At 39.7% G+C, this 576,716-nt stretch overlaps 1 protein-coding gene across 1 annotated transcript; it reads left to right on the top strand.

Moving 5' to 3' along the window:
- Nucleotides 1–142,888: 142,888 nt before the first annotated feature.
- MLXIPL (MLX interacting protein like) lies at nucleotides 142,889–525,861 on the top strand. The gene is made up of 17 exons (XM_053706321.1): nucleotides 142,889–143,197; nucleotides 281,593–281,699; nucleotides 282,069–282,151; nucleotides 283,073–283,162; nucleotides 310,232–310,276; nucleotides 313,018–313,192; nucleotides 314,748–314,828; nucleotides 418,452–418,585; nucleotides 419,638–420,124; nucleotides 436,132–436,202; nucleotides 449,267–449,486; nucleotides 473,069–473,145; nucleotides 490,360–490,479; nucleotides 491,560–491,687; nucleotides 516,897–517,020; nucleotides 522,690–522,819; nucleotides 523,068–525,861. Exons 1-17 carry the CDS (start codon nucleotides 142,959–142,961, stop codon nucleotides 523,187–523,189), a joined length of 2,433 nt encoding a protein of 810 aa, XP_053562296.1. The 5' UTR covers nucleotides 142,889–142,958; the 3' UTR covers nucleotides 523,190–525,861.
- The last annotated feature ends 50,855 nt before the right edge of the window (nucleotides 525,862–576,716 follow it).

The following is a 576,716-nucleotide window of genomic DNA, read 5'->3' as shown; positions in this document are numbered from 1 at the left end:
AAGGTTAGTGTTTAACACTGCTAATTAAAACTGGGAACAGGTCCATCAAATTACATACTTGTCTGTTTACAAATAACGATAACTATAAATAAGGATAACCTTTTTAGTTATTCTTCTGCTTTCTTAAGAATCAGCAAGCAACTTCTTCATGCTTTGACTACAGTAGCTATATATAATACCAAGAAACCTTAACCAAGTCTCCAATGTTTCTTCAGGATAGGTCCAGGCTACATGTGCTCTTTTGTATCCAAGGCAAGAACATTAAACGGACATTAAACTCATAGCTTAAATCAGCAATTAAGCACTGTTTTGCGAAATAAATATTTTTAAAGCATTTTACCCTTTCATTTTATTAGCACAATTTACACATTTTGGGGGAAATCGAGATCAGTTCAGGAATACTTCCTTTGAAAAGCCTTGTGGAAGTCATGTTTTGTTTTTTCTTTGCTGTGGAAAATTAGAGACAGAGGGAAATGATATTGTACTCTGAGCTAACCAATCACTTTGTAGAATGTTGTAATTTGACCTTACTTAAGAAAAATATAATGTGCAAATATGAGAGGTAAATGTAAATGTGGGGACGGGGGGAGGTGTTGAGATCCAGAAAAAGAAAGAGGGATAAATATATACAAGAGTTAGATAACTCTGATTAAGATACAGAAAAGATTTAAAGCTGATTTGAAATGCAAAATAAGACTATAGTGTGACAAATCAAACCTTCTCAACGTCACAATAGAGGAGTGTGGGCATGAAGGGGTTAATGGCACACAGCTCTGGTTCCCTTAACCTTGCAACTCTGCAAAAGGACCTTAAAAGGGACACCTCAGTCCCCAAATCTTGTCCACACTGCTCTAATTAACAATTTCCCTGCTGCCACCACCAAAACTTTTAAATTAAAGGGGAGTTTTGGGGAACCCCTAAAAACTCACACTATTTAACAATTAGGTAACGTGCCTTTAACCTTGTCTCAACAGAAGTGTGAATTTGGATATTAGAGCCAAAAAGACAGAATGAGATTTTCTACGTGTTTAATAACAAAATATCAATACAGGTTACACAGTGCAAAATTAGAAAGACATTCAAAATAACATACAATTGCAAAGCTATAGTTCTTTAAAAAGAAAATGGGACATGAAAAGAATTACACACAATATCTAACTTATTACCAAGTTCCTTTAGATATGTGGAGAGCTGCCATTCCAGATGTTAGTGGCTTGAGTCCCAGGCAGTTCTGCCCACCAAGTCTTTCTGTTACAAATTTAAACCAAACTTTCTTTGTCTTGTCAAATACAACGCCCTGGTTATAATTTACGAGTCCAGCCAATGCAAACAAGTCTTAGCTCCCACTATCAGTTTCCAAGGGGAGGAGCGTTCTGCATTCCTACACACAGTTACACAAAAAAACACTAGGCTAAGGAGTGGGGGGAAGGGAGGGGGGGGGTATCAGGATTAAAATAATCACTTTAAGTGTGGAACACAACTGCAGTGCAGAGGCCAAAAAATAATATTTTGTAACACAAGACTGTCTGAATTCTTTATTGCAGAAAGAATTCTTAGAGACTTGTGGTCTTGCTCAGTGAAAAATTAACACAGGGGTATGAACTGCTTCAGAGGTTTGAATAAACAAGAAACGTAATTACTGATAGATAACATTAAAAGATATCATCAGAGGATTAGATAGTCCGTAGCATACACAAGGAATTTAATCAGTATCGTAATGTGAGCATGAGTTGTTAATCAGCAGTCTTTGCTAAAGTAGTTGTTTTTCCCAAGCAGCGTACACAGGAATGAGAGTAACCGCCTTAGAAGTTATGCAGTGAGTTAGTAGTTTAAGCGGTTAGCAGAAAGTATTTGTCTAACAGTAAGCACAGTTCAAGTTAAGCACATGTAAAGTACTTAGAGCGAAAAAAGAAAGGTAAATATTATTTAGGTACCTTGTATCCTTAGAGCCTGTGAAAACGCTGAGGGGATTTGGAGTTGATCGAGTACACGCTGACTGCAGACGCGGTACAAGCTTGAGGATGTGACGTCACTATTGAGTGAAAGCGTCGGCAATGCTGAAAGTCTGTGTGAACAGACCCGCTGTAAGTTTGAGCTGTAGGAGAGTGAGAGAAGCGGTTAATTTGTAATTTTGAAATAGATGGTAATCTCCACTGAAAATGAAATTAATCTTTTAATAAGGAAGTCCTTTCAGACAAAATGAGAGGTTAGCTTTTGGATGAAGTTGTGATCTCTTGTATGGCAGAAAGAGGAAATTCAATGTAAAGCCAAAAGTATTTGTAATCCACACATGTAGAGAGTTCATCATTTCTAAGCACAGACTGCAAGGTGAGCACCTGTCTTAAGGAGAAGACAGCAAATCAGCAATTAGTAGGTGTGACAGGGAGTGAGAAGGGGAGTGTAACAACAAAACCTTACAGGTCCCCCTCCTCAAGGAAGCTGTTCCACAGCGACAGGCCGAGGACGGTCAGGATGGCGACGATGGAATAATGACTAAAGACGTGGAGAATTGAGATTAGAGAAAGGTTCCCAAGAATCCTCTTCAGAAGAATAATTTTTCCATCTAACCAAGTACTGAAGTACACCCTTGGAAATTCTAGAATTTAGTATAGATTCGACCTCATATTCATTAGCATCCAAAGGTATGTTTGAAGGAGGTAGAAGAACTTGGTTATTCCTTGTGGCCACGTAAGGTTTCAACAAGGAAACGTGAAAAGTGGGATGGATCCTCAGAGAGTTGGGAAGCACTAGCCTGACAGCATTGGCATTGATGACTTTCTGAATAGGAAAAGGACCTATAAAGAGACTGGCCATTTTCTTGGAAAGGATTTGTAGTTTCAAATTTTTCGTGGAAAGCCAAACCAAATCTCCGATCTTGTAGTCAGGAGCTTTACGTCTTCTAAGATCATAATAGTGTTTTTGACACTTTTGAGCATCAAGGATGTTCTCATGGATGATTTTGAAGTTCTTCTGAAGAGAATTGTGCAAATCATCTAGTAGTGGAGAATCAGATGAAGTAGAAGGTAGGAAAGAGAACTTAGGGTGATAAGCATAATTAGCAAAGAAGGGGGTCATCTTGATAGAAGAGTTGATTGAATTATTGTAAGCAAATTCTGCCATAGAAAGGTAGTTTATCCAGTCAGCCTGATGATAGGAGCAGTAACATCTAAGATAATGTTCTAGCCATTGGTTCAACCTCTCAGATTGCCCGTTAGTTTGGGGATGGTAGGCTGTTGTATAACGATGATCCATCTTAGTAATTTCACATAACTTAAGCCAGAACTTGGAGGTGAATTGTGTACCTCTGTCAGTTGTTAGGATTGAAGGTATGCCATGTAACTTAACAATGTGATCAATGAATAGAAGAGCAGTCTCTGAAGAAGTAGGGAGTTTATGAAATGGTATGAAATGAGCCATTTTTGTGAATAAATCAATGACAACTAGTATAGTGGTTTGTTTCTTTGATGGAGGTAATTCAACGATGAAATCCATTGAGATATGATGCCAAGGTTTATTGGAAACCGGTAAAGGCATAAGTAATCCAAACGGTGGTCTTCGGTCTGGTTTACAGGTGACACAATTCCTGCAAGTGGCAATAAATTCAGCTATAGTTGATTTCATTTGAGGCCACCAATAAGTACGACTAACCAATTCAAGTGTCCTTTGAAGGCCAGGGTGACCAGCTAAAGGAGTATCATGGCAAGACTGTATAATCTGTTTTCTCAAGCCTTCAGGTATATAGATCTTCTGACCAAAGAAATACATGCCATGAGACTTGAGTAAATTTGGTTCAGGAGGAATTGATTGCGTCTTACAGAAATTTCTGAGATCTGATAGAATAGAATTAGTAAGACCAATGAAACATTGGGGAGAAACTATATCTTTCCTGATGGGAATGTCAGTTGGACGATGAGGAAGACGAGATAAAGCTTCAGCTTTCGCATTTTTATTTGCTGGCCTGTAGATAATGGTGAAGTTGAAACGATCAAAGTACAAACTCCAACGAACCTGTCTAGCGGAGAGGGTCTTGTTAGATTGTAAATACTGTAGATTCTTATGATCTGTGAAAATGATAACTGGTAAAGTCGTGCCCTCTAAAAGGTGTCTCCAATGTTCTAAAGATCGACGGATGGCTAATAATTCCTTATCTCCAATAGCGTAATTACGTTCAGCAGGTGACATAAGTTTGGAGAAATAAGAAATAGGATGTAGAGGTTCAGATAACGATTTTTGTTGGGAGAGTACAGCTTCGATTGCATAGTCTGATGAGTCAACTTCAAGGTTATACAGGTATAAAGGGTTAGGGAATTTGTAGGATAGGTGCAGATGTGAACCTAGACTTTAAGTGTTGAAATGCATGTTTAGCATCAGAACCCCAGGAGAAGGAGGTTGAAGATCCAGTTAAAATTGTAATAGGCTTTACAATTTTAGAAAACCATTTGATGAATTTCCTGTAGTAATTGGAGAACCCTAGGAAACGTTGTAATTCTTTTCTGGATTTAGGTTCAGCCCAGTTTAAAACAGTGTCAACTTTCTCCTTTTGCATTTGGATTCCGGATGGTGATATATTATAACCCAAGAATGAAACTTCAGTTGTGTGAAATTTACATTTTTCCAACTTGGCATAAAGTTTATGTGCTCTGAGACGGGCAAGTACCTGTCGAACGTGTTTGACATGTTCTTCCATATTCCTAGAGTAAATTAAGATATCATCTAGATAAATAACTAGACATACATCGAGGAGATCACGAAACACATAATTTATGAAGTGTTGGAATGTGGCTGGGGCGTTGCAAAGGCCAAACGGCATTACAAGGTATTCAAATAGGCCGTACCTGGTCCTAAACGCTGTCAGCCATTCGTGACCTTCCTTTATTCTGATGAGATTATATGCCCCTCTGAGATCAAGCTTGGTGAATATAGTGGCATCAGAAAGCTTCTCAATCATCTCGGGAATTAAAGGCAGGGGGTAGCGGTTTTTGATAGTGCACTTATTCAATTCCCGGTAATCGATGATAGGCCTGAGACTGGCGTCCTTGTTGCGTACAAAGAAGAAACCAGCTCCGGCTGGGGACGTGGAAGGCCGAATAAAGCCTTTTTTCAAGTTTTCTTTGAGATATAATTTGAGATGTTCAAGTTCAGGATTGCTTAAGGGGTAAAGATGACCAAATGGTATCCTAGCTCCTGGTTGAAGATCGATAGGGCAATCATATACCCTGTGAGGCGGTAGGTTCTCCGCTTCAGTCTTACTGAAAACATCTTCAAACTCAATATACTGAAAAGGTAAACTGTCAGAGTGAATGGTTGAATTTATGAATAAAGGACAAGGAAAACATGTGTCTCTGCAGTAATTAGAAGGAAACTTTATTTGAAAGGGAGACCAAATAATATTGGGATTGTGAAGTTGTAACCACTTCAAACCCAAAACCAAAGTGAAATGGGGTGAGGGAAGAACATCAAAAGATAACATTTCAGTATGTCCAGAAATAACAATAATAATAGGAATGGTCTCATGAGTAATTGGACCTGAAAACATAAGCGACCCATCAATGACTCTAATAGGTATAGGAGTCTTTTTCTTGATAAGAGGTATTTTCTTCAAAAGGCAGAAATCTTGATCAATATAATTCCCAGACGCCCAAGAATCGATAATGGCATTATCAATCGTCAGATGACTTTGTTGCAGCTGGAATAAGACAGACAAGGCACAGTAAGTAGATTGCTAAGGTGAATGAAGTGAAGTAAATAAATTGTTGGACTTACTTTTCTTATTTCTCATTAGTATAGAACAGTCCTGGACGGTATGGGAAGAACTAGCGCAGTACATGCATAGGTTTTTATTACGTCTGCGTTGTTTTTCTTCTAAAGTCAAAGGACCTCTAAGGAATCCGATCTCCATAGGTTCTGTGTGAGATTTGGAAGGAGAAGAAGAGGCGGTGGTAGAAGTATGGAAAGAACTTTTAGGTTTCAAATCTGTGGAGTATTTTTCAGCTTTTCTTTCGCGTAAGCGGCGATCAATTTTAATAGCCATCTTCATAAAAGTTTCTAGGGTCTGGGGCAGCTCAATTCGGGCAAATTCATCATTTAATGTTTCTGAGAGTCCCAAACGGAATTGGTTGGGGAGAGCAACAGGGGTCCAGTGAGCATCTGTGGAGTATTGTTTAAAGTCAGTGATATACTCCTCCACAGGTCTCTTCCCTTGTTTAAGACTCCTTAAACTCATCTCAGCAGTAAGTTGTATATCTGTATCCTGAAACATTTCATCCATTGAAGTGAAAAAATCATCAAGAGAGGCTAAGATTGGGTCCTGTGTTTCTATGAACTTATCAGCCCAATTTCTTGGATCTCCTCTGAGAAAAGATATAGTAGTCAGCACTTTTATTCTGTCCGTGGGGTAGGTTCTAGGTCTCATAGAAAAAAGTAGTTGACAGGCATTTTTAAATTGCCTATAGGCTTTTCTATTCCCAGAGAAAAGATCAGGAAGTGAAACTTGGGGTTCAATAGTATTATCATGTTGATTCCCCTTTAAAGCAATGGACTCTTTTATAACATTTCTTAATGCAGCGTTTTCAATTTGTAATTCATGAAGCCCCTGTGAGAGCTGATCAACCTTTTGTGTAAGGTTATAGACAATTTGGCGTAAGTCTGCTGGTTCCATGATTTATGGGCTTAGAATTATATCAGGATTCAAATAATCACTTTAAGTGTGGAACACAACTGCAGCGCAGAGGCCAAAAAATAATATTTTGTAACACAAGACTGTCTGAATTCTTTATTGCAGAAAGAATTCTTAGAGACTTGTGGTCTTGCTCAGTGAAAAATTAACACAGGGGTATGAACTGCTTCAGAGGTTTGAATAAACAAGAAACGTAATTACTGATAGATAACATTAAAAGATATCATCAGAGGATTAGATAGTCCGTAGCATACACAAGGAATTTAATCAGTATCGTAATGTGAGCATGAGTTGTTAATCAGCAGTCTTTGCTAAAGTAGTTGTTTTTCCCAAGCAGCGTACACAGGAATGAGAGTAACCGCCTTAGAAGTTATGCAGTGAGTTAGTAGTTTAAGCGGTTAGCAGAAAGTATTTGTCTAACAGTAAGCACAGTTCAAGTTAAGCACATGTAAAGTACTTAGAGCGAAAAAAGAAAGGTAAGTATTATTTAGGTACCTTGTATCCTTAGAGCCTGTGAAAACGCTGAGGGGATTTGGAGTTGATCGAGTACACGCTGACTGCAGACGCGGTACTAGTGTCAGAGTATTTCAGTTATGCTGCTTTTCCTTTAAGGTGTACTAACCAATCACAGGTACACACTCCCTTTATCACACCTGCTCACACCCCCAAGCTTTGCTTAGTAATTTGTAAAACTCCCTGAGAGACATACTTGTTCCTGAGCTAACTACCAATTTAACTATACTTTAAACAACCTAAGGATTTCAAAGTACTATTCAACTATTTCTATCTGTGTGAGCAAACCTAATCTAATCCTTTCAGAGTGTTTATTTATATTTCAGACTGATTCAGCCTTTCTGTTTCATCTCTCCCTGAACCGGATGCCTGCAGTTTTCACAGACTTCCAGCTGCACTCAGCTAATCAGACTGCAGCCTGTTCCACATTTTCACAGACTGATTTACCTAACTAAGGAGTGTAATATCCAATCTCATCAAAGGTAACTCTCAAACCTTGTTCCATAATTGTTTCAGCTTTAATATTGTCAGAAATCCTTCTGAGCTCTGGATAAGTGATTGTGGTGACATCACACTCCAAACACCGCGCCTCTCTCCCTCAACACAGGATCTCATCTCTGCATGTCAGCTGCAGCTTCAACTGAAGGGAGACAAGCATATCTGATCTGGTTAGTTAACTAAAGTATAAGATTTCTATGTCTAATGACTGTATGACTACTACTTGCATTTATTCCTGAACTACAAAGTACCTTGCTAACTTACTAATTTCCTGTGCTGTTTGTATCTGACTGTTAGCTAAACAGTTCAGAATCCTACCAATATTAAAAGGCTTAATTTACACCAAATCAACCTGGTGTCACTTCACATAGTGTTCACTTTCTGATTTGGTGTTACAAAACACAATTTTATTGTCTTTAAATTTAACAGTTACTCAAGTTAATACTGTTAATGTTACAACTAGCTTGAGGATGTGACGTCACTATTGAGTGAAAGCGTCGGCAATGCTGAAAGTTTGTGTGAACAGACCCGCTGTAAGTTTGAGCTGTAGGAGAGTGAGAGAAGCGGTTAATTTGTAATTTTGAAATAGATGGTAATCTCCACTGAAAATGAAATTAATCTTTTAATAAGGAAGTCCTTTCAGACAAAATGAGAGGTTAGCTTTTGGATGAAGTTGTGATCTCTTGTATGGCAGAAAGAGGAAATTCAATGTAAAGCCAAAAGTATTTGTAATCCACACATGTAGAGAGTTCATCATTTCTAAGCACAGACTGCAAGGTGAGCACCTGTCTTAAGGAGAAGACAGCAAATCAGCAATTAGTAGGTGTGACAGGGAGTGAGAAGAGGAGTGTAACAACAAAACCTTACAGGGGGTCTCAGCTTACAGCTTTCCTGAAAACAGATTTCACACTAACCCTTTCCAGACCACAATGCCACCTCTGCCGTGTAGCCAATCCAGGTAGCAACAACTCCACATGATTGTATCATGACATATAGAATGTAACATACTGGGAGGAAGAGGTGTGTAAGAGAGAAATGATGAATAAATTAATGTAAGGGAGAGAAAGGAAGCCATTGGCGAGTGTATGTATTTCATTATAGGTGAAGCAGAGATTAAGGGGTTAGTTTAAGTTCAGGAAAGGGTTGGGCTGGAGAGGGGACCATAAAAGGGTGGGCTGCGGAAAATTTTCCTAAAGCTACCATGCAAGAAGCTCCCTTATCCTCTCACCTAAGTACTTACTTGGGAGCAGTGTATAGCGGACTTTCCCTGTCATTGCAGAGGTGCAGTTGTTTCAGCAGTGTCTGCATGGTTCCAGGTGAGAGGTGCAGATTGGCTGCTGGAGCAGTTGTGATCTGCCAATGCAATCCCTGCAGATGGAGGGGTGGTGCTGGACAGATGTAGGCTGTGGAGGTGTGGTTGATTGCTACAGCAAGAGTTAGGAATGGTGGGGGTTAGGAGGTCAGGCAGGTGGGATGATAGGGGGGCCTAATAATGTGTGTTCCTTTCTACAGAGTTGACTGGCCCGAGGGGACGTTGAGCCTTCTGTTTTGGAGGTACATCTGAGGATTCTAACCAATCTAATGATATGGATATTGACACAATTTTCTTGCAGGACTCTTATAGTAAATTTGAATAGGAAGTGACTGTAGGTGGATCCCATGCAGGGCTTGCTACTGCTGGCAGGTAGGAGACAGGCACTGCTGCTTGAATTTATGTCATCTGGAGCACAGGGGGCAGGAGGAGTCGGGGGGTCCTAGACAAGATGAGGTGCAGAAGAAACTGGTTGGGGCTCCAGTGGTCAGGGGAATTATGGGGCAGTCCAGGGAGGGGACCGGGCTTAATTTTTCTGGAGGAGGTGCTAATTGTGGGCAGAGTGGTGGCCTGCGAAAGGAGTGGTCCTGTCCCAGACAGTGAGGGTGGTTACTTTTGGCTATAGCAAGAAGAAGGTCGAGGGATATGCAGCGGAGGCACAGATGTGGGTCGGTAGCGGTCTTACTTGAGGAGGTGCTCACCAGTTTGGCGTTTGGACAGAGGAGGGAGAATGGAGAGGAAACCAGATGAAAGGCCTAGAGGGGAAACCACAGCAGAAACAGAGAGGAGGGTGGACGGCGGACAAGGGCCAGCAACAGCTCCCATAACTTCAGGTGAGGTTTCTGGGGGTGCCAGGCCTGTATCTTACAGTGGTGATGGTTGAATGGTGATCTCTGTTCGGTCTTGTTGAAGGGCTTGAAAAACCTGGTGGCTCAGGTTGAGAGGCAATGTGGGGGACTGGGGGAAGTCAAGTGGAGGGGTCCACAACCAGGGACTGATTTACATCTCACGTGCCTGTAGGCACAAAAACCTGAAGCGCCCCCCCCGCCCCCCAAAAAAAAAGTGAGAAAAACTGAGGACATTTGTTTTATTATTATTTAAGACAACTAAAAATAAATATTAGATGTAAAACATTAAAGCTTAAGGTAATTACATTTTCCCTTTTATGGAAATACACAAATACATACACCAATTGCAATATTTGTTGAAATGGAAGCTACACCAAAAATCATTATTCACTTAACTCAAATGGCCATACAATTTCTATTATGTATAACAAAAACAAATCATGTTAAACTTTTAATGCAAAATATTCTAAAGAAAACCCTATTTAAAGGGACATACAATGTGACCGTTTGCTAGGGCATTTTATTATTGCACTAGTGCTTGCACAGCAGTGTGTTAGCCTCTTGCAAAAGAGTTAAACACATAGTCAATGTCAGTTCTGGGACAGCGATACACATCCTGTGCAGACCCAGGGCTCATAGGATATGTTTACTGACAAGCCATTAGTGTATTGCTTTTCTGGAGATTACTTTGACTATGGGCTTAACATTTTGTTGGAGTTAAGCACAGTTTTGGGTAAACAATAGCAATATTAAAACTAGCAGCATGCAAGCTCATCAACAACCTTTGCAGCCAGTGGAAGAAAATATAAAATGTAGGTCTTTTTTTCACTACATGAATATTTTTGGTACAAATACACACAGATGTTAAATTTATTTTGTTCTGAAATATAAATATAATATGATGTTGCTCTCAAAGGAAAAATGGAGTGTTGTAGATTATATGTAATCCAGGGGGTCAACAAATGTGTTTATAATTAGAAGGCAGTAAGAATATTTAGGAGCTCTACTTTTATGACCCATGCAGTGGTATTTGTATATAGATCTATAGTAAATAATCCAGAAACTTCAGGGGTAAAATTCAACTTACCACAAAACGCAAACATACCACACTCACTTGATGCAAGAACAGATGAACAATTTTTAATGTGATGTGTGTGTATTTATATACTGTGTATGTATGTATGTACGTATGTATATGTGTGTGTATATATATATATATATATATATATATATATATACACACAAATATGCAATGTGAGTGGTTTACACACATACACATTTTTATTTTGCTAGTTAACCTTTAGTAATCAAGCTCTTCATGTATAGCAACAGCCTTACAGTCTACAAACATTGTTGTTAAAGTACCCTAAAGGCTGTAAATCACAATTGTCAGCTTGTAATAAAGAGCAGAGCAGCTAGTCCCACATAACCTCCTCACTTCCAAGGCCTTTATAGAACAAAAGCATACAATCCTGAAGCAGAATTTAACCCCCTGGCTATAAAAAAGGAATACAGCACATAACAAGTGAATACACTGCAATCCTCTCTGGTAGCCAAGGGGTTAAAGTGTGCTCTGCTTGTTATGTTGTCATTCTAGGCAGCATTTAGAAGCCTTGTACAGTCCTAACCTGTCCTGAAGCCTGCATTCCTTCAACAAAAAGTGTCTGCACCACAGTTATCAGCATGGAGCTTGGCTGTGTGAGGGAGGCAACAGAAGTACATAAAATAAAAGTGAAACTTTAACAGTAAACATGCCTGGTGAAAATGGGAGGGGTTTAGTTTTAATCTTTGCCCCTCTCTCCTTCATGGCACCCTGGACTGCTGTAACATATTCCCAATGAAACACTCGACTCTGTAAGCAGCTGGCAGCACAATTCTTACTAAAATGAAGGCCCTCAGAATTTTTTTTTTAAATTAAGATACACTGACAGGCAGGCGCCCCTCACTGCAATGGGCCTGTAGGCACATGCCTACTATGCCTAATGGGAAATCCGTCCCTGTCCACAACAGCTGGGGTATGGGATGAGTTTATTTCTGTGGTGGCAGGTGACCAAGGGTCTGAGGCTCCAGTGTTTTCAGCGAGTGGGGGATCTGGTGTGGAGACTATAGAGGTGGCTGAGGTCACTTTAAGAGGCCCTATCTTTGTTTGATTGGGCTGTTATGTCTGCATTTAACCCAGGAAATGAAGGCGAAGATATGGAGGAGGGAGTTCATGGAGATCTTTTCTCTTTTGCCCTTGGATCAGTTTATGGATATCAAGGAGTATGCTAAGGGAAGAAAGAGAAGGAGGAGCACCAGAAAAAGGTATAGGAATCTATTGGTCAATTGCTATCTGTTTAAAGTTTCCTGGGCTCAGCACTATTTTGTTACTTATATGAAATCTCCTCTGCTTCTCGTACCTACGGTGTAATGGCGTGGTGGAGGTATGATAAGCAGTTTCACCAGAGGATTGTGGTTCATCTGGATATGTAGTGGGATGACCGGGACATGGAGATTTGGTTGGAGATAATAATGCCTTTGCAAGGGGGGTTTCCCTTTTGTGGCCTGGGGGGACCATTTGGAAAGGAGTTGGAAGCAGCATGGCAGTGGCCATTAGAAAAGGGTTGTGCTTTAAGTTCAACTATGGACAGGGTCGGATTGGCAGCTTGTGAAAGTACAAACAAGAATGTTCTGATTATGATTTTGTGGGGTCCATGCCTTCTCCAAATGCTTCAAGGGGGGGAAGCAAGATGGTAAGCCAGGGGACTTGGGTGTACCAGGAGTGGACTCCGGTGAGTCACAAGGATGGCATTGTGGTTAAACTGGTACACTAAGGTAGGTACTAGGTGAAGTATTGTTAATGGGTTTTAGTTCTGGGTTTTGGATTATTTTATTTATTATCATTGCAAAATTCTATAGCACTGGGTTCGGAGATAGTGGTATACAATAACAAAGATATTTGATAAGATACTAAAACATAACAGACTAAACAAATCTAGTACAGGAGGAAGAGGACCCTGCTCCAAATAGCTTAGAGTCTACAGGTTGAGGGTGCAGAGACATAAGATTTGGATTAGCTTGTCACATGGATTGTAGTTGTAGCAGTCTAGGCAGTTCAAGATTTATTTTGGATAAGATAAAATTGTAAGCTTCTCTGAATAGGTGGATTTTCAAAGAATATCTGAAGCTTTGGAGGGGGGTAGAGAGTTCCAGAGGACAGGAGCAGCATGTTTGAAGACTTGGAGGTGGGAGAGGGATGTAAAGATAATAGGAGAGAAGAGGCATAGGTCAGAGGTTGATCGAAGAGGATGGGTCGGGGAGTATTTGGAGATGAGAGAAGAAATATAGTATATATAGAGTGAGACTGTTGAGTGCTTTGTAGGTTAGAGCTAATACTTTGAATTGTATTCTGGAATGTTTGGGGAGCCAGGGTAGAGACTGGCAGAGAGGAGTAGCTTATGTAGATCTGAGGTGCATCGGAATTTGAAGTTTGCTAGTGAATTTCCAGAGGTGGTTTGAGCAAAGCTGATGAAAGAGGTAGCATTGGGGATGATGGTAGGGCCGTTTGAGAGGTGTTTTTTGTCCAACTTGAGAATCTCTCCTTTCAGGTTGGTGCCCAAAAAGGCTCTGTCAGGGTGCCAAGAATCAGACTGAGACGAGAAGTGCAAAAATAATCACACCTTTATTAATAGCAAAAAATAATAAAAAGTCCACAAGTCAAATAACAAGCCAGGAGTCAAAACCAGAGCTGGTAGTCAGACGAGCCGAGTCAGGAGCCAAAGCGAATAGTCAGACAAGCTGGAATCAGGAACAAGGAAAAAGGCAGAGTTAGGAACAAGCCAGGGATCAGGAACTAGGAAGGAAGTCAGGCAGCCAGGTAATACACAGGAACTCTCATAAACAGGTCTAAGACAACGCAAAGGCAAAGCATATTGAACGGAGGCCCTTTAAATAATAAGCGATGACATCACAATTCTGAGACTGCATCCTGTCTCACACGGATGATGCACACCAGTCTGGCCATAAAAGGAAGTGCAGGAAATGAGCAGCATCCCCCACAATGCACCATAGTCAGGAAGAGAGGTGAGTAAAATGGCTGCCAGCAACAGGGGGAAAACCCTGACAGGCTCAAGGGCAGTTTTGGATGATCCATCATTTATCATAACCTTGACCCTTTGTAGTCCTTTGTCGGAATATATCCTACAAAGTGTTTTAGCGCATCCGCTCAAATGACGGATATATTCCGACTTTGCCGCTTTTGAATTTCACAGCTACATAGCGACTGACTTGCTATTTAGCTGTGTAATTCAAAAAATTGGTACAGAAATTAAATAAGAACTGCCGGCTGCACCAATTAAATATTTAAAGATTTTGTAAATCTCTTGAATCTCTTGAAAAGTTCAGTTGTTTAAGCAATCAGGTCCCTTTTCACTAACACATTATTTGGATGATTTTTTGTTGGTCGGGCCAGTGGGGTCACCAGTGAGTGGGAGGCTTATAGAGGTTTTTATGGTAGTGGCACACAAATTTGGGATCCCTGTGGCAGCTGACAAGACTGAAGGCACGACCATGAGTTTTTTGGAATAAAAATTGATATGTAACAACAGTCTTGGTTGCTGGATGACAAAGGGTCTGGTGATCAAGAACTTGCCAGCAAAAAAACCTTTGGGAGTTTTTTTTAGACTTTATATTGTAATTTAGGAGTCTCTCCTTCACATATATTACCCTGCATAGTAAAAATTGTATTTAAATATTTTGCAATATATATTTAAAAATACAAAGAACATTGTCACCTATGTGAAGAACATTGGAATGTAAAATACTTACAGAAAATACACAGAAAAACAGATACAATATTAAAATTTAATAAAAAAAGTTTTTTTTTGTTTTGAGGTATTTGAGTGTGTAAATATGTTATTATGTTTGTATACATATATAAATACGTAAATACACATTTATACACATATATATTTTTATACACCCATACACATATTTCATATGCAAATTTCAGATTTGTCTCATTATTGTTCATCCTAGAGAAGAATCAATCTAGTTCTTCATTCTTTCCCAGCCAAATGATTATATCATCATCTATATATCTTTTATAAAGAACCAGGTTTGCTCCCAAATCTACAGAGTCCAGGAAAATACTAGTATAAAGTGCTGACACATCAAATGTGGCAAAAAGGAATCCCAGGTGATTCCTTGTAATATTGGGAGCACATTAGTTAAATCGTTTAGATACAAAGAAAAGTTTTTCACATATTTTTGGAGATACTGATCTATATATTCGGATAAATTTGCAGATATTGAACCAATGCCAAAAATTATTGGATGACAGCAGTCAGAAATTATTAAAAATAAATTAATTGAGAGGGGTTATGATAGTAATCAGATTGAAAAAAGGAGAGAAGAGGTAGCTTTAATTAAGAGGGATAATATTTTGGATAAAGCAAAGATTCAGGAAGGTAAAACAGAAGGTGGGGAAACCTATATTTTAAAAAATATTTATCCCCTTCATTACGCAATTTAATTCAAATAAAAAACTTTTAGAAAAAATTCTTATAAAATATTAGCCAATATTTAAGATGGATAATATTCTGGGACCAAAACTACCAAGAAATCCCCAAATAATATATAAAAAAACGAAAAACCTTAAAGATATACTAGTACCAACAGACCTGTACGCGAAAAATGGATAAAAATGAATGTAAACATGATCTTTGTGGGCAAGAATTGAAAGGCTTTTCCCCTTGTGTGAGGGGCCTTTAAATCTCTGGCGGGACTTAGCTTCTGGGCCCGTTTGTTGGATCATTCTCTTTCCAGGGTATGTGCTTTTTGTCCTGTATTCCTTTGTACTTGATTATCCTCTGCCTGCCATATAGTGACTCTAACCTCTGCTTTGCCTGACCACTCTCTTGGATTACCCTCTGCCTGCCATAATGTGCTACTGACCTCTGCTTCTGCCTGACTACCCTCTTTTATTACCCTCTGCCTGCCATAAAGTGATACTGACCTCTGCTTTGCCTGACCACTCTCTTGGATTACCCTCTGCCTGCCATAATGTGCTACTGACCTCTGCTTCTGCCTGACTACCCTCTTTTATTACCCTCTGCCTGCCATAAAGTGATACTGACCTCTGCTTTGCCTGACCACTCTCTTGGATTATCCTTTGTCTGCCTTTAGGATTTACTGTCCGCTGCTTTGCCGGCTCACAGCTTCCTGTCTCCTAAAATTCAGTACACAGCTCTCCTGTATTCCTGCATCTGCTGTAAGTACTCAGTTCTGTGTATTCTACATTATTGCTTTCTTATTACTGAGTGGGTCACGTCCTTAGTTTCTCTCAGTGTGCTAATGTGGGTGATATATTCACTCTAGCAATTGGGTCTAGTCCTAGACTGATTCTTTATGGCTGACAGTATGGATATTATTTACCTGATATAGCGTAGTTGTGGGATCCAATATATTGGAGAGTCGGAAAGGCTGGTTAGAGAGAGAGTGAGTGAACATATCCTCTCTATAGAAAATATGGAAGAAAAGAGAAATTTGGATCTACCTGTATCAAAACATTTTAAGAATGATAACAAAGGGAATTTGAAATGTTTCAAATACACAGCCATAGACAAACTTAATATGAATTGGAGAGGAGGGAATAATCAAAAGGCACTGTTATGTTTAGAAGCCAAATGGATTTTTCAACTTAATACTCTATCCCCAAATGGATTAATTATAGATTTTGATTTAGGTAGTATTCTCACAGAATGATAGGAAAATGAACTTGGTTTTCAAAAAAATTCATAGTATTTATTTAATATGTACTCCTCACTTTTCTTAGTCGATACTATGATCAAATATAACAAATATAGAACCTGCTGTTATTCGGAACATGAATGTAAACAGATTAGAACACAGTGGGTGTATTACATAAAGTTGGTTTCTTAAAGGGATACTGAACCCATATTTTTTCTTTTATGACTCAGATAGAGCATGCAATTTTAAGCAACGTTTTAATTTACTCCTACTTTCAATTTTTCTTCGTTCTCTTGGTATCTTTATTTAAAAAAGCAGGAATGTAAGCTTACGAGCCGGCCCATCTTTGGTTCAGCACCTAGGTTGTACATGCTGATTGGTGGCTAAATGGTATTCACCAATCAGCAAGCACTATCGAGGGTCTGAACCAAAAATGGGTTGACTCGTAAGCTTACATTCCTGTTTTTTCGAATAAAGATAGCAAGAAAATGAAGAAAAATTGATAATAGGAGTAAATTAGAAAGTTGCTTAAAATTGCATGCTCTATCTGAATCATGAAAGAAAAAATTTGCGTTCAGTATCCCTTTAAGTTACAATGTAACAAGACAGGAGGACTCGTGTGTCTTTTCTGACTTAATGTAAATTTGTCTGTATACCTTGGAACAGTTGTTTTTACAATTAAATTTTTCTGTGGGGTCGTATTAAGAAAATCGAATGCAAATATAAGGAATCAATAGGATAAACAAATAAGTATAAAAAGATATGTATATATGACCAAATTAGATGACAATGGAAAAGAAGCCATAAAAAAGCATAGATTACAATATAGATATATATATATTTATATATATATATATTTTTATTGTATAAGCCTCTTTATATACATGCCCCCTTTTTATCACTTGACTCGTTAACACTATAAAGCAGTGCTTTCCAAACTGTGTGTCGGGACACACTAGTGTGTCGGCAGCAGTGTGTAGGTGTGTCCCTGCTTCAGCACAAATTCCCCCCCAATTTTTTTTTTTTTTGGTTTCTGACTTTCCGCCTGCCTGCTACGTATATCATATGGTTGACATGTGATTGATACCTAGGGGGTCACAGATCATCTTAGCCTATTGGCGCAGCTCAGTGGGAACTGAAACTATTCCCATTGGCTCCTGACTGCACGTGTAGTCTCCTTAATTGGCTCGTGACTGCAAGTGTAGTCAGTGAGTGGGATAGCAGTGTGTTTGCAGGGTGGGCAGTAGTCAGTCGGACTCACCGAGCTCTGAGGGCGGCAGCTTAAACACTGAGCTGAAGTCAGTGGGGTTTTTTTTGCAACTAGCTCCCAGTAGTGCATTGCTGCTTCTGCTCTTGATATATGGATAGGAAGGGGAAGCTTAAAAATGCTTGATGATGAAATGCGAGTGTCTTTATCCAATATTCCACCAAATATTCAGAAACTGTGTTCATCCCATCAACCTCATACATCCCATTAAAATAGTAAGTAGCTATTGGTGATATTAAACTTTTTTTTAATTATTGCACATACATACTGTTACTTGTAAATACATTTTGTTATTATATAATTTATGTATGTGTCCGTATCTCTTAAAACAAGGTAGTTTAACCTCCTGTTTGCCAGTACAACTGAATTACTGTGTCACGAAATGATGTAGGTCTAAAAAGTGTGTCGCCAACATGAAAAGTTTGGAAAGCTCTGCTATAAAGAAAAGGAGCGAGGTAAAGACAATTAGAGCTTGAGTAAGAATATTATTCTGACCACCTAGAGCAGACATCTTCAAACTTGGCCCTCCAGAGGTTTTGGAACTACATTTCCCATGATGCTTAGCCAGCATATGAGCTAGTTCCAAAACCTCTAGAGGGCCAAGCTTGAGGATGTCTGACCTAGAGGCTTCCATAGTGTATCGAGTATTGTATCTGTGCATACAGCTGGAGGTTAGCGATGGAATTTCTCAGACCAGCATATAAGTATGCAAAAGTAAACTAGAAGAGAAGCGTTTCGATTATAAACCATAATTAAAAGACATACACAGCACTACAGGAGAGTCAAGTAGATGAGTGCAGGGACCTTGAATCCAGCGAAGTCAGCATTGAAAACATCACAGGTTAAGTAAATATAAATGTAAATACCTTATTTGTGGATACTTCTTGCATACTGGTAAAAAACTAACTTTGCCATGTCAGGGATTTTCAACACATACAGTATAAGAGACTTTTCTTTCATCAGGATGTCTATTGTTATTTTGGATTAACTTTTTTAACAATCAATTTGATACAAGCTTTTAAGTTATGTTTTGTGTGGATATATTTTGAATTAAATTATTTTGTGATTGATGCTGCACAGCTTTTTTTGAATTTTTATTGTAAACGTTTTCTACACTAGTTGGAAAATCTGACAGATGCGCATGCAGCGGTAGAAAATTTGATAGAACAATTGCACCTTTTTTTTCTTTTTTACTCATTCATTGAAACTAAATTAAGTACACCTGTGATTTCCTATTAGCCTAACTGCATGAACATGGTCATAAAATTACCTATGAACACCAGAACTTTCTCAATTTTGGACCTATAGGCTGTGTCTATCTGCATGTCTGCATCATGGCTCCAAATGGAAAAGATTTGCCAGAGGAATTTAAAAATCTGATGGTGAGACTTCACAAAGATGGAAAAAGATACAGGAAGATCAGTGACCAACTAAAAATCATTCGAAACGCAGTTGCAGCAGTAATCAGGAAGTATAGAATTAGCCTTAGTACCACTAATTATAGCCACAGTGGCCATCCTCCAAGAATGAAGCCATGGACAGTGCACTTCTTGCACAATCTAGCTCTGAACACGATCACGGTTATTTAAAAGCTCAACATAAGTAGATAATATTGCATATTTCATCAACCAATGTTCTGCACATAGCAGTATATGTTCTAATTGTTCTTAAATAGATATTTAATATATATATCTGATGGATTTTTGGCCAAATATATATTTTTACCTATATAGAGAAGATTATATATAGGTATAGATATATACAGATATCCAGCGCTACGGAATTTGGCGGCGCTTTACAAATAAATGATAATAATAATATATATAGGAATATCTATTTAAAAATACATAGCACATATTCTGCTATGTGCAGATGGAATGTATAATATTTATGATTATTATCCTTTATTTGTAGAGCGCCAACAGATTTACAAAGTAAAACACTTTATTAAATATGAATATTGCCTAAAGAGCCCCAATGCACATATATATATATATATATTTATGTGTTTATATGTGTATATATTACAAAGCAAGAAACAATGCACAGATATTGTAAGATGGTAAAAAACAACAATCTGATACAAATGGACTGAGAACTGATACTCTCCTGAGTTTGAGACCGCTGCCTTCTTTCAGTCTCTCCCCAGGGACTGTGATAGATACAAAGTTTCAATGCTAGATGGCGCTGATCTTGGTGATAAATGAGGATATGTAGATGATATGTAGATATGTAAGGATCTTCTAAATTTCTGATGGCAAGAAGAGACAGACTTGTTGTGTATATAAACGCCAATTAATAAGAGTGCATTATACTCACTCCATAAGATGTATGATGTCTGCTCATCTGCGAGTGTCCCCATGATTATATCTATTATGACTTAGCAAATTAGGAACAAGTTGAAGCTCCAATATACATCAATTTTTGACCTGATGAACTGGGAACAAGGAGAGGCTCCAATGAAATACATATAAATATTACTTGAAAAAACAAGTAGTAACTTACTCCATTAGATCCCAAGATCCGGCAATGTCACAATGTGACACACAAAGACCCATTTTAAACAATGTGATGTAAATACTTTAACTTATATACAACATGATAGCCAACATCATCCATCATGGCTCAAAGCAATTCCAAAAGGGCAGTTCCAACGTATAAGACGTAATTGTGATAAGTTAGAAGACTATGAAGAACAATCTAAGATATTAGAGACAACATTTTTTACAAAAAGGATATAAAAAAGAAATCCTTGAATCAGAGAGAAAAGACAAGGAACAGAAGCGCCACATGGCCCAATATTTTCTGGTCCAGTAGATATATATGTATATATATATATATATATATATATATATATATATATATATATATACAATGTAAACTCACATTTGAGAAAGCACCTCAAATAGTGCTGTCTGGGATTTCTAATAGTCACCCAGGGGACCAAACTCCGGTGTAGATGTGGTGTCTAGATGAACAACATAAAAGGACATAGATGCCTATATGGCCTAGTATTGTTTTGACACAGGCATCTATGTCCTTTTATGTTGTTCATCTAGACACCACATCTACACCGGAGTTTGGTCTCCTGGGGACTATTAGAAATCCCTCAAATGTGAGTTTACATTGTATATATATATATATACATATATATCTACTGGACCAGACAATATTGGGCCATGTGGCGCTTCTGTTCCTTCTTGTCTTTGTAGATTGCTGCTTTGGATCCCAGCCTGGATCTCCACAGATAGCTGCCTGCACTCATCTCAGTGACTGTCCACCTCCACCACTAGAGATTTATTACTACCAAATCTAGGACCGTTTGTCCTCCACAAGTTGGCTATACATTGTATTGGACTTATTAGTTCACACTCCATTGTGAACTCCTTATCCGAGACTGACCTATCTGATCAATACTATAATCTGATTGTTTGATATTTTTATCCTTCTCTTAGAGGTACATAGGCATTTTTGGCTACCTATCATCATTGTGTGTTTATTATATCACTATATCTTTCTCTTAGGATGTGTATATATATATTTTTTGTTACTAATATTACAATATTTAGACTACCCTGTCTTTGACTAGTATAGATATATTATCTCTCTCTATTGAGACTTGTACTACCATTGGTTATAATATTACCCTGACAGGATATTTGCCATATCCCCTGATAGGGCACCCCTCCCTTCTTGTGCAGATAGAAAAGAAGTGAGGAATTTAAATTGTGAAAAATTATTACAAGGTGGTAAACGAAAACCAGTAAATACACAATTATTCCCTAGATTTATAACCACCTATAATTCCTGACATAACCAGATCAAAAACGTCATTAAAAATCACTGGCATGTCCTAAAAAGTGGAAAAGATTATACCAAACAGACCACAAATTACATTCAGAAGGGGTGCCAACTTTAAACAGAGGTTGGCACCTTCTCAGATAAAAGGTATGACCCCCAAAATCCATATGACTATTTCAAATTTACAAGGTTTTTACACCTGTGGGCGCCGCAAAAGGTTGCACTTACACTAAACAAACACACAAATCTTTTGTATCAACAACTACAGGTAAAACTTTCCTAATCAAAGACTTTATCACTTGCAAAACCAATAAACGGGCTCCTGGAGACCGCAAAGCATGGTCGGAAGGAGCTGTGACCTGGGAGGAAGAGGCCCTTATGGGAGGTAGGAGGGATTAGAGGTGGAACCTTAAGGGAGGTTTTAAAAGGGCATGCAGAGCGGGAAAACCAGCAGACTGTTTATTACTTTGGTGAAGAAGCATCCTCTGTGGTTCTCCCGCCCTGCATGAATATGGCGGCGGTGGAGGAACTGTTGGGTCGGCTGAGGGAGGCGGCTGTTGAAAAAGGACCTACCTGGTTGGAGTCACAGGTCCGGTCGCTTCTGGGGGCCCCTGTGCCCGGTCCGGAGGCGGGCGTTGTTCCCCAGCGAAAGAAGTCGTCGAGGCCTTCGAGGCCTCCTGCAAGGCTCAGTCCGGAAGTGAGAGGAAGGCCATCTGGTGGTCGGAAGTCGGGATCCAGCTCCAGTAAGAAGATAGCGGTTGCGGCGGCGGCTGGGAGCGCATCAACTTCTGCTAGGCCCCAGGCGATGACGTCATCGACGGTGAGGAGCGGCGGAGAACCGGAGCTGCAGGTGATGGCTGAGACGGCCTCGCAGAGTGAACAAGGTGAAATTAAGGCAGTATACAGCCAGGATTGGCCTGTTAGCAGGGGCCTGGTGGCGGGGAGTGAGACGGATATTGCTGGGCCTAGCGGTCCTCCTTGTTCTTTTGGGGGGGTGGTGGTGGATAGCGATAGTGAGGGAGAAGTGAGTTTGGCGCCACATTTGGGTCCAGTGGGGGGAGCGGGGGGGGGGGTTCTATTGTCATTGCTCAGGATGGGTCTGAAGGTCCCAGTGGTGTAAAGAGGGGCAGGTTGTTGAGGACAGGCATCAAGGGTTGCTAGTTGATTGCGAGTATGGCTCAGAGGAGGAGATGGAAGATTTTGAGCTAGATTCTGGGGCTGTAGGGCTGTTCCTTAATTCTTCAGATGAGGAGTGTGTCCCCCCTTCCCCTGGTGCTAGTGGTAAAGCTGTTAGTCGTTTTGGGGGGCTGAAATTGTGTCTTCTTATGTATGATCCTCCCCTAGGGCTCCCTGTGATGCCGGGAAGGGCGGCAATGTTGATGTGGGTGGCTCATGTGTGAGTTTTTCTTTTCCAGATGCTACTGCGGCGGCGCAACGGCCTGGCCCGCGGCCTGGCCCGTCCGCTGTGGCGGACATCACTGACGGCCTGGAGGAGGATTTCTTCGGCCTGCACGGCTCCTGGACCGATTCAATTTGGATACAGCCTGATGACGGCGGACAAGGAGTTGCCTTGCAAGCTGCTGGTGGAGAGGTGAGGGGAAGGAGTAGGGGAAGGGGGGTGGAGAGGCCTCAGGTACAGAGTGGAGCCAGATCGGGTACGGCGCCCACTCGGGGGGGGGGTGGGGGAGGGAATAGACGACCAGTTAGGTTGCTGGGCCAGGTGGGAATTTCTGGAAGGGGTACTAGACGACGGCCAGGGGCTGACGCCCCCTGGTCGGGGGGCGGAGGTGGAGCGCTGAAGAGGGGTAGGGGGAGGCCTACGGCCAGGAGGGCCAGTCTGCATCAGGTGAGACAGGGGAATAGGGGTTTTCCTCCACTGAATATGATTTCACGTGCTGTTGTTTTACAGGAGCAGTCACGGCAGCCGGACCTACATACACGGACGGCGGCCACACAACAGGAAGTTATACAGCACAGAACGGAACCGCGCAGTGGCGGGTTCAAAATTTCTACTGGAGAACCAGCACAGAGAGTGCAGTCGGCAGAGGCTTCAACAGGTGAGACAGGCTTGGCAAGGGTGGGGGGGAATGTTACGATAAATGCTAATGATTCTGTGACTGGAAGGGTGGTTGCTGGTTTGAGGGATTTACTGTTGCAACTGGAGGGGTCTGTACCTGCTAATGACTTGTCGGTGGTCAGGGCGTGGGTCCCGGCTCCGAATTCGTCGGGTGCTCCGGCGCTAGGTAGACTGGAAGTGGGAGCGGGTGTTTCCGCGGGTGTCGGTGACATTGCTCCGGTGGTGCCTCAGGGTCCTGGGTTATCGGTAGTTTCAAGTGGTTCGCAGAAGCCGGCGGATGGGCCGGAAATGAGAGTGGCAGACACGGCAATGTCCCGTTCTTGTCTTTGCTCCATTGGCCCCCTAGGGATGCATCTGACCTCGGAGGTCAAGGAAAAAATATGTAAACGAGAGTTTATTGAGTTGTTTTCCCTCCTTCCGCTTGAGCAATCCTTTGAGATCCCGGAGGATTCAAAAAAGGATTTGGCCAAGAAGGAAGAAGAGGAACGGAAAAAACGTTATAGGAAATTACCGAAAACATTCACAAATTGGTTCCAAGCCTTTGTGATCTATGCAAGTGTTTTTTCGGGTAGGTTCCCAGAGCAAGGTGATTCCTTGTTCTGCTACCTGGATGAGATTTCGGCTGCTCAGAGAACATACGGGGGTATGGCCTGGTGGTCCTATGACGAACAGTTTCGGCAGCGATTGTCTGTTAAACCAGAGATGAGGTGGGACGACCGGGACATGGGCTTGTGGTTGAAAATAATGACACCTTTAAGAGCCTCCCAGTCCTTTCGGTCAGGGGCCGGTGTTTCCTCCTCTGGAGGGTCCCCGGCATCGGTTAGGAAGGGATGCTGCTTTGCATTTAATGAAAAACAGTGCAAGTGGGGTTCCACTTGTAAATTTAAGCACGAGTGCTCGGGGTGTGGGGGATCCCATTCGTATGCAAAGTGTTTCCGGAAGGGTAAATCAGGGGGAGCAGGTGATTCGGCTGACAAAGGGGGCGACCCCGGTGAGGCTAGGCGTGATGGAGCCTTTGCTCATCCTGTACGCTAGGCGTCAGGGCTGTCTGGAGCGAGCGGCCTTGCTGTACCATGGTTTTCAATTTGGCTTTGTTATTCCATCGCAGGGGGGCAGCCGAGTATTTAGGGGTAATTTGAAGTCGGCCGGGGGTGGTCATTGAGAAATTGAAAAAAGAGGTGTCGTTGGGTCGCATGGCAGGTCCTTTTGGTTTCCCGCCTATCCCGGATTTGAGAATCTCTCCGCTGGGGGTGGTACCTAAGAGGGAGCCTGGGAAATTTAGGCTTATTCATCATTTATCGTTCCCGAAAGGGGGATCGGTAAATGATGGTATTCCTCAAGAATTGTCTTCGGTTAAATATGCCTCTTTTGACCAAGCTGTGGACTTGGTGAGAAGTGCGTGTCCTTCGGCGTTGCTTGCAAAAATTGACATCGAGTCGGCGTTCAGGTTGTTGACTGTGCACCCGACTTCGCACCGTTTGCTGGGATGTTGTGTGGAGGGCTCATACTATGTGGACCTATGTTTGCCCATGGGCTGCTCCATATCGTGTTCCTTTTTTGAGCATTTCAGTACTTTCCTGGAGTGGGTGGTAGCTGAGCGGGCGGGCTTGTCGTCTTTGGTACATTACCTGGACGACTTTTTGTTTGTGGGACCGGCTGGCTCCCCGGCTTGTAAGAGGCTAATGGATATTTGTTGTCAGGTAGCATTGGAATTTGGAGTTCCAATTGCGCAAGAAAAATCGGAAGGGCCGGTGTCGGCCCTTGATTTTCTGGGCATCACGATTGACTCCGTGAGAATGGAGTGCAGACTGCCAGGTGCTAAGGTGACGGATTTGCTGGAGGTTATCGACCACTGCTTGTTGGTTAAGAAGATCACGTTGCGGGAGCTCCAGTCGTTGGTAGGCAAGTTCAATTTCGCATGCAGAATTATCCCGATAGGAAGGGTTTTTTGCAGACGATTGTCGCTAGCGACGGCGGGAGTGTCTAAGCCTCACCATTTCGTTCGGTTGTCTAAGGAGATGAAGGATGACTTACTGGTTTGGAGGCGTTTTTTGGTGGGTTTTAACGGTTCCGCATTGTTTCAGGCACCTAGGTTGTCTAATGAGGAGTTGGGGCTGGTGACTGATTCAGCCGGTGGTTGCGGTTTCGGTGCGTATTTTTCTGGTCATTGGTGTGCGGATAGGTGGCCTGCTGATTGGTTTTCATTGGGCCTGGTAAAAAATGTGGTATTTTTGGAACTTTTCCCCATTGTTGTCTCCTTGTTTGTTTGGGAAGATGAGTTGTGTAATCGGTCCGTTGTGTTTTCCACTGACAATATGGGGGTGGTTTATGCTTTGAACCCATTGACTTCTTCCTCCTTGCCTGTTCTGCGTTTGTTGCGGCTGTTGGTTCTGAAATGTTTGAGAATGAATGTGTGCATTAAGGCTAAACATATTCCGGGGGGTTTATAATTCTATAGCCGACTCCCTTTCTCGTTTTCAGTTTCAACGATTTCGGGAGTTGGCCCCTCGGGCGGACGTGACTGGTTGCCCGTGCCCGGTTTACCTGTGGAGGCTTGGGGCGGAGGATTGTCTAGACTGGTGAAGGCTTCATTGGCTCCAGGTACTTGGGCTTCCTATGCTAGAGTATGGAGGGACTGGGAGTCCAGGTTAAGGGCAAGTGGTGTTTATGAAAGGGGCTTGGAGCTTACAGGTTTTCTGTTGGATTGGATGAGGGAATGGGAATCTCAAAATTTGTCGGCTTCGGCGATGGATAGGCGGTTATCTGCTCTGTCTTTTCGCTTTAAGCTTTTGGGTGTTCAGGATGTGACAAGAGTCTTTTGGGTTCGGCAAGTCCTAGAGGGCTTGAAGAGGGGTTCGGTGGCCCCCTCCCCTGATAGGAGGAGACCTATCACCTTTTTGTTGTTAAAGAAGTTGTATGGGATTTTGGAGGTGGTTTGTTCGTCGGTTTTTTAAACTTGCTTGTTTAGAGCGGCTTATGTTTTGGCTTTTTTCGGGGCCTTCCGGATATCAGAACTGGTCATCAAAAATTTGAATTCTATGGGGGGTTTGGGAATTTAGGATGTGATTCTTTATGAAGCCAGAGTGGAAATATTTTTGAGGACGAGTAAGACGGACCAGCTGGGGAAGGGTAGGACGGTGGTCCTATTTCCTAGTGGGTCGGAGGTTTGTCCGTATCAGTGTTTGCGTTGTACTTGGGTTGTCGGCCTGTGATGGGCGGGTCGTTGTTGGTCCACCAGGATGGGAGACCTTTGTCTCAATTTCAGTTTAGAGCGGTCCTCAAGAAGGCTTTGGGTTATTTGGGCTTGAATTCGGCTGATTTCGGGTCCCATTCGTTTCGTATTGGAGCGGCAACGGAAGCTTCCATGAGGGGGCTTTCGGAGGCTGAGGTTAAAGGCATTGGTAGGTGGGGTTCGAAGCGTTTTCGCCTGTATGTTCGCCCTGAGTTGGGCCTTTGAGGGGTATTTGTGTGGCTTTCATTTGTTTTCTGTGTTTCAGGTGTGGAACGTTTGTGGTTGGTCGGCCACTCGTTTATTTATTGGGCACGGAGGGCGGCTTCGGTGAAAGCGGATGGTTTACAGTTGGGTATTCCTAAGTCCTGGTGTGAAGTGAAATGGTTCGGTGTAAGGGGACTCAAATGGGATGGATTGTTGCCTTTGGTGTTGGATTATTGCAGGCGTTTTCAGCCTCCTACTGTTTTGCTGATCCACGCTGGGGGGAATGATCTTGGTTGTTTATCAAAGAGGGACTTGGTGAGAAACATGAAAAGGGATATTGGTAGACTGAAGGTGTTGTTTCCCTCGATGACTCTTATATGGTCTGACATTTTGCCAGGATTGGTGTGGAGGGCAGCTTGGGACCCTGTTCGGTTGGATAAGAGTAGACGTAAAGTTAACAAGATCATGGGGGCTTTTGTTCGGAGGCTTGGTGGTGCGGTTGTACACCATTCAGACTTAGCTGAGGTTGGGGAGGGTGAGTTCTACATGCCTGACGGCGTTCACTTGAATGACTTTGGTCTGCAGCTATTTATCCTCAACTTTAAAGAGGCCCTATGTGCGGTTGGTGGTTTGGCGGGACTGGGCTGAGGTGTCAGGCCAGTCGGTGGCGGGGGTGCTAGCCCTTAAGTTGCAGAATATTATGGCCAATTGTCAAGTTTGGTGGTATGTTGAATTCCCATGGGGGGATATTAAGATGGGGTTTTCTAAGAGCAAGGGGTTCCTTAGAAAACTTAGATGGATGATCATTTACGGGCCCAACCACTGGCACGGTTGGGTCCAATTAAAGGAGCTACGGCCATAGTAAGAGTTGAAGAAAAGCAGGAAGGACTAGCACCGCTGGGTTGTCTTTGATGTGTAAAATGTTTACAGTTATTTGCACTTTATTAAGTTATTAAAGTTTTACAAAGTTATTTATTTTGATAAACGGCTGCGGCCAATTTATACCATTAGCTAAGTCTGTTGTCTGTTATTTATGTTGGTGTAAAAGATTGGGATTGGGTGTTGGTTGTTAAAGGGCCGGAGCTTGACGACATAAAAGGTAAAAGGGCTCCTGGAGACCGCAAAGCATGGTCGGAAGGAGCTGTGACCTGGGAGGAAAAGGCCCTTATGGGAGGTAGGAGGGATTAGAGGAGGAACCTTAAGGGAGGTTTTAAAAGGGCATGCAGAGCGGGAAAACCAGCAGACTGTTTATTACTTTGGTGAAGAAACATCCCCCTCCCGCCCGTCCCCATTTTAATCTTGAGAGGAGCGTGTTTTTTGTTCCTGTTATTCTAGGTTTTGTCGCAGTTGGAAGGCGGGGGTGCTAGCTCTTAAGTTGCAGAATATTATGGCCAATTGTCAAGTTTGGTGGTATGTTGAATTCCCATGAGGGGATTTTAAGATGGGGTTTTCTAAGGGCAAGGGGTTCCTTAGAAAACTTAGATGGATGATCATTTACGGGCCCAACCACTGGCACGGTTGGGTCCAATTAAAGGAGCTACGGCCATAGTAAGAGTTGAAGAAAAGCAGGAAGGACTAGCACCGCTGGGTTGTCTTTGATGTGTAAAATGTTTACAGTTATTTGCACTTTATTAAGTTATTAAAGTTTTACAAAGTTATTTATTTTGAATAAACGGCTGCGGCCAATTTATACCATTAGCTAAGTCTGTTGTCTGTTATTTATGTTGGTGTAAAAGATTGGGATTGGGTGTTGGTTGTTAAAGGGCCGGAGCTTGACGACATAAAAGGTCATGTCATATATTTTGCAATGCAATTGTAAAATTCAATATTTAGGCCAAACTACCAGATTTTTAAAAACACGCATCCTTGAACATCTCAACAAAATTGACCAAAAACATGAAGATCATGGGGTATCTTTTACATGGCAATACATGCCAAAAATTTGACATAAAAAATTCCTTTGGTTAGGTATAGAAAAAGTATCTACACATTGGAGGGGAGGAAAACTGGAAGATGAGCTAGACAAAAGGGAACTTTGGTGGATACACACTTTAAGAACCTATAACCATTGGGGTTTGAACAAGGATATTAGAATAGCAGCATTTGTCTAAAAACTTTTTCTTTTTCTATTATTCTAATCTTCACTTTATTTATTTTCCACACTAATAAAACGGTTGGGTAGATCACAAAGTAGCACTTTAGACTACAGTATTTTTATAATCAACATTTTAAAAGTATTCTATCCCTTATACTAAAAATAGGAGACAATGTCTCTTTAAATGTAAAAAAAAAAAAGTTTTTCCACAATTTTTTCTCTATATTTGAGAATTCAATTTAGTATTTTTTAACACTCTTTACATGTACACTTTTTATATGTATATTGAAATAATGTTTTGAATATTGTTTAAGCACTCAAAGACTGAAAATGGTTCTCAAAGGCCATCATAATTCTCAATTGTCAATGTGTTACGTAAAGGGTCATCATGTTTTACAATTGACAATGTATAAATGAAGATTTGTTTATTTATGTTCCCAAGTATTCATTGCATATTTGCCATATAAATATAATTGTGTCATATAATGCGCTTTTTGCGTATTAAACTGTATCAATAGAACATTTACTGAGCACTTGTTATTTTACTTTGTAGATGATTACGCAACATTTACATAGGATTAATTCCTATTGGTTGAAGTCACTCAAACAGAAAAAATCTGGACACCCACCCGTAATACACCAAACGGCACGTTTACGTATTGCAGCTACAAGACGGCTAACATCATGTGACACAAGCGGACCTGAAATGGAACTATGCGCTGAACACTACTCATTGGTTATTGCGCAACATAAATATCTGTGATTGGTCCGAGTATCCGTACATAGCTATTCACTATTTAATCAATGCTAAATTGTTAAATCAAAGCGACATAGTTGAAAATATCATATTCATCATTTTTTGTTGTAAAATTATTATAGCTAAGTATGAATACTAAACCTATTTAAATCCCTTCAAATTTATTATAAAGTTTTATGAGTCCAATTTCCTGTTTCTACAGGAAATTGGAACCAAGGCCATCTGTATTTAAGCCGGCAATCATTGTCACAGTATACAAACTTTTGAATTGCTTTAACTTGGTTTTATTGTGCTCTTAAAAAAGACGTTTGTACAAGTTGAAACGCGTTGAGCTATTAAACTTTTTTATCTACATTGGAGTACCATCTTGCTTTTTGCTGTGACATTGCTGGATCTTGGGATCTAATGGAGTAAGTTACTACTTGTTTTTTCAAGTAATATTTATATGTATTTCATTGGAGCCTCTCCTTGTTCCCAGTTCATCAGGTCAAAAATTGATGTATATTGAAGCTTCAACTTGTTCCTAATTTGCTAAGTTATAATCGATATAATCTTGGGGACACTCACAGATGAGCAGACATCATACATCTTATTGAGTGAGTATATTGCACCCTTATTAATTGGCGTTTATATACACAAGTCTGTCTCTTCTTGCCATCAGAAATTTAGAAGATCCTTACATGTCTACATATCCTCATTTATCATCAAGATCAGCGCCATCTAGCATTGAAACTTTATATGTGTATATATGTCTGTAAGTACATAGAAATACATATGTACACACATATAAACACACACACACATATATATATATATATATACACACATATACATATTTAGGCATGTATGTGCATGTATCTCTATGTAAAACCCTTTGCAGTCCTTTTTTCTAACACCTGAGACCTCATATCTTTGAGTCCTTATAACTTTTTAAATAGTTTTTATTAGATAGTGTTATTATGAGTGTAACTGTACTTTTAAATGTATTTTTTATGTGTTTTGCGACACCTTTTTGTCGAGCGTAACAGTTGATCAGAGCTCTGAAGTCGCGGGTAATCATTATAGCATAAATCTTGCTTGCGCTCACATGTTCACATTTACTTTCAACTTGTAATACAAGCTGAATTTAACTTGCTCGCTAACGGTTGTAAAGACCCAGTTTTACTTGCGCGCAAACAAGAACTCCCCACTCGTAATCTAGCCCAAACGCTATTGTTATTAACAAGCCCCAACAACCCCTAAAACTAGAAAAGGTCCTTATTAAAATGAACCACTTATAGATAGCCAGAATATGGGAGCGAGCTCACAGGCACGGAGCAAGAGAAACAATAATAGTAAATTAACTACTATTATAAAGTCCTGTAGAAGCAGTCACATTGACTTTACCAGAGCTTCTCACTTTCCTATTGCTTGAGTACAAGGGCTATCCATGAACTTTTGAGGTTTCACTTAGTGCTCACCATAGAAGTAACGTTTGTGCTCCACTCAGACTCTACGCCTATGTGTTTAATCTCTGTTAAGTAATAAAGCACATATTTAAAGTCATGGTCCCGTACTTCCCCCAGAAAAAAAACATATGTATGTGTGTGTGGAGGATATCTATTTATGTTTCCTTGAGGGCAGCATGGCAGCTTCCCAGGTCCTTAACTGTATCTATGTATTTAACTTCTTAAAGCAGGGTTTAAGTGCACACACATTACCCAGTGGACTTCATTAAAAAAAACTGTTCTCATACAATAGAGTAGTTTGTGTGTGTTTACTAGGTCCCTTTAATTATAGAAAAGTAATCATTCATAGGTCTCCATTTATTATCAGGCGGGCAAACAAGGTTCGCTGCGTGAACTAGAGCGCTTAACTGCAAACACCCATGCATTAAACTCCAAGTATCCTTGATTAATTAGAATTTGAATGCACTGGGTCACATTTTGTTTAAAAAGAGAGATGAAAGCTTTGCTGCTATAAATTCAAGAATAATCAGCACAATTAAAAAAAGTCTTCTGAAGATTTGTTTTTGTTTTCAAGTACATTGTTGTAGTGACCCAGTTTTGTTGTTCTTGCTCATGCCTTTCAATCACGATTTGCAGCAAGTAAAGAGTTAATCTGTCCCTGTTTCCACATGTCCCTTTGCTTAGTGTGTTTGCTCCAGCTGTTCACAAAGACCTTTGTACTTATTTTTTCCTGACTTAATGGAGCTTGGTTGACGACTGTAAGTGACTGCTTGATATAAACACTGCATATTATGATCGCTGTGTTTCTCCATCTTATACATCATACTGAGACAGAAATAAAAGAAATTCATCCAGCAAAAAAAGGGTTAAACTGATTTATGTAACATAAAAATCTAAAACTCAAAATCTTTTAATGCAAATCTCTTTCCATATCAACTATCCTCATTTCAATTCCAAAATACCATATTTTCAAATATAAACAGCTCGTCAACAGGTCAGCCTTAGAAAAACAAAATCTAAATAGAGATGTCTATGTCAAGAAAAAAAACTGTATACTTATGGAGGGAATACATATTTCACAATAAAATAATAATAAAATATATATGTAAAATGTTATCAGCCATAAATATGCATTATATTTTTATTGCATAAGCATACTTTTTGTTTTCTATAAAGTAGACCATTCTATCAAAATTATTTGTTACTATGGTTAGCAAATAAAAAGTGAAGTAAAATCATATAACATATCACGATTTAAGATTTGTGACTTAAAGGGACAGTTAAGTCAAAATTAAACTTCCATGATTCAGATAGGGCATGCAATTTTAAACAACTTTCAAATTTACTTTTATAACTAAATTTGCTTTCTTCGCTTGGTATTCTTTGTTAAAAGCTAAACCTAGGAAGACTCATATGCAGATTTCTAAGACCTTGAAGACCACCTCTTATTTCAGTGAATTTTGACAGTTTTTCACAGTTAGGCAGTACTAGTTCATGTGTGTTATATAAATAACATTGTGCCCACTCCGTGGAGTTATTTATGAGTCAAAAGAACTGAGATAAGGGGGCAGTCTGGAGAGGCTTAGATACAAGGTAATCACAGAGGTAAATTTTTTTTACTAATATAAACGTGTTGGTTATGCAAAACTGGGGAATGAGTAATACGGGGATTATCTATCTTTTTAAACAATACCAATTTTCAAATAGACTGTCCCTTTAAATTCCTGATGTATAATTTGCTTATCTTATATTTTATATCTTAGCTGATACAAAAGGTTATTTAAAAGGTATGTTTGTATACTGAATAAAGGACACAGATGTGACAGGAATCATTTTGTGCATAACATCCAGCACGCAGAGTAGTAATACATATGTAAAATGCATTATGGTAAATCCCAGCTGTAATTGTCGGACAGGAGTATGTTTATAAATCTTAAAGGGCCATTCAAGTCAAATTAAACTTTCATGATTCAGATAGGGCATGAAATTTACTTTTATCATCAAATTTCATTATGTTCTCTTGGTATTCTTTGTTGAAAGTTAAACTTAGGTAGGCTCATATGCTATTTTCTAAGCCCCTGAAAGTCGCCTCTTATCTCAGTGAATTTTTACATTTTTTTCACAGTTAGACACTGCTAGTTCATGTGTGGCATATAGATAACATTGTGTTCACTCCAGTGGAGTCAGCAATGATTAGCTAAAATGCAAGCCTGTCAAAAGAACTAAGATAAGGGGGCAGTCTGCAGAGGCTTAGATGCAAGGTACTCACAGAGGTAAAAAATATATTACTATAACAGTGTTGGTTATACAGAACTGGGGTATGTATAATAAAGGGATTATATATCTTTTTAACAATAAAAATGTTTCTGTAGGTTGTCCCTTTAAGAAGAGGAGACAGTTAAACGGACATAAAATGCCTTGTGATTACAAAATGTTTTTGTAATGTTGCAATACATTTAAATACCAGCCAATTGTGAACATGTTCTGAATATTACTATACCTTTTTGCTGCAATTGTTTTTCAGTGGGCAAATTCTTTCCACTACTTACTTTATTTGGGGGAGTCAATCCATACTTGTTAGACAAGGTTAGCTTTTGTCATTCTGTTAAAAAAAATGCATTGCTTTTGTTATCTTATCTTACATGCAGAGGACAGTTGTGGATAGATATGTAGCAGGGTTGCAGTGTCCATTTTTAATTATTAGAACAGAGAAAACCCACAATTTTCCGAATTAAATTACAGGAAGATGGGGCAAATGAATATTAAACATATATTGCAAAGATTGTATTACATAAAGCTAAAGAAAACACCTGCAAATAAATTACAATAAATGTTGTAGATGAACCTATCTAATGAGAATTTTTTTTTTCTTTTTCATTTTCAACTAGCTTTATTGGAAAATTTGATGTTTTACAGCAATTATGAAATCAACATATCAAACAAAACATAGGTACATGAAAATGTTCTGCATATTACTGATTGGGTAATAAAACCATGCCCTTTTGCTGTGTTCCCACATATCCAACAGTTCATAATTTTTTATGAAACTATATAATAAGCTTGAGAAACGATAAATGAAGATCTGGTAAACTAACAATTAAGTTCTTAGTGGAGGAAAGATATTCCTACGTTTAAGAAAATTGTTTGAATCCATGAGTAGGATATGTGGGCTGTGCTTACTGAATGCTCTTTCTATACCCCAGTAGGAGAGACCTCTTTTGGATCTCACAACAAAAAAGAAAATCAGAAACGGTAATGTTGGGGTTAACTTGCTGATAACTAGTGTGTAACAGTCTATATGAGTATTGTAGAAATAAAGTCAAACTTGGTATGAATAAATAGAACAAAAATAACAAAAAATGTTACAAACGAACTTGATTAAATGACATGAGTTACAACCACATCTTTAACTTTACAGATACGTAATTATTTTAACCTTCAGAGATACGAAGATTTGCGACCCTTCTTATGCATCACATGTAAATGGTAATTTGAACCTTAATTTAGCCAGCACTGAGCCCCACTAGATGAGTATGGCAAATACTCTTAATAGTTTAGCAGCAATGTCTATAAAAGTTTTATGTAGGAACTTGTCCCACGCCGCCTCGGCCGCTGGCGGTGCGAGGGAAGATTAGGCTAAAATATGTAACGTGTTCTAAGAGTTTTAATGGCCATCGGATCGCCACATGAGTTTTAGACATTACAAATTCTAATGATGTGTTGTGCAGCAAAAAGCATTATGAGGCTCTAGCCCCGACATTGCAATAGTAAATATGTTTTACATATTGTGAACAGTATAGTATGGGGGCTTTGCAAAACATTCTGTCCGCTTGTCTACAAACTAACGCCTAGATTTAGAGTTTTGCGGCCAAAGGGGTGCGTTAGCTACGCTTGTTTTTTTTCTAGCGCTGCTTCTAAACAACACTGGTATTTAGAGTTCTCTGAATGGCTGTGTTAGGCTCCAAAAAGGGAGCGTACAGGCATATTTACCACCACTTCAACTCTCCATACCAGCGTTGCTTACGGTAGCGGCTAGCTGGAAAAAACATGCTTGTGCACGATTCCCCCATAGGAAACAATGGGGCAGTTTGGGCTAAAAAAAAACTAACACCTGCAAAAAAGCAGCGTTAAGCTCCTAACGCAGCCCCATTGTTTTCTATGGGGAAACACTCTCTAAGTCTACACCTAACACCCTAACATGTACCCCGAGTCTAAACACCCCTAACCTTACACTTATTAACCCCTAATCTGCCGCCCCCACTATCGCTGACCCCTGCATTATATTATTAACCCCTAATCTGCCGCTCCGTACACCGCCGCAACCTACATTATCCCTATGTACCCCTAATCTGCTGCCCCTAACATTGCCAACCCTTATATTATATTTATTAACCCCTAATCTGCCGCCCCCAACGTCGCCGCTACCTACCTACACTTATTAACCCCTAATCTGCCGACCGGACCTCGCCGCCACTCTAATAAATGTATTAACCCCTAAACCGCCGCACTCCCGCCTCGCAAACCCTATAATAAATAGTATTAACCCCTAATCTGCCCTACCTAACATCGCCGATACCTAACTTCAAGTATTAACCCCTAATCTGCCAACTGGACCTCGCCGCTACTCTAATAAATGTATTAACCCCTTAAGCTAAGTCTAACCCTAACCCCCCCCTAAGTTAAATATAATTTTAATTTAACGAAATAAATTAAATATTATTAAAGTGACAGTCTACACCAACATTTTTCTTACTTAAAAAGATAGATAATCCCTTTATTACCCATTCCCTGTTTTTGCATAACCAACACAGTTATATTAATATACTTTTTACCTCTGTGATTAACTTGTATCTAAGCCTTTGCAGACAACCTCCTTATCTAAGTGCCTTTGACAGACATGCAGTGTAGTCAATCAGAGAAGACTCCCAAATAACTTCACGGGAGTGAGCACAATGTTATCTATATGACACATGTGAACTAGCACAGTCTAACTGTGATAAACTTTCAAAATGCTCTGAGCTAGGAGGCGGTTTTCAACTGTTTAGAAATCAGTTTGAGCCTGCCTAGGTTTAGCTTTTCAAAAACACCACCAAGGGAACAAAGCAAATTTGATGATAAAATTAAATTGGAAAGTTGTTTAAAATTGCATGCCCTATCTGAATCATGAAAGTTTAGTTTTGACTAGACTGTCCCTTTAACTAAAGTATTCCTATTTAAAACTAAATACTTACCTGTAAAATAAACCCTAATATAGCTACTATATAACAAATAATTACATTGTAGCTATTTTAGGATTTATATTTATTTTACAGGCAACTTTGCATTTATTTTAACTAGGTACAATAGCTATTAAATAGTTATTAACTATTTAATATCTACCTAGTTAAAATAATTACAAAATTACCTGTAAAATAAATCCTAACCTAAGTTACCATTACACCTAACACTACACTATCAATAAATAAATTAAATCAATTAACTACAAGTACCTACAATTAAATAAACTAAATTACAAAAAAAATAAACACTAAATTACAAAAAATAAAAAAAGATTACAAGAATTTTAAGCTAATTACACCTACTCTAAGCCCCCTAATAAAATAACAAAGCCCCCCAAAATAAAAAAATTCCCTACCCTAATCTAAATTAAAATAATTAACAGCTCTATTACCTTACCAGCCCTTAAAAGGGCTTTTTGCGGGGCATGCCCCAAAGAAATCAGCTCTTTTGCCTGTAAAAAAAACACTATACCACCCCCCAACATTACAACCCACCACCCACATACCCCTACTCTAACCCAAACCCCCCTTAAATAAACCTAACACTACGCCCCTGAAGATCTCCCTACCTTGAGTCGTCTTCACCCAACCGGGCCCAACTTTTCATCCGATGGACCAAAAGAAGACATCCGGAGCGGCAGAAATCTTCATCCTATCCGGGCACAAGAGGACATCCGGACCGGCAGATATCTTCATCCAAGTGGCATCTTCTATCTTCATCCATCCGACGAGGAGCGGCTCCATCTTCAAGACCTCCGACGCGGAACATCCTTCTTCACCGACGACTACCGACGAATGAACGTTCCTTCAAGTGACGTCATCCAAGATGGCGTCCCTTGAATTCCTATTGGCTGATAGGATTCTATCAGCCAATCGGAATTAAGGTAGGAAAAATCTGATTGGCTGATTGAATCAGCCAATCAGATTCAAGTTCAATCCGATTGGCTGATCCAATCAGCCAATCAGATTGAGCTTGCATTCTATTGGCTGATCGGAACAGCCAATAGAATGCGAGCTCAATCTGATTGGCTGATTCAATCAGCCAATCAGATTTTTCCTACCTTAATTCCGGTTGGCTGATAGAATCCTATCAGCCAATCGGAATTCGAGGGACGCCATCTTGGATGACGTCACTTAAAGGAACCTTCATTCGTCGGGTAGTCGTTGTTGAAGAAGGATGTTCCGCTCCGGAGGTCTTGAAGATGGAGCCGCTCCTCGTCGCATGGATGAAGATAGAAGATGTCTGCCGGTCCGGATGTCCTCTTCTGTCCGGATAGGATGAAGACTTCTGCCACTCCGGATATCTTCTTTTGGTCCATCGGATGAAGAGTTCGGCCCGGTTGGGTGAAGACGACTCAAGGTAGGGAGATCTTCAGGGGGGTAGTGTTAGGTTTATTTAAGGGGGGTTTGGGTTAGAGTAGGGGTATGTGGGTTGTAATGTTGGGGGATGGTATTGTGTTTTTTTTTACAGGCAAAAGAGCTGATTTCTTTGGGGCATGCCCCGCAAAAAGCCCTTTTAAGGGCTGGTAAGGTAATAGAGCTGTTAACTATTTTAATTTAGATTAGGGTAGGGAATTTTTTTTATTTTGGGGGGCTTTGTTATTTTATTAGGGGGCTTAGAGTAGGTGTAATTAGCTTAAAATTCTTGTAATCTTTTTTTATTTTTTGTAATTTAGTGGGGTTTTTTTTGTAATTTAGTTTAGTTTATTTAATTGTAGTTAATTGATTTAATTTATTTATTGATAGTGTAGTGTTAGGTTTAATTGTTACTTAGGTTAGGATTTATTTTACAGGTAATTTTGTAATTATTTTAACTAGGTAGCTATTAAATAGTAAATAACTATTTAATAGCTATTGTACCTAGTTAAAATAAATACAAAGTTGCCTGTAAAATAAATATAAATCCTAAAATAGCTACGATATAATTATTCATTATATTGTAGCTATATTAGGGTTTATTTTACAGGTATTTAGTTTTTAATAGGAATACTTTATTTAATAAGAGTTAATTTATTTTGTTAGAATAAAATTATATTTAACTTAGGGGGGTGTTAGGGTTAGACTTAGCTTTAGGGGTTAATACATTTATTAGAGTAGCGGTGAGCTCCGGTCGGCAGATTAGGCAGATTAGGGGTTAAGTGTAGGTAGTTAGCGGCGACGTTGGGGGGGCAGATTAGGGGTTAATAAATATAATATAGGTGTCGGCGATGTTAGGGGCAGCAGATTAGGGGTTTATAGGTATAATGTAGGTGGCGGCGGTGTGTGGTCGGCAGATTAGGGGTTAAAAAATTTTATTAGAGTGGCGGTGATGTGGGGTGACCTCGGTTTAGGGGTACATAGGTAGTTTATGGGTGTTAGTGTACTTTAGAGCACAGTAGTTAAGAGCTTTATAAACCGGAGTTAGCCCAGAAAGCTCTTAACTACTGACTTTTTACTGCGGATGGAGTCTTGTCGGTAGAGGGTCTACCGCTCACTTCAGCCAAGACTCTAAATTCCGGCGTTAGGAAGATCCCATTGAAAAGATAGGATACGCAATTGGCGTAAGGGGATCTGCGGTATGGAAAAGTCGCGGCTTGGAAGTGAGCGTTAGACCCTTTCCTGGCTGACTCTAAATACCAGCGGGCGGTAAAAAGCAGCGTTAGGAGCCCTTAATGCTGCTTTTGACGGCTAACGCAGAACTCTAAATCTAGGCGTAAGCATATTGAACATAGTGAAATTACATAAAGTAACTTAACAAATAGAATCTAAATAAGACGGTACAGTACACTTACTTTTTAAAATTTTAACGGCTGACCAATAATTAGACATATTACATTCTTAACCCTAAGGGGTTATGTAAATCGGATAGTGAATTTTACTTATAAGCATAAGCGTATTTAACACCCTTATGTACCACGATGTGTCAAATGGTGCAGGGAAAGTGTTCTATTTTTCGATGGGAACTTGCAAGGCATACAGCGATCTGATCACAGTCATGTATTTTAATACTGAGTCCACGGTTCCCCACGGCACCCCCTCAAGACCCTGGGGCATCCGCTCAGACACAGTTCTTGGTAAGGATAAAGTAAGTAATCTCGCTGTGTCAGGAGACACATGAGTATTGTGCATTAGGAATAAGTACCTGCATACCTTTAATATTGTCATGGCTGTGTTTTGTCTTTGTGGTTTGGGTCACGGGTGTAAGCTGAGCAGGCGTCAAACTATAGTTGAGGATAGGATATTTGTAAGCCAGGATGTCCGATAGTAAGTGAAAAGGCTTCTTCATGTTTTTTTCTTTGTTAGCAGTCACCACCAACTCGCGATCTCCATGTCGCATTGTAGGCATGAGGGGAGACAAGCTAAGAGGATCCGACTGATAAAATCCTCCTGCCAACTGTTTACTGGGTTATGCGGCCCTCTTGGGCCCCAAGGGTAGGCCGGACTCCGGGATCTTTGATTGTAGCGGCAACTGTTGCTATAGACTTGTCAGCGGTACTTTCTGCATAAGATGGTGAAGATCCTGTTCTGATGGAGCCTTTTCTATTAGTTGCTGGAATAATGCTTCTAATTTAAACAGTGTACGGTCTAGCGATGTTAAGGTTTTGTTGCTCTTCGTGTCTGTTACCGTGGTCGCCATTTTCCTTTTCAGTGGTCTGGAGTATGCGACAAAGTTCGAAGTAGTAAGATGGGTTTATCCTGAGTTTGTTTCTGATTGATCACCCCGGGTGACCGGGGAGGGTGGGGGTGGGGGGTACGCTGCCTGTGAGATCACCGCTATTACAGGCCACAATTGTCCGTTTCCAACCCTGGGGTCATTCGTACAGCTAGAAGTAGATGAGTTAATCTGTATAGGAACACAAATTATAATGTGTAGTTGTCAGATGCTGTATTTGTGAGTTGATATTAAGCAGCTTATAACCCACTCTCCCAGAGCTCCAGAAAATGAAACTGCACAGAGCCGCTGCTTGGACACGCCTTGTGTGTAAACTGATTTTATAATAACAAATGACATATCAGTGGTGCTGAAGGACACACAAATGGACTGGATGTGGCCCGCTGGCCATTGTTTGGCCCTGAAATAAATGCAATAACAATGTGCACAATGTGTGTAAGTAATAAGTTATGTTTGGTGCTGTGATCAGTGGTGACCAAAGTGTAACCAATTATAGCCTTCTATTTAAAGGGACATGCGATTCTAAATTAAACATTCCTTGTTCAGATACAGCATACAATTTTAAGATGTTATTTTCCAGTTTACTTCTCATATAAAATGTACTTTGTTCACTTAGTATCCTTTTTTGAAAAGCATACTAATAGGGACTCAGGAGCAGCAATGCACTAGTGAGCGCTAGCTAATGATTGGTGCCTACATACCGATGCTTTTGTCACTAACTCACCAGGAGTGTTCAGGTAGCTTCCATTAATGCATTGCTGCTCTGGAGTGACTTTAACTACCTGTATATGTGTTACATCCCTTGGCAGGACTTAAATAAATATTTACAATAGTACATTACTAAAGTGATCTAACACATTAGAGCATTTTATTTTTGCACTTTTACATCCCTTTAATCAAGAGTAGATATGCTGTGTTATTACCACCTTTTATTTTGGGTACCCAAAGTTTAGGAAAACTAGTTCTGGGTAATGTGAATCTTTTTACATAAGCCGATAGCAAGTTACCTCTATCTTTTCAGATTCTATATTATGGACTAGATTATAAGTGGTGCCAAAATATCGCTCTACAAAAGCGATTTTTGCACTCAAATTAGTAATACCAGCACAAATGTGCACTGATATTACAATTTAGGTGCAATGCGACCTCGTGTTCGCATTGCATGGAAGCATTGCGCTCATGGGAGTGTGCTTCCATAGGCTTCAATGGGAGCCTCGTTCTCATGCCGTCAGACACGGCATGGGAACTAGCACAGCAAAAGGAGTAAGTCGTGCAGCAATGGCAACAAATTTAAATATATATGTATATGCTTATATAGAGTACATATTTATGTGTTAATATGTGTATATACGAATATTGACACACATATATATATATATATATATATATGTATATGTGTGTGTGTATATATATGAATATAAGCGTATACATATACAGTTGTATGCAAAAGTTTAGGCACCCCTGACAATTTCCATGATTTTCATTTATAAATAATTGGGTGTTTGGATCAGCAATTTCATTTTGATCTATCAAATAACTGAAGGACACAGTAATATTTCAGTAGTGAAATGAGGTTTATTGGATTAATAGAAAATGTGCAATATGCATCAAAACAAAATTAGACAGGTGCATAAATTTGGGCACCCTTGTCATTTTGTTGATTTGAAGACCTGTAACTACCTAGCACTGATTAATTGGAACACACAATTGGTTTGTTGAGCCCATTAAGCCTTGAACTTCATATACAGGTGCATCCAATCTTGAGAAAAGGTATTTAAAGTGGCCAATTGCAAGCTGTTGTTCCCTTTGACTCTCCTCTGAAGAGTGGCAACATGGGGGCCTCAAAACAACTCTCAAATGACCTGAAAACAAAGATTGTTTAACATTATAGTTTAGGGGAAGGCTACAAAAAGCTATTGCAGAGCTGTCAGTGTCCACTGTGAGGAACACAGTGAGAAAATGGAAGACCACAGGCACAGTTCTTGTTAAGGTCAGAAGTAAAATATTGGAGAGGCAAAGACAAAATATGGTGAGAACGGTCAAAAACAGCCCACAGACCACCTCCAAAGACCTACAACATCATCTTGCTGCAGATGGTGTCACTGTGCATCGTTCAACAATTCAGCGTATGGGAGAGTGATGCGGAAGAAGCCTTTTCTGCACACACACCACAAACAGAGTCACTTGAGGCATGCAAACGCACATTTGGACAAGCCAGCTTCATTTTGGAAGAAGGCGCTGTGGACTGAAGAAACAAAGATTGAGTTATTTGGTCATAACAAGAAGCATTATGCATGGTGGCAAAAGAACACAGCTTTCCAAGACAAACACTTGCTAGCCACAGTAAAATTTGGTGGATGTTCCATCATGCTGTGGGGCTGTGTGGCCAGTGCCGGTACTGGGAATCTTGTTAAAGTTGAGGGTTGCATGGATTCAACTCAATATCAGCAGATACTTGAGAATAATGTTGAGGAATCAGTCACAAAGTTGAAGTTACACCGGAGCTGGATATTTCAACAAGACGACCCAAAACACTGCTTAAAATCTACTCTGGCATCAGTGATGTGCACTCATAGGAGGCAGGTGAGGCACTGCCGCACATGCCATTTGGAGCAAATTGAAATTAAAAATTACATTTTATTAAAAAATATATATATATTATATATATATATATTTTTTAAAATTTTCATCTCTATAATATTGCGCAATAGAGGCAGTGGGTTCTGCTTTGTCTCTATTGCGCAATATTTTGCCTACATTTTTAATCACTAGCCGCTCTGCTGCGCCACCCGGTGGTAGTCTGTAGCTGCAGCTCGGATGAAAAAACTATTATAGAGGCATCTCTAATGAGGCCTCGTAATGTGCTGGGAACCAATCAACGCCGGTCGTGTATGTTCTCCTGGTTATTGACAGCACCAGGAGAACGTACTGACTGGAGTTGTTTGAATCCCTGCTGCGCATGCACAAAGCGGTCTGGCGGGAACATCAGTGACAGAGACTGCTGTGCCGTGTGTGTCTATCCTCTTGGGACTCCTGAGCTGAGCAGCAAATTTAGTGTGAGACACAGGTGGATCGATCCGGACTTCTAGAGACAGCATCAGCTGCTGCCCTGGCCCTTACCTGACTCAGGAACGGACCGTCAGTTGCACAACATCATACAGGTAGGCCTGGGGCCGGGTAGGGTGGTATAAAAGTGTACTGACTCTGTCTCAAACTCTCAGGACTCTTATGTGAAAAATGAAGAAAGATTACTGTGGTGCTAGCAGCAACAGCTATCTCATGACAGTCACAGTGAGCAGTGGCACTATTTGTATAGTAGAGATCCGGAATCGGATCATATTCAACTTTCACAAGTGCTGCTGCTGCTGGCACGGGGTTGTGACAGCCAGTGCTCAGGCAGGACTCAGTAGACTGGGGGACACAATCTACATCTTTCCTCTGACAACCTGCTACGATAATACTTTTTAAATTTAGCTTGTTCCAGTCACACTCCCCTTGCCTCCTCTCAGTACTCAGCATTGCATGATCACTGTCTGCGTGTCTGCTTGAAGCTTCAATGACTGAAATAATTTACGATACAGTGCCTCACCAACCTCTGACCTCACTGCACGTCGCTGTCTGGCATTTATGCAGAGGAACAAGTACAATGTTCTGGAATGACCATCCCAGTCCCCAGACCTGAATATCATTGAAAATCTGTGGGGTCATTAAAGCGGGCTGTCCATGCTCGGCAACTATCAAACCTAACTGAACTGGAGATGTTTTGCAAGGAGGAATGGTCCAAAATACCTTCATTCAGAATCCAGACACTCATTACAGGATATAGGAAGATTCTAGAGGCTGTTATTTCTGCTAAAGGAGGCTCTACTAAATATTATTGTGATATTTCTGTTAGGATGCCCAGATTTTTCTACCTGTCTAATTTCATTTTGATTCATATTGCCCATTTTCTGTTAATCCAATAAACCTTATTTCACTACTGAAATATTACTGTGTCCTTCAGTTATTTGATAGATCAAAATGAAATTGCTGATCCAAACACCCAATTATTTATAAATGAAAATCATGGAAATTGTCAGGGGTGCCTAAACTTTTGCATACGACTGTATATGAACAGGGAACACACAGTACACATAGACCGCAATGTAAAGGCACATTTCAGTGCCATTTTTTTCCTAACACCCCAAACCCACTCCATTTAACCCCTAAAAACTGCTTTCTAAGCCGTTGAAGACCGCCTCTTATCTCAGTGCATTTTGACAGTTTTTCACAGTTAGACACTGGTAGTTCATGTGTATCATATAGATCACATTGTGCTCATTCCCCTGGAGTTATTTAAGAGTCAGTACTGATTGGCTAAAATGCAAGTCTGAAAAAGTACTGAGAAAAGGCGGCAGTCGGTAGAAGCTTAGATAAAAGGTAATCACAGAGGTAAAAATTGTATTAATATAACAGTGTTGGCTATGCAAAACTGGGGAATGGGTAATAAAGGGATTATCTATTTTTATAAACATTAAAAAAATTCAAGTAGACTGTCACTTTAAGTAACTGAAATTTCAACCAGTCATTTCAAATGCATATAATGAGGGATATTTATCAAGCTGTCAACCGCAAATACGCTGGAATTCCGCAGCGTAATTGTGGCAAGCTTGATCCGACCTAGTTATCAAAGCCTACAGACTGGCAAATGTTGAAATCTGTGACTTTACATACGATCCGCCGGTCTCAATCCGACATATGTTCCGAATACACATTCTGCACTATTTGACACATTTTAAAAGTTATCAAATAGTTAACAGGTACGCTCACGGCTATTCTGGCCCAGCGTACCTGGTTTTCAATCCGCCACCCTGGAGGCCGCGGATGCCATAGGAATCAATGGGAGCGAAAACATAAGCAGCGAAAGCTTATGTTCGATGCTGCCAGATATCCCATTGATTTATATTGTAGAAAAACAGTTACGTTTACACCTAAACACCCCTAATCTGCCTCCCCGACATCGCCGCCACCTACATAATGTTATTAACCCCTATTCTGCCGCTCCCCGACACTGCCACAACTAAATAAATGTATTAACCCCTATCCTGCCGCTGCCGGACCCTGCCACCACTAAATAAACGTATTAACCCCTAAACCTCTGGCCTCCCACATCACTACCATTAAATAAACCTATTAACCACTAAACCTCCAGCCCCCCACATCGCCATAAACTAAATTAAGTTATTAACCCCTAAACCTAACAACCCGCTAACTTTACATTAAAATTACAACATCCCTATCTTCAAATACATTTAAATTTAGCTGTAGAATTAAAAGAAACTAATTCTAAACTATTAATTAACCTACCCTAACCATTATACTAAAATTACATTAAACTAGTAATAAAATTAACTATATTACGGCTAGATTACGAGGTTTGCGTCATGAGTGAAAAAGCAGCGTTAAGGCTCTTTTTCACTACCGCTGGTATTACGAGTCTTGCAGGTTTAGGGACACCGCACACTTTTTTGGCCGTAACGCAACGTAATTACTGCAGCTTTCAAAAAGTCCTTTTTCAATTGGACTTCCATAGCGCCGGTATTACGAGTCTGCCTGGGCGGCCAAAAAGTGAGCGGTACCCCCTATACCGCCAAGATCCATTCTGTAAACTGATAGTCAGTAGTTATGAGTTTTATGCTACAAAGCTGTAACATAAAATTCATAACTAAAGTGCTAAAAAGTACACTAACACCCATAAACTACCTATTAACCCCTAAACCGAGGCCCTCCTGCATTGCAAACACTAAAATAAAATTATTAACCACTAATCTGCTGCTCCGGACATCGCCGCCACTATAATAAACATATTAACCCCTAAACCGCCACACTCCCGCATCACAAACACTAGTTAAATATTATTAACCCCTAATCTTCCGCCCCAATGTCGCCGCCACCTACCTACATTTATTAACCCCTAATCTTCCGCCCCAACGTCGCCGCCACTATACTAAAGTTATTAACCTCTAAACCTAACCCTAACCCTAACACCCACTAACTTTAATGTAATTAAAATAAATCTAAATAAAATTTTCAATTATTAACTAAATAATACCTATTTAAAATTAGATGCAAGCTTACCTGTAAAATAAAACCTAAGCTAGCTATAAAATAACTAATAGTTATATTGTAGCTTGCTTAGGATTTATTTTTAGTTCACAGGCAAGATTGTATTTATTTTAACTAGGTAGAATAGTTAGTAAATAGTTATTAACTATTTACTAACTACCTAGCTAAAATAAATACAAACGTACCTGTAAAATAAAACCTAACCTGCCTTACACTAACACCTAACCTTACACTACAATTAATTACATAAATTAAATACAATTAACTAAATTACAAAAAAAAACCCCAGTAAATTACACAAAATAAAAAAAGAAATTATCAGATATTTAAACTAATTAAAAAAGCCCCCCCAAAATAAAAAAACCCTAGCCTAAACTAAACTACCAATAGCCCTTAAAATGGCCTTTTGCGGGGCATTGCCCAAAAGAAATCAGCTCTTTTACCTGTAAAAAACAAACAAACAACCCCCCAACAGTAAAACCCACCACCCACACAACCAACCCCCCAAATAAAATACTAACTAAAATAACTTAAGCTCCCCATTGCCCTGAAAAGGGCATTTGTATGGGCATTGCCCTTAAAAGGGCATTTAGCTCTTTTTCCACCCAAAAGCCCTAATCTAAAAATAAAACCCACCCAATAAACCCTTAAAAAAACCTAACACTAACCCCCGAAGATCCACTTACAGTTTTTGAAGACCCGACATCCATCCTCAACGAAGCCGGCAGAAGTCCTCAACGAAGCGGCAGAAGTCTTCATCCAACCGGGTAAAAGTCTTCATCCAGACGGCATCTTCTATCTTCATCCATCCAGCGCTGAGCAGGTCCATCTTCAAGACATCCGGCGCGGAGCATCCTCTTCTCTTGGCGGCTAACGAAGAATGAAGATTCCTTTAAGTGACGTCATCCAAGATGGTGTCCCTTGAATTCCGATTGGCTGATAGAATTCTATCAGACAATCGGAATTAAAGGTGAAAAAATCCTGTTGGCTGATGCAATTAGCCAATAGGATTGAGCTTCAATCCTATTGGCTGATCCAATCAGCCAATAGGATTGAGCTCGCATTCTCTTGGCTGTTCCAATCAGCCAAGTCCGCTACCAAGTCCGCTACGCTGCTTCCTAACTTATGTTTCCGGCAGGCCAGAAACTTTGGGCGTAGTAAGCAGCATCCGCTGCTTGTTAAATCTACCCCATGGTATCAATTCAGTAAATTTCTATTCATCTCTTTAGGAGAGACTGGATACAGGGTACACAGTTACATAGGTGTTACTTATGACAATTTTGCGAGGGGCCTGGAACCTAACTCCCTTACTTCCCATTGACTTACATTATAAACTGGGTTTCAATTTACAACGGTTTCTATTTACAACCATTCCTTCTGGAACCTAACCCCGGTGTAAACTGAGGCCTACCTGTATTGTAATACCTGTACTGTTTGTGATAATCATGACAGTACACGTGAGAAATACAATTAAATAGGACAAATGTAATATGAAATCACGCGATTTATAGATGTTGTTGTCCTGCCTATAGAAGTATGTCTATGCTGCCAAGATAGTGTGGCATTCATATGGATCCTGAGAGTTGAGGATGACAATAGGTGAATGTCACACATGTAAATATTTTTTTTTATCCCTGCCAAGTGATCAAAGGGGTTCCATGAATAGAGTTTCGCTGTAACCTTAACAGGTGTGAATAGGCTGTTGTCTGTGTCAGTTTTGGGAGATCTCACAGTTTCTATTTGGAAACAGGTAGTTAACAGTCTTTTTTTAGGAGAGCTTCTGTTGAAAATGTCTTCACGGTGGTGGGTTATTAACAAATGATAAGATACATCATTGTGATCACTTCAAATTCTTCCTGTAATCAAAAATTGTTAGGATTGACCTCAATGTCCTTTCTGAAGAATGGCATCAGGAGCCTGGAAATACTTTTGGTATTCTGGACAAGGAAATTGTTTTTTATTCTTTGATCCTTAGTGACAAGCCAAGATAATATTTAATTTAGTAAAGAATAGAGCCCAGTTGGCTCTTATCAGAACAAAGGTATTCCAAATTACAATTGTCTCTAAATATGTCAGCAGTAAACGTCTGTCCAGGAAAGGATCCAGAGGCTGAGAAGTGACTATACTGTAGATAACACTGTCCCAACACACTGGGGTCTATCTATCAAGCTCCGAAAGGAGCTTGACGGCCCGTGTTTCTGGCGAGTCTAAAAGACCGCTGCTCCATAACCTGGCCGCCTGCACTGAGCAGGCGGACAGACATCGCCGCAATTCAACCCCGAGTATGATCGGGTTGATTGACACCTCCCTGCTGGCAGCCGATTGGCCGCGATTCTGCAGGGGGCGGCGTTGCACCAGAAGCTCTTGTGAGATGCTGGTGCAATTCTGAATACGGAAAGCGTATTCCTCTCCGTATTCAGCGAGGTCTGGCAGACCTGATACGCACTGTCGGATCAGGTCCGCCAGACTTTGATAAATAGAGGCCACTGAGTGTAACTCGGGACTTGACAATGAGCAGGAATGTGGGAACAAATATCTCAAAGGATATATTAAAAGGGTTGACAAGCTGGGTCTGCAACTTTACAGGCACAACAAAGCAGAATCTCGAGGCAAGAGAGGAGTCAGCGTCAAGCAAGGGTCAAAAAACAGGGGTTAAATGCAGTACCAAATAGTGAGGCAAAATAGTCGTTAAAAGTAATCCAGAGATCGAGGCCGACAGAAAAAAATAGGGTAATTTGAGAAACAAGCAGAGTTGGCAACAATAAGACAAAAAAAACAGTATAGCGCACCCAGGAACAAAAGTACTAATACACAGGTGATGAGTAAAACCTGAAGCGCACTATTTAAAATATTTAGCATGGAAGAAGACGGGGTCGCACTAATCTGTACTCTCACACCTTAATAGTGCAGCCAAAAAAAGTATAAAACAACCGAGGTTGCTAAGGATGCCAAGGCGCACTAAAAAGAGAAGCCAAAGCACACTAAGACGGATGTGCGCAAAAAAAAAAGTACAGTGCATCATGTCAAAATATGGTGCCACTATGGTGATGGAATGAGCAGTATCCTCCTCACTCCTCTAAGGCATACTTAAAGGGACAGTAAAGTCATAACTACTCATTCATAATTTAGACAGAACATACAAATTTAAACAACTTTCCAATTTACTTTTATAACACAATGTGCTTCCTTCTCTTGTTATTCTTTGCTGAAAGGGTTATCTAGGTAAGCTCAGGAGCAGCAAAGAACCTAAGTTATAGCTGCTGTTTGGTGGATGCATATATATACCGATTGTCATTGGCTCATCCATGTGTTCAGTTAGAAACTAGTAGTGCATTGCTGCTCCTTCAAAAAATGATACCAAGACAATGAAGTAAATTTGATCACAGAAGTAAACTGGATAGTTTTTAAAATTGTATATTCTGCCTAAATCATGAAAGAAAATGCTTGGGTTTCATGTCCCTTTAATCACAAGTATTTTGCAGTTACCCACATCATATTTCTCCTCAGCAGGGGTCAACCTTCTGAAGAAGGCAATCTCTAGCTTCTTTGCATTGGGACAGAATGGCTCCAATATCAGAACTAGAGACATTTACTTTCAGAGAAAGTGGCTTCTTAATATCAGGCTGTATCAGGACTGGAACAGAAGTAAATAAACTTGTTTGTGAAAAGCTATCTGTGCATTTGGTGTCCAAGAGAGTAACTCAACTCTAAGGGCCTGATAGTCAAAAGCTCAACATCATGTAAAATATATGGGATTTTTGTTTAGATCTCATATTGGAATGTAGGTGTCTCTCCTTCACATCTCACATCTGCATAGTGAGAGAAATATCTTTCAAATTAAAATTGTGTTTCTAACATGTTTTTATGGACCTCTCCATACTGACAAGATTTCTAGATCATCTCGCCTGAGTGGAGAGCTTTTGAATATCAGGTCCTAAGTGAGAAAAGTAATAGTCGCAAAGATGCAAGACAAATTCTTGATAAAGTGTCTAAAAAAGTTAGCAAATCCTATGAATTTCCATATAACCTTGTTATTAAAGGAAATAGGCTAGTCAATAATTGGATTGCCTTCTTTGGACCATGGTAATTTGGCCTGGAGACAATTGGTATTCCAAAAATTAAACAGAGTAAAAGGGAAATTGACACTTCTCCAACTTGGCAAAACAGATAACTGGCATCAATCTGCACAAGACAGGCCAAATATGAACTACATGTACATCATAGGGTGGGTTAAATATAAAAATGCTGTCTAGGTAGATGATTTTATATGTATCCAAAAGTTCTAAAAAAAAAAAAAATTCTAAACAATATCACTTAGATTATTATGAAAGGTTGCTAGGGCGTTGAATAAACATAGAAACACAGAATTTGGGGGTAGATAAGAACAAAAAAGGCCCATCAAGTATACCAATATTACATGTTACTTTTTTCTTAGGATAGCCCTATGCATGAAAGCGATATTTCCGCTCCACTGTGTAATACCAGTGCATGCTAATGTGCGCTGGTATTACAAGTTGTCAGAAATGCGAACGTAATCTCACATTCGCATTGTTGGGAAGCATTGCGCTCATGAGAGCGCACTTCTGTAGGCTACAATGAGAGCCTCAGAGATGGCATCAGAACCTAAGCACAGTGAAGGGGGTAAGTAGCGCAGTGATGGCAGCAAATATAAATATTTATGTATATGCTTATATACATATATATTTATCTGTAAATATGTGTATATACACATATTAACACATAAATATATAAGTATATAAGCACATACATATATATTTACTGGGAACACACAGTTCCCATAAACCGCAATGTAAAGGCACCCCACTCCCGCCAACTTTACGCCCAAAATACTGCCTAGTGCAGTTATTTTATTAAATAATAAAAATTATACAATTTTTATTTTTTAATAAACTACACTACACTTTTTTGGGGGCATTTGGAGCACATTGATAAAATTTACCAGATATATGATCTCTGGTTAACTTTATAAGCGCTAATTACTACCGCAAGCTCGCAGTAGCAATAACCAGCCACTTGTAATGGTTGATTATTTATCACATGCCTGCAAACGGGCAAGAAATTAGTGCTCCACTTGTAATCTAGCTCTTTATATTTTAGACTGTGTACCATTGTAGTTTCTATTTTATTTATATTATTCTGAAGATATGGGGGCATATTTATTATGGTGCGAGTGGACATGATCTGATATAGCGGATCATGTCCGCTGCACATCGATAAATGCTGTCAGCATTTATCATTACACCAGCAGTTCTTGTGAACTGCTGGTGCAATGCCGCCCCCTGCAGATTCGCAGCCAATCGGCTGCTAGCAGGGGGTGTCAATCAACCAGATCGTATTCGATCGGGTTGATTTCTGTTCGCCACCTAAGAGCAAGTGGACAGGTTATGGAGCAGCAGTCTTTAGGCTCGCCGGAAAGACGGGGCATCAAGCTCCATACGGAGCTTGATAAATATGCCCCATGGTCTCCAGAACTGTACACAGAATTTGAGATGTGGCCTAACTGTAATGACATTACAAGATACTTCATAGTGTGTGCGGAAGGCTATCTTCTACTCATCCCCTTCCTGAACACATACAAAACTGTAAGCACCTCTCAGTTTAATCATTGTAAAAAAAGGTGTGCACCCTTGTATAGCTTCCTGTTCCTCTGTTGGTACTCTTTCTATATCAGCATAATTTCTAACACACAAGCTATAGATAGCTCCATCCACAGCATTGGCTTTACCACCTGTCCAATGTCCAGCATCCCTACGGCTGGAACCAGCACCATCTTCAGCAAACATTGGAACCTGAACAGTGCTACAACCAGAGCTATGTCTGGCATCCCTGCTGCAACCAGCACCATCTTCAGTGCACATTGGATCCTAAACAAATCTACAACCCACTACCTCCTTAGCCTGACTTAATTGGACTGAGGTTAGGGGGCCCTTTGGGGCCTAGCAATTAAAACTGCATGCTCTTCTTGATTTATAAAATGTAAATTTTAAATGTTGTGGCCCTTTAATACAAGTATTACAGTCAGATACTAGAATAAATAAATCATAAAACTAGATTGGTCAAGAGTATGCTTGTGTCTTTAGCCATTTTTGCAACAATGTATAACTTTTACTACAAATAATATTATGAACATTGCTGACATAAGAATGCTTAAGGCATGTGAACACTTTTGAGTCTAGGTCTAGGGGCCGATTCATCAAGCTCTGTATGGAGCTTGATGCAGCTGTCTCCGCGTAAGCCTTCAGGCTCACCAGAAACAGGAGTTAAGAAGCAGCGGTCTTAAGACCGCTCATCCGCCACCTCTGAGGCAGCGGACAGCAATCCGTGTGATCGTATATGATCGGGTTGATTGACACCCCCTAAATCTGCAAGGGGCGGCATTGCACAAGCAGTTCACCAGAATTGCTTGTGCAATGATATATGCCTACAGTGTAAGCTGTCGGCATTTATCGATGTGCGGCGGACATGATCTGCTGTAGCTTGTCTGCAGGATAATAAATCGGCCCCTTACTCTTTAACAAAGGATACAAAGAAAATAAAGCAAATATGATAATAGAATAAAGCGTTTTTTTTGTTTTTTTTATTGCATGCTCTAAACGTTTAACTAGATCTAACAGCTGCACCAGTGCAAAAGCTGAAACTCCCTCTACATCCCTCTATTTATAATTTTGAAGCATTTCTGACTGGTTAAGAAATAAACAATTAGGTTTGTGATGATCATGACAGGCTCACTGTCATGATCAAGCCTTCTCATTCTAAAAACTGAGTATAACCAACTGGAAAGGTGGTTCAGTGTCACAACTGACCAATTAGTATTTTTTTTTTAATAGTAAATTTTATTGAGGTTATAAACTTAATATACAGCTTTATCAGTATAAGGCAAATACAAAATATCAGTGCTTAAGGTTGCTCAAGAAATACAAGGAGAAATAAAGAGCTTCGTGGGAGGGGATGAAAACTCTCTCCTCTCTTGAATCCTTGTTTTTACAGAGGGCACCCTTTGTGTACACATTATCTTTCCGTGGTTGTACAAGTTATTTAACAATAATCTGCAAAGGCGTGACCTTTAAGGTAGTGGATTAGTCTTTAAAGGCATTTCATCAGTATGGTAATATGCGTTACGGACTCCTGTAGGCAAGGGGGGTTCCAGGACCCCTCTCCACTGATAATTTATTAGCTCAGTCCGGTTTCCCCCACTCCTGGCTCATCTCAGGGGGGGGCTTAAAACGAAACATATGGTGAACAGTTTAGGATCTAGGAAAATATAGGAATTAAAGGATTAGGGGGATAAGGGGTCTCAGATATTAGCCACCACTCCGCACCTATCAGCTAACCAGGCTAGGGAGTTTTGCGGGTCCACATTGATTCCCAGGGTTCCCATATGAGACAGTAATCATTTAATTCAAAGGATAGGAATTAATGAGCACAGGGTGAAATCACCAAACTCCTGAAGCACCTAAGAGTCCCTTTCATAGGTATACAAAAATGTCAATAAAAATATTAGTAGACAGGACCGCTATAGCTAAAGGTAATCATTTAATTGCCTACGCTCTCTAGCGACATAGCTTTCCATATTCTTTACGTTATTCACACAGTCTATTACACCCTGCAGCCTAGGGGGTTGGCTCTTTTTCCAATTCCTGGCAATAAGCAGTTTAGCGGAAACAAGGATATATAGCAGGAGGTTTTGTTTATTTTTGGGGAGTTTATCTACTCCTAGATGTAGAATTGTAAGAGCCGGAGTTAGGGATTTCAATAAACCTAGATCATTGCAGATCTTTTCTATTTTGCGCCAGTAATCTTTCAGTTTTGGGCAAGTCCACCAGACATGGATGGGGGATCCCGGCTCCCCGCACTCCCTCCAACACATCGGTGAATGGTTAGGAAAAAGCTTCTGTAGCTTTGTGGGTACTAGGTGCCACCTGGTAATTATTTTGAAGTATAATTCATAGAGGGTGATGCAATGGGTTGCCTTTTTCGTTAGGCTAATTGCTTTGCCCCATGTATCTGGTGTGAATGTTAGTTGTAAGTCTCTCTCCCAGGCGTCCATGTTTGTTATTTTTGGGAAGGATACTTCCCCAGTGAGACATTTGTAATGTGCTGAAAGGGGCTTAGTCAGTTGGAGATTAGTTACCCATTGCGTTTCCCAAGGAGTAAGGTCTCGTAGCGAGTCCTCCAGAAAACCCCAGGATTTCATCAGAGTTCGTAGTCTCAGTAAATCAAACTGAAGTCTGGGAGTCAAAGTGGGGAGTTTCAGCATGTCTGTATGTGGTCGCAGTTGTTCGTTACAGTAGAAGTCTTTTAGCGTATTTATGTCTGTATTAGACCATGCACTAAGGTGTATGTTGGGTAGACCTAGCAGGAGTCCCCGCACAGAGTGTATGGGTGAGGGGTGTGGGGCAACAAGTTTATTATGTCGCAGTTTAACCCAGGTCTCTTGGCATCCCTTTACTATGCTATTAGCAACATGGACTTTAGTCTGCCAATGTGGGGTAGCCAGAGCAAGTCTTCTAAGAAGGTATATGCTGGCATCGAAGCCTGCTCTAGGTCCCTCCATCTTGTTGGAGGAAGATCCTTTCCCCAAGCAGCAGCATGAGTTATCATTGCTGCTTCATGGTATTTCCTTATGTTGGGGAGACCTAGGCCTCCTTTTTCCACCGGGATTTGGAGTATATGTGCTGCCACCCGAGGTCTTTTGTCATGCCAAGTATATGAATTAAATAGGGTCTGAAATTTCCTAGTCAGAGATGCTGGGATTGGAATAGGGATACATTGAAATAGATAGGTAAGCTTGGGGAGGATCATCATTTTGAGTGCCGCTATCCTACCCATCCAAGATATCTCGCTATACCTCTTAGAGTTAAGCTCAGAAGTAATTCCTGTAAGAAGGGTTTCATAATTCTCTTTGATGGTTATAGATTTTACGTGAGAAAGAAAGACTCCCAAATGGCGGATCCCCCTGGAGGACCACTTAAAGGAATAGAGAAGCTGAATGGCTTCCTTTTCATTCTGTGGAATATTAATGGAGTATGCTTCTGTTTTGGTCAAGTTGATCTTATAGTAAGAGATTTCACCAAATTGTTTAAGTAGATGCATCAATGGGGGGAGGGAATCTAGAGGTTCAGTGAGAAAAATCATAAGGTCATCTGCAAATAATGCCAATTTCTGGATAGTATCATGCATCTGTAGACCTTGAACCTCTGTCGACTCCCTATTGGCTATCACCAAGGGCTTAATTGCAAGGACAAATAAAAGCGGGGAAAGGGGGCAGCCTTGCCTAGTTCCATTCCTGATTACTATTTTGGGCGAGCAGAACCCCCAACCCCTCACTACTGCCGTGGGGGTTGAGTATAGTGCTTTAACAGCTGTGGTAAAGGAATCTGGTATACCAAATGCTGTAAGAGTCCGGAACAGGTAGTCCCATCTCACCCTGTCGAACGCCTTCTCAGCATCAAGTGACAGGGCGAGTACGGGGAGTCTCATGTCCGCAGCCTCAGAGAATATGTTCAGAAGACGCCGAGTGTTATCAGATCCCTGCCTGTCCAGGACAAAACCCACTTGATCTAAATGTATGAGTGTCTGTAAATGTTTTCCTAACCTATTCACTAATACTTTGGCATAGATCTTGGCATCTACATTGATGAGCGAAATGGGCCTATAGCTGGAGCAGAGTAGTGGATCCTTGCGGTCTTTGTGGATTGTGGTGATGTTTGCCTCAAGAAACTCTGCCAAGAAACTACCCTTGTCTGCTGCGCCTCTGAATAGCCGGAGTAGGATCGGGGATATAATCAGGCTAAGAGTCCGATAGAATGTCACCGTGAACCCATCTGGTTTTGGGGCTCTGTGGGGTGTAAGGTCATCTATGGCTACTTTAATCTCTGCCAATTTAAATTGTTTCTCTAATTCTCTCCTGGACTCCTCAAGTAGGGAGGGTAAAGTGAGTCTCTCTAGAAATCTATTAATGTCCCCATAGCTAGCTTTATCAGTCGCTTCTGTAGCCTCAATATTGTATAAAGAGGAGTAATAGTTTGCAAAAGCTACACCTATTTCTTTGGGTGAATATACCACCCCGTTATGTGTTGTAATTTGAGGTATCCTTTTCTGTTGTGTATGTTTGCGAAGTTTGCTAGCTAGGAGCTTGTCTGCCTTATTTCCTTTGTAGTAATATATTTGCTTGAGCGTGTGTAAGTTTTCTTGGACTTTCTGTATATCTCTTTTGGAGATTTCCTCCCTAATAAGTCCTATCTGGTGAGCTATCTGGGGATTTGGATTTATTTTGTTAGATTGTTCAAGAGTGCGGAGGTCTCTGTATAATTTTGCTAGAGATTGACGACCCTTTCCACGATGTTGTGCCGTTTTTTTTAATAAAGTGCCCATGCAGGTATGCTTTAAGAGCCGCCCATATCATATCTACACTGGTGGTACCTGTGTCATTATGCATCAAGAATTCTCTCACAATCTCTGTTAATTCATTGAGTTCTATGTCTGAGAGCCATTGTTCTGGGAGTCTCCATGGTGGTCTACCAGTCAGGGATTGCAGTTTGGTGAAGTCTAGGTAAACTATGTTGTGATCAGACCACGTACATGGTCTGATACTTGGGTTAATGAGTTGATCTAAGGACCAGGAGTCACAGAATAGGTAATCAATTCTAGAATACGAGTTGTGCACCTTAGAATAATGTGTGAAGTCTTTTTCTAGGGGCGCCAGGCATCTCCATGCGTCATATAAGTCATGTTGATATATGAGTTTGCGGACACCCTTTGTCTTCCCTTCAGTGTTGGAGGCAATCTCACATATCGGGTAATGCTGGGAGATCCCGGTAGTTCGGGGTTCCCCCATCCAGTGAGTCTCCTGTAGGAACAGGATATGTATCTTATGTGTCAGTAAATAGCACTGTAAGAGTTTTCTTTTTGTGGGGGAATTTAGACCCTGTGCATTTAGCGTGGCCATTTGTATGGGTGCCATTATTTTGGTGAGAAGGGTATCGCTCAGGATGCTAAAGATTAGGGGGGGAAGGTTTTAGGGGGTAGATAATGAAGTACCAGTCGCCAGGTGTGGGGGTTCAATAAGTTAAATGTCTCCTTGAGAAGGAGATATCTCAATGGCCTCAATGACTAATTAAAAGTGATAGATATACACTTTCTCAATGAGTGTTCCTTCTGGCATACAACCAGAGGGGCACAGCTAAATTGTTGGGGGCGGAGTTAAGCGGAGAGGGGTTCAGGTCCCCGCTGGCCTGGTGTGTCCACCAGAGACATGTAAACATAAATATATGCATTGCACACTTGACAGTATAACTAATGCTGTAAACAGTAAACAAGATTTAGTAATCTCAACAGGAGAAACAAATAAAACATTGTTTAACATTGTGAAAAAGAATGAGTGGGGGAAGGTCTCCATGGTGGTGCTGAAGCTCTTAGGTTAGTATTCATGGCAGGGCTGACAGGGCGATCTTCTCCTTCTGAGGGGAGTAATTCCCATTTCTGAAGTAGTTTGCGTGCCTGTTGTGGAGTGGAGGCTAAGAATTGGTGATGGTCTCTAGTAAAAAAGAGTCTCACTGGAAAGCCCCATCTATATTTAATGCCCTTGTCTCTCAGTATTCTGGTATATGGCTGAAAGTGTCTGCGGAGCTGAAGCGTGTGAGGTGAGAGGTCTGGGTAAATTTGCAAACCAGTATATTCCTCTGGTAGGACTTTATCTCTGGCCAGCACTCTAAGAATCTTTTCTCTAAATGTGTAGTAATGGAGTCTCGCTATTAAATCTCTTGGTTGTCCGCCTTCTGTTGGTCTTGTTTTAAGCGCCCTATGAACCCTATCTATAAGGGTTTCATTACTAGTTGTTGGCCCCAGTATAGCTTCAAATAGATCCTGTAGATACTTTTCTAGATCTTGTGGTAGGACTGACTCTGGAATGCCCTTGATACGGATATTGTTGCGGCGTGACTGATCTTCTAAATACGCTAATTTCAGTTCCAGGTCTGAGATTTGACAGGCTAGGTTCTGGGAGTAGCTGAGGAGATTAGAATGGTCTATTGTAAGATCCTCTTGTTTGCGCTCTAGTGTATCGGTCTGTTCTCCTATTATTCCAATGTCTCTCTTCAAATCAGCATGGGACCTATCAAATCTTTTCGATAAAGAGTCATGATGAGAGGCTAACATTGATTTAATAGAGTCCATCAAGTTGTTAGAGCAATTGTCTGCAGTTGTAAGTTGAGAGACTCGTTGCACTAGTACTGAACCTGCCTGATTATCAGAGAGGCTTCCTGTGTCTGAACATTCATCTTCTGATCTTGTCTGGGCTGTTCCAGAGTGGCGTTGGAAGTGATCTGCAACAGTTCTTTTAGGCGTGATATGGGGTTTCTGTTTTCGTTTATGGGCCTGCGACATTTTACTGTAGTAGTAGGCGAGATGTCTTGTTAAGTATTTGCTCGTTATCAGAGAGAACCTGCTTGTTTCAAGTATGCTATTGGCGTGACATAGGCCGACGGGGGCACAGACACTTAAGGGTTGTTTACATGCTGCTGCAGTCTGGCTACCTCAGAAGGAAAAGTTGTATTGAATATTGTTTGACCTTAACTTCTCAAGCCATAGTACCCTGTATTCGTATGAGAGCAGGGACCCAGTATTCAAACCCCATTCCCCAAGGGGTGTGTCTCCTCTCGACGAAGCTGGGAAAAGGAATGGGGGTATGACCCACCTGTAGTGATAGGTGGGAAATGGTGGGGAGTAGGGTCAGGGCTAGGTAGATGTGCTGCAGTGAGACTCTGAAGGTGTCTAGTTGTGTATCTCCCAATCGTTGTAGGATGAATTAGAGGGTGCTGTGAGGTTTAAACCCTAGTATGTAGGTGGATTGAGTTTTGGCGAAAGTTCTAATTCTGATACTAGGAGGTGTGAAGCTGCGTATATACAGGGTGATGTAGAATGAGCTATGGTACCAGTAGAGGTTAAGGCCTCAGGGAGGTCTAATTGCGGCCCAAACAGTCAGTTTTCCACGTGGTAAAAGGCCTTCAGGCTCAATCTTGCAGGTAAATAAACATATATTGGTGCAGGCCCAGACCAGATCCTAGATAGCTCAGGGTTATGGTGATATCCTTAGATATGGGCCGTGGCCACTCCTAAGACTCTTGGGAGTTAGTGCAGGGGAGCATAGATACCCATTCCGGTGGTATAGGCCCTAATCATTAGCCCCCAGGAATCGTATAGGCAGTTTGAGTAAGTGCGTGGGGTTATAAGAGTTGTGCAGGCAATGTGGAGCTTAGATATTAGGGCCTGTGACGGGTGGAAGGTGTTACCTAGCCGCCTTCTTAGCTACCTTTGTTACCGCTCTATTTGGTGCTGGTGAGACTCACCTGACCTCCCTGTGTCCTACCTCCTTTGTTAAGATGCCAGGTCCGTAGATCCGGAGCGGATGCCTGTGTGCTAGCGAGGTGTGCAGCTGATGACCGCAGAGTGTTTGGCCTAATATGGCGGCCGTTGCGCCAATGTAAGAATGGGTGCACTGCTGATCTTCCGATACTGGTCTCCTCGGGATGATTAGGTCCTCAGGGGAGATTCCTTATGCGGTAAGTTCTCCTGTCACTGTGTCAGTGGGCGAGTCCGGTCTGACTTCGATAGCCCTCTAGGTCCCGGATCACAGGGACTGCGACGTAGCAGCGTGGGTACCGAGGGAGTCCTCTTCAGGGTCCCCAGTGCAGGGATCAGGTATGCCTATGTCAGCAGAGACTCCGGAGCGGAGCCCCGACCCTCCAAAGTCGTGTGTACCTGGGGATCTGCGTAGGAGCAAGTTCTCCTCCCTGTGGAGGATTGTGTTCAGGTACAAGACTGACGGTCAAGTTGAACCGGCTTCCCCCGACTGGGGACACACAGGTTCGTGGTGTCGGTTTAACCCTTAGAAAAAGCTCTATCTTTCTGAGTCCAAATTAGGTTACTTGCTATGAGTTTTGAACTTTTATTGGGACAAAAACTGTTATCTATCACTGAGCTCTAGAGTTGTGCAGCCGCTCAGCTCAGCTATTAAAAATAGGAGGAAAGCTTCCCCCAGACCCGTGACAAAGAAGAGGAATGTGATGGTCCATATTGAGGGCATATAGGAGGTTTCAGGGGTTTGTGTGCTAGGGTCCCATAGATATTAAGGTGTGGGGTTGTAGAGGGCTGTCCATTAAATTTGGCGGTAGATGTGCTGGGAATGTTTTTATAGGGCTAAATTACTTGGGGTTTTGGGATTACTCAGGTCAAGGAGGTTAGGGTAATTGCAATGAGTGGAGGTAATGTTTAATGCCACCAAGACTTCTACTTTTAGCAACACATAAATGGTGAGCAGTGGTCCTGTAGAAAACATTTAGCTGCCCCATAAATCTTTGGATAAGCTATAACCAAAGATGTACAGTAATTCCATTTATTTTTCACTAGAAACTCTGCATATGCACTGTCACTTTAAATCTAATATATAATACACAATTCTTTCTGAATGAAACTCTGGTAATGAACTTTGTCCTACAATCTTGATTAACTTATAGTATTTATAACATCTGTTGTACATTGCACTGCATTTAGCCTCGCTGCTAGAGGTCAGATTATTGACAACTCTTAATATTGTATAAACTTTATGACTCCATAACCTTTGGCCTTCATTCTATATGGTTTGCTATTTTATCACATTTTCTGTTTTGGCTATTTTGTAACCTGGCAAGCGTTTCTTTTCAGCATACATTTGTTTCTGACAATTGGCATTTTGTGTATTTCATTTAACTGTAGTGATTTTTGCAGTAGTGCAGGGGTGTAACTATAGGAGTCTCAGAGGCCCTCATATCTGTCGTCTGGCCCTGCAATTAGTAGTGGCATTGCTGAAGCTGGATCTGCTGCCCCCCCCCCCAGCGCCTGCATCATGCATGGCACTCTATTTGCCCCCCCCCCCCCCGAACAAAAGGGCTCAGAGTTTAAGCAAAGGGTAGGGTTTACAGATAGTTGTCACTGTGTTGCTGTACATAACAACCTGCTATCAAATGAAGACTATGCAAATGTATATCCTCTGGTGCAGACTAACCAAGAGGGAAATGTGACTTACAGTCACAGAGAAGCGGCTCTTCTTTCTCCTATGTAGCTGCTGGCTCAGATTTTGCAAACAGCCAGAAAGGGCACTATTGAAATTAGGGGGCTGCCACAGCCTTTGCCCTGGGACACAGCTAAGTCTAGCTAAGTTCGGGCCCCCGCTGTTGCAATAAATAATTGAACAAGGGTGCTAATTACAATTTCCCTTTATGAAAGCACAACTAAAATATTAAAGGGACATGAAACCCCCAAAAAATTATTTTATGATTTAGATTTTAAAGGGACAGTCAACACCCAACATACCAGTATCCCATATTTTCTAAATACAAACGAAGATCCGCCTGCACCGCACCCTCTCTGTCTTACCTACGTCCTTCTCCTATTAATCATCGACGATACAGGCAATAATCTGATCTAAATATGGCCGCCTAACTCCCCCCCACCGTTACGTAGCTACCTTCTTTTTGAAAGCATTCGCCAATCAGAATGCTGCATTCCTCGGTCATAAATTCCAAATTCGTTCACGGAGTTTAGCGCATGCGCGATTGCATAGGAACCAAAAAGCGGAACTTTATTGCGCAAATATGTATCTGCCGGATTCAATATGTAACAGTACCTTATTAAGCTAATACGAGGTAATTGTCACTGGCATTGAAAGTTTTATTTTGGCCATTTTCTCAATGTTAAAATCTATATAATTATTTTAATTCTATTGGTTCAAATTCATTGTTAAGTCGTCTATCATCTGACTGCTAACAACAAATGCGCATGCGCGATGACGTATGATGAGCGTCATCGATACTTACATGAACTTGCCTGTAATGGCATGGGGAAGAAGGATGAAGGGGAGGAGTTAGGTGGCCATATTTTGAGCTGAATGTGAACGATTACTAGGACGAGTAAAAAGGTAATAAAGAAGGGATGCGGTGCAGGCGGATCTTCTATTGTGTATAAACAATATGGGATCCTGTTATATCGGGTGTTGACTGTCCCTTTAAATAACTTTCTAATTTACTCTATTATCACATTTTATTTGTTCTCTTGGTATCTTTTGTTGAAAAACAGGAAGTGAAGCTCAGGAGTGTGCACGTGTCTGGAACACTATATGGCAGCAGTGTTGCAAGAATGCTATCTATTTGTAAGAGCACTAGATGGCAGCACTATTTCCTGCCATGTAGTGCTTCAGACGCCTACATAGGTATCTCTTTAACAAAGAATACCATGGGAACAAAGCAAATCTAATAATAGAAGTAAATTGGAAACTTTTTTTAAATTGTGTGCTCTGTCTGAATCACAAAAGACAACCAAAACGTAAAAGGAAGGGAGCTTAAAGTCTGTGGAACAAAAAAATAAATCTATCGGAAGAGAGATTCTTTTAGTGTGCTCTGATTTTTTTCACTGTTAGAAATAATTAGCTTTATTATGGGCTCTTCCACCTCCCCGTTGATTTTTGATACTGTGGTACCACTCACTTTAGTAATCCATTTGTATAGTTTCAGGCAGCATACAGTGGTGTACTCAATTGTTCCCTAGGCTCCTATGGAGCATGCATAGTGGAACACAAATGGAACAAAAAGTGGTTTTAATATGAAAAAAGGACATTTATGCTTACCTGATAAATTTGTTTCTTTTACGATATGACAAGTCCACGGATTTCATCCTTACTTATGGGATTACGCCTCCTGTTCAGCAGGAAGTGGCAAAGAGCACCACAGCAGAGCTGTATATATAGCTCCTCCTTTCCCTCCCCCTCCAGTCATTGGACCGAAGTTAGGAAGAGAAAGGAAAAGCCAAAGGTGCAGAGGTGACTGAAGTTTAACAAAAATAAATACCTGTCTTAGAAATGACAGGGTGGGCCGTGGACTCGTAAAAGAAACAAATTTATCAGGTAAGCATAAATTTCCTTTTCTTTTACAAGATATGACAAGTCCACGGATTTCATCCTTACTTATGGGATAAAATACCAAAGCTATAGGACATGGATGAAAGGGAGGGTCAAGACAGGAACCTAAATGGAAGGCACCACTGCTTGAAGAACCTTTCTCCCAAAAAACAGCCTCAGAAGAAGCAAAAGTATCAAATTTGGAAAATTTGGAAAAAGTGTGAAGAGACGACCAAGTTGCAGCCTTGCAAATCTGTTCAACAGAAGCATCGTTTTTAAATGCCCATGAGGAAGCCACAGCCCTAGTAGAATGAGACGTAATTCTTTCAGGAGGCTGCTGTCCAGCAGTCTCATATGTCAGACGGATGATACTCTTCAGCCAAAAAGAAAGAGAGGTAGCCGTAGCTTTCTGGTCCCTACGCTTTCCAGAAAAAACAACAAATAATAAAGATGATTGACGAAATTCCTTAGTCGCCTGCAAGTAAAACTTTAGGGCACGGACCACGTCCAGGTTATGCAACAGACGCTCCTTCTTAGAAGAAGGATTAGGACATAATGAAGGAACAACAATTTCCTGATTAATATTCTTATTAGAAACAACCTTAGGAAGGAAACCAGGTTTAGTACGTAAAACCACCTTATCAGAATGGCAGATAAGATAAGGCGAGTCACATTGTAACGCTGAAAGCTCAGAAACTCTACGAGCAGAAGAAATAGCAATCAAAAATAAAACCTTCCAAGATAACAACCATGGAATGCATGGGTTCAAACGGAACCCCTTGAAGAACATTAAGAACTAAATTCAAACTCCAGGGTGGAGCAATTGGTATAAACACAGGCTTGATTCTGGTTAGAGCCTGGCAAAAAGACTGAACGTCTGGAACATCTGCCAAACGTTTATGTAGTAAAATTGACAAAGCAGAGATTTGTCCCTTTAAGGAACTTGCTGATAACCCTTTCTCCAATCCTTCTTGGAGAAAAGACAGAATCCTGGGAATCCTAACTCTACTCCATGAGTAGCCCTTGGATTCGCACCAATAAATATATTTACACCATATCTTATGGAAGATCTTTCTAGTAACATTCTTACGTGCCTGAATCAAAGTATCAATGACAGAATCAGAGAACCCCCGCTTAGATAAAATTAAGCGTTCAATCTCCAAGCAGTCAGTTGCAGAGAAACTAGATTTGGGTGTTGGAAGGGTCCCTGAATGAGAAGGTCCTGCCTCAATGGAAGCTTCCATGGCGGCAGAGAGGACATGTCCACTAGATCGGCATACCAAGTCCTGAGAGGCCACGCAGGCGTGATTAGAATTACTGAAGCTCTCTCCTGTTTGATCCGAGCAATCACCCGGGGAAGGGGAGCAAACGGTGGAAACACATAAGCTAGGTTGAACGACCAAGGCACTGCCAAGGCATCTATCAGTTCGGCCTGAGGATCCCTTGACCTGGCTCCGTATCTTGGGAGCTTGGCAATCTGACAAGACGCCATCAGATCCAATTCTGGTCTGCCCCATCTGAGAATCAGGGTGGGAAAGACCTCAGGATGGAGTTCCCACTCCCCCGCATGAAACGTTTGTCTGCTTAAAAAGTCTGCTTCCCAGTTGTCCACTCCTGGGATGTAGATTGCTGACAGATAACAAGAGTGAGCCTCCGCCCCCCGAATTATCTTGGATACTTCTATCATCGCTAAGGAACTTCTTGTTCCTCCCTGATGATGGATGTAAGCCACAGTCGTGATGTTGTCCGACTGAAAACGGATGAATTTGGCTGAAGCCAACTGAGGCCAAGCCTGAAGCGCATTGAATATTGCTCTAAATTCCAGAATATTGATTGGAAGAAGAGGCTCTGACCGAGTCCACACACCCTGAGCCTTCAGGGAATTCCAGACTGCACCCCAACCTAGTAGGCTGGCGTCCGTTGTCACTATCACCCATGAGGGTCTGCGGAAGCACGTCCCCTGGGACAGATGATCCAGTGACAACCACCAAAGAAGAGAGTCTCTGGTCTCCTTATCCAGATCTCTCTGAGGAGACAAATTTGCATAATCTCCATTCCACAGCCTGAGCATGTTCAGTTGTAGCGGTCTGAGATGAAAACGAGCAAACGGAATGATGTCCCTTGCCGCCACCATCAATCCAATTACCTCCATGCACTGAGCCACTGATGGTCGAGGATTGGACTGAAGGGCTCGGCATGTATTCAGAATCTTTTCTGACCTCTGTCTAGATTCACCTTCCACCCATGAGTCCTCAGAAAGGACAGAACCATGTCTGTATGAGACTTTGTCAGATGGTAAGACGACGCCTGGATCAGAATATCGTCTAGATAAGGCGCCACTGCAATACCCCGTGGCCTGAGAACCGCCAGAAGGGACCCAAGAACCTTCGTGAAGATCCTGGGTGCTGTGGCCAACCCGAAGGGAAGAGCCACGAACTGAAAATGTTTGTCCAGGAAGGCAAACCTTAGGAACTGATGATTATCCTTGTGGATAGGAATATGAAGGTATGCAGCCTTCAAGTCCACGGTAGTCATATATTGACCCTCCTGGATCAATGGTAGAATTGTTTGAATAGTCTCCATCTTGAAGGATGGGACTCTGAGAAATTTGTTTAGACTCTTGAGATCTAAAATGGGTCTGAACATTCCCTCTTTTTTGGGAACCATGAAAAGATTTGAGTAAAACCTCTGCCACTGTTCCAGTATTGGAACGGGACGAATTACTTCCATAGTAGAGAGGTATTTTACACAATGTAAGAACGCCTCTCTTTTTATCTGGTCTACAGACAATCGTGAAAGAAGAAACCTCCCACTTGGGAGAGAATTCTTGAATTCCAGTTGATACCCTTGGGACACGATTTCCAGTGTCCAGGGGTCCTGAACATCTCTTACCCAAGCCTGGGCAAAGAGAGAAAGTCTGCCCCCTACTAGATCTGGTCCCGGATCGGGGCCGCCCCTTCATGCTGTCTTGGAAGTAGCAGTGGGCTTCTTGGGTTGTTTACCTTTGTTCCAAGCCTGGTTGGGTCTCCAGACGGCCTTGGCTTGTGCAAAATTCCCTTCCTGTTTAGCAGAAGAAGAAGCTGGGACTCCTTTGAAGTTCCGAAAAGAACAAAAATTATTTTGTTTACCCCTCAGTTTAGCGGCTTTATCCTAGGTAGGAGATGACCCTTACCTCCCGTAATGTTAGAAATGTTTTCTTTCAAGTCAGGCCCGAATAGGGTTTTCCCTTTGAAAGGAATAGCCAAAAGCTTTGACTTAGATGACACATCAGCAGACCAAGACTTTAACCATAACGCTCTACGCGCTAACATGGCAAATCCGGCATTCTTAGCTGCCAACTTGGCAATCTGAAAGGCAGCGTCCGTAATAAAAGAATTAGCCAGCTTAAGAGCCTTAATTCTATCTAGAATTTCCTCTAAAGGAGTCTCAGTCTTAAGAGATTCTTCTAAAGCGTCAAACCAGAAAGCCGCCGCAGTGGTAACTGGTTCCATGCAGGCTGTCGGTTGTAAAAGGAAACCCTGATGAATAAATAACTTTTTTAGAAGACCCTCCAATTTCTTATCCATAGGGTCTTTGAAAGCATAACTGTCCTCAATAGGAATAGTTGTACGCTTAGCCAGGGTAGATATAGGTCCCTCCACCTTAGGGACTGTTTGCCAAGAGTCCCGAACAGTGTCAGATATGCAATACATTTTCTTAAAATTAGTAGAAGGTGAGAACGGGATACCCGGTCTTTCCCATTCCCGTGTAATAATTTCTGAGATTCTCTTAGAAACCGGAAAAACATCAGAGTAAGCAGGCACCTCTAAGTATTTGTCTATCTTACACAATTTCTCTGGTGGTACCACAATAGAGTCACAGTCATCCAGAGTCGCTAAAACTTCCCGAAGCAACAGGCAGAGGTGTTCAAGCTTAAATCTAAAGGACATGACGTCCGAGTCCGTCTGAGGTAACACACTTCCCGAATCAGAAAGTTCCCCCTTAGACAGAAGTTCCCTGACCCCCAAATCAGATCCCTGAGTGGGTACATCGGAAATAGCCAAAAAAGCATCAGAGGTCGCAGTATTCAAATTGACTTCTGTCCTGCTGCGTTGCCCTGTAACACTGGCAACTTAGATAAAACCTCTGTAAGGGTAGATGACATAACTGCAGCCATATCCTGCATAGTAAATGAAGTAGACGCGGTTGAAGAACCTGGCGTCGCTTGAGTGGGCGTTAAAGGTTGTGACGCTTGGGGAGAAAGTAGCGGCATACCCTGATTCTCATCAGACTGAGAGGCATCCTTAGACATATTTTCCTTAAAGAAAATCTGCCCTTTACATTGTAAGGCCCTTTCAGTACATGAGGGACAAGAGGGGGTTCCACAATGGCATCTAAACACATAGAACAAGAAGTTTCCTCAAGTTCAGACATGTTAAACAGACTAGCAATAGCAATAATAGTCGTTCTTTACTTTTTTTAATTTTTGCACTAAAAAGTCTACTGTGCCTTTAAATAATAAAAGTGCAACAATGTTTCTGTTATCTCCAAAACAACGTTTGCAGCAGTAAAAACTGTCCTAATGTGCCCAATATAGCCTAACAATATTGCACCATTTTGCTTAGCTATGCTATATATAAAAATATATCGAATTTATCAGTTATAACAAACTTTTTATTGATTCAGGCCCCTGCTGTGGTGCCTACCTGCCCCCGGAACACACTGATACTGCTTGAGTAGCTTTTAAATCTCTTCGATTGGCAAAACAACTTAGGCCCCACCGGAGCCCAGGACCTTGCTGTCTATCCGATCCGGATGATACTGCGTGGCTGAGCGCGCAATTTTAGGCCCTGCCCCTCATGGGCGTAACTCTAGCCTTACTGAGACCCGCATGAGTAGCAAAAAAAACCCCCAACATGTCGGTTCTTAACAACAAACATGTCGCTCAAATAACTAGTAACTGCATGAAAAAAACTGCACTCCCTCAGGTCAGTATAATGTATGACAATGACAGTCATTAGCCAGCAACCGCATCTCCCAGCGTTAGCCCATACTGAATATACCCAAATGATATTAGACATATTTAGCAATCAATATAAAGGGAATTCCAGGTACACCATTTCCATACATATTAGTGAATACTGATTACCCCTCCCTATATAGGGAATAATGTCAGCCTTTTCTGATGCATCAAATCTCCCCAGAAACAAATGACTGAACATACCTCAATGCTGCTTGTAGCATGACACGGTTCTCCACACTGAAGATATTTCTTTACACTACCTTCAACTGCTCTGTGGGAACCAGCATGGATCTTAGATAACATTTGCTAAGATCATCAACATCAGGGCAGAAAAATAAAATGTCTCCACTCCTGTTGGGAAGTTATATACTGACGATTTCTCCCTGAGAAAAATAGTATTCACTGGCACCATTTTAAAATAAAAAAACTTCTTGATTGAAGAATCTAAACTAACACCTCACTTTACCTCTTCCTATCACTGACACAGGCAAAGAGAATGACTGGAGGGGGAGAGAAGGGAGGAGCTATATATACAGCTCTGCCGTGGTGCTCTTTGCCACTTCCTGCTGAACAGGAGGCGTAATCCCATAAGTAAGGATGAAATCTGTGGACTCGTCATATCTTGTAAAAGAAAGAAAATTTGTCGTAGAAAATTATGATCCATCTCCAGTACCAACTTATGGTAACCTTTGCTAGCAACACTGTTTTTTATGGTCTAGAAACACCCCTGACTGGACGATAAAAAGGTATGTAGGATAAGATATTAGCCAGTGCTTAATTCCATCAAAGAGAAGGGTTTCCAATAGTTTACGAATTGGTGTTACTTACAAAGAAAAACTATTACATCTCATTTCCTTCTACAACCATCATATCAATTGCTGGTCTTTCCCTCCAGTAACTACATCAAGCTGTAAAAGGTAAATTCCATGTTTATCCTTGTTTCTGGATGAGTGTAGCCATTGTTATCCAAAATCATTTTGTTCTAGACATTCTCTAGAAGATGTTACAAGCTGATTCACTGTGAGGTCAATTGCCTTCAGCTCCACAATATTCACTGAAAGAGTAGACATTTGATTGATCTAAAGTCCTTAAAATTGACTGTATTTAAAGGGACATTATACACTCATTTTTTCTTTGCATAAATGTTTTGTAGATGATCTATTTATATAGCCCATAAAGTTGTGTTTTTTTTTAAATGGATAGTTTTGCTTATTTTTAAATAACATTGCTCTGATTTTCAGACTCCTAACCAAGCCCCAAAGTTTTATGTGAATACCGTCAGCTACCTTCTCCAGCTTGCTCCTGTTTGTGTAAAGGGTCTTTTCATATGCAAAAGAAAGGGGAGTGGGGAGTGTCCTATTTCCCACTTGCAGTGGGCTTTCCAACTACCTTTTCAACAAAGCTAAACTGAGAACTTCTAAGTAAGTTTTTTAACAGTTTTATACTGGATTTTTATATCAGTATCTGTGCATCATATTCTTTATAGTAGTGTCTATTACATGCAGTTATATGAAAATGAGTGTATACTGTCCCTTTAAGCTGTTGTGGCCAACTTCTACTTTAGATGTTCATAGATGACCATGGGATTGGCAAAAGTCATGCAACAATTCAAAAGGCACTTAACAAATCTTATACTTGAATATTTTTGAGACAGACAGTTGTTGTTTTTTCCATATAAAAAGAAAGTACAGAATATCCATGCCTTTCACACCAGAGGCATATATGAGGCCAATCTGAAAACAACTAATCATCTTTCAGGTTCTTAATCTTGGATTTTTTTTATTCTAAACCTCCTTGGTTAAAGGGACAATGAACCCAACATTTCTGTGGATGCCACAAAATAACAAGCTTATCTGACATACTGAAGTTTTGACTGCTCCGGTATAAAAAAAACATATATGTCTAGCTCCTCGGACGGCTACATCTCTCAAGTAGAGCTTTCCTTTACTGATACTTATGATCTCCCTCAAAACAATAAACCCTAACCATGTTGTCAAAATCCCCCACACAAATAAACATAAAGGACCACTCAATGCAGTAGATTTGCATAATTAACAAATGCATAATAAAAACTTTGAATTTCAAATAAGCCATAGATTTTTCTTTCTGGCAAACTTATTTTTTCTCCCATTTTCCGGCCCCCTGTATCAGCCAATCACAGACTAGTATACGTATACCCTGTGAGCTTGTGCACATGCTCAGTAGGATCTTGTTTCCCAGAAAGTGTAATGTAAAATGACTGCAAAATTTGATAATGGAAGTAAATTGGAAAGTGTCTTAAAACTGCTTGTTCTTTCTGAATCATAAAAGTTTATTTTGACTTGAGTCTCACTTTAAAGAGATACTAAAACCAATTTTTTTCTTTCATGATTTAGAAAGAAAGTTGCTTAAAATTGCATACTCTAATTTACTCCTGTTATCAAATTTTTTTCGTTCTCTTCCTATCTTTATTTAAAAAAACAGAAATCTAAGCTAAGGAGCCGGCCCATTTTTGTTTCAGTACCCTGCATAGCGCTTGCTGATATGTGGTTACATTTAGCCACCAATCAACAAGCACTATCCAGGTGCTGAACCAAAAATGGGCCGGCTCCTACACTTACATTCTTGCTTTTCAAATAAAGATAGCATTAGAACAAAGAAAAATTGATAATAGGAATAAATTAGAAAGTTGCTTAAAATTTGCATGCTCTACCTGAATCATGAAAGAAAAAAAATTTGGGTTTAGCATCCCTTTAATATAATTGACCTGGGCACCCACAATAAATAACCCTTAAAGCAATGTTTCCCCCTTAGCAGCTTTCTATAAGCCTAACCAATCCACATGACTTCCCCAGTCAATCACTCCCCCCACCAAAAATGTAACCCTGAAACGCCAGGATTTACTAGTGCAATAAATAAAGGGGACTTTCAGTCATGAAGTATAAAAACTTCATGGTGAAAGTCCCTTTATTTGCCTGCAGTTTATGCCGAGCTGAGTGCCTCTGTCCACCAACGGGAAAACACTGTTTTTTCGATGAGATCATGTTTCCACCTCTTAGCCAATAGCCGTGCTTGTCAATCAGCAATATGCTATTTATAGCACTGGTAAATCCAGTTTATTTCACACTTCATTAGCTAGCAACTCGTCTGCCTTATTACCTTTATAATGAAAGCATTGCTTCAGTCTATGCAAGTCAGCTTTTAGTAAATGCAAGTTAATCTTGATTGCCAAAAAACTTTCAGGAGTGTGTTGTTAGGCTCATTTTGCCATTGATCTCAGTACAGTTGGAGAAGAAAGGCTCCCTGGCCCTTCTTAATCTGCACATTTCACATATGCCTTAAACCCATCCCAAAGACTGTCAACCCCCCCCCCCCCCCACACACACACACACATTCACTCATCTCACATCATTGAAAGTCAGGAACTTCTGAACCTCCTGAGTAACCTCTCCAACTCTATATTAACCTAGGAAAAATCAGGAAGACTCCACAACTCCTTGATATATGCAGATATAACCTGTTCTAATGTCCAAGGATAGCAGAAGAGGAAATCCGGGATTAAGAATTATGCAGTTAGAAAAAAAAAGTATAGTGTTTCTCTGTAGAATGTAGTGAACACCAAAAATCTAAGAATTTATACTGGATAATAGGATCCCCAAAGTATTAAAATACAGGCCCCATGCCAGAATTCAAAACATCGTCAGACCGATAAGAAATTGCATGTTTGGGTTTGCCAGTCTCGCAGTCTGTCGGTCTGGCGATATATTCCAAAAAAATTGGACTAAACCTCACTGTGCTGCCAAGTGGTGATGTGTCTCCCATAGGATATAATGAGGATCGCAACCTCAGCAAAAGTCCGCCGACACCACCACTGAGCTGCAATGTAGGTGGGGGGTGCTGTATTTAAAGCATGTTTACACAAAATAGACAGTACATTCGTGAAAATAAAAAAGGAAATTTATGCTTACCTGATAAATTGATTTCTTCTACGATACGATGAGTCCACGGATTTCATCCTTACTTGTGGGATATTATCCCCCTGCTAACAGGAAGTGGCAAAGAGCATCACAGCAGAGCTCTATATATAGCTCCTCCCTTCCCTCCACCCCCAGTCATTCGACCGAAGGTTTTAGGAAGAGAAAGGAAAAGCTAAAAGGTGCAGAGGTGACTGAAGTTGTAAAAAATAAAATATAATCTGTCTTAAAATGACAGGGAGGGCCGTGGACTCGTCGTATCGTAAAATAAATCAATGTATCAGGTAAGCATAAATTTCCTTTTCTTCTACAAGATACGACGAGTCCACGGATTTCATCCTTACTTGTGGGATACAATACCAAAGCTACAGGACATGGATGAAAGGGAGGGACAAGACAGAGACCTAAACGGAAGGCACCACTGCTTGAAGAACTTTTCTCCCAAAAACAGCCTCAGAAGAAGCAAAAGTATCAAATTTGTAAAATTTGGAAAAAGTATGAAGGGACGACCAAGTCGCAGCCTTACAAATCTGTTCAACAGAAGCATTGTTTTTAAAGGCCCATGTGGAAGCCACAGCCCTAGTAGAATGAGCCGTAATTCTTTCAGGAGGCTGCTGTCCAGCAGTCTCATATGCCAGGCGGATGATATTCCTCAGCCAAAAAGAAAGAGAGGTAGCCGTAGCTTTCTGACCCCTACGCTTTCCAGAATAAACAATGAATAATGAAGATGATTGACGGAAATCCTTAGTCGCCTGTAAGTAAAACTTCAAGGCACAGACCACGTCCAGGTTGTGTAATAGACACTCCTTCTTAGAAGAAGGATTAGGACACAAGGAACAACAATTTCCTGATTAATATTCTTGTTTGAAACAACCTTAGGAAGAAATCCAGGTTTGGTACGTAAAACCACCTTATCAGAATGAAATATAAGATAAGGCAAATCACATTTTAATGCTGAAAGCTCAGAAACTCTTTGAGCAGAAGAAATAGCAACTAAAAACAAAACTTTCCAAGATAACAATTTAATATCTATGGAATGCATGGGTTCAAACAGGACCCCTTGAAGAACTCGCAAAACTAAATTCAATTTCTAGGGAGGAGTAATTGGTCTAAATACAGGCTTAATTCTTGTTAGAGCCTCACAAAAGGAATGAACATCTGGCACATCTGCCAAACGTTTGTGAAGCAAAATTGACAAAGCAGAAATTTGTCCCTTTAAAGAACTTGCTGATAACCCTTTCTCCAATCCTTCTTGGAGAAAAGACAGAATCCTGGGAATCCTAACTTTACTCCATGAGTAACCCTTGGATACACACCAATAAAGATATTTACGCCATATCTTATGATAGATTTTTCTATTGACAGGCTTTCGAGCCTGTATCAAAGTATCGATGACCGAATCAGAGAATCCTCGCTTAGATAAAATTAAGCGTTCAATCTCCAAGCAGTCAGCTGCAGAGAATGTAGATTTGGATGCAGGAAAGGACCTTGAATGAGCAGGTCCTGTCTCAAAGGAAGTTTCCATGGTGGCACAGAGGACATGTCCACTAGATCCGCATACCAAGTCCTGCGTGGCCACGCAGGCGCTAGCAGGATTACTGAAGCTCTCTCCTGTTTGATCCGAGCAATCACGAGTGGAAGGAGATGAAACGGTGGAAACACATAAGCTAGGCTGAATGACCAAGGTACTGCCAAGGCATCTATCAGTTCAGCATGAGGATCCCTCGACCTGGATCCGTAACGTGGAAGCTTGGCATTCTGACGAGATGCCATCAGGTCTAATTCCGGTCTGCCCCATTGATGAGTCAATGAGGTAAACACCTCCGGGTAAAGTTCCCACTCCCCCGGATGAAAAGTCTGACGACTTAGAAAATCTGCTTCCCAGTTCTCTACTCCTGGGATGTAGATTGCTGATAGATAGCAAGAGTGGGCCTCCGCCCATCGGATTATCTTTGATACTTCTATCATCGCTAAGGAACTCCTTGTTCCCCCCTGATGATTGATATACGCCACAGTCGTGATATTGTCCAACTGGAATCAGATGAATTTGGCAGAAGCCAACTGAGGCCACGCCTGAAGCGCATTGAATATGGCTCTCAGTTCCAGAATATTGATTGGAAGTAGAGACTCCACCTGAGTCCAAACACCCTGAGCCTTCAGGGAATTCCAGACTGCACCCCAACCCAGTAGGATGGCGTCCGTTGTCACAATCACCCACAAGGGTCTGCGGAAACAAGTCCCCTGGGACAGATGATCCGGCGACAACCACCAAAAAAGAGAGTCTCTGGTCTCTTGATCCAGATTTATCTGAGGAGATAAATTCGCATAGTCCCCATTCCGCTGTCCGAGCATGCACAGCTGCAGTTGTCTGAGATGAAAGCAAGCAAACGGAATGATGTCCATTGCCGCTACCATTAATCCAATGACCTCCATACACTGAGCCACTGATGGCCGAGGAATGGACTGAAGTGCTCGGCAAGTATTTAGAATCTTTGATTTTCTGACCTCCGTCAGAAATATTTTCATGTCTACCGAGTCTATCAGAGTTCCCAAGAAGGGAACCCTTGTCTGTGGAACTAGTGAACTCTTTTCTATGTTCACCTTCCAACCGTGAGTTCTCAGAAAAGACAACACTGTGTCCGTGTGAGATTTTGCCAGCTGATAAATTGACGCCTGGATCAGAATATCGTCCAGATAAGGCGGCACTGCTATGCCCTGCGGTCTGAGAACCGCCAGAAGGGACCCTAGAACCTTTGAGAAGATCCTGGGTGCTGTGGCCAACCTGAAAGGAAGAGCCACGAACTGATAATGTTTGTCCAGAAAGGCAAACCTTAGGAACTGATGATGATCCTTGTGAATAAGAATATGAAGGTATGCATCCTTCAAATCACGGTAGTCATATATTGACCCTCCTGGATCATAGGTAATATTGTTCATATAGTCTCCATCTTGAATGATGGAACTCTGAGAAACTTGTTTAGACACTTGAGATCTAAAATGGGTCTGAAAGTTCCCTCTTTTTTGGGAACCACGAAAAGATTTGAGTAAAACCCCTGCCCCTGTTCCAGTTTTGGAACGGGGCCAATTACTCCCATGGTAGAGAGGTCTTTTACACAGCGTAAGAACGCCTCTGTTTTTATCTGGTCTACAGACAATGGTGAAAGATGAAACCTCCCTCTTGGGAGAAAATCCTTGAATTCCAGTTGATACCCGTGGGTCACGATTTCCAGTGCCCAGGGGTCCTGAACATCCCTTGCCCAAGCCTGAGAAAAGAAAGAAAGTCTGCCCCCTACTAGATCTGGTCCCGGATCAGGGGTCGCCCCTTCATGCTGTCTTTGTAGCAGCAGAGGGCTTCTTGGATTGTTTACCTTTATTCCAAGCCTGGTTGGGTCTCCAGACTGACTTGGATTGAGCAAAATTCCCTTCCTGCTTTGTAGAGGAAGAGGAAGCAAAGGGTCCTCCTTTAAAGTTTCAAAAGGAACGAAAATTATTTTGTTTACCCCTCATCTTAATTGACTTATCCTGAGGTAGGGCATGGCCTTTACCTCCAGTAATGTCAGAAATAATTTCCTTCAATTCAGGTCTGAATAGGGTCTTACCCTTAAAAGGAATAGCTAAAAGCTTAGATTTTGATGACACATCAGCAGACGAAAATTTGAGCCATAACGCTCTACGCGCTAAAATGGCAAATCCTGCATTTTTCGCCGCTAATTTAGCAATTTGAAAAGCGGCATCTGTAATAAAAGAATTAGCTAGCTTGAGAGCCTTAATTCTATCCAAAATGTCATCTAATGGAGTCTCAACCTTCAGAGACTCTTCTAGAGCATCAACCCAAAAAGCTGCTGCAGTAGTAACTGGAACAATGCAAGCCGTAGGTTGTAAAAGAAAACCCTGATGAATAAATAATTTCTTTAGAAGACTCTTTAACTTTTTATCCATAGGGTCTTTGAAAGCACAACTGTCCTCAATAGGTATAGTTGTACGCTTAGCCAGGGTAGATATAGCTCCCTCCACCTTAGGGACTGTTTGCCAAGAGTCCCGAATGGTGTCTGATATGGGAAACATTTTCTTAAAATTAGGAGGGGGAGAGAACGGTATGCCTGGTCTATCCCATTCCTTTTTTACAATTTCCGAAATTCTTTCAGGAACCGGAAAAAACATCAGTGTAAGTAGGTACCTCTAAATATTTGTCCATCTTACACAATTTCTCTTGTGGTATCACAATAGGGTCACAATCATCCAGAGTTGCTAAAACCTCCCGAAGTAACAGGCGGAGGTGTTCAAGCTTAAATTTAAGGACATGATGTCCGAATCTGTCTGAGGTAACACATTTCCTGAGTCTGAAAGTTCTCCCTCAGACAGCAATTCCCTGACCCCCAACTCAGAGCACTGTGAGGGTACATCGGAAATAGCCAATAAAGCATCAGAGGATTCAGTATTCACATTAATCCCTAACCTACTGCGTTTACCCTGTAACACTGGTAATTTAGATAATACCTCTGTAAGGGTAGTTGACATAACTGCAGCCATCTCCTGTAGAGTAAAAGAATTAGACGCACTAGAGGTACTTGGCATCGCTTGTGTGGGCGTTAAAGGTTGTGACACTTGGGGAGAATTGGATGGCATATCCTGGTTCTCTTCAGATTGAGAATCATCCTTAGGCACACTTTCTTGACCTAAAATATTCTTTTTACAATGTAAGGCCCTTTCAGTACAAGAGGTACACAATGTAAGAGGGGGTTCCACAATGGCTTCTAAACACATAGAACAATGAGATTCCTCAATGTCAGACATGTTGAACAGACTAGTAATAACCACAATAGTCGTTAAACACTGTATTTATTGATTTAAACAATTGTTTGAGAAACGTGTACTGCGCCTTTCAGAAATAAAAAAGCGCACAAATTTTCCAAAACTGCTACAAAACGTTAATTTACTATTTAAAATTAACTACACCTAATCAATGGCTCCAAAAATTATTGCACCCCAAGAATAAGGGGAGAATTAACCTCTACAAGGCATTTATAGTCACAAATATGTTAAATTTGAAAAATATAACCCCTGTGGTGCCTACCTGCCCCCAGGGTACTTCAAAATGATTCGTCAAAGATCCGGATAATAGAACACCAGTCTAGGCTCAACCGGAGATAATGCCTGCTGCCTTCTCAGCCAGAGTGAAGTGCGTGTCTGAGCGTGCGAAAATAAGCCACGCCCATCATGTCCGATGATCGTATAGGCCTGAACAACCGCATGGTGAAGCGGTTTAGAGTATAAGTCATGTGGATTTAATTTAACCCCTAAGTACACTCAAAATACGGCCAAACTGTTTATATGCCAATCCTGTATTTTCCAATAAAAACCGTTAAGCATATTCCTGCCTCTCCCAGTGTCTCTTTATAATTCTGTAAAGCCCATTATAATGCTTGGCCCAATATGTCAATAAAATAAGTTAAGCATAGGTTTCTCAGTAATACCCCTTTGTTTTACAGGTCTACTGCTTACCCCTTCCCTTGCAGGAAAATAAATGTCAGCCAGTTCTGATATACCAAGTCTCCTCAGAAATAAAGGGCTGCACATACCTCAATGCTGCTTGTAGCATGAAACCATTCTCCACACTGAAGATGTCTCTTGTATTACCTTCAGAAGCTCTGTGGGAACCAACATGGATCTTAGTTACATCTGCTAAGATCATCAACCTCAGGGCAGAAATCTTCTTCCATATCCCCATGAGGAAAATAGTACTCACCGGTACCATGTAAAATAAAAAACTTCTTGATTGAAGAAACTAAAACTAACACCTCACTTTACCTCTTCCTAGGCAAAGAGAATGACTGGGGGTGGAGGGAAGGGAGGAACTATATATACAGCTCTGCTGTGGTGCTCTTTGCCACTTCCTGTTAGCAGGAGGATAATATCCCACAAGTAAGGATGAAATCCGTGGACTCGTCGTATCTTGTAGAAGAAATGTTTACTGTGTAGTACATTCACTAGATTTGTCACACTGGGAACTATCGCCACTGAAAAGCAAGTGAGACTGATATGGCTGAAAAGGTACAGCTAAAATGGAGGATAGAGTTTTGAATACTTGAAACCCATGGCGATGTTTCCCCAATAAAATACAGGTTACTCCCATGGAATGTCCAGTAAACTTCCACAAAACACCTATATATTCATCATATACACACACAAAATATACAGACACCCATAAACATAAATCCATACACTCGTGCACAAGCACATGCACACAGACACCCATGAACCCACATACATACACTAGCACACAATGACACACAAACACAGACAATGATACAAAATAACACATACTCATGTACAAAGACACACAAATACACACATATACTAAGAAGAATATACTGTGGATTTCTGTTTCTTTAAAATGAATTTAGAGAATTATTTTTTATTCATTTTTTCTTAGTTTTATTAAATCATGTTTACATTTCTTACTCTTATGTAAATTAGTACATTGATTTTACTCATTTAACTGCAGACTGTAATTCACTCTGACAGTGAAAAGGTTAAAAAAGTGCTTAGAGCCAAAATGGCAGGGTGAAGGGGATAGTACTGCCCTGCATTATGACCTCCAACTTTAAATAAGCAGAAGCAGTAATTGTAATAATACATTTGTAGATGCTGTCGCAGCAGGGAAATGTAACTCAGCACATACCTTACACACGTGGGAGGGATACATCTTAGTTGTCTCTTGCTTGAGCTCTGCCGGTGTTCTGTCGAAAAAAGTTACCTTGTCGAGATTTGCTACCTCGACGTGCACATACTCACAGTTACATAATCGCAGTCCACATATGTTTGAAAAGATTATGTAATGACCAGCATGCACAGATCTGCTGCTTCCATTTTATGTGTTGTTAATCACACATATATACACACACACACACACCTTGAACCCTCTAGGTGGAGGCAAAAAAAGATAGTGGAGATGGAGGAATTATAATGCAGCGTGGATATGTCTCTGATTAACAACGCCTACACTGGGCATCTTATTGTGTGAATTAGGAACTCCACCAGCAGTTACAGGCAATCAGCGGTCGTCGAGATTTGCTACCTGCATCTGCGCATGCTAGTCATTACATAATTGCATTCCTCAGATTCCTTTCAAACATATGTGTAGTGCGATTACGTAATTGTGAGCAGGCACACGTCCAGGTAGCAAATTTTGTCGAGGTAGCTATTTTTAACAGGACACCGGTCAGCAGCACTGAACATGACAGGCTGCTTGAATGTTGAGCTACTGAGGAGATTTGTGCTCTGTGCTCAGTAGGGAATCAGAGTATTTATGAGCTATATGACAGAAATGCCGTAAAAGTGTTAGAGTCAGAGAATGCTTAAGGCAATCACTTTGCTGCCTGTGCCTCCTCCAGCCCTGAATATACTATTGATCCTTGTCTGCAACCACAAAATATTTTAACTACTAGCCCTGCTGTCTCCTTCCTGCCACAATCTCTCTCCCTAGCAGCGCAATAGCTCCTGAGATGAAATGTGTATAAATGGGGTGTACAAATGCCGGCCCACCTCCTCCTTCCAACTAATAGACTGAGGCTGAAAAAGCTCTATAAGAGCTGGCCCGCACTTAACTTTTCCCCCAAGCTTAGTTTGGGGTCTGCATCTGACAGCCAGACAGGCCCCTAGTCTGAAAGGCTTTGAAAGTGGAGGTGCAGAAAAGTTTTTTTTTCTCCATAGAACCTCCAGAGAGAGTTGATGCATAGTTGGTGGGTGGGGCTAAGGTATTTGCCAGTCCATTAGCTAACTCCTTCTTCTTTCCAGATGACTCTGCACGTGAGTAAGAAGCGGGAAGCTAGAGGGGCAGAGGCTACAACTGGTGGGTGTGTAACATCAATCTCTGGGGGTGGGACTTACTCAGGCAGGTAATGATGGCGAATCATTAACAGCAGCAGCTTGTTTGATAACTAGCAAATAACTATGTTTAGCTGTCTGGTTGTGGCTGAATGTTTTGCCATCTCTGTTTGGCCTGCCGCCTGTCACTGGCTGCGCAGAGCTCACCACACACACATTACTGCAGCCTTGAGTCTAAAGTAACACCTGTCCTGGTGCCCGGGAAGCTGTTCGCTTTGCCCCCCCCCCTAGAAACATCCCTGTATGTATCATATGATATAGTCTCCTGCACGGGGTGTGAGTGGTAGCCGAAGGAGGAAGTCCTGGGAGTGACTAATAGGTGATCACTTTGGATCAGGAGCCAGGAAAGTATCCTAACTATGTGAAAAGCACAAATCAAGCAAGCAGAATAATATGTCAGAAAGCAGTTTCATAAGTCAAAATGTGGATAAGCAATCCAAGAACAAAAATGGTCTTAGGAACAGGTAGTGGTTAAACTGGGTAAAGCATGAACAGGAGCAGGAATGCAAGACACTTTCATAGTAGAATAACCAACAGCAGAATTGCATCACTGCAGATTTGTTTTAAAACGTCACATGCTCTTTCTGCGCCAATTATGCTGCTGTAAGGTTGTCAAGACCATAGCTAAGCATGTTAGGGGTCCATGCTAATTTGGCATTTCTCTAAAGAGTCCAGGGTCTCACTGTTTGGATGGTTAGTGCAGGCAAATCTCATGGCTGCTCTGAAGACCAAAGTTTCTGCACTAGAGATAGCACGGGGTGAGCTATGGGCATCGCAAAACCTGGAGAGATTCTGGAGGGTTGAGCTAAGTTTAGCAAAGAGCAATCTTTTTTCTATTGACTTTGATACCTGCTCTAAACATAGTGCTATTTATGACCTAATTGTCAGAAATGACGCTGCAGTGGTTTTGGTGTATCTCCCTTTTTATGAAATTTTAGAATATCACATTTATATTTTATATTATAGGTCCAGAAGGTTTCTAGGTTTCACCATACGAACAGAACGTGTGAATTGAAAACCTGCTGTGCATGTTTCCGCGTTGTCAGTGTCTTCTTTCAGTTGTTATGGGATTGCAGGTGTATTTGTGGTTGTGCTGGGGATCTCAAGGGTTGGCTCATGTGCTTCTATTTGCGGTTCTTTCGTTCAGGTGTTGTTGGTTGCGATGGAGAACTTGATCGTCACTGGTGCGGATAAGGTAAGATCTTTTTGTGCCTGCAGAATAGTGGCAGGCACCCATTGACCACTGGCTTGCTGAAAACGAATAGTATCTTCTTGTGTCAATGAGGACAAAGGCTGTGCAGTGCGATTATAGTAATGTCTTTTTTTAGCTTGTTTATGTTCTCTTTTGGCACACACACATTTTTGATCAACTACCTGAGGCTGCAGTTGTTCCCCAGTTGTAGGCAGGATAGAACATAGACGTCTACTCATGAGCAATTGTGAGGGAGACTTAAATCCATCAACAGGGGTATTCCTGTGTTCCAGCAGGCTGAGGTACTGGTCCTTTCCTTCAGCTTTTGCTTTGTTTAGTATGGTCTTTGCTGTTTGCACTGTCTTTTCTGCAAGACCATTGCTTTGTGGATGGTGGAGACTGGATGTTACATGTGCAAAGTCCCAATGACCTGCAAAAGTTTTCAAAGTCACATGATTTATATTGCGGACCATTATATGAAATGACCTTTTCAGGTATACCATGTCTTGCAAATATAGCCTTTAGCTTGCGGATTATGGTCGCTGATGTGGTTGAGTGGAGTCTTTCCAATTAAAAAAATCTGCTGTAGTAATCAACAGCGATTAAGTAGCCCTGACCATTCCACATAAAAAGATCTGTTGCAATGATTTGCCATGGACGCTCTGGAATCAGATGAGAGATCATGGGCTCTATAGGGTTAGACTTTCATGGTTCTAGGCAGGCATTTTTCTACCATATCCTCAATTTGTTTGTTCCTTCCTGGCCAAAATAATACGTCTCTTTCCCTTTGCTTACTCCTCTCAATTCCCATATGCCCAGTGTGTATACGCTCTAGCATGTTTGGCCTCAGCACACCTGGGACAATGATTTTCTCGCCTTTGAATAGGATCCCTTAAATCTCTGAAATTTCATCTCTGTGATTCCAGTATTCAACAAGGCTGGAAGGACATCTTTTCCTTACGTTAGGCCACCCAGATTTGATTATGTTTTTCAGCATAATGAGTTGAGTATCCTGTTCTGTAGCTGTTCAAATGTCAGTCAGTTTCCTGTCACTAATAGGGAGATTGGTTATGACTATGTGAATCTGTGAATCAATTCCTTCATTCAGTGTTTTGAGTCTGTATGGTATTGATTTCCTGGACAGGGTGTCGGCTATTGGAATATCTCTTTTCCTGAACGATGTACTATTTCAATGTCATACCTCTGTAGCTGCAAGATCATTCTCTAAAGGTGTTGCGGTGCAGCTGCAAGGGGTCTCTTCATTATGGGTATTGAAGGTTTGTGGTCAGATTCAACAACAATCTTTCTGGTGTGAGAGATTTAGAAGCATAGACAATTGGCTTACCTTCTTGGAGCAATACAGCACCTAGGCTACTTATTGACACATCAACCTGCAGGCAGAGCTATTTGCTAGGATCGTAGTAACATAGAATGTGACCAAGTTCATTTGTAATCAGCTCTTTTATTTTATCAAATGCTTTTTCGTGAGTTTCGTCCCATACAATCTCATTTGTCTGTTTCAGAAGCTGCCTCAATGGCACATTAATCTCAGATAAGTTTGGTGCGAACTTGGACAGATAATTAACTATACCTAGGATGGTCTCCAGCTCCAACTTGTTCTTGGCAGGACTACGATAGTAGGAGGTTACAGTCTGAAATATATATTATCCCCATTGTTAGTCTGCCTCTGAGAACAGTGTATGAGAGAATCCTTTGAAGTACAGAGTTCTGATGGAGGAGGAGCCAAGTTCCGGCTACAATGATGTGAATTCCAGGTAATACTCTGGTCATGTGTCAGTAAGAGAGGATGGTGGTAGAATACCGTACTACAGGAGGAGGAGCCAACTTCCGTTTACTACAGTGATTTCCAGTTACCGTACAGGGCTGACGTCACAATAGGAGGAGACCGGTAATGCTGATAACTGCTTGAGAGTTAGGTAGAGGTCGTTCAGACTTGTTTGGCTAGAGGAAAGCCACTGAGCGGATTGTTGAAAAGTAACTCCTTATTCCTTTAGGTTTAGCACCTGCAGATTTCAGTACGAACTTTCTCCTGTTATCGTGCATCACAGATGGTAAGTGCAATTCTCGAGAAGGTATATTTCTTGCTAGAGAGAATGGTTATGAAAAACGCTGCTGTTGCAGAAAAGCAGGCACAGTGTGAGAACTGCAGTCCAAGTTAAGCTGGTAGATTCGGACTCGGATGATATACACTAGGTTGTGAATGAAGTACTGGTTAAAGTAAGAGAAGTCTGTGTATGCAATAAAAGGCAAAAAACTATCTCCAAACAAGAAAAGGTACTGGAGATTTCAAATTGTAAATCCAATTTCAAGAGCTCAGGTTCAGAGCAGTGGCTTGTAGCAACTACTATTTAATACTAAGCACCTGACTGAGGGTGCATCCAAAATTTAAAGGGAGAGTAGGACGGCCTAAAGAGGTCAGGATTCTGACATCAATAAACAGTTCATCCAGCTCTTCAATATTTGTGTTTTGAACTGTATGTACAGAATTACGTTTATCTGGCTGCCTTGACTTACAAAGTGGTTAAATGTATTGCATATTTTGCATTGACGTCCTTTAGCAGGGCACGTGTCTTCCTGGCTGTGTTGAAGAGCACAACGACTGCATAGCCTGTCTTTAGTGATGTTCCTGTCACTTCCTTTCACAGTTGTCCCATGCTTTTGCTGGGCTGATGGCTCTAGGTTGCCATTGCACGTGAGTTTATTGTCTTAAGCTGCTTTTGTGCAATTTTGTGTGACCGCTCTATATCAATGGCTTTTTCAAGTGTCAGATCAGCACCCTGATTAAGTAATTTCTCTCTGACTTTTGGAGAATTAGTGGCAAAAACAATGTGGTCTTGTACCATCTCATCACTGTTAACATATCCACAGCCTTTTACAAGCAATTTAAGCTCTGTTACAAAATCTTAAAAGGTCTCATGTTCCCCCTGCATTTTTTCATGAAACTTGTATCTTGCAAAGATTTGCTTAGCTTTGGGCATAACATATTCCTCAAATTTGTCATAATAAGACTTCAACTTTTTAGACTCCTCAAATGTTAATGTCCAAGTATTATAAACATCTCTCCCTTTTTCACCTACCCATAGAAGCAAGTAGCTGCACAAGGTTTCCTCAGGCTTGTCACAGAGAGGGCCAGAGAATATGAGCTGTACATGCTGGCGAAATCTCCTCCATGCATCTGGTAAATTCTTTGAGTCCCAATCCATCTGTGGCATAGGCACACCTGATACATCCATTTTGCAGAAAGAAACAAACTTCTGACACCATGTATTGTTCTTGTGTAGTCACTCAAATTAGTGTCTTACTGTCAGGAATCCACCTAAATCACAATTCCACCTTAATTGTATTTCACTCACATCTAGCAATACCACCTTTATTGCTAATTAGACTTCCTGTTCTGCTATAAATCCTTCAATCTGCAATATACAATTGCTGGTTTACTGAAGTGTTTCTTGCGACACCTCTTCAGCTATTCCTTGTACCCTGAAATTCCTTGTGCTTCCTTCTAACTACAGCTGTGTCTATCCTACGAGGAATTTCGCACTCCTTCCACTGCAGCCTACTGAGCAGCCTCCTGTTGACGTCATCCCCGCTAGCCGGATCTCGCTGCCTAGTCTCTCCACACAGATTCTCTCTGTCCTGTGCAGCTCTAACTGTGTTAACAAACCGGAACCATCCTTGGGCCACAGTGTCCATGGATTTTATTGTCGAACTCCCTAAATCAGCGGGATGTACCGTTATCTTTGTGGTCGTTGATCTTTTTTCTAAGATGGCCCATTTTATTACTACGACTTCTCTCCCCTCTGCTCAGAAAACGGCCGACTTATTCTTGAGGGAAGTGATTCATTTGCATGGTCTCCCTACAACTGTGCTCAGCGACAGAGGATCACAATTCACATCTAAATTCTGGAAGTTTCTATGTTTATCCCTTGATATACGCCAACAACTATCAACCTCTTACCATCCACAAACGAATGGTCAGTGTGAGAGAACCAACCAATGGTTGGAGCAATTTTTGAGATGCTTCTGCTCCAACAAACAGGATTCTTGGGCCGCCTTCCTTCCTCAGGTGGAGTTTGCATACAACAATACCACCAACTCTACAACTGGATTTTCTCCTTTTTTACGTTAACTCAGGAATACATCCACGATTTCATCCCTTACCTACACCCAAGACCCCTTGCCCTCAAGTCAATGACTTAGTTAACTCCATCAATCAAACCTTTACACTTATACAGGCTAACATTAAACAAGCACAAGCCACACAAAAAAGGTACTACGATCTTCGCCACCATCCTCATCCACCATACAAAGTAGGCCAGTTGGTCTAGTTAGCCACTAAGAATTTTCAGATGCATAATCCCTGCAAGAAGTTAAACAAGCTTTTCATCGGTCCTTTTCCCATTACTGCTATCCTGAACCCTGTCACTGTGACTCTGCTTCTGCCACCAACGTACCGTATCCATCCAACGTTTCATATTTCTCTTGTTAAACCGTGCAACTCCTCCTCGACTTTACCGACTCCCTCAACAGAATCTCCGCTTCCGGATTCCGAATATGAGGTCCATTCCATACTTGACTCCAGACGTTATCATGGGGAACTCCAGTATCTTGTCCATTGGTCTGTTTTTGATTCCTCAGAGGATTCCTGGGAACCTTCCGCCAATTTGTCAGCTGCTAGGTTGGTCTCGGTATTCCACCACCGACACCCGGACAGGCCTGCTCCTTGAAACCTCTCTGTGGTTTCCTTGTGGGGGGAATGTCTCAGGAATCCTTCTAACTTACAATTCCACCTTAATTGTATTTCCCTCACATCTAGCATTACCACCTTTATTGCTAATTAGACTTCCTGTTCTGCTATAAATCCTTCAATCTGCAATATAGAATTGCTGGTTTATTGAAGTGTTTCTTGCGACACCTCTCCAGCTATTCCTTGTACCCTGAAATTCCTTGTGCCTATCCTACGAGGAATCACAGACTCCTTCCACTGCAGTCTACTGAGCAGCCTTCTGTTGACGTTATCCCCGCTAGCCGGATCTCGCTGCCTAGTCTCTCCATGCAGATTCTCTCTGTCCTGTGCAGCTCTAACTGTGTTACCAAACCGGAACCCCGCTCCAAGCAGTAAGCAATGCTGCTACGCTACACCAGCCCTAAGACCGAACTGACCAGAATGGCTGATACCGGGAGCTATGAAGCAGGTTCCGTATAGTGCATAATTAATTACCTTTCTAAAGAAAACAACTCCCCTACTGTATAAAATATTAAGTGACTTTTAGTAGTTCATTTTCTGGGTATTGTTGTTGTATACTGCTCAGGCCTAACAGCCAATTTTAAGATTGTGCCATTGTCTACTTATTCCCTTTGCACGCTAAACATATGCATATTGTCTGAGTACAGTACCACAGTGTCTTCTGCCTTATCTCTTGCCATTAATACTGCTGATATAAATTGGTTTATTCATAAGGCTATATTAATCCAAATTAATTAGTTTTTGTTTCCTTACTAGCAAGCGTACTTTTTCATTTGTAACACACTAAATGTTAAATCACTGATAAGGCTGACTGCGTTTAAGTAGTAAAGAATAGCTACTTCTGCAAATCCTTACATAATAAAACAGCCCTAAAAAACAGACATGGAGCACTCTGATGTGACCCCTCAGTTGCTTAGCCTCAACCAGCTTCTAGACAACTTGACCCAGGCATTTAGAGACTTGCAAGTGGAAAACCAGAGCCTCAAGGCCTTCCTTAGGGAAGTCTTATCCTCGAAAAACACTGGGTCTGATCATCAGGCAGAACCACAGGTGTCATACCCAGAAATGTTTTCTGGTGACCGCTCCGCCTACAGACAATTTAGAAATGCCTGTCTCCTACTTTTTGAGTTAAGACCTAGAACCTATCCTACTGACAGGTCTAAGGTGCTCACTATCCTCTCCTATTTAAGAGGGGAGCCCCGGGCTTGGGCTGACTGTTTTTACGAGTCCCAGGACCCAATTCTGAATTCATTAGATGCCTTAATCAAGGCCAAGTCTAGCCTTTATGACGACCTGTATCGCTAAATAACAGCTGAAAGCAAACTCAGAAGTTTGAAACAAATGAAAGCTCCTGTGGAGGAGTATATAACCCATTTCAAAATCTGGGCCAGAGACTCCCTCTGGAATGAGGTATCCCTTAAAAATCAATACTGGTTAGGTCTTTCTGAAGAGATCAAAGATGAATTACCTAGAACTGGGATACCTGATCGTTTGGAAAACTTCTACTCTCTGACCATTACTATAGACAGGAGACTTAGGAAGAGGAAACAAGAAAAGACCACCTCCAGTCTCCCTACTCGCAGAATGCTCCCTATACTGCCTACTTCTAGTTCTCCTCCGAATCAACCCATGGATATCAGTTTCTTAAGGGGTCCTCTTACTCCCCAAGAGAAGAATAGACGGCGCAACCTTAACCTCTGCATGTATAGTGCTTCGGCTGACCATATAGTCAAGTATTGTCCACTACTCCTGAAACAGAAACTAGGTAAGACACCTAACAACAAACATTGTTTGTATGCTAAAACAAAACAATCTTCTTACCTTACCTTACCATTATTCCTACAGTGGGATCATCACAGGCTCAGCAGTAACGCCATTATTGACACAGGTGCTTGCGGAAACTTTATAGATGTTGATTTGGTAAAACATAATAAAATACCTTTTCTGTTTAAAAGCACACCATTGCCTCTCAAGGTTATTGATGGTTTTCACTTAGCTTCTGGACCAGTCTCACAACAAACCGTCCCTCTACTTACCACAATTCCCTCTGGTCATAGTGAATCTATTACATTCGATATTATTTTATCTCCCATTTATCCTATAGTTCTGGGTATCACTTGGCTTCAACTCCATCAACCCGCTTTTCACTGGGAAACTCTCACCCTTTCCTTCCCATCTCAATACTGTACCACCACATGTTTTCCTAACAACAACATTCTTGCTGTAAGTTCTTCTTCCATTCCTACACAGTATTTAGACTTTGAAGATGTATTCAATAAAGTAGAGGCCGAATCACTACCAGCTCATAGACCCTACGATTGCCCCATAGACCTACTCCCGGGTGCAACAATTCCCTACGGCCATATATACCCGCATTCTAGACCCGAATTACAGTTCTTAAAGAATTACATTAGTGAAAACCTCAAAAAAGGTTCTATACGCCCCTCAACATTACCCGCTGGTGCTGGTATTTTTTTTGTTAAAAACAAGGATGGGTCCTTACACCCGATTGTAGACTACCGGGAATTAAACAAGCGTACCAAAAAGAATAGGTACCCATTGCCTCTCATCCCAGAATTGATTGAGAGGTTATGTGGCGCCAAGTTCTTTACCAAGCTTGATTTAAGGGGTGCCTATAACCTTGTTAGAATAAGGGCCGGTGACAAGTGGCTGACTGAATTTAGGACCATGTATGGTCTCTATCAGTATACTGTCATGCCATTCGGTCTCTGCAATGCACTGGCAACATTCCAAAACCTAATAAACGACATATTCCGAGACATACTTGACACTTTCCTCGTTGTCTATCTAGATGACATTCTGATCTATTCGTCAACTATCTCTGAACACATTTCTCATGTTAGGGTTGTCTTAGCCAGATTACGAACACATAGCATTACCACCTTTATTGCTAATTAGACTTCCTGTTCTGCTATAAATCCTTCAATCTGCAATATATAATTGCTGGTTTATTGAAGTGTTTCTTGCAACACCTCTCCAGCTATTCCTTGTACCCTGAAATTCCTTGTGCCTATCCTACGAGGAATCTCGGACTCCTTCCACTGCAGCCTACTGAGCAGCCTTCTGTTGACGTCATCCCCGCTAGCTGGATCTCGCTGCCTAGTCTCTCCATGCATATTCTCTCTGTCCTGTGCAGCTCTAACTGTGTTACCAAACTGGAACCCCTGCTCCAAGCAGTAAGCAACGCTGCTACGCTACACCAGCCCTGAGACTGAACTGACCAGAACGGTTGATACCGGGAGCTATGAAGCAGGTTCCGTATAGCGCATAATTAATTACCTCTCTAAAGAAAACAACTCACCTACTGTATAAAATATTATGTGACTTTTAGTAGTTAATTTTCTGGGTATTGTTGTTGTATACTGCTCATGCCTAACAGACAATTTTCAGATTGTGACATTGTCTATTTATTCCCTTTGCACGCTAAACATATGCATATTGTCTGAGTACAGTACCACAGTGTCAGGTCTTATGCCTTATCTCTTGCCATTAATACTGCTGATATAAATTGGTTTATTCATAAGGCTATATTAATCCAAATTAATTAGTTTTTGTTTCCTTACTAGCAAGTGTACTTTTTCATTTGTAACACACTAAATGTTAAATCATTGATAAGGCTGACTGCGTTTAAGTAGTAAAGAATAGCTACTTCTGCAAATCCTTACACTTACCAAGAAATAATTCAGAGAACACAGATCTGCATCTAGTCACTAACTGTTTATTATCCTAACTGAACTTATTACCATATATGGTAGAAAGACCAACGGCCAATCAACATTCTGTATGCAAATTAACAAACACATCACATGACATTTTAATAACATTACAATGCCAGTCTGGTGCTTGGTTGTATGGAAACCCTAGCTTTTTGGTCTCAGTATTGCTTTCCTGGTTTTGATCCTTGCTTACATCCCGACTTATGGCTCAAGCCTTATTCTTGCCTGCACCCTGATCTGAGGACTGATTTACTGGCTTTTGACCTTTCAAACCGAATTTTTGACTATCCTTTTGTCTACTACCTTTGCTGTGATATTTGGGTCCTGACAGATATCCTGGTATTGAAATTAAGCTTGACTCATGACTACTCTTCTTGTGCATTGACATCTGGTTCTGCTTATTGAGTTACAACCTTGGCCTGTTCCTGTCATTTGCATACTTTGCATCTCCTGCAAGCTTGGTTCCAGACAACAAACAAGATAACCCTTTTATTGCCTTACTAGGTGATAAGCCTGCCCAGAGGGCAGTCTATGTTTAAAAACGACAACCCCCCAAGCTATAATTACAAACAAAAAAAATTACAGAAAAAAATAAACAAAGGTATCCAAAATAAAAAATTTAAACCTAAACTAATACCCCTATAAAAAGACTGCCCCCCCAAAAAAAATAACACCCCCTAATCTAATACAAAACTACCAATAGCCCTTAAAAAGGCATTTTGTAGGGCATTGCCCTAAGTTAAACAGCTCTTTTACCTCTAAAAAATACTAAATCCCCCCTAACAGTAAAAAAACCCACCCACCAAACCCCCCAAAATAAAAAAATAACACTAAAAAAACCTAAACTACCCATTTGTATGGGTGTTGCTCTTAAAATGGCATTCAGCTCTTTTACTGCCCAAAAAAACCCTAATCTAAAAAACAAAATTTAAATAAAAAAAGCCTAAACCTAAGCCCCAAATATGTACTCACTGTTCCTGAAGTCCTGCAGAGAAGGTCTTCTTCCAGACGGATCCATCATCTTCTATCTTCATCCGGAGTGAAGGTTGCGCAGAGCAGAGGTGCAGAGCTGTGTTCCCGATGCCTGGATCCTCAGCGGCGGTCATCGGCGTTGGCGGTTCTCGTCGGCGGTCATCAGTGGCGACAGAGGCGTTCCTCTGTGGCATGGAGGCTCCACTTCATCTGATGTCCGTCGTAGGCTGAAGATTGAATGCAAGGTACCGCAATTAATTTGGGGTACCTTGCATTCCTATTAGCTGAAATTTTGAAATCAGCCAATAGGATTAGAGCTACTTAAATCTTATTGGCTGTTTAAATGATCAAGATTTCATTAGCTCTCATCCTATTCGCTGATTTTAAAATATCAGCCAATAAGAATGCAAAATACCCCAATAAATATGGGGTACCTTGCATTTAATCTTCAGTTCGCATCTCTGCTCAGCGCCACCTTGGCTGTGGATGAAGATAGAAGATGATGGATCCCTCTGGAAGAAGACCTTCTCCGCCGAACTTCAGGAACCGTGAATACCTATTTGGGGCTTAGTGTAAGTTTTTTGTTTTTTTTATTTTTAAGATTAGGGATTTGGGAGCTGTAAAATAGCTGAATGCCCTTTTAAGGGCAGTAAAAGAACTGAATGCCCTTTTAAGGGCAATGCCCTTACAAATGTCCCTTTAGAGGCAATGGGTAGTTTAGGTTTTTTTAGTGTTAGGTTTTTTTATTTGGGGGGTTTGGTAGGTGGCGGGTTTTACTGTTAAGGGGGACTTGGTTTATTTTTTTATGTAAAAGAGCTGATTTCTTTAGGGCAATGCCCTACAAAAAGCCCTTTTAATGGCTATTGGTAGATTATTCTTAGATTAGGGGGTGGTTTTATTTTGGGGGGCTTTTTATTTTCATAGGGATTAGGTTTAATTTTTTTTATTTTGGATAATGTGGTTTATTATTTTGTGTAATGTTAGACTTTTTTTATTTTGTGTAATTTTAGATTAGTTTAAACCTAGTTTTCTTTATTTTGAAAGTAATGTTAAGTTTTTTTTATTTTAATTGTAATTTAGGATTATTTAAATTTATGTAATGGGGTTAATTTAGGGGGTGTTAGGATAGAGGTTAATAGATTTATTAGGTTAATTAGCAATGTGGGTTAATGGCGGTTTAGGGGTTAATAGATTTATTAGGTAGTTTGGGATGTTGGGGTTGGCGGATTTAGGGGTTAATAGTTTTATTGGATAGTTTGTTTTTTAATACCTATTGCGGGCGGTTATTTTTTTATTTTTATTTTTTAAATATTTTATTGAAAATAGTTGAAACAAAAATACAGAGTGACAGCTCAATCTGTGTAGCAACACAGAAGTCTGCTTGTATATCACAATAACAATTAGAATTGAGAACAGTTCAGTCCGTGTATCTCATATTAGCATGTGTAAAGTAAAAAGTTCTGTTTAAATTGCTTTTTCTTCAGGGTGAGTATTCTCCCCTAAAACTGTTGAGTAGGACCGACAAACATTCTTTGTAAAGTAATACATAGGATAGAGATACAGTGTGACCGGTAATTGCATATTAATTTGAGAACTAAGTAGGATATGGGAAGAAAGGAAAGAGGAGAACCAGTGACCTTATCCAATGTTTCCCTATAGGTTATTGCATTGTAGTGTCCAGTATTGCCCTTGGGGTAAGAAGGGTAAGAGGGAGGGATAGGAGGGGAAGGGAGAGGTAGAAGGTTAATGGTTCTAGTGTCTTTTGTGTTATTAAGGCGTGTAAAGACGTACAATATCACTCATTTTTAGTAGCATTCCACCTCATGAGCATCCTCTCATGAGTACCAATCCTGCCTGTCTTGTAAAAATTATACCTCTCTAAAGCGAGCAGGCCATCTACCTGAATTTTCCACAGTGCAAGTGTAGGTGTTTCTTGTGATTTCCATTGTGGTATTAGTATTTTGGCACTGTTTATCATGATGTATAGTAATGCTGTTTTAATTTCATCTTTGAGGTTCGATAATGTATGGAAAAGTAGGATATTCAGAGTTGCTGGAATTTGAGATGCTAGTGTTTTATTTTTGTGTGCTATTACATTTTCCCAATATGTTCCTAGTTTTGGACAGGACCACCAGATGTGTAATAAGTCTGCTGCATCACAAGCTCTCCAGCATTTGTCACTGACGTGTCTGTAAATTTTTTGTAGTCTCAGGGGGGTTAAATACCATTTAGACAGAAACTTGTAATTCATTTTCTGAATTCTAGCGGAAACCTAGGCTTTTTTTATGATGGGCAAAGATTTTGTTCCAGTCTTTAGTGGTAATGTCAGTTCCCAAATCTGTCTGCCACTTATAGCTGTAAGGTGGGAGGGAGTCTGGACCTGTATCCGTTAATATCTCATATAGGGTTGAGATCATATGCCTAGGGGGATTAGGTGCTGAGCACAGCATTTCAAATCTCGTTCATGATCGGGTAATGTTTTGGGTTTGCTTATGTGTGCTTAAGTAATGCGATAATTGCATATATGTAAGCCATGAGGGTGTCACCCCCTCCTCATTTCCCTGAAGTTTCTGTCTCGAGGTTAGTCTCCCCTGGTCAATAATGTTCTTCCATGTATGTTTAGGAAGTTTTGGGGCATAATTTGTATTATTTTTAAGAAGTGGAAGGAATGGGATTTCAGGGTTGTTTCGCAGAGGGGTTAGTGGGGCTGGCCTGGATGAGACATGGGTGCTTGTGGCTAGTAATTTGTCCCATTGAGTGAAAAATTCTGTGATGAGAAGATAGCTCTGTATTGTTAAAGGTCTGTATGCGGGGTGCATCCATCCCAACCAACTCATGTTGTGTACCTGGAACAGCTCTCGATCCAATTGTATCCATTGTTTGTCTGCAGAGTTGTGACTCCAGTCTATTTGTCTCTGTATAATTGTGGTTACTCTATACCTTGTAATGCTACAATCAGCCGGGCATCACAGGGAGGTAAAAGTGCAGTAAATAAAAAAGTGGATGCAGGGTTTTTTTCCCCATAAAAATGTGATTTTTACCTTTATTTAAGTGAGACAAGTTTAAAAACAGAAAAAACAGGGCTTGCAGCTCATAATGTCAGATAAGGGTTTTCAGTGGAGATATACACGAGCAGACATATTTCGTGTGGGGCTACCACACTTGCTCACTGCTTATTGAGATCTCCACTAATGTCTCTATTTAAAGAGACCAACAACACTTAATTACCTTAATTGATTACACATCAGGGTTAACCCTTAACAACCCATATTCAAAGTTTCATGTGGACTCAGTATTAGGCTAATATTAACTCTATCTTATAAAAAATAAACCAATGCATTACTATATACATTTTGCTTCATAGACCCAACATACAATTTATATCACAATTTCATCTATATACAAGTATGAAATATCTTAAAATACATTAAGTTATATTAATTGATTTCAAAGCAATCCCAAATTTATATCCATATATCAGATATAGATAGATATAATAGATATAAGTCCAAATAAGATACAGAGGGCACATTTTACCCAAGGGAACAGATTAGATAAACAAATTGACATCACTTTTCATGTTTATCCCCCATGGATGTATGGTATTTTGATAGAATATCCATTTTGCTTCAGTGTAATTTAAATGGTACTCCCTGTCCCCTCCCCTCTTATGTGCAGGCACATGGTCAATGGCTTGTATAGAGAGTAATGAGGCATCAGCTGCGTGCTTGTTCTTGAAATGTCTGGCTACAGGGGTACTCTATACCTTGCCAAGTCAGGGACACCCAGTTCCCCTCTGTCTCTAGACAGATATAGGGTCTGTCTAGGCACTTTCGGCTTTGTGTTTCCCCAAATGAACTGCTCTATACTTATTTGTAGATGTGTTATAAAATCTTGTGGTAGTGGTATTGGTAATGTTTGTAGGAGATAAAGAACTTGGGGTAGAACGTTCATCTTTATCACATGGATTCTACCAATCCACGAGATTGGCTTGCTTTTCCAGAATGATAGGTCCCTGATGATATTGGATTGTAGGGTCTTGTAATTCTCGGTCAACAGATTTCTAGTATCCCCAGTCAGTAATATTCCTAGGTATTTTAAGTGTGTTTGTTGAAATCTTAAAGGACATGTTCTTTTGATGTTTTCTACCACATGATTCGGGATATTCAGGTTTAAGATCTCTGATTTAGTCAGATTTAGGTGGAAATTCAAATGTGTTCTGTAATCTGTTATAGTGTCGAGTAGGGGATGTAGTGAGTTTTCTATGTCTGTAATTGTAAGTAGAATGTTATCAGCATACATTGACAATTTGTATTCTGAGGTCTTTGTTTGGATACCTCTAATGTGAAGGTTAGATCAGATTTTTTGGGCTAGGATTTCGATTGAAAGTGCAAAGAGAATGGGTGACAGAGGACATCCTTGTAGGGTGCCATTTTTTATCTCAAAGGGCTGGGAAAGAATCATATTCACTTTGACCCTGGCGGTAGGTTCCGAATATAGGGAAAATAATTTATTTATAAAAGCCTGTCCAATATTCAGCCTCGACAGGACGGCTCTGAGAAAGTCCCTGTGCACCCTGTTGAAAACTTTCTTGGCATCAGTTGATATGAGGGAGAGTGGTAGGTTATTGTTTTGTGCATATCACGTAAGTTGTATCACTTTTAGGGTATTATCCCTAGCTTCTCTACCGGGGATAAACCCCACCTGATCAGGGGATATCACCGAATTAAGAAGTAGGTTGAGACGTTCAGCCAGTATCTTTGCAAATATCTTTACGTCCATATTCAGCAAGGAAATAGGATGAAAGTTCTGCTGTATATCTGGGGATTTGCAAGGTTTCGGCAATATTGCGATATACGCTTCTAACATTGTCTTGCTAAATCCCCCAGTGTCCTCCAGCGAATTAAATAATGTTTGCAATTTAGGGGCCAATATTTGTGCATATTTCTTGTAATATTTTGCTCCATAGCTATCAGGGTCTGGGCTTTTCCCCGTTGGCAGGTTGTGAATTGCCTTTATTATTTCTTTACCCTCTATGGGGGAGTCAAGTTTTTGTGATTGCTCGTCTGTTATTCTAGATATGTTTACATTGTCTAAGTACTGTGCAATGTTTTTTAATTTTATATTGTTCACATGTGGTTGGGTAGTTTCACCTGTCAGGTTATAAAGGGAAGAATAATAAGTTTTGAATATGTTTGCTATGGAAATACTATCAATTTTGGCCTGTCCTGTGTTGTTTTTAACAGAGTGAATGTGTTGTTTGAGTTGTTTGTGTCGAATTATTCTGGCTAGTAGTCTGCCTGATTTGTTCCCCTGTTCATAGTAATGTTGCTGTAATATAAATGCTTGCTTCTGTTGATCGCGCTGAAGGTATTTGTTTAACTCTGCTCTAGTTTTTGTTAGATCATTCAAGAGTGAGCTATTTTCAAAAGAACGTTTATGGGCTTGTTCTAGTGTTTGTAGTTCCTTGAGTAGGGATTCAAATTTTAGTCTGTGTTGTTTGTTGATATTAGCCTTGTGTTTTATGTATTCCCCCCGATCACACATTTGTGTTCCTCCCAGATGTTAATGTATTTTGTTTCGGTGTTATCATTATTCTGAAAGTATTCTGTCAATGCCTTTTCTTTTTTTTTTTTAAATGTTTATTTATATAATTAGGAAAAAATGATGACAATACAGAGAAATACATTAAAAGCATATTATAAAAGGGATACAAGGTATTAGTAATATATTAGCTATCAATGAATAACTCAATATAATCGGTAACAAAGAAACTAATACAAGTCCCAGAGAGAAAAATTGGATTTCCGTTACCATAAAGATATATCTTGTTGTATCTTATTCCCCTTTTTCTAATTATTAGGTAAAATCTTATTAACCTATAACACACAAAAAGAAAAAGAAAAAAACAAACAAAACAAGAAACGAAGCCAAACAAAATAAAACAAACCAGGACAAGACACAACCGAAAAAAAACAAAACAAAGACACAAAATAATATAAAGTAAGATAATTGCATTTCCAACAAGTCAATGCCTTTTCAATTTCAACCCCAACAACCGGATGGTCCACTAGTGAGTCATCCAGTTTCCACTGAAATGAGGATATTGGTTTATCAGGCCAGTTTATCATACAAGAGATTGGGGCATGATCCGACCAAGTGATAGGGTGTATGTGTATGCTTTTTATTAGAGCAAGGCATAATGCATCGGCCAATATATAATCGATGCGTGAGTAGGTGTTGTGCGGATGCGAATAAAAAGTATAATCCGCTTTGGTGGGGTTTAAGATACGCCAGACATCCAGTAAAGCCAGGTCGTAAAGCTGGTTATTGATACTTTTAATATCTTTCTTGGGAATAGAGGCCAATCCTCCATGTGTCTTTGCTGGGGTCGAGTGGCATGTTAAGGTCGCCCCCCACAAGTAACACTCCTTTCTTGTGATCAATTATTTTGTTTGATAATTGGGGCATGAAGGTTTTTTGTGCCTGATTGGGGAAATATAAGTTCACTATAGTTATTGGCCTTCCGTACATTAGGCCATTCAATATAAGCAGTCTACCCTCAGTGCCTCGTTCTGTGTGTAGTATCTGAAAGGGGATATCATGTCTGAAGAGTATACATACTCCGTTTTTTTTTGGTGGTGCCAGAAGAGAAATAGGCTGTAGGGTATTTGTGGTTTGGGCTCCTTGCCTTTTTTAAAGTGCGTCTCCTGTAGGAGAATGATTGCGCTTTTTTGTTTATATAAATCAGACAATATAACATTTCTTTTTTGCGGGATATTGAGACCTTTCACATTTGCTGTAGTAAATGTTGAGACATGTTAATCATCATAAAGTGTAAGCCTGCTAGCAGAAAAATAAGCTTCATAATGTGGCGCCTTGTGGTCATATTAATTGCTAGAACACTAGTGGAGGGAGGTATGGGCAGAAGTTAGGAAAGAAGGGGTGGTAGTTGTGAAAAGGGGGGGGCGTATGATAGTATTTATACTTATCCTGGTCATTGGTTAATAATAAAGTGAACTAATATAAGAGTGTTAAATAAAGGATAGATATATGCCAATCAGCAAAGTTGGCACAATGAAATACCCTTAATCTATAGCTATAATCACTGATTCTCCAGGAATATACTGGTAATATTCTCTGTAGCGATATAAGCAGTGGTTAAGATTAGTAGGGAATGAGATCCTATGTTGCATCTTTGGAGAATAGTTTTATGAATATAAAAGCAGTACAAAAATGGACTATGTTTAAATAACAGTTTCTAATTTGCAATGGGGGATAGCATTGTTGTGTGGGAACATAACATGCGGACCACATCAGCTAGGTTTGTGCCTTATAAAACCTATCACATATATTTCTTAGCAATTTCATGCAATTTTTCTCTTACTTTGTGCATCCTCGGGCCTGTTACCTGAGTTGTCATAGTCTCTATGTGAGATCAAGATTGATGGTGATATTCTGCATACTCTGCCACTTGGGGCGTGTAAATAGGTGCACATGTGTTGCGGTGTTGTTAGATCAGGGTGAACCCACTTGATTGACTGTTTCGTCTGTGCACCTGGAGGCTCACAGGTCAATATCATGGTGATAAGTTCAACCAGAGTACTCTAGCTATCATGTGTGTGGCTTTCTCAGCCAAGTGGGATTCGTGTCTGCAGTGCTAGGAGTGTGACATACAGGGAGTGCAGAATTATTAGGCAAATGAGTATTTTCACCACATCATCCTCTTTATGCATGTTGTCTTACTCCAAGCTGTATAGGCTCGAAAGCCTACTACCAATTAAGCATATTAGGTGATGTGCATCTCTGTAATGAGAAGGGGTGTGGTCTAATGACATCAACACCCTATATCAGGTGTGCATAATTATTAGGCAACTTCCTTTCCTTTGGCAAAATGGGTCAAAAGAAGGACTTGACAGGCTCAGAAAAGTCAAAAATAGTGAAATATCTTGCAGAGGGATGCAGCACTCTTAAAATTGCAAAGCTTCTGAAGCGTGATCATCGAACAATCAAGCGTTTCATTGAAAATAGTAAACAGGGTCGCAAGAAGCGTGTGGAAAAACCAAGACGCAAAATAACTGCCCATGAACTGAGAAAAGTCAAGCGTGCAGCTGCCAAGATGCCACCAATTTGGCCATATTTCAGAGCTGCAACATCACTGGAGTGCCCAAAAGCACAAGGTGTGCAATACTCAGAGACATGGCCAAGGTAAGAAAGGCTGAAAGACGACCACCACTGAACAAGACACACAAGCTGAAACGTCAAGACTGGGCCAAGAAATATCTCAAGACTGATTTTTCTAAGGTTTTATGGACTGATGAAATGAGAGTGAGTCTTGATGGGCCAGATGGATGGGCCCGTGGCTGGATTGGTAAAGGGCAGAGAGCTCCAGTCCGACTCAGACGCCAGCAAGGTGGAGGTGGAGTACTGGTTTGGGCTGGTATCATCAAAGATGAGCTTGTGGGGCCTTTTCGGGTTGAGGATGGAGTCAAGCTCAACTCCCAGTCCTACTGCCAGTTTCTGGAAGACACCTTCTTCAAGCAGTGGTACAGGAAGAAGTCTGCATCCTTCAAGAAAAACATGATTTTCATGCAGGACAATGCTCCATCACACGCGTCCAAGTACTCCACAGCGTGGCTGGCAAGAAAGGGTATAAAAGAAGAAAATATAATGACATGGCCTCCTTGTTCACCTGATCTGAACCCCATTGAGAACCTGTGGTCCATCATCAAATGTGAGATCTACAAGGAGGGAAAACAGTACACCTCTCTGAACAGTGTCTGGGAGGCTGTGGTTGCTGCTGCACACAATGTTGATGGTGAACAGATCAAAACACTGACAGAATCCATGGATGGCAGGCTTTTGAGTGTCCTTGCAAAGAAAGGTGGCTATATTGGTCACTGATTTGTTTTTGTTTTGTTTTTGAATGTCAGAAATGTATATTTGTGAATGTTGAGATGTTATATTGGTTTCACTGGTAAAAATAAATAATTGAAATGGGTATATATTTGTTTTTTGTTAAGTTGCCTAATAATTATGCACAGTAATAGTCACCTGCACACACAGATATCCCCCTAAAATAGCTATAACTAAAAACAAACTAAAAACTACTTCCAAAACTATTCAGCTTTGATATTAATGAGTTTTTTGGGTTCATTGAGAACATGGTTGTTGTTCAATAATAAAATTAATCCTCAAAAATACAACTTGCCTAATAATTCTGCACTCCCTGTATGTAATTGAATTAGACATTTATATATACAATCATATTGAGAACCTGTCACAACAGTGTTTAAGAGAACATAGTGTACGAGAATACCTGGTTGCATCCTATTGATTAACCCAACAAATTTACAACAATACTGGCAGTAATATATTGCAGACATACCACCCCTATTATACAGTACAGATTTCTCCTTATCTCAGGTTTTCTTTATGTAATCTGTTTCATCTGAGGGATGCGTATTGTGCCCTTTGTAGAGGGGGTGCTCTATTTTCTAGAATGGCTACTATCCGTATTTCTATTAGCTGAGCCCTTTAATTATGGAAGTCTTAGGTATTTAGCGGGGCAGGTGGGGTCCTGTATATTCTATACATCTCAGTTAGTTTATGTCCATTTAGGGACTTTCGCTCTCGCCTAATTTTAAACTTAAATTGACGTAATGTGGGTTCATGCAATACTGGTGTGGACTGTGAATGTAGAATCTTACTAAGTGGATGTTTCCTGTGCATGTGGTGCAATACACTTAACATATGTAATACAACTTTTCCATTTGCAATAACTCAGTCTAGACAAACAGAAATTTAACTAGCACATCCTCAAAAACAACAAAAAGGAAAACACTTTGTTTTGTATATAGAACCCTAGGGTTACACCCTGAGCTCAAGCTAAAACAGAAACATTATTTTTTTTGGATAACGTTTGTCTAACAGAAGACACATTTTTTTTATTGAGGATTTTCAAACAATACAACAAATGGTGATAGTCACAATTGTTACAATATTTAGATACAAAAACATATATAATACATGAACAAGTTATGTTAAAATTAGAAATTAAAATAGTGAGTGACATGAGCTTCTGAATCCTCTATTTTGTAATAAGAATAGCATATTGGGATGACTACTGAGTTAACCACTTGTGGGTCATATGGTCATGGAAATAAAACTTATATGGTAGTCTCTAGAAAGGCCTCTCCTGGACCTTCTAATGAATATATATAAGGGGGGGTAATCAGCGAGCAAAGAGCCGCTCTGAAATATAGGGTGAAAGAAGGGGGGGGCGGAGCCGTTTATATCGAAACAGTGGTGTACCCAGAGAAATGGAGGGAAAATCAGTGATGTACATAAAGGAAAGACTATACATAACGTTAGGTACTAACAGAATGGAGTACAAGTGGTAAGAGGACTTACAATACAGCACTTCTTAAAATAAAAGTAACAGGCACTAAATACATACAACAAATAGGATGTAATGGTATGGAAAACAACAAGAACCTATCTAGTTGGCTAATCTGCAACTCCTTTTAGACTATTACTGTAGGCATAGCAGGAAGGGACATGAAACCAATATCTGGATTGTCATGGGCATATAATGTAGCAAACAAGTATACATGTACAACTATCTGTCTTTGATATAGGCAAACTAGCGAGATATGCATAAGTTAGAAAGGCAAGCTGTATCTATATACTAGAGGCACTCTGAGATACCTCTGATGCGGAGATTGTTTCTCCTATTACGGTTATCTAGGTCCTCAACTTTGTCAAGCAGGAACGCAATGGCTTCATGTTGTTGGGATATAGAATGCGAGTTGTTTTGAACCTCGGTATGCATTGCAGCTTGAGCACCCTCCAGACCCTCCACTCTGTTAGTAACATGTGAGATGTCTTTTTTAAGCTCACTAAACAGGCTCCTGACCTCAGATAAAACCTCCTTAATGTCCCCCTTCGAGGGGAGTGTCCTTAAGTCCTCTTTAGTAATGCTGGAGGTGCTAGGTTGGCTTGCATCTTCATTAAAGGGCCATAATACCCAAATGTTTAAACACTTGAACGTGATGCAGCATAGCTGTAAAAAGCTGACTAGAAAATATCACCTGAACATCTCTATGTAAAAAAGAAAGATATTTTACCTCAAAAGTTCCTCAGTAGCCACCTCTCATTGTAAAGGATTTCTAAGCAGCATTTTAGTGTGTCTGTCCTGGGACATCTGAAGGGATGAGCATCGTGAACTCTCATATTATTTCACCAATCAGGTAAAGAAAGTTTACTATGAAATCTCATGAGAGATAAGTCAAATCTCATGAGATCACAGTAAGAGTTCATGACCTCAGCACTGCTGATGCTGATTGGCTGCTGTTCATTTCTTCATTTTTTATTTTTTTTTACCTGCAGCTGGGCGCAGGTGAAGTATAACTTTTTACACAGAACTTACTCTGCTGAGCTGAGGAGATTGTGAGGTAAAATATCTTCCTTTTTTACATAGAGATGCTCAGGTGATATTTTCCTGTCAGCTTTTTACAGTTATACTGCATCAGTTTCAAGTGATTTAGCATATGAGTATTATGTCCCTTTAATCTGTGTGTCTTGGTCATTACTCTGCTCAATAGATACAGCAGTATTTTGGGCCTTCATGAAATGATTCATTGTTATTGTCTGGGCCTGTCTATCAGACTTTTGCGCTCGTTTACGGGGCATGCCAGTAACCTTGGTTAACTAAGGCGGGAGATTTACCCGTGTTATTACTGCCCACCACCATTGTACATCTCCCTGCCCCTCCTGAACATGGATTTGTTAATATGGTGTGAGAACCGTATTGGCTGGGTGAGACTGCTCATAGCAGCTAATTGCTGGATAAGCTATGTCTGTGTGTGGCACTGATACTCAGTATCATAGGGCCTCTTGCAATCCAGCCTGTGGCGTACTTTGTAATTTATATACTGTAGTTTAAGGGCATGCACTCCGGTGTCGTGTAAGAGAGGTGGTTTAATAGGTCTTACCAGCGTATCTCTCCAGCCTCTTTGTCTGGGATGTCCTATGCGGTCGTTCTGCCTTACTCCTCTCGATTCCTCCACTGAAAGGGTGTCGTGATGCAGCTGTGAGGCCCGGTATCCTCTTAGAGCCCTCTGCCTGGTGTTAGACGTTACAGATGCAGCTTGAGTTTGTCCCTTCTTGGTGCAGTCTCGGACGTAGCCTGTCTCTCACCATGTGGTCTCACCTTGGCAATGCACTTGTGCCTCTATATCTGCCGCGTCTAGATCTGGTTGCTCCGTCGTAAGGTTGATCTTTGAATGTTATCCGCTGCTGTATAGCCTTAGGGTGCTTTCCCCATTGCTTGAGGGATTTTATGACAATGTGATGTCCATTTTTGTTATCTCTGCAACAGTTAGGTCTTCGGAGCCGTGTAAGTGTGCGGCTATATTCCTGGGCTGCTAGGCTCCGTCCCCTAGTTGTTGTTTTTTAATGCTTATTGCAGACGGTTAGTTTTTTTTTAATGCTTATTGCGGGCAGTTCGTTTTTTTTGTAATACTTATTGCGGGCGGTTAGGTTTTTTTTTTTAATGCTTATTGCAGGCGATTAGTTTTTTCTTTTTTAATACTTATTGTGGGTGTTTATTTTTTTTTTAATACTTATTGCCGGCGGTTATGTTTTTTTTTAAATACTTATTTTGGGAGGTTAGGTTTCTGTTTTTGTAATGCTCCACTTGCCTTGAAAATATGTCCCTTAGTCCTAAGCTTTTTTTTTTTTTGTAGGGGTGGCTTTTTTTTTAGATTAGGGTTTTTTGGGCAGTAAAAGAGCTGAATGCCCTTTTAAGGGCAATGCCCATACAAATGCCCCTTTAGTGGCAATGGGTAGCTTATGCTTTTTAGACTTAGTTTTTTTATTTGGGGGGGGGGGTTGGTTGTGTGGGGGTTTTACTGTTAGGGGGTAATTGGTAATTTTTTAAAGTAAAAGAGCTGTTTACTTAGGGCAATGCACTACAAAAGGCCATTTTAAGGGCTATTGGTAGTTTAGTATTAGATTAGGGGGTGTTTTTATTTTTGGGTGGTTTTTTTATTTTTATAGTGGTATTTAGTTTAGGTTTACATTTTTTTTTTTTGGATAGATTTGATTATTTTTTTCTGTCATTTAAATTTTTTTATATTTTGTATTATTACCTTTGTGGTTTATATATATATATTTTAAATAGACTGCCCTCTGGGCAGGCTTATCGCCTAGTAATTATATAAAGAAGAAAATATAGCACTTACCCAGTAAAGCTTCATGGCCATAGACCAAAGGGGCAAGGAACGCAGGAGAGAGAAAAAAACAAGGTGAGGGAAGGGAAAGGAGGAGCGGGGAAGAGGTGAGTGGCCTCAAAGGAGACCACTGAGAACTAATGAACAAAAGGCTTGTGATAGCACACACTGCCACGAAACGTGCCACATCACGGCAGACCTAGAGCTACAGTAAGTGGGGAGGGAACAGGACAACACCCAATGCTCCCAACATGTTGCAGTTGAGATATCATGTAAAGAATTGAGATTAGGTGATTGTTTAGGTTTTGATAAGTGAAATCACCAAGATGGTCCCCTTGGCTCCAGCATTGTTAGGGTTAAAAGTGGTGGGAAGGATAGGGTTAATAACATTCACTTTCTATCAGCAGTGTCTATTATTTAGCAACTCACAAGTATAAGTGCTATCATTTAATAATTCTTATGTGAATTTGTTCAGGATTTTAAAATGGAGCCGCAATAAGAAATCTGCTGTCACTAGATGTTTTCATAGTGCCTCTCTATTACAGTGACGTGCTAAGGGGTCAGAATTCCATGGAAGTCCAAATTAAACTTTCATACTATAAAGAATAACTTTCCAATGTCGGTCTACTGTTAAATTTGCCTCTAACTCTTGGTTTCCTTTGTCGAAACGTAGCTGCTTTCAAGCAATGACTTCATGAATCATAAAAGTTTAAATTTGACTTCCATGTTTAAGCAATAGTATTGTTATCCTTTTATATGTTGTAAACGTAAACCCATTTATCAGAATAAAATTCTTACAGAGGATTTTGTAATGGCATTAAACATTAACCTTAAAGGGATATGAAACCAAAACATTTTCTTTTGTTTTTCAGATAGAGCATACAGTCTTAAAAAAGTTTCCAATCTACTTCTATTATCAAATTTGCTCCGTTCTCATGATATTCTTAGTTGAAGTGATTCGTAGGTAGGTATCTGGAGTACTATATGGCAGGAAGTAGTGCAAAATTGCTGCTATACAGTGCTCCAAACACATGCATCCTCCTGAGCTTACTTCCCTTCTTTTCAACAAAAGATACCAAAAGAACAAATACATTTTGATAATAGAGTAAATTTGAAAGTTTTAAAAATTGCGTGCTCTATCTGAATCATGAAAGAAAAAAATTTGGGTTTCATATCCCTTTAATGCTAAACAAGTTGCAGTCCAACGTCACCATCTCTACTGAGCTATAAATAAAAATAGGTAACTGGAAATGTTGATTATTCCCTGAACTGGTCAGTAATGCAAACCATTAATCTTGTTTTGTCTATCATTGCCTTTTTACATACGTATTCATATTGTATAATGAAATACTTACAAGCTAGTTTATGTCTAGGAAAATACCACATTTTCTGTGCATTAATTGTATGGGCAAATATTTTTATTGTGTGAAATGTGCTGCACATATACTTACAGATATTCATTTTTAACAATTTATTTATTCTTGATAAAAACAATGATAGGAAATTTGCTATAGTGACAAGAGTGTTTCCAGAATACAAAGTGATGATTAGCTACCAGCATCAGACAACAGCTGCAAAGGATATTAATGATATATTAAACAATGGATTTGGGTTGAAGGATACTGAGCATGTGTACAATACTAGTTAAGCATATATCATGAACTCACATTAGTGTTGTTCACCTTTTGCACCACTGCTATCCAGGTAACTGTGACATCAGCTATCCACACACCATCAGAGAGTACTGGTCGGACAGTGGCAGAGTAAGTATGTGTGTTGTCCTAGGCACTGGGAAATCTGCTGCCCCCTGAATGCCCCAACTAAAACAGTTTTTTGCTTATATTTTACCAATATATTTCTTACAACTGGAGACCAGGGACATATGGTGGGGGGTCATTTACTCCCACTAGGAAACCAGAGCTCGCTGACTTGAAAAATAAAAATAAATAAAATAATAAAATGATAATAAATAAATAAAACATATAAGTGCAGGAAAGAAACATGCCCCCCCCCCCCCCCCGATACAAACCTAATGGCCTAGGCCAAAACACACTCTTGATTTTGGGACAATTGAAGAGAGAAAGTGAAGTACCTAAAAGTAAGTGTACAAACATACAAAAACTGTAGACATCTTTGTCTCTAGATTGTGAGGGATCTAGCTCCCAGGATAACACAATGGGTTGATAATAAAATGGTGGTTATTTTATATATCTGTTCCGATGTAGACAAATTGAAACCATGCGATCGTGCACACGACCGCGAGATTTCAATTATAGGATTGCGTCTGGGGGGGGCATCCCTACAACCCTAGGAATTCCCTCCAGACAGCGATCAAATCCTGGAAGCACAAAAGGCTTCCGGACAGCCATTAGCTATGACGTTCTATTCCGTCATAACGGCTTTAAAGCCCAGTGTAATTATGACGGAATAGAACGGCATAACGACATTAAAAGGTTAAACTAAACAACAACAAAATAAATACACAACTAACACAAATATTAACCCCTTAAGGACCGGCATTTCAGACTAAAACTTCCCCAAAAGACCAGAGCATTTTTAGCATTTTTGCCATCACTACATTTAAACAGAAATAGCGCCTTTTTTATATTTACCTATCAAAACTATATATTGTTTTAGTAGACAACCCAAAGTATTTATCTAGGCCTATTTTGGTATATTTCATGCCACCATTTCACCGCCAAATGCGATCAAATAAAAAAAATCTTAACTTTTTCACAAACTTTAGGTTTCTCACTGATATTATTTACAAACAGCTTTTGCAATCATGGCACAAATGGTTGTAAAAGCTTCTATGGGATCCTCTTTGTTCAGAAATAGCAGACATATATGGCTTTGCCATTGCTTTTTGGTAATTAAAAGGCCACTAATTGCAGCTGCGCACCACACTTTTATTATTCCCAGCAGTGAAAGGGTTAATCAGGTATCTTGTAAGGTTTAGCTTTAGTGTAGAGATTAACCTCTTACCTGACACTTCCCACTCCCTAATACCTACCTAATCCCTCTCAAACAGCTCTCTTCCCTCTCCCACCCCCAATGGTCACCCCCATCTTAAGTACTGGCAGACAGTGCAGTGTAGGATCCCCCCTTACCCCCTGACCTCCCTGATCCCCCCAAACACTCTCTAAACCTCCCCCTCTACCTATTAGCCACCATCCTAGGTACCCAGTTTTCTATAATTTTTATTTATTTATTATTAAAAAAACAAAAACAATTTTTTTCTGTAGTGTAGCTGCCCCCCTCATTACCCCCCTCCCAAATCGCTTTCCCACCCTCTAATCTCCTTTCCAATATAGAAGCCCCCTCTCCCTCCTTCCCTCTTCTCCCCCCCTCCCTCCTTCCCACTCACAGCCGCTCTACACATTTCTTTTCTGTAGCACAGTGGTCCCACCCGCTCCCGCCCCCTCCAGCGATGGGCCACCCACCCGCCTCCCTCCTTACCCTTCCACACCACCAACAATCTGCACTACCACTTTCCGATGCACTCTGTGGCCCTCTCTGCATTGGTAACTCTGCCCGTCTATTTCTGCACTGCCTCACTCGTGGGCATGCAGGAATAGCACGATCTTGGTACTTTTAGCAAGATCGCGGCACGGAGAGGCCCAGGACAGCAGCACCGTACAGGGTACAACGCTGGTCCTTAAGGGCTTGTTAGGGGATTAAAACCAAAAACTATGACAAATTAAACAAAGCCTAAGACAAACTAACACAACTACTATATATTAAACAAACCAAAAAATAAATAAAAATTAAGAAACCAAATTTTTTTTTTAAAAGAAAACACAACAATAAACAACAAATATTTTTTACTTGCCATCCTGAAATCTTCATCAGAAGTAATTCACATCGCTCCTGAGGAGAGAAAAAAACAGGACAACAAAAAACAATCCAAGTGGCAAAAAAACAAACAAAAAATAAACAAATGCTCCCCCTCTTTTCTTTATCAGATATAATCAACGGTCCTGGCAAAGAGAAAACCCCAAAAATCCATGAAGGTCAAAAAAAGAAAGGCTCCTCTTATTTTCTTCATCAGCGATTAAGAGGCTAATAGTGTAGTGGAATTAGGTTTCAGTGGGGGTGATGGCGATTAAGCGGTTAATAGTATAGTGGGGTTAAGTTGTGGTGGAGGTGATGGAGATTAAGGGGTTAACATTGTAGAAGGGTTAGGTTGTGATGTGGTTGATGACGATAAAGGGCTTAAGAATGTATGGCTACGTAGCCTTACATTATTTAATTCTTGTAGGCTGCTGTTTGTACATGTGTGATATGTGTAAAAGGGATCATTTACATTACATCATTAGGTCATGATCTTGCTTCGAATACATCCATATGGCAAGTAACCACCTAGGCTGCTCCTAGGTGATAACGCACCAGAGAATAAGCTACTGAGCTGTTGTTTGTTCCAAGTAGGGCGCTTCTCTCTTTGTATGCATTCGTATTATGACCTGTCCCTGGGGAGGTCTCCCTAAGGGTGATGGGGTAAACCAGACATAGAATCCTTGCCCAGTGTGCTTATAGAAATATGGCTGCACCTCACTGACGAGGCCTACAGAAGGCCGAATCGATTGTGTCGGGTTGTCATGTTAATTGTTCAAAAGAGAATTGCCTGGTATTTTGGGGCTAGACTCAACTTACTCAGCGGGATCAAACTAACATATTTTAGGAAAGTTTTCCTCTGTGAAAAGCACAACTGGACTAAAAGAGTCATGTTTCTTGTTCAAAGAAGAATTGCCTGGTATTTCCTTCAGACACTGATTTCAGCCGTTTTAATATTTCACTGGCTTTATCGTTCTGGCAATGGATCCCTTTCTAATATATTGCCACATTGCCGCAGTTTAGAACATCAGAACCTCAGTATTGGGCTTTGGTTAACAAAGATAATATAAAGAAGCATGTGTGTGTATATAAAGTGATAAAATAAGGAGATCTGATTTCCCTGAAAGCTCAACCCATTTTAATAAGTTGCAGTTTCAAAGAACAAAGCCAGTTATTTCATATATAAAAACAAGCTAAATAAGCAATTTCTGATACATTTTATATGAGTTTTCCCACATCAGTCACAAATAGCACTATTCAGTGCACGAAACACAGTTGGCACTATTAACAGAAGAGGTCTTCTAGTTCCGCATGCTAAACTTAAAGCACCTTTCTAAATCCAACTCCAACACATGGATGCGCACAGCGCGCTCAGCACTGTCAGACACACTAAACCTATGCTTTTTAGTGCAGACCTGGACTTCAGCAGCTTTCTGTTTACCGCATGCCTTAATGTATTGTGAGAATGATGGTTCACTAAAAACTTATAAGCAAAGGAGAGGAAAACCCTAATAGTTTGGTTCATATAGCAAATGTTCTCAAATGGGGGCAGAGAGCTCGCTATTTGGTATTTCTTGGGGTGTCTAGTGTGTCATTATCCCCTCCACAATTTTGGATATTTCTGTTGTCAATTTCAAAGAACCCTCTGTGAACATAGATTGAATGGGGATCATTTTGTGAATGAATAGTTAAGCCTGGTATAGGTGTGGTTTGGGTGGGGGAAAAATGTGTAATCTCTCCTCTCTGAAAAATGATACCACCAAATATCATAAAGTGTTTATCCTCAATGTTTTCTATAAATAGTGTGTCATTTGGAGACATGAGGGTTAGGGTTGAAGCTATCTAATGACGGTTATATAGGGAAATTGAAGTATTTGTCTAAGAATAAAACACTGATGTCCAGTACCTTTCTAAATATTTATTTAAAGAGATAGATGCTTGGTGTTAGGGACATAAATATTTATCAGTGCCACTGGCCTACCACAAAACAAAAATCCACAGAAATATACCTTCTCTATCTCTTGTTGCTTATAACAACTAGAATGGAATATTATGGTCAATAATGATATTAACTCAATTTTCTTTGGTGTTGACAGCATTCGGTATAATGTGGACCACGGCTCAAAATTTCCACTTGGCCATTTGCTTTGGACGAGTAGAAATTGAACTATGGTGAGTAAAGTAGTCTATACACTGTGCTTTTTATACAAAAAGTGGATTTCCTGTAAGAAAAACCTTTTGCCTTCATGCAAATCATAGAGTTGTAAAAGAAAGCCCCATCTATATAATATCAGTTTATTCAACATTAGAGTAGTTAGGAGTACAATGTGTTGTCTCCTTTGTAGGGTGCATGGAGAACAATCTGCATAAAATTATATTACTACTCCTCTAAAGAGAATGGGTTGATGCTTGAAAAATAAAACCAGAAATTCTTCTCTACCTTTCAAATTTTTAAACTTTGGTATAATATCTCAAAGAGAGACTTTGTCTCATCCAGGTCACAGAGCTCTATGAGCCCCATCGCAGGGTATAGTCTAAGCAACAGATGTGCCTTTCAAGTGGTTAAAAAGAGCTTGAAGATATACTGGAAAGTCTTTAGGAAGCACTGACTCCGGGACACCCCTAAATCTCAGACTCTTTCTTTGGCTCCGATTTTCAAGATATCCCAGCTTTTCTTGCATAATATCAAGCGCAGATTTTCTTGTTAGTTCATCTATTTTTCCCAAACAGCCTCTCCATTGACTTCTAGTTCTTCTACTCCGAAGCCTATTATGTGCAACTAATGTTTGAGATCAGTCAGCCCTTCCCTGAAACAGGCTCTAACTATGTCTGCCATATCTTGCTAAAGGGCCAGGGTGCTAGTGTCTCTTTAGGTATGTGTAGCATTGATGACGAAGACATAAGAGGTATATTCTGAGGGTTGTGAAGAATTTGCTGTGGTGATAAGGTTGTTTCACTTCCATGCCTCTGTTGCTGTGCCACTGGTGTGCTCTGGATGATATTTTCTTTGTGCCAGCTGCAAGTAGTTTCTCAATCAGCACTGCTATTTAAGGCAGGATCAAAGACCACTCCCTGCCCTGACATGTGGTTTACATTCTGTTTGTGCCTCTGACCTGTGCCTGAATACAAGTTATTCTGGTGAATCTTCTGACTCCTGTACCTGGATTGTCTCCTGACCTTTCTTTTGGATCTCCCCTGTGTTTAGACTAAGGATCGGACAGCTTCTCTGGTAAAATGAACTTGGCTTGTTTTCTGACTATTCTTCCAGATACTCCCTGTGTTTTGTGACTGACTGGACTGATTTCTGGTATCTAACTCTCGGCTTGTTTTCAGACTATTCTCTTGTTTCCAGCCTGTCACAACTTCCTGTATATTCAGTGTTACCAACCTGTCACTCCGGTATCCTGCTTCAGTACCTAGCCCTCAATTCTTCCTTTTGTCTTGTCTTTTACAAGTTTTTATCATTGTTTTATTTAATTGAATTGTACCCATGCACAGCGCTGCGGAATATGTTGGTGCTTTATAAATAAAGTATAATAATAAAATAATAATAACCCTGCAGAGGGCATCTGTTAAGCACCAGTATCCTGCTTCAGCACCCTGGTCCTGCAGAGGGCATCTGCCAAATACAGCTATCCTGCTCTGAAACCCTGCAGAGGGCATCTGTCAAGCACAGTATCCTGCTTCAGTACCCAGCCCTGCAGAGGACATCTGTCTTTCAAGCGGGAACTCCTGTCTCAGCCTCAATTGGGCACTCCTGTCTCGGCCTCAAGTGGGAACACCTGTCTTCAGCCTCTATTGGGCAATCCAGTTCTTGGCCCTAAAGTGGGCAGTCTAGTTCCTGGCACTAAAGGTGGCACTCCAGTTCCTGGGCCTAAAGTGGATACTCCTGTTTCTGGTCGTAGAGGGGGCACTTCTTCTGATTCCAGTTCCTGTGTGCAGATACGTCCTTATCTAGAATATGGAAGCTCTCACTGGTAGTAAGGTGCAACTCTGGTTATAGGTCATACAAATAGACACTGTTGATAGGTAAGGGATGCAGCAGTGCTTCTATACCACAAAAAAGGAGGTCCTAATCCTGTGGGCAGAGTCTCTGTATATAGGGTAGTAAAAACATCAATAAGTCAAGTGGTCTAAACTATTTATCACCTCTCTAGGCAAAGTATCACTCAAGAGGGCGGCTGTGAGTGTGCTCTGCTACCGAGAGCATTCCCTGCTATCCAATTGTTTCACTGGCAGCTAGACTTCAAAATGTGCCACTTGGATTCACACAACATTTAAGCACCTGTACACTCCAGAAAGCTATCTGATGTTTAATTGGTGTCAGCTTTTCAAGACAGTGATCCAGAGTTACCCCTCCTTCTTGAAAGCTGCCAGCTCCACCCCCAGTGTTTTCTAATAGTTTTAAATATTTTCCACAATGTTAGATTGTCAGATGCATCTTTAAAAACTTTTGAAACTTATACAACCAAAGGTAGTTGCAAAAAAGAATACACATATAGCACTCAAGTCCCTAATCCTATATTATAAAAGACAAGTGTTTGTCTGAAGCCGTCATGCGCAGTACAGACAAACACTTGGCCTTAGATTCTATTCTCACGCACCTCGGCATAGCTGACAGCTGACAGATTGGGAGCGCGAGGTACACAGCATACAAGCAGCTGTGAGATAGGGAGCGCAAGCTACTCAACAGCTGTGAGGTCTGCTGCTCGAGAAGCGGCAACGCGCTCCCCAGACCTCACAGCTGTTTGTGGCCGACGGGAGCGTCGCGAGGGGCCTGGCCGGGCGTCGCGAGGGGCGTGGCCGGGCGGGTGTTGCCGCGATGGGGCGTGGCCGGGGCGTGGTCCCGCGAAGACAGAGCCAGAGAGGGAGCAGGAGGGGGGGGGGGGGGCAGAGAGCCAAAGAGAAGGGGGGGGGCAGAGAGCCAAAGAGAAGGGGGGGGGCAGAGAGCCAAAGAGAAGGGGGGCAGAGAGCCAAAGAGAAGGGGGGGCAGAGAGCCAAAGAGAAGGGGGGGGCAGAGAGCCAAAGAGAAGGGGGGGCAGAGAGCCAAAGAGAAGGGGGGGGCAGAGAGCCAAAGAGAAAGGGGGGCAGAGAGCCAAAGAGAAGGGGGGGGCAGAGAGCCAAAGAGAAGGGGGGGGCAGAGAGCCAAAGAGAAGGGGGGGGCAGAGAGCCAAAGAGAAGGGGGGGGGCAGAGAGCCAAAGAGAAGGGGGGGGGCAGAGAGCCAAAGAGAAGGGGGGGGGGCAGAGAGCCAAAGAGAAGGGGGGGGGCAGAGAGCCAAAGAGAAGGGGGGGGGCAGAGAGCCAAAGAGAAGGGGGGGGCAGAGAGCCAAAGAGAAGGGGGGGGCAGAGAGCCAAAGAGAAGGGGGGGCAGAGAGCCAAAGAGAAGGCGGGGGGGGGGGGCAGAGAGCCAAAGAGAAGGGGGGGGGCAGAGAGCCAAAGAGAAGGGGGGGGGCAGAGAGCCAAAGAGAAGGGGGGGGGGGCAGAGAGCCAAAGAGAAGGGGGGGGCAGAGAGCCAAAGAGAAGGGGGGGGCAGAGAGCCAAAGAGAAGGTGGGGGGGCAGAGAGCCAAAGAGAAGGGGGGGCAGAGAGCCAAAGAGAAGGGGGGGGCAGAGAGCCAAAGAGAAGGGGGGCAGAGAGCCAAAGAGAAGGGGGGGCAGAGAGCCAAAGAGAAGGGGGGGGGCAGAGAGCCAAAGAGAAGGGGGGGCAGAGAGCCAAAGAGAAGGGGGGGGCAGAGAGCCAAAGAGAAGGGGGGGAGAGAGCCAAAGAGAAGGGGGGGGAGAGAGAGCCAAAGAGAAGAGGGAGAAGAGAGCCAAAGAGAAGGGGGGGGGGAGAGCCAAAGAGGGGGGAGAGAGAGAGCCAAAGCGGAAAAAGAGCCAAAAAGGAGAGAGAGCCAAAGAGGGGGGAGAGAGAGCCAAAGAGGGGGGAGAGAGAGCCAAAGAGGGGGGGGAGAGAGCCAAAGTGGGGGGGGAGAGAGCTAAAGGGGGGGAGAGCCAAAGAGGGGGGAGAGAGAGAGCCAAAGAGGAAAGAGAGCCAAAGAGAGAGACAAAGAGGGGGGAGAGAGAGCCAAAGAGGGGGGGGGGGGCAGAGCCAAAGAGGGGGGGGAGAGCCAAAGAGGGGGGGAGAGAGCCAAAGAGGGGGGGAGAGCTCCAAAGAGGGGGGAGAGAACAAAAGAGGGGGGAGAGAGCCAAAGAGGGGAGGGGAGAGCAAAAGAGGGGGGGGGGAGAGCCAAAGAGGGGGGGAGCCAAAGGGGAGGGGGGAGCCAAAGGGGAGGGGAGAGCCAAAGAGGGGGGAGAGAGAGAGCCAAAGAGGAGAGAGAGCCAAAGAGGGGGGAGAGAGTGCCAAAGAGGGGGGAGAGAGAGCAAAAGAGGGGGGAGAGAGAGCCAAAGGGGGGGGAGCCAAAGAGGGGAGAGAGAGAGCCAAAGAGGAGAGAGAGCAAAAGAGGGGAGAGAGCCAAAGAGGGGGGGGGGAGCCAAAGAGGGGGGGGGAGCCAAAGAGGGGGGGGAGAGCCAAAGGGGGGGGGGGAGAGCCAAAGAGGGGGGAGAGAGAGCAAAAGAAAGGATGGAGAGAGCCAAAGAGGGGAGAGAGAGAGCAAAAGAGGGGAGAGAGAGAACAAAGGAGAGGGGGGAGAGAAAGCAAAAGAGAGGGGGGAAAGAAAGCAAAAGAGAGGGGGGAAGAGAGAGCAAAAGAAAGGGGGGAGAGAGCAAGGGGTGGGACCGCTGTTCTGAAAAAAATGGCCCGTGTACACGGGCTTTAGTACTAGTTAATTATAATAGGTATAGGGTGGTATACATCAAAAATTATTTAAAACAAAATGAAACTTTAATAAGTATGATTAAAAATGGGTACTCAAAAAACAACTAGAGAAATATAGGGTTGGTCAATGAGAAATTTCATGGGAACGGTTTCCAACAGGATAGTATAGAAAAATATCGGTCAGTAATAATTAGGGGATGACTCTCCTGAGACATATTATTAATTTGGTCTCTTTGACATTATAGTTTGTGAAATATGTCAATATCTGGCCCAAATAGTGGCAGTGTTTGGTGCAAACGTAATACACTTTAGATAACACCTGAATTTGTAAGTTAGGAGGTCTTGTACTGGAGCAATATACTAGTTTAATCTTTATCTCATATACTCATGGGTAACGTGTCCCTAAGACTCCTGTGGAGTGACACGATAGAGATTGCTCAGAGAATTATATGTATTATCTTTAAGACTCTCTATATCTGTTATCAGAAAGTAAAATTATCTTGTTAGTTGTTCAGAGATACTGACCCACATCATGTACTCAAGCTTATTGATAGTTTATATGCTACTGTTGTATTTATTAACAAAATATTTTTTATTTGGATAAGTGCCAAATATTCAGGTTCACAGCATATCCAACAGCTGTACTATCTATTAAGGCTTATTTTGAGTGTATATTTTAACTAGTTTATGTTATGAATACTTTAGAAATTACATAGGGGAGCTGCCGCTGCAGAAGTGGGCACTAAGAGATACTGAGTAAATGTTATATATATAATCCCCAGAGGCTATGGTCCATATCAGTGGATTGGATTCTATTATCAGCAGCAATTCTAGGGTAAACTTATATCGTATTACTACTTGTCTTATAGTTTATTCCATTGGCAAGGCATAAATTGTATTACTATTTTTGCCCTCAGTAGCGCCTTGTGTTTGGCAACAATATTGCAATAGTAATACATCTACTAAGTATCAGCTGCGGCATATCATAAAGTACATAAAGCAATAAATGAAAAAACTGCCGTTATAGTTTTGGAGTAACTTCAGCACTGGATGGATATGTATATTCCACACAGGCAAGTATCAATGTATAATTGCTAACAAAGCGTGTATTGTAACACTATGATATGATAAATAAAAACTGTTTGTCTATCAAGAATATTACAGTAATATCGCCTCATAAATTTATAAACTAAATAAAAGTTATGAATTTATATGATCACCTAATTATATAAATATACATGTGAGTTGTAGCGGTTACTAGTGTTTGGTAAACACCTGCGGCAGATTGAATCTCTGAATTTCACGGCGTAGATACTTTGTATTTGTCAAACAGTGGTCTTTTACTTCCTCTCACTGTGTATTTAGTCTCCCTATGGGAAAAAGGGGCAACCAGACATGGACTCCTTGCTCAGTGTGCTTAGAGGAATATGGCTACACCTCACTGACGAGGCCCAATGAAGGCCGAAATGATCGTCTGGGGATGCTGTGTTCCTTGTTCAGAGAGGAATTGCCTGGTATTTCGGCGCTGGACTGACTGTAATAGGCAGGATCAGACTGATATACTACAGGAATGTTCTACTCTGTGAAAAGCATTACTTGGCTAAAAGAAGCTGCACCCAGGTGGTAAATTGCCATAGAACAGGCTAATAATGGTATTGAGCCGGTTGTTCGGTCCCGTGAGTGTGCTTCTCTCTGTGTGTATTTAGTCTCCTTATGGGAAAAATGGGCAACCATACATAGACTCCTTGCTCAGTGTGCTTAGAGGAATATGGCTACACCTCACTGACGAGGCCCAATGAAGGTTGAAACGATCGTCTGGGGTTGCTATGTTCCTTGTTCAGAGAGGAATTGCCTGGTATTTTGGCGCTGGACTGACCGTAATAGGCGGGATCAGACTGATATACTACAGGAAAGTTCTACTCTGTGAAAAGCATTTCTGGGCTAAAAAAAGCTGCATCCAGGTGGTAAATCGCTATAGAACAGGCTAACAATGGTATTGAGCCGGTTGTTCGTTCCTGTGAGTGTGCTTCTCTCTGTGTATGTATATATATATATATTATAGACAAAATACAATTTTTTTGCATGAATCAAACATAAATTCCCTGTTATTTGGTGCAATATTAGTTGATGAAAAGGATACGTATCATAAAGATATGAATGCGATCATATCTTTTGATGTGTTTAAGAATATACGGCTAGATTGCGAGTTTGGCATTAGAAGCTCTGCGGTGCTAACAAGCAGTTTATGCTCACCGCTCACTTACAGACAGCGCTGGTATTACGGATTTTTCCAAACCTGGCGTTAACCGGAAAAAAAGTGATCGTAGAGCAAAATGTTGCTCCACATCTCACCTCAATACCAGCGCTGCTTACGTTAGAAGTGAGCTGGCTGAACGTGCTTGTGCATGATTTCCCCATAGGAATCAATGGGGGAGAGCCGGCTGAAAAAAAAACTAACACCTGCAAAAAAGCAGCATTTAGCTCCTAACGCAGCCCCATTGATTCCTATGGGGAAAATACATTTATGTCTACACCTAACACCCTAACATGAACCCCAAGTCTAAACACCCCTAATCTTACACTTATTAAACCCTAATCTGACGCCCCCAACATCGCCGCCACCTACATTATATTATTAACCCCTAATCTGCCGTTCCGGACACCGCCGCCACCTACATTATACTTATGAACCCCTAATCTGCTTCACCAAACATCGCCGACACCTACATTATATTTATTAACCCCTAATCTGCTGCCGCCAATGTCGCCGCAACCTACCCTCACTTCTTAACTCCTAATCTGCCGCCCCCAACGTCGCCGCCACTTTATTAAAGTTATTAACCCCTAAACCTAAGTCTAACCCTAACACCCCTTAACAAATATAATTTAAATAAATCTAAATAAAAATAACTATCATTAACTAAATTATTCCTATTTAAAACTAAATACTTACCTATAAAATAAACCCTGAGCTAGCTACAATATAACTAATAGTTACATTGTAGCTAGCTTAGGGTTTATTTTTATTTTAGAGGCAAGTTTGTATTTATTTTAACTAGGTAGAATAGTTAATAAATAGTTATTAACTATTTAATAACTACCTAGCTAAAATAAAGACAAAAGTACCTGTAAAATAAAACCTAACCTAAGTTACAATTACACCTAACACTACCACTATAATTAAATTAATTCCCTAAATTAAATTAAATTAAATTATTTAAAGTACCAAAAAAAAAACCCCACTAAATTACAGAAAATAATAAAAAAATTAAAAGATTTTTAAACTAATTACACCTAATCTAATCCCCCTAACAAAATATAAAAGCCCCCCAAAATAAAAAAAGCCCTACCCTACACTAAATTACAAATAGCCCTTAAAAGAGCCTTTTGCGGGGCATTGCCCCAAAGTAATTAGCTCTTTTACCTGTAAAAAATTTTACAAATCCCCCCAACATTAAAACCCACCACCCACACAACCAACCCTACTCTAAAACCCACCCAATCCCCCCTTAATAAAACCTAACACTAACCCCCTGAAGATCGACCTACCGGGAGACGTCTTCATCCAACCGGGCAGAAGTGGTCCTCTAGACGGGCAGAAGTCTTCATCCAAGCCGGGCAGAAGTGGTCCTCCAGACGGGCAGAAGTCTTCATCCAGACGGTATCTTCTATCTTCATCCATCCGGCGCGGAGCGGGTCCATCTTCAAGACATCCGACGCGGAGCATCCTCTTCTTCCGACGACTACGACTGAATGAAGGTACCTTTAAGTGACATCATCCAAGATGGCGTCCCTTCAATTCCGATTGGCTGATAGAATTCTATCAGCCAATCGGAATTAAGGTAGAAAAAATCCTATTGGCTGATTGGATCAGCCAATAGGATTGAGCTGGCATTCTATTGGCTGTTCCAATCAGCCAATAGAATGCAAGCTCAATCATATTATCTGATTGCATCAGCCAATATGATTTGTTCTACCTTAATTCCGATTGGTTGATAGAATTCTATCAGCCAATCGGAATTGAAGGGACGCCATCTTGGATGACGTCATTTAAAGGAACCTTCATTCAGTCGTAGCCGTCGGAAGAAGAGGATGCTCCATGTCGGATTCCTTGAAGATGGACCCGCTCCGCGCCGGATGGATGAAGATAGAAGATGCCGTCTGGATGAAGACTTCTGCCCGTCTGGAGGACCACTTCTGCCCGGCATGGATGAAGACTTCTGCCCGTCTGGAGGACCACTTCTGCCCGGTTGGATGAAGACGTCTCCCGGTAGGTCGATCTTCAGGGGGTTAGTGTTAGGTTTTTTTAAGGGGGGGATTGGGTGGGTTTTAAAGTAGGGTTCGTTGTGTGGGTGGTGGGTTTTAATGTTGGGGGGGAGGATTTGTAATTTTTTTTACAGGTAAAAGAGCTGATTATTTTGGGGCAATGCCCCGCAAAAGGCCCTTTTAAGGGCTATCTGTAATTTAGTGTAGGGTAGGGCTTTTTTTATTTTGGGGGGGCTTTTTTATTTTGTTAGGAGGATTAGATTAGGTGTAATAAATTTAAAAATCTTTTATTTTTTTATTATTTTCTGCAATTTAGTGTTGTTTTTTTTGGTACTTTAGATAATTTTATTTAATTTAGGGAATTAATTTAATTATAGTGGTAGTGTTAGGTGTAATTGTAACTTAGGTTAGGTTTTATTTTACAGGTAAGGTACTTTTGTCTTTATTTTAGCTAGGCAGTTATTAAATAGTTAATAACTATTTAATAACTATTCTACCTAGTTAAAATAAATACAAACTTGCCTGTAAAATAAAAATAAACCCTAAGCTAGCTACAATGTAACTATTAGTTATATTGTAGCTAAGTTAGGGTTTATTTTATAGGTAAGTATTTAGTTTTAAATAGGAATAATTTAGTTAATGATAGTTATTATATTTATATTTATTTAAATTATATTTAAGTTAGAGGTTAGACTTAGATTTAGGGGTTAATAACTTTAATATAGTGGCAGCGACGTTGGAGGCGGCAGATTAGGGGTTAATAAATGTAGCTAGGTGTCGGCGATGTTAGGGACGGCAGATTAGAGGTTAATAAAATTTAACTAGTGTTTACGAGGTGGGAGTGCGGCGGTTTAGGGGTTAATATATTTATTATAGTGGCGGCAATGTCCGGTTCTACAGATTAGGGGTTAAAAAAAATTTTTCAAGTGTTTGCAATGTGGGGGGGCCTCGGTTTAGGGGTTAATAGGTAGTTTATGGGTGTTAGTGTACTTTTTAGCACTTTAGTTAAGAGTTTTATGCTACGGCGTTGTAGTGTAAAACTACTGACTTTAAAATGCGGTACCAGTCTTGACAGGAGAGGGTCTACCGCTCACTTTTTGGCAGACTTGTAATACCGGCGCTATGCAAGTCCCATTGAAAAAAGAGGATACGCAATTGACGTAAGTGGATTTGCGGTATTTCCGAGTCTGGCCAAAAAAGTGAGCGGTACACCTGTACCTTCAAGACTCGTAATACCAGCGGGCGTTAAAAAGCAGCGTTGGGACCGGCCAACGCTGCTTTTTAAGCCTAATGCCAAACTCCTAATCTAGCCCATACATTGTTAAAAATGTACTTTGAATTGACCATTTGCGTCTCAGAGTGTATACTGAACTAATTATTAGCTCTTGCCGTTAGCTGTATTTTCTATTTTTTTATAAAAGTCCTATTATGCATTAATTTACCCATATGCGTTGTCAGTCTTCTAAAGATCATTTACCTGCGTTACAAAATTAAGTTTATACAATGTTGGATAACCCATTGATTTACTTATTTCTAACCATAGTCTCAAATATTGTGTGACAACTTCATCTGTTTATTTGTTAAAGGGATAGGAAAGTAAAAATTAAACTTGCATGATTCAGATATGCTTTGTTCTCTTGGTATCCATAGTTGAAAATGAATAAGCACATACCCTACACTAGTGGGAGCTAGCTGCTGATTGGTGCCTGCATACATTTGTTTCTTGTGATTGACTAACTACATGTGGTCAGCTAGCTGCCAGTAGTACAATGCTCTTCCTTCAGCAAAAGATAACAAGAGAATTAAGCAAATTTGGTAATAAAAGTAAATTCTTGAGTTGTTTAAAATTGTATGTTTTATCCAAATCATGAAAGAAAATGTTGGGGTTTCCTATACCTTTAAGTTGTTGCTTTGGACATTTTGATGATTGACAGTAAGAATCGTCCAATGAGTAGTGTTTAAATCTAAAAGACTGAAAACTTTGTCTCTGAGAGAGCTAGTTGAAACGTACTGTGAAAATTCTCCTCCCTATTGGTTGTAATACATTGTCAAGAGTCCGCAACAATCCCAATAGACAGCCGATATATGCTGCTCTGTTTTCTTTTTAAATAAATTAGGACATACTGTATATTGTTGAGGTTTATATGTATATTATAAAAAATTGTGAAAGCACTATAGATAAAAGTAAGGCTCTCCCTTATGAGTTTGAAATTACGTGAATTATATATACAATATTTCAAAGGAGGGGCCAGTAAGTGAAATCCATATTATAAAAAGAAGCGTAGGACAACATGTTACATAATACCTGATGAAGAGGCGTGTCCCTTGAAACGTATAGTGGCGTTTGTGCAAACAGCCGACCAGTCGTCTACCATTGTCCTGCCTTGGATTTTAGGACTAATTTCCATTTATAGTGCAAGTATTCATTTTTTAGTATGCTTTGACTCTGTGAACTGGATTGACATTTTCAATGTTTGAGAATTGTTTTTTATTGATTTGATTTGATATTATTCGATCCAAGTTTTTCACTTTTTGATATTATAATGTATTTATGATGTTCATTACAGTGAGTTTGGAACAGCTATATAGTTAAATCCACATCTAACAGTACTTTACTAGAGGCTTGATAATATAAACATCTCAGCTCAGATCTCAGCTCAGCTCAGATGATACAATATAAAATGATCCTCCAGCACTGCGAGATCTCTAGTGAAATTCTAAAAAAGGCACATTTTGCTATAATTATCCTATATAGATGATGTGTTTGGCGTGTGGTGGGGCAGCATTGGAGAACTAGAAGAATTCACAAGAGAACTCAATACTATGGTAAGGGGCTTACAATTTTCCTTGACATATAGTGAAGAGAGTATAACATTTCTTGACACTAAGATTACTAAAGGACATAATAGACTCGACATAGATATCTTTTCAAAAGAGACCGATAGGAACACCTTATTGGAATATAACAGCTTCCATCCAAAAGGCCTTATCAACTCATTACCCAAGAGTCAATTATTAAGGGTACAGAGAATAGTAAGCACACCAGAAGTGAAGGATAAAAGGCTGTTGGAAATGTCAAACAAATTTAAACAGAGAGGATATCCTACACAATTGTTGAGTGAAACAATTAAAGATATCACTACACCTAGGGCACCTAAAGAAAAAACTAAAGAACAAGATAGACTAGTATTTGTGTCTCAACATAGCTCACATAGCCAAGCAGTAGCAAAAGCCATAAAAAAGCATTGGCATATACTTAAGGATTGTAACCCTAGTATTGAACAGTTTAGGGATTACCCTTTAATGGCATATAGGAGGGTAAAGAATATCCGGGACCACCTTGTAAGAAGTGATGTGGGATCAGAGAGAAAAGATACACAAACATACATGCAAGCAAAAAGGAATGGCTGTTACCCCTGCCTAGGATGTGTTAGTTGTAATTCAGTTATAAAAGGTCCAAACTTTTATCATCCACATAATGGCAGACGTTACAACATCAGGGGATTTTACACTTGTGACACTAGTTACGTAGTCTATCTCATAAAATGCCCATGTTCTATGTATTACTTATGAGAGACCACACAGAAAGTAAAGGATAGATTGAGTCAGCATAGGTCAAACATAAGGAAAAAGAATTTGGAGGCACCCCTGTCCAAACACTTTTTAGAAAAAGGACATAGTGTAAGCCAGCTACGCTGGCAGATCATACAACACATCCCTGTTCAGCGCAATGGGACAAATAGAGAAAAAATCCTCCAACAACAAGAGATGAGATGGATATATCAATTGGATACTCTTATTCCCAGGGGGTTGAACAGGGATTTTGATCTTAATTGTTTCGCTTAAAGAAATTCCCTTAAATCATGAAATTATAACTTCAACATTATTACCACTCAAATTATAACTATATGCAGAATTAAAATTTACTATATGAAAAGAGTTCACTATATGAAAAGATTTCTTTGTATAGAAATTTTCTTTATATGATAAGTTAAAAATATCAAGGGTACTTTACCTATGTGTTTACATTATTTGAGATTATATTATAATAAGATATTAAAACTGAAAAATCAATATAAGTATGTTAAATATTTGTGATAATATAAGCATGCACAGTAATGTTAAAGTACTTGTACGTTTATTATTGCCATACATAATCTGTTTAGTCATATACATTTGTTTTTAACATTTTTGTATACACATTGCAATTGGTAACCACTAGGGGGTGTAAAACTGCCAAAATTGAAGCCAGTTGGCGCCAAAGAAAGATATAAATTGCTTGAAACAATGTTATACAAACAGCATGATTAAGTGGGTTCACCACGAAACGTTGCTTTTTATGTAACCTCTAATAAAAGTATTGGAATTCAAGAAATTGGTGCTGGTGTTACTAACGAGTGCATTATCACAGAGGCTATTGCAGCTACCTCCCACACCGTGCACCACCTTTACACTAAGTGCTGTATTCACCTACCATTGCAAATAATTATCCTAGAGGCATTCACTGCATTTCTGTATGTGAAGGAGAAATAAGCCCAGTGCAATATAGCACTACATGATATGAGAGTTCTGCTGCATTTACACTTTGTGCTTTGTATTTTATATTAATTTACACTTCATATTAAGTTTTATTACATTTAAACTTTGCACTTTCTATTTTATTTTGTATACAGCATTACAAAGTTTATACATTCTGATTATGCTTTGACAGTTTCTGTGTAGCGTTAAATTAAGCTCATACTTTGTAGATTTCTGTATATAGTTTAACAAATTACATTGCACTTTATATTTCTTCTATTTCATTAAAACTGAAAAACTGACAGCTTCAGTTTCCCAGAGTGCTTCATTACTTACATTTCACTATTTCACATTAAAAGTATTTAAAATAGTCTGTTTCATTGTTGTAATGAAAAAAACCTAAGCTGTTGGTTATACTTAAAGGGACAGTATACACCAATTTGCATATAACTGCATGTAATAGACACTATGATAAAGAATAATATGCACAGATACTGATCTAAAAATCCAGTATAAAACATTTTAAAAACATACTTAAAAGCTCCCAGCTTAGCTCTGTTTAAAAGGTAGCTGGAACACCCATTGCAAGTGGGAAATAGCAGACCCTCCCCCTTCCTTTGCATATGAAAAAACACTTTACACAAACAGGAGCAAGCTGGAGTAGGTATACATCCGTATTCTCCTAAAACTTTGGGGCTTGGTTAGGAGTCTGAAAATCAGACCAATGTTATCTAAAAATAAGCAAAACTATACATTTAAAAAAAATACCTGTATATGCTATATAAATGCAGACATCCCAAGTCTCCCTGAAGTTCAGGGAGTCTCCCTGATTGTAATAGCAGCTCCCTGATGCCACCAAATGGAATGCAATCTCCCTGAAACTCCAAGTACTATGATCCAATGTTGCCCAAATCCGGAAAAGTGTTTCTTTAAGGAATGCTTTTAGTTGCTGGGACGTTATATAACCCTCAAAGTATGCATCAGTAACCAAAAAGCCCCACTGATTTAAAAAAAATAAAACACAAATACTACCTTATTTACTGCACGTACATAAACTTTGTATTCTAAAATATTTGAGCATTCAACATGCGTACGATCACTGGAAAATAGGTTTGTTATATATGGTTGTGCAATAAAGCTACTTTTCTTAATGTGACTTTAGTGGGAAGCTACTTTAATGATAAGTCTCTATCTTATTTAGGGTTTCAAGGTGTCCAATATATAACTGAGAGGGGGGGTGCAGTAGCAGGAGAAGCCACCTCCCTGAAATTAGTTTTTGCAGGTTGGGATGTCTGTAAATGGATGATCTACAAATGGATTATGCAAAGAAAAATCTAGTGTATAATGTCCCTTTAAAGGGACAGTATAGGGGGGGCGGAGTTAACTGCCGTACTGAACAGCAGCATCTTTCAGGAGCTCCTGGACAGAAGAGCAAATTTGGCCATAAAAGCTGTATTAAATTACACTAAAATAACTTTAATCACATCACAGTCGTGACAGGAAGAGACTCTGCCATTGTCCTACAAAAACAATATTGAATTTGGGCTGTGCAGGAAAGACAAGAGAGACTACCGCCGCTGACCGAACCACACTACCTCCGCCAACGCAACCGGCTTGATCCGTGTCTGCCTCCTCACTCCGGGTCCGCCGCCGGATCATCACCTGATATCGAGAGAGCAACTTGCGACCCCGGAGGGTCGGGGCTCCGCTCCGGGGCCGATATTGCAGGCTGCGGTGGGTCTGGAGGCGGACCGGCAACAAATCTGACTGTGGCTGGGACACGGGAGGCAAAAATAAACCAGGTGAGAGACTTCTTAGGCATAATCTCCTTACCCCCGAACATAGCATAAGCCGACCCGGAGCCATCCTGAATCTATGCCACACTAACTGGCTGGGACACACGGAGGGGAGATTAATTGCGCGAATAGACGCCATCTTAGTTAGAGCCTGAGAGTTCCCGGGTGAGAACAGTGAAGGGGCATTCAGAATCTAGAAAGTTAACAAGTGACAGGGAAGGGCTTCCAAGACCCCTGAAATTAACCCCTAAGCACACAAAACTCAGTGAATGGAACAAATACACTCAACTCTCATTCTAAGACCACACGCTGGGCTCTGAAATAGACTGAACAACAAGCCATGTTATTTGCTGACAGTCCAAATAAAACTCAGTTCAGCGAATAGTTTCAGAACTTTACAGTCAGTGATACGCTATACACTAGCTGCTGCACTCATACAGGAGCTTACATTTTCACCGGGTCCACCTTTGCAGAGATCAGCACACAATTACAAAGCTGTATAAACAAGCCACCTTAATAAGCCTGAAACATACATTTGAAACAGGAATTTAAAAACACAGCAGCAATAGATAGGGTTATTATAAGCATACCCTGATAGAAGTCACGACTCACAGATACATTTCAGGACTCCAGATATAAAACCACAAAAGACAGCTGGCCTCCCAAAAGAGCAGTACCTGAACATTTATGAAAACAGCTAATAGATCTACCATTTGAAATGTGAGCAACCCCTCAAATTATACTGGGGATGAAGATACTCCAGCTAACATATCCCTACAGCACCTCATGATTGCTTTTGCTATGACTCTGCAATAATTGCCTGCCCACTGGTATCTTCTCATATACTATCTGCCTTCATACCTACACTACAGAAAATACTGGGTTACACTACATACCATCAGTGTCTCCACAAAACACTTCTTGTAAACTAACCGATCATTTGTCTTATCTACGCTCATTTATCTTCAAGATAGCGTCTAAGAGAGCTACAAAAGGTGAGAAAACAATAAATCATCAACTGTGTCAACATTCTTTAAACCCTCCCAAACAAACAAACAGCTTCTGGACACAGAAATAGAAGACGAATCTGACAACGAATCACATCAAATGACACAAGATGATAGTCCACTAACAAAGGCTGACCTCAAAAACCTAGTGCCCAAAAAAGACATTGCAGACAACTTTGAAAAACTGTGGGAGAAAATTGACTCCATTCACTCATCAGTGACCAATAGCCTATCGGAAATCAAATCTGATCTTTGTGAAATGGGCAACAGAATGGAGACATTAGAAGACCAAAAAGATGCTATGGTGGAACAAATGGATGAAATGGCACAAACCATACCCACACAACAACAAACATTTGAAGAACTCCAAGATAAAATAGAAGATTTGGAGAATAGGAGCAGGAGGAACAATATCCGCCTCAAAGGAGTTCCAGAAGAAATAAGCCCCACGGATATACCAGCATACCTCACCCAACTCTTCACTCATATCACAAATTCTCCAACTGATTATATTTTTCATATAGAAAGAGCTCACAGGGCCCTGAAGCCTAAGCCTAAACCAGTACTGCCCACAAGAGATATTATAGTCAAACTAACATTTTTTCCTGATAAAGACAAAATCTTACAAGCGGCAAGAAAAAATCCAACTTTCAAATACCAAGGTAACATTATCCAATTTTATCAGGATCTTAGTGTGCGAACACTACAGAGAAGAGGAACCTTACGCCCCCTTACCACCTTACTCAGGAAGCATCAAATACAATATAGATGGGGGTTCCCGTTTGCTTTATACATCATAAAAGACTCCAAGACGATCACACTGAAAGATCCGGAAGATATCCCAGAGGTCTGTAAGATCTTAGCCTTGGAGACTCCTACTATTCCAATCTCAACATCAAACCCAACAAAAGACAAAGATCCAGGCAGGCAACCAGAGCCACTTAAATGGCAAAAGATTAACCACAAGAAACAAAAGACCAAAGAGACAGGAGGGAAGATTTCCTAGAAGGTTAGACGAAAGATCAGAACTGTAGATATACATATTCATCGTTCTTCATAAAGAGGAAGACAAAGAAGAACGATTGAATGAACTAATGACTGAAATGACTTTGGTCGATATCGAGAGTACATGAAGATATAATCCTTTGTGATTTGACCTTCCAAAAGATCTACAAGAGTGTACTCTATTCCCAAAGGTTTTTTTTTCTAGGTTTTAATTAAAAAAGAATACATACTGTGGGGAAGATAAAGCTTCCCCCCAGTATAATAGACTCTCACTTATTTATCTTGATGATATTTCATTGGTTACTTACAAAGGGTCCTAATGTTGAGGACACTAGTTTGTTATTTACTAAGTGTTTATTAATGTTTTCTCTTCTTAACTCCCCCCCCCCTCTCCAGTGACGACACAACAAAGATCACTACCGACACAGCAGAACCTACTACATGCAACCCTGATCTCCTGATCACAACTCAACTAGGTATCCAACCCAGTGAATTAAAGGTAACACATTTCCTTTTACAACACCCACGCATAGACACAACACTATGAACCCTAAAATAAAGATACTATCCCATAATGTGAGGAGGTTGAACACTAACGTTAAAAGAAGAATAGCAATGAAGCAATACAGGTCCCTACAAGCTAATATACTATTCCTCCAAGAGACACACCTGCTCAAAGACAACATCCCGAAATACTGGGCAAAACATTTTGACACTCATTATCATTCCACGGCTAGGTCCAAAAAAAGTGGCACATCCATACTGATACATTCATCTCTCAACTTTACTCCGGAAGCCATAATAACGGACACTGAGGGGAGATACCTGATTGTCAGAGGTAGAATACTAGAATCAGAAATCACACTATGCAATATATACGCACCAAATGAGAATCAGCACAAATTTTTTCATCATATATCACATTTACTCACGCAATGGTCACATACTAAAATATTCTTAGCCGGGGATTTTAATACTACGATGCTACCTATTAATCCTACCGCCACCAAACCTCAGACCAATAAACAGACCAGACACAATCGGATAGTCAAGTCAATCCGTGACACCCTACTTCCCCACTCCCTGATAGAGACATGGAGTACCATGTATGGCCAGACAGATGACACAACATTCTACTCGGCAGCACACAAAACCTATGTCAGGCTTGATTATATATATGTTAGCCGGATTTTACAACCTCTACTGAATTGTTCACAGATACACACCTGTGTGTGGTCTGACCACTCCATAATCACCCTGCAGATTAACGACATTAGGGATCCAGACAGAAACAGAACTTGGACTTTTGACCCATCTTGTGTCAAAAATCCCCAAATACACGACAAAGTACTGCAACAATTAACTGAATACTGGCACATAAACACAGACACCACAACTAACCCAGGGATTATATGGGCAGCGCACAAGGCGGTCCTCAGAGGGATACTAATTAAAGAAAAAGCAAGTCAGGTTCAAAAATATAGACAGCAACTACAACAGCTCCACACAGAAATTGAGGATCTAGAAAGGCGACACAAATATAACAAAAGTAAAGCTAACTTACAACTACTCCAAACTAAAAGATCTGCTTTAGCTTCACTACTTCACACACAAGCTTCTAGAGCCATTCATAAAATCCAGGCGCAATACTTTATATTCGCGAACAAGCCCGACAGATACATGGCACACAAAATTAGAGAAAGATGTAAGGCCTCTGCGATTCCGTTAATTGAGACACTAAACAACACCACGACCTCACACCCACAAGAAATTGTAGACACCTTCGCAAGATACTATGGAGGACTATATAATGGGGAAAAAGTTATACATAATCAAGAAACGGAGACAATGTCTTCAAACTTCTTCTCCCAAACTCAATTGCCAAATATAACTTTAGAACAGAGGGAAGCAATCAACGCCCCCATTTCCACAATAGAAATACTAGGTGCCATCAAAGATCTTAAAACGGGAAAAGCGTCAGGACCAGATGGCTTCCCAGCCGAATATTACAAACTATTTAAAAACTCACTAACCCCACACCTAGTGAAATTCTGTAACCACATTATGGAAGGAGGAGATATCCCCCCAGACTTATTAGCTGCCAAGATAGTTGTAATCCCAAGCCAGACAGAGACCACAAAAAGTGCCAGAACTATCGACCAATATCTCTCATAAACCAAGATGTTAAGATATTTATGAAAGTAATCGCAAACCGACTTAAGCACATCATCCCCCACTTGGTCCACCCAGACCAGGTGGGATTTATCAAGGACAGGGAAGCCCCAGACAACATCCGAAAAGTTACCAACTTACTACAATTTCTAGGAGAGACACGAACGCCTTCTCTGCTCCTATCTTTGGATGCGGAGAAGGCGTTTGATAGAATAGATTGGGACTATATGTTCTTAACACTACACCATATGGGTTTTGAGGGAGCATTTATAAAAGCTTTAAAAGTTATATACTCGCGTCCAGAAGCCCAGGTCTCATCAACAGGATATAAATCGAAATCCTTCCCAATTCGCAACGGTACCAGACAGGGGTGCCCCCTGTCCCCATTGCTCTTCGCACTATGTATAGAACCACTAGCAGTTACGATCCGCTCACACTTAGACATATCAAGGGTTAAAATAAATACATCAGAATACAAACTATCTCTCTTTGCTGATGATATTTTATTGACCCTGACGAAACCATTAATATCTTTACCGAACCTCTATCAAACAATAAGGAAATTCTCAACCATCTCGGGATTTAAAATCAATCCAGACAAATGTGAAGCTTTGCCCATTGCGATACCCCAACATACTAAAACAATATTAGAAACGCAATTTAATTTTAAATGGATGAAACACACACTAAAATACTTGGGAATTCAGATCCCAACTTGCTCCACTCAACTATATAAAGTAAACTACATCCCATTGTTTAGGCAAATAAGAAGGGACATGACAAAATGGAAGAGCTTTCATTTCTCATGGTTAGGTAGAATAGCGGCGGTAAAAATGAATGCCATGCCACGAATACTGTACTTATTCAGAACCCTCCCTATAAAAATAATAAAACCAGATTTAGAAACAATACAAAAAGAAATTTCAGTATTTATTAGGGGAGACAAAACTAATAGGATAGCAAAATCTATCTTAACTAGGCACAAGCCACTCAGGGGCATTGGAGCACCGAACTTAATAGACTACTACAATGCAGCCAGACTAGCTCAAGACTCACTACTCTTGAAGAGGTCGAGGGGAATTATATGGCCTAATGTGGAAGCGAAAATAGGGGCTGGGATGAAGCAGATTTAATTATCTGGGACCCAGGGAGGGCACAGAAAGACGGAAAGACACCTAGACCCTACACCACAAACTTCACCATAAAGATCTGGAAGGCAGCGAAAACGAAATATAAACTCTTACAGCAGTATTCCCTATTAATACCAATCAGATATATCATGCCAGAAGACCTCTGGACCCAGCTTAAAAAATGGGAAAACAAAGGATTGTACAGAGTAGCAGATTACCTAACAGGTAGAAACATACTGACGTTTAACCAACTACAGACAAAGATTGACCCGATGAAGCTACACTGGTATATGTATCTACAGATACACTCTGTCTTACAAACATACATAAAACACCCTAGAGAAGAGACCACCACACCAATAGAGATCTTCTGTAAAACAGAAGAACGCAACAAACATACCATATCTCTACTGTATGTGTCTATACAGGCCAACCAAAACACTTCCAAGACCTTGACTATGCTGGCTTGGGAACGAGAACTACTTATTTGTAAAGATATAAAGGAATGGGAATTAATGTTTCAGAACGCAGAGAAAGGGCTGATTAGTGTAGATCTTAAAGAAAATGTTACTAAAACTATCCACCGGTGGTACTTAACCCCAACATGAACGGCCCATATGCACCCACAAGGCAACAGATTATGTTATAGAGGTTGTGGAGAAGTAGGGACTTATAGACACATGTGGTGGGATTGCAGAGAAATTAGGGGGACATGGAACAGACTTTCTGCCCTCCTCACTCAGATGCTAGATGAAAACATCAATCTCACGATCCAACAGGCTTTATTACATGAACATATCAGTAAATACCATAAACATATCAACACATTCATTAAGATCTTATGCACAATCACGAGGATATGCATAGCTAAATATTGGAAAACTGGAGCTCCAACTTGGACAGAGATTCACAACAAAATCCAATATACATACACCATGTACGAGATAGCGTCAAATACACTAGATAACAAGGAAACTACCCAAGCAGTGTGGTATTACTGAATAAGTAATGGTTCCTCAACCCCGTGAGGTAGCTGGAGATCAGAGATCTAAGTGGCCATCAAAATACAACCACACTAAACACATTGATATGCACATATTATAGACCAAGAAACAAGGTGTCGTCACTCCCCCCTACCCCCCCCTATCCCTGCAACCCACTTTTCAATTGTTAATTCTTAAGGTTTTAACTCCAAGTTACCCAACCCTATGTTTACTAGATTATTTAATTCAAGATACGGGAAATGTCTGGATACAAATGATTACTTTTAGCCAAGAAAGTTTCAGCCAGATATATTTATGTAGTGTTATATAGTTACAAAAAGCAAGCTGAACCAGTGGCTTGCAAGATGCTGTTTAGTGACGAATGATAACCACAGTTTTTGTGGTGATAACATACTGTTACATTTCTGATAGAACTGCTCATGGGCAAACGGCAACATACTGTTAAGATATTAATGTGACCAGTCAACAATACAATGTGTTTATGCATATACAAACTAACTATCTGTAACCTATATGTCACTGTATAAATGTAACGCAGTATTTCCCAACTCAGAGGGCAACAGAAGAAAAGATAATTCATGTTGCATTATTTTATTTATGTACTCTTGTTCTTCGAAAAATATAAAACAATAAAAATTATTTAAACATAAAGGGACAGTATACTATAAAATTGGTTTTCCCTTAAAGGGATAGTCTAGTCACAATTAAACTTTCATGATTCAGATAGAGCATGATATTTTAAGCAACATTCTAATTTACACTTATTATCAATTGTTCTTTGTTCTCTTGGTATCTTTTTTTTTTTTTTTTTTTAATTTTTATTGAGTGATATTCAAACAATACAAATTATTAATTACAGTCATCAAAGTCGATGTCACAATATTTTGGCATCAAACTGACAAGATAAAGTAAGTAGAAAACAAAAACATAAGGAATTAAACAAAGAAAACAACAAAAAAGAGAGAAAAAAAAAGGTCAATAAACAGAGTAAGGCATCAATCATATAGAGTATCTGTAAAAAAGAAATCTAAGTGATGTGGTCTTTTCTCTACAAGCTCCATGTAGATAGTTTAGTTGATGTTAAAAGACTGGTTAATTTTTAAGTTAGCTAACAGACAGGTTAGTGCGTTCCCTATGTGTGTGGTTTGCGTTACATGACAAGGAGTACTCTTCCCATAGAAAGGAAATAGATAAGTAATCATCAAGTCTTTTAGAGACAACAAAGTGGTATTTTTCTAGTAGTATTGTGGAAGTGACTGTTTCTCTCCATTTTTCTACTGTGGGGGGATTGGAATTCTTCCAATTTTGAGGAATCAGCCTTTTTGCACTATTAACCATTAGGTATAGTAGTTGTAGTCTAAATTTGCAGTGTACCTTCGGGAATTTGTTAAATAGAATCACAACTGGGTCCAACGGGAGTGTAGTTCCTATGGCTTTTTTAATTTCATTAACGATAGTAACCCAAAATGAGGACATGAGGGGGCAGTCCCACCATACGTGAATAAATGTACCTATACCTCCACATCTTCTCCAGCATTCCGGTGTTGTATTTTTAAATATTGTGGATAGTCTAGACGGGGTAAGGTACCACCAACACAGAAGTTTGATATTCATCTCCTGCGTTTGTATTGACGAAGAGAATCTGTTTATATTCTGGAAAATATGCTTCCAGTCCTCATGTGTAGGGGGCCCCTGTAGTTCAATATCCCATCTATTTGTATAAGACGGCAGCCTCTCAGAATGGGATTGCATTAGTAGTTTATATGTTAAGGATAGAGTGCCTTTTTTAAAGAAATTTGTGTGACAGAGTGTTTCAAACGGTGTAAGGGGCCTAAGTATACTACTTTTCCCTACATGGTTGTTAATAAAGTGTGTAATCTGGTGGTATCTGAACCAGTGACAGAACATCCCACCGAAGCAGTCCGATAGGTCTGCCTTAGGTCTAACTTTCTTGTTTTGCAGTACATCGTAGCATTTGGGTATATCAGATATCGTGGTAAAAAGTTTGCAGGTCGGGGCCCATGGTATAGGTAAACTGGGGTTATTGACCAATGGGGTCAGTGGCGAGGTGTTTGAGGAAATATTAGGAATCTTTGTAAGGTGTTTATCCCAGATACTAAAAGTTTCTAAGGTAATTTTAGGGGTGTTCTGCCCAAGTCGCCTACCTTGGGGGGGGGGGGTCCAACAGCTCCCTCCTAGTTGTGGCACGTTAGCTAGAGTATGTTCTAACCCCACCCACTATTCGTGTGAGAAACACGGCCCACCTATAATATTTTATCATTGGTACGCCTAAACCACCATTATCTCTTGTACGGTACATAGTTGAATTAGCTATTCTTTGTCTTTTGTTTTGCCAAATATAGGTGTTAATAATTTTTTGAAGTGCCTTTAATTGGGAGTTTGGAATGTTTGTAGGGACAGTTTGAAAAATATATAGTATCTTTGGCAGTATAGTCATCTTGACCGCGTTTATCCTTCCAACCCAAGACAAATTTTTATGTTGCCAGGACCGTAATTCCTGTTGAATATTTTTAATAAGTAGGGAATAGTTGAGCGTTAAGGTATTGTGGGTAGAAATGGAAATAAAAACCCCCAAGTACTTTAAGGATATAGGTTGATACTTCGTGAGTCTGTTCTATTGTGTCAATTTCCACTTGAGAGAGCTCCAGCCCCAAGAATTCAGATTTGCTCGCATTAATTTTAAAATTGGAGTGCTTAATTCCTCCATGAGAAATCTAATAGAGCTAATCGGGGATGATAACGTTAAGAATACATCATCCGCGTATAAAGTGACCTTATAGTCCCTAGGGCCTATCCGAATGCCCTTAATGTTGGTATTCTGTCTAATTCTAGAAGCTAAAACTTCCATCGCCAAAACAAACAATAGGGGGGAAAGCGGGCAACCTTGTCTAGTTCCATTCAGTATCGGGAACAAAGGTGATAGATCATTGTTCACCGCAATTTTAGCGCTTGGGCAACTGTATAGGGCAAATACTTTTTCTATAAATTTAGTGGGGAAGCCAAATTGTATGAGCGTCTGTCTAAGTAATGACCAGTCATGCCGGTCGAAAGCTTTTTCCGCATCCATTGACACAAAGACAGACGGAATCTTATGTGAGGATGCATACGCTAACAATGTGATTATTTTCGTGGTGTTGTCCCTAGCTTCTCGTCCCGGTGTAAATCCGGCTTGATTTAAATTAATTAGGGATGGGAGTAGTTTATTTAAGCGGTGCGCTAGAATTTTGGCGTATATCTTAGTGTCGACGTTCACTAGGGAGATCGGTCTAAAATTTGGCGGATTATCTGGTGACTTACCCGGTTTGGGTATGACCGTTATGTTTGCCTCTAGCATGGATGTTGGGAAAGTGGCTTGGCTAGACGCAAGGTTAAATACATGCAGTAAGTGGGGGAGGAGAATTTGTTGGAAAACTTGATAGTACTTGGCCGTGAGGCCATCTGGGCCCGGGCATTTTCCTGCATTCAGCAGTTTAATCGCTGCAACTATCTCTGTAGGGGTTATTGGGGAATTTAGATCCTTAACTTGCTCTTCTGTGAGTTTAGGGAGTTTACAGCTATGGAGGTATTCTAAAAGTGTGTTGTCTACTTTGTCTCTATCTTTCTGAGGATTAATATTATACAGCTTGGAGTAATAATCATGAAACTGTTGCAGGATCTCAGGAGTGGTCCTAACTTTCATACCACTGGGTGTTTTAATGTCGTGAATGTATGTTTTCAGTCTTTTCTTTCTAAGGGCCCGTGCTAAGAGCTTGCCTGCTTTATTTCCTTCATAGAAATATAATTGTTTTGTTCTCATATGTGCTTTTTGGTGCTCTATTGATAGAAAATCGTTTAATTGGGCACGGAGGGAAGTGACTTCCACTAATAGTTGAGGATTGGAGGGGTCCTGTTTGTGGGCATATTCAGCGTGGGTCAGTTTTAAGGTCAACGTGTTGTACAGCTGTCTAGCTATTTTTTGAATACGAGATTTGAGTTTGATAAATTCTCCTCGAATGGAGCATTTGTGTGCCTCCCAAAGTATGTAAGGATCTGAAACTGAATTAATGTTAAGCTCAAAATATTCTCTTAGCGCTTTAGTTAGGTTTTCTATATTTACGGAGTTCCCCAAGAGAGAATCATCTAGTGTCCAATTATTTGAGGTATGGGATGTATCTGGCCATTTAAATTTAAATTCCACAGCCGAGTGATCCGACCATGAGCTTGGTGTTATGTGACTTTGGGTAATCAGGGAAAGGCCTTCTTGATTTGTGAGTATATAATCTATCCTGCTGTAGGACAGGTTCGGGTGGGAAAAGAACGTATAATCTCTCTTGTCAGGGTTAATGAATCTCCATATGTCATAGAGATTATGGTCTCTAAGAGCTCTCCAAAGAAATTTTGTGGTCTTCTGGGAGATCATAGTGTTGGGGTTAGAGGAGTCCAGTTTACGGTTAAATGGGAAATTAAAGTCCCCTCCCAGAAAAACTATACCCTGTGACAGGTCCAAATACTTGCGGAACAATGATTTAAAAAAGGGTAAGTGCTGTGAATTTGGAGCGTAAATGTTTAGGAAAGAAACCTTCCTGCCAAAGAGTAGTCCAGATATGCCAATGTACCTACCATCAGTATCTTTATCGAGTTTGTGAAGTGTGAATGGTATTGTTTTCTTTATAAGAATACTGACCCCTCTTTTCTTAACTCCTGCTGAGCTGTGGTAGTGTTGTGTATACTGGGCCCCAAAATAAGCAGGTTCTTTATGTCTCTTAAAATGGGTCTCTTGCAGGAAGAGAATATCTGCCCCTCTCTTAGCTAAGTCAAATAATACTTTGTATCGTTTACTAGGGGAATTGAATCCTTTTACGTTCTGGGTGGTTATATTTAATCTACGTACTTCCTGATCCATGGTGTAAGTGTTAGAGCGGGACTTTCAGGACTCCTGTCTGTGTGGAGCATAATAAAAACCATTTGCATAGCCTAACATGACCATAAACAACAATACAATAATAACAATAACAAAAACAAAATAACATTACAGAGCCAGGTAACTTCGACCCGTAGTGGCGCCGGTAGCGAAGACAGCCACAAGGGCCATCTCCACCCCCCCCCCCCCGCCCCTATTCTGTAGAAAAAAAGGAATCTTCTTTCCTTTTTGGGGATAGATAACGGCAACAATAATCAATGTCAGTAAATTTAAACAATTTCGGGGATCACTCTTAAAATAGTTCGTCCAGATGAGGAAACTGCAAATATTACATAAACAGCTAACAAACATACCTAAACTTCCTGTTAGTCTCATTTTTCACCTTAAAAGGGGTCAGAGAGACACAAGTGTCCACCTGTAATTTACCGTCCATTTCTTGATCTCGGGGATCTGGGTTGTAAAATACCTTGGGCTTCAGGATCCTGGGTATTTGCCTGGTGTGGAGGAGAAGACTTTTTCTGGGAATTGTTTACAGTCCTCCACCTTTGAGAAGACATTGAAGGTCTTTGATCTCTCTGAGAGGTTTCACCCTCGGATAGCTGGAGTGCTGCAGGTGCCTCTAAGTTCATAGCCTTACAAAAGTCTCCAATCTCTGAAACATCTTTGCAGATATGCCGTCTGTCTTCATGGATCACCATTACATGGGTAGGGAAGCCCCACCGATAGGGAATTCTCTTGAGACGGAGGAGTTGTGTTAGAGGACTAAACTCTCTCCTTTGTTGGAGGGTCCGTTGAGAGAGATCTGCAAAAAATTGTAAAACTGTGCCTCTAAATTTTATTGGCTGATTTTTCCTGGAGAAACCAAGTATTTCCTCCTTGTAACAGTCAGTGAAGAGTGGGGAATGCTTGGTTGGGTGTGTACGGAGTGTGCTATTTCATATGCAAAAATAACAATAAATCACAATTGCACCGCCAGCTTGATAGAGCAAACAAAAGTTCACAAACTTGCTATGTCAGCGGGTCACCCCAATCTCCCCCGACTATAGCCAAATTCAAATGAATATGTCATGTGTATATGAATATGAAAACTCTCCAATGCAGTCAAGTAATATCACTTTTGATTGTATTGCAAAGAAACTCACCACAGTCCTGTTTAGGTTGATCTTTCTCTTGTATCCAAGTGGTGTTGTTGATATTCTTGTGATGCTGGTGAGTATCCAAGCTGGGAATTGCTAAACCTCCGCAATAGGGGAATTGAATGGTGTTTAAACTCGCTGAATGTGCTCACAATGGCCAAACAATTCAAGTCTCACAAACAAAAGACAGTTTGGAGCACCAAAAAGCGAGTGAAAAACAAAAATTTTTATTTATTTATAACAATAGGGTTACATAACCCCAGGGTAAGAGTGTAAAAACAATATAATGAAAACAGAGATCAAAAAGGCTGACCGGTTTCGGCGTGTGCCTTAATCCTAGCCTGCTTAAAAGTGTTAATAAGATTCACAGCTTAAAAACCCACCTCTGTGTTTCAATTGGGTGTGAGAAATTCACACCTCTCTCTTAGTTAACCAATGTTCAACTTCCCAATTCATCAGACACCTGTGTTACCTACTGACTTCACTACTGTTATTAGGTGTGGCGAAGTCTGTGCAGCCCTCTTAAAGTTTCAACTGTAAACTTTCCTTTGCCAACACACAGACCGCACAAAAGTGCCCATCGTCACATCTAGTTTACTGCTGAAACAAATTGTAGTTGCTTTTAATAAGAACTGTAGCTTATATAAGCTAAATTTGTTTTTAACTTTTCCCATTTTTATACCAACATATCTCCATGTATGTAATGCTGTCTAATATCTTACGTATCTTGAACGTTACAGCATTTTAGAATACAAAAAGGAAAAGTTGAAGTTGTGGGACCTGAGACTGCCTGGGTCTGATAATGCCCACTAACCCTTTGTGTACACACTTTTATAGCAAGAAAGGGGGATTTGATTGCAACTGTTCGAGGATGCGTGTGTAATTGTTTACATGTGTGACGTATGTATCACACCTCCAGTTCCACCCTATAGGCTTGCATGCCCCATCACTTCCCCAGCACTAATCCGCCTTCCACTTTGATAATATGTGTGGAGGAGGTGTGTTAGCGGCACCCTTGGCGTGTGTATTTGTTTACATGTGTGACGTATGAATCTCGCCTCCCGTTCCGCCCTATAGGCTTGCATGTCCCATCGCTTCCACAGCACTAATCCACCTCCCACTTTAATACTATGTGTGGAGGTGGTGTGTTAGCGGTACCCCTGACCTATAGTTACATGGTTTCTCCAAAGTAACCTTTCAAAGCATAGAACCCTCACTCAATAAATGTATGTTTAACCCTGATCGATGCGGCTGAAAAGCTCCATCTGTTTAGTGTGCATCTGTTTCGCTAAAGGGGAGGGGAGGGGGTGGAAGCGGAGTTTGTGGGGGGGGGGGGGGGAGGGTGGTGGGTTTTGTGCACTTGAGGTTGGCAGTAGTATGAAATTTAAGCAGATATTTTCTATCCCTAAGAAAACTATAATGGATCTGCTATGTGAACGGAACTCTGAGAAGCTTTTGCCCACTGTTACCTTTTCACAATCGTGTGGGCATTGTTCTACAGCTAGTTGGATGTCAAGTACTGAGATTTATATTTAAATAAGGTTACCTTTTGTTGTGTGCATTTATAATTAATGTGGTTTATATTTATAAACTTTTTAAATTGTTTTAAGTGCTGGTTGGAAATTATTTGTGTGGTATAAAATTGTAAGGGAATTTCTACAGCTACCAAAAATTAATTAAATCGAATTCTGAATTTAGGCCCTCTGGAGACCTGGTTCTCAACCTAAAAATCCAGAAGGCCTCCCTTTCTCCCAGTTTTCGTGTTCTATCCAGTCCTCTATTTTGTACAGGGACCTTCTCTATGATGGTCCACGAAAAGTACCTGGGATCTTTTTGGTGTATCACGGAAAAGTGATTGATCAGAGGCGTTGTTAATTCACCTGCTCTTATATCAGCCAGATGTTCCTTTATTCTAACTCGTGCCTCCCTGGTCGTTAGACCTACATATTGGAGGGCACAATGTGTGCATGATATTAGATATACCACGAAATTTGACCGGCAGTTTAGGCACAGTCTCTTCTGGAAAGTTATGTAACCCTATTGTTATAAATAAATAAAAATTTTTGTTTTTCACTCGCTTTTTGGTGCTCCAAACTGTCTTTTGTATTTCCTCCTTGTCTCTGAAGTTTTTAAATTTAATAATTATGTCCCTGGGGGGCGCTGTTGCTGGTGGTTTCGGGCGCAAGGCCCTATGTGCTCTATCCCACGGGATGGATTCTGATGATTTGTCACCAGATAGATGAGTGAATAAAGCCGGCAAATAGGTAGGGAGATCTTTAGGTAAAACAGATTCTGGAATCCCCCGGATACGCAAGTTCTTCCTCCTACTCCTGTTCTCTAAGTCATCAACTTTGTCATATAACAACTCCATAGATTTTTGCTGAGCGTCGTAACGCTCTTGTAGTTGGGTAAAATCTTCCTTCATAGAGTCATTACCTTCCTCCAGGGCTTCTACCCGGAAACCTAATGCATGAACATCTTGCTTAAGATCTGCAAGTTCTTCTCTGACACTTGCCCTTACAATATCAGCTATGTCTTGTTTAGAGGGGAGGGAGGAGAGTATGTCTGCTGGAATTTGAATTAATTCTTGCGCTTCATGGTCAGCGTCTGCATGTGGGACTTTTTGGGTTTCAGTTAGCTCTGATGGTATATTGTCACTTTGTGATGATTGCTCTGCAGCACTAAAGTAGGAGGTAACTGATTGGTGCTTGCCTGGTGTAGGTTTGCTTAATCTCTCCTGTCTGGATTTTTGTTTTGACACCATTTTTATTTATCGTGTTGATAGCAAAGTTTAATTCCAGTATGTGAATAAAGACAAATAGTGGCAATTGTGTCTTAAATGTTGGTATCCCAAGCACCCTGACTAGGTGATAGCAGCCTTAAATCCAGTGTCATCAAAAATAGAAAAAAGGAAAAACACAATTCCTTCCTTTGAAACCCTCTTTCTTTCTTGTGCCTTTAAGATTAGGTCCCTATGTCAGGTGTATAAATATCAACAAAAAGGTCCCAGTCTGATATTCTGTGCAATACTGTTGGCCGGAATATAGGTAATGATATATTATGCCCTACGTCTGGGAGCAATACTTGTAGCCACTATAGCCGTGTGTGGACGCGTGCCAGCACATTCACAAGCCCAAGAGCAGTTGCGTTAGATCCCGGTATAGTTTCACAGTCTCTCAATGTGATAGCACATGCAGCGCTGTGCTCAGTCACACTCACCTCCACTTGTTGAGGGCAATAAGAGTCTGGATGTTTGGATATCCCAAGGTGAGCCCCCGGGACTGTCTTTAGCACTTTTCAAGTCTAGATGCGTAGCAGGTTTTAGTCACGGCTAGGCCTCACCCCGGGACACCGCAGTAGCACTTCTTGTCTGTTCCGGTGTCACTTCATGTGACCGCAAGTGATCCTCAGCTCCTCACAAGACGGTCCTCCTAGTCTGGGCTGTTTAAAGGTGATTAGTCCCCTGTTTGATGAAGATTCATTGCATTGCCATTAACGGAGCAAGGGATTATGCAGCCATCTTGGTTGCGTCCTAGCTCCGCCCCCTCTTGGTATCTTTATTTGAATGTAAGCTTAGGAGTGGGCCCATTTTTAGTTCAGCACCTGGGTAGCACTTGCTGATTGGTGTCTAAATGTAGCCACCAATCAGAAAGCGCTACCCAGGTGCTCAATCAAAAATGGGCCTGTTCCTAAGCTTAAATTCCATCTTTTTCAAATAAATATAGCAAGAGAACAAAGAAATATTGATAATAGGAGTAAATTAGAAAATTGCTTAAAATTGCCTGCTCTATCTGAATCATGCAAGTTTAATTTTGACTAGACTATCCATTTAATGTGTTTCCAATTACTTTTTTTACCAACTGCTGAGTATAAAATGTATGAGATTTTCTTTTTAAGGTTTATTTAAGCATATAAAATAGCTGATTTTGTGTTTTGGAGCCACAACCTAATAAAACTTGTATGTATAATCATATCTAATTACTTTATCACATTGTGTACATATACATGCTTCTTTATCTTATATCTGTTTGTAAACCAAATACTAATACTTGGAGAGAACAATGGAAAATTAAAATGTTATTACCTTATATCTTCTATACCCTATCGTGAGTGTCATTTCTTCTGCTGGCTGTGTTTAGACAGCTTGGCCTTAACGCCAAAAAAAATTAAGATAGGTGGGGATACCACAGGCTAAATGAACTATTACAAATGCCAATATAAGGGTAATGGAAATACTTGTAAACAATTTAATACACTCCAGCAGGTAAAGTGGATCATTGGAAACAAATTAAAGGGGATTTTTTTGAGTAAACTGTCACTTTAAAGTGATTGTAAAGTGTAATGAATAGTGCCCGGTATCTAAAAAATAATCTTAAAAACAGGGGCACTTTCATTCATGAAACTTTACAAAGATACTTATTTTGTATGTGTTATTCAGCAGAATTTTAAATTTTATTTATTTTTCTTAGGGTCCATTACTTTCTGTCACAAGCCCACAAGGGGGTTGTGGTCTACAGCAGTGTTTTATGCCCCTTTAATCATGTGTTAGTGGTGTTCAAGTAAAATAGATAATAAATTAGTTCAAAATGCATGAGTTGTCTTCTCAAATCAGAAATTCTCAAAAATGTTGTATTTATTAGGGAACCTAGTTTAGGTGTTGGAGAAAATTAGGTCTGAAATGATGTGCACATGATATATTTGAGATGGTTTTTAAAAATTGCATAAAATGTATATTGAAATCCCTACCATTTGTGTTCCATTGTGTTAACATGTGAAATGATTGTAAGTATATGATGCAATGATCAAAAGATATCAACGACAAATAGATATAGAGAGAGAGAGAGAGAGAGAGAGATGACAGATTAGATAGACAGATAAAGATAGCTAGATGAGATTATGCCAGATGTGTTTATTTCTGCCATATTTGTAATAATATCACACACAATACAATACTGTCTTCAAGTATTTTCCCTACTGCAGTCAAGCATTATTAGAATATATTTCCTAGGTGACATATAAATGCCATGTGAACATGACACACGGTAGCACATAAGCACATGTCATTATGTAGCTGCTTAGCCTACTACACAGGCAGGAGGCTGTGCCAGGGGCGGGGCGGGCAGCTGGCTCGGTAACCAGAGAGGTGTATACCTGCTCTACTGGGTACACAGTACCACACAGGACACCGGCTTGTCGCCTACCTTCCTTGTCGCCTTCCTTCCTTGTCACCATGGCACACTGTGACTCCGGGCAGCTCCCGGTGCAAACCGCAGACTCGGATTCAGATTCGGATACCGAGAGGCTTCCCCCCCGGCAGCAGGTTATCCACAGCGGACACTTCATGGTCTCCTCGCCCCACGGCGATGACAGGCACAGGGGGAATGAGCCGGAGCTCTCTGGAACTCACCCAGCTGGGAGCATTGATCCCACACTGACACGGCTCTTCGAGTGCATGAGCCTGGCATACAGGTAGGGACAGAGACTGTTTACAACTACAGAGGAAGTTACATCATGTACTGAGGGGAAACTTATTACTGGGAGTATTTTTTAATTGTTGTTCTACAGTTTCAGTTTAATACAATGTACTTTAACTTGCAATAACCATATCAGAAAATGCTACAGTAAATAATATCTGTAAAAAAAATATTAGAAAAGACCAATTTTCTGTTGAATTTTTTTTATATTGATTAATTACAAGCAGAGGAGCTTTAGGGGGCTCATCTGACCCCTCAGTCAGTAGTGGCATAGGTACAGTGTGGTCTGACGGGTCCTGAGCATTTTGTCTTACCCCTAAGTGTGCCCTGCAGTGAAAAAGGCTCACAATTTAAAGGGATAGAAAGGTCAAAGTGTATGACAAATATAATTTGTTAATAAGCCAGTGAGTTGCAGGAGTGTAATGAATTGGTTTATAAGCCAGTGGGCTGCAGGAGTGTAATTAATGGGTTAATAAGCCAGTGGGTTGCAGGAGTGTAATGAGTTGGTTAATACGCCAGTGGTTTGCATGAGTGTAATACATTGGTTAATAAGCCAGTGAGTTGTAGGAGTGTAATAAGTTGGTTAATAAGTCAGTGGGTTGCAGGAGTGTAATAAATTGGTTAATAAGCCAGTGGGTTGCAGGAGTGTAATTAATTGGTTAATACGCCAGTCGTTTGCAGGAGTGTAATGAATTGGTTAATAAGCCAGTGAGTTGCAGGAGTGTAATTATTGGTTAATAAGCCAGTGAGTTGCAGGAGTGTACTGAATTGGTTAATAAGCCAGAGGGTTGCAGGAGTGTAATGAATTGGTTAATAAGCCAGTGGGTTGCAGTAGTGTAATTATTGGTTTATAAGCCAGTGAGTTGCAGGAGTGTAATGAATTGGTTAATAAGCCAGTGGGTTGCAGTAGTGTAATTAATTGATTAATAAACCAGTGGTTTGCATGAGTGTAATGAATTGGTTAATAAGCCAGTGGGTTGCAGAGGTGTAATGAATTGGTTACTAAGCCAGTGGGTTGCAGGAGTGTAATGAATTGGTTTATAAGCCAGTGGGTTGCAAAAGTGTAATGAATTGGTTAATAAGCCAGTGGGTTGCAGGAGTGTAATGAATTGGTTAATAATCCAGTGGGTTGCAGGAGTGTAATGAATTGGTTACTAAGCCAGTGGGTTGCAGGAGTGTAAGGAATTGGTTAATACGCCAGTCGGTTGCAGGGGTGTAATGAATTGGTTAATAAGCCAGTGGGTTGCAGGAGTGTAATGAATTGGTTAATAAGCCAGTGGGTTGCAGGAGTGTAATGAATTGGTTAATAAGCCAGTGAGTTGTAGGAATGTAATGAATTGGTTAATAAGCCAGTGGGTTGCAGGAGTGTAATGAATTGGTTAATAAGCCAGTGAGTTGTAGGAATGTAATGAATTGGTTAATAAGCCAGTGGGTTGCAGGAGTGTAATTAATTGGTTAATAAGCCAATGGGCTGCAGGAGTATAATGAATTGGTTAATAAGCCAGTGGGTTGCAGGAGTGTAATTATTGGTTAATAAGCCAGTGAGTTGCAGGAGTGTAATGAATTGGTTAATAAGCCAGTGGGTTGCAGTAGTGTAATGAATTGGTTAATAAGCCAATGGGTTGCAGGAGTGTAATGAATTGGTTAATAAGGCAGTGGGTTGCAGAGGTGTAATGAATTGGTTAATAAGCCAGTGGGTTGCAGGAGTGTAATGAATTGGTCAATAAGCCAGTGGGTTGCAGGAGTGTAATGAATTGGTTAATAAGCCAGTGGGTTGCAGGAGTGTAATGAAATGGTTAATAAGCCAGTGGGTTGCAGGAGTGTAATTAATTGGTTAATAAGCCAATGGGCTGCAGGAGTGTAATGAATTGGTTAATAAGCCATTGGGTTGCAGGAGTGTATTTATTGGTTAATAAGCCAGTGAGTTGCAGGAGTGTAATGAATTGGTTAATAAGCCAGTGGGATGCAGTAGTGTAATTAATTGGTTAATAAGCCAATGGGTTGCAGGAGTGTAATGAATTGGTAAATACGCCAGTGGGCTGCAGGAGTGTAATGAATTGGTTAATAAGCCAGTGGGTTGCAGGAGTGTAATGAATTGGTTAATAAGCCAGTGGGTTGCAGAGGTGTAATGAATTGGTTAATAAGCCAGTGGTTTGCAGGAGAGTAATGAATCGGTTACTAAGCCAGTGGGTTGCAGGAGTGTAATGAATTGGTTAATACGCCAGTTGGTTGCAGGGGTATAATGAATTGGTTTATAAGCCAGTGGGTTGCAGGAGTGTAATGAATTGGTTAATACGCTAGTGGGTTGTAGGAGTGTAATGAATTGGTTAATAATCCAGTGGGTTGCAGGAGTGTAATGAATTGGTTAATAAGCCAGTGGGTTGCAGGAGTGTAATTAATTGATTAATAAGCCAGTGGGCTGCAGGAGTGTCATGAATTGGTTAATAAGCCAGTGAAATGCAGGAGTGTAATGAATTGGATAATAAACCAGTGGGTTGCAGGAGTGCAATTAAGTGGTTAATAAGCCAGTGGGTTGCAGAAGTGTAATGAATTGGTTAATAAGCCAGTGGGCTGCAGGAGTGTAATTAATTGGTTAACAAGCCAGTGGGTTGCAGGATTGTAATGAATTGGTTAATAAGCCAGTGGGTTGCAGGAGTGTAATGAATTGGTTAATAAGCCAGTGGGTTGCAGGAGTGTAATTAATTGATTAATAAGCCAATGGGCAGCAGGAGTGTAATGAATTGGTTAAAAAGCCAGTGGGTTGCAGGAGTGTAATTATTGGTTAATAAGCCAGTGAGTTGCATGAGTGTAATTATTGGTTAATAAGCCAGTAGGTTGCAGGAGTGTAATGAATTGGTAAATACGCCAGTGGGCTGCAGGAGTGTAATGAATTGGTTAATAAGCCAGTGGGCTGCAGGGGTGTAATGAATTGGTTAATAAGCCAATGAAATGCAGGAGTGTAATAAATTGGTTAATAAGCCAGTGGGTTGCAGGAGTGCAATTAATTGGTTAATAAGCCAGTGGGTTGCAGAAGTGTAATGAATTGGTTTATAAGCCAGTGGGTTGCAGGAGTGTAATGAATTGGTTAATACGCCAGTGGGTTGTAGGAGTGTAATTCATTGGTTAATAAGCCAGTGGGTTGCAGGAGTGTAATGAATTGGTTAATAAGCCAGTGGGTTGCAGGAGTGTAATTAATTGATTAATAAGCCAGTGGGCTGCAGGAGTGTCATGAATTGGTTAATAAGCCAGTGAAATGCAGGAGTGTAATTAATTGGTTAATAAACCAGTGGGTTTCAGGAGTGCAATTAATTGGTTAATAAGCCAGTGGGTTGCAGAAGTGTAATGAATTGGTTAATAAGCCAGTGGGTTGCAGGAGTGTAATTAATTGGTTAATAAGCCAGTGGGTTGCAGGATTGTAATGAATTGGTTAATAAGTCAGTGGGTTGCAGGAGTGTAATTAATTGATTAATAAGCCAGTGGGCTGCAGGAGTGTCATGAATTGGTTAATAAGCCAGTGAAATGCAGGAGTGTAATGAATTGGTTAATAAACCAGTGGGTTGCAGGAGTGCAATTAATTGGTTAATAAGCCAGTGGGTTGCAGAAGTGTAATGAATTGGTTAATAAGCCAGTGGGCTGCAGGAGTGTAATTAATTGGTTAATAAGCCAGTGGGTTGCAGGAGTGTAATGAATTGGTTAATAAGCCAGTGGGTTGCAGGAGTGTAATTAATTGATTAATAAGCCAATGGGCTGCAGGAGTGTAATGAATTGGTTAAAAAGCCAGTGGGTTGCAGGAGTGTAATTATTGGTTAATAAGCCAGTGAGTTGCATGAGTGTAATTATTGGTTAATAAGCCAGTAGGTTGCAGGAGTGTAATGAATTGGTAAATATGCCAGTGGGCTGCAGGAGTGTAATGAATTGGTTAATAAGCCAGTGGGTTGCAGGAGTGTAATGAATTGGTTAATAAGCCAGTGGGTTGCAGGAGTGTAATTAATTGATTAATAAGCCAGTGGGCTGCAGGAGTGTCATGAATTGGTCAATAAGCCAGTGAAATGCAGGAGTGTAATTAATTGGTTAATAAACCAGTGGGTTGCAGGAGTGCAATTAATTGGTTAATAAGCCAGTGGGTTGCAGGAGTGTAATTAATTGGTTAATAAGCCAGTGGGTTGCAGGATTATAACGAATTGGTTAATAAGTCAGTGGGTTGCAGGAGTGTAATGAATTGGTTAATAAGCCAGTGGGTTGCAGGTAGAGCTGCAACAACTAATCGGCATAATCGATAATAATCGATTATGAAAATAGTTGTCAACGAATCTCATAATCGATTAATCGATTAGTTGGTTTGCAATTAGTTGGTCTGTGCACAACACCAGCTGCTTCACTCCAATGAACTCCTGCATATGGTATTGTGTTTTATGGTTATGTCCTTAGCCTAAAGGACGTCTACTTTTCACTTTTTCAGGACAGTATAAGTTTACAACTACCCCTGGCTTATGTGCAACCCAGATATAATAGTCATCATTTGTATTGTTTATATTAAATCTGGTGATTTGGAACTATGCTTTTCATGATATAGTGCCAAGCTTGTTATTTACACCTAGCTACTAGATTGATGGGAGTTATTTAAATTGATGTGCACTATTATCTGTTTGCACAATTATTAGCGTATTGCTTGCTATTGCTGATTATATGTACTGTATAAATAAATGTGTAAGGCTTTGTCCTGTTATTGATATACAGTCCTTAGCGCTTTTGATCTTGTTTTTTATTGTTTTTTTATATTTTTAATAAATTGTGGTAATATGTACCAGATTTAACCTTTATAAGTATATATCCGTTATTTTTAGAGCGGACTAGATATTTCCCCTCACCTTATAGCTGGTTATTTACCATTGCATATAGATATTCAAGATATTTTTATGTTAGAATGAAGTCAAGGGTTACTTTATTGAGAGGTCCCTTGCCAAGGTAGAAAACGCTTAGCATTGGTGAAGAGCTAACAAAGATAAATATCCCACTTTGGTGAAATTGGCAAAACCCTACTTATACACCTCAACAGCCTTTTCTCTGCTGCAGGAAATATAGCTGCAAACAGAGAACCATCCTTAGCCAGAAGCATGTGGACATGTTGAGATGTTTGCATTTCAATGCAAAGTTTCTGAAAGAGTGAATAACAGAATGTTATTAACAGGGATAGTCTAACTCTTTCTAGTTCTACCTCTTTTCAAGCAGTTTGTGGTTTTGTTTAATTATAAAACTGTGTTCTGCTGCTTAAAAATTGAAGAAACAGTTGTGTTAATGTAAAGTTTTCGTCTGAAGTTTATATTTGTAACACTCATTATGTGGATTTTATTTAAAACATAGAAAACTATTATTGATTCTCTTTTTATCCGATTAGTCGATTAATCGAAATAATAATCGGCCGATTAATCGATTATGAAAATAATCGTTAGTTGCAGCCCTAGTTGCAGGAGTGTAATTAATTGATTAATAAGCCAATGGGCTGCAGGAGTGTAATGAATTGGTTAAAAGCCAGTGGGTTGCAGGAGTATAATTATTGGTTAATAAGCCAGTGAGTTGCATGAGTGTAATTATTGGTTAATAAGCCAGTAGGTTGCAGGAGTGTAATGAATTGGTAAATACGCCAGTGGGCTGCAGGAGTGTAATGAATTGGTTAATAAGCCAGTGGGTTGCAGGAGTGTAATGAATTGGTTAATAAGCCAGTGGGTTGCAGGAGTGTAATTAATTGGTTAATAAGCCAGTGGGCTGCAGGAGTGTAATGAATTGGTTAATAAGCCAGTGAAATGCAGGAGTGTAATAAATTGGTTAATAAGCCAGTGGGTTGCAGGAGTGCAATTAATTGGTTAATAAGCCAGTGGGTTGCAGAAGTGTAATTAATTGGTTAATAAGCCAGTGGGCTGCAGGAGTGTAATGAATTGGTCAATAAGACAGTGGGTTGCAGGAGTGTAATGAATTGGTTAATAAGCCAGTGGGTTGCAGGAGTGTAATGAATTGATCAATAAGCCAGTGGGTTTCAGGAGTGTAATGAATTGGTTAATACGTCAGTGGGTTGCAGGAGTGTAATAAATTGGTTAATACGCCAGTCAGTTGCAGGAGTGTAATGAATTGGTTAATACACCAGTCGGTTGCAGGGGTGTAATGAATTGGTTAAAAAGCCAGGGAGTTGCAGGAGTTTAATGAATTGGTTAATAAGCCAGTGGGTTGCAGAAGTGTAATGAATTGGTTAATAAGCCAGTCGGTTGCAGTAGTTTAATGAATTGGTTAGTAAGCCAGTTGGTTGCAGGAGTGTAATGAATTGGTTAATACATCATTGGGTTGCAGGAGTGCAATGTATTGGTCAATAAGCCAGTGGGTTGCAGGAGTGTAATGAATTGGTTAATATGCCAGTCGGTTGCAGGCGTGTAATGAATTGGTTAATAATCCAGTAGGTTGCAGGAGTGTAATGAATTGGTTAATACGTCAGTGGGTTGCAGGAGTGTAATAAATTGGTTAATACACCAGTCGGTTGCAGGAGTGTAATGAATTGGTTAATGCGCCAGTCGGTTGCAGGGGTGTAATGAATTGGTTAATAAGCCAGTGAGTTGCAGGAGTGTAATGAACTGGTTAATAAGCCAGTGATTTGCAGGAGTGTAATGAACTAGTTAATAAGCCAGTGGGTTGCAGAAGTGTAATAAATTGGTTAATAAGCCAGTCTGTTGCAGGAGTGTAATGAATTGATCAATAAGCCAGTGGGTTGCAGGAGTGTAATAAATTGGTTAATACGCCAGTCAGTTGCAGGAGTGTAATGAATTGATTAATATGCCAGTGAGTTGCAAGAGTGTAATGAATTGGTTAATAAGCCAGTGGGTTGCAGAAGTGTAATGAATTGGTTAATAAGCCAGTCGGTTGCAGGAGTTTAATAAATTGGTTAATAAGCCAGTGGGTTGCAGGCGTGTAATGAATTGGTTAATACGTCAGTGGGTTGCAGGAGTACAATGTATTGGTCAATAAGCCAGTGGGTTGCAGGAGTGTAATTAATTGGTTAATATGCCAGTGGGTTGCAGGAGTGTAATTAATTGGTTAATATGCCAGTCAGTTGCAAGCGTGTAATGAATTGGTTAATAAGCCAGTGGGTTGCAGGAGTGTAATGAATTGGTTAATACGTCAGTGGGTTGCAGGAGTGTAATAAATTGGTTAATACGCCAGTCGGTTGCAAGAGTGCAATGAATTGGTTAATACGCCAGTCGGTTGCAGGGGTGTAATGAATTGGTTAATAAGCCAGTGAGTTGCAGGAGTGTAATGAATTGGTTAATAAGCCAGTGAGTTGCAGGAGTGTAATGAATTAGTTAATAAGCCAGTGGGTTGCAGGACTGTAATGAATTAGTTAATAAGCCAGTGGGTTCCAGGAGTGTAATGAATTGGTTACTAAGTCAGTGGGTTGCAGGAGTGTAATAATTTGGTTAATAAGCCAGTGGGTTGCAGGAATATAATAAATTGGTTAATAAGTCATTGGGTTCCAGGACTGTAATGAATTGGTTAATATGCCAGTCGGTTGCAGGGATGTAATGAATTGGTTAATAAGCCAGTGAGTTACAGGAGTGTAATGAATTGGTTAATAAGCCAGTGGGTTGCAGAAGTGTAATGAATTGGTTAATAAGCCAGTCGGTTGCAGGAGTTTAATAAATTGGTTAATAAGCCAGTGGGTTGCAGGAGTGTAATTAATTGGTTAATATGCCAGTCAGTTGCAAGCGTGTAATGAATTGGTTAATAAGCCAGTGGGTTGCAGGAGTGTAATGAATTGGTTAATACGTCAGTGGGTTGCAGGAGTGTAATAAATTGGTTAATACGCCAGTCGGTTGCAGGAGAGTAATGAATTGGTTAATACGCCAGTCGGTTGCAGGGGTGTAATGAATTGGTTAATAAGCCAGTGAGTTGCAGGAGTGTAATGAATTGGTTAATAAGCCAGTGAGTGTAACAGTCTTAATGGCTCTATAATATTGTCTCTTCTAATATATCTCTCTAACTATCAGCAGCTCACGCTAATACCAGACTTAGGTACGGTAGAAGATTAATGGCAGCTCTCATCTGAGTAACAGTATTTTATATATAGTTACATATCTAGCCGGCATTTGGTAATACTCTTTATTTTCTATGGTATGAGGGGACGCTTATATTGCACATATATTAGCTCCTTAGGTTCTAATGAGCAAATCAGAGGGACAGAGTCTATAGCATATCTGTTTACATAACTTCTCCCATATGATGCAATGTGGGGTGGTATTTCCATCCCTTCATTTACACCTGTTACTGTACCTCATGCAGCGCATGGACGTGAGCTAATTATATTATTACCACTCTAAACACAAACACGCTTGATTTTATGGGCATTTTGTACTTTGTTTATGCATGCAGTGGTCTCTTGGTCCCTATATGTCTAGACTTGATTCTTTTGCAGGGACTGTGATAACATATGAGCTCCTTCCTATACACATAGCATTGATCCGGAACCAGTGAACCTATGCACTCTATAACATATTTATTAAGTATAGATACTACCTTCATCATATATACATGTTGATATACTCCCCCACTGTTGCTTGTTAATAACAACTGTTTAGGGTAACTGGAATTGTTTTATTAGAATGCTGAGATTAAGTACAAGGATCATATAATATGACCTAACCACATTACTCTATCTCAGGGGTCCACCATCTGCTCTTTAGTTTTCAATATATTAAAGGATTTAATGTTACACCACTCTACATGAAACTCATTTGAGTCAATCTATCTTCTATTATATTTGACATCTGTAGCACCCAAATATTTTTCCTACCTCATTCAGTTTACCACTACATTGCCCTCAATTATGTAATATCACATACTCCTGCTCCCTATTACCAAATACCATAAAGTTGCCCATTCCTCATTATAAATTCTGCTCTTAGTTATCCCTTAATTCGACAGACCCACAGAGCGATCTCTTCTTAAGCGCCTTTAAAAATATTCCCCTCCCTATCCCTTATTTGAGGTCCTTTGAGTCTTCCACCAAAGATAGGAGCTTGTCTTTATACTTTCATAATCCACCTTCTGATCTTGACTGTAAGCCATATTCACAAACTTACCAGCTCATGTTATATCAACATAACCCCGGACACGCCCCCCCCCCCCTCAATACTAAAGCAGCTCTTGTCTGCTGCCTACCCCTTATGTTTTCCCTTTCATACTACTTCACACTAAACTTTTCCCCTATTAAAAAATGAGATTTCTTCCTACTAAGTTCATTCACATAGTCATTGGTGGAGTTACAAGATAACCAACAGATAAGTGTCCAGAAAATGTATTATTCAGCCACTTCCATGATAAACTTACAACTAGGTTCTATTATCTATTGTCTATGTTATCTACCCTCATATTTTATGTACTCTGTAATTATTTGTTGATGTTAATGAACATTATTCAATATGTTGTATTTGCCAACAATCTCAATAAAAATTGTATTTAAAAAATAAATAAATAAATAAATAAGCCAGTGGGTTCCAGGAGTGTAATGAATTGGTTACTAAGCCGGTGGGTTGCAGGAGTGTAATGAATTGGTTAATAAGCCAGTGTGTTGCAGGAGTGTAATGAATTGGTTAATAAGCTAGTCGGTTGCAGGAATGTAATGAATTGGTTAATAAGCCAGTGGGTTCCAGGACTGTAATGAATTGGTTAATACGCCAGTCGTTTGTAGGGGTGTAATGAATTGGTTAATAAGCCAGTGGGTTCCAGGAGTGTAATGAATTGGTTAATATGCCAGTGGGTTGCCGGAGTGTAATGGATTGGTTATTAAGCTAGTGGGTTGCAGGAGTGTAATGAATTGGTTAATAAGTCAGTGGGCTGCAGGAGTTTAATGGATTGGGTAATAAGCCAGTGAGTTGCAGGAGTGTAATGAATTGGTTAATAAGCCAGTGAGTTGCAGGAGTGTAATGAAGTGGTTAAAAAAACCAGTGAGTTGCAGGAGTGTAATGAATTTGGTTAATAAGTCAGTGGGTTGGAGGAGTGTAATGAATTGGTTAATAATCCAGTGGGTTGCAGGAGTGTAATAAATTGGTTAACAAGCCAGTGGGTTGCAGAGGTGTAATCAATTGGTTAATAAGCCAGTGGGCTGCAGAAGTGTAATCAATTGGTTAATAAGACAGTGGGTTGCAGAAGTGTAATGAATTGGTTAATAATCCAGTGGGTTTGCAGGAGTGTAATGAATTGGTTAATACGCCAGTGGGTTGCAGTAGTGCAGGAGTCAGGAGTATAATTATTTGGTTAATGTATTGGTTAATGCGCCAGTGAGTTGCATGAGTGTAATGAATTGGTTAATGCACCAGTAAGTTGCAGGGGTGTAATGAATTGGTTGATACGCCAGTGGGTTGCAGGGGTGTAATGAATTGGTTAATGCACCAGTGAGTTGCAGGGGTGTAATGAATTGGTTAATATGCCAGTGGGTTGCAGGGGTGTAATGAATTGGTTAATATGCCAGTGGGTTGCAGGGGTGTAATGAATTGGTTAATGCACCAGTGAGTTGCAGGGGTGTAATGAATTGGTTGATACGCCAGTGGGTTGCAGGGGTGTAATGAATTGGTTAATGCACCAGTGAGTTGCAGGGGTGTAATGAATTGGTTAATATGCCAGTGAGTTGCAGGGGTGTAATGAATTGGTTAATATGCCAGTGGGTTGCAGGGGTGTAATGAATTGGTTAATACGCCAGTGGGTTGCAGGGGTGTAATGAATTGGTTAATACGCCAGTGGGTTGCAGGGGTGTAATGAATTGGTTAATACGCCAGTGGGTTGCAGGGGTGTAATTAATTGGTTAATACACCAGTGGGTTGCAGGGGTGTAATTAATTGGTTAATACACCAGTGGGTTGCAGGGGTGTAATGAATTGGTTAATACGGCAGTGGGTTGCAGGGGTGTAATTAATTGGTTAATACACCAGTGAGTTGCAGGGGTGTAATGAATTGGTTAATATGCCAGTGGGTTGCAGGGGTGTAATGAATTGGTCAGGGGGTTAGTAGTGTGCTGATGAAGGAAGAGATCAATTTAATAGAACAAATTATATAGAAGAATATATTAAATACATTGAGTTAATATAGCTGTGAATATTACTGTGTTTTCTGGAACTGAATCGGTTCATTTGGATATATAGATGATATCTTAAATTAAAATAAATAAAAAGACCATTGCTTTGCAGAGGGTCATTTGGGTGGAAGATAACAAACATTGTAATGCAGGTGTGTGCTCATATTCCGAAGTTTTATTTCTGGCAAGTGATTGTTCTAGCAATTATTCAAGTCCTCTAGTGTTCATGTGAGTTAAAAGTGTAATGACCTGGAAGTTTTTTTTTTAAGGAAGTAGCAGTTTGAGAGTTTTTACTTGTAGTATTGCCTAACAGTGTGTTAAAGACCGGCCTTCACTTTATAATGAACAATAATGCAGGTCCTATGTATAATTTAATCCTAGCATGCAGGATATATTGTGCAGGATCTAGTGAAATATTATGCAGGGCTTAGTTTGGTGATATCTCTGTTTCTATATTATTATACAATGACTGGTGTACCATGCCTCCCAACATTTCAAAATTCAAAAGAGGGACACCCCCCCCGTGCAGCAAAAATTTGAAATGTGGTGGGCAGGAGCAGGGGTTGGGCTTAAAAAAATCATAAGACCAAAGTAATACTCTTAGGCAGCAAATCAAACACAAGCTCAAACCACTGGTATAGCTATGTGAGCTCTTTATTTAATTAACCTTTGCAGAGACTGTGCTAAATATGTTAATCTTAATTGGACATTTAATAATAGATTCTTTAAAACTGCTCTCTGCATTCCCCATTAATATTCTAGATTCTGGCTTTTAAAGTTAGCAAAAATGCACAGTAACAAACTACATAGCATACACTTATACATGCAGATACACACACAGTATATACCATACACTTATACATGCAGATACACACACACACACTTATACATGCAGATACACACACACACACTTATGCATACAGATACACACACACTTATGCATACAGATACACACACTGCACAGCATGCAGATAGACACACACACTTATACATACAGATGCACACACACACTACACTGCATACACTTATACATGCAGATACACACACACACACTTATGCATACAGATACACACACACTTATGCATACAGATACACACACTGCACAGCATGCAGATAGACACACACACTTATACATACAGATGCACACACACACTACACTGCATACACTTATACATGCAGATACACACACACACACTACATAGCATACTCTTATACATGCAGATACACACTTATACATACAGACACACACACACACTACACAGCATACACTTATACATGCAGATACACACACACACACTACATAGCATACTCTTATACATGCAGATACACACTTATACATGCAGATACACACACACACACACACACACTACATAGCATACACTTATACAGGCAGATACACACACACAACATAGCTTACACTTATACATGCAGATACACACACACTTATGCATACAGATACACACACACTACACAGCATACACTTATACATGCAGATACACACACACACTATATAGCATACACTTATACATACAGATACACACTTATACATACAGATACACACACACACTACATAGCTTACACTTATACATGCAGATACACACACACACACTACATAGCATACACTTATACATACAGATACACACACTACATTGCATACACTTACACATGCAGACACACACTACATACCATACACTTATACAGACAGATACACACACACTACATAGCATACACTTATACATACAGATACACACACTACATAGCATACACTTATACATGCAGATACACACACACACACTACATAGCATACACTTATACATGCAGATACACACACACACTACATAACTTACACTTATACATGCAGATACACACACACACTACATAGTATACACTTATACATGCAGATACGCACACTTCATAGCTTATATTTATACATGCAGACACACACACTACATAACCTACACTTATACATACAGATACACACACACACACACTACACAGCTTACACTTATACATGCAGATAAACACACACACTTATAGATACAGATAGACACCCACACTACACAGCTTACACTTATACATGCAGATACACACACACACTTATAGATACAGATAGACACCCACACTACACAGCTTACACTTATACATGCAGATACACACACACTTATAGATACAGATAGACACACACACACACACACTACACAGCTTACATTTATACATGCAGATACACACACACTACATAGCATACACTTATACATGCAGATACACACACACTACATAGCCTACACTTATACATACAGATACACACACACTACACAGCTTACACTTAGACATGTAGATACACACACACACTTATAGATACAGATAGACACACACACACACTACACAGCTTACACTTATACAGGCAGATACACACACATACACACTTATAGATACAGATAGACACACACTACATCATATATGGGTATCTGTAACTCATTGTTGTGAGGTCCTGGGGTTGGCAAGGACATTAGCTGGCAGTCTGAGGCTGCCACTGTTCGTTATCCTGGTGTTGAACTGCTCATCGTATAAAACTGAAGGCATGCTAGTATTATCACCAGGGGTTAGATGTCATCACTACCAGGGGTTAGAGGTCACCATTACCTGAGGTCAAAGGGTATACAGCCTCCTACTCCTGCTTAACCCACACACCATTCATTTTCCACAAGGAATCTAACAGGTATATAACTCTGGGAGAGAAAAGCCAGCTGCTTCTGAGTATGGGCCCAATAGAATTTAATTTTTTTTTTAAAAAAATTTTTAATGCATGGGGCAATGCGGAACAGATGGCTAGCAACCCGGGACAGCGGGACAGACCCCTAAAATCAGGACTGTCCCGCGAAAATCGGGACAGTTGGGAGGTATGGTGTAGGGGCTGCTGTGATAATCATATTCTATTCTTATGGAATTTATAATCTACAAATCTCATGTGTGTGTGTGTTTGTCTGTTTAAAATCATGATCACATCTGTGTGTATAGCAGGCATAAACTGCCAATATTTTTTAAATGTTCTTCAGTACAGTTTCATTTTAATACAATGTGCTTGCAATAACTATATCAGAAAATGCTACAGTAAATAATAACATCTGTAAAAATATTAGAAAAGACAAATTTTCTGTTTAAAAATATTTTTAGATTGATTAATTACAAGCAGAGGAGCTCTAGGGGGCCTATCTGACCCCTCAGTCAGTAGTGGCATTGGTACAGTGTGGTCTGACAGGTTCTGGGCATTTGTGTGCTCCACTTTTAGCCGACGGACATTTGGCCGACGGATAATACTCAGACAGAAAAGTGTCTGTCAGGTAACAGTCTGGCCACGAGATAGATAGATTTGATAGATAGATAGATTAGATAGATAAATAAATTCAATAGATAGATAGATACATTTGATAGATAGATAGGTAAATAGATAGATTCAATAGATAGATAATTTTTCAGACAGAGATTTACAAGACGTGTGAGCTAGGACCCATGGTTAGGTTCCCAGAGGCAGTTGCAGCGCCTGAGGCTCTGATTAGAACAAAGCACTCTGGAGCATATATTTTCTCGGCCGAACTAGGAACATGCTTCAGTATTCTGTCTGTCGGCCAAAGCATTTTGTCAGAGCGCCCTGGGCAATATGTCTTGCCCCTCATTGTGCCCTCCAGTGAAAAATACTCACAATTTAAAGGGATAGAAAGGTCAAAGTTGAAATGTGCAGGGGTGCATTAAATTAGAAAAAATACTTCTAGCGAAAGTTCTTACTGTCATTCAGCGGCATATGCACATATGCTATGAGGGCCTGGGCACCAGTATTCAAACACAACACCTTCTTGGAGAGTCAGCAGTGCCATTGAAAAAGCTGTTGTCTAGTAAAATGTGCATGAGGCATGAGACAGCTTCGTTGTTTTAGATTCTATGGATCTATTTTCTGTGATATGATCTCTTAGAGTTAAAATGTAATATAGAGAGGGGGCGGAGCCAGCTACAGAGGAGACAAGACGCACTTAACATGAGCTCCTGAAATAAATGAAAAACATAATCCTCATCTAGTTTACTGGAGAATATAATTTATACCTTCTTGCTAATCTCAAGACCTGTGTTCATTAAGAAGGACAACAACCCTTTTTTCCTTACGAAGGGGTAAGAGGAGAGGTCACTGTCGAAGCCTCAAGCAGTTAACCTCAACAACAGCCGAGGACTATCCTGTATGGTTTGACCACGAGGAAGAGATAGCTGCCGGTTTTCTAGATACATTGCGACCCATTCAGACCACCTGTCTAAGGATGGAGGATCTCTGTGAACGGACTCTTGAATGTCTAGCAAGATTTGGGGAGAGGATGGATGGCTGTTTTAATGATCTACAGTTTATTATTAGAGATCGATCTGGAGTAGAGGACAGATCCATACCTAAAATGGCGGCGTACCTGAATGACACTGAACCCTCTCAGATTGGTACTATAGCATCAACCTTAGAGCCTGCACCTCCGCAACATTATACGGACTGTATTACATCCCTCACAGAGTCCGTTAACACTCTACGGCTGCTACATACCCCAACTGCGCAAGCTATCAGCGCCCAACTTCTCAGAGGTTACAACGCTACAGGCAAGATGGCGGCTGCCTTCGCACAACGAGAGGACGCTATAGAGGCTAAACAACTTCTACACATAACCGAGATATCAGCTGTGCAGAGATCTACCCCGGATACACACGCACATGAGAACCGGGTTGCAGCGCACAGTCCCTTCTCTGCTATCCTAGATGTCAGTTTAAGTGAGGATCTGTGCACGGCTGCCTTTAAGTACGGGGACATTATGCTGCAGCTATTAAACACTGACTTGAGAGTGGTGGCGGGTATAGGCTAAGAGACGGCTCCTAAAGATGTAGCCACAACAGAGACTGGATATATAGGATACCACAGTTCCCAAAGTATGCACTTCTAGCACTCTGGGCCCTGAACTAAAGGGCAGAATACCCCAAACAGGATTGTTAAAATATAACCTTTATTATGAAAATTAAAAAACCTAGATAGGTTATTTCACAAACAATTTAACAATTTAACAATCTTTTATTCAACAAGTGCACAGACAGAAGTTGATTCAAAATAGATGATCAAAGCTTTCAAAACGCGATCATATCTGTCAATACCACAGAAATAACAGTGGAGACTCAGTGCTACTTTTACACTGACACTCCAAGAACGATAATCCTATGAAGCCATTGGTCCGCAAAAGTGTCTATCAATATATACATACACGACTTCGGCTCCAATCAAATTGGAGCGGGGGCGGGACTTCCGGTCCAACAGGGTTTAAATACCCACAAAATCGGCGGCTCGCTGCCTTTGATAAAGCCCCATCGGGCGAAACGCGTCAGGGGAGAGTGCTGAACGAGTTCACACTCTATTTTTTGTGTTTATCTTAACTGCCCAGTACCCTGTATCTATGTATCGCTAGTTGTGACCTCTATACCAACGCTATTATTAGACTGTCAGGGTCCTCTCAGATGAGTGAATAGGGCTCACATTGTAACTACGGTATAGCTATATCGAGTTGCCACTACAGCATTTAATTCTAACTTAGCTTATCTTGTGCATAATTAACGGAACTACTAACAGAAACTCAATCAAAAATATCGTTTGACCTACGATAGAACTCATGTATGAATGTTGAATAGTCTGTGAAGCACAGCACCAGCTGTACCAGATCACTTATTATAGTGTTTAATTGATAATATTAAAAATCACACAGCCTGGGTTGTGCCAGACTTAGCCTAACCGTTAACATAGTTCATATACATATTAACAAATATGTCTGACGAATGTAAGAATGATTGAATGAGCGTTAAATTGTGGGAGATCTGCAGCACTTGTCACACTTAATCTCGGTGTATGTGGAATTAGAAATTCGATCTGGGTTGTGCCAGACATAGTTCAATTAATTTCTACCAATAATATAACAGTGCTATCGATAAGATTATTACTAAAATTAATCTATAGTCTGGGTTGTGCCAGATTTACTGTAACAATTATAGATATTGAAAAACAGACGGCGCAAAGTGCCATAAAGTGAGCGATACCTGTTTACACAATACTTGGGCTATATTACACAGTACAAACTGTGAAGCTATAATGGTAACAGAGTTAACCAGCTATTGACCACAGGAGTATTATACCCTCATATTAATGAAAGCAGGGAATAACTTACCTGATGATATTCGAGCATCAAACTCTTATATAGTTCAGCCTGTATCTAATTATTTGAACTATCAACAAAACTCATTCAATAATATAGTCTATCCAACTGCAGAACTGTTGTATGAACATTCAATAGCCTGTGAAGCACAGCACTTGCTGTATGAACGTATGTTTGGACCACTAACTAAAGTATTTAACTAGTAATACTAATCAATACTCAGCCTGGGTTGTGCCAGACTTAGCTTAACCGTTAACATAGTTCTTACACACATTCATAAGTATGTTTAATGAATATAAGAATGACTGAATGAGTGCTTAACTGCGGGAGAGCAACAACACTTGGAATACTGATTCTGTGTGAACGACTAATTGGAAATCCATTCCGGGGTGTGCATGACTTGGTTTAAATTGTACCAACCACACACGAAGTGCCTTAGAATATACTGTTACTAAACTAACTTTTGAACCGGTGCCTAGCCAGATAGAATTTATTAATTACTGATACTGATTATCAGACGGCTCATAGCGCCGTATAGCCAGCAATACCTACTTATACACCACTTGGGTGAAATTAGACAGTATAAACTGAGAAGCTATAACTGTGATAGAAGTAATTAGCTACCCTATATATAAGTATTTTACCCTCACATCATTGGAAGTAGAAGAAATATCAGTAACCTTATTGCTAATCTGGGCAACGCCTGATTTAGTCTACAGTACAACCACAACTTCTTTATCAAACTCAGTACCAGAACTCAGTAAACCTGTTAATATTACTAACACTTTAAATATAAGCTGTATTAATAAGCTGTTAGATACTAATCAATGAATGGACACAATCCTTGAATGAATGACAAATAAATATCAGGATATAATAATATTGGCAATATATCGATATCAATTCTCAGATCATTATTTACCCTGACTACTAATTTAGTCCCAGCTTGCTTGCAGCAAGCGAGTGAACAAATATAAACTAGCGAGTATTATTGGTCATATTTCAGATCACTTATCACTGTGATACTATACAGGCCTAATCATTAATTACAGTGATCAGACCTAACTTTTATTACACTGATCAGGGTACTGGAGTGTATTTTAAATTGTTTGTGAAATAACCTATCTAGGTTTTTTAATTTTCATAATAAAGGTTATATTTTAACAATCCTGTTTGGGGTATTCTGCCCTTTAGTTCAGGGCCCAGAGTGCTAGAAGTGCATACTTTGGGAACTGTGGTATCCTATATATCCAGTCTCTGTTGTGGCTAGATTAATATTTATGCACAAGCACCATTTCCTCCTAATAATCTAAGGTTGAATATATAGAATTTTCTATACATACACATATATATTACCAGAGGAAAAGCCCGAGTAGTGCCACTGTTCATTTGGTGTGTTAGGCTCCTAAAGATGTGTACAGCAGCCTAAATTATTTCTTAGGACCCTAAAGCTGTTATTCCTCTTCTTCAGTTTATGTTACCACACACTGTGTTTTTATCGTACATATTTTATTCACCCTTAATTTGAGATGTTCTCTTTTTAGTTTGTTCTTAAGTAACTCTAACCCTATTGCTGACACTTATAATTTATGTATTTGAAGATCTACCTTGCATTATATTATGTCCCTATAGGACATATCTTGTTAACCCTTAACTTGGGGTGTTCTCCCCTTAGGTTGTTATTACGTAATCCTAACCCCACTACCACTACTTTTTGGTTATGATCTGTTTGGGGATGTATATACACTAGGGCATTATTTTTTGGGGACCAATATTTTACAGCTCTGTTTATTGTATCTGTCTTGGGCCTGTTTTTAGCTTACAAGCCCATCCATTATGCTTGTCATAGGTCCTTCCTTTATCCTATATATTCCAGAAACTTAAGACTAGGCGAAATATTACCAAAATATAGTTTAACTAATACTTAGACAACTCTTGGTTGGACTGTTTGTCCCATTCTGACTTTCTTATACATATACCGTATATTACCTAAACAGTTTCTCTCATTGCCATACAGGCTCTTTGCTATTAATAAGGGCTATACAATGTTATACAACTGTCAATTCAAATTTACAGTGAGAGCACCCCCAGGTTCATATAATATATGATTTGTGTATCCCTTTATGCCTAGTTTCATAACAACTGTAAGGATATGTACAACATTATATGATGCCTTAAGTTCTGAGATCTGAAAAACACCTAGTTTAGTATATCTATTATGAATGTTAGTCATAACTCGGGACCCAATGCTGTCAGGCTTATTTAAACACAGCTGATTAGTTCTATCTCTAGCTTTAATATTTTCCCACCCTAAAATCTCATGGTTTCCTAATCTTAAAGACTTAACTTCTATATCGGTTAGTCTACTTGAAATCAACTACATATCTGCCATCTGCACTTAGAGCCAATATGTACTGTCACCAGCATAATGTATTATATAATTCAATTAGAATGACATTAGCATCCCAGATGATATCTATATCTTTAGCTATTTAAAACTACATGATCCTAAGGCCCGAACACTGCTCGGTTCATAAAATACCACAGGTACAAATTGTGCTTACAGTTCTGTTAATATTACTAGCTCCTTTTTATTTATTTATTTTGATGTACTTGTTCATGTGAGGGTTATGATGATAAGGCCATTTATAGATGCTGCTGGGCCGTGTCTACTGGGGAAGCACGGTCCAGCATATAAGTTTCTATCCCTTACTTATAAAGGCGTCTGGGCTTTGACTGCAAGGCGCTAGACATATGTAGTGCTACAATCTATAAGATAAAATAACTAATTTGGTTACCTAGTTAGACTCACTCCATTTTACTTTCTCTAGACAGATAGTTCGCATGGCACATATACATTATATCCCACTAGTATATCCATGGTTTATTTTCCCTCATTAACATATCTTGGTCTTCATATTACCCGTAGTAATGTCAGTGAGCATACATGTAATCTAGACTCTCCCTAGTATATTCCGGTTCTTTAGAATGTGTTTAATAATAATTGTTGTCTATATGGGTGCACGTGACTTCTCCTTTACCTAAGTGTTGTGTTATATTTATATGTGTTATTGACTATGATTTTCTGTGACTATATAACTGTAATCCCTAGTTTATCTATACTCTCATTCACATATCTAGCACATAATAGTTTTTCTGATTGAGCCTCTCTCCTCCCTTTCCCACCGGTACTTATGCCTGCGGGTCATATCCCTTCTCCCTCTCCAACATCGCCTAGAGGTGGCACTCCCCCAGGAGAGGGGCTCACCCAGAAGCCCCCCAAGCCCCCTAGTCTCCAATTGATCTGACGTCCCCTCTCCATCTGACAATATATTATACGACTCTAGGCCCCCTCTGTAGGAATATAAGGGTTAAGATTAATGTGATTGTATTTATATTAAGTAAGAATTCCCTAGTCTCTCCTAAATTTGTCTTTGGCGTAGACACACTAACTGGCTCCGCCCCTCCACCCCCCCCCCTTCCCCCCTATTACATATTGAGCGGCTCTCGCCCGCTGCATCCCTCTTCCCCATATAACTATAGAGTCACCCCCTCCCTAGTTTCACCCTTATCTGATTAGCTACCTTACCTGTCTTTGTATATAGCTAGGAGAGGATCATTTTTGCTTCTATTACCTCTGTTTTACTCTAAACCAAAACTGAAGTCTCTTTATGTGATGACCCATATTGTACGGAAATGTTTGTGATACTAGAATATATTGTCTTCTAATTATGCTCTGTACATATTGTTTTGTGAATGTTTTGTGACATACCTTTTACTCTGTACTGGTTTTTGACTTCAATAAAAAGATAATTAAAAAAAAAAAAAAATGTAATATAGAGAATATGATCTTATGGTTCTTTTCGCTGCATAGCAAATCTTTAGATATAGTGGTAAGCCCCATTGAATGTCCTGGCTTACTGGAGCTCTTTCAAGAAAAGAGTTAATCTGTAGGGATCATCTCTCCAGGCATACACAGTGAAATGAATGGATTATTACGGTAATATGTCGATAGTTAAATACTGACTGCTTGATGGGAATCTAAACACAGAGTAATATAGCTATACTGTACATCATAGTTATTTTTGATCGTCGTCTTTTAATTAATACGATTTTATTAATAGTAGTAAAAGTTAAATTTTCATTTTCGTTTCCCTCAAGAATATTTCCAGGACAATTCAGTATTGTATATATTTGTGTTCCGATATTGGGGGAGATTTATCAATCAGCCGATGCTGTTTGCTCCGCCTGAAGTTTGGGGCTCGCCGGAAACATAAGTTAAGAAGTTAACTGCAATCATCCCGTTTAGATACGATCAGAATGATTGACACTCCCTGCTAGCCTCGAATGTGCAGGGGGCGGCATTGCACAAGCATTTCACCAGAAATGCTTGTTCAATGTTAAATGCAGACAGCGTACGCTGTCGGCGTTTAGTGATGTCGGGCAGACATGATTCACTACAGCGAATCATGTCTGCCTGCCATTTGATAATTCTGCCCCTTAGTTTCTGTCTGTGAAGAGTGTGCCAGAAGTACTCTCTATTTACTTTCCCCTTTTTTTCTACAAATTAAGTCCTCACAGGCATAATACACACCACCACCAGTTCTTTGAGCTTGAATACTGATGCACGGCTCTAACAACATATGTGAATATACATTGATAAAACAGTTATAACATTTACTAGAAGCATTTTTGCTAATGTATAGTATATTGTAAAATGTATTCTATTTAAAATGTAAAGATTACCTTGTATCTAAGCCTCTGCAAACTGCCTCTTTATTTCAGTTCTTTTGACAGAATTGCATTTTAGCCAGACAGAGCTGACTTGTACACATGAACTAGCACAGTCTAGCTGTGAGAAACTATCAAAATGCACTGAGCTAAGAGGCGGCCTTTAAGGGCTTAGAAATTAGCATATGAGCCTACCTAGGTTTACTTTTCAATGAAGAATACCAAGAAAACAAAGCAAAATGATTATAAAAGTAAATTGGAAAGCTAAAAAATTCCTAACAATATTATCAGTGCAAGGAAGTAATTTCCAATCCAAATCATAAGTTATAAATACAATAAACAATGTTATATTTAGGACAGTGTTAGTGTTACCAAGTCACTTGGTTATTTCTTGTTTAGATAGTTCTAATTGGCTAGTTTGAAATGACTGTCTAGAGCAGATAGCCCTATCTGGGTTCTTAAGAATTTGTGGTGCAGCTGTTGAGTGGCAAGACCCATTGTGAGATCCCTAGTTAAAACAATCTACAAAACATAATACAGAAGCACATCCACGATTCAAGTGTAGTAAATTCAATATACACGTTTCTCTCTGCTTAAGATACAAAATAAAATAACCAATGGCTAGAATAGAGAGTGGGTTGTATTTAGCATTATCAATTTTATGATTAGTTAGTAATTAAAAAAAAAGGCATGGCCCTTCATAATAAATATACAGGGTACAATTACAGGAAATCAGAGATCCAAGCTTTACCCTTGAAAAAGTCTAAAAAATTTAGACAAAACGCGTAGGGTTATATCTGTTATGGACTGTTCTTTTACAATCATGGCACTTTGTAACCACCCGTTCGAAAATACATGTAATTCAGTGGAATAGGATTCCCCCATGGTGAGATACTAGAATGGATGCTCAGAGGGATTTATCCACAGTTGGACTCTTTCGATTGTGTATTTTTATAGGTTTTATAAAGAATTTTATTTTGTAAGTGAATCTTAAACAGATAGTGCTGTGTATATTAAATTTACTACAATTGAATCGTGGATGTGCTTGTGTATTATGTTTTGTAAATTGCAAAGTTGTTTAAAATTGCATGCCAAATTCTGAATCATGCAAGTTCAATTTTAACCAGACTTTCCATTTAAGGAAAGTGTATGGATTTGCCTTTACAATATGGTGGTAGGGTTTCCATTATAGCCACCATAGAGTTGCTGTACATAAAAACCTGCCCCTATATATGTACAGCAATGCTGCTCAAGTCCATATTGCTTGGTGTAAACTAAGAGGATGATAGTAACAGTAAAAAAGCTTCTCTGTCTCCTATGTTGCTGCCAGGTAAGTTTCTGGATATAGGAAGAAAGTGTGCAGCCTTTTCCCTGGGCCTCAGTTACGCCACTGATTACAAGATAAGTTAGGCTATCAATCTAAAGTGTACCCTTATTAATAAATATAAGTCATGTACAAATCTTTTAATAGGTTAGCGTAGTTTTAGATCAAGATGTTATAATGCATATTTTTTCAATATCTCAGAGGCTTCTAGTTTATAGATTCCTGATTTCTTGAATGCAAAATCTTTATGTATAAATACAATGGCCCATAAAACTGTGAAACATTTTAATATTTTTATTTGGGGGGGGGGGGGGGGGGACTAATTTAATGAACAATATTTTTTGAAGCATGACAACACATGTTACTAGAAACCAGGAGCAACCTGGTGCCCTGAATATGGATCAAGAAAGGGGAGGAGGATCACGAATCACAGGTTTAAGTTTAGGGAATGGGGTGGAGCCTGTTAATTATAGCAACCCCCTGCAAAGGGTTTAAGCACAAAGTAGAAATACTGTTTGTGTCTTGCAGAGCAATCCAATCAGCAGCGCTGGTCAAACTACTCAGAATTTTCTGCTCAGGACCAGCAGTGATCTGCAAGTCCCGAGCAGTATTTCTACTGGGTTGTTTACTCGGGGGTTAAAAACACAGTAGTGCAGGTTAATGGTCAGTTACGTTCTCTAATAGATTTAGGGTTGCCACCTTGGCCATGTTTTCATGCACATTTATGAGTTACACATGCTGCAGGGTGTGCAGAGGGCAACAAGCATTGCGCACCTGGACAGCACAGGAAAAATTACCCTGGACAGCACTATTCATGTTCCTCCCTGCACACCCTGCAGCATGTGTAACTCATAATTGTGCAGGAAAACATTACCGAGGTGGCAACCCTAAATGGATTAGATCATATCATTTTTTTACTATTACGGCCTTTTAAATTTAGTTCAGACCTTTAAATTTGTTGATTCTTATATCTCAGATTATAAGACGCTATAGGTTCAATATAGGTTTTTGCTCATGTCACACGTAAGGTCCAGTATTTTTAGTTTTGATGCTCTTGTTCCAACATTTATAGTACTTTGAGTTTGGTTGGAAATGTAAGTAGTAATAAATATAAATATATAAATCAATCTTGACTTGACCTAAAGGGTACATCAATACTCTCTATAGATTAGAATAGGACATTTTATTGCTATTTCAAATGCGCTACAGTAACATTGGATTGGCACCTATCCACTGCTAAAACTGCAGTAAGTGTTGAGTGTGCTTATTAAAAACAAAAGCAGAAGTTATTTTCTAAAAGATATTTATTTTAATATCCTTAAAAAGCCATTGTCATTAAAACCAAGGATATCTAAAGGGACTCTTTTAATGTCACTTCCATTTACATCCTTATAGCAGTCGGAAAGGCAGCTCTATTAATGCCCTATTAATGCCCTGTTAATGCCCTATTTATAAGAGTGCTCATAAGGCCTTATTCCATGAATCATCAGCCAGATTTTATATATGCATCCACACAAACAAACATTTTGTATTTGCATATTGGTAACTCCCAAATCTTGGCTTAGTTATGTGTTAAAGATTTAGCGATCCACCCAAATGTAAGTAAATTTGTTCTTGATAATTATACTCTCTCCCCTTCTCTTTTGTGCTCTATTTCTCCAACATAGGTGTGTCCGGTCCACGGCGTCATCCTTACTTGTGGGATATTCTCTTCCCCAACAGGAAATGGCAAAGAGCCCAGCAAAGCTGGTCACATGATCCCTCCTAGGCTCCGCCTACCCCAGTCATTCTCTTTGCCGTTGTACAGGCAACATCTCCACGGAGATGGCTTAGAGTTTTTTAGTGTTTAACTGTAGTTTTTATTATTCAATCAAGAGTTTGTTATTTTAAAATAGTGCTGGTATGTACTATTTACTCAGAAACAGAAAAGAGATGAAGATTTCTGTTTGTATGAGGAAAATGATTTTAGCACCGTAACTAAAATCCATGGCTGTTCCACACAGGACTGTTGAGAGCAATTAACTTCAGTTGGGGGAACAGTGTGCAGTCTCTTACTGCTTGAGGTATGACACATTCTAACAAGACGATGTAATGCTGGAAGCTGTCATTTTCCCTATGGGATCCGGTAAGCCATGTTTATTAAGATAGTAAATAAGGGCTTCACAAGGGCTTATTAAGACTGTAGACTTTTTCTGGGCTAAATCGATTCATTATTAACACATATTTAGCCTTGAGGAATCATTTATTCTGGGTATTTTGATATGATTATATCGGCAGGCACTGTTTTTGACACCTTATTCTTTAGGGGCTTTCCCTAATCATAGTCAGAGCCTCATTTTCGCGCCGGTATGGCGCACTTGTTTTTGAGGACAGCATGGCATGCAGCTGCATGTGTGTGGAGCTCTGATACATAGAAAAGTCTTTCTGAAGGCATCATTTGGTATCGTATTCCCCTTTGGGCTTGGTTGGGTCTCAGCAAAGCAGATTCCAGGGACTGTAAAGGGGTTAAATATAAAAACGGCTCCGGTTCCGTTATTTTAAGGGTTAAAGCTTCCAAATTTGGTGTGCAATACTTTTAAGGCTTTAAGACACTGTGGTGAAATTTTGGTGAATTTTGAACAATTCCTTCATACTTTTTCGCAATTGCAGTAATAAAGTGTGTTTAGTTTAAAATTTAAAGTGACAGTAACGGTTTTATTTTAAAACGTTTTTTGTGCTTTGTTATCAAGTTTATGCCTGTTTAACATGTCTGAACTACCAGATAGATTGTGTTCTGACTGTGGGGAAACCAAGGTTCCTTCTCATTTAACTATATGTATTTTATGTCATAAAAAAATTTAGTAAAAATGATGCCCAAGATGATTCCTCAAGTGTGGGGAGTAAGCATGGTACTGCATCATCCCCTCCTTCGTCTACACCAGTCTTGCCCATACAGGAGGCCCCTAGTACATCTAGTGCGCCAATACTCCTTACTATGCAACATTTAACGGCTGTAATGGATAATTCTATCAAAAACATTTTAGCCAATATGCCCACTTATCAGCGAAAGCGCGACTGCTCTGTTTTAGAAAATTCTGTAGAGCATGAGAACGCTGATGATATGGTTTCTGAAGGGCCCCTACACCAGTCTGAGGGGGCCAGGGAGAAATTTCAGATTCAGGAAACATTTCTCAACAAGCTGAACCTGATGTGATTACTTTTAAATTTAAGTTGGAACATCTCCGCGCTCTGCTTAAGGAGGTGTTATCCAATTTGGATGATTGTGATTATCTGGTCATTCCAGAACCACTATGTAAAATGGAAAAGTTCTTAGAGGCCCCGGGGCCCCCCGAAGCTTTTCCTATATCCAAGCGGGTGGCGTACATTGTTAGTAAAGAATGGGACAGGCCCGGTATACCTTTAGTACCTCCCCCCATATTTATAAAATTGTTTTCCTATAGTCGACCCCAGAAAGGACTGATGGCAGACAGTCCCCAAGGTCGAGGGGGCGGTTTCTACTCTACACAAGCGCGCCACTATACCCATAGAAGATAGTTGTGCTTTCCAAGTCCTATGGATAAAAAATTAGAAGGTCTGCTAAAGATGTTTGTTCAGCAAGGTTCCCTTCTACAACCAATTGCATGCATTGTCCCTGTCACTGCAGCCGCGTGTTTCTAGTTTGATGAGCTAGGAAAGGCGATTATTAGTAATTCTTCTTCTTATGAGGAGATTATGGACAGAATTCGTGCTCTTAAATTGGCTAATTCTTTCACCCTAGACGCCACCTTGCAATTGGCTAGGTTAGCGGCGAAAAAATTCTGGGTTTGCTATTGTGGCGCAGAGCGCTTTGGTTAAAATCTTGGGCAGCGGATGCGTCTTCCAAGAACAAATTGCTTGACATTCCTTTCAAGGGGAAAACACTCTTTGGCCCTGACTTGAAAGAGATTATCTCTGATATCACTGGGGGCAAGGGCCACGCCCTTCCTCAGGATAGGTCTTTTCAAGACCAAAAATAAACCTAAGTTTCGTCCCTTTCGCAGAAACGGATCAGCCCCAAGGGCTACGTCCTCTAAGCAGGAAGGTAATACTTCTCAAGCCAATCCAGCCTGGAGACCTATGCAAGGCTGGAACAAAGGAAAGCAGGCCAGGAAACCTGCCACTGCTACCAAGACAGCATGAAATGCGGGCCCCCGATCCGGGACCGGATCTGGTGGGGGGCAGACTCTCTCTCTTCGCTCAGGCTGGGGCAAGAGATGTTCTGGATCCTTGGGCGCTAGAAATAGTCTCCCAAGGTTATTCTCTGGAGTTCAGGGGGCTTCCTCCAAGGGGGAGGTTCCACAGGTCTCAGTTGTCTTCAGACCACATAAGAAGACAGGCATTCTTACATTGGGTAGAAGACCTGCTAAAAATGGGAGTGATTCATCCTGTTCCATTAGGAGAACAAGGGATGGGGTTCTACTCCAATCTGTTCATAGTTCCCAAAAAAGAGGGAACGTTCAGACCAATCTTAGATCTCAAGATCTTGAACAAGTTTCTCAAGGTTCCATCGTTCAAGATGGAAACCATTCGAACACTTCTTCCTTCCATCCAGGAAGGTCAATTCATGACCAAGGTGGATTTCAAGGATGCGTATCTACATATTCCTATCCACAAGGAACATCATCGGTTCCTAAGGTTTGCATTCCTGGACAAGCATTTCCAGTTCGTGGCGTTTTCTTTCGGATTAGCCACTGCTCCTAGGATTTTCTCATAGGTACTAGGGTCCCTTCTGGCGGTGCTAAGACCAAGGGGCATTGCTGTAGTACCTTACTTGGACGACATTCTGATTCGAGCGTCGTCCCTTCCTCAAGTAAAGGCTCACACGGACATTGTCCTGGCCTTTCTCAGATCTCACGGATGGAAAGTGAACGTGGAAAAGAGTTCTCTATCTCCGTCAACGAGGGTTCCCTTCTTGGGAACTATAATAGACTCCTTAGAAATGAGGATTTTTCTGACAGAAGCCAGAAAAACAAAACTTCTAGACTCTTGTCGGATACTTCATTCCGTTCCTCTTCCTTCCATAGCGCAGTGCATGGAAGTGATAGGTTTGATGGTAGCGGCAATGGACATAGTTCCTTTTGTGCGCATTCATCTAAGACCATTACAACTGTTCATGCTCAGTCAGTGGAATGGGGACTATTCAGACTTGTCTCCGAAGATACAAGTAAATCAGAGGACCAGAGACTCATTCCGTTGGTGGCTGTCCCTGGACAACCTGTCACAAGGGATGACCTTCCGCAGACCAGAGTGGGTCATTGTCACGACCGACGCCAGTCTGATGGGCTGGGGCGCGGTCTGGGGATCCCTGAAAGCTCAGGGTCTTTGGTCTCGGGTAGAATCTCTTCTACCGATAAATATTGGAACTGAGAGCGATATTCAATGCTCTCAAAGCTTGGCCTCAGCTAGCGAGGGCCAAGTTCATACATCAACCATCAGGGGGGAACAAGGAGTTCCCTAGCGATGGAAGAAGTGACCAAAATCATTCTATGGGCGGAGTCTCACTCCTGCCACCTGTCTGCTATCCACATCCCAGGAGTGGAAAATTGGGAAGCGGATTTTCTGAGTCGTCAGACATTGCATCCGGGGGAGTGGGAACTCCATCCGGAAATCTTTGCCCAAGTTACTCAACCGTGGGGCATTCCAGACATGGATCTGATGGCCTCTCGTCAGAACTTCAGAGTTCCTTACTACGGGTACAGATCCAGGGATCCCAAGGCGGCTCTAGTGGATGCACTAGTAGCACCTTGGACCTTCAAACTAGCTTATGTGTTCCCGCCGTTTCCTCTCATCCCCAGGCTGGTAGCCAGGATCAATCAGGAGAGGGCGTCGGTGATTTTGATAGCTCCTGCGTGGCCACGCAGGACTTGGTATGCAGATCTGGTGAATATGTCATCGGCTCCACCATGGAAGCTACCTTTGAGACGAGACCTTCTTGTTCTAGGTCCGTTCGACCCACTCCAGCTGACTGCTTGGAGATTGAACGCTTGATCTTATCAAAGCGAGGGTTCTCAGATTCTGTTATTAATACTCTTGTTCAGGCCTGAAAGCCTGTAACCAGAAAAATTACCACATAATTTGGTATATCTGTTGGTGTGAATCTGCAGGATTCCCTTGGGACAAGGTTAAGATTCCTAAGAGTCTATCCTTCCTTCGAGAAGGATTGGAAAAAGGATTATCTGCAAGTTCCTTGATGGGACAGATTTCTGCCTTGTCTGTGTTACTTCACAAAAAGCTGGCAGCTGTGCCAGATGTTCTAGCCTTTGTTCAGGCTCTGGTTAGAATCAAGCCTGTTTACAAAATTTTGACTCCTCCTTGGAGTCTCAACCTAGTTCTTTCAGTTCTTCAGGGGGTTCCGTTTGAACCCTTACATTCCGTTGATATTAAGTTATTATCTTGGAAAGTTTTGTTTTTGGTTGCAATTTCTTCTGCTAGAAGAGTTTCAGAATTATCTGCTCTGCAGTGTTCTTCTCCTTATCTGGTGTTCCATGCAGATAAGGTGGTTTTGCGTACTAAACCAAAAGTTGTTTCTAACAAAAACATTAACCAGGAGATAGTTGTGCCTTCTTTGTGTCCTAATCCAGTTTCAAAGAAGGAACGTTTGTTGCACAACTTGGATGTAGTTCGTGCTCTCAAATTTTACTTAGCAGCTACTAAGGATTTCAGACAAACTTTGTCTTTGTTTGTTGTTTATTCTGGTAAACGGAGAGGTCAAAAAGCAACTTCTACCTCTCTCTCCTTCTGGATTAAAAGCATTATCCGATTGGCTTATGAGACTGCCGGACGGCAGCCTCCTGAAAGAATCACAGCTCACTCCACTAGGGCTGTGGCTTCCACATGGGCCTTCAAGAACGAGGCTTCTGTTGATCAGATATGTAAGGCAGCGACTTGGTCTTCACTGCACACTTTTTCTAAATTTTACAAATTTGATACTTTTGCTTCTTCTGAGGCTATTTTTGGGAGAAAGGTTTTGCAAGCCGTGGTGCCTTCCATTTAGGTGACCTGATTTGCTCCCTCCCTTCATCCGTGTCCTAAAGCTTTGGTATTGGTTCCCACAAGTAAGGATGACGCCGTGGACCGGACACACCTATGTTGGAGAAAACAGAATTTATGTTTACCTGATAAATTACTTTCTCCAACGGTGTGTCCGGTCCACGGCCCGCCCTGGTTTTTTTAATCAGGTCTGATAATTTATTTTCTTTAACTACAGTCACCACGGTAACATATGGTTTCTCCTATGCAAATATTCCTCCTTAACGTCGGTCGAATGACTGGGGTAGGCGGAGCCTAGGAGGGATCATGTGACCAGCTTTGCTGGGCTCTTTGCCATTTCCTGTTGGGGAAGAGAATATCCCACAAGTAAGGATGACGCCGTGGACCGGACACACCGTTGGAGAAAGTAATTTATCAGGTAAACATAAATTCTGTTTTCTCCTCTCTGTCTGTTTTCCTTTGTACCTTTTTCCAAATTAGAGTTTCTAATATGATTTTGCTGGGCAGTCAAGTAATGCAGAGTACAGGACTTATGGTGCTAGTGTGGGTACTGTTAAAGGGACATGAAACCCAAAATTTTTCTTTCTTGATTCAGATAGAAAATACAATTTTAAACAACTTTCATATTTACTTCAACTATTTAATTTGCTTCCTTTTCTTGTTATCCTTTGCTGAAAGGTTTATCTAGGAAAGCTCAGGAGCAGCAAAGAACCTAGGTTCTAGCTGCTGATTGGTTGCTGCATATATATACTGCTTCTCATTGGCTCACCCATGTTTTCAGTCAGCAACCAGTAGTGCATTGCTGCTCATTCAACAAAGCATAACAAGAGAACAAAGAAAATTTGATAATAGGAGTAAATTAGAAAATTGCTTAAAATTGCATACTCCATCTGAATCATGAAAGAAAAAAATCTGGGTTTCATATCCTTTTAAGCTAAAAGTGTTTAAATTGATGTTGAAATGAGCGGGACATACATGTTTGTGCACAACTGATACATAACAACTGCACACTCTTAGCTCTGTTGTTGGGGAGGGGTATACTTCCTCAAGCATAAAAGCAATAGTAGTTTTATACAAATATGTGTTGCTTTCTTAAAAAAAGGGACATCTCAAATAGACCCTTTTTAGTAGAGTTGTCAGTTGTCCTCCAGAAAATACTGGACAACGCAAGTAACCAGGAAGGGTGTCAGGTGTGGATCATACAGAAGCTCCTCCCAAAAATTCTATGTCAGTCTCCATCTTATATTTTTCAAAACTGAACAGTGATTTTATCCCACTGACGGCCTGTAACAACATTCACTCCAGCCTCTCTGGGGGGAGCGTAAACATAAAAATAAAACATTAAAAATGAATGAAAGTGCATAAATATACCAATTAAACTTTTTTATGGATTTTAATTTGAGTTTTATGTCCCTTTAAGTGGCCATTGTTTGCAAAGATTTTACTGAGCTGTCGGGTTCAGTACTGGACACGTGAGCCCTGCATTTATGATACAGCTAAAAATATATATATCCTAGAATTAAATGTAGGTCTGTCTCAAATACAACTGCTTTAAGAGACAGAGTTCTCTATAAACATAGAAACGTTCTGCTTCTCTTTTACAATCCTTCATTTTAATGTAATAACAAATCACTTAGAGGTGCAGCTATGGATAATTAGGAGCCAGAAGATTTTAGGTTAGGTTAATTGGGCTTGATGTTTTTTTTATTATCCTAAAGCAACAGCAGTGGCAAGAACTACATGATCATAGCTTGGTGTGTCTGTTATTGTCACTCTGAAACATATTAAATCTAATTTAAAAATGTAGTTTTTTTAAATCTGTGTGGGTTTAACCTACTCTGTTTATAGAAAATGCTACACCATTTGTAGCGCAGGATCCTTTATGGACATGTTGATATGGAACAATATCTGCTAATGTAGTAAGGATACATTTATATAAAAATGATCAGATAATGTAAATGTCAGTAGAAGAAATGCAAATAATCACAGCATGTCTGAAGCATAGGATCTGCTGATGATAATACATTTCCATATTTACTTAAAGGGACATTAAACATTGGTAGGTTTTACTATTCAGGGCCAGATTACAAGGGGAGCACTAAAATATCTCTTTTGCGAAAGCGATATTTGCGATCCACTGAGTAATACCAGTGCACGTTAATGTGCGATGGTATTACAAGTTGAGTGCAATGCGAACACAAGCTCGTGTTCGCATTGCTAGGAAGCATTGCTCACAAGAGCGCGCTTCCATAGGCTCCAATAGGAGCCTCGTTCTCATGCCATGAGTCACGGCAGAGAACCTAGCGCAGCGAAGGGGGTAAGTAGTGTAGCGATGGGCAGCATTTTTAAATATATATGATGATATACATATATATTTATGTTTTAATATGTGTATATACACATATTAACACATAAATATGTATGTATATAAGTATATATATATTCATTAAAATTATGGTGGAGATAAAAATCTGAGATTAAAATCCTCCATGTCTCAAAAGTAAATCAATATAAAATTTTTGCATAGGAAATTAGCACATCCAGGCAAGATCCCCGCTTGCTTTTCCCCAGTAAAACTCTATGTACACTGTTACCAATGCACAAGAGAATTCTGGGTAAGATATGCAAATTAGATATGCAAAATCTCAGATTTTTTGCTTCAAATACTGTTTTAACACAGCAATCCCTTAATAGGGTTATTACAGCAATACAGAAACCACTGCTAGACAGCCTGTTTCGTTCTTTTTAGAACTCTTCAGTAGCAGATAGATTTCTGATTGCTGCTTAGGTAAAGCTAATTTCAGGGTTAAATCAAAATTCATTAAAATTATGGTGGAGATAAAAATCTGAGATTAAAATCCTCCATGTCTCAAAAGTAATTCAATACAAAATTTTTGCATAGGAAATTAGCACATCCAGGCAAGATCCCCGCTTGCTTTTACCCATTAAAACCCCATGTACACTGTTACAAATGCAAAAGAGAATTCTGGGTAAGATATGCAAAATCTCAGATTTTTTGCTTCAAATACTGTTTTAACACAGCAATCCTGTAATAGGGTTATTACAGCAATACAGAAACCACTGCTAGACAGCCTGTTTTGTTCTTTTTAGAACTCTTCAGTAGCAGATAGATTTCTGATTGCTGATTAGGTAAAGCTAATTATTTCCCCACAACGGCACCATTAACTTAACAACCGAATAGCTGTTGATCACTGACCATATCGATACACAAAAAAATACAACTCTCCAAGCTGCACAGCTGCTCTCACTAACTGACCATGCCACATCCTTATTCTGCTGGTTCAGTATTCTCCCCTCTCCTTACAGTCCCTTCCTCTTCCTCTCACAGGTTTTATGCATTTATTAGTTGGTGACGATGTGCTCAGATTGAATGACAAGGGGATTTGGCTATTGAATATGATGTGTCCATTTTGTTGTTGATAGTAACTCAATAACTTGTGGTCAGGAGAATTGTGATTATGGTTGTTGTCCATGTATCGTATGGGCAAATTTTCTGATGTCCAAATCGATCTTTTCATTGATGTTACTTTTTGGATTCCAATAGCTCTAATGTTGGAAACGTGTATCGGGAGACAATAAACACAAAAGACAAGAATAGAATCCCTAAAACCCCAAAATGTTTTAAAATAATTTAACATTGAGAGATATGTTAACATAGCCAGTTCGTAATGCCTAACAATAGATGGAGAAGCAATACCACCATATAGTCTCAGATATTGTAAAATTGTGTGAGCTACTCAGGGTGTCTTGCCCTGCCAGATATATGTAGTAAATTCTCTCTGAAACTATAGTAATATAGTATAGTATAGGAAAAAAACTCATTTTTAGGGCTGTAACTCGGTCTAACTATGAGATAGATTTAAAATTTAATTTATATTTCTCAATTCATTTAGCAGAGGAATGAAGTTGTCTTTAATTATTTTTTGGGATACTATTATAGAGTTTAACTCCTAAGTGCCTTATGGAATCTTTGGTCCATTTAAAATAGTACTGTTCTTTTAACTGTTGTATGTAATCATGCTGGAGGTCCAGTTTATAAAAAGATAATTTTCCAAATGACTTTTAAGATGTCTAAAAGGTGTGGAATTGTTTTTGCAGGTGTGGTCGAGAATATGGTAATGTTGTCTGCAAACAATGCAACTTTGTGTTTTGTTCCAAACAGAATGACTTCTCCCACATTCTTGTCTAGTCTAATTTGTTAAGCTAACAGTTCAATAGCCAAAACAAAAAGTAGCCGAGACAGGGGGCACCCCTTTCTGGTGCCATTTGATATAGAACAGGGTGCAGAGCAAAAGCCTATACCACTTACTGCAGCTGTAGTCATTGAGTAGGGCCTTTTCTTCTTAAACGGGAAGAGTCCACAGCTGCATTCATTACTTTTGGTAAATACAGAACCTGGCCACCAGGAGGAGGCAAAGACACCCCAGCCAAAGGCTTAAATACCTCCCCCACTTCCCTCATCCCCCACTCATTTCTTGCCTTTTGTCACAGGAGGTTGGCAGAGAAGTGTCAGAAGTTCTTATGGAGGGTAGTACTCTTCAAAATTGGACTGGAGTTTTAAGTAATCCTGTCAGCCTCTCAGTGAGAGCATGGATGAAAGTTAGAGTCCGGAGATGCAGGGAGAGTTTTTCTGCGAAACCATCCCGACTCATATTAACAGCTCCTTGGCAATCAACGTTGAAGAGTTTCAATGCCTGCCTTTATTCACTCAAGTCCATGTCAGAAGCAAGGCTACTATCTGTCACACTTGAAGGGCCGTTTTCCTGTTCCACGGTGTAGATTCCGGTAAGCTTTTTTCATTTTATTTAAATATGTGAATGTAATGTTAACGAACCAAGTTAGGGTCCCAGTGGGACTCCTTTTATCTTTATAAGCAATCATGGGTTAATATCGCCTGAGGGGGGTTATTCAACAGGGGGGGACTTTAATCATGTTTGTTATATGGTTCTATCTGCTAATGTGTAGCAATACCTAGGCTCATGGCTTTTATGGAACATAACGGCCTTATCTTATTGACGCGATCTCTCGTGATTGCACGCCCTTTTTGTGACTGGCACGGTGCACCTCGTGACGGGTGCGGTTACGTTGTTTCTCACTTCCGTATGCTGACTGTGTGCAACAGAGAGAGTCTAGCTTGTGTGTTGTCTAGTTTACAGGAGGTGGTCAGTGCCCCAGCCATTGGGGGTGTGAAAAGGGTGTCAGTTAGTTTTTGTCATTTTTGTAATCCCAAGATTATGGAGGATTCTGATAACTTAGACACGGATGTCTCTGATGCGGAGAATGCCTCTTGTGATGAATATGAAATGGCCCGGGTAATCAATGCCCATCAGTTATTTTCCTGATTGCTGTTCTAGGGTACGCTCTTTTCCTGAATCAGGGAGCTTAGAGTGCGTTGAGCCATCCACCTCCGAGGTTTCCATGTCCCGTGAGGCGCGTGCCCCAGACCCTTTCTTGGCTACGCAAGCAGGTGTCCCTATGGCCTTTATTCCTTCTCCGGAGGGTGGCTTGTTTCCTCCAGAGGTTACAGCATGGTTCCGCATGGCCATTTCTATGGCGCTGACTCATTTATATCTCCCAAGTGAAACCAGGGTCCGTTGGGCGTGGGATTACCTGATTCAGTTTGCCTCCTGGGGAAGCATTGGCCTCTGAGGCTTCAGGGGCCCCTACCTCAGGGTCTTTTGTTGATCCGACGAGGTATGATTTTGCCTTCCGTTATAGGCTGGCACGTCTTTGTGTTCTTTTAAGGCACATTTTGTTGATGTTAGAGGATCCCACTCCTAGTGGGCTGAGGGATCCAAGGCCTTAGATACTGAATGGCAAACTGGATACTATGTTTCGTTTGGGGATGAAGCCAATCTCCTTAACGTCTCTGTTTTATTTTTTTTTGTTCCAGTTCTGAGCTTGGGTGAATGGGGCCTCTGATCGGCTGGTCCTGTTGGCGTTCTCAATCACCCAACGGGTGCTGCCTTCCTTTTATTTTGATACGGTTGGATGTGTTTAATTCGTTTTTCTTAAAGCTTATGTCTGGTAGATGTCCGTTTTTTGAGACCATTCTTCTCTGGAACCGAAACTTGCGATTTTGCGGTCGCGTGGGCACTTCCACGCAAGTTGCGCACTTTTGAATAACAGAATTATGTTTTTTAGTTAATTTATCAAACCTTCAGGTCGAATTTACTTGGACCTTGGACAGTTCTGAAGTGTCTTTATACCAGGGAGGTACTGGTCGGACGCTTTTCTGCTGTTCTTGGGTTCATGTCACCCTTGTGGTGCTGATTTAATCCTGTTGGATACCAAATATCACTTGACCTATTGATATGGACTCCGGGCTCGGATCCTAATTCGAAGTATGGGGCCAAGTGTGTAGATAAAATGCTCCGAATGGAGGGTTGTGAGTGCTGATCTAAGGTTGGCTGAAATTCCTGGCTACTCGCCGGGATACGGGTCTGTTTTTGCAGACGTCATCATGATTCTTACAGGTCCCTGGGGACTCAGAACCATAGTTTCCATTCCTTTGGAGTTGGGAGATGTGTTTGACAAAGTAACGAGGAGAGAGAAAAAAATGGATAGTTATAGAGCACTCAATTGCTTTATAACTATCCATTTTTTCTCTCCCCTCATTACTTTATTAATTACTAGGATAGTTAGCACCCCCCATTATATAGTGTATAATATTATTGTTGGGTTATTTTACCCATACACCTTAGTGTCAGATTTTTGGTACACAATTGTGTTTCTGACACTCATGGGGTTCTGATATGGTTAATTACTACTTTCCCTCTCTGTACATTACACCTGAGATGTGTTTGACCTCTGTGGTCTAGTGTTCTGAGTGGTGAACGATTTGTGTCTTCACTTGAGGTTCTAACCTGATAACATGTTTTGCAGTGACAGAGTCTCCTTCTTTCCCACCTTGGGGGGAGTCATTTGGTCTGGAAGTGCGAGCATGTCTTCCTTTGCTCAGAGTTGCGTTACTCTAGGAGATGGAGTGCAGGGGTTTTCCTGCCTTCTGTGGGGAGCTGTAAGGCTTCCAGCTCTACCCTGTTAATGGGGTTTTTGGAAGATTGACCCTGCAAGGATTTCTAGAGGCTGTTGTCTCTCTCATATGGGATCTACCTATGGTCTGACCATGGTCTTTGACGTTTGGGTGTTATCTGCGACCTCATTGCAATCTAGCCTTGGGGCTTATCAAAAAAAGGCTGAGGTTGGTTACAGGCAGTCACCCTTCTGGGGTCAGGTGGATGACCATTTATCATCAATGCTCCGTTGAGGCTTAGTGGTTGCGTTAGCTCACTGGGATGGCAAGCAGAAGGTACAGGATTCTCATCCATCTTCGGATGCTGGTTGTTTCCTTGCCGGCGTGTGTATCATGTGGTTAAGCTTGTCTTCATTTTTTTTTTTGCGACCCAGGAGCTCTGGGGGCCACATCTTAAACTGGTCAGGAGCTCTTTCAGACTCTTAGGTTTGAGCCAAGTCTACGGACTTTAGATAGTGCGCTCCTAATCATAGGAGGCAGCTTAGTGTTCCCCCGGAAATTAGAGTCTTCGATCGATTCCATTTTTCGAAGACTCTAGCCTAGGACCGTGTCCCTCCCTTTACCGGGTGTGGACGGTTTGGTCTCTCCTTAGGTGTTCTGGTCCTGAGTTCCCCTTTGTAGGGGGCGGGGTTATTTTTTCATGGTCGATTTCTATCTACCTGAGGCTTAGGTTCTAGGTCTCTCTGACAGATCCCTACTGGTCCTTTAGCACATGTGATGTTCCTGTGGATTCCAGGTGTCCTCTCCATTGAGTTGGCCATATTGGCCGAGGGGTTTCGCCTCTATGGTAGGATGGTTTCAATAGCTGTTTCCCCTCTCTCCTGGGAGTGAGGGATGGGGACTTGTGTGTTCTCCTGATTGGAGTTACCTCAGTATTTGTGACGACCTGTGGGTCATTGTTTTTTTTTGTCTAGTAAGGTTTTCTCCCTTTTGACGTTTTCAGAGTCCTGGAAAGGGAGATGTGGAACAGTGACTGGTCCCTCCATTCCGGCAGCAGGAGGCTGGGGGTTTTGAACCCTGGTAAGGCTTCTGTTTCTTGTTGGAGTCTGATATTTAGATGCTGGGGTCTGTGGACTTCTCTTGGGAATTGTTCCTCTTTATGGAAGACAGCGGTGTAGGGGGTGTCGTACCTGAGCATGAGGTTTGTCCTGACTCACAGTAGCATGCCATTTTTTAGTGGCGGTCAGAATTCTACTCGGGTTGTGCTCCTCGTAGATCCATCTTTTTTCTCCAGAGGTCTGGGACTCTTGTCTTCGGTCTTTGACTAGCCTTGGGCTGGGACCATTACCCTGGAGGGAAGGTCAGGGATCGGTTACTCTATGCATTGGCCATTTTCTTCTTGAGTCTATCCTCCCCTTTGGTGGGAGGACTTTGATGTCCTCCTCTTTTTTATCAGTGTATGGTGCTGGGAGGGGTTATCTGAGGGCTGTTGTTGAGTTTTTAGAAGGTTTGCAGTTTGAAACCAGCTTTAGGTATTTTCACCTTGAATGTGTGCTAGCATGCTTTAAAAAAACGCCTCTTGGTGGTTTTGGTTCCACGATGGCTGAGTCATCTTTCCTACCTGGAAGCTGGTCATTGAGAGTTCTTGTTCAGACGGTTTGGTGTTCTCTTGGACAGCTCTTTGCTAGCTGCTGGGATAGTTATCATATTTCTGATATGTTTGCCTAGCCTGCAGGTTTCGACTTGATACGAGGCAATAGGAACTCAAGGTTTTCTGGTGTACCTTATGGTATGGTACTGTGTCAGGGATATGAGAGTGACCCTTGTGTCCTCTTCGGGATGTGTTTCCCTGTGTATGGATTCTTTTTTTAAGGTCCTTGTACTTGTAGGGAGGTCGTCTCCCTGGGCGCTCCTATCGTAGGACATCCTTGGGTTGTTTTATGTTGATTGAGCCATGTGTAATGATCCTTTGGATTTCTTCTGGGAATCTGTTTTCCTTCTCGGGGGCAGGTAGAGGTCCTTGTTTTTTGGCCGTGTACTTTTCATGGGAGTTGAGAGCCGCGGGGCTGACTCTTTGTAGGCTGTTTGTAATCGACAGACTCTGGGGCTGAGTGGTCTCTAGCTCGGCTTTGCTGATGTACAGTTACCTTGGCTTCTGGTTTTTACCTGTGTCATTTATTATATTTATAGGGTGTCGGGTAATTTCAGGCTGGGGTGCCTTTTGAAGGGGCCGCCTTTTTTGTTCCCACCCTTTGTTTGCATTCAGTGTCCTCTAGCTTGTGTATTATTTTCCCAAAAGTAATGAATGCTGCTGTGGACTCTTCCCGTTTAAGAAGAAAAACATAAATTATGCTTACCTGATAATTTTCTTTTCTTCTGATGGGAAGAGTCCACAGCTTCCACCCGCGTTTTGTCTATGTGGCGGCAGTAGTTTTCGGTTCTTCTGGCACCTTTTACCACCCTGATATTTCTCTATGTGGCGGCAGTAGTTTTCGGTTCTTCTGGCACCTTTTTCCACCCTGATATTTCTCCTACTGTTCCTTTTCCCTTGGCAGAATGACTGGGGGATGAGGGAAATGGGGGAGGTATTTAAGCCTTTGGCTGGGGTGTTTTTGCCTCCTCCTGGTGACCAGGTTCTGTATTTCCCAAAAGTAATGAATGCAGCTGTGGACTCTTCCCATCAGAAGAAAATAAAATTATCAGGTAAGCATAATTTATGGGGGGGTTTTCTTGGGAATTTATATCTTTCAAGGACTTCCCATAAATAGTCCCACCAATAACTGATAAAGGTTTGTTTAATCTTGTGGATTCACAAAAAATATTAAGATGGTGTCTAGTTTTGTCAGGGTCCTCTCGATACGGGACAAAACATACTTGGTCTGCATTAATTAGAGAGGGTAGAAATTTGGAAATGTGATTTGCTAACTTTTTCTAGTAAATCTTTATGCCCAGTTCCCACATTAATTAGGTAGAAGGACCTGTAGTTGGTGCAAAAGGATGGGTCCTTTTCTGGTTTAGGTATTATTATAATGGAAGCCTCTAAGAATTCCTTATTAAATACTCCCTCTTTCCTGGCTAGAGTTAAAAATCTCAACAAGAGAGGGAAAAGTTAAATGATAAATGTCTTATTAAAAATGGCTGGATAGCTATCTGGACCTGGAGCCTTGAGTGGTTTGAGAATTTTGATAACATGCTTAACCTCATTTTGGGATACGGGTAGGGCCTGAGAGTTCCTTTGTTCCGACTTAAGGTTTGGAAGATGAAGGAACTGGAGGAATGATTTAATGTTTTTAGGAGCTGATGGAGTGTTTGAGGAGCGTTCATTGTTAAGGATTCATAAAAATCAGAAAATCTTTTTCCTATTTGTGAGGGAAGTCGTATAATTTGATCAGCTTGTTTAAGGTGATGTATACACGTGATACCTGCCCATTGTCTTAATTTATTTGCTAGCATAGTGTCTGCTTTATTTCTCTTATAGTAAAAGAGTTGTTTAAGTTTTAGAAAATGGTATTGAGTTCCACACAGTTCTATTAAAAAGATGTGATTTTTAACTTCCATAATTTGGGTGGTAAACTGTGGAGAAGGGGAAAAGCGGTTTTGTTGTTCTAAACTTTTGAGTTTGCAATGGGCCTGACATAGCGTAAGTCCTAAATATGTTTTTATCTGTGCTTGTTTCTTAATAATATAGCCTCTAATCATAGCCTTAAAGGGACAGTCTACACCAAAATTGTTATTGTTTAAAAAGATAGATAATGGCGCCTTTACTACATATTCCCCAGCCAACCAACATTGTTATATTGATTACTTTACATTTAAACCTATACATTTCTGCCTGTTTCTAGGCCACTACAGGCAGCCTCTTATCACATGCTTTTTATTAGCTTTTCACAATCTTTTGCATTGATTGTCCCATTAACTGCGCCCCATAGAGTGTCATTCAGCACAGATTGATTATCATTAGTTTGTATAAAGCGAAAGATATCTCTTATTAATTTCTTACAGAACGGGGGGTAAGAATTAAAAGGACACTAAACACAATTTTTTTTCCTTTAATGATTCAAAAAGAACATGCAATTTTAAGCAACTTTCTAATTTACTCCTATTATCAATTTTTCTTAATTCTCTTGCTATCTTTATTTAAAAAACAGGAATGTAAAGCTTAGGAGCTGGCCCATTTTTGGATTTTTGGTTCAGTACCTAGGTTACCCTTGCCTATTGGTTAGCCAAATGTAGTCACCAATATGCAAGCGCTATCCAGGGTGCGGAACCTAAAATGGCCAGCTACTAAGCTTTACATTCCTGCTTTTGAAATAAAGATAACAAGAGAACAAAGAAAAATTGATAGAAGTAAATTAGAAATTTGCTTAAAATTGCATGCTCTATCTGAATCATGAAATAAAAAAATTGGGTATAGTATCCCTTTAAATGAGGAATGTACCAACAGTGATTAGAATCTTGTATGTCTGAAGTAAGGATGCTGATAGACACTTGTATGTCTGCTGATTTGACTAGATCTAAAGTGTAGGCGTCGCAGAAAATATAATCCAATCTAGAGTATAAATTGTGAGGATGGGAGAAGTGTAAGAGAAAGGTAAAACCGCTCAGGATTCCTCTGGCATATAAGCTGTTGTTGGTCTGCAACATGGGGCTGCGTGGAGCCGACAAAAGGTGGTGGACAAACCGCAAAGTTTAAAAAACAAAAAGAAGCCACTACAGAGCAACAGAAAAAATGTAGACTTTATTCCAAGTTGTAAAAAAGACAAAATACACCTAGGAGAGGGCTCATCTTACACGTTTCACACCACAGCAGAAGCTTACTCATAGACAAAGGACACAGGTAAAAAACTGTTGCATTTAACACCCGGTCAACCAATCAACATCAAGCTAGAAATCGTGATGTTATCACTTTGAAATGTTCAGCTGTTCATCAGTTGCGTGATTGGGACCCGTTTAATTGCAAAGGAGTTGAATGTCACCAACAGGCAAAGAAGGAGTTCTCTAAAGTAGGATGAAAAGTGCATCATCAACTCATATTGAACAAACATAATAAAAAGCAGAAGTGGGTACAATGCATTTAAAGTGAGCAATACATTTACACTATAGAATAGCGCATATCCCACTCCTGGTTCATGCCAAATGGGGACTTTGTCTTAAGTTTGTAAATCCAAAAGAGCTTCTTCTTATTCATAATTTTACACTTGTCCCCACCTCTTTGGGGGTTCTAGCTAAATCAATAATCTTTATTTTAAATTGTGGTACATTCATGAAGTGTAGGTGATTGAAGTGTTTGGCCACAGCAGAGTCCTTATTGTAATTCTCGAAGATGTTTCCTGGCACGGGGTCTAAGGTCTCTGGTAGATTGACCGACATATTGGGCCCCACAAATCCTGCAGTCCAACAGGTAGACTATAAACTCTGTTAAGCATGTGACATAGAAAGAAATCTGAAACAGCTCTCCAGTAACATTGCTCTAAAAACTATTAGTGGACTCCATCACCTCACAAGTCAAAGGTTAAATGTGATCTAAAATTTCCCTCACCACGTAGCCACGTGGACTTTCAATCTATATTTGAGGAGGCCTGACTTGGGGACAATTTAGATGCTAGGGTTGGGGGTTTCTTTGCCACAAATCTACAGTTACCCAATAGGGGTGCCAAAGTGTCATCACCTTTCAAAACATCCAGATTCTTCCTAATGTGTTTGACAAAGTAACGAGGAGAGAGAAAAAAATGGATAGTTATAGAGCACTCAATTGCTTTATAACTATCCATTTTTTCTCTCCCCTCATTACTTTATTAATTACTAGGATAGTTAGCACCCCCCATTATATAGTGTATAATATTATTGTTGGGTTATTTTACCCATACACCTTAGTGTCAGATTTTTGGTACACAATTGTGTTTCTGACACTCATGGGGTTCTGATATGGTTAATTACTACTTTCCCTCTCTGTACATTACACCTGAGATGTGTTTGACCTCTGTGGTCTAGTGTTCTGAGTGGTGAACGATTTGTGTCTTCACTTGAGGTTCTAACCTGATAACATGTTTTGCAGTGACAGAGTCTCCTTCTTTCCCACCTTGGGGGGAGTCATTTGGTCTGGAAGTGCGAGCATGTCTTCCTTTGCTCAGAGTTGCGTTACTCTAGGAGATGGAGTGCAGGGGTTTTCCTGCCTTCTGTGGGGAGCTGTAAGGCTTCCAGCTCTACCCTGTTAATGGGGTTTTTGGAAGATTGACCCTGCAAGGATTTCTAGAGGCTGTTGTCTCTCTCATATGGGATCTACCTATGGTCTGACCATGGTCTTTGACGTTTGGGTGTTATCTGCGACCTCATTGCAATCTAGCCTTGGGGCTTATCAAAAAAAGGCTGAGGTTGGTTACAGGCAGTCACCCTTCTGGGGTCAGGTGGATGACCATTTATCATCAATGCTCCGTTGAGGCTTAGTGGTTGCGTTAGCTCACTGGGATGGCAAGCAGAAGGTACAGGATTCTCATCCATCTTCGGATGCTGGTTGTTTCCTTGCCGGCGTGTGTATCATGTGGTTAAGCTTGTCTTCATTTTTTTTTTTGCGACCCAGGAGCTCTGGGGGCCACATCTTAAACTGGTCAGGAGCTCTTTCAGACTCTTAGGTTTGAGCCAAGTCTACGGACTTTAGATAGTGCGCTCCTAATCATAGGAGGCAGCTTAGTGTTCCCCCGGAAATTAGAGTCTTCGATCGATTCCATTTTTCGAAGACTCTAGCCTAGGACCGTGTCCCTCCCTTTACCGGGTGTGGACGGTTTGGTCTCTCCTTAGGTGTTCTGGTCCTGAGTTCCCCTTTGTAGGGGGCGGGGTTATTTTTTCATGGTCGATTTCTATCTACCTGAGGCTTAGGTTCTAGGTCTCTCTGACAGATTCCTACTGGTCCTTTAGCACATGTGATGTTCCTGTGGATTCCAGGTGTCCTCTCCATTGAGTTGGCCATATTGGCCGAGGGGTTTCGCCTCTATGGTAGGATGGTTTCAATAGCTGTTTCCCCTCTCTCCTGGGAGTGAGGGATGGGGACTTGTGTGTTCTCCTGATTGGAGTTACCTCAGTATTTGTGACGACCTGTGGGTCATTGTTTTTTTTTGTCTAGTAAGGTTTTCTCCCTTTTGACGTTTTCAGAGTCCTGGAAAGGGAGATGTGGAACAGTGACTGGTCCCTCCATTCCGGCAGCAGGAGGCTGGGGGTTTTGAACCCTGGTAAGGCTTCTGTTTCTTGTTGGAGTCTGATATTTAGATGCTGGGGTCTGTGGACTTCTCTTGGGAATTGTTCCTCTTTATGGAAGACAGCGGTGTAGGGGGTGTCGTACCTGAGCATGAGGTTTGTCCTGACTCACAGTAGCATGCCATTTTTTAGTGGCGGTCAGAATTCTACTCGGGTTGTGCTCCTCGTAGATCCATCTTTTTTCTCCAGAGGTCTGGGACTCTTGTCTTCGGTCTTTGACTAGCCTTGGGCTGGGACCATTACCCTGGAGGGAAGGTCAGGGATCGGTTACTCTATGCATTGGCCATTTTCTTCTTGAGTCTATCCTCCCCTTTGGTGGGAGGACTTTGATGTCCTCCTCTTTTTTATCAGTGTATGGTGCTGGGAGGGGTTATCTGAGCACTGTTGTGGAGTTTTTTGGAAGGTTTGCAGTTTGAAACCAACTGTAGCTATTTGCACCTTGAATGTGTGCTAGCATGCTTTAAAAAAAACGGAAAAAAAAACGCCTCTTGGGGATTTGGGTTCCACGATGGCTGAGTCAGCTTTCCTACCTGGAAGCTGGTCATTGAGAGTTCCTGTTCAGATGGTTTGGTGTTCTCTTGGAGAGCTCTTTGCTATCTGCTGGGATAGTTATCCTATTTCTGATATGTTTGCCTAGCCTGCAGGTTTCGACTTGATACGAGGCAATAGGAACTCAAGGTTTTCTGGTGTACCTTATGGTATGGTACTGTGTCAGGGATATGAGAGTGACCCTTGTGTCCTCTTCGGGATGTGTTTCCCTGTGTATGGATTCTTTTTTTAAGGTCCTTGTACTTGTAGGGAGGTCGTCTCCCTGGGCGCTCCTATCGTAGGACATCCTTGGGTTGTTTTATGTTGATTGAGCCATGTGTAATGATCCTTTGGATTTCTTCTGGGAATCTGTTTTCCTTCTCGGGGGCAGGTAGAGGTCCTTGTTTTTTGGCCGTGTACTTTTCATGGGAGTTGAGAGCCGCGGGGCTGACTCTTTGTAGGCTGTTTGTAATCGACAGACTCTGGGGCTGAGTGGTCTCTAGCTCGGCTTTGCTGATGTACAGTTACCTTGGCTTCTGGTTTTTACCTGTGTCATTTATTATATTTATAGGGTGTCGGGTAATTTCAGGCTGGGGTGCCTTTTGAAGGGGCCGCCTTTTTTGTTCCCACCCTTTGTTTGCATTCAGTGTCCTCTAGCTTGTGTATTATTTTCCCAAAAGTAATGAATGCTGCTGTGGACTCTTCCCGTTTAAGAAGAAAAACATAAATTATGCTTACCTGATAATTTTCTTTTCTTCTGATGGGAAGAGTCCACAGCTTCCACCCGCGTTTTGTCTATGTGGCGGCAGTAGTTTTCGGTTCTTCTGGCACCTTTTACCACCCTGATATTTCTCTATGTGGCGGCAGTAGTTTTCGGTTCTTCTGGCACCTTTTTCCACCCTGATATTTCTCCTACTGTTCCTTTTCCCTTGGCAGAATGACTGGGGGATGAGGGAAATGGGGGAGGTATTTAAGCCTTTGGCTGGGGTGTTTTTGCCTCCTCCTGGTGACCAGGTTCTGTATTTCCCAAAAGTAATGAATGCAGCTGTGGACTCTTCCCATCAGAAGAAAATAAAATTATCAGGTAAGCATAATTTATGGGGGGGTTTTCTTGGGAATTTATATCTTTCAAGGACTTCCCATAAATAGTCCCACCAATAACTGATAAAGGTTTGTTTAATCTTGTGGATTCACAAAAAATATTAAGATGGTGTCTAGTTTTGTCAGGGTCCTCTCGATACGGGACAAAACATACTTGGTCTGCATTAATTAGAGAGGGTAGAAATTTGGAAATGTGATTTGCTAACTTTTTCTAGTAAATCTTTATGCCCAGTTCCCACATTAATTAGGTAGAAGGACCTGTAGTTGGTGCAAAAGGATGGGTCCTTTTCTGGTTTAGGTATTATTATAATGGAAGCCTCTAAGAATTCCTTATTAAATACTCCCTCTTTCCTGGCTAGAGTTAAAAATCTCAACAAGAGAGGGAAAAGTTAAATGATAAATGTCTTATTAAAAATGGCTGGATAGCTATCTGGACCTGGAGCCTTGAGTGGTTTGAGAATTTTGATAACATGCTTAACCTCATTTTGGGATACGGGTAGGGCCTGAGAGTTCCTTTGTTCCGACTTAAGGTTTGGAAGATGAAGGAACTGGAGGAATGATTTAATGTTTTTAGGAGCTGATGGAGTGTTTGAGGAGCGTTCATTGTTAAGGATTCATAAAAATCAGAAAATCTTTTTCCTATTTGTGAGGGAAGTCGTATAATTTGATCAGCTTGTTTAAGGTGATGTATACACGTGATACCTGCCCATTGTCTTAATTTATTTGCTAGCATAGTGTCTGCTTTATTTCTCTTATAGTAAAAGAGTTGTTTAAGTTTTAGAAAATGGTATTGAGTTCCACACAGTTCTATTAAAAAGATGTGATTTTTAACTTCCATAATTTGGGTGGTAAACTGTGGAGAAGGGGAAAAGCGGTTTTGTTGTTCTAAACTTTTGAGTTTGCAATGGGCCTGACATAGCGTAAGTCCTAAATATGTTTTTATCTGTGCTTGTTTCTTAATAATATAGCCTCTAATCATAGCCTTAAAGGGACAGTCTACACCAAAATTGTTATTGTTTAAAAAGATAGATAATGGCGCCTTTACTACATATTCCCCAGCCAACCAACATTGTTATATTGATTACTTTACATTTAAACCTATACATTTCTGCCTGTTTCTAGGCCACTACAGGCAGCCTCTTATCACATGCTTTTTATTAGCTTTTCACAATCTTTTGCATTGATTGTCCCATTAACTGCGCCCCATAGAGTGTCATTCAGCACAGATTGATTATCATTAGTTTGTATAAAGCGAAAGATATCTCTTATTAATTTCTTACAGAACGGGGGGTAAGAATTAAAAGGACACTAAACACAATTTTTTTTCCTTTAATGATTCAAAAAGAACATGCAATTTTAAGCAACTTTCTAATTTACTCCTATTATCAATTTTTCTTAATTCTCTTGCTATCTTTATTTAAAAAACAGGAATGTAAAGCTTAGGAGCTGGCCCATTTTTGGATTTTTGGTTCAGTACCTAGGTTACCCTTGCCTATTGGTTAGCCAAATGTAGTCACCAATATGCAAGCGCTATCCAGGGTGCGGAACCTAAAATGGCCAGCTACTAAGCTTTACATTCCTGCTTTTGAAATAAAGATAACAAGAGAACAAAGAAAAATTGATAGAAGTAAATTAGAAATTTGCTTAAAATTGCATGCTCTATCTGAATCATGAAATAAAAAAATTGGGTATAGTATCCCTTTAAATGAGGAATGTACCAACAGTGATTAGAATCTTGTATGTCTGAAGTAAGGATGCTGATAGACACTTGTATGTCTGCTGATTTGACTAGATCTAAAGTGTAGGCGTCGCAGAAAATATAATCCAATCTAGAGTATAAATTGTGAGGATGGGAGAAGTGTAAGAGAAAGGTAAAACCGCTCAGGATTCCTCTGGCATATAAGCTGTTGTTGGTCTGCAACATGGGGCTGCGTGGAGCCGACAAAAGGTGGTGGACAAACCGCAAAGTTTAAAAAACAAAAAGAAGCCACTACAGAGCAACAGAAAAAATGTAGACTTTATTCCAAGTTGTAAAAAAGACAAAATACACCTAGGAGAGGGCTCATCTTACACGTTTCACACCACAGCAGAAGCTTACTCATAGACAAAGGACACAGGTAAAAAACTGTTGCATTTAACACCCGGTCAACCAATCAACATCAAGCTAGAAATCGTGATGTTATCACTTTGAAATGTTCAGCTGTTCATCAGTTGCGTGATTGGGACCCGTTTAATTGCAAAGGAGTTGAATGTCACCAACAGGCAAAGAAGGAGTTCTCTAAAGTAGGATGAAAAGTGCATCATCAACTCATATTGAACAAACATAATAAAAAGCAGAAGTGGGTACAATGCATTTAAAGTGAGCAATACATTTACACTATAGAATAGCGCATATCCCACTCCTGGTTCATGCCAAATGGGGACTTTGTCTTAAGTTTGTAAATCCAAAAGAGCTTCTTCTTATTCATAATTTTACACTTGTCCCCACCTCTTTGGGGGTTCTAGCTAAATCAATAATCTTTATTTTAAATTGTGGTACATTCATGAAGTGTAGGTGATTGAAGTGTTTGGCCACAGCAGAGTCCTTATTGTAATTCTCGAAGATGTTTCCTGGCACGGGGTCTAAGGTCTCTGGTAGATTGACCGACATATTGGGCCCCACAAATCCTGCAGTCCAACAGGTAGACTATAAACTCTGTTAAGCATGTGACATAGAAAGAAATCTGAAACAGCTCTCCAGTAACATTGCTCTAAAAACTATTAGTGGACTCCATCACCTCACAAGTCAAAGGTTAAATGTGATCTAAAATTTCCCTCACCACGTAGCCACGTGGACTTTCAATCTATATTTGAGGAGGCCTGACTTGGGGACAATTTAGATGCTAGGGTTGGGGGTTTCTTTGCCACAAATCTACAGTTACCCAATAGGGGTGCCAAAGTGTCATCACCTTTCAAAACATCCAGATTCTTCCTAATTATCCTTATGAAAGGATTTCCTAAACTACTAGTGTTCAAATTCCTCCCTGTGCTCAGAATGTGTGTACTATCAGTACCTTGTTTATTACTTTCATTTCTATTATTTTTAATGGGGTGTGAAATCTTTGTTAAGTGTATGAAAGGACCTTCAGACATTATAAAATCAAATTGTGACATTATGGATTTAAATTTAATAGCTAAATGTTCAGCTTGTGTACCCTTCCTCATAAGACCAGTGGATTTCTGATCTAATTTACTGTCCCATACCATATTAAAGTCACCATCTATGATGACTTCCCCTGCTGAAGCTTGTCTATTACCTGCAATATATTTTTTAAGTATTTAGGTTGGGTAGTATTTGGCAAATAAACTAAGGTATGTAATGTGTGATTTAGTTTACATATAACAACCACATATCTAGCTTTACAGGTCTTTTACTACAAGAACTACTTACAATGTGATGCACCTGTGTATTAAGATGGCTACTCCTCTGGCCTTTTTAGCAAACTGGGCAAATTCAATCACTGGATAATTTTTGGAGATTAGTCTTGTAGTAGTATCTAGTTTCTAATGAGTTTCCTGTAGGAACACATCAGGGTTATGGAGCGAAAGAGATCTCAATAGAAGGCTCCTTTTATCCAGGGAATTTAAACCCCTAACATTTTGTGTTAGAAATTTAAGACAATGGGGCTGAATTATCATTGTGTGAGCGGACATGATCCGATATTGTGGATCATGTCCGCCGCACATACGCTGTCAGCATTTATCATTGCACCAGCAGTTCTTGTGAACTGCTGGTGCAATGCCGCCCCCTGCAGATTCGCTAGTAGGGGGTCTCAATCAACCCGATCGTATTCGATCAGGTTGATTTCTGGTGATGTCTGTCCGCCACCTCATAGCAGGCGGACACTGGACACTGGAGCAGCGGTCTTTAGACCGTTGCTTCTTAACTTGTATTTTCGGCAAGCCTGAAGGCTCGCCAGAAACACGGGGCTTCAAGCTCCATATAGAGCTTTATAGATATGCCCCAATTTGTTGAGAATGTATTGCAGAAGGACCAAGAAGGATAGAGAGAGGTGAAAATCTGAAGAAAGAGAGGAAGAGGAAAGAGAAAGAAAGCAACAGTTTATTTTAATGTATTTATGTTATATTTGGTGCAATTTGTTTTTTAACCCTAACCCTTTACGTGAGGACTTCAGTTACGCTAACCTGACATGTGGTAAATTCGGTTGTGAACATGAAGAATTATTTATCTTAATGTGCACGCATTTACTATCAACTTGTAATATGCATGCAAATGAATGCGGGCGCGATATTGCACAAGCAGAAGTAAATTAAATCACATGTGATGCTACCCACAATGTCTAACTTGCACATGATATACTTTCTGCTTATTGGGTGCTTATCAGGGGGCACATCAAAGCACCCTGCATCCCCTGCTAGACACCCGAAAAACTGTAGCGGAGAGGTCAGGGCCGCCACTAGAAATTTTGGGGCCCCTGACTTAACCATTGATCAGCCCCCCCCCCCCCCCCCCTTTGACATGTACAATTTTTGACCAAGTGGCTAAAACGTATATGCACTTTATTCTAAAGTGTCTATTTAAACTTGGAAATGTTGTAAAGGTAGTAACATACAAACATACAAACACACAGACTGTCATAATACTACTCCCTTTAAGTGATCACATATGGTAAATAATGTCCCTTTAAGAAATACTCAGTCTCAGACTGGAACTCCTATTTAAGGAGGGACTCAAGCACTTTGCCAATTGCTTGATAATTGCAAGTGTATGGTGAAAGATATTCAACAGAATTCTTATCCAGCTCCTAAGTATAACTGAATATAATCCAAACTCTATACAAGGATCTAACAATCTAAACTTACTTATCAAGACAGAACTTACCACCTAAGAACTAAGAATCCTAATTTAAAGTTACTCTGTACATTTTTCTCATCACATCAGAGCCGCTCCACTAAAATCAAACAGTTGCGTTTTCACAGCACGCTGACGTCACCAGCCGCTCAGCGTGTGAATCAGGATTCCTGAACAGCGTCTCTGCATCAGCTACACTCTCTGCTTGTGACCGCTCCCCAAACACTATTACCTGAGGAATAAACCCAGCGCAATAAGGATTACATCTACCAACTAAACCAGGGGAGTAAACGCAAGTATTTGGTTTATTGATTTATGCACTTAATAACGTTATAACCACTGTGAACTTATCACCTATATGAATGATTATATATGAACTGCCAATAACAAAGTATTATCTCTGGTTATGCTAATTAACAAAGGACACACTTCACCTCTGCCTGTTACATAACGGACGCTATGACCCTATTATAAATAATCCTCTGAGCCCAAAACTCTGCACTATTTCTCACTTAGTGTTACTACAAAAAGCTCAAGTCTGAAATTTCTCGCTTTGCGTTTACTACAAAAAGCTCAAGTCTGATAAATTCGATCTTTAATCTCTAAACAGAGTTATATTTGTCCAAGTGTATATTACTTTTACTCTTGAGACATTAAACTCAATTCTTTAATCCACTAATTACAACTGTTATTCCTAAGAGGTATCAGTTCTCACTCCTCATTGGGAACTGCATAAATAGGAATACCTACAAACATATAATTATTCAGTATTCAAGACTTAGGGTTATTGCAGAATTATCAAGCCAATAAAAAGAAACACATAAGATGGATCCTGCACAAATGGCCAATGAAATTGGCACCCTTAACCAAAAGGTTGAACTACTTGCACAAGGTTTAAATGAACTTAAAACTGAAAATAACACTCTTAAACGCCTAATAGATGATTACTTCACACAGAAAACCACTGATTCTCCTGAACCCCAAATTAACCCTCCACATCCTTTCTCAGGGGTTCGCTCAAAATATCGTGAATTTAAGAATTCATGTATGCTATTATTTGCTATCAAACCCAAAACGTACAGTACTGAACGCATTAAAGTCTGTACCACAATCTCATACCTGAGTGGGGAACCCAGAGCATGGGCCGATAGATTCTTTGAGTCTGGGGATCCTATACTTGAATCTTTAGAAAACTTCTTCACAGCAATGTCTACCCTATACGAGGATACCAACAAACAAAACACTGCTGAACTGAATCTGAGAGCTCTAAGACAGGGTAAAAGGGCGGTGGAAGATTATATAGCCGAATTCCAACTCTGGGCTACTGATTCACAATGGAATCTTGTCAGTCTAAAAAATCAATTTAGACTGGGTTTATCAGAACACCTCAAAGACGAACTCTCTCGAATTGAATTGCCCGAAACCTTGGATGCACTAATGAAAGTTAGTATATCAATGGATCGTCGCTACAGGGAAAGAAAGTTAGAAAAACAACATCCTGAACCATATACAAAGAAACACTATCCTGTACATTATGACAAACCCAACACATCAGCAGTACCCATGGAAATTGGAACCATAAAAGGACCATTAACTCCAGAAGAAAAGACAAGACGTCGCTTATCTAATCTATGCATGTACTGTGCTAACAAGGAACATAGTGTGTCAACATGCCCTCTCCTTCTTCGTCAAAAGAAGGGTAAGACTTTTTACAGTATAAATAATCTCTCTACCGAAATAAATAATCATTTGACCATATCTATGTCTTTGCAGTGGGATCAACACCTCTACCAGAGCGAGGCTATGATTGACTCCGGAGCTTTCGGAATGTTCATAGATCAGAAAATAGTTAATGTAAATAAAATACCCTGTGTGTTAAAAGAAATACCAGTCTATGTTAAGGTCATTGATGGGTCCAATTATTTAAAGGGTCCCATTACACACCACACCATTCCTCTACTCACTACAACAAATGATGGTCACAAAGAATATATCACATATGACATTATTCCTGGTTCCATTCATCCCATCATTCTGGGTTACCCATGGTTATCCAAACACAACCCCACTATCGATTGGTCAGATAATAAGGTAAAGTTTGATTCTCCATATTGTTCATCAACTTGTTTTCCTTATATACAAATTAATAACGCTGTTTCTGCTCTACCTCAAGAATACGCTGAATTCGCAGACGTATTCGATCTCAAAGAAGCAGAAAATCTTCCTCCACACCGACCATATGACTGCCCTATAGACACAAAACCAGGTGCAGTCATACCGTTTGGAAGAATTTTCCCATTATCTCAAAAAGAATTGCAATTCCTGAGGGAATATCTAGATGACAACCTGCGTAAAGGCTTTATCTCCCCTAGTACATCTCCTGCTGCAGCAGGTATTTTCTTTGTTACTAACAAAGACGGTACAAGGCGACCGATTATCGATTACAGAGCACTTAATTCCATAACCATTAAAAACAGATACCCCCTTCCTCCCATCCCTGAGCTTCTAGAAAGGTTGAATGAAGCAACAATTTTCACCAAATTAGATCTTAAAGGTGCATACAACCTTATCAGGATGAAGAGTGGGGATGAATGGAAAACGGCGTTTAGGACGCGTTACGGCTTATTCCAGTATAATGTCATGCCGTTCGGTCTCACGAATGCCCCCGCCACATTCCAATATTTTATAAATGATATCTTTAAAGACCTTATGGATGTGTGCGTGGTGGTTTATTTAGACGATATTTTAATATACTCTCGTAATATGACAGAACATATTAAACATGTAAGATGGGTATTAGCTAGACTGCGTGAACATCAACTCTACGCCAAGATGGAGAAGTGTTGTTTCCACGTAAAGACTATTAAATTTTTGGGATACATAATTTCCCCTACTGGTATAACTATGGATCCTGAAAAGGTATCCGCTATACTCAATTGGGCTAAACCCACTTCTTTAAAATCATTACAACGATTTCTGGGATTCGCCAATTTTTATAGACGATTCATAAAAGATTTTTCTACAATTGTCAAACCATTAACCAGACTGACCGGCAAACAAAAGTTCAAATGGGACAAAGATGCTCATGATTCCTTTCAACTCTTGAAAACCAAATTCTCATCTGCTCCCATATTACAGCTTCCCCATCCTGATTACCAATATACAGTAGAGGTTGATGCATCTAACACCGGAATCGGGGCAGTTCTCTCACAACAAAGTTTGACTAACCCTACTTTACATCCGATTGCATACTTCTCTAGATCACTCTCAAATGCTGAAAGAAACTACTCAGTGGGAGACAAGGAATTATTAGCGATCAAATGTGCTCTGGAACATTGGAGGCATTTACTTGAGGGCACCTCCAAACCATTTTATATCTTCACCGATCACAAGAATCTTCAATATTTAAGGAATAATAAAACACTTTCTTCCAGACAGGTACGATGGGCTTTGTTTCTGGACAGGTTCGACTTTTTAATCACTTATCGTCCTGGGTCAAAAAATATAAAAGCAGACGCCCTCTCTAGATCCTTGGAACCAATCTGTGAAGAACCAGAGGACAAAGACATCATAGCCCCTCACAAGATTATCGCATCTGCCACTTCTCTACTCACAGAAATAGTAGATGCTCTACAATCAGACACAGAGGTTCCTCCATTCTGTGTAACAGATGAAAAGACAGGATTAAGAACTTACAACAACAAGACCTATATACCCTCATCCCTACGACTTGAATTGATACAACACTATCATAATTCTCCGCTCTCTGGACACCCTGGAATAACAAAGACACAGGAACTCATCAAAAGAACCTTCTGGTGGCCACAATTAAATCAAGATGTAGTAAAATTTGTAACAAGTTGTGAAACATGCGCTAGAAACAAGAAAGACCATCATAGACCATTTGGTCTTATGTGCTCCTTACCCATTCCAGAGGTTCCATGGTCTATGATAGCGATGGACTTCATAGTGGAGTTACCACCTTCCAACCAATTTACCACCATTCTGGTGGTAGTTGATCACTTGACTAAACTGGCCCACTTCATCCCTTTAAAGTCATTACCAACTGCCATTAATACAGCAAAAATCTTTATGTCTCACATTGTGAAACTGCATGGATTACCTACTTCCATTGTCTCAGACCGTGGAACACAATTTACCTCTCGATTCTGGAGGGAATTATGTCGAATTCTTCAAATCTCATCAAGACTCTCTACATCATTCCATCCACAATCCAATGGATTGACTGAACGTACAAATCAGACCCTGGAACAATATCTTCGCTGCTATGTTTCCCATCTTCAGGATGATTGGGCAGATTGGCTACCATTGGCAGAATTCGCGTATAATAACTCCATGAACACCTCTACCAAAACCTCTCCATTCCATGCCACCTATGGATACCATCCTAAGTCTCTACCTGGTAGGGACCTAGTATCAGTTAACCCTGCCGTTTCTAATTACACCCAAAATCTAAACGCCTCACTTACTTTATTGAAAAGACATCTCGAAGAAGCCAAATCCACACAAAAGAAATATTACGACACTAAAAGATGTACCCCTCCAACCTATAAAGTTGGTGACCGTGTTCTTCTCTCTACTAAGAATCTTAAACTCACAGTACCCTGTAAAAAACTTGCAAATCAATTTATTGGTCCTTATACTATCACAAAGATCATTAATCCTAATGCAGTCACTCTAAAACTTCCAAGTAACTTAAAGATACATCCATCTTTTCATGTTTCCCTGTTAAAACCTTTCCGTGGGAATAACAACACTCAACCACCTATGACCGATTCTTCCATCATAGCGGAACCTGATCAATCGGAATATTGCCGCTCAGCGTGTGAATCAGGATTCCGGAACAGCGTCTCTGCATCAGCTACACTCTCTGCTTGTGACCGCTCCCCAAACACTATTACCTGAGGAATAAACCCAGCGCAATAAGGATTACATCTACCAACTAAACCAGGGGAGTAAACGCAAGTATTTGGTTTATTGATTTATGCACTTAATAACGTTATAACCACTGTGAACTTATCACCTATATGAATGATTATATATGAACTGCAAATAACAAAGTATTATCTTTGGTTATGCTAATTAACAAAGGACACACTTCACCTCTGCCTGTTACATAACGGACGCTATGACCCTATTATAAATAATCCTCTGAGCCCAAAACTCTGCACTATTTCTCACTTAGTGTTACTACAAAAAGCTCAAGTCTGAAATTTCTCGCTTTGCGTTTACTACAAAAAGCTCAAGTCTGATAAATTCGATCTTTAATCTCTGAACAGAGTTATATTTGTCCAAGTGTATATTACTTTTACTCTTGAGACATTAAACTCAATTCTTTAATCCACTAATTACAACTGTTATTCCTAAGAGGTATCAGTTCTCACTCCTCATTGGGAACTGCATAAATAGGAATACCTACAAACATATAATTATTCAGTATTCAAGACTTAGGGTTATTGCACAGACACACTCATACACTGAAACACACACACACACAGTCACACATAAGGATTCACATATAGACACTCTAGCAGACACATAAAGGAATACACAAACGCACTCAGACAAAAACACCCAAACTGACACTCAGCACTTGATTACATTGACCTGACAAGTAATGAGGTAGACTACAGTTTTGTAAAAAAAAGGAGATTTAGAAAACAAAATATGGAGTTCTGATTATCTTTTTGTAAAGGAAGATGCCAACTAAATGATGACAACAGCATGCAGTGGCTGAAAGGAAGGGCCCCTGAACTGCCTAAACAATAATTTAAAGGTTAAATGGTGGATTGGTGACTTCCGTAAAGGTCTCATTAGTCTCAAAGTCTGTAGAAAGATGTGAATAATCAGTAGTAAGGTCAAAATGTCCTAAAAAGGAACAGACAATGGACACACACACACACAAACTCAAACTTGCACATACACCCAAGGAAACACCGACAGAGACAGCCTCAGAAAACGCACAAAGACATACACACACAGAGAGACAACCACATAAAACACAGAAACACATACATACACACACCCTCACTGAGACATCCACAGAAAACACACAAAGACATACGCACACCATCACAGAGACACCCACAGAAAACACACACCCTCACAGAGACATCCACAGAAAACACAGACATACATACATACACACACCCTCACAGAGACATCCACAGAAAACACAGACATACACACCCACCCTCACAGAGGCATCCAGAGAAAATACACAAAGGCAAACATACACACACCCTCGCAGAGACACCCATAGAAAAAACTCAAAGACATATGCACACACCCTCACAGACATCCACAGAAAATGCACAAAGACATACACACCCACCCTCACAGAGAGACCCACAGAAAAAAAATACATACACACTCATAGAAACATGTATGCACCTTGCATCCCCTAAATCAACAGTGTGTGACATGCATGATAAAAAAATTGCAGAAATTAAGAGATCACTTTTTAAAGAATCATATTTGTAAATTAGGGTTGCCAGGTGTCCGTTATTAGACCGGACTGTCCGGTATTTCAGGCTACTGCCCGGTAATTTTATTTTAAAAAAACGGACATAGCCTTTGCATTTTTCTTTACAATTTTTTTTATGCCTGGCTGCTAGCTGCATGCTTACCCTAACCCAACACAAGTTCAGCCCCTGTTTAGCTAATATATAGCCCCGTCTCTCAACTCAGGCTCTGCCAGCTGATCGGATCATCATCTTTCTGATCCTGACACAGTGTGCGGAGCCGGAGTTGAGTAGGGGCCGTCTCTCTCTGCGCTGCCTCTCCTGCCGTTACTGCAGACTGCAGAGTGCTGTGAGAGTCCTGCATCTTGCTGCCTGTGTGGGCCGGACCAAGTTCGTCGTCACGTGATCACGCGGGTCACGTGAGCGTGACGTCATCACGCCAGAGAAGACCCGCTCTCAGTTCAGTCAGTGTCATTGCCTGCAAGCGCCGGAGAGGCAGAGAGAGTCTGAGACAGTGACTGTCAGTGTTGTCAGCCAGCCCAGCGGAGCCAGCCCAGGCAGCCAGCATTGCAATAAGTTAATAGTGCGTGCTGCCCACACTGCTAGTCTGCTGACTGCTTATCCCTTTGTGAAAAATTGTGAATTTGAAGAATAATAATGATGATGATGAGTCTGACTCTGCTGTTGTTATTTTAATTTAACAGACTGTGAAGTTCAAGTGTGTGCTGAAAGTTAAAGTCTTCATAAATATAATCTACACATACACTGTCACAAATCAGCAGCAGCCAGCCAGGGACCAGGTCCAGGGTCAGGGACTAGAGAAACAGTGAGACAGACTGTTAGCTGTCACATTATTCATTAATAATACAAAAATGAGGTATGTGAATGTGACTGTCTTTTTTTTAATAATTGTTATGTCACCCAACCACCACTGTCCACACCACCATGGCAGCCAGAGAGCAGCCCAGCAATAAGTTAATAGTGCGTGCTGCCCTGCTAGTCTGCTTCCCTCCCTTGTTGTGAAAAATTGTGAATTTGGAAATAATGATGTCTGATAACTCTGCTGTTATTTTAATTTAACAGACACTGTGAAGGCAAGTGTGTGTGCCTGAATAAGTCATCATAAATGATCTACACTGTGTCACACAAATCATTGAAGCAGCAGCCAGCCAATATATTATATATATGTGTGTGTGTGTATGTATATACTGTATATGTGTGTGTGTATATATATATATTTATTTATCTTTTTCAGTAAATTTCACAGCAAACTAATCTTTTTAGTTTTTTCTTGGGTGTTCGGTATTTTTGTGGAGGACACCTGGCAACCCTATTGTAAATGTGTAAACAAAAATAATTCTGTGAATTCAAAATTGTACATTAATGATCTGGGTAGATGGCTAGATGAAGAAAAGTACTTTTAAAAGGTTGACATATGATTGTTTGTTTTTTCCCCATTTTCCCCAACCATGAGCACCACTTCAAATATAGTGTACAAATGTTCCCATCTGTCAGCTGTACTTATGGATTTTGAAAATGCTGTACTCTATATGGTCTTGGTGCAACCATAAGCTGTGGTACTCATACCATTAGATCTGGTTAAATGCAGGATTTAGGCTTGTTGGTATGTAACAAAAGGGCACCTACCATTTGTGTATTGAGGAGGAAACATTTCTGCATGGTTTTAAATATAGAACTTCTACAGCATTGTCAAATAATCATAAATACACTGCTGCTAAAAAATGTGTTTTTATGGACCCCTGGCCCCACCATACAACTACTACCACACTGAAGTTACAATCCAAAATTGCACAAAGAAATAAAAAACCTTTGCTAAGTAAGTCCTACCTCCTCTGCAAATGAAAGTGATCTGCCGTCTGACTCATGAGCACACTGTACAAAGTGCCAAGTCTGTCTCACACTGTGCATAGTGGTTTAGTGCACACTCAGAAATCCTCTCAAGTGCTAATACTTTACTCCTTGTAATAACATTTCCCACGCTCAATTAGCACTCTGCTGTAGTACCCACTGGTGGCTGCCAAAATTTAGTTTTTGTTCTTGCCTCATGGGCCCCCCCTGGCCCATTGGGCCCCTGACAGGAGTCACCCCCTGATGGCGGCCCTGGGAGAGGTCACTGAGTTAATACAATAATTATAATTAACTATAAAAAACTGCAATATGTTATAGCTGTGGGGAGTCTAGGATAACGAGACAGCACCCAGTAAAGCTGCTTCTCACAATTTTCTGCATTGTAGGCACAAGTCTTTATTTTTATTTAGATTAAAGGGAAATGAAATTAAACTTTCATGGTTAGGATGAAGCTTTGCATTTTAAGAGTTTTCATTTTACATTTATTATCAAATGTACTTCATTCTCTTGATATCCTTTTTTTTAATAGCATACCTCAGTAGCCTGAGGATCAGCAGTGCACTACTAGGAGCCAGCTGCTGATTGTTATTGGCTCACCATATAGGGGTGTTCGGATAGGTCCCAGTGATTGCTGCTCTTTTCAGAGTTTTAAAACAAAGTTATATGCAAGCATAGGCCTAGATTTGGAGTTTGGCGGTAGCCGTGAAAACCAGCGTTAGAGGCTCCTAACGCTGGTTTTAGGCTACCGCCGGTATTTGGAGTCAGTCAGGAAAGGGTCTAACGCTCACTTTTCAGCCGCGACTTTTCCATACCGCAGATCCCCTTACGTGAATTGCGTATCCTATCTTTTCAATGGGATCTTTCTAACTCCGGTATTTAGAGTCGTGGCTGAAGTGAGCGTTAGAAATCTAACGACAAAACTCCAGCCGCAGAAAAAAGTCAGTAGTTAAGAGCTTTCTGGGCTAACGCCGGTTTATAAAGCTCTTAACTACTGTGCTCTAAAGTACACTAACACCCATAAACTACCTATGTACCCCTAAACCGAGGTCCCCCCACATCGCCGCCACTCGATTAAATATTTTTTTTTTTTATTATTTTAATATTTTTATTGAGGATTTGCATATTACAGTGGTTGGAGACACCAAAAAAAAAATAGGATATAAGAAATATACATTCAGCGATATACAACACACATTCTGGTGGTTCTTAATTAATTTTCCTCATTTTGGTCCCTATTAAACCTATTATGGACCACTCTTGGATCCTTAATTGCAATATATAGAAAACATGTAGGGATAATGCTAGAATAAACATAAACAAGACATACACATAACTAGTCAAACTAACTAGTGTCCATCACCAGACCTGCCAAATCCAAAGATATAGAGTTAATTTATGTTAGAACTTATAGAGAGGGGAAATGTAGCAGTCTAGTGATCAAAAAAGCTACCCTTTGAAAAAACATAATCCCATGTAATGTAGTTTCGGAAACTAAGTATTAACTGTGATATTTTCACGGTGCTCCCAAGCTGTTGTTAGGGTGTGTCGCAAAATGTGGTCCGCAAAGCCCCTCTATTATTGATATTTATGTGTTTTTTGTTTTGTTTCACCCTCTTTTTTTGTTTTTCCTTCCTCTCTTTTTATTCCTCCCGTGGCCACGGCCGCTGACCACAAAAGGGAGACTAGTGTTCAATTAACATGATATACAGGCCCAGTATGCTAATAAGAGTGCCACCTTCACTGTTAGTGTGAATAAGTATCGCTCTGGGGGGGCCCCCCACAAACCCCCCCCATAGCGCATATGCATCAAAAGTATTGGCAGCGGAACCACACCGGCACCTGTATCATAAATATTTTGGAATCTGAAGCAATGGGGACCATCCAGTGCAATCTGAAATTTGAGGCTAGTGCCTTGTTTCTGTATAACATATAAAAAACAAAATTGACCCCCTGGGGGCCCCTCAAACCCCCACATAGGACATCTGTACAGAAACATTAGCAGCAGAACAAGTTATAATATCTGTATCCAAAAACACTATAAGGGCTATGGATTTGGGGGCAGCCTACCATGAACAGTATAGCATAAGAATATTATAGGGATTAGTGCATTAGAACTACGGCTAACAATACATCATGCAAATAAACATAGGGTAATATCAAACCAGCAAACAGCATAACACCAACTGGGGTGTGATAACCTATATAACTGTGTAAGGAACCATGCTGTGTCCCAGATCGTTTACTAGCGTCTTTAACCTGTAAACAACTCAAAGATTGTAGAATAAATGCTCAATCGGCCTCCAAGCTTAATGAGCAGGAAAGAAAGCGTCTCTATGTTAGGAGCCCCAATCTCTTTGCAGTGGTCTCTTTGGGTCCATGTCTGAAGTAAATTGAAGCAAGTGTCTCTGAAAGTCCCTAGTGGATTTAAGGGCCACATGTTATCATACCCTTCATGAGGAGTCCCTTTTTGGGGAATGGTATCGCTTGCAGTGTCATCCGGAGTAAATATATCAAGCAAGAAGCATACCTGGTTCATACTTGCAGAGTCCCAAGAGTCTGTCACAAATTCCCTTCCATCCTCATGTGTACTTAAGTTTCCTCTTATCTGTGGGAAGTCGCTCCATATTTCGGAAGGTGCCTGGTCTTCTTTGTGTGTCCCTCCTCCGGCATTTCTGCAAGATCGCTGTTTGAAGACTCTGGCTGTGCATCCGTTTGTGCTGGCTTGTACGTTGATACCGGAAAGGCCTCTAGGTGTAAGTTTATTCCCCTGCTGAGTGTCCATGGCAGATGTAGTTATCTTCAGCCTACCCTCTGCAATAACCAACACTTTATCCGCATCAGAGATCCGATCTAGCAAATAATCCAGAGGAGCGCTGTCCATAAGGTGTCGGCATAGATCCTCAAATCTAGCCATGTGGTCACTTAGGTTTTCTAGCGGCTCTGTTTTCCTTGCAGTCGCCATTTTGATTACAGGGATAATAAAGGTTTTCGTGGCTGATTTTTTGTGTCCCTCTTTAAGCAAAAGTTGAGTGATTCAATATTGGGCAGGTCCGATGATGGCAAGTTACCCCAGGATTCCGGGGGGGAAGCGCTGCCTGTGAGAAAGCCGCCGCTACAGGCCTCTACTGTCCTATTCTGCCTCTGGGTTCATGAACACAGCAAAATGTGCTATATCTGTGATGAATGATGAAAAGCTATACGATACCAGTCGTATTACTGCTAGGTGCTGTAAGATAATATCAATAACCGGCGGGTTATATAATTTTCACCCGGAGCACAAGAAGAGTGCGACTACTCAGAGCCGTTGCTAGGACACGCCCCCCGATTAAATATTTTTAACCCCTAATCTGCCGACCGCCACCTACGTTATCCTTATGTACCCCTAATCTGCTGCCCCTAACACCGCCGACCCCTGTATTATATTTATTAACCCCTAACCTGCCCCCCACAACGTCGCCTCCACCTGCCTACACTTATTAACCCCTAATCTGCTGACCGCAAAGCGCCGCTACTTACGTTATCCTTATGTACCCCTAATCTGCTGCCCCTAACACTGCTGACCCCTATATTATATTTATTAACCCCTAATCTGCCCCCCACAACGTCGCCTCCACCTGCCTACACTTATTAACCCCTAATCTGCCGAGCGGACCGCACCGCTATTATAATAAAGTTATTAACCCCTAATAAGCCTCACTAACCCTATAATAAATAATGATCGGAACAGCCAATAGAATGCGAGCTCAATCTGATTGGCTGATCGGATCAGCCAATCGGATTGAACTTGATTCTGATTGGCTGATTCCATCAGCCAATCAGAATTTTCCTACCTTAATTCCGATTGGCTGATAGAATCCTATCAGCCAATCGGAATTCGAGGGACGCCATCTTGGATGACGTCTCTTAAAGGAGCCTTCATTCGTCGGTAGTCCGTCGGGCCAGCAGGATGTTCCGCGTCGGAGGTCTGCAAGATGGATCCGGAAGAAAGAAGATTGAAGATGCCGTTGATAGAAGACTTCAGCCGGATCATGGACCTTTTCAGCTCCCGCTTGGATGATGACTTCAGCCGGATCATGGACCTCTTCAGCTCCCGCTTGGATGATGACTTCAGCCGGATCATGGACCTCTTCAGCTCCCGCTTGGATGATGACTTCAGCCGGATCATGGACATCTTCAGCCCCCTGCTTGGGCTTGGATCAGGACATCGGAGGAGCTCTTCTGGATCGATCGGTGAACCTGGTATGGTGAAGATAAGGTAGGAAGATCTTCAGGGGCTTAGTGTTAGGTTTATTTAAGGGGGGTTTGGGTTAGATTAGGGGTATGTGGGTGGTGGGTTGTAATGTTGGGGGGGGGTATTGTATGTGTTTTTTTTACAGGCAAGAGAGCTGAATTCTTTGGGGCATGCCCCGCAAAGGGCCCTGTTCAGGGCTGGTAAGGTAAAAGAGCTTTGAACTTTAGTAATTTAGAATAGGGTAGGGCATTTTTTTATTTTGGTGGTCTTTGTTATTTTATTAGGGGGCTTAGAGTAGGTGTAATTAGTTTAAAATTGTTGTAATATTTTTCTGATGTTTGTAAATATTTTTTTATTTTTTGTAACTTAGTTCTTTTTTATTTTTTGTACTTTAGATAGTTTATTTCAGTGTATTTATTTGTAGATATTGTATTTAATTAATGTATTGATAGTGTAGTGTTAGGTTTAATTGTAGGTAATTGTAGGTATTTTATTTAATTAATTTATTGATAGTGTAGTGTTAGGTTTAATTGCAACTTAGGTTAGAATTTATTTTACAGGTAATTTTGTAATTATTTTAACTATTTTAGCTATTGTACCTGGTTAAAATAAATACAAAGTTACCTGTAAAATAAATATAAATCCTAAAATAGCTATAATATAAATATAATTTATATTGTAGCTATATTAGGATTTATTTTACAGGTAAGTATTTAGCTTTAAATAGGAATAATTTATTTAATAAGAGTTAATTAATTTCGTTAGATTTAAATTATATTTAACTTAGGGGGGTGTTAGTGTTAGGGTTAGACTTAGCTTTAGGGGTTAATAAATTTATTAGAATAGCGGTGAGCTCCAGTCGGCAGATTAGGGGTTAATGTTTGAAGTTAGGTGTCGGCGATGTTAGGGAGGGCAGATTAGGGGTTAATACTATTTATTATAGGGTTAGTGAGGCGGATTAGGGGTTAATAACTTTATTATAATAGCGGTGCGGTCCGCTCGGCAGATTAGGGGTTAATAAGTGTAGGCAGGTGGAGGCGACGTTGTGGGGGGCAGATTAGGGGTTAATAAATATAATATAGGGGTCGGCGGTGTTAGGGGCAGCAGATTAGGGGTACATAGGGATAATGTAAGTAGCGGCGGTTTACGGAGCGGCAGATTAGGGGTTAAACATAATATGCATGGGGTCAGCGATAGCGGGGGCGGCAGAATAGGGGTTAATAAGTGTAAGGTTAGGGGTGTTTAGACTCGGGGTACATGTTAGGGTGTTAGGTGCAGACGTAGGAAGTGTTTCCCCATAGACAACAATGGGGCTGCGTTAGGAGCTGAACGCGGCTCTTTTGCAGGTGTTAGGTTTTTCAGCTCAAACAGCCCCATTGTTTCCTATGGGGGAATCGTGCACGAGCACGTTTTTGAAGCTGACCGCTTCCGTAAGCAACTCTGGTATCGAGAGTTGCAGTGGCGTTAAATATGCTCTACGCTCCTTTTTTGGAGCCTAACGCAGCCATTCTGTGGACTCTCAATACCAGAGTTATTTTAAAGGTGCGGCCAGAAAAAAGCCAGCGTTAGCTACGCGGGTCGTTACCGACAAAACTCTAAATCTAGCCGATAGTGAGATAAAAAAAAATGTAATACATTAAAGCCCTTTTCGTTTTTGTCTCTTAATAGTATTTCTGTAATTTGTTTAATAAATCCAGAATTATTTGATAAATGGTCAGATGACCACTGACTATGGATACACGTGCTTGCACACTAGTCCTAATAGTATCTATAGAGGCCCATTTATCAAGCTCCGTACGGAGCTTGAGGGCCCGTGTTTCTGTCCGCCTGCTCTGATGAGGCGGACAGGAATCGTCACAATTCAACCTGATCGAGTATGATTGGGTTGATTGACACATCCCTGCTGGCGGCCGATTGGCCGCGAATATGCAGGGGGCGGCGTTGCACCAGCAACTCTTGTGAGCTGCTGGTGCAATGTTGAATACGGAGAGCGTATTGCTCTCCGCATTCAGCGATAGACACTTGATAATTCGGCCTCATGGTGTTATGTTGTGTATGTACCCCCTCAATATTTGTTAAGCCATAGGTAAAAAAATGGGGATTAAGTCCTTCGTATTGTAGTAGTGCCATTGGGCATTTCTGATAAGAAAAATCCAGAAGTTTGGACATATTTTCTAGAGTAAATTTATTTAGCTTTGTATTTAATGCTACCACATATCTAGCCTCGCATTAATCAATATGGGATAAATGTTTCAGAAAACACCCACACCTTGTAATTGCTTTATTTAAATGATGTTAAACTCAAAACTTTCCACACACATGAAATCAGCAAGTTATTTCAGTAACTTATGGGTAAAGTTCATGACATCAATTTCCAACACAATGTTGAAATGCACTTGGCAGATGGAGGTCATAAGAAGCAAGCACCCATGGAGGAGTCAAATCCCCCAGCCTCCTCCTAGATACCAGTGGGGACATGATCTTGAATGGGAATGTGTTAGTTCTTTGGGCCCCTTGTATTTGTCCATAATCTTAAAAGAACAAACATCAGAAACATTGGTGGTTTGTTATAACAAACTGATAAGAGGCACAGCTGTACGTTTCCCACCTATAAGGAAGCATTCCTTGTACTTAGGTATGATAGTTCTGAGGTGAAGGGGTTTATGCATAATTTGTATGTGACATTTAGTTTTAATAGAAGGAAGTCAGATTTGCATGTTGCTAAATAAAGATAGTGTAATTATGTTTTACACAGGGTCCTGTACTCTATAGTAAAGCTAATAAGCCATTGCTAGAAGGAATGTATATTCCTAATACATAGGTTTGCCACCTTTGTTGGGATATAATACAGGCTGTAGTAATTAGCATAAGTTATGTAAATATTAGTGGCATCCCCTGCAACTACAGCAGCTACTGTTGATTTAAATTCCATATTTTCCAAATGGGTTTCCTGGAAATGGTTAGAAAGCAACATCTTATGTTTATCTCCCTGTGTATATACAGTATAAAATTATAATGTTATTATGTAAAAATAAACAAACTGATATGAGTACTTTTGTTTCAATTGAAATAGACTATACTGTGTATATCCTAAAACTTTGTTGTGACTAGATGTTATGTTGTGATTTATCTACTTTTCTAGTTGTCTCAAAAAATGAGTGGCAACTCCTAGGGACAATGTACGATCTTCAAGTTGGTGTACCCAAGATACCTTTTTGAGATCTCTATCTTCTTATACTTCTTGGTTCAGTGCAGCTGTGTTCTGAGACTAATAACTTTAGCCTTAAATATTTTTGGTTGCTTTACCTTATACTATGTTATGCTTGTATCTAACTGAATCATCTAAATCTTATGTACCATTTCATTGCTGTCTCTTAATACTAAAAGATGTATTTTGTCTGTTTTGGAAAAATAAAGATAATTAAAAAAAAGTTTAAAAAGGGGCGTGTCCGTGAGCGTTCTTGACAGGATGCATTTAATAAGAGCTCTGGATGATATCTCAATAATCTGCCAATTACTAAATTTATGCAAAAGCATCTACACCAAATTCATCAAAAATATAATAGCCCCACTCTGTGAGGATATAATACCGCCTTTATTTGCTGTTTAAATGAAGCTAGGGCCATGGATCAAAAGTTCAAGGCCTAGAGCGGCAGCTCATTGCTAAGCAATCAAATTTTAAGATATTACATTGCATCTTCAATTTGGAATTTTATACTTACCTACAGAGGGCCTACACCTTTTAAACATGACATCAATTGTTGCAGCGATGCGAGATGAAGCACTATCGCAGAGCTTGGATAAAAATTACTTGAGGTTAGAAATTCTTTTACAATCCCTGCTGGACAGGGTGCTACCTTAGTGTGCTTTAAATTGTCTCAACACGGACATCAGCAAAACAGCTGGAACCTTTGATGTGCCTTTCTCAATCAGCTGTACTGAGACCTCTGAATTGAAGCTGCCTCTTGGCTCATCCAGGGGGTCTGTGTCGGAAACACCTAGTGAGGTCAGAGAACTACATTTACAATACAGCCCAGTGTTCTCCCCACTGTTAAGGAGCACAATGTTGTAAAATCAATCTTTGGGTCTAACATGTTTCCTGTAGGAGAAGATACCCCTTTTGTTATAGGAAAAGACAATGAGCACTTCTCAAGGTTTGATGCTGAGGATCCTCATAATTATATAAATAAGGAGCATCTTAGTGATAGCTGTGAAGACCCTAATACAGCATAAGCTAATGTATGGATAGCATACAAAGTCCAGCCAGATTGTTTGCATTGGGAATCTGCAGCTGCAGTTTTGTTCTCCCCCCTGAACACAAAGGTTCTGGCAGTGGTCAGGTCTCAGGGAATTGCTGTGGCACCTTACCTGGACGACATCTTGGTTTAAGCATCATCTTTTCTTCTAGCAAGATCTCATACAGAGATGTTGTTGTCTATTCTACGTTCCCACAGGTGGAAAGTGAATCTGGGAAAGAGTTCCCTTGTACCAGATACAAGGGTGTGTTTCTTAGGAACAATTATAGATTCCCTGTCCATGAAGGTTTATCTGACGGACGTCAGAAAATCCAAACTTCTTGCTTCGTGCCTTTTTTTCCAGTCTGCTATTCGTCCATCAGTGGCTCAATGCATGTCAGTGATTGGTCTGATGGTTGCCTCCATGGACATCATTCCTTTTGCTCGGATCCAACTGAGAACTCTGCAGTTATGCATGCTCAGTCAATGGAATGGAGACCACTCGGATTTCTCACAGAGGATAGATCTAGATCCCCTAACAAGAGACTCTCTCTTGTGGTGGATTTCACAGGACCATCTGTCTCGGGCACATGTTCCCTGAGATCTTCCTGGGTGATTGTGACCATGGATACCAGTCTGTTAGGCTGGGGAGCAGTTTGGGGCTCCTTAAAAGCACAGGGCCTGTGGACTCAGGAGGAGTTTTCTCTTCCTATAAACATCTTAGAGTTGAGAGCAATCTTCGATGCCTTGACAGCTTGGCCTCAACTAGCCTTGGTCCGGTTTATCAGATTCCAGTTGGACAACATTACCTCAATGGCTTACATCAACCACCAGGGAGGAACTCGGAGCTCCTTAGAAATGAAGGAGGTGACTCGAATTCTCCAGTGGGCGGAGTCTCACCATTTCCATCTCTTTGCCATCCACATCCCGGGGGTGGACAACTGGGAAGCGGATTTTCTGAGCAGGCAGACTTTTCATCCGGAGAGTGGGCTCTCAACCCAGAGGTTTTCACAATGATAACCCTCAGATGGGGGGTTCCAGAGTTGGATCTGATTGCGTCTCGTCAAAACACCAAGCTTCTAAAGTACGGTTCAAGGTCCTCAAGCCATTCTGATAGACGGTCTGTCGGTTCCTTGGAACTTAAATCTAGCATACCTGTTTCCTCCATTTGCTCTCTTTCTACGAGTAATTGATCGTATCAAGCAGGAGAGAGCGTCTGTTATTCTATTAGCTCCTGCATGGCGTCGCAGGATCTGGTTCACGGATCTGGTGAAAATGTCTTCTCTTCCACCTTGGAGGTTCTGTGGAAGGACCTTCTACTTCAGGGTCCCTTCCTTCATCCAAATCTTGATTCTCTCAAGCTGACTGCTTGGAGATTGAACCCCTAGTTTTGGCTAGACGGGGCTTCTCTGAGAAGGTCGTTGATACTATGCTTCAGGCTTGTCAGCCTGGTTTTCGCAGAATTTACCATAAGTTTAATAAGATTCAAAAGTTTTCTCTTGGATCAGAGTCAGATTTCCTCGAATTTTGGCGTTTCTTCAGGAAGTCCTGGAGAAGGGTTTGTCAGTCAGTACTCTGAAGAGTGAGATTTTTGCACAAACCTCTGGCAGATCTGCCAGAAGTTCAATCTTTTGTTCAGGCCTTGGTCAGAATCAGGTCTGTGTTTAAACCTGTTGCTCCTCCTTGGAGCCTTAATCTTGCTCTTAAAGTTTTGCAGCAGGCTCTGTTTGAGCCGATGCATTTTGTTCATATTAAATTACTATTTTGGAAGGTTCTGTTTCTTATAGCTATTTCTTCTGCTCGCAGAGTTTCCAAACTTTTGGCTCTGCAGTGGGATTCCCCTTACCTTATTTTTCATGCTGATAAGTCGGTCCTCCGTACTAAGCTGGGGTTTCTCCCTAAGGTGGTGTCGGATCGGAATATTAATCAGGAAATTGTTGTTCCTTCTTTTTGTCCCAATCCTTCTTTCCAAAAGGAACGTCTTTTGCATAACCTGGATGTTGTGCAAGCTCTAAAATTTTACCTTCAAGCAACTAAAGATTTTTTACAATCTTCTACCCTGTTTGGGGTTTTCTCTGGTAAACGTAAGGGTCAGAAGGCAACTTCTACTACTCTTTCTCTCTGGTTGAGAAGTGTTATCCGGTTAGCTTATGAGACAGCTAGACAACAGCCTCCTGAGAGAATTACAGCTCATCCACTAGGGCTGTCTCATCTTCCTGGGCTTTCAAAAATGAAGTTTCTGTGGAGCAAATTTGCAAGGTGACCACATGGTCCTCTTTACATACCTTTCACAAATTCAACAAATTTGATACTTTTGCCTCCGCTGAGGCTTCCTTTGGGAGAAAAGTTCTTCAAGCGGTGGTGCCTTCTGTTTAGGTCCGCCTGTCTTGTTCTCCCTCCCTTTCATTCTGTGTCCTCTAGCTTAGGTATTGGTTCCCACTTGTAATTAGAATGAATCGTGGACTCTCCATGCCATAGAAAAGAAAACTAAATTTATGCTTACCTGATAAATGTATTTATTTCCAGGCATGAAGAGTTCACGACCCGCCCTTATTTAAATTAAGACGGCTGTATTTTGTAATATATATACCCTCGTGTTATCTTCTTTTTCCATTTCCCTTTGGCCGAATGACTGGAGGTTATGGGTAAGGGAAGTGACACTTAACAGCTCTGCTGGGGTGCTCTTTGCCTCCACCTGCTGGCCAGGAGTGAATATCCCACTAGTTATTGGAATGAATCGTGGACTCTCCATGCCTGGAAATAAATACATTTATCAGGTAAGCATAAATTTTGTTTCTCCAACATAGGTGTGTCCGGTCCACGGCGTCATCCTTACTTGTGGGATATTCTCTTCCCCAACAGGAAATGGCAAAGAGCCCAGCAAAGCTGGTCACATGATCCCTCCTAGGCTCCGCCTACCCCAGTCATTCTCTTTGCCGTTGTACAGGCAACATCTCCACGGAGATGGCTTAGAGTTTTTTAGTGTTTAACTGTAGTTTTTATTATTCAATCAAGAGTTTGTTATTTTAAAATAGTGCTGGTATGTACTATTTACTCAGAAACAGAAAAGAGATGAAGATTTCTGTTTGTATGAGGAAAATGATTTTAGCACCGTAACTAAAATCCATGGCTGTTCCACACAGGACTGTTGAGAGCAATTAACTTCAGTTGGGGGAACAGTGTGCAGTCTCTTGCTGCTTGAGGTATGACACATTCTAACAAGACGATGTAATGCTGGAAGCTGTCATTTTTCCCTATGGGATCCGGTAAGCCATGTTTATTACGATGGTAAATAAGGGCTTCATAAGGGCTTATTAAGATTGTAGACTTTTCTGGGCTAAATCGATTCATTTTTAAAACATATTTAGCCTTGAGGAATCATTTTATCTGGGTATATTGATATTATAATATCGGCAGGCACTGTATTAGACACCTTATTTCTCTGGGGCTTTCCCAAAGCATAAGCAGAGCCTCATTTTCGCGCCGGTGTGGCGCACTTGTTTTTGAGAGGCATGGCATGCAGTCGCATGTGAGAGGAGCTCTGATACTTAGAAAAGGCTTTCTGAAGGCGTCATTTGGTATCGTATTCCCCTTTGGGTTTGGTTGGGTCTCAGCAAAGCAGATACCAGGGACTGTAAAGGGGTTAAAGTGTTAAAACGGCTCCGGTTCCGTTATTTTAAGGGTTAAAGCTTCCAAATTTGGTGTGCAATACTTTTAAGGCTTTAAGACACTGTGGTGAAAATTTGGTGAATTTTGTACAATTCCTTCATGTTTTTTCGCAATTGCAGTAATAAAGTGTGTTCAGTTTAAAATTTAAAGTGACAGTAACGGTTTTATTTTAAAACGTTTTTTGTACTTTATTATCAAGTTTATGCCTGTTTAACATGTCTGAACTACCAGATAGACTGTGTTCTGAATGTGGGGAAGCCAGAATTCCTGTTCATTTAAATAAATGTGATTTATGTGATAATGACAATGATGCCCAAGATGATTCCTCAAGTGAGGGGAGTAAGCATGGTACTGCATCATTCCCTCCTTCGTCTACACGAGTCTTGCCCACTCAGGAGGCCCCTAGTACATCTAGCGCGCCAATACTCCTTACTATGCAACAATTAACGGCTGTAATGGATAATTCTGTCAAAAACATTTTAGCCAAAATGAACCCTTGTCAGCGTAAGCGTGGCTGCTCTGTTTTAGTTACTGAAGAGCATGACGACGCTGATATTAATATCTCTGAAGGGCCCCTAACCCAATCTGAGGGGGCCAGGGAGGTTTTGTCTGAGGGAGAAATTACTGATTCAGGGAACATTTCTCAACAGGCTGAACCTGATGTAATTGCATTTAAATTTAAGTTGGAACATCTCCGCATTCTGCTTAAGGAGGTATTATCCACTCTGGATGATTGTGAAAAGTTGGTCATCCCAGAGAAACTATGTAAAATGGACAAGTTCCTAGAGGTGCCGGAGCTCCCAGAAGCTTTTCCTATACCCAAGCGGGTGGCGGACATTGTTAATAAAGAATGGGAAAGGCCCGGTATTCCTTTCGTCCCTCCCCCCATATTTAAAAAATTGTTTCCTATGGTCGACCCCAGAAAGGACTTATGGCAGACAGTCCCCAAGGTCGAGGGAGCGGTTTCTACTTTAAACAAACGCACCACTATACCCATAGAGGATAGTTGTGCTTTCAAAGATCCTATGGATAAAAAATTAGAAGGTTTGCTTAAAAAGATGTTTGTTCAGCAGGGTTACCTTCTACAACCAATCTCATGCATTGTCCCTGTCACTACAGCCGCATGTTTCTGGTTTGATGAGCTAATAAAGGCGCTCGATAGTGATTCTCCTCCTTATGAGGAGATTATGGACAGAATCAATGCTCTCAAATTGGCTAATTCTTTCACCCTAGACGCCACTTTGCAATTGGCTAGGTTAGCGGCTAAGAATTCTGGGTTTGCTATTGTGGCGCGCAGAGCGCTTTGGTTGAAATCTTGGTCGGCTGATGCGTCTTCCAAGAACAAGCTACTAAACATTCCTTTCAAGGGGAAAACGCTGTTTGGCCCTGACTTGAAAGAGATTATCTCGGATATCACTGGGGGTAAGGGCCACGCCCTTCCTCAGGATCGGCCTTTCAAGGCGAAAAATAGACCTAATTTTCGTCCCTTTCGTAAAAACGGACCAGCCCAAAGTGCTACGTCCTCTAAGCAAGAGGGTAATACTTCTCAAGCCAAGCCAGCTTGGAGACCAATGCAAGGCTGGAACAAGGGAAAGCAGGCCAAGAAGCCTGCCACTGCTACCAAGACAGCATGAAATATTGGCCCCCGATCCGGGACCGGATCTGGTGGGGGGCAGACTCTCTCTCTTCGCTCAGGCTTGGGCAAGAGATGTTCTGGATCCTTGGGCGCTAGAAATAGTCTCCCAGGGTTATCTCCTGGAATTCAAGGGACTTCCCCCAAGGGGGAGGTTCCACAGGTCTCAGTTGTCTTCAGACCACATAAAAAGACAGGCATTCTTACATTGTGTAGAAGACCTGTTAAAAATGGGAGTGATTCATCCTGTTCCAATAAGAGAACAAGGGATGGGGTTCTACTCCAATCTGTTCATAGTTCCCAAAAAAGAGGGAACGTTCAGACCAATCTTAGATCTCAAGATCTTAAACAAGTTTCTCAAGGTTCCATCTTTCAAGATGGAAACCATTCGAACTATTCTTCCTTCCATCCAGGAGGGTCAATTCATGACCACGGTGGATTTAAAGGATGCGTATCTACATATTCCTATCCACAAGGAACATCATCGGTTCCTAAGGTTTGCATTCCTGGACAAACATTACCAGTTCGTGGCGCTTCCTTTCGGATTAGCCACTGCTCCAAGGATTTTCACAAAGGTACTAGGGTCCCTTCTAGCGGTGCTAAGACCAAGGGGCATTGCAGTAGTACCTTACCTGGACGACATTCTGATTCAAGCGTCGTCCCTTCCTCAAGCAAAGGCTCACACGGACATTGTCCTGGCCTTTCTCAGATCTCACGGCTGGAAAGTGAACGTGGAAAAGAGTTCTCTATCCCCGTCAACAAGGGTTCCCTTCTTGGGAACAATTATAGACTCCTTAGAAATGAGGATCTTTCTAACAGAGGCCAGAAAAACAAAACTTCTAGGCTCTTGTCGGATACTTCATTCCGTTCCTCTTCCTTCCATAGCTCAGTGCATGGAAGTGATCGGGTTGATGGTAGCGGCAATGGACATAGTTCCTTTTGCGCGCATTCATCTAAGACCATTACAACTGTGCATGCTCAGTCAGTGGAATGGGGACTATACAGACTTGTCTCCGAAGATACAAGTAAATCAGAGGACCAGAGACTCACTCCGTTGGTGGCTGTCCCTGGACAATCTGTCTCAAGGGACGACGTTCCGCAGACCAGAGTGGGTCATTGTCACGACCGACGCCAGTCTGATGGGCTGGGGCGCGGTCTGGGGATCCCTGAAAGCTCAGGGTCTTTGGTCTCGGGAAGAATCTCTTCTACCGATAAATATTCTGGAACTGAGAGCGATATTCAATGCTCTCAAGGCCTGGCCTCGGCTAGCGAGGACCAAGTTCATACGGTTTCAATCAGACAACATGACAACTGTTGCGTACATCAACCATCAGGGGGGAACAAGGAGTTCCCTAGCGATGGAAGAAGTGACCAAAATCATTCTATGGGCGGAGTCTCACTCCTGCCACCTGTCTGCTATCCACATCCCAGGAGTGGAAAATTGGGAAGCGGATTTTCTGAGTCGTCAGACATTGCATCCGGGGGAGTGGGAACTCCATCCGGAAATCTTTGCCCAAGTCACTCACCTGTGGGGCATTCCAGACATGGATCTGATGGCCTCTCGTCAGAAAAAGTTCCTTGCTACGGGGCCAGATCCAGGGATCCCAAGGCGGCTCTAGTGGATGCACTAGTAGCACCTTGGACCTTCAAACTAGCTTATGTGTTCCCGCCATTTCCTCTCATCCCCAGGCTGGTAGCCAGGATCAATCAGGAGAGGGCGTCGGTGATCTTGATAGCTCCTGCGTGGCCACGCAGGACTTGGTATGCAGATCTGGTGAATATGTCATCGGCTCCACCTTGGAAGCTACCTTTGAGACGAGACCTTCTTGTTCAGGGTCCGTTCGAACATCCGAATCTGGTTTCACTCCAGCTGACTGCTTGGAGATTGAACGCTTGATTTTATCGAAGCGAGGATTCTCAGATTCTGTTATCGATACTCTTGTTCAGGCCAGAAAGCCTGTAACTAGAAAGATTTACCACAAAATTTGGAAAAAATATATCTGTTGGTGTGAATCTAAAGGATTCCCTTGGGACAAGGTTAAGATTCCTAGGATTCTATCCTTCCTTCAAGAAGGATTGGAAAAAGGATTATCTGCAAGTTCCCTGAAGGGACAGATTTCTGCCTTGTCGGTATTACTTCACAAAAAGCTGGCAGCTGTGCCAGATGTTCAAGCCTTTGTTCAGGCTCTGGTTAGAATCAAGCCTGTTTACAAACCTTTGACTCCTCCTTGGAGTCTCAATTTAGTTCTTTCAGTTCTTCAGGGGGTTCCGTTTGAACCCTTACATTCCGTTGATATTAAGTTATTATCTTGGAAAGTTTTGTTTTTAGTTGCGATTTCTTCTGCTAGAAGAGTCTCAGAATTATCTGCTCTGCAGTGTTCTCCTCCTTATCTGGTGTTCCATGCAGATAAGGTGGTTTTACGTACTAAACCTGGTTTTCTTCCAAAAGTTGTTTCTAACAAAAACATTAACCAGGAGATTATCGTACCTTCTCTGTGTCCGAAACCAGTTTCAAAGAAGGAACGTTTGTTGCACAATTTGGATGTTGTTCGCGCTCTAAAATTCTATTTAGATGCTACAAAGGATTTTAGACAAACATCTTCCTTGTTTGTTGTTTATTCAGGTAAAAGGAGAGGTCAAAAAGCAACTTCTACCTCTCTCTCTTTTTGGATTAAAAGCATCATCAGATTGGCTTACGAGACTGCCGGACGGCAGCCTCCCGAAAGAATCACAGCTCATTCCACTAGGGCTGTGGCTTCCACATGGGCCTTCAAGAACGAGGCTTCTGTTGATCAGATATGTAGGGCAGCGACTTGGTCTTCACTGCACACTTTTACCAAATTTTACAAGTTTGATACTTTTGCTTCTTCTGAGGCTATTTTTGGGAGAAAGGTTTTGCAAGCCGTGGTGCCTTCCATTTAGGTGACCTGATTTGCTCCCTCCCTTCATCCGTGTCCTAAAGCTTTGGTATTGGTTCCCACAAGTAAGGATGACGCCGTGGACCGGACACACCTATGTTGGAGAAAACAGAATTTATGTTTACCTGATAAATTTCTTTCTCCAACGGTGTGTCCGGTCCACGGCCCGCCCTGGTTTTTTAATCAGGTCTGATAATTTATTTTCTTTAACTACAGTCACCACGGTACCATATGGTTTCTCCTATGCAAATATTCCTCCTTAACGTCGGTCGAATGACTGGGGTAGGCGGAGCCTAGGAGGGATCATGTGACCAGCTTTGCTGGGCTCTTTGCCATTTCCTGTTGGGGAAGAGAATATCCCACAAGTAAGGATGACGCCGTGGACCGGACACACCGTTGGAGAAAGAAATTTATCAGGTAAACATAAATTCTGTTTTTTGTTTACCCCCCTGGACCCTGCATCTACTCTCTTTGTAGGGGCGGATATATTCTCCGGTACACAAATGTCTCAGATATTGTAACATATTGGCCACATCGAATAAACGGACATTTGCACAAGAGATCAAGGCTCAGAGGAACCCTGATAGGAAGGCCCAAAACGTAAAATGTACTCAAGAGGTATTTCCCACTTTTATGGGGTGCCGTAGCCCGGCAGGTCCTGCAGTACTGTATATCCTATTTGTGGGACATTTTCTGTCTTTTCAGGGAGATAATTGTGAGCTTTTGCATCCCTCATTTGATAATGTTACAGATGCCCTCACCATGTATGATCCCCCTGGGTCCTTAGCTGAGGCAAGTTAAATAGAGTGTATATTTCTTGTCTCGCAACACCTAGTTAAGTTAATGTTTTTCTGTTGTTTTCATGTTAGTAGGCATGTTATCCAAGTTATATAGTGTAAATTGTTCAGGTTATCTTATTACCTTAAAGGGACACTAAACCCAATTTTTTTATTTCATGATTCATAGATAGAGCATGCAATTTTAAGCAACTTTCTAATTTTCTCCTATTATCAAATTTTCTTTGTTCTCTTGATATCTTTATTTAAAAAGCAGGAATGTGATGCAAAGGAGCCGGCCCATTTTTGGTTGAGAACCTGGGTTATGCTTGCTTATTGGTGGGTAAATGTAAGCCTCCAATAAGCAAGCGCTATCCATGGTGGTGAGCCTAAAATGGGCGGGCTGCTAAGATTTATATTCCTGCTTTTAAAATATAGATTTCAAGAGAACGAAGAAAAATTGATAATAGGAGTAAATTAGAATGTTGCTTAAAATTTCAAGCTCTGTCTGAATCATGAAAGAAAAAATTTGGGTTCAGTGTCCCTTTAAATTAAGCTGCTGTTCTCTTCATTAACTAACCTTTACTTGACAAGAATGAATGCTTTTAAAGTGGTTCTAGATATTCACTTGTTACAACTAATGCAATAGTTTATCATGACTGAACTTGCTCCTTAGGTACCTAGTTCTATGTTAACTTATATATCTGGGTGACAAACAATAGGGTATATGTGTGTGGGTTTTTGTTTTCTTCTTCTGCCTCAGGGTCAATGGCCGAGATTGTGGGTCAGGGAAGGGTTAACTTTATTATTTTTTTTACCCACATATCATCCCATGACTAATTTACTACAGAATTTACAATTGAAATTATAATAGCTTACACATAGACATATGTCTCATCTCCCGAGTACTCTATCAGTCTCATACATTTAAGTTATACACCTATATATGTTTTCCATATATGTAAACTGTACAATTTGGTAACCTCAAGGCACTATATATTGAAATTAGTTACTTATGTCCTTACTAGTAGTCATTTGTGTCCTTGATATCGCATACCTATTTTTTTTATATGAATATTACCTTATATTTTGTTCTTGCATCAAGCTTTGTATAGAGTCTCACATGCTGATCTCAATGCCCTCTAACCTATCCAGATGGAATTAATATTAGAACAGAGGTGACCAGAGGGTTTTAAAATGTTATTCTGATTATGTTTATCTTCTATTTTATGTTAAACCTAAGATTTCAATACCGAAGGTTCATCTGCAACCTTCTCCTTTATAACCCAATATTAATTATTATTATACTCTGTTACGGGTCCATGAGTAGCCTCTATTAATGTTTATATGAGGAAACAAAAATGAGGATTACTGAATTATTTGTTTATATATATGTTTTATTATATAGGCATACTTTGCAATTTTTGTGTGAAACCCACTATGCTTTCTTGTTTATATTTTTCCTCAATAAAACCCCCCCCTGTGGCGTAAATATTAAAAAAACTCTTAGCAGAAAAAAGCAGCATTAAAAGATAGATAATTCCTTTATTACCCTCTAGTTGATACGCCTGCCCAGAGGGCAGTCTATGTGTTAAAAATGTAACCCCCCAAGCTACAAAAAATAAAAAAGTAAAAATACAGTGTTCAGTGTCATGTTTATTAAACTTTATTATTTTATTTTTTTACATGCATGTAGGGAGATAAAATGATGCAGACCATTTATTTTACTACGACATGAAAAAAAGAAATAACAAAAGAGTATTAAAAATTTAAAACAAAAGCAATTCAGCACTCTTTAAAATTTTAATTAAATAAAATTCACAGTTATTAATACAAAACACTAAAAATCACTCTTCTAAAATAAAAACACACTGCACTGTCTCTTTAAAACAAACTAGATGGTACCACCCTTTAGCCAGTGCAAGCAAATACTGTTTAACCTCACAGCAATAGTTGTTACCAGAACCACTGAAATAAAGTACCAGCAGCGTTAACAGTGAAATTGTCCACAACTGATGACAAATTATAGGACATAAAATGTGTCATAGTCAATTCTAGGTTAGAATCCATGCAGCAGTAACTAAATCTGTCTGCCACAAGCAAACTCCATTGAAATTTATCAACACATGTTCCGAAACTGCCAAATGTACAATCTCCCTAGTATTTCTACTCACATTATCACTCCCTTTAAGGTGTTCCTTCAAATGTCTGTTAAAAACCTTGCCTATAGCTTTAACAGCAAAATTAAGCAGGCTGAGGAGTGACTGTAAGTCCTTTAACGTCAGGTTCTGCAGCCGTTCTAACTCTAGGATTTTCTGAACTTTATTCAAAAGTGACTGGCATATCATAGTTTAGGTCAATTTCTATTCCCAAGAGGCAGGTGAAAGTCTTCTGCTAAAGGAAGACAGTATAGTAAAGATATTCTTGGGTACTGTATTGACAGATATTTACTCTCTTTTTCTGTGAGTATACCATTTTTTCTTCCAGAGTCTAATAAGGCCTCTAACTTTTTTGAATACTCTATGGTTGGATTTTTATCTTGTTTCTTATATGTATTATTATCTCCTAAATTATCTTTACATATTTGTATGTATTGTTCCTTATCAAGTATAACAATTCTGCCTCCCTTATCCGCTGGTTTTATTATTATTTCTTTGTCTCTTTCCAATTGGTTTGATGCCCGCAGATGGAGCTGGGTGGTAGCCGACAACCGGACTTCCTAATCTTTGTTGGGACACATAAAAAGATTACCTGGTCAAACTGGCTACAACAATTCACCTGTCAACTTAACGCTTATTGTACTTACAACTTTCCAATGCCTTTTGCATTCTAAATGGACTTTATCTTATTTTAAACCACATTGGACTTTTTATTTCTTCTTTTTTATGCTTCATTCATTTATATGTTTTTAACCATTTATGCGACATTGTCTTTTGTATGATCATATGTGACTGTCTATTCTTGTATTTAGATGTGATGTGTGTGTTTTTTTTTACCAGTGTTTTTAAACATAGATTTGAAATATTAAAATATTTATGTACTGATTAATATATACAAACTATCCCATTTGGAAATTATCTATTGAGATCTCAGATACTATACACACATTTAGCTTCATTTTGAAGCACAGTGCATGCTTTTTCTGCACCTATTTTATAGGTGTTTTAGAATCCTTTTTTCTACAATATTTTATCTAAGGATAGAGGGTTTCCTTAGATTTTATGCTTCTGCATTGTATGTGATATTTCAGCGCTGTGGCACTATCCTTTTCTATTCTCTATACCACCTTCATACTCTATCAATAGTATCCACATATAGCAAAGATAGTGCCTAAAAAGGCAATCGCTTAAGGTTACAGGAAGCCAGCACCCTAAAGAAGCACTGCAATTCTTCATAAGTCTACCTCTTAGGGCCAGCAACATCCTGTGACTGTATATTGAGTTTATAGGTCTCCACTTACAACTCAATGATATTAAAGGGATATTAAACCCAACATTTTTCTTTCATGATTCAGATAGAGAATACATTTTTAAACAACATTCCAAATTACTTATTTTATCTAATTTGCTTAATTCTTTAGATATCCTTTGTTGAAGAAATAGCAATGCACATGGGTGAGCCAATCACATGAGACATCTATGTGCAACCACCAATCAGCAGCTACTGAGCCTATCTAGCTATGCTTTTAAGCAAAGGATAATACAAGAATAAAGAAAATTAGATAATAGAAGTAAATTAGAAAGTTATTTGGAATTGCATGCTTTTTCTAAATCAAGAAAGAAAAAAAATTGTCCCTTTAATGTAATGGACCTGTTCGATAATTCTAACAACTTTAGACTTTAAATGGACATGGAGGGTAAGGACTAAACATGGGTTGATATCCTCCTTAACCACCTCTCTCCTTTCCATGGCCTGCACTGGGGCACTAGGGAACACCACAGAAGCAGCCTGAACACAATTCCCACCAAAGACTCTTCCATGCAGACTAATGGTAGTTCAGTGCTGCTACCAGCATATGGAACATTCTTTTCTGTCCTTTACTCACCAAACCCATGGACCCCTCACTTTTTGACCTTGAGTCGCTAGAGCAAGCTTCCCTACATGTGCATGCGAAGGGTGTAGCAATGGATTTACTGAGTCCTTCAACTGCACCGGATCTGTTGGATTTGTTGGGTATGATGCTGACACTTGTGCAAGGGATTATGTGACTAAGGATCTGTGGCAGAGTTACAGCCAGAAGATGCCACCAAGGAAGCCTGTGTTGGAACATGAGGAAGAGTTGCTGCACTGAAGAATCCAATGACCACATCTACAGTGGGATACGACAATGTAAGTACAGCTATCATTGCTACAGGGGGAGATCTGGGAGGCCCATCTCATCCAGCACAGCAAATGAGGCTTGACCCCAGTTGGAAAGCCAAGACAGATGTCGCATCAGTAGGGGGCAGGGCAGATTCCTGAACTCCCTCAATACTTTTTTCTCTCATAAGGTCTGGACAGCAAGATGAGTGTCGATCTCTAAATGGGAGGCAGTGAAAATATCCTTAAGTGCTCTATGCCCATGACACAAGGAAACAACTGCAGAAATAGCAGAAAGCAAAGGGGGCTGCATTTAACAATCTTCCAATTCATGACAAATTTGTCACAGCTTCCATTCACTCACATTAGGAAGTAATCCTTAAGTGTGTTACAAACCTATAAGGAGTCATTCACTGGCATTATTGCTAGTAGATTGCATTTTAGTATTCCATTATTATAATGACATGTATATAACCGTTGATTTTTGCGTTGTCAGTTGCTCAAACTAAGCTTTTGTTTAATTAAAACGTCAGTGTGACTTCAGTTCCTGGACCTGTTCAAACCCCATTTTTGCCTGTTCAGGTGGCGTTTCTTAGCTGTTAACACTTTTTTTATTTTTTTACTATTTTAATGGTGACGTGAAAAATCTTGAATTCAAACATTTTAGACAGCCATCATCAATACTGCATGAATTAGTTGTTTTGTTTAGCTTTCACTTTGTCCATGTATATTTAGCTTTCATGAATGTCTGCAAAAATCCAAGTGGGATTTTACAGTACTACCACTATTTTCTATAGGTGTTGCAGTTATACGGTTTTATAATTAAAACGCCAAATTTTCTAGAGGGATTGGAATGGCTTAGAAAACCAAGAAAAAAAATCACCTGATTTGAAGTTTTTGACCACGGAAATTCTGATTGATTTTAATTGACAATCAAAAATATTGCCTTGTTTTCTTCCAGGAGAACATTATTTTGAACATATAATGACACATTTTAATAGATGGAATATTAACATATAAAGATTTAGCATTTTACTTAACATTTCAGTTCCTTACAAGTCTCTTCTAAAGATGGAACCTGTGAGACCTTGCAATATATTTATGTCTGAATAAATTTCCTGCTAAAGATATGTTTCCTGCTAAAGATATTTATAAAGGTTTTATAAATAATTGGTGACATTATAAAACTCATTAGGACAGACCTTTGTAGCGGCTTTCTACTTTGGGCCTTTTCAACCTACATCCTTTACTGTGAACTTAGGACTTGCTTTCATTGAGCTGTAATTAGGTTTTCATGAGCTTGCAAACCGATAAATATGCTGTCAGAAGCTATTTCATTTATCAACTACTTCCAATGGCGCGTTATACCTCAATATTTTCGTGTCCCATAGAAAGTATTAGGGGCCGTTAAGTGATAACGTATACCAGACATTGCTCACTGACGAGGTGATTATCAATATAGAGTGGGTTACCAATGTCTATGAGGAGCTAGTTTATGAGACAAAAACTGCCGTTTACAGGCAATTTGCGATGCTCTCCACACAAAAGTCTGCCAAAGGGGAACTACTCATTCTCTTGCAGTTTGCTAATCAAATGCATGCTGCTGACCCTCCTCCATATCAAGGACTCTCTTTTGACCGAGTATGACACAATCAGCCCAATGTTATATACCTTCCTTTGAAATGCTGTAACACATAGAGACTACATATAAAGATCCAGAATAATGCACAATTATCTGTATTGTCAAATGACTGGGCATTCTTGGGACACAGTGAATACAGTCGTACAGGCGTCAGGTCAAAAACAAAAAACAAAGGGACACTAAATCTGGTTTTCTTAACTCTCCATATATATGGGATGTGTAAGAGACAATGGGGACAATTTATCATAGTGCGATCGGACATGATACAATGTATCATTGCACAAGCAGTTCTGGTGAACTACTTGTGCAATGACGCCCCCTGCAGGTTCGTGGCCAATCACCCGCTAGCAGGGGGTGTCAATGATTTCTGTCCGCTGCCTCAGAGAAGGTGGACAAGTTATGGAGCAGCGGTCTTTAGACCACTACTTCATAACTTCTGTTTCCGGCAAGCCTGAAGGCTTATGCGGAAACAGGGGCATCAAGCTCCATTCAGAGTTTGATAATTCGGCCCCAATGGCTTCACTAATTCTAACTGTTTTACTTTTAACTATTATCAGTGGGATCAAATTTCCTTAGCATCTATAATGAAGCCCTGTTGGGCTAATGTTTGTTACTAAGGAAACCTCCCTAAACAGTTATCTCTAATTTTGTCCGAATTTCAAGCAAAAAAGGTTTTTGGTAGTACCGACTTATGACTAACTATATATTTTAATTATTAACGTGCAAAAATTATTAATAGGTTCCATTTCTTGTTGTTTTTATTTTTATAAACAGTATCTAGTATGATAGAAATGTATGATGGCTTACTTATCTGGGGGGTAGACAAAATAAGAAATGATATACAACAATTGGAGGATTGGACAAACGACTGGGATCTAAAGTTTAACACAGCAAAGTGTAAAAAAATGCATTTAGGGAAGAAAAATCCAAATGTTAATTACAGACTCAATGACAATTTACTGACTGTTACAGACGAGGAACAGGACTTGGGAATTATTATTTCAGATGATTTAAAACTTAGTAAACAATGTAGTAATGCAGCGAGTTAGGCTAGCAGAATGCTTGGATGTATTGGTAGAGGTATTTGCAGCAGAAATAGTAAGGTTCTTATGCCACTTTATAGATCATTAGTTAGGCCTCATCTTGAGTATTGTGTGCAGTTCTGGAGACCATATCTTCAGAAGGATATTAACAAACTTGAATCTGTGCAAAGGAGGGCTACCAAAATGGTACATGGTCTAAAAAATAAAACTTACCAGGATAGGCTCAATGACCTAAATATGTATAGCTTAGAGGAGAGAAGGGAAAGATGTGATATGATAGCAACTTTCAAGTACATTAAAGGGTTTAGTAAAACTGAGGCTGTGGGTATTTTACATAAAATGGAAAATTCAAGAACAAGGGGTCATGAGCTCAAGCTAAAGGGTAGTAGATTCAGGAGTAATTTGAGGAAGCACTTCTTTACAGAAAGAGTGATTGATTTATGGAATAAACTTCCTCAAGAGGTAGTAGCAACAAACACTGTGGGGGACTTTAAAAATGCATGGGACAAGCATAGGGCTATCCTACGAACTAGATAAGTTTATACTGTTAGGTAAGGTCGGGCAGACTTGCTGGGCCTATGGCTCTTATCTGCCGTCAATATCTATGTTTCTATGTTTCTATGTTACCCCCTACTGTGTTATAATCAACAAGTGGTGGTTCTGTCGCCAGTGGCCGGGACGGCAGGGCTCACTATTTTTACTTTGTCGCAACTAACTACAGCAGATTGAAACCTATCGTTTAAATATCAGACTGCCATCCACAGGAATAATTGTTAATGGGTTAATATGTGTTAGGACCTTTATAGTTGGATATAGGTTTTTATTGCACTTTTGTTCTCTGTCAAGCTGTTTCAATTTTGTCAAGCACTAGACATGCAGACTTATCTACTTGCATTCCAAATATATTTACTTCCCTTTTTGAAAAACACAAGTATATCATATTCTGAGATCTGACCAGTCAGGGATTGCTTCCAATATACATCTTACCTACTCATATAACTGTTGTGTCCTATACCCATCCGTAACTTACATTATTCTCTGGCTTGAATCCCTTAATGTTAGTGCAGGTTAATTTTCTAAAACTCTCACAGGTGCACCCTTTATTCATGGTGTCTTACTCCCATTGGGACCAGCATTGTTTATATACTTTATATTATAAAATCCATGCAAACCCTGTTTTAATGGGCTATACGTTTTATAGGATAACCTTTGGGTCATTATATGAATCTACATGGTAGGCTCATGTTTTACCCAAATTGATCAATGCAAGACCCCACTCAAAGTTCAGTTCAATATAATATTTTATTCATTAGGTATAAGCAGTTTCATTAACAATGTGGGTCGATGTTCCAACCCTAAAAGATCATAGTGTGTTATTACAGTTCTCTCAAAAAAGAAAAAAAAAGAGGTTTCTCAATTGAGACCCAAGAGTGGTCTCCTTGGTTTGAAATTACCTTCTGCTAACTTAAATTTTATTTTGCTCTAGGAGGTCCAAGAGTGGCCTTTAGTGTCAAATAGGAGGTTTGTAGATTGACTGGCAAACTACTTATATACTGTAACCATGCTACAAGTATTACCCTATTCATTCTCTTATTTTATTTTGTGATATGTTCTTACTGTTAACTTGGCATTTGTGCATAAATTGATACAATAATTATAGTTTTGAAGTTTGCCTTCCTTTTTATCCTATGGGTCTTCAGCCGAGCATTCGAACTTGAGGCTTTGGTCTTCTGGGTTCGTACCAGTTTGGACCTTTCGGTGGGTAGCTCCCTTTATTTGGAGGGGGAGAGTTCCTACTGTGTAGTTGGGAGGAGCTAGTGTTTGGCGGTGGGCGGAGGCCCACTACGGCTCTTTGTCAACAGTCCTCTAATTAAGCAGATTCTTCAGGAACGGATGTTCCCGACTATCTTTTCTTCTCAAGGCTATCCCTGGTTTCCTCTTACGCTCTCAGGGAGATGCGGTGTAGTGGTTAGATTTTTTTCTGTCAGAAGGTGCGTCTGGAGTCTGCTAGCAGATCCTCTTCCTTGTGACCATATTACTCTTTGTTGGGGTTGGTCTGAGCCTAGCAAAGCTAGCGGGATGTGAGACTGATTTATATTTGTACAGTTTATGTCCGCGAGTTAGTATCGCGGTTTAAGAGTCTCGCCTCCATGGGTATTGTTATAGGGTGTCCTATTTCTATGAGCGGATGCGAGAGATCGTTTGGTCTGAGCAGAGAGAGAGTGTTTTGGAAGGGATATGTTCCTTTGTAACGCATAGTTGATCCCTCGTCATCTATCATAGATGCTGAGGATCACCCTTGTAGGGAGGACCTAGTGTGTTCTGGCTCTCTATTGGATTTTGTGACTCTGTCTTTATTTTCCCCAGGATGAGCTGGGGAAGGGCCTTCCTAACAAGCGCTGGCTAGAGCAGTCCTTTTTGGGACAGATGGCTCTCTTATCCTGATGAGGACCTTCATCACGTAGTAGGCGGTAGATGTAGGTTAAATCTGGTGGCAGTGCTTGCTTCTTGATTGTGGGCTTGCAAGCAATTTTCGATTCCCTGATTGTTTTTCTGTTCCAGAGGATCATTGCACTATCAGGCATTTCATTCTTTTTGCTGGGGCACTGACTACAGTCAGGCCGGAACTTTTCTTGCTTCTTCTTGGAGTTTAGTCTCTTTTATGGGGTGGCACTGGATTCATTTTTCTATTATATAATATATATATATATATATATATATATATATATATATATATATATATATATATATCCAATTTAAAGATTGCAGCACTCTCACAAACTCCTGCAGACTCAGCTGTACTCAGACCAGGGGGCATCAAGGATACAATAAACAAAAGAAAAGAATGCACTCTCTGGATTTAAAAGTTTAAAAATAGCTTTACTGTGTACACAGTAAAGCTATTTTGAAACTTTTAAATCCAGAGAGTGTATTCTTTTCTTTCATTTATATACAGTATATATATATATATATATATATATATATATATATATATATATATATATATATATATATATATATATATACATAGAAGTTAAAATACCATAAAACCTGGCTGAAAGCTAAAATAACCTTTGAAGGATAGATAATATATTTTGGAAGATCTATACAGGTTTTCAGTCATTTAAAATTAAAACATTGTTTGCTACATAAAGACAGCTTTGTTATATCACTTACTATAAAAAAAAGCCTTTTCAAATGGCTCTCTTATCCTGATGAGGACCTTCATTGCGTAGTAGGCGGTAGATGTAGGTTAAATCTGGTGGCAGTCCTTGCTTCTTGATTGTGGGCTTGCAAGCAATTTTCGATTCCCTGATTGTTTTTCTGTTCCAGAGGATCATTGCACTATCAGGCATTTCGTTCTTTTTGCTGGGGCACTGACTACAGTCAGGCCGGAACTTTTCTTGCTTCTTCTTGGAGTTTAGTCTCTTTTATGGGGTGGCACTGGATTCATTTTTCTATTATATAATATATATATATATATCCAATTTAAAGATTGCAGCACTCTCACAAACTCCTGCAGACTCAGCTGTACTCAGACCAGGGGGCATCAAGGATACAATAAACAAAACAAAAGAATGCACTCTCTGGATTTAAAAGTTTAAAAATAGCTTTACTGTGTACACAGTAAAGCTATTTTGAAACTTTTAAATCCAGGGAGTGTATTCTTTTCTTTCATTTATATACAGTATATATATATATATATATATATATATATATATATATATATATATATATATATATATATATATACATACATAGAAGTTAAAATACCATAAAACCTGGCTGAAAGCTAAAATAACCTTTGAAGGATAGATAATATATTTTGGAAGATCTATACAGGTTTTCAGTCATTTAAAATTAAAACATTGTTTGCTACATAAAGACAGCTTTGTTATATCACTTACTATTAAAAAAAAGCCTTTTCAAATCTTTTTTGACCACCCCTGGTCACCTGGTCACTGATTTCAAACTGTTATGTAATTTACCATAAATAGTACTTGTTAGCTATTTATGGCTACAGTGCCATAATTTCTGTAAAGTGGCGAGCTCTAGATTACAGCAGCATCCAGGACATAAAGCAAACGAAGACTCACCATCTAAAATAGTAAGCGGCTAGTAGACTAATCCCAGCTAAATCCAACCAGCACATGCTAAAAGGTTCCAAAGTAGCTCTCTCTATTACAAGTTGAAATCATCTGCAGCATCACATTTGCACATTAATAGAGAACAAGGATAGCAACACAGAATAACCAATTTTCTTACCACTTTACTAAACTGTAAGTAAGATTTCTAGGTGCAAAAGCTTTAGAATGGTGTACAATAGTGACATTTATTAATGCAACATTGGAATATACCACCAAAACACGTTCAGTTCTATGTAATCCTGTCCTCATCATATGCATTTGATAGCTCATGATCCCTTTGCCACAGTAAAGGCATCTAAACAGGAAAACCCCTGATGAACAATATGGGATAATATAAAGGTGGGGGGCAATATATGTTAACTCATCAACTGTCAAATATGGTTACCGAAGTAACGTGCTGCAGCCCGACTTACAGTCAGTGAGTTAAATAGAAAAAAGCACCCTGCACCTGTCAATGACAAGGACAGAGCAATATGGCTGGGAATGAAGGGGATCACCACTACCGGGCGGGGCAGTGGCCACTCCCGACAGCTCCTTTCCATTATATGGGTCCCCAATTACCTGTATGGAAGAGGAGATGGGGGTTCTTTCCCAATGTGGCCCTTAGAGGTGACAACTCGTTGCCAATGCTTGGCGATCTTAATCCTGCATGGTGTCCCCCCAGCGGCCGCTATCCTTCTCTCACTGTCTCCCCAGTGCAAGCAAGACTGAAGGCTACAGTTGGTGATGCTCGCCGGGAGCTGGTGAAGCCGGAGTGATGGGGGAGGGGAGGGAAAGAGGGAATGTGGAGATGGTGGTGATAAAGAAGATGAGAAAAGGAGGGGGAGGAAGCTTCCCACTGAGTGAAGTGACAATTATGGAAAGGACACGCAACAGATAAACACGATCACGAGGGATTGAGTGGTCAGGCTCTCTGGTGTTTACAGTCTAACTTTTTTCTTTAAATGAAAGACCAGGGTATGGCATAGCAGAGGTTACCGGTAAATCTGATCGTCGCAAGAAGGAAACTTGAAGAAAAGTACTCCCCCTGCTGCCCGCCCATAGATATGGCCCAACTCGCACACTGAAAATTGTGCGATTAAGAAAGGTATAGGCTCTGTTATGGGCGGTGCAGCAGGCACATAGAAAAAATGTGCAAAGGGCTATGGCAGGCTATACCTCTGTACCGCACGTGTGGTAAAGAGGTATAGAGGTATATAAAAAAATTTTTTTTATGAAACTGGACAGTCTAGACTGGAACATTTTTTGGCTGAATAAATATATTTTTTCCAATAGGGGGGCTATTGGAGAAATTATATTTATTCAGCCAAAAATGTATTTTCTTTCTTTTTTCTTTGGGGGTTCACGTGCGGCTTTGCTCCTATGGAGGAGCCTCCACTGCTTACAAGACGTTCTACTTAGAAGAGTTTCCTTTTATTAAGGTTGTTTACAAGTTTGTTAGGGTTTTCTCCCTAGGATTGTTGTTTAAATGTTATTTTCCCTCAGGAAATTATGCCTTCTTTATATTAATGGAGGAGTGTTTTTTTCACTTGACCTGGGAGTCAGTGGGTTTCTAGCCTCCTCAGAGGTTTTGGCTCAGTTCAAGAACAGTGATGTCTTCTTGGTTTTCGGGCATGAGATGTTTATGGTTCTAATTGTTAGGCGGCTATCTGGTCCTACGAACATTCAGTGTCCTCTGTAGCTTGGCTATTAGTTCCCACAAGTAATGAATACAGCTGTGGACTTTCCCTGTATTTAGAAGGAAAACATAAATTATGACTTACCAGATAATTTCCTTTCCTTCAATACAGGGAAAGTCTGCAGCTCCTGCCCATGTTCTCTGATGGGCTGCCCTAAATTTATTTTGTTTTTCTTCTGGCACCTTTTTCACCCTGATATTTCTCCTACTGTTCCTTGTTCCCTCGGCTGAATGACTGGGGGATGAGGGAAGTGGCGGAGGTATTTAGGCTTTTGGCTGGGATGTCTTTGCCTCCTCCAGGTGACCAGGTTCTGTATTCCCACAAGTAATGAATGCAGCTGTTGACTCTCACTGTATCGAAGGAATTCAAAACTCATTAAAATTAAATACAAATTATATTACATGTTTCAATGTATTTAACTGGGAAGGGCTCTAATGTGTGTGTGTATATATATATATATATATATATATATATATATATATGTATACGTGTATTTATGTGCATATATGTGTATATATGTATGTATGTGTGCATATTGACACACAAATATACACATGTATACACATATCTCTTTCCTAAAATGATGATGGTCCGCAGTCCTCCATAACATTTGTGACATATTTCCCACCACTAGGAGGAGGTCAAGAACCCATGCAGGAGCTTTAAAACCCTTGCACCATCCATCTCTCTCTAGTTTTGTGCTTGGCTTCATAAGAGACGGTTGAGAATAGAGGTTGTTCCAGCTACTTGCTTATGGAATACAAATTGGGAGTTCAGACCTATGTGAGACCCTGAGTCCCTGGGAGTTTAATTTACAAAGAAGACAGAAAAGACTATTCACAGCAGCTGAATGTTACAGGGACACAGGAATACCCTGTTATGTGCAGAGCATTTCCATAATGGGATTTCAGCCATAACTAACCTCAGGCATCGCAAGGACTCATCCCTAGCCTCCCCCTAAGGGACTCCGGTATTTCCTACTGCAATCTTCTGTGGTACTCGATACCTGCACTGGATGTGCTCTCTACTGGATACTGCTGCAACTGCATTGACATAGATGTCATGCCTGGTAAGCCTGTGGAGGGGTGCTGCATAAGTTAAGTGCCTTTACACAGCACAGATACAGCCCAGAGGCTATTTGTAGGTACCCTGACACAGGTACAGCATAGCCAGGGCACTTAACCTGCTTCCCTCATGACAACAATTTATTCTCCATATCATGCCCCAAACAGTTCTACTAGCATTAAGAACACTATTAAGGAATAGTGGAGCTTTTGGGATCATTTAAGCACTTTACAAAATTATGTGTATGGCCCTTTAAGCGATCTGGCAATAGCTTAATGCATGATGCGGTTCTATAGTGTAGGCTCCAGTTAGGCTGGGGAACATATTTTACCAGGGCTTATAGGATTATTATGCTTGGTGCACTTTATTTTACTTATTATTATTTATCTCAGCTATTTGGAGCCTCTGTGACTAGATTTCACCTGCAATAGTTGGGGCCTGATCTTTAACAGATTCTAATCTGAATTTAATTGCCTGCCCATCCTAGGAATGGGTTATTACCCATACATGAGCTGCCAGGGGGTACTTAAGGGCTTTTTTTTTTTCTTCTTGGGGCTTGTTATACTTACTACATTGGGAGACAAGTGTCTGAGGGAGTGTTAATATAGTGACGAGAAGCAGCGTGTCCGGGCTCAGGCTGAAGATGGCCGCAAATCTGGGAGCTCTGGCTAAATAAATTGCATTCCGCCATGTAATTCCTACAATTTGATGCCATCCAGCACAGAATTGTGAAGTATCTGAGAGAGAATAGTTTGCTGGCAATGGTGATACTTATTTTATGCAACTCCAGGGTCTCTTAGACCGGATCGCTGCAGATTAGTTCTTGGCGGCCTCTACAGAGGGAATTTCTCAGCACCCCCCCCCCCCCCCGGGGAACCGGGTACAAGGAGATATCTTCCTAATCTCCATTCTCCTTTATACCATCTACAATATTGATTATGGAGGAGCTAATCGAAGCTGTACAGGGCTAGATGTCTGATTTTGACTGTATAATGCAGGCGAGATTTGACCGCCTTCAGTCCCACATGGCCCTTGCTCGCGCCGGGAGGGATCTACCTCAAAATGTGAAAGGGGCGAACACGGAGCTTCGTAAGCTAGAAGGAGACATATTGGATGCCAATTACTTGGACACCGCTACAAGTATTCAGGTATGCGCACAGTCGGGAGCTTGTGGAATCCCCCTGCCTGCCTTGGCTCCTACCCGGGGAGATGCGGCCGGCTCTCTGGGGCGGGACCGAGATGGGACACTGGCTGGACGGATGACAGGAGCTACTATGTCTGCCAAGCCCCAACTACCAACATCGGGTCTCTTTTACCTGCCTGGTTCAGGACTATTATTGCTGACTGAGGAGGGCTGTGGGATTATGGGGCCTCTGCCCGTGGTCCCGATGCCATCTGCAGGAGCCGCCTTCTGGCGGATATCATGGAGTCCTAATTCATATGCGAGGAGTGCCTTCCGGACCGGTGTCGGGTAATGGTACTCAGTTTCTGTTGATTTGTTCCCGCTCGCTCCTCAAACACTGAACTGTAGGTGTGTGCGGGTATGAACTTGCTCTAGCTGAAGTGTGGGTATTATGGCTCCGGAACTCTTTATTTGACCGACCCAAGCTTAAACTCCGGACATTTGAGGGCTCTGTGCCCGGACTGTTGGATGTGCCGATGGTGCAAACATATTAGTTGCTCAATTTAATCCATTCTAAAGTTTTGATAATCTACCAGTAATGTTATGTTCACTATTTTCCTAGAAAGTGCCTCATGGTTTGTTCAGCTACAGATATATACTCTGAGGCAGGTCTGGCCACTTGTGAGCAGTTTGGGGAAACTCAGGGTTGGTTAGTGGGACGCCACTTAACTCGCTCTAGGCTCTGTGGGGCCCCTATGGCTACTACCCCCTCTATAGTGGGATGCTACATAATTCATTCAAAGCGTGTGTGATTGCAGCTGCCCATCTGGCAATGTTCTTTATTTAAGCAGACATTCTATGTATTGTTGTCATGTATCTTGGCACTGCAACAGGATCAGTATCTCACATTTCATTAATGTGTTAGGTTATATGGAGCCCCTATAGCTGTTATCTTCTATATGTACCCCATAATTATTATAAACGCACGTGACCTGACAAGTGGCCGCTGCTCTTTAACTGAGGTAGGTCCTAATTGCAATGTAACTGTATATACTAATTTCTGGTACGTTTATTCATAAGTTTAATAGGGTCTTCTCTGTCCAGTACTGATAAGTATGCTGAACCTTACTAATAAGCTGCAACATAGAGGACACCTACAAATGTAATCCTCTGCAGGTAGAAACAGGCTACATATATGTTCTTGTGCATTCTAGGGGGGCTCCTCCTATATGTTATATTGAGGAGTTATATGTTTAGTTTTATATACTGAAGACAGCTTTAGGCCTATTCATTCCTGAGCAGCAATGTATTCATTACAACTAGGCTGCACAATTATAATTGTTCTGTATGTTGGCTGTCCACTAGACATCAGCACATTATTTTGTTTTATGGGGCCCGATAGTGGCCATATTAATAATTCCCCCCAATTTCCACCCCTCATCCCTATATGACACTAGTGGCCTGAGAGGGGCCACTGCCGTTTGAGTTGGGGTATTTCTTGTTTAAACCTAGTTTATTAAAATCCTGGGGGGTACCTATTACATTACGTAAATGGAAAAGGAGGTGCATTAAGCTGTCTGCACTGTCAACTGTAGGTATTTTGCAGCTGCGTGATGTAGGGCATTACATCTTATAGTTTTCCTGAGCTAGTCCTGATATGCCCACGACTTTAAATTTCTACATAGTATAAAGAATGTAACATAGACGGTGGACCACATTTCTTGTTAATAGATGTGTCATTTCAAAGGTCTAGATGAGATTAGATGAAACTTGATTTGTAGTCCTACATAGATATAACAATCAGACTCATAAGTTTATATATCACTATGTATGGTAATACTTAAGATCTTATGTTTTGCCTTATTAGATTGACACACTGTACTGTGCATATTTATCTGTTATCTGTGTCTGTTCACCTCAATAAAAATTATAAAAAAATAAAATAAAAAAAAATATAGTGACGAGAGCTCTACCATTTTTTTCTCTGTACGGTTTATTATATCAGGTGTAATTGTATACTATTATGTAAGTACAAATATGTAACAAAATGTTTCTTTCCCAACTGATATTTTTTTAGAAGAGTATTTTTTTATATCCCTTCTTTCACATATATTTGTTTATTTTGCAAATCTCTTCCAGTATGCCAGGTTAACCAAATCTGTAAAAATTGTGTACCTCAGATTTTACATGCAAACCAAACACTACTTTCCACTTTTCAAAAGGAAGTTTGAGAAATACTTGTCCCTCGGGGGACTCTACTGATTTTACTTCTTAAAAGCATCATGTATAAATTTGTGAAAGATTGTTTGCCGGCAATACCCAAACCAAGTTAGCGTACATCTGGGGATTTATCTCAGTCTCATTCTGATGAGGAAGTGTCATCAGACGAACAGGAGCCTGTGGCTAATCCTAAATATGACAATGCATTTAGATTCAAAGTGGACATATCTGCAATTTATTGCAGAAGGTATTAAAAGACTAGAAATTTCTGAGGAAAAACCTGCTGAAAACAATCTTGTCAATCAGTTAAATATTGTTTTCAAAGCTCCAATGAAGATTCTACGAGTGTTTCAGGTCTCTGATTTGGACTCTGACCATAATCTGTTCTGGTAGGGGGCAGACTGGTTCTCTTTCAGGAGGCCTGGTGCAGGTCAGTCCAGGGCCCCTGGGTTCAAAACATTATTTCTCAGGGTTATCAGATAGGCTTCAGGTCCAGACTTCCTCAAGGGTCTGGACCTTTATATAGTGTGTTCAGGAATTAGAGAATATGGGGGTAATTATCCCAGTACCTGTATCTCAACAGGGTCAAGGTTTTACTCCAAACTGTTTATTGTCCCAAAGAAGGAAGAGACCTGCAGACCTGTCTTAGACCTAAAGATTGAAACCATTTGCACAATCTTGTCCTAAATTCAACAGGGTCAATTTATGACTACAATAGACCTCCGGGATGCATATCTGTGCATTCCCATGCACAGGGATCACTGTCAGTTCCTAAGGTTTGCTTACATAGACAAACATTACCTGTTTTTCGCTCTTCCGTTTGGTTTGGCTATAGCTCCACGCATCTTAACAAAGGTGCTAAGTGCCCTGTTAGCAGTGATCAGATCTCAATTCCCCCAGTATCTGGATGACATACTAGTGCAAGCTCCTTCCCATGTCAGTGGTCAAAGAATTATCTACATTTGAAGCAACAAATAGCTCTGGATTCATTTGTCAGACAATCTCTGTCTTGGTGGACACAAAGTCCTTCTTTGATCCTTGGGGCATCTTTTATTCGTCCGCCATGGGCCATTGTCATGACGGATGCCAATCTGTTAGGCTGGGGGGGCAGTCTGGAACTCTCGAAGGGACCAACGGATCCTGCCTTTGAACCAATGCACTCCATAGACATAAAGCTGTTGTCTTGGAAGGTGCTTTTCTTATTAACTATCTCTTCTGCCAGAAGAAATTCTGAGTTGTTTGCTTTATCCTGTGATCCTCCATTTTTTATATTTCACAAGGATAAGGCTGTACTGTGTACTTAATATGATTTTCTTCCAAAGGTGGTTTCGACTGATAACATCAATCAAGAAATTGTTGTTCCTTCTTTTCGTCCAGACGCTGCTAACTCTAAGGAAAACGATATAATAGTGTATTTTCTGTAATGTCATATGTGAAAACATTACCAAGGACCATGGCTACACCAGGTCTCTCTCTATATTTGTCAGAGTAAAGTGACTAGTACCTCCCAGCCAGTCTAATACATACTTGCTGGATGCTGCCCAATTATATAACTATAAGTTTGGTAGACAAAATCCCCCCACAGTGACAGAACTGGTAAACTGATACAGTGTTTTTTTCCCATTCCACAGAAACTCTTAACGACTAGATTACAAGTTGTGCGTTAGGCTGAAAAAGCAGCGTTTACAGGTCCTAACGCTACTTTTTCACTACCGCTGCTATTACGAGTCTTGCAGGTTTAGGGGCACCGCACACTTCTTTGGCCTTACTGCAAAACGACTTACGTAAACTTCGTAAACCCTTTTTTCTATGGGACTTCCATAGTGCCGGTATTACGAGTCTGTCCTGGGAGGCCAAAAAGTGAGCAGTACACCCTCTACCTCCAAGATCCCTAATGCATTTTAAAGTCAGTAGTTAAGAGTTTTATGGTACAACGCCGTAGCATAAAACTCATAACTAAAGTGCTAAAAAGTACACTAACACCCATAAACTACCTGTTAACCCCTAAACCGAGGCCCCCCCCCGCATCGCAAACATTATAATAACATTTTTAACCCCTAATCTGCAGCTACGGACATCGCCGCCACTATAATAAACATATTAACCCCTAAACCGCCGCACTCCTGCCTCGCAAACACTAGTTAAATATTATTAACCCCTAATCTGCCGCCCCTAACATCGCCGCCACCTACATTATTCTTATTAACCCCTAATCTGCCGCTCCGGACACCGCCCCAACCTACATTATACTTATTAACCCCTAATCTGCTGCCCCCAACATCGCCGACAACTACATTATATTTATTAACCCCTAATCTGCCGCCCCCAACGTCGCCGCCACTATAATAAACATATTAACCCCTACACCGCCGCACTCCCCCCTCGCAAACACTATTTAAATATTATTAACCCCTAATCTGCCGTCCCTAACATCGCCGCCACCTACCTACATTTATTAACCCCTAATCTGCCGCCCCCAACGTCGCCGCCACTATACTAAATGTATTAACCCCTAAACCTAAGTCTAACCCTAACCCTAACACCCCCTAACTTAAATATAATTACAATAAATCTAAATAAATAAATATTAATATTATTACCTAAATAATTCCTATTTAAAACTAAAAACTTACCTGTAAAATAAACCCTAAGCTAGCTACAATATAACTAATAATTACATTGTAGCTATCTTAGGGTTTATTTTTATTTTACAGGCAAGTTTGTATTTATTTTAACTAGGTAGAATAGTTACTAAATAGTTATTAACTATTTAATAACTACCTAGCTAAAATAAATACAAAAGTACCTGTAAAATAAAACCTAACCTAAGTTACAATAACACCTAACACAACACTACACTACAATTAAATAAATTAACTAAATTAAAAACAATTACATTAATTAAATTAAATTTGCTAAATTACAAAAAAACAAAACACTAAATTACAGAAAATAAAAAACAAATTACAAATCTTTTTTTTTACACCTAATCTAATAGCCCTATCAAAATAAAAAAACAAAATAAAAAAAACCCTAGCCTAAACTAAACTATCAATAGTCCTTTAAAGGGATCTTTTACCTGTAAAAAAAATTACAAACAACCTCCCCAACAGTAAAACCCACCACCCACACAACCAACCCCTCAAATAAAATACTAACTAAAAAAACCTAAGCTCCCCATTGCCCTAAAAACGGCATTTGGATGGGCATTGCCCTTAAAAGGGCATTTAGCTCTATTGCAGCCCAAATCCCTAACTTAAAAAATAAACCCACCCAATACACCCTTAAAAAATCCTAACACTAACCCCCTGAAGATCGACTTACAGTTCTGAAGACCAGACATCCATCCTCAAGGAAGCGGCAGAAGTCTTCATCCAACCGGGCTGAAAGTCCTCAATGAAGCCGGGAGAAGTCTTCATCCAAGCAGGGCGAAGTGGTCCTCCAGACGGGCAGAAGTCTTCATCCAGATGGCATCTTCTATCTTCATCCAACAGACGCGGAGCGGGGCCATCTTCAAGACATCCGACGCGGAGCATCCTCTTCATCCGGATTCTTCTTACTGAATGATGGTTCCTTTAAATGACGTCATGCAAGATGGTGTCCGTTAGATTCCGATTGGCTGATAGAATTCTATCATCCAATCGGAATTAAGGTAGAAAAAAATCCTATTGGCTGATAAAGAGGATGCTCCACGTCGGATGTCTTGAAGATGGACCCGCTATGCGTCGGATGGATGAAGATAGAAGATGCTGTCTGGATGAAGACTTCTGCCCGTCTGGAGGACCACTTCACCCGGCTTGGATGAAGACTTCTCCCGGCTTTGTTGAGGACTTTGGCCCGGTTGGATGAAGACTTCTGCCGCTTCCTTGAGGATGGATGTCCGGTCTTCAGAACAGTAAGTCGATCTTCAGGGGGTTAGTGTTAGGTTTTTTTAAGGGTGTATTGGGTGGGTTTATTTTATAGGTTAGGGATTTGGGCTGCAATAGAGATAAATGCCCTTTTAAGGGCAATGCCCATACAAATGCCCTTTTCAGGGCAATGGGGAGCTTAGTTTTTTTAGTTAATATTTTATTTGGGGGGTTGGTTGTGTGGTTGGTGGGTTTTACTGTTTGGGGGGTTGTTTGTATTTTTTTTTTACAGGTAAAAGAGCTGATTACTTTGGGGCAATGCCCTGCAAAAGGCCCTTTTAAGGGCTATTGGTAGTTTAATTTAGGCTAGGGTTTTTTTTATTTTGGGGGGCTTTTTTTATTTTGATAGGGCTATTAGATTAGGTGTAATTAGTTTAAAGATCTGTAATTTTTTTGTAATTTAGCTAATTTAATTTAATTTATTTAATTGTTTTTAATTTAGTTAATTTATTTAATTGTAGTGTAGTGTTAGGATTAGATTTAGGTTTAAGGGTTAATACATTTAGTATAGTGGCGGTGACGTTGGGGGCGGCAAATTAGGGGTTAATAAATGTAGGTAGATTGCGTCGACATTGGGGGAGGGAGAATAGGGGTTAATAAATACAATGTAGGTGTCGGCGATGTTGGGGGCAGCAGATTAGGGGCTAATAAGTATAATGTAGGTGGCAGCGATGTCCGGAGCGATAGATTAGGGGTTAATAAATATAATGTAGGTGGCGATGATGTCGGGGCGGCAGATTAGGGGTTAATAAGCGTAAGATTAGGGGTGTTTAGACTCTGAGTTCATGTTAGGGTGTTAGGTGTAAACATAAAATGTGTTTCCCCATAGGAATCAATAGGGCTGTGTTACTGAGTTTTACGCTGCTTTTTTGCAGGTGTTAGACTTTTTCTCAGCTGACTCTCCCCGTTGATTCCTATGGGGAAATCGTGCACGAGCATGTACGACCAGCTCACCGCTGACTTAAGCAGCGCTGTTATTGGAGTGCGGTAAGGAGCACAATTTTGCTCAACGCTCACTTCTTGCCTTTTAATGCCGGGTTTGTAAAAACCCGTAATACCAGCGCTGCAGGTAAGTGAGCGGTGAGAGAAAACTGCTCGTTAGCACCACATAGCCTTTAACGCAAAACTCGTAATCTGGCTGTAAGATTTTTATTTATTTAAGAGTGTACATCTCTTTTATGCAGTACATTTGGAAACATTTTTAACAAGTACAAATGTTTAGGGAAGAGTATCATCTTAATCAATAGCTTTTCAATTATTCCAATTTTTCAAATCATCTACTATTTTAGGAATTAGTGGTCTATAACTAAAGGGATGTAACAGGCACAATTTTTTAATAAATCGTTGCATTCATTAATGTATATTTAAAAATTGCTCAAATACCTTGCATTTACAATTCATAGCAGTTTCTGTGCAATCTTCCCTGAAAATTTTTAATTTTTCCAAACCCGCCATGAGGCTAATTTGCATTAAATTCAAAACAAACAAATGTCCACTTAGACACAAAGAGTAACTGCCTTATTCTTTAGTCCTGATTATAAGTGAGTACCCTTGGTTAAACCAGGGACGTGCACTCATAAGAGGCAGGGGAAGCAGTGCCTACCCTGCCATATGTGGCCAAAACTTAATTAAATTTTAATTAAAACAAAAAAAAGTCAAAATATTTTCCCCACATGTAATGCTATGGAGAGGCAGGTACAGGAACGCTTCTCTCCATTGCAGTACATGGGTCAAAGGAAAAGCTATGCTGCAGCGCCACCTGTGTTCTGTCAATATATTAGCAGCAAAAATTGGTACCAATAGGAGGCACCCCTCTTGATGCCTCCTAGTAAGTGAATGATATATATATTAATCAGAAGGAGGATGCAGTGAGCAGGGCCATGTGACACAACTGGAAGCTGAGGTAACCTAAGAACAGATGACACCAAGCAGAAGAGTAAAGTAGTATTCTACATCTCTTGTGATTCACAAATTGTGTTCAGATACAGCTCATTTACAGGGGGACAGTAAGTGAGCATAACCCAATACTGACAGGAAGTCAAAGGGTCAATTCAAATTTAAAGCCATAATTTAAAACCAAGAGTTTGAAGTTAAGTGTGCAGTGTCCACATTATTTAAATTAGAGTTTTTGACATTGAATATTGCTAAGCCTCCCTTTTTCATGGTTATTTGATTTAATTAGGTACACACTACATATATGTTATGTCTGTTCAGTCAGAGGATGCAGTATCTATTTTTATTTTTCTCTGTGTCTCCATTTATTTAAAGACTGCTGTTAACTTGTAATTCACAAATCAATTGAAAGATGTTACATTATGTTTTTAATATGTGCTGCTTCTATACAAGTTTATATTAATAAAAAGGAGATAATGAGTAATTTAAAAAATATATGTAATTTTTGCAGTTAAATGTTTTTAGAAATAATGCCACTTTAAAGTAACTGGTTAAACACATAGTCAAAGGGAGACATTTAAAATTAAACTTTCATGATTGAGGTAGAGCATGCTATTTTAATAGACTTTTCTAGTTATTTATATTTTGAGAATTAGCATCAACTGTTACTGGCCCAATGTCAGCAAATCAAATTAGTTTTTGAAAGGAACATGAAAGTCATAATTACATTTCCATCATTCAGATAGAAATTTCATACAAAAAATAAATAAATAAACGTTCTATTTTACTTATTATGTACTTCATTCTTTTGGTATCCTTTGGTGTCCTTTGATGAAGAGCATACCTAAGTGGGATGTGCACGTGCGTTTCTTGAACACCATATTGCAGCAGCAGCTGTTTTGGCAGTATTGATAACTTGTCCTTTGTGTAAAATTTGTATGGTAAATTATTTCTATTTTCACAATACAGTAGTGAGTAGAGAAGAGATTATGTATCATTCTAATTGCTTAGTAACTGGCACTGTGCCACAGAATTGTGTGAGTGTGTATGTGAGCAGAGTATGTGTGCTTTATTCTCCAGGCAATCAATACATTTCTGATGAGCTGGTGCTTTAGTGCAGTGTTTCTCAACAATGGTCCTCAAGTACCCCCAACAGGCCAGGTTTTCATTATAGCTGAATCAGTGCACAGGTGAAGTAATCAGCTGATCAGTAACTCAGTGGTTACTAACTTGCTCTCACCCATCACCTGATTATGTCACCTGTGCACTGGTTCAGCTATCATTTAAACCCGCCCTGTTGGGGGTACTTGTGGCCCTCTGTACATGTGTTTCTCCATCGTATCATATCTAGTGCCTCACCAGCCTCTGACCTCACTGCACGTCACTGGGTTAAACAACCACACTTTCAAATATGCAGATGTAGCACATGTGTAGCATTCAATTTCACAGGCATACACACTGTATTAAATATCTGTGTAGCAGTTCCTTGTTAGCTGATAATCATGTGAAATAGAACAAACAAATTCAGCCCGTCATAGTCATGCTCTCCCCGGCAGCTCTGAAACCCCTACAATCATGCTGTTACCGTATTCCTCTTGTCCCGAATCCAATTCTCTCACCACTCTATGGCTACTGCTCCCAGACTCCTGTCTTTCTACCCAACGCGGTTGAGCGTATTCTGTGTACCTCGTGGTGCTGTGACGTCACTGAACTAACGGCTTGTGCTTCCTGTTTACGGCCGGTCCGTTGGAAAAGGGGTCTCAAGGAGCTCCGTTCCTATAGTTCCACTGCCTTGCTTCGGGAGTAACGTATTAACTTGTTAGGTGCTCCAAAGGCTCTCCCCTAGCAAACGCATAGTATGCATAGGCTGCCACAATGTGCTGTAAATCCGGACGGCAGTGCAGCTATATTTACTGGCTTGCTGGCAAAAATTGACAAACATAAAAAACTGCAAAGCTCTAGTAGATAGAGTATAAAAATGTAAACTTTATTTATCCATTTAAAACATGGAGGGACAATACCCCTTAGAACAAAAAGACTAACATGTTTCTGCAAAAGCCGTATTCATAGTCCATAAAATCACTCACACACTATTAACTTAAAAAGCCATCTCTGGGCCCTGATTGGTGGGAATGTTTCCCTGAAATTTAAATTTAAAGGTACAGGGGAAAATATTTAGTTACGTTGGAGCCTAACATATGCTGCCTCAGACATAGCTAAAACCTAAGACCTTTTACCAATTTAACATAATATGTACGCAATGTCACCGTACGTAAGAATTTGTCTTCAATACAGACAGATCCATATGTTATGACATCACAAGAAATAGGGAATACTAACATATATCAGGGTTTTCCCTTTTCAGAAACATGTGATCTCATTGCTCTGAGGGGTTTGGAGAGAGAGAGTATGACAGAGTATAACAGAAGTATGTCAGCTGTCAGTAAGAAATATAAGAATCCCTCTACCTTCTACCCCATACAGAGCAGGGGTAACCAGGGGCGGTTCTACAGGGGGGCCTACAGGGGCCGGTGCCCCTGTAAAAATGTCCCCGGCCCCCCCTGTGGCCCCCCTGAAAAGGTGCCTGAAATGGTGTCTGAAATAATATTATTTTATTTATACATAATAATATATACTGTTAATATTATACAGTATACAGGGGCCCCAGCTGCCCAAATATGTGATTTATTAAAAAAATATATATTTTGAGTTTGACTGCGCAGTCACGTGACCAGCTAGTGTCTGTGTTAGAACTTAGGGCACACATGGCTTCACGCTCACGCACGTGAACTGATCTCCCTTGCCGCGGTTAGGTGAGGTGTGAGAAAGTAGAACATTCCCAGAACTTAGAAGAAGTGTGGGCAGGACGGCAGCCGGGCCTGGCTTGGAGACTTAGTCTGACTCACACACTGATCAGTGATCATCATCATCTAACGGTGGCGGTGCGTTCTCGAGGAGCCTAACTCATTACTCAGGTAGGGACGGGTAGGAGGATAGGAGTAAAGTGCTGCCTTGCAGCCCCTGCTGCCTGAGTCTTAACTCAGGTTGTACTAGGGTAGGAGTAAAGTGCTGCGGCTGCCTTAGTCTATGTCAATAAACTTGAAAGTAACTGTAGCTAGCATTGCATGCAGTGAAAACAAAAATCAATGTCAGTCTGCCCTCCCCTCAGTCTCAGCTCTCCTGATCCTGCCTGTCTGTCTGTTCTCTACTCAGTCTCTAACTCTAAGTTACGATCTAACTATGTTTTTGTGTGTATGTATAGTTGGTGTATACCTGTGTGTGTGTATAGTTTGTGTGTGTGTGTGTATGTGTATAGTTTGTGTGTGCATATGTATAGTTGGTGTATGCCTGTGCATGTATAGTTGGTGTATGCCTGTGTGTGTATGTGTATAGTTTGTGTGTGTGTGTGTATGTGTATAGTTTGTGTGCGTGTATGTATAGTTGGTGTATGCCTGTGCATGTATAGTTGGTGTATACCTGTGTGTGTATGTATAGTTGGTGTATGTTTGTGTGTGTGTATGTATAGTTGGTGTATGCCTGTGTGTATGTGTATAGTATGTGTGTGTGTGTGTGTGTATGTACAGTTGGTGTATGCCTGTGTGTGTGTGTGTGTATATGTACAGTTGGTGTATGCCTGTGTGTGTGTATGTGTATAGTTTGTGTATGTATAGTTGGTGCATGCCTGTGTGTGTATGTGTATAGTTTGTGTGTGTATGTATGTTGGTGTATGCCTGTGTGTGTATGTGTATAGTTTGTGTGTGTGTATGTATAGTTGGTGTATGCCTGTGTGTGTGTGTGTATGTATAGTTGGTGTATGCCTGTGTGTGTATGTGTATAGTTTGTGTGCGTGTATGTATAGTTGGTGTGTGCCTGTGTGTGTGTGTGTATGTGTATAGTTTGTGTATGTATAGTTGGTGTGTGCCTGTGTGTGTATAGTTTGTGTGTGTGTGTATGTATGTTGGTGTATGCCTGTGTGTGTATGTGTATAGTTTGTGTGTGTGTATGTATATTGGTGTATGCCTGTGTGTGTATGTGTATAGTTTGTGTGTGTATAGTTGGTGTATGCCTGTGTGTGTGTATATAGTTTGTGTATGTATAGTTGGTGTATGCCTGTGTGTGTATGTGTATAGTTTGTGTGTGTGTGTGTGTATGTGTATAGTTTGTGTGTGTGTATGTGTAGTTGGTGTATGCCTGTGTTTATATGTGTATAGTTTGTGTGTGTGTGTGTGTGTGTATAGTTTGTGTGTGTGTGTATGTATAGTTGGTGTATGCCTGTATGTGTGTGTGTGTATAGTTTGTGTATGTATAGTTGGTGTGTGCCTGTGTGTGTATGTGTATAGTTTGTGTGTGTATGTATGTTGGTGTATGCCTGTGTGTGTATGTGTATAGTTTGTGTGTGTATGTATAGTTGGTGTATGCCTGTGTGTGTGTGTATAGTTTGTGCATGTATAGTTGGTGTATGCCTGTGTGTGTATGTGTATAGTTTGTGTGTGTGTATGTGTATAGTTTATGTGTGTGTATGTATAGTTGGTGTATGCCTGTGTTTGTATGTGTATAGTTTGTGTGTGTGTGTGTATGTGTATAGTTTGTGTGTGTGTGTATGTGTAGTTGGTGTATGCCTGTGTGTGTATGTGTATAGTTTGTGTATAGTTTGTGTGTGTGTGTGTATGTGTAGTTGGTGTATGCCTGTGTGTGTATGTGTATAGTTTGTGTATAGTTTGTGTGTGTGTGTGTGTGTGTGTATGTATAGTTGGTGTATGCCTGTGTGTGTATGTGTATGCCAAATGACTTTGTTTTCTATTGTATCCATTGATCTGCCTACCAATAGAGGAACTATTAAACAGAGGTCCCTGCTGCAAAAAAATGTTGGGGCCCCCCAAAGTTAACAGTAGTAAGCAATATTAATAATATACATGCTGCGCTTTAGAATTATTTGGAGGATTGATAGACCTGCAACCTGCACTAATAAAAGACTCCACTGCCTTATGATTGTAATGGTTCAGCACACACCTATGTATAGACTGGCTGCTTAGGGGCTATCAGCACTTGGGCCCTCGTGCCACTACACCTGCTGCACCAATGGTAGTTCTGCCCCTGCTGTCTACTCTTATCAGTAGTTTTTGTGTCCTGTATTCTAATCTTCATACAACTAAGTGGACAGTAAACACCTTGCCATTTTTGATGTGTTGCTATAAAATCACAAATTAGCCAAGTCTTACATTTTTTAAACAAATTAACATTTGTTTTCCAATCACCTCAAAAATAGTTAATAAAAAACATTTCACCAAGTGTTTGTTTCTTTCTAATGCCATGTTGGCATAGTAGCTAGACAGTTGGTTACTTGTTTAATCAAACCAGCCTGTCTGAGTGTCAAATCCTTGAGTGTGCCACTTACAGTGTGATTTCTCAGTGCCTGTTTACAGTAAACCCTGGGATTGTCAGCTCACTGCATGCCTTGGGAATATCACAGATAGGTTTCTATGTTAGTATGTGTTTGGAGGTCTGTGTTATTAGGCATGTTTATATATTCATTTTCTATTTTGCTTTTATAAAAATTTGATGTAGTATTATGGTTGGAGTTAAACAGGTAGAAGTGTGTTTGGGAAGAGGGGGTAATTTTGTTCTCGGACCCAGGCAGCACAATATAATTTGTTTCGTTTTTTTTAATGTGCCCCTCTGATTAAACACTGGCCCCACCTTGGCCCCCCAGTAAAATTTGTCTAGAACCGCCACTGGGGGTAACATAATTGAAACTTTTTATAAGAGAGTGGAGAGAGATCTGAGAGCTCTTACCCATACCCAAAAACAGTCTAAAGAGAACTTGACCAAACAAGAACAGTTGTCCCTAAAGAATCTAGGTGAGATTGAGAACATAGTCATCAAACAGGCAGATAAGGGCGGCTTGGTTGCACTCATGAATAGGTCCCACTATATTGAAGAAGCACTTAGACAGTTGGGGAACACTGAGAATTATGAGAAACTGAGCCAGGACCCCACTAGAGTTTTTCAGCGTCAACTTATGCACCTTTTGGATGGAGCATTGGAGCAGGGATTTATAGATAATAACACACTCCAATATTTATATGTGGAATAACATTTGATTCCAATATTCCACCATCTACCAAAGGTGCATAAGTCGACTGAGAACGTCCAGGGTAGGCCTATCATAAGTGGTATAGGATCTATGCTAGAGTGTCAGGTTAGGAAATGTCCAGAAGAAGATACAAATGCTAGGGCGAACTTAAACAACACCTTTGCACTCTGAGTTTAATCCAGGATGTGACCCCACGACAACTTCTATAAAACAAGGTACTCACGATATGGAGCAGTGTTGGTCTGAGTCCTCTGGGAGAAGAAAAGGAATGCAAGATATCAGCCAGATAGACTTCTGAATAAGGAGCTGTATTCATGCAGCTCAGGAATGTCCTCCACAGATCCAGGAATGCAGGGGAAGAGAACTTATTCTCAGATAGAAGGAGGGTTAAAGGGCCATGAAATCCACATTTTCTTCTGTTATGTGTGATCAGTCCACGGGTCATCATTACTTCTGGGATATAACTCCTCCCCAACAGGAAATGCAAGAGGATTCACCCAGCAGAGCTGCATATAGCTCCTCCCCTCTACGTCAGTCCCAGTCATTCTCTTGCACCCAACGACTAGATAGGATGTGTGAGAGGACTATGTTGATTATACTTAGTTTTTATGACTTCAATCAAAAGTTTGTTATTTTACAATAGCACCGGAGCGTGTTATTACTTCTCTGGCAGAGTTTGAGGAAGAATCTGCCAGAGTTTTTTACTATGATTTTAACCGGAGTAGTTAAGATCATATTGCTGTTCTCGGCCATCTGAGGGAGGTAAAGGCTTCAGATCAGGGGACAGCGGGCAGATGAATCTGCATTGAGGTATGTAGCAGTTTTTATTTTCTGAATGGAATTGATGAGAAAATCCTGCCATACCGTTAAAATGACATGTATGTATACACTTCAGTATTCTGGGGATGGTATTTCACCGGAACTACTCTGCTAAAGGTCACTAATACTTTTAATAACTATTTATCATGTTAAACGTTTTTTGCTGGAAGTAAAATCGTTTACATTGCTGAGGTACTGTGTGAATAGATATTTGGGCATTATTTTCCACTTGGCAGTTTTTTGCTTGTAATTGTGACAGTTTCGTTTCTCTTCACTGCTGTGTGGGAGAGGGAGGGGCCGTTTTTGGCGCTCTTTACTACGCATCAAAAAATTCCAGTCAGTCACTTTTATTTTTCCTGCATGATCCGGTTCATCTCTGACAGATCTCAGGGGTCTTCAAACTTCTTTGAAGGGAGGTAACTTCTCTCAGCAGAGCTGTGAGAATTCTTATAGTGACTGTGCATAAAAACGTTGCTTTGTACTTTTTATGTCAAATTTAATTATTGTTATTTTACTAATGGGAACAAACCTTTGCTAAGAGTTGTGTTGTTTTAAAGTTTGATGCTATAACTTTTTTTCAGTTCATTATTTCAACTGTTATTTAATCGTTTAGTACCTCTTTGAGGCACAGTATTTTTTTGCTAAAAAAGATTATAACCAAGTTGTAAGTTTTTTGCTAGTGTGTTAAACATGTCTGACTCAGAGGAAGATATCTGTGTCATTTGTTCCAATGCCAAGGTGGAGCCCAATAGAAATTTATGTACTAACTGTATTGATGCTACTTTAAATAAAAGTCAATCTGTACAATGTGAACAAATTTCACCAAACAGCGAGGGGAGAGTTATGCCGACTAACTCGCCTCACGCGGCAGTACCTGCATCTCCCGCCCGGGAGGTGCGTGATATTTTGGCGCCTAGTACATCTGGGCGGCCATTACAGATAACATTACAAGATATGGCTACTGTTATGACTGAAGTTTTGTCTAAATTACCAGAACTAAGAGGCAAGCGTGATCACTCTGGGGTGAGAACAGAGTGCGCTGACAATGCTAGGGCCATGTCTGATACTGCGTCACAGCTCGCAGAGCATGAGGACGGAGAGCTTCATTCTGTGGGTGACGGTTCTGATCCAAACAAATTGGACTCAGATATTTCAAATTTTAAATTTAAATTGGAGAACCTCCGTGTATTACTAGGGGAGGTCTTAGCAGCTCTTAACGATTGTAACACCGTTGCAATACCAGAGAAACTGTGTAGGTTGGATAAATACTTTGCGGTACCGGCGAGTACTGACGTTTTTCCTATACCTAAGAGACTAACTGAAATTGTTACTAAGGAGTGGGATAGACCCGGTGTGCCGTTCTCACCCCCTCCAATATTTAGAAAGATGTTCCCAATAGACGCCACCACTAGGGACTTATGGCAGACGGTCCCCAAGGTGGAGGGAGCAGTTTCTACTTTAGCTAAGCGTACCACTATCCCGGTGGAGGATAGCTGTGCTTTTTCAGATCCAATGGATAAAAAGTTAGAGGGTTACCTTAAGAAAATGTTTGTTCAACAAGGTTTTATATTACAACCCCTTGCATGTATCGCGCCGATTACGGCTGCGGCAGCATTTTGGATTGAGTCGCTGGAAGAGAACCTTAGTTCATCTACGCTAGACGACATTACGGACAGGCTTAGAGTCCTTAAACTAGCTAATTCTTTCATTTCGGAGGCCGTAGTACATTTAACTAAACTCACGGCTAAGAACTCAGGATTCGCCATACAGGCACGTAGGGCGCTGTGGCTAAAATCCTGGTCAGCTGATGTGACTTCTAAGTCCAAATTACTTAATATACCTTTCAAGGGGCAGTCTTTATTTGGGCCCGGTTTGAAAGAAATTATCGCTGACATTACAGGTGGTAAGGGCCACGCCCTACCTCAAGACAAAGCCAAAGCTAAGGCTAGACAGTCTAATTTTCGTCCCTTTCGGAATTTCAAAACAGGAGCAGCATCAACCTCCACTGCACCAAAACAGGAAGGAGCTGTTGCTCGTTACAGGCAAGGCTGGAAGCCTAACCAGTCCTGGAACAAGAGCAAGCAGGCCAGGAAACCTGCTGCTGCCCCAAAGACAGCATGAACCGAGAGCCCCCGATCCGGGACCGGATCTAGTGGGGGGCAGACTCTCTCTCTTTGCCCAGGCCTGGGCAAGAGATGTTCAGGATCCCTGGGCTCTAGAGATCATATCTCAGGGATACCTTCTAGACTTCAAATTATCTCCCCCAAGAGGGAGATTTCATCTGTCAAGGTTGTCAACAAACCAGATAAAGAAAGAAGCGTTTCTACGCTGCGTACAAGATCTGTTATTAATGGGAGTGATCCATCCGGTTCCACGGTCGGAACAAGGACAAGGGTTCTACTCAAACCTGTTTGTGGTTCCCAAAAAAGAGGGAACTTTCAGGCCAATCTTAGATTTAAAGATTCTAAACAAATTCCTAAGAGTTCCATCGTTCAAAATGGAAACTATTCGGACAATCTTACCCATGATCCAAGAGGGTCAGTACATGACCACAGTGGATTTAAAGGATGCTTACCTTCACATACCGATCCACAAAGATCATCACCGGTACCTAAGGTTTGCCTTCTTAGACAGGCACTACCAGTTTGTAGCTCTTCCATTCGGACTGGCTACGGCTCCAAGAATCTTCACAAAGGTTCTGGGTGCCCTTCTAGCGGTACTAAGACCGCGAGGGATTTCGGTAGCTCCGTACCTAGACGACATTCTAATACAAGCTTCAAGCTTTCAAACTGCCAAGTCTCATACAGAGTTAGTTCTGGCATTTCTAAGATCGCATGGATGGAAGGTGAACGAAAAGAAGAGTTCTCTTTTTCCTCTCACAAGAGTTCCATTCTTGGGGACTCTTATAGATTCTGTAGAAATGAAGATTTACCTGACAGAAGACAGGTTAACAAAGCTTCAAAATGCATGCCGCGTCCTTCATTCCATTCAACACCCGTCAGTAGCTCAATGCATGGAGGTGATCGACTTAATGGTAGCGGCAATGGACATAGTACCTTTTGCACGTCTACACCTCAGACCGCTGCAATTATGCATGCTAAGTCAGTGGAATGGGGATTACTCAGATTTGTCCCCTACTCTGAATCTGAATCAAGAGACCAGAAATTCTCTTCTATGGTGGCTTCATCGGCCACACCTGTCCAGGGGGATGCCATTCAGCAGGCCAGACTGGACAATTGTAACAACAGACGCCAGCCTACTAGGTTGGGGCGCTGTCTGGAATTCTCTGAAGGCTCAGGGACTATGGAATCAGGAGGAGAGTCTCCTTCCAATAAACATTCTGGAATTGAGAGCAGTTCTCAATGCCCTTCTGGCTTGGCCCCAGTTAACAACTCGGGGGTTCATCAGGTTTCAGTCGGACAACATCACGACTGTAGCTTACATCAACCATCAGGGAGGGACAAGAAGCTCCCTAGCAATGATGGAAGTATCAAAGATAATTCGCTGGGCAGAGTCTCACTCTTGCCACCTGTCAGCAATCCACATCCCGGGAGTGGAGAACTGGGAGGCGGATTTCTTGAGTCGCCAGACTTTTCATCCGGGGGAGTGGGAACTTCATCCGGAGATCTTTGCCCAAATACTTCGACGTTGGGGCAAACCAGAGATAGATCTCATGGCGTCTCGCCAGAACGCCAAACTTCCTCGCTACGGGTCCAGATCCAGGGATCCGGGAGCAGTTCTGATAGATGCTTTGACAGCACCTTGGAACTTCAGGATGGCTTATGTGTTTCCACCCTTCCCGCTGCTTCCTCGATTGATTGCCAAAATCAAACAGGAGAGAGCATCAGTAATTCTAATAGCACCTGCATGGCCACGCAGGACTTGGTATGCAGATCTGGTGGACATGTCATCCTGTCCGCCTTGGTCTCTACCTCTAAGACAGGACCTTCTGATACAGGGTCCATTCAAACATCAAAATCTAACTTCTCTGAAGCTGACTGCTTGGAAATTGAACGCTTGATTTTATCAAAACGTGGTTTTTCTGAGTCGGTTATTGATACCCTGATTCAGGCTAGGAAGCCTGTTACCAGAAGGATTTACCATAAAATATGGCGGAAATACCTATACTGGTGCGAATCCAAAGGTTACTCCTGGAGTAAGGTTAGGATCGCTAGGATATTGTCCTTTCTACAAGAAGGTTTAGAAAAGGGTTTATCAGCTAGTTCATTAAAGGGACAGATTTCAGCTCTGTCCATCTTGTTACACAGACGTCTGTCAGAAAATCCAGACGTCCAGTCCTTTTGTCAGGCTTTAGCTAGGATCAAGCCTGTATTTAAAGCTGTTGCTCCACCATGGAGTTTAAACTTAGTTCTTAACGTTTTACAGGGTGTTCCGTTTGAACCCCTTCATTCCATTGATATAAAAATGTTATCTTGGAAAGTTCTGTTTTTAATGGCTATTTCCTCGGCTCGAAGAGTCTCTGAGTTATCAGCCTTACATTGTGATTCCCCTTATCTGATTTTTCACTCAGACAAGGTAGTTCTGCGTACTAAACCCGGGTTCTTACCTAAGGTAGTCACTAACAGGAACATCAATCAAGAGATTATTGTACCATCCTTGTGTCCAAATCCTTCTTCAAAGAAGGAACGTCTTCTACACAATCTGGATGTAGTTCGTGCCCTCAAGTTCTACTTGCAGGCAACTAAAGATTTTCGCCAAACTTCTTCCTTGTTTGTCGTTTACTCTGGACAGAGGAGAGGTCAAAAAGCTTCTGCTACCTCTCTCTCTTTTTGGCTTCGTAGCATAATACGTTTAGCCTATGAGACTGCTGGACAGCAGCCTCCTGAAAGAATTACAGCTCACTCCACTAGAGCTGTGGCTTCCACTTGGGCCTTTAAGAATGAGGCCTCTGTTGAACAGATTTGCAAGGCTGCAACTTGGTCTTCGCTTCATACTTTTTCCAAATTTTACAAATTTGACACTTTTGCTTCTTCGGAGGCTATTTTTGGGAGAAAGGTTCTTCAGGCAGTGGTTCCTTCTATATAATGAGCCTGCCTATCCCTCCCGTCATCCGTGTACTTTTGCTTTGGTATTGGTATCCCAGAAGTAATGATGACCCGTGGACTGATCACACATAACAGAAGAAAACATAATTTATGCTTACCTGATAAATTCCTTTCTTCTGTTGTGTGATCAGTCCACGGCCCGCCCTGTTTTAAGGCAGGTAGATATTTTTTAAATTATACTCCAGTCACCACTTCACCCTTGGTTACTCCTTTCTCGTTGATTCTTGGTCGAATGACTGGGACTGACGTAGAGGGGAGGAGCTATATGCAGCTCTGCTGGGTGAATCCTCTTGCATTTCCTGTTGGGGAGGAGTTATATCCCAGAAGTAATGATGACCCGTGGACTGATCACACAACAGAAGAAAGGAATTTATCAGGTAAGCATAAATTATGTTTTTTCTTTCATGTTTTAGAAAGAGAATGCAATTTTAAACATCTTTCTAATTTACTTATATTATCTAATTTGTTTTATTTTCTTGATATTCTTTGCTGAAAAGCATATCTAGATATGCTCAGTGGCTGCTGATTGGTTGCTGCACATAGAAGCCTCGTGTGATTGGCTCACCATGTGCATTGCTTTTTCTTCAACTAAGGATATCTTAAAAATGAAGCAAAATAAATAATAGAAGTAAATTGTAATGTTGTTTAAATTTGTATTCTCTATCTGAATCAGGAAAGAAAGATTTTGGGTTTAGTGGCCCTTTAAATAAGAAACAGTTAGTACTTGCAGAGTTTGGCAACAGGTTATCAGGCAGAAAGAAAAGGACGCAATAGCACTACACCAATGTAGGTTTTGCTCTATTATATAATGCTCAATTTTAAATTGATTGTGAGCTAGAGTGCTTGTGCACAAAAACAATTGCCAAATTAAGTCTAAACTCGAAAGAATGCACTTGCTTAGCACTTCTGTTACCCTTTTAAATTGGAAACATCATCCTCGAAAGGCAAGCAAAGAGTGGAGTTTAACAAATTAAAACTTAACTTTTAATGTCTGTTATCTTTATTAAAAACTATATGTGTGTGTGTGTTTATAAAAAAACAAATAAAATCACAAAAAGACTCTAATTTGCATCAATTGTATTGGAGTTGGAACAATGGTATTCTTCCAGAATAGTGACAAATATGTCCAATATTTTGGAATTCTTCCCAAATGGGAAAAGAGAAGTTTGCTACTTAGGTTTTTGTTGGTAATAATACTAAACTATCATATAAGTGTAGATACAAAGTTATAAATATGTACTTGGTGCTAATCCAACTTATATAAGTTTGATAAGTTATAGTATAGGTGTATATTGTGTACAAGTACACCTTTTTTACTGTTGCTGAGTTAGTTGGTGTGCCCACTTTGATCTACGTTGCACACTTGTCTAACTTAAAAAATCACTTAATAAATTGTAATACAAGTGAGTGTTGTGCACCTATACCACTTTGTATTTTTAATTGGTAAGTTAGTGTGCTCAAATTTGTTAAGTCTGGCCTTGTATTGTAATTCAGAGTGCCTTTCAATTTGCAGATGATCATACGATTTGGCACTTTATATTTACAATATCGAGATTTTGTGATGGTTATCAAATTTTATACATCACACTCTCTTGAATTGCATAAAGCCTTCTTATTTAGGGGCTGTTATGTTATAGCACCTTGAACATAAATGTATCTATATACTGCTTAAATAAAAGTAACTACTATTTGGTATGTTAGTGTGCCTGACAATTCTAAAATTGCGCACTTATTAAATTAGTGAAGGTTATGAAATCTGATACCATATGTTGTCAGTATTATGATTTCACGCAACTTGTATATACATTTAACAGTCATACAGATTTTTATACTTATTATGCAAGTATGGATACTTTGTTTTATAGATTATATAATCTTGCAGATACAGTGTTTACTTTTATTATAGTTCGTAATTTTGTATCAAGATCAGTTTTAGATACATACAGGGGTAAGTGTTATTGGCTATTATAACTAGCCTAAGTTGAAATTTGGTCATATATTTATTATACTCTTTGACCCTTACTTGTATTGTAGTAAAGATGTTAGTATATACTTTTTCATACAATAAGTAACAAAAGTTTGCACAGTCTCAACATACTTATTGAGAATGTATCTATAAGTAGTTTCCCCTGCTAGGTAATACTTGGCTAAATGCCACCCCAGTCTTAACGATATACACATTGTGGCTGATATCTTGTATCGTTTGATATTTACAATGTATCCGTAATAATCTATAAGATGTTTCAACTCTTCTCTTTATAGTCATTTGTATGTTCACTTATGTTAGAAGAATAATAATGTGATAGTACTTTTAACCACAACAGAGGCTTTTAACGTTTCAGCACTAATTATTCAAACTATCTGTATAATCAGCTGCACTTGCCAAGCAATGCTTGGCTAGACGCTGTTGCAGCCGTTACAATGAACGCTCAGTAATAACTATCATACTATGGTTAACGTTGGTACTAAGTTAGCAATATTGTATATAGTATTCTAATTTATCCAGTGTCACTCCGTTTTTCTAAATTATATTTGCATAACGATTATTTTGCTGTTTAAAACTAGCTAATCGGGTATTAGGAAATACCCTCCCTTAACATGTTTCGCCGGCTTGATCTCGGCTTTTTCAAAAGGTGACGCGCGCCGACGTCTGCAGGCATTTATACATTAAGCTCCACCCTTTTTTTGAACTTCACTGCCAATCCGTTTTCTAAAGAGTTCAGTCATCTCTTCTATTGGGTATATCCTCCGTATAGGAGGTGGGGATTGAATTATAAACAAACAAAATATCATGACAATAGAAGAAAGGAAAGAGATTGTATCCATCTGAAATTTGTATGATTTGCTGTTTGCATGCTGATGTTTACATTAGGGGAAGCTTCTGTTCCTTCGTAACAGTGTGTATTGTGATTGATCGATGCATCATCGTTTTAGAGCAATACATTATATTTACTACTTTTACATTATTTCAGTTAGATGATGCTACCTGGAATTTCAATTGTCTTGCCAATAAGGACTGCATTATATAACGTACTGTTGGTAGCAATGTATTAAGGTACACAATTTATTTGCTATATAGGGAAAGGTTGTCCTCTTGGGTTAACATTTAACTGTTTATCAATGCTTTCAACAACTCTAAGTAGATGACTATATGATCCATAAATATGCATCAATAAAAATTTGTATCTATTTATCAGGCAGTTTGAGGGTTAACACAGAGTAGTCAGTACTTGCAGAGTTTGGCAACAGGTAATCAGGCAGTTTGAGGGTTAACACAGAGTAGTCAGTAATTGCAGAGTTTGGCAACAGGTTATCAGGCAGTTTATGGGTTAACACAGAGTAGTCAGTACTTACAGAGTTTGGAAACAGGTAATCAGGCAGTTTGAGGGTTAACACAGAGTAGTCAGTACTTACAGAGTTTGGCAACAGGTAATCAGGTAGTTTGAGGGTTAACACAGAGTAGTCAGTACTTACAGAGTTTGGAAACAGGTAATCAGGCAGTTTGAGGGTTAACACAGAGTAGTCAGTACTTACAGAGTTTGGAAACAGGTAATCAGGCAGTTTGAGGGTTAACACAGAGTAGTCAGTACTTACAGAGTTTGGAAACAGGTAATCAGGCAGTTTGAGGGTTAACACAGAGTAGTCAGTACTTACAGAGTTTGGCAACAGGTAATCAGGTAGTTTGAGGGTTAACACAGAGTAGTCAGTACTTACAGAGTTTGGCAACAGGTAATCAGGCAGTTTGAGGGTTAACACAGAATAGTCAGTACTTACAGAGTTTGGCAACAGGTTATCAGGCAGTTTATGGGTTAACACAGAATAGTCAGTACTTGCAGAGTTTGGCAACAGGTTATCAGGCAGTTTATGGGTTAACACAGAATAGTCAGTACTTGCAGAGTTTGGCAACAGGTAATCCGGCAGTTTGAGGTTCAGCAAAGAACAATAAACACAGGAGCCTTGAAGAAACAAACAAACGGGCACCGCAGAAACCGGAAGCCCGGGCTATGAAGCCTAATTGTGACGTCAGCAGAAGGGACGACTAAGCTGGGCTAGACGTCGCCATGGAGACCTAAGCACGCAAGGAGGACCGCCGGAGCTTCCTGGCGGCCGAGCGTGACATAGAGCATTTGTGGTAGAACAGATGGAATGGACCCAAGATTCGGGATGGCTCATTGTGGATGTTGTTGCCCTATATTCATCCATACCCCAGGACATGGGTTTAAAAACGATTGAATATTTTTTTGGTGAATGAAACAACACATAGTGAGATCATTTATATTGGAAGTCACCAAGTTTCTGCTAATGCACAATTTCTACCAATTTGAAAATGAGTTCTATCTGCAGAGGTGTGGGACAGCGATGGGCGCAAAATTTGCGCCCACTTACGCAACCTCTATATGAGTTAGTGGGAGCGGTCCCACATCTATGCAGATGGTAACTTGTTTAGGCCATTCATCGGACTATACTGTCATTTTATTGATGACCTGCTTTTCATATGGAAGGGAAGCAGTGATGCTGCTAAAGAATTTGTTGAATCGCTGAGTCAGAATGATCTAAATCTATGCTTTACCTATGAATTTGACAGTTCAAAGGTGTATTACTTGGATCTTGAATTGAGGGGTTGGCCCTCAGGAAACATTTCTTCAGAGGTTTATAGGAAGCCGATCTCTGGAAACAGTCTTTTACATGCTAAGATGTTCCCTATTCAGTGGCCAAAGGACAGTTTGTCCGTCTAAAAAGGAACTGCACTCTACCAGGAAGTTTCGAGAAACATGCAGATGCTCTACAAAGAAGGCTGCTGGATAGGGGATATAATATAAATGTGGATAGGCTATGGATAGGGATGCCCTATTAAGAGACCGTAGGGAACCCAGGGAAGTGTCAGATAACAAATTAACATTTGTAACAGATTACTCTACTCAATACCAGGAGATTTGTGGCATTGTGCGAAGACATTTCCAACTACTTGTAGTGGATGATGCCCTCGCTGATACAGTCAGAAAAGGCTGTAGGTTCTCCTATAGATGGAATAAATCTATAGGGAGTATGGTATCTCCATCACAGCTTAGGAGACCAGTGTCAGCGGGGGCAGCATCTTCATGGCTAAGACACAGAGGGACTTTCAAATGCGGCTACTCCCAATGTAAAACCTGTGAGCATGTACAAGTGGATACAACTTTTAGGTCATTTGTCACTGGGGAAACCTTTAATATTGCATCATGCCTGAATTGTTGTTCAACCTATTGTATTTACCTGCTGTGGTGCTCACTTTGTAACCTGCAGTACATAGGATTAACTACTAGAGTGGTACGGTCGCGTATTCGTGAGCATTTGTCCACAATTAGTGTGGGTAAAATCAGTACCCCCCTAGTTGATCATTTTGTCAAAAAACATGACAAGAATTGCGAATCCTTGAAATGGCTAATTATTGAGAAGGTGCAAGCACCAAAGAGGGGAGGGTATAAGTACCAAATACTATCTAGACAGGAGATGTATTGGATCTTCAGACTACGGACCAAGATTCCTCTTGGTCTGAATTCTGAATATGACTTCATTAATTATTGGTGCTGAATTATCCCTCCCCCCCTCCTGTCCACATCTGTATATCTGTATATCTGTACAATTTACTCCTCAGCATTGGCGTAAACCCTCTCATATATATGCATATATATCTAATGTATGAATACTATTGGTGAGATATATATATATATATATATATATATATATAGGTAGTAAGGTAAACGGACAAAGAAAACTCTCTATTCCTGGGAGACCAATGGCCGCCGTCCACGCGGCTAAGAATCAGCACATACAGAGCTGCTGATACAAAATAGCAAAAAAGGATTCCGGAGTCCCAAAGAAAAAGAGGGGTCTAAAGCCCATAATTTAGGGCACACATTTCCAAACTTTAGTAGTTGTTATCAGGTATAGACACTATGCACACTGCACTTAGATAAGATAAACATAGAAAATTTATTGCAGATAATAGTAAAAAAGTTTACACAGGAGCTGCGGTACACGCAGTCACTCACAGTATTGCAGAGAGACAGGGAGGTAATGACGTCATCTGACGCGTTTCACGCCGGTTGGCGCTTTTTCAAAGATAGATTGGGAGGGGATCAATGTGGGATTAAATACCCATCAATTACCATTAGATCACTCCCCAAACTTGAACGTCATAAATTTGGAGTTACAGCCTGCAAACATTGCAACAGTGTACACACTCGGGCGAAACAAAGATCACACAGCTGTGAACGAATGACCGCTGTCAGGTCAAAAAGCTCTAGCGGGTAAAGCCAACGAGTGTGTGTTATGCAGGCTATCACTCCAAAATTAGTTACAGACAGAGACAAGATATATAAATATAAATTAGATAAAGTTGTACAGAGTAATTCACTAACAATATTGTTCTGCTAAAGTAGCGACTTATATGTAACTACCTGGTCAGTTGACACAATATAAAATTTGCATGATGACTAGAACTAGAGACCAGTCAAAAGGTAGATACAAAATGCTAACAGAATAGCAGAGACAAAAATAGAAAACAAGAAAAAGTAAAGAAAGAAAACAACAGTGCAAAAAGGAAAACAATTATCATAATGTTGTAAAAACTCCAATTGGAGAGAGAAAAATTATTTTACATACATAAAAATAATAGTGATAGTGAAAAATAGGAATGATTCAGATTATCCTCGAATAAAGAGAGCAATATATAATGCCTTTTTTTGGGCTCAGTTTAGATCAAAGAGCAGTGCAATTTCCTATTAGTACAAAAAGGAGATAAACTACATATTTGAGTGATATAGACTAGTACTTAATTACTTGGGTGAAAAAATTCACCTTGTTTATCCTCACTGTAGTGTCTCACTGGTTCATAGATAATAATTACATTCCTTGGTATAGATCAAGGTCCCACCTAAGATTGATACCTTTTGGTTCTTTCGTTTCCAACCTAAAAATCCATTGTACTTCAACATCCAGTAGTTTTTTATATCTATCACCTCCTCTCTTATTTACGGGGACATAAGCAATTGCTTGAAATCTTAATGCTTTCTTATTTTCTGGGTGTAGATTAAAATGTTTAGCCACCGGTGTTTTTGGGGGGTCCTTTTCAATAGAAATTAGATGTTCGCGTATTCTATCCTTTAGATTTCTACTGGTAGATCCAGTATACTGTTTCCCACAAATATCGCAGGTGATTAGATAGATAACATATTTAGAACAACAGTCAAGCCTGTATTTTATATTTTGTGTGTAGCCATTAGAAGTTGATACTATTGTATCCCCTATCTTACAATGAATACACACATTACAATGTCTGCCACATCTAAAGAAACCTTTTCTTGCCAACCAGGTCTCCTTAGATCTGGAATCAGAGTTATAAACATAACTAATCAAGCGGCTTCCAATTGTGTGTGCTTTTCTAGAAATGAATTTGATGCCCCTTTCCAGGATTGTCTTGCAATCCTGATCAAGGGTCAAAATTTCCAGATTTTTGTTAACTATGTTTTTAATTTTTGAAAACTGGTTACTAAATTGAGTGATAAATTTCACATCCTCTGCCATAATTGACTTCTTTTTGTTTTTATTTTTATTTTTCAAAAGTTTATCCCTATTCATAGCTCTAACTTGTTGTCTGAGTTGCTGCAACATTTCTCTTTTATAGCCTCTCTGTTCTAATCTTTTGATTAGTTCTAGTGAGTGTCTATCATAGTTGTCCAAATATGTACATATTCGTCTTGTTCTAATTAGTTGTCCCTTAGGGATTCCTATTTTTAGATGTCTTGAATGACAGGAATCAGCTCTAAGGATTGTGTTTCCTGCAATCCTCTTCCGGAATAATTCAGTGTGTATATTTGATACTTCTCCTTTAAGTTGTATATCTAGGTACTCAATTTGATATTTACTGAATTGGTGAGTAAATCTAAGGTTTGCATTATTATTGTTTAAATAGTTTACAAAATCATTGGCCTGTTGTTCAGTGCCTGACCATATAATTAACAGGTCGTCAATATATCTAAGATATGTCTTGATAAGACCACTGTAAATATTATCTGCTCCATAAATGTACCTTGACTCATACCAACCTAAAAACAGGTTTGCGTACGAGGGGGCAAACTTGGCCCCCATCGCCGTACCGCAAACCTGTAGGTAATAGCATGAGTCAAACATAAAGAAGTTGTGTGTGAGTAAAAAACTCAAAACTTCCAAGATGAACTCAATCATTTCATCAGGGAAATCACTTTTAAGCTGTAAATGATATTTCACTGCCTCCACACCAAGTTCGTGGGGAATGCAGGAATAAAGTGAGGACACATCTATTGTTAACCAGCTAAGTGATGAATTCCAGGTCTGTTTATTCATTTTGTTTACAACATGTGTAGTGTCTCTCACATAGCTAGGGAGTGAGTGAACAAAAGGTTGGAGTATGTTATCCAACCATTCACTGAGATGTTCACTCATTCCCCCTATACCTGACACAATAGGGCGTCCTTGCGGGCAGTCCAAATTTTTATGTATTTTGGGTACTAGTCTAAAGTTTGCTGTTACCGGTTGTTCTACATAAAGGTAGTCATAGACTTTTTTGTCCAATATACCTAGGTGTTTTCCCCAGTCTAATAGATTCTTAAGGTCATTCTGATATTTATGTAAAGGATTTGTGGGGAGTTTTTTGTATGTTGATATATCTCCCAGTTGTCTAATGGCTTCTTGATAGTAATCTATGGTATTTTGAATTACTATCGATCCTCCCTTATCGGCTGGAACTGCAACTCAAAATGACGCCGCTACAAACACATGAGAAATATAACAAATATGACACAGAGCTGGCTATGCATCTGGATGACCTTGAACAAGACCTCACTAACAGAAAGGATAATAAAATGCTTAGGGACGAACAAGACTATGCATTGGATGTGGTGTATAATTGGAACACCTCAACACAAAATGGCCAAAAACCAATGGAAAGAAAGATAATTACAAACAGAATAAACAAAAAGGAAGAAAGGGAAATCAACACAAAGGTGATAAGCAGGAGAAAAAAGTTAATTTCTCTGATTCTAATTTTTCCATGAGAAGCCATATAGCCTCGACACCAAATTCCACTGTCTCAGAAACATCAATGACACAACCAGATGAACCAAGAGATCAAAGCTACTCAGAACAACTGGGAGCAAGACCAAAAGTTCCAAAGAATCAAGCCAATAAAGACCTCCAAAGCTCAAAAGAGGAAAACTCTACTCCCAAACAACAGTCAAAAAAGTCGGGAAAGTCTCAGAAGAGAGTGAAAACGACGGTGAAAAGATATGCACCATAGTGAACCTTTCCAATTATGTGCTAAATAAGCATGAAGTTAAAGTTTTAGAAAAGGGACTGGGCTTTGCGCCATCCTCAAACTTTGACTTATTTCGCACAATAACAGATGTAAATCGTTTTGTAAGAAGTGTGGTACTAAAGAAACACTTTGAAAAAATAAAAGGTGTAGATAGTTCTTTGAGACAAAATCAAAGATCAACAGTTCAAAATGAAGAGAGTCCACGATCTATCCAAACTAATGAGAGTTCACAACCATTGAATCCATCATATGACAGTGCATTTTTCCTTAACACATCCTTATCTTTAGGTACACAAAATCTAGCTCTGTCTAATACTTCTTCTACTACAGGTATCCAAAACACATCTAGTTTAAATCCATCTTTAACAACAAATACAAATTCCAACCTAGACCTATGTGAAGTTGTAGATGCAGACATTGATTTAGATTTTCAGGACGCAATAACAGGCCAAATTTTGGAAGACCTGACAGATAATTCTAATAGAACAACAACTAACATAAGTACACATAAAAAAATAAATAAACATTTGAGAACTAAGAGTACATTTTATCCTATCCAATCACGTAATAATTACATAGATATGTTCCAAGAAAAAACTCATCGTGATCTTGTGGAACTACATAAACAGATTAATACTGAAACATCAAGAAAGAAATTTAATCAAAATTCAAATATTACATTAAATCAAAAAGAAGCTTTAAAATCACTGGAAAGTAATAAACATATTACTATTACCCCAGCCGATAAGGGAGGATCGATAGTAATTCAAAATACCATAGATTACTATCAAGAAGCCATTAGACAACTGGGAGATATATCAACATACAAAAAACTCCCCACAAATCCTTTACATAAATATCAGAATGACCTTAAGAATCTATTAGACTGGGGAAAACACCTAGGTATATTGGACAAAAAAGTCTATGACTACCTTTATGTAGAACAACCGGTAACAGCAAACTTTAGACTAGTACCCAAAATACATAAAAATTTGGACTGCCCGCAAGGACGCCCTATTGTGTCAGGTATAGGGGGAATGAGTGAACATCTCAGTGAATGGTTGGATAACATACTCCAACCTTTTGTTCACTCACTCCCTAGCTATGTGAGAGACACTACACATGTTTTAAACAAAATGAATAAACAGACCTGGAATTCATCACTTAGCTGGTTAACAATAGATGTGTCCTCACTTTATTCCTGCATTCCCCACGAACTTGGTGTGGAGGCAGTGAAATATCATTTACAGCTTAAAAGTGATTTCCCTGATGAAATGATTGAGTTCATCTTGGAAGTTTTGAGTTTTTTACTCACACACAACTTCTTTATGTTTGACTCATGCTATTACCTACAGGTTTGCGGTACGGCAATGGGGGCCAAGTTTGCCCCCTCGTACGCAAACCTGTTTTTAGGTTGGTATGAGTCAAGGTACATTTATGGAGCAGATAATATTTACAGTGGTCTTATCAAGACATATCTTAGATATATTGACGACCTGTTAATTATATGGTCAGGCACTGAACAACAGGCCAATGATTTTGTAAACTATTTAAACAATAATAATGCAAACCTTAGATTTACTCACCAATTCAGTAAATATCAAATTGAGTACCTAGATATACAACTTAAAGGAGAAGTATCAAATATACACACTGAATTATTCCGGAAGAGGATTGCAGGAAACACAATCCTTAGAGCTGATTCCTGTCATTCAAGACATCTAAAAATAGGAATCCCTAAGGGACAACTAATTAGAACAAGATGAATATGTACATATTTGGACAACTATGATAGACACTCACTAGAACTAATAAAAAGATTAGAACAGAGAGGCTATAAAAGAGAAATGTTGCAGCAACTCAGACAACAAGTTAGAGCTATGAATAGGGATAAACTTTTGAAAAATAAAAATAAAAACAAAAAGAAGTCAATTATGGCAGAGGATGTGAAATTTATCACTCAATTTAGTAACCAGTTTTCAAAAATTAAAAACATAGTTAACAAAAATCTGGAAATTTTGACCCTTGATCAGGATTGCAAGACAATCCTGGAAAGGGGCATCAAATTCATTTCTAGAAAAGCACACACAATTGGAAGCCGCTTGATTAGTTATGTTTATAACTCTGATTCCAGATCTAAGGAGACCTGGTTGGCAAGAAAAGGTTTCTTTAGATGTGGCAGACATTGTAATGTGTGTATTCATTGTAAGATAGGGGATACAATAGTATCAACTTCTAATGGCTACACACAAAATATAAAATACAGGCTTGACTGTTGTTCTAAATATGTTATCTATCTAATCACCTGCGATATTTGTGGGAAACAGTATACTGGATCTACCAGTAGAAATCTAAAGGATAGAATACGCGAACATCTAATTTCTATTGAAAAGGACCCCCCAAAAACACCGGTGGCTAAACATTTTAATCTACACCCAGAAAATAAGAAAGCATTAAGATTTCAAGCAATTGATTATGTCCCCGTAAATAAGAGAGGAGGTGATAGATATAAAAAACTACTGGATGTTGAAGTACAATGGATTTTTAGGTTGGAAACGAAAGAACCAAAAGGTATCAATCTTAGGTGGGACCTTGATCTATACCAAGGAATGTAATTATTATCTATGAACCAGTGAGACACTACAGTGAGGATAAACAAGGTGAATTTTTTCACCCAAGTAATTAAGTACTAGTCTATATCACTCAAATATGTAGTTTATCTCCTTTTTGTACTAATAGGAAATTGCACTGCTCTTTGATCTAAACTGAGCCCAAAAAAAGGCATTATATATTGCTCTCTTTATTCGAGGATAATCTGAATCATTCCTATTTCTCACTATCACTATTATTTTTATGTATGTAAAATAATTTTTCTCTCTCCAATTGGAGTTTTTACAACATTATGATAATTGTTTTCCTTTTTGCACTGTTGTTTTCTTTCTTTACTTTTTCTTGTTTTCTATTTTTGTCTCTGCTATTCTGTTAGCATTTTGTATCTACCTTTTGACTGGTCTCTAGTTCTAGTCATCATGCAAATTTTATATTGTGTCAACTGACCAGGTAGTTACATATAAGTCGCTACTTTAGCAGAACAATATTGTTAGTGAATTACTCTGTACAACTTTATCTAATTTATATTTATATATCTTGTCTCTGTCTGTAACTAATTTTGGAGTGATAGCCTGCATAACACACACTCGTTGGCTTTACCCGCTAGAGCTTTTTGACCTGACAGCGGTCATTCGTTCACAGCTGTGTGATCTTTGTTTCGCCCGAGTGTGTACACTGTTGCAATGTTTGCAGGCTGTAACTCCAAATTTATGACGTTCAAGTTTGGGGAGTGATCTAATGGTAATTGATGGGTATTTAATCCCACATTGATCCCCTCCCAATCTATCTTTGAAAAAGCGCCAACCGGCGTGAAACGCGTCAGATGACGTCATTACCTCCCTGTCTCTCTGCAATACTGTGAGTGACTGCGTGTACCGCAGCTCCTGTGTAAACTTTTTTACTATTATCTGCAATAAATTTTCTATGTTTATCTTATCTAAGTGCAGTGTGCATAGTGTCTATACCTGATAACAACTACTAAAGTTTGGAAATGTGTGCCCTAAATTATGGGCTTTAGACCCCTCTTTTTCTTTGGGACTCCGGAATCCTTTTTTGCCATATATATATATATATATATATATATATATATATATATTTCTCTCTTTAGATATATATAGTTGTTTCAACTTACCTGTCCTTAGAAACCATGTATCAGATAATAATTGGCTACTGAAAAGTGAGTTTGTATGACTTTAAGAAGCATGTGTAAATATAGCCCTCAGCTTGGATAAATACAACGCATTTAGGTTGTGTCATTAGGTTAGTTCTGATTTGGTCAACTTATAAACATAAAGGAGATATTTTTGTATTGCATATACAGTTCTGTTTTTGATCTGAATATATAGCTGTACTGTAGCTACTTAAGTGGATTTGATTGAATAAATTTAGCTACAATATATATTTAATGTTCCTGCTAAATTCATTGTTGAAAGTTTGATTATGATTTTGTTTAGACATATGTAAGGTATGTACTTCTGGTCCTCATTATTGAACCAAATATTGTATACTGTCTGAAGACAAATTGTATACTAGTTATTAGAAAAGCATAAATGAAGTGACCTAAATAAGTATTCATTTTATGTTAAATTGGTAAAAGGTCTTAGGTTTTTAGCTATGTCTGAGGCAGCATATGTTAGGCTCCAACATAACTAAATATTTTGCCCCTGTACATTTAAATTTAAATTTCAGGGAAACATTCCCACCAATCAGGGCCCAGAGAGGGCTTTTTAAGTTAATAGTGTGTGAGTGATTTTATGGACTATGAATACAGCTTTTCCCGAAACATGTTAGTCTTTTTGTTCTAAGGGGTATTGTCCCTCCATGTTTTAAATGGATAAATAAAGTTTACATTTTTATACTCTATTTACTGGCGCCTTGCAGTTTTTTATGTTTGCTAATTTGCATTATCCAATCACGGTGGGCAACCTGAGTTCTCTATTTTGCCTTAGGTTTGGAGTGAGCACCTCAACGCATGCGCAATGGAATCTGGTCCCGTTCGCATGCGTAGTATGGCCAGGAGTAAACTGCCAACATCACAAGCACTGTGTTTACATTACAGCTAGGTAATCGGAGCCGCATCAGTTCTTTGCAGCATCAGCACCAAGAGCATGCTTTGAGGTGCAGTTGTATTGCGCAATGACTCATGAACGCGCACAGCCAGAATAAATATTTAAATTAGGAGTGCAGCGATTGGACATTAGAACAAGCAATAGACAAGACCTTTTTAGGGGCGGAGATTGATGACATAAATTAAAATAAATAAAATTATATTTTGAGGACTATAGAAACTTCGAATTAAATTTTTTTTATGTTCAATCTGCTGCTTGTTATACAAACTTTACAATGCTATCTTGTCCATCATCACCATTTAGAAAACTTATGTATTCCTTTAAAGTCATACCATTGTGAAGGGTCCCTAGATAAATTAACTCCTAGATATTTAATGCTGCGGTCAACCAACTTAAAGTCAAAGCTTAAAGTTTCCATTGAATGAGTGGGATAAAGCCACATGAACTCACACTTATCGCCATTCATGTGTTTTGTGCAACTTTTTTTAACCCTTACAGTTAATTTCAGGTGTGGAGTTGTGCTAAATATTCTAACGCAGTTTCAGCTTGCACTCAAGACCAACTATAACTTTCAATCAGCGCAAATTAGCAAGGTCACGATATCCATTAAAAATATAGGTTACATTTGAGCGAAGTCGGCTGTATTAACGCTTCTCTGGTTAACACGCTTTACCATGGACTTCTAAAATCAAAGTTGCGCGCAAATAGTAGCGGGCTAATCAATATTGGTTATCACGCATGTGCTATCATTAACGTGCCACAATGTTCTCATTATTATTATTATTTCTGTACACCTAGATTTAGAGTTTTGCGGCCAAAGGGGTGCATTAGCTACGCATGTTTTTTTCCCCCCGCACCTTTTAAATAACGCTGGCATTTAGAGTTCTCTGAAGGGCTGCGTTAGGCTCCAAAAAGGGAGCGTAGAGCATCATTTACCGCCACTTCAACTCTCAATACCAGCATTGCTTACGGTAGCGGCCAGCTTGAAAAACGTGCTCGTGCACGATTCCCCCATAGGAAACAATGGGGCAGCTTGAGCTGCAAAAAAACCTAACACTTGCAAAAAAGCAGCGTTCAGCTCCTAACGCAGCCCCATTGTTTCCTATAGGGAAACACTTCCTAAGTCTGCACCTAACACCCTAACATGAACCCTGAGTCTAAACACCCCTAACCTTACACTTATTAACCCCTAATCTGCCGCCCCCGCTATCGCTGACCCCTGCATATTATTATTAACCCCTAATCTGCCGCTCCGTACACCGCCGCCACCTACATTATCCCTATGTACCCCTAATCTGCTGCCCCCAACGTCGCCGACACCTACATTATATTTATTAACCCCTAATCTGCCCCCCCAACGTCGCTGCTACCTTACCTACACTTATTAACCCCTAATCTTCCGACCGGACCTCGCCGCCACTATAATAAATGTATTAACCCCCAAACCGCCTCACTCCCGCATCGCAAACTCTATAATAAATAGTATTAACCCCTAATCTGCCCTCCCTAACATCGGCGACACCTAACTTCAAGTATTAACCCCTAATCTGCCGACCGGACCTCACCGCTACTATAATAAATGTATTAACCCCTAAAGCTAAGTCTAACCCTAACACCCCCCTAAGTTAAATATAATTTAAATCTAACAAAATAAATGATTTCTTATTAAATAAATTAATCCTATTTAAAGCTAAATACCTGTAAAATAAACCCTAATATAGCTACAATATAACGAATAATTATATTGTAGCTATTTTAGGATTTATATTTATTTTACAGGCAACTTTGTATTTATTTTAACTAGGTACAATAGCTATTAAATAGTTATTAACTATTTAATAGCTACCTAGTTAAAATAATTACCAAATTACCTGTAAAATAAATCCTAACCTAACAATTAAACCTAAAACAATTAAACCTAAAACTACACTATCAATAAATTAATTAAATAAACTACCTACAATTACCTACAATTAAATCAACTAAACTAAATTACAAAAAAAAAAAAACACTAAATTACAAAACAAAACAAAACACTAAATTGCAAAAAATAAAAAAAGATTACTAGAATTTAAACTAATTACACCTACTCTAAGCCCCCTAAAAAAATAACAAAGCCCCCCAAAATAAAAAAATGCCCTACCCTATTCTAAAATAAAAAGTTAACAGCTCTATTACCTTACCAGCCCTTAAAAGGGCCTTTTGAGGGGCATGCCCCAAAGAAATCAGCTCTTTTGCCTGTAAAAAAAAACATACAATACCCCCCCCCAACATTACAACCCACTACCCACATACCCCTAATCTAATCCACCCAAACCCCCCTTAAAAAACCTAACACTAAGCCCCTGAAGATCTCCCTACCTTGTATTCACCCAGCCGGGTATCACCGATCCGTCCAGAAGAGGGTCCGAAGTCTTCATCCTTTCCGGCAAGAAGAGGTCCTCCAGAGGGTCCGAAGTCTTCATCCTATCCGGCAAGAAGAGGTCCTCCAGAGGGTCCAAAGTCTTCATCCAGGCGGCATCTTCTATCTTCTTCCATCCGGAGCGGAGTGGGTCCATCTTGAAGCAGCCGACGCGGAGCCATCCTTCCTCACCGACGGACTAACGACGAATGAAGGTTCCTTTAAATGACGTCATCCAAGATGGCGCCCCTCGAATTCCGATTGGCTGATAGGATTCTATCAGCCAATCGGAATTAAGGTAGGAAAAATCTGATTCAAGTTCAATCAATTGGATCAGCCAATCAGATTGAGCTTGCATTTTATTGGCTGGGAATTGGGAAGTGAGAAATAAACAGACAATAAGCAGAAGTCGTGATGGACGAGTACATACTAGTCTGAGAAGGTTTCCATCCAAGGGTACCAGACCTCATAATAAAAAGCAGTTTTGTCCAAGGATCTATGGGAATATAGTTCCATCTTTTTGATATAGTGTATAATAGAGAGAACCTGTGAAGTGGGAGGAGGGTCTTCGTTTTTCCATGAAGTAATGCTATTTCTGGTTTGAAAGGTAGGTCAATATGAAGTAGGTTGAAAATGCGGAAGAGCCATCTCCAGAGGGGACGTATCTTGGGGCAGGAACACCAAATATGTAGTGGGGTCCCTGTCTGTCCACAACCTGTCCAGCATCTAGGGGAGTGAGTGCCATATATCCTGTTCAATGTGGAGGGAACTAAATGCCATCGCACCAAAATTTTATATTGTAGTTCCTAAGAGTAGCACAGTGAAGAAGTTTTTTGGTTATGAGTATTCGTGTATGCCATGTATTGGTGTCTGCTATGAAACCTCTCTCTTTCTCTCTCTTTCTCCCAGGCTTTATGTTGGGATATTTTATGGTGAGTGGTAGGTTCAAGGATGAGATTATAATGGAAAGACAGAGCGTGTTTAAGGCTGTGTCCCTGAAGCCACTTTGTCTCCCATTTGGAGAGAGATCTCAAATCTTGTCTAGGAAAACCCCAGGATTTTAGCCAAGAGCTAAGTCGAAAAGCTTAAAAACGTAAAGAAGTAGGTATGTTAAATTTCAAACAGAATTGCGGGTGTGTGATCCAGTGACCCTGATCATAAAAGTCTGTAACTAGGGTGGGTTGTAGGTTTTGTCAGGATTTCACGTGAGAGTCCGGGAGACAGTAAAGGGCTCCGGTCAAGGTGAGGGGAGGGGTGGGGTGCTAGATCTGGGTTATGTCTGGTATGGTCCCAAAATTTGAAGGCATCTAGTATAATCGGTGATGAGTTTTCTAGTCTTTCCTAATAGTGGGTGGGGATCCATGGTAAGTCAGGCAGTGTGAGCCCTGAAGGTAGGGCAGTCAATTCAGCATAGATCCAACCTGGGCAGTCAGCTGTGATTGACCAGCTGAGTATGTGTGACAATCTGGCTGCAGTGTAATACAGAATAACATTGGGTAGAGCTAAGCCCCCATGCGAAGTTGGTCTTTGTAATGTGGTTCTAGAGGTCCGAGGTCTGTGGTCTTTCCATATGTAATTTGTTATGAGGCTCTGTAATCTATTTAATAGGGGTCTGGGGATGTTATATGGTATGCACCGAAATAAATAAGTGAGTTTGGGTATGAACGACATTTTTATGGCTGCTATTCTTCCTGTCCAGGAAATTTCTTTGAATTCCCAGGTGAGAAGAAGATTCCGAAACTCTGAGAGCCTCTCCGTGAAGTTTTTAGTTATCGTAAGCTCCGGGTCGGGACCTAGGTATGTGCCTAATACTTTAATTGTGTGAGGGTTCCATTGGAAACGGTGCTTCTTTTGTAGGAGAAGAAGCTCTTGAGGGGGAATGTTTAAGTATAGGGCTTCCGTTTTATTAATATTCAATTTGTAGTAAGATAGACTGCCAAATTTGTTAATAAGCTTGAAAAAAGCTGGAAGAGAGGTAGTTGGTGAGGTGAGGAATAGAGTTATGTCATCTGCATACAAGGAGATGGAGTGAGATAACGTTGTTAGTTGTGCACCTGTGATATGTGGATGGAGCCTAATCGCTTGTGCCAAGGGTTCGATCATTAGTGCAAAAAGAAGGGGCGAGAGTGGACAGCTCTGTCTAGTACCATTGGTGATTTGAAAAGTATCGGATCTGAAGCCCACTCCCTGTACCCTTGCTGTGGGTGTCGAATAAATAGCTCGGACCGCGCATATAAAGGTATCCGGAAGGTTAAAGGCCTTTTCAGCGTCCAGAGAAAGGGCAAGAAATGGGGCCTTCCTCCTTTCCATAATGGAGAGAATATTAAGAATTATCCTGGTTGCATCCGGTCCTTCTCTCTGTGGTACGAACCCTACCTGGGTTAATAACTATAGAAAGTCGGTCTGCCAGTATTTTAGTGTATAATTTGGTGTCTAAATTAAGTAGTGAAATGGGCCGGTAGCTACTACATTGATCAGGGGGCTTCCCAGGTTTCAGAATTGTACTGATGATTGCTTCTAGATATTCACTGTTAATAGTACCGTTATGCATAATCTCGGCAAATAATCTACATAGTATCGGGGCCACTACAGATTGGAAAGATTTGTAAAAACGTGCTGTATAGCCATCAGGGCCTGGAGATTTCCCTACTTTCAGGTTCTGAATTACTTTTAGAACTTCCTCTTGTGTGATAGGATTGGTCAGTATGGTAGAGTTCTCTATTGAGAGGAGAGGAAGATGTAGAGAGCTTAAAAATGTTTTTATGCTATCTGTAGAAGGTGGGGAGTTGTCTGGGTCCTCTTTTATATTGTACAAGGAATGATAATAAGCTTGAAAGGTCGCACCTATGTCTTTGGGGGAATAGACCGATTTGTTCATTGTGTTTCTAATCGAGAGTATTTTGGCTTGTGCTGTGCGATGCCTGAGTTTGGCTGCTAATAGTGTGGAGGCTTTGTTACTATGGTGATAAAAGATCCTCTTAAATTTCTCTAGCGTATCATACGTCTTTTGAAGCTCTAACTCCTGAATTTGTTTGGTAACATCAGCAATTTCTAGGGTTACCGAGCTGGAGTACGAGACATTTAATGTTGGTCAGAGCTTTCTAAGTCGGATAACCAGAGTTGCTAAGGGAGCTCCCTGTGAACTGCGTTTATCTGTGTCAATTGCAATGAAGTGACCTCTAAGATAGGCCTTAAGAGTAGCCCATACTATCTCTATTGGGGTCTGAGGGTTGTCATTGATGGTTAGGAATTCTATCATCTTCTCCTGTATCTCTGTTTTAATGAGGGGATCCCTAACAAGGTAATCTTTAAGCTTCCACGTGGGAAGGGAATAATGAATAACGCGTGGGCTCGTAGATAGGGTGACAGCGTCGTGATCCGACCAAGAAACTGGTAGTATTTTTGTATGAGATAGTTATCCAACAGTCTGGTGCTAATAAAGAAGTAATCTATGCAGGTGAATGATCTGTGTGGGGGAGAATAGAATGTGTACTCCCTTTCTTGTGGGTGTGTCGCTCTCCAGGGGTCATATAGATCATATTGACTGATGAGTTTTTGGAATGCCCTGGAGAGAGTGTGAGTTGCTCTCTCTAAAGTAGATATCTTAGGCCCCATCCTATCCAGGTTCGGATCCCATATCAAATTAAAGTCCCCTCCTAGAATGAATTCCCCCTGCTTCACAACTGACACCGATTTTAATAGTTTTGTCATGAATTTGATTTGTTTAGAGTTAGGTATATAGATATCTACTAGGGTGACAAGATGACTATTTATTTTACATACATGTATGATGTAGCAGGCTTGGGGATCTAGTTCCAAATAGATAGACTCATATTGGATATTTTTACTAAGGTAAATGGTAATCCTCTAGATTTGGACTAAAACAAGGCCTCCAAGACTATCGGATGTCCCCTAGATATAAGTGTAGCACTTCTATCTAACGTCCAATGGGTCTCTTTTATAAGTGCTACGTCTATCTTGGATTTTCTCAAGAGGTACATCAATAAATTACGTTTCGTGGGGGAGTTAAGACCCTGGGCATTTATGGTTAGGAGACGACGTCCCTCCATATCCATCCAGAGCGGAAAAGGAGAAGATAAGAAAAAAAAAAAAAAAAGGAGGGGATGGAAGAGGGGGAGATGCAATTAATGAGGGGTATAAGGACGGGATAAGGGCTTGGATGTTATTCAATCACTAAGAACGCTGACTTCTTCTCAACCAAACTATAAGGGAAATCAAAATTTCGGTCTCAATAAATGTATGATTCAGCTGTACTTGGGGTAATGGTGGATATTATAAGGTATTTTAGCAGACAAGATCCGCTCAATTGTAGGTAGAGAGAAAAAAAGAATTATCATGTATGAGATAATTGAAATATAGTTAGTTAATTAAAGGGAGGCGGAGAGTGGAAAAATAGTACTTCTGCTAATTACAAGTGGTAAGGGATGAATTAGAGCAGAAGTAAAGCTATAAAAGAATGAGCAGAGTGGAGGGTAATTTGATAATATTCTTGGGTTAATATAATCTATGGATCAGGTTAATACGAAATAAAATAAGGGGTGTATAGGGGGAGCCTGACGGAAATAGAATCCCCCCTGACATGAGACATAAAAGGGCAGGGATAAGAAAGGAGGCATAAGAAAGCCTGAAGTTCTATGTTAGATTTAAGTGTCATGGTAAGTATCTTCTAACATATTTACCTAAAAAGCCTCAAAGAAGGTTAACATCTTTTGTAGTTTGAGCTTATGATAAGTAAAGCAATAGCTGACATATAAAATTAGGTACCACAAAACAGAAGTGAGATAGGGGTCTGTCGCTGGAGGACATAAGTGGTGTTAGTTGTTCACTAGGACAACATAGCGAGCTTAAGTTGTTTGGGGGGGGGGGGGTTAAGGAGGTAAAGGAATTCTTATTAGTCACATAAGAGGTGAAGATAAATCATTCAGATGTGATGCCCAAATTTAGGTCTAGTATGTGTGAGGGTGGAGGTAGTTTAATTTCTGGTAATTGCCCGTATGTATATTCCCCCAGCGACTTACCAAGTACAGTAATAGTCTCAAAACATTAAAGGTACTATAACTAAGTACAACATGACTAGTAAACGTAAGTAAACATTCCAAAAATAGTCTTACATCATTTTTGTCTATATTCTGCTATCTTAAAAAACAAACAAAAAAAAAACAATTAGAATTTTGTAGTATATATGTGCTTTCAGCAGATATGAACAGACATTTTAACAGGAGTCCATCTTCTACAATCTTATCTATAAACTACCACTTTTAAGTGAGAAGTAGATATCAATTTTTTTTTTGAGGACGCATGTGCCAAAGAGGCGCTAATCTATCATATGTATTCTAAAGGACATAAATAATTGGTATAAGTCTGAAAAGGTCATCTATTTAGTGATCTATGATTGGGGCTCCGAGTACAAGGGGTGCGAGGTATAGGAGGTGGTCTTGTAACTAATCCCTATCTCTCTCTTGGCGATTATGCGTAGTAGTAGTTAGTAAGTGTGTTCATGGTTGCGTGTACTTGTTGAGGATGAAACCTATACTGTGTGAAATAGGTAACATGGATTTCTGTGAAGAGAGGTTGCTAAAACATATGAAGTAAACAAGTCCTGAATAAACAAACACATAACAATGTTATACAAAGTGGGGCATACCCCTGTAAATCAGACCTGTCTGTCGATAGTAGTTGCGAAGAATGATGAGCTGTGTTTAGGACAGTGAGTAAGCTCATTCTGGCTATAGATAACATGGTCCAGCTGTTGTTGTGAGATGTTTAAAGGTCCCTCCAGGGGGAAGGAGAGGTAATAAAGAGGGAAGAGGGTAAGATAAGTACCCGTATGTGGGCTCGTACCAACCCCCTGGACAGGTTTAATCAAACAACCTTAAGGTAAGAGAGGAGATGTTGTGTTAGGGTAGAGTCTTAGGGTCCTGAGCTTCTGATCTTTTAGCTTGTGAAATGGATCTTCTGGGCAATGGTTGCCATTCAGGTGCAGCTGAGTTTAAGGATCCTGACTGTTCCGGGTCCTGGAGGTTCTGGTCTATTGCTTGGGTAAGGTCCAGTGATTGTAGAATCTTCATCCCTTGATCGGGTTTGGAGACAACATATGAGTGGTCCTTGTGCTGGAAAAAAATCTTTACAGGAAACCCCCATCTGTATTTTATATTATGGCGACGAAGATGTTGTGTAAGTTATTGAAATGTTCTGCGTTTAGCCAACGTATGTGGGGAAAGATCTGGGAATATTTGTATTGTATCAGATGGCGCTGTCAGATTGTTATTTGAGAAGGAGGCTCTAAGGATTCTTTAAATGTATAGTAGTGCAATCGGACTATAATGTCTCTTGGCACATCTTATGATGAATTTCGCGGGCGTAGAGCTCTATGAGCTCTGTCTATTAGAGACTCTTGTTCTGTAGAGGATCCGATAAGCTCAGTGAAAAGTCCGGAGAGATAGTTATGTAAGTCGGTCGAGCCAACATCTTCAGGTACCCCTCTGATGCGAAGATTGTTGTGCCGGGACCTGTCTTCTAGGTCCGCTAGCTTTGTCTCTAGGTCCGAGATCTGTTCTGCCAGATTTTGGGAGTATGCAAGGAGGTTGGAGTGATCCATACTGAGGTCCTCATGCTTGCGTTCCAATGTCTCCGTGCGCTCCCCAAGGGAAGCAATGTCCCTCTTCAGCTCACTCACTGATTGCCTGAGATCCTGTTTGAGAGATGAATGGTGAGTGTCCATCTTATCTGCTAGAGCTTTAATGGAGTCAAGAATGGCAGTTTGGAAGACATTGCACCGATCTTTAGAAGAGGTAGTAGATTTGGCGACTTCACTATACAAGGAGGCAGTGTCTCTGGAGTCTTCTTCTGAAACTTCCGGGTCAGAGAGAGGATTACTGTGGAAATGATCATTTAAAGTCCTTTTAGGATGATATTGGTGCTTCTGCTTCTTCCTCATGTTGTGAGCCATCTTGGTCGTGAATAGTAAGATCCCAAAGTGGACCTAACAGGAAGATACTGTAAATGTGTCTGGAGTAGGAACCTTCCTTAATGATAAATGGGTCAGGGGGGTATATATACCGCCCGGCTCCCCTACAGCTGGGGGTTTAGTGCAGCATGTTAGGTATTGTTACTTCTGGTATGAAAATAGTGTTCTGGGCGTGGAAAAAAGCTTTGTTAAAGTAGTGGACCCCTAGTGGAGAGAGATAAAGGAACCAAAAAACAGAGGTTTGATATATGCCTTCTTATATACAGCCACCCTCCTAGGGAGTTGCCCCCTATAGGCGAAGTGGATAAATGGAAGGGGGATGTGACCCACAGGTATAAATACCCTGCAGGAAAGGGAGGAGGGTGCTGCTTTATGAAGTTGCCAAAAAGGTTCTCCAGTATAACTGAATTGCTAGTGCCCACTGAGGTGATGTAGTTGTAGAGTTAACTCTATGGCTCCAGAGGAAAAAAAAAAATATATAGATGCAGGGCAGATATGTTTTGTGCCCCTTAGTACATAACATGGGGCGAGGTATCATTTAGGTAAATTAGGCTGTTTCCCACGTGACTCCTTTTGCAGTACACCACAACCCTTTTGAGTACTGCTTAACGTGGGTACAGGCAGTAGACCTCAATAATACAGGTGAGTGTGATGCTGTATGTTGGTTCCAAAATGGCCATCCAAGTACAGACAAACTTTATGTGTGATATAAAATAATTCCTAGATGACTGGAGTTGTCTGGTACTATTGTATAATATGGGCTTAACAAAAGCATACAGGCTGGAGATGAATAAGACAAGCGCTATGGGGAGTAATAGTGAGCTTCTGCCCAACAGTCCTTACCTCCGTAACAAAGGATGTGTTTACTGTGAGCAGCCAGAGTACGGCAGTGTGCTCCTTCTGTATCGGCTCTCCACTGAATATGTGCCGACCAGGGATTGCCTCCTGTGTGTTATGAAGCCTTTGGTTACCACCCTGTGATAGCGGAAAGGAGCGCCTTTTGTGAAGGTAACTCCTTGTGTATTCAAAGGCTCCCGGTATAGGGCTCAGGGACATACAGTGCTGGTTAGCGGTCCAGTTAAGTGAGGGAGCCTATTTGCCTTTTAATTTCCCATGCAAAGACCATCCATGTTGCTCTCTGAAAAGCACTACCGCACAGTGCTGTAAACAATGCAAAGGAGGGAAGAGGTGGCAGAGAGCATAGAATGACCACCAATGGTTTAGTGCATTTTGGTCTACTTTTATGGACTAGAAAAAAAAAAAAAAAAGGAAAATTCCTGCAAGTAATTCAACCATCCTTTGGGGTCTTATACAGTATAGGTGTGCTAAGTGCTTTGTGGTTTTCAGTAGGGATGGGCTAATGTTTTGCAACATATAAAAAATGAAACAAATTTTAACATGTTTGTTCATTTCAAATTAGGAATGTTTGTACAACAATCTAACATTTGTTTAATGCAATAGTATTTCTAATGCTTTCTTTAAATGTAATATTCTATTCAAAATTTTCTAATAATTTGATTTGAATTATCCAATATTCGAATTAGAAAAAGTTGAATCAATATGTTTAGAATCTCTAGGCAAGTTAAAATAAGTCTATGATTACGGCATAATGCCGAAACTAGTAAGACCAGCTGTCTCTTGTTTTTGTTTTCTGTGCTGGTGGTATTGGATTTTTTTATCTGGATTTATACAATAAAGTTTTTTGGATTTTAACTTGCCTAGAGATCCAAACTTTTTCTTTGTTCTACATTTGATTTTGGACTACAAGGAGTCCGTTCTATCATCAGGGTCTCATTAGCCCTCACCTGGTGCGATTAGCCTTCTGCCTAAATGTCAGAGAGTTCAAGCAGTGGGAGCGGATTGGAGAGACATTCACAACCCCCCCCCAACAGTGACGTCACATGCCACACTCAAGGAGAGTGACCGGCATAGGAACCAGCCGTACACGAACAAGGTATGCACAGTGAATAATTCCACACCGGAGCTGTGGTTCACATATGGCACTTGGATTTTCGTATTGGCATCTGTTCCGGCTTTTACAGATCATGAGGGGTGAGTGTGTAATTAACACCCTTTAGAGGAACGCTAATCATCTTATGAAACTTTTCAGACACAAGCTGTATTGTTTGTTTATTGCTCCCTGTGTACACTTTCCTATACGTGCTTTATTCAATATTGATGTGTTTGGCAATATTGGCAATACAGAGCACCAGGGTTGTGTTTACTTTTTGTGAATGACATTTATACTGGGAACTTTGTCTTAATCAATATGTTTGTAATAGTATTTCTAATGCTCTTTTTAAATGTAATGTAATTATGCAATATTTGAATTTATATATTTGTATCTATTATGTCTCAATTTACTAAATTCCCAATCACATGACCTATTGAACTTCTGAATAGTATCTGTTAAATCGAAGTTAAATTCGAAATTTCTAATGTGGATATTCAATCTAATTATGAACATTCAAAAACAAAAGTAATATTCGAAAACCGGAAATAACATTTGATTACCAAATTTTAATGGATTTTCATTCTTATCAACATTCGATTGTCCAAAAACAAATGTCTACTGGACTATTTGTTCTACCAAATGAATTGCACTGTCAGCACATTCGCCCATCGAGAGTCTTTGAACAATGTAAGCTGTACCAGTACTTTACTTTGAGAAAATTGAAGAGTGGTTAACTTTTGAATTTGAATGATTTTTGGATTAATTAATGCAAATGAGAACCTTTTCAGAGTGATGGTTAATTTGCTTGATACCATCAAGTTGTTACTTCAGAATGTTGGTACTGATTGTGAGGCGAATGATAAGGTGGAAACAAAAATAGTACACAGATATTTAAGAAGAAAACCCATGTATGCATACCTGGGTCTGTAACATATGAACAATATGCCAGGTAGATGCTGGTGCACCCTCTGAGTACTTTGCTAAATTTGGAATAATTATGCAAAAGAGTAAATCTCCTTGGTAAAGCCTCAAGTTATGTTTTTTAATCTACTTTTTTCAGTAGAGGCAAAATTTGCTTTGAAAAAATATAACGTAGTAAATTTGCTTTTTTGTAGTGGCAAGCTGGTCTCCCCAAAATGGAAGAATTTTAAGGGCTTGAGACTGCTGTGGAGAGACAAAATTCGCCTGAACAATGCTATCTGGAGAGCCTGGTACTTACAATGTAAGTAACAAACTCCCTGGTACACATTAACTTTTAAAATATAATTAAATTCATATAATTATCAAATCGCTTTTAACTTAATAACTTTCTTAAAATCTGTTTGAAAGACTTATGTTATATTGTATGGAATGCACTTTCATTTTCTCAAACAGCAGTTTCACTAAGATCTTTTAATTAATGAAAGCTTGTGTCTAAAACACATACATATCTTTTTATTTTCTTTAAATAATAACATTAGGTGTACAGAGATAACAATATATGCAGTGGGAGCATTTGGCATTATAAGTGCCCACTTACCACACCTTAATATGTGAGTGGCAAACAACATGCACCTGAGACTATAAACAATAACAACTATTTGCTTTCTAGATGTAGAGAAAAGGAAGACTTCAGTATGTGGCTTTGTAACACCCCTTGATGGATTAGAGGGAGATGATCACAGGAAACCAGAGGTAATATTGAGTAAAGGGAAAAGACATATATATATATATTATTATTATTATTATTATCAGGTATTTGTAGAGCGCCAACAGATTCTGCAGCTAATACTAATACTAGATAATACTAGAATTAATGGGGAAATAAATGTGAAAATGCTTTTACACATTGGGGTCAATTTATCAAGATCCGTATGGAGCTTGATGCCCTGTGTTGCCGGTGAGCCTTCACGCTCGCTGGAAACAGAAGTTATGAATCAGAGGTCTAAAGGCGGCGGACAGAAATCAACCCGATCGAATACGATAGGGTTGATTGACACCCCCTGCAGGGGGGCGGTATTGCACCAGCAGTTCACAAGAACTGCTGGTGCAATGATAAATGCCAACAGCATATGCTGTCGCATTTATCGATGTGCAGAGGACATGATACGCTACATCGTATCATGTCCGCTCGCACATTAGTAAATTGACCCCATAAACTCTAGATATACCACACAATGAAAGCCTTTAAATGCTTAAAAATATATTTTATTTACACATTGTGTTCCTCTCATTTCCCCCATACCTTCAGTATATTCCAAAATAATCCTGACCACATATAGTAGTATGTGCATTGCATGTGCTTTCTCTGTATATCTGACAACTCATACTGCTGTAAAATAAAAAGAGGTTTTGGACCTGTGCCCTATAAAGGGAGCGTACCAAATAAAATCAATAAATAATATTATTGTAGTCCTGCAAAAAATGACAATGATGATGTAGACTTTTTATATAATTAATATAGGAAAATAAAGATTTTGAAGCTGTGATCAAGTTGTATGTGTACGTTATAATTTATTGTAAATATCTGTTGTGTGCAAACAGTGCATATGTTGTTGTGTAAATACTTCATAACAATCATCAGTTCTGTCTCCTCTTCGTTTTACATTGTTGCAGGCAGTAGTGTTAGAGGGAAACTACTGGAAACGCCGCATTGAAGTAGTGATGAAGGAGTATCATAAATGGAGAATTTACTACAAGAAACGTGTAAGATATTATTGCTTTATCACAAAGCATTTTTTCCTTGTTACTCCTCTTGCACACAATTAAGGCTCATGACGTTTATTTCAGCTCCTGCAAAGACCTTGGAATCAAATATTTACTAATATGCTAGCAGGAAGAAAGTGATATTTACTATTGAGCATTTATAGGTTGTGTTTTTCATGCTACAGAGCTTTGTTCACCCATGTAAAGAAACATTTTGACCTCAAACGAGTGAACAAATTCAGTAATTAAATAGACACCGGGGTCATGCTGTGTATAATATTCAGGAAGAGGGGAGTTGTTTTTTTGTATCACTTTTATAGTTATTTTCCTAATCGTTTTGATATTAGTGAGGAATTAGCCTTAGACCCTAACCAGTAATGTAGAAAATGAAGAATATATTTGAAACAGCAGTGCACACTTATGCAATGATAAACTCAGGGAGCAAATCAGCCCCACAATTTGTGGTCTCTGGCTCACAGGTTCACTACCTGTGAATTTTGTCTGTCCGGACAATAATACATCTGCCCCTTAGGGCTCGATTAATCTCCTCTGGCAGGCAGCAATCCACTGTCAAAATGTAACATTGCACACAAGCGCTATTTTGTACTTGCGTGCAATCCCGCCCCCTGCCCGCACACAGCACGGGCTGGGGCTGTCAATCTGCCCCATCGGACATGACTGGAGAGATTAGGTAGATGAGAAGAGAGGGTAGGGAAGCCGCGGTCTAATGACCGCTGTGTGATAAATAATGATTGCAGGTTCTCTTGTGAGAACCTGCAGTCATACGGAGGAGAAGGGCTTGATAAATATTTAACATTTTTGAGCAGTGGTGGGATTCAGTCTGTTCTCACCAGTTCTTAAGAACCTGCTCCTAAAATGTAGAAAGTGCATAGGTTCTGTATTATAGAGAAGTCAAAAAACCTGTTGCTAAATTGTTTTAATCCTACTACAGTACTGCTTAGAAGCAATGGATTGGAAGACAGTTTTAGTATTTTCCTACTGATGCTAAAAAGATATCTTAAAACTTGTCAGTAGGGTTTTGTGATTACAAATACTGGGATATGTTTGCAGCTTAATATCCATGAACAAGAGCATTTGGCTACAGAGCACTCTTAATAGAAAATATACTGAGAAATGTTAAAGGGATACGAAACCCAGAATTTATTTGCAGTTTAAAAAATCATTTACTTATTCTGTCAGATGCACTTTGATCACTTGATTGCCTTAGTGGAAAAGCAAGTAGGTAGGTTCCAGAGTATACACTGCACTATATGGCTATTGTTTTGCAAGATCACTTTTAATAATATTATACATACAGTATATGCCAACTGCTGCCATCTAGTGATCAAATGCATTGTTGCAAAACTGCTGCCATGAGCGTTTCATTTTTACTTTACTTTCCCTTTAAATTTGTTTTTTCATATCCCTTTAAGAGCAAACCTTTACATTTCTTCTTGATCTAAATATATTGAACTTTCGGGGGGAGGGGAAAAGAAAACACTCTGGTAAAAATCCACTGTCTCCATTTATATATCTGTTTTTCATACCACATGAGAAGAAGAGAAAATGTAATGAACTTAATGCATGTTAAGTATACACAAATCACTTACACTCAGTATGTTTTATATAATTTTGCTATTACTTGAACAGCATCAACTACAGTTACTGATGTCTACAGTTAAAGTGTTCCCCCTTGGTATCTTGCTTCCTAAAGGAGCTAGCTGAGTTTAGTCAATGGCTTTAGCTTAGAACCAGGGGTGTAACTATAGGGGTCTCACATAAGACGGGGTCCACATCTCTAGAGGACCTATTTGTCTTTATAATTAGTGGCAGCATTGCTACTGGGGAGGTTGGTACAGCACCTGCACCTCCTCGTGTCTAGCCTTACTTGTGCCTACCCTACAAAAAGCCTTACAGTTTAAGAAAGTGTATGGTTTCCAGAATGGTCATCATACTGTTAGTGTACAGAAAAAACTGCTATCATATTTGTGCAAATGCATATCCTCTAGAGTAAACAAGAGGGAAAGATGACTTTCAGCTGGCTCAGCAAACTGCTAGAAAGGGCACTGTTTAAATAGGGGGCCTGACCTGGGGCACAGTGAAGTCTAGATATCCCCCTGCTTACAATTTTATTGTATTGTGCACCAGCCAGAGCGGATGTCAAAAACCAGAATGATCATTTTCTGCTTATCAGTAGAACACATTTAAAGGGTCACCAAACTCACAAGAAATTTCTCATAAACTGTTTAATTAAGTATAGTTAAGAAATATATGCAATATATATGCATTCTTTATTTTGCCTGTGAAGTGTATACGGCACATATAAGAAAGCTGCAGTTTGCCTGGCCCTGCTACATACTATACAGTGATTGCCTACATTTGTGCCACAGTTAATTTAATCTGACATTTTGGACCAGATTACAAATGTTGCACTAAGTATTTGTACACCATCTTCAGGACTTCAGATATCACAATCGCTTTATTAACTTCTCACCTAAACTTCAATGGAGCGCGCTTTTGAAAAATCTACCAATCAGCAAGCGCTACCTAGATGCTCAACCAAAAATGGACCGGCTCCAAAGCTTACATTCCTGCTTTTCAAATAAATATACCAAGAGAGCAAAAAACAATTATAATAGGAGTAAATTAAAATGTTTCTTAAAATTCTGTGCTCTATCTGAATCATGAAAGAAAACATTTGGGTTTCATATCCCTTTAATTGGCTGAAGCAAAAAGCACCAGATAAACATTCTTGCATTTCTATGCAATGCATCCCTTGTGTTCTTTTTACTTTACAAATTTTGTTAACAAAATTACAGTTTAAGTGCTTTTAAAGTGCATATTTTATGTGAAGGTAACATGCAATGCAATGCTAAATTGTTTATATATATAAAGTTTTCATGTTTGATTTACTAGTACATTTTATGAATTGAGCAGGGTGTATTGACTTTATGTTTGCCACTAGATGGCGCCTTGCACGCTGATAAAACCTATGTATGAAAAGAGCACATGTTGGAATTTACACAAAGATTAACAAGAAATAAAATATGCAATCAGTTCTACATTATAGTATATACATAACCTGTGAACTGCTGCTTGTTAGTGTTTTGATATTGCCCTATGACATCTGGATACTTAATAATTAAGCATCTGTACATTTTGATAAACAATTTCAGATCAGGTTTAAAATTAACTTTATTCTTTAAAACTGAAAGTAATATACTTGTTTAATAATGATTTTTATATTCGGCCGAAATTTGGTTGTTTGCCATTATTAACAAATGTACTTACATTATCAAAAATGCTTCTATTTAAAATTGAAAAATGGTTTCTGAAAAGTGACGTAGCAGAGAACCACATAAAGAACTCCGCTACTAGAGTGGATTATTTGCGCATCATCGGCTTAGTGGTAAAGTAGTCTCCAACACAAATGTAACTGCACGTCTTCAATGAAGTCCTTTATGTGAGGAAATGCACCTGCGCTATCCGACATGGAGATATTAGCACTATAGACTATTGCTCAAGAGATGACAATAACTTGACTTGTATTGTAAGAGCAAAAATAGAAGCGCTATTTTTGTGTTTGAGCAATGTCAACACATAATAGCGCTAATACTTTTGCACTCCACTTGTAATATTGCTTAAAGAGTATAACAACATTTCTGTGCATCAAGCCTTGTATGTTCTAACAACAGTGCTACATATAATAACATACTGGTAAATCATCAATCCAATATCAAACAAGAGCTGTACCAATATTGGGCCAGGTTACAAATGGAGCAGTATTCAACGCTCCCCCTTGAGCGCTAACTCTGCTAGAAGTAAACTTTTTGAGCACATTGGGTAGCGCTCGTATTAAGTTGAAAGTAAACTGTTTTCTCTTGCATGCTAACCCAATGCACGTAAAAAGACTGACATAATATTGCGCGCACGATAATGTATTACATAGACATCAATGGAGAAAAAAGTGGAAAAAACCTACTCAAGCACAAACACAACTGCATATTCTCAAGTGCGATAACCGAACATGATTTTTTTTTTTAACTTCCAATATTCTTCACGTAACATAATATGTTCTATTTATTCATAGATACATATTTCTACAGGGAGTGCAGAATTATTAGGCAAATTAGTATTTTGACCACATCATCCTCTTTATGCATGTTGTCTTACTCCAAGCTGTATAGGCTCGAAAGCCTACTACCAATTAAGCATATTAGGTGATGTGCATCTCTGTAATGAGAAGGGGTGTGGTCTAATGACATCAACACCCTATATCAGGTGTGCATAATTATTAGGCAACTTCCTTTCCTTTGGCAAAATGGGTCAAAAGAAGGACTTGACAGGCTCAGAAAAGTCAAAAATAGTGAGATATCTTGCAGAGGGATGCAGCACTCTTAAAATTGCAAAGCTTCTGAAGCGTGATCATCGAACAATCAAGCGTTTCATTCAAAATAGTCAACAGGGTCGCAAGAAGCGTGTGGAAAAACCAAGGCGCAAAATAACTGCCCATGAACTGAGAAAAGTCAAGCGTGCAGCTGCCAAGATGCCACTTGCCACCAGTTTGGCCATATTTCAGAGCTGCAACATCACTGGAGTGCCCAAAAGCACAAGGTGTGCAATACTCAGAGACATGGCCAAGGTAAGAAAGGCTGAAAGACGACCACCACTGAACAAGACACACAAGCTGAAACGTCAAGACTGGGCCAAGAAATATCTCAAGACTGATTTTTCTAAGGTTTTATGGACTGATGAAATGAGAGTGAGTCTTGATGGGCCAGATGGATGGGCCCGTGGCTGGATTGGTAAAGGGCAGAGAGCTCCAGTTCGACTCAGACGCCAGCAAGGTGGAGGTGGAGTACTGGTTTGGGCTGGTATCATCAAAGATGAGCTTGTGGGGCCTTTTCGGGTTGAGGATGGAGTCAAGCTCAACTCCCAGTCCTACTGCCAGTTTCTGGAAGACACCTTCTTCAAGCAGTGGTACAGGAAGAAGTCTGCATCCTTCAAGAAAAACATGATTTTCATGCAGGACAATGCTCCATCACACGCGTCCAAGTACTCCACAGCGTGGCTGGCAAGAAAGGGTATAAAAGAAGAAAATCTAATGACATGGCCTCCTTGTTCACCTGATCTGAACCCCATTGAGAACCTGTGGTCCATCATCAAATGTGAGATTTACAAGGAGGGAAAACAGTACACCTCTCTGAACAGTGTCTGGGAGGCTGTGGTTGCTGCTGCACGCAATGTTGATGGTGAACAGATCAAAACACTGACAGAATCCATGGATGGCAGGCTTTTGAGTGTCCTTGCAAAGAAAGGTGGCTATATTGGTCACTGATTTGTTTTTGTTTTGTTTTGAATGTCAGAAATGTATATTTGTCAATGTTGAGATGTTATATTGGTTTCACTGGTAAAAATAAATAATTGAAATGGGTATATATTTGTTTTTGTTAAGTTGCCTAATAATTATGCACAGTAATAGTCACCTGCACACACAGATATCCCCCTAAAATAGCTAAAACTAAAAACAAACTAAAAACTGCTTCCAAAAATATTCAGCTTTGATATTAATGAGTTTTTTGGGTTCATTGAGAACATGGTTGTTGTTCAATAATAAAATTAATCCTCAAAAATACAACTTGCCTAATAATTCTGCACTCCCTGTATATATAGCTGATGGTATTCTGGTACAATACATATCTATACCTATATATACACAGTATAGATGATTATATATAAGTATAGATATATACATATATATATATATATATATATATATATTTAAAAATAGATCATGTGAAATATTTACAGTAAATACACAGTACAACACTTTATCAATGATGAATATTGCATAAATATGATTTTTCTTGTTTTCGTCTACTTGACTGCAAAGGGCCCCAATATATATATATATTTGTCTATAAATGTGTACATATGTATTTATGTTTATATGTCTGTAAATACATATATACACATATAAATACATATGTACACACATATAAACATATACATACTGTGTGTATATATATATATATATATATATATATATAAAACAAAAGAAACAGCTAAACCAGGGGTGTAATTAGCGTAGGTCAAGATACCACATACAAAAATAAATTATGGTGCACAGAGGTTTATTAAAAAATGAAATTACTAATAAAAGAACAAAAAAGGATAAACCCAGCAACCACATATTAAGCTTGATATTAGTAATAAACTAGGGATACCTTATAACCCTGAAAAAAAACACACTGCAGCAAAACATATCACAACAGGGTTCCGTGCACAAAAATTACAATTAACAATTGTACAAACAGAGGAGATAATCACAGATAAACCTCCGTGAAGATATAAAGGCCTCTAGTTATCAACGGGTCTACTTACCTGCCATCGCCGACCCCAATACGCCCGCCTAAACTCGCCTACCATCGCCGCCGCGGACCTGAATATGCTCGTCAAAGTTATCAATAAAGCTGTCAAAAAGCCGCGCACCAAGTACGGGGCGATGAGCAGCGGACTGTGATAGTTATCACTCATCCGATCTCGCTGCTCTTCGGCTTTTTCCCAGCTTTATTGCTAGCCTGTCACTCAGCACCCACACTAAACTACACTGTTCTACCCCCTATACCGGCTCCCCCGGAGCCCCCCGCAACTAAATAAAGTTATTAACCCCTAAACCCCCGCTCCTAGACCCCGCCGCAACTATAATAAATGTATTAACCCCTAAACCGCCGCTCCCGGACCCTGCCGCCACCTACATTATACCTAGTAACCCCTATCCTGCCCCCCTATACCTTCGCCACCTATAATAAAGTTATTAACCCCTATCCTGCCGATCCCGGACCTCGCCGCAACTAAATAAATTGTTTAACCCCTAAACCGCCTCTCCCGGACCCCGCCGCCACCTATATTAAACTTATTAACCCCTAATCTGCCCCCCTACACCGTCGCCACCTATAATAAATTTAGTAACCCCTATCCTGCCCCCCCTACACCGTCGCCACCTATAATAAATTTATTAACCCCTATCCTGCCGATCCCGGACCTCGTCGCAACTAAATAAATTGTTTAACCCCTAAACCGCCTCTCCCGGACCCCGCCGCCACCTATATTAAACTTATTAACCCCTAATCTGCCCCCCCTACACCGTCGCCACCTATAATAAATTTATTAACCCCTATCCTGCCCCCCCTACACCGTCACCACCTATAATAAATTTATTAACCCCTATCCTGCCCCCCCTACACAGACGCCACTATAATAAAATTATTAACCCCTAAACCTAAGTCTAACCCTAACATCCCCTAACTTAAATATTAATTAAATACATCTAAATATTATAACTCTTATTAACTAAATTAATCCTATTTAAAACTAAATACTTACCTTTCAATTTATTTTAACTAGCTACAATAGCTATTAAATAGTTATTAACTATTTAATAGCTACTTAGTTAACATAAAGACAAATTTACCTGTAAAATAAATCCTAACCTAAGTTACAATTACACCTAACACTACACTATCATTAACTAAATTATTCCTAATCAGCCAATCAGATTTTTCCTACTTTAATTCCGATTGGCTGATAGAATCAATAGAAAGTTATTAACCCCTATCCTGCCGATCCCGGACCTCGCCGCAACTAAATAAATTGTTTAACCCCTAAACCGCCTCTCCCGGACCCCGCCGCCACCTATATTAAACTTATTAACCCCTAATCTGCCCCCCTACACCGTCGCCACCTATAATAAATTTATTAACCCCTATCCTGCCCCCCCTACACCGTCGCCACCTATAATAAATTTATTAACCCCTATCCTGCCGATCCCGGACCTCGTCGCAACTAAATAAATTGTTTAACCCCTAAACCGCCTCTCCCGGACCCCGCCGCCACCTATATTAAACTTATTAACCCCTAATCTGCCCCCCCTACACCGTCGCCACCTATAATAAATTTATTAACCCCTATCCTGCCCCCCCTACACCGTCGCCACCTATAATAAATTTATTAACCCCTATCCTGCCCCCCCTACACAGACGCCACTATAATAAAATTATTAACCCCTAAACCTAAGTCTAACCCTAACATCCCCTAACTTAAATATTAATTAAATACATCTAAATATTATAACTCTTATTAACTAAATTAATCCTATTTAAAACTAAATACTTACCTTTCAATTTATTTTAACTAGCTACAATAGCTATTAAATAGTTATTAACTATTTAATAGCTACTTAGTTAACATAAAGACAAATTTACCTGTAAAATAAATCCTAACCTAAGTTACAATTACACCTAACACTACACTATCATTAACTAAATTATTCCTAATCAGCCAATCAGATTTTTCCTACTTTAATTCCGATTGGCTGATAGAATCCTATCAGCCAATCGGAATTCGAGGGACGCCATCTTGGATGACGTCACTTAAAGGAACCGTCATTCGTCGGTAAGTCGTCGGTGGAAGAAGATGGCTCCGCATCGGCTCGTCTGAAGATGGCTGCGCTCCGCTCCAGATGGATGAAGATTGAAGACGCCGCCTGGATGAAGACTTCAATCGGATGGAAGACCTCTTCAGCGCCCGTTGGATGATGACTTCAATCGGATGGAAGACTTCTTCAGCGCCCCTTGGATGATGACTTCGGCCGCTGCGGATGTCCTCTTCTGTTCCATCGGTGGTCGGCTGGCTGAAGACGGCTAAAGGTAGGATGATCTTCAGGGGGGTAGTGTTAGGTTTATTTAAGGGGGGTTTGGGTTAGAGTAGGGGTGTGTGGGTGGTGGGTTTTAATGTTGGGGGGGGTTGTATTTTTTTTTTTCAGGCAAAAGAGCTGAATACTTTGGGGCATGCCCCGCAAAAGGCCCTTTTAAGGGCTGGTAAGGTAATAGATCTGTTAACTTTCGTAATTTAGAATAGGGTAGGGCATTTTTTTATTTTGGGGGGCTTTGTTATTTTATTAACGGGCTTAGATTAGGTGTAAGTAGTTTAAAACTGTTGTAATATTTTTTTAATGTTTGTAACTTTTTTTCTCTTGTTAAGTGTATCCAGTCCACGGATCATCCATTACTTGTGGGATATTCTCCTCCCCAACAGGACGTTGCAAGAGGATCACCCACAGCAGAGCTGCTATATAGCTCCTCCCCTCACTGTCATATCCAGTCATTCTCTTGCAACTCTCAACAAAGATGGATGTAGTAAGAGGAGTGTGGTGTATTATAGTTAGTTTCTTAACTTCAATCAAAAGTTTGTTATTTTTAAATGGTACCGGAGTGTACTGTTTTATCAAAGGCAGCATTAGAAGAAGAATCTGCCTGTGATTTCTATGATCTTAGCAGAAGTAACTAAGATCCATTGCTGTTCTCACATATTCTGAGGAGTGAGGTAACTTCAGAGGGGGAATGGCGTGCAGGTTTCCCTGCAATAAGGTATGTGCAGTTAACATATTTCTAGGGATGGAATTTGCTAGAAAAGTTCTGCTGATACCGGATTAATGTAAGTTAAGCCTAAATGCAGTGATTTAATAGCGACTGGTATCAGGCTTATTAACAGAGATACATACTCTTATAAAAGTGTAATATAAAACGTTTGCTGGCATGTTAATCGTTTTTACATATGTTTGGTGACAAAACTTATTGGGGCCTAGTTTTTTTCTCCACATGTCTGGCTTGATTGTTGCCTAGAAACAGTTTCCTGAGGCTTTCCACTGTTGTAATATGAGTGGGAGGGGCCTATTTTAGCGTTTTTCTGCGCAGCTAAAATTACAGACTGAGACACTCAGCTTCCTTCTGCTTGATACAGGACATCTCTGAAGGGCTCAAAAGGCTTCAAAAGTCGTGTTTGAGGAGGGTAACAACCACAGTAGATCTGTGGCAGTTGTTGTGACTGTTTAAAAACGTTTTTGTCATTTATTATTCAGTTTTTGGTATTAAGGGGTTAATCATCCATTTGCAAGTGGGTGCAATGCTCTGCTAACTTGTTACATACACTGTAAAAATTTATTTTGTGTAACTGCCTTTTTTCACTGTTATTTCAAATTTTGCAAAATTTGTTTCTCTTAAAGGCACAGTAACGTTTTTTTATATTGCTTGTTAACTTGGTTTAAAGTGTTTTCCAAGCTTGCTAGTCCCATTGCTAGTCTGTACAAACATGTCTGACACTGAGGAAACTACTTGTTCATTATGTTTAAAAGCCATGGTGGAGCCCCATAGGAGAATGTGTACTAAATGTATTGATTTCACCTTAAACAGTAAAAATCAGTCTTTTTCTATAAAAGAATTGTCACCAGAGGGGTCTGTCGAGGGGGAAGTTATGCCGACTAACTCTCCCCACGTGTCGGACCCTTCGCCTCCCGCTCGAGGGACGCACGCTAATATGGCGCCAAGTACATCAGGGATGCCCATAGCGATTACTTTGCAGGACATGGCTGCAATCATGAATAATACCCTGTCACAGGTATTAGCCAGATTGCCTGAAATAAGAGGCAAGCGCGATAGCTCTAGGGTTAGACGAGATACAGAGCGCGTAGATGCTGTAAGAGCCATGTCTGATACTGCGTCACAATATGCAGAACCTGAGGACGGAGAGCTTCAGCCTGTGGGTGACGTCTCTGAATCGGGGAGACCTGATTCAGAGATTTCTAATTTTAAATTTAAGCTTGAGAACCTCCATACATTGCTTGGGGAGGTATTAGCTGCTCTGAATGACTGTGACACAATTGCAGTGCCAGAGAAATTGTGTAGGCTGGATAAATACTATGCAGAGCCGGTGAGCACTGATGTTTTTCCAATACCTAAAAGGCTTACAGAAATCATTAGTAAGGAGTGGGATAGACCCGGTGTGCCCTTTTCCCCACCTCCTATATTTAGAAAAATGTTTCCAATAGATGCCACTACAGTAAAATACCTTAAAACGTGCAATAATATTATATTTGTATTCATTTTAAATGTGTTTTAATGTGTTTTGAATAGAAATACTTGAAATTCCAATGTTCTTCACATAGAAATGTAAAATATTTCTAACTCACTTCGAGTTTAGCGCAGTTGGCTGAATGCGATGTCGGGTTAGCACAAATAATAATTGTTAGCTGTTTTTGTTTACAGAGCGTCCTATAGAAGTCTATGTGAGACGAAGTTAGCACGAGTGCGGTATCCGAGTCCTGAAGTTATCATGCACTGTACTTTTGCTCACGCTAATTTTTAACTTTCAACTTGCTTTGCTAACCTGGCCACGATACATTTCTACTTTGACCGTAGTTAACGAGCGAGCGAAAAAGTTATTTAGTGCACCACTTGTAATCTAGCCCATATACAGCAGGGGCTTGTATGATGTAATTTAAAGGGACAGTCTAGTCAAAATTAAACTTTCATGATTCAGATAGGGCAATTTTAAACAACTTTCCAATTTACGTTTATCATCAAATTTGTTTTGTTCTCTTGTTATTCTTTGTTTAAAGCTAAACCTAGGTAGGCTCATATGCTAATTGTTCACTAGTTCATTTGTGTCATATAGGTATTATTGTGCTAACTTCAGTGGAGTTATTTATGAGTCAGCACTGATTTGCTAAAATGCATGTCTGTCAAAAGAACTGAGATAAGGGGGCAGTCTTTTTACACAATAAAACAATACATTTTTTGAAGTAGACTGTCCTTTTAAGTCTTTGCTAAATCAACAGATCACCGCCAACCTTCTGAGCAGGCAAGGTGTCTGAACCCTGATGCTCTAGTCACACATAGCGTATGTGCATATTTCTCTGAAATAGTAGTGAAGTAGTAACGTTTACACCTCCGCACATTTAAATGTTAACATTTCTGTAAGTTTAATAAAATTAAATGTACAATAAATCCACACTATGAACTCCCTGTTCTCCATCCAACTGCTCCCAGGCACGTCTAGACTCAGTTTGGTCTTCCCACTGTGTAACTGTACATTGTAAAACATTATAACAGATTAATAAAGAAGATTACAGCATATATTAAAATTAAAATAAGAAGTTGTTTATTAAAAACAATAAAATACTCAGCTAGCATTTTGTGACTGTTCACGGTTGTTTCTTCAGGCTTTTAACAAAGTAGTATCCTACTGCAATTTAAATACACCTTCTAATTCCTATGTCCCAACAGACAAAAATTGCATTGGATTGCAGTCAAATTATGTTAATCCAATAGTTACCCATAAATTTACACAGTGGATCATTTTATGTCAATACATATCGGATTGTTATTACATTCACACTCTCTGTGACACGCTCTGTTTTTGTGTTAAGTTTTTTTGTTTGTTTGGTTTTTTTTTTAATCAAGGATTTTTATTGAGGTTTTCTATAAAGCAATGTAACATAATAGGAAATTATGTGTTTTTACAACGACAACAATCATATCAAATCAGCTATAGTGCATATTTATAATGGTACACAAAATGGTTGTCTACCTATAAAGAAAAATATATCATAAGATATCATCATGAACAAAAAAGACATAATAATCAATCAGAACACAGAAAAGAAATGAAACCTCATTTTATATTTTTTTAAAACCTCCCTAACTAGCAATAGGCTGCTCTTGGACCTATACGTAATGTTTATTGCACTGCAGGTAAACTAGAGTGATAGAAGACAATCTTGGGCATGACACATTAGCATGAAAAATTAAATTAACCAGTAAATATAAAGATAATGATAACTTATAAGAAATTAAATTCTTTGTAGAGTTGAAATTAAATAAAAGTATAGTTTTCTTAAAGGGACATTAAACCCAAACATTTTCTTTCATGATTCAGAAAGAGAATACAATTTTTAACAACATTCACATTTACTTCTATTATCTAATTTGCTTAATTCTTTAGATATCGTTTGTTGGTTAAATAGACATTGGTGAGTCAATCTCACGAGGCATCTATGTGCAGCCACCAATCAGCAGCTGCTGAGCCTATCTAGATATGCTTTTCAGCAAAGAATATCAAGAGAATGAAGCAAATTAGATAATAGAAGTGAATTAGGAAGTTGTTTAAAATTGCATGCTCTATCTTAATCATGAAAGAAAATGTTTTGGTTTAATGTCCCTTTAAGGATTGTAGAAATGATGTAACTACAGCAATGGGCCTAATAGGTGAGTAATTGAAAGGCAATTGGTAGTTAATTGGAGGTCACTCCTGGACTGTTTGAGGAAAAATAGGGATAAATCAGCAGGTCAGCAGGCAAGAGCTGCTTTAAAGTTGGGGGGGGGGGGGGTACTTGTCTGGATAATTGTAAAGATTTAACAGTATTATAATTATATGGCTCATTAGGAAACGGGTCTCTCTTCGGCTCAATATAAGACAAATAGAATGTAGAAGAAGAGGGCTGACAAATACAAACAATTATCTATTAATAAGATATTAGACATGTAACAGCTATGTGTAGTAATCTGAGTTATTGCCTGTACTATAAGTGTGTAGGTGATGACAGGTGCAGAAGCATATGAATATTAAGGTATAAAAAGATCATTTTCCACAAATTTGAGCATTTAAACCCTGCCATGCCGATACGGACCCTATACCCGGATGACAGGCAAGCTATTTCTGTTTGTAGGTGGGAAAATTACTAATAATTATCTGTTAGTCTCCTCTAAATCACTAGCATGGTCGTTTTGGCTCCCAAGTAAAATGTGAGGTGATGATCCTAGAGGCACTAAGTATAGTTTTCTATTCAATAAACACCTCCTAGGGATGAGCTACTCTTGGCCTACAGCGACTTTTGGATCATGACATATTATAGAGGCCATTAAACTACTTTGATAAAATTAGTTGTATGTGGGCTCCTTGAAACCAACCAGTTAAGAGGAGGCACTTTGTTTATCATACTAGCTAAAAGTGAAATGCATGTGTCATGACAGCTGAATAACACAGCCATCGTAGCCTACAGTAATATATATGTGTCTTGAAGGCTATATAACTATAGGAGGTAATATTATATACAAACATATTAGAATGGTGTGAAATACATGTGCCATGATAGCTAGATAAGGTAATATTAGACCCCAACATAATAGCTCTATGGGAGATATATGTGTCAGTATAGCTGATTATATCAAGAAGGTAATATAAAACACAGACATACTAGTGCTGTGCATTATACATGTGTCATGGGTTCCAAATATCTAAAGGGGATAATATAACATAGACATACTAGTGCAGTGTAATATCCCTGTGCCATGAGAGTCGGATATCTAGAGGAGGTAATGTAGAACACAGACATACTAGCGCATTGTAATATACATGTGTCATGAGAAGTAAATATCTAGAGGAGGTAATATAAGATACAGACATACTAGCCCAGTGTGGTCAGGGTTGTCTTTAACACAGGGCAAAAGGGGCAGCTGCCCAGGGCCCAGTCTTTGTTGAGGGGCCCAAGAGTCCTAAACAAAAAAAAATTAAAAAAAAATTTTTGGTTCATGCCAGACTGCTGATGTTTGGGAACGGCAGTTTAGGGGTTAATAGGTTTATTTTAGTGTTTTAGTTAGTGTTGGCGATGTTTGGGAACACCGGTTTAGGGGTTAATAGGTTTAGTTAGTGTTTTAGTTAGTGTTGTCGATGTGGGTGTATGGCGGTTTAGTGGTTTATAGGTTTAGTTAGTTTCGGCGATGTCCGGGAACTGCGGTTTAGGGCTTAATAGGTTTAGTTAGTGTTGGCGATGTTTGGAAACAGCGGTTTAGGGTTTAATAGGTTTAGTTTAGTGTTTTTAGTTTGTGTCGGTGATGTCGAGGAACTGCAGTTTAGGGGTTAATGGGTTTAGTTAGTGTTGGTGATGTTTGGGAATGGCGGTTTAGGGGTAATAGGTTTAATTAGTGTCGGCGATGTCGGGGAACTGGGGTTTAGGGGTTAATAGCTTTATTTAGTGATTTAGTTAGTGTTGGTGATGTCAGGGAACTGCTGTCTAGGGGTTAATGGGTTTAGTTAGTGTTGGCGATGTTTGGGAATGGCGGTTTAGGGGTTAATAGGTTTAGTTAGTGTCGGCAATGTCGGGGAACTGGGGTTTAGGAGTTAATAACTTTATTTAGTGATTTAGTTAGTGTCGGCGATGTCAGGTAATGACGACGTGGGCGGCGATATGGAGGGCAGCGGTTTAGGGGTTAATAGGTTTAGTTAGTGTCGACTATGTGGGGGGATGGCGGTTTAGGGGTTAATATCTTTATTTAGTGTCGGCAATGTGGGTCGCGGCGGCAGTTTTAGATCACTGTTAAAAGTACTGTACTCCCAGCCAAATGTATAAAGAATGTTTTTTGCTTTTCTTAACTAAGCATTAAAAGCATATAAAAAAGTTTATTAAAAAGTGTAATTAAAGGTTAACTGTTTCATGTATAGAAATAAAGACACTACAAGCTGTTAGTGTGAGGAATCATGTTGAACTATAGAACTACATCCAGGTCAGAGGTAGGAACAGGAAACAGGAAGTATAAGGCAATGCAATGTTACCATAAACAAACAGAGTCACAGTATTTGCATAATAACTCCATAACATCTCCCCTTTTTTCATTCAATCCAAAATTTACCTAAAACAGATCCTGAACATTCTTAAACATAACATAATGCCTTACTGGTAGATACACTACAGATTAAGTCTATCTGGTGGTCTTGAAACTCGACCGCAACGCAAGGCCAAAGGGATTTTGCCTGAGGAAAGCTGTTGAGCTCCTGAAGGTGTTGATAAGGAGTTGCCCTCTTTCCTGGCTGGTGTGTTTGGCACAGAAGAACTTGCTGGCATAAGAGGCTGCATTATGTGCTCCTCATTGTATCCTTCTGATATGACAGCAGTATTGTCTCTGCCTTGCTTATGTGGTCCAGTAGGACTAGGTGCATTGAGAGTCTCGGGAAGCTCAAGTGCAGGATGCTTATAGGCTTGTGTGGTGAGATGTTCTGCCACTCGCAGGTCCACTCGATTGCAGCGGGAGAGACTGCCTTCCACATCTACAACATATGAGCAAGGAGCAACCCTCTGAACACAGGTACCCAGTCTCCAGCGACCAGTCCTGTCACCAGGGAGCGGCTTCATATGTATTGGCGGAGGTCTGTTGAGGTCTGTTTCCTCCGTTGCAGTTTCTCCAGTACCCCTGTTACCACACAAGGTTTGAAGTAATTTATTTGCCACTGGCAATGAAGTCTTCAGCCTCCTTGACATCAAGCGCTGTGCAGGACTACTGTCCATCCCTTCAGTTGGGGTGTTCCTCCAATGTAGAATGGCTTTCCACGGGTCATTACCTTCATACTTGGCCTTCTTGCAAAGATTCTTCACTATCTTTACAGCTGATTCCACTTTGCCATTAGCTTGAAGGTGTCGCGGGGAAGAGGTAAGATGCTCAAACCCCCAATCTGTAGAGAACCGTTTGAATTGCTCACATGCAAACTGAGGTCCATTATCTGAGATTATTCTGTCTGGCTATCCATGACGTGCAAACTGTGCTTTACAACGCTTGACTGTAGTTTCAGCAGACAGGTCAGGAAGGAGCTCAATCTCCCAAAAGTCAGAATAGTGATCAACAATTAGTAGAAAATCTTGCCCAGCATAATTCAGTAAATCCATGCTTACAATTTGCCAAGGCCATGTGGGCAGCACATATGACATCATGGGTTCTTTCTGTTGTGCCTGTGCATATTCTTTGCATGCTGAATAACGGCTAACAAAGTCTCTAATCTCATTTTGCATGTTGGGCCAATATAGGGTATCTCGTGTCTGCCTATAGCATGCTTCTCCACCTATGTGACTGGCATGAATACGCAAAAAGGTTATTCCAGCCTCCAAAATTAAAAAAAAAGACCTTTATTGTTTCACATAGGGTCCATAGAAAAATAAATACAACGTTTCAGGCCTGCTTAAGGCCCTTAGTCATGTACACGACTAAGGGCCTATAGCAGGCCTGAAACGTTGTATTTCTTTTTCTATGGACCCTATGTGAAACAATAAAGGTCTTTTTAAATTTTGGAGGCTGGAATAACATTTTTTTGTTGATTGGATTACTATTGGGACATGGCAGGTCCTTTATTCCGTGCCCCATAAGCCAAAGGACCGGTGCTGTTTTCCAAACAGTTTTGAGAAATTGGAATGAATATGCGTCAGCATCTCCGATCTTAATGATTTAGGAATGATGACCCTTGACTCCTTGTACAGTACACCATTCTGAATGCCGATTTCATCTCGGAAAGTCCAGTATTCTCTTACAATTAATGGCACCTCTGCCTTTGAACCTGGCCAACCATTCAGAACAACATACTTAAGTGCTTGCAAACTCTCTTCAATTTCTGTGTGCTGTCCTATCTGAAGCAATCGTTGGTCTGTGACGTTTAAATAGGCTGAATGATTAATCTGCGGCAGGACATCCAGGTCCTATTGAACATTGCAAACTGTGTGTTGTGCACTCTCGGGTGTACCACTTGCTGCTGTAGCTCTGCTAAGAGTGTTACTAATGTACATTTCAGGTCCAGGTTTATAGACAACATTTAGGCAATAATTTTGTAACGTGAGCAACATGCTCTGTAGATGTTTTGGTGCACACAAAAGTGGTTTCTTGAAAATAGATATCAGAGGCTTATGGTCAGTTTCTGCCGTGATCTCATCACGACCATAGAGGTAGTGATGAAAGCGCTGGCAGGCAAACGCAATACTCAGACATTCCTTTTCGATTTGTGCATAGTTTTGCTCAGTAAGGGTCAGTTCTCTTGAAGCAAAAGCGATAGGCTGGTCAGCTTGCAATAGGCAACACCCTAGTCCACTTTTGCTTGCGTCACTTTGAATAGTTACAGGTTTTGTAACATCATAGTACTTCAGGACAGGTATATCTGTGACCAAACGTTTGATGTCCTGCTCCGCATTATCATGCTTAGGAAGCCAATGCCAAACTGCATCCTTGTCCAGAAGCCTTCTCAACAACTCGCAAAACTCTGAGAGGTGTGGTAGGAATTTTGATAAGTAGGTAACAAATCCTATGAAGCGCTGCAGGGATTTCACATTCGCTGGCTGTGGCATATCCAGTATAGCTCTGATTTTTTTTTCTGGGTCAGCCTTCAAACCCTCAAAGGATAGTATGTGCCCATGGAAGCGGACCTCTTTGACCTTGAATTGCAGTTTTTTTCATACCAAGTCTTAGTTTCACGTGCCTACAACGATTCATCAGTTCCAATAGTTTTCCATCATGATCTTGCTCTGCTTCCCTATCTGTATCCCCACAGCTAACCACAAGGATGTCACCAGCTATTGGTTCGATACCACTGAGTCCAGCCAATAGTTCATGTTGTTTACGTTGATACACCTCTGGTGCAACTGATACTCCAAAAGGCAACTTGAGCCATCTTTTACTGCCCCATGGAGTCCAGAAGGTTGCCATATAGCTACTTGCATTATCCAACTTACATTGTAAAACTGCATCTCGGGCATCAACAAGCGTAAACAGACGTGCCTTAGGCAGCTTGTACAAAACATCCTCGAGAGTTGGCATGATGTAGTGAGATCACCTCAGTGTCTGATTCAAGAATTTGGGATCTATGCATGTCCTAGAGATTTCATAAGCTCACCTGAGTATAACTTTAGTCTGGTGTCACTTGGCAGTAGACGTACTTCTGGTGCTAACATCATTTTGTCTCTCAAGCACATTATATCACATGTTGCTCCTGAATCGAGCTGGCAGGATTGGGGCTTATTATTTAAATTTAAAGTTACAAACAATTTCTTTCCTCTGGCTTGCACAGTGCCGATCAATTCACTACTGTATATCACTTTAGCGGTGTGTGGCTCTTCCTCATATGTGTTCTCCATGGTGTGTAACTTTCCCAGTAATGACTGTCTTTTACTTGATTTGTTCTTCCACAAGACCTACAAGACTTCCCATAAGCTGGACATTGCTCTTTAATTCTTTGATGCACAGTCCCACAATATTTGCATGCTGTAGGGTTTGCAGCATTTGTGCTAAACAGGCGGTGTTGTTGCTGCGGTTTGCTTATGTGTTGTCGCTGCATTGCAATGTTTATGCTGTCAGTCTGCTGTCTGTCCTGTTCCATAACTTTCAAACGTCTGTCAGTGAGCTCCGCTGTACGGCACGTTTCAATGGCTGTGTTTATAGTTAAGTAATGTTCTCTTAGTAGACGCCTGCGCGTGCTTTCACTAGCTACACCGAGAACAATTTTGTCCCTTATTAATTCATCCCTTAGAGTACCATACATACCTTTAATAAATGACATTTTTAGCAGGTTTAAAATAAGCTTCCAGTGCATCTAAAATGGCTGTAACATTCTCTTGCTGCTCTGCTGTGAGGGTCAGATTGTGCTTATACACATGCCTGCATTCACTGCCTGCACTGCTGCAGATTTCTCATTCAACACTGTAGCCAGGGAATAATCTTCAAATTCAGCTCTGTAAGTTTCCCAATTGCTGCTGCAATCCCCACTGATTCTCATCCCCTCTGGGGGAGGTATGCAATTTATGGCAGTCATATTGTCTTTAAGTCTCTAAGCTCTCAAATATCAGAAAATCCACCCAAAAAAAACGTTTTAGGCTGTAACTCACAAAGCTGTGCTGTATCCAAAAGCTGCTATTCTCCAAACAAGAGGCTCAGTCCTGATTTTAGTTACTTCTGACACCATGTTTCATGTATAGAAATGAAGACACTACAAGCTGTTAGTGTGAGGAATCATGTTGAACTATAGAACTACATCCAGGTCAGAGGTAGGAATAGGAAACAGGAAGTATAAGGCAATGCAATGTTACCATAAACAAACAGAGTCACAGTCGCCTAGATTTAGAGTTCTGCGTTAGCCGTCAAAACCAGCGTTAGGGGGTCCTAACGCTGGTTTTGGCCGCCCGCTTGTATTTAGAGTCTTGTAGGTAAGGGTCTAACGCTCACTTTCCAGCCGCGACTTTTCCATACCACAGATCCCCCTACGCCAATTGCGTAGCCTATCTTTTCAATGGGATCTTTCTAACGCTGGTATTTAGAGTCTTAGCTGAAGTGAGCGTTAGAAATCTAACGACAAGACTCCAGCCACAGAGAAAAGCCAGGAGTTAAGAGCTTTATGGGCTAACGCCGGTTCATAAAGCTCTTAACTACTGTGCTCTAAAGTACACTAACACCCATAAACTACCTATGTACCCCTAAACCGAGGCCCCCCCACATCACCGCCACTCTAATAAATTTTTTTAACCCCTAATCTGCCAACCGCACACCGCCGCCACCTACATTATCCCTATGTACCCCTAATCTGCTGCCCCTAGCACCGCCGACCCCTACATAATATTTATTAACCCCTAATCTGCCCCCCAACGTCGCCGCTACCTTACCTACAATTATTAACCCTTAATCTGCCGACCGGACCTCACCGCTACTCTAATAAATGTATTAACCAGTAAAGCTAAGTCTAACCCTAACACTAACACCCCCCTAAATTAAATATAATTTTAATCTAACGAAATAAAATAAATCTTATTAAATAAATTATTCCTATTTAAAGCTAAATACTTACCTGTAAAATAAACCCTAATATAGCTACAATATAAATAATAATTATGTTGTAGCTATTTTAGGATTAATATTTATTTTACAGGCAACTTTGTATTTATTTTAACCAGGTACAATAGCTATTAAATAGTTAATAACTATTTAATAGCTACCTAGTTAAAATAATTACAAAAGTACCTGTAAAATAAATCCTAACCTAAGTTACAATTAAACCTAAAACTACACTATCAATAAATTAATTAAATAAACTACCTACAATTACCTACAATTAAATCAACTAAACTAAATTACAAAAACAAACAAACACTAAATTACAAAACAAATCAAAACACTAAATTGCAAAAAATAAAAAAAGATTACAAGAATTTAAACTAATTACACCTACTCTAAGCCCCCTAAAAAAATAACAAAGCCCCCCAAAATAAAAAAATGCCCTACCCTATTCTAAAATAAAAAGTTAACAGCTCTATTACCTTACCAGCCCTTAAAAGGGCCTTTTGAGGGGCATGCCACAAAGAATAACTATTTAATAGCTACCTAGTTAAAATAATTACAAAAGTACCTGTAAAATAAATCCTAACCTAAGTTACAATTAAACCTAACACTACACTATCAATAAATTAATGAAATAAACTACCTACAATTATCTACAATTAAACCTAACACTACACTATCAATAAATAAATTAAATACAAATACCTACAAATAAATACACTAACTAAAGTACAAAAAAATAAAAAAAGAACTAAGTTACAAAAAATAAAAAAAGAACTAAGTTGCAAAAAATAAAAAAATAATTTACAAACATTATAAAAATATTACAACAATTTTAAGCTAATTACACCTACTCTAAGCCCCCTAATAAAATAACAAAGCCCCCCAAAATAAAAAAATGCCCTACCCTATTCTAAAATAAAAATTGAAAAGCTCTTTTACCTTACCAGCCCTTAAAAGGGCTTTTTGCGGGGCATGCCCCAAAGAATTCTGCTCTTTTGCCTGTACAAAAAACATACAATATAACTAGCTACAATATAACTAATAGTTACATTGTAGCTAGCTTAGGTTTTATTTTTATTTTACAGGCAAGTTTGTATTTATTTTAACTAGGTAGAATAGTTACTAAATAGTTATTAACTATTTAATAAACTACCTAGCTAAAATAAAGACAAATTGAACTGTAAAATAAAACCTAACCTAAGTTACACTAACACCTAACACTACACTATAATTAAATTATTTCCCTAAATTAAATACAATTAAATACAATTAAATTATCCAAAAACAAACAAACAAACATTAAATTACAGAAAATAATAAACCAATTACAAGATTTTTAAACTAATTACACCTAATCTAATCCCCCTAACAAAATGAAAAAGCCCCCCCCAAATAAAATAAAGCCCTACCCTACACTAAGTAATCAGCTCTTTTACATGTAAAAAAATTACAAATCCCCCCCAACATTAAAACCCACCACCCACACAACCAACCCTACTCTAAAACCCACCCAATACCCTCTTAAAAAAACCTAACACTAACCCCTTGAAGATCACCTTACCAGGAGAAGTCTTCATCCAACCGGGTCGAAGTCCTCAACGAAGCTGGGAGAAGTCTTCATCCAAGCCGGGCGAAGTGGTCCTCCAGACGGGCAGAAGTCTTCATCCAGATGGCATCTTCTATCTTCATCCATCTGGCGCGTAGCGGGTCCATCTTCAAGACATCCGACGCGGTGCATCCTCTTCATCCGACGGCTAACACTGAATGAAGGTTCCTTTAAATGAAGTCATCCAAGATGGCGTCCCTTCAATTCCGATTGGCTGATAGAATTCTATCAGCCAATCGGAATTAAGGTAGAAAAAAATCCTATTGGCTGATGCAATCAGCCAATAGGATTGAAGTTCAATCCTATTGGCTGATCCAATCAGCCAATAGGATTGAGCTGGCATTCTATTGGCTGATTGGAACAGCCAATAGGATTTTTTTCTACCTTAATTCCGATTTAGTATTAAATAGGAATAATTTAGTTAATGATAGTCATTTTTATTTAGATTTATTTTAATTATATTTAAGTTAGGGGGGTTAGGGTTAGACTTAGATTTAGGGGTTAATAACTTTAGTATAGTGGCGGCGACGTTGGGGGCGGCATATTAGGGGTTAATAAGTGTAGGTAGGTGTCGGCGATGTCCGGTTCGGCAGATTAGGGGTTAAAAATTTTATTTTAGTGTTTGCGATGCGGGAGGGCCTCGGTTTAGGGGTTAATAGGTAGTTTATAGGTGTTAGTGTACTTTTTAGCACTTTAGTTAAGAGTTTTATGCTACGGCTTTGTAGTGTAAAACTCTTAACTACTGACTTTAAAATGTGGCACCAGTCTTGACAGGAGAGTGTCTACCGCTCACTTTTTGTCAGACTCGTAATACCGGCGCTATGCAAGTCCCATTTAAAAAAAGGATACGCAATTTACGTAAGTGGATTTGCGGTATTGCCAAGTCTGGCCAAAAAAGCGAGCGGTACACCTGTACCTGCAAGACTCGTAATACCAGCGGGCGTTAAAAAGCAGCGTTAAGACTGGCTAACGCTGCTTTTTAAGCCTAACGCAAAACTCGTAATCTAGGTGAAAGAATTTAGCTCTAAGGGGTTTAGTGACTAACAAGTGATGCAGAATGAAGAAAACAGGTCTAAATAACAGCACACACAAACTAGCAAAACTACAACAATATATTATCACATAAGAAAATATCACCTCATCATGTAGAGAAGAGAAATTAACAGAAATAATGCTTAACCAATAAAAAATGTCCCTTAAACAATATTTTAAATTCAATTATAAATTTTAAACTGCATGCAACCTTCTTCTGAGAGTAAACCTTGCAGGAGCATCCTTCACTTAAAGGGACATGAAACCCAATTTTTTTCTTTCATGATTCAGATAGAGAATACCATTTTAAACAACTCTCTAATTTTTTTTTTAAATATATTTTTTATTGAGGTTATAAAATGTACAGGCCCAACAAGGTTATATTACTTACAAATCCAATGGTGGCAAAATTATACAGGTCTCTCTGATATATTAAAGTTGCAACATATATTAAAAGTAAGACCTTAATTGGAAAATTAGTATAAAAACTCAGTAAGACATAACAACAGTTAATAACACTTGTAAGTAGAACACATACAATACTAAAAGCAAACCTCTTATTTATCCATTTTTCAAATATGATCAAATTTTCCCTTTAACACATAATAAAGCCGCTCATAAACCTTTACCCTCTTATAATAAACCTGTGGGCCCTCAAAATAGTACCTTTGTCATGGGAAGGATTAGAGACAATAAAATAGAGTTTCTATAAGATGCATTTTCTTTAGCTTAACTAATAAGCCGATGGGAGTATGGGGGGGGGAGCAGAAGGAAGGGGAAAGGCGAGGTGAGGTGACGAAGCCGGCACGGACCCAGGAGGCTAAGGTTAGGGGTACAGAGAAAAAGATAATATTTGAATGCTTTAATGCTAGGCTGATAAAGAAATGATACAGGGCTAACTGTGACATCTTCCCTCGGGAGTTACTGTCACCACTGGACGGAGCCGGAAAAGGGATATGGGATATGACCCACTCTCTCTCTCAAGAGTGGGAAAGGATGAGTGGAGATATCTTTAACCTTCCATGCCTTAGTCTTCAAAACTCGGATAATGTTTTATGCGGACATTATATATCTAAATCATAAAGTGAGATCAGAGTCCTGTGCAAATATAATAGAAATAATAGTGCTCTTTATCTTTTGGAGATCCAACTATTATTTTTTAGCTCACATACATCCTTCTGTCTCGGCCGCTGACAGCACGACAGTATACTACTCAATTATTGCCCATAAAGGTAGAGGCACAGGTTTAGAAAAATATTATAGAAGAACTCTGTTCTATCTCACACCAAACAACCACCATATCCAGGTTGTAACACTATCTATCTAACAGGTTTTGTCTTTGTGATAGCTTAACCCTGTAATTATATGCTGCCTAGGTGAACCCACAATCTTACCATTGGCTTTGCACAGTCTATAGACATGTAATGATTTAGGAGTGGGTCAGGGTTATATATGATTTCTAACTAGACTAATAACTAGAGTAATAACTATCCAGATTTCCATCTATATACAACATCTGATAAACTAATATCATGTGCATAAGCACCTAGCCTCTAATTACTCAAGTAGAGAAACAAAGGACCTTGTCAGATGTCAGTAAAATACTAAGAAAAGGCTACTTATCTAAAGTATACTTAGGTTATGTAACATAACAGGCCTATTAAAGTGTACTCAAACTTAGCCAGGAATAGCAACTTGGTGTACCCCTTTTAAATTACCTGCATAAAAGATAGGATATGGATATAAAATGATTTAAAGAGTCCATCAAAGCCAATGACATCAGAGCTGCTGATATTTGACACTGGAAGGTAATTTTCTACTGAACCTAACCTTTAACTATAAAATTGTATAAGCAACACAGAACATGTAATATTAATCAAGCTATAGGGACATCTTGTAAGTCTAAATATAAAAATAACTCCTAGCTGTAATCGTATATAGATATGCTGTGAAATACATCTATAAATAATTTCTGCTTATTGCTGACACAATAACTCAGTATGGAGTATAGGTAAGTGGAAGTTCATCAGCCATGTGAGTGTAAGTTGTGATCCAGATTGGCGCTCTTTAGCAATGAGAACATATATTAAATCCGATACGTAAAGTAATCATATACAGTATAAAACATAGGCTTGTCCAATAAAAGGCTGCAAATGTCAAATGTAAACATATATGACTTTACTCGATGCCATATCTTATTGTCAAACGTGTAGCTTATGATATGCATAATGATAAATGGGATATTGATAAAGGTCAGAGTGTCCTGAACTTATGGTACTACTGTGTGAGGAGAGGATGGAAACAATAATTTATCTACCCCACTCCTTGTTCCGGTATTAAGCATTCTCCTAGTTGTAAATAGGCAGCCTCAATGAACCTTTTATATGTACCTAGGACTTCCATAATCTTCCACTGCTCCCCTGATGTAGTTCTATGACTTTGTCCTTGCTGCTGAGCTGGAGGAAATCTGCCAGTATGGCATGGTCTTTAGGAGTAGTGTAGGTATCTAGGTCATCGGAACGTGTAATCCTAGCACCTAGTGTTGCAATAAAACTTGGTGGAGTAGTCTCTACTGGACTCTGATCTACCAAGCAGTCATCCCGGTTCACATAAGGCTCGCCATCCAGGGTGTCAAAAAACTGCAGTCGCAGGTCTCGTAGCCTGTATAGTGGAAACACCAGGTTTCTGCGGCGTACCCCAAATGAGAAGAGATGCCCTGGACTAGACGTCAGGTATGGGCTCTGATAACCATCTATGTGCGATATCTGTGCGACTAGCCCCAGATTTACCTCTGTGGTGCAGGGTGACTTTTCCGTGGCGTGTATGCAGACATCCATGGCTGTGGTAAATGCAGTTCCTGATACATCAGATTCCCCCAACGTTTGTGTAACTCGGGTAGTTGGTATTCGGCTAGGCTGCCTTTCCATTAGAGTGCTGACCAGCTCTAACTTAAGCTGTTGGAAGGAAGTCTCTATGCTACGCAGGAGTTTTCTTTCCCAGCCGTCCATGTCTGCCATATCTCCGGCAAGTTGCACAGCGCCAAACACAAGTAGTCCACATTAGATCAATTAGTTTGTCTCATCAGACAGGTTCAGGATACATTCGGCCATCCATGTACCGGGTACTGTACCATTAATTATAGCACCCTTAGAGTTTTTAACAGTTAGGGGAAAATCACATGGCGGTTGCAAAGTCCAGGAACGTAACTTTCAAACATACTCTTTGATTCCTCCCGTAATATTAAGTAGCTGCTTGAGCTCTAGGGGTTACTATTCCAGGATTTGAGTGACTATGTACTACTTAATCCCCTACATTAGATCCAAAAGCTAGGAGCTTTTGAAAAGCACGTTTGTCCATGTCGGTAGTTGTCTCCGCCCCCCAACAACTTTCTAATTTACTTGTATTATCTAATTTGCTTCATTCTCTTGGTATAATTTGCTGAAGGAGCAGCAATGTACTAATGGTTTCTAACTGAACACATGGGTGAGCCAATCACAATCTATATATATATACAGTATATATGCAGCCACCAATCAACAGCTAGAAACTAGGTTCTCTGCTGCAAGTGAGCTGGCCTAGATAAACCCTTTAGCAAAGGATACCAATAGAAGGAAGCAAATTAAATAATAGAAGTAAATTGGAAAGTTGTTTTAAAGTGTATGTTCTGTCTGAATCATGAAAGAAAAGTTTTGGGTTTCATGTCCCTTTAAGCATGCTGTGAGTGCCAGCTCTGATACACAGTGTTACCAGCACCATTAGAAAGTGAAGTATACACTGGCATATGGCTTATGCTATTTTAAAGAATAAAATATGTCTCAAGTTCATAATAAGCACAATACAAGTCATCTTTGAGTCTCTTGACCTTTTATATACAGTCAACAAATTATCAATGCCATTTAATATGTTTATGAACAATTTGAAGATTTGCTTTATTTTTTAATCATATATATTGTTTTGCAGCTACGAAAACATCAGCAGGGGGACAAACCTTTTCAAGAACAAATGGTGAGTTTTACCGAATCAGACACTGGAGACCGCTTAATAGTATGGGGCAGAATTACCAACCCCCGTATCGGCCCCAATGTAACTGTTTCTGCGCGAGCCTTCAGGCTCGACGGAAACCGGAGTTAAGACCGTTGCTCCTTAACTCGTCCGCTGCCTCTGAGGCTGCGTACATCAGTCCGCCCCATGGAATACGATCGGGTTGACTGACACCCCCTGCTAGCGGCCAATTGGTCGCAAATCTGCAGGGGGTGGCATTGCACAAGCAGTTCACCAGAACTGCTTTTGCAATCTTAAATGCCGACAGAGTATGCTGTCGGCATTTAGCGATGCAGGGCAGAGATGATTCGCTATAGCGAATCATATCCACCGGGGTATGATATATCTACCCCAACAGTACACACATGTTTTGCACAGTGTTGTGGTTAGGTTTTCTGCTGCCCTAGGCACTCAAAATTCTTCTTTTTTTTAGCCATAATGGGCTAGATTGCAAGTGGCGCAGTACTTTTTTTTTGCAATCGCGAAAAACTCTGTTAGTGTTAAGCTGTGGTAACCCGAATAGTGCGAAAAAAACGGACATCATTTTCAGCATGCGTGTATTCCCCCATAGAAATCAATGGAGAAAAAAAGTGGAAAAAACACCCAAGATTGTGCAAACTCCATCGCATACTTGCATTAGCAAATGTGAAATATTTACAGAAAATACATAGTTAAAATCTTTGTTAAAATATAAATATTGCATAAATATGTTTTATCATGTTTTCATCTACTTAATGGCAAAGGGCTATAATGCACTTATATATATATGTCTATATGTGTGTACATATATATTACTGTAAATACATATGTAAACATATAAATAGATTAATATATATATATATATACTATATACATACAAATACATCTTTAGCAATGTATATGTATGTGTCTCAATGTTAAAGCCTTTTTTTCTAACTGAGATCTCATATCTTTGAACCCTTATAACTTTTTTGTTCAATATTTTTTTAAATATTTTTTTTTAGACAGTGTTAATATGAGTGTAATGTAACTGTATTTTGTAATGTGTTTTTTAAGTGTTTTGTGCAGCATCTTTGTTGCTGTAAACCAGTAAACCAGAGCTCTGAGATCACAGTAAGGATTGAAGCGTAAATGGCGATTACACTAGTGCAAAACCATTTGCGCCACATTGTAATCTAGCCCAATATTTTTTGGTCAGGGAGTAACCTGGCGTTTTTTAAATTAATTATATGGCATTTCTAAAGCGAAGGAGCGAAGAGAAAAGAGGAGGGGAGGGAGAGATAGCAGATGAGGGAGAGAAGGGAGGGAGAGAAGAGAAGAGGATAGATGGGTGGGAGAGGAGCAGGGTCGGCTCCAGAACAAATGAAATGGGGGGGCATTTTTTTTTCACGAGGGGGCACGCATTTAAAAAGCATGTATGAGAGTCAAAATAAGAGCAGACCTACTGTGACAGTCCAGGGGTTACATTGATTTGTTTATATTTCTGGAAGTGCAGCGGTTACATGTGTCATATCTCAAGGAGTATAGGGGTTACATTTATAAGATGTCTGGCAATGCCGCAGCAGTTACATTTACCAGATTTATGGCAGTGCAGGGGTTACGTTTGTCATATCTCAGGAATGTCTCCCACATATGACACAGCCAGTGGACACTGTTTGCATGTGTAGCTCTACCAATGACCCTACTAATGATCAAATAAGCTTTTACGTGACAATAAGTTTGAGTGCCAAGCAGTACATTACTTGTACAGATATTATTAATGATATTTACTAGCACACACACAGTATATACAGTATGTATATACACACAAATTATATATATATATATATATATATATATACACACACACACACACACATATATATATATATATATATATATACACATATATATATATACATATATATATATATATATATATATATATACATATATATATATATATATATATATATATATATATATATATATATATATACATACACACACACTGTGACTTGCAGTGGGGAAACCAAGGAATTCCCAATTTGCTTCTTTATCTGTGTCTGCCAGGATATAAAGCACAATAGGGAAGGGATACTACTCTCACACACACATTGGTTATACGGCTGTGTTTTCACAAAATTACTTCTGCCTTCCCTCTCACTGACTGTTAGCTTCTCCCAGCACTTCCTGCAGAGGTCTGATGATGTCATCATCTCACTGCAGCTCAGTAGTAAGTGGGCTAGCAGGAGGAGGGGCATTGCAAGCCCTAGGTTAACTGTGAGAGCACCAGCAGGGAATTGCAACTTTATTTGTTATCTGGTTGTAAATAGAGGAGAGTAAAGAGATTAGCTGGGCCCTCCAGTGGCGGATCTCCAGGGTCCAGTGGCTGCAAATGGTTGATTCGACATTTGGGACCCTGGACGTTCCGTCACTTTTAAAATGTAAAAAAAAAATAAAAAAAATTTTAAATCACTTCTTTTGCCCTGGGGGGCATATCATTCCATTTGGGGGGGCATTGCCCCCCAATGTCCCCCCTTAGAGCCGACCCTGGAGAGGAGAGAAGGGAGGGAGAGAGGGAGAGAATAGAGTTTAAAGACATGGAAGGGTTTGTTTTTACATCAGACACATTTTACAATTAAAAGTGATTAGTCACAGATGTTAGTTAAACTCTTGTCTTCTTACTCTGTGATAATATGTGATGTTCGTCACATGACACATGGTGATACTTGTCTTTCTGTCAGGGTGCCTCCTCCTGTAGATGCAATGACTTGTATGCTGGATGCTCCCTTTTAGAAGACGCATGTAGGACAGATGAGGAGATGCTTTATGACCTGGATTATTTCTTATCTGATATCTCTGACACTTTGTTCACAATGACACATGGGCACCCCACGCATCATACATACCCAGACTATGGTAAGTTCCTCCATATTCTGCAGATATGAATAATAACAAATAAACCAAAAACAAAACTATACTATATATAACCAAAATAGAACAAAATTATATTATACATTCTAGTGAAATTCCAACATTTCCAGGGATTCAGAATTTTCTTGCTGTGTTTTTTGTCAAAACATTGAAATTCATCCTTAAATAAACCAATAGTAAAGTGACACATCATCACAAACTTCAGTAAAGACCTAACACCAGGGCTGTCTTTAACACAGGGCAAAAGGGGCAGCTGCCCAGGGCCCAGTCTTTGTTGAGGAGCCCAAGATTCCTAAAAAAGTTTAGTTCATACCAGGCTGCTGATGTCATGTGACATGGGGGGCACACAGTCAGTCCTAATACTGTCACAGTCAAAAGTTCTCTGCTTATATTTATTTGTGAGAAACTGTGCCAGACCGTGCCGGTGTCATGTGACATGCCAAGCTAGTGCCATGTGCTGTTTTAGATGTGTGATGTGCAGGACTGAATGCTAAGGCCTAACTCAGCATCCAGCCAATCCCACTGCATCAGAACTTGTTCCTAGCAAAGAAGTGACATGTGCTGCTGTGGCTGATGTATAATGTCATGCTGATACTTCACACATTAATCTAAGGTTTATTTTTATAGTTTTCTTTTCTCTCTGTCTCATATTTTACAGCTTCCCATAGTAGTTCTGCTGTTCCAGTCAGTAAACTTATATTTGTCTGCACCTCCATGCTTCCTCCTCAGACTTTACCTTGCTTTGCTTCTGTTGGCTGCCCTAAATCTCTTAAACCAGCTAACCTCAAACCAGAATCACATTCAAAAGCATATTAAATTAATCCAAAGTGGAGAAATTTATACTTATTAGTACTGCTTAGGTCCAGTTTCACATATTGCAATTTATTTCATTTTTTTTTTAAATGATTAGCCCAGCAGTGGATGCTCCACTGCTGGGCTAATAATTAAATAATAATTAATAAAAATTATTTTTTTTTAAAAATAGAAAATTATAAATTAAATTGATTTAGTTGATTTTTGGGATGGAGATCGAAATTGCATGGGCGGGGGGCAAGAAATTTTTTGCCCAGGGTCCAGTCAATATTAAAGACGGCCCTGCCTAACTGAGTATAATCGTTCACACAACATAAGATGCATCCATGCATAGTATATATCCGCAATTTAGCACAGTATTGCAAAAGATCTTCATAGAAAACAAATGTTTGAACCACTACCACTCCCCTGCTGTTTAATATTGATAAATCATTTTTTGCACAAATTCACTTTTGATTTTGTTTAGCACAGTGTTTTGCTACACAAACAACATTTTTGGAGTGTTCACATGTGAAGCCTTGTATGTAATCCAGTTCTATAGGAGGTTGCATGTAATATTATGTGTGTAATATAATATAAAGTAGCCATCCTTATTTACCTACACCATTTTTTGTCACCTCCACAATTTTTGTCATTTTTTACCTGTCTCTGCTGTATGATTACTTTTATACATAGATGTTTTTCTTAGATTAGTTCAAGTATCTCAGTTCCAAACTCTCTATTTCAGATTATGCTGGGAATGCAGACATGATCCAGCCAGAGTTATCCACTCTACAACCTAATCTGGATGACTTCATGGACATATCAGGTACATTGTATTTTGTAAAAAAACAAACTGTAAATGTTGTTCAAATACCCCAAAAAATTATCAAAAATAATCAATAAATAAACCAGTGGGAGTTCCTGATAAAGAGCTCCAAAAAGTCTATTGCTCTGCACTCATCTTAAATAAATTAATAAAGGACATTGGGCGGCTTAGCACTAAAAAAAAAAGTAAAATGAAACATTAAATACACATACCAAATCCATAAAAAATTATAATAAAAATAACTAAATAATCCCTAATAGGCCCCTCACTTGTAATGATAGTAGCTCGCTACTAGAAAAAACATTATTGGTGCACCGCTGAAGAAATCCACACAAGTTCAGTTTCAATTATACAAACATAGGTAGGAAACCCATATCAGGACCGAAGAAAATTAGGAGTCTGCAGACAAGGATTGGAAGAAACTAACTGTCCTAGCAAAGAAAAGAGGCTGTCTGTGAGAACACAGAGCCATCTCTGAACAAGAACTTGCAATCTCCAGCCTCAAGGCAGCAAAGCTGACCCTACGCCATCGTTGGACACCATCCCACAGAGAAATGCCAAAAAATATCGTCAACAACTCCCATCCAGGAAGAAATCCAAACCCTAGAAGAACATCCAACAACAGCAGCAAATGCAACCAGTGGAGGGATAAACACAGAGAAAAACCCCCACTGAAGGTAGGAGAACAGGATCAACTGAAAGTACATGGTCAAGACTCAACAGAGCAGTCAGATCCCTGACCCCCACTCTGAGGTAATGGACCCAGCCCAATTCTCCGAACCAGACTTCAGGAAGAGAAAGGAGGGAGCCTAAGAGGAAATGAAACCCATGGGAGAACAACTCTGACCATTACTTAAATCTGGCATGCTATCACAAAGCCATCACAGAAATACTATGTGCTCGGGTTCCAGAACCCCTACACAGCTCTCTTCCCTAAAGAAGGAACACTCCCAAAAAAAGGGAGATAGGACATTGAACTACAGCATTCTAGTAATCCATCCCTGAGAGCTCTTGCACGCAAGGAAGGGAAGAACCCCTCGGAAAATGAGAAGATAAGGACCTTCAGGGTCTCAATGGATACTGTAACACTTCCAAAACCTCCCCAAAGGAGGGCAAACGCAAAGGAACCACTTCCCCAGCCATAGTCATGGAGAAGAGGAAGTAGAGAAATGGTAAAAACCATACCAATTGAGAAGAGACCATTCAGCCATTACCGCCAGCTCAGTTGAGACAAACAACACAAGCCCACATCAATGTGCAATAGCCGCCCTGACGATAACTGTAAGATCCCGCCTCAGAGACAGCAAAACTAACTGTCAGGTAGTTACCAAATCTGAGCCCAGGACCCTCTGCTCGCAAGCCCAAAGAGCTAGATCTCCTAGAGGGACGAAGGGCAACACCCCAGAGTCTAAAGACCACGAGGATTACACGGATCAGGCTCCAAACAAGCCCTTTGGTTTACAATATAATCTCCAAAGATTCTTACAGGATAAGCCTCCAGGAAATTCCTGTACCGCACAAGGAAAAACAATGGGAGCCTCACAACTCCTGGCAGACAAGCTGACCATGGGAAAATGCCGGGGAAAAACCCAAACCCCTGCGCTCCTAATTATGAGAGCGAGCGAGATACTGAAAAGGAAGGAATAAGAACATACTGGAACTTCCAGGTACAGATGACCCGACCACCCCAGAAGGGGAAAAAAGCAGCCCCAGCAATCTACGAGGTACTGCAAGTAGGCCACAAGAAACAGACATCCAGAAGGTACCAAGAGTGAAAACGAAAAACATCATCCAATCTGGTAACCCAGACGTTCAAAGGTCATCCAAACCTCCAAACCATATGGGAATGAAGAACTTCGGTTCAGAGACCAAAGGACCTCCAGAATCCACGGTGAAGCCTTAGCAGGATCCGAGCCCAGAACCCCCTCAACATTAGGAATGGTAAGGAAGACCGATACAATCCCTCCGACACTCCGTCCACCGATTAATTAGGAACAGGTATACGTATAGGAACGAAACACCCCCTCTAGTAATTGAAGGCAACAAGAAAAAACAAACACTTTATCAAAGAAACCAACCCAGCACCCGACAGGATAACCAGCACACCGGCACCACGTGGGTGACATGAACCAGTCCAAGAAAAATTTAAGCCCCCGAAGGGATCAATAACATAAACTATAAACATAACTATGCCTTTATATAGTAAAGTGCAACTTCTGAGCAAGTGCCCACGCGACCACAAAATCGCAAGAATCAGTTCCAGAGAAGAAACGTTCCCAAATGGAAAGTTCTACCAGACATTAGCTTCATAAAGCAAATCAAACACATCCTAACCGGATCAAATAAAATAAGGCAGCACCCGCGGGTGAACGCCCAAGGAGAATGGGCACACTAACAGGACCAGCAGGGGCCCCATTCTCCCAAGCTCAGAACTGGAACAGATACTTAAAAGAAAAGAAAAAACGGAGACATCAAGGAGATTGCCTTCATCCCCATACGTCTAACTCAGTTTGCCATCCAGCACAGAAGATCCCTCGGCCCATTAGAACTGGGATCCTCCAGCACCGCCAAAACATGCCTTAGTAGTACACGAAGACGTGTCAGTCTATAACAGAAGGCAAAATGTTACCCTGCCGGAATCGAAGGATGACCCCGGCCCTGAGGGTGGGGCCCTTGAAGCCTCAGAGGCCATCGATTCCCCAGAAGGCCGAACTAACTCAGACGATCTCATGCTCGACGGACCCTGGTTAACAGAACATGGACAGTATCTTAAAAATAGTTATCTTGGGAGATATAAATGTGCCAGTGCCATAGATATGGCCATGCAAAACCGCGCTGTAACCTCTGGAGGAAACAAGCCACTTCCGGAGAAGGAGTGATGGCCATAGGGACACCTGCTTGCGTAGCAAAAGAAGGTTCTGGGGCAAGCACCTCACAGGACATGGAATCCTCTGGGGTGGATGGCTCAACGCAATTTAAGCTCCCTGATTCGGGGGTAGAGAGCACTCTAGAACGGCAATCGGAACATAACTGATGGGCATGGATAACCCGGGCCATTTCATACTCTCATCCTCCATAACTTGGAGATTGCAATTATGGTTAAACACTAAACTGCACCCTTTTACACCCCCAATGGCTGGGGCACTCACCACCTCCTGTGAACAAGACAGATAACGAACAGACTTTCTCCGTCACCACTCGGTCAGAGTATGGAAATGGAAATACGCGACCGCACCCGGTTCACCAGGTGCACAGTGTAAGCCAAAAAAAAGGCACGCCAGTCCAATAGAACCACGCAGTCTGATGATAAGGCTATGTTTCGAATAGCCCTGAGCCCAAGCATCACTACACATTAGCAGACAGAATCACATAACAAACATGATTAAAGTCCCCCCTGTTCAATAACCCCCTCAGGAGATATTAACCATTGATTCCATAAGATAAAGGAGTCCCACTGGGACCCTGACTTATTTTGTTAACATTACATTCACATATCAAAATAAAATGAAACAATCTTACCGGAATCTACTCCGTGGTACAGTAACACGGCCCTTCAAGTGTGACAGATAGTAGCCTCGCTTCTGACATGGACTTGAGTGAATAAAGGCAGGCATTGAAACTTGTCAACGCTGATTACCTAGGAGCTGTTAACATGAGTCGGGATGGGTTCGCAGAAAGACTCTCCCTGCATCTCTGGACTCTAAACTTCATCCATGTTCTCACTGAGAGGCTGACAGGATTACTTAAAACTCCAGTCCCATTTCGAAGAGTACTACCCTCCATAAGAGACTTCAATCTTCTGACACTTCTCTGCAAACCTCCTGTGCCTTTGGCTGGGGTGTCTTTGCCTCCTCCTGGTAGCCCGGTTCTGAATTCCCAAAAGTAATGAATGCAGCTGTGGACTCTTCCCGTTTAAGAAGAAAATAAATTCTAAACTTTAGTGGCCACTCCGGACATACTCCAGGATAATCATCATCCTGAACCCAATCATACATATGAAGCTATGGGGCCGAATTATCAAGCTCCGAATGGAGCTTGATACCCCTGTTTCCGCGGGAGCCTTCAGGCTTGCCAAAAACAGAAGTTATGAAGCAGCGGTCTAAAGAACGCTGCTCCATAACTTGTCTGCCTGCTCTGAGGCAGCGGACAGAAATCAACCCGATCAAATACGATCGGGCTGAATGATATCCCTGCTAACGGGCGATTGGCCGTTAATCTGCAGGGGGTGGCATTGCACAAGCAGTTCATAAGAACTGCTTGTGCAATGATAAATGATAAATTTATCGATGTGCAGTGGACATGATACGCCACATTGTATCATGTCCGCTCGCATTATGATAAATTGACCCCTATGAATCAAGCTGTCAAAACGTAAGTTGCTGGAGAAAAATAATAACAAAAAGAAATTTCAGTCCCACTTGTAAAAAAAGGTCCAAAATAGAAATAAATAATAAATATGTTTCTCTGCTATTCTCAGCCACTGCTTTTCTGCAGAAGCAGAAAGGGACTCTCATGAGTTTTTAATTGACTCCAACAAATGCATGGTTTGTAAGACTAATATGGTCTGTCTTCCTGCACAGTTATGCAGTTCATGCCTCCCGTCTGTTCTTTGGTCTCATTCTGGGGGCCCAGGCGAGTGGTCTTTCAATCAGTAGATATTAAACGAGATCACACTGTAGTGGGGATCCCCAGAAATAGACGTCATGGCCTCATGTCTAAATTACATGGCAGTACCTTGGACTTATCAACTTGTTTATCTTTTTCCTCCAATTGTACTTCTTCCACGTATGATAGCACGTTTAAAGCAGGAGGGAGTACCTGCTTGGCCACGCAGGACCTGATATGCAGATCTCATATGATTTTTGTCTGCTCCTCCATGGCGTCTTCCTCAGAGATCGGACCTTCTAGCTTAGGGTCCTTTTCTTTACCAAAATCTAGATTCTCTGAGGCAGACTGCATGGAGATTGAACAAATGATTTTGGCTCAGAGAGGCTTCTTTGAGTCTGTAATTGACACTTAACTTCAGGTGTGTAAGCCGGTCGCCAGACGTATATACCACAAGGTGTGGAAGGTGTATTTGACTTGGTGTGTAGAACATGGATTTTCCTGGCACAGGGTGAGAATTCCAAGTAATTCTTCAGTTACTACAAGAAGGTCTTGATAAGAGTTTTTCGGCCAGTTCCCTAAAGGGCCAGATTTTGACTCTTTCAGTTTTGTTTCATAGAAAGTTGGCATGGTTGCTTGATGTTCAGTCTTTTGTTCAAGCTATAATTTGAATAGACTGGTTTTCAAACCTATTGCTCCTTCTTGGAGTCTTAATTTTGTACTCAAAGTTTTATAGTGTGCTCCATTTGAGCCTGTGCATGCTCTTAATAAATTGATAAATGAATACCTTGGAAAGTGTTATTCTTTGTTGGCAATTTCTTCTGCACATAGAGTTTCTGAGCTGTCTGCTCTTTAGTGTGATCCTCATTATCTGGTGTTTCACCAGGATAAGGCTGTTCTTTGGACTAAGGTTGGCTTTCTACCTAAGGTGGTTTCGACAGCTAACATAAATCAGGAAATTGTAGTTCTGTCTTTTTGCCCAAAGGTTATTGGTTTGATGTTTTTGCTTCGGCTGAAAAAAGGTTCTTCAAGCTGTAGTGCCCAGTAACTAGGGACTGCATCGCCTTTTTTCCCACCATACTTTTTGTGGACTCCACAGCTTGAGTATAGATTCCCATATGTATATAAAGGATTTTGTGGACTCTCACTACCGTTAGAAAGAAAATATAATGTATGCTTACCTAATAACTTATTTTCTTTCTTGGCACTTGGCAGTGAGAGTCCACAAACCCGCCCTGAATAATGGTAGCGGCAGCAGTCTAGTTGGCACTTCTATACCCCTTTTAACTCTTTTACTTTTCCCTGTTCTCGGCTTGAATTACTAGGAGAGAAGGGGAAGTAGGAGGGATAGTTGAATGCTCTGTTTGGAATGTCTTGCCTCCTCCTGGTGGCCAGGTGTTGTATTCCCATATGTAAGAATAGGATTTCATGGACTCTCACTACCAAAAGAAAATAATTTATCAGGTAAGCATTAATTATATTTTATTGGTGTGCTCTCTGTTTTTCATTCTGCCATGTCCCTTTTCTCAATGGGTCATCATTCACTCATCCTAGGTACCCAACCCACTTCATAGAATCTATTCAGACTCTCAGAAGTCTTCCCCTCTTTACTAGCCAAACTCATTTTTCATCATTTCTCATATTTTCCTTTACCGTTCAGGCTCTCCACAATGGGCTTATATTGATAAGTTGTTTTGGGTGGCCATTGGCCCCTGCATACTTTTTGCTTACTTTTTCTTGTTTTGAACATATGGTAGCACTTGTTTATCCCTTCATGATACTGCTTGGGCCCTTATGGTTCCCAGGCAGTTTTATCCTTCCTTATGATGATTAACACTGCTAACGGCATTGTAATAAATTACTGTCAATCTGATCCTGCCTAAAAAGGACATTCCAGCCCTGGAATGTCAGTCAAACGTTGTCTGAACAAGGAAAATGGCAACCCCTGTCTATTGTTTTGGTGTTCTGTGGGCCCTCCAAAGAACAAGCTTCTGAGTTTGTGGTTAAGCGCTTCTCTTTCTGTTTATATTTGTATTTATGACCCTGGTGATTGACTCCCCAAGGGAGAAGGGGGAAACTAGATGTAGATTTCCTGCCCAATATGCCTAAAAGGGATATGACAGCAGCTCACTGATGAGGCCCAGAGAAGGCTGAAACAATTATCTGGTGTTGCCATACTCCTCGTTCAAAGGAGGTTTGTCAGTTGGATGCTGGACTGTCTTTTTTTTTAGGAGGGATTAGACAGATATAGTTCAGAAAACATCTCCTTTGGGAAAGGTACAATTGGGCTAAAAGTGGCTGCTCACAGGTGCTGACCTGCCAGGGAAATATAATCCCAAAAAGAATATCCAGAATATCAATGCTGCCAAAACCAAGCATAAAAAGTTACCCAGCTAACACTTTTTCTCAAGTCTCTGATCATGCACTTATAGTTAATACCTAGATCATGTGTGGTGAATACATGACACAAGTTCCAAGATGTCAAGTGCTGATGCCTAGGGCTGAAATACTATTTGTTTCACTGGACATAATTGTTCCTGAATAAACTATTTTCTTTTGAGTCCATGTTATAAATCAGCAATAAATATTGAATCATTTATATATTATGTAATTAAAAGTAAAATGAATGTTATGGTTTCTTTAATGTCGCATTAAATTTATAAAACAAGGGTTCAATTAATTTATTTATTTTTCAAAAAATCATTACCAATTTGAACTCACACTCTTAAAAAGCTCCATTGCTTCAGCCTAATAATAACTCTTCAGAGCTTTTAAAGGAATATGAAACCCAAAAATGTAACATATCTCAGAATTAAATACAGGTAGAAAAAAAACTTAATCCAAACTACTTTGGACCGTAAAAGGTTTGGATTTAGGAATATTTGCATTTTTAAAATGGGACAGTTGGGAGAGGGAATGGAACCAATTATAAACAACAACAATATCTTATGTCGTTTAGGCAATATTTACATGTCATAAAACAGTTAATACATGTAAGCTAGAGGTACTGTTATATCATTTTAATACTTTTATGACTTACAGGTGGGGAAAAATAGTAATTCTTGATAATTTTACTTTAAAAAAATATTAGTTAAAAAGTTTGTATTTCAGAATAAGTTTGGATTTTAGAATTCCGGATTTATGGATTTGTACCAGTATGGGCATTTTTTCTGGAGCAAGTGCAGTTTCTGGATTTATTTATTTTTATTTTTTTGTTCCAAGGTTGATTGCACTTTATTAAAAATCACTATATAAAGAGCTTCCAAAAAGCTTATTGGGCAGCTTGTAATCAGAAAAAATCCCACACCAATTATGCTGATATATATTCAAGATTTGATTAGTATCAATGTAATATAAAGGAAAAACAGGGGGCAACAAACTCATAGCCTATATTTTAACACTAGTGTCTTCACATGTCGTCCCTTGAAAAAAGTAGTCTCAGAAATGACTTTCACTTTCACAGAACTATGAAAGAAATGAAACTGTACAGTGACGGCATCAGAACGAGGCTCCCATAGGAGCCTATGGAAGCGCGCTCTTGTGAGTACAATGATTTCTAGCAATGTGAGTGAGCTCGCATTTGCATTGCAGTTAACTTGTAATATTACCATGCACTGGTATTACAAAGTGGAGTGCTAATATTGCTTTTATGAAAATAGCATGTATACACGGTGCCAATTGCAGTTGACTATACACTCAAAGTCCCTCTGAGCCTAAAAGGTATTTGAGTTGTGGTAAAATAACAATATCACAATATTACAAAGCTGGATAAGTACAAAGATCTTGAATAAAGGCAGTAAAAAGATACCGGCTCAGAATTCCAACTAATCAAATCCTCTTTGAGGGTATAAGTCCCAGTGCAATTCAAGACAACGGTCAACTTCACCACAAGGTATCCACAGGTATTGATGAAAGATATCCATGCCGATAACAGAGAATTTCTAATCAGAGAGGTAAGTTACAATGGATGTCCACCTTCCATAGCATGTCATGGGCTTAAGCTCTCTTGAACAAAGCAATTTATAGGACTATGAATGAGAGGGTCGCCATGCTGTTACAGCCTAAAGTGGCAGTGTTGTTTCCTCTTTATTTTTTCCAACACAGCAGATCAGGGGTTGGCAGGCCATAGTTCCCTTTTCTTCAAGTATCTCCATTAGATAGTAATTTCTCAGTGTATACTTAGGCAGGTGATCCAGCTCTACCGGAACCGATGAAAGGCTAGGAGTCATGCCAAACTCTCTTTCATATCACAAGGGCCATCCATGGCAGGCTTTAGCACAGAAAGTTGCAGTACAGGCGCCAATACATCAGCACATTGCTGAGAATCTTTAATGTTTAGGGTCTGCCGATTTGCTAGTTTGAGTAAATCACTCAAATTGGCATAACTTAGTACAAGAGAGTCCAGGAGCAGTAGAAATATATCTGACAGTTCAGCCAGCACATTTTCCTTAGCTTGCGGCTTAGCTGAAACAAGTGCCCGTAGAGGCGGTAACAGCACTCAAGGAAAAGTTTTATACATAAGATTAATATACCTTCCGGGGTAGTAGATATCTCCCTTCATAGATGTCTGCTATAGATTCCTGGACAGCTTGCCTGCCAATGGAGATGCAGATGGCATGAGATAGTGGCTTAAAAGCAGGTATTTTACTAGTTGTAAAAAGACATACAATTCAAATAAGTATAAATTATTGCCTTAAAAAGTAACATGAGAAATAAATCCTTGAAACTTACATTTAACCATACACACTAATTATTTATTGTATTTATTGAATAAACAAACAGTAATACCTGCTAGACAATTAAAAACACTTAAACCATAGCTTTATAATCAAGGTATTAAAGTATAAACTACTCTGAAGTAGGAATACAATGCAAGTCTAGCTGCAGATAAGCAGATTAATCCTAGTTTTGATCCTACAAACATGAAGATTTTTAAATCATTATAGGTAAGGTAGCGGTTAAAAAGGAGAGACAAAGCTTTTTCTTTGAACCCCTGACGCGCGTTTCACAATAACGCTTCCTCAATAATAAGTGTGTATGGGTATATGTAAGTTTCAAGGATTTATTTCTCACGTTACCTTTTAAGGCAGTAATTGTTACAAAATACAGGGCTCGGCACTCTTTTGAGTTGTATGTCTATTTACATTTATTTAATAACCCTGCTTACACCCTGACAAGAAAAAACTCCTAAGATATTTTTTTAATTTGAGAGCTTTCTAGTAGATAAGTTTACTGCCTTTCTCCACTTCTCTCTTCTTTTTCAAGTATGTTACTAGGTTTACCTCGTAGCTTCAGAAACCGCCACCATTTTAGAGAAATGTTATTATGAAAATGCATTGCTTTCAATGTGAAATGTGAGCCTGCTTGGAGGCACAGATCTTTATTTGTGGAGTAATATTGGACATACTGTTAATTCAAGTTCAGATCTAAAATTGGTGTTAATTGAATGTTGACTAAAAAAGTCTGCGTCGCACAAGTAACACAGGAGCAAGAGATGAAAAGCTCATTCATAAACAATTGTTTGCTTCAAATTCAGGCCTCATAGGTTATTGAGTTGGAGACAGTATCACTCATATACCCTGCTTAATTGCTTCTACAACACAGTACTTAATTATTCCTTCACAGGCTGAAATCAAGCCATCATCCTCCCGCAATCGCGCACCTCCAGAATCATTTACTCTTCAATTACCTTCTAACATGTTATGCAAAATAGTTTTTATACATTTACTATCACTTTAAGAAATGCCCAAGTACAGAGGCTATGTGAATAAAACTGGTGTTTGCCATAGATGTGTAGATATTTTTTTTAACCATCTAATAAACACAATATACATCTTTCTTTCCGAGAGTTTACTGGATATGGGACGCATTACAAGCTATTTTCCACTCTGTGGGGCGTTGTTGATGTTTTTAAAATATTGAATGAAAAATAATAAAAGTACTTTGTAAAGTTTCTACGGTTAAAAATTATGTATGCAAATCTCTCTCACACTTCCTGTCTCAGAAGCCTTTTATTAAACGTTTTGTTTCATTTACTTCTGACAAACCACAGAAAACTCACAGAAAGAGGAAACAAGGGGCACGAGGATTTAATGTACGGGAGTGTTAGAGGAAAGAAGAAATGACTCTTTCCTTTCCAGACAGACACTCCACTCCCTTCTTCTATTTATTATTAAGATAAGGAAGATGCTACCCAGATGCCAGGCTGATGCAATTTAATAGAATTTTGCATTAGCACTGTTTACATAGGTCAGTTTAATACTATGCACTAGTATTTGCTTATGGTATATTTATTAGTTTCCAAAGGAACAAATCAATTTTTATTTTTTTTCACAACAGTCTTACTTATTTACAGGTTCGGTATGTCAGCCAAGTGAAAAAAATATACAAAATGTCAGGATTTAAACATTAAACCCATGCACCCATTGCACTACACATTTCTTCTCTTTGTTTTAGTCACCTACATTTAGACACTGACAGTTTGTGGCTTTTCCCTTCAGGATGGCCAAAGTGATAAAGGTATTCATAGATGTCTTTGTAGCTCATATCTCTCTATTGTGGCTACTTACCTTTTCAGCGTTCTCCTTTCTAGACAAGAGTCTTGTGACATCTCTGTTTTACAGTCTTTTGTTGGCACACGTACATTTGATGTTACTGTGTCTGAAATGTCAAAGTGGATGCTCAGTCTCCCAAATAATTCTCTGACCCCCTACACTTGGGTCACCTTGTTAGTAGTCTATCACACTTGTGAGAATCACACTCCATCCTACCCATCAACAGAGCCTTCTGTCAGCACATTTGTACATTATGTCTGTCAGTAGGATAAAAAAGCTGTTCCATTCTCAGAGTTTTAGATGCACGTCTTACAGACTAATTTTTACTGCAAAGGGGAATTTCTAAAATCGCTCACTCTCTTCCACACACTTCTCTCAATTGGTGGTGGGATGAGGCATATCTTTTAGAAGGCCTTTGTGACTGACACTACAGTTGGGCAATCCTCAAGAAAGATGCCAATTTTCAAGAAGGGGAACAAAGGTTTACCCTTCCCATCCGTATTCTGGAATGCAGGGCAGATAATCTATCCCTGATTCAGTGAAAAGAGGCTCTTACTGGCATTTCATTGTGGGTGCAATTATACAAAGCCACAACAGAGGATTATGACAGAAGTCAAGGGGGCACACAGAGTCAAGCTACTCATTGCGTCACTAAGATTCTGTACAATGTGGAAACTCATGTTCCAGCCATTGCAGCAATCCACATCCTGGGAATGGACAAGGGAGAATAGGCCTACTACAATAGTCACATATTTCATCCAGGAGAGTGGTCCAACCTTTATCTTATTTTCAGAGTTAACTAAGGGCCATGCATCTCATGGCCTTCAGACAGAACCTCAGCGTTCTGGATTCAGAACCAAAGATTTCAAATCAGTCTTTGTAGCTGCACTGGATTTTTCTTGGAACTTTTCACTAGTCTATATCCTCCCAATGTCAGCAGCACTTTATCTTCATTGCACCATTATGACCATGAAGGAGTTGGTTTGCCAACATTATCATGCCTACCATAGGTTCCTTCATGTATCTCCCACTGCATCTAGACCTTTTGTCTCAGGGTTCCTTTATCTTGACTTGCCAGTTCTAGTTCTGACAATCTGGCTATACAAGGGTTTCTCCTTATTGGTCATGCTCAATGATACACAAAAGCCACAAACTATATGCAATTTTGAAATGTGTTTCTACATTCATTCTGATCCCGTTGTCGACCCTATGAATTCCTTTCTATTTCAACAAAGACTTTCTAAATTCTCCATTAAATTTCTAATTTCTGCTCCATCTTGACTTTTATTTTTTGCATTGCTGTTCACCAAGGTGTCCAGACCTTTCTTTAAACTCTAGACCAGCTTCAAACATTATGGTGTCTTGGGACTTAAAGGAACACTAAAGTCAGAACTAAACTTTTAGGATTCAGATAGAGCCCACAATTTTATGCATTTTATGATTGGCTGATGGCTGTCACATGATGCATGGAGATGGAAAATGAAACTAACTTTAAAATTTGTCAGATAAAAATCTACATACTCATTTAAAATTCTAACTAAGGGGCCAATTTAAGATTGTGTGGGCAGACATGATCCACTTTAGCAGATCATGTCCGCCGCACATCGATAAATGCCGACAGCAGACCCTATCGGCATTTATCATTGCACAAGCATTTTACATTCGCGGCCAATCATCTGCTAGTAGGTAGTGTCAATCATTGCTGTCCGCCACCCTCAGAGGTGGCCTTATGACCGCTGCTTCTTAACTTATGTTTCCGGCGAGCCTGAATGCTTGCTCTGTAACTGCTGCATTTGCAGCATAATAAATTGACCCCCATGTGCTTTTTGCATTGTCTTTTCATTATGTATTTATTGATTATGCAATTCTGCTGTATTTAATGGTTCTTTACTTTTGTCTTTACCACTTTACTGCTAAGCCTTTTTCTCACCCCTGTGTTTAGCCCATTTTAAGCTTTTTTTGCTGCTTAAATTTATTACGAGTCATATTTTAGTGAGTGAACCATTTGCAAGTTATATATTGGTTTTGTTTTTTTAGCAGGCTCAGTGGATTAAAAATATACCATTATTATATTTAGATTTCCATCTTAATGGGAGGAGAGTCCACGGCTTCATTCATTACTTGTGGGAATTAAGAACCTCCCCCACTCCCCTCATCCCCCAGTCATTCTTTGCCTTTCATCACAGGAGGTTGGCAGAGAAGTGTCGGAAGATTCGGAGTAGTCTCTTATGGAGGGTAGTACTCTTCAAGATTAGACTGGAGTTTTAAGTAGTCCTGTCAGCCTCTCAATGAGAGCATGGGTGAAAGTTAGAGTCCGGAGATGCAGGGAGAGTCTTTCTGCGAAACCATCCCAACTCAGATTAACAGCTCCATAAGCAATCAGCGTTGACGAGTTTCGCTGACTGCTTTCTACTCTCAAGTCTATGTCAGGAGCGATGCTACTACCCTGTCACACTTGAAATGCCATGTTTCTGTTCCACGGCATAGATTCTGGTAAGATCGTTTCATTTATACACATATGATAACGCAAGAAGACAGGGTCACAGTGTGTCTCCTTTTATCTGTATAGAATCAAGGGTTAATATCCTCAGAAAGGGAATTATTGAACAGGGGGGGTTTATGCATAATATATTTATTGTTTTTAATGCTGCAACATGTGTGAGATGTGGCTCTTTCAATGTGTGAACAGTCAGTTTTCTTTAGCGAGAGATCGACGAGGGCCATTTTTGTGTGCGTTTTTCTCTCTAGTGCAGGGGCGGTCCTGCATGGCACCCCATGTGACCAGGTGTGGCCTCTTTTACTTTATCTTTCCAGACCGGCGGTTGTAGGAGACAAATCGGTTTTCTCTGTGCTCCTGGGCATAGGAGGTGGTGAGTGCCCTGGCCATTGGGGTATAAAGGTGCCATTTAATTTCTATCTAGTCCGTAATAAAGGCGCAAGCTATGGAGGACTCTGATATGTTAGAGGGTACTCACTCTTTAATAAAACCTAATAACCGTGTCTATTGTGAGGAGGTTCCGGTTGATCTGCCTGCTCAGCTCTGTTCCACATGCTGTGATAAAATTGCAATATCTAAAAAGAATAAGATATTTAGTACAACTGAGCCGTAAACCTCTGAGGGTTCTCCGTTCCATGAGGTGCGTTCCCTCCATTAATCTCCAATTGCACATGCAGCTCCCCAGGGCACTACTAATCCTCCTGTGGCCGACAGATTTCACTGATCAGTTACAAACGGCGGTTTCTGCGGCCTTCAATGCCTTACCACGCCCTTCTAAGCGCAAGTGAAAGATGAAACATAGCTATCCGTCCCAGGAGTCATCTACTCCATTGGATGTCTCTGACAGGTTATCCGCTGATGAAGATGACTCCGACTCTTCGGAGGACGCTCTTTCTGGGTTGGAATCAGCGACATCTAGACCGCCGACTGCGGAGGAGCCCGACTTTAAATTTAAGATGGAGCATTTGCGCTTTCTGCTGAAAGAGGTGCTTGCTACGTTAGAGGTTCCTGTACCGAAACTGCCAGAGGAACCTTAGATCCCTAAGCTAGATAGGGTTTACAAGGATATGGTGGTGCCTCAGACCTTCCCGGTCCCCGTTAAGATGGCTAATATTATTAAGAACAAATGGGAGAAACTTGGCTCGCCCTTTTCCCCCTCTACTTCTTTTAAAAATCTGATCCACGTTCCAGATTTGCAGCTTGAGCTGTGGGGGGCTATTCCTAAGGTGGATGGTGCTATCTCCACGATCGCTAAGCGAACAACTATTGAGTTGAGTAGATGAAAACATGATAAAACATATTTATGCAATATTCATATATAATAAAAATTGTAACTATATATTTACTGTAAATATTTTACATTTCCCAATGCGAATATGCTATGTTCCTTGCGCGATGGTTTTTTTTTTTTCAACAATTTTTTTCTTCATTGACTTCTATATGGAATGCAAAAAATGCAATGGTGTTAGCTCGATCTCAGGTGTTTTTTTCCACTTTTTTTTCTCCATTGGCTTCTATAGCAGAATACATGCACGCACACGTGAAAACTTAAGTAAGGTTTTTCACGCTGTTGGGGTTAACGCTATAGCAAAATACTTTTTTAGTTTAACTTGTAATATGAACGCAACCACACTAGCGCAAAAAGCTTAACTGCAGCAGAGTTTTTGTGATTGTGGGAAAAAAATACAGCGCTACTTGTAATCTAGCCCCAAGTTGTGTGTTTGTAACTATTTTATTACTGTTTGGGAGCTTGTTGCTTTTCAAGACAAAACTCGTTCAAATGTGGGATCTTTATCATCTGTAGCTGCTAAGGGAACTGAGATTGAGGGGTTTGAAAAGGGTTTGAATAACCTTCCCACCATTCATCTTCCTGGCAGCTACTCTTACTCCACTCCTTTGTGATGTCATCATTCGTTGGTAGCAGTGTCACTGGCACTCCCATTAGAGGCTCGAGAGTGCCACCCACTACCCTGACAGATGTACTATGGGTGTCATGCACAGGACAACAATGGGTCGTTATGTACAACCCCAATTCCGACAAAGTTGGGACAGTATGGAAAATGCAAAAAAACAAAAATAGTCATTTAAAAATTCAATTCACCATGTGTTATATTGAAAATACATTCGTCTAGATTTAGAGTTCTGCGGTAGCCGTCAAAAGCAGCGTTAAGGGCTCCTAACGCTGCTTTTGGCCGCCTGCTGGTATTTAGAGTCAGGCAGGAAAGGGTCTAACGCTCACTTTCAAGCCGCGACTTTTCCATACCGCAGATCCCCTTACGCCAATTGCGTATCCTATCTTTTCAATGGGATCTTCCTAAAGCTGGTATTTAGAGTCTTGGCTGAAGTGAGCGTTACAACTCTACCGACAAAACTCCTACCGCCCATGGAAAGGCTGTAGTTAAGAGCTTTCTGGGCTAACGCCGGTATATAAAGCTCTTAACTACAGTGCTCTAAAGTACACTAACACCCATAAACTACCTATGTACCCCTAAACCGAGGTCCCCCCACATCGCCGCCACTATAATACATTTTTTTAACCCCTAATCTGCCGACCGCACACTGCCGCCACCTACATTATCCCTATGAACCCCTAATCTGCTGCCCCTAACATCGCCGACACCTACATAATATTTATTAACCCTTAATCTGCCCCCCCAACGTCGCCGCTACCTTACCTACACTTATTAACCCCTAATCTGCCGACCGGACCTCGCCGCTACTCTAATAAAGTTATTAACCACTAAACTGCCGCACTCCCGCCTCGCAAACCCTATAATAAATAGTATTAACCCCTAATCTAACCTCCCTAACATCGCCGCCACCTAACTTACAGTATTAACCCCTAATCTGCCGACCGGACCTCGCCGCTACTCTAATAAATGTATTAACCCCTTAAAGCAAAGTCTAACCCTAACACCCCCCTAAATTAAATATAATTTTAATCTAACAAAATAAATTAAATCTTATTAACTAAAGTATTCCTATTTAAAACTAAATACTTACCTGTAAAATAAACCCTAATATAGCTATTATATAACGAATAATTATATTGTAGCTATTTTAGGATTTATATTTATTTTACAGGCAACTTTGTATTTATTTTAACTAGGTACAATAGCTATTAAATAGTTATTTACTATTTAATAGCTACCTAGTTAAAATAATTACAAAATTACCTGTAAAATAAATCCTAACCTAAATTACAATTAAACCTAACACTACACTATCATTAAATAAATTAAATAAATTACCTACAATTACCGACAAATTAAATAAACTAAACTAAATTACACAAAAAAAAAAAGATTACAAGAATATTAGGCTTATTACACCCTAAGCCCCCTAATAAAATAAAAAGGCCCCCAAAATAATAAAGGTCCCTACCCTATTCTAAAGGGCTTTTTGCGGGGCATGCCCCAAAGTCATCAGCTCTTTTGCCTGTAAAAAAAAACACAATACCACCCCCCAACATTACAACCCACCACCCACATACCCCTACTCTAACCCAAACCCCCCTTAAATAAACCTAGCACTACCCCCCTGGAGATTTCCCTACCTTGAGTCATCTTCACCCAACCGGGCTGAAGTCTTCATCCGATCAGCCAATAGAATGCGAGCTCAATCTGATTTTTCCTACCTTAATTCCGATTGGCTGATAGAATCCTATCAGCCAATCGGAATTCGAGGGACGCCATCTTGGATGACGTCATTTAAAGGAACCGTCATTCGTCGTCTAGTCGTCGGTGAAGAAGGATGTTCCGCGCCGGAGGTCTTGAAGATGGAGCCGCTCCTCGTCGGATGGATGAAGATAGAAGATGCCGCTTGGATGAAGATGTCTGCCGGTCCGGATGTCCTCTTCTGCCCGGATAGGATGAAGACTTCTGCCGGTCTGGATGTCCACTTCTGCCCCATCGGATGAAGACTTCGGCCCGGTTGGGTGAAGACGACTCAAGGTAGGGAGATCTTCAGGGGGGTAGTGTTAGGTTTATTTAAGGAGGGTTTGGGTTAGAGTAGGGGTATGTGGGTGGTGGGTTGTAATGTTGGGGGGTGGTATTGTGTTTTTTTTTACAGGCAAAAGAGCTGATGACTTTGGGGCATGCCCCGCAAAAAGCCCTTTAGAATAGGGTAGGGACCTTTATTATTTTGGGGGGCTTTTTATTTTATTAGGGGGCTTAGGGTGTAATTAGCCTAATATTCTTGTAATCTTTTTTTTTTTTGTGTAATTTAGTGTTTGTTTGTTTTTGTAATTTAGTTTAGTTTATTTAATTTGTCGGTAATTGTAGGTAATTTATTTAATTTATTTAATGATAGTGTAGTGTTAGGTTTAATTGTAATTTAGGTTAGGATTTATTTTACAGGTAATTTTGTAATTATTTTAACTAGGTAGCTATTAAATAGTAAATAACTATTTAATAGCTATTGTACCTAGTTAAAATAAATACAAAGTTGCCTGTAAAATCAATATAAATCCTAAAATAGCTACAATATAATTATTCGTTATATTGTAGCTATATTAGGGTTTATTTTACAGGTAATTATTTAGTTTTAAATAGGAATACTTTAGTTAATAAGATTTAATTTATTTCATTAGATTAAAATTATATTTAAAGGGACAATCAAGTACAAAAAAAACTTTCATGTTTTAAAAAGGGCATGCAATTTTAAACAACTTCCCAATTTACTTTTATCACCAATTTTGCTTTGTTCTCTTGGTATTCTTAGTTGAAAGCTAAAACTAGGAGGTTCATATGCTAATTTCTTAGACCTTGAAGACTGCCTCTAATCTGAATACATTTTGACCACTAGAGGGCATTAGTTCACATGTTTCATATAGATAACATTGAGCTCATGCACGTAAAGTGACCGAGGACTGAGCACTGATTGGCTAAACTGCATGTCTGTCAAAATAACTGAAATAAGGGGGCAGTCAGCAGAAGCTTAGATACAAGATAATTACAGAGGTAAAACTTGTATTATTATAACTGTGTTGGTTATGCAAAACTGGGGAATGGGTAATAAAGGGATTATCTTTCTTTTTAAACAACAAAAATTCTGGTGTTGACTGTCCCTTTAACTTAGGGGGGTGTTAGGGTTAGGGTTAGGGTTAGACTTAGCTTTAGGGGTTAATACATTTATTAGAGTAGCGGCGAGGCCCGGTCGGCAGATTAGGGGTTAATACTTGAAGTTAGGTGGCGGCGATGTTAGGGAGGGCAGATTAGGGGTTAATACTATTTATTATAGGGTTTACGAGGCGGGAGTGCGGCGGTTTAGGGGTTAATAATTTTATTAGAGTAGAGGCGAGGTCCGGTCGGCAGATTAGGGGTTAATAAGTGTAGGTAGGTGGCGGCGACGTTGGGGGGGGTAGATTAGGGGTTAATAAATATAAGTGTCGGCGATGTTAGGGGCAGCAGATTAGGGGTACATAGGTATAATGTAGGTTGTGGCGGTGTCCGGAGCGGCAGATTAGGGGTTAATTGTGTAATGCAGGTGTCAGCGATAGCAGGGGCGGCAGATTAGAGGTTAATAAGTGTAAGGTTAGGTGTGTTTAGACTCGGGGTTCATGTTAGGGTTTTAGGTGCAGACTTAGAAACTGTTTCCCCATAGGAAACAATGGGGCTGCGTTAGGAGCTTAACGCTGCTTTTTTTGCAGGTTTTAGGTTTTTTTTTCAGACCAAACTGCCCCATTGTTTCCTATGGGGGAATCGTGCCCGAGCACGTTTTTCCAGCTAGCCGCTACCGTAAGCAACGCTGGTATTGAGAGTTGAAGTGGCGGTAAATATGCCTTTACGCTCCCTTTTTGGAGCCTAACGCAGCCCTTCAGAGAACTCTAAATACCAGCGTTGTTTAGAAGCAGCGCTAGAAAAAAAAGACGCGTAGCTAACGCACCCCTTCGGCCGCAGAACTCTAAATCTAGGCGATTATTAACACAGTATTTGATGTTTTACTTTGTGAATTTAATGTATTTTTGAAAATATAAACTAATTTCAAATCTGATGACTGCAACACACTACAAAAAAGTTGGGACAGCCAACTGTTTAGCACTGTACCTTTTCTTTTAATAACACTTATTAAGTGTTTGGGCACTGAAGACACCAGTTGGTTAAGTTTAGCAAACGGAATTTTCCCCCATTCATCTATTATGCATGCGCAACTGTATGGGGCCTTTGTTGCCTTATTTTGTGCATCATAATGCGCCACACTCCGGGCAGAATGTGGTTTGGCATTGTCCTGCTGGTAAATGCAGGGATGTCCTGGTAAAGACGACGTCTGGATGGCAGCATATTTTGCTCCAAAATGTATACATATCTTTCTGCATTAATGGTGCCCTCACAGATGTGCAGGCACAGACTGACCATAAGGCATACAGGGCAGATGCCCACCATTACCAGACAAACAGAATGCTTCACTGGGGCTGTCTCTTTATTGGTTTTGACCTAATCGGTGCGGCTGTTGGGCCGCCTTTGCCCTTAGCCCCGCCCACTATAACCGCAAAGCTAGTAGCTATGTAAAGTGAAATGTTACTTTTTGACACTTAGGTCAGTAAATTAATATAGTTTTGCACAGCCGCGCCGGCACTGCTTCGCAGTACTGTGTGCTTCAGCTTGACCCAAACATCATGTGTGGGTCAAGCTGAAGCATACAGCAGTGCAGTGCTGGTGCGGCTGTGCAATATACCCATGTGCACTCATGAGGGAGTAGGAGGGGTATCCAAGAGGTGCAGTGGCCCCAGGGGCCCCCATGCTGGGTAGGGCCAATCAAGCATGGCAGCAGCAGGCTGCGTGTATAACACGCTAGAAAAATGAAAAAGGTGACTTATCTAGATCTAGTGATGGCTGATGCGGCAAATATGAAGCACACTGCAGGCAATGCACAGAGTAGAGGTATAGCATGAAGTTAGAGGTAAGCAGACAGGTCATGGGGGCAGGATGGTATCTGACCCTTTACCATTCGTTGTGGTCTTGTGGAACATTTGCTGGGGGATGGAGTTATTGGAGTGTGTGTTTACTGTTTACACCTCTCCTAAAGCATAATGATAAATGATCAAAGCATGCCACTTCCAGCTGCACAGTCTTCCGTTCTCACATTCTGGCCAGAAATCTCTTTGCCCTCCCCTCACCTCCCGCTCTAGGGCGAGGTTACATATACGGCGCACATCGGGGCATCCAATAAACTCTGCCGTGAGTTCATAAAGTGCTGTAAGTCGGATAAACTAGCGATGTCCAGAAATGAACGTAAATACACATTTCTGGAGCCACTAGGGACTTACGGCACTTTAGAAACTGTCGGTGCCTAAGAATAATAAAAAAAAATATAAAATCTCCCGTAAGCTAACCGGCCTCCGAAAAATAAACCCGACACGTATAAAACCCCTATATCCGCCATCAAACCCACACCGCAAGTAATAATTAAACTATTAACCCCTAAATCCGCCAACCCCAACATTGCAAGCTACCTAATAAAACTATTAACCCCTAATCTGCCATTAACCCACAACACAATAAACCTATTAAAGTATTAACCCCTTACCCGCCATACCCACACAACGCAATGCTAATAAATCTATTAACCCCTAAACCGCTAAAGCCCACAATGCAAATAAATAATTAAATTCCTAAGCCCCCTAACCTAACACCGCCTAACCTAACACCCCCTAAATTAACCCAAATTACCTACATTAAAAAATACTAAAGTTACTAACTATTAAAATAAAAAACCTAACATTACTTTAAAAATAAAACAAAATAATGGCTAGATTACGAGTCTTGCGTTATGAGCTGTGCGGTGCTAACTTGCAGTTTTTTCGCACCGCTCACTTACCTGCAGCGCTGGTATTACGGGTTTTTACAAACCCAGCTTTAAAAGGCAAGAAGTGAGCGTAGAGCAAAATTGAGCTCCATACCGCACTCCAGTAACAGCGCTGCTTAAGTCAACGGTGAGCTCGTCATACGTGCTCGTGCACGATTTCCCCATAGACATCAATGGGGAGAGCCGGCTGAGAAAAAGTCTAACACCTGCCAAAAAGCAGCGTGAAACTCAGTAACGCAGCCCCATTGATTCCTATTGGGAAACACATTTTATGTTTACACCTAACACCCTAACATGAACCCCGAGTCTAAACACCCCTAATCTTACACTTATTAACCCCTAATCTGCCGTCCCTGCATTATATTTATTAACCCCTTATGTGCCGCTCCGGACATCGCCGCCACCTACATTATACTTATTAACCCCTAATCTGCTGCCCCCAACATCGCCGACACCTACATTATATTTATTAACCCCTAATCTTCCTCCCCCAATGTCGCCGCAACCTACCTACATTTATTAACCCCTAATCTGCCGCCCCCAACGTCGCCGCCACTATTCTAAATTTATTAACCCCTAAACCTAACCCTAACACCCCCTAACTTAAATATAATTTAAATAAATCTAAATAAAATTACTATCATTAACTAAATTATTCCTATTTAAAACTAAATACTTGCCTGTAAAATAAACTCTAAGATAGCTACAATATAACTAATAGTTACATTGTATCTAGCTTAGGGTTTATTTTTATTTTACAGGCAAGTTTGTATTTATTTTAACTAGGTAGAATAGTTACTAAATAGTTATTAACTATTTAATAACTACATAGCTAAAATAAATACAAATGTACCTGTAAAATAAAACCTAACCTAAGTTACACTAACACCTAACACTACAATACAATAAAATAAATTCCCTATATTAAATACAATTAAATAAATTAAATTAGCTAAATCACACAAAACCCCCCCACTAAATTACAGAAAATAAAAAACAAATTACAAGATCTTTAAACTAATTACACATAATCTAATAGCCCTATCAAAATAACGCCCCCCCCCCCAAATAAAAATAAACCCTAGCCTAAACTAAACTACCAATAGCCCTTAAATCAGTTCTTTTACCTGTAAAAAAATATACAAACAACCCCCCCAACAGTAAAACCCACCACCCACACAACCAAAACCCCCAAAAGAAATCCTAACTAAAAAAAACCTAAGCTCCCCATTGCCCTGAAAAGGGCATTTGGATGGGCATTGCCCTTAAAAGGGCATTTAGCTCTATTGCTGCCCAAAGCCCTAACCTAAAAATAAAACCCACCCAATACACCCTTAAAAAATCCTAACACTAACCCCCGAAGATTCACTTACCGGGAGAAGTCTTCATCCAAGCTGCAAGATGTCCTCAACGAAGCCGGCAGAAGTGGTCCTCCAGACGGGCCGAAAACTTCATCCAGACGGCATCTTCTATCTTCATCCTTCCGATGCGGAGCGGCTCCATCTTCAAGACATCCAGCGCGGAGCATCCTCTTCAATCGACGTCTTCTTTGGAATGAATATCTCTTTAAGTGACGTCATCCATGATGGTGTCCCTTAGATTCCGATTGGCTGATAGAATTCTATCAGCCAATCTGAATTAAGGTAGAAAAAAATCCTATTGGCTGATTGGATCAGCCAATAGGATTGAGCTGCCATTCTATTGGCTGTTCCAATCAGCCAATAGAATGTGAGCGCAATCCTATTGGCTGATTGGATCAGCCAATAGGATTGAAGTTCAATCCTATTGGCTGATTGCATCAGCCAATAGGATTTTTTTTTACCTTAATTTCGATTGGCTGATAGAATTCTATCAGCCAATGGGAATCTAAGGGACGCCATCTTGGATGACGTCACTTAGAGATATCCATTCCGAAAACGTCGATTGAAGAGGATGCTCCGCGCCGGATGTCTTGAAGATGGAGCCGCTCCGTGTCGGAAGGATGAAGATAGAAGATGCCGTCTGGATGAAGACTTCTGCCCGTCTGGAGGACCACTTCTGCCCGTCTGGAGGACTACTTCTGCCAGCTTCGTTGAGGACATCTTGCCGCTTGGATGAAGACTTCTCCCGGTAAGTGAATCTTCGGGGGTTAGTGTTTTTTTTTAAGGGTGTATTGGGTGGGTTTATTTTTTAGGTTAGGGCTTTGGGCAGCTATAGAGCTAAATGCCCTTTTAATGGCAATGCCCATCCAAATGCCCTTTTCAGGGCAATGGGAAGCTTACGTTTTTTTAGTTAGGCTTTTATTTGGGGGGTTGGTTGTGTGGGTGGTGGGTTTTACTGTTGGGGGTTGTTTGTATTTTTTTTTACAGATAAAAGAGCTGATTTCTTTGGGGCAATGCCCCGCAAAAGACCCTTTTAAGGGCTATTGATAGTTTAGTTTAGGCTAGGGTTTTTTTTTTATTTGGGGGGGGGGGCTTTTTTATTTTGATAGGGCTATTAGATTAGGTGTAATTAGTTTAAAGATCTTGTAATTTGTTTTTTATTTTCTGTAATTTAGTGTTTTGTTTATTTTGTGATTTAGCTAATTTAAATTATTTAATTGTATTTAATGTAGGGAATTGATTTAATTGTAGTTTAGTGTTAGGTGTTAGTGTAACTCAGGTTAGGTTTTATTTTACAGGTAAATGTATATTTATTTTAGCTAGGTAGTTATTAAATAGTTAATAACTATTTAATAACTATTCTACCTAGTTAAAATAAATACAAACTTGCCTGTAAAATAAAAATAAACCCTAAGCTAGATACAATGTAACTATTAGTTATATTGTAGCTAGCTTAGGGTTTATTTTATAGGTAAGTATTTAGTTTTAAATAGGAATAATTTAGTTAATGATAGTAATTTTATTTAGATTTATTTAAATTATTTTTTATATATTAAGTTAGGGGGTGTTAGGGTTTGACTTAGGTTTAAAGGGTTAATACATTTAGAATAGTGGTGGCGACGTTGTGGACGGCAGATTAGGGGTTAATAAATGTAGGTAGGTGGCGGCGATGTCCGGAGCAGAAGATTAGGAGTTAATAAGTATAATGTAGGTGGCGGCGATGTTAGGGTGGCAGATTAGGGGTTAATAATATGTAACTAGTGTTTGCGAGGCGGGAGTGCGGCGGTTTAGGGGTTAATATGTTTATTATAGTGGCGGCGATGTCCGGAGCGGCAGATTAGGGGTTACAAATGTAATTATAGTGTTTGCGATGCGGGAGGGCCTCGGTTTAGGGGTTAATAGGTAGTTTATGGGTGTTAGTGTACTTTTTAGCACTTTAGTTATCAGTTTTATGCTACAGCGTTGTAGTGTAAAACTTTAAAATGCGTTAGGAATCTTGTCGGTATAGGCTGTACCGCTCACTTTTTGGCCTCCCAGGACAAACTCGTAATACCGGCGCTATGGAAGTCCCATAGAAAAAAGGGTTTACGAACTTTATGTAAGCAGGTTTGCGTTAAGGCCCAAAAAGTGTGCGGTGCACCTATACCTGCAAGTAATAGCAGCGTTAGGACCTGTTAACGCTGCTTTTACACCTTACCGCAAAACTCGTAATCTAGGCATGGGTTTGATGGTGGCTATAGGGGTTAATATAATTATATATACACACACATACAAGTTTATGTACATATACAGTATATGTTTGTGTGTATATATATATATATATAAATATATATACACACACACACATACATTTATGTACATATATATGTGTGTGTGTGTGTGTGTGTGTGTAAATATATATAACACTGGAGTTATCTATGGTAAAGGTCTCCATTCTTATGATTTTAAGCCCTCTGTTATGTTGGTGTATATATATATATTATATATATATATATATATATATATATATATATATATATATATATATATATAAATATATATATATATATATATATATATATATATATATATATATATATATATATATATATATTGGATAAAATGTCAGGTTTCTGTGATGTAAAAAAATGAGACAAAGATAAATCATTTCAGAACTTTTTCCACCTTTAATGTGACCTATAAACTGTACAACTCGATTGAAAAACAAACTAAAATCTTTTAGGTAGAGGGAAGAAAAAATATAAAAATAAAATAATATGGTTGCATAAGTGTGCACACCCTTAAACTAATACTTTGTTGAAGCACCTTTTGATTTGATTACAGCACTCAGTCTTTTTGGGTATGAGTCTATCAGCATGGCACATTTTGACTTGGCAAGACTCGCCCACTCTTTTTTGAAAAAATACTCCAAATCTGTCAGATCACCCCACAGATTTTCAATCGGATTCAGGTCTGGGCTCTGGCTGGGCCATTCCAAAACTTTAATATTCTTCTGGTGAAGCCATTCCTTTGTTGATTTGGATGTAATCTTTGGGTCGTTGTCATGCTGAATGATGAAATTCCTCTTCATGTTCAGCTTTCTATCAGAAGCTTGAAGGTTTTGTGCCAATATTGACTGGTATTTGGAACTGTTCATAATTCCCTCTAGCTTAACTAAGGCCCCAGTTCCAGCTGAAGAAAAACAGCCCCAAAGCATGATGCTGCCACCACCATGCTTCACTGTGGGTAGGGTGTTCTTTTGGTGATGTGCAGTGTTGTTTTTGAGCCAAACATATCTTTTCGAATTATGGCCAAAAAGTTCAACCTTGGTTTCATCAGACCATAACACCTTTTCCCACATGCTTTTGGGAAACTTCAGATGTGTTTTTGCAAAATGTAGCTTGGCTTGGATGTTTTTCTTCATAAGAAAAGGCTTTCATCTTGCCACTCTACCCCATAGCCCAGACATATAAAGAATACATGATATTGTTGTCACATGCACCACACAGCCAGTACTTGCCAGATATTCCTGCAGCTCCTTTAATGTTGCTGTAGGCCTCTTGGCAGCCTCCCAGACCAGTTTTCCTCTCGTCTTTTCATAAATTTTGGAGGGACGTCCAGTTCTTGGTAATGTCACTGTTGTGCCATATTTTCTTCACTTGATGATGACTGTCTTCACTGTGTTCCATGGTATATCTAATGCCTTGGAAATTCTTTTGTGCCCTTCTCCTGACTGATACCTTTTAACAATGAGATCCCTCTGATGCTTTAGAAGCTCTCTGTGGACCATGGCTTTTGCTGTGGGATGCGACTAAGACAATTTCAGGAAAGACCAACTAGAGCAGCTGAACTTTATTTGGGGTTAATCAGAGGCACTTTAAATGATGGCAGCTGTATGCTGACTCCTATTTAATATGATTTTGAATGTGATTGCTTAATTCTGAACACAGCTACATCCCCAGTTATAAGGTTTTTTTGTTTTCTTCCCTCCACCTAAAAGATTTCAGTTTGTTTTTCAATTGAGTTGTACAGTTTATAGGTCATATTAAAGGTGGAAAAAGTTCTGAAATTATTTATCTTTGTCTAATTTTTTTGGGGTGTGTAGACTTTTTATATCCACTGTATATATATATATATATATATATATATATATATATATATATATGTATATATATATATAAATCAGCAAAGTAAGGGAGTCACTCACAGGGTCTTGTAGTGAAGAACAAAGACTTTGTTATTCACTACAAGACCCTGTGAGTGACTCCCTTACTTTGCTGATTTGTATTTCACTTGGAGTGCACCCGGGGCACCACGGGGCGGTTTTGGGCCTTTACAATTTACCAGGAGTGCTTCTACCATCCTCCTTTGAGATATATATATATATATATGTATATATATATATATATATAAGTAGGGTGCTCACTTTGGATAGTAGAGATTGTATATAACTATATACATATATACAGTATTTATGTGTTATTATTTGCATATTCACATATTAACACATAAATATATATGTATATAAGCATATACATATATATTTACAGGGAACACACAGTATCCATAGAGCGCAATGTAAAGGCACTTTTCGGTGCGGTTTTTTTTTCTAACACCCCACACCACCAACTTTAACCCCTTAAAACTGCCTAGTGCAGTTGTTTTTTTTGTTGTTTTTTTTAAAAAAAATAATAAAAAAACTATAATACCTTCTATTTTTCTTGTATTTGGGGCACTTTTAGAAAATTAACCAGAGATCTGATCTCTGGTTATTTTTCTGAGCTTTAATTGCTACCGCTAGTTTGCGGTAGCAATAACCAGCCACTTGTAATGGCTGGTTATTTATCACGCGCCACTCCAATCTAGCCCATAGCTTTTATGTGGGGGCCCAATCATTAGGTCCGCCACTGCTTATACCCTCTGCAGATTTGTACACACACGACACGGGTCACATGATGCTGCAGCGTGCAGCCATAGACCAGGCGGGACATTTCATGTGCAGTTTGTTGTATGCATCTGGCGCGATCTTCCGTGTTCCAGGCAAACTCATGGTAAATAAACCCATCTGTTTAATAACTGCTGTGGGGTTTGGTATAAAGAGAAATGTGAAATATACAATTTTACAAATGCTTATAGGAATCTAAAATGTATATGAAAGCAAAGCCTACTGCTCACAAGCTCATGCATGAGCACAGTTATGTTATTATAGTGTTATATTAGTGTTTATAAAAATAAGTTGGAGCTTTTATTATCCCCTGGGGTGGGGTTGAATAGCGCTAATCTTAAAGTGGCAGTCTAATGTAATAATAAATTGCTCTTATTAATTCATTCAACATTGTTATAGCAGAGGAAATGTCATTGTTATTGTGCTTAGAAGAATATTTATTGCTAAAAGTGACAGGAGCAGTGGATTTCTGCTTTTGAGCAAAAGAAAAGCCAATCAAAAGTGCCAAATCTATGTATTTAGCAATCCCCAACCCTGGAGGAACACAAAGTAGTGGCAAATAAGCATTTGTGTAACAATAATATGCTGTAACACATTCTTCCCTTTAAGCAATGATATTCTGCTAGACTATAATGTGTGGGTCAAGCTGAAGCCTACAGCGGTGCAGTGCCTGTGCGGCTGTACAATAATTACATACCTGTGCATGCATGGGGGAGTATGGGCTTACCCCACCTGCAGATTTGTACACACATGACACGGGTCATATGAGGCCGTCAGTGAGCTGCAGCCGTAGGCCAGGCGGGACATTTCATGTGCCGTGTCACGCGGTGCAGAAGCATCGCCTGGCTTTGCACTACTGGGAGCTAGCTCAACACATCTAGTGAGTAATGATAAGTACACATGTGTGTAACCACCAATCACCAACTAGCACCCAGTAGTGCATTGCTGCTGAGGATATGTACATATGTTTTTTTTTTTTTACAAACGATACCAAAAGAACAAAGTAAACTTGATAATAGAAGTGAGTTTAAAAAGTGTCTTGAAAAGACATGCTCTGTCTGAATCGTGAAATTTTACTTTTGGCTTTCATACTCCTTAATATCTAGATTAAAGCTTGGCTGATTCAGATGGAATCTTTTAAGAATGCACTTGTTTTTCATGAAAAACTAGCACTTTATTTTAGTTTTGTTGTGTGTTTTTTATATTTTACTTTATTTTTTCATACCAACCAATTGACAAAATACAGTGATTGTAGGGTGTTGGAAATGTTAACTGTTTTTGTCACTTAAACAAGTATTATACTTGCCATGTTTGGTATATGGTTAAATAAGAAATGGTGAGCGAAGTGGGGGGGGTACGTGGGCCCCTTTGCCCTAAAATGCACAGGCCTTTTTTTGGTCCAGTCCAGCCCTGCAGGTGTCCAAGTTACCTATGCCATAGGCACTTAAATACACGCATACCATGACAGATGCTGGCTTTTGGACCTGGCGCTGATAACAGTTTGGATGGTCCCTTTCCTCTTTGGCCCGGTGAACATGACGGCTGTTTTTAAAAAAAAACTATTTGAAATGTTGACTCGTTGGACCACAAAACACAATTCCTCTGTGCTACTGTCCATCTCAGATGTGACTGAGCACCGAGAAGTCGGCGGCACTTCTGGACTGTCACTCTCTAGCTTTGAATTAGGGTTGTGGAACACAACTGCTGACATTGCTATTAAATAACATACGACTAGATTCCGAGTTTTGCGGTATGAGTGAAAAAGCAGCGTTAAAGGGACATGAAACCCAAAATTTAGCTTTCATGATTCAGATAGAGAATACAATTTTAAACAACTTTTCAATTTACTTCTATTATTTAATTTGCTTCCTTCTCATGTTTTTCCTTTGCTGAAAGGTTTATCTTGGCAAGCTCTGGAGTAGCAGAGAACCTAGATTCTAGCTGTTGATTGGTGGCTGCATATATATACTGATTATGATTGGCTCACCCATGTGTTCCGTTAGAAACCATTAGTGCATTGCTACTCCTTCAACAAATGATACCAAGAGAGTGAAATAAATTAGATAATACAAGTACATTAGAAAGTTGGTATTACGAGTCTAATGTACTTATTACGCACACTTTTTTGGCCGGAACGCAACGTAACTGTCGCAGCTTTCAAAAAGTCCTTTTTCAATGGGACTTCCTTTACGCCGGTATTACGAGTGTGCCTGGGAGGCCAAAAAGTGAGCGGTACAGCCTAAAACTACAAAATCCATACCGTAAACTGAAAGTCAGTAGTTATGGGTTTTATGCTACAACGCGGTAACATAAAACTCATAACTAAAGTGCTAAAAAGTACGCTAACACCCATAAACTACCTATTAACCCCTAAACCGAGGGCCTCCAGCATCGCAAACACTAAAATAAAATTATTAACCCCTAATCTGCCGCTCCCGACACCGCCGCCACTATAATAAACATATTAACCTCTAAACTGCATCGTAAACACTAGTTAAATATTATTAACCCTTAATCTGCTGTCCCTAACATTGCCGCAACCTACATTGATGTTATTAACCCCTAATCTGCTGGCCCCAAAATCGCCGCCACTATACTAATATATAAGTTATCAACCCCTAAACCTAATCCTAAATCTAACCCTAACACCCCTATCTTTAATATAATTAAAATAAATCTAAATAAATATTACAAATAATACCTAAATAATTCCTATGTAAAACTAAATACTTACCTGTAAAATAAAACCTAAGCTAGCTACAATATAACTAATAGTTATATTGGATCTAGCTTAGGTTTTATTTTTTTCCACAGGCAAGTTTGTATTTATTTTAACTAGGTAGACTAGTTAGTAAATAGTTATTAACTATTTAATAACTACCTAGCTAAAATAAATACAAATTTACCTGTAAAATAAAACCTAACCTGAGTTACACTAACACCTAACCTTACACTACAATTAAATACATTACATTAATTAAATACAATTAACTAAATTACAAAAAAAACACTAAATTACACAAAATAAAAAAGAAATGATCAAATATTTAAACTAACCTAATCTACACCTAATCTAATAGCCCTATCAAAATAAAAAAGCCCCCCCAAAATAAAAATAAACCCTAGCCTAAACTAAACTGCCAATAGCCATTAAAAGGGCCTTTTGCGGGGCATTGCCCCAAAGAAATCAGCTCTTTTACCTGTAAAAAAAAATACAAACAACCCCCCAACAGTAAAACCCACCACCCACACAACCAAACCCCCCAAATAAAAACATATCTAAAAAACCTAAGCTCCCCATTGCCCTGAAAAGGGCATTCGGATGGGCATTGCCCTTAAAAGGGCATTTAGCTCTTTTTCAGACCAAACCCTAATCTAAAAATGAAACCCACCCAATAAACCCTTAAAAAAACCTAACACTAACCCTCGAAGACCCACTTACAGTTTTTGAAGACCGGACATCCATCCTCAACGAAGCAGCAAAAGTCTTCATCCAAGCGGCAAGAAGTCCTCAACGAAGCTGGGAGAAGGCTTCATCCAAGCAGGCCGAAGTCTTCATCCAGACGGCATCTTCTATCTTCATCCATCCGGCGCAGAGCAGCTCCATCTTCAAGCATCCTCTTCTTTCCACTGCGAATGAAGAATGAAGGTTCCTTTAAGGGATGTCATCCAAGGTGGCATCCCTTGAATTCCGATTGGCTGATAGAATTCTATCAGCCAATCGGAATTAAAAGTGAAAAAATCATATTGGCTGATGCAATCAGCCAATAGGATTGAGCTTGCATTCTATTGGCTGATTGGAACAGCCAATAGGAATTTTTCACCTTTAATTTCCGATTGGCTGATAGAATTCTATCAGCCAATCGGAATTCAAGGGATGTTGGATGACGTCCCTTAAAGGAACCTTCATTCTTCAGCCGCCGTCGGAAGAAGAGGATGCTCTGCGCCGGATGTCTTGAAGATGGAGCCGCTCCTCGCCGGATGGATGAAGATAGAAGATACCGTCTGGATGAAGACTTCTGCCCGTCTGGAGGACCACTTCTTGCTGCTTGGATGAAGACTTCTCCCAGCTTCATTGAGGACTTCTGCCGCTTCGTTGAGGATGGATGTCGGGTCTTCAAAAACTTTAAGTGGATCTTCGGGGGTTAGTGTTAGGTTTTTTTAAGGGTTTATTGGATGGGTTTTATTTTTAGCTTAGGGACTTTGGGCGGAAAAAAGAGCTAAATGCCCTTTTAAGGGCAATGCCCATACAAATGCCCTTTTCAGGGCAATGGGGAGCTTAGGTTTTTTGGATAGGTTTTTATTTGGGGGGTTTGGTTGTGTGGGTGGTGGGTTTTACTGTTATGGGGTTGTTTGTATTTTTTTTAACAGGTAAAAGACCTTATTTCTTTGGGGCAATGCCCCGCAAAAGGCCCTTTTAAGGGCTATTGGTATTTTTTTGTAGGCAAGGGTTTTTTATTTTGGGGGGGCTTTTTTATTTTGATAGAACTATTAGATTAGGTGTAATTAGTTTAAAAGTTTGATCATTTCTTTTTTATTTTGTGTAATTTAGTTAATTGTATTTAATTAATGTAATTTATTTAATTGTAGTGTTAGGTTAGGTGTTAGTGTAACTCAGGTTAGGTTTTTTTTTTTTACAGGTAAATGTGTATTTTTTCTTAGCTAGGTAGTTAGTAAATAGTTCATATATATTTAGTAACTATTCTACCTAGTTAAAATAAATACAAACTTGCCTGTAAAATAAAAATAAAACCTAAGATAGCTACAATGTAACTATTAGTTATATTGCAGCTAGTTTAGTGTTTATTTTATAGGTAAGTATTTAGTTTTAAATAGGAATTATTTTGGTAATAATAATAATTTTATTTAGATTTATTTTAATTAATTAATTATATAAGTTAGGGGTGTTAGGGTTAGAATTATGGTTAAGGCAAGGGGTTAATAACTTTAGTATAGTGGCGCCGATGTTGGGGCGGCAGATTAGGGGTTAATAAGTGTAGGTAAGTGGCGGCAACATTGGGGCAGCAGATTAGGGGTTAATAAGTGTAGGTAGGTGGCGGCGACATTGGGGGCAGCAGATTAGGGGTTAATAAGTGTAATGTAGGTGTCGGCGGTGTCGGGGCAACAGATTAGGGGTTAATAAGTGTAATGTAGGTGTCGGCGATGTTGAGGGCGGCAGATTAGGGGTGTTTAGACTCGGGGTTTATGTTAGGGTGTTAGGTGTAAACATAACTTTTGTTTCCCTATAGGAATCAATGGGGCTGCGTTACGGAGCTTTACGCTCCTTTATTGCAGGTGTTAGGCTTTTTTTCAGCCGGCTCTCCCCATTGATGTCTATGGGGAAATCGTGCAGAAGAACGTAAAACCAGCTCAAAGCAGCACTGGTATTGGAGTGCGGTGTGGAGCTCAATTTTGCTCTACGCTCACTTATTGCCTGCTAACGCCGAGTTTTTGTAAACCTGTAATAGCAGCGCTATAGGGAGGTGAGCGGTGGCAATAACTTGCAAGTTAGTATCGAGCCGCTCTTACCGCAAAACTCGTAATCTAACCGATATATATTTATGCATATATGTAGTTTTTGTAAGCAGAGATTTAGAGAAAGGAATAGTTATAGTATATAGTTGTAGATACCTTCTATATATATATATACACCTCTGCTTTGTTAATATACATCAAAGGTGAAAAAGGGCAAAAACAACTTAACATGTTTTGCACAAAACAAATAAGAATATTTATACACCAGAGGTAAGGTTAAGTATTGACAGAGTAGAATAAATGCCCCAAGTGGTGAACAGTAATATTGCTGGATTTAGTAACAGACGGCTAGATTACGAGTTTTGCGTTATGAGGGGTGTGGTGCTAACTTGCACGTTATTGTCACCGCTCACTTCCCTAAAGCGCTGGTATTACAGGGGCGCGATCCGATATACGGCGCAGGTTTTGGCGCAAGCGAGGGAACCCGCGCCGCCCGTAATTTCACCTCGCACATCGTGGTATTACATATACCCCGCCGGCAGTTCCTAAAGTGCCGTAAGTCTGATAAACTAGTGATGTCCAGAAATACGCGTAAAAACAAATTTCTGGAGTCGCTAGTGACTTACGGCACTTTAGAAACTGCGGCGCCTAAGAAAAGTAAAGGAAATATTAAATTTCCCGTAAAAGTCTAACCTGCCTCCCAAAAATAAGCCAGACACGTAAAACCCCTATATCCGGGGGGCGGAGCCAGCAGCCAACGCAGCAAGACACACTACTTCAGAGCTCCTGATATGTGATCTATGAACTTTATATTTTTGGCATGTGAGACACTCTCATACTATCAGATATAGCCCCAAACAAGCGTGGATATACAAGGCATGGAAGATTGGCTCATAATATATTACAGATGACAACGCAACAGTATGAAGGCCTGTCAGCTTGCTGAGGCTGCTGCATGGAGTGCGCCGCCATATTGTGAGACTTTCATACATCATCCTGCTCCTAAGAGATACAGCTCCGCTTTTAACTCCCCCTTAAGCTACCTCATGGAGAGGCAAATTATTCTTGATCTGCGCAACTTAATGCTCTCTTTAGACCACCATCGGCAGGTTCTTATTGAGGAATTGAGAGCCGCTAGTGACCCGCAACAATATGCACCGCTGCCAGGTGAATCTGAGGGAGTGAATGACCTTAGTGAACTCGCTCCACCACATTTAGGAGGAGACGCACTCAGGGCTGTGGAAGAAGGGTTCAAAGAAGAGATCTGGAGCCTCGAGCCTAAGATGGAGGCACAATATGATAGCTGTAAACAGCTAAATATCCTGCAGCCTCACAACATCCATATGAGGTCTGTGCAGCATAGCGCAATTCATTTAGAGGTGTCGTGGTCAAAGTTTAATGGCACAAGCAAACCCAACGACCTACAGCCTACAGCTCACATTAACATCGGCTCTGCAGATACCGATGGTATCGGAAACCCCCTTTCAAGTCAGAAGCCTACGCTAAGTGAGACAATAGATGTCGCGCTCAGCCTGCAGTCATGCGTGAGGCTATATCCACGCTCCAGAAGTCACCCTAATACTATTTCTTACATAGCGGTGCAGCTCTACCTGGCACATGATCACCGGGCCAGCATGATTCCAGGGGCCCCGGCTCCTATACGTTCTGGCATAGGTTAATTCAGGAGGCTTTCCCTGAAAGTCAAAGACGGGTATATCCGGACTGACAGGAACCCTCCTCTCTGTTTTATAAATATGGCAGGACTTTAAAATTGCATTTTCTATACTCCCAGCATGACACAAACTGCTCCTTATCATTATGTGGGACGTCATATCACTGCAGTATTGGATCAATGAGTGAGTAGCGCAAGGTAGCGCTCACATCATAACATTTTTTCTCGGCCATGAAACCTTGTGAATTCTCATGGACTTAAAGGGACTCTGATGTAAAATGGACGGTATTTAGTTCTTGGTTAATCCCCAATAACAGACAGTGCCCTCTATGCTATTACGTAATACCTCCTTTTTTTTTTACAAGGTTCACAGATTTAGTTCTTAGCAATAACTGTTTTATGTGAAATTAGCTATGCTTGTGTTTTTAGAGGCTTTCCTCACATCTTATGTTTTATATATATTCTACTGTTAATCGTTGTTTTATGAACCTAGCCAGTACTCAAGGGTTGTTTCACACATATTTTAGGAGGTTTATACTAGTTCTGCTGACATAACCCAAAACACAGGGGAACCTCTGATTAAATCACTTAAATCTGGGGTCTAGGGGTTCAGTATGTTAATCTAAGCCTGTCCTGCTGGCTGCGGCCGGGCCACTAGATGTGGCGATATTTATAGGTGCTATAGAACCTTGTGGGCTACCAGATTTGTGACCTTTCACTACATTATATTTGACACTAGATATATCTTTGTGATGGGTAAGCTGTGCACTACCAATATCTACAGGAAAATGTAATACATGTATTTTGTCATTTGTAAGCTGTTATTTTTTATATGCCTCATGTCTTTTAGTTAGGTACCTCAGGCGTTCCCACCTCATAGATAGAATGATTAATGTATTTTATTACCATTTTAGTGGCGATAACTCGGAAGGAGTAACTACCCACATCCTTTCAAATAGCACTGTTAAAAAGTAGGGAGTCTTGAGCCCACCAACAACTCCGTATTGTAACTGGACGCTTAATATAGCCTTAATTAAAGTCTGCACTATACCTTTACCTGTATAGTGTCTAAAGACTGTGTTTTATCTCTCCCCCACCATATATCCGCCCAATTTGGTGAATATTTTAATACATTCTTTTTCATTTTTTATCTATCACCCAATTTGGTGGATTTATCTGCGGTACTCATCCGCTTTTTGGCGCACACACACATAAGTTTCATGTTACCATTATATACTTTTGAGTTGTAAAGTGTGATATGTTTACTTTAATTAGTATTATGCACCCTGCGGGGTAAAAATGTATCTCTCATTTATGATTTTTAATCTACATATGATAGTTGAAAATATCATACTAATGGACAGAACGCTTTACTAGTGAGGTACTACAGTAATATTATGTTCAAAAATAAAAATATAAGGTATCAATGTAAATCTTACAATGTATATATACGAGGTATACTGGTAATATAGTAGGATATACTTGTTCTCTATGTCTATCATGATTTACTATTGTTATTAGCCATGTCTATTTTGTAATAACTTGTTTTCTTGTTCATATGTGGCTCTTGTTTTGTTTTGCTAATTACCTTAATAAAAATCTTTGATTTAAAAAAAAAAAAAAACCTATATCCGCAATCCCCCCTCTCACTACTAATAATAAATATATTAACCCCTAGACCGACAATCCCCCACAACGCAATAAACCTATTCTAGTATTAACCCCTAAACCACCATAGCCCACACCGCAATAAATCTATTCTAGTATTAACCCCTAAACCGCCATAGCCCACATAGCCTATTAAATCTATTAACCCCTAATCTGCCGCCCCCAACGTTGCCGCCACTATAATAAAGTTATTAACCCCTAAACCTAAGTCTAACCCTAACACCCCCTAACTTAAATATAATTTAAGTAAATCTAAATAATATTACTATTAATATTCCTATTTAAAACTAAATACTTACCTATAAAATAAACCCTAAGATAGCTGCAATATAATTAATAATTACATTGTAGCTATTTTAGGATTTGTTTTTATTTTACAGGCAACTTTGTATTTATTTTAACTAGGTACAATAGCTATTAAATAGTTAATAACTATTTAATAGCTACCTAGTTAAAATAATTACAAATATACCTGTAAAATAAAACCTAACCTAAGTTACAATTACACCTAACACTACACTATCATTCAATTAATTAAATAAATTAACTACAATTAGCTAAAATTAAATACAATTAAATAAAATAAACTATAGTACAAAAAACAAAACACTAAATTACAGAAAATAAAAAAAAATACAAGACGTTTAAACTAATTACACCTAAACTAAGCCCCCTAATAAAATAAAAAAGCCCCCCAAAATAATAAAATGCCTACCCTATACTAAATTATCAATAGCCCTTAAAATGACTTTTTGTGGGGCATTGCCCCAAAGTAATCAGCTCTTTTACCTGTAAAAATAGAAATACAACCCCCCCAACTTTAAAACCCACCACCCACACCCAACCTTACTCTAAAACCCACCCAATCCCCCCTTAAAAAAACCTAACACTACCCCATTGAAGATCACCCTACCTTGAGCCGTCTTCACCCAGCCGGGCAGAAGTCTTCATCCGATCTGGGCACAAGTGGTCCTCCAGCTGGGCAGAAGTCTTCATCCGATCCGGGCAGAAGAGGTCCTCCATCCGGGCAGAAGTCTTCATCCAAGCGGCATCTTCTATCTTCTTCCATCCGACGAGGAGCGGCACCATCTTGAAGACATCCGACGCTGAGCATCCTTCCTGGCCGACGGACTAACGACGAATGAAGGTTCCTTTAAATTACGTCATCCAAGATGGCGTCCCTTGAATTCCGATTCGCTGATAGGATTCTATCAGCCAATCGGAATAAAAGTAGGAAAAATCCGATTGGCTGATGCAATCAGCCAATCGGATTGACCTCGCATTCTATTGGCTGTTCCAATCAGCCAATAGAATGCAAGCTCAATCCTATTGACTGATTGGATCAGCCAATCAGATTGAACTTCAATCCGATTGGCTGATTGCATCAGCCAATCGAATTTTTCCTACCTTAAGCCTATCAGAAAATCGTAATTCAAGGGACGCCATCTTGGATGACGTCATTTAAAGGAACCTTCATGCGTCGTTAGTCCATCGGCCAGGAAGGATGCTCCGCATCGGATGCCTTCAAAATGGTGCCGCTCCTCTTCGGATGGAAGAAGATAAAAGATGCCGCTTGGATGAAAACTTCTGCCCGGATGGAGAACCTCTTCTGCCCGGATCGGATGAAGACTTCTGCCCGGCTGCAGGACCACTTGTGCCCGGATCGGATGAAGACTTCTGCCCGGCTGGGTGAAGACGACTCAAGGTAGGGTGATCTTCAATGGGGTAGTGTTAGGTTTTTTAAGGGGGGATTTGGTGGGTTTTAGAGTAAGGTTGGGTGTGGGTGGTGGGTTTTAATGTTGGGGGGGTTGTATTTCTTTTTTTACAGGTAAAAGAGCTGTTTACTTTGGGGCAATGCCCCACAAAAGCCCTTTTAAGGGCTATTTGTAATTTAGTATAGGGTAGGGCATTTTATTATTTTGGGGGGCTTTTTTATTTTATTAGGGGGCTTAGATTAGGTTAATTAGTTTAAACTTCTTGTAATTTTTTTTTATTTTCTGTAATTTAGTGTTTTTTTTTTTTGTACTATAGTTTATTTTATTTTATTGGATTTAATTTTAGCTAATTGTAGTTCATTTATTTAATTAATTGAATGATAGTGTAGTGTTAGGTGTAATTGTAACTTAGGTTAGGTTTTTTTTACAGGTATATTTGTAATTATTTTAACTAGGTAGCTATTAAATAGTTATTAACTATTTAATAGCTATTGTACCTAGTTAAAATAAATACAAAGTTGCCTGTAAAATAAAAATAAATCCTAAAATAGCTACAATATAATTATTAATTATATTGTAGCTATCTTAGGGTTTATTTTATAGGTAAGTATTTAGTTTTAAATAGGAATAATTTAGTTAATAATACTAATATTATTTAGATTTATTTAAATAATAATTAAGTTAGGGGGTGTTAGGGTTAGGGTTAGACTTAGGTTTAGGGGTTAATAACTTTATTATAGTGGCGGCGACGTTGGCGGCTGCAGATTAGGGGTTAATACATTTAATAGGCTATGTAGGCTACGGCGGTTTAGGGGTTAATACTAGGATAGGTCTATTGCGGTGTGGGCTATGGCGGTTTAGGGGTTAATACAGTTTATTAGTTATTGCGGTGGGTGATTGCGGTTGACAGGTAGATAGACATTGCGCATGCGTTAGGTGTTAGTTTATTTTTGCAGGCATTTTAGGGAGTTACGGTGCTCCCATACTCAGCGCAAGGCCTGCTACGGCTGCTTTTTATGGTGATGTGAAAATGGAGTAAGATTTCTCCATTTTCGCCACATAAGGCCTTGCGCTGGATATTGGATACCGATTTACGACGCGGTCCCATGTTATCTTATGGGAATAAAAATTGCGAACGACTGGTGAAATATACGGGCGTAACTTGTATGCTACGCCATATATGTAATACCAAAAACGCACAAAAACCGGCATCACCGCCTTTTGCGGGCGACGCTGCATATGTAATGGGGTCCCAGGTTTAAAAAAAAACGGCGTTATCAGGCAAGAAGTGAGCGTAGAGCAAAATTGTGCTCCATACCACACTCCAATACCAGCGCTGCTGAAAGCTGCGGTGGGCTGGTTTTACGTGCTTGTGCACGATTTCCCCATAGACATCAATGGGGAGAGCCGGCTGAAAAAAAGTCTAACACCTGCAAAAAAGCAGTGTAAAGCTCCATAACGCTGCCCCATTGATTCCTATGGGGAAACAAAATTTATGTTTACACCTAACACCCTAACATTAACCCTGAGTCTAAACACCCCTAATCTTACACTTATTAACCCCTAATCTGCCGCCCCCGACATCGCTGACACCTACATTATACTTATTAACAGACGGACTTTTAACAAATACAGCTGGAGAAATTTGAATAATCAAGGAGGAGTTAAGAGAACATACTATATTAGAGCCATCCAAACACACAGGAGTATTCTGTCTTGATAAAGGCGCGATATAGCGCTGAAACGCGTAGATCTGACCAACCAGTGTGACAAGGAAGAAAAGGCTCTAGCAAACATGAGGAATTCGTCCAAGAACCACTCCCCCCACGACCCGACTACTTGATTGGACCTCTGAGGACCATACGTAAAGCCTACATACGTCAGGGTAAGAAGGGACTGCCGGGAAATACAAAACGGCGAGACGCCGAAAAGAAAAAGGATTCAACAAACCCGCAGCAGAAACCTGCCAGGTAACCTGAACACCGACAATATTGAAGAGGAGGTAAGGGAAATCAGTAGTATGGCAAGGGGGAGCACTGCTTCACGCCGTTTGACTCACATGCTCAGATTTTGAGCCATTTTTAACAGTGACATTTTATACTATAAACAAACGCTCTGAACAGAGAGCATTTTTAACAGGGACAAATACCCTTGGATAAATACAAATAGTTGTGGCCACAACTCATACACCATATTATTCACAGAACTGTCATTTGACGACCAACGTATACCTATACATATTTAACTATAGGTTTTTAACCAGGATCATTAACACTGTTACCATTAACGCTAACATTCACAATCGCCATTGGATTTGATGTACATTTACATCTGATGTGCATTTACATCTGTTTTCCACATATATCAGTCAAGGAATATATATATATATCTTTTAAGGAATTGTCTCTGTATTGACATCAATGTTTATTATCCTACAAGCTGCACATCTATAGTGATTGTATACACAATACAATCACCAGCACCATTGCTAACATTAATGAGTTCTAGGAGATAAGTCATTCTTAGTATTTTAGAGTCGCTGACCTATAAGAAATATTTGGCGAGTATAACGTAACTGCTATTTAGCATTTTGTATTTTATGATTAAACTTTTATATGGTTATCAATAAGTCCATGTATAAACAAATTATCTTTTAAATATTGCTTAGTAAAATTATATGAACACTTATCTGAATATATCGTCTCATTTCCAATTTATATTAATGTGGTTTTAATACCTCCAAGAAGGGCACCGAATTTATTCTATCAAGCCTAGTCATATAGTTTAGAGTGACACACATTGTTAACATTCGAGATAATAGTCTCATACACTATTTGAGATAACTATCTCACACTTCACTAGATATATTAGATATATTAGAAAATATATCCCAATCAAAGATTGGTTATACTATTTGAGATAACTATCTCACACTTCACTAGATATATTAGAAATATATCCCAATCAAAGATTGGTTATATATTATTTTGATTTAGTTATTCACTATATTATTATTTTATTTTATTCACCACTGACACCAATCAAAGATTGGCTCACATAAAACACATCTAACCACAATCCTACTCACAGCTCACACCAGAGCGCTCCCCTCCCCCCACTTAGCTTGATTATACTTATTAACCCCTAATCTGCCGCTCCGGGCATCGCCGCCACTATATTAAACATAATAACACCTAAACCGCCGCACTCCTGCATCACAAACACTAGTTAAATATTATTAACCCCTAATCTGCCGCCCCTAACATCGCCACCACCTACCTGCATTTATTAACCCCTAATCTGCCGCCCCCAACGTCGCCACCACTATACTAAATTTATTAACCCCTAAACCTAAGTCTAACCCTAACACCCCCTAACTTAAATATAATTAAAATAAATCTAAATAAAAATTACTATCATTACCTTAATAATTCATATTTAAAACTAAATACTTACCTGTAAAATAAACCCTAAGCTAGCTACAATATAACTAATAGTTACATTGTATCAAGCTTAAGTTTTATTTTTATTTTACAGGCAAGTTTGTATTTATTTTAACTAGGTAGACTAGTTAGTAAATAGTTATTAACTATGTACTAACAACCTAGCTAAAATAAATACAAATTTACCTGTAAAATAAAACCTAACCTGAGTTACACTAACACCTAACCTTACACTTCAATTAAATACATTACCTAAATTAAATACAATTAACTAAATTAAAAAAAAAAACAAACACTAAATTACACAAAATAAAAAAAGAAATGATCAGATATTTAAACTAATTACACCTAATCTAATAGCCCTATGAAAATAAAAAGCCCCCCAAAATAAAAAAAAACCCTAGGCTAAACTAAACTACCAATAGCCCTTAAAAGGGCCTTTTGCGGGGCATTGTCCCAAAGAAATCAGCTCTTTTACCTGTAAAAAAAAATACAAACAACCCCCAACAGTAAAACCCACACAACCAACCCCCCAAATAAAATCCTAGCTAAAAAAACTAAGCTCCCCATTGCCCTGAAAAGGACATTTGGATGGGCATTGCCCTTAAAAGGGCATTTAGCTCTTTTTCCGCCCAAACCCTAATCTAAAAATAAAACCCACCCAATAAACCCTTAAAGGGACAGTTAACACGCAAAATAAACTTGATTCGATAGTTTACTTGCAACACGATTATGGCACGCATCCTTCTTCCTATTCTGTATTCCACAGTGGATTGCTATTTTTTTTTATTTTGAATTGTAGCCGTTTATAAAAAAAATGGAACCCCAACTCCTCCTCCCATTGTCTTCTTCCCCGGAGCTTGTTTGAAATATTCTCATGCACGCCAAACTTGATTATGAGCCTTTAGCTAAACGCATGCGCAAAGTGTTTTTTTTTTTTTTTTTTTTTGCTTTCATACATAATGAGGTGGGGATCCTTTTTAGTGCTGCACCAGTACCGGAAGCCATTCAGAATGTAACTATCTTCTGCTCCTTCTCATTTAGCACGCTTTGGATAATCCGGTAAGTCAGTACAATATTTTTTATAACCTATACAGGGAGTGCAGAATTATTAGGCAAGTGAGTATTTTGACCACATCATCCTCTTTATGCATGTTGTCTTACTCCAAGCTGTATAGGCTCGAAAGCCTACTACCAATTAAGCATATTAGGTGATGTGCATCTCTGTAATGAGAAGGGGTGTGGTCTAATGACATCAACACCCTATATCAGGTGTGCATAATTATTAGGCAACTTCCTTTCCTTTGGCAAAATGGGTCAAAAGAAGGACTTGACAGGCTCAGAAAAGTCAAAAATAGTGAGATATCTTGCAGAGGGATGCAGCACTCTTAAAATTGCAAAGCTTCTGAAGCGTGATCATCGAACAATCAAGCGTTTCATTCAAAATAGTCAACAGGGTCGCAAGAAGCATGTGGAAAAACCAAGGCGCAAAATAACTGTCCATGAACTGAGAAAAGTCAAGCGTGCAGCTGCCAAGATGCCACTTGCCACCAGTTTGGCCATATTTCAGAGCTGCAACATCACTGGAGGGCCAAAAAGCACAAGGTGTGCAATACTCAGAGACATGGCCAAGGTAAGAAAGGCTGAAAGACGACCACCACTGAACAAGACACACAAGCTGAAACGTCAAGACTGGGCCAAGAAATATCTCAAGACTGATTTTTCTAAGGTTTTATGGACTGATGAAATGAGAGTGAGTCTTGATGGGCCAGATGGATGGGCCCGTGGCTGTATTGGTAAAGGGCAGAGAGCTCCAGTCCGACTCAGACGCCAGCAAGGTGGAGGTGGAGTACTGGTTTGGGCTGGTATCATCAAAGATGAGCTTGTGGGGCCTTTTCGGGTTGAGGATGGAGTCAAGCTCAACTCCCAGTCCTACTGCCAGTTTCTGGAAGACACCTTCTTCAAGCAGTGGTACAGGAAGAAGTCTGCATCCTTCAAGAAAAACATGATTTTCATGCAGGACAATGCTCCATCACACACGTCCAAGTACTCCACAGCGTGGCTGGCAAGAAAGGGTATAAAAGAAGAAAATCTAATGACATGGCCTCCTTGTTCACCTGATCTGAACCCCATTGAGAACCTGTGGTCCATCATCAAATGTGAGATTTACAAGGAGGGAAAACAGTACACCTCTCTGAACAGTGTCTGGGAGGCTGTGGTTGCTGCTGCACGCAATGTTGATGGTGAACAGATCAAAACACTGACAGAATCCATGGATGGCAGGCTTTTGAGTGTCCTTGCAAAGAAAGGTGGCTATATTGGTCACTGATTTGTTTTTGTTTTGTTTTTGAATGTCAGAAATGTATATTTGTGAATGTTGAGATGTTATATTGGTTTCACTGGTAAAAATAAATAATTGAAATGGGTATATATTTGTTTTTTGTTAAGTTGCCTAATAATTATGCACAGTAATAGTCACCTGCACACACAGATATACCCCTAAAATAGCTATAACTAAAAACAAACTAAAAACTACTTCCAAAACTATTCAGCTTTGACATTAATGAGTTTTTTGGGTTCATTGAGAACATGGTTGTTGTTCAATAATAAAATGAATCCTCAAAAATACAACTTGCCTAATAATTCTGCACTCCCTGTATAGTAAGTTACACTCATATCTGCAGTCACCATAGTAAGTTACACACATATACTGCTTATATATTAGAGAACACTTGGAAGAAGTTACATGCATAGACTAGAATAGTAGCAGCCGATGTTGCTCCCTAAATGAAAACCACTTGGCAGCAGCTATCCTCCGTTCCCTGCCTCTTTTAGTAAAGCTGCTTGACAACAAGTAATTTTATAAACATAAAAAGCAAGTAACGTTAGGTATTTTATTAGGAATATGCAAACTTTTAGCATTCGCAAGTCTTTTATTTCAATTGTATTTTTGGCTGACAAACTGTCCATCTTTTACAAAAAGATTTGTGTTTATGATATCACCACTTATTCATACGCAACAAAAGAGTGACTGTAATATATATTTGGCATTTGAAATCCTGGCAATACATTTTTAAGTTATGCTATGTAAAATGTACCCCAATTGACATGCCTTGTCATGGGTATAGTGGCCGGCATATACAAGAGGAAATCGCACTTACCTGTTTAACCAGTGGTCCGTCACTGAAATAGGAACCTTCTTTCAGTTCCTTCAATAAAGAGGCTGCTAGTGACTATACTAAATAAATGCGCATGCGCAAATGGGCGTGAACGCCGTGGCCGACAATCATGTCATTTGCTGTTACAATTAGCTTCAAAATGACGTCAACTTAGAAGGAGTTTGGCTTCCATTTTTTTCCATGCACGGCAGTTGTTGTTTTTTAAAAAATTGCGATTCACTGTGGACTGCAGAATAGGAAGAAGGATGTATGTCATAATCGTGTGGCAAGTAAACGATTGAATCAAGTTTATTTTGTGTGTTAACTGTCCCTTTAAAAAAACACTAACCCCCGAAGATCCACTTACAGTTTTGAAGATCGGACATCCATCCTCAAGGAAGCCGAGAGAATTCTTCATCCAAGCAGCAAGAAGTCCTCAACGAAGCCGGGAGAAGTCTTCATCCAAGCCAGCAGAAGTGGTCCTCCAGACGGACAGAAGTCTTCATCCAGACGGCATCTTCTATCTTCATCCATGCGACGCGGAGTGGGTCCATCTTCAAGACATCCGGCGCGGATGCAATCAGCCAATAGGATTGAGCTTCAATCCTATTGGCTGATCCAATCAGCCAATAGGATTGAGCTTGCATTCTATTGGCTGTTCCAATCAGTTTAGGCTAGGGTTTTTGTTTTTATTTTGTGGGGGCTTTTTTTATTTTGATAGGGCTATTAGATTGTATTTAATTAAGGTAATTTATTTAATTGTAGTGTAAGGTTAGGTGTTAGTGTAACTCAGGTTAGGTTTTATTTTACAGGTAAATTTGTATTAATTTTAGCTAGGTAGTAAGTAAATAGTTAATAACTATTTAGTAACTATTCTACCTAGTTAAAATAAATAAAAACTTGTCTGTAAAATAAAACCTTAGCTAGATACAATGTAACTATTAGTTATATTGTAGCTAGCTTAGGGTTTATTTTACAGGTAAGTATTTAGTTAATGATAGTAATTTTTATTTAGATTTATCTTAATTATATTTAAGTTAGGGGGTGTTAGGGTTAGACTTAGGTTTAGAGGTTGATAAATTTAGTATAGTATTTAGTAAATTTAGTATAGTGGTGGCGACGTTGGGGGCGGCAGATTATTCAGTACGTGACTGAAAAAGAGTGTACATATTGAGCACTCAACAAACCTATATTTCAGTAATTTCACAAATTGGACAGAAAGAAGAAATATAAGTGTAAACATCCGGTTTGAGAAGTGTAAAACTTAACTTTTATTAATACTACAAAAATTAAAAAAGGAACAACATAACCTAAATACTAAAAACACAAGAACGGCGGATCTAAATGGCATTAAAGGGACAGTCTAGTCCAAAATAAACTTTCATGATTCAGATAGAGCATGTAATTTTAAACAATTTTCCAATTTACTTTTATCACCAATTTTGCTTTGTTCTCTTGGTATTCTTAGTTGAAAGCTTAACCTAGGAGGTTCATATGCTAATTTCTTAGACCTTGAAGCCCACCTCTTTCAGATTGCATTTTAACAGTTTTTCACCACTAGAGGGTGTTAGTTCACATATTTCATATAGATAACACTGTGCTCGTGCACGTGAAGTAATCTGGGAGCAGGCACTGATTGGCTAGACTGCAAGTCTGTCAAAAGAACTGAAAAAAGGGGCAGTTTGCAGAGGCTTAGATACAAGATAATCACAGAGGTTAAAAGTATATTATTATAACTGTGTTGGTTATGCAAAACTGGGAAATGGGTAATAAAGGGATTATCTATCTTTTAAAACAATAAAAATTCTGGTGTAGACTGTCCCTTTAAAGATCAGGTCGAATATAGTGCAATACCATATTCAGGTGCCGAGACGTCTAACTGTATCTCTAAATAAATTTAGCTAACAAACTGTGTCAGGGCAATGAATGATATGAGTAACCCCCCTAACAGACCGGTACTGATAGGATTATATGATAGACCTGAATGGGTCTCTCAATATGTAGGTGTGTAATAGTGTAAAAGCATCCAGTCAATATGTATTATTGTTGTAAATGCTCCACATTTATTGATTATAAGTGCCTTGGGGATATTATCTACTATAGTATATATCAACATAGGCATACACTGACTATATATACAAGTCTTATATATACAAGTCAACCTCTTGACTCAGTGTATGCCTATGTGAAATTACGGGCAGCGCAGGTTGCAGCGCTTGCGCTGAAGCCTGCGCCGTATACGTAATCTCGCCCCTGGTAGTACTTACGTTATATGCTCTGTCCTTGCATTCCTTACAATAGATGCATTCCCTACTACTCTAAATTTCAAAATTGTTCTTTCTGTCCTTATTTCTTTAATGAGCAGTAGTATCTCTTGTATTCCTTAGATGTGAACAGAAAATGAAATGTTACCCAAAGACCATGCTACCTTTCTATATGACTAAATCTTTGTTGCACTAGGTTCTTATAAAGTATCTCTAAGTACTTTATCTTCCCTTTTCCATTGGAATTAGTCTGCCATTGTCCTAGCATGTCAGAAAGTGGGGGAAAAAACTTCTCTTCCCCTATCACTGCACTGTCTTTTGTTCATCTGGGACCTCATAGACGCTCACCATTAAACCCTCAAGTAGTCATGTAAATCAAAAAGTGGTTGTGTAAAGCAGCAAGTAGTCATGTAAAGCAGCAAGTAATCATATAAAGTAGCAAGTAGTCATGTAAAGCAGCAAGTAGTCATGTAAAGCAGCAAGTAGTCATTTAAAGCAGCAAGTAGTCATGTAAAGCAGCAAGTAGTCATGTAAAGCAGCAAGTAGTCATGTAAAGCAGCACGTAGTCATGTAAAGCAGCAAGTAGTCATGTAAAGCAGCAAGTGGTAATGTAAAGCAGCAAGTAATCATGTAAATCAGCAAGTAGTCATCTAAATCAGCAAGTAGTCATGTAAAGCAGTAAGTAGTCATGTAAATTAGCAAGTATTCATATAAAGTAGCTAAGTGGTCATGTAAAGCAGCAAGTAGTCATATAAAGCAGCAAAGGGTCAATTAAAGCAGCAAGTAATCATGTAAAGCAGCAAGTGGTCATCTAAATCAGCAAGTAGTCATGTAAATCAGCAAGTATTCATATAAAGTAGCTAAGTGGTCATGTAAAGCAGCAAGTAGTCATATAAAGCAGTAAAAAGTCAATTAAAGCAGCAAGTAATCTTGTAAAGCAGCAAGTGGTCATCTAAATCAGCAAGTAGTCATGTAAAGCAGCAAGTAGTCCTGTAAATCAGCAAGTAGTCATGTAAATCAGCAAGTATTCATATAAAGTAGCTAAGTGGTCATGTAAAGCAGCAAGTAGTCATGTAAATCAGCAAGTATTCATATAAAGTAGCTAAGTGGTCATGTAAAGCAGCAAGTAGTCATGTAAAGCAGAAAAGAGTCATGTAAAGCAGCAAGTAGTCATGTAAATCAGCAAGTGGTCATGTAAAGCATCAAGTGGTCATGTAAAGCATCAAGTAGTCATGTAAATCAGCAAGTAGTCATGTAAAGCAGCAAGTAGTCATCTAAATCAGCAAGTAGTCATCTAAATCAGCAAGTAGTCATGTAAAGCAGCAAGTAGTCATGTAAATCAGCAAGTATTCATATAAAGTAGCTAAGTGGTCATGTAAAGCAGAAAAGAGTCATGTAAAGCAGCAAGTAATCATGTAAATCAGCAAGTAGTCATCTAAATTAGCAAGTAGTCATGTAAAGCAGCAAGTATTCATATAAAGTAGCTAAGTGGTCATGTAAAGCAGCAAGTAGTCATGTAAAGCAGCAAAGAGTCATGTAAAGCAGCAAGTAATCATGTAAATCAGCAAGTAGTCATGTAAATCAGCAAGTAGTCATGTAAAGCAGCAAGTAGTCATGTAAAGCAGCAAGTATTCATATAAAGTAGCTAAGTGGTCATGTAAAGCAGCAAAGAGTCATGTAAAACAGCAAGTAATCATGTATAGCAGCAAGTGGTCATGTAAAGCATCAAGTGGTCATGTAAAGCAGCAAGTAGTCATGTAAAGCAGCAAGTAGTCATATAAAGCAGCAAGTAGTCATGTAAAGCAGCAAGTAGTCATGTAAAGCAGCAAGTAGTCATATAAAGCAGCAAGTATTCATGTAAAGCAGCAAGTAGTCATATAAAGCAGCAAGTAGTCATGTAAAGCAGCAAGTAGTCATATAAAGCAGCAAGTATTCATGTAAAGCAGCAAGTAGTCATATAAAGCAGCAAGTAGTCATGTAAAGCAGCAAGTAGTCATATAAAGCAGCAAGTAGTCATGTAAAGCAGCAAGTAGTCATGTAAAGCAGCAAGTAGTCATATAAAGCAGCAAATAGTCATATAAAGCAGCAAATAGTCATATAAAGCAGCAAGTATTCATGTAAAGCAGCAAGTAGTCATGTAAAGCAGCAAATAGTCATATAAAGCAGCAAATAGTCATATAAAGCAGCAAGTAGTCATATAAAGCAGCAAGTAGTCATATAAAGCAGCAAGTATTCATGTAAAGCAGCAAGTGGTCATATAAAGCAGCAAGTAGTCATATAAAGCAGCAAATAGTCATATAAAGCAGCAAGTAGTCATGTAAAGCAGCAAGTAGTCATGTAAAGCAGCAAGTAGTCATGTAAAGCAGCAAGTATTCATGTAAAGCAGCAAGTAGTCATGTAAAGCAGCAAGTATTCATGTAAAGCAGCAAATAGTCATATAAAGCAGCAAGTAGTCATGTAAAGCAGCAAGTAGTCATGTAAAGCAGCAAGTGGTCATATAAAGCAGCAAGTATTCATATAAAGCAGCAAATAGTCATATAAAGCAGCAAGTAGTCATGTAAAGCAGCAAGTAGTCATGTAAAGCAGCAAGTATTCATGTAAAGCAGCAAGTGGTCATGTAAAGTAGTGGTCTTTACAAACCTTTATGACGTGTCAGCCTTTGGGACAAAATGTTTTACTCTATGTTGTTTCTCAGTTTTTAATATCCTGTTTCTTTTGTCACTATTCTCCTGCTTTCAGGATATGCCCTTCCTTAACATGATTGGCATTGCTTTGGTAAGAATCCAGTGGTAATGAATATTGTGCTGCTTCACAAGCTGTTTAAGGAAATCAGGATTTTTGTATTTTTAGTTAAATCCCTTTTTTCTTTCATGATTCAGTTAGGACATACACTTTTAAACAACTTTCCAACTGACTTCTACTATCAAATTTGCTTAATTCTCTTGGTATCCTTTGTTGAGGTAGAAGCAATGCAGTACTGGGAGCTAGCTGAACAGATGAGGCAATGACAAGAGGAATATACAGTAGTGCATTGCAGCTCCTGAGCCTACTTAGGTATGCTATTTAATAAAGGATACCAATAGAACAATGCAAAAAGAAAAAAATGGGTTTGATGTACCTTTTATGTTTCCCTATATTCAAAATTATTTAAAGGGATACTAAACCCAAATGTTTTCTTTCACTATTCAGATACAGAATTCAATTTTAAGCAACTTTCTTATTTACCCCTATTATCAATTTTTTCTTCATTCTCTTGCTATCTTTAATTGAAAAAGCAGGAATCTAAGCTTAGGAGCTTAGATTCCTAAATCTAAATGTAGCCACCAATCAGCAAGCACTACCCAGGTGCTGAACCAAAAATGGGCCAACTCCTAAGGTTACATTCTTGCTTGTCAAATAAAGATACCAAGAGAACAAAAAATGTATAATAGGAGTAAATTAGAAAGTTGCTTAAGATGTCAAGCTCTCTCTGAATCATCAAAGATAAAATGTGGGTTTCATATCCCTTTAATATCTTGCTACACTAATTCACATAATAATAACAATATGTCTGGTCCTATACAGTGATAGGGATCACATTTGTTATTGAGTAGGCAAATGCTATCATGAATAGTACAATTAACAGCAATCTTAAAATAGCAAAAATAGATAGCAATATAAAGTGGACACCTGGAATAAAAGAGTATTAGATGTTACTTTTATTGTTGTTTTGTTTGTTTTTTTATTTCTTACACATGAGGGCTGATTTTTTAAGCAGCGTGTGCTGCTCATACATCCGGCTCGGAGTTAAGAAGCAGCGGTCGTAAGATACGATCAGGATGATTGAAACCCCCTGCTAGCGGCCGATTGGCCACAAATGTGCAGGGGGCGGCATTGCACAAGCATTTCACCAGAAATGCTTGTGCAATGATAAATGCAGACAGCGTATGCTGTTGGCATTTATCGATGTCGGGTGGACATAATTCGCTACAGCAAATCATGTCCGCCCGCCATATAATAAATAGGCCCCTAAGTCTTTATCAGCTAGTGTGCAGTAGTAGCGGCAGCACGTGCACATCTGATACTGCTTTATTAATTTCAATTTAACTTGAAACTGCTTTTTACTCAAATGTTTTCAGGCAAAAAAAATGTCAACATCTTTAACTGATGGTAAAATGCTTTAAATCCAATTTCCTTTTAATTATGCTTATAGTATTTCTTACCTGCAAGATAAATTCATATAAGTTTTGTATGATTACAGCAGTATTTTCAGAGGATACTTAGAATATGCTCCTGAATTAATCACACATGACAAGCTATACAGAGTTAGAGAAATGAGGAAGGGAGAGGGACAGTTTAAATGGGTAGCTGCATATGTGACACTAAAAGGACAATACGAGGAGGATAGAGGATAACCAGAGAGAGAAGAGAAGAGACGTTAGTATAGAGATGGCTGGCTCGCAGTACTGGTCCTTGGGTATGAATTCCACAGGCACAGGTATGGAAAATGGGATTTTATAGTATGGTCAATACAACTTCTTCAATATGATTTTAACTGCGCTTTCTGAAGTTTTTTTTGTAGAGCATGTAAAGCAATCACCTTGACGCCAAATGCCCATACCGTGTTGTTTTTAAAGCGAATATGCAATGTGTAGCAAATCAACAATGTCTATATCTTATATATGGGCTTTCATAAAAAATCTATGTTTAAATAAATTAATGGTTTAAGAATATGTCCAGCAGTCACATTTTGTGGTATAATTGTACTAACAGTAGCAGAATCTAGTAATGTGTAAAATGGCTTGTTGGCAGCTATGGAGGGATTTCATACAGTCGCTTAATCGGCATCACTTAGATCTTAAACAGACATAAAGTTTGTAATTTATGAATAGTGTCTTTCAGCAATTAAACATGCAAAATAAAACAATTTAACAGTGTTAAATTGTCATTTTGTTAGCAACATTTCTGATTCAATTCTGCAGTCCAGGAACATGCCCCTCGATAAGCCTTTTGAGTATTGTTTATCTTATCTACATTGCTGTGGCCAGTTAGGGAAAGTTCATCAATCAATCTCTTCGTAGAATGTAGTGTGGTTAGGCTTCAGAAGTGTGAAGTTTGCACTTCATCATCTCAAAGTAATCGGAAACCCCACAATTTCCATAGTTAAAATAAATAATAAAATGCATTGCAAAATATTCATATTGTGCATAATTATGTATGTTATGTCCTTTTTAGCTTGTTTTTATTGATAACCAATGAGACACTCTGTACTGTTATATTTAAAATTAGTATATAAAAATGTGTGAGGTAAAATGTCTAGTGCAATTTATAATCTAAAATGGCGATGCATGTCAAGATATAAAGTCATCAAATTGTGGAGTTAGCTATGCAGGGGTTTTATAATTTTGGTTATATTTCTTTATAACCCTTTAAAAGTCACAAGCAACCATGTGCTATATTTTTCTGCAGCTGGCAAATCTTTCATAACAATTAATGGGGTGTATTCTATCATCTCAATTGCTTAGCATCCATTTTACTGTTTTCAAACCCAAATTAAATTCTATTCCAATCCATTAAAAGCTTAATTGTCATGTAGTTTTCAAGTGCCATTGTACATTAACTATACTTTACATGGACATAATTTAGCAGCATTCCAAACCATCAGAAATAAAATACTGTTTTGCAGGTTTTAAAGAGCCTTGGCCTCTTGAAGCAAATCTTGGTTCTTTTAAACAGTATATGTTGACTGTATCTAGCCCTTTTTTATTTTTATTGCTAACGTTATTGTGCATGTCGATAACACAATTTTTTCAACAAGCACAAATAAGCCTAGATTACAAGTGGAGCGCTATTGATAGCACAGGGTGCGCTATCCATATTGCGGCTATGGGCGCCATGTACTAAGCTTCGAAGTGACCGTTCGTCTGTATTTCGGCGTCAAAATTCACTCACGATCTGCATCTCATATTTACCAATCTGTGATCGAATAGAAAAACCACTATTTTTCATCAGCTATCGTAATTTTACGCATCTGATCGTTCCTAGGCCTTTTTCCAATTGCTACATGTTCAATCGCACGTAAATTTGCTTTAATCGGAAATTATGAATGTTACAACTAATCCGCCCGCTCCAACTTTCACTGTAACTTCGCGTGATTTGCTTCGCGACCATTTAGGTAGCGAATACAATAGAAAACTATAGGGGGTATTAACCTAACGCCAGGTAGAAGTACTTAAGTGAAAGGACTAGACTACAATAGTTTCATTATTGGTTTTTGGATCACTGAATGAAGATGGAGACACTTTTACACAAGTTTCTTTTCCGATTGATTCAATTACGAGGAAGAAGGGCTATACAGGCACCGGTTGACAACAATGGATTGCAAAGAAGGAGAGGTAGAAGAATCCGAGTCCCTAGAGTTTTCCTTCAACGTATGGGTTTGGAAGGCATTTCTGATCGGGAGATTATCTAGAGATTCCGTTTGGACAGAGAAGCTATTATGGAACTTTACAATGAAATAGCAGAATACCTGGAATCTATTACAGCGCGTTCACAAGCCATACCCGGACTATTAAAACTGTTGGCAGCCTTACATTTTTTTGCCACCGTTTCATTCCAAGCTGTGTCTAGCGTTATAATTGGCAGACGTTGCCGCTTGTCTGACGATTATGACACCTAGATGGTCACGTGGGTGAAGAACTAAACCAATTAGTTCGCAGACTGCTTCTTAACTTTGCTCTTTCGCGCCGAACGAAGCTTCAAAGTTATCAATAATCCGATTGTCTTCGAGACACAATAGACACGAAATTTTACGGCTTGGTTTTTAGTACATTCATGTAACGAAGTTCTATCCGCATGGTGCGAATGCCGGCGGGTTAATTCGATACGGTCTGTGCGAAAAATTTGAGGCATTTGTACATGGCACCCTATGAGGTAAGAATAGCACACAATCAGGTAATACAAGTGCATGGTAAAATAGTTTTACCAGAGAATGATAAAGCGAAAACATATTTTTAGCACGTCCTATACTTTTAATAATGATTTAATCTCAAAATGGGGAGATATGTGATGTGTACGAGCTCTGAAAAAGTTACCACGCCGGATTGGGTTGCCAAAATTTTTTAAAGAAAAGAAGGGAGACTTAAGTAATCAACAAATATCATGCAGGAAATTATAAAACAGTTTCTGGTAGACAAAAAACGAACAATATTTATTTCACAATTTGATAAAGTTTGGTACAAAGTTCTTCATAATAATCATCTTTATTCATACAGTCTAGCTAAATACATTCAACAACTTTCTGCAAATCCGTGAATTCTATTTCTCATTTAAGGCACAGTGGGAGTAAATACATTAAACTGTCAGATACATCACAATTATTAACTAAATAAGACCACAAGAGTACAGTATTAAATGATTTACATGTAAAATATAAGGGAGGAAAATGTTCTAAGAGCAGATAAAACAGTTTTAAAGTTTGGGTAAATAAGTTTGGGTTGGCAATCCTAGCGCCTGGAGTCCTGAAGTGTTAGGGCTTAAATAAGTGTATTAAACACCTTTAATATGTGTAAATATGGGTAAAATATTTTATTTTGATATGTTTTACATAAAAGAATAAAGTATTTTACCCATATTTACACAAATTAAAAGTCATTAATAAATATATATTTTTTTTTTATTTAAGTAAATGTTTTAATAGTGATTTGAAGGGATATGGTATATGACAAGATGTTAGACTGGAAAGGGCTCAAAAAGTTGTATGTGTATTTGTATGTGTGTATGTATATATGTGTATGTATGTACTGTATATATGTGTATTTGTATGTATGTACTGTATATATGTGTATTTGTATGTGTGTATGTATATATGTGTATGTATGTACTGTATATATGTGTATTTGTATGTGTGTATGTATATATGTGTATGTATGTACTGTATATATGTGTATTTGTATGTGTATATGTGTATGTATGTACTGTATATATGTGTATTTGTATGTGTGTATGTGTATATGTGTATGTATGTACTGTATATATGTGTATGTGTATATGTGTATGTATGTACTGTATATATGTGTATGTATATATGTGTATGTATGTACTGTATATATGTGTATGTATATATGTGTATGTATATATGTGTATGTATGTACTGTATATATGTGTATGTATGTACTGTATATATGTGTATTTGTATGTGTGTATGTATATATGTGTATGTATGTACTGTATATATGTGTATTTGTATGTGTGTATGTATATATGTGTATGTATGTACTGTATATATGTGTATTTGTATGTGTGTATGTATATATGTATATGTATGTACTGTATATATGTGTATTTGTATGTGTGTATGTATATATGTGTATGTATGTACTGTATATATGTGCATTTGTATGTGTGTATGTGTATATGTGTATGTATGTACTGTATATATGTGTATTTGTATGTGTGTATGTGTATATGTGTATGTATGTACTGTATATATGTGTATGTATGTACTGTATATATGTGTATGTGTGTATGTATATATGTGTATGTATGTACTGTATATATGTGTATTTGTATGTGTGTATGTATATATGTGTATGTATGTACTGTATATATGTGTATTTGTATGTGTGTATGTGTATATGTGTATGTATGTACTGTATATATGTGTATGTGTGTATGTATATATGTGTATGTATGTACTGTATATATGTGTATGTGTGTATGTGTATATGTGTATGTATGTACTGTATATATGTGTATGTATGTACTGTATATATGTGTATGTGTGTATGTATATATGTGTATGTGTGTATGTATACAGGGAGTGCAGAATTATTAGGCAAATGAGTATTTTGACCACATCATCCTCTTTATGCATGTTGTCTTACTCCAAGCTGTATAGGCTCGAAAGCCTACTACCAATTAATCATATTAGGTGATGTGCATCTCTGTAATGAGAAGGGGTGTGGTCTAATGACATCAACACCCTATATCAGGTGTGCATAATTATTAGGCAACTTCCTTTCCTTTGGCAAAATGGGTCAAAAGAAGGACTTGACAGGCTCAGAAAAGTAAAAAATAGTGAGATATCTTGAAGAGGGATGCAGCACTCTTAAAATTGCAAAGCTTCTGAAGCGTGATCATCGAACAATCAAGCGTTTCATTCAAAATAGTCAACAGGGTCGCAAGAAGCGTGTGGAAAAACCAAGGCGCAAAATAACTGCCCATGAACTGAGAAAAGTCAAGCGTGCAGCTGCCAAGATGCCACTTGCCACCAGTTTGGCCATATTTCAGAGCTGCAACATCACTGGAGTGCCCAAAAGCACAAGGTGTGCAATACTCAGAGACATGGCCAAGGTAAAAAAAGGCTGAAAGACGACCACCACTGAACAAGACACACAAGCTGAAACGTCAAGACTGGGCCAAGAAATATCTCAAGACTGATTTTTCTAAGGTTTTATGGACTGATGAAATGAGAGTGAGTCTTGATGGGCCAGAAGGATTGGCCCGTGGCTGGATTGGTAAAGGGCAGAGAGCTCCAGTCCGACTCAGACGCCAGCAAGGTGGAGGTGGAGTACTGGTTTGGGCTGGTATCATCAAAGATGAGCTTGTGGGGCCTTTTCAGGTTGAGGATGGAGTCAATCTCAACTCCCAGTCCTACTGCCAGTTTCTGGAAGACACCTTCTTCAAGCAGTGGTACAGGAAGAAGTCTGCATCCTTCAAGAAAAACATGATTTTCATGCAGGACAATGCTCCATCACACGCGTCCAAGTACTCCACAGCGTGGCTGGCAAGAAAGGGTATAAAAGAAGAAAATCTAATGACATGGCCTCCTTGTTCACCTGATCTGAACCCCATTGAGAACCTGTGGTCCATCATCAAATGTGAGATTTACAAGGAGGGAAAACAGTACACCTCTCTGAACAGTGTCTGGGAGGCTGTGGTTGCTGCTGCACGCAATGTTGATGGTGAACAGATCAAAACACTGACAGAATCCATGGATGGCAGGCTTTTGAGTGTCCTTGCAAAGAAAGGTGGCTATATTGGTCACTGATTTGTTTTTGTTTTGTTTTTGAATGTCAGAAATGTATATTTGTGAATGTTGAGATGTTATATTGGTTTCACTGGTAAAAATAAATAATTGAAATGGGTATATATTTGTTTTTTGTTAAGTTGCCTAATAATTATGCACAGTAATAGTCACCTGCACACACAGATATCCCCCTAAAATAGCTATAACTAAAAACAAACTAAAAACTACTTCCAAAACTATTCAGCTTTGATATTAATGAGTTTTTTGGGTTCATTGAGAACATGGTTGTTGTTCAATAATAAAATTAATCCTCAAAAATACAACTTGCCTAATAATTCTGCACTCCCTGTATATGTATATGTATGTACTGTATATATGTGTATGTATATATGTGTATGTATGTACTGTATATATGTGTATTTGTATGTGTATATGTGTATATATGTACTGTATATATGTGTATGTATGTACTGTATATATGTGTATGTGTGTATGTATATATGTGTATGTATGTACTGTATATATGTGTATGTGTGTATGTTTATATGTGTATGTATGTACTGTATATATGTGCACACATACAAACATTCACATACATATGTACACATATACTTGCATACACATGCTAGCGTGCCCAAGGCTTTCGCTCATCCGGTAACATTTTACTTTGAACTTCTAATATGGAAATAAAAATGTGAGCACTATGGATTGCACTCAGGAGGTATTAACGCACCATAGCACTACCATTTTTACGCTCCACTTGAAATCTATGCCATAATGTATTGATGTTTAATGGATTGGCATGTCATAGAAAAGGAAGCTGGAAATAGGGTTGCCACCTTTTTTTCATTTTTAATATTCTTTTATTGAGGCTATGCTCAGATTCTAACAAACAATTGAAGACGTTACAGATATTAAGAGCACAATGCATACTGAAAATATGTACCTTGTGATATGTCAAGCAATAAAAACCTCTTTTTTTATTTTTATAACTTCTCTAATCGTATGAGTGGTTACTAAACTGGCCACTTGGGGGCCATTTGGTTGTGTATAATGTCTCTCACTTGGTAACCACTAGACGGTCACTTTTGGACCTTGAAGTTACAAATTATTAACTAGCATATGATATAATGTCACATGTGTGATTCATATAGTAATAAACTAGAAAACATGAAGGCCAAGATTTAGAGTTTTGTCGGTAAAGACCAGCGATGCTAACGTTGCTTTTTTTTCCAGCGCACCCTTAAGACAACGCTGGTATTACGAGTTGTCTGAATGGCTGCATTAGCCTCAGAAAAGGGAGCGTTGAGCATAATTTAGCTCCACTTCAACCCTCAATACCAACGTTGCTTAAGTCAGCGGTGAGTTGGAAAAACGTGCTCGTGCACGATATCCCCATAGAAAACCTAACACCTGCAAAAAAGCAGCGTTCAGCTCCTAACGCAGCCCCATTGTTTCCTATGGGGAAACACTTTCTAAGTCTACATCTAACACCCTAACATGAACCCCGAGTCTAAACACCCCTAATCTTACACTTATTAACCCCTAATCTGCCGCCCCCGCTATCGCTGACACCTGCATTATATTATTAACCCCTAATCTGCCGCTCCGGACACCGCCGCAACCTACATTATACCTATGAACCCCTAATCTATTGCCCCTAACATCGCTGACACCTATATTATATTTATCGTGGCCGGACTTTTAGCCGACGGACATTTGGCAGATGGACATTTGGCCGACGGACATTTGGCCGACGGACATTTGGCCGAAACACAAGTGGCTGTCAGATAACAGTCCGGCCACGAGATAGATAGATTTGATAGATAGATAGATAGATAGATACATAGATTAGATAGATAGATCAATAGATGCAATAGATACATTTGATAGATACGATAGATAGATAGATTTGATAGATAAATAGATAGATTTGATAGATAATTTCCCAGACAGAGAATTACAAGACGTGCGCCTGGGACCCATGGTAAGGTTCCCAGAGGCAGTTGCGGCGCCCGAGGCTCTGATTAGAACAGAGCACTCTGGAACGCATCTGCCCTCGGCCGTCATCGGAACATTCTTTAGCTTTCTGTCTGTCGGCCAAATGTCCGTCTGCCAAATGTCCTTCTGCATTTTGTCAGAGCACCATATTTATTACCCCCTAATCTGCCCCCCCCCCCAACTTCACCGCCACCTATCTACAATTATTAACCCCTCGCTGCCACTATAATAAATGTATTAACCGCTAAACCACCGCACTCCTGCCGCGCAAACACTATAATAAATAGTATTAACCCCTAATCTGCCCTCCCTAACATCGCCGCCACCTACCTACAAATATTAACCCCTAATCTCCCACCCGCAACGTCGCCGGTACTATAATAAATTTATTATCCCCTAAACCTAAGTCTAACTCTAACCCTAACACCCCCCTAACTTAAATATCATTTAAATTAATCTAAATAAATTTACTATCATTAAATACATTTTTCCTATTTAAAAATAAATACTTTCCTATAAAATAAACCCTAATATAGCTACAATATAACTATTAGTTACATTGTAGCTATTTTAGGATTTATATTTATTTTACAGGCAACTTTGTATTTATTTTAACTAGGTACAATAGCTATTAAATAGTTAATAACTATTTAATAGCTACCTAGTTAAAATAATTACAAAATTACCTGTAAAATATATTCTAACCTAAGTTACAAATACACCTAACACTACACTATCAATAAATTAATTAAATAAATTAACTACAATTAGCTAAACTAAAATACAATTAAATAAACTAATCTATAATACCAAAAAAAAATTGAATAGGGGTTAATAGCTTTATTATAGTGAGGGCGATGTTGGGGTGCGGGGGAATAGGGGTTAATAACTTTATTATAGTGTCGGCGATGTTGGGGAGCGGCGGAATAGTGGTTAATAGCTTTATTATAGTGTGGGCGATGTTGGGGTTCCGGCAGAATAGGGGTTAATAACTTTAATTAGTGGCAGCGATTTCGGGGGCAGCAGATTAGGGGTGTTTAGGTGTTTAGACTTGGGGTTTATGTTAGGGTGTTGCGTTACGGCGATCGCCATTCCGCGCTTAAGGTGTTAGTTTTTTTTCTAACACGCTCTCCCCATTGATGTCTATGGGGAAAGCGTGCATGAGCACGCATTCTCAGCCTTTGGATTTTGTGGGGTATGGGGCTCATCGCCACCATATCGCACGCACAAGGCGGCTTTTCAAAAACTTGTAATGGCAGCGCTATGGAGGGTGAAATAACGCAACTTTTGTTGCGTTCATTTCGCACCCTCTATAGCGCAAAACTTGTAATCTAGGTGTTTGTAATTACAAGAAAAATCTGTTGTGCTGTTATAGAATAATATATTAGCTAAGTCTTAACGTTTTTAAACAAATTAACATCCTTTTTACTGCAATTATTTTTCAATAGCAAAAATTGCCTTATTTGGAGATGCCAATTTAAACTTTATACCATAGACAACAAGGCTAGCCGCTGCCATTGTACAAAACCATTTTAACTAATATAGCCAGTTAAGTGTAGATAATGTAGCATGGTTAGCCTCGATACATCACAAACGTATACTCCCAAGTTTTGAGAATTACAAATTGCTCAATTTTCAGAGCTAAATTACATGAAAAGGTGGCAAAATAAATTGTGGAAAAGTAATGCAAAATTGTTTCATTAATCATACCTAAACAGGAAATAACAAAGTGTATACTTCACCCAGACAAATGCTTGTATTTATCTACATCACTGAGGGTCTCAATGTGGATTATTATACTAAAACAATGGTTATATTTTAAATGACTATTTACTCGAAAATACAATAAGAGAAAATAGAAAGTGGCTTAAAACATTGTAGTGTGCTAAGTCACTTAGCAATTCAATAATTCTATCAATGTAACAAAACCACCATTGTCTAAATAATGTTTTTTGGTAGGACTGTACCCCTGGACCACAGTCAGTGTTTACAAACTTTGCCTAAATATAACCCAATTGCATTTCAACATTTGTGGTGTTACACACCTCCATTTTCTGCTAAGTTGTTGGTTTAATATACGTGTCACTGTTTACAAAGCACCCTTAAATATTTGGCGGATATTTGATATTTAAATGCTTCTGTGCAAGTCAGGAGAATGCATGACACCCCATTCTTGTCATAAAGGAGAATCACCAATCACCACAGCATCACATCAAGGATTACCCTCTATTTCATGCCTGATCATTGGTGGTATAGTGCTACATGGGTGTGCTGGTGATGTCACCACTAACATGCATGGTGACATCATGGGGGGGGGGCACAATGTGAAAGACAGGTCAGGGAGCTGGATGCAGGGAGGGGGGCTGATAAAAATCTCAGCTCCCTTACTAGCCACAGACCACTCATTTGAAAAATAATCACATACTCTTGGAAAGCCACAAGCACCCAGATTATTTTTAAAAATCAAAATAGAATACATGAGGTTTTGTTGGGGAATAGGTATTTAAAGGCTCAATAAAAAAAGCTGTAAAATTAACTTTATTGGTGGTCTCTAGAGACCACCAATAAAGTTAATTTTATAGTAGATAATTCCCTCTCTTAAAAAAAATAATAATTTTGTCTGTATAGCCAGCTGTTTTTTTCTGTACTGCACAAAGGGTCCTCTATAGTTTATATTATAGCCCTCACAAGCCTGTATAGGCCCCTATTTTATATGTGGCTACCATTGGTGACAATTTAAGGCCAGATAACTAGTGGAGCGCTTGTGCGCTAAATGCGCAAGAAGTAAACTTTTTACGTGTGTCGGTTGGCGCTAATGTGCTAACACGATGTGCGCAAAAAGCCAAAATTAGAATATTGTGTGCACAATAACCTATCCCCCTATAGAAGTCAATGGAGAAATAAAAGAAGAAAAGAAAACTAACACCCCTAACTAACCCGAACGCATATTCTCAAGAGCGCTAACCTGACATGAAAAGATGAATATTTTACATTCCAATGTTCTTCACATACAAGAATATGTTCTATTTATTCATAAATGCATATTTCTGCACATAGCTGATGGTATTTTGGTACAATATATATATCTATATACAGTGGGTAATAAAAAGAATCACCCCCTTGAAAATAATCACATTTTGTTGCTTTGCAGCCTGAAATAAAGACAGACACAGTTTTTGTTTATCCAGTTGTAATTACTCAGTGCAACTTATAACATCCAAGTGAAAGATAAAACTCCAACATGTCAGGCAAAAATAAAGACAATTCAAAACCAGAATCACTGAGTTGCAAAACTGATCACCCCTCCTAAAATTACTTGTAAACTCAATCAGGTGTAGCTAATCTCCTTCTCAACGGCACACAAAAAGCCATTTGACCTTCAAATGTGATCAGCTGTGGGCATATTGATTAGCTCAGCAGCAGGAAAAGCGCTTTCCTGTAGCATCTCAGTCCCTTGTAGTGCAACTGAAGCAAACAATCAACTATGTGTGGCAAGGCACTGTCAAAAGATCTCCGGGATAATGTTGTGGACAAGCACAAGTCAGGAGATGGATACAAGAAAATATCAAAGGCTTTATCAATGCCTAGAAGCACAGTGAAGTCTATTATTAAGAAGTGGAAGATATTTGGTACAACACAGACCCTCTCTGGATCAGGACGTCGCTCCAAACTGGATGAAAGAACCAGGAGGAAACTGGTCAGAGAGACTACCAAGAGGCCCACAGCAACTCTGAAGCAGTTGCAGGAATTTATGACAAAGAGTGATCATTGTGTGCATGTGACAACAATATCACAAATTGGCTTGTATGGGAGGGTTACAAGAAAAAAGCCACTCTTTAAGAAAGGCCACATGCAGTCACAACCAAGCTTTGCCATAACACACCTAGGAGATTCTGAGGCCACATGGAAAAAGGTGTTATGGTCAGATGAGACTAAAATTGAATTGTTTGGCCTCAACACCAAACAATATGTCTGGAGAAAATCAAACCTTAAATCTGGTTGCACTCTGTTTCTTTCCAGATATCTACTGCTCACCATCCAAATAACACTATACCTACAGTAAAGCATGGAGGTGGTAATATCCTGTTATGGGGGTGTTTCTCTGCAGCAGGCACTGGAGCACTCGTCAGGATAGAAAGAATAATGGATGGGGCAAAATACCGTCCAATTCTTGAGGAAAATCTGCTGCCCTCTGCCAGAAAGTTGTAAATGGGAAGAAGGTTTACCTTCCAACATGACAATGACCCAAAGCACACAGTAAAAATGACCACACAGTGGTTGAAGAGAAAAAGGTGAATGTCCTTGCATGGCCTAGTCAGAGCCCAGACTTAAACCCCATTGAATATCTGTGGCATGACTTGAAAACTGCAGTCCACAAACGGTCACCATCAAATTTAATGGAACTGGAGCAGTTCTGTAAAGAAGAGTGGGCAAATATTGCGCAGTCTAGATGTGCAAAGTAATTAGAGACATATCCCAACAGACTAAAGGCTGTAATTAAAGCAAAAGATGGTTCAACAAAATACTGATACAAAGGGGTGATCCTTTTTGCAAATCAGTGATTCTGTTTTTGAATTGTCTTTATTTTTGCCTGACATGTTGGTGTTATATCTTTCACTTGGATGTTATAAGTTGCACTGAGTAATTACAACTGGATAAACAAAAACTGTGTCCGTCTTTATTTCAGGTTGCAAAGCAACAAAATGGGATTATTTTCAAGGGGAGTGATTATTTTCAATACCCACTGTATATACATGATTATATATAGGTAAATATATATACAGATATATATAGGAATATCTATTTATAAATACATAGAACATATTTTGCTATGTGCAGAACATTGGAATGTAAAATATTTACAGTAAATACACAGTATAACACTTTATTAAATATTAATATTGTCTAAATATGGTTTTTCATGTTTTCATCTACTTGACAGCAAAGGGCTGTTTGTATGTGTTTATATGTCTGTAATACATATATACACATATAAATACATATAGGGGCCCATTAATCAAGCTCCGAACGGAGCTTGTGTGCCCGTGTTTCTGGCGAGTCTTCAGACTCGCCAGTAACAGCAGTTATGAAGCAGCGGTCTAAAGACCGCTGTTCCATAACCCTGTCCGTCTACTCTGAGCAGGCGGACAGGAATTGCCGGAAATCAACCCGATCAAATACGATCGGGTTGATTGACACCCCCCTCTTGTGAGCTGCTGGTGCAATGCTGAATACGGACAGCGTATTGCTCTCCGCATTCAGCGATGTCTTGCGGACCTGATCCGCACTGTCGGATCAGGTCCGCAAGACATTTGATAAATAGGCCCCATTGTGTATATATACATACATATCCATCTTTAGACATATGTATCTCTTTGTTAAAGTCCTTTGCCTGTATTTTTTTCCAAACACCTGAGATTTCATATCTTTGAGCCTATGTACGTTTTGTGTGCAATATTTTTTAAGAATATTTTCTATTAGATGGTGTAATTATGAGAGTAACTGTGTTGTGTTATGTATTTTTGGTGTATTTTGTGACTCTTTTTAGTTACGCACTTCAGTTAACCACAGCTCTGAGGTCGCAGTAATCATTCTAGTTTAAATCACAATAACCCTCACGCGTTTTCATTTCCTTTTAACTTCTAATACAAGCGCAATTCAACTTGCGCGCAAAACCCAATATCGCTCACCCACAAACAATATCGCTCCACTCGTATTCTGGCCCATAGTAAGGTGATCACAGTAACAGCAGTAGTCATCTGACCATTTTCAATATTATTTACTAAAATCTTAACAAAAATATCCTTTCTTCTTTTTAAAAAAATGTTTTCTGCAGCTATTTCACATGCCATGAAATCTAAATATAATAAAGGTATATTCTAATTTGTGTGGCTCACTCACTGAAATTTGACTTCAATCCCTTACGAAAGGGTTAACCCCTTAACGACCAAGGACGTACGCCACACGTCCTCAAAAAAAATACAGTTAATGACCGAGGACGTGTGGCGTACGTCCTTGGCCTGGAAAGCAGCTGGAAGCGATCCTGCTCGCTTCCAGCTGCTTTCCGGTTATTGCAGTGATGCCTCGATATGGAGGCATCCTGCAATAACCCCCCTTGGCCATCCGATGCAGAGAGAGCCACTCTGTGGCCCTCTCTGCACCGGACATCGATGGCCGGTATCGTTGGTGGGTGGGAGCTTACGTGGGAGGCGGGTGGGCGGCCATCGATGCTCTGTATGGAGTGGAGGGGGGCGGGATCGGGGGCGGGACCCACGGGGGCGCGCACGGGAGCGCGCGCGTGCACGGGGGTTGGTGGGTGGGCGCGTGCACGGGGCGGGAGCGGGTGGGAACCGCTACACTACAGAAAAACATAAAGTTAAAAGTAAAAAAAAATAAGAAAGTTTAAATATTAAAAATATAATAATAGGGATCTGGAAGGGGTTGGGGGTTGGTCTTTGTGGGGGGGGGGAAGCTACACTATAGAAAATGGCTTTTTTTTAAAAAAAAAAGGCACATTTTTTGCAAAACTGGGTACTGGCAGACAGCTGCCAGTACCCAAGATGGCGCCCATTAAGGCAGAGGGGAAGGGTTAGAGAGCTGTTAGGTGGGGGATCAGTGAGGTTGGGGTCTAAGGGGGGATCATACACGTCAGCATATGTAAATATGCTTTTTTTTTTTTTTTTGCTTTTTTTTTTAAAAAAGGGCCAAATACCTTTTATTTTAGTACTGGCAGAGTTTCTGCCAGTACTTAAGATGGCCGGGACAATTGTGGGGTGGGGGAGGGAAGAGAGCTGTTTGGGAGGGATCAGGGGGTCTGATGTTTCAGGTGGGAGGCTGAGTTCTACACTAAAGATAAAATTAACCCTGCAAGCTCCCTACAAGCTACATAATTAACCCCTTCACTGCTAGCCATAATACACGTGTGATGCGCAGCAGCATTTAGAGGCCTTCTAATTACCAAAAAGCAATGCCAAAGCCATATATGTCTGCTATTTCTGAACAAAGGGGATCCCAGAGAAGCATTTACAACCATTTGTGCCATAATTGCACAAGCTGTTTGTAAATAATTTCAGTGAGAAACCTAAAATTGAGAAAAATTTAACTTTTTTTTTAATTTGATCGCATTTGGCGGTGAAATGGTGGCATAAAATATACCAAAATTGGCCTAGATCAATACTTGGGGTTGTCTACTACACTACACTAAAGCTAAAACTATCCCAAAAAGCTCCCTACATGCTCCCTAATTAACCCCTTCACTGCTGGGCATAATACACGTGTGGTGCGCAGTGGCATTTAGCGGCCTTCTAATTACCAAAAAGCAACGCCAAAGTCATATATGTCTGCTATTTCTGAACAAAGGGGATCCCAGATAAGAATTTACAACAATTTATGCCATAATTGCACAAGCTGTTTGTAAATAATTTAAGTTAGAAACCAAAAGTTTGTGAAAAAATTTGTGAAAAGTGAACGATTTTTTGTATTTGATTGCATTTGGCGGTGAAATGGTGGCATGAAATATACCAAAATGGGCCTAGATCAATACTTTGGGTTGTCTACTAAAAAAATATATATACATGTCAATGGATATTCAGAGATTCCTGAAAGATATTAGTGTTCTAATGTAACTAGCGCTAATTTTGAAAAGAAATGGTTTGGAAATAGCAAAGTGCTACTTGTATTTATGGCCCTATAGTTTACAAAAAAAGCAAAGAACATGTAAACATTGGGTATTTCTAAATTCAGGACAAAATTTAGAAACTATTTAGCATGGGTGTTTTTTTGTGGTTGTAGATGTGTAACAGATTTTGGGGGTCAAAGTTAGAAAAAGTGTGTTTTTTTCCATTTTTTCCTCATATTTTATAATTTTTTTATAGTAAATTATAAGATATGATGAAAATAATGGTATCTATAGAAAGTCCATTTAATGGCGAGAAAAACGGTATATAATATGTGTGGGTACAGTAAATGAGTAAGAGGAAAATTACAGCTAAACACAAACACCTCAAAAATGTAAAAATAGCCTTGGTCCCAAACGGACAGAAAATGGAAAAGTGCTGGGGTTAAAGGGACATGAAACCCAATTGTTTTTCTTTCATGATTTAGAAAGAGCATGCGATTTTAAAAAACTTTTTAATTTACTTCTATTATCTAATTTGCTTAATTCTCTTGATATCCTTTGCTGAAAAGCAAATCTAGATAGGCTCAGTAGCTGTTGATTGGTGGCTGCATATAGATGCCTTGTGTGATTGGCTCACCCATGTGCATTGCTTTTTCTTCAACAAAGGATATCTAAAGAATAAAGCAAGCTAGATATTAGAAGTAAATTAGGATGTTGTTTAAAATTGTATTCTCTATCTGAATCATTAATGAAAAGTTTTGGGTTTTCTGTCCCTTTAAGGACTATTTGTTAATTTCTCTGAAAGTAAACTGGTTTAGCTGTTGCTGAGATATCTAAGTGACAACAAAAGTAGTGTCTTAAAACTTATTATGTTCTGTGTCCTTTGTTTCCAAATAAATTGTATCTTTTACCTGGAATCGCTGAACTTCAGTGATTGCCTTTGGTATAGCCGTGGGGCTCAAAACCTAAAAGCGCTACCTCTAAGAGCTTAGATATAGCTCTATACTATGGCCTCTAGTTATTAACTAGTTAGTTATTAAGGTCTGTCGGACCTGATCCGACAGTGCGGATCAGTTCCGCCAGACCTCGCTGAATACGGTGAGCAATACGCTCGCCGTATTCAGCATTGCACCAGCAGCTCACAAGAGCTGCTGGTACAACGCCGCCCCCTGCAGACTCGCGGCCGCAAACAGGGGGTGTCAATCAACCCGATCGTACTCAATAGGGTTGATTTCCGGCGATGTCTGTCCGCCTGCTCAGAGCAGACGGACAGGTTATGGAGCAGCGGTCTTTGTGACCGCTGCTTCATAACTGCTGTTTCTGGCGAGCCTGCAGGCTCACCAGAAACACGGGGCATCAAGCTCCATACGGCGCTTGATACATATGCCCCTATGTGAGTACGCTTCCTTGCAGTTGCTGTGTTTTTCTTCAAACAGTTTTTACTATTGTGTTCTCTCTCTTTCCCATATGATTGTCAGAATTCACCTGCATCCATCTCTAATCAAGTATATGGGATTCACCTGTATATGGGACTTACCTATGATCACATATCCTTTAGATATACTGTTGTTGTTTTTGCATATATTTTTGTTTTAGTGTATTAGCACTCGAGTATTACCTGTTTATATTTTTTGCGCTCATATTATGAGTTGAAAGTAAACTGTTTTCGCTTGTGCGCTAAACCAATAAGAGTAAAAAGCCGAACTTAGAATATCAAGCACACAATAACCTATTCCCCCATAGAAGTCTGTCGAGCAACAAAAAGGGGAAAAAACACACAACTCGCACACAAACACGATCGCATATTCTCAAGTGCGCTAACCCAACATGAAAATATGAATATTTCACATTCCAATGTTCTTTAGATAGAATATGTTCTAATTATTCATAAATAGATTTTTTTGACATATATATGATTTTTGGGGGGTAAAATACAATATATATCTATTCCTATATATATATAATTGTATATAAGTATAGATAAAATGTTCAAAAAAAGACTGCACTCACTGGTTAGGTAAAAAAGTAACAAATAACTTTTATTTTACATGTTAAAAAACAAAGGGCGATTGCATGACGTTTTGGTGCCTTTGTTTTTTAACAAGTAAAATTAAAAGTTATTTTTTACTTTTTTACATAACCGGTGAGTGCAGTCTTTATTTGGTTAAAGGGATAGTATAGTCAAAATAAAACTTTCATGATTCAGATAGAGCACGATTTTTTTTAGCAATTTTCTACTCTTCAACAAGCAAGCACTACCCAGGCGCTGGACCAAAAATGGGCCAGTTCCTTAGCTTAGATTCCTGCTTTTTCAAATAAAGATAGCAAGAGAACAAAGAAAATTTGATAATGGGAGTAAATTAGAAGTTGCTTAAAATTGCATGCTCTGTCTGAATCATGAAAGTTTAATTATGAGTAGACTATCCCTTTAACTTCAATTGGGCTCAATAGATCTCATTTACTTTCAACTTATAATACGAGCAAAAAAACAGACGCACACTAACAGCTGCGATAAACCCCTTATCGCTTGCGCTTAACTGTTAACACACCACTCGTTATATGGCCCCTATGATGGCCCTTTAAGTAATTTATTAGTCATTTAGGTTCTCCCTGACAAAATTGTATTATTTTTTTTTGATGTAATACTCCCATAACGGGAAGCTAAAATATTCCCTCCTATCCCCCCCTAAAAAAAAAATTGAACAATTGAAAGCCATATAGAATTTTTCATGGTTTTTAACCTCAACCGTATTCTGTGTGAGAACAAAAGTTGTGTTTTACCAATACGGTTTACTTGTTCTTTTTTTAAATGCCATCTTAGTCCATTTAAACGTTTTTATATTTTTAAAATAGGAAGCAGAAGAGCTACTTAAAATAAACCTCTTTCCTCAGAAAAAAAAAATTGAGGGTTGAAAAAATAACATAGGCTAATGAAAATTCAGTGTTGCGTCAGTCATCTTGACAGAGAACAGACAGTTTTACCACTGACTTCCAAATGTTGCCCGCTTGTCAGGAGTAATTCTGCAAAGACTTGGCTATCTATGTTTGGGGTAGTTTGCTTCTAATAAATACTTGTATCACTAGCTTTATATGATATCTCAGTGATCACGTGAAAAAAAAAGTGATACCATATAGTAAATATTTAAAGCGACATGTATTTCAGACAGTGCTCTGCCTCACAAAATACTAAATTGGTCCCATAAGAATGCTAAAGACGCCTACAATTACTCTTCAACAAATGATACCAAAAAAAGACAATTTAGTAATAGAAGTCATTTGAAAAGTTTGTTGTTGTTTTTTAAATTGCACGTTCTTAACCATGAAAGTTTAATTTTTACTGTGTTTTTAATTCTAATGCAGAGATTAACTGCATAGGCTCTCATTATGTGTATGCCAGGTCATTTTGGCTTCGTATTTTTCGGAAATTGCAATACAATTTAATTTGTGTTTGAATTAAAGTGAAATGAAACACTTTAAGATTGTAATATAAAATGTTAAATTATGCATAGTAAAATAACTTTGAAATATACAAATTAAATCAATTATTTATGTTTTCCCTGTAATTTAAAGGGACAGTCTAGTCCAAAATAAACTTTCATGATTCAGATAGAGAATGTCATTTTAAACAACTTTCCATTTCACTTTTATCACCAATTTTGCTTTATTATCTTGGTATTCTTAGTTGAAAGCTAAACCTAGGAGGTTCATATGCTAATTTCTAAGCCCTTGAAGGCCATCTCTTCTCTCAGGGCAATTTTGACAGTTTTTCACCACTAGAGGGCGTTAGTTCATGTGTGTCATATAGATAACACTGTGCTCATGCACGTGGAGTTCCAGGGAGCTAGCTCTGATTGGCTAAAATGGATGTCTGTCAAAAGAACTGAAATAAGGGGGCAGTTTGCAGAGGCTTAGATACAAGGTAATCACAGAGGTAGAAAGTGTATTTATATCACTGTGCTGGTTATGCAAAACTATGGAATAGGTAATAAAGGGATTATCTATCTTTTTAAACAATAAAAATAATTCTGGTGTAGACTGCCCCTTTAAGAGTGAAAATTAAAAATAAGATAAAAATGGAGGCGCTTCATGGTGTAGTATATAAACATATTGACAGCGCGGCTTATATTTGCCTGATGAAACAGCAACTTTGGTAGCCAAGAAATGCGTCGCTATGCAACAATTTTTTTTTAACATTCTCCATCTGTGTTATACTGTTGCTTTGGATCTTTCCTCGGATATTCTTCAAACACGGATTGTCTAGATCCTGCTTCTTCCAGTAGCCAGAGGTGAGCCATCCAGTGGCTTATGACCCAGTCGGCATGAACGGCACAATAGTGCTTATCCCAATGTGAGTGTGTTTTGTATCCTCTCACACACTGTCAATGTGTTTATATGCTACACCATGAGGCACCTACATTTTTATCTTATTTTCTAGATTTGTGTTGTGACCTAAGCCCAGCTACAGAGTGCTGCTTGAGTGTCTGCATTGGGTGATAACTCATGATTGTGGATTTTAGTATTTGGATTAATTTGATATCTTTTGTATAGATATTTTTTATATTTTCTATACACATTTTATTAAATACATACACAGGGGAGCTCCACCTATTAGAACCTATTGTTTTGGGCTTCTTGTTATATTCTGGGAACCAGCAGTGCACGCTGCAGACTTCACAAGCCTTCCTCTGCTGCATACCTGTCTCTAACTGTTAAGGTACTGTAAAACAATAAATATTTGCTAACAAAATGACAGTGGCAAGTCTTGTCTACTCCAGTAACAGATCTGGATTGGTTCCTTCAAATATGTCAAGTGCTGGGTGGAGTTTAATTATTGAAAAAACGTTGCAGCAGACAAGGTGTTAATATATCCAGACTCACACTGTAATAACACAGTGTTTACTGACCATTTAATAAAACTAAAAAAAAGACCTCAGCCGGATTAGACCCCCCCAATTAATTTTTTAAAACAAGCTTTAGGGGTTATGGAATCAGCCAATCAGAATCAAGTTCAATCCGATTGGCCGATCCGATCAGCCAATCAGATTGAGCTCGCATTCTATTGGCTGATCGGAACAGCCAATAGAATGCGAGCTCAATCTGATTGGCTGATCGGATCAGCCAATTGGATTGAACTTGATTCTGATTGGCTGATTCCATCAGCCAATCAGAATTTTCCTACCTTAATTCCGATTGGCTGATAGAATCCTATCAGCCAATAGGAATTCGAGGGACGCCATCTTGGATGACGTCCCTTAAAGGAACCGTTATTTTTCAGTTGGACGTCGTCGGAAGAAGATTGGTCCGCGCTGGAGGTCTTCACGATGGAGCCGTTCCTCATCGGATGAATATAGTTTAAAATTGTTGTAATATTTTTCTGTTTGTAAATATTTTTTTATTTTTTGTAACTTAGTTCTTTTTTATTTTTTGTACTTTAGTTAGTTTATTTAATTGTAGTTATTTGTAGGTATTGTATTTAATTCATTTATTGATAGTGTAGTGTTAGGTTTAATTGTAGGTAATTGTAGGTATTTAATTTAATTTATTTATTGATAGTGTAGTGTTAGGTTTAATTGTAACTTAGGTTAGGATTTATTTTACAGGTAAATTTGTAATTATTAAACTATTTTAGCTATTAAATAGTTCTTAACTATTTAATAGCTATTGTACCTGGTTAAAATAAATACAAAGTTACCTGTAAAATAAATATAAATCCTAAAATAGCTATAATATAATTATAATTTATATTGTAGCTATATTAGGATTTATTTTACAGGTAAGTATTTAGCTTTAAATATGAATAATTTATTTAATAAGAGTTCATTTATTTCGTTAGATTTAAATTATATTTAATTTAGGGGGGTGTTAGTGTTAGGGTTAGACTTAGCTTTAGGGGTTAATACATTTAGCGGTGAGCTCCAGTCGGCAGATTAGGGGTTAATGTTTGAAGTTAGGTGTCGGTGATGTTAGGGAGGGCAGATTAGGGGTTAATACTATTTATTATAGGGTTATTGAGGCGGGAGTGAGGCGGATTAGGGGTTAATAACTTTATGATAATAGCGGTGTGGTCCGCTCGGCAGATTAGGGGTTAATAAGTGTAGGCAGGTGGAGGCGACGTTGTGGGGGGCAGATTAGGGGTTAATAAATATAATATAGGGGTCGGCGGTGTTAGGGGCAGCAGATTAGGGGTACATAGCTATAATGTAGGTGGCGGCGCTTTGCGATCGGCAGATTAGGGGTTAATTATTGTAGGTAGCTGGCGGCGACGTTGTGGGGGGCAGATTAGGGGTTAATAAATATAATATAGGGGTCGGCGGTGTTAGGGGCAGCAGATTAGGGGTACATAAGTATAACGTAGGTGGCGGTCGGCAGATTAGGGGTTAAAAAAATTTAATCGAGTGGCGGCGATGTGGGGGGACCTCGGTTTAGGGGTACATAGGTAGTTTATGGGTGTTAGTGTACTTTAGAGCACAGTAGTTAAGAGCTTTATAAACCGGCGTTAGCCCAGAAAGCTCTTAACTACTGACTTTTTCCTGCGGCTGGAGTTTTGTCGTTAGATTTCTAACGCTCACTTCAGCCACGACTCTAAATACCGGAGTTAGAAAGATCCCATTGAAAAGATAGGATACGCAATTGACGTAAGGGGATCTGCGGTATGGAAAAGTCGTGGCTTGAAAGTGAGCGTTAGACCCTTTCCTGACTGACTCCAAATACCGGCGGTAGCCTAAAACCAGCGTTAGGAGCCTCTAACGCTGGTTTTGACGGCTACCGCCAAACTCTAAATCTAGGCCTATGAAATTTGTATATGAACCTCCTAAGTTTAGCTTTCAACAAAGAATACAGGGAGTGCAGAATTATTAGGCAAATGAGTATTTTGACCACATCATCCTCTTTATGCATGTTGTCTTACTCCAAGCTGTATAGGCTCGAAAGCCTACTACCAATTAAGCATATTAGGTGATGTGCATCTCTGTAATGAGAAGGGGTGTGGTCTAATGACATCAACACCCTATATCAGGTGTGCATAATTATTAGGCAACTTCCTTTCCTTTGGCAAAATGGGTCAAAAGAAGGACTTGACAGGCTCAGAAAAGTCAAAAATAGTGAGATATCTTGCGGAGGGATGCAGCACTCTTAAAATTGCAAAGCTTCTGAAGCGTGATCATCGAACAATCAAGCGTTTCATTCAAAATAGTCAACAGGGTCGCAAGAAGCGTGTGGAAAAACCAAGGCGCAAAATAACTGCCCATGAACTGAGAAAAGTCAAGCGTGCAGCTGCCAAGATGCCACTTGCCACCAGTTTGGCCATATTTCAGAGCTGCAACATCACTGGAGTGCCCAAAAGCACAAGGTGTGCAATACTCAGAGACATGGCCAAGGTAAGAAAGGCTTAAAGACGACCACCACTGAACAAGACACACAAGCTGAAACGTCAAGACTGGGCCAAGAAATATCTCAAGACTGATTTTTCTAAGGTTTTATGGACTGATGAAATGAGAGTGAGTATTGATGGGCCCGTGGCTGGATTGGTAAAGGGCAGAGAGCTCCAGTCCGACTCAGACGCCAGCAAGGTGGAGGTGGAGTACTGGTTTGGGCTGGTATCATCAAAGATGAGCTTGTGTGGCCTTTTCGGGTTGAGGATGGAGTCAAGCTCAACTCCCAGTCCTACTGCCAGTTTCTGGAAGACACCTTCTTCAAGCAGTGGTACAGGAAGAAGTCTGCATCCTTCAAGAAAAACATGATTTTCATGCAGGACAATGCTCCATCACACGCATCCAAGTACTCCACAGCGTGGCTGGCAAGAAAGGGTATAAAAGAAGAAAATCTAATGACATGGCCTCCTTGTTCATCTGATCTGAACCCCATTGAGAACCTGTGGTCCATCATCAAATGTGAGATTTACAAGGAGGGAAAACAGTACACCTCTCTGAACAGTGTCTGGGAGGCTGTGGTTGCTGCTGCACGCAATGTTGATGGTGAACAGATCAAAACACTGACAGAATCCATGGATGGCAGGCTTTTGAGTGTCCTTGCAAAGAAAGGTGGCTATATTGGTCACTGATTTGTTTTTGTTTTGTTTTTGAATGTCAGAAATGTATATTTGTGAATGTTGAGATGTTATATTGGTTTCACTGGTAAAAATAAATAATTGAAATGGGTATATATTTGTTTTTTGTTAAGTTGCCTAATAATTATGCACAGTAATAGTCACCTGCACACACAGATATCCCCCTAAAATAGCTATAACTAAAAACAAACTAAAAACTACTTCCAAAACTATTCAGCTTTGATATTAATGAGTTTTTTGGGTTCATTAAGAACATGGTTGTTGTTCAATAATAAAATTAATCCTCAAAAATACAACTTGCCTAATAATTCTGCACTCCCTGTACCAAGAGAACAAAGCAAAATTGGTGATAAAAGTAAATTTGAAAGTTGTTTGAAATAACATGCCCTATCTGAATCATGAATGTTTATTTTGGACTAGACTGTCCCTTTAAAGTTCATATATATTATATATACATAAACATTAATAAAATATTTGTAAGAGAAGGGTGATGTCCAATCAATCTTGTGTATTATGCTACACAGAACACTTAATCATAGATAGTGTAGCCCAAGTATACCCTTAGCATTTGTGGGGGCCCTTGGCAAGACAAATTTGTGGGGCCTCAGAGCCCAGCGCTCTTATTTTCCTCTGCTAAATGCCATGTCACCTGTATGGCTCACCCATGTCCCCACATTCAGTGTTACCTATATAAAGAATAACACTATGGGGTAAATTTACTAAATGTCGTTTAGCAAATCATGTCCATCCCTGCTCACTGGTGGCCAATCAGCCGCTAGCAGGGGCTGCCAATCATCCTGATCAGATTGGGATGATTTCAAGGAGCATCGGTTATATGGCCGCTGCTTCTTAACTTCCGTTTCTGGCGAGCCTGAAACGATGGGACTCCAAAGCAGCATCTGCTGCTTCATAAATGTAGCCCTATGCATTACACCTCCTTATACCATAAACACTGCTTCATAAACTAAATACAGGATGTACATTGCACGTTCTCATACCCTCGCACCCAAAGCTCAGGCCGTGGCCGGATGCCCCTCTTGCCCTGCCCAAAGGGTGTAACCATCGCATCGCTTCTTATTTACAGGGGATTAAATCCACCTGTGCTAATGGAACGGAATGTTGACAAAATAGCAAGCAAAAGTTAAATGCTGCGTAAAAAATATACTTTTTGATGTGTTTTAAATAATAATTTAATGTTCTTAAAACAAAACACAATTTTGTTTATCAATATGTAAAAATAATCATATGTAAAAATAATCATATGTAAAAATAATCATATGTAAATATATTCATATGTAAAAATAATCATATGTAAATATAATCATATGTAAAAATAATCATATGTAAATATAATCATATGTAAATATAATCATATGTAAAAATAATCATATGTAAATATAATCATATGTAAAAATAATCATATGTAAATATAATCATATGTAAAAATAATCATATGTAAAAATAATCATATGTAAATATAATCATATGTAAAAATAATCATATGTAAAAATAATCATATGTAAATATAATCATATGTAAAAATAATCATATGTAAATATAATCATATGTAAATATAATCATATGTAAAAATAATCATATGTAAATATAATCATATGTAAAAATAATCATATGTAAAAATAATCATATGTAAATATAATCATATGTAAAAATAATCATATGTAAAAATAATCATATGTAAATATAATCATATGTAAAAATAATCATATGTAAATATAATCATATGTAAATATAATCATATGTAAAAATAATCATATGTAAATATAATCATATGTAAAAATAATCATATGTAAATATAATCATATGTAAATATAATCATATGTAAAAGCTTTAACAATGAAACAAATGCAAATAAGACAAAATATTTTGAGACTTGAATTTGAGGGGGGAAACCCCCAGAAAATATACTGGAATGCTGGTGTTAAAGTGTAAAGGATAGGGGGTGTTATTGTGCCACAAATGCATTTGAACAGTTGTTGATAAATTGGTTATTGTGAGGGTTTAAAATGGATTTGAATGAGATTACATTTGAAATCCTGTGAAAAGCCATGCAATGTACATGGGTATAAGACATTGTGCAAATGATTTTGAAAAAAATAATTCTGTAACAAAATATAACATTTTATTTGTAAACTAAATGTCCTACTTAGGTCAAGTTTATAATAAACTTAAAATTGTTTTTAACAGAGAGTTTATCATCAAAATGGCTGTTGGAATAAATCACAACTTAAGGATGCTCACATATTAGGATTCCGATTAGTATTGCTTTTTAGCAGCTAAAAGTTGTTTCCAACTCTGTTTTAAAGGGACATTTTGTACTTTACAATTTTCTCCCCTTAAACATGTTTGCAATGGTCCATTTTACTTGCAGGAGTGTATTTAATTGTTTGAAAGCTGCTTATCTACCTTTATTTTGTTATTTGAAATAGCTGCTTTTGCCTGTTGAAACTGCCACCTATATTAAAAACATGATTACTGATGTATTCTCCATAGAAAAGCAACGTAACAAAGACAATAGCACTAATTAAACTCCCAGTGGGAGTAGGAGTGAGAAATGTTTGCATCTGAAATAGTTGGTTGTGCTCTTTGAACACCTGATAGGAATAATTAGTATTTCAAATTATGTAACACTTTCTCCCCTATGTGCGTTACCTCGTTTGCCTATGTATTTGTTATGGATTGCAGAATAAATATATTTAGTTTTTACTTTTCTGGCATCATTTAGACGTTTGTGTTATTTAGTATTTCAATACCCATTAGGCTGTGTGTTTTGACAGAGATAACATGAGCAGGTCTGCTTTGCTTTTCAGCACATTTATGAGCATGACATTGAGAACCAGGGCCATCTTTAACACAGGGCAAAAGGGGCAGCCCAATATTCCTAAAAATTATTTATTTATTTTTTAGTTCATGCCAGACTGCTGATGTCATGTGACATGGGGGGGGCACAGTCAGTCCTAATATTGTCATAGTCAAAAGTTCTCTGCTTATATTTATTTGTGAGAAACTGTGCCAGACCGTGCATGCCGGTGTCATGTGACATGCCAAGCTAGTGCCATGTGCTGTTTTAGATGTGCACTGTGCAGCACTGAATGCTAAGCCCTAACTCAGCATCCAGCCAATCCCACTGCATCAGAAAAGGTCACTGCATCAGAAATTGTTCCTAGCAGAGAAGTGACATGTGCTGCTGTGGCTGATGTATAATGTCATGCTGATACTTCACACATTAATGTAAGGTTTATTTTTATAGTTTTCTTTTCTCTCTGTCTCAGTTTTTACAGCTTCCCATAGTAGTTCTGCTGTTCCAGTCAGTAAACTTATACTGCACCTCCATGCTTCCTCCTCAGTCTTTACCTTGCTTGTTCCTGTTGGCTGCCCTAAATCTCTTTAACCAGCTAACCTCACACCAGAATCACATTCAAAAGCATATTAAATTAATCCACAGTGGAGAAATCTATACTTATTAGTACTGCTTAGGTCCAGTTTCACAGATTAAAATTTATTTTAATGGTTTTTTTTGTTGTTTTTTAAATGATTAACCCAGCAGTGGATGATCCACTGCTGGGCTAATAATCTAAAAAAAAAAATAATTTTAAAATAATAGTTGTTTTTTTGGGATGTTTGGATGGAGAACGAAATTGCATGGGGGGGGGGGCAAGAAAATTTTGCCCAGGGTCCAGTCAATATTAAAGGCGGCCCTGTTGAGAACAATACGTGAATGTTTTAATGAGCAAAAACATTTGTTTCAAATACAAAAATACAATAGTAAAGTGGTTAAGGCAGCCTTTCCTCACCTGCAGGCATGGACAGGGAAGACCAGCCCCCATACATATGGGTATATTTAACAAGAGGCGAGCAGACATGATTTGCTGTAGTGAATCATGTCCGCTCAACCTCGCTAAATGCCGACAGCATACATTGTCGGCATTTAACTTTGCACAAGCATTTCTAGTGAAATGCTAGTGCAATGCCTCCTTCTGCTCACTGCCAGCCAATCAGCCACTAGCAGTGGGCTGTCAATTATCCAGATTGGATCCAATTTGGAAGATTTCAGTCCGCCACCTAAAAGGTGTCAGACAAGTTAAGGAGCAGCTTCTTAACTTCCGTTTCTGGTGAACCAGAAACGATGGGGCTCCGAAGCAGCATCCGTTGCTTAATAAATGGAGCCCATAGAATTGAAGTAACAGGTACAATTCAAGCCTTTATTTCCTCATAAGGCTCAAGGTGAAACAAGACTGAGACAACATTTCAAGCTAAAAAGCCCTTAATTATGATATGTATCCCCTGTGACTGGACCTGTTACTTCAAATACAAAAATAAACACAAAGGAACATTTTCACATACATTTAATATAATGGGGTTCATTTATAGTTTCAATCAGCTCCAGGGCAGTAGTACACTACTGGGACTGTGTAGCTACCAATCACCAGCTGACTCCTGAATCTACCTAGGTATGCTATTCAATAAAGATTCCAAGAGAAGAGAACAAGGTAAATTTGATAATGGGGGGGATTAAAAGTCTCTTAAAATTGCATGCTCTATCTGAATCATGAAGGTTTCATTTTTACTTTCAAGTCCCTTTAACTGCTCTGTTTTAGAGTTTCAAGCACAACTAAAATGTGGTTACAGGAAAATGTATTACATATACAAAAGCAATTACTATTTAGAACCTTGATTCCTACTAATGCAAGTTTATTCACATTTAGGGCTAGATTACAAGTGAAACACTAAATTATATAGCAGTAGTCAAAAAAGCATCACATGTGAATATAAACAGTCAATACTGTAAAATAGTGAAGTGGGCTGGGCATAAGCGGCAGTGTGGAGCAAGGGTCTGTTAGTATGCTTTATGTTAGCCTGATAGCGGAGTTATGGACTGTTGTAAACAGCTCCTACCTGAGGGCAAACGGTCCCGGTCCAGTTGGTTATGGAGCCTTAAGATCACCTCCTTCGTGGCCAGATGTCATCTAGTCACTCAGGGATAGCACGGTTCATCCTATGGATCCTGACCCCGTTTTCTCAGCTCTGTAGGTATAGCAAAAATGTATCCAAAAGTACTGATACTCCTTCACACTGACTTGCTCCATAAACACACTTGTCTGCTCTCCCATTATGCCTCACTCACGTTACCTCCTATGAGCCAATACGATCCATAATCCAAATTCAAATGGAGGTGCCCTGTAAGGTGAGGAATAAGAGTTATTTAAAAAATGCAAGTAACCGGCACGATCTCCCAGTAGATTAAAACAAAGCTTTTATTCCAACAGTTTAAAACAGCAAGGAAACGTCTAACATTTTTCGGCGGATTGCCTTAGTCATAGACGTCTATGACTAAGGCAATCTACCGAAACATGTTAGACGTTTCCTTGCTGTTTTAAAACTGTTGTAATAAAAGCCTTGTTTTTATCTAGTGGGAGATTGTGCCGGTTACTTGCATTTTTTACTAACTCCTATATAATCATAAACATATATATTTACAAATTGCTGTCATCGCTGCGCTACTTACCCCCTGTGCTGTGCGAGTTCTCATGCCATATCTTATGGCATGAGAACGAGGTTCCCATTTGAGCCTATGGAAGCGTGCTGTCATGAGCACAATGCTTCCCAGCAATTTAACGTGTAATACCTTAGTACATTAGCATGCCCTGGTATTTATAAGTGGAAATTGATATTAAGCGCTCCACTTGTAATCTGGCCCTTAATTGGATATTGTGCAGCAATTTTTTTTTCACTGAAGCTCTGAAGTATTTTACTTTGTCATCTATTTCATAAAATTATTGTTTTCTAGATTTAAATGAATACATTTTAACAGAATGGTCTATGGAGGATTTTTGCCTGTTTAGATGGAATATCCCATATTTATTTATTTATTTTTAAGCTGTATCAACAGTAGTAGAACATGGACAATTTGTAGACACTTTACCCCAAAATGATGGTAGGTAGCACAAGGTCACGTGAGCTATCTCAGATCATAACAAAGCATTATGTGTGAGTAAACACATTGTAAGTGGTGTAAGTTAAGAAATGAAACTACAGAAGTATTATAATTGGAGGTTGGGCAACATGTATAATTCCCTTTTTGACAGTGTCCTGTAGTGTTACAACCCAGTGGGTGGGACGGGCATTTTTTGTCGCCCTCTTTAGGAAACTGCTCCTCCTAACCCACATCCTCCTGATTAGATATATGGCCTGGAGTTGACCTCATTCTGACCTTTTGACTGCTATCATTATGTCATGGCTCACTGACACACTATTCATTGAATATAAAATGCTGGGGTTTGTTTTCAACATCTATACTTGTAATTTGGATTTGTTGCTTACACTTAAAGAACAAATTGGGTGCAATTTGCTCCATTTTTTGTAGCTGCCTAGTGACTGCAAAGTAAGGACTAGGTTGCAAGTGGTGTGCTATTGTTAGTGGGGACGCAATAAGCAATATCGCAACCGTGCTATTAGCGCACATATTACAAGTCAAAAGTAAACGGTTGCACAAACAAAATTTGTGCTCGCCGGATTAGCACACCTGAAAACCTCCAGTAAAGTGTAAGGGTTAAAAAAAAGTTGCACCAAACATAATTACATTAAAATAAAATATTATCGCGAAAGCCAAAGTCCTGAAGTTAGTGTGCATTCTGGTTTCACTCTTGTGCTAACCTTTTAATTTCAACTTGTAGTGCGCATGCTAACCAGGCTGCATTAAAAGTTTACTTTGAGCACAGTTAGCACGCGAGCAAAAAAAAATATTATAAATGTTCAATAAACCACTGGTAAGACATTGAGGTTTGGAGTTCCTTTTGTTTTTTGCTTGTTTGTTTGTTTTATATATATCTTTAGATTGTTTACAAGGGCCACATTTTATTTAATTTATTTTTTTATTTTTGGGACTGGAAAGCAAACTGAAAATACTACTGCTACTTATATATACTTCCTAACATCGCAAAATGGGAGAGAAGGACATTTTCCCCCTAAGATGTTTCAGGGTGAGGTGGGTGGATGTGGGGAGAGGGGTATGGCCTAACACAAAATAATGTGAACAATTGAAAGAACTGTCTGACTATAACCCTGAGGTCTAATGTATGTAGCTAGCAGGAGATGCAGCTGAAGTGTAACGTGAGACTGTGGCTGACAGAAGGGCCATAAGACCGTGAGTTATTATTTGAGGTCTAAAATGGGCATGAGGCTTACAGAGGTGGTGGAGGGCTTTAGGGTGTGATCCAAGGTTGGCTGTGTGTAGGTGGCTGACAAGGATCTTCAGGGATTAGAGATTTGATCTCTGTTCTAATATGGGCATTTGGTCTAAAAAGAGTTCTTATGTTGGCATGTGGGTGACAGAGAGGCAGGGGGGTATTGGGCTCTAATGGAGGTATGTGGCTGACAGTGGGTCTACAAGGACCAGAAATGAAATCAGATGTGGGCCTGCAGGGTTAGGATTCTGGTCTGAGGTCTGATGTAAGTATGCATGAGTCAAACATCTGATCTGAAGTGTGATTGGTCATATGGCTGAAATAAGTTATAGAGAAGTGCTTCCAGGCTATGGGGTCAGGTCTGAGGTTTTATGTGGGTATGCAGCTGACAGAGGAACTAGAGGGCTTTGGTGTATGAAATGGGCATATGGCTGGTAGAAAAACTGCTAGCCATAAGGGCCGAATTATCAAGCTCCGAATGGAGCTTGATGCCCCTGTTTCCGTGAGAGCCTTCAGGCTCTGAGGCCGCAGACATCAATCCACCTGATCATATATGATTGACACCCCCTGCTAGCGGTCGATTGGCCGCAAATCGGCAGGGGCGGCGGCATTGCACAAGCAGTTCACAAGAACTGCTTGTGTAATGATAAATGCCGACAGCATATTATTACACAAGCAGTTCTTGTCGATGTGCAGCGGACATGATACGCTACATTGTATCATGTCTGCTCGCACATTAATAAACAGGCCCCATAGTGTTTAATCTGAGGTCTGCTATTGACACATGGGTGATAAAGAGGCAGCGGGGCTATGGCTCTCACTTAAGATGTGATGTAGGTACAGTATATGGCTGAGAGGATTTGCAGGTTAAGGGGTCTGATGCAAGAACTAATGTAGGCATGTAACTGAGAGCAACTGTAGTGCCAAGAGTCATGTTTACCCAAACTAAGGCAAGGTCCCATACAAACCATTATGGACAGCTACATGGCCACACTACTGCCACTATCAATTTTGGCTTGTGAGCAATAAACCTACTGATTCCTGATAATAGTGTTTTGTCTGCTCCTGATGATCCTTTTTTTTTTGTTACCCTAACTGTGGTATTCACTGGGCATTCTCCTTAATACCCATCAGAGGTATCTTACGGGGACTGAGATCTGAGAGTAAGAGAAGGTTGTATGACAGCTTATTGACAAGGCCGCACTGGGAATAAAAAGCAGCCCTAGAAAATTTGGAGCCCTGTTCACGTGCACACCCCATTTTTCTCAAAAGGGATTACCGGGATACTCCTTCCCCCAATATTTTGTTTCAGAATTATATTATATTAGTTTGTATTGAAAAAAGGTTCCAGATTGTTGTTATATGCACTCTAAAGTTATAACAAAAGAAGTAGTGCAGGAGCGCTAACAAAAGCTTAGGAGTTCTAGAGATCAATATACCAATCTACACATCTCGTTTTTTAAGAAATCAATTTAATATCTATCAAAAAACTAATAACAGGTGTATTAGGGATGTCTCCATTGCACAATAACTGATTAAAATAAATATTGTAAAAACAACAGTTTAAAATCGACAATTGTTTTTTGAAAAACTGACAATGTTAAAAAACAGCGGTTAACAAATTCCACCTTTAGATTCCACCTTGAAATTTTGATCAGTCAAAAGTATGTTAAAAATCTTCCTTGCGATTTCTGAATTAGTAACAGAACATAGGTGTAGTCTTATCTTGCTGGAATGATAACATACACACTATATGTGGATTTCTCAATTAGATCTCTTTGTGTTGTTGCATTGTTTGAAACAAAGTATCAATGGGACATATACGTGTCGTTACAGTTAGGATGGTATAGTAGGCTTACCGGGTCTTCGGACACACTCAGTGTCTAATACAGAGTTTCTCTTTTCCTTACCGGTAGTATATTACTTGTTCAGCCTTCCCCTTGATGCATACGTTGCTCTGATGTTGGCACTTATTCACAATAAGTGATTACTAAGGTATTTTAGGTGTAATGCACGCTCCAGCGTGTTGCAAGCAAACAGCCGTTCGTTAGCGTTCTCCTCCCCTGTACTCATTCTTTCAAGATTCTGCAGGGAACAGCATAACAGTTTTCCAATCCTTTGTGCTCTCTCTTTGTAGTAAGCTGTATAAACGTCAACGTGTTTCGCCTGGGAACAAGACGTATTCCTTGGTTTATTATTCGGGCATTTAAATATCCCTCCTTTACATCCCATTGGTTCATTGAATTCTTAGTCTTATTGGTTATTATTTAAGGTCGAATTGTCACACTATATTATGTTATTTAAGGTGGAATTGTTGGGATAAATTTAGTTGCACTATTTTGATATGCTGTTTGCTTATAAGAAGATCCTTTTATAAGATATATTTACATGGTTCAATGGAAAGAGAATTTTTGTTCCTTTGTTAGGTGGTGAAGTAGAGATTTATCTATATTTAGGTTGAGTATTAAATTAGTGGCATATGTGAACCGCTAGGGTTATTTATGTTGAAATTGTTTTTATTGATTTTTACAAATAAAATAAACATATGTCAAACATTCCTATCCATGCTCTCCAGTTGTTTGTTAATACATATCAAATATTACAACTCTTAAAGAAAGAAGGTGTTATGTCACCACATAGAGTTCAAAAGCTGTCTATACTCTGTAAATACAATTGTATCAGTAAATGTTGTTGACATCTATATAATGATCATTGGTGACGTGGGTCTCGGCTCATGTTTTTTTTCAAGTCTTTTACAATATCCCTATCATTCTCTCTGTCTTCTGAGTGATTCATGGTACATAATATACGGTTCCCAACACCTGATGAACCTTTCTGTGTGATTAAGGGTTTCAGCAGCTGCGCCCGCCCTGTTGTAATGGTTTTCTATTTTTTTATGTATGAAAGAAAAATCAGGTGGATTGGACTTCCAGAATTGCGCCACACTTATTCTTACTGTGGTACATATAAGCATGACTAATTTACAATGAATCTTAGGGATTCCTGGGATTGGGAAATGAAGTAGGGCTTGTTCTATGGTTAGTTCTATTTGCTTCTGAAAAATGGAGCTGAGTATTTTCGAGGTCCAGTCCCATATCTTTTTGACATGGTCACAGTCCCACCACATATGGGCATATGTACCTCTAATACCGCATCCTCTGTAGCAGAGGTGAGATGCTGGTCCCCCTGATTCTTGTGATCTGGTGGGATGTAAGTACCATCTAAAAGCTACCTTTATAAAGTTCTCTTTTAACATAGCATTCTGTGTAAAAGATAAACCATTTGAGAGAGCAGTATTCCAGGTCTCTAATGACCATGTTTTACCTATATCTCGTTCCCACCTAGACATAATCTGTGTTTTAACTTCGCTATGTGGGGTGTTAAAGATGGAGTATAATTTAGAAATCACTCCTTTTACTCAGGGTGTGGTAAGACATAATGTTTATAGTGTAGTGTTAGGAGGAAGTTTTGTTTTGCCTATTATTTCATAAGCTCTAGATCTAAGCTGAAGGTAGTGGTACCAAATATTTTTATCGTCTGGGTCAAAACTATTGTTCGAGGATAATAATTTATCTGCTTTGATCTTATCCGCTATTCTGTAAAGTCCTTTATTAGACCATTTCTGTTGTACTCCTAGGTCAACTGGGGAATCGCACATTACTAATGGGGTCAATCTAGATCTTTCTCGTATTAAGGAGTATTTAGAGTTCAGTAGCTTCCATAGATAAATTGTACGCTAGGGTTATTTATTACTATATTTATACTATGACTACGAGACATTTTATATTATAAAAATAGTAAACCTCTATATCCCTTGGTGGATAAATTGCGTCTCAAAATTCCTTCAAAATATATATACATAGTTCTGTAACTATGTGACATATTTGTTAAGCTATATAACATATATATATACGTGTTTTCATGTGTGAATAATACATTAACTACGGTATGAGTTTTCTTTTTCTGAAGTTGGTTAAAGTATAAGAATATATATGTCTATAGTGAATTGATGCATTTGTCAAATGAGTGACATAATCTTTCAAAAACTTATCCTTAATTGAGACTGTTAGTTAGTAGTTGTCATTCCATATCTTTTATAGCAGGTTGTTTTATGAAATGAGAAAAGGGGAAATGTCTAATTCGGAGTTTAAACCTGAAGGGAAGAGAGTTTGCATATTGTAATTAATTCAGCTTCTTTTTTTTTTTTTTTTATTAATCAAAGTTTTTTATTGAGGTATTGTACGATACAACAATTGTTACAGGACACCATGTACATAAATTGCCACTGACTAATACATGTTTTTGAGATTACAGGAATAAAGTGCACCTCATAGGCCACCGCAAGCCGATATTGAGGTATAATAATTCACATATTTCACTGATGTTCACCTGCTTAAAAACTCTGAGAACTATACATAAAATATTCAGTTAATACTATAGGCTATATAAACACTATTATCCAAACGTACTATGGTATACATGGTAAAATATGATACCTCTTTTTCTGGTAACTTTGAATTAACCTATACTCCCTTATAAAAAAGATCATCTTATAGAATGATATTTTACTGTAAATTATGAAAATTGATATATATTGCAAATTTGTAATAGAGGGGAGTTATACCAAGTGAATTAGGAGAATATAATAGTAAAGTAGCGGGTTAACACCGCTATACCGTTCACCGATATGGGTGAACACACAGTGGGATGCTGCCAGGTTTTATACAATGTAAGCATAGGAGTTAAATGGATCTCGATATCATGGGAACTCTGTAAGTATATATCCACAAAGGGGGAGATTATAAAACAGGGAAAGCTATCTAGATGCTACTTAAAGAGGAGAGGCACTATGGATTTATTTTATCTTTCAATTGTGGGTTAGCTGCATGGTCGCATGTCTCCACAGTGATATACAACTATCTGGATACCTCCTAACAAAAGACTTGCAAACAGTATGTTAACCTTAATAGGAATGGGGACACAAATGATCCCCTTTTTAGCCTTAAATATATGCCAGTGATATGAATAGCTGTATTTGATAAGAGGGGACATGTGAGGTTAACTAGAGACAATCCTAAGAGTGTGAGGTTAACTCTAGAGAAATGAATACTCTCCCCAGCATGGCTTGTAACCCATTACATTATAATGCCTGTGGATCTACAATTAAATAGAGAAGCAAATAATTGTGCATTTATCAAGCTAGGTCTCACAATCCAGGAATCCAAAGTCAGTTTTAGACAAGGTACAGGCTCTCATATAAAATCTATACATTAGATTGAGAATTATTACTGCAGTTAATATAGTCTGTGGGCTAAGCCTTAAATTTAGCTTGATGGAACAATATATACCCATATGAGGACATGAAAAAACGCAAAACCCACACCCAACCACATAAACAGAAACAGACAACTGAAAATCTAGTCCTGGAACTCTTTAACAAAAACATACCCTGAAGGCTAGGTAACTAATTGCTAAACATACATATGCAAGAATACTTGAACTTGAAAACCATATACATTTTTTACAGGATAGGATGGGAGATTACTAGCACTCCTTATTAATAAAAGTATTTTATTAGTTCAGCCTACTCCAACACGACATCTATAATGCAAGACCTGATGTATATTCAGTCCACCGTATTTGACACAGCAACAGTCCTGCTTCAGCATATTCAGCAGCGGTCTCAACACACAGCAAAGTGAGCATCTTCCCATCCGGTAGGCCTGCTCACAGAATACATGTCTCTCTGCAGGAAAGCAAACAAGCCCAAAGTCCCGTCCAGGGGATCCGACCGCATCTCCCCGGCCACAGACCAAAGACAAGCAAACCACCCCCGCAAAGGGAGGACGAAAGGGTAAGTGCTGCCAGCGTGTGCTCAATAGTGTCTTCCTGCTCCGCATCAGATCGATGGTCATCTGTATGTGCTTCCGTGAAGCTCCGAGGCAGACTGGCAAAATGCCAACATAATATTGCAGAGCCCCACTTTTATCTCTACCTCTTACATCTTGCTCTGAAGCCCATCCAGACCTCTCCTTCAGAGGTAGTAAAAGCTGCTGCGCAGTAGGTATTTTCTCTGTCGGCACCATAATTTCTAGTCCGTTGTTCACTGTATGTCCGGCGCCATCTTGTTTATCTGTACCTTTAGTAATAGCAATGAGATCACCAAATCTCCTGTCAATCTTGTTTTCCAGTTCCTTTAGAAGAGCAGAGATGTCTGCATGAACTAACTCCATCACGAGTTGGCAGCTAGTAGCTTTCTTTTACCCCAGGCTACACGGGGGGGGGGCGGGTTGGGGTTCGTAAAGTTAATAGTATGAATCCGGCGCCCTTTTTTGGAAAAGTCCTAGCTGATATTCCAAACAGCTCTGGAAAGTAGCAATATTTACATGCCTGTAATCCGCTAGACTTTAAATAGCTGATGCAGGAGTCTATAATAATGAGATCGATAAATTTCACAAGATATTTAGGGATAATCTTATCGTTGCCCCAGAGCTGTTATTAAATGCGACTTAGCATGGCTGCCGGCTAGACACGCCCAGCTTCTTTTTTTTAAAGTTTTGATTCAAAATTCCCCCCTCTCCAATCTGGTTTCACTTTCTTTATGCCACAAAAAATAAATTCTTTTAAATTCTTTTTATGTACTTCCATAAAGTGAGTGTATAAGTGTGTATCTAAATTACCTCTGTCTATACATGAAAGATGTTCACGTATACGTTCCATTAGGGTCCTGGTGGCCTCTCCTATATATTGTCTCTGGCAGGAACATTGTATAATGTAGATTACACCTTTATCCTGACATCTAATTGTTTCTTTTATTTGATGTATGAAACCATTTTGGCTTGATTGTATTTTCTTACATTTACTGCTATATCTGCAGGATCTGCAGCCAAAACATGGAAAAAAGCCTACTAGTTTATTACCAGACAAATCTCCCCTTATTATAGATCTTTTTTCTGTTTGTTTAAATTCACTGGGAGCTAGTATAATTTTAATTTTTTTTGCTTTTTTGTAAATAATTCTGGGGTAGTCTGTCATTTTCCCCTATTATAGGGTCTGTCTGGACAAGGTGCCAATATTTTTTCATTATTTTCTGTAGAAGATGATGGTCACAATTATAATCAGTTATCAGTGCAACTTTTATTTTATCTTGGTCATCTACACTTTTGTTGGTTTTTTATCTTTGTTTTTATATACTAGGAGGCTATGTCTCTCTTTTTCATCTACTTGTGTTCTTGCCTTCTTCATTATCTGAGGATCATATCCTCTCTCAGCAAACTTTTTTTCTAGGATCTATACTTGTTCCATATAGTCAGATATCTTTGAACAATTACGTCTTATCCTGAGGCACTGGCCTTTAGGAATATTCTCTTTCCATTTATTCAAATGGCAGTTATTGAAATGTATTAGATTGTTGGCATCTACCTGTTTAAAATGTGTTTTAGTTATTATCTCTTTCTCAATGATTTCTATGTCTAGATCTAAAAATGTGATCCTCTCTTTACTGATGGTATGAGTAAAACTAATTCCTATATGATTAGCATTCATTTTCGAAATACATTTTTCTAGTTCTGTGAGTGTCCCTTTCCAAACAAAGATGATGTCATCAATGTATCTCCTATAGAGCACGAGATTTGCGCCGAGCCCATGCGTAGCAATAAAATCCTTCTCCCATTTCCTAGACTATGAGGCCGAATTATCAAGTGTCTGTCGGACCTAATCCGACAGTGCGGATCAGGTCCGACAGACATCGCTGAATGCGGAGATCAATACGCTCTCCGTATTTAGCATTGAACCAGCAACACACAAGAGCTGCTGGTGCAACGCCGCCCCCGGCAGATTCGTGGCCAATCAGCCACCAGCAGGGAGGTGTCTATTAACCCGATCGTACTCGATCGGGTTGAATTGTGGCGATTCTTGTCCGTCTCATCAGAGCAGGCGGACAGGGTTATGGAGCAGCGCTCTTTAGACCGCTGCTCCATAACTTGTGTTTCTGGTGATTCTGAAGACTCGCCAGAAACACGGGCCTTCAAGCTCCGTACGGAGCTTGATAAATGGGCCTCTATATATAAAATGTCCAGCCTTTTAAGTATCAGTTTAAATATTTCATATATTTTGTTCTGTTGGGCTACATCCTGGTTCTCTGTTATATGCTGGGCCTACTCCACAAACCTTCCCCCCCCCCCCCCCCCCCCCCTCGACAGACTATAAACAAACACACAGGAAGTTTCTTGTTTCACAATACTTTTACAATTGTTACATCAGGCACTATTTACCAACAAGTTCAAAAATGTATTCTTAGGAAACAAAAGTGAACCTTTAAAAACCTCATGACAGTCACACTCTGCAGTGTCAGCAATGTCCACATATTAGATGAAGATGCAACTTAAAGGGACACTAAACCCAATTTTTTTTTTCTATCATGATTCGGATAGAGCATGCAATTTTAAGCAACTTTCTAATTTACTCCCATTATCAATTTGTTCTTTGTTCTCTTTGTATCTATATTTGAAAAGCTTAGGACCCAGACCATTTTTGGTTCAGCACACTTGAAAGTGATGCGTATATCTGTAAAACGCTGACTACAAATATCACCTAAACATCTCTATGTAAAAGAGGAAGCTATTTTACCCCATAAAGGTGTTTTTGTTTAAGGTTACCCAGATGTAGAATACCAGGCCCTGAAAGCATTTTTCAGTCTATATTTTCAGATAACTCAGTTTAGTTTCATAGAACAAGAGCGCAGTGGGATGGAACATTTTTAGGCTGTTTTTTTTTTTACTACAAAACTGTAAAAAAAAAAAAAAACAAGTTTAAATAACAGTACAATAATTGGTAATTTACTGGTCTACTATTATACAGAACATTTGTGGTATAAGGGTGGTTAGCAACTGTTCTAATTTTGTAGCGCAGGTTAGGTTATTTTGCAAATTAAGGACATGCTCTGACTCCAAAGCATTAACACTTTGACTGCTAGGTAGAGTTGCATTGCTATGCAAAAAGTCCTCTATGAGAACCAATGTATTAAAATCAGGCTATATTCATTGTAACCTTCTTGTAAAAATAAAGAAATAAAAAGATGCAGCTTGTTCTTAGTGGGGCAACCTATAGTACTGTTTCAGGGCAAGCTTGCACATGTTTTTTCACAATGTAACAAGCATCGGTCGGTCACACTCTCCCACCTCTGGGGTGGTGGGCATAACCCCCCCCCCCCCGAACACATTCATTTGGGGGGGATTACATGGCTCTGCTCTCACGCATTGGTTGCACAAAAGCAGGGGGGCTTTGCGCATGTGCTTGTGCAATGGTACATTTGGGCAGCAGACATACAGTGTCCGCTGCCGTTTTCTGTGGAAAGTGGGCGGATAGGTTCAAAAGTCGGCAACATTCTCCATCTGCCCTTTAATACATGGGGCCCATAATGTTGTAGGGAATGGTGATTGGCATTATAGGGGTAAATCACAGAAATACATTTGTACTTGTAACATTTCATATAAATATTGTTTTGTTTATTCATTGATCTAAGCTTATTCAATACATTATTTAATTAGTTTAAAGGGACATAATACTCATAAGTTAAATCACCTGAAACTGATGCAGTATAACTGTAAAAAGCTGACATGAAAATATCACCTGAGCATCTCTATGTAAAAAAGGAATATATTTTACCTCACAATCTCCTCAGCTCAGCAGAGTAAGTTCTGTGTAAAAAGTTATACTCAGCTGCTCCCAGCTGCAGGTAAAAAATAAATTAAAAAATGAAGAAATTAACTGCAGCCAATCAGCATCAGCAGTGCTGAGGTCATGAACTTTTACTGTGATCTCATGAGATTTGACTTAACTCTCATGAGATTTCATAGTAAGCTTCCTTTACCTGATTGGTGAAATAATATGAGAGTGCACAAGGCTCATCCCCTAAGCTGTCCAAGGACAGACACACTAAAATGCTGCTTAGAAATCCTTTACAATGGGATGTGGCTACTGAGGAACTTTTGAGGTAAAATATCTTTCTTTTTTACATAGAGATGTTCAGGTGATATTTTCTACTCAGCTTTTTACAGCTATGCTGCATCACTTTCAAGTGTTTAAACATTTGGGTATTATGGCCCTTTAACTACTGGTTTAATATGGTGAACACATATTTAAAACATATTTATACATGGTTATGGTTGTCCTGTTGTTTGGTTGATTCTATGAATAGAATTTTTTTACAGAGATAGTCAAAATTATTAATGGGAATCCTTTTAAACAGATGCATGTATTGCCATCCGTCACATAGATGTTAATGAATTGCAAAAATCCATAGGAAAACTAATATATCACTAGTATTGATTTTTTTTATAATATGATGAGAGTCCACGAGCCATCACATCTAAATTTACTCTTCAAAAAATGATAGCAAGACAACAAAGAACATTTGATAATACAGTAAATTGGAAAGTTGTTTAAAATTGCATAATTTATCTAAATCACGAAAGTTTAATTTTGACTTTACTGTCCCATTTCATTTCAAGATGGAGCATATACACACTATTGCAGGAAGTTTTTACTTGCATTGCAGATTGAGGACCCTCCACCTCCAGACAAACAATCTGTGAAAAAGATTTATAACTCTCTAAGACAGCCCCAAAAAACTATCTACCTTCCTAAAGAGGTTTCTGAGCAAATAAGCATGGAATGGAAACAAAACAGACATTCCATTTGTTCTCTTCGCCAACATCAAATACATGTTCCCTTTACCTTTTGAAAAATTGGAGGTATGAAAGACTATTCTATTCCAAAGATGGCTAGTGCTATTTCCACTTTAGCTAGGCAGACTACCATTCCTTTAGATGACAGTACCTCTTTTAAGGATCTGATGAATAGAAAACTTTAAGGCTTCCTCAGAAGATCTTTTCAGCTGGCAGGCTCTATGTTTTATACAGCTGTTAGTGTAGCCTGCATATCTGCAGCTACTGCAGTTAAAGGACCAGTCAACAAATGCAAGATAACAAGACAATGCAATAGCACTTAGTCTGAACTTCAAATGAGTAGTAGATTTTTTTGTAACAAATTTCCAAAGTTATGTATATTTCCACTCCCCTTGTACCATGTGATAGCAATCAGCCAATCACAAATGCATATACGTATAGTCTGTGAATTCTTGCACATGCTCAGTAGGATCTGGTGACTCAAAAATTGTAAATATAAAAGAGTGTGCACATTTTTTTTTAATGGAAGCAAATTGGAAAGTTGTTTAAAATGACATGCTGTATCTGAATCATGAAAATTTAATTTAACCTGAGTGTCCCTTTAAATGTGACATTTCTAAATTTATTACCCAAGAAGCTTCCCTTAATTTAATTCAGTTTTCACACAGCACAGTACTTGAACTGTATCCCAACTGTGCACGTAGAACCAGGATAACGGCTGTTCCCAATACAATGCAAATTTAAGAAAGGCCCACAGCTGCATTAAAATCCATAATTTATTTTATATCCTTAAAACATACAGATGGATATGCTGCAATGTTTTGGGCTCACATACACCTGTGCAATATTTTAAATGACATTCCACCAATAACAATATTGATTTAATTAACCCTTTATAATTCCATGATAAAACATTATCAGTTGTGAATTCTTATACTGCCACCTAGTGGTACCACAATAAAACTTATTTTAAAAATCAATTGCTATTGCACATTGAAGTAAAAATGTAATCATGTATACATATTTTGTAAGATTGCATGTTCAGAAAAAATAATAATTAGACAAGATAAATTCACTTGAAAAGCAAATGCACTTGAAAGAAATAAACATAATTAGAGGAAGACAGATCGGCCCAATTCTCAATTCAGGCCCTTGGAAACATACAGCTAGATTACAAGTGTTTCGGTACGGCTTTTAACGCTGAAAAAATGGCCATTCCAGCGTAATAGTCAGGAACGCATATTACGAGTTGCAGCGGTATAGCTATACCGCAAGCATTTTAACCTGTAATGCAACGTCCATTTCGAACTTTGTGTGGGATTTTCATAGCACCGGTATTACAGGTTGTGCGTTCAGGCTAAAATGCTTGCGTTACAGCCTATACCGACATGATCCATACCGCCATCTGAGAGCAGTAGTTATGGATTTTGTGTAACAGAAATGTTTCACAAAACTCATAACTAAAATGTTACAAAGTACACTAACATCCATAAACTGCCTATTCTTAAACCGCCGCCCTCCCGCATCGCAAACACTATATTAAACCTATTAACCCCTACTCTGCCGCCCACCCACATCACCAACACTATTTAAATATATTAACCCCTAAACTGCCGCTCCCCAACATCGCAGACACTAATAAAAGTTATGAACCCCTAATCCGCCGCTCCCCGACATCGCCGACATCTAAATAAACCTTTTAACCCCTAAAGCACCGCCCCCCCCCAACATCGCCAACACTATAATAAAGTATTAACCCCTAAATCTCCAGTCCCCCACATCGTAACTACTAAACTAAACCTATTAACCCCTAGACCGCTGGCCCAGAATATTAAAAAAAAACAAAATTAAAATATTAACCCCTAAACCTAACACCCCCAACTATCTTAAAATAAATAAAAACTTACCTGTGAAATAAAAATAAACCACACCTTAAACTAACATTACTAATAAAATAAAAAAATACTACCAAATAAAAACCTAAATTACACATTTAAAAAAACCTAAGAATACGAAAAATATAAAAAATATAAAATTACAAAAATTAATAAACGCTAAATTACGAAAAATAAAAAACACTAAGCTTACAAAAAATGATAAACTAAATTATCAAAAATAAAAACAATTACACTTAATCTGTTCAAATCTGCCAATAGGATTTCAGTAGCTCTCATACTATTGGCTGTTTTGACCAGCCAATAGGATTTTCAGAAGCTCTAATCCTATTGGCTGATTTGAATTCAAAGAAACAAATCAGCCAATAGGAATGCAAGGTATGCCATTTTGAAACGGCTACCTTGCATTCAACTTCAGTGTACGGCGGTGACCGTATGAAGAGGATGCTCCACACAGGATGGGATCCACTTCCAGGATAGCTTCGCTCTGCACCGACTGGATGAAGATAGATGTCCGGACTTCAGGAACTGTTAGTAGATATTCTGGGGTTAGTGTTAGGGTTTTTTTTTGTTTGTTTTTTGGTGTTTTTTTTTTTTTTTAGATTAGGGATGGGCACTTTGAAAAGAGCTGAATGCCCTTTTAAGGGCAATGAAAAAGAGGCAATGCCCAAACTAATGCCCCTTTAGGGGCAATGGGTAGTTTAGGATTTTTTGTTTTGGGGGGTTGGTTGGGTGGTGGGTTTTACTGTTGGGGGGACTTAGTATATTTTTACAGGTAAAAGAGCTGTTTAACTTAGGACAATGCCCTACAAAAGGCTCTTAATGTTAGGGGGTGTTAGGTTTAGGGGTTAATAGTTTAATTTAGTGTTTTGCGAAGTGGGGGGGCTGGCGGTTTAGGGGTTAATAGATTTATTTAGTAGCGGCGATGTGGGGGGCCAGAGGTTTAGGGGTTAATAGGTTTAATTAGTAGTAGTCGATGTGGGGGGGGCGGAGGTTTAGGGGTTAATAGGTTTATTTATTAGCGGAGATATGAGAGGTTGGAGGTTTATTTAGTAGCGGCGATGTGGGGGGCTGGAGGTTTAGGGGTTAATTGGTTTATTTAGTAGCGGAGATATGAGACGTCGGAGGTTTAGGAGTTAATCATTTTATTTAGCGGCGGGGATGTCGGGGAGCAGTGGATTAGGGGTTTATAGCTTTTATTAGTGTCGGCGATGTCGGGGAGCGACGGATTAGGGGTTAATAACTTTTTTAGGTGTCGGCGATGTCATGGGCGGCAGATAAGGGGTGTTTAGACTTGGGGTTTATGTTAGGGTGTTAGGTTTAAACGTAACTTTTTTTTCCCCATAGACATCAGTGGGGCTGCGTTACGTAGATTTTTCATACCGCACTTCAGGTGTTAGTTTTTTTTCCAACACTCTCTCTCCATTGATGTCTATGGGGGAAAGCGTGCACAAGCACGTCAAATCAGCCCTTGGATTTTGTGCGGTATGGAGCTTAACGCCACCACATCGCACGCATAAGGAGGCTTTTCATTAACTCACACCCTGTTTAGCTGAAAAGACGTAATCTAAGTGATAGTATCTAATGTATGTATCCAGAATGCTTCTTTTTGTTTAAGTTAACATTCTCCATCTCCATCTCCCCTGGGGATATCTACATGGTTAATAATTTGCCACCTTAGTTGACAAATCTTATGACCATATATGTATGTTTTAAGGATGTGAAATAAATTCTGTAGTCCTTACTTAAATGTGCTTAATTTAATTCAGAATCTCTTGAGGTTGGTCAAGACTACAAGCAGTTTTATTTGTGATGCAGCTGTTGAAATAACTTGCATTAATGCAAAGTGTGCTGCTATGACAAGTACTATACAGGGAGTGCAGAATTATTAGGCAAATGAGTATTTTGACCACATCATCCTCTTTATGCATGTTGTCTTACTCCAAGCTGTATAGGCTCGAAAGCCTACTACCAATTAAGCATATTAGGTGATGTGCATCTCTGTAATGAGAAGGGGTGTGGTCTAATGACATCAACACCCTATATCAGGTGTGCATAATTATTAGGCAACTTCCTTTCCTTTGGCAAAATGGGTCAAAAGAAGGACTTGACAGGCTCAGAAAAGTAAAAAATAGTGAGATATCTTGCAGAGGGATGCAGCACTCTTAAAATTGCAAAGCTTCTGAAGCGTGATCATCGAACAATCAAGCGTTTCATTCAAAATAGTCAACAGGGTCGCAAGAAGTGTGTGGAAAAACCAAGGCGCAAAATAACTGCCCATGAACTGAGAAAAGTCAAGCGTGCAGCTGCCAAGATGCCACTTGCCACCAGTTTGGCCATATTTCAGAGCTGCAACATCACTGGAGTGCCCAAAAGCACAAGGTGTGCAATACTCAGAGACATGGCCAAGGTAAGAAAGGCTGAAAGACGACCACCACTGAACAAGACACACAAGCTGAAACGTCAAGACTGGGCCAAGAAATATCTCAAGACTGATTTTTCTAAGGTTTTATGGACTGATGAAATGAGAGTGAGTCTTGATGGGCCAGATGGATGGGCCCGTGGCTGGATTGGTAAAGGGCAGAGAGCTCCAGTCCGACTCAGACGCCAGGTGGAGGTGGAGTACTGGTTTGGGCTGGTATCATCAAAGATGAGCTTGTGGGGCCTTTTCGGGTTGAGGATGGAGTCAAGCTCAACTCCCAGTCCTACTGCCAGTTTCTGGAAGACACCTTCTTCAAGCAATGGTACAGGAAGAAGTCTGCATCCTTCAAGAAAAACATGATTTTCATGCAGGACAATGCTCCATCACACGCGTCCAAGTACTCCACAGCGTGGCTGGCAAGAAAGGGTATAAAAGAAGAAAATCTAATGACATGGCCTCCTTGTTCACCTGATCTGAACCCCATTGAGAACCTGTGGTCCATCATCAAATGTGGGATTTACAAGGAGGGAAAACAGTACACCTCTCTGAACAGTGTCTGGGAGGCTGTGGTTGCTGCTGTACGCAATGTTGATGGTGAACAGATCAAAACACTGACAGAATCCATGGATGGCAGGCTTTTGAGTGTCCTTGCAAAGAAAGGTGGCTATATTGGTCACTGATTTGTTTTTGTTTTGTTTTTGAATGTCAGAAATGTATATTTGTGAATGTTGAGATGTTATATTGGTTTCACTGGTAAAAATAAATAATTGAAATGGGTATATATTTGTTTTTTGTTAAGTTGCCTAATAATTATGCACAGTAATAGTCACCTGCACACACAGATATCCCCCTAAAATAGCTAAAACTAAAAACAAACTAAAAACTACTTCCAAAAATATTCAGCTTTGATATTAATGAGTTTTTTGGGTTCATTGAGAACATGGTTGTTGTTCAATAATAAAATTAATCCTCAAAAATACAACTTGCCTAATAATTCTGCACTCCCTGTAGGTATGTCACATTATCAATGGGATTCAGTAATATATCCAATAGAGGCTTCTTCTGTCACGAGCTTTGATAATGATAAGCAAGAGTACATATTACATCTCAAGTGATATTGTTCTTAACATTGGATAGTAAACGTTTAGACATACATGAAAACCAGAATACATTTCTACAGGATTTATTTTCCTCTACTTACGAGGTAAGCTCAAAGGTGTAAGGAAGTGGGGTAGGGGTTCCTGGGAATGTTTAATACTGTAGCTCAGTAGAAATGCTGATGGTGTCAAGGGGGAGGGGAAAGAGGGGGGTGGGGTGGGGGGCGGAGTCGAAAGATAAAATTTGAAGGCTGGGTTGTCAAAGAGTATATATAACATTGTAAGATACATTAAATACAATAGGCAAATTGCATTACAGAGATCATAGACATATGAAAAAGAAAAGAGATGTCATTCATATTGCCACTGTACATAGCCATAACCGTTACATCACACTTATGCAATATTCTAAGAATAGACCTCACACATTCTGTTCTTTCTTTGATGCTAAATAATAACTTGAAAAGGGAAAAACAAGTAATAATGCACATTATATAAATGATGTAGAGAGTATAGACTTTTTAAGCTTTTCAATCTTTGGAAGCCCCAAAGTATGGGGGGAGCTGGCGAATATGTACTACAGGAGCTTGTGTGACTATAAACATCTTAACAATAGGTAGAGTATTGGGGGGGGGGGGGGGGGGGGTTGGCACTACCTAATGCAAACACCAAATATCACATACAGACAATAGCTATTTAGGTTCTGACTATAAAGAATTACTTCATCACTACCATGATTATACCACAATATAGGCACAACTTGGTTACAAACGCGTTGAGAAAGCGTAGGGATGAATAGGGTTTACAAAGTGGGGATTACTGCCCCTAAGAGCAGACTATAAGCCATGAAACATAGTGACCCGATAAGACCTCCATAATATATGTTAGTTATTCCTAAGATGTACCAATATTAGGTCCATATCTAAAACCTGGATGATATTAGGCAACAAGAGCCTGGAATGTAAGTTTGGCAGTATTGTGCAATATAATAATTTTATGCTGTCCCGGCTGCAGACAGCCCGTTATATATGTAGAATGAATCAACACTAGCAAACTATGCACAACTGAACATCAACCTGAAGCAATATTTGCTATGGACACCAGACAGGTAATAACCTTACTATAGGAATAAACCTGTAACTCAATGATGACTCTATATGGGGTCAGGGAGGAGTATATAGTTTAAGATCACATAAGTGCCTAAGTCACATTTAGAGGCAGAGGAGATAGGATAATGACCAGCATTACACTTTTAAATCAGCAGATGGTCTGCAATCTCTACTACAACATGGCTTTAAAAGGAACACTGTGAGGTAACCTGTTTTCTTCACAGATGAATCTGGCCACATAGCTTCTAGTATGAAGTAAAGGGTAATAAATCTTTCGCAAAAATAAATTGTGTAACCAGTTGCCTTATATATAAAGCAAGAAAACGTTGAAATAAACATCATACAATACACTATGGTAGAGAGATAACATTTGTTTTCACCTTGAAACTGTTTAACCCTCTATTAACATCTAAGGCATTGTACTGTTGGTATTAAGGTTTCTTAGTCTATTCCCTGCCCCCTGTTTGGAGATCAAATATAAGTGTTGTTTAACTGAACATTACTTACTGCCAAGCTCCCTAACTTAAATCTAATAGAGCAATTCGAACAAGGATTATGCTATCAGGTTTAAGGGAGTGGCTTCTTCTGACCTAGCGGCCATACATACCTACTGAGGCATACACACACTAACATAAAAATTATAAGCCTTCAAAATAGGGATACAGTTGTCTCAGTGCTGTGATTTTGAATACTGTACATATGCAAAATCTTATTATTCTACAACATAAGTGTGTATACATATATCAAAGAAAATTATTTATAGGATAAGTGACCATCTCTAAGTGTTTAGAGTAACAAACATATAAAGGTGCACAGATTGAATATTGGTAAAAAAAACAATAGGCTTCCGGATAACAACAGATATGCACTCAGTGAGGTGGTTAGAATTTAAATGCTTAAGAAAGGATATATCTAGTAAGTTCAGGTTAGTAAAAACACATACACAATGGTGCTATTGGTTTGTATCAATGGTAACAGGTATATAACATCAAACTAGCCAGTTGTCATGGAGTTTATAAAGTGTAGATTGTCTTAATGTAAGATTACATATAGTAGATGTGAACAAATGTGTCTTTACCCCATCCCTATTTTTGGTAGCAAATTAGTTGTGGTTTTCCACATAGCAGTAGGTAGTATGGTGGTGACTGGTAGCTGGGGCAAATGGAGTGGCAATCCATCATAGGCCTCAGTACTGTTCTCCATCCAAAGTGGTTGAGAGGGGATCGGTCCTGGCTTCTCTGGTTCCTCCTCATGTATGATAAAGACTAAGTCAGTACTTATCGCTTCGCCTTGACTGAGTAGGGCTCCTTGTGTATTCTCTGTGACGGTCACCATCTCTTCCCTGGTTCTAGGCTGCCTCGTGGCTACTCGTTACTCCCCACCAATTAGTTTCCATCTTGTGGTGGTAGAAGGCCCTGATGTTGTTTCTAAGGTGCCGGTCTCTCGCTGTGGTAGGTCAGTAAAGACGTTATGACTAGCCAGATACCTTGATGTGCTTTGTTTAACATCCAGTTGATTTATGCTCTGAGGCGCCATTACTGGCGGCGGTACTGATTCTGGATATGTATATCCCTTGACACTGTGTGCTGCACGCTGTGTGGTTGCACAATCTAGCGAGGTTGCTTCAATCATAGAGAAACCTAAAATATCTTTCAATTCAGCTTGTATACTCTATTCTAAGAGTGTAAAACAGCAATTCATTGCTTGTAGCACCGGGATCAAAATGGCTGAACTTTTTAGTTCCATCCTCCTCTTCTGTTCAGCTACACGCTAGACAAAGTGACAGATTTGGCACTACGGGTCTCACTGCTTGTTAGCAAGGTCTCTTGGGAGATGGTGTGCAGCAGCCTAGACTCTTTAAGACGGTAAACTTGCCGTTTTGCTATTGGTGTCCGCTCTCTGTACCCACACGGTTCTATCAAAGCACCAAAGTGTCCAGACGTGCCGATGAGCTCCTGTAAGTTGCGTCTTATCTCTTCGGCAGTTGGCTCCGCCCCATGGCAGCCCCTCTTTTATTACCTCTACCTGCTTTAACTGTTTTTCCTGCCTTATTTCATGGTGGTCTTGTGGACCTCGCATCTTGGGTATATGATACCATATGTGATGGCTTGTGGACTCAAAAAATCTTATGAAAGAAAACAAAATATATATTAACCTGATAAATTAATTAATCTCATGATGGTGAGAGTCTAAGAGACCAGTTCTTGTTTTTCCATAACGGCAAAAGTACCAGTTTGTACTTTTACCCTGCTTTTCCTTTCCTGCTTTTCTTATTTTCTCCTTTCTCTTAACCATATGTATGACTAAGGAATCATGAAAAGGGTGTTTTGCCTCTTCCTGTAGGACTGGACTTTAATCCCACATACTGTATGATGGCTTTTGAACTTTCACCATCATAAAATAAATTAATGTATCAGGTAAGCATAAATTGTTTTTTTGACTGATATAAACAACAGTAGGAATCTGAATGATACAAAGTGTTCCGTTAAAGTATTATGAAATGTTAAGTCCATAAAGAATTATGTAATATGCCCACTATCAACAAAATTAGTGAGATAGTAGTGGCGACCTCACATTTTAGGTGACATATGATGGTACTTAATACATATGCTTAATCTGTTAAACTGTAATATGTATATATATATATATATATATGTGTGTGTTGTATTAAAGGGACAGTAAACTCAAAATAAAATCCTCAATGTAATGTTTTATTTATTTATTTAAGTAAAAAAATATTGCAGTATACATTCATTATTTATTTTACATGCTTTTGGTGTAATAAACGGTTTGTTCCACTCCCTCTAAAGAAACTGGAGTGCCTCCAATATACTTAAATATGGTTAATTTTTTTGGACCCGGCAACATTTATATCTGTCCCTAATTGTCAGCACACAGAGGACTAGGAATGCAAATCCCACCAGAATTTATTCTTAAACTGTTTTTGATTTGCAAAACATTCTAACTGATAGTGTTAATGTTGTAAATATTTTAATGAGGTGTATCAGTACGGTCACATGACCGAAACCGATCAAACTATTCCCTTTAACCCTGTTGCTGAGGGTTTCTGCTAATATTTTTAATGGATGTTTAAATAAACAATGCCATGCTTTAACAGTTGTTTTATATATATATATATATATATATATATATATATATATATATATATATATATGTATATATATAATGGTTGCCACTTTAAGGGAGGACACTTACAAAATAAACATATGTCAGGGGCTGATTAAAGAAATGTTTGAATAATGTTCCATTATTAGAACCCTGACATATGATGGTAAACTTTAGCTAATCAAATGCCATATATGTAATCTTTTCCATTAAATTGGAATTCCATTTTTTTAATCTCTCAGTGAAAAGGGTTAAATCCATGCCTTTAGTAATGGTTCTATTATAATGTTATACCGGTCCACTGGGATGAACTTTTTTTATGACAATTCCAATGATTATCCAATCAGTGTTTGTGTCATATGACATTCTTGAAGTCCAGCCCTTTGAAAGGACTTGGAAGCCTATGTAGAGAGTGGGTGGAACTGCTCTCTATGTCACAGCCCAGCCAAAAGAGGAAATTAAAGGGGGCGAAGGAACAGAAGATACCAAGTAGGATTATAAATCTTGTATTATAATATACTATATATACTGTATATATATATATATATATACATACGTTCTGGTAAATGGGTAAAGCACTCATGATACTGCTGTAAACAGCACAGTCCAGTGCCCAGGGTGCTTCCATTAAGAAATATAAATAAGTGAACAGAAGAACACGGTGCACTCACTGGGACTTAACAAATTATCCGTTTAATGATAGTAACGTTTCAGGGTTACCTCCGTCTTCAGACCACATTGTTGGTCTAAAGACTGGGGTAAGCCCGAAACGTTACTATCATTAAATGGATAATTTGTTAAGTCCCAGTGAGTGCACCATGTTCTTTTGTTCACACACATATATATATATATATATATATATATATATATATATATATATATATATATACTTTTTTTTAAAAAATAATTATGACGTTTTGCTAGTACACTAATATATATTTAATTGTAAAATTATTAAAGTCTGAAATTTACCATCACTTTTAAGTGGGAATTTGTCAACCCATATATATATATATATATATTGGCCGCAAATGTTCCGGGGGTATCCGATCAGGATGATTGCAGTCGACCACCTCAAAGGTGGCTAACAAATTAAGGAGCAGCGGTCTTATGACCGCTGCATCTTAACTTATGTTTCCGGCATACGCTGCATGATAAATCTACCCCTTTGGCTCTGATAAGTTGAGTTGCATGATGTCTGTCTAGAGTTCTCAGGTGTGAGTAATGTTACATCATTTCTGTTCCACAGACTTCTTCAGTGGTCCCAGACCTGTTACTTCTCAGCAAATGCATCCATGCTCACAAGAACATAACTTTGCAAACTTTGGTCCAGAGACCGTTCCACAAACATCCCCTGTTGTGAACAACCATAGGATCCCACAGGTTTGATATTTCTGCAAGTGAAATATTTTGCTGTATACTCTCCTTTTCTCACTTCTTATTTTCCTAAATGAACCAAAATAAAATGTGGATTGCTGACAATTATAAACTGTCTTAAAAAGACAGTAAAGTCAAAATTAAACTTTCATGATTTATATAGAGCATGCAATTTTAAACAGCTTTCAAATCTTCTTCTATTATCTAATTTGCTTCTTTCTCTTGGTATCTTTTGTTTAAAAGCATACATAGATAAGCTCAGTAGCAGCAATGCACTACTGTGAGCTAGCTGCTAATTGGCGACTTCACATATATGTGTCTTGTCATTGGCTGACCAGATGTTTTCAGCTAACTCACAGAAGTGCATTGCGGCTCCTTCAACAAAGGATACAAAGAGAATTAAGCATATTTGATCATTTCCTTCCTTCCCACGCTTCTTTAATTCCTTCCTATCTTAATTAAAACAAGCCCTGTTTTCACATGGGTTTCTTACATTTTTCTGTGCAATAAAAATGTGATATTTTGCATTAAGAACTCTCACCAACAGTACAGTTTTCAGAAGATAAGTTTTGCCTGGCTTTTTGCAGGATTTTTTTATATATATAATTTATATTTTTATATTGAAAACCCACTTTGCTTGTAACATGGCTATATTTTTTTCATTGTTTAAGCTGTCATGCATGCTCAGTTAGTTATTGTTTCCTGGTTTAATAACCAGTTAAAAAATATAGCTTAGATAAGATTACATATTTAAATTATTAGTTTTGTTTTTTCCCAATCCGAGTTTAAGAGAAGTGATGTTCCATTGTTATCATATATTGCACATTCAGTATTTTTGACAATACTTTTAATGGATCAGACAGCTATAAAAAACCCTGTAAAAAATAACTCAAGTGCAATAGTAAAATCTTTAAGGCAAATTCTTTCCTTTTCTTTTTTTCTCCCTCTTTTTTAAGTAATTTCTCTTTGCCTTTTAAATGTAATTCATTATTTTTCTCTAAACTTATTGAAGAAAATCAGTTCTATATTTGATTGTTTTTTTTTTGTTTCCTTTTCAGTCCCCCAGCTGCTTTGGTTCACAATCAGAATCATGTTTTTCCAGTTCAACTCTGTCAAAAGGTTTCGAAAGAACGACAGTGCCTTGTGTTTCTTCTTGTGCTGAACCCAAACATCTACCCCAATACCCCACAGCCAATGATGGCTTTACTACTGACTCTTTTCCTCAACCACCAACACTGCCCATACAACGTATCTGCCCAAACCTCCCTTTGCAGGAACAAGATTTGTTCTTCCCACGTGTATCCTGCCCCAAATCTTCATTTGCTTGTGTTGCTACAGACACTAACACTATTAGTCAAGCTGCCTTGCCCTCCATCCATGCAGACGTCTACCCCCTGTTTTCAGAACCTCCTACACATGTTGAGCCACCACCAATATTTCCTGTACCCAAACCACGGGGAAGAGTAGAAAGCATCAAGCACAAGAGATTGGCACCAGGCGGAACCAAAAAAGCTATGTCCATTCTTAACCAGTCACACTTTTCAGGTAATAACATTAGAAATTACTTCAATGTAATCTTGTCAAAAATGTAGTACAGAGCAAAGTATACTTTTCCTATCAAGTTGAATGGTAGCCAATGGCATCTGGAAGGGATTACACAAAGCACAAACTTTATATTCTGTATTTTTTTCTGTTATTATTAGTATCATCATCAGTTAATAAAGACACTTAATGGAGTTGCAGACTAATAAAGAAAGATAAGAGTGCCTTGCTTCATAGACAGTCTACAAATCAAAAGGGTATATTCCACTCCATTAGTAGAATGCAAGGGATAGCACATTTTAATTGGTTGTTCTTATTCTGAAAGTCTTTCTAGTTTAGCAGGAAAACAGCATTTCTAATGGTTTTCAAATAACTGTCTTGTTTTAACTAATTGGAAACTTTGCATTGAGGCTCCTCACCATAGTATTCTTCTCCACCAGAATACAATTTTCACATGTTTTTTCTTAAAATAATTTTTAAGAACTATTATTTGCTGAAAAAAATAATTTCCACACAGCATGCCTAGGATGTTTTTTTGTTTTGGAACAAAATCTTAGGGAACGTTTAATTGTATACACCATGCAGATTTTGCTTTTCAGCTTCTTTAGGGAGCATAGGAAAAAGCAGAATTTTTAGACAAAAGCAAAAGGTGTTTTATGTCTTTAAAAATCAAACACACACACAGGGGGATATTTATCAAGCCGTCAACCTGAAATACGCTGGAATTCTGCAGCGTAATTTTGGTGAGCTTGATTCGACCTAGTGATCAAAGCCCACAGACCAGCAAATTTTAAAATCTGTGACGTAGCAATAGCATACAATCTGCCGGTCTCAATCCGACACAGATTGATGCTTACGTCATTACAGATGTTCTGAATACACATTCAGCACTATTTGACACTTTTTAAAAGTTATCAAATAGTTAACCGGTACGCTCGAGGCTATTCCGGCCCAGCGTACCTGGTTTTCAGTCCGCCACCCTGGAGGCTGCAGATGCCATAGGAATCAATGGGAGTCTGAAAGCAGCGAAAGCTTATGTTCGCTGCTGCAAGATATCCCATTGATTTCTATGGTAGAAAACCAGTAACGTTTACACCTTACACCCTAACATAAATCCCTTGTCTAAACACCCCAATCTGCCGCCCGACATCGCCGCCACTAAATAAAATGTTTTAACCCCTATCCCGCCGCTTCCGGACCCAACCGCAACTAAATAAAAGTATTAACCCCTAAACCCCTGGCCTCCCACATCACTACCACTAACTAAACCTATTAACCTCTAAACCGCCAGGCCTCCACATCGCCATAAACTAAATTAAGCTATTAACCCCTTAACCTAACAACCAGCTAACTTTACATTAAAATTACAACATCCCTATCTTATAATAAATTTAAACTTACCTTTAGAATTAAAATAAACTATATTAAACTATTAATTAACCTACCCTAACTATTATCCTACAATTAAATTAAACTATATTAAACTATTAATTAAAGGGACACTGTACCCAATTTTTTTCTTTTGTGATTCAGATACAGCATGCAATTTTAACCCCTTAAGGACCAGCGACGTACCCTGTATGTCACTGGCCTTTTTTTGGGACTTGATTGTTTTATAGCGCAGTCTTGCCACCAGCGTTGAGACTGCTCTATTCCACAAAGCCTGCTGGAGGGAGGGTATTAATAGCGTCTTCTTGCTAAACTTGTGCTATTATGTCCTGAAAAAACCCTTAACGACCAGTGACATACAGGGTACATTGTGGTCATTAAGGGGTTAAGCAACTTTCTAATTTACTCCTATTATCAATTTCTCTTCGTTCTCTTGCTATCTTTATATGAAAAAGAAGGCATGTAAGCTTTTTTTCTAGGTTCAGAACTCTGGACAGCAGTTTTTGATTGGTGGATGCATTTATCCACCAATCAGCAAAGACAACCTAGGTTGTTCGCCATAAATGGGCCGGCATCTAAACTTACATTCTTGCATTTCAAATAAAGATACCAAGAGAATAAAGAACATTTGAAAATAGGAGTAAATTACAAAGTTGCTTAAAATTGCATGCTCTATCTGAAGCACAAAAGAAAATATTTGGGTACAGTGTCCCTTTAACCTACCCTAACTATTATCCTACAATTAAATTAAACTATATTAAACTATTAATTAACCTACCCTAACTATTATACTAAAAACACATTAAACTACCAATTAAATTAACTATATTACATATTTAAAAACCTAACCCTACTCAAATTATTTAAATCTACAATTAAAAATTTCTAAATTACAAAAAAAATAAACACTAAGTTACAAAAAATAAAAAACCACAATATCAAAAATAAAAAAGAATTACACCTAATTTAATAGCCCTATCAAAACAAAAAAGCCCCCCCCCCCCAAAAAAAAATAAAAAAACCCTAGCCTACAATAAACTACCAATGGCCCTTAAAAGGGCCTTTTGCGGAGCATTGCCCCAAATAAATAAGCTCTTTTACCTGTAAAAAAATACAAACACCCCCCAACAGTAAAACCCACCACTCACCCAACCAACCCCCCCCAAATAAAAACCCTATCTAAAAAACCTAAGCTCCCCATTGCCCTGAAAAGGACATTTGTATGGGCATTGCCCTTAAAGGGACAGTCTAGTCCAAAATAAACTTTCATGATTCAGATAGGGCATGTAATTTAAAACAGTTTTCCAATTTACTTTTATCACCAATTTTGCTTTGTTCTCTTGGTATTCTTAGTTGAAAGCGTAACCTAGGAGGTTCATATGCTAATTTCTTAGACCTTGAAGGCCACCTCTTTTCAGAATGCATTTTAACAGTTTTTCACCACTAGAGGGTGTTAGTTCATGTGTTTCATATAGATAACACTGTGCACATGCACGTGAAGTTATCTGGGAGCAGGCACTGATTGGCTAAACTGCAAGTCTGTCAAAATAACTGAAATAAAGGGGTAGTTTGCAGAGGCTTAGATACAAGATAATCACAGAGGTTAAAAATATATTAATATAACTGTGTTGGTTATGCAAAACTGGGGAATGGGTAATAAAGGGATTATCTATTTTTTAAAACAATAAAAATTCTGGTGTAAACTGTCCCTTTAAAAGGGCATTTAGCTCTTTTACTGCCCAGACCCTACTCTAAAAATAAAACCCACCCAAAAAACCCTTAAAAAAACCTAACACTAACCCCCGACGATCCACTTACAGTTTTTGAAGTTCCGCTTGAAGGATCCATCCAGCCGGCAATAAGTCTTCATCCGGACGGCCTCTTCCATCTTCATCCAGCCGGCGAAGTCTTCATCCATGCGGCCTCTTCTATTTTCATCCATCCGGCGAGGAGCGGGTCCATCCTGAAGACATCCGACGCGGAGCGGGTCCATCCTGAAGACATCCGACGAGGAGCTCCTCTTCAATACTGTCTCCGCCATAAACTGGATCTTGAATGCAAGTGACGTCATCCAAGATGGCGTCCCTTGCATTCCTATTGGCTGAAAGGTTCTAATCAGCCAATAGGATTACAGCCGCTAAAATCCTATTGGCTGTTCCAATCAGCCAGTAGGATTTAAGCAGCTCTCATCCTATTGGCTGTTCCAATCCAGTTTATGGCAGAGACCGTATTGAAGAGGAGCTCCTCATCGGATGTCTTCAGGATGGACCCACTCCGCATGTCTTCAAGATGGACCCGCTCCTAGCCGGATGGATGAAGATAGAAGAGGCCCGCATGGATGAAGACTTCGCCGGCTAGATGAAGATGGAAGAGGCCGTCCGGATGAAAACTTCTTCCCGGCTGGATGGATGCTTCAAGCGGAACTTCAAAAACTGTAAGTGGATCGTCGGGGGTTAGTGTTAGGTTTTTTAAGGGTTTTTTGGGTGGGTTTTATTTTTAGAGTAGGGTCTGGGCAGTAAAAGAGCTAAATGCCCTTTTAAGGGCAATGCCCATACAAATGCCCTTTTCAGGGAAATGGGGAGCTTAGGTTTTTTAGATAGGGTTTTAATTTGGGGGGTTTTACTGTTGGGGGGTGTTTTTATTTTTTTTTACAGGTAAAAGAGCTGATTTCTTTGGGGCTTTTAAGGGCTGTTGATAAGGGCTTTTTTTATTTTGATAGGGCTATTAGATTAGGTGTAATTCTTTTTTATTTTTGATACTGTGGTTTTTTATTTTTTGTAACTTAGTGTTTTTTATTTTTTGTAACTTAGTGTTTTTTTTGTAATTTAGACATTTTTAATTGTAGACTTAAATAATTTGAGTAGGGTTAGGTGTTTAAATATGTAATATAGATAATTTAATTGGTAGTTTAATGTATTTTTAGTATAATAGTTAGGGTAGGTTAATTAATAGTTTAATATAGTTTAATTTAATTTTAGTATAATAGTTAGGGTAGGTTAATTAATAGTTTTATATAGTTTATTTTAATTCTAAAGGTAAGTTTACATTTATTATAAGATAGGGATGTTGTAATTTTAATGTAAAGTTAGCAGGTTGTTAGGTTAAGGGGTTAATAGCTTAATTTAGTTTATGGCGATGTGGGGGGCTGGCGGTTTAGGGGTTAATAGGTTTAGATAGTGGTAGTGATGTGGGAGGCCAGGGGTTTAGGTGATAAAACATTTTTATAGTTGCGGTGGGGTCCGGGAACAGAGGGATAGGGGTTAAATATTTTAGTATAGTGGCAGTGTTTAGTGACAGGATATAAATAAAGTTTGTAAAAAGCCGTATAGCAGCGAGATCGATGACTGCTAGTTAACAACAGTCCGCTGCTCATCGCCCCGTACTTGGTGCGCGGCTTTTTGCCGACTTTTTTTATAAATATGGAGATCGTATTCAGGTCCGCGGCCGCGATGTTAGTCGAGCCTATTGGTGCCGTCGAATGGAAGAAAGTTGACGACTTAATAGATAGGCCTCACAGTCTTCACCAGCAATATTAATATATACATTTGAAATTAAAGTCTTCTTTCCCATTGGCTAGATATATGTTTTTGCATTTTGTCACATATAGGTTTTTCCTGTCTTCTAAATCTGAGAGTAGGAAATCCAGATGTTCCCAAATTATCACTGAGGTATCTCAGCCAGGCTAATGGATTCAAACACAAATGCTTCTAATAGATTGAAATACTGAGTATTTGCTTCTTCTGTTGTAGGAATATAATAGCAGAGTGGTTGAGAAAACTTTCTACAATCATAGTATAAAAACAATGGGTTAGATTACAAGTAGAGATAAAAAATATTAGTATTATCATTGCTCGAGCACAATCAATACCTCTTCTATATCTGCACTCATATTGCAAGTTTAAAGTTATGTTTTAGTGTTCTAGCTAAATCTCTCACATAATAGACTTCTATGGGGGTATGAAGTAAACTTCTTGTTAGATATCACGCAATCACTAAGCCGAGGGTGCGCTAAGCTGAAGTTGGGCTTAAGTAGTGGAGTTCCTCATGTTGTTTTATGCTGTACTATTATTAATAATAGTGTTTTACTTCAGGTTCTACATTTTACAGAGGTATTTTGGACTGCACCTGAGCACAGCACTTTTATGAGCATGCTAATAACGCTCCTTGTGCTATCCATTAAAAACAAAATATATGCTTGCCTGATAAATTAATTTCTTTCATGGTAGTGGGAGTCCGCAAGCCATTACTCTTGGTATTCAACTCCTGGCCACTAGCAGGAGGCAAAGATTCCAAAAACTCTGAGAATACTTAATATCTCTAACCTCTCTGGTATTTCAGACTGACATATAGCCAAGAAAGGAGAACTAGAAAGGTAGGAAAGGACCAAGCAGACCAAAAAAAGTGCAAACTGGAACTGGAAAAAAATTAAGTAAATAAATTAAATTTGGGAGGGTCTCATGGACTCTCACCACCATAAAATAATTTAATTTATTAGGTAAGCATCAATTTTGTTTTCTATCATAAGGTGGTAAGAGTCCATGAGCCATTACTCATGCAAACTAATACCCAAGCTGTGGAGTGCACAAGTAATTTGGTGGGTCAGCATTGTTTAAGGCAGGCACCTAATTATGATACATTTCTGCCTGAAGTACTTTCCTACTAAACATATCAAAGTGGTACAAATTAGAGAAAGTATATTGCTGCCTTGCAAATGTATTCAATATAAGCCTCATTCTTGAAAATCCAAGAAGAGGAAAACTGATCTAGAAAAATGGACAATAATGCATTTTGGAAAAAACTATCCCATTTCCAAAATTTAGAAACAAAAGATTTAGCCAAAAAGCTAAATACATGGATATGACCCTCTGACCTTTACGTGGATCAAGGTACAAAAAAATTAAAGAATTGTCTAAAATCTTTGCAATTTGAAAGTAGAGTTCTAATTATTTTACAATATCTTATTTAAGTAAGAGATCATCAAATAAATTATATGGATTAGGACAAGGAGATGGGTTATAATATCCTGATTGATGTTATCCTAAAAATCACTTTAGGTAAAAAATCATATTGATAACAATTAGACAAGAAACCTTGCAAGAAAGTGCAAAAAAAATCAGAAAGTCTTCCATCAAAATTTCCAAGACAGAAGCTAAATGTCCAAAACATGCAGGTTTAAAAATAGAAACCTGTAAAGCTTGCCAAATTAAAGTTCCAAAAAGGAGAACATGGTTTAGACACTGGATATATCCTGACTTTGCTTGAACAAATCCTTGATGTCAAGACCCTGAGCAATGTCCTGAGGCATGAAAAGAGAAAAAGTAATATGACTCTTTAAAGAGTTAGCAGAAAAGTCATTATCTGAGGAAACAACTTTCAAAATCTTTTGACAACTTTTATTTGTAATGGGCCTTATGGCCTAAATGAGAAGTTCAATGCAACAGCAAAGAAACCACTTTGTTATAAAAAATAGGTATTCGATCTCTAATCGATCAAGAGACTTGAGATGTTGATGATTGACATCTGAATCAGATTTGCAAACCAAGTAATGTGAGGCCTGACTGGCAAATCGAGTAGAAAACTACTTGAAGGAGAAAACATTCCTGTGGAAGGGATTATCTATTAAGGAAATCTGCTACCTAGATTTCCATCCTGGGATGCAAAAGTTTTCTGTGTCCAATCAAAATACCTTGAGACTTTCTTCATTGCTAAGAAACTGCAAGTTCCTCCTTGATGAGGAATATAAGCTACAGCTGTATTATTGTCTAAATGAAAACTCAGATAAGTCCTTTTAGAAGAGGACAGCTCTGAAGGGAGGACCTAAAGAAGTCCAAGATAATTATTGTTAACCTAACCTCCTGAGAAAACCAAACTTCCTGTACTCTCCTGCGCCCCTAGACTGAACCCCATTCCAAAAGAATGGCATCTGCAGACATTATTTTCCAAGATGAAAAAATAGCTTGGAAAACTTTCTCTCGGGATAGAGATTGCCTCACTGATAGCTAGATTACGAGTTGTGCGTTCGGCTTTTAACACTGAAAAAAATGGTAATTTCAGCGTTAAAACCGGACCGCAGCCATTACAAGTTTTGTCGGTATAGCTGTACTGCAAGCCTTTTAGACTGTACCGCACACGTAAAAGTGACGTTTTTTCATGGGACTTCCATAGCGCTGCTATTAAAGTTAAAGTTTTCATGGGACTTCCATAGCGCTGCTATTAAAGTTATTAACCCCTAAACTGCCGCCCTGACGCATCGCAAACACTATTTATATATTATTAACCCCTTATCCGCCGTCCGCCCACATTATACTTAAGTTATTAAACCCCACACGCCGCCGCCACTGTAATAAACCTATTAACCCCTAAACCGCAAGCTCCCCACAACAAAATATACTAAAGTAAACTATTAACCCCTAAACCGAAAGCCCCCCACATCGCAATAAACTAAATTAAATTAGTAACCCCTAAACCTAACACCCCCTAACTTTATATTAAAATTACAATTTCCCTAACTTAAATTAAATTTAATCTTACCTGTCAAATTAAAAGAACTAAGTTTAAACAACAATTAAACTAATATAACTATTAAACTAAAATTAAACTACCAATTAAATAAAACTAAACTACACATTAAAAAAATCCTGACACTACTCTAAAAATTACAAAGTATCTAATTACAAAAAATAAAAAATACTAAATTACAAAAAATAACAAACACTAAATTACAAAAAATAACAAACGAAATGATCAAAAATAAAAAAGAATTACACCTAATCTAATAGCCCTATCAAAATAAAAAAGCCCACCCAAAATAAAAAAAAACCCTAGCCTACAATAAACTACCAATAACCCTTAAAAGTGCCCTTTGCCCGAAAGATATCAGCTCTTTTCCCTGAAAAAAATACAAAGCGCCCCAAAAGTAAAACCCACCACCCAACCAACCCCCCAAAATAAAAAACCTAATTCTAAAAAAACCTAAGCTACCCATTGCCCTGAAAAGGGCATTTGTATGGGCATTTCCCTAAAAGGGCATTTAGCTCTTTTGCTGCCCAAACCCTTATTTAAAAAAAAACACCCCAAAAAAAACTTAAAAAAAACCTAACACTAACCCCCGACGATCCACTTTTTGAAAAATGAGAGTTGCTTAAATCCTATTGGCTGATTTGAACAGCCAATATGATTTTAGCAGCTCTAATTCCTATTGGCTGATTCAAATTTTTCAGCCAATAGGAATGCAAGGGACGCCATCTTGAATTGCGTACCTTGCATTGAGGATTCAATGTTCTTGCGGCGACCGTATGAAGAGGATGCTCCGCGCCGGATGTCTTCAAGATGGACCCGCTCCGCGCCGCCAGGATCAAGATAGAAGATGCCGCCTGGATGAAGACAGAAGAGGCCGTCTGGATGAAGACTTCTCACCACCTGAATGAGGACTTTGCCGTCTGGATGAAGATAGAAGAGGCCGTCTGGATGAAGACTTCTCGCCGCCTGGATGAAGATCGTTTAAGCGGGACTTCAAAAACTGTAAGTGGATCGTTGTAGGGTAGTGTTAGTTTTTTTTTAATGTTTTTATGGTGTTTTTTTTTTTTAGATTAGGGTTTGGGCAGCAAAAGAGCCAAATGCCTTTTTCAGATTAGGTTTTTTAGATAGTTTTTTTATTTTGTGGGTTTGGGGGGGGGGGGTAATGTCCTACAAATGGCAATACAAAAGGCCCTTTTAAGGGCTATTAGTAGTTTATTCTAGATTAGGTTTTTTATTTTGGGGTGTTTTTTTTTTTAAATGGGTATTAGAATAGGAATGATTTTTATTATTTTTGATAATTTGTTTGCTATTTTGTGTAATTTTTTTTTTTCATTTTGGGGTGTGTTTTTATTTTTAGATTAGGGCTTGGGCAGCAAAATAGCTAAATGTCCTTTTAAGGGCAATGCCCATACAAATGCCCTTTTCAGGGCAATGGGTAGATTAGGTTTTACTTTATTTTTATTTTGTGGGTTTGGGGGGTGGGGGTTTGTATTCTGTTAGGGGGTGTTTTGTTTTGTAGCAAAAGAGCTGTTAACTTTAGGGCAATGCCTTACAAAAGGCCATTTTAAGGGCCCCCAAAAGGCCAAAAGTTTTTTTTATTTTTTTTGTAATTTTAGTGTTTGTTATGGTAGGTTTTAGTGTAAGGCAGGTTAGGTTTTATTTGACAGGTACGTTTGTATTTATTTTAACTAGGTTAGTTAATAGATAACTATTTACTAACTAGTCTACCTAGTTAAAATAAATACAAACTTACCTGTGTAGCTAGCTTAGGTTTTAAAAATAAAACCTAAGCTAGCTACAATATAACTATTAGTTATATTGTAGCTAGCTTAGGTTTTATTTCACAGGTATGTATTAAATTTGAAATATAAATTATTTAGTTAATAACTGTAAGTTTAATTTAGCTATATTTTAATTATGTTAAAGTTAGGGGGTGTTAGGGTTAGGTTTAGGGTTAGGCTTAGGGTTATTTTAGGTTTAGGGGTTAATATAGTTTAATTTTGGTTGTTGCAATGTGGGGGACTGGCGGTTTAGGGGTTAATAGATTTATTTAGTGGTAGTGATGTGCGAGACCAGAGGTTTAGGGGTTAACAGCTTTATTTAGTTGTGGCAATGTCGGAGAGCGGCGGAATAAGGTTTAATAGATTTATTATAGTGTGGGCGATGTTGGGGTGTAGGGGAATAGGGGTTAATAACTTTAGTATAGTGGCGGCACGGCGATATCGGGAGCAGCAGATTGGGGTTAATAGTTTTATTTAGGTGGTGGCGATATCGGGGGTGGCAGATTAGGGGTTAATAACTGTATGTAGGTGCCGGCGATGTTGGTGGGTGACAGATTAGGGGTATTTAGACTTGGGCCCCTATTTATCAAGGTCTGGCGGACCTGATCCGACACTGCGGATCAGGTCCGCCAGACCTCGCTGAATATGGCGAGCAATACGCTTGCCGTATTCAGCATTGCACCAGCAGCCCCTGCAGACTAGCGGCCAATGGGCCGCCAGCAGGGGGGTGTCAATCAACCCGATCGTACTCGATCGGGTTGATTTCCGGCGATGTCTGTCTACCTGCTCAGAGCAGGCGGACAGGTTATGGAGCAGCGGTCTTTGTGACCGCTGCTTCATAACTTGTGTTTCTGGCGAGTCTGAAGTCTCGCCAGAAACACGGGGCATCAAGCTCCATTCGGGTTTATGTCAGGGTGTTAGGTTTAAACGGTAGTTTTTTTTCCCCATAGACATAAATGGGGCTGCGTTACGGAACTTTTCATTCCGCAATCGCGGGTGTTAGGCTTTTTTCTGACCCGCTCTCCCCATTGATGTCTATGGGGAAAGCGTGCATGAGCACGTCAAAACAGCACTTGAATTGTGTGCGGTATGGAGCTTAAAAACACGATATCGCACGCACAAGCTGGCTGTTTCAAAATTTGTAATGGCTGTGCTATAGAGGGTCAAATAACGCAACTTTTGTTGCGTTCTTTAATTTCCCTATAGCGCGCATAACTCGTAATCTAGGTGTGAGACAGTTGAATTACATTTTTACAACATTGTCAAAACATGCAAAGTTAAAGAGGTCTCATATGGAACAGTGCAAAAGGAAGAACATCTGATGCTTCAGCAGTCATCAGACCTAACACTTCAATACATTGAGATACAGATAGGCTGTGAATTTAGTGTAATTGTGAGGAAACTGACTGTAACTTTGATCCCTGGGAGTCGATTTATTAAGTAGTGGATGCTGCATCAAAGCGCCATCGTTTCTGATCCACCAGAAACGGAAGTTAACATATACGGTCGGGATGATTGACGGCCCCTGATTGACGGCCCCTGTCGGCATTTAGCAAGTTCGAGTGGACATGATTCGCTACAGCGAATCATGTCTGCTCAACTTGTGGTAAATCTACCCCTTGATCTCTTTGAGAAAACTACAAAGTCACTGGGATCCATTTATTAAGCAGCGGATGCTGCTTCGGAGCCCCATCGTTTCAGGCACCTTTTAGGTGGCGAATCATGTCCACTTGACTAATAATAAATCTACCCCACTGAGTCTATAATGACTCCTAGAAAAAGACTCTTGATTAATGAGAAAGAGAACTCTTTAAAATTAATTCTCCAACCATGTCTGCAAAGAACCAACAGTAGACTATTGATATGAAATACAGCTGAAGGAAAAAAATGGAGCCTGAACCAATATGTAAGTAGAGCCACTTAACTACATGACTTCTTATTACAGACGACCTTCACAAAAATTCTGGTAGCTATAGAAAGACCAAACAGAAGAGTCACAAACGAAAAAGTTTGTTCTTGAAACATAAAAACCTAGGACCAGATTGTCACTATTTTAAAACAGGGGCAGCACTAAGAAATTATATAAAATCATTAAGTCCAGAACAAGTGCGAAATTCCCTCTTTCATTGAAGCAATGGAAAAGGATGGAATAAAATCATTGACCTTGTTCCAAAATATAAGCAAAGCTAATACAGCCATAGAATTCAGAAAGTTTTTTTGGAATGTGAGGCAAAAGACACCGTCCTTGAGAAGGCCTTGAATTGAAACCTATTCTGTAATCCTGAGAAACTAATTTTCCTATCAGAAAAGAACCTGGATTGGGGCAATACCTTCATGCTGATTTGGAAGAGGAAGAAGGCTTTAGAATGCTTGGCATTGTTCTAATTGGTATCAAACTTCCAGTAAGATCTGAAAGATTCAGTGCAGTGTAAGGAGGAGAAAGTTTTTTTGGTTTCTAGATTGACCAAGGGAACGAAAAATGACTGTTCTACTTTTTCCTTAGACACAGAGAAAAAGAAAACATCAAGACCAGGTTTCCAAATAAATGCTTCTTTGAAAGCAGAGATAAAGGTCTATCTTTGAACAACCTGTTTGCTGACAATCCCTTAAATCATAAAGCTCTTCTGGTCAGCATTGTTAAAGTCATATACTTAGCATAAAATATAATTATGTCAACAATGACACCCCAAATAATTATATTAATCAACTTTCAGAGCTTCTACCACAGAGCAGATACAACTGCTACAGAAGCAATGGTTGCTGAAAAAGACCTTTCTATGAAAGGTACCAGTTTCAACACAATATGCTTCCTGAAAAATATACAATCCTCAAAGAGAATAATTGTGTGTCTGGCGAAAGGAAATAACTAATTACCAATTGAAACATTTTTTTTAAAGCTCTAGACTAGAAACCAGCAAAGAAAATATCCTATTAAATTTAGAGTACTGCTTAAAAGAGAACACCAGGCTAGGGGGTAGATTTATTAATGGTTGAGCGGACATGATTTGCTGTAGCGAATCATGTCTGCTCGACCTCGCTAAATGCAGACAGCATACGCTGTCGGCATTTAACATTGCACAAGCATTTCTGCTTCTTAACTTCTGTTTCAGGCGGACCTGAAACGATGGGACACTGCTTAATAAATAGACCCCCAGGTTTACTTTCTAAAATTATTTTAATTAGAGCCTCAGTAACAGGAAACAAGGTCTTGTGACTTAGCGTATGGTTTAAGAATCAAACCCAATTGCTTTTTGGAAGGTTTTTCCTTTGATTTAGGATCTTGGACACCTAACATACATAAAACCTCCTTAAGCAAAGAACAAAGATGTTTAAGCTCAGACAAGTAAGAAGTAGACTCTGTGTCCTGATCAGAAAAATACTCCTGTTTATAATAAAAGACTTACTTTCAGAAAACAACCTGAGGCATATGAGTCTGAAAACTATAAAGGCAACCTAAAGTGTTCTGATCTCTGGTGATGCAGAAAAACCTGAGAATTTAACTAGGATGACTTTCATACAAAGAACTTTTGCGCATAATTGGAGGAGACACAACCATCACAACTACAGAGCACACAAATCTTTAAATTCTGGAGCCAAATCTGAAGTACTTCATTGTATTGAAGAAACAGAGGGAGGACAAATTTATTTAGAGACAAGAACAGCATCAGACTGTTAGAATGCCTAATTCATTTAGGAATTGCAAAGCTGGAATGGAAACAATCCTGCAAAATAGAAAATAAAATAGTTAACAATGGAACTACACTCTAAAGGATAATGTAATGTAGTGGGGACAGTATCGGCATGCTCCATTAAATTTACAGACAAATAAATATAAGACCACCAAAGCAACTTTATTATGCAAATTGTATAAACACAATTGGAAAATATGTTGCCATATGTAACATGGACTTAAAGATTAAAGTCCGAGTATACAGAAGAAAAGTGAAAAAAAAACCTTTGTGAAAATCGAAAAGAAAATTACTAAAAGTCATACCAATTCCAAATGAAAATGGCAGGTAATGCGAGAGGTAGAGGACACAGGAGTATAGAAAACAACTATTGCCTCAGTGCGCAACTGAAAAATGGCGGGAATAGAGCACTAGAAAAACAAATAAACTGTAGCGCAGTCAACTACCTTACATAAAATAAACTGTTACATGGAGTGCGCAAAACTGAAAACAAGAATGTGCCAAGTGTGCACACTAGAAAGAGGGCCAATGTGAGCACTAAAGAGAGGCTTGACACGCATTAACACTACTGGCATTAGCCAGAAACCAAAGGCACGCTACTACTGCTCACACTAGACCAAGACCCAATGCTTACTACCACTGCACACACTAAATACAAGCCTGATGTGCACTACCACTGTTTGCGCTTAATAAAAGCCCAACATGTGCTATTTTAATGTGCGCACTAAACAGGGGCTCGACATGTGCACTAAACAGCGACCTGACATGTACTTACCTGATGTGCACACTAAAAGAGTTCTGATGAGTGCTAACCCGACGTGCACTAGACAGGCTATACGACGTGTGGTATCCCGATGCACGCATTAGTCAGTGGCCAGAAGCACGCTAACTTGGTGAGCATAACAAAGCTCAGCAAGCACAATAGGGAGTGTACAAAGAGGAAAAAATAAAATTCACAAAGACTATTCCACTAACGTGGAAAATCTCCAAAATGTATAATAGACTATTAAGCAATATAAACAGTAGTCTAACTAATAGGTGGTAAATGTCTGAATAAGTAGATGTTCTCTGGCTATGATGTATCTCAACATTGGTGTACCTGCCAATAGCTTGTGAGCTATGTGAGTGCATGAAATGACTGTACTTACCCCAGATGCACCCATTCTACCATGCATACTGGCAGCAGAAAAGACTGCTTCCTGTAGAGAGCCCATCCAGTGCTGTGTACATCACAGCAGAGTATCTATATGTGGAGTATATCGACTACCCAACAGGAGGAGGCTAAGGGGCCAGTGCGCACAACACCTGTGGCAGGCTTGTGACTAACTCCTCACTGGGAGTGATTCTGTCATGGCCACATACTCTAATTCCCCCTCTGTCTCTTATTAGCAGCTCTGTAATATAAAAATGGGCCTCAAATTGGTCTGAGGACCTCTCTCAACAAAGAATCTGGAGCACCTCAATTCTTCATCTTCCTCCTGGGAGGTAAAGATAAGACTGGAATACCAGAGAGGTGAGAGGGATTTAAAGTTTTGGGAATATTTGCCTCCTCTTAGTGGTCATGAGTTGAAACCCAGGAGTAATGGCTTGTGGACTCTCACCACCCTATGAAAGAAATATAGGGAGTGCTTTAAAAGTTTAAGCCACATTAAGATACTCTGGCTTAAATTTTTAACCATCCACTTGTAATATCGGATTGTGCATCATTCTTAGCTCAAGGTTGAGCACAAATCACCATGCTGTACTTTTTGCACACTCCAGTTGTAATCTAAAATTACAATTCTAAAGCACAAATGGCAATTTTTTTAAATGTAATTGGCTCACCAGATGTGTTCAGCTGGGTCCCAGTAGTGCTGCTGAGCATATTTATGCATGCTTTTTACAAAGGATACCAAGAGAACAAAGTAAATTTGGTAATAAAGTAAATTAGAAAGTATCTTACAATTGTATACTCTGATCCATGAAAGTTTAATTTTGTCTTTCATGTCCCTTTAACTGATTAACTGCAGTTTTACAGTGGTGAGCACAAATATTGATTTTGCAAATGCTAATCCCAAAAGCTGTTGTGTGGGATCTACAAGCTAAATAAAACTTGATTATGATCTGCTGGAAATTCTACTACAAAGTAGCAACATTTCTAAGGAGATGGAGAAATATGTATCCAAGAGTATAATGTCATCTAAGGAATGCAACATGTGTTCATTGGAATGATTGGCCTAGGCAGTTAGCCAGTTTAGCCATACCAATGCCAACATAGTCATATTATATCACAAACAACGGTGAGGAACTTCATTAGTTATTGGGGAGTGAGATAACTTGTTGAAGTGGTTATAAATTAGTCTACAGAGATTTTCAGCTGGACTTTTAAACAGTTCAACAGATGGAGCTAATCTCATTTGGTAAAATACTTTTGCCGATGTGTTTAAAGAAAAGAAATGTACTACATTAAGCTAAGAAATTATTTTTTACTGTTAGGAACCTTCTCTGCACCTACAGCAGATTTATATTCATAACTTCAAAGAAACCCATAGATGCTTTGAAAATTAATTGCATTATTCTTTAATGCTATATTATGAGTTTATCTTTAAATGTATGTGTCTTTAGTTTCTGACTGGCTTCTCTTTCTCCACAGCTAAGCTTGACTCTGCCAGTCACTTGCCATCTTGTGAGCCAGCTGGACCAAATAACACCACAATTACAGACGTATGTGAATTTCTAAAAACAAGGTTCTGGGGTATTCATTTTAATATAGCTGGAAGGCAAAACTGAATGTTAACTGTATAAAGCTTATCCATATACAAACATTACTAGTATTATTTATTACTACCACCATTTTTGGACGATAATATACAAAAAGGGTGGCATGCATTCCTCAAGCAGACTACTTTACATTTTATAGAATGCTCAGGTACAAATAATCAGACCATAATTGAATGAATGGTACATAAAGATAATGGAATAGTTTAGTTGAAATATGACAGAACTTTTGGGACTTTTGTACATTACAAGAAGTTTAGAGGGTTCCAAATGTAATGGCAAACAGTATTTATTGAAAACTATTATCTGATAATAGTGGTATGTAGAACAGCACATTATAGACATTTTTCTTTCATGATTCAGATAGAGCAAACAATTTTAAACATCTTTCCAACTGACCTTCTTTTTAAATCTAATTTACTTTCAGCAAGAATACAAGTGTTGCGGTACGGCTATACCGCTGTAAAATTGGCTATTGCGTGCGGAATATACAGGTCTCCGGTATTACAAGTCGCGGCGGGACGGCTATACTGCTAGCATTTTAGCCTTTACACAACTCTCCATTCCGCACTCAAAAAATAACTTTTGAGTGTTAAATTTTTATTGCACCCGTATTACAGGTTCTGCGGTCCGGCTATTCCGCTAGCGTTATAGCTTATACCGCCATGATCAATTCCGCGATCTCAGACCAGTAGTTATGGTTTTCTTCTTAAATGGAAAGAGTCCACAACTGCATTCATTACTTTTGGGAAATAAGAACCTGGCCACCAGGAGGAGGCAAAGACAACCCAGCCAAAGGCTTAAATACTCCTCCCACTCCCCTCATCCCCTAGTCATTCTTTGCCTTTCGTCCCAGGAGGTTGGCAGAGACGTGTCAGAATTTTTAATTTTTCTTTTTTGTCTCTTACGGAGGGTAGTACTCTTCGGCATGAGGCAGGAGTTTTAAGTATTCCTGTCAGTCTCTCAGTGAAGGCTTGGATGAAAGTTAGAGTCCGGAGATGCAGGGAGAGTCTCTTCGAAGCCATCCCAACTCATATTAACAGCTCCTTAAGCAATCAGCGTTGTCGAACTTCGCCCCGGTGCATGCTTTCTTCTCTCAAGTCCATGGCGGAGGCGATGCTACTATTCGTCACACTTGAAAGGCCGTGTTCCTGTTCCACAGCTTTGATTCCAGTAAGATTGTTTCATTTTACTTTATCGTCAATGTACTGTAATGTGAATCTTTTCCGGAGAGTTACACACGTTTGCGGGAACTATATAACATAAGGGTCTCAGTGAGTCTCTGTTAGTATCTTGGAATTGAGGGTTAATATCTCCTGAGGGGATTATTGAACAGGTGGGTTTATAATCATGTTTGTTATGTGATTCAGCCTGATGTTTATGGGCTTGTGGTTGGAAGTTTGAGGCATTTGGAAGTGACGCAGCCTGTTGGTTGGGTGTGCTTTTTTTTACTGTTTGGTTCACCTTGTGTTCGGGCGTGGTTCCATTCCGTTCCCCATTTCCGCATTCCTGACCGTGTGGCGAAGAAGATATTCTAGTCCGCAGGGGTCTGGTCATAGGAGGTGGTGAGTGCCCCAGCCATTGTGGGTGTCAGGTGCCGTTTTTGTTTTCATACTTTAGTCCATATTGATATTTCCTCTATCCAATTATGGAAGATTCTGATGCTGAGACTGTGCTAATTTCAGATTCAGTTACAGAGGATTCTGATAGCGAGACTATTTTGATTTCAGATTCTGTGTCCGGTGACGAATCTGGATTGGCCTCGTTGACACATGTCGACCAGTTTTGTTCTGTATGTCATTTTAGAGCGCCTTGTTCCTCGGCCCGGGGAATCAAGGGACTGCTGAGCCATCCGCCTCTGGGGGTCCTGTCCTCCGAGAGGCGAGTTCCCTACCAATTCATACTTCTACACATGCGGGTAACCCAGTTTCTGATTCCTCCATGCAGAGTGGTGTGTTTCCCCCGGAGGTTGCAGCACGTTTTCGCTTCCACATAAGGTTGGCGATTGTTCGTCTGCAGAGTCCAGACGTTTCTTTGAGAATGTGCTTGTGCCCTATTGTCCCAGGCCTTCCGCATTGGGGAGGGCCTCTACAGTTCACCGTGAGTGTAACTGTCCCTGAGTGTTGTGCCTTTCGTTACAGGATTGTGCGCCTTCGCGTATTGCTCAGACGTTTTTCAGTTATTGACCCTATCATTACTAGATACAGGGATTTTCAGTCTGCTAATTCGAATGGTGCCCCTCATTAGACATGTTGTTTGTTTAGCTCTGGGTTTTCCGGAGCTGGGTAGACTTAGTGCCTTTCTCTTCCTTGTGTCCTCTGCTTGTGCGAAGGTGATAGGGAGACTAGTCCTGCTAGTAGGATTTTTTTGTCCTGAGGCTCTGAGAAGTATCTTCATACAACTTCTTGCTTGCTATTTGGAGTGTTGGACTTTAGCTAAGGGTGGTTCCTTCCTTTGGTCGGGGTTTTCAAGTTCTTCTCGCTATCCGGATTCTTTGGATATGCATCCGTATCCCTTGTGTCTGGCTTTTTGGCTAGCTGGGGTGTTTTTTTCTAGGGTAAGGTTTGATTGAACTATTAGGGCCCAGACCAGTTTTACTGATTGCTAAAGCTTCGCTTGGCCTTATTCCTGACCCAGTCTTGGTTGGTTTTGGAATCTTGGATCTCAGGGCTGGTCAGGGTGTTCCATGGTAGTGGGAACTTGGGCTATGTCCTTGGTCGATCTACCTAACCTAGTCATGGTTGGCCAGGTTTTCTGAGTATTTTTTACTCTTTGCCACCATCATCTGGTGGTTAGCTGTGTGACTTGTGCCTCAAGGGTTGTTGGTTCATACCCAGCTGCTGGCGCTGGATGTCCAATTTCTGGTGCACCTTAGGGTTGCAGTCCCCTGGTCAGCCTGCGAATGGGTTGACTGCGCCTCTTCTTGGCAAGCTACTTGTAGGGGGATCCTTTTCTAGGACATCTGTGTTGGGAATTTATTTTCCCATTAGCCGGTGGTTTCGGGCCTTGAGTACAGTTGTTGCCCTTCCGGCATCGTCCCTTTCCTTTAAGGGATATTCTCCTCCATATGGAGATAGAGTCCTTGCTTGGGGTTTCTCCTGGATGGGAGGTGGAAAGGTGAGATGGGTTCCCCCTGGGGTCTTGCTGGCTCCAAGTCAGACTTATTGGGCCTTTATTTTGATAGATCCTTCGGTCTATGGCCTTGCTGTCTGTTTTCAGAGTCGGGTTGTACTTGTACTCTGTGGGGATGGCTGTGCTATCCTTACGCTCGTTCCTGTACCTGTTTCGGGATTCTTTTGTTCCCCTGTCTTGGATCCCTGAGGTTGGGTTGGTCCAGCTGGGTGTGGGTCTGCAGATCACGATGGCCGAGCGGTCTAAGGGGCTGCGTTTGGTCACAGTCTCCTCTGCATGTGTCAGCCTTGTTGAGTCTATCCTGTTAGCTCAGTCTGCTAGGGTATCGATTTTCCTTTCAACTTGCTCCATTGATTTCAGAAGAGGGTTTACTCTTCTTTCGGGTTCTGAGGGTATACTCCCCTTCTCGGGAGGCCTCGATTGAGGTTTTGTTTTCCCCTTCCTCACAAGTTCCCTCTGTGTCGTCCTGTTATGGACTCAGTGTTCTCAAACTTGGGGTTTTTCACCTGGGTGTATTACACACTTTTTCATGGTCGAATGCTTTGGTATTCTATGGTCAGACACTGGGAGGTCTTTGCCTCTTCAGTTGCATTCCGTGCTTGCAGGATGTTGGAGAGATTTCTGTTCTGTTTATGTGCCCGGTCTTATCCCGTGTTACGCTTGGTGTAGGCGTGGCTTCCTTTCCCTGTTTGGGCCCCTTTGGGTCTCTGTGAGCTGGGCTCACTCTTGGAGGTGTTCTTTTTTGTATTAGGGGACCTTTCGGTTTCCTCAGGCTCTCCTTTGCCTTGTCCCCTTGGGGTTTCGGCTGGTGTCCCCTTCATTTGTGGGGGGTGAGCTGTGGGGGACCGTCTGTTGGGCAACGGTGTCTCCTGGAGGACTGTTGGCTCAGTCAAGTACGTTTGCCGTCTCTAGTTTGGCTGCTGGACTGACTGCGAGTCAGTGTCTTTGGGGTTTATCTTCTTAAAATGTTCCCAGCTTTGGACGAAGCAGGGTTTTTTATTGGGTAGAGGTTCAGGCCTGGTGCCCTCAGTATTGCACCCTCCCGTCTTGGCATTCAGTGTCCTCTATGGCTTGGGTATTGTTTTCCCAAAAGTAATGAATGCAGCTGTGGACTCTTTCCATTTAAGAAGGAAAACATAAATTATGCTTACCTGATAATTTCCTTTTCATCTGATGGAAAGAGTCCACAGCTCACCACCTGTAATTTTATGTGGGGAGTCCTTGTTATTCTTCTGGCACCTTTCACCCTGATATTTCTTCTACTGTTCCTTATTCCTCGGCAGAATGACTGGGGGATGAGGGGAGTGGGAGGAGTATTTAAGCCTTTGGCTGGGTTGTCTTTGCCTCCTCCTGGTTGCCAGGTTCTTATTTCCCAAAAGTAATGAATGCAGCTGTGGACTCTTTCCATCATAAGAAAGGAAATTATCAGGTAAGCATAATTTATGTGTTTTGGGAAACAAAAATGTTTCACAAAACTCATATCAAAAATGTTACACTAACACCCATAAACTACACTATTAACCCCTAAACCTTCAGTCCCAGCATCGCATATACTATATAAAACCTATTTACCCCTAAAACACCGCCCACCCACATCGCCAACACTAAATTAAAGTATTAACCCCTAATCCGCCGCCCACCCACATCGCCAACACTAAAATAAAGTATTAACCCCTAAACCGCCACCCCACCCACATTACAAATACTATAATAAACCTATTAACCCCTAAACCATCGCCCACCCACATTGCTACTACTGTAATAAACCTATTAACCCCTAAACCACCGGCGCCCCACATCGCTACTACTATGATAAACCTATTAACCCCTAAACAGCCGGCCCCCCACATAGCTAATACTAAACTAAAACTATTAACCCCTAAACTGCCTGCCCCCCACATCACAAATCACTAAATTAAACTATTAACCCCTAAACCTAACACCCCCTAACTTTAAATTAAACTTACAATATAACGGCCTTCAAATAAATAAAAACGTACCTGTGAAATAAAAAAAAACTAAGATTAAACTATAAATTAACCTAACATTACTATTTAAAAAAAATAAAATAAAATAAAAATAAAAAACTAAATTACAATATTAAAAAATCCTAACACTACGGAAAAATAAAAAAAAACTTACATTACCAAAAAACACTAAAATGACAAAAAAATAAAAAAACACTAAGATTACAAAAAATAATAAAATAAAACCTAATTTAATACCCCTATAAAAACAAAAAAGCCACTCCAAAATAAAAACACCCCCTAAGTTAACAATAAACTACCAATAGCCCTTAAAAGGGCCTTTTGTAGGGCATTACCCTGAAGCAATCAGCTCTTTTACCTAAAAAAATTACAAAGTCCCCCTTAACAGTAAACCCTCCCACCAACCAACACCCCAAAATATAAAAACCTAAGTCTAAAAAAACCTAAGCTTAGGCAATCAGCTCTTTTGCGCCCATAAAAAATAAAAAGCCCTAATGTAAAAAAAAAAAAAAAACACCCAAAAAAATACACTAACCCCAGAAAATTTACTCACTGTTCATGAAGTCCGGAAGTCCAGGCGGAACAAAGTCTTCATCCAGGCGATGAAGATCTTCCAGGGCGGCAACATCTTCTATCATCTTCCCGGAGGTGCGGAGCGGTCTTCGGCGATGCACGGACCCAGAGCGCTGGTCCTCATCTGGAGCACTGGTCCTCTTCAGCGGCAGCAGTCTTCAACGACGTGGATCCTCTTCATGCAATTGTCCGCCGCACACTCAAGCTTGAATGCAAGGTACCCCTTTTATATTGAGGTACTGTTGCATTCAAATCAGCCAATAGGATGGAGCTGCTGAGGAGGACAAGCGCTCCAGATAAGGACCAGCGCTCCGGATCCGCGCATCGCCGAAGACCACTCCGCACCTCCGGGAAGAAGATAAAAGATGGTGCCACCCTGGAAGAAGATCTTCACCGCCTGGATGAAGACTTTGCTCTGCCTGGACTTCAGGAACGGTGAGTACAGTTTTTGGGGTTAGTGTTAGGTTTTGTTTTTATTTTTTGGGGTGTATTTTTTTTTATGGACGCAAAAGAGCTGATTGCCCTTTTAATCTTAGTTTTTTTTAGACTTAGGTTTTTGGTTGGGTGGGGGGTTTACTGTTAGGGGGGACTTTGTAATTTTTTAGGTAAAAGAGCCGATTGCTATTGGTAGTTTATTTTTAGCTTAGGGGGTGTTTTTATTTTGGGGTGGCTTTTCTGTATTTTATAGGGGTATTAGATTAGGTTTAATTTTTATTATTTTGGATAATTTATTTATTATTTTTTGTAATCTATCACCTAGATTTAGAGTTCTGCGTTAGCCGTCAAAAGCAGCGTTAAGGGGTCCTAACGCTGCTTTTGGCCGCCCGCTGGTATTTAGAGTCAGGCAGGAAAGGGTCTACTGCTTACTTTCAAGCCGCGACTTTTCCATACCGCAGATCCCCTTACGCCAATTGTGTATCCTATCTTTTCAATGGGATCTTCCTAACGCTGGTATTTAGAGTCTTGGCTGAAGTGAACGGTAGACCCTCTACCGACAAGACTCCAGCCGCAAAAAAGTCAGTAGTTAAGAGCTTTATGGGCTAACGCCGGTTTATAAAGCTCTTAACTACAGTGCTCAAAAGTACACTAACACCCATAAACTACCTACAGGGAGTGCAGAATTATTAGGCAAATGAGTATTTTGACCACATCATCCTCTTTATGCATGTTGTCTTACTCCAAGCTGTATAGGCTCGAAAGCCTACTACCAATTAAGCATATTAGGTGATGTGCATCTCTGTAATGAGAAGGGGTGTGGTCTAATGACATCAACACCCTATATCAGGTGTGCATAATTATTAGGCAACTTCCTTTCCTTTGGCAAAATGGGTCAAAAGAAGGACTTGACAGGCTCAGAAAAGTCAAAAATAGTGAGATATCTTGCAGAGGGATGCAGCACTCTTAAAATTGCAAAGCTTCTGAAGCGTGATCATCGAACAATCAAGCGTTTCATTCAAAATAGTCAACAGGGTCACAAGGAGCGTGTGGAAAAACCAAGGCGCAAAATAACTGCCCATGAACTGAGAAAAGTCAAGCGTGCAGCTGCCAAGATGCCACTTGCCACCAGTTTGGCCATATTGCAGAGCTGCAACATCACTGGAGTGCCCAAAAGCACAAGGTGTACAATACTCAGAGACATGGCCAAGGTAAGAAAGGCTGAAAGACGACCACCACTGAACAAGACACACAAGCTGAAACGTCAAGACTGGGCCAAGAGATATCTCAAGACTGATTTTTCTAAGGTTTTATGGACTGATGAAATGAGAGTGAGTCTTGATGGGCCAGATGGATGGGCCCGTGGCTGGATTGGTAAAGGGCATAGAGCTCCAGTCCAACTCAGACGCCAGCAAGGTGGAGGTGGAGTACTGGTTTGGGCTGGTATCATCAAAGATGAGCTTGTGGGGCCTTTTCGGATTGAGGATGGAGTCAAGCTCAACTCCCAGTCCTACTGCCAGTTTCTGGAAGACACCTTCTTCAAGCAGTGGTACAGGAAGAAGTCTGCATCCTTCAAGAAAAACATGATTTTCATGCAGGACAATGCTCCATCACACGCGTCCAAGTACTCCACAGCGTGGCTGGCAAGAAAGGGTATAAAAGAAGAAAATCTAATGACATGGCCTCCTTGTTCACCTGATCTGAACCCCATTGAGAACCTGTGGTCCATCATCAAATGTGAGATTTACAAGGAGGGAAAACAGTACACCTCTCTGAACAGTGTCTGGGAGGCTGTGGTTGCTGCTGACGCAATGTTGATGGTGAACAGATCAAAATACTGACAGAATCCATGGATGGCAGGCTTTTGAGTGTCCTTGCAAAGAAAGGTGGCTATATTGGTCACTGATTTGTTTTTGTTTTGTTTTTGAATGTCAGAAATGTATATTTGTGAATGTTGAGATGTTATATTGGTTTCACTGGTAAAAATAAATAATTGAAATGGGTATATATTTGTTTTTTGTTAAGTTGCCTAATAATTATGCACAGTAATAGTCACCTGCACACACAGATATCCCCCTAAAATAGCTATAACTAAAAACAAACTAAAAACTACTTCCAAAACTATTCAGCTTTGATATTAATGAGTTTTTTGGGTTCATTGAGAACATGGTTGTTGTTCAATAAAAAAATTAATCCTCAAAAATACAACTTGCCTAATAATTCTGCACTCCCTGTATGTACCCCTAAACCGAGGACCCCCCACATCGCTGCCACTATAATAATTTTTTTAACCCCTAATCTGCTGACCGCACACCGCTGCCACCTACATTATCCCTATGAACCCCTAATCTGCTGCCCCTAACATCGCCGACACCTACATAATATTTATTAACCCCTAATCTGCCCCCCCCCAATGTTGCCGCTACCTAACTACACTTAACCCTTAATCTGCTGACCGGACCTCGCCGCCACTATAATAAATGTATTAACCCCTAAACCGCCGCACTCACGCCTCGTAAACCCTATAATAAATAGTATTAACCCCTAATCTGTCCTCCCTAACATCGCCACCTCCTAACTTCAAGTATTAACCCCTAATCTGCCGACCGGACCTTGCCGCTACTCTAATAAATGTATTAACCCCTAAAGCTAAGTCTAACCCTAACCCTAACACCCCCCCTAAATTAAATATAATTTTAATCTAACAAAATAAATTAAATCTTATTAACTAAAGTATTCCTATTTAAAACTAAATACTTACCTGTAAAATAAACCCTAATATAGCTACAATATAACGAATAATTATATTGTAGCTATTTTAGGGTTTATATTTATTTTACAGGCAACTTTGTATTTATTTTAACTAGGTACAATAGCTATTAAATAGTTATTTACTATTTAATAGCTACCTAGTTAAAATAATTACAAAATTACCTGTAAAATAAATCCTAACCTAAGTTACAATTAAACCTAACACTACACTATCAATAAATAAATTAATTAAATAAATTACCTGCAATTAAATAAACTAAACTAAATTACAAAAAAAACCAAAACACTAAATTCCAAAAAAAAAAAAAAGATTACAAGAATATTAGGCTAATTACACCTACTCTAAGCCCCCTAATAAAATAAAAAAGCCCCCCAAAATAATAAAGGTCCCTACCCTATTCTAAATTAAAAAGTAGCCAGCTCTTTTACCAGCCCTTAAAAGGGCTTTTTGCGGGGCATGCCCCAAAGTAATCAGCTCTTTTGCTTGTAAAAAAACAAAATACAACCCCCCCAACATTAAAACCCACCACCCACATACCCCTATTCTAACCCAAACCCCCCTTAAATAAACCTAACACTCCCCCCTGAAGATCTCCCTACCTTGATTCATCTTCACCCAGCCGGGCCAAAGTCTTCATCCGATGGGGCAGAAGAAGACATCCGGACCGGCAGACATCTTCATCCAAGCGGCATCTTCTATCTTCATCCATCCGACGAGGAGCGGCTCCATCTTCAAGACCTCCGGCGCGGAACATCCTTCTTCCCCGACGACTACCCGACGAATGAAGGTTCCTTTAAGTGTCGTCATCCAAGATGGCGTCCCTCGAATTCCGATTGGCTGATAGGATTCTATCAGCCAATCGGAATTAAGGTAGGAAAAATCTGATTGGCTGATTGAATCAGCCAATCAGATTCAAGTTCAATCCGATTGGCTGATCCAATCATCCAATCAGATTGAGCTTGCATTCTATTGGCTGTTCGGATCAGCCAATAGAATGCAAGCTCAATCTGATTGGCGGATTCAATCAGCCAATCAGATTTTTCCTACCTTAATTCCGATTGGCTGATAGAATCCTATCAGCAAATCGGAATTTGAGGGACGCCATCTTGAATGACGTCACTTAAAGGAACCTTCATTCGTCGGGTAGTCGTTAGGGAAGAAGGATGTTCTGCGCCGGAGGTCTTGAAGATGGAGCCGCTCCTCGTCGGATGGATGAAGATAGAAGATGCCACTTGGATGAAGATGTCTGCCGGTCCGGATGTCCTCTTCTGCCCGGATAGGATGAAGACTTCTGCCGGTCTGGATGTCCTCTTCTGCCCCATCGGATGAAGACTTCGGCCCGGCTGGGTGAAGACGACTCAAGGTAGGGAGATCTTCAGGGGGGTAGTGTTAGGTTTATTTAAGGGGGGTTTGGGTTAGAGTAGGGGTATGTGGGTGGTGGGTTTTAATGTTGGGGGGGTTGTATTTTTTTTTACAGGCAAAAGAGCTGATTACTTTGGGGCATACTTTTTAATTCAGAATAGGGTAGGGACCTTTATTATTTTGGGGGGCTTTTTTATTTTATTAGGGGGCTTAGAGTAGGTGTAATTAGCCTAATATTCTTGTAATCTTTTTTTATTTTTTGTAATTTAGTGTTTGTTTGTTTTTGTAATTTAGTTTAGTTTATTTAATTGTATGTAATTGTAGGTAATTTATTTAATTAATTTATTGATAGTGTAGTGTTAGGTTTAATTGTAACTTAGGTTAGGATTTATTTTACAGGTAATTTTGTAATTATTTTAACTAGGTAGCTATTAAATAGTAAATAACTATTTAATAGCTATTGTACCTAGTTAAAATAAATACAAAGTTGCCTGTAAAATAAATATAAATCCTAAAATAGCTACAATATAATTATTCGTTATATTGTAGCTATATTAGGGTTTATTTTACAGGTAAGTATTTAGTTTTAAATAGGAATACTTTAGTTAATAAGATTTAATTTATTTCGTTAGATTAAAATTATATTTAATTTAGGGGGGTGTTAGGGTTAGACTTAGCTTTAGGGGTTAATACATTTATTAGAGTAGCGGCGAGGTCCGGTCGGCAGATTAAGGGTTAATACTTGAAGTTAGGTGGCGGCGACATTGGGGGGGGCAGATTAGGGGTTAATACTATTTATTATAGGGTTTGCGAGGCAGGAGTGCGGTGGTTTAGGGTTTAATAACTTTATTAGAGTAGCGGCGAGGTCCGGTCGGCAGATTAGGGGTTAATAAGTGTAGGTAAGATAGCGGCGACGTTGGGGGGGGCAGATTAGGGGTTAATAAATATAATATAGGGGTCGGCGATGTTAGAGGCAGCAGATTAGGGGTTCATAGGGATAATGTAGGTTGCGGCGGTGTCCGGAGCGGCAGATTTGGGGTTAATAGTATAATGCAGGTGTCAGCGATAGCAGCGGCGGCGGCAGATTAGGGGTTAATAAGTGTAAGGTTAGGGGTGTTTAGACTCGGGGTTCATGTTAGGGTGTTAGGTGCAGACTTAGAAAGTGTTTCCCCATAGGAAACAATGGGGCTGCGTTGGGAACTTAACGCTGCTTTTTTGTTAGGTTTTTTTTCATCCCAAACTGCCCCATTGTTTCCTATGGGGGAAACGTACACAAGCACGTTTTGCCAGCTTACCGCTACCGTAAGCAACGCTGGTATTGATGGTTGAAGTGGCGGTAAATTAGGCTCAATGCTCCCTTTTTGGAGCCTAACGCAGCCCCTCAAACAACTCTAAATATCAGCGTTGTCTTAAGGGTGCGTTGGGAAAAAAAGCTGCGTTAGCTACGCGGGTCTTTACCGACAAAACTCTAAATCTAGGCGTATGTGTTTAATTTTTTTGTAATTTTGATGGGGGTTTTTTAATTTTTCAGAATCTTAGTGTTTGTTTTTTGTAATGTTAGGTTTTCTATTTTTTCGTGGTGTTAGGATTTTTTAATATTGTAATTTAGTTTTTTTTTATTTTTAGTTTATTTATATTTTTTTTAAAATAGTAATAATGTTAGGTTAATTTATAGTTTAATCTTAGGTTGTTTTTTTTCACAGGTAAGTTTTTATTTATTTTCAGGTAGTTATATTGTAAGTTTAATTTAAAGTTAGGGGGTGTTAGGTTTAGGGGCTAATAGTTCAATTTAGTGTGTTGCGATGTGGGGGGGGGGGGCTGGCGGATTTAGGGGTTTATAGGTTTATTATAGAAGTTGCAATGTGGGCGGCCGGCAGTTTAGGTGTTAATAGGTTTATTATAGTAGTTGCGATGTGGGGGGCCGGCGGTTTAGGGGTTAATAGGTTTATTTAGATGTTAGCGATACAGAGGAGCGGCGGTTTAGGGGTTAATAGTTTTATTTAGTGTTGGCAATGTCGGGGCGGCGGTTTAGGGGTTAATAGGTTTATTTAGGTGTTAGCGATGAGGGTGGGCGTCAGATTAGGGGTTAATGTGTTTGTTTAGTGTCATCGATGTCGGGGGCGGCGGGTTAGGGGTATTTAGACTAGGGGTTTATGTAAGGGTGTTTACATAACTTTCTTTTCCCCATAGACATCAATGAGGAATGCGTTATAGCTATCGCAATTCCGCAATCACAGGTGTTAGTTTTTTTCTATTACTTTCTCTCCATTGATGTCTATGGGGGAGAACGTGCACAAGCACGTCAAGTCTGGCCTTGGCTTTTGTGCGGTATGGAGCTTATCGCACCATATTGCACAACAAAAGAAGGTTTTTGTGAAACTTGTAAAGCAGCGCTATGGAGAGTGCAATACCGCTAATTTATTTGCGTTATTTACGCACCAGGTTTAGTTCACAACTTGTAATCTTGGTGTTTGTTCTCTTGGTATCCTTTGTTTAAACACATACCTAGGTAAGCTCAAGGGCTGGGAGCTAGCTGGTGATTGGTGGCTGCACATATATGCCTTGTGATTAGTTTACTCATGTTTTTCCCAGTGGGGCATTGCTGCTCCTTCAAGAAAGGATAGCAAAAATATTAAGCAAAATTGATAAAAGAAGTAAATTGGAAACTTGTTTACAAATGTATGCTCTAGTTGAAAAATGTTGGGGTCATGTCCCTTTAAAAATGATACTGTATGTTTTCTCCCCAGATAGAAGGAAGGTCTGAACCCATCTCATTCACCAGCATTACAGCCCCTGCTCCAAACTCTCCTGTACCTCCGTCCACATTTTGTGCACTTGGCTTTTCTCCACCTCCAATATTCCTCAGTCAAGTATTTTGTGCCCAGGGTAGTAGTACTGGTGTTGGGACATCTGCTTGCCCTCCTCTACTTCCCAAAACAGAAAGACTGTCCCCAACTTCACTCTGTGGTAAGTATTTTGAAACTGCTAGTCCTTTGTATTTGCAAAGTGCTTACATTTGTTTTAACCAGCAATAGTAGTACAAGTTGAAATTTATATATAAATAATATGCAAGCAATTTCAGATATATATAAAAATATATATTTAAAAATAAAAAGAATATTTTCTTCTATGCGAAGAACATAGGAATGTAAAATACATTTTAGAGCTGTTGATCTAGCACAGTGTTGGGTTAGCATGCAATCGATAACTAATCTTCTTAAATGGAAAGAGTCCACAGCTGCATTCATTAATTTTGGGAAATAAGAACCTGGCCACCAGGAGGAGGCAAAGACAACCCAGCCAAAGGCTTAAATACTCATCCCACTCCCCTCATCCCCTAGTCATTCTTTGCCTTTCGTCCAAGGAGGTTGGCAGAGACTGTCAGAATTTTTAATTTTTGGTTTTTGTCTCTTATGGAGGGTAGTACTCGTCGGCATGGGACAGGAGTTTTAAGTAGTCCTGTCAGTCTCTCAGTGAGGGCTTGGATGAAAGTTAGAGTCCGGAGATGCAGGGAGTTTCTTTCTGCGAAACCATCCCGACTTATATTAACAGCTCCTCAAGCAATCGGCGTTGTCAAACTTTACTTCGCTGCCTGCTTTCTTCTCTCAAGTCCATGGCGGAGGCAATGCTACTTTCCCTCACACTTGAAGGGCAGTGTTCCTGTTCCATGGCGTAGATTCCGGTAAGATTGTTTCATTTTATTTTATTTGCAATGTATTGTAATGTGAATGTTTCCCGAGAGCCTACCACCTTGTGGGTCTAACTATACATAAGGGTCTCAGTGAGTCTCTTTTAGTATCTTAGAATCGAGGGTTAATATCTCCTGAGGGGGGTTATTGAACAGGGGGGGGGGGTTATAATCATGTTTGTTATGTGATTCAACCTGCTTATGTGCGATGTTTACTGGGCTCTTGGTTGGTACATTAAGGCCTTTGGAAGTGGCGCAGTCTTTTGGTTGGGCGCGCTTGTTTTGGACTGTACGGTTCACCTTGTGTTGGGGCGTGGCTACTTTCCGTTGTTCCATTTCCGCATTCCCGACCGCGTGGCGAAGAAAGTTTTCTAGTCCGCAGGGGTCTGGTCATAGGAGGTGGTGAGTGCCCCAGCCATTGTGGTGTCAGGTGCCGTTTTAGTTTTCTTTACTTTAGTCCATATCCAGTTATGGGGGATTCTGATGCTGAGACTGTGTTCATTTCAGATTCAGTTACAGAGGATTCTAATACTGAGACTATTTTGATTTCAGATTCAGATTCTGTGTCCAGTGATGAATCCAGAGGGGCCTCGTTGATGCCTGTCAACCAGTTTTATTCCGTATGCCATTTCAGAGCGCCTGGTTCCTCGGGCTTGGGGAATCAAGGGACTGTTGAGCCATCGCCTCTGGGGGTCCTGTCCTCCGAGAGGCGAGTTCCCTACCAAATCATACTTCTGCACATGCGGGTAACCCAGTTTATGGTTCCTCCATGCGCGGTGGCGTGTTTCCCCCGGAGGTTGCAGCACGTTTTCGCTTCCACATAATGTTGGCAATTGTTCGTCTGCAGGGTCTAGACGTTTATTTGAGAATGTGCTTGTGCCCTTTTGTCCCGGGCCTTCTGCCTTAGGGAGGGTCTCTACAGTTCCCTGCGGTGGTATCTGTCCCTGAGTGTTGTGCCTTCCGTTACTGGATTGAGCTCCTTCGCGTGTTGCTCAGACATGTTTTTCAGTTATTGAATGACCCTATCGTTACCAGCTACTAGGAATTTCAATCTGATCATTTGAATGGTGCACCTCATTAGACATGTGGGGATGAAGTAATCTCCTGATTGTCATTTGTTTGAGATCTTTCCCAGTTTTGTGTGATAGGGCTCCGTTTGACTGATCCTGCGGGTAGGCCTGTGTCTTTTTGGGCATTAACCTCCGGGTTGCCTTATATTTTATTTATATCCGATGGGATGTCTTTTATTTGTTTTTGTTTCCTTCTGGAACCTTCTGGGATTGATACTCTTTATTAATTCTTCAGAAGTTGTTGGACATGTTAGTCCTCAGTAAAAAATATCTGTTTTCTGTTTTTTCCCTACAAGGGAGAATTTACGCAGCTGGCCGGTTGTGACCCAAGGTGCAGGCTGGTCCTGTCGGGTTAGTTTGGTTTTGCGGCTGTTCAGACACGTGGCGCTGTTCTGCTTGGCTGGTTCGGTAGAAGCGCTGAGTGCTCAGGTTATCATTGTTTTTCATGTTCAACTAAGCATTCGAGAGGACCTATGGGTCCGTGAGGTGGAAAGGAGTGTTTCAGTCCTTATAGCCTTCAATCATAGATGACCGGGCAGGGGAGCTTTTCCGCTGCGTCACTCTATCTGACATCTGATTTCATCAGAACTTAGAGTTTCCTCCCCCATGTGGTGGAGGGTGGGAGAACTTAATGTCCCTTGCTGCTAAGGAGCGGTTTGGCCTTAATTTTTTAGGCCTCTGGTCGTTTTGGGCTTGATCCAACAGTTTGTACAGGATAGCTGTCTAGCATGCGGAAGGTTTGTAGTTTGAAACCTGTTGCAGCTCTTGACGCCTTGCAGGTGTCCGCATAAGCTGTTTTCTTGTATATCTAGATGCAGCTCTTACTCTTGACTGAGTTATAAGAGGCCTTTGGGTCTTCTTCCATTGCCTCTGGGTGAGTGGATCTCCTTTTAGGGATCTGTGTTTCGGGTGATGGTTGTTCCCTGCAGGGACTTTGGTTTAGCTCTGGGTTTTCCAGAGCTGGGTAGGCTTAGTGCCTACTCTTCCTTGTGTCCTCTGCTTGTGCAGAGGTGTTAGGGAGACTAGTTCTGCTAGTGGGATTTTTTTTACCTCGAGGTATCCCTTGGTTGTCCTGAGGCTCTGAGAAGTATCTTCATACAACTTCTAGCCTTGCTCCTTGGAGCGTTGGACTTAAGCTAGGGGTGGTTCCTTCCTTTGGTCAGAGCTTTTGAGTTCTTCTCGCTATCCAGATTCTCTGGATATGCATACATGCCCATGTGTCTGGCTTTTTGGCCGGTTGGGGTGTTTAGTTCTAGGGTAAGGTTTGCCTGAACTATTAGGTGCCCAGGCCTGTTTTTCTCCCTGAGACTTCCGGTTGCTGAAGCTTCACTTTACTTTTTCCTGACCCAGTCTTGGGTGGTTTTGGAATCTTGGATCTCAGGGCTGGTTGGGATGTTCCACGGTAGTGGGAACTTGGGCTATGTCCTTGCTCCATCTACCTAACCTGGTCATGGTTGGCCAGGTTTTCTGAGTATTTTTTACTCTTTGCCACAGAGAGGCCCATGCCCTCTGGTGGTTAGCGGTGTGGCTTGAGCCTCAAGGGTGGTTGGTTCATACCCAGCTGCTGGCGCTGGATGTCCAATTTCTGGTGCGCCTTAGGGTTGCGTTCCCCTGGTCAGTTTGCCAGTGTTCCCGTGGATTCGCTGCTCGGCAGGCGAATGGGTTGGCTGTGCCTCTGCTTGGCAAGCTATTTGTTGGGGGGTCCTTTCTAGGACTTTTGTGTTGGGAATTTCTCTTCCTATTAGCTGGTGGTTTCGGGCCTTGAGGGCAGTCTCCTCCCTATGGAGATAGCGTCCCTGCTTGGGGCTTCTCCTGGATGGGAGGCGTCAAGGTGGGATTGGTTCCCCCTGGAGTCTTGCTGGTTCCATGCAGACTTGTTGGGCTTTTATTTTGATAGATCCTTAGTTCTATGGCCTTGTTGTCTGTTTTCAGAGTCGGGTTGTACTTGTAATCTGTGGGGATGGCTGTGCTATCTTTACGCTCGTTCCTGTACCTGTTTCGGGATTCTTTTGTTCCCTTGTTTTGGATCCCTGAGGCTGAGTTGGTCCAGCTGGCTGTGGGTCTGCAGGTCAGGGTGGCCGAGCGGTCTATGGAGCTGCGTTCGGTCACAGTCTCCTCTGGATGTGTGAGCTTTGTTGAGTCTATCCTGTTAGCTCAGTCTGCTAGGGTATAGATTTTCCTTTCAACTGGCTCCATTGATTTCAGAAGAGAGTTTACTCTTCCTTTGGGTTCTGAGGGTATACTCTCCTACTCGGGGGGCCTAGATTGAGGTTTTGTGTTCCCCTTTTAGGGACCTGTGTGTAGGTCCGGCGACTTAGGTTGCCTGGAGTGTGCCCTCTGTCCGGGGGCTGCTTTTGCGGTCTGTTTCCTACTTGACTGCTTCTTCTTCCTTGCAAGTATCCTCTGTGTTGTCCTGTTATGGACTCAAGCTTGGGGTTTTTCGCCTGGGTCTATTACACACTTTTTCATGGTCAAATGCCTTGGTATTCTTGACACTGGGAGGACTTTGCCTCTTCAGTTGCAATCCATGCTTGCAGGATGTTGGAGAGACATCTGTTCTGTCTCTGTGCCAGTGTTATCCAGGGTTTCTTATCCAGGGTTTTGCTTGGTATAGGCGTGGCCTCCTTTCCCTGTTGGGCCCCTTTGGGTCTCTGTTAGCTGGGCTCACTCGTGGAGGTGTTCTTTTTTGTATTAGAGGACCTTTCGTTTTCCTTGGTTCTCCTTTGCCTTGTTCCCTTGGGAGTTTCGGCTGGTGTCTCCTTAATTTGTGGAGATGAGCGGTGGAGGACTGTTTGTTGGGCGACGGTGTCTCCTGGAGGACTGTTGGCTTAGTCGAGTCCGTTTGCGGTCTCTAGTTTGGTTTCTGGACTAACTGCGAGTCAGTGTCATTCCGGCTTTGCCTCTTTTTCTCGGCTTCGGACGAAGCAGGGTTTTTTATCGGGTAGAGGTTCAGGCTGGGTGCCTTCAGTATGGGCCGCCTATTGTACCCTCCCATCTTGGCATTCAGTGTCCTCTATAGCTTGGGTATTGTTTTCCCAAAAGTAATCAATGCAGCTGTGGACTCTTTCCATTTAAGAAGAAAAACATAAATTATGCTTACATGATAATTTCCTTTTCTTCTGATGGAAAGAGTCCACAGCTCCCCACGTCCTTATTATTCTTCTGGCACCTTTCACCCTGATATTTCTTCTACTGTTCCTTGTTCCTCGGCAGAATTACTGGGGGATGAGGGAATGGGAGGAGTATTTAAGCCTTTGGCTGGGTTGTCTTTGCCTCCTCCTGGTGGACAGGTTCTTATTTCCCAAAAGTAATGAATGCAGCTGTGGACTCTTTCCATCAGAAGAAAAGAAAATTATCAGGTAAGCATAATTTATGTGTTTTTTTATAACGCTCCCCATAGATGTCTATGGGGAAAGAAAGTTAGCACAATCGCTATAACCGAAGTCCAAAAGTAAGTGCCTGAGTATTTTGCTCGCACACTTTTTACTTTCAGCTTGTAATACCAGCGCTAATGCAGCTGCGCTAATTATTTACTTTGAGTGCCCCTAATCTTTCTAGATAATAGTTCTAAATAGTTAGGGCCAGATTACCAGTGGAGCAAAATGTAATGCTCCCACTCAAGCGCTAACTGTGCTAGAAGTAAGGTTTTGCGCGCGTCGGGGTATTATGAGGCCGATTTACCAATTTGTGTGCGGACATGATACACTATAGCGTATCATGTCCACCAGAAATTGCTGAATGCTAACAGCATACGCTGTCAGCATTTAACATTGCACAAGCAGTTCTGGTGAACTGCTTGTTCAATACCGCCCCCTGCAGATTCACGGCCAATCGGCGCTAGCAGGGGGTGTCAATCAACCCGATAGTATAGGATGGGGCGGATTGATGTCCGCAGCCTCAGAGGCAGCGTAGCAGTTAAGGAGCAGCATAACTACTGAAGGCTCGCGCGGAAACAGGGGCTTCAGGGGCCATTCGGCCCTTGATAAATCGGCCCCTATGAGTTGAAAGTAAACTGTTATGGCTCACGTGCTAACCCAATGAGCCCAAAAAGCCGAACTTAAGAATATCGTCGATAACGTATTCCCCCATAGAAGTCAAAGGAGCAAAAAAAGTGGAAAAAAAACACCTTGCTCGCTCGCAAATCCGACTGCATATTCTCAAGTGTGCTAACCCAACATGAAAATATGAATATTTCACATTCCAATGTTCTTCACATAGAAGAAGAATATGTTCTATTTATTTATTTCTATCTTTTTTGTACAATATATATTTATACCTCTATCTCTCTCTCTCTCTCTCTCTCTCTCTCTCTCTATATATATATATATATATATATATATATATATATAAATATCTATTTAGAAATACATAGAACATATTCTGATATGTGCATAACATTGGAATGTAAAATATTTACAGTGAATACATAGTTAAAACCTTTATTAAAAATTATTATTGCATAAATATTGTTTCATGTTTTCATCTACTTGATTGCAAAGGGCTCCAATGCACTTCTATATATGTCTATATTTCTTTCTATATATATACTGTATATGTATTTATGTGTTTATATGTGTATATATGTCTGTAAATACATATATACACATATAAATACATATGTACACATATATAACCATATATGTCTATCTCTCTCTCTCTCTCTCTCTCTCTCTCTCTCTCTCTATATATATATATATGTAGATTTATGTGTTTATATGTGTGTATATATGTCTGTAAATACATATATACACATATAAATACATATGTACACATACAGTATATAAACATGTATGTCTATGTTAAAGCCCTTTGCCTGCGGAATTAAGGTAGAAAAATCTGATTGGCTGATTGAATCAGCCAATCAGATTCAAGTTCAATCCGATTGGCTGAACCAATCAGCCAATCGGATTGAACTTGAATCTGATTGGCTGATTCAATCAGCCAATCAGATTTTTCTACCTTAATTCCGATTGGCTGATAGAATCCTATCAGCCAATCGGAATTCGGCGGACGCCATCTTGGATGACGTCATTTAAAGTTACCTCATTCGTCGTTCAGTCGTCGGCCGGGATGGATGCTCCGCGTTGGCGGAGCGAAGAAAGAAGATTGAAGATGCCGCTTGATGGAAGATGCTGCCGGATGGAAGAAGACTTTGCTGCCGCTTGGAGAAAGACATCGCCGGGATGAAGAATTCTTCTTTGCCGCTTGGAGAAAGACATCGCTGGGATGAAGAATTCTTCTTTGCCGCTTGGATAGACATCGCCCGGATCGGATGAGGAGTTCGGCCCGGCGTGGTGAAGACAAGGTAGGGAGATCTTCAGGGGGGTAGTGTTAGGTTTTTTTAAGGGGGGTTTGGGTGGGTTTAGAATAGGGGTATGTGGGTGGTGGGTTGTAATGTTGGGGGGGGGGGTATTGTATATTTATTTAAATGCAAAAGAGCTGAATTCTTTGGGGCATGCCCCACAAAAGGCCCTTTTAATGGCTGGTAAGGTAAAGAGTTTTGAACTTTTTTTAATTTAGAATAGGGCAGGGAATTTTTTTTATTTTGGGGGGCTTTATTATTTTATTAGGGGGCTTAGAATAGGTGTAATTAGCTTAAAAATCTTGTAATCTTTTTTTTATTTTTTGTAATTTAGTGTTTGTTTGTTTTTGTAATTTAGTTTAGTTTATTTAATTGTATTTTTAGATAGATATTTGTAGTTTATTTAATTTATTGATAGTGTAGGTGTATTTGTAACTTAGGTTAGGATTTATTTTACAGGTAATTGGGTAATTATTTTAACTAGGTAAATATTAAATAGTTAATAACTATTTAATAGCTATTATACCTAGTTAAAATAATTAACAATTTACCTGTAAAATAAATATAAACCCTAACATAGCTACAATGTAATTATTAATTTTATATATATATATATATATATATATATCTATATATATATATATAGCTATCTTAAGGTTTATTTTATAGGTAAGTATTTAGATTTAAATAGGAATATTTTAGTTTATAATATGAATTAGATTAATTTAATAAGAATTTAGTTAGGGGTGTTAGGGTTAGATAGAGTTAATATAGTTAATATAAATACTATAGTAACTATATTAACTATATTAACCCTAATATAATTAGGGTTAATATAGTTAATATATATAATATAATAATTATATTAACTATATTAACCCTAATATAATTAGGGTTAATATAGTTAATATAGCTGGCGGCGGTGTAGGGGGATTAGATTAGGGGTTAATACATTTATTATAGCTGGCGGCGGTGTAGGGGGATTTAGATTAGATGCAAAAGAGCTGTTTACTTTGTGACAAAGCCCCACCAAAAGCCCTTTTAAGGGCTGGCAAAAGAGCAGTTTACTTTGGGGTAATGCCACGTAAAAAGCCCTTTTCAGGGCTATTTGTAGGGTTAGACTTAGGTTTAGTGGTAGGGATAGTTTAGTATTTTAGGGGTTAAATAATTTAATATAGCTGGCGGCGGGGTAGGGGGATTAAATTAGGGGTTAATAGTTTTAAAATAGATGGCGGCGGGGTAGGGGCTCACTTTAGGGGGTTATAGATTTAATATAGCTGGCGGCGGGGTACGGGAGTGGCGGTTTAGGGGTTAATAACTTTATTAGGTTGCGGCGGGGTACGGAAGCGGCGGTTTAGGGGTTAATAACTTTTTTTATTGTTAGGCTAGTGAGGGGGGATAGCAGATAGAGGGTTAGACGTGTCGGGCTATGTTTAGGAGGCATGTTAGACAGTGCGGGTGATTTCATACTTTAGTCAGGTTTTGTAGGCGCCGGCAGTTTCTAACGTGGCGCAAGTCACTGGCGACTCCAAAAATCTGTACTTACGCAGATTTCTGGACATCGCTACTTTGTCAGACTTGCGCCACTTTAGCAACTGACGGCGCCGCATATTGGATAGCTCGAGTTGCAAGCTGAAACTGCAGGCGACGCGGGTTCCCTCGCTTGCGCCGCAAACTACGCCGTATATCGGATCGCGCCCCATATCTTTAAATCGTTATAACTTTTAGTGCAATATTTTTTTTAAATATTTTTTATTAGATGGAGTTATTATTATGAATGTAACTGTAATTTGTAATCTATTTTTGATGTGTTTTGTGACGAGCTCTGTTGTAAACCAGAGCTCTGAGGATGTGGTAATCATTCTAGTGTAAATTGTGATTGTGCTCAAGGGATCACATTTAGTTTCAACTTATAATACGAGTGATAAACCCAATGGGTGCAAACACCCGTGATATACCCCTTATCGCTTGTGCGTAACTGTTAGCGCTCCACTCGTAATCTGGCCCTTAGTTGGTTTTTCATTTGTCACCATCTTGGAGATAGAATACTACTACCAACCCTGCAGTCTATGAGCCAGATGATCAAAGGACCACTGCATCCAACATGAAATGGTCAACTGTTTCTCGCCAGTCTTGCATGTTCGAGCCAGGGGAAATTTTCTAAAAAGTTGTCTTTCCCTCACAGGCAATTTGGGATGTTGGAAAGTATAGGTCTTGCTTAGAACATTCTGAAATCTTCATTAATGAATGTGAATGTCAGCAGCGTGGAGGGGGCATATTTTCAATATAATGTTTACTTAGGATATAATCGGCTAGATTACGAGTCTTGCGTTAGCCTTAAAAAGCAGCATTGAGAGGTCCCAACGCTACATTTTAACGCCCGCTGGTATTACGAGTCTTGAAATGACAGGCTCACCGCTCACTTTTTTGGTCAGACTCGTAAATACCGCAAATCCACTTACGTCAATTGCGTATCCTATATTTTCAATGGGACTTGCATAACGCTGGTATTACAATTCTTCCAAAAAGTGAGCGGTAGACCCTCTCCTGTCAAGAATGGTACCGCATTTAAAAGTCAGTAGTTAAGAGTTTTATGGGCTAACCGCCGTAGCATAAAACTCTTAACTAAAGTGCTAAAAAGTACACTAACACCCATAAACTACCTATTAACCCCTAAACCGAGGCCCCCCCACATCGCAAAAACTATAAAAAAAAATGTAACCCCTAATCTGCCGAACCGGACATCGCCGCCACTATAATAAATATATTAACCCCTAAACCGCCGCACTCCCACATCACAAACACTAGTTAAATATTATTAACCTCTAATCTGCCTGCCCTAACATCGCCGACACCTACCTACATTTATTAACCCCTAATCTGCTGCCCCCAACGTCGCCACCACTATAATAAAGTTATTAACCCCTAAACCTAAGTCTAACCCTAACCCCCCCAACTTAAATATAATTTAAATAAATCTAAATAAAATAACTACAATTAACTAAATAATTCCTATTTAAAACTAAATACTTACCTATAAAATAAACCCTAAGATAGCTACAATATAACTAATAATTACATTGTAGCTAGCTTAGGGTTTATTTTTATTTTACAGGCAACTTTGTATTTATTTTAACTAGGTACAATAGTTATTAACGATTTAATAGCTACCTAGTTAAAATAAAGACAAATTTACCTGTAAAATAAAAACAGAATTTATGTTTACCTGATAAATTTCTTTCTCCTACGGTGTATCCGGTCCACGGCTTCATCCTTACTTGTGGGATATTCTCTTCCCCTACAGGAAGTGGCAAAGAGAGCACACAGCAGAGCTGTCCATATAGCTCCCCTCAGGCTCCGCCCCCCCAGTTATTCGACCGACGGTTAGGAGAAAAAGGAGAACCATAAGGTGCAGTGGTGACTGTAGTTTACAAAAAATAAATTTAAACCTGACCAAAATGCCAGGGCGGGCCGTGGACCGGATACACCGTAGGAGAAAGAAATTTATCAGGTAAACATAAATTCTGTTTTCTCCTACATTGGTGTATCCGGTCCACGGCTTCATCCTTACTTGTGGGAACCAATACCAAAGCTTTAGGACACGGATGAAGGGAGGGAACAAGTCAGGTAACCTAAACGGAAGGCACCACTGCTTGCAAAACCTTTCTCCCAAAAATAGCCTCCGAAGAAGCAAAAGTAATGAATTTGTAAAATTTGGCAAACGTATGCAGTGAAGACCAAGTCGCTGCCTTACAAATCTGTTCAACAGAAGCCTCATTCTTGGAAGCCCATGTGGAAGCCACAGCTCTAGTAGAGTGAGCTGTAATTCGCTCAGGAGGCTGCCTTCCAGCAGTCTCATAAGCCAACCGGATGATGCTTTTCAGCCAGAAAGACAGAGAGGTCGCAGTCGCCTTTTGACTTCTCCTCTTGCCAGAATAGACGACAAACAAGGACGATGTTTGTCTGAAGTCTAGTTGCTTTTAGATAAAACTTTAAAGCACGAACCCCATCAAGATGGTGTAACAGACGTTCCTTGTTAGAAACTGGATTAGGACACAGAGAAGGAACAACTATTTCCTGGTTGATATTCTTATTGGAAACCACTTTTGGAAGAAAACCAGGTTTGGTACGTAAAACGACCTTATCTGTATGAAACACCAGATAGGGTGAATTACACTGCAAAGCAGACAATTCAGAAACTCTTCTCGCAGAAGAAATAGCTACAAAAAAAACCAAAACTTTCCAAGATAGTAACTTAATATCTATGGAACGTAGAGGTTCAAACGGAACCCCTTGAAGAACTGAAAGAACTAAATTTAGACTCCATGGAGGAGCCACAGGTCTGTAGACAGGCTTGATTCTGACTAAAGCCTGTACAAACCCTGAATATCTGGCATGGCTGCCAGACGCTTGTGTAACCAAACAGACAGAGCAGATATCTGTCCCTTAAAAGAACTAGCTGACAGACCTTTCTCCAATCCTTCTTGGAGAAAAGATAGTATCCTTGGAATCCTAATCTTACTCCATGAGTAACCCTTGGATTCGCACCAGCAAAGATATTTCCGCCATATCTTATGGTAAATTTTCCTGGTGACATATTCACCAGGTCTGCATACCAAGTCCTGCGTGGCCACGCAGGAGCTATTAGAATTACCGAAGCCTTCTCCTGCTTGATCCTGGCTACTAGCCGGGGGAGAAGAGGAAACGGTGGAAGACATAAGCTAGATTGAACGACCAAGGCGCTACTAAGGTATCTACCAATGTCGCCTTGGGATCCCTGGACCCGTAACGTGTAGCTTTGAAGTTATGACGTGACGCCATCAGATCCAGATCTGTAATGCCCCATAGCTGGGTCAGCTGAGCAAAAAACCTCCGGGTGGAGTTCCCACTCCCCCGGATGGAAAGTCTGAAGACTCAGATAATCCGCTTCCCAGTTGTCCACTCCTGGGATGTGAATTGCTGATAGATGGCAGGAGTGATCCTCTGCCCATTTGATGATCTTGGATACCTCCCTCATCGCCAGGTAACTCCTTGTTCCCCCCTGATGATTGATGTACGCAACAGTCGTCAAGTTGTGCGACTGAAAACTGATGAATTTGGCCTCCGCTAGTTGAGGCCATGCCTGGAGCGCATTGAATATCGCTCTCAATTCCAAAATGTTTATCGGGAGAAGAAATTCTTCCCAAGACCATAGACCCTGAACCTTCAGGGACTTCCAGACCGCGCCCCAGCCTAAGAGGCTGGCGTCGGTCGTGACAATGATCCACTTCGGTCTTCGGAAACTCATTCCCTGAGACAGGTGATCCTGAGACAACCACCAGAGGAGTGAGTCTCTGGTTTGCTGGTCCATCTGAATCTGGGGAGAAAAATCTGCATAATCCCCATTTCATTGTTTGAGCATGCACAGTTGCAATGATCTTAAATGAATTCAAACAAAAGGAACCACGTCCATTGCCGCAACCATTAGTCCTGTTACCTCCATGCACTGAGCTATGGAGGGTTGAGGAATGGATTGAAGAACTCGACAAGTGTTCAAAAGTTTTAGTTTCCTGACCTCTGTCAGAAAGATTTTCATTTCTACCGAGTCTATTATTGTTCCCAGGAAGGGAACCCTTGTGAACGGGGACAGAGAACTTTTTTCTATGTTTACCTTCCACCCGTGAGACCTTAGAAAGGCTAGAACAATGTCCGTATGAGCCCTTGCTTTGTGAAAAGACGACGCCTGTATTAAATGTCGTCTAGTTAAGGTGCTACTGCAATGCCCCTTGACCTTAGCATCGCTAGAAGGGACCCTAGCACCTTTGTGAAAATTCTCTGAGCAGTGGCCAATCCGAAGGAAGAGCCACGAACTGGTAATCCGAATGGTTTCCATTTGGAATGATAGAACTCTGAGTAATTGGTCTAGGATCTTTAAATCAAGAATTGGCCTGAAAGTTCCTTCCTTTTTGGGAACTTCAAACAGGTTTGAGTAAAATCCCAGTCCTTGTCCTGCTGTTGGAACTGGGTTTATCACTCCCATTTTTAAAAGGTACTCTACGCAATGTAAGAATGCCTGTCTCTCTATCTGGTCTAAAGATAAGCGAGACAAGTGGAACCTTCCCCTTGGAGGAAGGTCCTTGAATTCTAGAAGATACCCCTGAGAGACAATTTCTAGTGCCCAGGGGTCCGGAACATCTCTTGCCCAGGCCTGAGCAAAGAAAGAAAATCTGCCCCCTACTAGATCCGGTCCCGGATCGGGGGGCTACCCCTTCTTGCTGTCTTGGTAGCAGCAGCAGGTTTTTTGGCCTGTTTACCCTTGTTCCAGCCTTGCAATGGTTTCCATGCTGGTTTGGGCTGGGGTGCATTACCCTCTTGCCTAGTGGCTGTAGAGGTAGAAGCCGGTCCGTTCCTGAAATTGCGAAAGGAACGAAAATTAGACTTATTTTTAACTTTGAAAGGTCTATCCTGTGGAAGGGCATGGCCCTTTCCCCCAGTGATATCTGAAATAATTTCTTTCAACTCTGGCCCGAATAGGGTCTTCTTGAAAGGAATATTAAACAATTTTGTTTTGGACGACACATCCGCCGACCACGATTTTAGTCAAAGCGCTCTACGCGCCACTATTGCGAAACCAGAATTTTTCGCCGCTAATTTAGCTAACTGAAAAGCGGCATCTGTAATGAAAGAATTAGCTAACTTCAGGGCGTGAATTCTATCCATGACTTCATCCTAAGAAGTCTCCTTCTGGAACGAGTTTTCTAATTCCTCAAACCAAAAAGCAGCTGCAGTGGTTACAGGAATAATGCAAGAAATTGGTTGAAGAAGAAAACCTTGTTGAACAAAAATTTTCTTAAATAAACCTTCTAATTTTTTATCCATAGGATCTTTGAAAGCGCCACTGTCTTCTATTGGTATAGTTGTGCGCTTAGCTAGCTTTGAAACGGCCCCCTCTACCTTAGGGACCGTCTGCCACGCGTCCCTTCTGGGGTCAACAATGGGGAACATTTTCTTAAATATAGGAGGGGGAACAAAAGGTACACCTGGTTTCTCCCACTCCTTATTCACTATATCCGCCACCCTCTTAGGTATCGGAAACGCATCAGTGTGTACTGGGACCTCTAAGAATTTATCCATTTTACACAATTTTTCTGGGACCACCAAAGGGTCACAATCATCAAGAGTAGCCAGGACCTCCTTAAGTAGAGCACGGAGGTGTTCTAGCTTAAATTTAAATGCTATGGTATCAGGCTCTGCCTGCTGAGAAACTTTTCCTGTGTCAGAAATTTCTCCCTCAGACAAGCCCTCCCTCACCGCCAAGTCAGATTGATGTGAGGGCACTACAGATAAATTATCCTCTGCGTCTACTTGCTCATTTTCTGTATTTAAAATTGAGCAATCACGCTTCCTAGGAAAGCTGGCAGTTTGGATAAAAATGCTGCGATAGAATTATCCATTACTGCTGCTAACTGTTGCATAGTAATCGCAATTGGTGCGCTAGATGTACTGGGCATCGCCTACGCGGGCATAGCTGGTGTTGACACAGAAGGAGAGGAAAGCAAGCTAATTTCACTACCTTCAGCTAAAGAATCATCTTGGGCTATATTTTTAAGTGTGATTGTACTGTCCTTAAGCTGTTTGGACGCTATGGCACACTTCACACATAAATTTAATGGGGGAACCACCTTGGCCTTTGAACATACAGAACATAGGCTATCTGAAGACTCAGACATGTTTAACAGACTTAAACAGAACTATAATGCAATAAAAATTATTTTTGACAAAAACGTTACTGTCTCTTTAAATAATAAAAAAGCACACTTTTTTACTGAAATATTAAAAAACCATCAAATAAACATCCGATTTTAATGAAATTTTCACCACAGAGTCTTAATGCTTTGAAAAGATTGCACACAAATTTTCAGATCAATTAACCCCTTAATGCACACTTTTTTACTGAAACATCAAAAAAACCATGAAATAAACATCCGATTTTAATGAAATTTTCACCACAGAGTCTTAATGCTTTGAAAAGATTGCACACAAATTTTCATATCAATTAACCCCTTAATGCCCAAACCGGAGTTAATAACAGTTATTAACCAGTTAACACACTACAGTACTAGCAACAGCTTTCACTGTAGCCTTTTACCTTCATTAGGGATTATTTTAGCAGGAAATAAGCCTCCCTGGAGTCTTTTATGATGCCTCTTGACTCCCCACATGAAGCTGCATGGATTGCCTAGGCAAAAACAACTGCACAATTTTAGGCCTAATAATGAGGCCTCCTCCCTCTTCATTCTAGAGTGGAGGGGCCTTTCTGACTAGATTTAGGTGTCCAAATAAGTGCCAGGCCGAAATTAAACCCCAAAAGTGTTTTAAAGTCTGAAAAAACACCTTATTTATAGTGAAAAACATGCTAAAAAGCAATCGATTTTAAAGCCCACAATAGTGTCAACCAGCATAGAGCCCTAAATATAAGCCATCATTTTATACAGAGTCTATTAGAAAAAACATAATTTATGCTTACCTGATAAATTTATTTCTCTTGTAGTGTATCCAGTCCACGGATCATCCATTACTTATGGGATATATTCTCCTTCCCAACAGGAAGCTGCAAGAGTCCACCCACAGCAAAGCTGCTATATAGCTCCTCCCCTAACTGCCATTACCAGTCATTCGACCGAAAACATGCAGAGAAAGGAAAACCATAGGGTGCAGTGGTGACTGTAGTTTAATGGAAAAATTACCTGCCTTAAAGTGACAGGGCGGGCCGTGGACTGGATACACTACAAGAGAAATAAATTTATCAGGTAAGCATAAATTATGTTTTCTCTTGTTAAGTGTATCCAGTCCACGGATCATCCATTACTTATGGGATACCAATACCAAAGCTAAAGTACACGGATGATGGGAGGGACAAGGCAGGTACTTAAACGGAAGTTACCACTGCCTGTAAAAAACCCTTTCTCCCAAAAATAGCCTCCGAAGAAGCAAGGTATCAAATTTGTTAAATTTGAAAAAGTATGAAACGCAGACCAAGACTCCGTCTTGTAATCTGTTCAACAGAAGCCACATTTAAAAAAGGCCCAAGTGAAAACCACAGCTCTAGTAGAATGAGCTGTAATCCCTTCAGGAGGCTGCTGTCCAGCAGTCTCATAAGCTAAATGAATTATGCTTTTTAACCAAAAAGACAGAGAGGTTGCTGAAGTCCTTTGACCTCTCCTCTGTCCAGAATAGACAACAAACAAGGTGAATGTTTGATGAAAATCTGTAGTAGCTTGTAAGTAAAACTTTAAAACACGAACCACGTCCAAATTGTGTAATAGACGTTCCTTCTTTGAAGAAGGATTAGGATACAAGAATGGAACAACAATCTCTTGAGTGATATTCTTGTTAGATACCACCTTAGGTAAAAACCCAGGTTGGTACACAGGACTACCTTATCCGTACGGAGAACCAGATAAGGAGAATCACATTGCAACGCAGATAACTCGGAGACTCTATGAGCCGAGGAAATAGCTACCAAAAAGGAACTTTCCAAGATAGAAGTTTGATATCTATGGAATGAAAAGGTTCAAATGGAACTCCTTGAAGAACCTTAAGAACCAGCTTTAAGCTCCATGGCGGAGCAACATTTTTAACCACAGGCTTGGTTCTAACCAAAGCCTGACCAAATGCCTGAACGTCTAGAATACTATGTCCCTTGCCGCTACCATTAAGCCGATTACATTCATGTACTGAGCCACCAAAGGGCGCGGATGGAATGAAGAACACGGCAGAAATTTAGAAACTTTGACAACCTGGACTCCGTCAGGTAAATTTTAATTTCTACAAAATCTATCAGAATCCCTAGGAGGGAAACCCTTGATATGGGGATAGAGAACTCTTTCCTTGTTCACTTTCCACCCATGCGATCTCAGAAATGCCAGTACTATGTCCGTATGAGACTTGGCAACTTGGATGTTTGACGCCTGTATCAGGATGTCGTCTAAATAAGGGGCCACTTCTATGCCCCGCGGCCTAAGGACCGCCAAAGTGACCAAAGATTCTAGGGGCTGTAGTTAACCCAAAGGAAAGAGCTACAAACTGGTAATGCCTGTCTAGAAAGGCAAACCTGAAAAACCGATGGTGATCTTTATGCATCGTAATGTGAGGATAAGCATCCTTCAAATCCATTGTAGTCCTCTATTGACTCTCCTGGATCATAGTTAAGATGGTACGAATAGTTTCCATCTTAAATGATAGAATTCTAAAGAATTTGTTTAAGATCTTTTAGATCCAAAATAGGTCTGAAGGTTTCCTTTCCTTGGGAACCACAAACCGATTTGAGGAAAACTGTGTCCCTGTTCCTCTATTGGAACTGAATGGGTCACGTACACAATGCAAGAATGTCTCTTTCTTTATCTGGTTTGCAGATAAATGTGAAAGGCAAAAACTCCCCTTTTTTGGGGGGGAAAGCTTTGAAATCCAGAAGATATCTCTGGGGTATAATTTCCAATGCCCAGGGATCCTGGGCATCTCTTGCCCACGCCTTGGCGAAGAATGAAGTCTGCCCCCTATAGGATCCGTTACCAGATAGGGGTCCGTTCCTCATGCTGTTTTAGAGGCAGCAGCAGGCTCCTTGACCTGCTTATCTTTGTTCCAGGTCCGGTTGTCTCCAGACCGCCTTGGACTGAGCAAAAGTTCCCTCTTATTTTGCCTTAGAGGAAGTTGATGCCACACCTGCCTTGAATTTTCGAAAGGCACGAAAATTAGGCCTTTTTTGTCCCTTGATTTGGGCCTGTCCTGAGGAAGGGCATGATCTTTTCCTCCAGTGATATAAGTAATAATCTCCTTCAAACTAGGCCTGAATAGGGTCTGCCCCTTGAAGGGAAGTTAAGTAGCTTATTTATTAAAGTCACGACAGCTGACCATGATATAAGCCATAGCGCTCTGCGCGCCAGTATAGTAAAAAACAGAATTATTAGCCGTTAGTCTAGTCAAAGGAACAAAGGCATCAGAAAACAAAGGAATTGGCTAGCTTAAGTGCTCTAAGCTTGTCAAATATATTCATCCAATGGAGCCTGTAAAGCCTCATCAAGAGACTCAAACCAGAACGCCGCAGCAGCAGTGACAGGAGCAATGCGTGCAAGGGGCTGCAGGATAAAACCTTGTTGAATAAACATTTTTTATCCATTGGATCTAAAAAAGCACAACAGTCCTCGCCAGAGGTAGTGGTACGCTTAGCTAGAGTAGAAACTCTTCTCTCCACCTTAGGAACTGTCTGCCATAAGTCCCGTGTGGTGGCAACTATTAGAAAACATTCTTCTAAAAAATAGGAGGGGAAGAGAACGGCACACCTGGTCTATCCCATTCTTTATGAAAAATTTTAGTAAACCTCTTTAGGTATTGGAAAAACATAAGTACACACCGGCACTGCATATTATTTATCCAGTCTACACAATTTCTCTGGCACTGCGATTGTACACATTCATTCAGAGCAGCTAAAGCCTCCCTGAGCAACAAGTGGAGGTTCTCAAGCATACATTTTAAATGTAGAAATATCAGAATCAGGTTAAATCATCTTCCCTGAGTCACAAATATCACCCACAGACTAAGCATATTGTGAGGTAGTATCAGACATGGTTCTTAAAGCGTCTGTATGCTCTGTATCTACCCCCAGAGCTGTTTTGCTTTCCTTTAATTTCAGGTAGTCTGACTAATACTGCTGCCAGTGTATTATACACAACCTTTGCCATGTCTTGTAAAATAAACGCTATGGGCGCCATTGATATACTTGGCGCCATTTGAGCGTGAGTCCCTGGAGCGGGAGTCAAAGGGTCTGACACGTGGGGAGAGTTAGTCAGCATAACTTCCCCCTCGACAGAATCCTCTGGTAAAATAAACGCTATGGGTGCCCTTGATGTACTTGGCGCCATTTGAGCGTGAGTCCCTAAAGCGGGAGTCAAAGGGTCTGACACGTGGGGAGAGTTAGTCGGCATAACTTCCCCCTCGACAGAATCCTCTGGTGATAATGTTTTTAAATACAAAAAATGATCTTTATTGTTTAACATGAAATCAGTACATCTGGTACACATTCTAAAATGGGGTTCCACCATGGCTTTAAACATAATAAACACAGAGCCTCCTCTATGTTAGACATGTTAGAACTAATAAAGAGACTAGTAAGCTTGGAAAACACTTTAAATCAAGTTAACAAGCAAATATAACAAACGTTACTGTGCCTTTAAGAGAAACAAATTTTGTCAAAATTTGAAAAACAGTGAAAAAAGGCAGTAAATCAAACGAATTTTTTACAGTACATGTAATAAGTTAACAGAGCATTGCACCCACTTGCAAATGGATGATTAACCCCTTAATGCAAAAAACAGATAAAAAAAAAAAACGACATTTTTTTAAACAGACACAACAAAACTGCCACAGCTGAACTGTGGATTACCTTCCCTATAACTGTTTCTATGCAAAATTTAAGCCAGCCATGTGGAAAAATTAGGCCCCAATAAGTTTTATCACCAAACATATGTTAAAAAACGATTAAACATGCCAGCAAACGTTTTAAAACACATTCTTATAAGAGTATGTATGTCTATTAATAAGCCTGATCCAGTCGCTATCACTGCATTTAAGGCTTTACTTACATTACTTCGGTATCAGCAGTATTTTCTTAGTCAATTCCATTCCTTAGAAAAATATATTACTGCACATACCTTAGCATATATCTCTATCAATCAGCCTGGTACCAGTCGCTTTCACTGCATTTAAAGGCTGTACTTACATTACTTCGGTATCAGCAGTATTTTCTTAGTCAATTCCATTCCTTAGAAAAATATTTTACTGCACATACCTTATTTGCAGGAAAACCTGCACGCCATTCCCCCTCTGAAGTACCTTACTCCTCAGAATGTGTGAGAACAGCAACTGGATCTTAGTTACGTCTGCTAAGATCATAGAAAAAACGCAGGCAGATTCTTCTTCCAAATACTGCCTGAGATAAACAGCACACTCCGGTGCCATTTAAAAATAACAAACTTTTGATTGAAGAAATAAACTAAGTATAAAAAATCACAGACTCTCACGACCTCCTATCTATGTTGAGACTTGCAAGAGAATGACTGGGAATGGCAGTTAGGGGAGGAGCTATATAGCAGCTTTGCTGTGGGTGGACTCTTGCAGCTTCCTGTTGGGAAGGAGAATATATCCCATAAGTAATGGATGATCCGTGGACTGGATACACTTAACAAGAGAAAAAAAAAAAAATGGCTTAGCAATCCCAGAGGGAATTTCTGACAGTCTTCTAGCATTACATGGTCTTGTTAGAAACATGACTGATCATACCTGAAGCAGTTAAGCCTGCAAACTGTTCCCCCCAACTGATGTTCTCTGGTTAACAGTCCTGCGTGGGAACAGCAATGGATTTTAGTTACTGGTGCTAAAATCATACTCCTCTCAACAGAAATCTTCTTCACTTTCTGCTGTAGAGTAAATAGTACAAACCGGCACTATTTTAAAATAACAAACTCTTGATAGAAGAAATAAAAAACTACAACTAACACCACATACTCTTTACCACCCCCGTGGAGATGCTACTTGTTCAGAGCGGCAAAGAGAATGACTGGGGGGGCGGAGCCTGAGGGGAGCTATATGGACAGCTCTGTTGTGTGCTCTCTTTGCCACTTCCTGTAGGGGAAGAGAAAATCCCACAAGTAAGGATGAAGCCGTGGACCGGATACACCAATGTAGGAGAAACCTAACCTATGTTATTTTATATTCCCCTGTATACATAATTTCCCATCTTTATTCATATTGATTCTATGTTGATATATAACTTTACGTCAGTATATGCTGTGTGTATTACCATATTTTTCCCCCTGCCTGTAATCTTTTACTGACACTACCTTTCTGTCTCCTAAACCCCCATCATTATTTTTATGACACCCCTCCTCCCCCTGCATTCAGACCTCTGTAACACTTTTTAGCCTGTGTTTTAAGATATAATCTGTAAATTCCATCAAATTGGTCAGTATTGCTTCAGACTTGAAAAAGGAAGACAGTCTTCCGAAAGCTTGTCATCTTATAAATGTATAGTTAGTCCAATAAAAAAGTATCATTGCTCAATGCAATACTCTTGTTATTTTGATATCTAAATCTCTGGACTAACACGGCTACTCCAATCAACGTATATATATATATATAAAAATATATGTGTGTGTGTGTATGCATAGGTGAGTACATAGATACACATATAAACATATGTATTTATGTATGTACTTTGTATATATATATATATATATATATACTTTGGCTATATATATATATATATATATATATATATATATATATATATATATATATATATATATATATATAAATAAATACAAAATTTGTTTTTTTAGCACACCTTACAAAAAGTTTAAATCCACATCTGGGAGTGCTGCCAATATGACCCAGTAATTACACAAACAAAGAGGTATCAGCGCACATCCATTTTCCAAAGCACAACATATTTTTTACTGCTGCAAAAAATTGCCTGCAAATACATCAAGAGACAACTATTCTTTTTTAAATAATATTGGGAACTTAGTCACACAATATGGCCATATTCTGCTTAGCCAGTCACCACTTTCAAGGTGCCCCAATTCGACTGGTCCTACTCTACAGTCCTTTTTGCCACAGAGGGCTGAAACATTCCTGCTTTTACTTTTAATAATAGAATGAGACTCCTTGGCTTTTTATTCACAACTCTATAACACTGTTATGAGCACACCTGAACTTGGGTGGGGTGCTTAAACACAGTAAATATATATATCTATATATATATATAATGGAGGCCTTTTCACTCAAATAACTAAAAACATTTCAATAATTTTTAATCAATTTTAAAATGTAATAATGTGTTTTAGTGTGTATTTACTGTAAATATTTAACATTCCAATGTTTTCACATAGGGGAAAATGTTCTTTGTATTTTTAAATAGATATTCCTATATATATATATATATATATATATATATATATATATATATATATAGTATATATATGTGTGTGTATATATACCTATACTTACAGTATATATTTATTATATATTCATATAGATATATAGGCATATATATAAGATACATATAGAAATAACTATTTAAAAATAAATAGAAAATTTTCTTCTATGTGAAGAACATATAGTGCATTTTGTTATATGTGATCAGGTGAGTGTGAAAGTATAGGTATTAGGTTTTTTGCAGAAATCCAGCTCCATTGAAGTTGGGTTTCACTCGAGCGCAAACTTTTTATGTTTAACTTATGATACGCTCACCTGGGCTGGTGAGATTCTATAAGAACTTCTATTTCCATGGTGGAATTATGTAGCTACTTTTACCCTGAAAACAGGGTGACTTGCTAAGGGGCATATACTACATTTTCGTATGGGAAGGAGATGCATACATTACTAATATGCACGATAAAATTCATTTTTTAAATTCTTACAAATTAATAATTGAACCATTCACACAAAAATAAGCAGGAAAAAAATTGTATTGTTAATATGTATCAAAATGGTAACAAAATTGTATAACAAAAATTGTATTTTATAAAAAAACTGAATATTTGCAGGTAATTTACCCATGAATAAATCGTATTAACTATGCACAACGCAAATCGTAATTTAAATACGCTGGATGTGCAAAAAAAGCAAGAAATTCGTACAAAATATAAAGTGTAATGGTTGTTTTTTCGTTAAATGGGCTGAACATGGGTGTATATGAAATCTTCTCTCAAATCCCAGTGTAATTCTATAAATATTTTCGCACTTCAGTTCTCATTATTTTTCACGCAAGTTAAAAAGTGGGACATTTTCACCAAAATACTCAAAACACTAATTATTCTGAAAAGAAGGAAATTACAGAGGATTTGAGGTACAGTGCACTGAAATCAGCGTAATTTGATTTGTATCAAGCGTAATATTCATGTTTTAAAACATGCCAGATTCCCCCTCTGTACTTCACCCTCAATTTCAAACTTTTTCCTAGCAGAGAGCTCTCATCTGAATGGGAAAGCCCCTTTATTATAGAATTCCATGATGGCTGCCCCTGCGAGTGTTGGCATGGAAAACCACGTCTTGACCAGCGCATTTTTCAGAATCGGGGCCTAAGTGTGTTGTTTGCTGGTGCTTTACCCTTGTTTGTCGCCCTTTGGTTTTAGCTTTATTGTGGTCTCTTTTATTATTAATTATTCTATGTGCTGTTATGATAGAACCACTAATGTAACAACAATTGTAATTATGTGCTGACTGGTTATAATGCAGCTTTTCCATAATCTGCTTTGAGTGGTACGTTAAGGGTTACCATATTTACATATTACAGAATTAAAAATTGTGCAGATTCAGAGTAATCCCTTTATAACCCTAATAAAAATAAACAAACACTGTGTGGGCTGCTGTTTTATCATTTTTATTATTCAAGCTTTGCTTTACAAAAATTGCAATTTTAACTCCTGCATAATTTCCTTTTTTGTTGTTTAAGGAAATGATCGCAAGGATTCCCTGCATGTGCCATGTATTCTGACCTCTAGTTCCTGGAGAGGGTCTGAACACAAGAAAGTGAGTAGAAGAAAGGACACAGGTTTTGAATTATGCTTTTGTTAAATTTCTTTAAAAACTGGCACTGGTACAATTCTTATTATTTTGCACAACTTCAAAGCCAACAGCAAAGGCGTAAAGCATGCCAGATATTTTTCAGAAGGATTAATATCAATTTACTTTAAAGGACTATTAAACAGTTTAATTGCATAATCCGCAATAGGGATGGGTGAATGTATTTATATTCAAATTCAAATGTTAGAACGAATGATATAGTTGAAATTCGATTTACATAATCGAATGTTGATAAGAACGAATATTCTTAAAAAGTCTATAATTGAATGCTATTTACAGTTTTCGAATGTCACTTTCGAATACGATTGTTTATAATAAGATTAAATGTCCACATTTGAAATTTTGAATGTCACATTCGATTTAACAAATACTATTCAGAAGTTCAATAGTTCATGTGGTAGGGAATTTAGTAAATTGATACATAATAGATACAAATATATCAATTCGAATGTTTCTATTTTGAATATTGCATAATTCGAATATTACATTTAAAGAAAGCAGTAGAACTAGTATTACAAATATATAAATTCAATTTTTCAGATTTGAATATTCCATAATTTGAATCGAATTATCAACAAATAAATTTCAAAATTTAATTTAATTTCCCCACCCCCTTTATTATTATTATTATTATTATCATTTATTTGTATAGCGCCACCAAATTCCGTAGCGCTGGGTACAATGATAGGTGTATACAATGACATTTTTGCTAAAAATACAAAACATAAAACTAAACATATCTAGTACAGGAGGAAGAGGGCCCTGCTCCGGAGAGCTCACAGTCTACAGGTTTAGGGTGTAGAGACATAAGGTTAGGGTAGCTTGTTACATCAGTTGTAGTTGCAGTAGTGAGTCAGGCAGTTAATGTATTAGTTTGGTTCAGATGAGGGATGGAGGAGATATGGTACGCCTCTCTGAATAGGTGGGTTTTCAAGACGCGTCTGAAGCTATACAAAGTTGGAGACAGTCTTATGGAGCGGGGTAGTGAGTTCCAGAGGACAGGAGCAGCACGCGCAAAGTCTTGGAGGCGGGAGTGGGACGTAGAGATAACAGGAGTGGAGAGACGTATGTCAGAGGTTGATCGAAGAGGACGGGATGGGGAATATTTCACGATAAGAGAGGAAATATAGTTTGGAGTTAGACTGTTTAGTGCTTTGTAAGTTAGGGTTAATACTTTTGGAGTGTATGGGTAAGCCAGTGTAGAGACTGACAGAGCGGAGCCGCTGATGTAGATCGGTGACTTAGGTGGATGAGTCTAGCAGAAGCATTCATAATAGATTGGAGGGACGATAAGCAGTGTTTTGGAAGGCCATTTAGGAGTAGGTTGCAATAATCAATGCGTGACAAAATGAGGGAATGAATAAGTATTTTTGTCATTTTTTAAGTAAGGCAGGGACAAATTCTGGAAATGTTGCGTAGGTGTGAACGGCAGGATTTGATAAGCGCTTGTATATGTGGGTTGAATGTGAGCTCTGAGTCTAGTGTGACCCCAAGGCAGCGGACCTGGGGTGAGGTGTTGAGAATAGAGTCTCCAACCGTCAGAGAAATGTCAGGTGTTGGATGTCTCGAAGAGGGGGGAATAAGAAGCAGCTCAGTTTTAGGCAGATTGAGTTGGAGGTAGTGTGAAGACATCCAAGAGTAAATTGCAGAGAGGCAGTCAGAAATCTGGTTGAGTAAAGAGGAAGAGATATCAGGAGAGGAAAGATAGATTTGGGTATCATCAGCATATAGGTGGTACTGGAATCCAAAGGAGGCTATGGGGGGTAGTTATCAAGCCGTCAACCTCAAATACGCTGGAATTCCGCAGCGTATTTGTGGCGAGGCTGATTCGCCTTAGTTATCAAAGGCTAGAGACCGGCAAAAGTAGAATTTTGTGACGTAAACTTCGATCCGCCGGACTCAGTCCGACACAGATCGATTCTTACGTCACTCCAGATGTTCCGCACACAAGTGCGGTACAATCTGACTACTTTTGCCAGTTATCAAAAAACTAGCAGGTACGCTCGGCACTTTTCCGGCCCAGCGTACCTGGTTTTCAAACCGCCACCCTGGAGGCGGCGGATCCCATAGTGCGGCACAATCTGACTACTTTTGCTAGTTATCAAAAAACTAGCAGGTACGCTCGGCACTTTTCCGGCCCAGCGTACCTGGTTTTCAAACCGCCACCCTGGAGGCGGCGGATCCCATAGGAATCAATGGGAGTCTGACCATAGCGAAAGTACAAGTTCGCTGCTGCCAGACATCCCATTGATTCCTATGGGAGATGTCTGCACCTAACACCCTAACATGTACCCCGAGTCTAAACACCTCTAATCTGTCCCCCCTACACTGCCGCAACTAAATAAAGTTATTACCCCCTAAACCGCCGCTCCCGGAGCCCACCGCAAGCTACTCTATACATATTAACCCCTAAACCGCCGCTCCCGGAGACCACCGCAAGCTACTCTATACCTATTAACCCCTAAACCGCCGCTCCCGGAGCCCACCGCCACCTACATGATACCTAGTAACCACTTATCCTGCCCCCCTATAATAAAGTTATTAACCCCTATCCTGCCGATCCCGCACCTCACCGCAAAAAAATAAATAGTTTAACCCCTAAACCGCCGCTCCCTGACCCTGCCGCAACCTATATTAAATTTATTAACCCCTAATCTGCCCCCCCCTACACCGTCGCCACCTATAATACATTTATTAACCCCTATCCTGCCCCCCACTACACCGCCGCCACTGTAATAAATTTATTAACCCCTAAACCTAAGTCTAACACTAACCCTAACACCCCCCTAACTTAAATATTAATTAAATAAATCTAAATCATATTTCTATTATGAACTAAATTAATCCTATTTAAAACTAAATACTTACCTTTAAAATAAACCCTAATATAGCTACAATATAAATAATAATTATATTGTAGCTATCTTAGGATTTATTTTTATTTTACAGGTACCTTTCAATTTATTTTAACTAGGTACAATAGCTATTAAATAGTTATTAACTATTTAATAGCTACCTAGCTAAAATAAAGAGAAATTTACCTGTAAAATAAAAACTAACCTAAGTTACAATTACACCTAACACTACACTATCATTAAATAAATTATTCCTATTTAAAACTAAATACTTACCTGTAAAATAAACCCTAAGATAGCTACAATATAATTAATAATTACATTGTAGCTATCTTAGGATTTATATTTATTTTACAGGTAACTTTGTATTTATTTTAGCTAGTTAGAATAGTTATTAAATAGTTATTAACTATTTAATAACTACCTAGCTAAAAGAAATACAAAATTACCTGTAAAATAAATCCTAACCTAAGTTACAATTAAACCTAACACTACACTATCATTAAATAAATTAAATAAACTACCTACAAATAACTACAATTCAATACAATTACATAAACTAACTAAAGTACAAAAAATAAAAAAAGCTAAGTTACAAAAAATAAAAAAATAAGTTACAAACATTTAAAAAAATATTACAACAATTTTAAGCTACTTACACCTAATCTAAGCCCCCTAATAAAATAACAAACCCCTCCAAAATAAAAAAAAATGCCCTACCCTATTCTACATTAAAAAAGTTCAAAGCTCTTTTACCTTACCAGCCCTTAAAAGGGCCTTTTGTGGGGGCATGCCCCAAAGAGTTCAGCTCTTTTGCCTGTAAAATAAAAATACAACCCCCCCAACATTAAAACCCACCACCCACATACCCCTAATCTAACCCAAACCCCCCTTAAAATAACCTAACACTAATCCCCTGAAGATCATCCTACCTTTAGTCGTCTTCACTCAGCCGAGCCACCGATGGAACTGAAGAGGACATCCGGACCGGCAGAAGTGATCATCCAAGGGGCGCTGAAGAAATCTTCCATCCGATGAAGTGATCCTCCAAGCGGCGCTGAAGAAATCTTCCATCCGGGCGATGTCATCTTTCAAGAGGCGCTGAAGAAGTCTTCTATCCGGGCGAGGTCATCTTCGAAGCCGGGTCTTGAATCTTCATCCCGCCGACGCGGAACATCCTTCTTTCCCGACGGACTACCGACGAATGAAGGCTCCTTTAAGGGACGTCATCCAAGATGGCATCCCTTCAATTCCGATTGGCTGATAGGATTCTATCAGCCAATCGGAATTAAGGTAGGAAAAATCTGATTGGCTGATGGAATCAGCCAATCAGATTCAAGTTCAATCCGATTGGCTGATCCAATCAGCCAATCAGATTGAGCTCGCATTCTATTGGCTGATCGGAACAGCCAATAGAATGCGAACTCAATCTGATTGGATCAGCCAATCGGATTGAACTTGTATATATTGTAGCTATATTAGGGTTTATTTTATAGTTAAGTATTTAGTTTTAAATAGGATTAACTTAGTTCATAATAGAAATATTATTTAGATTTATTTAATTAATATTTAAGTTAGGGGGGTGTTAGGGTTAGTGTTAGACTTAGGTTTAGGGGTTAATAATTTTATTACAGTGGCGGCGGTGTAGTGGGGGGCAGGATAGGGGTTAATAAATTTATTATAGGTGGCGACGGTGTAGGGGGGGCAGGATAGGGGTTAATAAATTTAATATAGGTTGCGGCGGGTTCAGGGAGCGGCGGTTTAGGGGTTAAACTATTTATTTGCGAGGTGCGGGATCAGCAGGTTAGGGGTTAATAAGTTTATTATAGAGGGCAACGGTATAGGGGGGGCAGGATAGGGGTTACTAGGTATAATGTAGGTGGCAGTGGTGTCCGGGAGCAGCGGTTTAGGGGTTAATACATTTATAAGACTTGCGGCGGGGTCTAGGAGCGGCGGTTTAGGGGTTAGTAACTTTATTTAGTTGCGGGGGGCTCCGGGGGCGCCGGTATAGGGAGTAGAACAGTGTAGTTTAGTGTGAGTGCTTAGTGACAGGCTAGCAAGAAAGCTGTCAAACAGCCGAAGAGCAGCGAGATCGGATGAGTGATAAGTCCGCTGCTCATCGCCCCGCGGCTTTTTGACAGCTTTACTTGATAACTTTTTTTCAGGGCCGCGGTGGCGATGTGAGGCGAGCTTAGGCGGGCGTATTGGGCCGGCGAAGGCAGGAAAGTTGACACGTTGATAACTACCCCCCTATAAGTTTTCCAAGGGAGGATGTATAGAGAGAGAAAAGCAAGCGACCCAAGACAGAGCCTTGCAGTACTTCAACTGAGAGAGGCATAGGATAGCAAGATATGTTGTTAAAGGAAACTGAAAAAGAGCAGTTTGAGAGATATGAGGCAAACCAGGAGAGGGCTTTGTCACGGATGCCAAATGAATGTAGTATTTTTAGGAGGAGAGGATGGTCGATTGTGTCAAAAGCAGTGGATAGGTCAAGAACCTGTGACAACCATCAGCAAATCACAGACTCAAACGTATACACTTTAAACTCTAACACATGCTTAGTGTTAGCTGGTGACTCAGAAACTGTGCATATAAAAGACTGTACAATTTGATAATGGAAGTAAATCAGAAAGTCTCCTAAAACCGCGTGCTATGTCTGGGTCATGAAAGTTTATTTTGACTTTAGTGTCCCTTTAATGGGCCATTATGCTGTCTTCTTGTTCTAAGTCATCAAAAACCAATAGGTAAAGTTGTATTTGTTGGCCATTATGGGGGTCTATTCCAATCATCATAGAATATGTACTTCAAATTGTGTTTTGTGGTGTTGTCAAATTCTAAGTCATTCCAAACCACTTAGAAATGCACGTATTGTATTGTATTCAGTGTTAACTTTCCATATAATTTGCTTGGGGATAATTCTGTAATTATTTCAATCCATTAGACATTTTTTCAAGCAATATTTTTAACAACCCTGAGCTCTTTAAAAAAACACTAAACATGGTAACATAATCGATAAATGCATAATAAAGAGACAATGCAAAAGCACTTAGTTTGAATTAATGCATCATGTGACAGCCATCAGCCAATCACAAAATGCATATATGTATATTCTGTGAATCTTGCACATGCTCAGTAGGTGCTGCTGTCTAAGAAATGTGCATATAAAACGATTGTGCATATTTAGATAATGGAAATGAATTGGAAAGTTCTTTCAAATTGTGTGCTCTATCTGAATAATGAAAGTTCAATTTTGACTTCACTGACCCTTTAAAAATTGACCTGTAGTCGGAAATACGGTACTAAACAAAATTAAAACTATATTTTTAATGTATGAATCTGCAGCGCATATACAGGATTCGGTAGAATCCTTTAATAAAGTTTGGTTCTACTGGTTGCTTCAGGGCAATAATCTATAATACATACACACAGAATAATGCAGAATTCTGGAGGCTGAAGTAGACGAAGGGCGTTGTTATCTCTCTTGAGAGGAGGGACATTTTTATATAAAGTCCTTGAAACAGAACTAATACTTATCATTCTTTGTAGAGTAAGAAGCTAATAGATACTATGTAATGTGGTACAGTGACCTAGTTAATTTAAATGTTATTAATGGGTTGTTGTTTTTTACCAAGTTTCCTTATTCGCTCTTTTGAGTTAAACCTTTACTAGAACTTGTGAAATATATAAAACATACCACATTTCTCAGTGATGTTAGTACTGGACAGAGGTAAAATACTGCTACCCTACGACAATTACCATACCTTTGTACAAGTTAGCAACTACAGTGACTGTCACATGAAGGGGAGGGTCGACCTAGTTCAGGAAACGTAAGGTGCACTGAGATGGATTTGTAACTAATCTGTTTAACCCTTGTTGGGGTAAGGGTTTGAATACCACAAAAACGGACTATAAGAGAAAAATATAATCAATGTTTCCAATACAACTAATGTAATGATGTTCTTGTATATTGTTATGTGAAATGTGTTTAATAAAAATCTATTTTAAATAAAAATTGACCTGTATAATGTGGTGATGGTTCTGATGTAGGACTTTTACTTGATGTACTTGGTTGCTAGAGAGGGTTTTATTTGTTGTATTCCTTGCTCTTGATTGTTTTTATGGGATACAGAGCACTTACTCTATAATATGTAAAATCAAAAGGTATGTTTCATACGGCATTATTTGTAGTTTGCATCTGTAAAAGGAGGAGCTCAACAGAATGCAGTCTTGTGCACTTCTTTACACTTCTGCGTGATACTCACTGTTAGGCATATATTTTTATTATGGTAAAATCTGGGGCCACTGTCACTTTGCCAAGAGCTTGTGGAGAGTCTTCTCAACTCTGACTCAGCCTTTGTGGGACATTTTCAATATTGTTTTCCCCTTTTTGCTGCATTTTAGGTATCCTGCTCCCCCCCCCCCCCCCTCAAGTGACCTACTCCTCATCTACTTACACATACTCATTCCTTTCACTTAGAGGGCCATAATACCCAAATGTTTAAACACTTGAAAGTGATGCAGTATAGCTGTAAAAAGCTGACTAGGAAATATCACCTGAACATCTCTATCTAAAAAATGAAGATATTTTACCTAAAAAGTTCCTCAGTAGCCACATCCCATTGTAAAGGACTTCTAAGCAGCAAATTAGTATGTCTGTCCCAGGACAGCCGAAGGGTTGAGCCTCGTGCACTCTCATCTTATTTCCCTAATTAAGTGTAAGGAAGTTTACAATGAAATCTCATGAGAGTTAAGTGAAATCTCATGAGATCACAGTAAAAGAGTTCATGACCTCAGCACTGTTGATGCTGATTGGCTGCTGTTCATTTCTTCATTTTTTTTTTTACCTGCAGCTGGGCTGCAGCTGAGTATAACTTTTTACACAGAACTTACTCTGCTGAGCTGAGGAAGTTGTGAGGTAAAATATCTTCCTTTTTTTACATAGAGATGCTCAGGTGATATTTTCCTGTCAGCTTTTTTCAGTTACGCTGCATCAAGTTTCAAGTGATTTAGCATATGAGTATTATGTCCCTTTAATATCCTCAGATTCAGTCATCTCTTGTCTCCCTTTAACTTCTTTTATTTTATTCTCCCACTCTCTCTTCCCTTTTGCTCCTCACCATCCCTCCGTCTACTCTTCTAGTCTATCCCTTTATCACTCAGCCATTCCCTTCCTCTAACATTTCCCCTCTCATTCACAGGGTTGAGTGCAAAAAAATATTAGAAATATTGTGCGCTAATATTGCTCATGGAACATATTTTTTTATTGCTTAAGAGAAAGTTTAGGTTGCACTGACATCTGGTTAATGGATAGCGAGGAACGCTAAATCCTTTGCATAATAGACTTCTATGGGGGGGGCACCAAAAACCCATGTCAGCTATCTCTTTAACACAGTGGTCTCAAAGTTCAGGCCCTGGGGCCATATGCAGCCCTCAAAATAGTTTCATGTGGCCCTCCCTTGTTTAAGGTAAACCATTAATTTGGGCTGTCTATTTTTTTAGGGTTCTAAGAGGTGTATCTAGTTGATGTTCTATATAGGCACTAAAAATATAAATATAAAGACATGGGTTCAGTGTAGACTCCCACCATGCACTGCTTGGATAAATGTTACTTTTGACATTGTTATACAGTTCCAGAATGATCAGTTCACTTGGCACTCACAAGATAAATATAGACAACTGTGTATGTCTATTGTGGGCTACAACTTCCACCATGCACTACTACTTGGGTAAATGTCACTTCAAGTTCCTAGTATATCTAGCACTTACTCAGTTCAAGCGGCCCCCATGAGCGCAGGACACTTGACCAGTGGCCCCTAGATACATTGAGGGGTAGTTATCAACGTGTCTACTTTACCTGCCTTCGCCGGTTCAATACGCCCGCCTAAGCTCGCCTCACATCGCCACCGCGGACCTGCAAAATTTCGCCTAAGTTATCAAAAAAGCTGTCAAAAAGCTGCGCACCAAGTACGGGGCGATGAGCAGCGGACTGTGATAGTTATCACTCATCCGATCTCGCTGCTCTTCGGCTTTTTGACAGCTTTATTGACAAGCAGTCACTAAGCACCCACACTAACTACACTGTTCTACCCCTATACCGGCGCCCCCGGAGCCCCCCGCAACTAAATAAAGTTATTAACCCCTAAACTGCCGCTCCTAGACCCCGCTGCAACTCTTATAAATGTATTAACCCCTAAACCGCCGCTCCCGGACACCGCCGCCACCTACATTATACCTATTAACCCCTAACCTGCCCCCCTATACCGCCGCCCTCTATAATAAAGTTATTAACCCCTATCCTGCTGATCCCGGACCTCGCCGCAACTAAATAAATAGTTTAACCCCTAAACCGCCGCTCCCGGACCCCGCCGCAACCTATATTAAACTTATTAACCCCTATCCTGCCCCCCCTACACCGTCGCCACCTATAATAAATTTATTAACCCCTATCCTGCCCCCCCTACACCGCCGCCACTGTAATAAAATTATTAACCCCTAAACCTAAGTCTAACACTAACCCTAACACCCCCTAACTTAAATATTAATTAAATACATCTAAATAATATTTCTATTATTAACTAAATTAATCCTATTTAAAACTAAATACTTACCTTTAAAATAAACCATAATATAGCTACAATATAAATTATAATTATATTGTAGCTATCTTAGGATTTATTTTTATTTTACAGGCAAATTTCAATTTATTTTAACTAGGTACAATAGCTATTAAATAGTTATTAACTATTTAATAGCTACCTAGCTAAAATAAAGAGAAATTTACCTGTAAAATAAAAACTAACCTAAGTTATAATTACACCTAACACTACACTATCATTAAATTAATTATTCCTATTTAAAACTAAATACTTACCTGTAAAATAAATCCTAAGATAGCTACAATGTAATTAATAATTACATTGTCGCTATTTTAGGATTTATATTTATTTTACAGGTAACTTTGTATTTATTTTAGCTAGTTAGAATAGTTATTAAATAGTTATTAACTATTTAATAACTACCTAGCTAAAAGAAATACAAAATTACCTGTAAAATAAATCCAAACCTAAGTTACAATTAAACCTAACACTACACTATCATTAAATTAATTAAATAAATTAACTAAAAATAACTACAATTAAATACAATTACATAAACTAACTAAAGTACAAAAAATAAAAATCAGCCAATCAGATTTTTCCTACATTAATTCCGATTGGCTGATAGAATCTTATCAGCCAATCGGAATTGAAGGGACGCCATCTTGGATGACGTCCCTTAAAAGAGCCTTCATTCGTCGGTAGTCCGTCGGGGAAGAAGGATGTTCCGCGTCGGCGGAATGAAGATGGATCCTGAAGAAGAAGATTGAAGACCCCGCTTGGAAGATGACATCGCCCGGATGGAAGACTTCTTCAGCGCCGCTTGGAAGATGACATCGCCCGGATGGAAGACTTCTTCAGCGCTGCCTGGATGATGACTTCATCGGATGGAAGACTTCTTCAGCGCCCCTTGGAGGACAACTTCTGCCGCTCCGGATCTCCTGTTCGGTTCCATCGGTGGGTTGGCTGGCTGAAGACAACTCAAGGTAGGATGATCTTCAGGGGGGTAGTGTTAGGTTTTTTTAAGGGGGGTTTGGGTTAGATTAGAGGTATGTGGGTGGTGGGTTTTAATGTTGGGGGGTTGTATTTTTCTTTTACAGGCAAAAGAGCAGTTTTCTTTGGGGCATGCCCCACAAAAGGCCCTTTTAAGGGCTGGTAAGGTAAAAGAGCTTTGAACTTTTTTTAATTTAGAATAGGGTAGGGCATTTTTTTATTTTGGGGGGCTTTGTTATTTTATTAGGGGGCTTAGATTAGGTGTAAGTATCTTAAAATTGTTGTAATATTTTTTAAATGTTTGTAACTTATTTTTTTTTTGTAACTTAGCTTTTTTTATTTTTTGTACTTTAGTTAGTTTATGTAATTGTATTTAATTGTAGTTATTTGTAGTTAATTTATTTGATTAATGTAATGATAGTGTAGTGTTAGGTTTAATTTTAACTTAGGTTAGGATTTATTTTACAGGTAATTTTGTATTTCTTTTAGCTAGGTAGTTATTAAATAGTTAATAACTATTTAATAACTATTCTAACTAGCTAAAATAAATACAAAGTTACCTGTAAAATAAATAAAAATCCTAAAATAGCTACAATGTAATTATTAATTACATTGTAGCTATCTTAGCGTTTATTTTACAGGTAAGTATTTAGTTTAAATAGGAATAATTTATTTAAGTATAGTGTAGTGTTAGGTGTAATTGTAACTTAGGTTAGTTTTTATTTTACAGGTAAATTTCTCTTTATTTTAGCTAGGTAGCTATTAAATAGTTAATAACTATTTAATAGCTATTGTACCTAGTTAAAATAAATTGAAATTTGCCTGTAAAATAAAAATAAATCCTAAGATAGCTACAATATAATTATTATTTATATTTATTATCATTTATTTATATTAGGGTTTATTTTAAAGGTAAGTATTTAGTTTTAAATAGAATTAATTTAGTTAATAATAGAAATATTATTTAGATTTATTTAATTAATATTTAAGTTAGGGGGGTGTTAGGGTTAGTGTTAGACTTAGGTTTAGGGGTTAATAATTTTATTACAGTGGCGGCGGTGTAGGGGGGGGCAGGATAGGGGTTAATAAATTTAATATAGGTAGCTGCGGGGTCCGGGAGCGGCGGTTTAGGGGTTAAACTATTTATTTAGTTGCGGCGAGGTCCGGGATCGGCAGGATAGGGGTTAATAACTTTATTATAGAGGGCGGCGATATAGGGGGGGCAGGATAGGGGTTAATAGGTATCATGTAGGTGGCGGCGGGGTCTGGGAGCGGCGTTTTAGGGGTTAATACATATATTATAGTTGCGGCGGGGTCAGGGAGCTGCGGTTTAGGGGTTAACATGTTTATTGTAGTGGCGGTGGGCTCCGGGAGCGGCGGTTTAGGGGTTAATACATATATTATAGTTGCGGCGGGGACCGGGAGCGGCGGTTTAGGGGTTAACATATTTAGTATAGCTTGCGGTGGGCTCCGGGAGCGGCGGTTTAGGGGGTAATACAGTTATTTAGTTGTGGCGGTGTAGGGGGGACAGATTAGGGGTGTTTAGACTCGGGGTACATGTTTGGGTGTTAGGTGTACATATCTCCCATAGGAATAAATGGGATGTCTGGCAGCAGCGAACATGAACTTTCGCTATGGTCAGACTCCCATTGATTCATAAAAACCAGGTACGCTGGGCCGGAAAAGTGCCGAGCGTACCTGCTAGTTTTTTGATAACTAGCAAAAGTAGTCAGATTGTGCCGCACTTGTGTGCGGAACATCTGGAGTGACGTAAGAATCGATCTGTGTCAGACTGAGTCCAGCGGATCGAAGCTTACGTCACAAAATTCTACTTTTGCCGGTCTCTAGCCTTTGATAACTAAGGCGAATCAGCCTCGCCACAAATACGCTGCAGAATTCCAGCGTATTTAAGGTTGACAGCTTGATAACTACCCCCGATTGAGTTAAATACCCCTGCTTTAACATTATGCCGAAGTGGTGGAGTTCTTCATTTAGGTATAAACTCTGGTGTTGTAGTGAAAACAGTTTAAAACACTGCACTTATACATACATACAGCTATATACATTAAATCACGATTAAAACATTTTTTCAAATCAACTGTTATTTTAATATGTTTAAAGTGAAATCATTTATTTTGATATATTTTTCATGTTTTGTTTTCAAGGGTTAACACTTTACATCAGGTCTCCAAAAGTGCAAAATATTTCAGTACTTTTTTGTGTTGTTCTTAACTCACAACTTATAATATGACCTTTAATAGTGCTCCCTGTACTACCCATTAAAAATATAGAAGGTGCTACAAAATGTTGACTGGTTCATTGTATTTAGTACCCACTTTTAATACTGGATTCTGCGCTATTCTTAGCACAGGTCAGAGCTTAAGGTAATGCATTAACAAGTATGCTGCACTTGTAATTTACCCCTATTCGTTTGTTAACCCCTTAAGGACAAGGCCATTTTTCAATTTCCTTTTATTAAGGACCAGGGCTATTTTTACATTTCTGCAGTATTTGTGTTTAGCTGTAATTTTCCTCTTACTCATTTACTGTACCCACACATATTATATACCGTTTTTCTCGTCATTAAATGGACTTTCTAAAGATACCATTATTTTCATCATATCTTATAATTTATTATAAAAACATATATAACATATGATGAAAAAATGGAAAAAAAAACACTTTTTCTAACTTTGACCCCCAAAATCTGTTACACATCTACAACCACCAAAAAACACCCATGCTAAATAGTTTATAAATTTTGTCCTGAGTTTAGAAATACCCAATGTTTACATGTTCTTTGCTTTTTTTGTAAGTTATAGGGCAATAAGTTCAAGTAGCACTTTGCTATTTCAAAACCATTTAAAAAAAAAAAAAAATTTGCGCTAGTTACATTGGAACACTGATATCTGTCAGGAATCCCTGAATAACCCCTCACATGTATATATTTTTTTTAGTATACTTCCCAAAGTATTGATCTAGGCCCATTTTTGTATATTTCATGCCACCATTTCACTGCCAAATGCGATCAAATAAAAAAAAAGTTCACTTTTTCACAAACTTTTTCACAAAATTTAGGTTTCTCACTGAAATTATTTACAAACAACTTGTGCAATTATGGCATAAATGGTTGTAAATTCTTATCTGGGATCCCCTTTGTTCAGAAACAGCAGACATATATGGCTTTGGGGTTGGTTTTTGGTAATTTGAAGGCCGCTAAATGCTGCTGCGCACCACATGTGTATTATGCCCAGCAATGAAGGGGTTAATTAGGGAGCTTGTAGGGTTAATTTTTGCTTTAGTGTAGTGTAGTAGACAACCCAAAGTATTGATCTAGGCCATTTTGGTATATTTCATGCCACCATTTCACCGCCAAATGCGATCAAATAAAAAAAAAATGGTTAACTTTTTCACAAACTTTAGGTTTCTCACTGAAATTATTTACAAACAGCTTGTGCAATTATGGCACAAATGGTTGTAAATGCTTCTCTGGGATCCCCTTTGTTCAGAAATAGCAGACATATATGGCTTTTGGCATTGCTTTTTATATTTTTTTTAGTATACTACCCAAAGTATTTATCTAGGCCCATTTTGGTAATTAGAAGGCTGCTAAATGCCACTGTGCACAACACTTGTAGTATGCCCAGCAGGGAAGGGGTTAATTAGGTAACTTGTAGTGAGCTTGTAGGGTTAATTTTAGCTTTAGTGTAGAGATCAGCCTCCCACCTGACACATCCCATCCCCTGATCCCTTCCTGACCCACCTCAAACAGCTCTTTTCCCTTCCCCACCTCACAATTATCACCGTCATCTTATATCTATGTCGCTGGTCCTTAAGGGCATAATGAACAATGTCGTACAGCATACAACGTTGGTCGTTACGGGGTTAACAAAATGTCATTAACCCCTTATTTTCTGTGGGAAAAAAATGTTTATGGAAGTAGAGGAGGACATCAGCTTAAAGGGACAGTCTAGTCAAAATTAAACTTTCATGATCCAGATAGGGCACACAATTGTAAACAACTTTCCAATTTACTTTTATCATCAAATTTGCTTTGTTTCATTGGTGGTATTTTTGAAAAGCTAAACCTACGTAGGCTCAAACTGATTTCTAAAACCGTTGAAAACCGCCTCTTAGCTCAGAGCATTTTGAAAGTTTTTCACAGTTAGACAGTGCTAGTTCATTTGTTTCATATAGGTAACATTGTGCTCATTCCCGTGGAGTTGTTTAGGAGTCTGCACTGATTGGATAAACTGTCAAAAGCACTGAGATAAGGGGGCAGTTTGCAGAGGCTTAGCTACAAGGTAATCACAGAGGTAATATGTGTATCAATATAACTTTGTTGGTTATGCAACACTGGGGAAGGGGGAATAAAGGGATTATCTATATTTTTAAACAATAACAATTCTAGAGTAGACTATCCCTTTAAACTTACAAAGAAATGTGATAGAAGCAAACGCTACTGCTACATGCCAGAAGCTGAACAAAAAAAATTGTATTAATCAATTTTTTGATGGGGCGGGATTGTGGAAAGAATACAGCAAAATTCATTGTATTTATTTATTTTATTGTTTGGCATTGGTCTGAATCCGAATGCACATGTCTAATAAGTGCATTTATGCAGCAATATCTATTATGAAGTGCTGTCGGTGAGCTGAATGTGTCTATAAAATAAATGTTTGTTGAAATAAATTTTTAAAAAAAGCATCTTGAGTTCTTGCTGCAGCGGAACTACCATTGGTGCAGAAGGACCCAAGTGCTGGTGGCCCATAGCAGCAAGTCTATACATAGTTATGTGCAGAATGTGTACAGTCCTAATGCAGATGAGCCTTTTATTAGTGCAGGTTGTAGGTCTATCTATTTATCTATCTATTTATCTATCTATTTATCCTCAAAATCATCACACAGGGCAGCATGTATAATATTACTATTGCTTACTACTGAGTTAACTTTGGGGGCACAAAAAATGTTTGCACAAAGGAGTAGTTCCACTACTGAGTTATTGCCTTTTCCTCTCTTTCCAAATTGAACTATGCAGCTACAATTCATCTCTTTAAGTGTATAAAAGGTACAGCAATGTAGTCATGATGATGCAGTGTTAAAGCCATGAAGATCAACATAAATCCTGCTATTATGTCCTTCATTTATTTGTATCTACAAGAACATGCCACGGGTATTCAAAAGAATTGGAATGACAAATTGTACCCAAAGCTTAAACAAGCATGGAAACTGTTTTTTCTTAGCTGTTTTATTGTAGATGAAAACTAATTAATTTCAGAAACAATAGTATAGAGCGTCCTTTATGGGCTTGCAACACTTTTAAGGGTTAAAACACAAGCAGGGAAGTGAAGTGTAGGATAGTTCAGTTTGTGTGTGAAGTTTTATTTGGGAATGGTAGATTCACCTTTTATAAGCAGGCTTCAGAAGATTCCAGGCCTCTTTGCTGCTGCATCTGCTGTGGGCTGAAGACCAGAAGTTTTATTTTTTTATTCAGTTCAGATTACCTTTTTTTCAGAGTTAAAAACATTTGAAAATTCACCAGTGTCCAGTTTTTTAGGATTGTCTTACAATGAACAAATATTAAAAGTAGAAATAGCATGTATACCTAGAGAGGAAAAATATTGTCAATATCAAAAAAACGGATCAGCAAAAAATTAACTTAGATATATAAAAAAAAAAATATTTCCCCAGTTTCGACACATAATCATCTCAGGTAAAACACACGGAAAAGTAATCATCAATGTGTTTGATCTGAACGTAATGGAATTTTTCTAATCGAATGGAGGAAATATACCCTTTCTCTTCATAGAGATACTTTAGATAGAGACAGTTGTTTCCAAAACGTAGGGATCAAGCGTATTTCAGTATTTGTCATTATTGTTAACAGATTCAAAGGCAATTAACATTTTGTTTTCGGAAACCTATTAAAAAGGAACAGCAATGTGTTCATAGGTAGTTGTAGTGAGAATAATGTCTCCATCTCCATTCTAATAGTATTCATTAGCTATTGAGCATGTTCACCATATATGTGAATATGTACCCCTTTCTGAACATCCTCAAGTGGTTGACATCTTACCTGATAATAACCCTAATCTAGCTGGTGTGAGATACCACCTGCTTAGAAATTTCAGATTCATTTCTATTGTGAAAATAGAAAAAGTAGATTTACTCATCAGGCCTGTAACTACTTCTTCTTAGACATTGATTGTTGTAGCTCTTCTTCCCACCTGGCTACATATGAGGCGAGTGTATCTGAGTGATGTAATTTTTAAGTAATGACTTGTGGGGAGTGTTAGATAGAAAATGAGACAATTGAAGCTATCAATACCAATGATCACATCTAGAACCAAGAAATTCAGCAATTTCTGTTTGTGACTTAAATTTACCATTATTAAAAACTGATTGACAAGGAATTCATCTGTGTAAAGTATTCATCCCCAACCCAAGGCCTCTAAAGGGGAATGTAATGAAAAGGTGGGATTGTCTAGGAGGGGAAAGACCAGAGGTTTTTTCTGCGCTCCCTCCCTCCCTCCCTCCCACAGTTCTACACTAAAACAGCAATTGACAAAAATACCTTACTTGAAGTTTTCTCATTTGTCATCCTTGGAGTACATTATTGAGCCTTACTATAATAAGTTATAAGATTAAATATTATTACAGCAACAACGCAGCCTGTGCATTGAAGGTTCCAAAAACTCTTGTTTGTGTTTTATTAGGTGGAAAGCCGACGTATAACCCACATATCAGCTGAACAGAAGAGACGCTGCAACATTAAGATAGGTTTCGACACCCTCCAAAACCTAGTCACTTCATTACATAGCCAACACAGCAACAAGGTAATGCACCCAGTTTATGTGATGACCGAGTAAACACAATATTTATTACCAGTTAGATTATGTGGTATTGCAATACTGTTGTATAGCTATCACTACAATGTAATACAAATATAATATGCAATAAAAAAAGAAAACAGGTAAACCAAAGAGAGTCTGCTAGCACCACAGATCCATAAATGCCTTTTATCCAAATGGTACCAATTTCATGGTTCTAAATCCTACCTACCATTTCTCGCCAATTGCCAACAAATCACATTTTCCTTTATAGGGACATAAAACATCTTGTTGTTACAAGATTTTTATGCAGTCTTGCAATAAATTAACATACTAGGAGAGTTTTATTTTTTTAAAATACATTAACACATTGTTTGCTGTTTCTCAATGGCCAACCCCCATCATATGACTTTTTGGGAAGAGCCAATCTAGGCTTGTTACTGGAGCACACAAGGCTTAAAGAGAGCAGGCAGGTACTGGTAGGGTTAGGCCTGTAAAGCCTGCCATTAGCACTTTCAATTATCAGAACTAGAGTTAAAAATATATAATATACTGCAATTTGGTTTTACTACAGATAATTAAGCATTTTATTTTGCAATGTTAAAGTGTTTATGCTCATTTAAGGTCCTGTGAACCACTAATCACACCTAGAAATAAAGAAACAATTTTCAAACAAACTTTACTTTCTAACTATACTCTGGGCCCCTTATCCTCATTAGCTTTCAATCTACTAGATTCATTTGCATTTGCAGAACTGATTCCACTCTACTGGAACTGGGCCCCATCTTTAGCACTTTGTTTAACCCCTTAAGGACCAGCGACGTACCCTGTATGTCGCTGGTCTTTTTTTGAGACTTGATTGTTTTATAGCGTGGTCTTGCCACCAGCATTGAGACTGCTCTATTCCACAAAGCCTGCTGGAGGGATGGAATTAATAGCGTGTTCTTGCTAGACTTGTGCTATTATGTCCTGAAAAAACCCTTAACGACCAGTGACATACAGGGTACATTGTGGTCATTAAGGGGTTAATATATTAGGAATAAGAGAAGCTACAATATTACATCCAACTTAATCTACCCTGTCCAGCTCAGCAAGGCAACAACCCTACAGAAGACAGCAGATTACATCTACAAGCTACAGCAGGAGAGAGCTCAACTGCAAGAAGAAGCCCAAAGACTGCGCTGCCAGATACAGGAACTAAATGACAGCATCAAGTGAGTTACATGAAACCATTAGAGATTTCACAAAACATTCTGTTGTAATAATAAAATACTCATATTTCTAGAAGCGCTGTACTATTATTAATTTAAAACCATGTGCAAACCTCCTAACATTTCAAAATTCGAAAGAGGGACAAACCCTCCCCCCCTCCAGAAAAAGTGTGATATGTGATGGGCAGGAGCAGGGATAGAGAGTGACAAAATCATGAGACCAGTGTTAGAAAGTGGCAGAACATAACAGTTGTGACAAGTTAAAAGTAGAGAATAACCACTCTGATAGTTGCCAACATTTGAAAAAATGTTCAAATAATCTGGTTACAGAATTGGCCATGCCCAGAAAGTTTTGTAGCTCTGCCCATACAGATCTGTCTTAAGACAGCTGATGTTCACAAAATGGGGTCTATTTATCAAGCTCCGAATGGAGCTTGATGTCCCGTGTTTCTGGCGAGCCTTCAGGTCTAAAGAGCTCTGCTCCATAACCTGTCTGCCTGCTCTGAGGCGGCGGACAGAAATTAACCTGATCGAATACGTTTGGGTTGATTGACACCCCCTGCTAGCGGGCGATTGGCCGCGAATCTGCAGGGGGCAGTATTGCACCAGCAGTTCACCAGAACTGCTGGTACAATGATAAATGCTGACAGCGTATGCGTGGTTCGGTATAGCGGATCATGTCCGTCCGCACAATGATAAATGGACCCCTATGACATTTTGTATTATATATGCAGAATACTCACAGACGCTAGTTCATCACATTAGGTGTGATTGAAGACTCTGATACCACAATATGCAAACACATTTATACATAAAATCAACAATACACCTTTCCAAGCCCACAACATTTTTTTAAAATGTGGGAAAGACTCCTGAAACAATTTTATTTTTTAGAACAGCAGGCCAAAAACAGGACTGTACCCATAAAATACGGCAGTTGTCAACTATGCTCTAGGTGTCAGTACACACACCAGTCGGATACACAACCACATAGACACACACACACACACATATATATATACACAAGCACATACACACCACACACATACACAAACACACACACACCACAAATACATATACACAGATGGCCATGCACAAGGCTTCACTGTTGTTATCATCACACACAGATACCAAAGTAAGAGGCTTTCTAAATGCTTTTTAAATTCTTGATATAAAGAACACACTGTGACAGAAGTGGGGTAACAATAAAAGGTGCAATAAAGTTGTGAAAGTATTTTTCATCAGGCACTTTTTATGTTTGCTCTACAACTTGAATATAAAAGAAATGCAAGGAAACATATTTATGCTGTTTGTGCATAGGACTCCTGTTACCAAATGAGGATGGCACTAAAAGAAGCTATTCATTTCCCATATTGAATAAAAAATGTTTAATAATTATACAACAAAACATAATAAAATCGGATGCATCTGTTTCAAATTATTTGTTGCACAATATGCACAATATAAGGCAGTCTTAGAATATATTGTATCGATGTCCTGGATACTAATATAATCCTTTACTCACTTTGGCTGTGATCCATTAGTCTTCGTCACAGAGTTAAATCACGTGACCAGTTTCAACCAATCGTAGGTTCGATGTATCCACCAATGGGCTGGATGTGTGTGGATTCGAATCTCAGGTCTAAACACCTTGTATTGGTAAACACATATGAACACACTATCATATTTATGCCAAAAAAAACCTTGCAGTGTCTCTAATCTTGCTAGTAGCAAGTCGCTCAGGTATATACTACAGTGATAACTCGTCAGTTTATACACGAGTTATATATAGTGACTCAGAGACTTAGTACACTTGAGGGAATTAGTGACTAACGATAGTATACGTTCTTTTAGAACATTTAGAGAAAACGGTTTTCGTCCAAAAAAACCTCTGTATCCTTAAATTGGTCTGTGTTATGTTCTGTGTATTTAACACACAGTTTTCTGGTTCCTTCAACAGCTTCTACGTGTTTCAGCCCTTGGGCCTTTATCATGCATAGGACTCCTGTAGTACTCTGCATGAGATTACTGCTCGTGTACAGCTCCTTCAAACAAAATGACTGCAGAGCTACCGGTAACAAACAGTAGCTGACCGAAAAGCACAGAGAGCGTAGTAATGCTCTGCTGCTCACAACCACTACTAGCACCAATCAATCGCCAGGGATGGGACACTATCTAAGCACCCACCTCTCCTGAGTTCTGCTTTCTACATTTCCCTGCAGACTTAGGCCTCTATTTAACAAGCTATTTAACTCGCCAGAAACAGCAGTTATGAAGCAGCGGTCACAAAGACCGCTGCTCCATAACCTGTCCGCCTGCTCTGAGCAGGCGGACAGACATCGCCGGAAATCAAACCGATCGAGTACGACACCCCCCTGCTGGCGGCCTATTGGCCGCGAGTCTGCAGGGGGCGGCGTTGCACCAGCAGCTCTTGTGAGCTGCTGGTGCAATGCTGAATACGGTGAGCGTATTGCTCGCCGTATTCAGCGAGGTCTGTCGGACCTGATCCGCACAGTCGGATCAGGTCCAACAGACCTTGATAACTTGGGGCCTTAGACAGCACTGACTGTTCAGTTGAGCACCTCGAGATTATATGTGCCAACTGACTTGAGCCACGTGCAGGTAGTACTAGGATTGGATTTACTCACTGTAATGTCACGTGACAAAAGGACCCAATAAAAATGTGTTTTTTTTTTTGTTTTTGGTTAACTCCAGTGCAGGGTCAAGGGGGCAATGCGAGACTGAAGGCTCTCTATATGTGGGACTGCCCCGCGCAAATCGGGATAGTTTGGAGGTATGCATGTGCTTACAACGTATTTACTACTATGGGTTACATTACTACATTACATTAATTTAGTAATACAAGTACTTGATAGTGTAGAGTGTGTTATTGTTTGTGCAACCTTGCGAAAGAATAACACTCAGGACTAAATTACAAGTGACAGGTTAGTGCGACTGAAACCCTTGCGTAAAGGGTAGTGCGTAGTGTGTTTAAAAAAAATTGGTGGGGGCGTGTCTTAGCAGCCGCCATGACAAGTCGCAAAAAAGAGAGGCTCCACATAAACCTGAGATAATTGCTGTATATCGTTTCATATACCTACTTCTCCTTGCTACAAAAGTATAATCAGATAGAGGAAGATCAGCTGAACCGAATGCTATTAAATGGTACTAGCTTTCCTAATATAAACTCTGCAACCTACAAGAAGAGCGTACCTCACATGGCGGCTTAGACAGAAAGATCATCTACAAACACCCCCCCCCCCCCGGTTCTTCAGGGTCAGCAGGACTAAATCGCATGGAGTCCAGACTGGGGACTATTTGGAACGTAGCTTGCACTGCAGCTGACATTTTGGGTGGAGGAGAGAGAGCCTAATAGGACACAGTATGGAGGTGTTAGCAGCCGTAGATGCCTAGGAGAGCACATTAACGAATGCGATCGCACAGAGCTATGCACAGCTTCAGAGGGATCTTAGCTTACTAAGTGTCGCTTTCTCTTCAGAGCCCTCTGAGCACTACTACTCATTAGTCATGAACACTCAGCCGGTAAAGACAAGATGCCTTCCCACTCGATACTCCAGGGCCTGTAATGCAGCTGCGTCACAGCATCTGTGGTACGGGCAGAAGTGGGCGTGGCCGGGCATGAGCGGGGCATGGCCGGGCGTGAAGGGGGCCGTTGCGCATGCGAGATAGAGGGGAGGAGAGATAGAGAGGGGGGAGAGATAGAAAGAGGGGGAGAGAACAAAAGAGATAGGAAAGAGCTAAAGATAGGATAAGAGAGGGGAAAGAGCAAGAGAGGGGTGAGAGAGAGCAAAATAGTGTCAGGGTTTTTTCCCTGTGTACCATGTGCTGCTGGCAGCCATTTTACTCACCTCTCTTCCTGACTATGGTGCATTGTGGGGGATGCTGCTCATTTCCTACACTTCCTTTTATGATCAGACTGGTGTGCATCATCCATGTGAGACAGGATGCAGTCTCAGAATTGTGATGTCATCACTTATTATTTAAAGGGCCTCTGTTCAGTATGCTTTGCCTTTGCGTTGTCTCAGACCTGTTTGTGAGAGTTCCTGTGTATTATCTAGCTGCCTGACGTCCTTCCTGGTTCCTGATCCCTGGCTTGTTCCTGACTCTGCTGTTTTCCTTGTTTCTGATTCCGGCTCGTCTGACTATTCACTTTGGCTCCTGACTCGGCTCGTCTGACTATCAGCTCTGGTTTTGACTCCTGGATTGTTATTTGACTTGTGGACTTTTTTTTTTTTTGCTATGAATAAAGGTGTGATTATTTTTGCACTTCTCATCTCAGTCTGATTCCTGGCACCCTGACATTACGCAAAGGCCATGAATCCTGATGGTGCTAATAATCCACCTTTACCTGCCATCATTTCCAGGATGGATGAACAGGATCACCGCTTGGATCAATTTGCACTAGCCCTGCAAACCCTGCTGACTCGCACTGCACATTTGGACCAAAGTGTCCCGCAAGTTATGACTGCTCCTGTTTCTGCTGCTGCACCTATGCCTACCAGGAGCATGTCCGGTTCTGCACCTCTACCTCAGCGATATGGAGCCGATTTGTGGCCTCCTTTCGAAGGGTATTTGATGTTCCGGCTCGCTCCTCCTCTGCTGCTAAACGACTCATGTCCATTCAGCAAGGTACAAGATCTGTTGCTCAGTATGCTATTGAGTTCCATACGCTTGCCGCAGAGGTAGGTTGGAACAATGAAGCCCTTGTTGCCGCCTTCTTTCATGGGCTCTGTGATGCGATTAAAGATGAAGTTGCTGCCAGAGATTTACCAGAGGATCTCGAGGCTTTGGTGTCTTTTTTGATCCTAATTGACATCAGACTCAGAGAGAGGCCCTCTTTCAAGGAGCGCTTGTGGAAGCCTCCTGTTCCGTTGTCTCCTGCATGTTCGTTCCCACCGATGCCTCCCTCTCCTCCCATGCCTCCTGGTCCCGAGTCACCAGGTACTGCTGAGCCAATGCAGTTGGGATTCACACGTCTCTCCGCGGCGGAGAGGGCCTTTAGGAGGGGGGCTCTGCCTCTATTGTGGGTTACAGGGCCACCTTTTGAAGTCTTGTCCTACACGGCCGGGAAACGCTCACACCTAAGGTCCTGTCGGGGGCAGACCTTGGGTGGTTTATCCTCGTCCCCGGAACCGCTTAAGGAGAAACCTTTTGTCACGGTTGTCCTTTCCTGGGTGGACTCCTCCATAGTCACTCAGGCTCTTGTTTACTTCGGTGCTGCGGGCTATTTCAGTGACAGTGCTTTTGTATCAAAGCACTCCATTCCTGTTTTGCCTCGGTCCGTTCCGCTTGCTATTGAGGCCATTGATGGCAGGCCCCTTCAGCCCGCACTCGTTACTCACAAAACTGCTCCGTTGTCCATGGCTGTTGGGGCTCTCCATTTTGAAACCCTCCAGTTCCAGGTGATAAACTCTCCGCATTTTCCGGTTGTTCTGGGTTATCCCTGGCTCCAAAAGCACAATCCCAGTCTCGACTGGCGCAGGTCCGAAATTTTGTTGTGGTCCCCGCAATGTATTTCCACTTGTCTTCGGAAACCAGTTAAAGTCTTGTGCACTTCTTCGGTATCTCAATTGCCAGAGGAGTACCGAGAGTTCCTAGACATGTTTGACAAGGTGCGTGCCGGTATGTTGCCTCCTCACCGGTCTTACGATTGTGCCATAGACCTGCAACCCGGAGCCATTCCTCCTCGAGGCCGGGTGTACCCTCTGTCTGTTGCAGAGAATTGTGCTATGGAGGAGTATATTGCTGATGCTCTGTTGCAGGGAACCATCTCCAAATCCTGCTCTCCTGCAGGGGCTGGCTTCTTCTTTGTGAAGAAAAATGGTGGCGAGTTAAGACCATGTATCGATTATAGGTGTCTTAATCGTCTTACCATTAAGAATGCTTACCCTATTCCGCTCATTACGGAACTCTTTGACCGCCTCAAGGGAGCTATGGTCTTTACTAAACTTGATTTGAGAAGAGCGTACAATCTCGTTAGGATTAAGGAGGGTCACGAATGGAAAACAGCATTTAACACCAGGAGCGGGCATTATGAGTATCTTGTAATGCCCTTTGGCCTATGTAATGCTTCTGCTGTTTTTCAGGAATTTATTAATGATGTCCTACGAGATATGTTGCAACAGTGTGTTGTGGTGTACTTAGACGACATCCTCATACACTCACCCACACTTGAGGCTCATCGTTCTGTTGTAACACAGGTTCTTCAGAGACTACGTGAGCATGGCCTGTTTTGTTAACTCGAGAAATGTGAGTTCCATCAGACTCAAGTAACCTTCCTATGTTATGTTATCTCTGTTGCAGGGTTCTCCATGGATCCTGACAAGTTATCTGCAGTTCTGCAGTGGCCTCGCACAGTTGGTCTTCGGTCTATTCAACATATTTTGGGGTTCGCCAATTACTATAGAAAGTTTATTAAAAACGTTTCTTCCTTGGTCAAACCTATCACAGACATGACCTGTAAAGAGAATGATCCACTCCATTGGTCACCTACTGCCATTAAGGCCTTTGATAGTCTTAAGACTGCCTTTGCTGCCGCTCCAGTTCTGGCTCATCCTAACCCTGTCCTGCCTTTCGTTCTTGAGGTGGATACGTCTGAGACTGGAGTAGGTGCCCTCTTGTCTCAACGTCCTACGCCTGACGGTTCCTTGCATCTGTGTGGTTTCTTCTCTAAGAAATTGTCTCTAGCGGAGTGCAATTATGAAATTGGCGAAAGGGAATTACTGGCCATAATTTTGGCACTCAAGGAATTGAGGCATCTTCTCAAGGGTACTAGCGTGACAGTGCTCATTCTTACTGACCACAAGAATTTAACTTATCTATCTGAAGCAAAACGTTTGTCGCCCCGACAGGCCAGATGGGCTCTATTTTTGTCTCAGTTTAATTATGTGGTCTCCTACCTGCCTGGTAGTAAGAATGTTAGGGCTGATGCCCTCTCTCGACAATTTTCGCTTCTGTCCAAGGAGGAGTCTGTACCTACTCCTGTTATACCTCCTCACCATATTTTGGCTACCATACATACTAATTTGACTTCTCCCTTGGGGGAGGAGATCCTGGCTGCATAAACCAATACACCTCCTGAGAAACCTAGTGGTAAGTGTTTTGTTCCTGAACATCTTCGAACTAAACTTTTGCACACTTACCACTATCCTAAAGCCGCAGGTCACCCAGACACGAACCAAATGATTTGGTCTGTCACTCAACAATTCTGGTGGCCAGGTCTTCGTTCTGATATTGCTGCGTATGTTGCCTCCTGCTCAGTTTGTGCACAGAATAAGACTCCTTGACGTCTTCCTGTGGGTCTTCTTCAACCTATTGCTAATGGTGAGCGTCCTTGGACACATCTTTCCATGGACTTCATTGTCGAGCTCCCTGTTTCCAATGGCGATACTGTTATCCTTATGGTGGTTGACCGTTTTTCTAAAATGTCACATTGCATTCCCTTGATGAAGCTGCCTACTGCTCAGGAGCTTGCTTCGATTTTTGCCCGGGAGGTCTTCCATTTACATGGGTTACCCAAGGAGATAGTGTCGGACCAGGGTAGCCAGATTGTCTCCAGATTTTGGAGTTCCTTTTGTGCTCAAATGGGGATCCAGCTTTCCTTCTCCTCGGCATATCACCCTCAATCCAATGGGGCTGCGGAACGCTCTAATCAAGCTCTGGAACAGTTCCTCCGTTGCTATGTCTCAGATCACCACAATAATTGGTCTGAACTGTTACCTTGGGCAGAGTTTGCTCGTAATAGTGCTATTAATGCTTCCTCCAAGTTATCCCCGTTCATGGCGAATTATGGGTTTCAACCAGCCTTGTTGCCCAATTCATTCATGTCTCAGGGTATTCCGGCTTTGGAGGAGCATCTCCGGCAACTCCGTTCCACGTGGGTGCAGATTCAGGATTGCCTTCATCGTTCTATGCAGCGCCAAAAGTTCCAGGCTGATCGTACGTGTCTGTCCGCACCTTCCTACTAGGTTGGTGAGAGAGTTTGGCTGTCCTCCCGCAACTTGAACCTTCGTGTGCCTTCCAATAAATTGGCTCCCCATTATGTTGGTCCTTTTCGATTACTCCGACGGGTTAATCCTGTGGCCTACGCTCTTGACCTTCCTCCTGCTATGCGCATCTCCAATGTTTTTCATGTCTCCCTCTTGAAACCATTGGTTTGTAATCGGTTTACCACTGTGTTGCCTCATCCCCGTCCTATCTTTGTTGACAACCATGAGGAGTATGAGGTCAGCAGCATTATTGACTCTCGTATGTCCAGGGGCCGTGTACAGTATTTGGTTCACTGGAGGGGCTACGGTCCAGAGGAGCGTTCTTGGGTTCCCTCCTCTGATGTTCATGCTCCCGCCCTCCTCCGTGCCTTCCATGCCCGTTTCCCAAATAAGCCTTTTGTCCTCCCGCGGGGGAGGGGTCGTTGAGGGGAGGGTACTGTCAGGGTTTTTTCCCTGTTATTTGCCATGTGCTTCTGGCAGCCATTTTACTCACCTTTCTTCCTGACTATGGTGCATTGTGGGGGATGCTGCTCATTTCCTACACTTCCTTTTATGGCCAGACTGGTGTGCATCATCCATGTGAGACAGGATGCAGTCTCAGAATTGTGATGTCATCACTTATTATTTAAAGGGCCTCTGTTCAGTATGCTTTGCCTTTGCGTTGTCTCAGACCTGTTTGTGAGAGTTCCTGTGTATTACCTGGCTGCCTGATGTCCTTCCTGGTTCCTGATCCCTGGCTTGTTCCTGACTCTGCTGTTTTCCTTGTTCCTGATTCCGGCTCATCTAACTATTCGTTTTGGCTCCTGACTCGGCTCGTCTGACTATCAGCTCTGGTTTTGACTCCTGGCTTGTTATTTGACTTGTGGACTTTTTATTATTTTTTGCTATGAATAAAGGTGTGATTATTTTTGCACTTCTCGTCTCAGTCTGATTCCTGGCACCCTGACAGGGTGAGAGAAAATAAGAGGTGGAAAGAGAGAGAGCAAAATAGAGGGGAAGAGAGAGAGCAAAAGAAAAGGGGGAGAGAGAGCAAAAGAAGAGGGGGGGGAGAGAGAGAGAGGGGAGAGAGAGGGGGGGGAGATAGATAGGGGGAGATGGAGAGAGGGGAGAGAGAGAGATGGGGTGAGAGAGAGAGAGGGGGAGGAGAGAGAGGGGGGAGATGGAGAGGGGGAGAGAGAGGGGGGAGATGGAGAGAAAGGGGGGAGAGAGAGGTTGGAGTGAGAAAGGGGAGAGATAGAGAGGGGAGAGAGAAAGAGGGGGGAGAGAGAGAGAAGGGAGAGAGAGAGAGAAGGGAGAGAGAGTGGGAGGAGGGGGGAGATAGAGAGAGGGGGAGAGAGAGAGGGGGAGAGAGAAGAGGGAGATAGAGGGGGGGAGAGAAAGAGGGGGGAGATAGAGAGGGGGAGAGAGAGAGGGGAGAGAGAGAGGGGAGAGAGAGGGGGGAGAGAGAGGGGGAGCGAGAGATAGGGGGAGAGAGAGAGGGGGAGAGAGAGGGAGGAGTGAGAAAGGGGAGAGATAGAGAGGGGAGAGAGAGAGGGGGGTGAGTGAGAGAGGGGGAGAGAGGAGGGGGAAGAGATAGGAGGGGATATAGAGAGGGGAGAGAGAGAAAGAGGGGGGAGAGAGAGGGAGAGAGAGGGGGAAGAGAGAGGGGGAGAGAGAGGGGGGAGAGAGAGAGGAGGAGAGAGAGGGGGAGAGAGAGAGAGAAGGGTGAAAGAGAGGGAGAGAGAGATAGAGAGAGGGGGAGAGAGAGAGAGATAGAGAGAGGGGGGAGAGAGAGAGAGGGGGAGATAGAGATGGGGGGAGAGAGAGGGGGAGCGAGAAAGAGGGGGGAGAGAGAGAGGGAGGAGAGAGAGAGGGAGAGAGAGAGAGAGAGAGAGAGAGAGAAGGGAGAGAGAGCAAAAGAGAGGGGAGAGAGAGCAAAAGAGAGGGGGGAGAGAGAGAGCAATAGAGAGGGGGAGAGAGAGAAAAAGAGAGGGATGGAGAGAGAGAGAGAGAGAGAGAGAGAGAGAGAGCAAAAGAGAGGGGAGAGAGAGAGAGCAAAAGAGAGGGGGGAGAGAGAGAGAGCAAAAGAGAGGGGGAGAGAGAGCGCAAAAGAGAGAGGGGGAGAGTGCAAAAGAGAGGGGGGAGAGAGAGCGCAAAGAGAGGGGGGAGAGAGAGAGTGCCAAAGAGAGGGGGAGAGAGAGCGCAAGAGAGAGGGGGAGAGAGCACAAAAGAGAGGGGGGAGAGAGCGCAAAAGAGAGGGGAAGAGAGAGAGCGCAAAAGAGAGGGAAGAGAGAGAGCTCAAAAGAGAGGGGGAGAGAGCGCAAAAGAGAGGGGGAGAGAGAGAGCGCAAAAGAAAGGGAGGGAGAGAGCGCAAAGGGTGGGACCGCTGTACTTTCCAAAAATGGCCCGTGTGAACAGGCTTTAGGACTAGTTAAATATAAAACATTTTAAAATAAAATAAAATTAAAAATTATTATAGATATTTTAAAAAGAAATCTAAATAATCCATAGTATATATATATATATATACAGTATATATATATACAGGGAGTGCAGAATTATTAGGCAAGTTGTATTTTTGAGGATTAATTTTATTATTGAACAACAACCATGTTCTCAATGAACCCAAAAAACTCATTAATATCAAAGCTGAATATTTTTGGAAGTAGTTTTTAGTTTGTTTTTAGTTTTAGCTATTTTAGGGGGAAATCTGTGTGTGCAGGTGACTATTACTGTGCATAATTATTAGGCAACTTAACAAAAAACAAATATATACCCATTTCAATTATTTATTTTTACCAGTGAAACCAATATAACATCTCAACATTCACAAATATACATTTCTGACATTCAAAAACAAAAACAAATCAGTGACCAATATAGCCACCTTTCTTTGCAAGGACACTCAAAAGCCTGCCATCCATGGATTCTGTCAGTGTTTTGATCTGTTCACCATCAACATTGCGTGCAGCAGCAACCACAGCCTCCCAGACACTGTTCAGAGAAGTGTACTGTTTTCCCTCCTTGTAAATCTCACATTTGATGATGGACCACAGGTTCTCAATGGGGTTCAGATCAGGTGAACAAGGAGGCCATGTCATTAGATTTTCTTCTTTTATACCCTTTCTTGCCAGCCACGCTGTGGAGTACTTGGACGCGTGTGATGGAGCATTGTCCTGCATGAAAATCATGTTTTTCTTGAAGGATGCAGACTTCTTCCTGTACCACTGCTTGAAGAAGGTGTCTTCCAGAAACTGGCAGTAGGACTGGGAGTTGAGCTTGACTCCATCCTCAACCCGAAAAGGCCCCACAAGCTCATCTTTGATGATACCAGCCCAAACCAGTACTCCACCTCCACCTTGCTGGCGTCTGAGTCGGACTGGAGCTCTCTGCCCTTTACCAATCCAGCCACGGGCCCATCCATCTGGCCCATCAAGACTCACTCTCATTTCATCAGTCCATAAAACCTTAGAAAAATCAGTCTTGAGATATTTCTTGGCCCAGTCTTGACGTTTCAGCTTGTGTGTCTTGTTCAGTGGTGGTCGTCTTTCAGCCTTTCTTACCTTGGCCATGTCTCTGAGTATTGCACACCTTGTGCTTTTGGGCACTCCAGTGATGTTGCAGCTCTGAAATATGGCCAAACTGGTGGCAAGTGGCATCTTGGCAGCTGCACGCTTGACTTTTCTCAGTTCATGGGCAGTTATTTTGCGCCTTGGTTTTTCCACACGCTTCTTGCGACCCTGTTGACTATTTTGAATGAAACGCTTGATTGTTCGATGATCACGCTTCAGAAGCTTTGCAATTTTAAGAGTGCTGCATCCCTCTGCAAGATATCTCACTATTTTTTACTTTTCTGAGCCTGTCAAGTCCTTCTTTTGACCCATTTTGCCAAAGGAAAGGAAGTTGCCTAATAATTATGCACACCTGATATAGGGTGTTGATGTCATTAGACCACACCCCTTCTCATTACAGAGATGCACATCACCTAATATGCTTAATTGGTAGTAGGCTTTCGAGCCTATACAGCTTGGAGTAAGACAACATGCATAAAGAGGATGATGTGGTCAAAATACTCATTTGCCTAATAATTCTGCACTCCCTGTATATATATATATATATATATATATATATATGTATATATATATATATATATATATATATATATACACACAAACAAAGAGGTATCAGCGCACATCCATTTTCTAAAGAACAACATATTTTTTACTGCTGCAAAAAATTGCCTGCAAATACATCAAGAGTCAACTATTCTTTTTTAAATAATATTGGGAACTTAGTCACACAATATGGCCATATTCTGCTTAGCCAGTCACCACTTTCAAGGTGCCCCAATTCGACTGGTCCTACTCTACAGTCCTTTTTGCCACAGAGGACTAGTTAAATATAAAACATTTTAAAATAAATATAATTATTATTAAAAATTATTATACATATTTTTAAAAAAAATCTAAATAATCCATAGAATATATATATACAGTATATTTTACATATTATGCATATTTTACATTCCTACCTTTACATAGAATTATTTTTAATTTTTATTGTCTAATATATATTTCTATATATATTTGATTGGAACAATATCAGATATATAGAAATATATATTTAATAATAAATTCAATTTTTGTATATGAAGAACATTGGAATGTAAACTATGTGTATCACGTTTTGCGCTTTAAGTGTAATGCAGTATCGGGTTAGCCCACATGAAGAATTCCTAACCTCAATACGCGCTATACAGATATATATAGAAATACATATTTACCATAAAAATTACATTGTTCTGTATGTGAAGAAAATTGGAATGTGAAATATTCATAACTCCTGTCGGTTTATCGCACAAGCCTTAGGTGTTAAGTTTTCTTTCTAATGATAATGAGAGTCCACAAAATCCTATTATTACATATGGGAATATATCACCTGGCCACCAGGAGGAGACAAGGATACCCCGACCAGAGCAATCAACTATACTTCCTACTTCCCCTTCCCTCCCAGTAGTCTAGGAGGTAGGCAGAGATTTATTACTATGAAAACCCTGAATGGATAGTTCTTAAAAGAGAGGGTTAGGGGAGTTATAGCTGTCCTTGTTAATATCTTTAGTAGAGTATAGAGGTTTAGACTTTATTTTCCCGCTGCAGGGCGGTTTCGATGCACGCTCCGCCTCTTCCTTCATGCTGCAGTCAGCTTCAGTAGCACTTTCGTGCACACAAGCGTAAGTGCTTCAGCGCCCTGTTGGTTCTGCAATGGGGTAAGAGACTCTTAACTGAAGCATTAGGGTCTCAGTGCAGAATTATTATTATGTAACCGGCCCTTTAATCCTTTTCTCAGAGAGTGTAACGCCTTTGATATCGGAGGAGTTACAGTGGCGTTTTTTAATTTATTATTAATCTTCTTCCCTTAAATATTCCCTAGTGGGTGACTTTATATTTTATGGGCACTGTAAGTGATTGGGGTGATATGGAGCAATCAGGGTCTGTTGGTGAGCCCTAGCTCTCAAAACACTGTAGTAGGCACACCTGCCCTAATACCTCAGGGTGACATAACTTCGCTTCCTCCAGATTTTATTTCTCAATTACAATTTGCAGTGTCTGCAGCTTTGGGAGCTATGCCACCTGCAGGTAAGTGCAAAAAGAAGGTTAAAGGGACAGTCAAGTCCAAAATAAACTTACATGATTCAAATAGGGCATGTCATTTTAAACAAATTTCCAATTTACTTTTATCACCAATTTTGCTTTGTTCTCTTGGTATTTTTAGTTGAAAGCTAAACCTGGGTAGGCTCATATGCTAATTTCTTAGACCTTGAAGGTCGCCTCTTATCTAAATGCATATTACCAGTTTTTCACCACAGGAGGGCATTAGTTCATGTGTGTCATATAGATAACATTGAGCTCATGCACATGAAGTAACCTAGGAGTCAACACTGATTGGCTAAAATGCAAGCCTGTCAAAAGAACTGAAATAAGGGGGTAGTTTCCAGAGGCATAGATACAAGGTAATTAAAGAGGTAAAATGTGTATTATTATAATTGTGTTGGTTATGCAAAACTGGTGAATGGGAAATGAAGGGATTATCTATCTTTTTAAATAACAAAAAATCTGGTGTTGACTGGCCCTTTAAGCATTGTTCATCTGAGTCTAGGACCACCTGGGTTTTCTGCTGCCAGACAATTGCAAGCGTCTGACGATGATTAATCCCTGTCTAGCATGGAGGGCGAACTTTCATCCTCTTATTTCTCTAAGGAGTCTTAAAAGGATGGTGAGGATTTTATCTTTAGGTTCAAGATGGAACATCTTAAGTAAGGAAGTCCTGAGAACTTTTGGAGTAATGGAGTCTAGACCAGCTGTCACAGACTCCTGATGTATTTACTCAAACATTTGTGTTGTTCTGAAAAAGGAATGACCTATTCTGGACAGTTTTTTTTAAGGTCCCTTCTTTCAAAATGTAAACAATCAGATCTATATTTCCTCTTGTCCTGTAGGGACAATTCATGACTACAGTAGATTTGAAGGATGCATACCTTCACATTCAGATTCATCGGGAGCATCATCAGTATCTCAGATTTGCCTTTCTGAACAAGCACTTCCAGTTTATGGCTCTGTCTTTTGGTCTGGCTACGGCCCGAGTCTTTACAAAGGTGTTGGGGGCTCTACTAGCAGTGATCAGACTGCAGGGCTTTGCTGTGGCTCCATACTTGGATGATATATTGTTTGAAGCTCCATCTTCTCAGTTAGCCGCCATTCACACAGAGAAGTTACTTTGGAATCTTCAGACTCATGGTTGGAAGGTAAGTCTAGAAAAGAGCTCCCTCCTTCCTTGTAATGAGTGTGAGTTTTCTAGGATTTGTGATAGGCTCGATGGTTATGAAGATTTTCTAAAAGATCAGTCAGCATGTCAAAGAGACAAAAAGAAAAAGGCGCAGAGAGGCGAGACTCAAGTGAAGCGTTTAATACCAAAATGTGACACACATACAATTTATGCACTTACTAGATGCATGTTAAAAAGCTGCAAAATAGAAGGAGCGTGGGTGGTTCAGTTCTTTCTCCTCTCACCGTCGGCTCGTTGTGATTGCCGTACACTGCTACACCAGAAGTGACTGACAGGTTAATCCGGATACCATGTCAGTTAAGTCCATGGCTTGTATGAGAGTTGGGGAACAATACCCTTGACGTATCCGACTATATTGTCAGTCTGTTTTTCCTGACACGTTTCCCCCGGTCAACGGCCGGGCTTCTTCAAGAGGAAATATGACGGATACATTGAAACAAGCGCTCTTTCCATTTAAACAAAAAAGGACCAATCGGAACTCGAGGGTGTGTATGTGAGCTCCTATTAGATTGCTCCAAAGTTCTCATATCGGTACAAACATATAGACGCTAATGCATATATACATGATAAGAGAACAAAACATATTTCAATTGATAAAATACAGTAAAAATACAATATAAATATAATGTGACCATATTCCATATAAATACAGAGATTAAAGTTGTTAAAACAATTATTTGGAACGATTGTATTTATTTGGAACAATCGTTCCAAATAATTGTTTTAACAACTTTAATCTCTGTATTTATATGGAATATGGTCACATTATATTTATATTGTATTTTTACTGTATTTTATCAATTGAAATATGTTTTGTTCTCTTATCATGTATATATGCATTAGCGTCTATATGTTTGTACCGATATGAGAACTTTGGAGCAATCTAATAGGAGCTCACATACACACCCTCGAGTTCCGATTGGTCCTTTTTTGTTTAAATGGAAAGAGCGCTTGTTTCAATGTATCCGTCATATTTCCTCTTGAAGAAGCCCGGCCGTTGACCGGGGGAAACGCGTCAGGAAAAACAGACTGACAATATAGTCGGATACGTCAAGGGTATTGTTCCCCAACTCTCATACAAGCCACGGACTTAACTGACATGGTATCCGGATTAACCTGTCAGTCACTTCTGGTGTAGCAGTGTACGGCAATCACAACGAGCCGACGGTGAGAGGAGAAAGAACTGAACCACCCACGCTCCTTCTATTTTGCAGCTTTTTGACATGCATCTAGTAAGTGCATAAATTGTATGTGTGTCACATTTTGGTATTAAACGCTTCACTTGAGTCTCGCCTCTCTGCGCCTTTTTCTTTTTGTCTCTACATGTTCCTCCATTCGTAGCCCTGGTTTGGAAATACCGGGCTGGATACAAGGCAGCATTAATTGGGCGTTCTGACTCCCCCTGAAATTAAAGAGACTGCACATCATAATCACTCAATAAATTATCTAGACACATCTACAGTGAATTCACAGGATTGTATATTGGACTCATTCTTAGCCTGTGGACTATCACTAAAGGTACTGTGTATCCATTGTCAGTGTGCTGACAATATAATAATTGTTTTATCTCAATTAATTGTTTATGAATTAAGTTGAAATATTCACTTTTTTAATGCTTATTAATATTTATTTTTGAATTATCATCTAACATTTGTTCAGTGTATAGCGCATTTTATCACCACTGATCTCAGCATGTCAAAGACTTCGGTCTACCCCTTATCCTTTGGTGGCTCAGTGTAGGGAGGTGGTGGGGCTCATGGTGGCGACATCAGATGCAGTGCCGTTTGTTTCTTTTCATTTGCGACCTCTGCAGTTGTGCATGCTAAGACCATGGAATGGGTATCATTCGGTACTGTATCTGGTGATAAATTTGGACCCTATCACCAGAGACTCTCTATCTTGGTGGCTGTCATCCGAGCCCATAGTTAGAGGGATGAGCTTTCTTCGTCCATCCTGGGAGATAATTACTATGGATGCAAGTCTGTCCAGTTGGGGGGCTGTATGGGGCAATTGGAGAGCTCAGGCGGTATAGTCCTCTTGGGAAGTGTTCCTGCCCATAAATATCCAGGAGTTCATAGCCATCTTTAATTCCCTAGTGGCATGGCCCCATCTGAGTTCTGTCCATTCTATTCGATTTCAGTCAGATAATGTCACGGCGGTGGCATATGTCAACCATCAGGGGGGGCTTGCAGTTCCTTAGCATTGCAAGAAGTTATTTGCATCTTTACCTGTACAGAGTCACCAATATCTGATATCAGCTATTCACATTCCGGGAGTGGAGAACTGAGAAACAGATTATCTGAGTCGACAGACTCTTCACTCCAGGGTATGTTCTCTCAATCAGGAGGTCTTCAATGAGATTGTACGTCAGTTGGGGTCTCTGGAGATAGATCTCATGGCATTGAGTCTCAATTTCAAGCTTCCAAGGTATGGTCAAGGGATCCTCAGGCAGAGTTAGTAGATCCGTTAGCATTTCCCTGGGTTTATCATCTGGTTTTTCTGTTTCCCCTGATTGTGCTCCTTCCATGAGTTGTAGTGTGGATCAAACAGGAGAAAGTGTCTGCAATCCTTATAGCTCCAGAGTGGCCACACAGGACGTGGTACGCAGATCTCATAGGGATATTGTCTGTTCCTCCATGGTGTCTTCCTCAGAAAGTGGAACTTCTAGCTCAGGGTCCATTCTTGTAACAAAATCTAGATTCTCTGAGGTTGATTGCATGTAGATTGAACAATTGATTCTAGCTCAGAGAGGGTTTTCTGAGTCTGTGATCTACATGCATTACCAGACGTATCTATCAAAAGGTGTGGAAGATTTACCTGTCTTGGTGTACTAAATGTGGTTTCTCCTGGCACAGGGTGAGAATTCTGCGTATTCTACAGTTCCTTCAGGAGAGAACTGAGAAAGGTATTTTGTCTAGTTCTATTAAGGGCCAGATTTTGGCTCTGTCAGTTTTATTGCATAGAAAGTTGGCACAGTTCCCTGATGTTCAATCTTTTATTCAAGCCCAGGTTAAAATCAGGACAATTTTCAAACCTATTGCTCCTCCTTGGAGTCTTAACCTTGTTCTTAGAGTTTTACAGCATACCCCATTTGAACCTATGCATTCCCTTGATATTAAGTTACTATCTTGGAAGGTATTATTGTTATTGCCAATCTCTTTTGGTCAAAGAACTTTGGAATTGTCTGCTCTTCAATGTTATCATCCTTATCTGGTGTTTCACCAGGATAAGGCAGTGTTAAGAACTAGATCAGGCTTCCTGACTAAGATGGTGTGGACGGACAATATAAATTAGGATATTATGTCCTAATCCATGTTCTTCTAAAGAGAGATTATTAAACAATCTAGATATGGTCAGGGCTTTAAGTTTTACCTTCATACTACCAAGGATTTTCACCAATCGTCAAGCTTGTATGCTTTTCTCTGGTAAGCACAAGGGTCAAAAGGCTACTGCTCTTTCTTTGTCTTCTTGGCTAAATAATCTAATTTGCATGGCATAAATGGAAGCGGATCATAAACCTCTGGGTCATATTACTGCTCATCCCACTTGTTTGTTGTCCACGTCTTTGGCCTTCAAGAATGAGGTTTTGGTTGAACAGATCTGCAAGGCTGCTACCTGGTCTTCTCTACATACATTCACAAAATGTTGTCAGTTTGATGTTTTTGCCTCAGCAAGAGGCATCATTTGGCAGAAAAGTTCTTTAGGCAGTGGTGCCTAGCAACTAGGTGACTGCATCGCCCGTTAATCCCACACTAATTATTTGTGAACTCCACAGCTTGGTTGCACCTCTTTACCCCTTTTATCTCACTTACTTTTCCCTGTCCTCAAATGTGAACTACTGGGAGAGAAAGGGAAGTGGAAGGGATAGTTGAATGCTCTAGTTGGGGTACCTCTTCCTGGTGGCCAGGTGATGTATTCCCATATGTAAGAATAGGATTTTGTGAACTCTCACTACCAAGAAAATAATTTATAAGGTAAGAATACATTTTGTTTTTTCTTCTGCACCCTCCATTGAATTCTATGTTAGGAATACGTTAACGCGGTCCTTTAGTTAGCCCATGTTGGCTTTCGCTCACAAGCAAACTTTTAACTTGTAATACGTGCAAAGTTTACGCTCAAGCAAAAGAGCTAAACAGCATGCCACTTGTAATCTGGCCCTTAGTCTGGTATTACAAATGGATGGTTAAACATTTTATCCAACGAATGTTAACTTTTTTAGCATGCTCAATACTCTTAATGGCTAGCTCATGGAGCGCTATTATCACACTCATTGAACTTGTATTAGTAGACGTGGTGAGTTAAGTATTGCACTTCAGCAAAATCTAAAATATCACTGTTATATGTAGCACTAAACCATTATTATTAATAGTATAGCACAGGACTACATAAAGAACTCCACACCATGCACAACATGAGTTTAGTGCTTAGTGCTCAAGCAATATCTGGCATGAATTTTACTTCCGTCCCATCTAAATCTATTATGTGAGGAATTTAGCTTCTCCTTTGCTATCCGACATATAGATGTTAGTTCGCCTTAGACGACTGCTCAAGTGCCAAAAAATAACTTTGGACTTGTAATATAAGTTACCCCCAAGCAGGACACACTTGGTGCTTGTTGCCCAGCTGCATATACCATTAATGAATATCTCACTAGCTGTATCCTGCTTAAGAGCCGCAATTCAATGAGGTTCTTGAGCATGCTTTTGTAGGAGTTAAACACGTAACTGTAAATGAGCACTCATTTAAGAATAAAATGCTGCTATGAATAGGAACATTTTATTATTTCAACAAAATGCCCATTTAAGTTGAAATGTGGTCACTAAAGCACGCACTAAGGGCTCGTTTCCATTGAGGCTTAATTTGGTAAGCTGTCGGAAGCAATATAGTTCACCGACTGCTTCCAAGGGCCCGTTATAACTCAATTTCGGCAACCGGATTCCGGCTGCTGAAAATATTATTGTGTCCCATACAAAGTATCAGAAGCCGCTAATCTTTAAATTATACCCGGTTTCCAATGCCCGCACAAACTGTTAATAAACTGTCGGAGGCTGCCGATACAGTAACAAAAATTACACCCAGCTCAACTAGGTGTAAAACAGGAAAAAGGTGCTCTTGAGACCTTTTTCCCATTAAAAACCAACACGTCAAAGCCCCTTTATCTGCCATCCCCCCCACATCACAACTTATAATAAATGTATTAACCTCTAAACCGCCATGCCCCACAACGCAAACTATTAACCCCTAAACCGCCATGCCCCACAATGCAAACTAGCTATTAAAACTATTAACCCCTAATCCGCCATGCCCCACAACGCAAACTAGCTATTAAAACTATGAACTCCTAATCCGCCATGCCCCACAACGCAAACTAGCTATTAAAACTATTAACTCCTAATCCGCCATGCCCCACAACACAAACTAGCTATTAAAACTATTAACCCCTAATCCGCCATGCCCCACAACGCAAACTAGCTATTAAAACTATTAACCCCTAATCCGCCATGCTCCACAATGTAAATAACTAATCACTAAGCCCCCTAACCTAACATCCCCTAAATTAACCCCCATTACAATAATTTAAAAAATCCTAAATTACAATTAAAATAAAAATCCTAACATTAATTTAAAAAATTAACCTAAATTTAAATTACAATAATTAAATCTAAAATTACAAAAAATACAAAAAAAGGCTAAAATTACAAAAAAAAATAAACCAAATTATCCAAAAAATTAAACCTAATCGCTATGAAAATAAAAAAGTTACCCAAAATAAAAACACCCCCTAATCTAAACTAAACTTCCAATAGCCCTTAAAAGGGCCTTTTGTAGGGCATTGCCCTAAGTTAAACAGCTCTTTTACTTTAAAAAATACCAAGTCCCCCTCTAACAGTAAAATCTCCACCCACCAAACCCCCCCAAAATAAAAAAAAATAACACTAAAAAAATCTTAAACTACCCATTGCCCCCAAAGGGGCATTTGTATTGGCATTGCCCTTAAAAAGGCATTCAGCTCTTTTTCAGTGCCCAAAAGTCTAAAACTAACTCTAAGCCCCAAATAGGTACTCACTATTCCTGAAGTCTGGCGGAGAAGGTCCTCTTCCAGGCGGCTGTGAAGTCTTCTTGGAGCCGGAGCCGACGACATCTTCCATCTTCATCCAGGATCAAGCCGACGCGGAGCGGAGATGACCGTTGAACTGAAGACATTGGACCGCGGAGCCATGGAGAGTGGAGGATCCTCTTCTTATGATCACCGCCACACACTGAGGATTGAATGCAAGGTATGCGTTTAAAAATGCTGTCACTTGCATTCCTATTGGCTGATTTGGATCTTCAAATTCAAATCAGCCAACAGGATGAGAGCTACTGAAATCTTATTGGCTGATTAGAACAGCCAAAATGATCTCAGTAGCTCTCATCCTATTGGCTGATTTGAATTTGAAGATCCAAATCAGCCAATAGGAATGCAAGTGACGCCATTTTTAAACGTGTACCTTGCATTCAATCCTCAGTGTGCGGCAGTGATCGTACGAAGAGAATCCTCCACGCTCCATGGCTCTGCGGTCTGGGTTCTTCAGTTCAGCGGTCATCTCCCTTCCGCTCCGGCTTGGACCTGGATGAAGATGGAAGATGTCTCCGGCTCCAAGAAGACTTCACTGCTTTAGATTAGGGATTTTGGGTACTGAAAAAGAGCTGAATGCCCTTTTAAGCACAGTAAAAGAGCTGAATGCCCTTTAGGGGCAATGGGTAGTTTAGGATTTTTTAGTGTTTTTTATTTTTATTTTGGGGGGTTTGGTGGGTGGGGGTTTTACTGTTAGAGGGGGGAGTTAGTATTTTTTAAAGTAAAAGAGCTGTTTAACTTAGGGTAATGCCCTACAAAAGGCCCTTTTAAGGGCTATTGATAGTTTAGATTAGGGGGTGTTTTTATTTGGGGGGGGGCTTTTTATTATCAAAGGGATTAGGTTTCATTTTTTTTATTTTGGATAATAGGGGGGTTCTGTATTTTTTTTTGTAATTTTAGATTTAATTATTGTAATTTAATCTTAGGTTTCATTTTTAAATTAATGTTAGGATTTTTATTTTTATTGTAATTTAGGATTTTTTACTTTAATTGTAATTTAGAATTTTTTAAATTAATTTAATGGGGGTTAATTTAGGGGATGTTAGGTTAGGGGGCTAAGTAATTTATTTTTTTATTTGCGTTGTGGGGAGTTGGCGATTTAGGAGTTAATAGCTTAATTAGATTAATTGCGTTGTGGAGGTTTGGCGGTTTAGGGGATAATAGATTTATTAGGTTAATTGGGATGTGGGGGTTTGGCGGATTAAGGTTTAATAGATTTATTATGTTAATTGCGATGTGGGTGAATGGCGGATTAGGGGTTAATAGTTTAAATAGCTAAATTGCGTTGTGGGGGTGGGGGTTTAGGGGTTAATAACTTTGATCGATACTTTGCGATATGGGGTTGGCAGAATAGGGGTTAATACCACTCGGCTAGATTACGAGTTTTGCGGTATGGGTGAAAAAGCAGCGTTAATGCTCATAACGCTGCTTTTTCACTACCGCTGGTATTACGAGTCTTGCAGGTTTAGGGGCACCTCACACTTTTTTGGCCATAACTCAGCATAACTACCACAGCTTTCAAAAAGTCCTTTTTCAATGGGACTTCCTTTGCGCCGGTATTACGAGTCTGCCTGGGAGGCCAAAATGTGAGCGGTACAGTCTAAAACTACAAGATCCATACCATAAACTGAAAGTCAGTAGTTATGGGTTTTATGCTACAACGCGGTAACATAAAACTCATAACTAAAGTGCTAAAAAGTACACTAACACCCATAAACTACCTATTAACCCCTAAAGCGAGGCCCTCTTGCATAGCAAACACTAAAATAAAAGTATTAACCCCTAATCTGTCGCTCCGGACATCGCCTAAACATATTAACCCCTAAACCGCCGCACCCCCGCATCGTAAACACTAGTTAAATATTATTAATCCATAATCTGCTGTCCCTAACATTGCCGCAACCTACATTACTGTTATTAACCCCTAATCTGCCACCCCCAAGGTCGCCGCCACTATACTAAATTTATTAACTCCTAAACCTAAGTCTAACCCTAACACCCCCTAACTTAAATATAATTAAAATAAATCTAAATAAAACCTATTTTCATTACCTAAATTATTCCTATTTAAAACTAAATACTTACCTATAAAATAAACCATAAGCTAGCTACAATATAACTAATAGTTACATTGTATCTAGCTTAGGTTTTATTTTTATTTCACAGGTAAGTTTGTATTTATTTTAACTAGGTAGAATATTTACTAAATAGTTATTAACTATTTACTAACTACCTAGCTAAAATAAATACAAATTTACCTGTAAAATAAAACCTAACCTGAGTTACACTAACACCTGACCTTACACTACAATTAAATAAATTACCTAAATTAAATACAATTACCTAAATTTAAAAAAAACACAAAATTACAGAAAATAAAAAAAGAAATTATCAGATATTTAAACTAATTACACCTAATCTAATAGCCCTATCAAAATAAAAAAGCCCCCCAAAATAAAAAGATTGCCCCAAAGAAATCAGCTCTTTTACCTGTAAAAAAAATACAAACAGCCCCCCAACAGTAAAACCCACCACCCACACAGCCAACCCCCCAAATAAAATCCTAACTAAAAAAAAACTAAGCTCCTCATTGCCCTGAAAAGGGCATTTGGAAGGGCATTTAGCTCTTTTTCTGCCCAAACCCTAATCTAAAAATAAAACCCACCCAATAAACCCTTAAAAAACCTAACACTAACCCCCGAAGATCCACTTACAGTGGTAGTTTAGTTTAGGCTAGGGTTTTTTTTATTTTGGGGGGGCTTTTTTTATTTTGATAGGGCTATTAGATTAGGTGTAATTAGTTTATATATCTGATAATTTCTTTTTTGATAGGGCTATTAGATTAGGTGTAATTAGTTTATATATCTGATCATTTCTTTTTTTATTTTGTGTAATTTAGTGGGGGGTTTTTTGTAATTTAGGTAATTGTATTTAATTAATGTATTTGATTTAATTGTAGTGTAAGGTTAGGTGTTAGTGTAAGACAGGTTAGGTTTTATTTTACAGGTAAATTTGTATTCATTTTAGCTAGGTAGTTAGTAAATAGTTAATAACTATTTAGTAACTATTCTACCTAGTTAAAATAAATACAAACTTGCCTGTAAAATAAAAATAAAACCTAAGATAGATACAATATAACTATTAGTTATATCGTAGCTAGCTTAGGGTTTATTTCATAGGTAAGTATTTAGTTTTAAATAGGAATTATTTAGGTAATGATAGTAATATTTATTTAGATTTATTTTAATTATATTTAAGTTAGGGGGTGTTAGGGTTATGGTTAGACTTAGGTTTAGGGGTTAATAAATTTAGTATAGTGACGGCGACATTGGGGGCGGCAGATTAGGAGTTAATAAATGTAGGTAGGTGGCGGAGATGTTAGGGGCGGCAGATTAGGGGTTAATTAGACTCGGGGTTCATGTTAGGGTGTTGGATGTAAACATAAATTTAGTTTCCCCATAGGAATCAATGGGGCTGCATTACGGATCTTTACGCTGCTTTTTTGTAGGTGTTAGACTTTTTCTCAGCCGGCTCTCCCCATTGATGTCTATGGGGAATTCGTACACGAGCACGTAAAACCAGCTCACCGCAGCTTTCAGCAGCGCTGATATTGGAGTGCGGTATGGAGCTCAATTTTGCTCTACGCTCACTTCTTGCCTGATAACGTCGGGTGTTTGTAAACCTGTAATACCAGCGCTGTAGGGAAGTGAGCGGTGACAATAACTTGCAAGTTAGCACTGCACCCCTCATAACGCAAAACTCGTAATCTAGCCATTTGATAGATACTTTGTGATATGGGGTTTGGCAGATTAGGGGTTAATACATTAGTTATTGCGGTGGGGGGTTGCGGTTGAGAGGTAAATATTGCGCATGCGTTAGGTGTTTAATTTTATTTTAACAGCGAGCGACAGTATATGCAATTGTGTGTATTGTAAGGTCGGGTTACCATAGTAACATATTAACGTTTTAGAAATCCGGCATCAGGTGGAAGCGTTAACACAAAGCTAATTTACACCTAATTTACACCTACACGAAAAGCGACCTCACGCAAAGCAGAAATTATTTCAATGGAAACCTGGTACTAAAATGGAGCCGTAAATGACTTTTAGCTGTCGGCCGCTTCGGTAGCTTACGGCTCCATTTTTAAAGGCTCAATTGAAATGAGCCCTATATAAGGAGTGGGTAAAATAATGATGTTTGGTCCTTTCTAAAGTAACTTTTAGGATGACACCTAACTTTTGTGTCTGCCTTTTCTCTACTCAGCCTGTGCCAGCAGCAACTTCCAGCCTCTGGTGTACCTATTACACGACAGCGATTCCAGCACATGCGCCAGATGTTTAAGAACTATGTCCAGACACGAACTTTGCAAAACTGGAAGTTCTGGCTTGTATCCTTTTTCATAACTGTAGAGAAATGTGTATGAAGAAATTATATGTATTGTCTGAGTTGGAAGTGGATTTATCTTTATTATTTATCTTATTTGATGGTTTTTGGTTTAACATTTTTGCTTATCTTATTTGATTGGTTTAGCTATTTTTATTATCTAAGGTGTAGTTCCTGGGCTTTCCCGTATTAACAGCAAGAAAGTAGCAGCATGGCAGCCCAGACATTCTGCAGAGCACAAGTAATAGTGATAGCTATTATTTTTATGGCAACCATTAAAATAGTTTAACAATATTGTCTTCTGACTGTCATTGTATGGCAGGTCACAATGCTACTGCAGTCCCGATTTTGTAGCCTTCTAAGTGCTGCACAAAATATATTTTTGTTCTGTATAGTTAACTCTTGCTCACCACAGTTAATAGTCATTAACCTGGCCCGACAAACCACAATTAATCCTGTATGTGTCCTTCCTAAAATACAATTACCCAATATGCCACTTAGCCTTGCTTAAACTACCCATCTTAAACCTTAATGTCAATTTTACAGTACACTGTCCCTTTAATTAAACAAGAAAAACTGAAACTGAGAATTGGGTAAAGGTCAAGTACCAGGAGTAAAGTTCAAGGACAGGCCAAAGGTCACGTACTGTTAGATCAGTCTAGTAACAAGGTACTAAAGGTTAAGCAAGAGTTAAGCAAAGTCCAAGGACAAGCCAAATGTTGGGTACCAAGAAATCAGTCCAACAAAAAAGTACAGGAGTTTCAGCAGGAACAGGAATCCGAGCAGGTACAGGTGGTGAGGTTGGTACGGGATACCAGGTAGGTGCAGCAGGATTCAGGTAAGCTGCCACTGGTACAGCAATTACAATTTACCGCCAATAGCCCACCACAAACACCCCCTACACTACTTAACTCCTATACTGCTAATATCCCCTAACCTATTAACTCCTATACAGTCTTTAAAAAAAACCACCCTAATATTAAAAACTCTAAACTAACACTAAAAGTTACTATAAGAATAGCCTTTAGAAGGGCTTTTTGTAGGGCATTGCCCTAAAGTGACACAGATATTTTTCAAATAAATACTACAACCCCATTCTGCAATAAAAAAGCCTAATCTGAAAAGGGCAATTGGTTGGCTATTACCCTTAGAATTACATTTGGTAGTGCAGTGCCCACAGCTCTTTTGCCCCCCAAAAAAGACTGGCCTGAAAAGGGGGTAATAGGTTAGGAAGTTTATAGCAGTCGGCTCTTGGAGGTTTGGGGTTAAAAAGTTATTTAGGAAGTTTTAATATTGAATAAAAATGTAGTGACATAGCTCCTATTGTTATAATAGGGATTTTTTTGTGTAATGTCAGGTAGATTGCAGACATTACGTAAGTATAGGCATTCTGTGGGAGTTAGCTAGAGTATGGGGCATTATAGGGGAGTGTAGCTAAGACGTGACGTAGCTGAAGGTGGTATTAGGGAGTAAGCTGGGCATTCCAGGGGGAGTATAGCTAGAGTATGACATAGGTGTAGGCATTCTGTGGGAGTTAGCTGGGCGCTCAAGGGGGAGTTATCTGTACTTTGATTGGGATACATCACCAGCAGTGCGATATAATGCAATCTTTATACATATAGTGTAAGACTGTGTTTTGTTTCAGTGTGTGCACTGTGTAGGAACACTTCAAATACACCCCCCCACTGGCAATAAGTGCCAACAAGTGGCGATGTTGGCAATGTTTAGCCGACATAGTGCTCCCCATTATATCATAAGAGAGACACATCGCCACTCACAGGCACTTTGCGGGCCTGCCCCCTTTTTTAGAAAATATTGGCAGACTGATGGACTGCGAGGCCAGAAAGGCAGTTTCTCATCGGTCTGCCGATGCTTTGAATATCTGGGCCATAGTCATTGTCAAGGAAGAAGAGAATAAGGTTCGGGGAAACAGCAGAAATCGCAAAAGAAGAAGGGACTTTAAACATTATCAATCTGTCGGACGTTAATTTAACATCTAAACATGAAAAAGTCTTGAAAAAGGGTTTGCTCCTACACATATGTTATCAGCCTTCAGGACACTGATAGATATAAATAAGTTTGTCAGAAAATTGTCTTTGAAACGATTTTTTCACTCCACAAAGCGTGATGTTACCTATGATGTGTATGATCCTATGGTACATGATGATAGCAATAATATAGATTGGAATAAGATGTTTTGTTTTGCTGACCTATGTTTAGTTGAAACTATCAAAAATTTGAATTGCCACTAGAAATACCCCCCCCCCCCCCCCTAGGAGATTGGGTTCAAATTTTTATCCAAGCCACTTCAGGGGTACCTTCATTAATTCCTTCCACAAGCGGGTGGAGGAAGACATTCTAAAACTAGACGAGGTGACCAAAACTTACAAGTATAAAGATAATCTCAGTGGACTAGAGAGGCAGGCACTAAGGGAACTGGCAGACAATGACATTGTCATCAGGAATTCAGATAAGGGTGGCAATGTCGTTGTTCTCAATAAGACCAATTATTAAGCTGAAGCCAACAAACAGCTATCAGATGTAACTATATATCAAAAATTACAGAATGACCCCACAAATTTATTTACCAATCAGCTCAGTAAACTATTAGAGGAAGCAATAACATTATGACTGTGGAACAATCTAGGCATGTTACCATCCCCATTTTTCATTACCTTCCCAAAACACATAAGAGTCTTGTCTCTCCTCCAGGAAGGATACAAATGGGTAGTTGTAGACTCCGTCTCTCTTTATTCTTCTATACCTCATGTGCATGGGTGTCGGGCCCTGGAGTTTTTCATGACCAAAGAAACCACCTACAGTGATGAGATAAAACAGCTTATTCTGGATGTTGTGGGGTTCTTACTCACCCACAATTATTTTATGTTTAATTCTGAGTTTTATTTACAAAATCAAGGTACAGCAATGGGGGCGAAATTTGCCCACTCTTATGCAAATCTCTTTGTGGGTGGGTGGGAGCTCCACTACATTTATGACATAGATGAGGTATTCAGGTCTGACACCCTTTTGTACATGAGATATATTGATGATCTTATTTTTATTGTAAAGGATACTTTTTCCTTTGATGATTTTCTGAGTTACATCAATAATAATGATGTTAACCTGAGATTTACTGGGGAATTGAGCCATGATGAGGTAAATTGTCTAGATTTAAATCTACAGGGTGATCCAAATACACATAGGATCAGCTCTAGAACTTACAGAAAAGATACGGCAGGTAATACCATACTGCACACTACTTCTTGTCATCCTGAACATCTTGTCAAGTCAATCCCAAGAAGCCAATTTATCAGACTAAGGCGTAACGCGAGTACCCTACAACACTACATACAGGGGAGTCATGAATTAATATCCAGACTTACAGTAAAGCTAGAGGATATAGTGAAAGTGCCCTAAACAAAGCTTTTGAGGAAATAAAGGCATGGAAGCCAAAGAGTGACACCACTGGAGCTACATTGGGTGATATGACCACCAATAATATAGGGAAGGAATATAGTAGTGGTAAGGACAAAGAGTATCTAGATGAAAATAGCATTGTCTACAAAAACATATAAAGAACTGTACATTTGTAGCTAGAAAACCACCCACTTAAGCCTCAAGACTATCTCCCAGTTTGGTTACCTCAAAAACAAAAGTAAAGACCACATGGCTTAGGGGTAAGGGAATTTTAGATCACATTTAACCAATTGCCTGACATGTGAGAATATGGATTTTACTAATAAGTTTACCAGTAATGTTACAGGGGAAAATTTCAATATTGATTTTTATGCAACTTGTCTTACTGACCACATAGTGTACCTATTAGATTGTCAATTGTGTGGAGCACAGTATGTAGGTCAATCAACTAGGAACCTAAGATCACGTGCCAGGGAACACCTTAGAGATGTGAAAAATTAAAATAGGGACTCTGCCATGGCCAAACACTTCAGTCTGTTTCATTTTACTAATGTCCCGAATTTCAAAATAAGGGTTATTGATTTAGCAAGGATCCCACAGAGAGGTGGAGAGCTAGCCAAAATATTAGATAAAAAATAACTTTTTTGGATCTACAAGTTAAGAACAAAATCACCATTAGGCATAAATTTGTAATGGGATATGCGCTATTATGAAGAATAAAATATAGCACTAGATCATGTATGTTAAGATTTAATCTTATAAATTATACATTACTGCTACTGTTATTTTAAAATATAAATAACAGCTATGTTCCTTTACTCTGTAAATAGATTAGTTTGAGAGTGCTACTTAATCTTGACCACTAGATATACTAATACTACAAGTAGAAGTGGCATATTTGGTTATTATTACTATATATTTTTCCAACTAAGCCATATTTCATTAGAAATTGGAATAAGTGGTGATAGTCAATAATCATCATGAAAAATGCAACATGACTGTCGACTACAATTGTCACAATGACATTGGGAAGGTGATCTGCGAGATCTCCTTATTAATAAATAATACATAAAGTATATTGTTGTTCTACTAGTATTTATTTTTTAATAGATCGTTATTGATCAGACTATGTGAGCCTCTTTTGCTATCTCTGCAAGTAATGATCATTTTTTATTTTAGATGTTGCTACATTTTCAAGGGTTTGTAAACACAAGCACACGTATTTGTTACTATGACACGTGTATTTACGCCATTCACAGACTGTGTATGATTGGTTATTCAGCCCTTAAATGTAACAGTGGTTTTACTTGTGCCCAGCATCTATGAGTAAGCGCCTAACATCGCGAAACACGTAAGAGTGTTGAGCCCCTCCGTTTGTTAATTATATCCAGTGTTTTAAAGGATTAAAGGCTTCTATTTTTTGACTTGTTGCTCTGTAGCCTAGTCTTTATTTTTTCATAGTCTTTGTCAAACTACCAGTCCTTGCCACAGTCAGTCTTTGAATCATTGCCACAGTATACTGAAAAGTCTTACTACTGCCTACAGCCTGTGTTCCTGCTGAATTCCTGCCTACTACTACTACTTTTGTTGCACTAATAAAGTCCTTCAGAATTTTACTACAGTAGAAACACCTAGTCATTGTTATTTTCTTAGCAAACATTCAACTGTTTTGCAGTTCCTTACCTGATAATCCCTGTTGAGGCCAATTAAGAGCATATATGTGTAAGGGTTTGGCTTGTGAAGCTCATTATGTGCTCTTTCAATCCTCAAAATGGGAAAAGGAGGTAAAATAAATAATTAAATTATATTGCAAAATTGTTTTTGCTATAATTAAATATTTTAAATTACAATCTCAAAGTGTTTACTGTCATGTTAAGAAAGCAGGTTATCTTAGAACCTTTGACTTTGCACCACTTCACCATTCCCACCTATACATGGTAGGTGGGGTAATAGCAGGTGCCACCTATGCAATGCAATGGGATAACAGCTTTACTTTACTGCTAAGAGTTATTTTTAGTTTACTTAAAGCACAATAGAGGTGGTTTGATAGGGAAATCTCCTCCCATAGCTTGAATTAAAAAGAAGAGAAAGTTGGTTAGACCAGAAGAATGATGGAAAATAAAATCCTTTGTAGTGCTTAGAACCACTTCATAACAAGGTGATTTGTTATGTCATTTAAATGGGCACAACGTTTGTATCACAGTTACTGTATGTGCAAAATATTGGTATAAAGGTTTGCCTCTTGACTGGCTCCAGTTCAGCATCATTATCCGTCCTCTCTTTGAGTCATTTAATGGGATGGTTTCCACTTCAAGTATGACAGATCTGAGAGAAACCTCTTTAGACTGGCTTGATCAGCACTGCTCTTTACCAGCCCTGCGACCCAGTAAGTAATGGAGCAATATAATTTCAGTATGGTTTTGGTATATAATCTTAGAACATAAACTAACAGGAAACAAATTGCACATTGTGATTACACAAATTGAAATATAATTCAAGTTGTTTGAAGACAAAAAAACATAATATACAGTAAATAGTCACATAAACAGCAAATGTAACTAGCTTCAGGGGTTGACCATAGTCAGGATTGTATAACATAGTAGTTGTATAAACTCTTCTATTCTTCTTTTACAGCGGTTTTAAGTTCACTTTGTCAGCTCAGTACTTCAACATCTATCCTCACAGACCCAACACTAATGCCAGAACAAGCGGTACAAGCAGTGACCAGAGCAGAAAATGAGGACAATTTTTTCTAGCCAAGACAAAATCAAAGACTTTTTTTCTGGAATCAATAAATTAATATCAATAATCAATAAATTAATAAAAAAATCTTTAATGAAAGACTCTTATCTGGGACTGTGCTACATAATTGGGAAACTAATTCCTAAGTGTTATATAATCAGAACTGCCAAAATATTTAACGCACCAAACCTTCTAAACTCTTATGGCCAGTGTTTCTGGCAAGGAAATGATTACCATTATTGAGCCTTAATTTAATCCTTGTTAATGTGGGTTTGTTATTTTGTAAAAGTACACACTTGTTTATTGTTTTGTTTGCATATGAAGATATTACTAACATACCTAATATGTATTATGCAAAGAATTAGAAAAAAGATGTTGATCTAGATCCTATGCGGACTACATTGTGTCAAACTAGTCCTCAACTTTTTTTTTTTTAATTTGAAGGTTGGGGGCTATGGGACATTATTTTCAGTGTAGATTGTGTAGCAATGAATGGGATGTATGGGGGGAATATGTGATGGGGGAGGGGATTTTGTAGAGAGGTTTATTGACAGGAGAAATCATGTGGGTATCGTGAAGAGGAGATTTTCTAAAGATAAGGCTCATGTTGTTTAGAATTAGGGGGAGTTATGGAGGATTGTAATTCTAATAGTAATGGTGGGATGGGTGAATATTGCATTATGTTTTTTGCAGTAGAGGAAGTTACTTTTGGGATTAACATCAGTAGGGGAGATCTGTGTGGCAGTGTTAAGGATTATTTGAGGTCAGTGTTGGTAAAAGTTATTGGCATTTGAGGGTTGTTTATTTATTGGGTGAGAGGAGGTTATCGTTAAACTATAGCGGAGTATTATCTCAATGATAGGGATAATTTCTTTCTAATCCTGTTTATTCTACCTAAAAGTAGTTTTATGACAGCTAAAAGTAGTCAGAAAAAGGGTCTGCAGGGACACAGAGGGAAAGTAATAGAATGCCATCACTGATATGTTCTAGTGGCTCCCACAGAGAGTAATAGCTCATGCTATAAATTGGAAGCTGCCACAGTTCTTGACCCATTCATCTTTTGTGTGGCTCAAGTGTTATGTCTGATCTGCTGAGGCTTAATCTAGACAATATTTGACAAGGAAAATACATTTAATATTAAGCTGCATTATAGAAAGTGAATACATTTGTGTAAATGTATTTTAAAAATGTATAGAATTAAGTAAATTACATTATTTTATCTATCTATCTTCTAGGGCCTTTCTCCACTAAAAACTCAGTGCTGCTTTTGTTCAAATATTTTGTGGCAACTGTATTACTTTATTATTATATCTTAAACTAGACATTAATATAACTGGTCATTTAAAGGGACATGAAACCCACATTTTTTCTTTGATGACTTAGAAAGAGCATGCAATTTTTAACAACTTTCTAATTTACTTATATTATCTAATCTGCTTCATTCTCTTGATATACTTTGTTGAAAAGCATATCTAGATAGGCTCAGTAGCTGCTGATTGGTTGCTGTACATAGATGCCTCATGTGATTAGCTCACCTATGTGCATTGCTATTTCTTCAACAAAGGATATCTAAAGAATGAAGCAAATTAGATAATAGAAGTAAATTGTATTCTCTACTTGAATCATGAAAGAAAAATGTTGGGTTTAGTGTCCCTTTAAATTCAATAAGAATAAAAAAATGGCATACAACTGGAAGCAGGGTAAAATAAAAAGAACTTTTTTTAAATTTAAATAAAAATTTTATTTGTTGGATTACATCCACATATCAAACTATATTGCCTATTAGTTTTAATATCAGTGACTTTTTATACCAAAATATTTTTAAGATTTTAAAATAATACTCTTTGATAGCTTCATATTGTAAAACTATTTTGTAGAAAAGCATCATCTTTAAAAGTTGAAGAACCACTACTAAAAAAGCAGTTAGTCTTAGTGTTCATATTTGAAAAAAAGTTACAGTCTTTTTTTATCTTACAATCAGATGTAGCTAGTTATTTTAAGTTAAATAAACGTCTCCCTTGTAATTTGTATTACGTAAAATAAATAGTAATTTGTTACAGTCCAAATGTGAAATTGCACCATTAATATTGACTCTTTAACACAGAAAACCTAACAAAAAATACATATATTTCTAGTGGATGTTGCTAGTGCATTTAGAGACCTTATGGATAGGAAAGTGGAGACAAGTTAAAAAATAACCATTTCTTGATAGTTGTGTCCTCTATAACTTACAAAGACATTACAATATAGTTTATTTGTCATTTCTGATTTGTATCTATTTTATAATATTATTTGTTGTATATTTTATGTTGTATGGTAGCTGCCTTCTTTTATCTTTCTCTATTTTCTGTGTCTTTTTTATTTGTTTGTAAAACAGAGTTTTATTGTTTAAATATTAGCAAATATCAGTAAATAAGTATGAATGTTGCCATATGCAATATGTGTTTCCTGTAAATTTTAATTTAAATAAAAGGATTAATTAATGTATTAAAAAATAAAAACTGTGGTTTAACTACTGTCATTTTATAAAGGCTAGAAATATAGTAAATGTTCTAGAATATAATCTAGATATGTTCATGCATTTCTGTCTGAGCATTTAAAATTTTCTGGTTTAATTTTAAAGACAAAAATATTTATGACAGGCTAAATTCTAACTGATAATAAACAAGTAAATAATACAGCTGAAGATCTTGTTGTTTATTTAGATTTGGTGGAATTCATCTCAACCCACTACACACTGCTCCCCAGGGCAAACTAAAATTCAATCTTTCCCCTTTCGATATCCCCCATCGCAAACCACCCTAGCAATTTCCAACTCCTCCTTAACAGTATATCACTACACTCTATATACCAGAAATAAACAGACCTTTAAAAAAAATTATAATAATAAATATAATAAAAAAATAAAACTTTTAACCCCTTTGTGGCAGAATAATAGTGTTCTTTCTTTAGTCTTCAGGGCCATCAGCAACAACATGCCTACTGCTTTGGTCCCTTACCACTGTCTGGGCCTTCTCCAGGATACCTTTTTTATTTATATATAAAAAATATTTTTGATTTGTTAAATATATTGAGCAATCAGAATTGTGAAGGGTCTGTTTTATCAAGTAATCAATATATATTTAGTTGATAAGAGATACGAATGGCAGGGAACAGAGGTCAACCACACACTGGGAACCTTCAGAAATGAGAAAAGGTTATAGCCATTACATTAGTTATATAGGAAATAGGATAAGGAAATACTGTATGTTACTAAAGCAGAGTCAAAAGGCTGAGGAACAAACGCTTGACTCACATATAATTAAAGGAATATGATAGACAAAGCAATTTAAAAAAATACATTTATTATGACATATACTTTGTTATCACTGTATTCTTTGTTGAAAAGAATAGCTATGTAGTTACCATGTATGTGTCTGAAGACCTCTATGGCAGCAGTTTTACAAGAATGATTTTGAGAACTAGATGGCAACAGTGTTTGAATAGCACTGTAAAGGGAATTCTTGTTAAACTATTGTCATATATTGCTCTAGACATATGCATACTCCTGAGCCTGCCCACCTAATTTTAAACAAAGCATACTAAGTGAACAAAGTAAATTTGATAATAGAAGTAAAATTATGTTTCATGTCTATTTAATATATTAGTATATAATTATATAAAATGAATATAATTTAAAAATGAATAATTGTTATTTAAAGACAAGCATTACTGTTTATCACCCCTATGCCAAAAGTGTGATGTATTGATTGTATTTGTTGTCAGGTGTGCATGCATTCTTAAAGGGACAGTCTACCCAAGTATTTTTATTGTTTAAAAAGATAGATTATTATTATCAGGTATTTGTAGAGCGCCAACAGATTCTACAGCACTATAAATATAGGCGGTATAAAAGGTAAGATTTATGGGGATCAAATGGGTAGAGGTCCCTGCCGAGAGTTGCACTGTTGTAATCGGCTCTTATGCGGGTGATCTACAAACAGCTGGGCTCATAGGCTTACATGCTAAGGGGTTCAAGGGGATAGCAGTGGAGTTAAGAAAGGTCTGCCGCTCCGGACATCGCCGCCACTATAATAAACATATTAACCCCTTAACCGCTGCACTCCCACCTTGCAAACACTAGTTAAATATTATTAACCCCTAATCTGCTGTCCATAACATCGCCGCCACCTACATTATATTTATTAACCCCTAATCTGCCGCCCCCAACATCGCTGCCACTATGTTAAATTTATTAACCCCTAAACCTAAGTCTAACCCTAACACCCCCTAACTTAAATATAATTTAAATAAATCTAAATAAAATTACTATCATTAACTACATTATTCCTATTTAAAACTAAATACTTACCTATAAAATAAACCCTAAGCTAGCTACAATATAACTAATAGTTACATTGTATCTAGCTTAGGGTTTATTTTTATTTCTCTTGTAAGGTGTATCCAGTCCACGGGTTCATCCATTACTTGTGGGATATTCTCCTTCCCAACAGGAAGTTGCAAGAGGACACCCACAGCAGAGCTGTCTATATAGCTCCTCCCCTAACTGCCACCCCCAGTCATTCTCTTGCAACTCTTGCAAGTATCAAGAGATATGTGGTGACTTAGTGTAGTTTTACCTTCAATCAAGAGTTTGTTATTTTTAAACTGTACGGAGTTGTTCTGTTTTACTCTCAGGCAGAAATTAGAAGAAGAGTTCTGCCTGGAGGTTTGATGATCTTAGCGGTTTGTAACTAAGGTCCATTGCTGTTCTCACACATAACTGAAGAGTATGGGAAAACTTCAGTTGGGGGAACGGTCTGCAGATTACCTGCTTTGAGGTATGTTCAGTATTTTTATTTCTAGAGAGATGAATAAGTTCTAGAAAATGCTGACAGAGCCTTGTGTATTTGAGGTAAGCCTGATGCAGTAATTTAACAGCGACTGGGATCATGCTTACAAAACATGGTAATACTCATGTTAATATTCATATTACTTAGTGACAAAACGTTTACATGACTTCAAAAATAGGACGTTTTTTCTCTGAGGGAGATAAGTTTTTATTTGGGGCCTAGTTTCCACATGGCTAGTCAGATACTCCTAGGAGTATTTTCTTAAGGCCCCTCTGACATCCAGTACATGGTGGGAGGGGCCTATTTTAGCACTCTAACTGCGCAGTTTTAATTCAGACTGAGACATCCAGCTCCCCTAGAGGAGTCCTCTGGCATCTGAGGACCATTTCAAAGGGGTTATTTCTGCACATTTAAGGGCAGGTAGGAGCCTTAGCAGAGCTGTGGCAAGGTGTTCAATTGACTTTTAACGTTTTTTAACGTTTTTCAATCCGGTTTGGGGCCTAAGGGGTTAATCATCCATTTGCAAGTGGGTGCAATGTTGCTTTAGTCCCTTACACACACTGTAAAAATTTCAAAGACTTTACTGTATTTTGTTTAATTATTGTTTCACATTTATTAAAGTGTTTTCCAAGCTTGCTTGTCTCATTACTAGTCTGTTAAACATGTCTGACATAGAGGAAACTCCTTGTTCAATATGTTTGGAAGCCATGGTGGAACCCCCTCTTAGAATGTGTACCAAATGTACTGAAATTTCTATAAACTATAAAGACCATATTATGGCGCTTAAAAATTTATCTCCAGGGGATTCTCTGACTGAAAAGAGGGAGATTATGCCATCTAACTCTCCCCATGTGTCAGAACCTATAACTCCCGCTCAAGTGACGCCAAGTACATCTAGCGCGTCTAATTCTTTTACCTTACAGGACATGGCGGCAGTTATGAATGCTACCCTCTCAGAGGTATTCTCCAAACTGCCAGGGCTACAAGGAAAGCGAGACAGCTCTGGGGCTAGAACTAATACAGAGCTTTCTGACGCTTTAATGCCTGTGTCCGATATACCCTCACAATGCTCAGAAGCCGAGGCAGGTGAGCTTCTATCTGTGGGTGACTTTTCAGACTCAGGGAAGGCGTTACTTCAGTCTGATTCTGAAATGACTGCGTTTAAATTTAAGCTTGAACACCTCCGCTTATTGCTTAGGGAGGTTTTAGCAACTCTGGATGACTGTGACCCTATTGTGGTTCCAGAGAAATTGTGTAAAGTGGACAAATTCTTTGCAGTACCTGTTTACACTGATGTTTTTCCAGTCCCTAAGAGGTTTTCGGAAATTATTACTAAGGAATGGGATAGACCAGGTGTGCCGTTCTCTCCCCCTCCTGCTTTCAAAAAGATGTTTCCCATAGATGCCGCCATAAGGGACTCGTGGCAGACGGTCCCTAAGGTGGAGGGAGCAGTCTCTACCCTAGCTAAGCGTACAACTATCCCCGTCGAGGACAGTTGTGCTTTCCTAGATCCTATGGATAAAAAATTGGAAGGTCTCCTTAAGAAAATTTTTATACATCAAGGTTTTATCCTCCAGCCTCTTGCATGCATTGCCCCAGTTACTGCTGCAGCAGCTTTTTGGTTTGAGTCTCTTAAAGAGGCTCTACAGGTGGAGACCCCGCTAGACGATATTCTAGACAGGATTAAAGCTCTTAAATTAGCCATTTTGGCGCGTAGGGCGCTATGGCTTAAGTCCTGGTCATCAGACGTTACTTTAAAGTCTAAGCTTCTTAACATCCCCTTCAAGGGACAGACCCTATTCGGGCCTGGTCTGAAAGAGATAATTTCTGATATTACTGGAGGAAAAGGTCACGCCCTTCCTCAGGATAGGTCCAATAAGTTAAGGACCAAACAGAATAATTTTCGTTCCTTTCGAAACTTCAAGAGTGGCGCAGCTTCAGTTTCCTCTAATACAAAACAAGAGGGAAATCTCGCCCAGTCCAAACCAGTCTGGAGACCTAACCAGGCTTAGAACAAGGGGAAGCAGGCCAAGAAACCTGTGGGTGCCTCTAAGACAGCATGAAGGAGTAGGCCCCGATCCGAGACCGGATCTAGTAGGGGGCAGACTTTCTCTCTTCGCCCAGGCTTGGGCAAGAGACGTCCAGGATCCCTGGGCATTAGAGATTGTTTCCCAGGGATATCTTCTGGACTTCAAAGCTTCATCTCCAAAGGGGAGATTTCATCTCTCACAATTATCTGTAAACCAGATAAAGAGAGAGGCATTCTTACATTGTGTTCAAGACCTACTGGTTATGGGAGTGATCCACCCAGTTCCAAGGGAGGAACAGGGGCAGGGCTTCTATTCAAATCTGTTTATAGTTCCCAAAAAAGAGGGAACTTTCAGACCAATCTTGGATTTCAAGGTCCTAAACAAATTTCTCAGGGTCCCATCTTTCAAGATGGAGACTATCCGAACCATCCTCCCTATGATCCAGCAGGGTCAATATATGACTACCATGGACTTAAAGGATGCTTATCTCCACATTCCGATTCACAGAGATCATCATCAGTTCCTCAGGTTCGCCTTCTTAGACAGGCATTACCAGTTTGTGGCTCTTCCCTTCAGGTTAGCCACGGCACCAAGAATCTTTACGAAGGTTCTAGGGTCCCTACTGGCGGTTCTAAGGCCACGGGGCATAGCAGTGGCTCCTTACCTAGACGACATTCTGATACAGGCGTCGACTTTTCAAATCGCCAAGTCCTATACGGACATTGTTCTGGCCTTTCTGAGGTCTCACGGGTGGAAGGTGAACGAAGAAAAGAGTTCTCTCTCCCCTCTCACAAGAGTTTCCTTCCTAGGAACACTGATAGATTCAGTAGAAATGAAAAATTTTCTGACAGAGTTCAGGTTATCAAAGCTTCTAACTTCCTGCCATGCTCTTCATTCCACTTCTCGGCCGTCAGTGGCTCAGTGTATGGAAGTAATCGTCCTAATGGTAGCGGCAATGGACATAGTTCCGTTTGCCCGCCTACATCTCAGACCACTGCAACTTTGCATGCTCAATCAGTGGAATGGGGACTACACAGATTTGTCCCCTCTGCTGAATCTGGATCAAGAGACCAGGGATTCTCTTCTCTGGTGGTTATCTCGGGTCCATCTGTCCAAGGGAATGAGTTTCTGCAGGCCAGAGTGGACTATAGTGACGACAGATGCCAGCCTTCTGGGCTGGGGCGCGGTCTGGAACTGAGAGCGATATTCAATGCTCTTCAGGCTTGGCCTCAGCTAGCTGCGGTCAGGTTCATCAGATTTCAGTCGGACAATATCATGACTGTAGCCTATATCAACCATCAGGGGGGAACAAGAAGCCCCCTGGCAATGTTGGAGGTTTCAAAGATAATTCTATGGGCAGAGGTTCACTCTTGCCATCTCTCAGCTATCCATATCCCAGGAGTAGAGAACTGGGAGGCAGATTTTCTAAGTCGGTAGACTTTTCATCCGGGAGAGTGGGAGCTCCATCCGGAGGTATTTGCCCAGCTGATTCAACTATGGGGCAAACCAGAACTGGATCTGATGGCGTCTCGTCAGAATGCCAAGCTTTCTTGTTACGGGTCCAGGTCAAGGGATCCCCAGGCAACGTTGATAGATGCTCTAGCAGTGCCCTGGTCCTTCAGCCTGGCTTATGTGTTCCCACCATTTCCTCTCCTCCCTCGTCTGATTGCCAAGATCAAGCAGGAGAGAGCTTCTGTGATTTTGATAGCACCTGCGTGGCCACGCAGGACTTGGTATGCAGATCTGGTGGACATGTCATCCCTCCCACCATGGACTCTGCCGCTGAGGCAGGACCTTCTACTTCAAGGTCCATTCAAACATCCAAATCTAATTTCTCTGCGGCTGACTGCTTGGAGATTGAACGCTTGATTTTATCAAAACGTGGTTTCTCCGAGTCGGTCATTGATACCTTAATTCAGGTTCGAACGCCTGTCACCAGGAAAATCTATCATAAGATATGGTGTAAATATCTTCATTGGTGTGAATCCAAGAGTTACTCATGAAGTAAAATCAGGATTCCTAGGATATTATCCTTTCTCCAAGAAGGATTGGAGAAGGGATTGTCAGCTAGTTCCTTAAAGGGACAGATTTCTGCTCTGTCTATTCTTTTGCACAAGCGTCTGGCGGATGTTCCAGACGTTCAGGCGTTTTGTCAGGCTTTAGTTAGAATCAAGCCTGTGTTTAAACCTGTTGCTCCACCATGGAGTTTAAATTTAGTTCTTAAAGTTCTTCAAGGGGTTCCGTTTGAACCTCTGCATTCCATAGATATCAAGCTTTTATCTTGGAAAGTTCTGTTTTTGGTAGCTATCTCTTCGGCTCGAAGAGTTTCAGAGTTATCTGCCTTACAGTGTGATTCCCCTTATCTGATCTTCCATGCAGATAAGGTAGTTTTGCGTACCAAACCTGGGTTTCTTCCTAAGGTGGTATCTAATAAGAATATCAATCAGGAGATTGTTGTTCCGTCTCTGTGTCCTAATCCTTCTTCAAAGAAGGAACGTCTATTACACAATCTTGATGTGGTTCGTGCTTTAAAATTTTATTTACAAGCTACTAAGGATTTTCGTCAAACATCTGCATTGTTTGTTGTCTACTCTGGACAGAGGAAAGGCCAAAAGGCTTCGGCATCTTCTCTTTCTTTTTGGCTGAGAAGCATAATCCATTTAGCTTATGAGACTGCTGGCCAGCAGCCTCCTGAAAGAATTACAGCTCATTCCACTAGAGCGGTAGCTTCCACATGGGCTTTTAAAAATGAGGCCTCTGTTGAACAGATTTGTAAGGCGGCAACTTGGTCTTCGCTTCATACTTTTTCTAAATTCTACAAATTTGATACTTTTGCTTCCTCAGAGGCTATTTTTGGGAGAAAGGTCTTGCAGGCAGTGGTGCCTTCCGTTTAAGTTCCTGCCTTGTCCCTCCCTTCATCCGTGTCCTAAAGCTTTGGTATTGGTATCCCACAAGTAATGGATGAACCCGTGGACTGGATACACCTTACAAGAGAAAACAAAATTTATGCTTACCTGATAAATTTCTTTCTCTTGTGGTGTATCCAGTCCACGGCCCGCCCTGTCACTTTAAGGCAGGTGTTTTTTATTTTAAACTACTGTCACCACTGCACCCTATAGTTTCTCCTTTTTCTTGCTTGTCTTCGGTCGAATGACTGGGGGTGGCAGTTAGGGGAGGAGCTATATAGACAGCTCTGCTGTGGGTGTCCTCTTGCAACTTCCTGTTGGGAAGGAGAATATCCCTTTCTCCCCCCTCTCCCTCAAGGTGGCAGTTATCTATCGCCCCCCTGGACCAACCTCCCAATTCTTTGACAACTTTGCTGCCTGGCTTTCTCACTTTCTCTCTACAAATACACCTGCTCTATTCTTAGGGGACTTCAACATCCCCATTGATAACCCATCTACCCCTGCTGCCTCTAAACTTCTCTCACTCACAAACTCCTTTAGTCTTTCACAATCCACCCTATTCCCTACTCACCGTGACGAACACTCTCTTGATCTGGTATTCTCCTACCTCTGCTCCCCTTCTGATGTCACCTGTCGCCCATTTCCCATCTCAGACCACCATCTGCTCACCTATAATCTCAATGTACAGGCTAAACCTATTTCTACCCCCCGCCTCCGCACCTGTAGAAATCTGCACACTGTGGATCCTCTACAACTTTCTAACCTTATTCAAAAACGCCTTCCCCACACTTCCACGGTATCCTGCCCTGACCTTGCTACAAACCACTATAACAATACTCTTTCCTCTGCACTCAACACCCTTGCTCCTCCACAAATATGCAAAACCCCACGTCATCAGCTCCAGCCCTGGCACTCTCAGCAAACACGCTATCTACAAAAATGCTCCCATGCTGCGGAACGTGCCTGGAGGAAATCACGCTCTGAACACGATTTCCTACACTATAAGTTCATTCTTTATTCTTACTCCTCTGCCCTTCACTTAGCCAAGCAAAACTACTTCTCTTCTCTCATATCTTCTCACTCATCAAACCCTAAACGTCTCTTCTCCACTTTCCACACTCTCCTCTATCCACCTGCACCACCACCCTCATCTGACTTTAGTGCTCAAGACTTGGCAGATTACTTTTTCAACAAAACACTTACCATCAGAAGCAACATCCCACCACAAGACTGCAAACTTTCATCTGTGCCCCCAGTCACCCCCTCCAACACTCTCAGTACCTTCCCCCCAACCACTGAGAATGAAGTGAGTTCCCTAATATCTTCCTCACTACATGCCCCCTTGACCCTATCCCTTCACATCTAATACCCTCTCTGTCCTCTACCCTCACCCCAGCTCTTACATATTCAACCGATCCCTTACTACTGGTTCATTTCCATCATCCTTCAAACATGCAAAGGTCACCCCCATCCTCAAAAAACCCTCCCTCAACCCCAATTCTCCTGCAAACTACCGCCCCATATCACTACTTGCGCTTGCTTCTAAAGTCCTGGAAAAACTAGTTTTCGATCGCCTAACACACTTCCTATCCTCCAACTCATTGCTTGACCCCCTGCAATCTGGCTTCCATCCCCAACACTCAACTGAGACTGCCCTCACCAAGGTTACTAACGATCTTCTTTCTGCTAAAAACAATGGCCACTATTCTATACTTATCTTACTTGACCTGTCTGCTGCCTTTGACACTGTTGACCATCCCCTCCTCTTACGGACTCTCAGCTCCCTTGGGCTCTGTGACATTGCCCTCTCCTGGATCCACTCTTATCTCTCTAATAGGTCCTTTTCTGTCTCATTTGCTGGTGACTCATCCTCTCCACTGCCTCTGTCTGTTGGAGTACCTCAAGGCTCTGTTCTAGGCCCTCTACTCTTCTCTATTTATACTTTCTCACTGGGTAAACTTATTAGTAGCTATGGCTTCAACTATCACCTCTATGCTGATGATACTCAGATCTACCTATCCACCCCTGCACTCTCTCCATCTGTCCTTTCCCAAATCAGCGGCTGCTTATCTGGCATTTCTTCATGGATGGCCTCTCACCACCTAAAAATCAACATGTCCAAGACTGAGCTTCTTCTAATCCCCCCAACTAATTCTACTCCAGTTTCTAACTTTACTATCACTGTCGGTGACACCACTATCTCCCCATCACCCCAAGTCCGCTGCCTTGGAGTTACACTCGACTCCAATCTGTCCTTCATACCCCACATCCAATCACTCTCTTCATCATGTCGCAACCACCTATGCAATATCTCCAAAATTCGTCCTTTTCTGAGTGCTGAAACTACTAAACAGCTAATCCATTTCCTAGTAATTTCCCGGCCTGACTACTGTAACAACCTACTAACTGGCCTTCCTCTCTCCCGCCTCTCCCCCCTTCAATCCATCCTAAATGCCTCTGCTAGGCTAATCCACCTCTCCCGACGCTCTGTATCTGCCGCACCCCTCTGTGAGTCCCTTCACTGGCTCCCCATTCACAGCAGAATTAAATTCAAAATTCTCACTTTGACCTACAAAACCCTTACCAATGCAGCCCCCCCATACCTGTCCTCACTCATCAACAAATATACTCCAGCCCATCCCCTAAGATCCAACAACGATCTACTCCTTGCCTCTTCTACCATCACCTCCTCTCATGCTAGACTACAGGACTTCTCTCGTGCGGCACCAACCCTCTGGAACACACTTCCTCGTGCTGTCAGACTTTCCCCCAACCTCTCCTCCTTTAAACGCTTCCTAAAGACCTTCTTGTTCAGGGAAGCCTATAACCAAATCAGTAACTAATGAATTCCACTTGCCTAATTGTTGCCCTCATCTAACTTCACACTAACATCATTCCCACCTTTGCAGTCCCCACCTCCTGTTTCTCACCCTCCTACCCATTTAGATTGTAAGTTCCCACGGGAACAGAGCTCCCAATTCCTCCTGTATTTGTTTGTTAAATGTTGTCTGGTGTCTCATATTGTACTGTCCTTTTATCTTTGTTACCTATGAACAGCGCTGCGGAATCTGTTGGCGCTTTATAAATAAAGAATAATAATAATAAAAAATAATCCCACAAGTAATGGATGAACCCGTGGACTGGATACACCACAAGAGAAAGAAATTTATCAGGTAAGCATAAATTTTGTTTTTACAGACAAGTTTGTATTTATTTTAACTAGGTAGAATAGTTATTAAATAGTTATTAACTATTTAATAACTACCTAGCTAAAATAAATACAAATTTACCTGTAAAATAAAACCTAACCTAAGTTACACAAAACCTAACACTACACTACAATTAAATAAATTACCTACATTAAATATAATTAAATAAAATAAATTAAATTAGCTAAATCACACAAAAAAACACTAAATTACAGAAAAAAAAACAAATTACAGATCTTTAAACAAATTACACCTAATCTAATAGCCCTATCAAAATAAAAAAGCCCCCCCCAAAGTAAAAAAAAAAACTATCCTAAACTAAACTATCAATAGCCCTTAAAAGGGCCTATTGCGGGGCATTGCCCCAAGTAAATCAGCTCTTTTTCCTGTAAAAAATACAAACACCCCCCAACAGTAAAACCCACCACCCACACAACCAACCCCCCAAATAAAATACTAACAAAAAAAAAACTAAGCTCACCATTGCCCTGAAAAGGGCATTTGGATCGGTATTGCCCTTAAAAGGGCATTTAGCTCTATTGCAGGCCCAAAGCCCTAACCTAACAAATAAACCCACCCAATACACCCTTCCTTACCGGGAGACAGAGGAGGCTCCTCTATAAGAGCACTTGAGCACGTGAACCCCCTGCCTGAAACCCCCTGCACATGCAGTGCAGTGCGATAGATAGAAGTATAGGCAAAAGCACATTCCACTTTAAAACTGCATTGACTGCAGTGCCACCTACAGGCCAGCCCATAGCCTTCCTAATCGCACAGTTTTTAGTGTGCGAGTGAGAGCCAGCTGCCACGTGACACTTGCACACTAAGAGCTTACTGTGTGTGTGGGAGGAGGCAGGGGCGTAACTACTGCCAGCACCACTGATTACCCAAGCCCAGTCCTGCTGGCAGTGGCAGCCGCCTGCAGCCCATGTCAACAGCTGATCAGATCTGATCCTGATGTGATTTTTTTTTCTTTGTTTAATTAATGCGCTATTAAAAAAGCTTCACTTTTTTATTATATTCAATTATTTCACACAACATTAAGCATTATACGTTCATTCAAGGACACATGTTAACAGCTAGTGTGCCAGTGCCTATATTGTAAAGCTAATGCTTTTGACCTGCTGCATATACTTCTCACTCCCTATTTCATGCTACTCCTCATACCCAGCCTCTTATTTAGATAGTTATGCTACTCAAGTACTGTACACCCTTAGACGACAAGTTAGTCAACTAAGTAACAAAGAGGACTTTGGTTGTCCTATTTTGGAGTGGGGGCGCTGCTATGGTGACTGACGGCTGTGAGTGGGAGGAGCTAGGGGTGGGGTTTGTGAGTTCCCAGCATGCTGCAGGCCTGTGACCGGCTTCCCCTCTGCATTTCCTCCTTCTGAGTTCTGACAGTGACCATGGCGCCGGTGTACAGCAAGTACCTTCGCAATTCAGCGGCGGCCGGGGCGGCGCTTGTCCTCCTTTACGGTTTATTTGCTGAGCAGAGCAAGCGGAGAGCAGCAAGCAGGTGATCCGGGGACAGCTGGGCATTTGTTTTCCTGGCAGGGCAGTCACAGAGGGGGAGGCCAGGAGAGCTGAACGAGGTCAATAATGAGCATCAGATAAGATATTGCACCCATTACCGTTACGTGTGCTTCATTTTTCAACACTCTGAGACTAGAGAAATAGGGAGCTCATAACATTACACAGTGGGCACGTCTTACCCCTCTTAATTTTATATTAGAATATTTGAATAATCCTGGTTTATGTTGATGACTGGTGCCACCAGTCATCAACATAAACCAGGATTATTCAAATATTCATGTAGTTATGTTCTATCACTACCAGTCTGGTGGAGATTTATCAACGGGAGAATGGGCAATAAAAAAAAAACACTTTTCAATTAACTCCTGTTATCAAATCTTTGTCTTATTATATATATATATCTATCTATATATTTATTGTGAGTGTATATATATATATATATATATATATATATAGTGTGTGTGTATATATATATATATTTATTATCTATCTATTTATTGTATATATATATATATATATATATATATATATATATATATAGTTTGTGTGTGTATATATATATTTATAATCTATATTATATATATATATATATATATATATATATATATATGTCCTTATACTGCCCCAGTGACAGGACTCTTGTACCCAGTATATATATATAAAATGGGCGGAGCCATCTGAGGGGCGGGGCTAGTGCTCACCCATCTTCAAAAGTCACCAGCCGCCACTGCCGGGAGAAGTCTTCATCCAAGCGGCAAGATGTCCTCAACGAAGCCAGCAGAAGTGGTCCTCCAGACGGGCAGAAGCGGTCCTCCAGACAGGCAGAAGTCTTCATCCAGACGGCATCTTCTATCTTCATCCTTCCGGTGCGGAGCGGGTCCATATTCAAGACATCCGATGCGGAGCATCCTCTTCCAACGAAGTCTTCTTGCTGAATGAATATCTCTTTAAGTGACGTCATCCAAGATGGCGTCCCTTAGATTCCGATTGGCTGATCAGCCAATCGGAATTAAGGTAGAAAAAATCCTATTGGCTGATTGGATCAGCCAATAGGATTGAGCTTGCATTCCATTGGCTGATTGGAACAGCCAGTAGAATGCAAGCTCAATCCTATTGGCTGATTGGATCAGCCAATAGGATTGAAGTTCAATCCTATTGGCTGATCAAATCAGCCAATAGGATTTTTTCTACCTTAATTCCGATTGGCTGATAGAATCTAAGGGACGCCATCTTGGATGACGTCACTTAAAGAAATATTCATTCAGCAAGAAGACGTCGTTTGAAGAGGATGCTCCGCGCCGGATGTCTTGAAGATGGAGCCGCTCTGCGCCGGAAGGATGAAGATAGAAGATGCCGTCTGGATGAAGACTTGTGCCCGTCTGGAGAACCACTTCTGCCCGTCTGGAGGACCACTTCGCCGGCTTTGTTGAGGACATCTTGCCGCTTGGATGACGACTTCTCCCGGTAAGTGAATCTTTGGGGGTTAGTGTTAGGATTTCTTTAAGGGTGTATTGGGTGGGTTTATTTTTGGTTAGGGCTTTGGGCCTGCAATAGAGCTAAATGCCCTTTTAAGGGCAATGGCCATCCAAATGCCCTTTTCAGGGCAATGGGGAGCTTAGGTTTTTTTAGTTAGTATTTTATTTGTGGGGTTGGTGGTGTGGGTGGTGGGTTTTACTGTTGAAGGGGTGTTTGTATTTTTTTTACAGGAAAAAGAGCTGATTTACTTTGGGCAATGCCCCACAAAAGGCCCTTTTAAGGGCTATTGGTAGTTTAGTTTAGGCTAGGGTTTTTTTAATTTTGGGGGGGGGCTTTTTTATTTTGATAGGGCTCTTAGATTAGGTGTAATTAGTTTAAATATCTGTAATTTGTTTTTTATTTTCTGTAATTTAGTGGGGGGGGTTTGTGATTTAGCTAATTTAATTTAATTTATTTGATTGTAGTGTAGTGTTAGGTGTTATTGTAACATAGGTTAGGTTTTATTTTACAGGTAAATTTGTATTTATTTTAACTAGGTAGTTATTAAATAGCTAATAACTATTTAATAACTATTCTACCTAGTTAAAATAAATACAAAGTTGCCTGTAAAATAAAAATAAACCCTAAGCTAGATAGAATGTAACTATTAGTTATATTGTAGCTAGCTTAGGGTTTATTTTATAGGTAAGTATTTAGTTTTAAATAGGAATTATTTAGGTAAGGATAGTAATTTTATTTAGATTTATTTAAATTATATTTAAGTTAGGGGGTGTTAGGGTTAGACTTAGGTTTAGGGGTTAATACATTTAATATAGTGGCGGCGATGTTGGGGGCGGCAGATTAGGGGTTAATAAGTGTAGGTAGGTTGCGGCAACATTGGGGGAGGCAGATTATTGGTTAATAAATATAATGTAGGTGTTGGCGATGTTGGAGGCAGCAGGTTAGGGGTTAATAAGTATAATGTAGGTGTCGGCGATGTCGGGGGTGGCAGATTAGGGGTGTTTAGACTCGGGGTTCATGTTAGGGTGTTAGGTGTAAACATAAAATGTGTTTCCCCATAGGAATCAATGGGGCTGCGTTACTGAGTTTTACGCTGCTTTATTGCAGGTGTTAGACTTTTTCTCAGCCGGCTTTCCCCATTGATGTCTATGGGGAAATCGTGCACAAGCACGTATGACCAGCTCACCGCTGACTTAAGCAGCGCTGGTATTGGAGTGTGGTATGAAGCTCAATTTTGCTCTATGCTCACTTCTTGCCTTTTAGCGCCGGGTTTATAAAAACCTGTAATACCAGCGCTGTAGGTAAGTGAGCGGTGAGAAAAAGCTGCTTGTTAGCACCGCACAGCTCCTAACGCAAAACTTGTAATCTCGCCGAAAGTAAATATAACAAAAACGGAATCACAGGTGGGAAAACTGACTTATCATACATGGTACAATCAGACTTCAGAGACAAAAAACCTCTTAGCCATTATAAAGACTAATGCCAAGCGACAGGTAAAATTTGGAGACTGATAATAAAAACATTCGGCTATAGCCACATGAAACATTCCGGTTCCTCCTAGACATATATGTTTGCCTTTAAGAAGGTTTAGTGATTATACTAAGTTCTACGTTTAATTTTCTTATTTGACGATAAAATTGCTATCAGTAGTTATTTATGCTTCTAATGTGTCCGGCAATTCTGGTAAGGGTACTTGATACATCATGCTCACGAGTTTTAATTTATCTTGATGTATAAAATTATTGTGCAGATGAAGATTGACAGTTTCTATTGTTTTATTAAAGTACTGATCCAATGTTAAAATTTATTTTTAACTTTATATCCCATGAATGATGTCTCGTAGCACATAAGCTAGATTTGATGGAGTGTCAAATATATAACTTCCCCCACGTGGCCAGTGGCCAGGGGCCCAAGATGGGTAGAATAGTCCACGTTTTTGACTAGCTTGACAATCTAGACTTTATGCTAATCTCCAGGTGGGACAACAACATCATCATATATTTGTAGGTAACTGCTGATTAATATAGACAACTTAAAGATACACAATATCACCTTAACTTCATAGCAATAGATAACATGATAAATCCTCAAACATACCCAGCAACATGATTTATACTCCTTGCAAATATCCTTAACATAACCTATACCAAGTATAACGTGACACCTATAAGTGACCTAGTTACAGTTTCAGCTTTAATGTTTTCTAAAGCAAGTTCAATTTGGGCCCTTTCTCCCCTGCCTCCTTGTTCCCTTCCTACACCCTGTTCCCTATATACGCCCAAAATGGTATATCAGAGAATTAACTAATGAGTCATTAGAGGTCTACATAATTAAAACGTGGGCCTTACAAGACATACACTGATGTGAAGAAAGTAATATAATGTACTAAAGTTGTTATATACGATGTATGTTATAGGTTTTGTACAAATAGTATATTGAATCAATACATTGTAAAACTGTAATGTATCACTCTCAATGCAAGTACTGTACATTCAGTTTATGACGTGTATGTTTATTTGATACCAATAACGCTCTTTTGAAAATTAAAAAAGCCCCCCCAAAATAAAAACACCCCCTAATCTAATGCTAAACTACCAGTAGCCCTTAAAAGGGCTTTTGGAGGGCATTGCCCTAAGTTAAACAGCTCTTTTACATTAAAAATAAACAAAGCCCCCCCTAACAGTAAAAACCCCCACCCACCAAACCCCCAAAAAGAAAATGTATGCTTACTTTATAAATTTATTTCTTTTTCGACACGATGAGTCCACGGATCATCTTAATTACTACTGGGATATTCACCTCCTGGTCAGCAGGAGGAGGCAAAGAGCACCACAGCAGAGCTGTTAAATAGCTCCTCCCTTCCCTCCCACTCCAGTCATTCGACCGAAGTTAGGAAGAGAAAGCAAAAGCCAAGGTGCAGAGGTGTCTGAAGTTTAGAAAAAAAAACACAACCTGTCTAAAAGATCAGGGCGGGTCGTGGACTCATCGTGTCAAAAAAGAAATAAATTTATCAGGTAAGCATAAATTTTCCTTAATTACTAATGGGATTCAATACCCAAGCTAGAGTACACAGATGATACGGGAGGGACAAGACAGAAAACCTAAACAGAAGGCACCACTGCTTGAAAAAACTATCTCCCAAAAAACGGCCTCAGCCAAGGCAAAAGTGTCAAAATTTGTAGAACTTTGAAAAAGAGTGAAGAGAGAACAAAGTTGCAGTCTTGCAAATCTGTTCCACAGAAGCTTCATTTTTTAATGCGCATGAAGAAGCAACAGCCCTTGTGGAATGAGCCGTAACTCTCTCGAGAGGCTGCTGACAGCAGTCTCATATGTAAAATGAATGATACTCTTCAGCCCAAAAAGAAAGAGAAGTAGCCGTAGCTTTCTGTCCGGTTTCCAGAGAAAAAACACAAACAAAGAAGAAGACTGACGAAAAACCTCAGTCACCTGCAGATAAAACTTTAAAGCACGGACCACGTCCAAATTGTGCAAAAGTAGGTCCTTCTGAGAAGGAGGATTAGGTCACAAAGAAAGAACAACAATCTCCTGATTAATGTTCCGATCAGAAACAACCTTAAGAAGAAATCCTAATTTAGTACGTAGAACTAACGTATCTGAATGGAAAATAAGATAAGGAGACTCATACTGTAATGCCGAGAGCTCTGACACTCTCTGAGCAGACAAAATAGCAACAAAAAATAAGACTTTCCAAGATAAGAACGTAATCTCTAAGGAAAGCATGGGCTCAAACGAAGTCCCTTGAAGAACTTTAGAAACTAAATTCAGACTCCATGGAAGGAGTAACTGGTTTGAACACAGGCCAGATATTGACCAAGGCCTGAGACAATTATTATACATCTGGGACATCTGCCAGACATCTGCGTAACAAAATGTTAAAGGTAGAGATTTGACCCTTTAGGAAACTTGTCGATAAACTTTTCTCCAAACCCTCTTGGAGAAAAGACAAAGTCTAGGAATCCTAACTCTACTCCTTTATTAGTAACCCATGGGTTCACACCAATAAAGATATTACGCCATATCTCATGATCATTCTTTCTAGTGACAGCCTTGCGAGCCTGAATCATGGTCTCAATGACCGAGTCAGAAAAACCCCGCTTGGATAATATGAAGCGATCAATCTCCAAGCAGTCAGCTTTAGAGAAACCAGATTTGGGTGAAGGAGGGGCCCTTGAACAAGAAGGTTCTTCCTACACGGAAGTCTCCAAGGTGGCAGAGATAACATGTCCACCAGACCTGCAAACCAAATCCTGCGAGGCTAAGCCGGTGCTATGAGAATCACTGATGCCCTCTCCTGCTTGATTCAAGCAATGATCCGAAGAGGAAAGACAAATGGAGGAAATAGCTGGAGAACACTTCCAGATGGATATCCCACTCCCCTGGATGAAAAGTCTGCCTGCTCAGGATAATCCGCCTCCCAGTTGTCCACCCCTGGGATGTGAATCATCGACAGGTAACAAGAATGGGCCTCCGCCCACTGAATTATTTTGGATACCTCTGTCATCGCTAAGGAACTCCTCGTTCCTCTCACTGACGTTATTTTGCCTGACTGGAACCTGATAAACTGGACCGAGACTAACTGAGGCCAGGCCAGAAGAACAATGTAGAGTGCTCTCAGCTCCAGAATGATTATAGGAAGAACAGAATCTGGCTGAGTCCAAAACCCCTTGAACCCTTAGGAAGCTCCAGACTGCTCCCCTAGAAGGCTGGTGTCTGTTGTCACACTCACCCAAGATTGGCTGCGAAAGCAGGTTCCCTGGGAGAGAATCCAGAAACAACTACCAATGAAGAGATCCCTTGTCTCCTGCTCCAGTAGTATTCGAAGAGGCAAACCTGTATAAACTCTGATCCATTTCCTGCGCATGCTTAACTGCAGAAGTCTGAGGTGGAACCGAGGAAAAGGGATGATGTCCATTGCCGCCACCATCAGCCCGATTACCTGCATGTACTGAGCACTGAAAGCCTAGGGGTGGACTGAAAGACTAGACAAGAGTCGATCATTTTTTATTTCCTGACTTCTGTCAGAAAAATCTTCAGTGATATGGAATCTATTATGGTTCCCAAGAAAGATAACCTTGTGCTTGGGACTAAGGAACTCTTTTCCAAATTTACCTTCCACCTGTGAGATCGTGGGAAGGATAACACCTTGTCCGAGTGAAAACTTGCTTACTGTAAGGATGGCGCCTGGACTAAGATGTCGTCGAGATAGGGCGCTACTGCAATGTCCCGTAACTAAAACACCGCCATCAGCGATCCCAAAGTCTTTGGTGAGAGCTGTGGCAAGACCGAAAGGAAGAGCCACGAACTGGAAGCGTTTGTCCAGAAGGGCAAACCTTATAACTTGAGGCGATACTTGTGAATGGCACATGAAGGTACGCGTCCTTAAAATCCATTGGTGTCATAAATAGACCCTCTTGGATCAGGAGCAGAATATAACGAATAGTTTCCATCTGGAAGAACGGTACACTAAGAAATTTGTTTAGACTCTTGAGATCTAAAAAGTGGTCTGAAAGTTCCCTCTTTATTGTGAACCACAAACCGATAGGGATAAAAAACCCAGATCCTGTACCTGTATTGGAACTGGAACAATCATTCCCAGGTCTGAGAGGTCTCCTACGCAGTGCAAGAATGCCTCTCCTTGTTGTCTGATCTTCAGATAATCTTGAAAGCAGAAACCTGCCTCTGGGAGGAAAACTTTTGACCTCTAACTTGTATCCCTGGGACACTATTATCTATTGCCCAGGAATCCTGAACATCTCGAACCCAAGCCCGAGCGAAGAAGGAAAGTCTGCCCCCTACAAGATCCGGTCCCAGATCGGTGGCATGACCTTCATGCTGTGTTTGATTCAACAGCAGGCTATTTGTATTTATTTTTTTTTTTTAAACTTCAAGAGATTATTTCCGTCAAGCCAGGTCCCAACAAGGTCCTCCCCTTGTAAGAAATCGCTAAAAGCTTAGACTTAGAACACACATCCGTAGAACAAGGCTCCAACCATAATGGCTCTGTGAGCTGGATGCTACCAGTTTGATAACTTGACGGGGAGAATTTGAAATAAAGGAATTAGCCGACTTCAAAAGCTTTAATCCTTTTATTTCATTATTTTTTTAATATTTATTTTTATAATTCAACAGTATAACAAAATTGTCAAAACAAAAACAGAACATATTATTACAACAATAGTAAGTTACATTAAATTCAAATATTTCTGTTCCACTAGCATTGTGGAATTACATGTAAAAACTGGGGGCTTTATTAGACTTCCAATATTTTAAAATCAGCAACCTGCTTGTTATAATTATACTATTTAACTGACGTACATTCTTAAAAGGATTTCCTTCCTTAGCAAAGAAGAAAATAATTTCTTCTGACATTTGTATATTAGTAACATTAATTCTATTATACCAGGCATTAACCTTAAACCAAAATCTTTTGATCTTAGTGCATTCCCAAAAATAATGGTGTAGATCTACTCTTAGCCTCTTACATTTAGGGCAGAATATTCCTATTGCTGACCATCTCGCCTTTACGGCCGGGGTAATATATGCTTTATTAATAAGTTTTGTATGGGTCTCTCTCCAGGAAGTGGAAATTGTTGCAAGATCTAATGCCTTAAAACTTTCCTTCATTCTTTCTGGATAGGTTTGCCAATTATTAGCTATAAAGTATAAGTTTCTTGTGCCCAATAAAGATATAACTATCTTATAAAATAGGGAGATTGCGTATTTCCCGGAATTAAATAGTTTTAAAACCGGCTCTAGAACATCCAGTGTTCCTTCTATCATGTTATTTGGTAATAATTGTTGCAGGTAATGACTTGCTTGTAAATATGCGTAGAATTCCTTATTTATTAATCCAAATTCCCGTTTTAATGTTTCAAAGCTTTTACAGCTTCTTGTAGTTTGATCCAACAACTGGTAAACATTTTTGAGCCCTTTCAATGACCATTCATTAAAAAAAATTTGAATTTAATGCTGGTATAAAACAGGGGTTGCCTACCAAGGGTAAATATTTTGAATATGAAGACTCAGAGTCCAGGAGCTTAGTTAATTTATTCCATGTTACTATTACGTTATGTATTATTTTTAATTGTTTTATTTTTGTGGGGGATTTATCAGCATGAAAATGAAGTAAAGCTATAGGGGAGTAAGGGAAGCACAATATTTCCTCTATTTCTATTGAGGAATAATAATTTGCTCTTACTATCCAGTCAAGCGCTATTTTACCAACACAGATTAAATTATATATCTCAATGTCTGGCATTGCAAGTCCTCCATTCAGTCTGTTGAGGCACAATTTTTTAAGAGAGATAGCTTTTCTTTTTCCTCCCCATAAAAATTTGATGACCATTTGATTATATGCCTTTAAGTCTTTTCTCCTAATAAAAATAGGAAGGTTTTGCATGAGATAAAGGAGTTTCGGGAATAGTAACATTTTTATTAAATTAGTTTTGCCTGTAAGGGATAGTTTAAATTTTGCCCATTTTTCTAAATCATGCTTGATTCTTAAGAAAACGGGAGGATAATTCAGATCATACCATTCTTCCCAATTTATAGAAAATGTAATTCCAAGATATGTAAATGTATCTTTAGTCTCCTTAAATGGAGTAGACTTTAGAGAGTCTTTATTTTTATTAAGCCAGAAGATTTCAGTTTTCTGCATATTTGTTTTGTAGCCCGTAAAACTACCAAAGTCCTGCAAAATCTGTGATAATAAAGGAATATTTTTCTTAGTATCTGAGAGTAAGACTAATAGATCATCTGCATATAGAAGTGTTATTGTTTTTTCCTTACCTAAGTTTATCCCATCTAGTTCTTTTCTAAGCAGGATCGCCAGTGGTTCAAGTGCTAAATTAAATAGATACGGGAAAAGTGGGCAGCCTTGTCTAGATCCCCTTTGGAGGGGGAAAGATTCTGAAAGAATGTCGTTTACAATAACAGAAGCGGTGGAGGTCTTGTATATTTGAGAAATTGACTGTAAGAAAGGTCCTTTGATTCCAAACTTGTTTAATGTCGTAAACAGATGATCCCACGTTATGGAATCAAAGGCCTTCTGTGCGTCTATTGAAATAATGGCTGAATCAGCATAGAGTCTATTCTTGAAGTTTCTATTATAGCGTTGAATGTGTATATTATTAAGTATTAGTTGTAACCTACGTAAATTGTATGTAGAGTTTCTATCTGGCATAAATCCTACTTGGTCTTTGTGTATAAGTGGATTCATAAATGTTTTTAGCCTTGTTGCTACAATATGCATTAGTAATTTATCATCACTGTTTAATAGTGAGATTGGTCTGTAAGATGTAATATCTTCTGGATTTTTATTCTTTTTTAAAATTAAAGTTATTAATGATGCTGAAAAATATCGAGAACAAGGTGCCTTATTTAGGAAATATTGGTTAAATAAATCTACTAAGGTGTCAGGAATATCATCTATTAAAATTTTATATAGTTCAATAGGAATCTGATCGGGACCAGCTGCTTTATTCATAGCAGCTTTCCTAATAGCTTCTTCCACCTCACTTTTGGTTATCGGCAAGTTCAATTCATCAAGTTCATCTTTATCTAGCATGGGGACCTGGATCTTTTCCCAAAATGTGTTTTTAATTTCCGCATTTATTTCAGTTTCTGAATACAACTCTTAAAATATTTAAAGATATAATTAATTATATCCTTATTGCTAGTAAGCCTATCTGACAATATTCTTAATGCTCCAATCATAATTTTTTTATTTTTAGATTTTGTCAGGTTGGCTAGATGTTTTCCAGCTTTGCCACTATGGCGAAAAAAAAGGATCTAGTGTTGAGGTCTTCTTTTACCACTTTTTGGCTCAAGAAGATTTCTCTTAATTTTTTGGCTTCCTGATAAGCTTCCCAAAGTCTTTTTGAGGGGGTCACTTATGTAAGAATTATAAGCATTGCGGAGATGGTTAGCTATTTCAGTGTCCCTATTAGTGTGTTTGCGTTTTTGCCAGACTAAATAGGATTTAATTTCCCCCCTTATAACTGCTTTGAAACTTTCCCATATTGTTTCTGTAGTAATCCCAGGTGTTGAATTGATATGTAAAAATTCTGACCATTTTGTTTTAAGCCATGACTTAAATTGTACATTTTCAACAAGATATCTTGGGAAAAAGAATTTATTGAAATTCCTTTCTTGTAGCGTTTTTAATTTTATATTTAAAGTGATAATTGCATGATCCGAGATAATAATCTCATGGAGATCAGCATGCATATCGTTGGTCATTAATTAAAAATTAAAAGCTTTAATCCTATTCTGGATTTCATCCACGGGAGTTTCTGATTTATTAGCATCAAACAACGCATCAAACCAATATGCCGTTGCACTAGTGACTGTAGCAAAGTACACAGCTGGTTGCCATTGTAAGTCCTGGTGTACATCCCCCTTCTAATTTTTGTCCATAGGACCTTTGAGAACCCAACTATCCTCTAAGGGTATAATAGTTCTCTTAGCTAAGCTGGCAACTACTCCTTTCACCCTAGGGAATGTGTACCCAGCCTCCATAGCTGAGTCGGCAATGGGAACACAGTTTATTGACCTCAAAGGCCGAAGGGCTGCATCGACCCTGCCGGATATGAACATGTGACCCTTGGATCTTAGAACAAGCTTTTGTAGTCAGGGCAGTTACCAACTGAACTACATCACCGGTTCCTTATAACTTACTGGACGCACTAGGATAGACTACGGCGGTAGTGTTGGTGTTGCCCAAGGTAGCCAAAACCTCCTAAGGAAAACAAATGGAGGTGTTCAAGCTAAAAAACTTAAAGCAAACAACCTCAGGATCAAATAAAGATATTATAACATCTGATTCTGAGAAATCTCTCCCAGATAATCCCAAAGTATCTTCCTTTCAGGTAACAATGAAGAGGCATTCGGTGATAGTAACTACTGAATCAATCATCCTCATAATAAATCAGTCATTACAAATATGTATGTATGTAATGTGTACTTGTAAAGCGCTGCTAATCACCCAAAAGGGTCTCAAGACACTGCTCATTTTATCAACCTCATCACCGTTGATTGAAAATAAATCCTCAAATAATGTTTTCTACCTTGTGGGAAAACCTATAATGTATGAAATGCAAAGTAACTCCAAGTGGAGTATTAGAGGATGCGCAGAGCACTGCATGTGGGCCATAACAATTTGTGGGACACTATAGGAGAAATTGTGGCATAAATTGACCGTAGTCAAGAGACTCCCAAACAGCAAAAACCTTATAAGGAGAAGGTTAAAAAAAAAAAAGAGAGAATTTTTTTATTAAAATTTGACACATAAAAAACGTTACTGTCTTTTTAATTCAAAAAGTAACTAATTTTTGTGTGCTCTCGTTTCATCCTAAAACACAAAGGACTAGATTTAGAGCTGGTTTTGGGCTACCGCCGGTATTTGGAGTCAGTCATTAAAGGGTCTAACGCTCACTTTCCAGCCGCGACTTTTCCATACCGCAGATCCCCTTACGTCAATTGCGTATCCTATCTTTTCAATGGGATCTTTCTAACGCCGGTATTTAGAGTCGTGGCTGAAGTGAGCGTTAGAAATATAACGACAAAACTCCAGCCGCAGAAAAAAGTCAGTAGTTAAGAGCTTTCTGGGCTAACGCCGGTTTATAAAGCTCTTAACTACTGTGCTCTAAAGTACACTAACACCCATAAACTACCTATGTACCCCTAAACCGAGGTCCCCCCACATCGCCGCCACTCGATTAAATTTTTTTAACCCCTAATCTGCCGACCGCCACCTACGTTATACTTATGTACCCCTAATCTGCTGCCCCTAACACCGCTGACCCCTATATTATATTTATTAACCCCTAACCTGCCCCCCACAAAGTCGCCGCCAGCTACCTACAATAATTAACCCCTAATCTGCCGACCGCAAAGCGCCGCCACCTACGTTATCCTTATGTACCCCTAATCTGCAGCCCCTAACACCGCCGACCCCTATATTATATTTATTAACCCCTAATCTGCCCCCTTCAACGTCGCCTCCACCTGCCTACACTTATTAACCCGGCGAGGTGAAGATAAGGTAGGAAGATCTTCAGGGGCTTAGTGTTAGGTTTATTTAAGGGGGGTTTGGGTTAGATTAGGGGTATGTGGGTGGTGGGTTGTAATGTTGGGGGGGGGTATTGTATGTTTTTTTTTACAGGCAAAAGAGCTGAATTCTTTGGGGCATGCCCCACAAAAGGTCCTTTTAAGGGCTGGTAAGGTAAAAGAGCTTTGAACTTTTGTAATTTAGAATAGGATAGGGCATTTTTTTTATTTTGGGGGTCTTTGTTATTTTATTAGGGGGCTTAGAGTAGGTGTAATTAGTTTAAAATTGTTGTAATTTTCTAATGTTTGTAAATATTTTTTTATTTTTTGTAACTTAGTTCTTTTTTATTTTTTGTACTTTAGCTAGTTTATTTAATTGTATTTATTTGTAGGAATTGTATTTAATTTATTTATTGATAGTGTAGTGTTAGGTTTAATTGTAGATAATTGTAGGTAGTTTATTTAATTTATTTATTGATAGTGTAGTGTTAGGTTTAATTGTAACTTAGGTTAGGATTTATTTTACAGGTAATTTTGTAATTATTTTAACTAGGTAACTATTAAATAGTTCTTAACTATTTAATAGCTATTGTACCTGGTTAAAATAATTACAAAGTTACCTGTAAAATAAATATTAATCCTAAAATAGCTACAATATAATTATAATTTATATTGTAGCTATATTAGGGTTTGTTTTACAGGTAAGTATTTAGCTTTAAATAAGAATAATTTATTTAATAAGAGTTAATTTATTTCGTTAGATTTAAATTATATTTAATTTAGGGGGGTGTTAGGGTTAAAGTTAGACTTAGCTTTAGGGGTTAATAAATTTATTAGAGTAGCGGTGAGCTCCTGTCGGCAGATTAGGGGTTAATACTTGAAGTTAGGTGTCGGCAATGTTAGGGAGGGCAGATTAGGGGTTAATACTATTTATTATAGGGTTATTGAGGCGGATTAGGGGTTAATACATTTATTATAGTAGCGCTCAGGTCCGGTCGGCAGATTAGGGGTTAATAAGTGTAGTTAGGTGGAGGCGACGTTGGGGGCGGCAGATTAGGGGTTAATAAATATAATATAGGGGTCGGCGATGTTAGGGCAGCAGATTAGGGGTACATAGGGATAATGTAGGTGGCGGGGGTGTACGGAGCGGCAGATTAGGGGTTAAAAATAATATGCAGGGGTCAGCGATAGCGGGGGCGGCAGATTAGGGGTTAATAAGTGTAAGGTTAGGGGTGTTTAGACTCGGGGTACATGTTAGAGTGTTAGGTGCAGACGTAAGAAGTGTTTCCCCATAGAAAACAATGGGGCTGCGTTAGGAGCTGAACGCGGCTTTTTTGCAGGTGTTAGGTTTTTTTTCAGCTCAAACAGCCCCATTGTTTTCTATGGGGGAATCGTGCACGAGCACGTTTTTGAAGCTGGCCGCGTCCGTAAGTACCGCTGGTATTGAGAGTTGAAGTTGCGGTAAATATGCTCTACGCTCCTTTTTTGGAGCCTAACGCAGCCATTCTGAAAACTCTAAATCTAGGCGAAAGGTTGGAATAAACAATTAAACAGCTGAAATTATTTTAATAAAGATTAACAGCCAAAATACAATACTGTCACTTTAAATTTTAAAACTTTTTTTTTTTTTTTAAATCTTTGTGCAGAAAAAAATACATTAGCACACAAATATTGAGCCTCAGAGAAATCTTGCTGAGGTGCCCTAATGCTCGTTCACCCTTAGAACTTAATGTCCCAAAACAGATCCGGAGCGCAGTTGTAGCACTAAAGGTGAAGAGTAATGCATTAGCAAATGAAAACCGCTCTATCTGATAAAGCGAGTGCAGCCTAAGTCGGCCCCAAACATAGCTCCGCCCCTCGTGGGCGTGATAACACACATATAAGCATATAGAGATTGCAATTGCGCCGATGAGAAAAACGGCACCAAACATAACCCCGACCTTCGTGGGCGTAATATACTCGCTCTCCCGGTCGCCATATTTATATTAGAGATAGACTACCGGGAGCTAACTGACCCCTTCTTTGGCAAATTGTAATACCTAATAAATAGTATGAGGGAGCATATTAAAATTATACATCATGCAGATTAGCCCTCTATGTCTAATGGGCATATTTCCTAAGTCCTATTGAATCCAGTTCATGCAAATGCCCCTAGAAAGTCACACTCCTGAGCCCCAGTGCCTGCCATTACCATGCTGTCACAGAATCCTCCTTTATATATATAAAGGAGAGATACAGTATGTCCCAGAAAAGTGCTATGCTTCCTCTGTCCTGAATCCTCTTTTTGCTTCAGACCCAGAATAAAAAAGTCAGCACTTACCTTTGTATTCTGCCCGACAGCAGGGCAGCTCAGCAGGTTTAGGAGGTCATCTCCCTCCCATAGCCCTGTGGAGAAAGATAAAGCCTAAGTAATCTTGCTTAGGCCATCAGGGTTAGGGCAGCATAAATGTATGGGAGGCGCAGGGAGAATTATGTCCCACAAGTTCCCATTGCTCTAAAGCCACCAAAAGCTCTACTGAAGAGACTGATATGGACTACAGCTACACCCTAGTACAAAGCAACACTCTCTGGCACTACTTCAAAAATAATAAACTCTTGATTGAAGAATCTAGTCTAACACCTCACTTTACCTCTTCCTATCACTAACATAGGCAAAGAGAATGACTTGAGTGGGAGGGAAGGGAGGAGCTATTTAACAGCTCTGTTGTGGTGCTCTTTGCCTCCTCCTGCTGACCAGGAGGTGAGTATCCCATTAGTAATTAAGATAATCCGTGCACTCATCGTGTCTTAAAAAAGAAATAAAAATCCTAACACTAAAAAAAACTAAACTACCCATTGCCCTGAAAAGGGCATTTCTATGGCCAAAAACCTAAGTAAAAAAAAAAAAACTAAAGCCCCACATTGGTACTCACAGTTTCAGAAGTCCGGAGGAGAAGGTCTTCTTCCAGGCGGGTCCATCATCTTTATCCACAGCAAAGGTGGCGCGGAGCTGAGGTCCGAAGTGGTCTTCCCAGATGTGGCGATCCTTGGCAGTGGTCCTCAGCGACATGGAGGCTCTTCTTCATCGATCGTCCGTGATATACTGAAGAAAGAATGCAAGGTACCGCAATCAATTTGGGGTACTTTGCATTCCTATTGGCTGAATTTGAAATCAGCCAATAGATTTCAGTAGCTCTCATTCTATTGGCTGCTGAATTTTTAAAAACAGCCAATAAAATGAAAGCTACTGAAATTCTATTGGCTGTTCAAATCAGCCAATAAGATTTCAGTAGCTCTCATCCTATTGGCTGATTTTGAAAATGAAAGCCAATAGGAATTCAAGGTACCCCCAAAAATGTGGGGTACCTTCAATTCTTTCTTCAGTGTGCGGTGGACAATCGCATAAAGAGGAACCTCCATGCCTTCACCGAGGACCGCCGCCACTGCTGACTGCCGCTGAGGATTAGCACTTCTTGGAAGACCGCTCCAGACCTCCTCTCCATACCGCCTTCGCTGTGGATGAAGATGATGGACCCGCCTGGAAGAAGACCTTCTCCGCCGGACTTCTGAAACTGTGAGTACCTATTTGGGGCTTTAGTGTTAGGGTTTTTTTAAACATTTTTTATTTTTTTTAATTTTTTAACTTAGGTTTTTTTGGGGCACTTAGAAAAAGAGCTAAATGCCCTTTTAATTAAGCACAGTGAAAAAGAGCTAAATGCCCTTTTAAGGGCAATGCCCATACAAATGTCCTTTTCAGGGTAATGGGTAGATTAGGTTTATTAGTGTTATTTTTATTTTATTTTGGGGGGGTTTGGTGGGTGGGAGGTTTCACTGTTAGGGGGGACTTTGTTTATTTTTAATGTAAAAGAGCTGTTTAACTTAGGGCAATGCCCTACAAAAAGCCATTTTAAGGGCTATTGGTAGTTTAGCATGAGATTAGGGGTGTTTTTATTTTGGGGGGCTTTTTTATTTTCATAGGGATTAGGTTTAATTTTTTTATTTTGGATAATGTGTTTATTATTTTTTGTAATGTTAGACTTTTTATTTTCTGTATTGTTAGATTAAGGAAATGTAATTGTTTTTGGATTCTTAGGGGCACCGCACACTTTTTTAGCCTTAACGCAACATAATTACCGCAGCTTTCAAAAAGTCCTTTTTCAATGGGACTACCTTTACACCGGTATTATGAGTCAGCCTGGGAGGCCAAAAAGTGAGCGGTACACCCTATACCGCCAAGATCGATACCGTAAACTGAAAGTCAGTAGTTATGAGTTTTGCTTTACAAAACTGTACGTGCTAAAAAGTACACTAACACCCATAAACTACCTATTAACCCCTAAACCAAGGCCCTCCCGCATCCCAAACACTAAAATAAATTTATTAACCCCTAATCTGCCGCTCCTGACATCGCCGCCACCTACCTACATTTATTAACCCCTAATCTTCTGCCACCAATGTCGCCGCCACTATACTAAATTTATTAACCCCTAAACCTAAGTCTAACCCTAACCCTAGCACCCCCTAACTTAAATATAATTAAAATAAATCTTAGTTATCAAACCCTACAGACCGGCAAAAGTAGAATTTTGTGGCGTAACATACAATCTGCCGGTCTCAGTCCGACACAGATTGATGCTTACGTCACTACAGATGTTCCGAATGCAAATTCGGCACTATCTGACTACTTTTGCTAGTTATCAAATTTCTACCAGGTACGCTCAGCACTTTTCCGGCCCAGCGTACCTTGTTTTCAATCCGCCGCCCTGGAGGCGGCGGATGCCATAGGAATCAATGGGAGTCTGAAAGCAGCAAAGCTCATGTTCGCTGCTGCCTGATATCCAATTGATTCCTATGGGAGAATAAAAGTTACGTTTACACCTAACACCCTAACATGTACCCCGAGTCTAAACACCCCTAATCTGCCCCCCGCCACCACCCCCACCTACATTATACTTATTAACCCCTAATCTGCTGTCCCCAATGTCGCCGCCACTATATTAAATTTATTAACCCCTAACCCTAACCCTAACACCCCCTAACTTAAATAAAATTTAAATAAATCTAAATAAAAATTCCTATCATTACCTAAATTATTCCTATTTAAAACTAAATACCTATAAAATAAACACTAAGCTAGCTACAATATAACTAATAGTTACATTGTAGCTAGCTTAGGGTTTATTTTTATTTTACAGGCAAGTTTGTATTTATTTTAACTATGTAGAATAGTTACTAAATAGTTATTAACTATTTAATAACTACCTAGCTAAAATAAATACAAAAGTACCTGTAAAATAAAACCTAACCTAAGTTACACGCACACCTAACACTACACTACAATTAAATAAAATACCTAAATTAAATACAATGAACTAAATTATATACAATTATCTAAAGTACAACCCCCCCCCCCACTAAATTACAGATAATAAAAAACAAATTACAAGATATTTAAACTAATTACACCTAATCTATTAGCCCTATCAAAATAAAAAAAGCCCTCCAAAATAAAAAAAAACCCTAGCCTAAACAAAACTACCAATAGCCCTTAAAGGGCCTTTTGCGGGGCATTGCCCCAAAGAAATCAGCTCTTTTACCTGTAAAAATAAAATACAAACAACCCCCAACAGTTAAACCCACCACCCACACAACCAACCCCTCCAAATAAAACCCTAACTAAAAAACCTAAGCTCCCCATTGCCCTGAAAAGGGTATTTGGATGGGCATTGCCCTTAAAAGGGCAGTTAGCTCTTTTGCGGCCCAAAGCCCTAACCTAAAAATAAAACCCACCCAATACACCCTTAAAACAACCTAACACTAACCCCCTGAAGATCGACTTACTGTTCTGAAGACCGGACATCCATCCTTAAGGAAGCGGCAGAAGTCTTCATCCAACAGGGTCGAAGTCCTCAACGAAGCCGGGAGATGTCTTCATCCAAGCCGGGCGAAGTGGTCCTCCAGACGGGCAGAAGTCTTCATCCAGACGGCATCTTCTATCCATCTGACGCGGAGCGCCATCTTCAAGACATCCGACGCGGAGCATCCTCTTCATCCGGAGTCTTCTTACTAAATGACGATACCTTTAAGTGATGTCATCCAAGATGGCATCACTTCAATTCCGATTGGCTGATAGAATTCTATCAGCCAATCGGAATTAAGGTTAAAAAAATCCTATTGGCTGATTGGATCAGTCAATAGGATTGAAGTTCAATCCTATTGGCTGATCTAATCAGCCAATAGGATTGAACTGGCATTCTATTAAAACGAAAAAATGCGGCAGCAACAAGCAGAGTAAGAGGTAATTAAGTGCCGAGCATAGGCACGAAACATGTAAGGAGGGTTATCACCTGCTACCCTTTGTATTCTTTGCCAATTGGCTTTTTTAAGATATGAGAAATAAAGTATTTGAATTTTAAATTACCTCTTACTCTGCTTGTTGCTGCCGCATTTTTTCGTTTTTCTGGGATTGCAAGCAGCGGAACCGGCTGCAAACAGCGGTGTGCACCCCCAGTGCTCCACTACTATTCTTCCCACACACTTCCGGTTAATCGAGAAACCGGCTAAAGGGCCTGCAGCGGTTCAGCGTTCGTGGAAGTTCCTGGCATTCTATTGGCTGTTCCAATCAGCCAATAGAATGCGAGCTCAATCCTATTGGCTGATTGCATCAGCCAATAGTATTTTTTCTACCTTAATTCCGATTGGCTGATAGAATTCTATCAGCTAATCGGAATTGAAGGGACGCCATCTTGGATGATGTCACTTAAAGGTACCGTCATTTAGTAAGAAGACTCCGGATGAAGAGGATGCTCCGCGTTGGATGCCTTGAAGATGGACCCGCTCTGCGTCGGATGGATGAAGATAGAAGATGTCGTCTGGATGAAAACTTCTGCCCGTCTGGAGGACCTCTTCTGCCTGGCTTGGATGAAGACTTCTGTCCGTCTAGAGGACCACTTCTGCCCGGTTGGGTGAAGAAGTCTCACGGTAGGGTGATCTTCAAGGGGTTAGTGTTATTTTTTTTTAAGGGGCAATTGGGTGGGTTTTAGAGTAGGGTTGGTTGTGTGGTTGGTGGATTTTAATGTTGGGGAGGATTTGTACTTTTTTTTTACAGGTAAAAGAGCTGATTACTTTGGGTCAATGCCCCGCAAAAGGCCCTTTTAAGGGCTATTTGTAATTTAGTGTAGGGTAGGGCTTTTTTTATTTTGGGGGGCTTTTTTATTTTGTAGGGAGATTAGAGTAGGTGTAATTAGTTTAAAAATCTTGTCATTATTTTATTATTTTCTGTAATTTAGTGGGGGGGGTTTCGTACTTTAGATCATTTTAATTAATTGTAATTAATTGTATTTAATGTAGTTAATTTATTGAATTATAGTGTAGTGTTAGGTGTAATTGTAACTTAGGTTAGGTTTTATTTTGCAGGTAAATTTGTATTTATTTTAACTAGGTAGTTATTAAATAGCTAATAACTATTTAATAACTATTCTACCTAGTTAAAATAAATACAAAGTTGCCTGTAAAATAAAAATAAACCCTAAGATAGCTACAATGTAACTATTAGTTATATTGTAGCTAGTTTAGGGTTTATTTTATAGGTAAGTATTTAGTTTTAAATAGGAATTATTTAGGTAATTGTAGTAATTTTATTTATATTTATTGTAATTATATTTAAGTTAGGGGTGTTAGGGTTAGGGTTAGGGTTAGGTTTAGGGGTTAATACATTTAATACAGGGAGTGCAGAATTATTAGGCAAGTTGTATTTTTGAGGATTAATTTTATTATTGAACAACAACCATGTTCTCAATGAACCCAAAAAACTCATTAATATAAAAGCTGAATAGTTTTGGAAGTAGTTTTTAGTTTGTTTTTAGTTATAGCTATTTTAGGGGGATATCTGTGTGTGCAGGTGACTATTACTGTGCATAATTATTAAGCAACTTAACAAAAAACAAATATATACCCATTTCAATTATTTATTTTTACCAGTGAAACCAATATAACATCTCAACATTCACAAATATACATTTCTGACATTCAAAAACAAAACAAAAACAAATCAGTGACCAATATAGCCACCTTTCTTTGCAAGGACACTCAAAAGCCTGTCATCCATGGATTCTGTCAGTGTTTTGATCTGTTCACCATCAACATTGCGTGCAGCAGCAACACAGCCTCCCAGACACTGTTCAGAGAGGTATACTGTTTTCCCTCCTTGTAAATCTCACATTTGATGATGGACCACAGGTTCTCAATGGGGTTCAGATCAGGTGAACAAGGAGGCCATGTCATTAGATTTACTTCTTTTATACCCTTTCTTGCCAGCCACGCTGTGGAGTACTTGGACGCGTGTGATGGAGCATTGTCCTGCATGAAAATCATGTTTTTCTTGAAGGATGCAGACTTCTTCCTGTACCACTGCTTGAAGAAGGTGTCTTCCAGAAACTGGCAGTAGGACTGGGAGTTGAGCTTGACTCCATCCTCAACCCGAAAAGGCCCCACAAGCTCATCTTTGATGATACCAGCCCAAACCAGTACTCCACCTCCACCTTGCTGGCGTCTGAGTCGGACTGGAGCTCTCTGCCCTTTACCAATCCAGCCACGGGCCCATCCATCTGGCCCATCAAGACTCGCTCTCATTTCATCAGTCCATAAAACCTTAGAAAAATCAGTCTTGAGATATTTCTTGGCCCAGTCTTGACGTTTCAGCTTGTGTGTCTTGTTCAGTGGTGGTCGTCTTTCAGCCTTTCTTACCTTGGCCATGTCTCTGAGTATTGCACACCTTGTGCTTTTGGGCACTCCAGTGATGTTGCAGCTCTGAAATATGGCCAAACTCGTGGCAAGTGGCATCTTGGCAGCTGCATGCTTGACTTTTCTCAGTTCATGGGCAGTTATTTTGCGCCTTGGTTTTTCCACACGCTTCTTGCGACCCTGTTGACTATTTTGAATGAAAGGCTTGATTGTTTGATGATCACGCTTCAGAAGCTTTGCAATTTTAAGAGTGCTGCATCCCTCTGCAAGATATCTCACTATTTTGACTTTTCTGAGCCTGTCAAGTCCTTCTTTTGACCCATTTTGCCAAAGGAAAGGAAGTTGCCTAATAATTATGCACACCTGATATAGGGTGTTGATGTCATTAGACCACACCCCTTCTCATTACAGAGATGCACATCACCTAATATGCTTAATTGGTAGTAGGCTTTCGAGCCTATACAGCTTGGAGTAAGACAACATGCATAAAGAGGATGATGTGGTCAAAATACTCATTTGCCTAATAATTCTGCACTCCCTGTATAGTGGCGGCGACGTTGGGGGTGGCAGATTAGGGGTTAATAAATGTAGGTAGGTGTCGGTGATGTTAGGGATGGCAGATTAGGGGTTAATAATATTTAACTAGTGTTTCCTTTGCGGGAGTGCGGTGGTTTAGGGGTTAATATATTTATTTTAGTGGCGGCAATGTCCGGTTCGGCAGATTAGGGGTTAAAATATTTATTTTAGTGTTTGTGATGTGGGGGGCCTCGGTTTAGGGGTTAATAGGTAGTTTATGGGTGTTAGTGTACTTTTTAGCACTTTAGTTAAGAGTTTTATGCTACGGCGTTGTAGTGTAAAACTCTTAACTACTGACTTTAAAATGCGGTACCAGGCTTGACAGGAGAGGGTCTACCGCTCACTTTTGGTCAGACTCGTAATACTGGCGCTATGCAAGTCCCATTGAAAATATAGGATACGCAATTGACGTAAGTGGATTTGCGGTATTTCCGAGTATGGGCAAAAAAGTGAGCGGTGAGCCTGTCATTTCAAGACTCGTAATAACAGCGGGCGTTAAAAAGCAGCGTTGGGACCGGCCAATGCTGCTTTTTAACCCTAACGCACAACTCGTAATCTAGCCGAATGTTTGCAGTTCGCCACCTAAAAGTCTGCCACTTAAGTTTCCGTCGAGCCCAGAAACTTTGTGGGTAGAGAGCAGCATCCACTGCTTATTAAATCTACCCCTATAGCTCCAAATATATAATTCATTCATCTTTTCAAAACATAAAATTTATGATTCCACACCAATGTTTTTCATTCATTGAAAATGAGATAATAAACGTTATTGTTTACCCTTTTCCAAATTTATCAAACATTTAACAGGTAGGCTTGCATCTATTCCGACGCAACGTACCTAGTTTTCAATCGTAGAACTCAATGGGAGTCTGAAAAAAACAGAAAGCTTTTGTTCGATGCTGCAAGAGAATGAAGTATATTACATAATAAAAGTAAATTAGAAACTTTATTAAAATTGTATACCCTTTCTAAATCAAACAATATTATTGCTCCACATTTGGTACACTAGTAGTTATAGGGATACAAATGAAAAATACATTACTACTTATGGATTATGCTACAAATTTGTCTCTCATTACAAAGCAAAGGGACAATATTATTTTTACAAATTTGTTGAAAAGTTTTGCCCCAAACTTGTCGCACTAATAGATATAGAGATAAAAATGAAATACACAACATGATATAGCTAACTTCCTTTTTATGTTTTGTGAAAAATCTATGTGCACCATGTTTAAGCCATGTACTACAAGTCCCACTCTCCACTTTGCACCAGATTTGACGCAACACTTTTTGCACCAATTATGACGCAAACTCCTAAGCAACCCACACACTAGTGAATTTTTCAACCACTTTTGATTGGAATATGCATAATCACATGATTTATGACATCAGCCAATCTGATTCAAATATACTTTTTAAACTATCACTAACTAATCAAATTGCTCGATACTTGTGTCATTGATCACTCATCAGAACCAAGTGCCATTTGTTACATTGTGTATACTTTGAAAGTATGTATATGTGAATTTAGAAATAAAGATAAACATTGATGCTGACATTAGGACACACAGTGTAATATTTTAGACAAGGATTTTAAAATTCGAATTGATGTTTGATTTAATATACTCTTAAGATGATAGCTCAAAGGGATAGCCCACCTAACATTAAACTGTCATGATTCAGCTACAGCAGAAATTAAAATCACCTCTTTACTGTCATGCTATTTTCAAACAAAGAAAAAAATGAACAGACAGGTGCGCTAGATCTCCTATATATATCTCTCACAAAATTCCCAAATAATATGATGTGTGGGATAGCACAGTTACAAATGTGCACAGTATGGTACCTTCAAACAGTGGTATAGTAAAAGGTCCCAGATACAAAATATATATTGTCCATTATCGGTGTCGGATAATTTCTAAGTTACAATTCAAAAAGATTGCTGTGTTGTGTGCTGCTCCTCTATAACGGTCCCATCACAGACTCACTAGGCAGAAACAAAAAGAGAAAAGAAAAGAGCGCAGGACACGCATCTAAGTGCAGAGGATAAGTAACATAGCTTCCAATAGCCCCTAATGAAGAGTACTACTTACAGAAGTATCGTGGATGTTGTTCACGTAAGTTGTACACAACTATGTCGCTTGTTCAGTTCTGGCGTCTGACTTGTATAGGGCCCGCCTCCTCTTGACCGCTCTTAGGCAATCGGGTCTCTGGCTCTGCGACTATATGTATTGTCAGCTGTTCCCCGGGAAAGAGATATTCAGACAGCTCTGGCTTGGATCTCAAGGTGTGTTTGTTTCACCTCCCAATGCAATATATAGGACGATACCATGCAAAGGATACTGAGTCCAAGTATCGTAATAAAAAAGCACTTTATTGATATAAATACAATTATAAGGTTGTAATGCAGTAAATGTTCTCAGCTCGTTACACCTCTCACACAATACGTGGAGATGACAGCCTCACCGAAACACTTACGGCTCCTTATGTGTAAAACTTTAAAAGTTATAAAAACTATAAAAGAACTCTACGTACGTTTCGTGTCTCCTCCAGACACTTTTTGAAGAGTATGATGCATTGTGGGATTTCTCCCTTAAATAGGTATTAAAGATACACACCTGTGCTATATTAACCCTTTACATGATGTGCATGTCTTAAAGGCATGCTATTTTCAGTGTATTTTTTCCTTCTCTTGAATTTATTTTTTAGTAAGAAATATCATCTTATATGCCAGCCCATTTTATAACACCTGTGAAGAAGTGGCTTTTAAAACTAGATTACAATCAGGAGGAGTTACACAGGTACAGAGAGAAAACTGGCCCAGCTCTTAAAATATCCATTGATTGCAAATAAATACATATGATACCCTGATAACATGTTATATTTGCAATTATTCCTGCTCAGAATAATAATAAACTTACACTATATACATATAGTGGTATAAATAAACATATGAATATGATATGAAAGACAACATTGTTTAGAACAAAAAAAAAAGGAATTTAGGGACATGTAAATATGTTTGCAAAAGATTTCTGACATAACACACACACACACATATATACTGTATATATATACAGTATATATATATATATACTGTATATACAAGTATGTGCAAAGATATATGTACAAATTCTAGCATTAATAATAATTTATTTAAAAAAAACATATGAAATAAAAGCATATCATGACTTCTAGAAACACAAATACGCATTAAAGGGATAGGAAAGTCAAAATTAAACTTGCATGATTCAGATAGAGCAGGTCATTTTAAGCCACGTTTAAATTCACTTCTATTTTCAAATGTGCTTCATTCTCTTAGTATCCCTTGTTAAAAAATGAATGTGCACATATCATACACTAGTTGCAGCTGCTGCCAATTGGTGCCTGCACATATTTGTCTATTGTGATTGGCTAAATAGATATTTTCAGCTTCTTATCAGTAGTGCAATGGATAACAAGAGAATGATGAAAATTTGATAATAGAATTAAATTGGAAAGTTGTTTAAATTTGTATGTTCTATCTGAATCATAAAAGAAAATTTTGAGGTTTACTATCCCTTTAATTTATGTGAAAGAATCATATAACAGAATAACTTTCTATGATATTGTTTGTTGAGGTATAAATGTAGCTATTTCTTGGACATTAACAGTTGAAAAATAAAAGATTAGCTTTAGAGAAATGTGCTTGTTCATGGACAGTAATGAAATGGTATAAATAAAGATGGGAAAAACCTGAATAACCTCGACATCGATGACTGTTAGTTAACAACAGTCCGATGCTCTTCGCACCGTACTTGACGCACGTGTTTTTGGCGGCTTTTTTGATAAATAAGGGTATCGTATTCAGATCTGCGTCAGCGATGTCTGGCGAGCGTATTGACCCCACAGAGTCTTGGTCCATGTCCATAATACTAAATAAAAAGTTCCCCAAATTGTAGAATTTTTTTAAATACACTGTCACTTTAAGAATTGTTAATACCACAATTTGGCTGCCAGAAGTCTCTAAAACGATCGTATAGTAGATTGACACTGAAGAGATTGAAATTCAATGATGCTGCTCCGCTCCGTAAATATTCTGACAGCAGAGAGAAGTCACATGACCGACAGAGAGAGGAAACTATGCAGCAAGTTCTGCCTACAACATAAGATGCAAGTAGCTGCAGTTGGTTTCAAACTCAAGCATTTTGTCAGCTAAGCAAGCAAAGAAAACCAACTGCCAAGTTTATACATAAATCCCTGTATAAAACATAAGCCACACACATACTAATAAAGTAATTAAACAAAATTAGCCCAAAGAGGAAAAACATCCCAATAAAGAGAAGGTTAACCCCTGGGGGGCGAATTATCAAGCCCCGAATGGTGAACTGCTTGTGCAATGATAAATGCAGACAGCGGACATGATACGCTACATTGTATCATGTCCGCTCGCACTTTCATAAATATGCCCCCTAGTCTCAACATGCATAATGTGCCTGCCCACTGCCAAAGAAAATCCTGTATAAAGGATTTTAAAAATGTCCCCATCTACTGCATATGACATATTCTTCTGAAGTGCAAGTCTCCAAGACCTAGAAGACAAAAGCACTTACCTGCAGTCTAGCTGTCCGGCAGGAAGACAGCTCACAAGGCGTGAAAGGACACATACTCCTTACAGAGACCTGTAGAAAAAGAAAGAACAGAGTAACCAACTCTGGCTTTCTGTACCATGGGCAGAAATGTGTTAGGAAGCAAAGCAAGGGACTACCAAACAACTGCTTAAAAGCCACCACTACTCTACTGAAGAGATTGACATGGACTCAGCTAAACCCAAATCCTTGCTTGCAAGGAAAAATACCCAAAAAAGGAATTCATTTCTTCAGACACCAAGCTTCACCTCCTCCATTGACAGAGGCAAAGAGAATGACTGGGGATTATGGGTAGGGGATTGCCACTTAACAGCTTTCCTATGGTGCTCTTTGCCTCCTCCTGCTGGCCAGGAGTGATATTCCCACTAGTATTTGAATGACGTTGTGGACTCTCCATATCCTAGGAAAGAAAAATGACTTGTGTCTTTTCTAAAGCATTTGTGAAAAACAAAGGTATGGGACTCCTTACTTTATAAATATTTCAACAACACTTAATGGGGTAAATTTAACAAATGCTCGGTGGACATGATTCGCTGTCAGCATTTAAATACGCTGTCTGCATTTTACATTGCACAAGCATTTCTTGTGAAATGCTTGCACAATGCTGCCCCCTGCACATTCGCAGACTGCAATCAATGATTGCAGTCCGCCACTTAAATTTCTGGCGAGCCCAGAAACTTTGTGGGTAAAAGCAGCATCTGCTGCTTATTAAATCTACCCATATGGCTCCAAATATATAATTCATTCATCTTTTCAAAACACTTATTAAATCTACCCATATGGCTCCAAATATATAATTCATTCATCTTTTCAAAACACCAAAATTTATGATTCCACACCAATGTTTTTCATTCATTGAAAATGAGATAATAAACGTTATTGTTTGTCACTTTGCACATCTTTATGAAGAAAATTAGTAGGAAGGAATAAAATATTTTAGTATAACAGTAGCATGGAATTCATACAGTACAAATCACACAAAAACATTACAATAGCATCAAAACTACCAAATCAACTGAAAAAAAAAATAAATAAAAACAACAACATATGTGCACAATATTTCGGTGTCTCTGATGGGTGTTTACTTTCTATATGATTTTCAAAAACATCTACTTAAAGGGCATTTTTTTCAAACTTCATGTGGCCTTTCATGGCATTTTCAAGGGCTTTTCGTAGACCTTCAAAGAAAGTTACAGCCAATAAATTGGAAAACACTTCATCCTTACAAAAAACAAAATTTATGCTTACCTGATAAATGTATTTATTTCCAGATATGGTGAGTCCAAGGCTTGAGTAATTACTGTTGGGAATATCTTTCCTGGCCAGCAGGAGGAGGCAAAGAGCACCACAGTTAAATTGCTAAGAATCACTCCCTTACCCACAACCCCCAGTGATTCGGTCAAAGGGAAATGGAGAAAAAGGAGTAACACAAGGTGTAGAGGTGCCTGAGGTTATAGTCAAAAGAACAACTGTCTTAAAATAAAGGGTGGGGCCGTGGACTCACCATATGCGGAAATAAATAAATTTATCAGGTAAGCATAAATTTTGTTTTTCTTTCCTAAGATATGGTGAGTTCACGGCTTGAGTAATTACTGTTGGGAACCAATACCCAAGCTACAGGACACGGATAAATAGGGAGGAACAAGACAGGCAGTCCTAAACAGAATGCACCACCACTTGAAGAACCTTTCTCCCAAAAGAAGCCTCAGCCGAGGCAAAAGTATCAAATTTGTAAAATTTGTAAAAAGTATGTAGAGAAGACTAAATTGCAGCCTTGCAAATTTGTTCCACAGAAGCTTTATTTTTGAAAGCCCATGAAGAGGAAACAGCTCTTTTGGAATAAGCCATAATTCTCTCAGGAGTCTGCTGTCCAGCAGTCTTATAAGCCAAATTAATAATACTTTGTAACTAAAAAGAAAGAGTAGTAGCACTAGCTTTCTGTCTTTTACGTTTCCCAGAGAAACAGACAAAGATGGCAGAGGACTGGCGAAAATTCTTAGTCGTCTGTAAGTAGAATTTAAGAGCATGTACAACATCCAAATTGTGTAACAAACGTTCTTTGGAAGAAGAAGGTTTAGGACACAGAGAGGGAACAACAATTTCCTGATTGATATTTCTATTAGAAACAACCTTAGGAAGGAAACCTAACTTAGTTCGAAGAACAGCCTTATCGGCATAAAAAATAAGATAAGGGGAATCACACTGCAGTGCTGAGAGTTCCGAGACTCTTCGAACAGAAGAGAGAGCAACAAGAAACAAAACCTTCCAAGATAACAACTTAATGTCTATGGAATGCAATGGCTCAAATGGAGCCAGCTGTAAAACTTTAAGAACAAGGTTAAGGCTCCAAGGAGGAGCAACAGACTTAAAGAAAGGCCTGATTTTGACCAAGGCCTGACAAAAAGATTGCACATCTGGCAAACCCGCCAAACATTTATGTAGGAACAGATAAAGCAGAAATCTGACCCTTCAGGGTACTGACTGACAATCCCTTCTCCAGGCCTTCCTGAAGAAAATATAAAATTCTAGGAATTCTACTCCAAGAGTAGCCCTTGGATTCACACCAATAAAGATATTTACACCATATCTTACGGTAAATCTTTCTAGTAACAGGCTTGCAAGCCTGAATCATGGTCTCAATGACCGACTCAGAAAAATCACGCTTGGACAGAATTAAGCGTTCAATCTCCAAGCAGTCAGCTTCAGAGAAATGAGATTTGGATGAAGGAAGGGACCCTGAATCAGGAGGTCCTTCCTCAGAGGTAGTCTCCAAGATGGGTGAGATGACATCTCCACTAGGTCTGCAAACCAGATCCGGCGAGGCCACACAGGGGCTATTAGAATCACAGACGCCCTCTCCTGTTTGATACGAGCAATGACTCGTGGAAGGAGAGCAAACGGAGGAAACAGGTATGCCAACCTTAAAACCCAAGGAACCGCCAGAGCATCTATCAGAACGGCCTGCAGATCTCTTGACCTTGAACCGTACCTTGGAAGCTTGGCGTACTGACGGGACGCCATCAGATCTAACTCCGGCACCTCCAATTTGAGGTCTAAGCTGGATAAGCCAATAGAGCATAGTTCATCGCCCTCAACCCCAAGATGTTGATGGGAAGAGCAGACTCCTCCTGAGTCCAAAGGCCCTGAGCTTTTAATGAGTTCTAGACTGCTCCCCAGTTCAGCAGGCTGGTGTCCGTGGTCACGATCACCCAGGAAGGTCTCCGAAAGCATGTGCCCTGAGACAGATGTTCCTGAGAAATCTACCACGGGAGAGAGTCCCTTGACGACTGATCTAACTCTATTCTATGAGATAGATCTGCATGGTTGCCATTCCATTGTCTGAGCATGCACAACTGGAGAGCTCTCCAATGGAATCGAGCAAAAGGAATGATGTCCATGGAAGCCACCATCAGACCGATTACCTCCATACATTGAGCCACTGAAGGATGAGCAGTAGCCTGAAGAGAGAGGCAAGAGGAAATGATTTTGTTGTTCCTGACCTCGGTCAGAAAAATCTTCATCGATAGAGAATCTATAATGGTCCCTTAGAACACTACTCTTATAGCAGGGGAAAGGGAGCTTTTTTTCCAGATTCACATTCCATCCGTGGGAACGAAGAAAAGACAACATCTCTGTGTGAAAAGATGGCGCCTGAACCAATATGTTGTCCAGGTAGGGTGCAACAGCAATTCCACGAGAACAGATCACTGCCAAAAGAGCCCCCAGAACCTTTGAAAAAATACTGGGAGCCGTGGCTAGACCAAATGAAAGGGCCATGAACTGGAAATATTTGTCCAGAAGGGCAAATCTCAGGAGTCCGTGATGGTCCCTGTGAATAGGAACATGAAAATATGCATCATTAAGGTCGATGGTTGTCATGAACTGACCTTCTTATACTAAAGGAAGAATGGAGCATCTTGAAGGATGGAACTTTGAGAAACTTGTTTAGACACTTCAAGTCTAGAATGGGATGGAAAGTTCCCTCTTTTTTTGGGAACCACAAATAGGTTGAAGTAGAACTCAAGACCCTGTTCCTGCACTGGAACTGGAACTATCACTCCCAGGGAGGAAAGATGTTGTAAACATTTCAAGAACGCTTCTCTATTTATCTGGTCTGCAGATAATCTTAAGAGATAGAATCTGTCTCTGGGAGGAAAAGTCTTGAATCCCAATTTGTAACCCTGGAATACTATGTCCACAGCCCAGGGATCTGGGACATCTCGTATCCAGGTTTGAGAGAACTGAGAAAGTCTGCCCCCCACCTAATTCGATTCCGGATCTGGGGCAAACACTTCATGCTGATTTGGAATCATCTGCAGGTTTGTTTGATTGTTTCCCCTTGGGAGAGTCTGAACAGCTGGGTAAGTCAGTGGGGAAAATTTTGCGTGAACTGTTTCACATAACAAATTATCTGCAAAAGACTTTATGTATGTTCCCACACTGTATGGACATTTAACTGGTGCTCACTCAGAAAGTGACTTACAATGTTTCCCCTTGTTCCAAGACTGATTGGGTTTCCAAGAAGATTTGGATTGTTCCTGCTTGGAAGAAGAAGGGGAAGGCTTTCTTCTGAAGTTACGAAAGGAATGAAAATTACTCTGACGTCCTTTAGGTCTATTCTTCTTATCTTGAGGTAGAAAAGACCCTTTTCCACCTGTAATATCAGAGATAATTTCTGCCAAACCGGGTCCAAACAAGGTTTTGCCCTTGTAAGGAATCACCAGAAGCTTTACTTTAGAGGAAGCGTCTGCAGACCAGGATTTCCACCATAATGCCCTGCGGGCTAGGACAGCGAAACTAGAAGTTTTAGCTCCTAGTCTAACAACCTCTAAAATGGCATCTGCAATAAAGGAATTGGCCAACTTAAGAGCTTTAATCATATCTTTAATTTCATCTAAGGTAGTCTCTACTTGAAGTGAATAAAACAAGGCGTTGAACCAATAAGATGCCGCACTAGTTACGGTGACAATACACATGCAGATTGCCATAGGAGACCTTGATGAACATAAAACTTTTTCAAATAAGCCTCCAGCTTCTTGTCCATCGGATCCTTAAAAGAGCAGCTATCCTCAATAGGAATAGTGGTTATCTTTGCCAGAGTGGAAATGGCCCCTTCAACTTTGGGTACAGTATACCAAGGGTCTTTAATGGAGTCCTCGACAGGAAACATTTTTCTTAAAAATGAGAGATGGGGGAAAAGACACCCCTGGTTTCTCCCATTCCTGTGAGATAATCTCCCTAGCACGGTCCGGCACAGGAAAAAAGTCCGAAGTGGAAGGTTCATCAAATAAACTAATAAGTTTACTAGATTTCTTAGGAGTGACAACGACAGGTGTATCAAAGTCATCTAATGTAGCTAAAACCTCCTTTAACAATACACAAAGGTGTTCAAGCTTAAATCTGAATGATACCACCTCATTCTCAGAAGGAGTATTTATTATACAGTCCAAATCTGAGATTTCACCTCAGAAAGTCCCGATGTATCTTATGTATCAGACTTATGAGAAAGGGCAACTTGGGAAGCAGAACTGAGGACAGGCACCTTACTTTCTGAATTTCTAGATTTCCCTGTAATCTGGGAATGGCAGCTAATGCCGCAGATACCGCTGAAGATACCTAGGCAGCAATTTCTGCTTTTAAATAAACTCCACTAGGAGTTATAGAGAAACTGCAGGCCACTGCATGTGACACCATTGAGGATTGGGGCATAGCAGGAGAAAGCTGAGGTATTATTTTAACAGTATCATCCTGAGAGACATTAGGCTCAAAAATGTTACCTTTTTTTTGCAAGGTTTTCTTGACACATGAAGAAAAAAATTGCATAGGATCTGCAATTTGTGCATCTAAACATAATAAGCATGAATTCATGAGAGCAGGCTCTTGCTCCATATCAGATATGTTATAAAACAGTAAATAAACTTGTACAGATAAGTTTCAAAGATTTTAATATTCAATTAAAATAAGCCAAGGAAAAAATACACTTTACATTTTATCCCAAATTAGGATCGATCCTCAGCTAAAATTATGTGAGAAAAGTTAAGGAAAAACATTTAATAAACATCAAATAAACTTCTAAAATACCCGTCAGGCAACCACACACCTCAATTACTGAGGTGCCTTACCGCTACCAATTAAGACCGGATCACGCAGAAATGGAGAAAAACAACTTTTTCCTCAGAAACGTTATGAAGTAAAGCCGGTCATGTGACCGCAACTGCCGAGCTCAAATTACTGCTGCGACACAGAGAGGCACCACTTCCTGGTACACTGAGTACCAGAAATATCCGTTTTTTCAAACCTGACAGTTTAAAATGTTGCATCATTTTATTTTAAAGCAAAGGGGAAATTATTAAACTGCTGAAACAGACAATTCAGCCTTACTTTCAGTTTAAACTTGTATTGTTTTATCAAGTAAATATGTGACAGAAAATAAAGCCTAATAAAAACATTTTACACTTTCTTTTTAAAAGAGTATAAATGTTAGTCTCACACATGCTACAGTGCCTGCTTCATGCCCAAATGTAACCCATACAACAGGAATATCTCTATGTCCCAATAAAAAAACAGTGTCTTTTAATTTGTTAAGTGCATGGTCTCCCCAACTGGAAGAAAAAGCACTTATCTGCACCGCTGTCCGCCGTGTAGACAGTTATAAAATATAAGAAGACACAGTTCTTTACAGAGACCTTTGAAAAAGAAAGAACAGAGTAGCCAACTCTGGCTTTCTAAACTAGGACGGCAATTGTTAGGAAAATACAGTTAGTACCTCTTTACAAATTCCTAACTGCTTTAAAGCCACCACTACCCGACTGCAAGGAATGACGTGGAATACAGCTATACCCCAAAATTTGCTTGTAGATTAAATCAAATATTTTCTTCAGACACCTAAACTTCACCTCCTCCATGCACCGAAGGCAAAGAGAATGACTGGGGGATGTGGGTAAGGGAGTGATATTTAGCAGTTTAACTGTGGTGCTCTTTGCCTCCTCCTGCTCGCCAAGAGAGATATTCCCAACAGTAATTACTCAAGCCGTGGACTCACCATATCGTAGGAAAGAAATGTATACATTGTCTTATGCTATGTGTACTTTGTATTTGGAATAAGGAACAGGCAGGCTAACTTTACATAAAACATTTTTTTGTCTATTGCTTTCAGTCGCTCATTTGTTTTTAACTCATCACAAGCACATATGCACACACTCAACATACTACAATCATATATATAATAGTTGTGAATCAACAACTACTCTTAAAGGGAAAGTCTACACCAGATTTTTTATTGTTTTAAAAGATAATCCCTTTATAACCCATTCCCCATTTTTGCAAAATCAACACAGCTCTATTAATATACTTTTTACCTCTGTGATTACCTTGTATCTAAGCATCTTCTGACAACCCCCTGATCACATTACTTTTTATGTATTATCTATTAACTTGCATTTCAGCTAATTAGTGCTGTGTTATGATTACTCTTAAATAACACCATGGGCATGAGCACAATGTTATCTATATGGCCCACATGAACTAGCAGTCTCCTGTTGTGAAAAACAAATAAAAAAGCATGTGATAAGAGGCTGTCTGCAGTGGATTAGAAAAAGGCAGAAAGTAGAGGTTTAAATGTTATAAAGCATATTAATATCACAATTTTGGCTGTGCAAAGCTGGGGAATGGGAAGTAAAGGCATTATCTATCTTTTTAAACAATAACAATTTTAGTGTTGACTGTCACTTTAAACTTATGAATAGGTACAAAATACACATTTTCATACACAGATATCCCTTTAAGGGTAAGGAAATTATTAAAATGTGCAAGATTCTATCAAACAATTTTAGAGCTGTAAATGAAGGAGTGGTACTCCCACCAAAGATTTTATTTACCTATGAAAAAGCAGAGAGTGGGAAAAGTGACTCTCCCAAGAACTATCTTTGAGGGAACTGGCCTGTCCTAATCTTGTCAAATTGGGTAATGTGACAAAAAAGTCACAAGTGCATCCTGAACTCCTGCTCCTGCATAATAAACATTCATTATACTGTACACATGGAATGATTGCGAACCATTTTTACATTAATAAAGTGAAAGTGCCTAGTTCCTATATAAAGTGTATTTTTTCTTTTAATGTGCCCTGGGCACCACATTACTGCAATCTATAACTCCCAGAAAATTAAGCAACCCATTTTCACTATGTATAATGCATCAGGAGAAAATGGCAATGATTTAACCTTCTGGCAGTGCACTTTCAGAGTCATCAGGAAAAAGAGATATACCGGGAGAGTGACTGGGGATATGCACCATAGTGGGATAAGCAGCTGTTGCACAATGGGGGTGTATGGGTAAGACTTGTGGTTGTGCTGAATAATAAGGGAAAGAATGTGTGAAAGTAAAAGAAAGAGAATATCCTGTGCATAAGAGTAAAAGTGCATCTGTTGGTGTGTCTAAGCGTCGGAAGAGCGCCAATGTGTGCGCCTAAGTATAGGAGAGTTCCTGAAGGTGCTTACAAAGAAGAACATGCACTTTGTAAGTGTGCAAAAGAGCAGGCAAGAACCTAGAGGTGTGCATAAGAGTCTGGGTGGGCAGGGCCGCCACTAGAAATGTTGGGGCCCCTGACTTAGAAAGATGACTGTAGAAAGATGTGAATAATCAGTAGTAAGGTCAAAATGTCCTAAAAAGGACCAGAGAATCGACACACACACAAACTCAAACTTGCACATACACCCAAGGAAACACCGACAGAGACAGCCTCAGAAAATACACAAAGACATACACACACAGACACCCACAGAAAACACACAAAGACATGCACACACAGAGAGACAACCACATAAAACACAGAAAGACATACATACACACACCCTCACTGAGACATCCACAGAAAACACACAAAGACATACACCCCCACAGAGACACCCACAGAAAACACACACCCTCACAGAGACATCCACAGAAAACACAGACATACATACATACACACACATACCCTCACAGAGACATCCACAGAAAACACAGACATACACACCCACCCTCACAGAGGCATCCAGAGAAAATACACAAAGACAAACATACACACACCCTCACAGAGACACCCATAGGAAAAGCTCAAAGACATATGCACATACCATCACAGACATCCACATCAAATGCACAAAGACATACACACCCACACTCACAGAGAGACACACAGAAAGAAAATATATACACACTCATAGAGACACAAACCAAAGCACAAAGACATCAACACAGACACCCACAGAAACACTCACAGGAGGAAACTTTTATGCACCTTGCATCCCCTAAATCAACAGTGTGTGACATGCATGATAAAAACATTGCAGAAATAAAGAGATCACTTTTTAAAGAATCATATTTGTAAATGTGCAAACAAAAATAATTCTGTGAATTCAAAATTGTACATTAATGATCTGGGTAGATTGCTAGATGAAGAAAAGTACTTTTAAAAGGTTGACATATGTTTGTTTGATTTTTTCCCCAACCAAGAGCACCACTTCAAATATAGTGTACAAATGTCAGCTGTACTTATGGATTTTGAAAATGCTGTACTCTATATGGTCTTGGTAGAACCATAAGCTGTGATACTCATACCATTAGATCTGGCTAAATGCAGGATTTAGGCTTGTTGGTATGTATTTCAAAATTAAGTCAGCTGTAGTGTAAACTGAACAGTTTTAAGTTAACCTGTCTCATTTCAAACACTGAGCAATCTTAGTCTGAAAGTATAACATTTTATGCAGATGTAAAGATCTTAGATAAAATGCCTATATATATATATATATATATATATATATATATATATATATATATATATATATATATATATATATATATATATATATATATATATATATATATATATATAAAAATGCATATCTGCCAAAAGGGCACCTACCATTTGTGTATTGAGGAGGAAACATTTTTGCATGGTTTTAAATATAGAATTTCTACAGCATTGTCAAATAATGATAAATACACTGCTGCTAAAAAAATTTGTTTTTATGGACCCCTGGCCCCACCACACAACTACTACCACACTGAAGTTACAATCCAAAATTGCACAAAGAAATAAAAAACATTTGCTAAGTCAGTCCTACCTCCTCTGCAAATGAAAGTGATCTGCCGTCTGACTCATGAGCACACTGTACAAAGTGCCAAGTCTGTCTCACACTGTGCATAGTGGTTTAGTGCACACTAAGAAATCCTCTCAAATGCTAATACTTTACTCCTTGTAATAACATTTCCCATGCTCAATTAGCACTCTGCTGTAGTAACCACTGGTGGCTGCCAAAAAATTTAAAAAAAAAATGTTTTTTGTTTTTTTTAGTTCTTGCCTCATGGGGCCCCCCTGGCCCATTGGGCCCCTGACAGGAGTCACCCCTGTTACCCCCTGATGGCGGCCCTGTGGGTGGGTCTGCATAAAGACAGGAGGGTGACTGGGTGTGTGCTTTTCTGTATAATAATATTGTTGTTTTTTAATCCAATTAAAAATAAAAATTTCATATTCATGTGGCACTTAATTAAAGGGACATTCCAGTCAAAATTTAAATGCACATAGATTTATTACATCTTTGAATAGAAACATATTTGCAATATACATGTATTGGCACAAATGCTTCTAGTAAAAGTTATCACTGTTTTAGTGTTAGTATTTTTCTCTGCACGTGCATGTGAAGCATAACTAGATATTGTTACTGCACCCACATTTTAAATAATACAGCTGCTAAGATCATCATTGGGGCTTGTATCATGTCAGCAATTAACAAGTTGAGTCATCTCCAGATAGTACAAGCACCTTAGGCTCTCTGAGCAAGTGCTGTTTTAAAATGCTGGTGCACGGTGCATACTTAAATACACTTTTGAAACAGCTATATCTTTTATAAGAAGCATTTTTGCTAATGCATGTATATTACAAAATTGCTTCTGTTCAATACCGAAATGCACCCATGTAGTTTCCAATTTAGGCTTGAATATCCCTTTAAATATAATTGCACCTGGGAGGCGGAGCTAGCCAAAGAGAAGTACAGACGTGGAGTGACTGAGCTCCTGCATACTTTTGTCCCTTTTACTGTATAAAAGTGGGCTACAGTTGGATTTTTAAGGCTGACTACCTAAATTAAGACGCCAGTTACTCTGTGGCATTGAAGGATTGAGAATTGTATATCCTGTTCTCCCTGTTTGGGGATCTAGCAAAGCCGAAGCAGCAGCCACTCATCTGTAGCAGCGGAACCCGGAGATCAAACAGACTGACCAAATCCCGCCGATTACAGAGGAGGTGACCGCTTGCAAGTACCGGTGAGTTAGAGGGTCACTGTGGGACAACTCCCCTAGAAGTAGTGGTTACTGACGATACGGGGCAAAAGAGCGCGAAATAGCGCCATTGCTCTGTGACGACACCACAGAAAACCCGGAAGAGACAAGGAGAGCTGGCTCAGGCGAGAGACACAGAGCGCACAAATACACGGCTCAGCTACACTTTTAGAGACTGAGAGACTCCCGGTACACTTGCAATACAAAAGACCTGCTAACATTTTATAAGAGCAGGAAAGTGGGAGCCCCTCATACATTATAGCCATAAACTTACAAGCTATAAAGTAATCCTGAGACTAATCTAAGCATCATCACATACCGTATTGCCTAAGATTAACAGCAGTCAATATCTACACAAACCAGTCTGAAGTAACATCATAAATACTGACAAGCAAAGGAGATTAACAATTAGAGCAAGGAAAGGGGAAATCTTTGTGCGCTGTTAGTACAGTCTGCTCTGAATTGAAAAAGAAAATAAGCACCACAGTTGATCCACAATTTGCTTGAATGCCATAAAGCACCGTGATATGTAATATAAATAGACTGTATCCTACTGAACTGTAAGCTGATATTTGCATAGCACAGCCGATCTAGACCCTAACTGATAGCCAGAATACATCACAATATAGGATCTGGCTAGTGCAAGGGATATCCTTAAATCCTCACTCTTTAACCTCTACAGTGATTTTAAACGCTTTAGCATATAAATAAAAAGACAGAGTTATACAACCAACTGCCATTACAAATAAGCCCTCAATATAACGCTCTACAGATTCTCCAGAATCACTTTATCCTCTCCAAACCCACACTCTCACGTCTGCTCCTATCATTAAACGGATATCTAAAAGCTCCTACCAACAATCAGCTATAACATAGCAGCAGTATTATAGAGGGGTCTCCTTTCAACTCCCTCTCCTCCCCCCTTTCCTGCCAACCCAAAGTGGTGGCAGGTCATATCCCCTGAACCTTTTTCCGAGATCATCCTGTGAGGATACCTACCCTGAGGAGAGGGAGATCACTGATTTATAACACCCTATAACTGGCCTCAAAGTTATTCTACAACTAAGAAAAGTGAGCTACAGCAGGCACGTCAGGTACTGGGACACATATCTATCAGCACACCCCAGAGCCCACCTGCCCTAAGCCTACACCTTGAAGTTCTCCTGAGATAGTATAACATAGGGTTACAAGTGAAATAGAATGTAAACTACACCCTGGAAAATCCTTTTACTGGGGGATCCGAAAGC

The sequence above is a fragment of the Bombina bombina genome, chromosome 3 (assembly GCF_027579735.1).
Source record: "Bombina bombina isolate aBomBom1 chromosome 3, aBomBom1.pri, whole genome shotgun sequence".
In the NCBI taxonomy this organism is placed as follows: Eukaryota; Metazoa; Chordata; class Amphibia; order Anura; family Bombinatoridae; genus Bombina; species Bombina bombina.
The sequence above is the reverse complement of the archived record's forward strand: the minus strand, read 5'-3'. Positions and strand labels throughout refer to the sequence as shown.

Excerpts from the sequence above, each read along its gene's own strand:
- MLXIPL (XM_053706321.1), top strand. The coding sequence starts at position 142,959 with ATGGCACACTGTGACTCCGGGCAGCTCCCGGTGCAAACCGCAGACTCG. Across the intron at positions 282,152-283,072 it reads ATGATCACAGGAAACCAGAG|GCAGTAGTGTTAGAGGGAAA; the intron begins GTAATATTGAGT and ends ACATTGTTGCAG. Across the intron at positions 314,829-418,451 it reads TGACTTCATGGACATATCAG|ACTTCTTCAGTGGTCCCAGA; the intron begins GTACATTGTATT and ends TCTGTTCCACAG.